The sequence below is a fragment of the Ambystoma mexicanum genome, chromosome 7p (assembly GCF_040938575.1).
Source record: "Ambystoma mexicanum isolate Mex_15411 chromosome 7p, UKY_AmexF1_1, whole genome shotgun sequence".
Taxonomy (NCBI): Eukaryota; Metazoa; Chordata; class Amphibia; order Caudata; family Ambystomatidae; genus Ambystoma; species Ambystoma mexicanum.
Window position 1 is genome coordinate 244,750,062 of NC_090939.1, and position 576,716 is coordinate 245,326,777.

Sequence of the window (576,716 nt, forward strand, 5' to 3'; positions counted from 1 at the left end):
TCTAAGGCAGCGGTGGATGATGTAGTAGCGGGGGTCTGCTCGGCAGCCTCCTCGGCAGGGATGACCGATGCCTTCGTAAACATGTTTATGGAGCTCTGTTTTTTGCCAGTCCCTTTAGTCATTGTGGCTGTGATGTGGCCCCGGAAAGAGGGGGGGGTGCCGGTAGTGTCGCTCGCCTCCGCGGGCAGGATCCCCGAGGTGCGGCCCCCAGGGGCTCCGGCCTCGAAGGTAGAGGCCGGCCGACGGAACTCGAGCTCAAAGAGGACGTCCCCTACGTGTTGTGGGTGGCTGCTGTTCGATTCGTAGGCTGCAGATTGAAGGCCGGCGCGGGATGAGGGCCTATGCCGCGTGCGGATCCGGAAAGCGGGAGACTGCAGCTCCAGTGGTCGTGCGACCCCAATATTCCAGTGGCCCGTTCCCGGTCTCCGCTCGGTGGCCCCTCAGGATCCCGCAAGGCGGCAGGTCGCTTCGGTTTCGAGGGCTGGGATCATCCGCGCCGCGGTTTTGGCGCGCAGACTCCGGGGGACGGCCGCGCCTGTTCCCGATTTCAGGGTTCCCAGCACCGATTTTCTTCGGGATTTGGACCAGTTGGCCCCTGGACCAGCAGCTCACGAATCGTAGTCGTCTGGTACAAGACGAAGATCGTGCATGCCCAAGATCAGGATCGAATGATCTGCCTGCCACGGAGCTCACGCTTCAGGTGGCCATCTTGCTCGGCGCTCAACAGCGCCCCCGGAATATAGCTTTTCAATGCATCTAGAAGCTCACAGTCTCCAGAGTCCTGGTTCTCTCTAAGCTGGACTATTGCAACAGCCTCTATCTAAATCTGCCTGCCTCTACTCTCCGCCCTTATCCAAAACAGGACTGCGAGACTTGTCCTTGGCCTCAAGCCGAGGGATCGTATCTTTCCAGGACTGAAATCTCTGCACTGGCTCCCAGTGGCTTCAAGGATTAAGTTAAAAACCCTCTGCATTATCCACAAGGCCTTCTGGGGCCTGGCACTGCATTACCTTCAACTCTCTCTTCCTAAATACCTTCCTTCTCTGGCTTTTCACTCATCTGCCTCCAACTCCCTCAGGGTTAGCCGCTTCTCCAAGCAACGAGTTGGTGGTCGATCTCTCTCCTCGGTTGGGGCCTGCCTCTGGAAAAGCCTTCCTGTCTCCCTGAAACTCGAGGAGAACCATCTCAGGTTCCAGAAACACCTCAAAACCTTCCTCTTTGCTTCTGCTTTCGCTGCCTCTCTCCCCTGCTGAAATTCCCTGCCGATTCTGCACCGGTTACCTGGCCACCCTTTCCGATCTTGGGGCCAGGTCCCGCCTTTTGCTCACCTGCCCTGCCTCCCTGGCAACCCCCTGCACTTGGGGACTGGTTCTGTAACCCTTCAGTCCCCTTACCAGCACTTATGTCTGCTCTTACCATGCACTTGCCACCATCAGGCCGTTTTAATTATCGTATTTATTCTTCTTTCCCATGTACTGCACTGCACTTTCCCCTTTCCCTTCCCCTGGCACTCTTCCCTTTCCCCCTACCCTCGCACTTGCGCGATCTGAATGACACCTGGCCTAGTAGGATCGTTGTCTGCCACTGTTTTCCCCTCCCTTGCCTCGTTGCGCCTTGAAACACTTGTGTATAGGCGCGTTATAAATGTCATATCATATCATATCATATCCAGGGGAGCTGGAGGCAAGAAATTCACGGAATGCTTCACGTGGAATAAATATGGGATGTTTACTGAGACCCTGGAATGCAGGCAATCCCAGTGTCCTGGCAGGTCGCAGAGTCTTCCTGATTCTCGGACATTGTTTTAGTGATCACATCAAATGCGAGGAACATGGGCGGGCCGAGTTGCCATATCTACCTTCGTCGGATTCTTGTGCCCATTTGAGCTTGCAGTCCATTGACTACCTAAGGCCATGCTAATCCCTATGGCCAGCCATTCCCACCCACTTCCTGCTCAAAAGGCATCCACTCCTGGGATGTTTTTGAGCTCGCTTTACTCAAGCCAATAGCCCCATATCGCCCAAGGTAATCTCAGAGTCAGCCCTCAGCCTGATCAGTCAGGATGCACCAACGGCAAAACATGATTTGAGTAAATGCAGTTCATTACTGCTCGGTCACAGCTTTGCTCAAGTAGGTTACTTTGAAATACAGTTGTTGCTTAAAAAAGAAAAAGGGGAGTTGGGGGCTGTGAGGAGTGCCGGCTCAACACACTTCCTCTAGTACTGGAGTGCAAGGTAACCTATTTAAGGGAACATCAGGACACTAATTTATTTATTTTTACTTATTGTATTGTTCATTTATACAGTGCTTATACACAGGTGGAGTGCTTCAAAGCGCTTCAAGGTGGGAAGGGAACAAGGAAATACAGTAATCACTCATAGGCCTTAAAGTTTCTGAGTGATTGACAGAAAAACTAGCATACTCGGCCTGACAGCATTTCACATAGTGCAAGTGCATGAAATATTACAGTAGCTACCAAGCTAGGGAGAAGGGACACAAAAGAGGGGGGGAAGGGCAGGACGGTATGCAGGCATTATCATGAATACCAAAACAACTAATACTATTATAACAAACCTAAAATAACGAATACCAAAATACTGAATTCGGAAAAAAACAAAAAAGGGGGTTTCGAGGGGGAATTGTGGTTTTGGGGGTGCGAAAAAATGTATTAAGAACAAATAAAATGGGGGGTGGGGGGTTTGGGGCGGAACCCCCCCGAATCCCCCAAAAGCAACGATAAAGAAATGTGTTATTTGGGAATTTGTTATTATGGTATTCGTTATTATGGTATTAGTTGTTTTGGATTTGTTATAATTACATGTGTCCGACAGGACAGACAAACAAACTAGTCCTGCTACATTTAGGCCATGAATGCGTACAGACGGATGTGCGAGGAAGAGGGGGCTGGGGGGAACAAATTAGTCCAGTCCGCACGGCCCTGGGTTAAGTGCAGAGAGGATGACTGGCTCATGGAGCATGATCTGGAAGTGCAGTAATGCTGAACGTAGTGCAGTGGCCCGGAGGCAAGTACAAAAGACTGGCAGGGGAGCCTGGGACCGGTAAGGGTCTGGAGGTGAACCAGTCAACCAGTCAGCAAAACTGAACAGAGTTGCGAAGGAGAAGGAGGGTGGAGAGAAAAAGAACGGAGGTTAGCAGGGGAGAGGGAGAGCGAAAGAGGAAGAGAAGATGAAGGTCTTGAGGAGTTTACAGAACTTAAGGTGCTCCGGCTCAAGATGGAGAGAGGCAGGGAGGCTATTCCAGAAGGAGGCACCTGCAGAGGATAGAGATCTACCCCCAAATCTCTGTTTGTGAAAGTGGCTCACCCGCAGAGAGATGGAGGAGGACGAGTGGTGAAATCTAGAGGGGGAGTATTTAGGAAGAGAGCGTTGTAGATAATGCAGGCTGGGCCCCACAAAGCCTTGTGGATTATGCAGAGGGTCTTGGCCTTGATCCTTGCAGCCATGGGGAGCCAGCTGAGGGATTTCAGCGCCGGAGAGATGTGGTCCGTGGGCTTAAGGCCAAGGATAAGACTTGCGGTTCTGTTCTGGATGAGTTGTAGAGGACAGAGAGTAGAGGTAGGAAGATTGAGAAAGAGACTGTGGCAATAGAGTCCAGCCTAGGGAGAACCAGGGCTTGCAAGGTGGTGAGTCTCTGGGGGAAAGTGAAAATACCTCTGAGGAGGTGCAGTTCGAAATGGGACTTTTTGGAGATGTCTGAGATGTGAGAGGAGAAGGAGAGATAACCCCTAGATTATTTGCCTCATTGGTAGGTGGGGGCAAAGGGACTAGCGAGGTCGGCCAGTGTCAGAGTGGGAAAGCGGGAGCAGGGGTCCCAATGATTACAATCTCTGTTTTACTGGTATTCAGGCAAAGATGTTTAGCAGCAAACCAAGACTGACCTGCAGATAGACAGTCAGGAATGAGCGAGGAGGAGTAGAAGGCTGAGGGTAGCATAACACTGACAGTCAGAGGTAAAGGTAGAGATCCTGCGGGCCAAGGGGGCCATGTAGCTATTGAAAAACCAGAGGGATAGGTTAGATCCCTGGGGGACACCACACGTAGAGAGAGTAATAGAGGAGAGAAAAGACCCAAGTTCCAACTGGGAGGGCCGGTCAGAGAGAAAGGAGGTGAGCCACGGCAGGGCCTGATCTGTGATGCCCAGGATATCACAGAGACGGGTGATCAGGATGTTGTGGTTTACCATATTGAAAGCAGAAGAGAGGTTGAGAAGAATGAGGACAGAGGGAGAGTTAGAGTCAAGATTTGAGAGCAGGTCTTCACAGGTGTCCAGAAAGCAGTTTCCGTGCATCTGGATGCTCTAAAGCCAGACTGATGTTCACAGAGACAACCAACAGATTCAGTGTGGAGGGTAAGTTGAGTGATAGCAAAACAAAAGAAAGCGACTGTGTTTACTTTATCAGCCAGCATCAGTCATCAATACAAGCAAAGCCTGCTGTGTGCATCCCTGTGTACAATAAGTGTCACACTGACATGAACGCTCCGTGCACTGTGAAAGAGTCCCTTTGAATAATAACCCTGGACAAGCGATTAGCGCTTGGTTGCTGTTCCTGGCCATCTCTCAACCTGGCATCAACCGCTGCGAGCATGTGTGCAGCTGACACACAACTGCATCCGAGAGCCTTCACAATGCAGCCAGCCTGCCTGGATACAGTACCAGCGACATGCTAGTGCTCTTGCAGTTTAATATGAAGAAAGTGCATTGGAATCCATACACAGCAGAAGACGTGAGCAATGTGTTAGGTGAGGGTAATGTAATGGGTTGCAGCAATCAGTAACAAAATGGTGATGGTTGGTTGAAAACGGTTAGGACCAGGAAAGATCGTGTTGGGGGGGCGCCAATCTGACAGTTTGCCTAGGGTGGCAACATTCTTTGCACCAGCCCTGCCCAGATGCATCGCTTGTTGCAGAGTACTGGGTGTGTGGTGCCAGGGAGGGTGATGCTCCCGGGGTCCCTGAATTGCAGTGCGCACCATGCAGTTGAGGATAAGATTGGAAGCAAATCCGAGGACAGTGCTGCTTAAGAGGGACGCTGTCACACAGTCAGCCTCGCTGGGCAGGCGCTGCAGAAAGTAACTGGTCAGCGCAACCCAGGGCAGAGAATTGCTTGGATCCAGGGCCCATGCTAAATGTTTTGTGCATTGTTTAATTGGGCAAGAGGTAACAGACTGTCATGGTCATCGGGCCAAAAACGCAAACATTAAAGGGCTACATACACAGGGGGTTCTGTGGCGCCAGGCTCCTGAATAACAGTAAGCAAGAACATTTATTTGGGACTAGAGTGCTTTTGTACTTTTATTATGGACATAGCACCTCATTTTCGGTGCAAAGTGCATTTAACATGGGAACTTCCATTCACTAAAGCAGCCCCACATGTACTCTTGGGTGTGGCTGCTGCTATTGGGTTGCCTTGCACGCGCTGACTCTCTAGGAGTGGCAGGGTGTTGCGGCTATATAAGCTGCGCCGATCCCCGAGGCAGACGCTTCATGTTATTCTGCACTTCCATGCAGCATAACGCTCACCGCTACTTGGAATCAGACTTACCGTTGGAAATCCTGCTTCCTGCCATCATACTTACCACGTGGGGAAACCTGCTCTCACGTCTGCGTGTCTTCGTTGATCTTGACGTTCATCTTCAAATCTTCCGGAACGCTGACCTCTTCATCTTGGCACCACAGCATGACGCGCTCCATCCGCGACAGCAGCACCTGCGAGGAAAAACGAAAGACAAGGTTAGACACTTAAAAGACATTCAGTTTAAGGTTGCACTACCACCGAACCTCGTGCATTTCCTCAAACCATTACTTATCTGCTGTCGGACATTGCGGATTCATCCACCTTCCACCCGGCCACGTCCTGCGCCCCACAACTGCTTTTGGGCCGCATTTCCACCTATTGGGAAAAAAACAGAAGAGAAACACTATTCAGGAATTGACAACAATATTGGGAGCAATAATACAAAGACATTAAAATGAGAAGAGACAAAGAGAAAACAGAAAGGGAAAGAGATAAGAGACATTGAGAGACACTTAATACGAACCAGGAGAAGCATAGTCGCAGGTGGACTGGACCATTACTTACCGGGGATCAGTGAAGGAACTAGGTCCCATAGAAAAGAGCCCCCTGCCAGAAGTAGCAGGACGGAGAGCTTATCATAAATAATTAACATGTGAGCCTTATGGGCCGGTACATGCTCACAGACACCACACCTTGGGGAGAAGAGTTTAAGAGGTACAATAGTCACAGATCAGAACACTCACGTTCTCTCATATCCACGCAGGAGCAGTGTCACCAATTGTCGCTGCTCACAGCTTATCTGCAGAGGGAGAGGCCTGATGGGGTGATCTAATTCCTGGGAGGGCTGCAACTGTGCCCCAACGCCTCCACAGAGACCAGGTGAGCGTAACACAGACCTTCGGAGACCTCTGGATGGGGGCTGTTGATGTTGTTTATGTGGTGAAACGGCCGCCTGGCTAATTTGCTCTGCATGCCGTGCAGCAATTTTAGATTGGGGCAAGAAATAATCCTTGTGAGCATGCGGTAGACAAAGTATAAAAATGTTAAAAAAAAATGCTGGGAATGAGGATGTGTATGTGAGGGGATTAGGATAGAGTGTTGCATTTCTGGCAGCATTGTTTTTTCAGGATGAGGAAAAAGACTTAAAAATTAAAACATGTGGTGACCGACAAACACTCCTCAAGCTCTTTTGTGTATAGGGAGGAGGAAAGTGCATAAGAGAAAGAAGGAGAATGGTACATCTCAGATATTAGGATGCTTCATATGTTCTTAAAGAGACATTGAAAAAGCAGAGAAGCAAAGAAAAAGAGCACCAAGTATGTCACCTTTTCCTCTTATCACCATTTACAGTTTCTTCTTCTACGCTCTCTTCCTCTACTGGCTCTGATTCCTCATAGGAAGGCGAGCACAAGGGGAACTATCTGGAAAGAGAGGCCTTAGTAGGTATCCTGTGTAAAATTTCAGAATAAACGGGATTCCAGGAACTGAGATGGCAGACAGCTTACAAGATAAATACATAAGCCATCCCCCACCCTCAGTGTAACGTGAGAGGGGTTGCCTCAGCTCCAAGAAATTAAAGAAGAGATTTTAAGAGAGTGTAGATATCCAGACAGGATTGCGTTACCAAAGAGTATGGTGAATCCTAGTGAACACAATTTTGCGTTGTTTGGAACCGAGATCCTCAATGGCTCCAGAAGACTCGGTAACAGACCCAATAGACAAGATGTTGGATACAGGCCTTAAGAATTCCTAAATGGGACCAGACCTAGACTCTAATAGCAGGTACGTACACATCCTACATGATGGAAACAATGCTAGATGGATTCAAGAAGCTATCAAAGGCTATCAATGATGATACGGATTGTGCCCATACATTTCAATCCTTCACCCTATCATATGCTGACCTAGCATACAATGGAGGGGAAGATTTCTAATATGGTAATGGTATTAACTATTGCAGACCCAGGTAGATTTATATCATAGTCTAGCCTTCAGAGTCTCATCAAAAAGAAGTAGCCAGGAAGGTGCCTTCCAAAGGCCAGATGCTGTTTGGAGATCTGTTGAAAGACAAACAGTCTCATTATGAGTGTGCTGGTCTGGATAAAATGCCAGAAAAAATGCTGGTATTTCCGTCTACGCCAGTTTTTCTGAACTGGCAAACTTCAAGTTTGCCCGGTGGTGGGGGGGGGGATTACGGATCTCCACTACCTGCCGGGAGTTCGAACCCCTAACCAGTAAACAAATGCCCGAATCCCAGACTAACGGTGCCGGTGATGGAAATCCCATGGATTCCATGGAAATGGGAACTTACCAGCACTCCATCGCCCGTAATATCCCGGTAATATCGGGCGGCGGACACGTTAAGTGCAATGTGTCAGAATCCTGCCGGTAATACCGGCGGGATACCAGCAAACTTGTAATCAGGGCAAAAGTCCATAGAGTACTCAAAGCACAGAAGCATACAGCTCCAAAGACAAAAAAATCCCTCTTCAGTGGCAGGTAATTACAGGCAGAAAAACATGGATAGAGGGTTCTGAGAGATTCAAATAAACCAAGGCACAAGGGACCTCCAGAAATCCGACCTCCTGATGCTAGAAGAAGAAGGGGACAAACTCTGGAATTTCCCAGAGACATGAAAGAGCATCTCGTCAGGTTCTTAGGTTCTTAGGACAAGAAAATGGTGGTGCAGAATATAATTTCTTCCCAGTGATGGATTAAACCCTGAAGAGGCCCACTAGACAGTCGAAGGTTTGGAGCCCCCATTGCAAATGATGTCCTAATATTTTTTTTAATTTTACCAACCAACATTTTTAATAGGTTTTGATGATGTGTTGCTTAAAACAAGGGTTCTCTATTAGATTACTGTAGACCTGCGCAGACTGAGTTGAAAGCATATCTGGCTGGCAGTGTTCCCTTGCCTTGTATGATACAAAAGCTGGAATGGATGTAGTAGCACTAACGGGGCACTCTTGACCACCTAAGGGTGCTTTCACCTTACCATACCTCCCCTGACGAGAAACAGCCTATTTATGAAAGTCATACCTTGGTGCTGTGTACACCATATTTTGTGTATGTCTCACTGCCACCATTCCACCCCCACCTACGCACCGACGCATTGCCCCACAGCTACTGGCTCGCCCTCATTTAAATAAACAACATCATTTTGTAAACGCGCCCTGCTCGTGGAATGCCTCCTCCATCTATTTACATTTGTACAACTTGGAAACATGTCTCATATGAAAAATACAACTAATCATGTTTATGGCACACCGCAAACTGAATAGTCTCTTGGCAATTGTTTTTATTATTACCTACCTAAAGCAAGCCCAGCGACTCCAACACAGAGAGGATGGGGAGGACCGGAAAACAGGTTCCTTTATGATGCAGCCGGCACCGCGCTGGGTCTCTGATGACTACTAGTCCTGCTCCTCCCTGCCCGTGCGCACTAACCAGGGTGTTTCTTAGACTCATTGAGTCTGCTCTTGGGCCCTGGCTGGTACGTACGGGCACGCAAGTAAAAAAAAAAAAATGAAATGCAAGTCGGCAGAAGGGTGTAGCCACATGGACATGGTGGGAGACTGATATGATTTGAAAGGGGAAAAAAGAATGCTAATGCAGCACAGCGCACCAAGGTCTCTGCCTTGCTGCTGCTGGTGACAGCTGGCCTGTTCAGCTGAGAAGTGCTGAAAAAAGAGTGCTGGTGTCCAGCCCCAGCAAACACAGACACAAATTAAGCACTGGTGGGGCCGCTAAAAGGAGTGGGGCTCATAGGCTGGGGGCCTACTTTACCTATTTGTTAATCCTGCACTGTTCCTTCCCCTCTGGTACGTTAAGGGAGTCTTTTGTACCCTACTTCCCAGATCAGAAGCCAAGAGATCGGCAATGAATCAAAGTGTCAGGGACTTGATGATGAAAGGAATCAATAGGAAAGAGGCAGACAGAGAGGTCAAGAAGTTTATTCTGAATTCTTTCTGGTTCACAAGCCATCAGTGAAGTTCAGGCTAGTTCCATCATTTCTGGGGGGGACATTTATGATTATATATTTTAGGTCTTGTGGGCCCGAACCTCAAAATACCCAGTTTCAGTTTTTTTAAGGTATCGAACTAATGAAAAATATTTTTCAAATCCACAAATACTAAGGATATCTAGAGCTTTCTGTCACATATGGCCTCAATAACACACAAACTCCCATAGATGGTTCAAGGGTTATCATTTTCAATTTAGCAAGGGCCCAAAGGACACCCCACTCTACCAAGGGGCAGTGCCAAGCTAACCCAAGCATCCCTCAATCCTGGACGGTTACTAGAGATCGGTAACCCCCTACTACCTAAAGAACTTCTGCTGATGGCCTATAAGCTAACATCTTCTCTATCTAAGCTTCCTCAGGGGACAGTCTTGAGGTTCCTAGCCAATGATTTCCCCACAGGAACAGCTTAAGGGCTGTGCCTTTCAGACACTCAGGAATTGACCTGTTCTGGTCCTTCCATCCACTGATTTTACTCCCACATCCCTCTTCCACATGCCAGTACCCAATACTAATATTACATTTATCCTCACATCCCGCTTCCTTGTCCCAGTACCCAATAGTAGTCTTTCCTTTAACCCCAGATCCCTCTTCCTCATCACAGTCCTCCACTATCCCCACCTCACTATTCCACGTCACAGTGCCCCACTACACCAACCTCACTCTTCTGTGTCACAGTCCGCCGCTATCCCCAGCTAACTCTTCCTCATCACAGTCCCCCACTGCACTCTTCCTCATCACTGTCCCCCGGTAGCCCACATCACTCTTCCTCATTACAGTCCACCACTACCCAATCTTCCTCATCACAGCCCCCCAGTATCCCATCTCACTCTTCCAAGTCACACTCCCTCACTACCCACACCTCACCATTCCTCATCACAGTCCCCCACTACAAACACACACACCTCACTCTTCCTCGTCACAGTACCCCAATAGTGATCACTCATGCAAGCTGGGCCTCATAGTTAAGGTGGTGTAGCTTCCAACACCTGCCAGATTTCAGGGGTTTTGTTGATTTAATCAGCACCTTAATGTTACTTCAGCTAAAGTTTTTTTTCACTGAATTTCAAGGAATTTATTGCACTGAACCTTTTCACCTTAACTGTCCCTTAACTAAAGGATTTGTTATGAATATATAATTATTCAGCACCGTTGACCAGTCCCGTAACTTTCTCAAACAGCCCCAGCTCTCCCTGTAGTCTGTTGCTCACATTGGGTTGTGTCATAGTGAGACGGGGTAGGAAGGACAGAAGAAAATAAGGCGGGTAGCAAGGAAGTAAAACACCAGATTAGGACAAGCTAGAACACTAACACTTTACCAAGACAAGAGGAACCACAAGGATTGACTGACAAGAAGGGTGCTGGTTTACGGTTTCTTTAGTTTCATGAATATTCATATAAGGTCGTCCCAGAGCCTGATGGGAATAAAAACGCTCCAGTACACCAGCAGTTTAAACGTGGTTTTATTGTTTCAAAAAGGGATTAAAACATGCTTAAACTTTAAAATCTAACTATGTCTACTTTTAAAACTATCCCTTTCTAAGCAGCTTAAAAAATATATAAATAGCCCTAAAAATGTGCAAAGACTATAAAGTACACTTCATATAAAAAGGGGTCCTTACTCATAAAAGGCAGCCTGGCCAAGACTGCCTGTGTGAAGTCCCATGTAGGTTTGACTTCTCAAGATTCACTCTGAGCCTGAGCCATGTGTGCCAGGGGGCTAAGGGCAGTGGCAGTAGCAGGGGACCTACAGCAGAGTCTTAATTCAGGGGGCATACACCAGAAGAGGCGAAGGGGTGCCCTGGTGATGTGAGGGTCTACAAAGAGTCCTTCATGCTGGGCTGCATATGCCAGAGGTGGCTTGTCTGGCAGCAGCAGTAGTGGCCCAGGATCGTGTCTGAGACTGGACTAAGAAGCTCAACAGCAGCCTGAGCTTTTTATGCTTGTGAGGGGCCGCCGGTGAAGTCTTTCTCCCAAGCTGCATGTCGAGAGCAGCTCGGGGATTGTGGGTGGGCCTGCAGGTATCGGGTGTTTTCCCTGAGGCACTCCCCAACCTGCAGGTATCCTGCACAGTAGCCCCTTGCATTGGCAGTGATGTCTTGTGTGGAACCCCTCGTCAATGGGATGATGCATCACTGCTGATCCAGACCACAGAGGTTATGTATTGCACATGCCCCTTCTACAACAGGGTTCCACAGTAATGCTGATCCAGGTCGCGGTGGTGAATGTTTTACACGATCATCCGGGCAATGGGGAGCAGCATTGCAGATTCAGGCTCTGTACTGTGGCAGTGAAGGAGGTGGTGCCCAACAGGCAATGGGGCACTGCATTGTCAATCCAAGGCAAGATCAACCAGTTATTTTTGCTCAATTAAGGAGTGGATCAGGTTCCCAGCTCCGCCCTATAAAATGGAGGTTGGGCAAACTGATTTAATGGTGCTCTGCTTGCATCTTTGTTAATGTTCTACATGCTTACTTTTGAAGGGTCTGGAGGGTCCTGGGCTGCACCACTTCAATTTTTCCCTTTAACTCAACATGTCCCTCACATGGACACCCTCCTTTTAGGGGGCAGAGAGGGTTATATATATTCTGCTCCCCATTTCTAGTGGACCTCGGTTGTAAATACCAGGAACCAAACCCAGCTTTCCCTTTTTTCTTTCTGTACAGGTGTGTTATAAATGCCACATCATATCAGTTCCACTGTAAGAGTCTACCTTTGACCCCTCTCAGGGAGGATGGGCTGACTGGTCAAATCCCTGAGGGGGTAATCACGCCAGGGTAACGGCAAAGAAGGTTTTAGAGTGAGAAATGTGGTGTGTTTTCTAAATGAAAAGGAATCCCCATTGAAATCCATAAAAAATCCCTATTGGTGCCTGTTTCATATGGTGTGGAAGAATGTAATACCCAGAGCCCAGACCATCTCCTGTTTTACTGTTCTAACATCTTACAATTGCATGTTACATAGCTCCCTTCACTATCCAGCTAGTCTGGCGAGAGGGGACTATTCCTGGTCTGCGGTAAGGAAGGTCCACTTTTGCCCAGACCAGGGCCAGGAAAGGAAGGGCTACATATGTCCCTGTGCATTCACGTGTGTGCCTGGCTCCAGGAGGGGAGCTGTGTATGCTAGGATCCACGTTGCAGGCTTCTGTGGGGCTCAACTTGCAGGACTACAAACCTTGTCTCCCTTTGTATGCACTATCACCTCTTTGGGCATTGGTAAACTACGTTGATGGACCCATTACACTTCAAATACAAATGTCTCTATCTTTACGGGGCATTAGCAATTTATCGATATATGTGGCAGTACCTGCCAAATGGCAGCGGGGGTGTCCAGATGGTCGGCCACATACCACCCCATGCGCCCATCATCCACTGGCTCCAGGAGTCACCCAGTCCCCTTGGTCATGCAATTAGATGTCAAGGGACTTTGTCACAGGTAATAGGTGCACATCTGAGATGCTCACAGGTGTCCACTCATTTGCTCCAGTGCAAATCTTTGTGAATCAGGCCCGCAGTATGCAAATAAACTTAGTTCAGATCTGCCAACTTTCTCCTTGTGCAGATGGAAAAGATGTCCATTGTACACTGGCAATCGTAACGCACGGAAGCAATGAGACAAGGTACACTTGGAGCTATAGCTAACATAGGAATTAACCAATAATTATACTTCATCAGCTTTGTTTATGTTTGAAAGGTAATCTCAGCTTTTAAACAGCAGTCATGGCATGCTGGGCATTTTTAATGTCACAGAAAAAGATTCACACTTTTACTCAAGCTAACAGTAAATTAATCTGTCACAGCAATAGCACACAGGCAACAATGCAAGGCAGGCCCGAGCTCCAGCATATGGCAAAATCCAGTACTTTTAAAAGCAATGTTTGGGAGAATATCAGAAATGATTGATTTCATACACCAGGGTGCCTGTGAACATCTCAACCCTTGCACTGCTGATGCCAACCCCCTGGTAAGTCCTAGATTGGGTTTACATAATATGCTCTGGTAGAGTGCAGTGGCTGAATGCCACCCAAGTGATAGGTTTCTGAAGGTTTAATTTCAAGGCCTAATGCAGTAATATGTTCATGCTGTGTGAAGAGGGTGCCTTTACTACAGAGTTAGCAGGGCATATATTCAGAAGACCAGAGTTTAGGGTAAGTTCACCCTGCATTCAGGGACTTCCAGTCCTGCTTGTTTACTTTAAATTGTTGCTGCGCACACCCGTGCTTATTTTCCCTGTACTTGCTCCCCCACAGTCCACTTCCTGATACCACTACCATTAGTGAGACGTATCTTGAACTTAGCCCATTTTTTGTTAGTGAGCCATATATTGCACTTAAGGTAGAGGAGCTCCCAGACCTTTTTCGTGTATTTATAGGAACTTAAGATTTTACCCTAAGTTACCCAGGGTAATCCAGACGTGGACCCATTGCTCACTGCGCTTAGAGAGGCACAGCTTGACCTCACTGACTAGGCCGAAACACGCATCTGGGGTTGTGGTTGGTACTCTTGTTCAGATGAGAATTGCCTAGCATTCCGGTGCTGGACTGTCCAAGAGGGTGCGACCAGACATAAATGCAAATGGATATTTCTCCTCTGTGAAAAGTATAGTGAGCTAAAACGTGTTTGTAGACCCTCCCGAGTGGGCACTGTAAGGTTGGCATTTTACTGTCACTGTTGGTGACAACAGTAAAGACAGACACAAGTGATCACTGTTCAAGGGTGTTTATTGAACTATAAATGCAGGGTCGAAAAATGCCTAACCTAAACCTAAATCTAAGATGGGAGCAAGCATCAGCCATCAAATGAAAAATAAGGAAGCCCTAAAGGCGGCATGTTAAAATAAAAGGGCCTATACTAAGGAAAACCTATTGCCATTTCTTACAACTAATTTCAGAAAGAGAGTGGGATAGGGTATTCAAAATAAAGGAAACAGGTCTGCCTTCCCCACGTGTTTAGCATCGGACAAGGTGGGATTTATGAACACAGCACACGCTCGAGCCGTCCCAGCACGAGCTAACAGTTCCGTATCAGCTATCAGGTTCTACAATGGTTAAGTCTCCTTATAATGAAAAGTCTATTTCCTTCAAGGCCTGATACTCTCAACAAACAAACACAAAGTTCTGTTCTACAAACACTTTTGGTGATGGCTTCACCTCTGGGTCCCCCTCTTCTGAGTGCCTACCCCTCAGACATATCCAACAAATTAACAAGACAGTTCCTTTTTCAGTGAACGTCGATTGTTAACACCCACCCTTCCCCCTGGATCTCCCTCGGCTGGTATCAGACCCTCGAAAACAAGGGGGACACTTCCACTTCCCTTTTTTTACAATGCTTCTCGCTTTTCACAAATGTGAATGTCTTTTTAAACAGGTTTTCGGTCTTTGGCCCTGGTTGTCGGCTTCCCTCTGCCGGGTTCGCTGACTTTTCTAACACAATGTTCATGTACTTCTCTTCACCATGTGGGATTCACTCCCTTAGGTTTCAGAATTCTCTGTCGGCCAAAGACTTTCGACAGTACAGAGGATTTTACGAGACCCCTGAATGACTACTTTGACCGTTCTTCGCCTCTTTCCAAGGCATTCTGGTTACCATTTGGTAATCGCCCAGAGTTTCCAGCGTGAGCACCCATGTGGTGCCGGACTCCTCTGTATCTGGGTAGCTCCTCTTTTTTTTTTTTTTTTTTTTTTTTTTTTTAAATAGTATCCTTTTGCTTTCCAAAGTTCAATTCATGCTTCAGCTACTTTTCATTCACCACAGTTCGGTTCCTTATCAACAATCCCCTCGACTCACCGGCTGTGATGAACTGCTTGGTTTCCTGACGTCTTGGAGTCAAGGTTTGTACCACTGAGACCAGCGTCTCCCCCTGGCTTGATAATCAGCGGAGGAGGGTCTCACGTCCCGGGCACATCTGTGGCAATACACGTTGGCTATTGTTCGCATACTTATCATTCCCTCTGCAGAGGTTCTACAGGCCTTGTTCCGAAAGGGCAAGGTCGTCTCTCTCCTTGTCTCCCTCTTGGTCTGTGCCGTCTTTCTCCTCCGATTGAACTGACGTGCAGAGTTAGCTCTTACATTGTGCTGTCTGCCTTGCTCGTCATGTGCTCTTGTGCTCCATCTTTTATCCCTGTGGGAAAGGGAAAGGGACGCCAGGTGTGTGTGATTCAGGTCAATTGCCTGACTTTGCCTGACCCTGGTATTCGAACACGTCAGGTAAATGGCTCTGGTATTAGTCCATTGTCTTTCGTGTTGTGCGAAAGTGTTCGTGGTAAAAAAGGGGGGGAGTATTTTGGAATATCCTACATGGTAGGATGGGGAAAAGATGTTACAAAAAGGGGGATACTGGCCACTAGGGGGTGCACAGATGACCTCAGCCTCTGTGTGAGCTCTGCCCCAGAGGTCCTAAAAGTGGCTTGAGCCCACACTTCTGCCCCCCTCTGAAAATTGACGCGCAATTGTTGCATGAATATGCCCCCCCCTTGAAGAAAGAAATCTGGTGGAAAACGGTAAGGAATTTGCTGACATAGAAGCGATAGAACTGGTGACTGCTGGTGGCAGTCTGCTGCAGCGCGAAGAGTGAAAAGTGAAAGTAACGCAGCATCTGCAGCTTCAGAAGAGGGCCCTGCTGTGGGTGCGTTGGACTCCGGGAGACACTGAGGCCATTGTAAGGGACCCAGGACGGAGGCACTGGCCCCTAATTGGGCATTGACCGCAGTACTCGGAACTCCGACTCCAGCGACCCTACGATTAGGGACACGGAAGGAACTCCAACACATCCCAGGATAGAAATCCCAGCGGTGCGCCGATGCAGAGAAGGTAGACCACGTTGGCCCTGATGGGCTCCAGCCCCGACCCTGCCCCCTGTTTGAGCCGCTCCGGGCACGTAATAGCAGGGGTCTACCCGTAGTGGGAGAAACGTGAGCCAGTGCAGCGCACTGGATGTACACGTACTTGGAGCGCTGGGCCTCCATATCCCACCGAAGGAGCTGGGGACTATCTATACGAGTTCTTGTATGTCACAGCCGTGCATGGTGCGCCCTTGATCCGGCAGGGGAAGACGTGTTAATGGTACCCTTTTTTTTTCTTTGCCTCTGGAGGGACTCCACAAATCAATTCCGCAGACAACAACAAGAAAACACACTTTCCTACCTGGTCTTCGAATGGAAGCGAGGATAAAAGTAGTCCACCTGAAGCCAACTTCCAGCGCCTTCAAACTCAGGCGTTGAAAGGAAACTCCTGGGAAACCATCATGGGGAAGAAAACCCGGTTGTAGTTTAGAGAGCGCTGAAGGTGGATCTGGATCAGCTGCTTACTTGTGGCGCGTTGTGACGCTCTTGTAGGTAATTTGGGAGGAAGGTATTCTCGGGCTGTTTATTAGTGTTACGAACTGGAGATAGAAAGAAAAAGGGTTAGCCAAAGTAGGTATAGTGGCCTTCCTGATAGATCTTACTATCTGTAAATATACCTGGTTTGCGATCACGACAGGCTAGTAGGAGGAGTTATCTTGGAGCCGTGAAGAATGCCCAATCTTATGAAAAGAAAGTAACCACGTAAATAAAGGGAAAAGAATCAGTAATGGAATGTAAAGTAAAGGCTGGAAGAGTGGAGAATATCTGAGGGAGCACCTACCGATGTTGATGTGAGAATGGGATGTGAATGGATGGTATGTGAAGTTCCAGAGAGGTGGCGGCAGGATTCGGAAAGTGAAGTCGGAACGTATCCCGTAGGAACTTTACTCTAGGGAGAATAATAATATCAAAGATTGAAAAAAACAACAAAGTGAGGAAGAGGAGACCCGCAAGAGGACTCGTGTCCAGGTAAGGTGTAGCAGCTTACGGAATGTGATGAGAATCCGAGCCACTTCGGGTTGACCGCGCAGGACTGGAGAGCCGATGAATACGGAGAGTGGGACGGCACTTCCCTAAATGTGAATGCGGACAGAATGGAGCAAAGTTAGTCGAAAAGCTAGTCGGACAAGGTTCGCAATGCTAAAGACGGTAACTCACGTAGCGGTGCCTCTGAAGACAGCAGCAACGCACTGTTGCTCGGGAGCCATGGAACCAAGTACGATTTCCGGGTAGAGAGAAGGAGCTTCGCTTCTGTCTCCCATCCGAGAAACTATACCATTCCTCCTTGTTGCGGGCGCCATGTTGGAGGTACAAATCCTCATCCTAGGTTGAAGCCGCCAACGGTGCCACAATGATCCGCCTCGAAGGCCAGTCATAACAAAACGTGCAAGAGACAATACGATCTGTGCGCTATTACACAGTTTAAAGCACGCAATCCTGGAAGTTGGCCTGTGATTCCTGCACGTAGCGGCCCACACACGGAAAACAAACTGCCCATGTACCCCGCAACTCGGCGAACACATTAGGAACTCGGGTCGCATTACTGCGTATGCCCCATATGGGGGAAGGAACTCAGTTGGTGATCCACTATGACCTCCCATCGCCATCCAAGTCATACCAGCAGTAGTGAGCACTTACAGAACTTACTGGCCTCGTGAGGGGCGCAGGTTAACCTGACACTGCACACCCCCATAATGAACCATAAGTACAAAGAGCACCCTGGTACCCAGAGTGGCGCACTGCTGGCACGCACCAATACAAGGACATCACACGACTCAGAGAAGAACCTGAGGCATTTAATGAACACATAACACCAACGAATAAGGGTCACAGAAAAGGAGGCATTACTGAAATCACTCTGAAGCCCCCAGAACTTCAGGCCTCAGTACATTTGCGACCACGCAGACACGGAATCCCTGCAGCACCCCTCGCATTCTAAAGCAATTAAGGCACGAAAGTGGCTTCTGCAGTGTATGGCATAGAGAGAGCGGATGGTAGCGCATGGCAAACTCATTCCAATATCACAAAGATCTGTGAGGACGCCCATCCCCATGCTGACATTCGAAACATACGGGCTAAAGGGCCTGTGTTACATGGAAACAGGGCCTTTGGGTTCAGCGCTCAAGGAAATTAGACCCCTTATGTGACTGGGAATAAGACCCAACGAAGATAATACAAGTAAGCATCGCTTGTGCACCCCACAGACTCTTCCAAATCACGCATTTCCAGTAGGAGCCAAGCTGGATGATAAGTGGATATCACTAGAAGATCTACCCAGAGGGTTGGGCCCCCAAAGTCGGAGCGTGTGCCCTCCTCTGAGATCAATGATAGTTTTGACCTCTGGTAAAAGGCGCCTGTGAATTGAGCTGACTCCTGGTGAGGCCATAATCGAGAAGTGCCCACCTATCCAACGTGACGAACTGATTTGAACCCTCAGAGACTTGGTCCACCCTTTCCCTTGTCCTCGCAACAAATTCCCCTTCAATCAGACCACCACCGACTATCCCAATCCAGCATCAAAGTAGGTGTTCTGAAGGGTTGGGCTCTCACAATATGAGGCGTGTGCCCTCCTCAGAACCCCGCTCCTGAAGAGGGAAGATACCAGGACCCACCTCCGGAGGAAGGTGTAACCAGAGCTTCAGGACAACAACGAACTGTACGAACTCAAAGTGCATCTGAATGCTCAGGCCGACGTGAAAACGGCAGAAAGGGATTAGACACCTTATCACCCACCAAACTCAACACGAACGGCACATGGACACTCGCCAAAAGTTGGCTGAGTACTGTAACACCCCGCACCATGCTGAAACAGTCTCTTGCTCAAACCCAAAGATGGCGGCGTCAGAAGTGGAAGCAGCCGTGACCAAAGCCGACATAGCAGCAATTCTCAGTGAGATGAAAAGCATGAGGGCGGACATTGGAGGAAAAATTGATAGGATAACGCACAGAGTTGACAAACTCGAAGAAAGGCTTGATGGGGTAGAACGCAATCAAACTTCCCTCAACACTTTGGAATCCCAAATGGACCGAAGGCTTGCAGGCATAGAAGCTTGAGAAGAGGAATTTCACCTGAAGATGGACGATTTGGAAAATCGTGAAAAGCATAACAACCTGCGGATCTTCGGCATACCGAGCCGAGAACGAGAGACCGAACAGGATTTGAAAAAGACTCTTCACGCGATTCTAAAAATCCTATTCGAGGACGAGCCAAAGGTTGACCGTATACACAGGGCGGCGGGAGCACCAGGCGGACCGAAAAAACAGTCCTGGTGAGGTTCCATAATTACGTTGAGAGAGCAAGAATTCTTGATAAGGCCAAGAGCACCCCTCAACCCCTTCTCGATACAGCGAGAGTGACGAATTTTCAAGATTTGTCCTCGCACACCCTTGCCATGCGGAGAATGTGCATGCCCCTAACCAAATAGATGGCTTAAAGAAAAGGGCGTCCGATACCGTTGGGGGTAACCGTTCTCCCTCATGTTTCAATGGGAGCAAAATACTGTTTGTGTCACGCTCACCTGGTCTCCTCGGGGGTGTCGCTCGAAGATGCAGGAATGATGTCTTCCCTGGCGTTACACGGCTGGATGAGGAGACTTGCACATTACTTCTCCTTCCCTGTCACTTCCCCAAATGCTTTTGCCTACAAGGTCGAAATAGGATGTTAGCACCATAAGGAGCGGGGTTGAGTTCCCACCTCCCATAACCTCCAAATGCCCCCTCTCTGCTTCAGCCTCACCTTGGTTTGTTTAGTGGTGGACTCTCGGTCCTGCGGTCTCTTGCAGGGGCGCAATATGACAGTCTCTTCCTGGATCTAGTTCCTTCACTGATCCTGTGGTGGTGTAGTGGAGTCTTGAATTGCTTGACTCAGCAGGTAAGTCTTTATACCAATAGATGCTTGGAATAGCTGCTTAAATGTCTTTATTACCCAAATGTTAACCTTGTATTCACCTTTCTTTCAGGCGCGGTCTTGAGCAGTTTTGTAATGAAGATTTGACTCGTCCTTCAACGGTCAGCAGGTTCTATGCGGGAAGTTGAGCGTTTGTGAGTGGCGCCGAATGTCTCTATAATGGTTTCTTTCCGTCCGCGACTAACCTGCTGTGTTCTTTTCTTTCCTGCAAACAGGTGCAGCGTGGCTCCGGAGTGGCGATCGGGTGAACCGCTGCAGTGAAATCCCAAGGGAAGCGGTCTCTGGGTGTTACGCTCACCTGGTTCCCACGGGGGCGTCAACCGGAACTGGGCCGCTGTTATTTCCACCAGCGTGACGTTTAGCGCCGAGATGACTGACTGGACTGGCCCGCTCAGCCTAGTTTGTCTGGCTCGCAAGAATATTCTTCTGCAAAGGAGAAGAGGAATTAACCACCCGTGGAATTGAGTGTCAACCCACCTTCCCCACTCCCGTTGTCTTCCCACAGATCACTCTTGATGTCCCCTCCTTAGTCTCACCTGATGGTTTGGATGGATGAGCTCTCCATCCTGCGTCGCCCGCAGGGGCGCGTTGATGACCAGTTACTTCACTGGCGTAGAGGAATTGGTGAGTTCCAGTATTGACTCTAAAGTCCAATTGTTCATAAGAGTTCAAATGTCTGCTCTTCACTCTGTCCGATTCCTTGCAGGTTGCCGATTAATCCACTCGAAGATTTCCTAATGGGACTCAGTAAGATTCAGGTAAGTCTATTGTGGTTTTCCCCTTAGGGGCCGGGGTACGGCGATGCAGCAGAGTTGACTGTGCCGACCCGAGATGAGGTGAGACCCCCCGTGGTAAATCAGGTAAGTTTTGTGGGGGGTAACTGGTATTGTCTTTGCTTTCTCTCCTTGCTCACCTTGCTGTCTTTGTCTCCTTAGGTGTCGGAGGGCGGCCGCGAGATGGAGAGAGCGTGATGGAATGCTGAAGTACCGCCAAGCAGGTGAGTTCAGCGCGGCGCCGTAGGAATGCGAAGCGATGCTTCAAAGACTTCTGTCTTTCAGTTCCGTGGCGAAATGGATCAGGATTCAGGTAAGGATTAAAGTTAAAACTCCTGTTCTAACCTTTATCCTTCTTTTCTTCTTGTTTCAGGAGTCCCAGGACTGAAGCGGGCGTGGCTGAAGACTGGAGCTGCTGAAAACACGGTGAGCGTTACGCTGCAGCAAGCAGAATAACGCGAAGCACGTGTGGCTGTCCGGGCGTGGTTTAAATAGCCTTGAAAGAAGATCCAGGTAAGTATTCTTCCACAGCCCCACCCAAGTAACAAAATAGTCCCTTCAGTAAAATAGTCCCTCCTAAGCCTTCATGCAGCATGGTCTGCCTCAGGTGAGTATGCAGCATGGTCTGCTTCAGGTAAGTTATCAATAATGAGCCTGGCGCCTATGGCGCCAGGACTGTCTTTATCTTTATGAGCCTGGCGCCACAGGCACCAGGACTGTACCCAAACAGCCCCTAACTGGGGCTTTTGGGCATGCTCCAAGTGGCATGATGCCTGCTTCCGGGGCTGCTGGGCCTGGTCTGGTCTTCCGGGGGCAGGCATCATGACACTAGGTGTGTATCAGCTGTTCTAGCAGATGCTTTCTTTTCTGCAGGTGCAGAGAACTGAAGAGCAGCTGAAGGAGCGGCCGCTCGATTGGAATTCTTCAGGTAAGGTTGAAAACTCTGTATTAATTCTTGTTTCCTTCTTCTCTTCTTCTGTTCTCAGGTTCCGATGGATGGAAGTTCCAGAACGGGCGTGGCTGCTGGCATTCAGCTACTGGAGCTATGTAGACACTGTGAGCGTTACGCTACAGGTGTGCAGAATAATGCGAAGCGTGTTCTGTTGGCAGGGTGTGGCTTAAATAGCCTTGTAAGTAGTTCCAATAAAATAGTCCCTCCAGCCTCATTCTGCAATCACAGGTAAAGTAGTCCCACAGCCACACCCAAGATAAGCCAGATGATTCAGCTTCCTTTGACTGGGCTGCATGTAGTCCCGTGTAGTGCATTATCAGATGGAAAATTATGAGCCTGGCGCCAACACCGCCAGGACTGAGTCCAGGAAGTCCTTGGACTACCCTTCAGGGTTTTATAAGCCCTGATGGGAGTCAGTGACTGGGAAAGGCCTGCCAGCTCCAAGTGTTTTGGAGCATGCACCATGACAGCACTCCCCCTCTAAAGCCCCCCCAACGGTAGGTTCCCCCACCGGTCCAGGTTTGTTCGGATGATTATGATGGAATATTTTTAACAACCGTGGAGCGTGAATGTGATCACTGGGTTCCCATGATCTTTGTTGCGGTCCATATCCTTTCCAGTCGATCATATAAAATAATTTTGATTTGATGATTTTTGAATCCAGAATGTCCTTAACTTCAAATACAGGTTCTCTGTCGACCATAAATGGTTTGGGTGTTTTTTGTATGTGGGTCCCTGGTTGCACTGGTTTCAGAAGCAAGACGTGAAACACAGGATGAATCCTCATGTGTAGGCGTAGGTCCAATTTTACTGTTACCGGATTAATGATGGCCTTTATTATGTACGGACCCAAATATCTGGGGTTGAAGGTATGGTTTCGCTGATATGTGCTTCGAGGCCAGCCAGACTTCATCTCCTACTTGATACTTTGGAGCTTCACTTCTATGTACATCTGCTGATTTCTTGTACCTTTCCTTAGCTTGCCTCAGATGACCAGTCGCTTGTTTAAAGCCTTGAGTGATGGTAGTATGTGAGCTGCTTACAGCTGGCATTTCCAGAGATTGAGGTGGATCAAGATTGGAGGTTCGTGGGTGCATTCCATATATTGTATAAAAAGGACTTTGCCCAGTGCTGGAGTGTAAGGAATTGTTATAAGCATACTCTGTTATCCACAAAATATCCTTCCAACGGCCTTCTGTTTGGTGTAACATGCATCTTAGGTATTGCTCCAAAGTCTGGTTGGCCCTCTCGGTCTGACCATCGATTTGTGGATGGTGGCTGGTAGAAAGTCTTATATCGATTTGAGCTAACTCGCAAAATTTTCTCCAGAAATGTGAGATGAATTGAGTGCCTCGGTCTGAAATGAGGATGGAAGGAAATCCGTGTATTCGGACTATCTGTTCAAGGAATTCCTTGGCTAGGATTGAAGCTGAGGGTAAACCTTTTAGGGTAATGAAGTGGTCTATTTTGGAAAATAAATCTACTACCACTAAAATGGTGTTGAATCCATTGCAAGGAGGGAGGTCTGTGATGAAATCAAGAGACAATGTATGCCAAGGTGTAGGCGGAATATCCAGGGATTGCAGTAGACCGGGTGATCTCTTTTTTTGGGCTTTGTTTTGTGCACAAATTCCACATGATAATACAAATTGCTTGATGTCCTTACGCCAGGATGGCCACCAAAAGTGTCGTTTGACCTTGGCTTCAGTTTTAGCAATTCCAGGGTGATCTTCCACCAGAGATTCGTGGTAATTTGAGATGACCTTGTTCTGAAGTTCCTTGCTGGGTAGATAGAGACATCCCTGAAAGTAAGGCAAATGGTTTGAGACTGAGTGGTGCAAACTTTTAGTTGGCCAATCTTGCAGAGTGCTGGTATCCAAGAGGTGTGTGATTTCATCGTGAATGTCATCTAAAGTTAGCGACGTAGTAATTCCCAGAATTCTTCTTCCAGGGATGATGGGTACAGGGTCTGGATTTGCGTGTGCATCATCTACTCCTATACGGGACAGGGCATCTGCTTTTCCATTTCGACAACCAGGCCGTTAAGTAATTACAAAATCGAATTCAGTAAAAAATAACGCCCATCGAAGTTGGCGAGATGATTGTGCCTTCGCCAACTTTAGATATTGGAGATTGCGATGATCAGTGATTACCGTGATGGTATGCCTTGCTCCTAGAAGGTAATGCCGGCAAGCTTTGAAAGCCGCCTTGATGGCTAAAAGTTCCTTGTCTGTTATGGCGTAGTTCAATTCTGGTGCCGTGAATTTCCATGACCAAAAGGCCACCGGGTGTAGTTGGCCAGTTTCAGGATCTCTTTGAGAAAGGAGCGCTCCCATTGCCAAGCTGGAAGCATCGGTCTCAACCACATACGGGAGATCTGGACGAGGATGCTTCCAAATTGGAGCTGAGATGAATTTTTGTTTTACATTTTGGAAAGCCTTTTCCGCCTCTTCTGACCATTGCAAACGTTTATTCTTTCGCAGAAAAGAGGTAATGGGGTGCACAAGGTGCGAGAAACCTGGAAAGAAGCGACGACAGAAATTCGCAAATCCCAGCATACTCTGAACTCCTTTGATTGAGGTTGGAGAAGGCCAGTTGAGTATGGCATCAACTTTTCGCAAATCCATACGTACACCACGAGGGGTTACGACAAACCCAAGGAACTCGACCTCTGTAACATGGAAGAAGCATTTTTCTAGTTTAGCATATAGTTTGTTTTGCCGAAGTTTGTCCAGAACAGCACGGACATGTTTTACATGTTCTTGTTCAGAAGAGGAGTATACCAGAATTTTGTCGATGTATACCACGACACAGACATCGATCAACTCTTGCAGGAGGTCATTCATAAAATATTGAAACGTCGCTGGGGCGTTACACAGGCCGAAAGGCATTACCTAGTATTCAAATAGCCCATATTTAGTACGGAAAGCGGTCTTCTATTCGTCTCCTTTCTTGATTCGTCCTAGGTGGTACGCTCCTTAGAGGTCTAACTTGGTATAAATCTGTGCATCTTTAACTTAGTCCAATAGTTCAGGAATCAAAGGTAAGGGGTAACGGTTTTTAACAGTGACTTGGTTCAATGCGCGGTAGTCGATGCAAGTCCTAAGGTCTCCTTCCTTTTTAGGCACGAAGAATAAGGGTGATGCCGCCGGGTACTTGGACGGCCGGAAAAAAACATTTGACAGGTATTGGTCCAGATACTTTCTTAAATGCAGATTTTCAGGCTTGGTGAGTGCATAGATCCGGCCACAAGGAATCTGAGCTCCTGGTATGATGTCGATCTGGCAGTCGTATGGTCTATGGGGGGTGAAGAGTTTTGGCTTGATCCTTCTGGAAGACGTCTTGATAGTCTTGGTATACCTGGGGTAGCGGATTTGTTAAACTCATGATCGTAGTTATTGCCTTGGTCGGAACTGGTTCTGCCTCGGTCTTGCCGGCAACCCCTACTGTCTTCTTGGGTGGTTTCACTGGGCACTCACGGAGGAAGTGACCGGCTGTTCCGCAATACAAGCACAGCTGTTGCTGCCTTCTCTTGTCTCTTTCAGCCTTGGATAGCGGTCCTCGCACCCCTCCAATCTGCATGCGTTCAGATACGTCAGTAGTCTTGGAAACATTTTCCTTTGGACGCACAAATACCCGAGAATCCATTCTAGCTCGATCAGCCTTACGGTTCTGCAACCTATGATCAAGCTGGACCACCAAGTCTATGTATACAGCACAGTCTCTGGGTGGATTGACCACTTGAGCTAAAACGTCTTTTAACTCGCTTCTCAAACCACGATGAAACAACGTTGTTCTTTTGTCCTCCGGCCAACCAGTTTCCACTACCAGCCTATTGAAGGTTGCGATGTACGTTAACAGATCTTGATTCCCTTGACTCAGAGACTTGAGTTTGTTATCTAATGCCTCCCCTTGAGAGAGCCGGGCAAACACCTTTTCCATGTCCAGTTGGAACCTCTGGAAGTCTCGCAAAATGGGGCCGTCCCGATTGACTAGAGGTACCGTCCAGTCTGCAGCACTGCCAGTGAGATATGACAGCACAAAGGCCCCCTTTGACTGGTCATTCGGAAAGGCCCCTGGCCTACATAGGAAGTGCAGACGGCACTGATTCATGAAAACTGCGTACCTTTTTGAATCTCCTGCAAAACGTTCTGGGGGTGCTAAAGGTACGGCTCCTGGAAGGACCACCTGTACTGGATTGCTTGGTGAGGCTGGGACCGTGGAACTCGATCCGGGTAGTGAGGTTTGCCTGTGATTGTAGCAACTGTCTGGCGAGATCATCTGTCCGATCCTTGGTTACAATCAATTCTCTCCTTAAGGCATTGGTTTCTTGCCTGGCTGTATGCACCTCAGCCCTAAGTTCCCCCAAAAGCTAGGCTAGCTGGTCAGTATCTGAGGTTTCCATGACGCCCAGGTGGAGGTGTTATGAAGGCTTTGTGTTCTGTCACGCTCACCTGGTCTCCTCGGGGACGTCGCTCGAAGATACAGGAATGATGCTTGGCCTGGCGTTACACGGCTGGATGAGGAGACTTGCACGTGACTTCTCCTTCCCTGTCACTTCCCCGAATGCTTTTGTCTACAAGGTCGAAATAGGATGTTAGCACCGTGAGGAGCGGGGTTGAGTTCCCACCTCCAATAACCTCCTAATGCCCCCTCTCTGCTTCAGCCTCACCTTGATTTGTTTAGTGATGGACTCTCCGTCCTGCGGTCTCTTGCAGGGACGCAATATGACAGTCTCTCCCTGGATCTAGTTCCTTCACTGATCCTGTGGAGGTGTAGTGGAGTCTTGAATTGCTTGACTCAGCAGGTAAGTCTTTATACTAATAGATGCTTGGAATAGCTGCTTAAATGTCTTTATTACCCAAGTTTTAACCTTTCAAAAGGTTTCTTTCCGTGCGCGACTAACCTGCTGTGTTCTTTTCTTTCCTGCAAACAGGTGCAGCGTGGCTCCAGAGCGGCGATCGGGTGAACCGCTGCAGTGAAATCCCAAGGGAAGCGGTCTCTGGGTGTGTATCAGCTGTTCTAGCAGATGCTTTCTTTTCTGCAGGTGCGGTGAACTGAAGAGCAGCTGAAGGAGCGGCCGCTCGGATGGAATTCTTCAGGTAAGGTTGAAAACTCTGTATTAATTCCTGTTTCTTTCTTATCTTCTTCTGTTCTCAGGTACCGATGGATGGAAGTTCCAGAACGGGCGTGGCTGCTGGCGTTCAGGTACTGGAGCTAAGCAGACACAGTGAGCGTTACGCTGCAGGAGTGCAGAATAACTCGAAGCGTGTTCTGTCGGCAGGGTGTGGCTTAAATAGCCTTGTAAATAGTTCCGAAAAAATAGTCCCTCCAGCCTCATTCTGCAATCACAGGTAAAGTAGTCCCACAGCCACACCCAAGATAAGCCAGATGATTCAGCTTCCTTTGACTGGGCTGAATGTAGTCCCATGTAGTGCATTACCAGATGGAAAATTATGAGCCTAGTGCCAACGGCGCCAGGACTGAGTCCAGGAAGTCCTTGGACTACCCTTCGGGGTTTTATAAACCCTGATGGGTGTCAGTGACTGGGAAAGTCCTGCCAGCTCCAAATGTTTTGGCGCATGCACCATGACAGCTTGATTGAAAACTGAAAAGTACATAAGGACTTGCACAGCGGACTTGTTGGTAATCAGACCAACGAACAGAACTTGGAAGGGGAACATGGAGAGGACCGACAATGGTATATCCAAGGACCGAGACTAAAGAATATCCCGGGACCCAGGAAAAATAGGAGGATGAATGCCTCACCAGGTACGGAACTCTGATGGAGGGGAACGCCGAACAGCACTGATCAGTAGATACACAGGTTCTGAGGGTAACTTGTGTACTGGGAAGGGATGCCCGTAGGAGATGCTATAGACTTAAATGCGGGGAGGTCAACTTTGAAACAATGTAAAGGTCTAACTTGTTTTGCTGACAGGGGGTATGGGGGGGACAAGGGGGCTCATGGTTTGCTGTGGTATTTGAAGATGGGACCATGGGTTCCACGATCCTCACTGGCGGTCCGGGACAGGCTTGGGGAAAATAACCCAGCTAGGTTGGACGCCACAGGGGGGAGGGGGCAGGGGATAGGGGAAAGGGATTGGGCAGAGTCAAGGATGTTCCAAAACATGTTTAAGGAAGCAAAGAATATATTAAGCGAGTGATGTATATGGCCTCCACACAAACAGAATAGACAGAGAAGGGACTATGGCGGTACAATCTTCAGCTATTAAATCCGGGTTACTCAAGACTGGCACGCTCAATGTGAAAGGATTGAATTCACCCAATAAAAGATCCCTAGTATGTAGTGCATTTAAGAGAATGCACCTGGATGTGCTCTTCCTTCAGGAGACCAAGTATATACTGGGGAAGAACGTAAAGTCTTGTACTCCAGGGTGGGTACAGAATACTGGAGACCTTGTCCCCTGCGGAAGGCAGGTGTAGGCATACTCCTGGGGAAAGGGCTTAATTTCAAGATCACTAACATATGGGCAGACGTAGAAGGGAGGGCCATAGTAGTGGTTGGCAGGATACACAATACCACCCTTACCCTCGCTATACTCTACTCCCGCAACGTTGGTCAATCCCGCTTCCTGAAACGCACAGTTCTGAAGATAATGCTGGAGGTTGCAGGGCATATCATCCTAGGGGGGGACTTTAATTTGTGGGCAGATCCTATCCTGGACAGACGGGCTGGCAACCCAGAAGCAGGCGCACCACCAGATGGTGGCCGTGCCGATGTGATCGGAATGATGCAAGTGTATGGTTTTCAAGACGTTTGGCGAAGCTCTTAGCCCAATGAGAAGGGGTTCATATTTGACTCTGCCTCACATTCGACATTTACTAGGATAGACTACCTGTATCTTTCAAAAAACATAAGCGAGGTCGTGAATACCTCTGAAATTGTCACAATTTCATGGTCGGATCACAATCTGGTTGCAGTTGATATCAGGCTAAGCACCCTACGGAGATAGACCAAATACATGCAGGGAGTGGACATTGTGATGCTGGAAATGCATCGGAGGGACAGGCCTCCGTATCCCTGTCCTTTATTGCCTTTTATCATGTGTTCTGATGTGTTTTCCGCACAGGAGTTCATGTGGGACTCCTGGCAGTGCAGCTCTCTTCTGGTTTTGGTGAACAGACCCATGGGATACCCTTATGGCACCCATGGGTGGGGATACAACCCTGTGCCCCTAGTGTATGTTTTTGGGCACCTGTGTGTGGCCCACAGAGCAGGGTATGGGCTGGTGGCAGCTCCATGCTGAATTTGACAGATGCTCTGAGTATCCTCCATTTTGGGATGCCCAGGTCCTGCCATTGGAATCAGTTGATTCCTGATAGGAAACAAGATGGCCCCTGTGGCCTCCTGCTTTCTGTTGCCTTTTACCTTGTTTTCCCAAAGTCCTGGGAAGCCCTGACTCTGTCCCTTCCCCCTGACTGACTGTTGGGTGGAAGTTCCAAATATGGTGTTGTTGTGAAGTCCAGGCCAGACTGGCTGGAGCCTTCCTAGTGACTGCATGTTGTGGGTACACCCTGTGGGTGGGACCTGCGTGAATGAAGTGTGTGACGAATATGCATTCTGTGTTGTGGATGTCTAGTATCTGGTGTTTGACACAATGACTGAGACAGCCCTGCCCGAAACTGATATTAATGCAGTGTGAGTGTTGAATGGCTGGGTACTGTCCCAATACACATAACTTGTTGTGAGTGCCTCGAGAGAAGTGAATGGCCTGAATGCACTATGCACCTGATTGGCTGCCTGCCTGCATGAATGCCCTTCTGACTGATTGGTTGCCTGAATGTGACCCAGCAGAAAGAATGGGAGACCAACTAGTATATCTGGGGGCCTCTCACTGCTAGAATTGATGTTCAGAAGCTGAAGAGTAGCTGGAGTGAAACTGAAGCTTGACCTTGAAGCCCTGCTGGAAGAGAAGAATTGCTGTTGCCCTTCATCATCAATCAGAAAGCTGCTGTGTCTCCAAGGACTGACCCAGAGAGGATCTGGTAAGGCACCCTCTTTCCGAGCTACGAGGGACCATCGTGCACCAGCTGATCTTTGCCAAAGCTCCCTGGTAGACAGACCTACGACAGGCTGCCGACCGGGGACGGGGACTGTCGTGGAATCCCAAAGAGAAGCGCCCGGACTGTTGTCCATCACCATCGATGACCACCATCGCCGACCGGAACCGCCGCGCTCCTGTTTGCCTAAGAACTTCATTTGATCCAAGGACGTTCTCGTCTGCACCGTCAACCACTTTTTCCCGCCTGAGAAAGTTGAGGCCGTTGACGCGCCAAGGAACATCCATTGGTGGGTTTCCCACCACCCGACAACCACAGAGACGCCGACGACTCGACACCCTTGCTGGGCCACAGTTCTTCAAACTCTTTGTGGTCCACAACTATTGTCACCAAGGTGCCCCGCACGCCTCTTCCTTGCAGGATGCCTACGCTCCGTCGTCGCCGAGCACTGCCAGGAACGAAGCTGGCACTTCACCGATGCGGTTCACCCTTCCTCTTGCCGGCCGTTCGACGACCCGTGGCTCCTGCCTTAAAGGGAGTGCACTCAAGAAGGGCCGTTGATTTCCCGACGAGGAACTAGACAACACCAGGTACTTTGGGGTTGCTGAACTATTGGAAAGACTCTCCTGTAAACAATATATGGACTGGACTTGTGGTATATCTTTATTCTACAAGTTGCCCAGGTGGATCTCCACACACAGCTGTGTCTAGTGGTAGGGGCCAGTATTCTGCCTATTGTTCTAACCAACTGTGTTCCTCTTATATCTATTGTTGGTTACTTTTATTCCTGGATCCGTGTGACATTTGACCAGAGTATAGTTGATGCACTTTAATGAGATCTGATAATAATTGTGGTACCACTTTAGAACTGTATATATTTGCCATTGTAGATTTTCTGAAACACAAAGTGAGTTATTGTGATAGTGTACATAACCTTGAATATTAATTATATAAAGACTGTGTTTTAACTAATACAGTGTGTGGACATTCCTTTGTGGGGACTTGGGGACTACACTGTACTTATGAACCAGCCTGCATCACCTCCTGAGAAGCTAGGCCTTGATTGCTCAACCACATACCAATAATAGAGAATCTTGGCTGGGGTCCTCTGTGCCTCTCCTCTACCATACAGAGAGCAGAAGTACAGACACCCCCCCTCCAGTCTTTACAGACATGCCGAAACTCCCTTGAGAGAAAGTGGAAGAGATGGAGTTGCCTATCACGGCAGATGAGGTGGAAAGGGCGATTAAAAGACTCCCATTGGGGAAAACCCCAGGGAATGATGGATACACAGCGGAATTTTATAAGATCTTTATTTCATCCCTCCTCCCCTTCATGGTCGATCTATTCAATGATATCCTGCAAACGGGAATGGCCCCCAAATCATTCTCATAGGCGCTAATCTCAGTGATCCCCCAAAAAGGCAAAGACCCCAAGCACTGTGGATCATATCGTCCCATCTCCCTTCTCAATATCGACGCAAAGATTTATACCCGAGTATTAGCAGCCAGACTCGAGACCCACATGCCCCTATTGGTTCACCCCGACCAGGTCGGATTCATTTTGGGAAGGCAAGGTGCGGACACGATGTGCAAGACGCTCCACCTTATTCACAAGTCGAGGACAATGACAGCCAACCCTGCGCTCTTGTCTGTCGACGCTGAAAAAGCATTCGACAGGGTGGAATGGTGCTCGTGGAAGTGGTACTAGCAAAGTCAGTCTCGGCCCTGTCTTCCGAAAGGGGGTTAAGGCTGTTTATACATCCCCGAAGGCATCCATCATGGTTAATTCAGAATACTCCAGGAGGATCAACCTGAGTAGAGGCACAATGCAGGGCTGCCCTCTATCTGTGATTCTGTTTGCTCTCTCCTTGGAGCCTCTTGCCCAAACGCTTAGAGCAGACCTTCAGGTAGAGGGCTTACAAGTAGCCGGAACAGAATATGCCCTCAATTCCAACGATATCCTACTTCACGTTAAAAACCCCATGACATCAATACCTAGAGCCATACATTTGATAGAAAGATATATATAACTTTCGGGCTTCAAAATCAATAGGTCCAAATCTATACTGTTTCCACTACAGGAACTCAACCCCGATTATGCCTCTACATGCTCATAGCATGGTCTAGTGTTGGAGGACAACACTTTGTGCTATCTAGGGATAAATTTGACAAATAAATTAGAGAATATGTTCGAAGCAAACTTCCCACATCTTCTAGCCTGCTTCCATAAAGATTTGGCAAAACGGCAAAAGCTTACAATCTCCTGGATGGGGAGACTTAATGCGGTTAAAATGATCTGTCTACCAAGATTCTTATATCTGTTCCAAATGCTCCCCCTAAAACTCCCAGAGACATTCTTCAGAGAAGTAAAAAGGGCCATCCTAAAATTCCTATGGCAGGGGAGAAGGGCAAGGATACCATACAAAGTTCTAATCTTACCCAAAGAGAAAGGAGGAGTAGGTCTTCCTGATCTTAAATTGTACTACCGTGCAGTACAAATGAGAGTATTGATTCGCCATTTGAGAGGAAGGAGGGATTTACAATGGGTGAATCTGGACAATCACAATCTAACCCCCGCCACGGTATCAAAGTGGCCATGGGTCCCTAGAAACCAATTGCTACGTAGACTTCAGACCCACCCCATACTGAGTACAATGGGAAATCTGGAGGGTGGGAACTGACATGAAGGGTATCATCACGTCGCCGTCTCCTCTGAGCCACATATGGGCACCGGGTGTACGTGAAGAAATCCCTGACCATGCGAGATTTAAATCGTGGTACGATGCAGGTCTTGAGAGGGTGGGCCAATTATGGAGAGGGAGTGTCTTTATCAAAATTACGGAACTTGAGGAGGCACTGCGGATTCATCCACTACCGGTCTTGCCTTTCCTGCAACTTAAGAGCAATCTCATGAGGAAAGAATGGGGTGAGAAAATTCAGAGGGACCTCACCCCTTTCGAGAAACTACTAGATAGAATGTCTGCGACCAGAGGCATGATTTCGAACATATACAGGGCGCTCTTGGATGTAGAAAAAGGATCAACTGACAACTTGAAACATAGGTGGGAGCGGGATCTCAGCAAAGAATTAGATGCAGAAGTATGGACAAGGATATGCAAGGGAGCTTCACAAGTATCTATTGCAGCACAATATAAACTGCACGCCATCAAACTGCTCCATAGATGGCAGTATGACCCCTATAGACTGTCTAAAATGTTTCAGACAAGGAGCCCGTTATGCTGGAGTCAGTGTGGGGAGAGGGCCGACTATTGGCACATGTGGTGGGGATGTCCCCGGGTTCAGATGTACTGGAATGAGGTCCTTGGTTGGATCAAACAGCTGGATAGGATCCCCCGGGAGTCTACACCCCGGGGGATCCGGGGTGTAGACCCACATGCCCCTATTGGTTCACCCCGACCAGGTCGGATTCATTTTGGGAAGGCAAGGCGCGGACACGATGTACAAGATGCTCCACCTTATTCACAAGTCGAGGACAATGACAGCCAACCCTGCGCTCTTGTCTGTCGACGCCGAAAAAGCATTCGACAGGGTGGAATGGTGCTTCGTGGAAGTGGTACTAGCAAAGGTCAGTCTCGGCCCTGTCTTCCGAAAGGGGATTAAGGCTGTTTATACATCCCCGAAGGCATCCATCATGGGTAATTGAGAATACTCCAGGAGGATCGACCTGAGTAGAGGCACAATGCAGGGCTGCCCTCTATCTGTGATTCTGTTTGCTCTCTCCTTGGAGCCTCTTGCCCAAACGCTTAGAGCAGACCTTCAGGTAGAGGGCTTACAAGTAGCCGGAACAGAATATGCCCTCAATTCCAACGATATCCTACTTCACGTTAAAAACCCCATGACATCAACACCTAGAGCCATACATTTGATAGAAAAATATAGTTCACTTTCGGGCTTCAAAATCGATAGGTCCAAATCTATACTGTTTCCACTACAGGAACTCAACCCCGATTATGCCTCTACATGCTCATCGCATGGTCTAGTGTTGGAGGACAACACTTTGTGCTATCTAGGGATAAATTTGACAAATAAATTAGAGAATATGTACGAAGCAAACTTCCCACATCTTCTAGCCTGCTTCCATAAAGACTTGGCAAAACGGCAAAAGCTTACAATCTCCTGGATGGGGAGACTTAATGCGGTTAAAATGGTCTGTCTACCAAGAGTCTTATATCCGTTCCAAATGCTCCCCCTAAAACTCCCGGAGACATTCTTCAGAGAAGTAAAAAGGGCCATCCTAAAATTCCTATGGCAGGGGAGAAGGGCAAGGATACCATACAAAGTTCTAATCTTACCCAAAGAGAAAGGAGGAGTAGGTCTTCCTGATCTTAAATTGTACTACCGTGCAGTACAACTGAGAGTATTGATTCCCGATTTGAGAGGAAGGAGGGATTTACAATGGGTGAATCTGGACAATCACAATCTAACCCCCGCCACGGTATCAAAGTGGCCATGGGTCCCTAGAAACCAATTGCTACGTAGACTTCAGACCCACCCCATACTGAGTACAATGGGAAATCTGGAGGGTGGGAACTGACATGAAGGGTATCATCACGTCGCCGTCTCCTCTGAGCCACATATGGGCACCGGGTGTACGTGAAGAAATCCCTGACCATGTGAGATTTAAATCGTGGTACGATGCAGGTCTTGAGAGGGTGGGCCAACTATGGAGAGGGGGTGTCTTTATCACAATTACGGAACTTGAGGAGGCACAGGGGATCAACTGACAACTTGAAACATAGGTGGGAGCGGGATCTCAGCAAAGAATTAGATGCAGAAGTATGGACAAGGTGGATAGGATCCCCCGGGAGTCTACACCCCTCTTAATACTGTTTAGCCTCGAAGAATGTGAAGGTGAAGTGAACAAGGTAAATGGAATTGTGGTCCCTCTACTTCTTGCCGCAAGGGCCTGCTTGGTAATCAAGTGGAAAACGAGTCCCAAGCAAGAGAGAGCGGATTAGTGTCACAAGTAATATCTATACAATGGAGAGAATCACTGCGCCATCCATTGGAGAGCAACCCAAAATGAGCTGATGTGGAATGATTGTGTAAATGAATACCTAATCCCTCACAGAATGTTGTATAGTAGAAACAATGGTTGATATAAAGGTAGATGCTGTAAAATATGTTTAATAAATTATGTGTGCCTGGGTACCCTAGGACAGGGAGTTAACTGTCCCGTTACCGCCCGATCTAGACTTTGGACTATGATAATATGGAAGGTGTACCTTATACAACGTTCATAAGCACTGAAAACATGTGTGGATTTCAAAGACGAAGCTCTGTCCTGGGGGGTGAAGGGTGGGTTGGGGGATGGGGGAAGAGATAGAAATGTAAGTTTATGTTCGAGGTTACTGGTCACTGGGGGACGAGAGGGATAATCACAATGTAAAATGTTCCAACATGTTCCAATTGTTATCTGTAACTTTCTTACCATGTTTGATAAAACTCAATAAAACCTGAATTTGAAGGAAAAAAAGGGGGGATACTGCGTCTCGCCCGTCAATGTCCCACTCCCATTCCCACTCCCCAAGGACCCCCCATCCAGGTGATCCTCCCTCACTGGTCCCCCCCCAGGAACTGGATCCAATAGTGGTGGCCGTGTCCTGGCCACCTGGATGCCAGATCCCCGGGGAGTAGCTAGGGAGACACTGTCAGGTTTCACACATACCCTTCCTCCAATGCGATGTAGCCAAATTTGTTTCACAGAGGAATCGGGAAAGAAAATCTACATTTCCTTGGTCTTTTCCTTTTCGGTGTTCCACAGTGAAAGAATAGGGTTGTAGGACTAGAAACTATTGCATGATCATAGGGTTGGCTAATCCAAACTAGGGGTGAGTGCTCTGTAACAAGTGTGAACTTTCGTCCTAATATGTAATACCTAAGATGGATAATGGCCCACTTGATGGCCAGGGCCTCTAGTTCCAACAGAGTAATGTTTTTCATTTGAGAACAACTTGCGGCTGGTGAACAATATGAGATGTTCTAATCCATCACAAACCTGGGATAGGACGGCTCCTAAACCTGTAAGGAAAGCATCTGTCTGTAAGACACACTCTTTAGAGAAGTCAACTACTTTTAGGATTGGTTCTGACACAGTCTTTGCTTCAACGTGTTATAACATATCTCATCCTCGTCATTCCAATGAAAGTTCTGGTGTTCTGCATTTTTATGTTTATCTGTCAGCTGGGATGTTTTGTCCAAAAAGTTAGGGATACATCTTCGATAGTACCCTAACCAGAGAAAAGACCTAAGATTCCTTTGGTTTTGGGAGTTGGTGTATCTAAAACAGATTTTACCTTTTCACGTTGTGGTTGTATACTCCCGTTCCCTACGAAGAAGCCAAGATATTTTAGGGCAGACTGGGCCAATCTGCACTTATCTGGATTAGCAGTAAGGCCAGCATTTCCGAGGACTTTCATGATGGCATAAAGGTGGAAGAGATGGTCCTCCAAAGTCTTGCTATAAATGACGATATCGTCAATATAAGCGCCACAGAAATCAGAATAGGGCTGGAGGATTTTATCCATGAGGTGTTCGAAAGTGGCTGGCGCACTGTGTAGACCGAAAGTTAAGAATTAAAATTGGAATAATCCCAACAGCGTTGAAAACACAGACGTTTCCTTATCTGGTCCATAGACGGGAACTTGCCAGTATCCCTTGGTTAAATCTAGGGAAGATAGAAAGGTGGCTGCTCAGAGTTTATCAATTAGGTCGTCAATGCGTGGCATGGAATAGGCATTGAAGTCTGATATGGCATTAACTTGAAGGAAATCAATACAGAACCTCCAAGAACAGTCAGATTTAGTGACCAGCATGATAGGAGAGGACCATGGACTTGAGGATGGCTCAATAAGGTTAGCTTTTAAAATTTTGTTGACTTCCTCAATCACTATCTGCTTACGGAATTCTGTGAGTCAATATGGCTTTAAGAGTACCACTTTACCCTTACGTGTTCTGATATAGCGGTATGTATTCTTTACTCTTCCTGGTTTTTCCGAGAATACATCAGGAAATGAAATTACTACATCCTTTAGGTCTTATTGGTGTTGAATAGATAACTTGGAAGGAATTAAATCAAAGTTACCGATGTCTCCGGGAACCAGACAGGCTAGTACTTTGGCATGGGTGGCTGGCGGGTTCTCTTTCCACTCTTTCAAGAGATTTAGGTGATGTAATTGGATTTTCCGTTTCCTGTTCGGTTGGGCTACTCTATAAAGTACAGGTTCCCGTTCTTTCCACTATTGCATATGGTCCGTGCCATTTGGAGACCAGTTTGTTCTCTGAGGTTGGTAAGAGGACTAGTACTTTCTGTCCTATGAAGAATGATCTGAAACTCACTTTTTTGTCATAAGTGACCTTTTGTTGGCTTTGAGCATCTTCCATGTGAGTGCAAACTAAGTCCCGGACCAACTTCATATGTTCTTGCATTCGGGTGGCGGTTTACGAGATGGGAACAGGGGCCTCTTCTCGTTCTTCCCAGGTTTCCCAGAGCATGTCGAGGACATCTCTCAGCTCTCTTCCATTGAGCAAGTCAAAGGGAGAGAAACCTGTGGAGGCTTGGTTTTTTTTTCTCACTGCAAATAGTGCCCATGGGATCGTGCAGTCCCAGTCTTTCCCGTGCTTGTCTGCCAGTTATCAGAGAATTAATTTTAAGGTATTATTGAATCTCTCTACAAGGCCATCGGTTTGGGGATGGTACACAGATGTTCGCAAGGTGGTAATGTGGAGTAACTCTTTGACCTCGGCCGAAAGCATACTCATAATATTCTAGCCCTGGTCCATTAGTATTTCCTTAGGAAAACCGACCATGGAAAAATGGAAGGCCTCAGGATATCGGGTTGCATAATCCACGATCACCAGGACATATTTATTTCCTAATCTGGAGGTTTCAAGTGGTCCAATTATGTCCATGCCAATTCTGGAAAAGAGGATTTCTATAATCGGCAAGGGATTCAGAGGGGCAGGTGCTGGGATGTGCGTGCTGGTCTTTTGACACATTACAGGTTTGAACAAAGGTTTTTACATCAGTGTGGATACCTGGCCAGTAAAACATTCCACTAATATGCGCTTGCGTTTTAGAGTTTTCTAAATACCCTCCTCCCCCCGAGAAGGTGGGAATGCGTGATTTCCAGTACAACCTTTTGATGGCTTTTGGGTATTACCAATTGGGTTATTACCGCACCCTCTGAGGAGGTTTCTTTTCGGGAAACCAACCCTTGTTTTAGAAAGGAAAATGGACTCCCTTTCTCTAAGCCTTCTTCTTCGAGAATTGCTTCTAAAAAATGCTTCAGCAAGAATGGGATCGTTTTGTTGAGTGAAACCCAAGTCTGGATAGATGGTGGGTTCCACTTCCTTCCTTTCTTCGATGTCAGTTGATTCATAAGCTTCCCCAAAGCCTAAGTTACCTCTTGCTGTTTTATCTGGTACCCTTTCTTTAAACTGAGGAAATAATCTCTTTCCAAAAACCCCTGGGCAATTTGATCTCCCTGACATACGTCAAAAGGGATTTCACCAAGGTTTTGTAAGAGAACCTTCATATCTCCCCTAAAGTTGGGATCAATAACGCCTGCCAAGGCATTTATCCTGAACTTCACGCTAGGCCTGATTTTGGGACTAATAGAATATAACACCCCAGAGGGGGTATCAAAACCAAGTCTGTGGGAATCATGCCTCTCTTCCCAGTGATATATGATATGATATGGCATTTATAATGCGCCCATACACAAGTTTTTCAAGGCACGACGAGGCAAGGGAAGGGGAACAAAGTGAAGCCAGACAATGATCCTACTAGGCCAGGTGACATTGAGATTGCGCAAGTGCAGGGGAGTGGTGAGGGGAAAAGTGCGAGGGGAAAGGGAGCGGGCAGTGCAGTACATGGGATGACACAGTAGAACAAATAAAACAAAAACAGACAAATTATACAGCTGGTAGCAAGTGCAAGGGTAAGTGCAAACATCAAGTGTCAAGGGCTGGTAGAGGACTGTAGGGATACAGAAACAGACCCCGAGTGCAAGGGTTGCCAGGGGGGCAACCAGTGCAGGAGTGCAACTGGCGGGGAGGGGACTTGGACCCGAGATCAGAGGGTACCCAGGTGACCAGCGCAGTTTCAATTTCAACCAGGAGTTCAGCAGGGGAGAGGAAGAGAGAAAGCAGAAGCAAAGAGGAAGGTCTTGAGGTGCTTCCGGGAACAGGAGATGGTTCTCCTTAAATTGCAGAGAGGCAGGGAGGTTGTTCCAGAGGGATGCCCCACCCAAGGAAAGAGATCTACCACCAACTCATTACTTGGAGAAGCAACTGACCCTGAGGGATTTGGAGGTGGAGGAGCGAAGGGCACAAGAGGGAAGATATTTACGAAGAGGGAGTTGAAGATATTGAGTCCACAGCCCCCAGAAGGCCTTGTGGACAATGCAGAGGGGTTTGAACTTAATCCTCACAGCCACTGGGAGCCAGTGCAGAGATTTCAGTTCTGGAGAGATTCGATCCCTGGGCTTGAGGCCAAGGAAAAGTCTCATAGTCCTGTTTTGGATGAGTTACAGAGGGCGGAGAGTAGAAGCAGGCAGATTTCGAAAGAGGCAGCCTAGAGAGAACCAGAGCTCTGGAGACAGTGAGCTTCTAGGGGAAGGAGAGGAAAGGAAGAATACCTCTAAGGAGGTGCAGTTGGTAGTGTGACTTCTTAGAGACGTCAGAGATGTGAGAAGAGAAGGAGAGTGTGGAGTCGAAGATGACCCGAGGGTTTTAGCCTCACAGGTGGGAGCAGGAAGAGGGCCAAGAGAGGACGGCCAGAGGGAGCAGGTGTGCCGATGAGGAGAATCTCAGTCTTACTGCATTGAGGCAGAGATCATTGGCGGCGCACCACTCCTGAATAGCAGACAGACAGTCAGAAATGAGAGATGGAGAAGAGATGGCAGAGGGGAGCTGAGTGTAATCCGCATAGCACTGAGGGGCAGAGAGCAGAAATGCAGTGGGCAAGAAGTGCCAGGTATTGGTTGAAGAGCCAGGGAGAGAAGTGAGAGGTTAGACCCCTGGGGAACACCACAGGCAGAGAAAGAGATAGAGGAGAGGAAGGGCCCAAGTTGGACCTGGGAGGGTTGATCGGAGAGGAAAGGGGTCAGCCAGGCCAGGGCCTGATGGGTGATATCCAGGTTATCACAGAGATGGTTGAGCAGGATGGCATGGTTGACTGTGTCAAAGGCAGAAGAGAGATCAAGTAATATGCCAACACAGGGGGTATTAGAATCGAGGTTGGAGAGCAGTTTCCGTGCTTCTGGCGGCTCTGAAGCCAGACTGAAGGTCATGGAGGGAACCAACAGATTTAGTGTGAAGATTAAGCCGGGAGATGGCCAGCTTTTCCAAGAGTTTGCGAAGGAAAGGAGTGATGGAGCTCAGCCGATAGTTAGCCGGGCACGAGGGGTCAGCTGAGGGTTTCTTAAGAAGAGGGTGCACAAGAGAGTGCTTCAGGGGGAAAGGGAAGACTCCAGTGGCGAAGGCGTGGTTGCAGAAGTCAGCCAGAGCATGAGCCAGGGTGTCAATGTGGTCCTTGATGATTTTAGAGGAACAAGACAGAACCTGTTTTGACGAGACTTTCATAGATCGGACTTGTCTAGAAGCCTCATGTGGGGAGAACAGGGGAAAGACAGAGAAAGAGGGAGGAGGGGTGGCCAAAGAGGGGCCAGAGGAAAAGCAGAGAGTAGAGGGAGGAGGGGAGAGGAAGAGAGAGAGAGGACAGGATGTACTGAGTTTTAGAGATGGAATGAGAAGCCAGGGCCGCGCAGAGGGCCTGCGAGGGGACAGGGGAGGTAGAGAATGCAGCAGGATTGGCCAGCTTCTTGCAGATTTTAAAGAGTTCGGCTGAGTTGTTGGATGCCGCAGAGACACAGGCTTGGATGTGGCCTCTCTTCTTGATGCGGGCAGAGAGCCGGTATTGCCTTTGGAGCAGGAGCAAGGCCAGTTTGTCAGAGGATGTACCGGAAACACGCCATTTCATCTCAGCCACCCTGCACTTGGGTTTAAGGGTGACAAGGTCTGAGTCATACCAGGAGTTGCACTTGGCTTTGGGCTTGAAGCAGATCCTCATGACAGAGGCAAGAACATCAAGAGTATGAAATACAGCACAGTGGAGCATGGAAAGGGCTGTGTCAGGATGCGCGTCAGCCAAACAGGAGGAGGGGGTGATAAAGTGGCCGTGAAAGCATCAACTGACACACGCTTCATAGGTCAGATAATAGAGAAGGTAAGTGGCAGTGCTGGAGTTTGCTTGGCCTAGAGGTAGAGAGGGTAATATGGGAGGAAAGGAGAAAGTGATCACTCCAGGAGAGAGGAGTGGTGAGAGGGATAGAAAGGGGAAGGTCTGAAGAGATCAGAACATCCAGAGTGTGCCCTGCAGAATGAGTCGGGCCAGAGGGGGTGGATAGAGAGTGAGAGAGAGTCACAGAGGCCGGAAAGAGTCCAGAGGAAGGACAAGAAGCCTCCAGGTGGATGTTAAAGTCTCCAAGAAGGAGGAGTTCAGTGGTTGAGGCCAGGAGGGAGGAAGTGAGGTCTGCCCACTCAGAGAGGAAGGCGATCTAACCAGGTGGTCGATAGATGGTAGGGTAGCCACAGAAAAGGAATGGCCAGGAGAGAGAGAGAGCCTGCACACGAGACATTCGAAAGAGAAGTAGGCCTGCGTGGGAATGACAGAGGCAGGAATCTACTCTGGGAAGATTAGGGCTACACCCCCTTCAGTACGGTTGGATTTGGGCGCGGAGCGGATCTTGTAGCCATCAGAGAGGCGGTGAACCATGTCTCGGTGAGACCGAGGACATCGAGGTCCAGTCCTTCCAGGAGGTGGCAGATGTCAGAGGAGTGTTTGACAGCTGAGCGAGAGTTGAGAGTGGCAATATGCAGAAGGTTGCCGTCCTTGAAAGACATCCGGTGAGGGGTACAAATCAGAGGTACGCCCTGTGGAGGTGTAGAAGAAACCCGAAGGCGAGCAGAAGAGGAAGGATAGGGCAAGGTAGCCAAGAAGGAGACAGCGGGGGGATGCAAGGAAGCCATGGAGGGAAGAGAGGGGACAGCAGGAGAAGACAGGAAATTGATGAGGTGCGGGAAGCGTTTATGAAAAAGGAGAAGGTTGGCCTGAGGGCCTTGGACCAAGACAGTGCCATTCAGGTAAACATTAATGATGACCTTAGAGGAGTGGAAGGGGGCCAGGAGGGCCTCCGACCGGGTGATATGATATCATAGGTTATTATAACACGCTTAAAATCACAAGATTTTTAAGCGCGGACCCAGGGATCAAACCCATGTTGCTCTGTGTAGTCTTGCTTCCAAGGCGAGCATGTTGCAGCTTAGATATCCTCCCAAGACATTAATGGGAGAAGAAGAATTCAAAGGTCTGACGAGGGAACAATAAAAAGGATGGCGTGAGGCTTTGCCTAGAGGAAGCAATGGTATAGGTGTCAGCAATAGGGAGGCCTAGGTTGGAGACCAGGATGTACTTTTTAAACTTCTTCCTACCAGATTTAGTGATGAGAGCAGGATAGTTTATAGAGAAGCAGTTAGAAAAGATAGGAGAAACAGAGAGCATCATAGAGTAGGTAGGGAGAGAAGAGATGAAGAGGGTGGGGCGAGACACTAGGGAAGGACACAGGGAGGGGTGCATGTCGACGAGACAAAGAGGGACAAGACAATAGTAGACAATTGACCAGTACGACAAGAGCTCAGACAATAGTAGAACAGTTTGCTAAGTGAAGGATTTGTTAAGAGGACAAAACCAAAAACAACAAGGACAAAGCAGTAGGCAAATGAGAACCTGGAGGAAGGAAGAGTGCAACGGAACAGCAGTACAATAAAGGACAGGGCAGTCAGTGAGGTGAATACAAAACCACAAAAAACCAAAACAGGAGAATCGGTGACAGCGGACCTAGATGAGGGAGGAATATAATGGAGAAAATACAGGCAGCTTAAGCAAAGCACAGTCAGTAATGGAAAAAGCAACAGCAATGGTGCATACTTACCTGTTGTCTGAGCAGGGGCTCGGGTCCTGGGTCCTCCTGGTCCGAACAGGTCCAAACAGGAATTGCCCTTTTCTTCATCTGTCCTTTACTTCGGACGCCCGGCGAGAGATGCCCTAGATCTAAGAGTTAAGAGCAGAAAGAAAGAGGCAGGGCTAAGAAGGTGGGCGGAGCCTAAGCCAGGTGACCTAGATCCACTTGATCCTAGATCCACTTGCACTTGCTCCCCATCAGTGGGAATGGTAGCTTCCCTACTGCTACAGATATCAAACCCTATGGATTCCTTGGTAGTGATAGAAGGGTTAGAGGCTCTTGGACTAGGTTTTTGAAATTGTAGGGTTCCCCAATTTGTTTCAATTGAGTCACATCCCACTCTGACACCATAAGTAAGGAACTCATGGTGACAATAGTAAAGACAAACACACAAGTGATCACAGTTCAAGGGTGTTTATTGAACTATAAATGCAGGGTGGAAAAACGCCTAATCTAAACCTAAATCTAAGACGGGAGCAAGCGTTGACCATCAAGTGAAAAATAAGGCAGTCCTAGTGGCGTTGTTTCCAATTCCTTACAACTAATTACAGAAAGAGTGTCGGATAGGGTATTTAAAATAAAAGAAAAAGAAACAGTGTTCTCAAATAAGACGTCAGGATGTGATTGCTTCGAGATCTCTCTTCCCCATATTTTTAGTACGGGACAAGGTGGGGCTTTGAAGCACAGAACCCGCTCGAGCCTTCCCAGCCCGAGCTAACAGTTTTGTATCAGCTATCAGGTTCTTCAATAGTCAAGTCTCTTTATAATGAAAAGTCTTTCCTTCGAGGCCTGATACTCTCCGCAAACACACACATAGTTCTGTTCTACAAACACTTTGGGTGATAGCTTCACCCCTGGGTCCCCCTCTTGTGGGCGCTGACCCCTAAGACTTATCCAACAAATTAACAAGACAGTTCCTTTTTCAGTTAACTTTAAGTGGTAACTTTGCACCCATGGATCTCCCTCGGCCGGGCTCGGACCCTAGAAAACAAGAGGACATTTCCCTTCCCCTTGTTTTACAATGCTTCTCGCTTTTACAAATCTTAATGTGTTCTTAAACAGGTTTTCGGCCTTTGCCCCTGGTTGTCAGCTTCCCTTTGCTGCGTTTTCGCTCTTGCCAACTTCTGTAACACAATGTTCATGTACTTCTCTTCACCATGCAGGATTCACTTCCCTTAGCTTTCATAATTCTCTTTCGGTCAAAGACTTTTGACTTTACAGAGGATTTTACGAGACCCCTGTATGACTACTTTGACCGTTCTTCGTCTCTTCCAAAGGCCTTCTGGTTTCGGTGGTCTTTTACTGTTTGGTAATCGCCCAGAGTTCCCTGCGTGAGCACCCACGTGGTGCCAGACTCCTCTGTATCTGGCCCCCCCTCTTACTTTTAATAGTATTCTTTTGTTCAATTAGTTCAATTTGTTTGTTTGAACAAATACAATTTGTTCAATAGTATTCAAAGTTCAATTTAGCCTTCGGCTACATTTCATTCAACACAGTTTGGTTTCTTATCGACACTCCCCTCGACTCACCCGCTGTGATTAACTGCTTATTTCCTGATGTCTTGGAGTCAAGATTTGCACCACTGAGACCAGCGTCTCTCCCTGGCTTGGTAATCAGCGGAGGAGGGTCTCGCGTACCAGGCACATCTGTGGCAATACACGTTGCATATTGTTCGTGGACGACTAATTGTTCCATCTGCGGAGGTTCCACAGGCCTTGTTCGGAAAGGGTAAGGTTGTCTCTCTCCTTGTTTCCCTCTCGGTCTGCGCCATCTTTCTCCTCTTTGAACTGCTGTGCGGAGTTAGCTCTTACGTCGTGCTGTCTGCCTTGCTCGCCCTGAGCTCTTGTGCTCAATCTTTTATCCCTGTGGGGAAGGGAAAGGGTTGTCAGGTGTGTGTGATTCTGGTCAATTGCCTGACTTTCACTGACCCTGGAATTGTGACACGTCAGGCTCTGGTGTTAGTCTGCTGTCTTTTGTGTTGTGCGAAAATGTTTGTGGTAAGAAAGGGGGGCATTGTTTTGGAACATCCTACGTGGTAGGATGGGGAAAAGGTGTTGAAAGAAGGGGGATATCGCGTCTCGCCCGTCGGTGTCCCATTCGCACTCCCCAAGGACCCACCATCCAGGTGATCCTCCCTCACTTGTCCACCCCCAGGAACTGGATCTAATAGTGATGGTCATGTCCTGGCAACCTGGATGGCAGATCCCCGGGGACTAGCTAGGGAGACACCATCAGGTTTCTCACAACACCTACCCATAGAACTGGTTATGTGGCCGTGTACGTTCTCGGTAGAGGGTCTCCCAGAGCTCTTTTTTGTGTCTATTTTGCACTTAGTGCATTCTGTGTTAGTGAGTCATATCTTGCATTTAGCCCATCTGCATCAGGGAGCAGTATCTTGCATTCAGTCCATAAGTGATCTGCGTTAGTGAGCCAAATCTTGGCTTTAAGCCCATCAGTCTTAGGGAGCAATATCTTGCATGGACGGACCACACTGCATAGGGCACACATCACCCCTGGAGGAACCCATGGGGTAGTAATGGTTGCACACCAGAATGTACAACAGGGGAAGGGATATGGGCCACAATTAGCCGGAACAGCGGGGGTAGGAAAGGGTACTGCTACTAACTAACCCTACTGAAAATTCACCCTTCTGCATACACCTTCTCAAACTCAGAACTAAACACAACCTTACCTCTACAGCACAACAAACCGCATGTATATCACAACACCACAACAGCAAAACAAACCATACATACCCTCACCCAACAGCACATGGCAGCTACAAAGCGGAAAACAGCCCTACACTCAACGAACGGTGTCAACCAATCTGAAGCTGCCAACAGCACATCACAGCTCTCTTGCTCTTTTCTCCCGCTCAGTCCTACTAACTTACCCCCTCCTCCCTTGCTTTGCAAATCTGCCAGAGCGCCAAGAAACCACACAGGTGGCAACAGTGCAAAGTATAAGAACCTTTAACATAACATATCAATTGGTGATGGTAGGAGGATTTCACTCTGCTTTTAAACATGTGCACGAATAGAAATGTATGTGCATTTAAGGGAATGTCATGATCACTGTATGGTGATAACCAAGTACTGGGCCAAAACTGCTGAATCTTTTTTTCCACTTAAAAGTCCACTCATCCTCCCACTCCACCCATATATTCTCATGTTTTAAGAAAAAAATATGGTCATGAATTCACATGCGCTATTGTGTTGCTTCTGTGGAATGTTTGTTTACAGATGCAGTCCCCCAAAATAACTTTAGGACATTTTGTCCTAAAGTGCCTTTAATTTTGACAAAAAGCTGAAACACAAGTGCTTTTTAAGCATTCAATCCTACTTGATTTACTTTAAGTTGGAATCTGATCTGAAATCCCAGCCCCACAATCTCCATTTAAAGTATAATCACTTTAGTACATAGTATGTTAATATTTATTTTAACATTCCATTTTTGTAAAATAATGGCAATTCTCTGCTTCCACACAAATCCAACTTATGATTTTCTTTGATTGCTGAACTGGCTCTGAGTCCCTCAAATGATCAAAAGGCATTTGTTCAGCAGTGTTGAGTGTGTGGCACAGTTTGGCATCTCCACCCAGCTCCCTGGGGCACATTTCAAAGATTCTGCTACACTAGGGCAAGAACTTCTTGAGATCACGTTGCTCATGGAGGTAGTTCCTCTTTAACCATCTGTGCAGCTCCTCCCAGCATCCATTATGATGTCTTGGAATGTCATATGAATGACCCATGTGAACTCTCGCTTACCAACTCCCAGATATCGTCTAGCATCAGATCTGGATAAAGCTCTAGCAAGATCTACACCCCAAGATATTACAAAATGGTCCGCTATGTGAATCCTCTTTTAAGAGACATCATTTACAGAATGAGTAATGACAGTGTTGCGAAGAATCAATGCCTACAGTATTTGAAGGCTCTCCGACGTTTCCAGCATGATGGACACGAAACCATTTTCTTTGGGGAAACCAACATTCCCGAGAGTCTTATCACAGGAGAGAAACTCCACCAAAGAGAGATCTTAAAATACCCGACTTGGAGTGTTGTCCATGCTGGGGGTAGTCAAGGGTGGGTTCCATGGAAATACAGACTATTCTTAAGAGATGAGTTGCAAATGCATCCGCAAGAAGACATCTTTCATGAGTTGTGTGCTTCTTTGAGCGAAAACTATGGAAAGTGTGTAATTGTGATGAGAGACAGAAAGCAGCCCCATTCTCTCTGGACAAAGGGTGAGGCAGCCAATGAAAGTAATATAAATGAACCATCGGCAGAGGTGGTGCTTGACTTGGCGAACATTAAATGTACTTCCCAAGCTGCCAGAGAGTATGGCCATGAGCTGCTTTGCCTACCTCCAAGTTATAGCTACCTTTACCCACTGGACACTGCCTGGTCTACACTGAAATGGTTCATCATTAACAACAGGAGAGAGTTTTCACTGATTTCTTCACAAAGTTATGGTTCCTATCAGTATATCCTGCTTTGTGACTTGATTGGAAGAGGAATCGAAAAGATGACTCCATTTAAATGGAAAGTGATGACTAACAAAGTACGGAGATGGGAAAACCACTATTTGCACAAATTCTCCTAACAGTGTAACAGCAGGCGTTTTAGTCACTAAGGAGGGCCGCCTTTAATTAAATGAGATTTCTTTCTCAAGTCAATGCACATTAACAGTGTGCCAACATGGTCTGTAAATTGTGTCCAGCTTAAAAATGTTATTTATTTTATAATGCACCACATGTCTACAAAGGCACTTTGAAGAGCAGAATGGTCGATTTAAAAAGGTAAACATTATCAATGTGATCAAAGTTGATATACTTAAAATCACGTGCAATTCTACCACTCAAGAAGGGCCAAATGCTCTCCTTTTTATTGCTATTGTATAATTATTTCTGGTTTTAATACCGTATAAACAAGGCATCAGATTGATGTACACATAAATAATCAAGTGTGAATTTATAACAAATCAATTACCTTTTCACATGTTAAGCCCTTTCTTGTAAACTACTTAAATTGGGGGTATAAATAGAGAATACATTGTAAAGGACATTGACAAGTATAATTAAATTCCAATATTTCCTGAGACTGTGTTCAGGCTTTGGCCTTAAATTTGGGTGGAGCAGCAGGTTTCTATGCCCTGGTGACTTAGGTCTATTGTGGGTGTGGGCAGGTTGAGCAGTTCTAGGGATGCCAAGGGAACAGGATTGTTAGCCTCTGGCACTTGCTATATATAGTGTTGGTATTTATTTGTGACAGCGTGTACTCAAACAATGATATCAGTTAGGCGTTTGTCTGACTGTTGTGGTAGGTCAGAAGGAGGAGACCTAGTTTTTGTCATTTCAAGACTCTTTATTTAAACACTAAAAGAAAAATGCCTTGCTATCCTTAGTCTATGGATTTCCCTTCCTAACCAAACTAAGGTGCTCGTATTCTGTTGTGAAGTCCAACAAATAAACAGTCTGTCCTCCATCCAACTCTAAGCTACTCAGTCCCTACCCCTAATAGAAAACAACCAAAGACCAGGAGAATGATTCCCTTCTCCTGAATAGGCTGCTTCAGCTTCTAATAGAAAACAAAAAAGACCAGGAGAATGACTCCCTTCTCCTGGATAGGCTTTTACAACTTTAGTATGCAATCTTGAGATATTGCTTGGCTATCTCGTGAAGTAATTGGTTTAGTTCTTGTCGGGGTATTTTCCCCAGTCCTGGTTTCCCCTACTGATTACCTTGGCAGGCCTTTCCTCCTCAGCATTGTTAGCTTTGGAAATCCTGGAACAAGCTCCCTCTTCAGTGTCTCTAAAAGCTCATTCTCTTTCTGGTTCCACTATGGAGACCAAGTCCCTCTTTCTATGGTTCTTATTCTCTGTGTTGCTATAGATCTTCAACTCTGTGTGCATAAGACAGTTGATATAATATTCCCCCTCTCGTGATTCACCGTCTTTCTCCTTGCTATTCTTATCGTAGACCCAAAAGTAATTATCTGTCCCCAGTTCTTATATCACTGAGATGAGTAGGATGGGTGTCACCATGGTTTTTCTCTTTTGACCACTCATTGGGAGGAGCATGCTGGGTCCCATAATACTGACCACTCTTCTTAACTTTAGACCACTCACTGGGATGAGTAGGCTCAGTTCCAGAGTGTCTGTCGCTCTTCTTAACTTCCAGCCAGCCAATGGGACGAGTGGGCTGGGTTCCAGAGTGTTTCTTACCTTTCTTAACCTCAGATCACTAACTGGGATGGGTAGGCTGACTCCCAGAGTATTCCCTACTCCTGAGAGCATGGTGCAGAAGTGACAGTTGAGATGTCCATGCACTTACATCATAAAGAGGACTACTTACTTGTTACAAGTTCTATTTTAATAAAGAGGTGGATTGAGTCATACCTGAAGACTGTGGTCTGTTCTATTGAGTCAACATCTCCTCTCAGCCTGACACACACACACAGCTCCCAAAACAGTCAGGTAGACCTTTAACATAGCCACTGTTTGTGGATCCCTTATCTCTGGCTTTTAACCACTCTCCCTTTCGAAAACGTCCATCATCATCCTTCCCATTTTCCTTGTGTACGGCTGTTACTCCTGTCACAGAGTTCTATATGTGATCAAGATGGACACCAAGACTGTATACCAAAGTTCACAGCCTTTATTTAGGGATTGCTCACAGGATCAGGTAACTTAAGTAAATTGGGTTCTTTCAAAAAATTCAAAAGGGTCAGGATGGTTCTCTCTTCAGTGGGGGTAGTTCCCTTCCTCCTCCTCCAAAACCTCCCTTCCCTTCCTCCCCCTCCAAAACCTCCCTTTCCCTAAAGTCTCTTCTACCAAAGTGTCAGAGGGTCTCTGGGCCTTCAGAAGCAAGCGTCCATGGTATTGTGGGATAGGTGTTGGCTCAAACCCTTCTTTTTCTTGGTTTGAACTAGATGCAGACTTTCTGGGGTGCCGTACTGCATGACTCACTGTAGATTCTTGTCACACCAATGCCCTTAAAAGGTACTATTTTATTATCTTTAAAGTGAACAGGACTCCTTGGCTTGATGGTTTTGGCTACACTGATAGGGACATCTTTAGCTTTTTCACCACCAGGAATAGTTTTCTGTTTTTCAAATGTGGTAATAGGTATGCAGGATTGTGAACAAGCGGTTAGGATACCGCGAAATGCATAAACTTTACCTACTAGGTGCCAGACACTTTGGGAGAACCACAATGTGCGTGGTTATTATTTTTACTTGCTATGTTGATGCACAATATTACTGAGTGTGATGAAAAGTTCAGTCTTCAGGAGTTTCCGGAAAGCCAGGAGATTGCTCTCAATACGAAGCCCTAACGGTAGATTATTCCAGGCCTTAGCCACGAGTACCGGGAAAGAACGTCCATTTCCACGGGCTTTCTTAGTCCTTGGCACCTGCAGACTTAAAATCGTTGTAGAGCGCAGATTTCTTGCCGGTTGATATATTGTGACTTTGTCCTTCAAATAATTAGGAACTGTTCCATAAATGCATTTGTGACCTAAAGTCAGCAATTTAAAGGAAATCCTGGCTGATACAGGGAGCCAATGTAGCTCCCTTCTCGCGTTGGAGGTGGGTTCATGCCTCTTCATACCGTATATTATACGTACAGAAGCGTTTTGGATTTTCTGCAATTGCTGTAAGTCTTCTCTACTAGCCCCCCCCAACAGAGCATTGCAATAGTCAAGTCGTGGCAAGATGACGGCTCTGACCAGTTTGGCTCGGTTGTTTTCAGAGATAAGAGGGGCAACCTGCCTCAGTACTCGTAGGTGGTAGTGGGTGTTTTTTACTATAGCATCCACGTGCGCGCCTGCATCCAAGGAAGCCTCCATATATACACCTAATGTTTTTACTTTGCCAACGACTTCAACGAAGCTGTCATCAACCTGAAAGCCAGTGAAAACCTTAGCTAGTCCCTCTCTTAGTTTATTGGGCCCGTAGATCATTAGTTCCGTCTTTCCTGCATTTAGGCATAGCCAGTTTGTGGTCATCCAATCTTTTATTACGCTGTATAACTTATTTAGTATAAATTGGTCAGCCTGATGGTCACCTGAAAGTTCCATTGACAACTGGAAGTCGTCAGCATAGTTGGTAAAAAAATAACCCAACTTCTCCAATTCTCTGCATAGAGGGGCAATATAAATGTTAAAAAGCAAGGGCGACAGGCAAGCTCCTTGTGGGACACCACAAAGGATAGTCTCTGCTTCAGAGAAGGCCTCGCCCCAATGCACCCTGGAACTTCTACTCTGTAAAAAAGATCTCACCCAGTTGACCGTTTCAATGGCCAAGCCGCCGGTATCCCGCAGTCTATGTAATAGAATCTTATGATCTAAAAGATCAAAAGCAGCGCTGAGATCAAGTAATATTAACAGGCCTAGTCTGCCTTTCTCAATTAATGATAACATCTGCGCCTGGAGATCGACCAAGGCGCTCTCAGTGCCATGGAAGCGGCGGAAACCCGATTGCCTCTCGTGCAGCCTTCCCGTGTTTTCAATATGTAATTGAAGTTGAGAGGTAGCAACCTTGTCTACCAGTTTCAGAAAGAAAAGCTTATTGGTAATTGGACGATAGTTGGCCGCATCTTTCGTATCCAAGCCAGCTTTTTTTAGAAGGGGGGTAACAGCCACTGATTTAATGGCTTGTGGAACTGTACAGTGCCTGAAGGAGGCGTTTACAAATCTGCACAGAAATGGTGAGTGTGTGTGTGTGTGTGTGTGTGTGCGTGTGCGTGTGCGTGTGTGTGTGTGTGTGTGTGTGTGTGTGTGTGTGTGTGGTAGATGCCCCATGTTTAGGGTTAGAGTCTTTAGGGATTTTAGGGCGGATCACCCAATTATGGATTTGTGGTTCAGGCGTTGATCCCATCCGTTTGAGTTTTTTTGTCTTGTTGCATGTGTGGATTCTATATGTTTATTGTTGTGGCCTCTAGGGAATAAAGAATGCATTATATGAAAATATCATAACTCATACACATCAGTAGTGCTAGCACAGGATGTTGGAAATGAGGGTAAAGAAAATGTAAGTTTACTGGTACCTTAGGTATGTTGCATCTATGAGTTAGGACACCACAATAATCTTACTAGCATAGGCCTTGGAAAAAGGTCTCAAGGTTCAATGCATACAGTTATATGTCTTGTGTTAGTTAGTCCGGACTTTAAGCTCAACTGTTAGTTAGGTTAACACAGGATACTTATTTCTTCAAAGTAATTTTTTGGGACTTCATATTTAAGTACCTCTCCAGGTGTTAGAACATGCCCGTTGGTATAGCACTGTTTTTACGAGTGTCTGGTGCATGTTACTTATGTTCATGCAGGGTATGTGTGCCTGGTGATGTACATGATCATGTGTTTGGACCTGATTAGGCGTTACATTAAACAAGTTTGGCTGTACTCAGAACATTCAAAAGGAATCACTGTGGTTATAACCACCGACCATTAATAGATTTTTATAAAAATAAAAAAAATAGTTCTGACTATGTTCTATGGCTCGGAGATATGGGGCTCAACCCAAATAAATAAGGTGTGTGCCTTGGATAGTATGTGTATCAAGAGTATCTTTGAGTGTGCCAAAAGTCTAGACGCAGAATATCTTAGGGCTTTGCTGGTTTTAATATTGGTATATCATCAGCTATTTGAGAGACATCTGTTATTGGGTAACAAAATATTAACAGCTAATACCAATGCATGAATGCATAAGATACATCATGCTTGTTATGATACTGTCACTGGTTTAACCAATACCACCACTGGCAAACTTATCACTGAATCAGAATATTGGTTGGCCTGTTTGAAATATGATCATAAGGCAAATATGGACAGAATACTAAAATCTCTGGTTAAAAGATGAATTGCTATGGTCACGAGTGAGCATAATAAGATCGATCTTGCAACCAAAAAACATATTTCAATACATTGCCTATGTTCCAGCACATAATGACATAGCTAAATATGTGTATGTGTTTCTCAATCCAAACTTCAGAAGGGATTATTTATATTTCAAATGTAATTTTCTTTCAGGTCTTGAAGTGACAGAATCTAGGCAGAAAATGCAATTGTCTAATTGCAATAACTGCTCTGCCAAAACTGAAAATTTGAAACACCTGAACCTAAACTGTCCTGGCACTATTGGATTTAGAAACACATACCTGAGTTCATATTACCTGCCAGTGATTACACAAGATGCTTTGAATAATAATTGATACAGGATTAAGACAGGGAATTAATTCAACTTGATTTGTTGCACTGTAAGTTACTGGCAATGTAAAGTGGTCTTATATAGCATACTTCTGCGAATAATGTTGGTCTTGCTGCACATGGCTCTGTAAGAAAGGAGGGCAGGGTGTGTTGGATTGTGGGAAGGCAGATGTAGAAACCTTTGGTGTTGATGGATGCAGTTCCTAAGTACCCATTACCTGTGTACCAGCATGAAAATCTGTAGGTTGTTTGTGGTTGGTAGCAACCGGGCAGGTTAGCAATATGGACAGCCCCTGGATTGTGGAGTACACAAATTGACATGGTTGTTGAAAGAAGATGGATAGGGTACGAATCTGTTAAGTACACTTGCCCTAGGACAGCCGTAGGAGTACGGGAGGTGTAAGGATGCAAACATTTAGTGGTGAGGCGTTATTTGAGAGATGGGGGCGTGGAGGGGGGAGTGAGGCTGTTGTTGCTTCCTGACTCTTGGATGTAGATTTCACAGAGATAAAGGTGTGGACCAGTCCCACAAAGCAGATTATCAATGAATCAAATTGGTTTCCCAGAGATGGCAATGTCAAGAGTTTCAAAAATTGATCATCATAAATAAGCCCAGGTTTCTGGTGCACAGTTTTTAGTCGGTTGCTAATTATTATTAATTTCTTTCTGTTTGAAAAGCCAAGTCTTGGGCTATTTCCTGAAAGTCGGGTGGTCCACTTCCAGGCAGAGAGGTTTGGGTAGGGTGCTCCACAGTTTTGTGGCCAGAACTGAAAAAGAGGATCCTCCTTGCTGTTTATTGTTGAAGTTGGGGGGTTTTTCTAGTGCAACATGATGGATTGAAGTGATCTGGAGGTAGTTTAGTCTTGAAACTTACTTCTGAAGGAGCAAGAGGCCCCTTTGTGGTATGAACGACAGGTGATGAACAAGGTTTTGAAATGAGAATACGTAATGCTGGTGTGATGTGTTCAAATTGCTTCATTCTGAGAAGTAGTCTTGCGGCTGCATTTTGCAATCTTCGAAGTTTCTGTATTAGGTAATCTGGGAGTTCAAAAATAGAGGCTGTTTGCATAGTCTGGTTTGGATAGTATTAGAAAAATGATGGCCATGACCCAGTGGGTGAATGTTAAGTAAGGTAAGATGTGGCGCAGCATGCGCAGTGGGAGACAAAGCTTTTGACAATGAAAATGGTTCTGACCTGTGGAGGGTGTTGCCCATTGTTTTTGCAAGATTCCTTACTATGGTCGATGGGTTTGAGCTGGAGTTAGAACCTGTAGGATTACAGAGCCTCAGTTTTGTTTTGCTACGGTTGAGTTTTACTCTGTTTGCTGTCATCTATGCGTCCACTTTTGCAAGGCAGTTTGAAAAGTAGAGGCGAGAAGGTGGGTCCTTGAAGTACTGCGCAGATAAGTGGAGGAGGCCGGGAAATGTAGGGTTCCAAGAAGAAGATGTGTCTGTTCGACCTGTGAGGAAGGAGGTGATCTAGTGTAGAGCTGTTTCTTTAATACCAATATCTTTGTGTGTTTTAAGGAGGATCTTGTGACTGATGATGTTAAAAGCTGCTGAGATGTCTAGCAGGATGATCACAATCTGAGTTTTTATCTGCATTGTTATAATTGTATCCCAGCAGGAGCACAGAGATGATTAGATATGCCTAGAAGGTCTAAATCCATGTTGTACTTAATTCAGGAGTTGGTTTGTTTCGATGAAATCCCAGAGTTGTCGCTCGCTATATGAATTTTTGAAAAAGTTTCCAGATAAAAGGAGTGTTGAGATGATGGAGTTGTTGAGGAGGGATAGGAATATGGGCGTTAAATCTAGAGATTTCATGATCAATTTGTAAAGATTTTGAGATTTGGTGGGATATGGATGCTGGTGGGTTGCATGAGTCAATGGTAGCTTGTCGGTCCTCTGCAGGAAGAAGGTGGGAAGACAATAGAGAGAAGGTAATGGGGGATTTTGGTGGAATCTCGTTGATGGCTTGTGTGGGTGGGAGAGTCCTTTATTGTCGAGATGATCCTGGATGTTGAGGATCTTTTGGTTGAAGTGTGCAGCAATCTGATCACAGGGCTCTTGTTTAGGGGTAGGGGGTTGCATTGCAGGCTGTCAGGTTTTTGAATTCTCTGAAGATCTTACACATTTCCCTTTCGCTCCGATGCACCAAATCAATTCCTTTGCATTGGGTACAGCCCTGTAAAGGCACACATGTTGATGGTAACCAAATTTGCTACTATTTAGATTTTATAAATGCTGAATTTATTAAAACTATGTGTTCATGGTCAAAACAAAAATAAAAGGCTGTATTCCCACCAGCAGGTGCTTAACTGTTTTTGAAAAAACTGCTACATTTCACATTGGAAGTGTCTGATGCTTACAGCCCTGTAAAGGCACACATGTTGATGGTAACCAAATTTGCTACTATTTAGATTTTATAAATGCTGAATTTATTAAAACTATGTGTTCATGGTCAAAACAAAAATAAAAGGCTGTATTCCCACCAGCAGGTGCTTAACTGTTTTTGAAAAAACTGCTACATTTCACATTGGAAGTGTCTGATGCTTGCTTGCTTTGCACAGTGCTTGCACTTTTGAATTCCATCGGGGTGGAGATATCTGTGGTGCCCCCAAAGAAGACGTCTCACAGTCTCAAAGGGGATGGAGCATAATCTTTGTCATTTTGTTAATTGTAGTCTAATTCGAAAGGTAGTGGTGGGGGATTTTCAAGAATCACCTCACGTTCATCTTCTGTGGATTCCTGTCTTTGTTGCTAATGTAATGTCTGCTGTGCCTTTCATGGTGGAGGCTCAATCTCTGCCTCCACCACCTCCTCTGCCTCCACAAACCTGATCCATCACCTGATGTAAGGGCATGCATAGTGCATGCAAGATTACAGTTTTTCCCCAATGCAACAGATTCACTTGAGGCAGATGCTCTTGTTCTTTGCAGGGTAAGAGATCTGAGAATACTGTTTGGTAGGCATGCCCACTGCATGGACCAACATATTATCTAGGCTTCTCAGTTACATTCCTCCACTGGCCTGTACCGCATCACATTCGGACATTCGTTTTATTCAAATCCACTAAAAAATAAGCAGATTTGTGCCTAACACTGCTTTGGCCTTCTCTGCCTACAAAACACATGCAGGGTTGTCACTGTTTTTGCCTGCTCTACCTACAAAACATAGAGTGTTCTCACTGCTTTGTTATTCTTCGCCCCCTACAAAACACACTTGTGCCTAACATTGGTTTGCCATCTACTACATCTATAAAAGGTAAGGTTATCACTCTGTTCTCACTGTTTACAGGTTAGATACTGTAAGGGTGCAGAAGTAAGGCTCGGACACAATGGTGGAATGGCTCTGGGTATTGACTTTTATTAAACAAGTAAATGTTGGATAAATGCCTTCCTATCCCTAAAGCTAACAGGGGCCTCCCTATCTCAAAGCCATCTAGTGAAATTTTCAGGAAGTCTGAAAATAAAGAGTCTGTCACTGTTGTGTCCAAAAACCAGTTTCTGACCCTTACACTAATAATCTAAGTAACTGTGCAAGAATGGTCTCTTCGTAAAGTAATAATAGTTCTTTGTGCTTTAAATCAATAGAAAAGTTTCCAGTCTTTCTGGCAATAAACCGTTATGCATAACAAGGTTCAAAAATGCAAGATTTCAAATCTAGGGATTGTGCTCCTTTTCCCTAGACGACTTCTTATCCCAAGTTGTTGGATAACTCACGAGGTACTGCTTCTTGGCTTCACAATTCTTATATCCTGCCAGTTTAGCACGCTCCGATAACAAGCACAGGATTCTTTTTATCAGTCTCAGGGTTCTTCACCCTCTTATTCCCGGATCTATGTGAAGTGACCGCGGCTGCATTTCCCACGACGGAAATGTTCGCATGGGAAATGCACAAACACAAAATGTTCGAACATTTCCCATGCGAACATGCAGGGGTTTCCCCAGCTCACTATACTTTTTAGTATAGTGAGCGGGATGTTGCTGAGGACACCCCTGCAGCCCCCATTTTTTCCCCCTGTTCTGTTGGGAGAGCTCGGGTGTGTCCCCCGCAACCCCTGCTTTCTGTAGTGAGCGGGGTGTTGCGGGGGACACCCCCCTCAGACCTTTGCAGCCTTTAAAAAAAAGAAATGTTAATACCGACCTCACCAAAGCACCTAAACACATACCACAAAAGGTTTGAACTTTGAATAGTAAGAACCTTTCGTGGTGTGTGTTTTAGGTCTTTTGGTGTGGTTGGTCATTTTTTTTCAGACATTTCGTCCTATTCCCTTATTCCCATCCCATTCCAGTCTCTCATATGGGTGCTGGTCCCAGACTCACAAAATAGTTTTTTGTTCACTCTCCTGTCAATCCAGTGGATGGATTCTCATGGATTGCCTCTCTCTCTCTCACAGGGTCCCAGACACAGTTTGCTTTAAAGTTTGGCTTCTCATACGAATGCGGGTCCCAGACTCCCAAAAGTGGCTTGGTTCACTCTCCTGCCAAGCCAGCAGATTCTCCTGGATTGTCTCTTTCTTTCTCACAGGTTCCCACACCCTCTTCACTTTAAACTTTGGCTTCTGCTACACTGTATCCACTTGGTTCACTCTCTTGCCAAGGATACAACTGTCTTTCATTTGCTTTGTGGTCCCAGACCCTATGGTTCATCAGGGTCCCCGACCCTCTTACTCTTGGTTTCTCATTTGTGTCTCTCTGACTTTCGAAGGGTGGGGTCCAGACCCTCTTATTCTCAGTTTCTCATGTGTGTCCCTCTGACTTTCAAAGGGTTGGGTTCCAGACCATTTTATTCTCGACTTCTTATTTGCTTCATTGTCCCATACCCTCTTCCCCCAGCTTCTGAGTTCACCCGGGGCTTCCCCGGAATTCGTGCACCTAAACCTTCTTGTAGATAGCGGCGGGGAGAGGAGCCAGGAATGAGACGCAGACACAGAACTCATGGTTTTGTCCATAAACGTTTATTGAAACAAAAAGGGATTGGAAATGGCTCACTATGCCAATTCTAGGAGGTATTTCCCTGCCTAAAGAAATACTAAGGCTCTGTCCAATGTCAAGATGTGCAAAGCAAAAATCTCCTGTGTCCGAAATACTACTCTGGCCATCACACTCTAATAATAAACTCTAAGGTGAAAAGGGAAATGTCTTTGGCCTTGAAAAGATGTACACATGTTCAAAAAGGAAAAGGCGTTAACTTCAACACAAATGTTCCACATGTCTGAAGTTCACAGTTCCAGAGGATGACTCCCTTTCCCTGGATTTCTCTTCACTGAGCTTTTAAGAATATGAGTTTTCGTTGGGCATTTTTTGGTTAGCAAAACAACTTGTATACAAAACAACTTGGCTGTTGGTCTTAGTTTTGGTAGGATTCCTGGTGTACTCTCCTGCCAGGTTTCTTCTCCTCATTCGTATAATTTCAACACAGTCTTTGGCTATGCCTGATATATCCTTACGACTTCCTCATGTGATTTACTTTACAAACTGTCCAACTGGACTTTTCCTCGTATTCTCCCCCGTGAGGGCTTTCTTGTGTGCTTCATTTGCTATACTTGTAAATTGTAATCTGCCTGATATACTCTCCTGTCAGGACTTTCTCTTATGCTTCAATTAACACTCTTGCAACTTGAATGTGCCTGGTATACTAATTTTTCACTGGGAACACTTGCAAACTTGACAATGGAATGTATTCATTCCATTATGTTTCCTTAGAAAATATTGAGTCTTCCATTCTTTATCATAAACTTCATTTATTCTCATTTGCCTTTGGTAGGGTTTCTGACATGCCTCGGGGTCACAACTTCCTTGGGGTGGACTCACTGGCTTGCTATGGCATGTGTCGGTTATCCTGCGGTAAGCATGCAGCAGATTTTTTACTGTCCCATTCCTTCTTCCCTGGGTTCGCCGCCTCTGCTTTGTGGCTTCTGCGTCCCTCATATCTCCCGCCTGCCTGTGCTGGGTTTCTCTGTGCTTGGCAGCCTGGAGGCTGACTTTCGGTGCCTGCGTATGCCAGGATTACTTAATTTCTCTTCCTTCCATGGCATCCTTGTAGGAGAACGGCTCCTGCCGTCTGCTCTCTTCGCCCTCCGTGAGCTGGTTGGCTCCACTGACTTCCCAACAGCACAGCAGTCGCTCGGTCGGTACTGAGAGGATGAGATTCTCCCATCCAGCGTCTCCCTTCTGTCAGCTGGCTCTGTGGTTTAAATGTCCCAGCATTAAGCATGCATTCAGAAGCACTAGAGTGCAGCTTCTGCTTCTGGCCTCTATCAATCTTCAGTACTCCACTCAGCTTCCTCATCAGAGTACTTTTACATTCAGGGAAACAGAAGTCTTTTCTTGATGACTTGTTTACAGAGTATGGAAAGGTATTCTCAGTAACTCTCAGGGGGGTTTGAAGGGAGTCATGACAACATGCCATTAAGGCAGAGGGAATGGAAACGTCATCCCTAGAAAGAAAAGGGGGACTATGATGTGTCATCCGATGATGATGTGTCACTCCCTTGAGGGTTTCCCCCCATGGGATCCTCCCTCATATAGACGACCCCAGGGTCAGGATCAGATAGTGGCTGCCGTCTGCTGGTCACATGGGGAGAGGTTACTACTGGGAAAGGAGTGATAACACCATCGGATTCATCACACCGGGCAGCTGCGTCCCTTCTCGAGGCTTCCAGTAGCATCTGGGTATCCGGCAGAGTCTGCAGCACCTTTGCATTCTTCCACTGTTCTTCCTCAGAGGACCGCTCTCTCCCTCTTGGGACTGTGCCAGATCAGCAGGCTGTGAGTGCCACCTTTCTGGCTCAGCGGAGTGGCTATCTCTGCTTCCGCTAGGCCAGGCTCTCCTTCAGGGGTTTGCCAGGGTCCCCACTGCCTCTAGGTAAGTGTCCCGGTCTTCTCTTTTCTGGCTTCTCTGGACTGGCTTCAGTCCTCACACACGGTTTCCCTAGGGAGGGCTTCTCTCATACTTCCTGAGTCTTGCTTCCCTTTTATACTGACTCTGGCCAATAGAATTTGGAAGAACACTAGACTGCTCAATGAGGTCCCTATTGGTAATGCTCATGCCTCTGCACTTCTTCATCATCACAGTACTGATCTTATGATTCCCTTTCGAGTCACTGGGAATCTTCTTTGTCACCGTACAAGAAAAGAGATTTTGACTTAGGTAACTTCTATTCTTCCTCTTTCCAGTACTTTCAAGGGGAAGAAGATGACAACAACTCATGAGCTTATTAGGGAAGAGGTTGACAAAGGGGGGTCTAGGTTCAGGTGATTGCCGGGGATACCACGTTCTCTCTGGAGGGCTGTCCCTAATAGCAAAAGGGGCTTCCTTGCCCATGCCATCCTCCCCCAGTTGCACCACCCCCAGGGTGATTACTGTACTGTGGAAGAAGGGACGACACTCTCAGATTCATCACAGTAATGACTGCTTAAGGCTTGTCCTCTGCCTACAAAACACGTGTGTGTCTAACAGAGCTTTTGCCTTCTCAATCTACAAAACACGTGTGATGTTGTCATGGCGTTAGCCTTCTCCTCGGTCTATGCTTTTTACTTTTTTAAGCTTCTTCCCTGCCTAAAAACGGCATGTGGGTTCTCACTGCTCTGGCCTTCACTGACTACAAAAAATATCAGAAGTGTGTCCCTATTAAATGTTGTATTGTACACCTCTCAATTCAGGAGGGTGTCTCTCACTGGTTTACTGTAATTCCCCAACACTACCTATGCCATAATATCAGTTTAATTCTGCTCTTGTCTACACTGTAACAAAACCTAAACTATCCCCTATCTACACAGAATCCCTTTTTGAACTAGCCACAGCTCTGAGGTATGGCTTCTGTATCTACCAACATCAACCACCAAGTGTTTGAAGTTTTTGAATCGCCTGCTTTTATGTAGATCCAACATCAAATTCAATCGAAAGTCAGTTCTCGATTTTCAAAATGCTCAAAACTGGAGACGGCCAGGGGCATGGGCATCCTGGTGGCCTGAAGGAGGAGCTCCCGGAGCTGCCCCGCCATCTTGAGGCCGCCGCCACCCTGCAGAGCTCGAGAAGCAAAGAAACCCCCTCCCCCCAACACTGTTGGCAAAGTTAGTGTGCGGCGACGAGAAGTCTTTAGTCAGCTGCACGCGGTGTACAGGGGACATCCCGGAGGCAGAGAAATTGAGAGGCAGGGCGAGCCCTGGAAGTGCCATTACGCACACGCGGCCAACCTAGGAGGATGGAGGCTGAGGCTGCAAGCGAAGACCCAGGCAAGTCATCAGAAGGCCAGGGCCAGCTGAAGGGAGGCGCCACAGCGTGGGACAGGACATGGAAATGAGCCATGTGCGAAGAATAGAGGAGACCGCATTGGAGACTGCAGGGAGCATAGAGACAGGGTTATGCATAGAGCCTTGAACCTCTGGCTGGGCCACACCACGGACAGGACCAATGCCGGTGAGCCCGCACAGTGAGATAGGAGGCTGGCATCAGACACTGGCCAAGGCGGTGGACACAAGCCACCGGTCTAGTCTGCTCCCCCTCTGCTGGGTATATATAGCAGAGGGGGAGCAGACCAGACCGTTCTCACTTTGGAGCAGGTTAGTGAGCTGCAGCACCGACAGGTGGTATAATGGGGCAGAGAGTTGGTTGCTGCCTAAGACCCTGTACAATGCCACGGAGGGGGTGGTGTGCACCTGCCCTCCTTCGTCCCACAGAAATGGCTGGCCGGTGGGATCTGGACTCCCAGATGCCTAAGCCAGCAGTGGGGAAGGCCACCACATCCAACATTTTAAACATCCTACAGGAGGTGAAGGCCCTGCTGACAGACATTTAAGCATCACTAATAGAGGTGAGGGGCGGAGTTGAGAAGGTAGATGCTGTGGGGAAGCCTCTCCTGTTATCGACTGTTTACATAGAGGGAGGGGACAGCAGGAAAACCTAGATCAGTGTTAGCAAAATGCCACAATTTCAGTGACAAAGTGCATATACTGAACATGGCACAGTGAGAAGGGTTCATTGCAAGGAAGGGGTCTGAAGTGAGAATATACCAGAACCTGTCGTCGCCATGCTAGAACGCAGGTGGTAGTGCAAACTCCTGACCGCTTGGCTAACAGAGAAAGGGTGCAGATATAGGTGGGAATTCCCCTTCTCACTGTTCTTTCAGTGTGGGGGGACCCTGAAGAAATACCCCAGCTGCTAGAGAAAATGCAGTAAGGGGGCACCTCAAACAACATACCGTCCAATAAGGAGAAGCAGGACACGTTTCTCAAGGCGTTTGCTAGAGTGAGTGGGCACGGGCTAAATTACATAAATGGATGGAAAACTTGAATATTGGTTTCTCTTCAATGTATAGGTTTTGATTGGGCGAGGGTGTTCACCTGTTGAGTGGGACTGGGTTTGCGCGGTTGTTGATGCAACTAGAGAATGAGCTTAGAGGCAGGATCCAGGAATTGGAGGAGGAGTACAATAACTGCACAGTAAAGTGGGATGAGATTAGGGAAGAAATACATATTCTGAGATCCGAGTTCCGGGAGCAGAACCTATGCAAAATATACCACACACTGAATCTGGTATGACAACAATACTACGAAAAGGAGGAACAGGCGGGCTCCATCCTGGTGAACAGATTAATGACTGAACAGGAGGGTGGGAGAAATCATTGGAAAACATGAGGAGAGATGCAAAGCCCCAGAGGATATAGCTTGGTGCTTTGCTGACTTATGACACTATAAAAGAAAGGGGGTGAGGAAACTGTAGAGGGGGCACAGGAATAGCTCCATGGTATCAACATGCCGGTGCTGCGTGCCATGAGCAGAAACTATCGAGATACAGCTAGAAGAGGTGCAACAAGCAGCATCTGGGAAAGCCCCGGGGGAAGAGGGGTATACCATAAATATGCATACATTTATTAGCAGTGCATTCTCGCCCTCCTGGTAAAGGTATATAATGACCTACTGATGACGGGTGAACCACCTCCCTCTTTCCCAGAGCTCTGATCGCACTAATACCAAAGGCTGGGAAGGATGCCACCAGCTGTGCGTCCTATAGGCCAATTTCCATGATTGATGTGGATGCCAAGATTTTTATGAGTGTAATTGGCTACCAGGCACATCACATATCTCCCTGCACTGATCCACTCAGACCAAGTGGGGTTTGTCAGGAATAGGCAGGGTTTCTGACAATCTGAGGAAGACACTGAACTTGCTGTCATTACCAGGGTAACAATTGGATGGCTCTATTTTTCTCTTGTTAGATGCCGAAAAGGCTTTCAAAAGAGTCAGCTGGGCCTTCCTGGAAGAGGTATTTCTAAAATGTGAGTTTTTAAATAACTGGATGAAATGGATAAGGGTGACATACTCCACACTGACGGCGAGGATACTGGCAAACGGGGTTCGTTCTGACGAAATACCTCTGGAAAGGGAAACCAGGCTGCTGTGGTCACACCTTATTACTGCGCCAGAAAAAAATTATGCTGGAGACTAAGTCCAATTGCTGTTGTGTGATAAGGAAGTTTAATTGATCTGCCCTATGGATTACACGTGTTTCGGCAAGGTGCCGTTCTCAAATCAGGCCTTATCTAATTATGACCCATCATAAGTGAAAATAATAAATGCACCATCCAATCCTCATGTACCAAACCACATCGTAAAAATCAAGGTAAAACGGAATATCCAGAAAAGAAAGTTAAGTAATTCAATCAAACATTATTGAGAAGAAAACAAAAGCAAATGGCATTTTTTAAACGTATGCATTTCCATTTCAGTTTCCCATTCACAGAGAGAGAGGGTAGGGGATAAGGGATGGATGTTTAGGTTTGGAAAAGTCAAAAGGAAAAAAGGAAAACACATTAGAAATTAATAATTGGTGAGTGGTTGTGATTGAACAAACTCGCGCTAAGTGTGCTGTAATGTGAGAAAAGATTTCTTACCCAACTTTATTTCTCTTGATCATTACTGAAAGTGTAATAACGGAGATCAATCCCAACTGTGAGGTAAGGGCGTGGGAGAGAAAGGAAAGAAGGTGGCGGTTTGTGAACACTTCTATGCACATTGTCAGCTAAAGTTGCAAAAAGGCGCTTTTACTTTTAATGCGGGTTGCATCATGTTAAAAGGCTCGCGCTGCCCTTGGTTCCATTTTAATAGAAGTTAAGACTAATTTGCTTATATTTGCGGTTGTACATTAAAAGCCACAAATGGCGTGTGTGCTGTCAGTTGATTTAAATAGCTTAGACCCGATTTTTACATCACATGTGGCAATAGCTGTAACTGATTCAACAAGTGCTACTCTTTGTATTAATATTAATATTTGCGGTTGTACATTGAAAGCCACAAATGGTGTGTGTGCTGTCAGTTGATTTAAATAGCTTAGACCCGATTTTTACATCACATGTGGCAATAACTGTAGCTGATTCAACAAGTGCTGCTCTTTGTAATAATTTGACTATGTGCTGGAATTAAGCGCATCCTGATGCGATTGGTCCTGAGAGTGGGTGGGCTGTCAAGGACCCCAGGGCTTACCTGCAAATATCATTGCCGCGTCCCGCGTTCAAGCAAAGTGTTCCTGTGGTCCCTGCTTGTTGCCATGTAATGAAGGGATGACTTGGCAACTAAGTCCCTTGTTTGTGTAATTGCCGACTGGCTGTTTGTCTACAGGTTTAGAGTCGGCCATGTTGTAATGTGCTTTGTGATAACCTCTTCAAGGGAGACACGAACTGAGTGCTAATCACAGCGTTCTATTCCTTAGCTGTGTGGGAATCTTATGTTACCATTTATGATTTGATTCATACAGGAGTATTTGAAGCTCGAATGCATTAAAACTCGTAGTCACGTTCCAATTGTTACTAGGTTTGTCTCATGGGATTCTCAGTGGTGTATTGTGGGAACCTTAGTACTGTGTTGGTTACAGTTCTGTTGGGAGGTGCTCTCTTATCCTTATCCGTAGCTGTCTGATTGTGCTGCCGATGTACGTTTTTTTACAGACACAAATGATCGCATAGACAACATATTTTGTTCGGCAGCTTATCTGCTCCTTTAATTTTGTTTGAATTCCATTCATGTCTTTGTAGAAATCTGTACTAGTCGTTGCATATCTGCACATAGTGCAAGTACCACATCACAGTACTACGGTTTCCACAATACACCACTGAGAATCCTATGAGACAAATCTAGTAACATTTGGAACGTGACTATGAGTTTTTATGCAAAACTCTCTACAAGTGATCTTTAGGCGAATTCTAACATTTCAGAACTGTAACCTACACAGTACTGCGGTTCCCACAATACACCACTGAGAATCCCATGAGACAAACCTAGTAATAATTGGAACATGACTATGAGTTTTAATGCAAAACTCTTTACCAGTGATTTTTAGGCAAATTCTAACTCTTCAGAACTGTAACCAACACAGTACTACGGTTCCCACAATACACCACTGAGAATCCCATGAGACAAACCTAGTAACAATTGGAACGTGACTACGAGTTTTAATGCATTTCGAGCTTCAAATACTCCTGTATGAATCAAATAATAAATGGTAACATAAGATTCCCACACAGCTAAGGAATAGAACGCTGTGATTAGCACTCAGTTTGTGTCTCCCATGAAGAGGTTATCACGAAGCACATCACAACATGGCCGACTCTAAACCTGTAGACAAACAGGCAGTCGGCAATGACACAAACAAGGGACTTAGTTGCCAAGTTATCCCCTCATTACATGGCAACAAGCAGGGACCACAGCAACACTTTGCTTGGACGCGGGACGCAGCAATGATATTTGCAGGTAAGCCCTGGGGTCCTTGACAGCCCACCCGCTCTCAGGACCAATCGCATCAGGATGTGCTTAATTCCAGCACATAGTCGAATTATTACAAAGAGCAGCACTTGTTGAATCAGCTACAGTTATTGCCACATGTGATGTAAAAATCGGTCAACTGACAGCACACACGCCATTTGGGGCTTTCAATGTACAACCGCAAATATTAATATTAATACAAAGAGTAGCACTTGTTGAATCAGTTACAGCTATTGCCACATGTGATGTAAAAATCGGGTCTAAGCTATTTAAATCAACTGACAGAACACTCTCCATTTGTGGCTTTTAATGTACAACCGCAAATATTAGCAAATTAGTCTTAACTTCTATTAAAATGGAACCAAGGGCAGCGCGAGCCTTTTAACATGATGCAACCCGCATTGAAAGTAAAAGCGCCTTTTTGCAACTTTAGCTGACAATGTGCATAGAAGTGTTCACAAACCGCCACCTTCTTTCCTTTCTCTCCCACTCCCTTACCTCACAGTTGGGATTGATCCCCGTTATTACACTTCCAGTAATGAACAAGAGAAATACAGTTGGGTAAGAAATCTTTTCTCACATTACAGCACACTTAGCATGAGTTTGTTCAATCACAACCACTTACCCTTTTTCCTTTTGACTTTTCCAAACCTAAACATCCATCCCTTATCCCCTACCCTCTCTCTCTGTGAATGGGAAACTGAAATGGAAATGCATACGTTTAAAAATGCCATTTGCTTTTGTTTTCTTCTCAATAATGTTTGATTGAATTACTTAACTTTCTTTTCTGGATATTCCGTTTTACCTTGATTTTTACGATGTGGTTTGGTACATGGGGATTGGATGGTGCATTTATTATTTTCACTTATGATGGGTCATAATTAGATAAGCCCTGATTTGAGAATGGCACCTTGCCGAAACACGTGTAATCCATAGGGCAGATCAATTAAACTTCCTTATCACACAACAGCAATTGGACTTAGTCTCCAGCATAATTTTTTTCTGGCGCAGTAATAAGGTGTGACCACAGCAGCCTGGTTTCCTAACTAAACAAACGGAGTTGAGGAACTCGAAGTCTCCGTTCTATGGCACACCAATGCGACAGTGCAAATTTTTGCATTTAATCAGGTCGCAGGGGTTCTAAGTGATATCAACCCAAAAGTTCCTTCAAAATCTGACCTCTGGAAAGGGAACCAGACATGGATGCCCTCTCTCCCCACTGCTATATGCTCTAGTGATGGAACCACTGGCAGCTAGAATTAGGCAATCGAGGAAATCCGGGGCATAAAGGTTTGGTGGAGGCAACACAAATTGGTGCTTTTCACGGATGGTATCTTGATGTATGTTGTGGACCAAGCTTAGAGCTTGGAACCCATACTGGGGGAAATACAGGTATATGGGTAGTACTCTGGCTTTAGGGTAAATTACATAAAGTCTCTGGCCATGCCGCTGTGGTGCACATGGTCAGCAGTTGCAAAGCTCCTCACCAAAAGGGGTTTTAATCTGGCAGAGGAATGGCTTAGATACCTGGGAGTCAACATACCGAGGGACATTCAGAATGTCTTCTCTGAGAATTATCTGGGGTTATGGGCAGGGTTGAAGGTAGCTTTGGAAAGGTGGGCCAAAGTAACTTTCTCTTGGATAGCTTGCGTAAATATCCTAAAGATGAATGGGGTGTCCAAAAATTCCTCTACCTCTTTCAGATGTTACCTGCAATGCTCCCAAAGGATTTCTTGGGACGCGTTAAGAAGGAGCTGCTGAGATTCCTCTGTGGGAATGCTAAACCCTGGATTAGCTACGCCACGCTGGTTCTTCACAAAAATGTAGGAGTTGGGTTCCCCGACTTGGAAATATATTTCAGAGTGACGCAGTTAAGAGTCATTGTAGATCATAGACCCTCGAACAGATAAGCAATGTGTATATCTGGAAAATGCGATGGTATACCTCGTTGCTCTTGGGGAATGGCTGTGGGTGCCAAGGGACAAACTGTCAGTCAGAATCCTGAAACATCCAGTACTTCAGATCCTCTGGGAATTGGGGAAGAAGGAAGCATATACTAGATGGCTGTCGACATGGCTGTCGACATGGCCCTCTCCGCTTAGCTAACTATGGGCACCTCCCACCGCATTAAGAATCTTATATACAAACTAAACCACTTTCAGGGATGGTACGGGGCAGGGCTGGAAAGAGCAGAGCAGTTGTGGGTGGAAGACAGGTTTCTGTCTTTGCGAGAACTAGAAGGACTGCTTCAGATAGGCTCACCCTCTGTCTTTTACTATCTTCAGCTTAAAGGGTCTGTGACAGATTGGAAGTGGTGCGTGAACCTCAGGAAGGAATTGACCCCCTTTGAAAAAAGCCTGATATGCCTTAGAGGGGACAAAGGAATTAATTCCAGGTTGTACAAGGACATCCTCAGAGCTGTGCCGCCTAATGTGTTGAAGGTGAGGCACCAATGTCAAGGTGACCTGGGGGTGGAGGTGGATGATAATCTATAGGCCTGCATGTGTAGCGGAGGGAGGGTAAAACATCAATGTATACACAGTAAGTGTATTCAAAATACTACATTGCTGGCAATACCCCCAGGTAGACTACCACTGATGTTCTCATAGACTATCCCACATGCTGAAGGGGATGCGGACAGGACGGCACATACTGGCACATGTGGTGTACTTGTGGACGTGTCGGCCTGTACTGGGAGGAGGTGTTGTCCTACATTAAAGCGATAGACAGCATCGAGAGGTTTAAGAACCCTTTGTTGGTACTGTTCAGATTGGAAAATAGGAGTGATGCAAACTGAGCCTTACCCTGGGCAGGTTGTTGAAGATGGGGAAAGATGGGGCTGGCAGGCAAACGTGTTCTGGTTCTGGGGGCGAGGGGGGGAGTGAAGTGGGTGCATTCTTGTTGTATTCCTTTCAAATGTGATGGAGCTTTCAAATGTGATGGAGAAGCGCACTAGATGGAAATGTTTGAGACATATTATGGGAGGGAATGTTTTGAGCATGCACTGACTTTATGTCATAGTAATGAAGGACACTTGGACATGGTTATATTGCCTTGTGGAAACTAACAAAACACGATTTGGAAAAATAATGCTCAAAACTGTCGACTTGGTCAAAAGTGTCCACAATTCTGCATCTTAGTCTACAGTACAAAGCTGTATTTAGTTTTACTTTGCTACTATACAATTAGGCCATAGCAAACTAACCATTTGAGAAAGAAAGGTTTACCTTTTGAACAATCTAGAATGCTTATTGCCAGACCTGCTCGGACTTGGCTCTTAAACTCCAAACCTGAAGTAGGGCAGAATTTCCAAACGTCTCTCCCCTTACACAGTAAAGACACATCATTACTGGCATGAAATCTACTGGGGCACGCTGGGGGGCTGTGCTGATGGATCCAGAACACACCAGGCTATATTTGGCTTATGTTATGCTTTAGAAAGCATCAACACTCATGCTAATAATCATGCAAAATTGATATTAAATAGGTTTCTTTGCTAATCAAGCAGCAGGGATGAAGTTTAATCAGAGTCGGTTTAGGGTGTCTAATATTAATGACTCTGCCCCAGCCACACTATGCTTTTAGAGGTGAGGCTGCTATGCAACTCCCCCTTCCTCTCCTCTCTCACCAGCCTTTCAAATACGATGTTGGCATGTAACCAACAGTTCTCCAGCTCAATCAATGTATTCGGAGACATGTGGCTTGACATGTGACTTAGACTGCCCCAGCTTTTCAGAGGTGCTCCTTAATGGCTTTAAAGACATGTAATAGGTCCCTTCCAAATATATATTTTCACAGTGCAATACATCTTTAAGCAAACATAAAAAAGTATGTTGACTTGACTTTCAGGGCAATGATCTTTCTCCATCAACTGCTCAAATGTCGGTCTTCTTTACTAAAATAGATTAAAGTACTGAATAGGTGAAACACAGATGACTGCCAGCAGAGTTCAAATTACATTTTCATAGGCAGCAAGGGATTATTGATTATTGGCTGGTCAATTTGGGGAATGCGGAAGCCTAATTACAGAGAAAGCCATCATAAATTTCACCTACAAAGTATGTTATTCGCAATGAAAATGTAAGAGTCAGTAAAACAACTGACACTCTTTGCAAAAAGATTGACACCCTACCCAGCCAATATGAAAGGCACAACACGCCAGGGAGGAACATGAAAGTGCTTCTAACAAACCAGGAATCCAGGAGTATGGCGAAGGAAGGCATATATGGCTAAAGCATTGTATTTATCCCCAGCAGCATGTTTTCCTCTCCAGTCATCTTTAGATTTGACTGTGGCAGGTGGAGCTTTAGTGAGACAAATTCCTAAAAATCATGTTAAAGCAAAAATGCTGCTTAGCTTCCATGAAAGAAGTTCTCTTTATTTTTGGAACAGTGACTGATGCGTCTAAACTAAGGACTCATTTGTGTGTGGTCTAAACGATAGCATCTGCATATCTGTGCATTTGCTTTTTCTACCCTAAATTCAAATCAATCCATGCATCCATCATTTAGCAGACCCATTTTCAAATAATAACTTGAAAATTAATTCTTCTATTCAAATGCAAACATTGGTGTTGAGAGTCATACCTAAGATTCGGAAATCATTAAAAAAAGAATGTGTCCTGATTTTGTCACATTTATGGAAAACAATGTAAATTGGCTACTCTTCATGACAACTACTCACAGGTATTGTCGCAAATAGAAAGATACACCCATCTTAGAGAATGGCCCTATTCGGCATGCACAGGGGCTTTTGGAATCTCTCTTCAGGAATATGTAAGAAGCTGGGCTGCTGCTTCTCTTTGAAGAACACAGGTAAAGAAAGAATGATGGTGCAACTGCATCAGACCTTTGCAAAGCCGATAGGTCTGGATGGTTTTTTAATTTATTTAGCTTTAACTCGGGGAAATGGAAGTATGTACATGCGCCCCGCTGTTTGTTTTTAACGATTCATATTTAGCTGGGTCGTGTGATACTATTATAGGGAATGGAATAGTAATAGGCTGTACCTTTCTTTCTACTTGCAAGGAATGATCGTGTGTCCACGCATGGGGTTGCCATTCCACGAGCTGTGGTCAAGTCGGGTGTTATTACGGTGTGGTTTGGTGCCTTGTCAGGGATGTGGTCAGATCCTGGGCACTGCTGCATCGGACTGTGTTCATGTGATGGGTGCCTGGGGGAGACATAGTGACTTTAAATTTGAGAACCAACTGAAAGTGTGAGTGGCGCATATGGAGAGCAATAAAGGGTATGCTAGAAACATGCACACAGCAAATAGGAACGCATGAAGTGCTCATGTCTCACCTTAGAGCCATGTTCTGCCAGATTGCTACTAGGACGTGTGTGCAATGGTGATAATATAATAGCACTGTGTGTTTTAGCTTTCACAAAATAGAGAGTTTATGTGAGGAGAGCGAATATAGTGTAAATATCAAACACAGCTTCCTTGAGACATTCGCAGCGACTCATAACCGCTGTTAAACCATAGGTTTCTTCCTGTCGGGACACCGCCCTCTGTTTGCCTCCACTACGAAAATATAATAACAGCCCAATTTTGAATGGCATCATGTCATTGTCATTATCATTACCATAGGTAATAAAACACACATTATGGATCTCAGAAGCGAGGATGGCTGGGCCAAGCCCTGTTGGATTCAAATTGCACAAAGATATTGGGGGCATGCACTTAAATTGCTAGCATAGCTTATCTTAACTCATCTTCCCAAATAACACTGTGTCGTGGGCAGATCGTTGTCGTTAGTGAGAGGAACTGTGAAGGTTCAGTCAGCATCACAGGCTTCTCATGTGCACAGAGGATTTGTGAATTGCTAAATGTGTGAGCATTTGCACAATGCTGCAATAGTTGTGCTTGCCATCCAAAGCTATCGTGTAAATCCCTCCCAGTGCCACACTGTGCTGTCACCCAGGCAGTTGGCTACATGTAACTGTGATTGTGTTCAGGGCCTTTGCTGCAGCTGGTGGTCAGCTTGAGCCTTAGATGCCAGATCTTCACTGGCGGTGCAGGGCCTGATAAGTGCATTTTGCTTGAAGGATAGCTTTGGAGCTGATCCAGGGCGACGCTTTGGACCATATGTTAGATGATTCAGCTTCAGGCGGCCAATAGGTTGCATCGATGGAGAAACTGCGATTTCAATTCCCTGGAAGCTTTGATTGGGGGCAGTTTTTCCTGTTAAATGAACCAAACACGAGCTTTTGTGGTCCCGGGCGTGAGCACTGAAATGTAGTGGTGGCTCCGAAGGCTGATGACGACTAGGTCATGCAATCTGTCCCAGGGTAGTAGGATTGTATACAACACAGGTTTATTTTAGGACTTTTGAGGAGAAAGGTAAAGAAATGCTCAGCATGATGAAACATTACCTCACAGCCTTGGAATAGGAGGCATTTGTAGAATGGAGGCATGAAGTAGCAAAAGAGGAGGGGGTTTGAGCTGCAAGTGCCAAGATTTGAGGAAACTTTAGGCACCCTTTGGTCAGAAGTCTAATATTGCTTTAGAACAGTGCCATTTACTTCCAAGCACACATCATATGCACAAGTTACTGGGTAGTGGTGGGGTAATGCTCAGAGTGCGGATATCTCCATATCAATGAACAATGTTACAATATGGATGAAAAGGTTAAATGTTAAAAAGGTAGAGCAGAGACTTTGGTTAGCCATACATCTGAAGTGCTGGTGGAGTAAGCAAGTTACTTTGTGTGGATTGTAACAACAAAGAGGCTAAATAGAGAAACAAAAAGTGTGGCTTGTTGTGAAAATGTAAAATGTGCTTCTATACATTGAATGAGCTCTAGGCCTTAATCGCAATGCAAAGCCTTGTCTGTCATATTTCACTGTGTTGCTCTGCCTCAATTAGACCAAACCGTGTGCGGTTGTGCGCATTCGTTAACCAAGGTATGCCCTAGGTAAGCGGGAGATGCTGCCCACTTCAAATGCTGCTCACCTCTCGTTCTGGGGCAGACAAGAAGGATTTAGAGAACGATAACTCTGTTGTAAATATTAGCAACATTATGCAAACCAGGCATGGCCAGAGTCCTGAGACAAACTTAGTCTGGACTAGATGCTGCTGACGTGCTGAAACTGTATCAATATGCATCTGCTCGATGTTGCAAGATGTTCTCACGCTGATGTGAGAAGGTTGTGAAAGCTGATGTGCGCACCTGTGAAAAGACTAAAATAGGCAGGAGATGATTAAATACATTGTACACCGTTGTCATTGAATGTAAACCATGTTAAACAAAGGTATAAAATCAATGTGCCCATTGGGACACCGTGATCTGGGTGTGTTTTTGCCATCCTGTCCTGTTGAAGTATGCTATGCTGTTTTGCTGACTGCCATTAAAGACATTTACCAACCCATCGTCTATTGGATTGTATCTGGTTAGTGACATTTCCCTGACAAATTGGTGCTGTGGATGTCGGAATCCTGCAGCACCGTGGCAAAACTCAGGGGTCGCCGGACACGACTCGCAGCAATCCCAAAGGGCTCTAGGGTAGATTGGTTTTGTCTTCAGTAAGGGATCACGGGCCAGGGAACCCCAGTGTTTTGGGGAAGTAAACTGAGTGGCGAGCACAGGTAATGGCATAGCTATATGTGATAGTATTCATGTCATGTCACATTGGGTTATTTCTTTTAACAGCCTGGGAATAACGAGCTCCAGTAATGGTCTGGTAAAAAGGAACTGCGAGAGAAGGTACCCTGCCTATTTAATTTGATCTGGTCTGGTCTGGTCTGGATAAGAAAAGAGAAATCAGAAAGGGCTGGCCGCTGAGTTTACAGAAAGATAACTGAGAATGTAACTGTAGCACCCAAGTATTGCAACCATGCACAACAGTTTAGAGAAGAAAAACATTCAAATAATGAATATGAGTAGGGAGAATAGAGGAGATTCTTGTGTGAGTCAGACTGGCATAGGTGCAAAGAAAATATGACCAGATGCAAGACCTATCGCCCTACCTTGCTAGCCTCCACCTCTACCCGAACCAAATAGGTGCAACCTGGTCACTAGACTTTGTTTCATCTCCTTCTATCCTAGCGCGGGAGCTGTTAGGCTTTCTTATCCTCTGTATTTGTATATGTTCAGATCTCTTCCTTACCAAGTCTCTGGTTCTGGACCGCACGATATGCTGGGTAGATTAACAGGAAAATAAACGGTTCCATTGGCATGAAGCACAGTTAGCAGAGGAAAGTACAAATTGCATCTGAACTGATGGTAAAGGGAGAGGATCAGATATCTTGTGGCCTTGCACAAAGCACTGAAGAGTGAAACTACAGTGGTCAACATGAGCTGTGTCAACCCCATTAGCCTCCGAGTTCAGTAGCTCTTGGCGTCGACGGACATAAACACAGAGAAAATCTACAATATGCCATTCCTTGGGTCCCCCAGTGAGAATGAGTGGTAGCATGTCTAGAGAAATGCCTCTTCCTCCTAAAGGAAGTCCAGTCCAATTCATGTTCACACATTCCTCTCCCAAAGCATGTAAGTTGCTGGACAAAGTTACATGAGAAGACTTAGCCAAACAGTTTCCCTCAATAGGCTTTATTGACCTGGATCATATAGTGCACCTGAGAAGCACGTTAGAAGCTGAAGGCACCAGTGTGCACCAGCAACATTGGGATAGCTACTTTAAAACTTACTGGAATAACTGAACATACTAAAAACAGAACATGTTAACCTGCAAGTGCCTAGAAATAAGGGTTCCATGTGTTAAGATCCCCGCAAATATATCGCCATACAAGAATGGTGCCATATGTTTGAGGCGATATTAACCCATTGGACCTGCGGGGGACACCCCTGCAAACCCCATATTATTTCAAAGGGAGCAGGGGACACCCCAGCTGCCATTTACCCCAGAAATTATACCCACTAATAATATCACCTATGGCCGTTCCAGACGACCATATATATGGCGATATTATTGGTGTGGATAATATTACCCGATGCCGAACTAAGAGTACTGTGGTATCCCTCTGAAAGAATCACCCGAAGATATTTCAGACTCATATGACTGAGCTATTCTGAATTTTGAACCTGATCAGCGACAAGAGCAAATACAGATGTCTGCTGCGGCTCTGGCTCTGCATCCCAACGAACAGAGCTCAATCTGAAGCCCTGATTCAACCCTCAGTGAACCACCCTCATACGACTTATCCACACCTATATGACCACTTAGCAGCTGCTCACAATCGCTACTGATCTTAGACACTATCCGCTGGCAATTGTCCAGACCTTTTGGGTTCCGGTCAACTGGCGCTTCTGTAACTTTTGAAGTATTCCCAAATTCCTTGCCATCTAATAATGCTGCAGCGTTTCCTTTAAGACAGTTACCAGGGGCGGGAATACTGTAGTGATGGTACACACGCCCTTGAGTGCTACGGATCTGTTCAACATTGTCCAACGATTCCTTAAGAGCCGAGAACATACTTACAAGTTTCAGGAGTCCATCTGTGCTGAGCTTCACCAGCTATTGAGTGCCACTATCCCATCAGATACTTTCATGCTGCTAAAACAGAAATGCAACAGCCACCACAAGAGTCCGCACCCCAACAGCTGAAATTGTTCACTGCCAGACTTGTGCAGTCAGTCTTAGACGTTTGCCCAGAGAAAACTCATTGGCCAAGATCAATTCATGCAAACAGGCTATGGGCAAAAATCCAATCCAGAAGACTTTATTGAACAATTGAAGCCTACACTGGGATACCAAATGCCACTGCAACTTCTCCACAAGTCATGATAGCGCTGTTTTTTTTGGTACTACAATCAAAAGTGACTGAGGGAATTAAATCTGTGTTTACTGATTGCGAAGAAAAGAATTTGAATGAGGTACTGTTAGCAACACAGCACTTTCAGGAGACAGCTGAAAGACAGAAGGAATGCACTAAAGAGAAACTAATGGCATTACAAATACAACCGTTTTGGGCCATGCTAGCGGTAGATTTAGTTAGAACTCTGGCTTCTGGTTAATGGGGTGGGTAAGAGGGTAAAGACTTCTGCCACAACCCAGATATAGGAGCAGTAATGAAAGACAAGCAGCTAATGGGTATAATGATCAGAACAACTACTTTAAAGAGTTTGGTTATTGGAAATCAGAGTGCACGAACCGGCCAACCCCTCGGGGAGGTCGACCAAGTCAGCCCACTGCACCTCAGTCCCCAGAGTTTCCAACGCCACCACCACCAGCAAGACTGAATTCACAATTGGGAGAACACCCATACCCCATCCTGTCACTCAACCCCTGACTATTACCGTAGCACCCATTTCTGACAGTCATGCCTTTCTGTTAAGTCGCTGTGCCCCGTCAACCTGTGCTAATTGGGATGTTCTATTTACTGTTCCCCGATGGTATACTCCTTGATATCCCCGCTTCTCAGGGGCTGGAGGTTCTGGCTGTCTTACAGGAAAAGATTAATTCGGACTCAGAACTATGGAATGACCCTCCGTTGTTGCAACAGGGACTGTTAGACCGGACTACTCCCAAATTGTGGCATTCACATGCAAACAAGGTTGGGTGCATGCTAAATGTGGAACCTGTGAGAATCACTTTGAATCCAGTCAAACCTCTTCCATGTGTTCCCCAGTACCTGATCTCGAAATAAAATGAAGAAGGGATCCATCCAGTTATAGAATTATTGCTTGAACAAAGTAATTGTACCCACATGCAGCCCCTGCATTACTCCCATTCTTCCAATAGACAAGCCTGCTAAAGACGGCAACCGTTTTTTTGTTCAGGACCTACACTTAGTAAACCCACTTTTCCTGTTGTTCCTAGTACAGCCACCATCCTGCTCTCATCCCAGTCAAGGCCACCCATTTTACAGTTGTCGATTTGTGTTCTGATTTTCTCTCAATAACAGTACATTCGGACAGCCAGTATGTGTTTGCCTTAATGTATAAAACCTTGCAATACACGCTCACAAGGCTTCCTATGGGGTAGGTAGAAAGCATCAGTATTTTCTCACAAACATTGAAAATAAGCCTTGGCTCGCAAGAGTTCAAAAGAGGGTTTGTTCTGGTTCAGTACTTAGACATTCTCTTCTTAGCATCATCCTCCTTGAAAGATTGTAAGCAGGATTCTCTTGACATACTGACAGCTCTTTCTCTCCAAAGGCTTCTAATGAAAAATTGCTATTTTGCCTGCCCAAGTGCACTATTTAGGTCATGCCATTTCTACAGGTCAGACATTTATCCCCAGATCACATTAAGGTAATCCAGCAGATGCCAAAGCCCCGGACCAAGAAACAAATAAGGTGTTTCCTCAGTATGGTCTGAGCTCTTGGGAGAGGATGTTGCTGTGTCTAATTTGTTGACCTTACAGGCCGCATTCACTACATAGTTCGGTTAGCTTCGGTGGGACTGCACATCAGAAGTTACATGAACTTGTCTTGACCAATGAGGGCTATGCCATTTTATTAAATGTTACATGCATAACTTTAGCCAATCAGGATGAAGCATTCTGAGGTGACTACACAATTAGATCATTCATAGGGGGCTGCACTTAGGATGGTCATGGGGTAATGGGGTAATGCACTAACCAATGGGGGTGCTAATGTATAGTGGTTATATTTCTCTATAGGCGGGAGCCAATGGAGAACGTGGGATGTATTAAAACTGTTTTTCTTGCACATCATGCACTCCATTATTGCTTTCTTGGTTTTTCTTTTCATCAGGTTTTGAGCCTACAATAGCCTTTAATACATTTTTTCGATGCTTTGGCATTCAAAGCTTTGTATTCGATGCAATGACTGGATACCATTTTTGTCTGTCTTACATGTTGCCAATATGAGTTCCTTACAGTGCCCTCTTCGGGCCAAGGTTTAGGCAATTTACCCACAGGTCCCTGGACCCACTCTTGGTGCTAATTCATGATCTTCTCTTGTATTGCAGGAGTGTTTTACACATGTGCTCCAACGGAGTACCCATAACAACTCGAGATTCTAACCTCCTTCAAGACAATGAAAACTCCACACACAGCGGACCTGTGGCGCCTTATTCAAACCTCACAACACACCAATAAACCAATTATTTACACCAATATGAAGACACCTGATACTAAAACCTTGTCATCTGCCCACACTGGCCAAAAACTCCTTACCCACGAACACCTTTAGATACACAACGCACTAACAATGCCTAAGAATCAATACCTCTATGTAGAAGCTGGCTACTGATACCTGCAAAAAAACACATTTATATCGACAATGATATAGATACTTCCTCTTCCTCCTTGCCTCTAGGTGAGGGAACTCCACCCTCCTCAATCTCCCCTTCTAGAGCTGAGGGATACCCTGTGCTTTCTTTAAAGGACCATTGCTTTGTATACAGCGCTCTGTCCCTGTTTAAGAGGAGTTTCCCCACATCAATTCTTCACCTTTACTAATCTATATGATGTAATCTTTCTCTGCAGCAGGGGAGGTTCACCTCAATACTTAATCAAAATTCATGCAATAACACAAAACATTGTTTTTCCTCACCTTCGAGGAGCTTCCCCTTCTATTACCTTAAAAATGTACAAGCAATGAAGAAAATATCAACAATACTGTTTTTCATGCAGAGAGTTCTATATAGTCTCTGCCTTCCCCTGAGGCCTCGTCCCCTGCAAACTGCCTGCACAGCCCAGCCCGACATTCAGAGTAACACTGCATTTGTTCACCTCCCTGTTTGTGTGCACAGAAACTCAGGAGGCTGGGCTCCACAGCCCGGGCCATGGGGCTGGAGGAGCCTCAGCGTCTTCGGGAGGCACTGGATATCACGTTGAAAAGAGGATATTCTAACACGCAATTGAATAATGCTCTATCTAAGGCAGTTCCGAGATCTCAAACCTTGGAGCCTCCTGACAAAGTTGATTCAGAACCACTGGTTAATGTCACTACTTTCTCAGAACAGAGCTACAAAATTAAAGAAAATCATCAAAAAGTACTGGGAAATTCTTAAGATGGATCCCATTCTTGCCCAGTTATCTGCCAACAGTCCAACATGTGCATACAGGAAAAGTAAATGTATCAAAGACCATTTTACTAAGAGCAGATTACCAACAGATTTCAACCGAACAAAACATTTTTAAGGGCACATTACCATGTAACAACTGTCAACAATGTAACAATATCATCAAAGGACAAAGCATTAATAATCTGTATACAGGCAGAAAGATACCTGAGCAAACTAGCACCTGTGATTCCAGCAATGTAATCTATAGGTTCAGATGCCCATTTGGTATATATTATGTAGGGCTCACGTCCAGAAAAGTAAAAATTAGATGGACGGAGCATAAGTCCAACATTCGAGTCTGTTCGACAAATTCACCTGTGGCACAACATTTTCAAACATTTAAACATTCTATAGCCCAGATGAAACTTATCATATTGGAACAGGTTACCTGTCCAAAAATAGGGGGTGACATCAGTATTTTACTCAGGCAGAAAGAAGTTGAATGGACTGAGAGACTGGATTCATTGGAACCCAAAGGGATGAATAATGAATTTGATCTGACTTGTTTTGTATAATGAATTGGTTTTTTCTAATGTATTTTTCAATTGAAGTGGAGTACTATTGATATCTTTTCTGATATACACACACTGAGTTTATTGTAAAACCCATTACTTTGGTTAATTCTTATTCTTCTGCTCAAAAGCAGATTGAACACTCATGAACTCATTGGTAAGTGTATTTTAGGTGTTGTCAGGTGACCATACTAGAACAGCGCATTAGTGATTGGAGAAGGGAGACTGCCGTTTCAGCAGTCCTTCAGGTCTTACATTTAAGAATACCTTGAATGACACTTCCAGTAGGGATTGAAAATGGGAAATATTTTAATTCTGCGAATATTCCCAGTAAACTTAGTGTTTAGGTTGTGAAACTAAGTAACTGTGTTACATTAGTCAAACAATATTTGAAAGGGAGGATAACAGGTTGCCGTTTTAGTTTTCTTTGCATCTTTAAACGTCATAATTCACACTTTCAAGTGGGATTAGATTATCCGTGATGCTTTTATAGATATTTGTGGAATCACAATGCTTTTGTTTATATTTTATCACATGATTGTTAACACCATCATGTGTTTACACTTGATACACAGTAGCTAACCTGGATGGAATGGGAGGATCGCGAGCTGTTCACTCTGCCACTGATCAATATATTGGTCATTTAAATTAATTTGACTTAACATGAAAGTGTTTTTTTTGTGTATCTGGCCAGTTATGTATCGGAGTAGCGACTTAAATCCAGTTGCAACTCTTATTCTACCCATTACACACTAGTCGTTTTGTGACATCTTCGCGTGACCATATCTCATGACTGAATTACGAATGCGCAACCAAACATGGAAGTATTTTCAAATTTAACGCGCAATGCGGGATGGGAGGCTGAATCATCATCCGCGTTCCTGTATCTAGCGAACGAGTTAGTGAAGGTAAGCCCTATTTTTCCTTTTTTTCTCACGATGGAAAGTAACTGATATCATTTTCCTATAGTTGCATTATGTGACTAAATCGGACACTACTCTCATAGTACGATGCGGGACGGGAGGCTGAATCTTCAGCCATGTCTAATGTTCCCGCACCGCGCAGTGTTTGAATAAAGTTGGAAGTCAATTATAGCTCTGGGCACTCGATTTATGAATACGGAGTGCTGTAAGCAATGGCCAAATTGTTTGACAGATAATTAGAAACATTAGTTGACATTATATTTTTTCTGAAGTCCTTTTTATATTAGTTTCAGATTCGCTTGCTGGAGACATCAAGTCACCACAAGTATGATCATTAGACTTGAAAGTAGGCATTATTTTGTTCTCATGATAATGAGTACATTTTTGAGGGATTATACATAAAGAACACAATTTTGAAACTTTTATTATCCTTTTACAGATTAGGGAGGACCTAATTGACAGATATACCCAACATCCCCAGTTTTGGAAATGAGTTAATTGTCCAAAAAGATTGGTGACACGATGCATTACCATACAGTTATTCATGAGTTTTCATTCTGATTAGTACTTAGTAGTGACACACTTTCTGTCTGTTGTTTTCTCAACAGTTGGAATTGGCAGTAACTGCTACACCTGAGAAAGGGGTCCTTAAACCCCAAAACACATTGTGTGAAGTATTGATTGCACCCATCTCATCTAGCTAGACAAATGGAGTGGCCTTAAGAATTATCAATACAAAGTTGTTACTGTGTTATATGTATTACGTTTAAATTCTTGAAGAAAATCCCGCTGTATAAACCCAGTTTATAAGAATGTGAACACCATATATCATGGATGATTCAATTCACTTTATTTGATTTGTTATGATTTAAGTTGAATATATTATTTGTTTTATGTATACAATTCGTACTGTATTCATTTTTGAACAGTGAAATTATTATTTTTGGACTTGATGTAAACCAAAGGATTTTCATTTCGTCAATGTCATTGAAGAGGTTAATTCCTCGTAGAGAGTGACCAGGTCTTTTCCTCAGTGTTGTCTGGGGTTATATAATTGACATCTGCTGCAAGATACTCATGCTACTGTTCGCGGTCGTATGTCCTCTTCCATGAAGGTTCAGCAAGCCTGGGACGGAAAGGGCAAGGCCGCTTCTTTCCTTGCTGCCCTCTCGATTCCCACCGCCTTTCTACTTCTCTAGAACTGCCGTGCCTGGTCAGACGTCTTGTCGTGCCTGTCTGCCGTGCTCGTACTGTGCTCTCGGGCTCCACCTTTTATCCTTTTGAAATAATAAAATAAGATTTGTCAACAATGGCATCTACTTGGGACCATGTTGCTGCTGATCCTGTAATGTGCTGATTTGTTTATATTTTACAGTCCTTTCATGTATAAGCGATTCCAACATATATCCTTCCACAAAGGTTATACCGACTATATTTGGCAGACATTTCCCTGCTAATGCTTTCCTGTAATAGGTTGTGCTGACAGGCCAATATTTGGCAGACATTTCCCTGCTAACAAGGGATAAATTAGTTTTCAAAAATTGATTAGCAGAGTTTGCCAATTAAAATGTTCTTGATTAGCAAACAAACCCTTTTGATTAGCAATGATGTACTCATGTTTTTAATGTCACCAGAAGTTATTTGTACCCACGACATACAATCAGCAACAATACAGCAGTTGTGTGTACCGCTGAAGTAACACATTAGTGAGATGAGTCAGGCCTTGCTCATTCATTAAAATTCCACTAGACCTGCAGGTCGAGTATCTTAGTTTACCTACTCGAGCTAAGAGAAATGCACTCTACCAATGGCAACAGATGGCAACATATTTAAATGTGCTGGTGCATGTAACCACAAACTCACTTTATGTTTGGCACAATGTTGCCAGCCAAGCATAGTGAAACTTATTTGACACCTACTGCAGACAAAGTAAATGTTAAATAAAAGTTTCAAACATTCCCTGCAAATGGTGCATACCCTAAAATCTGCCTGACTATGTGAGTGGGCGAAACGACTTTGCGATCCCTGGGTGAGTGTCTATAAAATGTTAAAGGTTAGCTGCATAAATGGACACAAATAAATAAATCTGATAAAAAGGCTTTGAAAAGTGTTTGGCCAGCCCTCTCCCACAGGTGCTAATATATAATGCAATCATTATTATAGAGCAAAGCAATATCTAGAGGCTGTATGGTAGTGCAGTAGATCTGTAGACTGGACTGGATGGAACTATTGATCACTATCTTGCGTAAACATCTAAGTAGCTTTGTGTATTCATTATGTAAGAGGAAACAAAGCAAGAGACTAAGCAAAGTGGATATGATATGATTTGGTATTTATAACTAGCCTTTACACAAGCGTTTCTAGGCGCCAAAAGACAAGGAGGGGAGACGGAGGGATGGCAAACGGCCTTACTGGGCGTTGTGACATTCAGATCGGTCAAGTGCAATGAGAAGTGCAGGGGAGAGGGTGTGGAGAGAAGTGCAGGGAAGGGGTACGAGGGAAAGTGCAGTCAGGGCAGCAGGGCTCCGATTAAGTGTGAGGACAACAGTCCCAGACCAGAAGTGCTGGGTAGGCCAGAAGGCAGTGCAGGTAGACTGGTCAAGGGGGCGTGGTACCCTGTGTGACTCTGAGGGCAACCACACCACTAGTCAGGACGAGCAGACAGGTAAATTAGCAGGGGAGAGGGGGAGAGAAGTAAGAAGAGAAGAGGAAGGTCTTGAGCAGCTTGCAGAACTTCAGGTGATTTGTCTGAAGTCTGAGAGGGGCAGGGAGGCAATTCCAGAGGGAGGCACCTGTAGAAGAAAGATATTTACCCCCCACTCTCTGTTTGGAGAAGCGTCTGACCCGCAGGGAGTTTGTGCTAGCTGAGCAGAGGACTCTAGAAGGAAGGTATTTAGCAAGAAAGTGTTGGATATATAGAGGATCACGGCCCCACAACCACAATATTGTAGCCTTGTGGATGATGCAGAGGGTCTTCAACTTGATGATTGCGGCCAACGGGAGCCAGTGAAGAGATTTCTGAGCTGGAGAGATGCAGTCCCTGGGCTTGAGGCCAAGGATAAGTCTCACAGTCCTGTTCTGGATTAGTTGAAGAGGGCAACGAGGAGAGTTAGGAATATTGAGAAATAGGCTGTTGCAGTAGTCCAGCCTGGAGAGAACCAGAGCTCTGGAGGCAGTGAGCATCTGGGGGAACAAAATGAAATATAGTCAACAATATGAGATTTAGGTACACTAACCTACATTTTACTATAAACCATGCAGACGATGCAGTGTTTTACAGTAGCAATATGTAACAACTTACATTTTCAGGAATGGAATTGCACGACTGTCTTTTAAAAAATAAAGTTAACACATACTGGTCTTTATTAGACAGGATATAGTTAGATTAATAAAAGTATCAGAGAATTACTTCTGGTGTGCAATTATTTGAAGAAAAAGAAAACATATCTAGCACTCCTTCACAGGTCTTTGGCACTTAAAAAGTGGAGAAGAGGATTACTGCTGCACTCTCTCTCAATTAGCTCCTTTGAACTTGCAGTGAACAGAGAAAAGAGAGTGGGAGGAGCCCTGAAGGCATGAGAGGAATGCAGGGCAAGCTGTGCTTTCATTGAACATTGTAACAAATAGCTAGCTTTGCTACACAAGTGCCAAATTAATTAGCAAACCTACAGAATTGTTTTCTGCCTTGGCTAATGCTTTCCTGTAATAGAGTGTTTTCAAAACATGTTCTATAAATCATGGGCTTGGATTTCAGATGGAAGTAGCTCATTCAATCAGATGTGTTATCTTTGCACTATGGCATTGGCAGTCCTTTATTTGTGGTGGGAAGCACCTAAACACAAGTATCAGAATTCAACGTAAAAAACAGGAATGTTGTCTACCTAATTGCACCTGGCACAGTCAACTTGAAGGCCTTGATGTACGCATTTCAAAATAGAAACAAGTAACACGTTTCAATCAAATATAAATATGCTGTCCATTAAAACTAACAAACCGATGACTTGGTTCCTAACTGTTTGCACAGATATCTCACCTGCCAAATAGGTTCATAGCAAGAGGATCACATTCAGGTGGTCCTATTTCCAAAATCAACAGCCATTTGCATGCTGGGATTTGTATGCCTATGGAAGCAGCCAAACTAAAAATCACAGAATACAAAAAGTGTGGGTGGCTATGAGGCCAGGACAGGCTGTTGGTACTGTGACATGGGGCCAGTTGGAAGCTCACTGACTCTGCATTGCACATTATAGATTCCATTCAATGTTTTCCTCCCCAACTAAAATAATGTTCCTCAAACCTCGTTTGAGACGTGGGATGCATGCTCTCGACTGCGACAGTTACTGGATAAATGGCGGTGAGCAGTCACTGGGATACTGGAAATGGCATCAGCAAGCAGCGCAACCAACAAGGCTCAAATGATAAAGGAGTCATGGACGTGGCTGTTTTTTTTTTTCATAAAATACTTTTTATTGTTTTATAAATTACAAACAAAACACAACCAAAATACTTAATTCACCCTTAGTCATTGTGATTAAACACACATGTATACATTTTCCCCGGCATTCGACCTGTCTTTGCGTACATTATACAGCTATCATGAGTTCGTTTCGATCACTTATCTGAGTTCATTGCTTGGCATTCGGTGTCTAATGGCTTCTTTATCAACCTTCAGTTGTCCTGCCACCTTTGCCATATCTTGGTCGCTTTTTCTGGGCATCCCCTCGTAGTATACACTCTTATTTCCATTGGCACACATCCATCTACATCCGTTATCCATTTTTCGTACCTGGGTGGAGTGGGTGAGCCCCACAATTGAGCAATGTTTCTCTTGGCGAGACTTGTGGCTGTTGCAAACATGAGTTTTTCGAATCTTGATAATTCAATCTCCGCATCCATCCCTAGTATTAGGAGTTTGGGGTCCATTGGGATTTCGCGGCCAAGCACTGTTGATAGCCTATCACAGCATCGTTGCCAAAAGTCTTGTATGTGCGGACATTCCCACAAAGTGTGAAAGAAGGTTCCTCTCTGTTGGTGGCATCTTAGACAGTTGGGATCCGCCGCTCTCCCCCATTGGTGTAGGTCGTCCCTAGGGTAGTATATTCTATGTAGAATTTTTAGTTGAACCAGTCTAATTCTGGCTGAGATTGTCGATTCTCGGGGGTACATAAGAGCCACTGTCCAGTCTTCTGGTTGTATTTGGCCCACATCTTTTTCCCACTTCTCTTTGAGTCTTGTGAGCTCCTTTGTGGCAAACGAGTTGATGGCGTTGTACATTGTGGATGTTACTTTGTGATCGATTCGATCCATCACAATGTTCCTCTCTATCGGGGTGCATTCTGGCATATTTGGAATGTCTATTTCACTCGCCGTGAGAGCATGTCTCATCTGCAGGTAGTGGAAGTGTTCTGTGGTGGGGAGATCAAATTCTTCTCTTAGGACTTGAAAGGTCTTAATTTCTCCATCCCGTATCATGTGTTCCAATGTCTCTATCCCCTTCTCCTCCCAGGATATCCACTTGGGAATTGCTTTAAGTTCTGGAAGATTTTTATTATGCCATAGGGGTTGTTTTAATGTGACTTTCCCTTCCCATCCCAGGTGTTTATGTGTGTCTGTCCATATCTGTGTTCTCTGAGCAGTCATTGTGGGTGTGACTTGTCTTGTTGTTTTTAGGTAGAGGCTTTCTAGCGGGGTGATCCCATGGTTTGCCTGGGTGTCTTCTCTATTATGTGGTAGCATTGGGTCGCCATGTAATATGTCATTCACTACTGACATTTGGGCTGCCCAGTAGTACATTTGTAGGTGTGGGAGGCCGATTCCCCCTTCCCATATCGAGCGGTGTAATGTTTGTAGCGCAATTCGGGGATGCCCCCCTCCCCATAGCAGTGTCCTAAGTGATTCCTCTATTTTGCGAAATTCTACTTTAGGTATGTATAATGGTGCGTTCTGCAGGACATATAGGAACCGGGGGAGGGCCAACATCTTGAATAGGGCAGCTCTCCCTAGCAGGGTGAGCGGAAGGTTCATCCAGTGTCTTACGTCATTTACGAGCCTGTCCCTCACTGGGTGCAGATTTTTCTCTATGTATTGTGTTAGGTCTGTGGTGATTTGTATCCCTAGGTATTGGAACTGCTCTCTCTCCGTCTTAAATAGGCAAGTATCTAAGGTTGCTGCATCTAGACCTTTAATCGGAAACAGCAGGGATTTGTCATAATTTACTTTTAACCCACTGAAGTTTCCATAAGTGTTCAGTATATTCATAACGATGGGGCAGGATGCCACTGGATTACTTAGGTAGATGAGGAGGTCATCTGCATATAAGGATACCTTGTCCTCCCAGTTTTGTGCCCAGTGGAACCCCTTCCAATTTGTGGAGTCCCTTAGCATTATTGCGAGCGGTTCTATTGCGAGTGCAAATAACATCGCAGAGAGGGGACATCCCTGTCTAGTACCCTTCCCCAGTGCTATGGTACGTGAGGACCAGCCATTGACTCTAATTTCTGCCTTCGGTGCATTGTATAAGAGTTTAACCCAATTCGTAAAATGCTCTCCAAATCCCATTCTGTCCATAATGAGCCATAGGCCCTCCCAGTGGATCGAGTCGAAGGCCTTCTCAAAATCAATAGTGAGCAGGGCGAGTGGGTCCTGTAGGGTGGAGGATTTTTCAATGGCAGCGTGGAGTCTATGAATGTTCATTCGTGTGGATCTTTGCGGCATGAAGCCGCATTGGTCCGGGTGGACCAAGGAAGTTATTACCTTCTGCAATCTGTTGGCCAGTATTTTCGCCAGAGTTTTAGCTTCAGTATTAATTAGAGAGATTGGTCGATACGAGCTGCAGGTATCTGGGGGTTTGCCTTTTTTGTGTATCACTACTATATTAGCTTTCCTTAGGTCCGGTGGTAGTATGCCTTTTTCTTTCGCCTGTAGGAACATTTTGAGCATGTGTGGTGCCACTTCTTCTGTGCCGATTTTTTTCCATGTTTCCACTGGTAGGCCGTTAGGTCCTGGGGTTTTCCCATTCTGAAGTTGGGAGATGGCAGTCATTAGTTCTTCCTCCGTTATTTCAGCCTCGAGTTCCATCTTTTGGGTTTCGTTCAATGGTGGGATGGTCACTGCGTCCAATATGTTGGGATCTATTTGGTTCGTCGGTGGGGCGTATAGCTTTTCATAGTAGGTTGCAAAGGCCTCTGCGATACCTGCGTCCGTTGAGGCCCATTCAGTGTCCGAGATTCTTATTCTGCGTACCTGTGGGTGGCCCTCCTCTCTCTTTTCTAACCATGCCAGCATTTTGCTAGCTTTGTCTCCTGTTTCGTATATTTTTGCGCGCATAGTTCTGTGTGCTTGTTTCGCGCATGTTAGCGCAACATTGTGTAGCTTTCTTTGTGCCCTTTGGAGGGCTAGGTTGTCTTCTTCCGCACCGGAGCTAATAAAGTTTTCCTCTGCTTGCCTCACCTCTACCTCTGCTTCTGTTACTTCTCGTCGGTGTGCTTTTTTGTGTGCTGTGGTCCAGCTCAAAATTTCACCTCTTAGGGTCGCCTTGTATGCCTCCCATACTATTCCAGGATCATCCACGGAATCTTGGTTTAGTTCAAAATACATTTTAGTTGCTTCTTGGAGTTTCTTTGTGAGTTCCGGGAATCCTAGATAGAATGTATTCAGTCGCCAATTCGGTGGAGGACGAGGTCTTTCTGTCTCGAGCGTCATTGTGAGTGGGGAATGATCCGATATTCCTCGGGGTTGCAGAGTTGCCTCAGTTATTTTATGCATATTCTCTCCAGGGAGGAGAAAGTAGTCTATCCTGGACATCGATCCATGTGCACCCGAATGGAAAGAGAATTGCCTCTCTTCTGGATGAAGGTCCCTCCATGCGTCTTTCAGGCCCAGTGCTGATGCAAAGTTCGCCAGTTTGGTCGGCAGTGACGGATTTCTCCCTCTTTGGTGTGTGCGGTCCTCAACAGTGTTCATCACATCATTAAAGTCTCCGCCCACCACCAGCACATCCGCTGGATTGTCTGTTATTATAGGCGTGATTTCCTCCAGTAGAGGGGCCATTAGTGCTGGGGGTGAGTAGATTGCCATTGTCGCTATGGTTTGGTTCCATAGTATACCTTGCACATACACAAATCTGCCCCCCGGGTCTTGAATTATTTTTGTTACATCTATCGGGGTTCTTTTATGTATCAGGATTAACACTCCTCTCGAGCCCATCGAGAAGCCCGCGTGGACCGCTGTTTTATATTTCGTTCTCTTGAAGAATTGGCAGTTCGTGCCCACCAGGTGTGTTTCAGTCAGCATTACTATATCTGGCTCATGTCGGTTTATATATTGTGTTACTAGTCTTCTCTTTATACTATTTCCTAGACCATTCACATTCCAAGTCATGAAGGCAAGTTTTTTTCCCTTATGTGCGTCCGTAGCCATTATTCACCGAGTTTCTTGGTGTATGCAGATGATTGACTTTTGTGATCTTCATATATTGCCTGTACGTAGTGGCCTTGATAGGCCAGGTGTCATTTGGATACATGTGTGACTCTTGGTTCCCCCTCCCCATACTCCTTCCCCAACTGAAGCATCTGTCGCCCGTTAAACAAAACATTTAACTTAACTAACTAACTATTTTCCTAGTGCTTAGGTCTCTGTAGTCCAAGAGTACCTTCGAGTGCACTTCCTGCTGTGGGGGTTTGTGCTGTGTTGGTCTTCGGGCCGCCAGCTTTAATGCTCGGTGCTGCTTATGGTGGGCCGATTACGTTTTATGTTTGTCATGTGCTTTGTCATTTTATGCCTTCTGCTGCAGTTATTCATCATCTCTTTGGGGCATCGCTTCCTGTTCTTGGTAGTCCGGTCTATCCGGTGGTTCATTCCGGCGTGGTCTGTTCCTTCTCGTTTCTTGTCTTCTATGTGGGTTCCATTCCCCCTTCAGATTTCTTTCAGCCCAGGTCCATGCCTCTTTGGGATCAGTAAAATGTATTGTGGTGCCGTTATGGTATATTTTCAGTTGTGCAGGGAACAGGAGGCCATATTTTACATTTTGTGTCTGAAGTCGCCTTTTGAGGGGGTCAAACGATTGTCTCATCTTTTGCACTTCCCTAGTGAAGTCTGGAAAGAAGCCGATCCTGGAGCCATTGTATGTTATTTCTCTTTTTGTTCTGGCCATCTGCAGCACTGCGTCACGATCTCTGTAGTTAAGGATCTTCGCTACAACAGTTCTCGGCTGTTTACCGGGGATCGGGTCGCCTGTTGGGATTCGATGTGCCCTTTCTATTGAGAATAGCGATGAGAGGGTCTTGGGCGCAAACAGATCGACCAGCCATTTTTCTAGGAACAGTTCCATGCTCTCTCCTTCAGTTTTTTCGGGCAGTCCAAGAATGCGGATGTTATTTCTTCTTGATCTGCCCTCTCCCTCCTCCACCCTGCTCTCCAGTATCTTAATTCGTTCTAGAGCTCTGTTCATTTGTTGTCCCATGCCTCTCAGCTCATCTTCCGCAACCGATATGCGGGTTTCGGTCTCTCCAGTACGGGATGATAGTTTCTGAAGGTCATGCCGCAACAGGGAGACTTCTGTGGTAATGCCATCCATTTTAACTTCCATGGATGCGCGTGAGTTGGCAATGGCGGTCATCACATCCCTTAGAGAGAGGGCTTCTTCCGGGCCATTTGGCTCTGTTGGTAGCGACAGGGTGGGAGTTGTGAATTGCTCCATAGTGCTCTGGTTGCCCACCTTTTTTGTTGTTAGTTTATCCTTACCCATTGTGGTGACTGTTTGTCTGCTTATTGTTGCGCGGAATGTATTCTTCCTTGTCTCATGGATTATTACAGTGCTAATATTCTGTGCAGGAGATTGTTGTCACTGATGGGTGGGGCACTGTATAGCTGCCGAGTGTTTTCAGTTATTGTGCTAGTTATGGATTCCCATCTCCCTTCTTCCCCTGTGTTGCGATCACATGTGTGGCTTGGAACTGTCTTTCCCACTGAATGTGGGTCCTACTCCCTTCCTGTTAGGCCAGCTTCTGAGTCTGTTTGGCTTCCCTTCGTCTCGGTCTTGGATTCCGCCTCTCTCAGGGCGCCCTCTGCCTTCAATTAATTTACTGGTTGCCTTCTATTTCAGGATTTCTACTCCCTTTGCCGTTTTGCCGTTTTGGCAGACCGTTTTGTGGCTAGGTCTCAATTGTAGGGCTTTGCCTCCCCCTCTCCTTACCGGCGTGGCCCACGGACCTCTTGCGCTGTGTCGCCCTCAGGGGTTCTCTCCACTCCTGGTCTCCTGCTCCAGCCGGCCGTGTGTTCCGGGGGGCCGGGCTCCAGATCTCACTCCTCAGGCTCTCCACCTTCCCTCACCTCGCCGCCGTGAATCGCCGTGCCACAACGAGCGCTCGGTAGAAATTGGAGCGCTCGCGAATGTCCGCCGCCGACCAGAGCCGATGGTGCACCTCCAGGGGTCGCCTCGATCCGGTCGCACACCGGTGCCTGTTCCCGCCTAGCACTGGGGGAGCGCGAGGCAGGGAGTCCACCTCCGTCACACACTGTCTCCCTGGAGGGCAGCCCGAGGTGCAGCGGGAAGGGCCGCACCACACTCCTCACGCCACCGCCACGTCTCTTTTCCCGGCGGCGCTTTCCGTCTCTGGAGGCAGCCTTTCCTTCTCAGCGTCCGGCGGCCATCTTAGATTATGTTTTGGCGCCAGGTTCCCTTGTTTTCGTTAGCGATTTCCTCTGCTACTGAGCGCCGATTCACTTCCAGAGTCGCGCAGGTTATGGCAGTAGCTGTGTTCTTCAATTCAATCCGATTGTAGGCTGGTTTCTTTTCAATTTTCTCTAGGATTTTGCAGGATTCTTTTGGCGGCCCGGGAGCTCACAGAGATCACGTCTTCATGCTGAGCCCGTTGGCCACGCCCCGGACGTGGCTGTTTTGGCCTTGTGTGAGAAATGGGGCGGCGAGAAAGTCTTTGAAACAGATTACCTTTGCGGAGCAGGTTGTTGTTTTGCATGAAGTTAAGTAAGTGTGGTCAGTGCTACCATGATATGTGCGCAACATTCCGCCTGAGTGTTTCTTTGGCTGTCTGTGCTGAAGATGAGGCTGAGTTTTTTTGGGTTTTTTGCTAACGTGTTAATCTTTTCACTATCTACACAAGCTTATTCAGGTATTCTAACACATATGAAAAAAACGATGGTAAAAGGTGTAAATAACCCAATCGGTTTTGTGGATAGACTTGCATAAACGTATCCTTGTCGGATATTCCGGCTAGCCATGCAGTATGATTCAACTCCCATTTGTGAAATTTAACAAGCGTGGGCGTGTTAATGTACGTCATTTAAAAATAAGGGAAGCTCTTTTGGTGCATTGAAAGTAAACCAGTTGACCCCAATAATGGTGCCAAGATGAAACTGTAATCGTTTTTTTCCCTCCATAGCCATTCAGCTGATGTCGGAAAACTTCAGTTTAGCCAGGGTCTTGTAGGCTTTCCTGCACCCCATAAAAATAGCTTATGCTTCCATATTGCTGTCTGTTTTTTAAAGTGGAAAATAAATGTATGGGGGGACCTAACGAGTTATGGACCCATATCTGAGGCAAGGCCTAAGAAGTGCCTGGCACAGCCTACGAATTGCAAGTTGCTGAGGAAATACTAAAGAGAGAGTCATATGTAGCAGTGGCCTAACGAACCTGCCCCAGTCAAAAAGTAAGATCTTCCTGGAATCATTCTGGAGTCATCCAGTGACTCCATCCTGGAGTCATCCATGGCTAGTTTAGGGAGATCATCCAAAACCCTGGAATGGGTTCGCCCTGAGAGAGGGGCCTGAGCCTTGTAAAGCGGTGCATTTCCGGTGGCGTGCAGTGAGCTCTTGCTGGTCCTTGAAAATCTGGTGGAGATGGTGTAAATCTTGCACAGGGACGTACCAATATCTGCAGCAGGTCTCCAAAGTGAACAGCCTCTGGCATGTTGGAACAATATAGCTAAGGGAAGTCGGCAAGTCAGATCCTTAACTTCCGGATACGGATTGGCTCTAAGGGCTGGGTCGATCGGGCTGGGGCACGAAGCAGGGCAGGGCGTGTGCCGCGGCTGGACGGGGTGTCTCACCCCCATCCCCCATGGGGTGGTGTCGACTCTGAATGTGAGCCAGGCCCTCCCTGTGGATCGCCCCAGCTGCAGTGGTTGCCTCTCTCCATTCCCCTCCCGGGGTTCGGGGCCGATGCTCTGCCTCGGCCGACGCCTAGCAGCTGACCTAGAACTGGTGCGGACCAGGGGAATCCGACTGTTTAATTAAAACAAAGCATTGCAAAGGCATGTGGTGGGTGTTGACGCAATGTGATTCCTGACCAGTGCTCTGAATATCAAAGAAAAGAAATTCAATGAAGTGCTGGTAAACGGCGGGAGCAACTATGACTCTCTTAAGGTAGCCAAATGCCTCGTCATCTAATTAGTGATGCACATGAATGGATGAACGAGATTCCCACTGTCCCTACCTACTACAGAATCAGCAGGGAAAGAAGACATGTGTGCTTGCCTCTAGTCTGGCACTGTGAAGAGACATGAGAGGTGTAGGTTAAGTGGGAGGCCCTCGGGCTGCCGGTGAAATACCACTACTTTTATCGTCTTTTCACTTACCTGGTGAGTTGGGGGGCAGGCACCGTAGGGCTCTCACTGCTGGCTCCAAGCACCCGGTGCACGCTGTGCGCGACCCGCTCCGGGGCAGTGGCAGGTGGGGAGTTTGACTTGGGAAGTACACCTGTCAAATGATAACGCAGGTGTCCTAAGGCGATCTCAGGGAGGACAGAAACCTCCCGTGGAGCAGAAGGGCAAAAGCTTGCTTGATCTCGATTTTTCAGTATGAATACAGACTGTGAAAGCGGGGCCTCACCATCCTTCTGACTTTTTGGATTTCAAGCAAGAGGTGTCATAAAAGTTATCACAGCTATAACTGGCTTGTGGTGGCCAAGCGTTCATAGCGACATCGCTTTTTGATCCTTCAATGTCAACTCTTCCCATCATTATGAAGCAGAATTCACCAAGTGTTGGATTGGTCACCCACTAATAGGGAACGTTAGGTTGGGTTTAGACCATTGGGAGACAGGTTAGTTTTACCCTACTGATGGTGTGTTGTTGCAATAGTAATCCTGCTCAGTACAAGAGGAACCGCAGGTTCAGACATTTGGTGTATGTGCTTGGCTGAGGAGCCAAAGGGGTGAAGATACCCTCTGTGGGATTATGACTAAACGCCTCTAAGTCAGAATCCCCCCTAAACCATAATTATACCGCAGCGATTTCGAGACTCGGTTGGCCTAGGATAGCTGGCCTCTGGGCCAGTGCATAGAACCGCTCGCCTCGGGACTCGAGTGTAGACAGAAGGGAGCCACGTCTCTCGCTCATAGTGTAACACATCTTCGTGGGGAACCTGGTGCTAAATCATTCGTAGATGACCTGATTCTGGTTCAGGGTTTCGTAGGTAGCAGACCAGCTACCTTGCTGTGATTGATTGAAAGTCATCCTCGAAGCCAAGCTATTGTCGCAAGGTACTGCCGCCGCCAAGGGTCTCCATTTTTCCTCCAGCTGTGCCACAGGAAGCACAGGAAACTCCCACTCACCCTGGGTGCACACCTGCGAGGATGTGCGGGGTGGGCAGGGAGCACTCTTCTCACCTTTCCCCATCAGCCTGGCGGACCAGATGGCCTCAGCCCCGGGCTTTCTAGGTGGTGCCTTAAGCCCCCATACAGTGTGGGGGAAGAGAGGCTGCAAACCACCCCAGGGGGTGCAGGGGGTGGTACCTTAAACCTGTGCCCACGGATGGTGGGGTTGAGGCAGACACGGCCGCCGGGGCACTGGCCCGGGGAGTAGGCCCAGCTGGCCCGTGTTGTGGCCCGCGGACCAGATGGCTCAAGTTGCGGCTAACTCCTGCATTGTCTCCGGACGGGTTCCATAAGCCCTCACATTGTGGGGCTTAATAGTCAGCGTGGAAGTGTCCCCCAGCCTCCAGCCCGAGTGCGTGGAGGTGGAGCCTTAAACCCCGGGCAAGGCGGGGAAGAGAGGCGGCAGCTTAAGCCCCCACCCAGAGCGTGGGGGAGGTACCTTAAGCCCATTCCCCTGGACAGTGGGGTTGGGGCAGGCATGGCCGCCAGGCCATCTGGCCCGGGGAGTAGCACCAGATGGCCCGAGTTGTGTCCGGTGGGCCACCTTGTGGGGGCTTAATACTCGGCGTGGAAGTGTCTTCCAGGCCTCGGCCTGAGTGTGTGGAGGTGATATGATATGATATGGCATTTGTAACGCGCCTATACACAAGTGTTTAAGGTGGTCCTTAAGCCCCAGGCAGGGTGGGAAAGAAAGGCGGCAGCTTAAACCCCCACCCCATAGCACAGGGTGGTACATTAAGCCCATGCCCCTGGACGGTGGGTTTGGGGCAGGCAACTGGCCCGGGAAGTAGGACCAGATGGACCAAGTTGCGGCCGGAAGACCAGATGGCCCTAGTTGCGGCTGGCTCATGGAAGTGCCACCATGCAGCCTCCAGGGCGGCCGTGGAGCAGTTACCGGCATCGGTTCTATGGCGTTCGTTGGTTGCTCCCGGTCCTCGGGCAAGTGCCACTTGCGTGTGGTCAGGTCCAAAATAGGGTGCATATGTCAAGGCGCGCCCTGAGTGGGCCCCTTACCTCCACGGCAGTTATAACCGCTTATAGCGCCCGGCCTTGAGTTCCATGGTGTTTGTGGGTTGATCCCGGTCCTCGGTCCAGTGCCACCCGTGTGTGGTCAAGCCCTCCACGTGGGGGTAAATGCACTCGCAGTGGCCTGCCCTGAGTTCCACAGTATTTGTGGGTTAGTCCCAGAGGGAAAGGCTCTAATGTGGTGGGAGGGGGGCCCGACCAGAGCTCCAGGGAGATGGCCGGGCTGCTGCAGGGAGCAGCTCTAAAGGGGCAGTGCTAAAGCTCCAGTGTGGCTGGGGGGGTGCTGGCCCCTGGCTTTGGGCACCTGTCTCACGTCTGGGTCGACTATCCCCAAGCCCGGTGGCAGTCGTGGGGAGCCCTGTCCCTCCCCAGAGGGAAAATCTCTAATGTGGCAGGAGAAGCTCTAAGGTGGCCCGGGCCAGAGCTCCAGGGTGGCTGGGGACTGCTGCCACCACGGGCCTTGGGTGCCAGCCTCATGTGTTTGGGTCGAGAGTCCCCAAGCCTGGCGGCGGTTCCGGGGAGCCCCGGTGGGGTCCCCATCCCTAGCCGGAGGGAGAAGCTCTAAAGGGGCACTGCTAAAGCTCCAGGCTGGCTGGGAGGGGGCTGGTTACCCCCACCCCCTGGCCTTGGGTGCCTGTCTCACGTGTGGGTTGACTGCCCCTCCCCGGAGGGATTAGCTCCAAGTCGGGTGAGAAACCTCTTACTTGGAGGGGGGGAGCTCTAAGGTGGCCTGGGAAGAGCTTGAGGATGACCATTGGTGCTGGCCCATGCTCTTGCGCACCTGCCGGTCCTCTGTCCTTTGTAAGCCTTCCCATCCAGGCCCATTGGAATTAATTGCCCTATCACATGGCCGCTCACCGAGCCCGGCCATCCGGTAGTTGGCCATAGGAATGACTGCAAGAACCAGATGGTCAGGCTGCTTTGGAAGTCCCGATGGGTGTCAATTTTACAGTTTTTTTCAGCTGGGTCTATAAGGAGTCCGGGGGATGGGGCATCTTGGTGTGGCTCTGGAGGGAATAGATGGAGGCACATTGGTGTCGGTTTGATGGGAGGGATGGGGCACACTGGTGTGGGGGAGGGATGGGGGCACATTGGTTTGGGTCTGGGCAGGGAGGGGGCCCATTAGTGTGGGTCTGCAGGGAGGGCTGGGGCAACCTGGTTTGGGCTAGATGGGGACATCGGTGTGGGTCTGGAGTGAGGGCATGGGGGCACATTGGTTTGGGTTTGATGGGAGGGATTGGCACATTGGTCTGGGGAGGGATGGGGCATATTGGTGTGGGTCTGGAGGGAGGGATGGCCATGTTGGTGTGGGTCTGGAGGGATAGGGACACAGTGGTGTGGGTATGGAGGGAGGGGTAGGGACACAGTGGTGTGGGTTTGGAGGGAGGGATAGGGACACAGTGCTGTGGGTCTGGAGGGAGGGATATGGACACAGTGGTGTGGGTCTGGAGGTAGGGATAGGGACACAATGGTGTGGGTTTGGAGGGAGGGATAGGGACACAGTGGTGTGGGTCTGGAAGGAGGGATAGGGACACAGTGGTGTGGGTCTAGAGGGAGGGTTAGGGACACAGTGGTGTGGGTCTGGAGGGAGGGTTGGGGTTCAGTGGTGTAGGTCTGGAGGGAGGGATGGGGCACCTTGGTGTGGGTCTGGAGGGAGAGTTGGGGGACATTGGTCTGGGGCATATTGGTGTGGGTCTGGAGGGAGAGATGGGGCATATTTGTGTGGGTCTTGAGGGCAGGATGGGGCATCTTGCTGTCTTTAGATAGTGGGATGGTTGGATCTTGGTGGGGTCGGCAATGAATGGTAGCGTATTGGTGTCGGACTGGAACAGGTAAAGGGCATCTATTGGTCTGGAGAGTGGATTGGGGCATTCTGGTGTGGGTGGGATGGAGACATCTGTGTGCATCTGGAGGGGGGGATGGGGCATCTTGGTGTGGCTTTGGAGGGAGGTGTGGGGCATCTTGGTGTGGCTCTGGAGGGAGGGATGGGGCATATTGGTGTGAGTCTGAGAGGGAGGGATGGGGACACAGTGGTGTGGGTCTGGAGGGAAGTTTGGGGACACAGTGGTGTGTGTCTGAGAGGGACGGATGGGGCACATGGGTGTGGGTCGGGAGGGATGGGGACATTGTTGTGGGTGTAAAGGGAGGCATAGGACACGTTGGTGAGGGTTTGAAGGGAGGGATGGGTGCTCATTGGTCGGGGAGGGATAAGGGCATCATTCTGTGTGGAGGGAGGATTGGGCATCATGGTATGGGTCTTGAAGAAGGGATTGGGCATCTTGGTGGAGTCTGGATCAGAGGGGGGAAACGTTGATCTGCAATGGATGGTCAGAGCATGATGGAGCATGTGGGTCTGAGTGAGGGCTGGAGCACTCTGTTGGCAAGGAAGGGGGGCATCTGGGTGTGAATGGAGGGATGCAGTATGTATGTCTAGAGAGAAGGATGTTGGTTTAAGGGAGGGGTGGGAGCATGTGTGTGTTGAAGGGATGGAGTAATCAGGTGTGGCTATAGCGAGAGGGCGAATGGTGTCATCTGAGTGTGAGTCTGGAGGTAGAGGTGAAGCATATGGGTGTGGTTCTGAGAGGTGGAGCTTCCTGGTGTATGTATGGAAGGACGGATGTTGGTGCCTTTGTGTGGGTTCGGAGGGAGGGATGGTGGCATGTGGGTCGGGAGGGTGGTGGCACTTGAATCGTGAACATGTGTTTGGAAGGAGAAATGAGGAATTTGAGTGTGAATTGGGACATATAAGGCTTGGGTATCTGCTTGTGAGTTGGGGCATGAAGGAGCATTAACAGCAGAGCAGCCAGAGGGAGAGCCGTGGGCCCGACCTCGGTTGCATCCCAGATGTGGACACCCACAGCCCGGGGCACCTCTCGCAGAGCGGTTCCGGGTGCATGGGCAACCAGGTGCTGGGGAGTGGGGATTCCCTTCCAATATAGGGAGTCCACGACCCAGCAGATGGAGAGGGATGCTTGGCAGGGTTGGGTTAAACTGCTGGGGGTGTCCCCAACCACGCACCGGAAAGTGAGCCCTGCGTGGCCCCCTTGTAACGCTCACCTGGTATCCACGGGGACGTCACTCAGCCTGTTCTGACCTCTTACGACCTCAAACCCTTCCCTGGAGTCTACTCGACTGGAGACTGGGCCTGAAACACAGGACTGGTAGAGTTTAACTCCCTATTGTCTCTGTGTGCTTGAACCCCTTCTTCCCCGGGGTCCAACCCCTCCCTTTGATCCACAGCTCACGTTGTTTTCTTGGAAAGTGTGCTCTCCGTCCTGCTTTCAGCGCAGGGGCACATTGATTGGTGCGGGCTCGTTGCTGCCTAGTTACTTCACTGGCAAGAGTCCGACAGGTAAGTATAATGAGTCTTTTGAACAGTTCTCTAACTTCGTTCCTTTCCTTCCTTACATGATGGCCGGCGTCTGGGGATGGCGACGTGCTGCTGAGATGAGTAGCGTTGAAGGTGAGTGAGAGCGCGATGCGACCCTTTCGTATTTGTATTGAACTGAGTTCTTTTTCTGTGTCTTTTAGGTGCCGCGACGTTTTCAGCATGGATGCCGGTTATGAAGAAGAAATGTGGTGAGTAAGCGCCTCTAGATGTTTCCACGCTAACCTGGAGTGCCTTTTCCCTCTTGCAGATGGATGAGAAGTTCCGGAGACAGAGTTCCCCCAGAGCGGCTGGGATTCAGGTAAGCGTTTGAAGCTCGTACAGTCTTTAAAAAATAAGCGAAGATTTGCTGAATGCTTACTAATGACTTTTTTCTGTTCTCTTCCCATTTCCTTAGGAAGCGGCGTGCCAGGATGGGAATGACACCTCCGAAGATGCCCGCAGAACAGAAGGAGAGATGAATGATGGGCAGAAGTGCCGCAAGGTAAGGCTGTTCCTAACTGTGTTCTTGTTCTTGCAGGAGCTGAGCGCAGAAGAAAGATGCAGGCCTACTGGAGACCGATCCGAACACAGTGAGTGTCATGCTGCAGGTGCAGAAAACACAAAGCATGTTTCTCAGCCTGGGAGTGGCTTAAATAGTCTGGGTATCCCAGGTGTCTCTGGGCTGAACCACACCCAAAATACTAGACTGCACATGCAGTTCTGGGAACCGAAATATGTGGGGGCATCCATCTTGTTCCCATCAATGCACTACAAGTCCAATCCCTAATGTTATCCTATGGCAGTGAGTGAGTCTGGTGCCACAAGCGCCAAGTCTGACTCCAAGTGGGTCTTTGGAGGGATGGAGAGGCCCTTGAGGGCCATGTAGGTGATCATGGCCTGGCTCCAGCCTGACATCTTGGAGGGATGGGGAAATGAGGGGCAGGAATCATGACACCCATCTCCTCACCGAGCCAGCCGCTGCGCTGGCTGGGGGTGTGCACTCCTCTCTCTGACCCGCCAGCAGGTGGGCATTGGTGTGCGCACCCCCGGTCAGCAGGGAAGCCCTGAGTGGTGGAGGCTGGGAGCCAAGAGAAACCCGACTGCTCTCGAGGGGCACCTCCCCAGGCAGATGGGGGCCTGGCACCCCAGGCATGAGCCCTGAGCCGTGGCGCAGCTGGCTTACTCGAAGGGCGGGCGTCGAGGTTCCAGCTGCACACATTTATGGGCGAACGATGGCCAGGTCCGCTGGCGCAGCAGGTGACCTTCCCTCTTGCCCAGGTACCTGGAGCTCGGCCCCATGCGGGCAGGCTTGGCTTTGAAGACTCTAGCAGTCCCACCCGACCCACTGCCTGTGCTCTAGCCCGCCTCACTGTCCGTCCACCAGCGTTGGGGAAGGATGAGCGGATTGGGCCGGGTGGGCCGGTGGTTGAGCGGCCTGCCTCCATCCCCCTGGGAAGCACCGTGTAGGGTTCCTGGGCTGAGTGTCTGGATTTTCTTTTTTTTTTTAAACCACAATGCTTTCGCCAAGCTATACAGGGCGCTGGGCTGTCTAGTCACAGGCGGCGCTGCCTACCCCCGGCCTCTCCTGCACTGGCAGGGTCAGGCTGACATCTGGAACAAAAAAGATTTGCCTGTGATTCTTGGCAGTGGATGACTCGGCTCGCGTGTCGATGAAGAACACACCTAGATGCGAGAATTAGTGTGAATTGCAGGACACATTGATCAACACTTTGAACTCACCATGCGGTCCCAGATGTTAGGCAGAATTACATGCAGTACCCTTTGGGAACACCACACACAATTAAGACTACAAGTGACAGTACAAATTAACCTTTCGTACAAGCCTGTACTACACAGTAAAGTGGTAGCGATGGCTGAGCAGCCAGACTTATATCAAGAGTAAGTGAGCAGTATCAAATAGTTACACAAAAGACAGCAATTACGATGATTCAAGCAAACACTGACTCAAGGTTTCCAAGTAAAAGAATATACATGTATTTACTCTTTAGTTATATAACATTTCACTATCATAAAGCAGTTTAAAAATCACACACTTAATACTCCACACCACTCCCAATAAGTTCCAGACAAGTTAAGCTCACAAAACGAAGTAGGAGCAAAATGGCAATCCAGAAATTCAAAAGGGAGGGAAAGACAAAGTTAATAGAAATTGAACCACACCAACAGGTAAGTACTCAGGGCAATAGAGCAAGAGGAACTACAGTGACAGAATCAGGGTAAAAGGCTTAAGGCCAAAGTCACTAGGTCAAAAGTATTTTGCTCAAGATCACACGGTTCAGGGTAGTTTGCGGTAAAGTTTGTGCCACGGATTCCGGACGAGGTTGGTTGGCAGAAAAGTTAGTTCAAAGAGAAGAGAAGGACAAGCCCTCGGATTGGAGAAGGATTTCACACACTTTGCCCGAGGCTGAGCGAAACAAGCAACTGGGTTTGCACAGTACCTTAAAACGGAGAGTAAGCTGTAGCTGAGGCGGACGTTCCTGGTAGTTCAAGCAGGCTCATAGTTCCTGAAGCGACTGTCGGACTGACACGAAGTAGGAAGACTGGAGGGTCCTGCACTACCCAGGGAAGAAACCAGCAGGAGAGCAAACAAATGAAAAGTGTGCTCCTTAAAACCCAAGCAGGGTGCGAACTTCCTGGCTACCCGGCCCACTGTAGCTCTGTTCAGCGAATTCGACCAGAGGAGGGGTCCTGGCTTGCAGTTTGGGCAAACTGGTTGGTCCCACCAGCTCAAGGGAAGAAGAATCTGGGAGGATCTTCTCTGTCGTTGGAGATCGAGGATTCGGACCTGCAGCAGGGCTTCACCGGGCGGTTCAGTCGTGGTAGGGGTCCTCTTCCGTCAGTTCCTCATCGGTTCTTTCGTTCCAGTGGTGACTGCCTTTCCAGTCCCAGAGACTTGCTTTTTATGCAGTTTTCCCCCACTCACACAGCCTGGCTGTCAATCACACAGCAGGGTGGCTGTCCTGGCAAGGGCAGCCACCCAGCCAATCAAACAGGAGTGCGACTTGGGTTACCAAGGGAACCCATGGCAGGGGTCCTAAGACCCCTCCCTCACATCCTGCCTACCCAGACTTTCAGGTGCCTTAAGGAGGGCTTCTGTGCAGAAGCCTGCGAAAAGACGGCGAACAAAGGTACGAAACCTGGTTTGGTGCGCAGAGAAAAACATGAGAAAGACTAACAAGAAATGGCAAATAAACCCAGCCGGAGCCGAATTAATATATATTTGGTCACGCGGGTTTATGTTCGAGGCTACTAACATAGCCTAAAACAATACCATGGTTATTTAAGATAACCGCAGTAGAAAAAATAGGGATGTTACCACTGCCACCAGCCAAGTCTTGATGAAAAGGGTGCGAAACAGTGTTCCAAGAGAAACAGACAAAAAGGGATAAGAATTAACAATGGTGTGTGTTAATTAAGAATTAACACACAACGATGGTGCTCATGGAGTAGGTGAGGCTCCAGAGCCCAAGACAGCAGGACGGTGGCCATGGAAGTTGGAATCCGCTAAGGAGCCGCGGGGAGAGTTCTCTTTTCTTTGTGAAGGGCAGGGCACCCTGGAATGAGTTGGAGAGCGTTGCGGTTCCAGCGGCCTGCGGTGAGCTATCGCTGGTCCTTGAAAATCCAGGGGGAGATGGTGTCAATCTCGCGCCGGGCCGTACCCATATCCGCAGCAGGTCTCCAAGGTGAACAGCCTATCGCATGTTGGAACAATGTAGGTAAGGGAAGACAGCAAGTCAGATCCTTAACTTCAGGGTAAGGATTGGCTCTAAGGGCTGGGTCGGTCGGGCTGGGGCGTGAAGCGGGGCTGGGCGTGCGCAGCGGTTGGATGAGGCATCTCACACCCTCTCCCCGGGGGTGGCATCGACGCTGGATGTGAGCCGGGCCCAGCCTGTGGATCTCCCCAGCTGAAGTGGTCACCTTTCTCCGTTCCCCTCTTGGGATTCGGGGGCCGACGTTCTGCCTCGGCCGACGCCTAGTAGATGACTTAGAACTGGTGCAGACCAGGGAAATCTGACTGTTTCATTAAAACAAAGCATTGCAAAGGCCTGCGGTGGGTATTGACGCAATGCGATTTCTGCCCAGTGCTCTGAATGTCAAAGTGAAGAAATTCAATGAAGTGCGGATAAACGGCGGGAGCAAATATGACTCTCTTAAGGTAGCCAAATGCCTCATCATCTAATTATTGGTGGGCATGAATGGATGAACGAGATTCCCACTTTCCCTACCTACTATCTAGCGAAATCACAGCCAAGGGAACTGGCTTGGCAGAACCAGTGGGGAAAGGAGACACAGTTGTGCTTGCCTCTAATCTGGCACTGTAAAGAGACATGAGAGGTGCAGGATAAGTGGGAGGCCCTTGGGCCGCCGGTGAAATATTACCCGGTGAGGTGGGGGCGAGCCCCATAGAGCTCTCTGCTTCTGGCTCAAAGCACCCAGCGCAAGCCGTGCGCGACCTGCTCCGGGGACATTGGCAGGTGGGGCGTTTGACTGGGGCGGAACACCTGTCAAACGATAACACAGGTGTCCTAATGTGAGCTCAGGGAGGACAGAAACCTGCCGTGGAGCAGAAGGGCAAAAGCTTGCTTGATTTCGATTTTTCAGTATGAATACAGACCGTGAAAGCGGGGCCTCACAAACCTTTTGACTTTTGGGGTTTCAAGCAGGAGGGGTCCGAAAAGTTACCACAGGGATAACTGGCTTGTGGCAGCCAAGTGTTCATAGCGACATTGCTTTTTGATCCTTCAATGTCGGCTCTTCCTATCATTGTGAAGCAGAATTCACCAAGCGTTGGATTGGTCACCCACTAATAGGGAACGTGAGGTGGGTTTAGACCGTCGTGAGACAGGTTAGTTTTACCCTACTGATGGTGTGTTGTTGCAATAGTAATCCTGCTCAGTACAAGAGGAACCCCAGGTTCAGACATTTGGTGTATGTGCTTGGCTGAGGAGCCAATGGGGCGAAGCTACCATCTGTGGTATTATGACTGAATGCCTCCAAGTCAGAATCGCCCCCAAACCGTAATCATACCACAGTGCTGTCGAGCCATGGTTGGCCTAGGATAACCGGCCTCTAGGCTGGTGCGTAAAGCCACTCGCCTCGGGACTCAAGTGTGTACAGAAGGGGGCCACGTCTCTCGCCCGAAGTGTACCGCATGTTCGTGGGGGACCTGGTGCTAAATCATTCGTAGATTACCTGATTCTTGTTCAGGGTTTCGTAAGTAGCAAAGCAGCTACCTTGCTGCAATCTATTGAAAGTCATCCTCTGAGCCAAACTTTTGTCACAAGGTGCTGCCGCCGCCAAGGGTCTCACTCCTTCTTCCTGCTGTGCCGCAGGGAGCACAGGAATCTCCCACCCACCCTAGGTGCACACCTGCGGGGGTGTGCGGGCCGGGCGGGGAGCGCTCTTCTCACCTTTCCCGGTCAGCCTGGTGGACCAGATGTCCTCGGCCCCGGGATTTTGAGGTGGTGCTTTAAGCCCCCGGATAAGGAGGGGGAAGAGAGACTGCAAGCCACCCCAGGTTGTGGGGGGGGGTGGTACCTTAAGCCTGTGCCCCTGATGGTGGGGTTGGGGCAGGCACGGCCGCTGGACCAACTGGCCCGGGGAGTACGCCCAGATGGCCGAGTTGTGGCCGGTGGACCAGATGGCCCGAGTTGCGACTGACTCCTGCATTTGTCTCCAGTCTGGGGCCGTAAGCCCCCACGTTGTGGGGGCTTAATAGTTGGCAGGGAAGTGTCTGCCAGGCCCTGGCCTGAGTGCATGGAAGTGGTGCCTCAAGCCCCGGGCAGGGCAGGGAAGAGAGGCAGCAGCTTAATCCCCCACCCCAGAGCGTGGGGTGGTACCTTAAGCCCATGCCCCTGGACGATAGAGTTGGGGCAGGCATGGCCGCTGGGCCATCTGGCCCGGGGAGTAGGAGAAGATGGCCCGACTTGTGGCCGTCGGACCAGATGGCCCGAGTTGTGGCTGGCTCCTCCTTTTGTCTCTGGTCGGGTTCCACAAGCTGGCGTAGAAGTGCCACCATGCGGCCTCCAGGGCAGCCGTGGCGCAGTTACCGGCCTCGGTTCCATGGAGTTCCTCAGTTGCTCCCGGTCCTCGGGCAAATGTCACCTACATGTGGTCAGGTCCAAAACGGGGTGCGTGCGTCAAGGGTACGCCCTGAGTGGGCCCCTTACCTCCACGGGGCTATAACCGCTTATAGCACCCGGCCTTGAGTTCCATGGCGTTTGTGGGTTGATCCCGGTCCTCGGTCCAGTGCTACCCGTGTGTCGTCAAGCCCTCCACATGGGGTTAAATGCGCTCACAGTGGCCTGCCCTGAGTTTCACTGTGTTTGTGGGTTAGTCCCGGAGGAGAAGGCTCTAATGTGGTGGAAGAAGCTCTAAGGGGGGGCCCGGCCAGAGGTCCAGGGAGATGGCCGGGCTGCTGCAGGGAGCAGCTCTAAAGGGGCCCTGCTAAAGCTCCAGGGTGGCTTGGGGGTTGCTGGCCCCTGGCTTTGGGCACCTGTCTCATGTCTGGGTCGAATATCCCCAAGCCCGGTGGCAGTCGTGGGGAGCCCGGTCCCTCCCTGGAGGGAAAAACTCTACTGAGTCGGGAGAAGCTCCAAGGCGGCCCGGGCCAGAGCTCCAGGGTGGGCAGGACTGCTGCCCTTACCAGCCTTGGGCGCCAGCCTCGTGTGTGTCGGTCGAGAGTCCCCAAGCTCGGCGGCAGTCGCCGGGAGCCCCGGTGGGGTCCCCATCCCTACCCAGAGACAGAAGCTCTAAAGGGGCCCTGCTAAAGCAGGTTCCCCCCACACCCCTGGCCTTGGGTGCCTGTCTCACATGTGGGTCGACTGTCCCGCCCCGGAGGGATTAGCTCCAAGGCGGGAAAGAAACCTCTTACGTGGAGTGGGAAAAAGCTCTAAGGTGGCCTGGCCAGAGCTCGAGAATGACCATTGGTGCTGGCCAATGCCCTTGGACACCTTCTGGTCCTCTGTCCTTTGTCAGTCTTCCCGTCCAGGCCCATTGGAATGCATTGCCCTTCCAGATGGCCGCTCTCGAAAGTCCTGATAGGCGTAAATTTAACATTTTTCTCCAGTTGGGTCTATAAGGAGTCCGGACGCTTTTGCCGAGAGGTCCCACTCTGTCACTCTGGGTACACAGATTACATAAAAGTTTAGTCACCTTCCTCTGGATTACTATAGGGAGAGTGAGAGGGACCTGTCTATGCTCCTTTTGGTTCTCGAACCGGGCTCTGTGGCGAAACCACTGCACCTCCCCGGGCCTGCCGGGCGGGGGCATGCCCCACGCGATGCCCCAGCAGAGACAAGACTGGCCTTCTGGGGGCGCTCTTACGAGCACTCCATGGGATCAATTTAGTGCACTTGGTCCTTCAAGGGTTGGGCTGTTGGTTCAAACAATTTGCTTCCACCCACCTTGGGATTGTGTCAAGGGTATGCCCCCATCGGGGAGGGACCCCTCGTGTGGGCGGCTCTCCCCTCTGAGCAGATCGAAGGCCGAGCAGCCCAGCAGCTTCCCAGTGGTCAGACCAGAGTGGACGGGGTCCCCCCGTGACCACACCAGTGGAACCGTGCGGACGAAACCCCCTACCACTTTAAGTTGTGCCTGGGCCTGGCCTCTATCTCCCACCCACCTTGGCGTCGGAGAAGGCCGGGCTGCCGGTGCATCTGTGACCACCTGTCCACCCGACCCGCACGCGTCAGGAACACTCTTTGACGCTCGGATCCTGCAGACGGCCCCAGCAGGTGCGAAGGTTGGCTCTGAGGCGGGCGCGCAGCTCCCCCCGTTGCCACCCTCAAGCAGGTGCGGCTACCTTGTTGATCCTGCCAGTAGCATATGCTTGTCTCAAAGATTAAGCCATGCACGTGTAAGTACATATGACCGGTACAGTGAAACTGCAAATGCCTCATTAAATCAGTTATGGTTCCTTTGATGGCACCATCTGTTACTTGGATAACTGTGGTAATTCTAGAGCCAATTCATGCTGACGAGTGCGAACCTCCCAGGATGCGTGCATTTATCAGACCAAGACCAATCCGGGACCGATCGCACGTCCCTGTGACGGCGACGATGAATTCGGATGTCTGCTCTATCAAGTTTTCGATAGTACTTTCTGTGCCCATCATGGTAACCAAGGGCAATGGGGAATCAGGGTTCGATTCCAGAGAGGGTGTCTGAGAAACGGCTACCACATCCAAGGAAGGTAGCAGGGCGCAAATTACCCACTCCCGACTCCAGAAGGTAATGACAAAAAATAACAATACAGGACTCATTCAAGGCACTGTAATTGGAATAAGTACACTAAATCCTTTAACGAGTACGCATTGGAGGGCAATTCTGGTGCCAGCAGCCGCGGTAATTCCAGCTCCAATAGCGTATATTAAAGTTGCTGCAGTTAAAAAAGCTTGTAGTTGGATTTTGGGATCGAGCTGAGCCGCCCTTCATGCTCTTGACTGAGTTTCTTGGGAGTCAGAAGCATTTACTTTGAAAAAATGTGAGTGTTCAAAGAAGGCCGGTTGCCTGAATATTTCAGCTAGGAATAATGGTTCTATTTTGTTGGTTTTCGGAACTGGGGCCATGATTAAGAGGGATGACCGGGAGCATTTGTATTATGCCGCTACAGGTGAAATTCTTCGACTGGCGTGAGGCGAACCAAAGCGAAAGCATTACCCAAGAATGTTTTCATTAATCAAGAACTTAAGTCTGAGATTCAAAGACGATCTAATACTGTCGTAGTTCCAACCATAAACTATGTCAACTAGCGATCTGGCAGCGTTATTCCCATGGCCCGCCGAGCAGCTTCCGGGAAACCAAAGTCTTTGGGTTCCGGGAGGAGTAGGGTTGCAAAGCTGAAACTTAAAGGAATTGACGGAAGGGCACCACCAGGAGTGGAGACTGCGGCTTAATTTGACTCAACACCAGAAACCTCAACCGGCCCGGACACGGAAAGGATTGATAGATTGATAGCTCTTTCCAGATACTGTGGGTGGTGGTACATGGCCGTTCTTAGTTGGTGGAGCGATTTGTCTGGTTAATTCCTATAACAAACAAGACTCCTCCATGCTAACTAGTTACGCGACCCCCCAGAGGTCGGCGTTCAATTTCTTAGGGTGACAAGTGGCGTTTAGCCACACGAGGTCGAGCAAGAACAGGTATGTGATGCGCTTAGATGTCCGGGGCAGCACGCACGCTACACTGAACGAATCAGCATGTGTCTACTAACCCGCTGAACCCCGTTTGTGATAGGGATTGGGGATTGCAATTATTTCCCATGAATGAGAAATTCCCAGTAAGTGCGTGTCATAAACTTGCGTTGATTAAGACCCTGCCCTTTATACACACCGCCCGTCGCTATTACCGATTGGATGATTTATTGAGATCCTCAGATCGGCCCCGCCGGGATCGGCAAAGCCCTGGCGAAGTGGCGAGAGGACGAACAAGCTTGACTATCTGGAGGAAGTAAGTCGTACGGGTTGGGTTAAGCTGCCGGGGATGTCCCCCCACAGGAAAGAGGGAGCCCCCAGCAGCCCCCATTCCCTCCACACCGAGATAGCCACTGAGCCGCTGCGCCGGTCGAGGGCACACTCCTCCACCCTGACCCGTCAGTGGACAGGCGTTGGTACACCCTCGTCGGCAGGCAAGTTCCAAGTGGGAGCAGCCGGGAGCCATGGGAAGACCGGCCGTTCTCGAGGGACGCCTCCAGAGGCAGACGGGGGCACGGCACACGGAACGAGCCGTGAGCCATGGTGCAGGCAGGCATCGAGGTTCCGGCTGCCCACGTCCGTGGGCGAGCGATGGCCAGGCCCGCCGGCACAGCGGGCGACCTTCCCTCTTGCCTAGGTACCTGGAGCTCGGCCCCATGCAGCCGGGCTGGGGTTAGACTCTAGCAATCCCACTGACCCCCCCTGCTTGTGATGTCTATGGCCTGCCTCTCGGTCCAGCCACGGAAAGGGAAGTGGCGGAGGGGGTCAGGGAAGGAGGAGCGGGATCGGGCCAGGTGGGCCGGTGGCAGAGCGGCCTGCCTCCGTCACCATGGGAAGCCCTGCCGCTGTGCTGCTGCAGGCCGCGGGTAGGCTTCCCGGGCTGAGCACCTGGATTTTTTTATTTTTTAAACCCTGATGGTCTCGGCCACTCCCAAGTGGGGAAGCTAGACGGGGTGCTGGACTGCATCGGCAGAACAGGCAGCGCTGCCTCCCCTTGGTCTCTTGTCCTAGCTTATTTTCATCCCATTTTGCTTCTTCAATTTCTTATGAAGCTTTTTTTTAACGTTATTTTTATTGGCATTTTTTAAGTTTTCAACATGAACAACATGAACATTAACCATCCCCTTCCCTGACGCGCCCCCGCCCCCGGATCACTGCGCTGAATATCTTCTGAGGCGAATGTAGAAGGGTATAACTGGTCACAGTCTATAGTATATCCAATAGTCTTAGTCTCTGAGAACACAATTGTTCATGGTAGTCTTTGTGCAGGAAGTTCAAGACGGCGTCCCACTCGTTCTTGGATTTAGCGTAATCCCACTGTATATTGTATGTTACCCATTCCGGTGAAGTGTAATGCCAGGTTTTTTCTGTCCATTCCTGTTTGCTGGGAATCGTGGTTTATTTCCACTTTTGCGCAATAAGGGAGAGCGCCGCCACGCTTAGGACAATATATGCTTTCCTCTCTAGTTTAGTCAGGAGTGTGTGCAGCACGTCACACAAGCCCAGCATAGCTTGTCCATATTCTCTCCATATTTGGGGACTAAAGATGGCTTTCATTTCTTTGTTGACCACTTCCCAGAACAGTTTTAGGATAGGGCAGGACCACCAGATATGGAGCCACGTGCCTACTTCTTTGCAGCCCCGCCAACACATCTGTGATACTGAGGGGTATATTTTATGTAGCTTCTCCGTTGTTAGGTGCCACTACACCTGTATCCTAGCCCACATTTCCCTGATCTACATCCCTCTCATCAATTTGGGGATTTGCTGCCACACTTCCCATCACTGTTCTTCGGAGATAGGGAGGGGCAGCGTGTCTGCCCATTGTTTCATATAGGGCCACTGGACTTGTGCCGCTGGCATGGTGAATAATTTGTACATTTTACTAATCATTTGTCTATCACCAGAATTTGTTCAGGTGGGACATTCGCCTAATGTTGTCAAATGTTTGTCTCCCCTTGACAAAGGCCGCTTGATCCGGGTCGATTAAGTCAGGGATTACTTTATCCATTCTAGATGTTAGAATTTTTGTAGAGATTTTGGCGTCAAAGTTTATTAGGGCAATATGACGGTAGGAGCTACAGAGAGTTTGTTTCTTGGTTGGCTTAGGGAAGAGGATTATCTTGGCCTCCTCCATGGACTGGGAGATGGGGCCCCTATTGGAGAAGGAGTTGAACAGGGTTGTCATTAACGGGACTAATGTGGTCTGGAATGCTAAATAGAATGTGGCGGGGTACCCGTCCGTGCCTGAGGATTTATTTTGTGGTAGTGATTGGATCGCTGCGCGAAACTCATCTTCGGTAACTGTCCCTTCTAAAGCGTCACGCTGGTTCTGTTCTAATCTTTTTAGCCAGCAAGATTTTAAGAAGGACTTTTGGAGGTCACTGTCCGGTGCCTCCGTAGAGTGGAGGCTTGTATAGAACTCGGTGAATGCCTGCAAGATCTCCTCTGTACGTGTGGTTTCCTGTCCCCCCACCATCTAAATGTAGTGTATTGTACCTGCCGCCTCCTTCTGCTTAACCTGCATGGCTAAGAGCCGCCCTGTCTTGTTTGCCTGGCGGTAATACTTCTGCCTCAAGAATAGGAGCGATTTTACTGCTTGTTTAGCTAGAAGGATATTGATTTGCCTTATGACATGCCTATTGTCCCTCCTGATCGTTACCCCATCAGTCTCCATTCTCTCCATTACCCCTTTTAAGTGCTGTTCTAGGTCCACCTGGAGGACCTTCTTCTGTTTGGCTTGAGATGCCTAGTTTGCTATGAGCACCCCCTGCATGGTTGCCTTAAAGGTGTCCCATACTACATGTTCCTGCACCTCTGGGGTCTTATTTTCCCCAAAGAAGTCACGGATGGACTTGCATATCTCGTTGCAAATTACTGCGTCTCTCAGCAGATGACAGGGGAACCACAACTTCCAGAGCCCCGACCCCCACCCCTTTCCCATTGGATTTCTAGCTGCAAGGGAGCATGGTCAGACAGAGCTATGGGTCCCCTTTCCATGTTCCGTACTTGGCCAAGCAGTGTCACCAAAACCCATACGTAATCAATTCTTGAGAATAATCAGTGCACATGTGAATAGTAAGCATTCCCCTTGAAGCCCCTTTTCGTCCATGCCATGTATCTGCTAATGACATTCTGTTTATGCTAGCCTGTAGTTTACTAGATGGGCCTTTAGATGTGGGTGTCCTGCCCGTGCTTCTGTCCGTGGATGGGCACCACGCCAATTTAAAATCCCCCGTCAGTATTAGCTGGCCCGTTGTGAACTGGTCTAGCTTCTCCAATACCCCCCCGCAAGTATCCGTCCTGCCCAGAGTTGGGGGCTGTCATGCTTGAGCGAAATGCGAGCAAAAACAACATGGCGTCGGTGTGCGGCCATTTTGGACACTCATCTCCCATCACTGTATATAAAATCCTGTGTCTTCGCGGGCCTCATAAAATAAACTAGTATTTCAGTAGCGAAAGCCGAGCAAGGTCACATAGCTACATAAATATGTTTGCTGAGTGGACTCACTGTGGAGAATAGTTATTATATTGTCCATTGAAGGAAAAATATGAGGAAGTCAGAGCGGTCTGCAGGTGCATGATAAGGGGTTCTGGGAATGAATGCAGGGAGAGGGGTGCTGGGTTTTTCCCATTTCTGGCTGGATTTTTCCACTCTCTGCCCCTTCCACGTGTGATCTGCTCTTCGGCCGAGGGTAGTCATAACTGAGAAGGGCAGGGTCATGCCCCATAAAGGAAAGAGGGCATTCTGTGGCAAAGTTAGTTAGAACTTGGACCCCGGCTGATGAAGTGTTGCTGAGAGGGAGGACGCTCTGCCTCAGACCCCACTAGTACGAGTGATACTTCGCCTACCTACTCTGGGACAAAGCAGTGTTGAAGTGGCCAAGATGAAGATGTCTTCCATGTCCTTATTAACAGTGATGCCTTCTTTTTATATGTTTTATATATCCAATGATATCTTGGTTTATGTATGCTAAGCTTACATTTATATATGTATATTGAGTGAATAAAGGGCCTATAACAAGCCATTTTCATAATTTATTGTAACGATTAGTCTAAGTGTGATTTTGTGCCTATCTGAGTCAAATAACTTGTTTTGCTAGGGGTAGGGGAAAAGTAAGAATAAAGGTTCTCCTTATTGGGCCAAGCAAAAGCAAAACATGGCCGTACATCGAGGCGATTGTGAGAGGCCCCTCCATTGTAGCTGGACGAAGAGGAATCTACCTTCCTTGTCGGCTTTTGTGCCTATTATTTGGACGTCAGGTAGGTGTCTAAACACTATGAGGAGCCCTCAAGCCCTGCTCTTGTCGTTGGCCTGAAGAACCTGGGGGTACCCTCTCAACACCATTCTGTGTTTGTCTTGCTTATGGATATGGGTCTCCTGGAGCGTCCCAATGTCAGGCTTGGTATCCTGGAGGGCGTTCTCCAGTTTCTGTCTCTAAGCCGGTGTGTTTAGTCCTCTAACATGGAGTGTTAGTATTTGGGTCCCTTTTCTGCTGCCCATACCTCGTCACGCCCTCAGAGTAACCACGTTGCAGCGATCCCCCTCGATTTCCCTCCCACCCCCCTTCCTTCTCACCCCCTCCGGCTTTTCTCGGCTCAACTTCCACAAGCCGTAACGTCGTTCTAGGTTGCCAGGTCTCGTTCCCATCCCAGAGAATAACTGTGCAGGGAGAGCCATTCCTCTGCTCTCCCCCGTTTCTAAGATCCACCACCACCCTCCCCCCATTTCCCCAAGCCGACCCTTAGACGGACATTCCTCTTGTAACCCCACCGGGTCTTAACTCTTGTCTCATGATCCCCGCTGCTGCCCCTCCGAGCCCCGCAATTGTTTGCGTCTTGTCTTTGACCCTTCTATTCTTTTCCACTCCCATGGCTTATCTTGGTGGCTTTCATGTCCTCCCTATGCATCCTCTTTTCAATTTTCAGGATCGTGAGTCCCTCATCTAACGTGGTGATGCAGTGTTGGCGCCCTTCCAAGGGAATGTCCACCTGTACCTTATCTGGTCTTTGGTCACCGGGCCCATTTGCCTCCTCTTTGTTAGTTTGTATGGCCAGGTCCTGGAAAGGTTCTATGACAGTTCCGTTCATCTTTATCAGGGTTGCTTTCCTCGCCGCTTGGAGGATCGATTCCTTTTGGTCGTATCCCTGTAAAGCCATCACCACTTCTCTTGGCCTGGCCCCGGGTTCTTTGGCTGTGGACCCACGCAGTGAATTCTATCTATGATAATTTCTCCCCCAGCCTCCATGTTCAGCAAATCTTTCAACATGTGCTGCATTGTTTCCCTGAGGTCGGCATCGCTCACACTTTCTGGCAGCCCGTTGACCCTTATGTTGGACCTTCTCGAGCGGTTCTCCAAGTCTTCTGCTTGAAGCTCCACGTTGTGTGTCACTATTGCCAGCTGCTCCGCTAATACATCTATCTTCTGGATGTCTTCAGTGAGTTCTTGAATGGCATTGCCATTTCTAGCAACTCTGTGTCACAATCCATGCCTCTGACCCCCTCAGGTATAGGTTAAAACCCTTCACACTGGCCCCAAGAGCCTTAAGACTCCATCAGAAACATACATGAGTCAGTCCTGGCGCCTTTGGCGCCAGGCTCATTATCAGGAATAAAGCAATACCAGTTTTGGACCTTAATCCAACATGGAGGCCATTTACACAGCTCAGTTATTTAGAACCAAGCCATGTGGTCTAGTGTTTTGGGTGTGGCTGGGCCTGGAACTACTTGGCCTGGAACTACTTTACCTGGGCTACTTAAACCACACCCAAACAGCAGAACACACTTCGCGTTATTCTGCACTCCTGCAGCATAACGCTCACCGTGTGCCGACCCGATCCTGAAGCCATAGATCCGGATTCCATTAATAACCTGGAAGAACAAGAACAGCATTAGCGAGCAGGAACACTTACCTGTGAAGTAGCCAGTCTTGAATCCATCCTGTGCTTCGCTTACCTCGCCCATCTACGGAGTTTGCGGCAACCTGCAAAGGTATAGATACAAGGACAGCAATAATAACAATTCTTACCTGTGCAAGCAGCTAGTCCTGGCTGCACCCTGCACTTCTCTTACCTCGCCCATCTCCGGGTTTCACCGCAACCTGAAAGGGAGAAGGAACAAAGTCAGCATTAACAAAGCACTTACCTGGGCAAGCAGCGCTTTGATCGCTCATCACTCCGGAACATCACCGCAACCTATACAAAGAAGGGAAAAGTGCACAGGTTAGCAATTAACACCAATAAACAGCGCAGCGCTCCACGCATCAATAACTCACCGTGGTCTTCGCCATTGGCGCGGCAACTCCAAGATCGCAACCATCACTGTGAAAACAAAAAGAGACATTGTTAGGGAACAGCATAGTGGAGCAAGACGCAGAGAAGAAAGAGAAAATGGAGGGAAAAAATAGACAGAATAAAGATGAAAAAGACATTATAACTCACCTGGAAGACAGCAAGCAGAGTCAGAGTCACAGACGGTCTGGATCCGACATAAGGGTACACGGACCAGTGAAGCAACTAGATCCACGGAACACCCGCATCAACCACGCGCCCCTGCACAGAGACGCAGGACGGAGAGTTCAACACACAAAAACCTAAGGTGACCAATAACCCCAAGGGAGGGGCTTTGGACCAGAGAGAGGTGGGAGTCCACCCATCACAGAACCAGTATCTTAACCCTCCATTCTCCTGTTATAGGCGTTACCCAACGTCTAGCACATAACCAAGCAGGGAGGGGTCTGGAATAGCGCTTAGACCTCCATCCAGTATCGTGTGGCGCCCCCGTGGATACCAGGCGAGCGTAACACTCTGTCACCCAATTCAACTATGTCACAGTTGATTTCCTGCAGGGATTGTGCAAGTTCTGTGGTATCAGACTTAATTGTGTCTTAAGGGTAGCCATCATTTGGTCACTGAATGCTTCAAAGCACTGTTGCAGCACCTTGCTCGTGACCTCTTGCCCCTGTGGGTTCCTCCGACCCCTGCCTCTCTGTCACCGCTGGATCCTCTTCCTCCGGGGCTTCTCCCTCCTTTCTCCATAGCTTTTGGAGGGTCCCTTCCTGTTTTCTTTTTTAGATCTTGGCCCCTGGGAGGCCCTCTTTGGCCTCCTTGGGATTGGGATTGTTGTGCGACATTGCCGACTGATGCCGAGTGCCTGCCTGCACTGTGGGGGGCTTCTACCTAGACCTCTGAGGTTCCTCTTGACCCGGGGTATTGGCCAGTTGTTCTGTATGAAAGGAATGCTTCTCTCTCCCTCTTGTGCGTCGCAAGGGTCTAGCACCCCTATAGAGCCTGGGATGGGTGCCCCCTGAGGGCCGTGGGGCTAGTACGCTCAAAGTTGACCTTGAAGTGGTGAAGGTTGCAGTGTCACACGGGCCTCTAAGTATGCTCTTGCTCCCCTGGAGGTTCCTTCTTGGTTAATCTTGCATGGCAGGGTTAGTTTTCATGAGGGTGGGCGGTGGAGCGGAGCAGCGCTCTGCTGCGGAGTCCAATGCTGGGGGTTGTGAGTATATGCCGTCCCCCCCAGATTCCTTCCCTGGCCATTGGCCGGGGGGATGCTGCAGGAGACTTAGTGCTGTTGCCCTTCTATTACTGCAGTTTGCCTCTGATGTTGCTGGGTGGCATGGGGTTGGGCCTTTGCCTGGGTCCGGGTATGCAGCGGGTCTTCCGCCATATGGGGTCCCCTTTCAAGTGTAGGTTATGGTGCGTTGGGGCAGATGCTTTCATAAACCTCCATCTCTGTTTGGGAGGGGAGCGGCTGGCGTGCGCCCACTTTGTGGCTGCCGGCTCCCTTAATTATTCCTGCTAACCCTCCGCCAACTGGGGCGCATCACAGCTCATGGGGGCCATGTTGTTTGTGGAGGCTCAGCACCGCGCAGTGCCGGGCTTGCAGTGTAGTGCCGAGGCGGGCACAGTATTTCAGGGGAATACTACCCGCTCCCCCTCTTAACTTTTGTAGCTGGGTGTCCGGCCCGCCCCGCTCTGCTGGATTGCCACGCTGTAGTGCATGCGCCAGCTTCTCCCAGCAACGGCGGGCGAACTGGTCCGGCAGCCTCGTCTCCCCCGGTTGGCCGCCGGGGATCCGCAGTGGTCCGCTCACACTCCCCAGTCTCGCCTATGTTGCCGTGGTTGAACGGGCAACCCGGGTCTTCTACACCACCTGCGGGGGTTCACTCTGATCTCCTCCGGCTCGGCTGCCAGTCCCCATGCAGACATCATTGCTGGCAGTCTCAGGCCAGCTGACTCTGCCCCTCTCTGCTTTCAAACGCTTCGGTTGAAGTTTTCTTGGGGACTGCTCGGTTCTCGGGTTATCCCCTTTGCTTTTGCTGCCATGGGGTCTTGTTTTTAATGCTGCTTATTGCTCCTTTTCCGGGTCGCCTTTGAGGAGCGTGCTCCACACGGTGGAGTGGTCACTGTGGCCATCTTGGAATGTTCTTATGAAGCTTTTTCAAGCCTTCTTCGCCCTTTCTTGAGTAATCTTTCTTCCTCCACCTTCCCAATCTGGTTTTCGTCCAGGACATGGCACAGAGGGGGTGCTGGTCTCCAACATTGACGATGTGGTTTGGCTGCACGACTCAGGCGGCGTCAGTGCTTTATTGTTACTTGACTTATCTGCCGCCTTTGATACCATTGACCATGCCGTTTTGCTCGTCTGGGATGGACTTTCTGGTACCGTTCTTTCCTGGTTTTCTTTGTTTCTCTCTGACCAAACCATCAATTTCCATCCCCCCTTGTCACTCTGTGCCCACTGCCTTGACATGTGGAGTTCCTCAGGTTTCCTCCATCTTACAGGTTTTGTTTAACATGTACATTCAACCTCTTATCAAGCTTATCTGCTCTCATGACTTTCAATGTTATTCTTAACAGATGACACAGATCGTGGTCCGTTTAGATCTCTCTCTCTTGTCGAGACAGCGACCAGATTTAGGGCCTGCCTCGAAGCTGTTAGTGCATGGATGTGTAATAGCTGGCTCAAGTTGAAAGGGGAAAAAATGGAGGTGTTGGTGGTGGGCCCTCTTTCCTCTACTGCCTTTTGGACCCCCTCTTTTTGGCCATCTTTAGGGGTAAATATATTAGCTTTTCTGTCTGCGGAATCTCAGATAAGTCCAGTATGGCAAAGGGGCTATCTTCAACTGAAAATCCCATAGTAAGGTTCTTTGTTTACTCCTTTCTCAGTTACATGCCCCTGTGGTGTCCTCAATTGTTATTTCCTCCATGGGCCACTGCAACACCCTATTTCTGGCACAACCGGTCTACCTATTATGGCACTTTGAGATCCTGCAGAACTCTGCAGCCAGAGTAGCCACTTACACACCTAGTTGTGCTCACATTACTCCAGTTGTGCCCTATCTTCATTGGCTACCCATGGCCAAGCCCATTCAGGTCAAGGCCTAATGTCTAGTTCATCATGCCTTTTATCGAACTGGGGCAGAATATCTACAGGCCAAATTCTGTCTTATACATTCTTGCTCGGCCACTCCGCTTGGCGAATGCCTGATGTTAAATACTGAAAAAACTGCCTTGTACATACAATTCCATTATGCATCCAAATAAAAGTGCTGAGTGCAAAATGTGTCAAAGTCAACTCAGAACCATATTACTTCACCAAGGCAAATCGTAAATATTGGAAATGCCTGACTAAAGTGCAAAGAGTTTAACAGATTCCAAAAGTGCTAGAGTGTTTCCACTCTAATCACATTTTTAATTTTAGGCAGTGTGAGTTGCTTTTCATGTTATTTTAACTCACTATCCTATTAATCCATATTTCGAGTGACATTTTTAACTAGGAAAAGTTCTTTCTGAGATTTTCAGTTGTCTAAAGTTTACCCGTACTTCTTCACACTACAGCACCATTATGCAAAGCAAAGCAAATAATGTATAGATCGACAAACCTCAGGCACTGTGTATCAGCGTGCCCCTGCTAAAGCTATGAAGTTGTGATATCTGTTGATCCCTTATAGGAAATATTGTGATGAAAGATTATGAACATTTGCAATAATAGACTTTACTTATTCTGTTATCAAATTATTGCAGCTTTTCATGTGCAGTTATGAGAACTGTTTTTCCACAAATGTTTCACTATTCGGCTTCTTTTATTTTCCAATCCCCTGAGGTAAAGAAGGTTCACTCCATATGGCTCCACCAATTCGATCTTTGGTTTTAAAAAGGCAATTGCCAAATATACTGTGTAATGTATATTCTAGGCATGTATTTGTACTATTTGTTGCTTTACAGTGTAAGCACTTGTCATAATAAAAACACTTCCATTACACAATTGTCTATTTCTTTAAGTTAATGTGTTATTCGCTTTTAACCCCTTAACTGCCAATGGTTCCCCCCAACACCCCACCAAGTCCTTTTTTCGTGCTTTCGGTATGTCACCATGCAATCACTTGTCACATTTTTGTTACATGTGATATCTCTGCCAAATTCGGCCCCCTTTCTTCCCACATGTAAGCGGTCATAACTCCACCAAGGAATCCTAGTTTGCTGTATAGGGGTGAGAAAGAATAACCAAAAAGGTAGCACATTTTGTGTTTTTTCAGAAAATGCCAATAAAATGGTATACAAAGAAGCCTGTGGTTCTTTCCTTGTAAGGGCTAGGAACAAATGGTTTGCTGTGCTGAATTCACCATTTCTGAGGCTTTCAAGAACAGGTTGAGTGGACGCCAATAAGGTTACAATCAATTTTGTGAGAGGTAGTCAATTTTTACCCTGTTTGCCCAATAGTCCAAGCGTGGACGAATGGAAGAGGGGGGTAGGATGCTGAATGGTAAGACAGAAAGGCATACATTTCTGAAAAGTAGACACAATTCCAAGTTTAGGAAAGGGTGATTTGCGCAGGTCAGGCAACATCTATGTAGGGAAAATGCCCATAGTTTGGTGAAAAATTTGAAAAATGACAGAAAAAAAGGTATGTGCTGGACATGGTTGGACATGTAAGTTAATGGCTTCTGTTAATATTGAGAAAAGCAATGCCCCGCTACATTCCCCTGACTCTTCCAGTTAGGAAATCACAAATGTTTTGTATTGTTTCACAAAACAAGCAATACTACAAGCCAAAAACTGGTACAAGGGATTTTTATGCTGACGGCCTAAACAGACGTACTTAGCATGTGTAAATAAGGAAAATAAATGTGAGGAATGGCAAGCATACCATTTCTGAAAGAGCACAGGCAGACCTTTTGAAAAGTAGGTGACTTGTGCAGGTTACAAAAGCACACATTGCCTAAATCAGCAACTAAATGTAGGTCACATTTAGAAAAGGAAAGGGTTGTGTAACAAAGTGCAGTAGCAAATGTATGAAAACGTTATGAAAACCCAAGAGAAAACAAATATCCTACCTTCCCACAAGTGTCCCAATGAAAACGGTACCTCACATGTGGGGGTGCACCTACCTGGGCGCAAAGGGAAAAGGCTAAACCACTGGTAACACCAAGTGATTAGGCAGAGCAGATTTTGCAGGAATTTGCTCATATGGACAACCTACAGATTTGGGCCTGGGGTGTGGCAACCACCAAGGAAAACGGAACCAAGTACATTTCCCAAAAGTAAGCACCCTTGGGAATCCACAGAGGTCTGACGTGTGCGAATCGCGCCAGAATGTAAGCATTACAGAATTTCCCTCGGTGAAGGGATGGGGACCCTGCCGGGGGCTTCATGGGACAGCCGCTGCACTTGGGGATGGTTGCCCCATATGGGAGAAAACTGCCCAAGGCCAGGGACATTACCCCTGACTATCCTGGAGCTATGGATGCCCTGCGTTACAGCTTCTCCTTCTGGGAAATGTCAGGGAGAATGCCGGGGATCCTTGGGACTGCCGCTGTGCTTGGGGATAGCCGACCCACATGGGAGACAGCCGCCCAAGGCCTGGGACATCACCTCCGACCATCATGGAGCTCTGGCTGGCCTGTGTTACAGCTTTTCCCCACCAGGGAGCCCTGGCAGTGTGCCAATACCTCCACGGAGGTAAAAGCTGTAACGCAGCCCAGCCAAAACTCCAGGACGGCTCGAGGTGACGGCATCTGTCTCCCATGTGAGCCCACTAACCCCAAGTGCAGCGGCAGCCGCAGGGGGCCCGTAGGGGTCCCCTTCATGGTGCGAAATTGTATAATGCAGGCCATCCCAGAGCTCCAGGAGGGTCAGGGGTGCAGTCCCTGGCCTTGGGTGGCTGTCCCTCATGTGGTTTGACCATCGGCAAACCCAGCAGTGTTTCCAGGGAGCCTCAGCAGGGTCCGCGTCCGTTCCAGAGGGGGAAGCTGTAACGCAACCCAGCCAGAGCTCCAGCACGGTTGGGGGTATTGTCCTTGACCTTGGGCATTCGTTTCCCATGTGGGTCTACCGTTTCCAAGCACAGGGGCTGTCCCAGGGAGCCCTGGCATGGTCCCTGTTCTTTGCCGCAGGGAGACGCTGTAATGCAGACCATCCAGAGCTACAGGAAGGTGGCAGTGATGTCCCTGGCCTTGGGTGGCTGTCCCCCATGTGGGTCGACCGTCCCCAAGTCCAGCAGCAGTTCCGGGGAGCCCCAGCAGGGTCTCCATTCCTCCCCAGAGGTGAAGGGTCCCCATTCCTGCCCAGAATCAAAATCTGTAGCACAGCCAAAGGTGCAGCCTGGGCTTGCTGACAGTCAACCCACATGGGAGACAGCCGCTCCCAGGGAAACACCAATTTTTTGCTGGCATGGGGGAAATTTGTGGCCTGACCCTGCATTTGTGTCCCAGCCCACCAAAATACCTCCCCAGACTGCCCAATCCTATAGAATAAGAAAAATTACTTGCATAACGTTTCAGCTCCTCACATAAAGAATCCTATAAACAAAACAAAAACATTCATTATCTATGTTCAGCCTGGCAAAAACAAATCAGAAACTATCATGCTCCGATCACGGCACCCCCTTCAAGCCATCCTTGGTGGTCTAGTGACCCTCACATCCCAGTAAAAACACATTTACACCTTCCTAGGGGCAGATATTTTATTAAGAATATTAGTGACCATAACACCACTTAACAGCATAATTACAGGTTTATGCATTTTGGTTGAACTCCCCCCCCACCAAACTGGTTGAAAATCCCCTCCCCTCAATTTCTTTAAATTTTGTATACCACCAAACGTAGATAGTGAGTTGGAGTCAGGTCATATTGGATTGTGCAAGGGGTGGGGAGGTGGGTGGTGGAGGAGAGTCCTACCCCACAATCTGTCATTTAAAAAAATTAGGTACAAAACATTTGGAAAAAACCAACTAGTTCAGATTAAATTTGAACACATAGATCCATAAGTATGCCAATGGCTAAGATATCTTACACTTTGGTCCAATTAAATGGTTATAATAAATCTTGAATATGATAAATATTTAAGAACCATGAACTGATAACTCGAGTGATATAATAAATGAAAATAAGGCCTACTTTAACAATATAAATACTTTCATGGAATATAAATGACTGAAAATATGAAACCGTCAATGAAAATAATTACATATTGAGAACAACAATGAACTGAGTGACAGCATATAAAAGGAGAACTGTGACCATGTTTCTAGGTGGACACATGGGAATGAAGCTAGGAGGCCCTGGGGGGCCTGTACCTTCAGAAAGATAATAGCCAGTATATAAAGGTATTCCCAAGGCGTCTACCCTATCCACTTTATCCTTTGCCGGGTACCAGTCTGTAATTCAAGACCTGGTAGAGTTTTGAAGAATTAACAACTTAGTAGACCAAAAGGTCTGTGGGTATCGTCTTTGATCCCACTAAAAGTACATTTGAATACATAGCCTGCGGGATGGACTGTGAAAAAGACCTACTTGAGCTTGAGGGTATGCAATGAAGTTGGCAGATGAGGACGTTCAAGGTTGGCAGAGTTATTGTGCAGCTACCTGCAGGAGTCACCATGGTGGAGTCAGGCAGCTACCATGACAGCGCTGCTGGACTTCAAGTTGGCAGCTGACAATTCATAACTAATACAAATCACTAGATCTGAAGAGCCAATCACAAGGACTCTGGCACATTAATTAACACCCTTCCTTTTCTTGGTTTTTCAGTTTCAAAAGGGGCAGGACTATAAAGGGAGGCTTGGGTAGAAGCCTGTATGGGAGTTTGGAAACAAGCATTGCAGTAAAGAGCGGAGTAAAAGAGGGAGAAGAGAGTGGAAGGAGAGTAAGACTTAAAGAGGTGGATGGCAGACAAAGGTGAAGATGCGTCAAAAGAAGGGAAAGGGGAGAGCAGCATGAAGAGGGGAAAACTAGCAAGGTGGAAAAGGAGAGAGAAGGAAAATGCGACACAAGAGAAAGGAGGAAATTACTTGGAGAACAGTTTAAAAGGTACACCCAAAATCGGTGTAGGAAGATGAGGGCCACCGATGAAGGAACATTTTAGGAGAGGTACTGAGGAAAAAAAGAGAGGTGGAGGAAGAAGTGCAGAAGGTGCACCCTGAGAATAAGGTAAATACTGTGGAAGAAGGCCTGTGTCCGTTAAGAAGTATGCTAGCTGGCGCCTGGTTGTACATCTTAACCTAATAACTAGCCCATCAAAAGTAGAGAGGGGTAGTGGAAAGACAAGGAGGAGTGCAGTACCCTGGGTAAACCAACTTGACCTTGGTTTAACTCGCAACACCAAGGTGAGTGGTGGCTCTCCTCGGTTTCTGGCCCTGCCGATGCATCACATCATCAGTTTCTGGCCCCTGGAAGGGCCTTTCTTTGTCTTCAAGCCCAGGAGTGCCAGCGCGCCTTCAAGCCCAGGACAGACAAATGGTCTTTCTGGCCAGGAGAGCAAACAAATCTTCATGCCCAATAGGGCCAATGCGTCGTCAATCCTAGGAGGGTCAACCCATGCTCATATAGAGCACTAGAGGGGGCCTAACTGAACCATTCACACTTGGTAATACAACTCTAGTTCAGTAATATTAGAATACGGAAAGTGGCCATGGGAATAAAGTCCTCTACAAGAAAGGGGCCACCTCACAGCATTAGGAATGTCAGCAGAGGGAATGTTATGGGTGTGGAATGCGAACAGAGAACACTAGAAGAGAATGCAAGGCAAGTAGTACGGTGGTTGGTGTAAGAGTGAGGACAGAGAGTTGTTACCGCATAAAGATGAACTAAACAGAAATTAAGTCACACATACTGGCTGTGTCCTGGTTCACTTCCTTAACTGGTGATGAGTTGCGGCAATAACAAAGAGCCTGTACTTGCCATTGATTGTGGTTGCCCTGAATGAGCAGGTACAGGGTTAGTTGCGTAGATGAATGGTGGCTCATTGGGACTCTCCAGTACTATATTGTGGAGTATCTGGGCTGTGAGGACATAGGAAGCACCCTAGCAGCATAGCCGTGCATGCACATGACAGAACACGTGATCCAAAGACGTATTGTCTGCTGTTGCCAGTTGTTACCTGGCAATTTGAGACATGATAAGGAATTGACATGTCTGTTGCTTAGTTATGCAACAAGCTGAAGACCTTCACTGCGGGCACTGCACTCTGTGCTGTGCCTGTCCCACATGCAGTGTAGCGACCGAAAGCAACACTTGCACACATAAAGAAGGGAGCATGCCGTAGCACAATTGGCTGAGAGAGGGTTTTTTTCATTGCACCTTAAAAGGGAGATTACAGACATTTGTCCCTGTGAACAAGGTGACAAATACCAAGGGCACGAAAATAGGGAAGCAACAGAAACGAATTCAAAGATTATGGCAAATATACCAGGCACTGGGTTTGTCCTAGGTCATTAAATGGAAAGAAAGATTCCAGAAGTAAATGTTGGCAGTATATGCTCCTAATTATTTGAGTAAAAAGAAAGAGGCACTGTTTCATTGCCAAGGTCGGGCTGGGCAAAAATGTCTTAAAACTACCTGAATGCATTGAGATGGGCAACCGACTCAGTTTGATATATGCATAGCCAAGATGGACAAGCATTACGAGGTGAAGGGGAATAACATTTTGGCTTGTTATCAATTTGCCATCAGACAACAGAAATATTGTGAGACCACTGAGGAGTTTGTTACAGCACTGAGAAGGTTGGCTATAAAGTGTTGTTTTGAACATTATCAGAAAGAGTACATTTGGGACAAGTTGATTATCAACAGGAGAGCAAGAGATCCCCTTGTCTAATGGAACTAGCCCACTCGCACTGAAGCAGCTATTTCCCATTAAAGAAACGTCCCTCTGACCTGGAGAGGCAGAAAGGTCGTTTAGTCTAATGGGAACTAGCCCACTCGCACTGAAGCAGCTATTTCCCCATTAGAGAAACGGCCCTCCGACCTGGAGAAGCCGATAGGACCCCTTGTCTAGTGGGAACCAGCCCACTCGCACTGAAGCAGTAAATGGGCCGCCAACCTGGAGAGAAAGAAAGGTCCCCTTGTCTAATGGGAACTAGCCCACTCGCACTGAAGCAGCTATTTCCCATTAAAGAAACGTCCTTCCGACCTGGAGAGGGAGAAAGGTCCTTTAGTCTAATGGGAACTAGCCCACTCGCACTGAAGCAGCTATTTCCCATTCGAGAAACGGCCCTCCTACCTGGAGAAGCTGATAGGACCCCTCGTCTAATGGGAACCAGCCCACTCGCACTGAAGCAGTAAATAGGCCGCCAACCTGGAGAGACAGAAAGGTCCCCTCGTCTAATGGGAACTAGCCCACTCGCACTGAAGCAGATATTTCCCATTAGAGAAACGGCCCTCCGACATGGAGATGCAGAAAGGTCCCCTTGTCTAATGGGAACTAGACCACTCGCACTGAAGCAGCTATTTCCTATTAGAGAAACGTCCCTCTGACCTGGAGAGACAGAAAGGTCCCCTTGTCTAATTGGAACTAGCCCACTCGCACTGAAGCAGCTATTTCCCATTAGAGAAACGGCCCTCTGACCTGGAGAGGCAGAAAGGTCCTTTAGTTTTATGGAAACTAGCCCACTTGCACTGAAGCAGCTATTTCCCAATAGAGAAACGGTCCCCCGACCTGGAGAGGCAGAAAGGTCCCCTAGTCTAATGGGAACAAGCCCACTCGTACTGAAGCAGCTATTTCCCAACCGGCCCTCCGACCTGGAGAGGCAGAAAGGTCCCCTTGTCTAATGGGAACTAGCCCACTCGCACTGAAGCAGCTATTTCCCATTACAGAAACAGCCCTCTGACCTGGAGAGGCAGAAAGGTCCCCTTTTGTCTAATGGGAACTAGCCCACTCGCACTGAAGCAGCTATTTCCCATTAGAGAAACGGCCCTCCGGCCTGGATTGGCAGAAAGGTCCCCTCGTCTAATGGGAACTAGCCTACTCGCACTGAAGCAGCTATTTCCCATTAGAGAAACTGCCCTCCGACCTGGAGAGGCAGAAAGGTCCTTTTGTCTAATGGGAACTAGCCCACTCGCACTGAAGCAGCTATTTCCCATTAGAGAAACTGCCCTCCGACCTGGAGAGGCAGAAAGGTCCTTTTGTCTAATGGGAACTAGCCCACTCGCACTGAAGCAGCTATTTCCCATTAGAGAAACGGCCCCCGCCCTGGATTGGCAGAAAGGTCCCTTGTCTAATGGGAACTAGCCCACTCACACTGAGGAAGCTATTTCCCATTAGAAAACGGCCCTCTGACCTGGAGAGGCAGAAAGGTCCTCCGTCTAATGGGAACTAGCCCACTCACACTGAAGCAGCTATTTCCCATTAGAGAAACCTATTATTATGCAGGACCTGACCACCTGACCAAAAGGGCCATTTCTCTAAGGGGAACTAGCCTTCTCTGTGCGAGTAGGCTAGTTCCCATTATTATACAGGACTTGGCCACTAAGGGAGCAAAAAGGGCCATTTCTCTAATGGGAACTAGCCTTCTCAGTGTGAGTAGGCTAGTTCCCCTTGTTATGCATGACTTGGCCACTAGGGGCAAAAAGGGCCAATTCTCTAATGGGAACTAGCCGATTCAGACTGAAGCAACTATTTCCCATCTGAGAAATGGCCTTAGCAACGAATGGTCCATTTCTCGGATGGGACCTAGTATCAACCCTGGTCCTTCCTCCGTGAATCTCTTCCTAAACACGTATATACGTCCTACGTGAAAATGTCCCGACGACTTACCAGACATACGCGAACAACGTCATGATGCCGTAAAGGCATTTTAGAAAGTTTCAGCAAACTTTTAAACAAACGCACCATGTTATCGGGTCTCATTGGGACTTTAAATATGTGTTTGATAATGAAAGTAATTTAAGGGCCCCCTTTAACCTTCTCTGCCACACACATTACAAAGGGACACATGAACAATCTCCTCCCGAGGGAATGCCAAATCGCCCCCCATGCAGTAGAAAAAAATAACTGAACTGTTATGCTGGAAATTCGTACCCAAATGCGTCTGCATAAAACACATATCCCCACCTGCTGCACATAACCATACATGCCAACCCCCCCGATTTAGGCGGGAGACTCATGATTTTTCAGCGAAAAATCTGGCTATTTTTCACTGTCTCCCACCTGAAATAGCTGTAGCCCCAATGCATTCCTATGGGGAAATGTAGGTCTCCTGATTTCCCTTTGGAAATCTCCCTCCCAGCTGTGTCTGAATGTTGGCATGCATGCATAACAAATCCTCCAACCTCTCCACCCCCTCTCCAGCGTGGAGGATAGTAAAATATTTGCTGTACTGTTCACTGGTACAGTGGAAATCCCATTGGGAAGGAAGGAACCCACTCCATAAAACACATTTCCGACAGGCAAATCGCCCATCTCCATGAGAAAACCCAAAAAAGAACAATACGCCTGTACTTTAAGTAAATCTCACCCGTGATGCACATTACAAATTCCCAAAACACACAGAAATACTCCCTTCCCCGGCTCTGCATTAAAAGTAACAATCAACATGAGAAAACGCTGTGGCTGTGTAAAGGAGGAATCTCTCCCGCCGAGTCCTGCAACGCCTTGCCTTGCTTTCCCTCTCGTCCCGCTTGTGCAAGGCCTCGTTGCTCTGCTTCCCGCTCCTGCACAAAAAAAAAGATGACGAGGAAAACGTTGCAGAGCACGTGATGCAGAGGGCGTGGGGGCGCAGCGTTTCTATGGCCCGTTTCCTCGAATGGGACCTAGACACTACCCTTTACGAACGTCACATCCTGATTCCAGGCAGCATCAGGTGAGTCCATGCGATCCCGCTCTTGTAGTGAATTTTATAGGCATTTCTTTTAGCATCCATTAACTTAGACGTTCTTACCCCTTTGTTATATTGTTAAGAGGAGACCTTTTGCAACCTCTGTAAATGCACATTGAAGCTGTACTTCGTTGTATTGTAGTTATCACATGTTGAAATTAAACGTAGTAAGTAGGTGAATTTCTTAACATCTGGTTTTGAAATTACACAGGGCAGTCTGTTGTTGTTATTGGTATTGTAGACTCAGTAGCTGAACCGAAGCTCATCTATGGTAGGGTTCAGGCCCTGGAATGCTCGCAGATGCAGTAAATGCTGTGCAGCTACTATACAGACCCAGCTCTGGTATAAGTGACTGCATATAATCAGGTCTGTTTCTTTATCTTGTCGAAGTGGGCAGCTGCCTGGGGTGCAATTGCCCCAGGGGGTAAAATTGCCCCTGTCCCTTGAGGGCAAAATTTCCCTGGGTGTGGGGCGGGATTGCCGTGGGGAGAGTAGCAGCAGCACAGTAGCGGCAGCTGCTCAGTCGCATAGTACTTTGTAATGTTACGGAAGTCAGAGGCTCTCTGAATTTTCGCACAACTTTGGGTGGGGGCATAAAAGGGCACCTTTCTTGGTGGCCGCCCACCTTTGTAATCAAGCTGGAGGAACAAACACCGCTGCCTTTTGAGAGTTCCCGGCTTCCCGTCCCGACACTCCAATTGCTTTCTACCCGGACCCGTGCACAAAGAAAAAAGACTGTATTGCCTCCCCAACTCGCTTCTGTGCAGAACTACTCGGAAAGAAGGTAGGTACGACCCGATACTTCTGTTGACATTTTAGAAAATGTTCCTTTCAACTGTGTACATAGTGTTCGGCTGGTGCATAGTTCAGATTGTGTTCTGGACAAGAACGGGTAAATGGGAATATTTTGTTTTACACTTTCCTAGCCCAGATTTGTTTTCCAACGTGTAGACTCCTGCCTCAGTTGGATCGAGTGCGTGTATTGCAATCGCTTTGCTGTGTTCCTGCTTCCCCTTTAGAAGGTGTACTGTGCCTGAAAGGGTAAATGGCAGAACGTAGTTTCACTCTATTGTGTCCCAAAAAAAGTCTAAACGGCAGAAACATTTCTCAGTTAGAGTTGGAAGTTGCTGCTCTTCTGGGCACTTTCAGCCGCAACCTTTCTTTATTGTGTTTTTATTATTTTTTTTTATTTGTTTGAACTTAATCAAATTTTCAAATATAAAACAATTCATGAATATAATCATTAAAAAACAAACAACAGGAATAATTGCAGCAAATGTATCGTTCAAAAGAACAGCATATAGATTTAGACTACAAAGACTTACAAGGTGCAGAGTCTAACAACAAACAGTTCAAAAAGTTAACAGTGGCCATTTGTATTGCTGTGCAAGACGAATTTAAAATTGCTGCCCAACAGTCTCGAGGGTCTAGGTTACCTACGTATTTACAATATTTTAAAAAGTGTGTTTCTCGCTCACCACGAAGAGGCACACATTTAGTGATCAAATGGATAAGGGTTTCGCGGGAATCAGGCGTCGTACAAAAACGACAAACGTTGCCCGTAGGTGGTAAAAGCTTGCGTCTGACTTGAATGTCTCTTGTAATCCAGAGGTTAAACCTCAGGCGGAGAATACCTAGGCGATATTTCGGGGTTGGCGAAAGCATCAAGTAAGGAGCTAAAGTTCAAATTTTTGTATGTGGGAATCTTAAGCCATCCCCGTCTTTATATTGTGAATAAAGATCTCTTGTCAGAAGCCAGTCAATTTGGTATATTTTAAATTTGGCTCTGTCAGGGTTCGTTAGAAGGGTATCAATTGAGACTTCTACATTTATCAAAATATGATAAGCTTTTGTCAACCAAGTGTGTATAAAGAATTTTTTTTGGTTTTGATTGGACAGGTTTGAAACTTGGTACTATTTTTTGCAGTTCGGAGAACTTAATTTGTTTAGAGTTAGGATTCGGGGCAGGAACATATGGAACTAATTACACTTCTTTTCATGGTTCCATTGAAGTTTTATCCCCCATGCAAATTATTCATTGTCCTGGCAGGAGTCTTTTCTCGTACTGAGTTGGCTGCAGTGGTGACGCTAGGATTTCTCCACAGGGTGAACCTGCGCTGTGTACACATGGGCCTATGGTAAAGTTCCCCATAAACCAAGAGGAATATATTTGATGAGACTGTTGGTTTGCTTTTGCTCGATCCTGCGGACAAGATACAAGTTGAGCTTTGATGGTATATATTTATTTCATTGTTTAGAACAGCAAAATGATACTCCTTTCATCGGCAGGGCAAGGATGATGGGCAGAAAGGTTCTGGCCAGAATTCAAAGATCTCTGGAGGTTTACATGCATGTGTAACTGTCCCTATGGGGTGAGCCACTTGCATAGACAGATGTAAATGTTTCCTGCTGCACAACAGTAATCTGCATACAAAATAACTCTGAAGTGTGAATATTTGACCACTACAGTGAGACCAATGCCCACTTTTTGTCACATTGTTTTTTTTCACACTCTTGTTTCTTTAAAATAGGTAGAAGAAGCACTCTCTAATGCATTTTTACAGGGAGATGCCATCGTTATGCGTTTCATTTTGCATTCCTGTAAAGGTTATTTATGCCTACAAGTACCACAATGCAATCTGATATGAGGTTTATTATTTCAGTCCAGAAATTGCACTACTTGAGATCTTGTACTGTGGGTTGAATTACTTTTGAAAGGTTCTACACAGGCCCCTGAAGGCCATGTGTGATGGACGGATGGTATAGTCAATGGGTTCCACTTCTATTTTAAAAGGGGTTCTGCCATTTAATAAGTGACCATAAGAGATTTTGCCCAGCAGGTGTAAGGCTCAAATAAGGACGGCCATGCAGACAGAGTGAAAGAGATTAAAGTGGGACAGAAAACGAGATAGTCAAGGAAAAGGTGAGGAAAGTGAGATTAAGAAAGGGGGATCGAAAGAGAGGAAAATATAGGCCCTATACGGGAAGCAAAATGGGGGCAGAGATTGCACGCGAGAAATGGAGTCAATGGGAAGTTAAAGGGAGAGAGTGAAATGGAAGAAAGCTGGGGGTAGGGGTAGATATGACTCGCAGGAGGAGGAGGAGTTGAAATGTAACCAGACTGGGTAGAGGCCGCTGTATCACACTTGCTGTGAAATGCACACCAGTGTGTGCAAACTGGCTAAGCTCCAGTGCTGCAGGAGCACTCTGTGAAGTGGAGTCCAGCCCTCTGTGCTCACATCAGCTGAATGCCTCCTTTTGATGTTTTGTCAGAAGAGTTGTTTGCGGGCTAGTACTTTCCTTTGGCACAGAGCACCCTCCGGGTACTGAAAAGTGACCGCTGATAGATGTGCCAGTAGTCAGGCTGTAGTGACCTGCAGCTTATGTGGGAAGTTAGTCCGAGGTGAAGTGAGGGATGCTCTTACCCACGGGTCACACCATGTTTTTTTTTATTTACCTTAGTGCCCATTTCTTCACTCTGGCCTCGTAATGAAGCTCGCCAGTGCTCCTGTGGTGTTCTGGTTCCTCACCTCTGTATCGTTCCATTTCAGTTTTTGCTTTCCTAATGGTTAAAACAAAGACCTTTCAGTTGAGAAATATTGTGTTAGATCGATTGAGTTTCTGGTCAGATGCTGCCTGCCTATTTGACCTGTAGGCTGGCATCTGTGCTGTAAATAAGTAGGATGTTTCCACTGTATGGTTATGTGAAAATAAACAGAGGCTGTGATCGAGACCTTCTGCCCTTTCCTTCCGCACAAATAACTATCTGAAAGCACCATCACTTTAAAAGTGACTCTCAAATGACAAACGTCACTCCAAAAACTGCTCAACAATCTGACCCGATTTGACCTGTTTGAGGTCATTGGTGAGATGTAATTGAAAGGAAATCCTGTAAACAATGTGCCATATGGTCGTAATTCAAGCAGCCCTTTCTCTGAACCAAAAGTTATTGCCTCTCACAAACGTTAAAGCGCAGTTCATGGTAATGAGTGGAGTTTCCAGGCTTACCCCATCTGTCAATTCAGTGCCTTGTTTTGTTGTAGTTGGGTAACAGCGTATTTGGTGGAGAGAGGGATTGACGCTTACAATGTGAGATGAACTGGAACCTGTCAGCCAGTGGTAGGAATTGGCATACATTGTATTTGTCCAAATGCTAGAAACGTTTTGTTCAAATAGGTACGGCCATGATGTAGCCTCTCCAAAATTGGGCCACTTTCAACTCAGCACCTTTAAAATGGAGGCTCCTTACCGCTACTTTGCTTCGCAATCAATGCATCATTTAAACTGAAAAGACTTAAAAAAAACTTTCTGGGGGAGTTTGGATGATTCCTAGCAAGAATATTGCAACATGTTATAATTGGGTCATACTTTCTGACTATTTCTTTTACTTTGAATGTACGGCCAATGTCGAAACCAAGAAGACATTCGGGAGCACAGAACCGGCAGAGAAAAAAACAAGTGGCGCAAGGTATCAAAAGTACCAAAGTACTGACTTCATTCTTCAAAAGAAGTAGATAAGTACCTCCCCAAGGCCAGGTAACGGGCATTGCGGAGGAAACGGTACTGCCTGTGGTCATGCCACATGTTTCAAGAGATGAGGCCTCAAGAATCCAAGCACTAGAGGGCAATGTTGACCAACATAAACGAGGCACTAAAACGTGTTGGTTTGACATTTCTCTATTGCTTAAATCAATGCCTGGACATGTGCGTGATCAAATTGTAATGGGAGGGCCACAGGCTTTACCACCTCAAAGGATGACACATATAGGCACTTTTCTTCTTCATAAGGGCTCATGGTATTAGCTAGCAAAGAAACAGTCTCCAGGCCATGGCTTCAATATTCTATTTTGACTGATGGTCTACTGTATTTGCTGTAGGCTTTTGGACCCTATGCCAAAAGCAAAACTTGGTAGTGAATGCATTAATAACTGGAAGCATATTGGTAACTATTTGAAAATGCATGAAGGGTCTCCTGAACATGCCAAATCCAGTGGCAAGTGGGTGGATGCTGAAAGGTGCCTCACAGGACATGTTGCTATTGATTCTCCCATGCAAGATCAAATACAGGCAGCGACCAAGAGTTGGCGGGCTTTGCTTGAAAGAATTGTCAGTTGTTGTCTTTCTGTCCAAAAATAATTTGGCATTTTGTGGCTCTTCAAACTAGTTACTTACTCCAAACAATGGACATTTCTTAGACCTTGTTGCACTACTAGGGCAATTTGTTCCGATCGTGATGGATCATTTGCAGAATTAAGCACAGGTATCAGGAATCTCCTTCAACAAGGAGAAATTGTGCATATTCCCACTAGCGGGACTGATAGGAAAGTGGGAAGAGGACCTCCCGATGGTGGGGCGCCAATGGAAATTACACATGTTCCGCTATTTAGGGGTAAATATCTGGCACACACCCAACCGGATGCATGGGGGGCAACACCCTACTAGCTGTACATGGGATCATGAATTCAATGACGTTTTGGTCCAAATTGCCGCTATTGGTTATGGGTCGGGTGGCTATCACTAAAATGATAGTCCTTCCGAGGTTTTTATACTTTTTCCACAATGCCCACTATTATATATCAGTTTTTTTTAATTTTATTTTTTAAACTACTGGAAAAACTACTGAGAGAACTGTTGTGTGGCCCAGCTAGACATGAGATAACCCTGGATACACTATCACTCCCATACAGGGCAGGAGGAGTTCAACTACCAGACTTGGAGAAGTACTTCCTGGCAGCCCAACTTAACTTTGTGTCCAAGTGGCTTGCGTACGAGGCAACTTCTGAAAATAGATTGCTAAAACAACTTATAGCACCGGTGCGCTTAAAGGAAGCACTATGGGTACCGTTGAAGTGCTTAGGGGAGGCCCCAATGATCATACAGTTGGGTAGAAGAGTTTGGAGCAGGACCCTGAGGCTGCTGGGACACAAACACCTTTATTCCCCCAAGACCCTGATCGCAGCTGGTGGCTGCACAGTGAAGACGGACCTAGCTTTGGTGAGGAATTGGGAGCACCATGGCATATATACATGGGGGGGTGTGGGGGGGGACGCATATGAGGAAGGTGTCTTCAGAGAATTTGAAACGATGGTGGAGAAAGAGGGGCTGCCCAAAGGTCAATTTTTATGGTATCGAAGGATTAGGCAAGTGGCAAAAGAAAGGTGGAAGGGGTGGCCAGAGGAACCTAAGGCAGACACAGTGCTAACACTATTACACAACCTGGGGTATGGGTGCAAGCCAGTGTCCAGACTTTATAATCAGCTCATGGACAGACCCAATCCTAAAAGTGACAAACTGAAGCAGACCTGGGAAGCAGCATAACAGAGAAGGAATGGGAAAGAATCTTAGAATCACCCTGGTAGGTGTCAAAAAATGCCTGATTCCGGTTGCTCCAACTGAATGTCCTCTACAGGACTTACATGACGCCCAGCAGAATAGCCAAATTCAACGGCAGCACAAATCCATCATGCCCTTAGTGTTGTTTGGAGGGTTTGGATATGCTGCAAATGTTCTGGGGGTGCACAAGGACACCGCGCATCTGGGGCAAAATAGAATATGCCTGCAGACAGGTTGGTGTGGTGTGATATGAGTGGTCATCAAAGGAATGTCTCTTAGGGGTGTACCCAAGAATTAGCAAAATCAGGCACGTAATTAAATTTATGGACATGGCATGTGTGCTAGTTAAGAGGGCTATCGCAATGGCCTAGAAATCGAATAAGGGTCCACAATTTGCTAGATGGCACAGAGATCTGGAACACTGGCCAGAGGCGGAAGTATGGAGAGTTGGAGTGGCTATAGATGGGGGAGATGTTAGCCCCGCTTACAAGGCCTGAACAGCTCTGATCTGGGACATGTTTCACCCGTCTGATGACAAACCCCCGTGAATAAACGGAACAGACTCCTGAGAAGGCGAACACTGTTATCGGTAGGGCCTTTACAACCTAGTGGATTGGACTTCCACACCAGAGCCACAGACCATCGCAGACACACTGGGTGCGACACGACTGAATGAGCAAGGAAAGGCGCCCACAGGAACAAGCTGGGAAGTGAAGACTGTTTGTTATTATTGTAAAGTTATTTGCTGATGGTAATCTGTTTTTAAGTACACATGCGACAATGATTGCTAATTGTGCAGCAAACTGTTATATGTAAATTAGAAATGCCAATAAAAACATTTTAAAAATAAATGATGGATCATTTGCATCGAGTGACCTCTCAAGGGAGCCACAGTGACTATTGCGGAAATGTAATTCAGAATTAGCTAATTAGTTTAATGGGCTCTCAAGTAAAGAATGCAATTTTACAAAGGGTGAAGGCTGCAAAATATTTCTGTTATTTTGGATTGTACCCCAGATATCGGCCACACCAAGCAACTGTCTTACACTGTAGGAATTGTGGATATTACAGGCAAAGGCATTTCTGTGAAAGAATATTTTATAGGGTATCGCCCCGCAGACGAGACATCTGGTGAAGGACTTGCAAACCTTCTGTCTTCTGAAATGTCATAATGCGGTCTAGAGATGGACAACTGCCGTGATCAGGGGTATGATAATGGTGCAAACATGATTGGGGTAAACAAAGGAGACCAAGCGTGAGCTCTCAAGCAATACCACCCGTGCATTTTTTAACCCATGTGGCTGCCACAGTTTAAATTTGGTGGTTGGCGATGCTTCCAAATCCTCTGTGAATCTGTTTCTTTTTTTGGTGTACTTCAGAGTCTCTATAATTGGTTTGCAGCTTCAACCAAACGCTGGAGCATTCTCAGTGAGCATGTAAAAAATCTTTCCTTGAAAAAGGTCTGTGAAACGCGATCGGAATGTAGAATTGAAAGCTTGAGAGCTGTGCAGTATCAATTTGTTGAGTTGCACACAGCACTCGTGAGCATTGACGAAAAAGTCAATGACCCAACATTGTCCTTGGAGGCTAAGTCCCTTGCTTTACACTTGGAAAATTTCAGTTCTATGTGTACTTAAGTTGTGAGGTATGCCCTTCTATTTCATGTGAACATTGTAAGCAAATCTATGCAGTCCAAACAAATTGATTTGCGGCCTGCAATGATCTGCTTAAGAACTGCATTGCCTTTGTCTTGGTTTTGAGTCTGCTGAAACGGCAAAAGAGAGAGCCTTACTTTTAAGGCACCCTACTTTTAAGGCAACTGAATGGCATAGGAAAAAAAAGAAAATGTTTGCATATGAGACTCGGGACGAGACCCCTGAGAATGAAGAAGAACTTTTAAAAAAGTAACCATATTTTATACCCTGATTGACACCATAACTACTTCGCTTGAAAGGCGCTTTTCCCAGTTGTCTGCACACAATACAAGCTGGGCTTTCATGTAGAACATAAAGCTCTTGCCTGGAAAAGAACTGATACGACTGTGCAAGCACCTGGAGCCATTGTTAGCAAAGGGTGGTGATAGCGCACCAGAATCTGATATAGATGGTTCCCAGTTGGCCGAGGAACTGAGGCATATCCAGCCATTGCTTCAGAAGAGTTCTATTATGCGCCTTCAAGTTTTGCAGCGCATTCATCACACAAAAACACATTGATTGTTTCCAAATGTGTGGGTTACCATGAGGCTCTTACTAACAACTCCAATTACTGTAGCAAGTGGTGAGAGGAGCTTTAGTAAATTGAAAATGATAAAAACATACTTGCGCTCCACAGTGGCCGAGGAAAGGCCATCAGCCTTTGCAATACTTTCAATTGAGAGTGAACTTATTGAAAAAATTGATTATGCAGCAGCAATAAATGCTTTCGCAGCAGCAAAGTCAAGGAGAGTGCCCTTAACGTAGACTAAAAATTGACTCTTCTTTGTCCGAGGAATTACTGCAAAGTTCTTGAATCATGATGCAATAAAACCGATTTCATTTGTTTAGCAGTTATTTATTGACCTTCAGTCGGAGTTACTTAACAGTGTAGTTTGGGAGTGGCGCACTAGAAATGGACTAGAAACTGCCCTGATAATGCCTGCGCAGTATGATTGCAGACATGTACTGTTATGTCCCCCTTCACCTCTTGCAATGATTGGGACAGTCCCGCTCACATCATGCTCAACTGCGACTGAATGGTGTTCGCTATCTTGCTGAAAGCATTGGCGAAGGACCTCCTGGGTGACCACTTAATCTTTTGCAGTGCCTGCCAGCGCCCTCAGATCCTCTCCTGCCCATGGCCCCTGATCTCCCCCAGCCGGTTCCTTGCTTTTTCTGCGCCAGAGTCTCTGCAAATTGCCCTCCTGTGGTTTCTTCAGACTTGAGGGGGGGGAGCAGCTTGCATGTCATTCTCCCTTGTTTTTGGACATAGTGAGTAGGCAGGTCTGATGGGGGGGAGAGCCCTGCCCCCGCTTCTTCTACCTGATATTGTTTCGCATCCTTTGGACCTCTTCTGGACATTTTGTTTTAGGGCATAGGATTCTCCTCCCTTTGCCGCTTTGTGAGTCTGCCCTTGACTGTGTGGCGGGGTTGGACCTCTCCCCTTAACTGTGCGCATTTGAACCACTGTTTGTCCTCTTCCTCGGGTTTCAAATGACCCTCATCCTGGCCTTAGTGCCAGGGTCACTCTGCCCTGAGCCCAACCAAATGGCCTCTCCCTTATTCTTCCTTCCCCACCATGGATATAGAGGGACTCTTTAGCCCTCTATTCGACCTCAGGATTGGACCGGGGAGGCCGGGGCCCCACCGGTCAACGCCTTCTATGCGTGGTGCACTTCTTGCTCCCTTGCTGCGCTTCTGGATGGGGGTGTGCTGGCTGAGGCCAAATATGCAGTTCCAAAATCCAAAGTTTACCTCAAATGGGCCTCCAGCCACCCCGGCTATAACACCACAGGGCCTTCCTTGGTCTTCTCTGCAAAGTGCTGGGTTCAAAGCTTGGGCGAGGGCCCTCCCGCCTCGCTCCCCCACTCCTCAATGTCATTCTGCTTAAAGCTGGTGATCACTGCCTGCTGATCACTGGCCAGCCTCTGCCTGCTTGCACCCTTTCCTTGGGCCAGGGTGCACGCTGACCTGTGATGGTTCTGCCCTGAGGGGAGGCAAGTGAGATATGCCCCTCGGGGTCGTCGCCATCCTGCCTCTTCAATGTGCGGCCCCTCCCGGGCCTCTTGGCTGCTCTAGGTGCTCTTCTCCGTGCCGCAGCTTTCAGCAGTGGGCTATGGGTTTGGCCCCTTCAGGTCCTCCTGATCTCTCTGAGACGCTGCTTCGCCGTGCCAGGGGCACAGTCCCGCCTCGATCTTTCCGCTGCTGCTCGCCCGCAGGGGAGCCCCTGCTTCACAAATTCAGCCCCTCTGGGCCTGCATATTGCAGGCAGCTCCTTCTTGGCGGGCTCCTCCGCTGTCCGACAGCGGCTGCTTTCTGCCACTCCGCTTTGCAGCCGCACTGGATCCTCGGCCACCTTCGGTCTCCCTGAGTGGTTCATCGCTCAGATTGGCCTGTACTGGTTGCGAGCGCAGTGCCTCCGCGCCCCTGACACCACGGAGACGAAGCCCGCACACCCGCCTCTGCCGTAGTCCCTCAGCGATCCGGGCTGTTGCACTCCACAACTGCAACCTACATGGATAAATCCTCGCCTGGGGAAGGCTCTTTTAATCTATCTTTGTCTTTGGCCCGGGGTGGGGGTGAGAGCTCCAATATCACGCTGCTCTCCCCTCGGTGGCCATCTTAGAATCCCAATCACAATGCACTTTTTTATGGGTATACATCATAGGTGCCTGTACAAAATACTGTTTTTTTATTTTTAGAAAGGATATGTGCTTTTATGTGGCTGCACTGGGATTCTATGACAAAGCAAGCATGATGAGTGTTATGTGTTTAGACTAGCATTTAGGGGAGACAGTCAAGCCATTTCTTACTGTGGCGTGGCTTTTCTCACTGGGTATCAAAGGTAATGCAAACATAAGCATTATTACGCATCTAGACTTTCCTGCATTGTCCAGCTAGTTTGGACATGTTTTCTTGTTGTGACAAGACATTTTTAAAGTCGGAGCCAACAGGAGTTTGAAGCAGAGCCATGACGGGCATGCTTTCTTATAGTATCATTACTTGCTTTATGTTATGTGCAATTAATTTGTGTACCGCACCACTGCCACCCAGGGGCAGTCTCCTGGCGCTCGTGTTGATCTGCAAATAAGTGGGGTGGGGGTAATTAGTGGGGAAAAGGGTGAGAGGTTAGGTTCAGAACCAGGAGGAACTGGTGTCTGAGTGTTTTGCATGTGGTCACTGGTGAGCGGCCTCGCGCATTGTAACTGTATGGGTAAGATTCCATGCCTCGGGTGTGTGGTAGTGTTTTGTGTTGGTGTTGGTGTTAGTGTTGTGTGGTTATGATGGGTTGGTCGTGTGCACTAGTTAGTGTGCATAAGGGATTCAGAGTCACAGGTGGTCGTAGCTGTAAGGCAGTCTTGGTGTGTTGTTGCATTTTAGATGGTATTGGGCTATGTGTGGGTGGTTCACTCTGAATGTCGGCATAGTAATGGCCCTCTGTATGTTTGAGTGTGACTAGTCCAAGATCTTGTGTAGAGGCGTCAGTTATGTAGGAGGAGCAGGAAGGGAAGAAGGTTAGTAAAGTCAGTCAGTTCGTTGTGGTGTCTCCGCGGAGGTCCTTTGGATGCCGCTTGACGGTATTTACCATGCAAAGGGTACAAATGTCAAAGGGAAAGTACCGCCTTCTAACCATTTATAATATATAACGAAACAAAAAAAAAAATCCTTCCACTGAAAGATGGCTGTTTTATGCACAACGATTTTATAGACAAGGCATTGCTGAGTTCATAAAATTTTTATTTTCTTGTTTATATCATAACTAGCATCACATAAAAGGATGTGTACAAATATAACATGTGTTAGTTGAACAATTGTTAAAATCTGAAACATCAAATAAACACCACACCAACCAAAGACATTGGGCCTCATTACACGGAAGGCGGTAAGGGTTTACCGGTACCGGTAAGGGTACCGGTAAACCCTTACCGCCTTACTACGAGGTCCCTTTGTGGGTCCTCCCTTAACGGCTGGTTTTTACAGGCGTTAAGTACAGGACCCGCAAAGGGACCTTGGTGCTAATTACGGTACCGCAATTTGCGGTACCGTAATTAGCACCTTCACCATTAACATGGAGCCCTATGGGGCTGACTGGCAATGGTGAAGGGGCAATGGTGGATGGCGGAATTAGCGCCCCCACACACCTTGGAATATGGCGCTAATTCCGCCATCCACCAAGGCGGACCCGGTAAGGTACCGGCGGCAGCCATGGCGCTAATAGCGCCATGGCTTACCGCCTTCCGTGTAATGAGGCCCATTGTCTCAACATTCATCTCATACTCTTTCATTCCCATTCAAACCAAAATCATTCATACCTGTGCAAGTTAACGCAGTCTCTATTGTGTGTTCCGAAAGCAGAACAAACCAGTCTCTACCAATAAACCTTAAGACTCTAAACCATATTTATAGTCTTATAAAGTGCATCAATATGTGTTCTAAAAGGAGTATATATTAACACATTTCTTTCAATATATACATTTGCTATAATATTTCTATGTAACCCAAGTAGAGTCCAACTCCTAAACGGAGTGGAACCTCTGGTCTGGTCGACTCGAGTTTCTTAATTACAAACTATTTCCAATTAGTGCACCTCATCAGGACATACAAATGCATTCTAAAAATGACTAAAGTCAATGTGTAATAAAGTGCATTTCTTCAATGTTCAACTGTATTCCTTCTTTCACATTCCAGCCCTTGAGTCAGCCTATTAAGTAACAAGAAAGACAAAACACAAAATGTCAGTCAATCTCTAATACAAGTCAATCTCAAGAACTGATCATTGTGGCAGTGCCAAAAAAAAAAAAAAAAAAAAAAAAGAACTGATCATTGTATACTGTACACCACTTAAAAGAACCTTAAAAATCATGAACCATATGCCTTGTCTATATTGATAGCCCTGCCATCTTGGGGGAATCATATAAATTTAATTAATTACAAAATAGAAACATCAAGAAAAGAATTTTTCTTGTGTGATTTGGAAAGGATTGTGTAGCTCACCACTGCCCCACTCAAGCCGGAAACACCAAGCCAAGTGCATGCATAGGGAACCACGACTGCAGAAGAGCAGCTCAGTTTGACACTCACACTTCTTGCCTCTCAATGGGTTTTACCACAAAATCACCTGGATAGGAGTTCTCAAACCATGAGCTTCTGGAGTTACCTTATTGCTATTTTTTCATTTTCTGTACCTCCTTCTATAAGGTTATTCCAACCTCTACCAAGGCTTATCCCAATGGATGTAGCTTTCGCGTTCTAGCTTGTCGAGCTAGTGCACTCTGGTATGTACAGATTCAAAGGCCGTTCACCAGATTTGGACCTCTCAGCGATGGTCTTTGAACAAATCCACCAATTATCTCTCCCTCTGTTATGCCAATGTGCTCCTTTTCAGAGGCTCAATTGTGTCTGAAAAGGATATAATACAAATATCACACTGTGGCTAATATATCTAAATCAGTTCTAATGTAGTCTGTGTTGGTCTCTTTCTTAATATTCCTACTAATATAGGTGCACATTGTTCTGATTACCTCACAGGGATACTTGACGGTATTTAGCCAGGTTCTTGTTTGCAGTTATTTGGCCCATCTCGTCTCCTCTCTAGTTGTTTGTCCGCGGTGGTGGTGGTGGTGGTGGTGGTGGTGGTGGTGGTGTTGGTAACCCTTCTAGGTTGTCATTGTCTGCTGAATAGCCAGGTTTTGAGTAGTTTCCAGAAGGTGATGTGGTCTTCTGTGGTTCTAATTACTTTGGGCATGTTGTTCCAGGTGTTAGCAATTAGATGTGAGAACGCTGTTCTGACGAATTTCCTTTTTTCGTGGTCTTTTGTCTCTATTTGTAGGTCGTTCCTGGATATTAGTTCCCTTCCTTGGAGATACCGGCTAATCTTGTCTTGGAGGAATTCTGCTCCTTGTCTGTGCAGTGCTTTGTGGGCGATGCAGTGTGCTTTGAATTTGATGCACTTTTTTTTTTTTTTACTGGTAACCAGTGTAGTGTTTTCCAGTGCTGGAGTGATGTGGTCTCTTGTTTAGTTTTAGTAGGATCCTGGCTGCTGTATTTTACACCCTTTGGGGTTTCTTGGTAAGTCTTTCTTTTATTCCTAGGTAGAGGCTATTTGTGTAGGTAATTATTGTGAGTATCGGGGATCTGAGTACTTGTAGGAGGAAGAAGTATTTTTTGGCTAAATTGACTTGCGGTTCCTGTGATAGTCCGTAGTCCATGAGTATTCCTACGTTATTTACTACATTTGTAGTCTCTGGTTGCGTTCCCATGCCGATTGGCCAGTCCAATTGTGGGTTCCCTTGGGTGAACCCTGGAGGTGAGAGCATTATTTCCGTTTTTGCGGAGTTCAGTTTGAGGTCGTTAGTTGTCATCCATGTCTGTGAGGCAGTTGTTGAGGGTTGTTATTTTGTTCCTGTGTTCTGTTCTGTTTTCACAATCGGTTGTGTCGTCTGCATAGTTGTAGGCGGTAAGTCCGTAAGATCGAATGATTTTCATCAGTGGGCACATGTAGAGGGGAGAGGCTGGCACTCTGTGGGACTCCACAGGATATATTTTTGGTGTTTGAGGTGAACGGTGGTAGGTAAGTTCTTTCGGTTCGGTTTCTTAGGATCAAGGTATTCCACTTTAGTACGGCTTCCTGCATGCCACATACCATCAATCTTTTTATTAGTGTTGCGTGGCTGATTGTATCAAAAGCTGCTGAAAAGTCCAATAGAAGGAGGGCCGATTGGGTGTCGTCTGCGTTTTATTTTCAGGTCGTCCCATATCGATAGAAGTGCTATTTCTGTTCCTCTCATCGGTCTGAAGCCAACTTGTGATTGGTCGAGTATTCTGTTTGTTTCAATGTGTTTAAGATGAATTTTGTGGCCGTGGGTCTCCAGGATCTTCGCTGGGTAGGGCAGGTTGGCTATCGGTCTGTAGTTGCTTGGGTCTTCTGAGCTTCAGCGGTTTGATGTATGCTGATTTGAAGGAGGACGGTACTATTCCTCTTTTGAGTGATAGATTCCTTACGTTCCGGAAGCGTGTCGCTGGGCTTGTCTGGTTGAGGATTCCTTTTGAAGACGTCTTTGGGGGGGGGGAACAAGGGTCCCTTGGAGATCCTGCAAGGTTGGAGTCCTTGATCAGTGTGGCTAAAGTTTCCTCTGTGATTGGTTCTAGGCAGATGAGTTCTGTTTTCATCTGTGTTTCGTCTGGTGTCTGTGTGATGCTGGAAATCCATTGGAGGGACAATGCCTCGTATCCTTGTCCTTTACTGTTTTTTATCGTGTGTTCTGTCGTGTCTTCCACGCAGGAGTTCATGTTGGACTCCTGGCGGTGCAGCTCTCTTTTGGTTTGGTGCACAGACCCATGGGATACCCTTATGGCACTCATGAGTGGGAGTGCAATCCTGTGCTCCTAGTGTATGGTTTTGGGCACGTGTGTGTGTGTGTGTGTGTGTGTGTGTGTGTGTGGCCCACAAAGCAGGGTATGGGCTGGTGGCAGCTCCATGCTGAATTTGACAGGCACTTTTGAGTATCCTCCATTTTGGGATACCCATGCCCTGCCATTGGAATCAGTTGATTCCTTATAGGAAACAAGATGGCCCCTGTGGCCTCTCGCTTTCTATTACCTGTTACCTTGTTTTCCCAAGTCCTGGGAAGCCCGGACTCTGTCCCTTCCCCCGGACTGGCTGTTGGGTGGGAGTTCCATATATGGTATTGTAGTGAAGTCCAGGCCAGACCGGCTGGAGCCCTCCCAGTGACTGTATGTTGTGGGTACACCCTGTGGGTGGGACCTGGGTGAATGGATTGTGTGACGAATACACATTCTGTGTTGTGGATGTCTCGTATCTGGTGTGTGACACAAAGACTGAGACAGCCCTGCCCGAAACTGGTATGAATGAAGTGTGGAGTGTTGAATGTCTGGTTACTTATCCCAATACACATAACTTGTTGCGTGTGTCTGGAGAGAAGTTAGTGGCCTGAATGCACTATGCACCTGATTGCCTGCCTGCATGAATGCCCTTCCCAGTGATTGGTTGCCTGAGTGTGACCCAACAGAATGAATGGGAGATCAACAGTATAGCTGGGGGCCTCTCACTGCTAGAATTTGTTCAGAAGCTGAAGAGAAATGAGTTGAAACTGAAGCTTGACCTTGAAGCCCTGCTGGAAGAGAAGAATTGCTGTTGCTTTACTTCACCGATCTGAAAGCAGTTGTGTCTCCAAGAACTGATTAAAGAGAGGACCTGGTAATGAGACCTCTCCCCAAGCTACGAGGGACCATCGTGCACCAGCTGATCTTTGCCAAAGCTCCCTGGTAGACAGACCTACAAAAGGCTGCCAACCGGAGACGGGGACTGCCGCGGAATCCCAAGGAAAAGCGCCCGGACTGTTGTCCGTCACTGATCAGAGCCGCCGTGCTCCCATTGCCTAAGAACATTTGATCCAAGACGCTCTCATCTGCACCGTTGACCACTTTTTCCCGTCGGAGAAAGTGGAGGCCGCCAAAGCGCCGAGGAGCATCCACCGGTGGGTTTCCCGCCACCTGAAGACCATAGAGACGGCAAGACCGGCGCACTTGCTGGGCCAGAGTTCTTCACTCTTTGCGGTTCTGAACTATCGACATAGAGGTGCTCCGCACACCTCTCCCTTGCAGGACGTCTATGCTCCATCGTCGACGAGCACCGCTAGGAACGAAGCTGCCACTTCACCACGGTAGTTCACCCTGTTCATTGCCGGACGTTCGACGACCCGTGGCTTCTGCCTTAAAGGGAGTGCATACAAGAAGGGCCGTTGATTTCCCGACGAGGGACTCTACACCACCAGGTACTTTGGGGTTGCTGAACTATTGGAAAGACTCTTGTGAACAATGTATGGACTGGGCTTGCAGTATATCTTTATCTTACAGGTTGCCCAGGTGGGGGGGGGATCTCCACACAGAGCTGTGTCTAGGTAAACGGGGCCAGTATTCTGCCTATTGTTATAACCAACTGCTTTCCTCCTATATCTATTGTTGGTTACCTTTTATTAATTGATTTGTGTGCCTTTTGACCACCGTACAGTTTTTTTTTTAAAAAAAAAAGTCTTTTATTAGCATTTATCAGGCATACAGCGTTTTCACATTACTGTAATCATTTTGTGTTCTGATGGCTGTAATACTGGTTTCTAACAATTAAACCTTAAACAACAAACAGTTACTGTCTTTATTGCTGAAGTAGATTCATAGCTGTGTTTCAGGTGGTGTGGTGGTTCTGGTGTTAAAGTACTTGTTGTAGAGGTGCTTGCTCTGGGTGATCCTTCAGTGTTCTCCTAATGCTATGGTGCAGTTGTGTAGTGTTTTTGTGCAGTTTTCAGGGGGGGCTTGTCATCTTCTGAGAGTGTTAGTCCAGAAACGACCCTATAGTATGTATAGTACATATATTATGTTGGCCAGAAACCAATCGCATTACGTACCATACATCGCCAGCACAGAATCGTCAACGTATTGGGAATACCCAGAGGGCGTCCATTTTGTGAAGTATCTGCCATTTGCTTTTTCCATTTTCTGTAACACCGCTTTGCAAATTGTATTCTACACTTCAAGCTCGTGCATGGTGCGAGGGCACAGCCTGAATGCTGAAAGATTAACACAGACAGGAATGTCAGACAATACAGAAATGCATTGTTTTCCTCCCTCATGACGTCCTTGGAGGTGAGCAGAAACTGCATCTAATCAGCGGCTCAGGTGCCGGTCTGTCTCGCAAACTCTGTAGCAATAGGCAGTGAAAGCATGAATTATATTCTTTCTAGTGGTACTCCTTCGCGGAGAATGGCATTTTCTGCCTAAGAACTGTCTGACCCTTGGTACATGAATAGAAACGCACAGATAACGTGTTAAAGAATGTCTCGCCTACGAACATGATAGCCTTGCTGTACTAAGAGCTCTATGTTCTCCATAACAAAGAACTGTCTCTGCCACTGTTGCGAGAATAAGTATATTTAGACTGAATAAGGACTTGTCATAATTGTCTTTTTCTTAAAATAGTTTATTAATTTTATTCAAACCAAACAATACAAACAAACCCAACACGCAGTGTAATTTATTCCAGTAAATGAGTCCCACCCTCCATTATGAGCCTATTTGTACATCTCGTTCAGTATCTGCTACATGTGGCTGGGTCTCACTATCTTCGGATTCAGTTGGGTCCGATAGAGATCCAAACAGTTCCGCTATTAATAGTTTCCATGCCATCAGGGTACCCACTTCTTCCTCCCCACTCACGCCGCTCGCCTCCTGCCATACTACCGTTTCAGCCTCCGCCCATTTCTGTGACTCCCTCCACCCGTGGCTTGTGGAACTTCTTCCATCCCATGGCGATCCTCCGTTTTTCTAACACATATGCCAAAGTTCTCAGTTTCTCGACATGTTTCCGTGGTCTGGGGAACCCTCCCAGCAAGCAGGCCCAAGCCGTGTCTATGACAAGCGTGACCCCTTTTGTCGCTAATTTTTGTGCCACTTCATCCCAGAAACCTTCGATTACTGGGCATGACCAAAACATGTGTCTCATGTCAGCGTTTTCCATGTCGCACTTAAGGCACGCCTGTCGCCCTGTATTCCGGAACTTGGATATCTTCAGAGAGGTCATGTATGCTCTATGCGTTATGTACAGCTGTATTTGTTTAAGTCTGGCGTTTCTTGACACTTTTTTGTGATATCCCAGGGCGCGTTCCCACATCCCATCTCCCATCGGGGCCCCCACCTTCTCCTCCCAATCAAGTCTCCAATGTGTCAATTCCTTCCCCACCTTGGTCATCACCATCTCGTACAATCTAGAAATCTCATGCCCCCCTTCCGATATGTCATATATTACCCCCACAGTAGCATCTGGTTCCTCTGCTAACACTGTTTCGGGCCACGTTTTCCGAATTTTCTGGACCATCCTATGGTATGTAACATATTAGCCAGTGTCTAATCCCACCTCCTCCCCACGTTCTTCGAAATCTCTAATGGTCCCCTCTTGCCAGATGTCCCCCAACGTTACCAGTCCCGCCGATTCCCAGTAGGTCCTGATAATCACCCTCAGCTGCTTGTCCCTGCTAATGCGACCAGCTGTACTTGCGGGGAGCACGGGAATGGGTCCTCCATCATCCGACACGCTCAACGCCACATTTTCCACCCCAACATCATCATCTTGGGGCGCTCCTTCATATCTGTTTCAGGCAACCATATCATTTCCCTTAAGTAAAATGGGGTACAAACCCGCCCAAACAACCTATGTTCAGGGGTCACTTCGTCATAGAGCCAATTGGCCACATATAGTAATTGACTTGCTATGTAGTAGACCTCAAAATTGGGCAGCCTGATACCTCCCTTTTCGTAGAAGTTCTGCAACTTCCATAGCGCTACTCTATTCCGGGTACCATGCCATAGGAAGTCCCTGCACACACTATTCAGTTTTTAGGGAAGAACTCCTTGGGTATCATATGTGGGATATTGTTAAAATAATGTAAAAGCCTAGGTTGGACCACCATCTTAAGCATTGCCCCCATCCCATCATAGCTAGGGGCAACTTCTCCCAAAACGTCATGCATTTCTGGATTTTCTCAACAGCTACCACAGTGTTGTGCTTATGTTCCTCTTCTATGGTGTGATACACATCTATGCCAAGGTAACGGAAAGAACCAGTCACCCATGGTATCTGTAACACCGCCAACCTTTCTTCAGGGGTCCCCTTATAGATACCTAAGGGGAATATACTGGATTTTTGAGCATTTACCGCTATGCCGGACAACCCCGCGTATTTCTCCATCATTTCAAGGATATATTGAAGATTCTCCTCTGGGTATTTCAAGTATAATAATAAATCATCTGCATATAAGGATATTAGATGCCGCTCCTCCCCAACCTCAATACCTATCGTATTGCTTCCTGAGGTATATTGCTAGGGGCTCCAGGGCTAGGATGTAAAGCATCTGGGACCAGGGGCACCCCTGCCTGGTACCTCTACTAAGCTGCCATCTCTCGGATATCACCGATCCCGTTCGAACTCTGGCCAACGGCTCACTGTATAGCATTTTCGCCCACCTGATATAACCCAGCCCTACTCCGTAACCTCCCAGGGCTGCCAGCAGCCATGGCCACTTAACGGAGTCGAAAGCTTTAACTGCATCTAGGGATACAATCGCCATTTCGCCTTCATTTCTATCTGCCCATTCGATCACATGGTGAAGTCTCCTATGATTAAGGGTTATATTCCTGTTTGGGACATAGCGCGTTTGGTCCGGGTGGATTCATTTACTAATTACTCTTCGCAATCTGTTTGCCAGGACAGCCGTTGGTATCTTGCTGTCCTGGTTCAGCATCGAGAAAGGCCTGTAGGAGCTACAGCTATACCCCGGTTTGTTGGGCTTAGGAAGCGGTATTATGATCGCCTCTCTGAGTGACTCCGGCAACCTTCCTATCTCAAACGCTTCGTTAAGCATATCTAGCAATGGGGGTAGCACTTCTTCTCTATATACCTTGTAAAATTCACTAGGGAACCCGTCTGCTCCTGGGGTCTTACTGGTGGGCAACTGCTTCACAACCTCCCTCAGCTCCTCCAGGGTAATTGGTACATCAAGCTCTTCTCTCTCCTCCTCACTTATCTTAGGTAATCCTATATCTTCTAGTGTTTCGGTTATCTCCTCTTGACTACTCCACTCCTTGTCTCCGTATAGCACCCTATAATAATCTGCAAATTCCCTGTTAACTCCTTCTTGAGTGTTCACTACCTCTCCATCCGCTCTAATTATTGTCCTAATCGGGGGTCTAGGGGTCTCACTCTTGTATAGCCACGCTAAAAGCCTACCCGTTTCATCTCCTCCTGCGTGCTGCCTTTCCACATACTTTTTATAATTGAGGTTACAGAGCCTTTCCCAATGTTCCGCACATTGCTGTTGTAGTTTTAAGTACTAGCTCAGTGTCCACACTGTCACATTCTAATGTCCTTTCTAGTTCATCTTCAACTCTTTGTAGGTCAGCCAGAACCCCACCTTGCAGGCCCTTTGACTTAGCTATGGCTGCCCCCGCATCACCACCTTAAAAGCTTCCCATAGTGTACCCGCCGACTCAACAATACCAGTATTCGTCTCAAAATAGTTAATGATCTCATCCCTTATGTCCTCACGAAAGACCGGATCTTTCAGTGCTTCCGCTCGGATGCGCCACGTCGGGATCTGTGCCCTCAGGGGGGCAGTATTGCCACGCAAGGATCAGGGGCGAGTGATCCGAGAGGACCCTCGCCTTGTATTCTATTTGGGTGCTCTCTGCCACCACATTCGGCGTGGCAAAGACGTAGTCCAGTCTCGTGTGTAGCTGCTGCGGGGCAGAATAATGCGAATATTGCTTATCATTGGGATGTTTTGTTCTCCATACGTCTACCAAGCCGAAATCATCTACTAACACCTGCAATGCTTTGGCCGCTGGGGTGGGCCTATCAATCCTGTTGTCAGATCTATCCACCTTGGGGTTCATTACACAATTGAAATCCCCGCCCCAAATAACCACGCTTCCCACACACATATTGAGGTTAGTGCACAGAGTCCTGAAGTATGCCGCCGTGTTATGGTTAGGGGCATACGTATTCACGATGCATACCTCTTTATTCTCCAACAGCCCTCTCACTATAACCATCCTCCTGTCAGGGACGGGACACTAGGTGCTACCCAGACCAGCCCTCCCCTGGCGTAAGCAGAGTACGACGAACCCACCACAATCCCTTTCCATTTTTTCCCCCCAACTAGCTCCAGTTTCTCCCGCGTCAAATGCGTCTCCTGCAACAGTGCAACATCTATCCTTTGCCTTTTCAAATACAGCATGACTTTATTCCTCTTCATATAACTGTTAAGTCCCCTGACATTCCACATAACTATTCTAAGATCTCCCATAGCGCTCTGATATCTTCCTCCCTCATTCCCAACCGAACCCTCCCGGTCATGCTATGCAGATACCACCCTTCAACTCTTCCGTGTAGGCTCATATTTAAACTTAAACTCCCCAAAACTATATACAACCCAAACTTCCCACCTCCCTTCCCCAACAACGCCTCCCCCAACTGTTGCCTAGCTCCATCCCAGGATCTCAGGCACCCCCACATCTAGCCCCATCCAGCACAAACTTATGCTCAGGGCTCAGTAGGGTAAAGTCGCCCTAATGACCACTTAACTAATAGTATTTCGGGGGTGAGTTGCCTCCATCCTATTGCTCCTATTTCCAAATGTATTATGCATTGTGTTAACTTTATGCTGCTTCCAATTACAATTTACCTACTATATTCCAGTCCATGACGGGCACAGGGCCCGAATGCTATCCAGTGTTCAACTAGTATCGCTTCCCGGTATAATCCGGTACCCCCCAATGTCCGCGGCACCAGTTTTTTAGCCGTCCTGTTCCTGCCGGTCATGGTCCACTTCTTGTTCCGGGCAACCCTGCAGATCCAGCCACGTTACCACCTCTTCGGGAGTGTCAAAAAAGAGCGCTCTGCCCTTATGTATCACCTTCAGTTTTGCCGGGTACAGGAGCATGTACTTGATGCCTGCTGTTCGCAGCCTCCTCTTGACGGCCACATAGCTGTATCTCAGTCTCTGCACCAGCATCGTATAGTCCGGGTATGCTGTAATGTTGGCGGATGCTCTCTGTATTGTCCCACCTTTACGAAAATATTCTAGGATCATCTCCCTATCTCTGTAGTTCAGGATCCTCGCGATGATAGGTCGCGGCGGAGCCCCAGGTCCAGGTTTCCTCATCAAGGCTCGGTGTGCCCGCTCCACCGTGAATCCCTGCGAGAGCTTATCTGTTCCTATTTCTTGTAGGATCATGTTTTCCACGTAGTTTGTAGGGTCTTGACCCTCCTCCCCCACCGGCAGGCTGACCATCCGAATGTTCTTTATCCTTGCTCTTCCCTCCGCTTCTTCCACCCGATTTTCGAGGTTAGCAACCTGCTGTTTGAGCACATGAACTTCCTTTGCGTTAGTTGTGCTGACATCAGTATTGGTCTTTACGGCACTCTCCAGCCCACTTGTTCTCTCCGCCAGCCCCCTGACATCTTGCCGTAACAGGGGAAGTTCAGTCCCGACCGCATCGAGTTTGCCCTCCAGGGCTGTCCGCAAGTCCGCTATCGCCGCGCCCCATTTGGTGCTCAGCTCCGATATAGCCTTCAGGATTTGGTGCTTGTCTCCTTTTTGGGCTTCTTCAGCAGAAGTGGTGGACGCGCTCCGCTCCGATGCCGTGGGGGTCCTCTGCGCTTTCGCAAAGACCTCCATTGTAGGTTGTTTGGTCTTGGCTCTCAAACTTTTCACTGACATGGTGCAACCTTGTCCACGTGTCTGGCTCCGGCCCGGTGCCGCTTAGTTGTTATTCGAGTCGTTGGAGTCTCTGTATATCAGCCTACACCAATTGTTATACACAAAATCGTTATTCAGGTGGATTGTAACTTTTCCACGTCACAATTACCTCTCAGCGTCCGTGCCCGTTATCAGCAGGGTGCCGTCATCAGCATCTCAGGTGCTTCTTCATGGTCTTTGCACCTATCAAAGGCGGATGATACATACAAGATGCATATAACCATCTTCTGCGTCCCAGACCTTACGAGGCCGCTTCACGGTCCACCAGTGTAATCCTTTTCAGGATCAGTCGCCATTTTGTTTCGGGCGTACAGGTCTCGGCGCCACTTATTGTGTCTGTATTTGCTCATCCACTCCTCAATGCGGATTCGGGATGTAATCCCTGCATGCTCGGTGCTTCCAACTTACTGCGGGAACGCTATCAGTCTTCTTGTTTGTTTCATGTGTACATCGTCCTGGTCTAGTGGGAGCGCCAAGGCCGTGCCGCCTATCTCGTGGCCCAGCGCTGTGTGCATCCTCTCGGGCTATTTGTGGGCTTTTCTCCGGTAGTCGGCCACTCACTGTTTCATCCGCCGCCGCACGCCTACAGTCCAGTCACTGCCCGCCTGGCACCCGATCTCAAGTGCCACCGGGGGTCCCTTTGTGTTGGCAAGCCACCATCTTAGTATCGATTGCGCCACTTCCGGATCAGGACACAAGTCTGATGTGTCCACTGTCTCTCGCCGATACGCTCATCCGCTGCCTGAAGTATTCACCCAGATACCGTATCTTTTTTCCGCTGGAATCGGCCGTCAACACATGCGTTTTGCTTCGGATCACGGAGCTCCAAGGAATTGCAGCCTACTCCATGGCTGCTTGGCCACGCCCCCCAACTTGTCATAATTGTCAATCATCGAACCCTAGCCTTTATGGGCGGTTTGTAATGCCTTCAAAAAGATTGCATGTCGTGTATAAATATTGCTGCTTGAGCGTTGCTCGCTCTCTTGCGTCTCACAAGGTCTGGGTACACACGTTGCAAGATGTTAGACCCGAGTCAGCCAACTGAGAATACTTTGAAATAAACCAGACTTGTTTGGAAAAACGAACCTCGTGTCCGTCGTGTCACTAGCATATGGTGATTGTGCCTTGGTTTCCATATGAGGGGTCTTTATGGCCTAACAAACATGGCGCACAAATAGGGACCCGCCCCCTTTTTACTCCATCGTATATGTTCAGTTTGAAGAAGGCAAAAACGAGATGAGGACGAAGCCGCCGAGCTGGGATCGAAAGGTGTTCGGGGCGCCCCTGTAGAAGGGATGAGAGATCTGTACACAGCCGATCACTGATTGACGAGCAGCGCCCAGAGAACATCGAGGCGAGGGTCCGAAACGAGGCAGATTGAGCCAGACACGCATTCACAACGATTCTTGGTTGTGTCTGTATACGGACGAATTGCGTCTTGAGTGACGAATTGATCAGGTGAGTCGTGTCCCTTTTTATTTTTTCAATGTCCTGATATTGATACAGTGTTCCTCTTGCAAGATCAAACAGCCCAGGGTAAGAGAAGGGTAAGGATTAATTATGCCTGGGGAAATTGTCTTCCTGTTTAGTGGGATTTTTCCACTGCGGTAGACCTCTTTAGAAACTGGCCAGGTCGCGCCACCCACGGGGTCGCCGGCGTTTGAAATGTACGTGAAGTATGGTATAGGGGCAATAATGTTTAATGCGATTTGTCATAGGCAAACCAGACATGTAGAAGACTTGCAGTGGCCTAATAATGGCAGTTTTGAATTGGAACGTATACAACACCTAGAATCAGTATTGCTACGTAAGAAGGCCCGACCAGCGGCGTTTGATGTCATAAGAGACTGGAGGAAGGAAGCTAATCTCTGTTTAAGAAGTAGAGAGAAACATGCACGCAGACATAAAACAAATGCAGAAAAAGCATTAGAGCTTGATTAGCATCACAAGAAAGAGGACCTTAGGAGACTGGACAGAGCTTTTCAATTAGGTGTACAGAAAATATATCCACAACAAGAGTTGCATACATCAGATGAGTTAATAAACAAAATCTTGAATGAGCGAAGAAATGAATCTCAAAGCACTACTGACCCAGTTGCACCTCCTCCATATGTATCTCCCATTCCCGTAGTTCCATCAGTCCCATCTCCTCCCCCTGTGTCACAATTTCTTCCACTGCCTCCTGAGCATGAGTTAGTCGCTATTGTGGGCAGTTCTGCAGAGATGGGACATGCGCAAGGAAGCGATAGTGACTCGTAGCACGGTTAGCAATGACAGGAAAGAAGAGCTGAGAACTTGGGCAGAAACGTATATTGAAGATGGCCGTGCAAAGTTCCATATCTGATTATAAAGGCCTCAGTGAGCAGCAGGTATTGTTGGAATGCATGGGGGATTATCTTGTGAAAAAATTGAGTGATTTAACTGACACATTGGCACCACAAGGGTTGCATGATTTGGTTTTTCTTTCTCGTTTGCGGGATAATGCGTCGAAAGTATGAGAACATGTAGGCCGAATTTTTGAGTTTAAGTATGAGCTTGATCAATTGCTTAGAGAATTAAGGAAGAAAGATAAACAGCATACGTCATATGTCCAGCGATTTTGTCCAGCGTTGAAACCCGTTAGTGAAGAGATGTGGATTTGTACGCGAGATGCGCTTAGATGGATTTCGGATGCCGCCATTTCCCCAATTGAAGTGCATGATACATTCAGTCAGTATACACCAGAAATGCAGAGAAAGGTATTACAAGTCATGGTTGAGTATTTGCAAGATGAATGTATGAAGAAAATGGCATGTTGTCCCGCTGATTTAATGACAATTTACAAAAGAGCATTTTCGCCTGAAACTGGGGTGATAGCTTTTTCTCTTGATTTAGCTTTGTTGCTTAGTAAATGAGCAAACGTAGAAATGCCTAGTTTGCAACTACCCATGAGGGAAGTGCCTGCCACGTTTTTCCCAAAAGTAGAAATTGCTGTCTCTGGAGCGGTTGCAGCGCGAACGATAGAAGCCCATTATATCGCACAGTTTGTGCATGTCCCTTTTTCTAGACAAGAGGTAAATGATATCAGGCAGACGATTCCTGATATTAGGAAGAATCCGTTGGGATTCTATAAATAAATTTAATCTGTTTTGAATTCCTCTGTTTTTACATTGATGTATTGTTTCCTGTGATTCTTCCTGTAGATATATGGAAACAGGTTAGGAATATGAATGACGCGGCTATATTAGGGGATACATGGGAGAATTTGACTAGGATGGATGGCGAGAGAAAGGCTGGAGAAAAACCGCCGCCGGTCATGTTGGCTTTACCAGCGCGAATAGTACAGAAATTGAAAACTTTGGTACCCGAAAAGAGAATAGTTTGGGATTAATTAACTGCTTGTTTACAGGGCAAAGATGAAGGAGCAACTGATTACTTTGATAGATTTGAGGATTTATTTGCAGATTTTAGTGGTTAAGATTTGAGTACTGAACCTGGAAAAAGATTATTTGTTAAGTTTGTGCAAGGGTTGTTACCGAAAATTCAAAATTTAATAATGACATCTGAACGTGCATGGCAGGCAAAAACACAAAGTGAAGTATTACACATGGCCGAATATCATGAGAACAGAGTAAATGCGGAGAAGGACAAGGAAATGAGAGACAAGGGGAATTTGAAAAAAAGAGGATTAATGCAGCAATTAGCGAACAATAATAGAGGTGGCAGGAACGCACAATTTAAAATCCAATTTCCCAACATGCAAGGTGGTCCAATAGGGATTAATCAATGTGCCTATTGTAGACAAGCAGGTCATTGGCGAGCACAGTGCCCGCAGATACAGAATCGAAATGGGACTTTCCCGAGAAGACGAAATGGAGGCCGCCCGGGAACACAAGGACAGAATAGAAACCAAAGAGTCCTACAATTTCAGAATAACCAGGGGAATCTGAATCGACATCGGGGAACCAGCACGAATGATGGGAACATTTTTGACAGTCAGGCCAATGCATATTACACTGGTGAGTTTACATCTGATGTGTTTTACTAGGACAGCCCAGGAACCAGTAGCTATTCCCGTAGACCAGAAAGGGCCCTACGTTGAAATGAAGGTTGGGAATAGGGAGCATATTTTTCTAGTGGACACAGGTGCACAAAAATGTGCAATTGACCATCAGCAGGTTCCAAATATACCACTATCAGGGCATGACAATGTCTCAGTAGGGTTCTCAGGTACACCAGTAATTAGTCCAGTGTCACAATCAGTTCCTATAGCACTAGGTCCATTCCCCGAGTTTTGCCCATTTCTTTTGATGAAAAATTACAGCGAAAATGTGTTAGGATTAAATTTGCTGAAGAAATTGAATGCGGTTGTTTATTGTTCTCCTGATGGAGTGTATTTGACAATATCGCCACAAAATACTCCTTTGTCACAATTTGTATCCAAACCATTACCGACCAAATTGAGCAAAGTACCTGCTTGTACATGGGCGGTTAACGATAATGATGTTGGTTGTTTAAAAGTAGAGCCAGTGAAAATTATTTTAAAAGACAGAATTACTTTGCCGTGCATTCCATAATATAAAATTTCGGCTGAAGGGGAGAAAGCATTGAATTGCATTGTGTCGGATTTGATTAAAAGAAATGTAATTGAAGAAATCTCTGATAGCACTTGCAATAGTCCAATTCTTCCGGTTTACAAGAAAGGAGGTAATGATATACCGTACCGTTTCACAATTGATTTGCGCGGAGTGAATAAAGTTGTTGATCCGCAGTTCCCACTAGTCCCGGATGTGACTACAATTTTGACTATGATCCCAGCGTCTGCATCATATTTTAGTGTTGTCGATTTGAAAAATGCATTTTTCAGCATTCCAGTACATCCAGATAGCAGATATTTATTTGCTTTTACCCTAGGAGGTAATTCATTCACATGAATCCCGCAGGGGTACACTGAAAGTCAGAGCATTTACAGTTGAGCATTAAAAGAGCAACAAGACATGCTAGAATTACCAGCAGGTTGTGTTTTGCTACAATTCATAGACGATTTGTTAATAGCAGCACACACGGAAAAAAATGTGTAAAGAAAGTACAGTTGCACTATTGATACATTTAGCAATACATGGACACAAAGCGTCACTAAAAAAATTCCAGTATTGTCAAAAAGAAGTATCCTATTTAGGCTACCTCCTTTCGAAGGAGGGAAGAAGATTGACACCAGATAGGAATGAAAGCATCTCTAGTATGCCTCTTCCAAATGCGCAGAAGGAAGACAGGGCTTTAGTTGGCATGTCTTTGTATTGTAATCAGTGGATCACACATTTTTCGTTGATTGTGAAACCAATAGTGGAATTGACAAGGAAAGAAGTTGCCTTACCTTTTCCATGGAACATGGAATGTCAAGAAGCATTTGACCTGCTCATAGCTGCATTATGTTGAGCTCCAGTTTTGGGCACACCAAATTATGACAAGAGTTTTAAGTTATTTGTGCTTGAGAAGGATGGATGTTCTATGGCTTTTTTGACACAGGAACAAGGAGGGAGAAATAGACCACGCAGCTACTTCTCGTCTACATTGGATCCTGTTGCATGCGTTTTGCTGCGCTGCTTGCGAGCTGTTGCTGCAGCTGCCACGTCAGTAAAACAAAGCGAGGGTATGGTTTTAGGTCACGCTTTAACAGTTATGGTGCCCCATGCAGTGGACGTTCTGTTAAATGGAACGCAGAGGCAACACCTTACATCAGCCAGATTAACTAGATCTGAAATCGTCCTTTTTGCTCCGCACATTTAAATTTCAAGGTGTTGCGCTTTAAATCTGGCCGAGTTAATGCCCCCTCCAAATGAGAAAGGGGGAGAGAAAGAATTCCTCCATGATTGTATAATGGTTACTGAGCAGGAGACAAAATGAAAAGTTGATTTAACTAATATCCCACTGAAAGAGCCAGATGGAGAACTGTTCTGTGATGGTTCTTGTTTTAAATTAAGAGATGGCACATCAACTGCTGCATATGACATCACTACACTGAAAAGCATTGTAGAAAGCAAAAGAATCCCATACAACTTGGCACAAGCCGCAGAGATAATCTCGTTAACCAGAGCCTGTGAACTTTCTGAAAACCTAAATGTAAACTTATATACTGACACTCAGTATGCATTTGGGGCGGTACACAATTTTGGTCGATTATGGGCTGAAAGGGGTTTCCTGACCTCACATTGAACTAAAATCCAACATGGCACTTTGATAGTGAGACTGCTGTCTGCACTTGCGCTTCCCAAACTATTAGCAATAATGAAATGCGAAGCGCATAAAAAGTTAACATGTAACATTGGAAAAGGAAACACATTTGCAGACAAAATTGCGAAACAAACTGCCACTGATCTACACACAAAAATGTTTGTTGAAACCATGAGAGGTACCCTGCATGATAGAAAATGGGATTGACGCAGTTGAGGAAATGCAAGCAGAAGCTACTGCAGAGGAAATAAAAGCATGGTCTGAGGGTCCAGCAGAATTAGACTCTGAAGGTTGTTTGGTGGACAAAAAAAACACAAGATGGATGTTGCCAAATGCCTATATCCTGGCGATGGTCACTATGGCCCACAGTCCTACGCACATATGTACTAGAAAAAATTATTCAGCATTTAGACACGGTATGGCAGAATCCAAATATCAAAACAACTGCTGACAGATTGGTCCAAAACTGTATGACTGGTTTACAATATAACATTGAAAAATGGACAGCGACACCATCAGGAAGTTTTGGCCCTCCCTCTATGCCATCCATTTTGATTTCATAGAAATGGAAAGATGCCAAAACTACAAGTGTGTCCTTGTGGTGGTTTGCGCATTTAGCATATGTGTAGAGGCCTATCCCTTTAAAGATTGTACAGCCATGTCCACAGCTAAAGTCATGCTAAAAGAGTACTTTTCCCGTTTTGGCCTAACCTGTATCATATGGTCAGATAACGGCCCGCATTTTATTGCAGCCGTAATATTACAAATTTGTGCAGGTCTCCAAATTGACAAAAGATTCCATTCGGCCAGACATTTGATGAGTGCCGGCTTGGTAGAACACCAGAACGGTATTTTGAATAAAGAAATTAGCAAAATTTGTGAGGGGAGTAATTTGAAATGGCCAGACGCATTGCTGCTGGCTCTGATGTGTATGCGAACTGCTGTACAGACAAGGACTGGACTCTCCCCCTATGAAATTATCATGGGGAGACCAGAAAATGTTTGGAATGCCCCACAGCCAAAACGCCTTAGGGATATTGAATACTCTTTGCTTAATAATTATTGTAAACCGTTAACTCAAAACTTGCGTTTGATTCATCAGCAGGTGCAGGAGGCTCTTCCTGTCAGAAATACTGGCCCAGGACATTGTCTGCAGCCTGGCGACTGGGTATTAACTAAAAACTTTGAAAGAAAATCTTCACTCGCCCCGTGCTGGAAGGGGCCCCGTGCTGGAAGGGGCCCTATCAGGTGCTCCTGGCTACAGACTGCAGTCCGAGTGGATGGCCGCATATCATGGATCCACGCAATGCACACAAAAAGAATTCCATTTCCTTTGAAGGAGCTGCCTGATCCTGACTTTGAAAGAAATACAGCTGCACTTGATCACAAAGATACGATCGCCAGCACTCTGCCAGAAGTACTTCCTAAGTCCGAGAAAGGGCCGGGGAGATTGCAACAAAGACAGAAAGGTCAAAGGTACTTCAGCCTTGTCCGACTGCTGCCGTATCATCACTCACTGCATCGCAACCTGCCGATCCTGCATCTAAAAATGAGTGCATTGTTCATCGATCACGCAGTACCTGGAGCAATAAGGTACAATCTACGTTCTCAAAATCGAAAATGATCTATGTGTTTGTTTTGCCTCTGTTCCCAACATGGATGAAGTGGGAAACGGAGTCCTAGGGAAATGGAGCCTATGAGCTGTATCAATCTGCATCAAATTGAAAGCTCTGAAACGCGGTTTCCCGGTGCTACCTTTTGAAAAGTGAAGCACCAGTGCGAGCCCGTGCGTACAAGCAGGGGGGCATATGGTAGCGACACAATTGATGCTTGCTCCTGCCTTTTTGGAGCTGTGTGTGAAATCACACCGGCTTGCTGTCATTTATTAAGCAGGCTAGCCTGAACTGGCCTAAACGCTTTGCTGTTACTTGGACGCTCTGCTGATAACGTGTGTTGCTGTGGAGAACTTTTCCTCGACAGACATTGAAAACCTTTCCGGAGATAAGCACTACAGGCAATGTATACACTTACTCCTGCACCCACGCTGATGATGTTATAGAAATAGACTAAATATGCTAATAATTATGATACCTCTTTGCATTCTGATTACACTGGTCTTCATATTCTGGTATCTGGAAACTATACATCCTTTGAAGTCTCTTATACCTACTACCAATGCTTCTACTACCAGCAGCCCAGTACATGTTCTCTCTTACACTCTCCCCTCACAAGAAGTGAAACATAGAAAAGGTTATGATAATAATACGGGAATTGATTATGAATATGATGCATGCTATCTTGAACAGGTCCAACTGTTGGGTCTGCTCTCATTTACCCCAGCACAGTGGGAAAGGAATGGGTTGGTATGTACAACCTTTACCGCTTAATACTGCATGTTATGCATCATTAAGAGCGCTATTTTACGAAAAATGGAACAGTGATACTGGTCAGTTGGATGGAACAAACCTATATGAGTTTGAAAGAGTGGTATTGGAACTAGTAGGTTGTTCCATATTCAGAGGCACGGGTAAAACAAACACGGTAACAACAAAACAAGTAGACTTTTTGGGCCTCACAAGTCGGTAGTTACTTTTAACATGGCTCCAGTAGGGAATAAGGATGTTGTGCCCCCCTCCTATACTATTAATTACAGTCCAGGTTCTGTCCCGTTTTGCTTGCGGAAGAAGGGCTCCTATCCTGTGGGAACATTTACTAGATGCATGAATACTGCAGTATTAAAAAGGGAAGAGGAACCATTATATATAGAAGGTTCTGTTTATTTTATATGTGAAGACCAGGCCTGTCCGTGGTTACCTAGGAATTGGGAAGGGACGTGTTATATGGGTACACTTTTCCCTGGTGTATTTCTCTCCAAAACTTCTGAAATATCAAAGCGATCCAGATCAAGGCCTCGGCGAGATGATACTGCAGGACTGATTGCAAGCGATATAGCAAAATCATTTATACCATTTTGGGGACAAGCAATAAATTGATGGAATATAAGAAAACTGTCCAGAGTGTTGGAGAAAACAATAAATGAAACTATAGATATACTCTATAATATGACAAAGGAAGAGAAAGCAATTAGATTAATGACATTGCAGAACAGAATGGTCCTTGATTATAATTTTAGCTGACTGTGGAGGTGTGTGCAAATTCGCGGGGTCAGCGTGCTGCGTATTTGTAAATGACTCCTCCCCCACGATATTTGAAGCAATCAAGAAATTGCATGTCCTAAGTTCTGATATACATGTCCCCACAGGCAGTTGGAATCTGAATATAAGATTATGGTTTTGGGAACTGCTGCGATCGTGGGGATGGAAACTAATTGCAATTTTGATCACGATACTTGGAATCCTTACGTTCTGCTGTTACATACAATGCCTGCCAATCCTCTGCTCCCAGGTTGCAAATGAATGTGTTCCCGCTATAAAATGGAAACATCCACACATAGTAAATAAAGGTGTACAACACGAAAATGAAACAATCAAAGAATTCATGGAGATTAATATTTCTGATGATTATAGTAGTATGGGTAGTTCAGAATTAGACACATGGTCAGATGATGCAATGTATGGATGATGTTCTTGGCTTATGCCCAAAATGAGGGTTTGTTAGTCCAGAAACGACCCTATAGTATGTACAGTATGTATATTATGTTGACCAGAAACCAATCGCATCATGTAGCATACATCGCCAGCACAGAATCGTCAACGTATTGGGAATACCGAGAGGGCGTCCATTTTGTGAAATATCTGCCATTTGCTTTTTCCATTTTCTGTAACACCGCTTTGCAAATTGTATTCTACACTTCAAGCTCATGCATGGTGCGAGGCCACAGCCTGAATGCTGCAAGATTAACACAGACAGGAATGTCAGACGAAATACATTGTTTTCCTCCCTCACAACGTCCTTGGAGGCAAGCTGAAACTACATCTAATCAGCGGCCCAGGTGCCGGCCTGTCTCGCAAACTCTGTGGCAATAGGCAGTGAAAGCATGAATTATATTCTTTCTAGTGGTACTCCTTCGTGGAGAATGGTATTTTCCGCCTCAGAACTGTCTGACCCTTGGTACATGACTAGAAATGCACATATAACGTGTTACAGAATGTCTCTCCTACGAACAGGATAGCCTTGCTGTACTAAGAGCTCTATGTTCTCCATAACAACAAACTGCCTCTGCCACTGTTGCTAGAATAAGTATATTTAGACTGAATAAGGACTTGTCATAATTGTCAATCGTCGAACCCTAGCCTAAAATATACATTATCGGCGGTTTGTAATGCCTTCAAAAAGATTGCATGTCATGTATAAAATTTGCTGCTTGAGCGTTGCTCGCTCTCTTGCGTCTCACAATGTCTGGGTACACACGTTGTGAGACGTTAGACCCCAGTCAGCCGACTGAGAATACTTTGAAATAAACCAGCCTTGTTTGGAAAAACGAACCTCGTGTCCGTCGTGTCACTAGCATATGGTGATTGTGCCTTGGTTTCCATATGAGGGGTCTTCATGACCTAGCAAATGCATCAAACCTTAAACAACAAACAACAGTTACTGTCTTTATTGCTGAAGTAGATTCATAGCAGCTGTGTTTCAGGTGGTGTGGTGGTTCTGGTGTTAAAGTACTTGTTGTAGAGGTGCTTGCTCTGGGTGGCCCTTCAGCGTTCTCCTTATGCTATGGTGCAGTTGTGTAGTGTTGTTGTGTGGTTTTTCAGGGGGGCTTGTCATCTTCTGAGAGGAACATGTCTCTTATTAGGGCTGTCCATGCTTCAAACGTAGCGCTTAGGTCGCCCTTGGACCCCTTGATCCCTTTGTTCCAAGCATTGGTCTCTGCTGCAGCCCATCTCTCCAGTTCTTTGTTCCATGGCTCACATTGTGGTCCTCCGGGTGTTTTCCATGCCATTGCAATTGCCCTTTTTGCTAATATGCACACCAGGTCCATTAGTTTCACTATGTGTTTGTGCTTGCTTACTCTGAGGTATGTGCCCAATAGGCCCTCTTTTGAAGACCAGTCGTATCTGTTCACTGCCGCTTTTCTGCAGTTTCAGTCAATTTCTGCCCAGAAGCCCTGTATTTTGGGGCAACACCAGAACATGTGCATTATGCTACTCTCTTCGGCCAGATTTGTTGTTTGAAGCTTGCGACTCTGAGAGGGGTCATGTAGGTCCTGTAGAGGACATTCAGTTGGATTAGTCTGAATCTAGCATTCCTAGACACCTCTTTTGGGTATATCAGTGCCCTCTCCCATTCTTTCTCAGTTACAGTGGCCCCTAGGTCTTTGTCCCATTTTTCTTTCAGTGTGGCGCTACGGGGGTTGGGCCTGTCTGTTAGTTGGCCATATAATCTGGACACAGGCCTCCAGCCATTGCTCAAGTTGTACATCTCTTCCAGTATAGGGCTTAGTGTTGGCTCCTCCGGCCATGTATCCCATTTCCCTTTGGCGGTGTGTTTGATCCGTTGGTACCCTAGGAATTATCCCTTTGCCAGTCCCTCATGTGCGTGTAGTGCATTGAAGTCCCTGAAAACTCCTTCGTCAAACATGTCTCCCCAGGTGTACAATCCCACCGTTTCCCATTTTCTCATTATGGGTTTGTCTGCAGACACCTTACATACGTCTGCTAGCATCGGAGTGTTGGTGAGTAGGGATGCCGCAAGTGGAGCACTGATCTGGTTCTGTTCCACACCTGTTTGCCCAAGGTTACAATCATGGGTGTGTGCGCTTGGTCGATTGGTTTGTTCCATAGTATTTCCTTGAGGTGTGTCGGGGCTATCAATTGTTGCAAGAGATTAGTTTCAGCTGTGGCTTCGTCCGATACCCATCTTGTTACATGGCTAAGCTGTGCCACCAGGTAATATTTCTCAAGGTCCGGTAGTTGCATCCCTCCTTCTTTGTGTGGTAGTGTCAGTATGGTTAGGGGCAGTTTGTGTCTAGTCGCTCCCCATAGAACATCACTAAGTAATACGTCTAGTTTTCTGAAGAAGGATGGCCCAATGTAGTGGCATATGTTTTGGAAGTGGTACAGGAACCTCGGTAGTATGATCGTCTTGGTGATCGCTGCCCTACCCATCATGGACAGTGGCAGCTTGGACCAGAACCTTATGGATTTGCGTAAGCCGTTCATTACAGCCACCGTGTTGCATCCGTGGGTGAGCTCTGGTGTGTTTGATGTTGACCCCTAGGTACCTGAACATTTCTACCTTCCATCGTATTCCCACCTCAGGCAAGTCTGCTGTGTTCACTCCCCCTCCCCCCCCAGCCCTGCTAGTGGGAATGCACATGACTTTTGTTTGCTGAACTGTATCCCCGAGAAGCGTGCATAATTGTCTAGAATCTCTAGTACTATCGGGGCGTTCATGTGTGGGTCTCTCGGGTATAGGAGAACGTCATCAGCGTAGAGGGATATTATATTGTATTTGCCCCAACCTTTATCCCTGCATCAAAGAGCTGCTTCCTAAAGTAGATGGCTATTGGTTTGAGCCCCCCGGATGTATAGGATGGGCGACAGCGGGCAGCCTTGTCTGGTGCCTCTCTGTATCACCCACGCCTTCAACACAATTCTCCCGTCTTCACTCTTGCCTTTGGGGCGTTGTATATCACTTTAATACATCTCACAAAACCCTCTCCAAACGCAAACTCCCTCAACACCTCTATTAGCCATTCCCACTATATGAGTCAAACGCCTTGATTGCGTCCAACGATAATATTGCCATCTGTCCCTCGCTCTCTATTGTTTGTGCCATGATGTGTTGGAGTCGGCGTAGGTTGGCCGTTGTATTGCGGCCTGGTACAAATCCATTTTGGTTTTCATGAATCGGGGTCCGCACTGCTCTCGCCAATCGCTTGGCCAGTATGGCGGTCAGTATTTTACTGTCGTAGTTCAGCATCGCGAAATGGGCGGTACGAATCGCAGTCTTCCGCAGGTTTGTTTGGCTTTAGTATCAGGACTATCAATGTTTTTCTCATACGCTCCGGCAGAGTCCCCAACTCGTACGCTTCCATAAATAGTTTGTGCAACAGTGGAGATGGCCTCCGTTACGTCTTCAATGGTGATCGCTTCATCTAGTGCCTCCCTCTGCTCTTTGCTTAGTTTGGGGAGTCCTATGTCTTCTACTGTGTCCCTAATATCCTTTTGCGGCACCTTATTGCCATGGGCATAGAGTTTAGAGTAGAAGGCGGCAAAATTGTTGTTGATTGATTAGTTGTGTCTTGTGTACTGTCCTGCTCTCATCTTTTATTTCATTTGGTAGGTGTTCCGGGTGCTCTCGCTTGCACAACCAGGCCAGTAGCCTGCTTGGCTTTTCTGCCTCTTTGTGTGCCCTAACAGTGCGTGTTGTGTAATAGAATTTGGATAGCCTTCCCCATGCCTCTTGACAACTATTTCTAATCGCTTTCAGTTTTGTCTCGTCTGCACTAGTGATCTGGGTGGTGTTTTCCAACTGCTTTATTTCCTCTTCCTTGGCTTCCAGTACTTTTTAGTACTTTTTTAAATTGTTTCTGGGCACCTCTGGATCCCGCTATTACTTCCCCCCCCCCCCCACCTCCCCTGTGTCACAACTTTCATTGTTTCCCATAGCGTAGCCCATCTGTCCATGCTACCTGTATTGATTTGCACAAATTCCTCTAGTCTGTCCCCAAGGACCTCCCTGAACGCTTGATCTGTGAGTGCTTCTGTGGGCATGCGCCACAACAGGATAGGCGGTCTAGGCCCTTTGACTTTCCATTGCATGATTAAGGGGGAGTGGTCTGATATCGATCTGCCTAGGTATTGTGCAGATTCTATTTGTGTCATTTGGTCTCTGTCAATAAGAAGGTAATCTATCCTGGTGTATAGGCTGGCTGTGGGGGAATGAGTAATGCGAGTAACATCTGTCCGTGGGGTGTAGTTCCCGCCAGACGTCAACCAGATCCAGGTGGTCAACTGTTTAGCGCCTACGAGATTGTGTTTGTTTGGTACTGTGGTGAGTCAGAACTGTCCAGGGCCCCATCTTTTACTCAGTTGAAGTCACCCCCCCCATATGAAGAAGACGTCTTTATGGTGTGTTATTTTGGCACATATGTGTTTGAGGTGGACAGGTATGGCATGGTTGGGGAAATAAGAGTTCACTATGCAAACTTTGGTTTGTTCAATTACACCCCATATTACCAGGTATCTGCCTTCCTTATCAGCTTCGGTTTCTAGCAGTTGGAATGGTATCTCTGGGCTCACCCACGTGAATACTCCCCTTGCATATTTAGAGTAGGGTGCTCCCTGCCCCCCCCCCCCCCCCCAGCATTCTTTCAGTTTGGATGTGCCCTCCATCATGAGGTGTGTTTCTTGAAGTAGGGCTATCGATACTTTCTTCCTCTGTAAGAAGGATTTGATCCGGTTTCTCCGCATGTATGAGCCCATTCCCCTCACATTCCATGTCATTATTCTAAGTTGTGTAGCCATGGTCATATCTGAGCGTCCCGTTAGGTTGCGAGCTCTCCTTCCAGATTGGGCGCCTCCTTAGTTCCATTGTCTGAGTTATGCCCCCGTTCCCACCATTTGTTTGCAGCAGATAGACAGTATAACGAGAGTAACAATAAACATAACTCAAACCGATGCGCCCAGCTGCTGCGTACCGCACACAGCGTTCAGACGCCCTCGCACTGTCTAGTCCCATTCTGGGTTTCGGGTGCGAATAGTCTCGTGCTGGCAACAGGCCCGCACTAATCAGTCCATGGGTTAGGTCTGTGTGCTCAATTGGGGAAGCCGAGTGTGTCCATCAGCCGTCTTGCTGTATCATGTTATTCCGGTGATTATGTCGCTTCCCTGAGCTGTTCCTTATGTTCAAGTGGTCGCTTCCTTGTCGTCCACTAAGTTGTTGTGCTCCATCCACATGGTGGCTGCTGCCGGTGTTTCCAGAAATATTGCAAGCCCCTTGTGTATCACCTTCAGCCTAGACGGGTAGAGCAGCATATATTTCAGATTCAGTTGTCTGAGCCTGGCCTTTTTTGGTACGAAGGAGTTTCTCGCCTTTTGTACAGTAGTAAACACCAGTAGGTGTAAGTTCGGGGTAGATGGTTATTTTGGAGTTATCACGTTCTATCACTCCACACTCACTTGAGTATTTGAGGATAGTCTCCCTGTCCTCGAAGTTGAGGATCTTTGCAGTTATTGGGTAGGGATATGAGCCCGGTGGTGGTCTCTTCTGGAGGGATCGGTGAGCCCTTTCAGCAGCGAAGCCCTGTGTCGGTTGACTCACTCTAATTTCTTTCTGTAGTAGGGTTTCAACGTAGCCTGTCTGGTTTGATCCTTCTGTACCTTCGGGTACCCCTAGTATCCTTATGTTGCTGCGTCGTGCACACCCTTTTGCGTCCTCAGACCTTGCTTCCCCACTTTATTTTCCTGCTTGGCTACTCTGATTTTCAGGTCTGCTGTGCTCTCTGTTGTTTCTTGGAGTGGCGTTTCTGCATTAGTGACTCTCTCCGTCGCTGGTGTCCTGGCGCATTAGCTGCATATCAGGCTTTACTTCTTCTATTTTAGTGTCTATGAAGGTTCTCAGCGCAGCTATGGCTTCCAGTACTTGACTGTCTTTGTTGGCCCCGTCCGTTGCTTTCTGGGTTTCAATTCCGGGGTTCTCGGTTTGCGAAATGGTGTGGGGGCTTAGTAGCAGCAAATGGCAAACGAGTCCATTATGGTTGTCTTCCCTTTTTATTTCTGGAATATGACATTTTGGTGTTGAGCCGTATCTGTAGTGTAGCTCTGGCGGTTGGGATGTTTGTGAGTCTCTACTTGTGTTTCCCACTTAAGTCAGTGGTTATTCAGGTTGAGCCCCAGCCGTGTTTTGTCAGTGCGCTGTTTATTTGTAACTGGTCTTGTGCAGCTCAGGGGCTTCGGGCTGCCCTGCCATTCTTTGGCTTGCTGCTCATTTGTGCAGGATGGGGTGATTGTGCGGCGCTCCTCATTGCGTGTATCGACTTCTCCCCACCTGGGGTGGCAGGTTGTTTCAGGTTAGTCTTTGACCACCGTACAGTTGATGCACTTTAATGAGATCTGATAATTGTGGTACCACGTCGAACTGTGTATATTTGCCATTGCAGATTAACCAAGTACAATGTGAATTATTGTGATAGTGTATATAATCGTGAACCTTAATTATATAAAAACTGTGTTTTAACTAATACAGTGTGTGGACATTCCTTTGTGGGTGCTTGGGGACTACACTGTATTTAAGAACTAGCCCGCATCACCTCATGAGAAGATAGGCCTTGATTGCTCGTCCATTGCTACCAACAATAGAGAATCTTGGCTGGGGTCCTCTGTGTCTCTCTTCTACCCTATAGAGAGCAGGAGTACAGACACCCCTGCTGGTCCTCTACACTGGTGGAGTGGTGGAATCCTAATGGTTTTACGAATCGGCGTATAACCTTGCCACTTAAAAAATATCTACACTTTGTAAAATTGAGGTTTAATTGTGTGCTAGGTAACTGCATTACAAGTATTGGAATCTATTGCGAATGGTAAATTGACATGGATGAGTTTAGAGGCTCTCCAGAGTGCTTGTGAAGCCAAGGAGTAAGACTTGGAGGGTAAGTCTAGGGTTCAGCTGATAGCTGCCCTGGTGGACTACCAGACTGATTGTGAAGCTCTTGATGAAGGGGGGGAATGCAACCAATGAGGACTCCGCCCCTGGGGTTGTTACTGAATCTGTTTCTGGGAATGCCACCATTCCTGCTGCCTCTGTTCCGAACCCTAGCACTGCTGTTCAGGGGAAACCCTGAAGATTGAACTCTTAAAATTGGAGCTACGACGAGAACAGTTAGCCTTTCAATACAAAAAGTTGGAAACAGAAGCTGAGTTAAAGAAAGAGGAGTTGGCACAGCAGATGATACTCAAGGATAGGGACACTGAGCACCAGAGAAGCCAGCTAGAGAAGGCTAGTGTGGAGACTTCAGCTAAACCAGTTGAGAGTGCCGGGTCCCCGCCAAGTTTATGGAAGGTTTGGTTGGTGTGTATGTGGAGGGTTCTGATATCCTCCAATGGATTGAAGCTTTTGAGATGGCTTGTGCAGTTCATGATGTTGATAAGAGAGATTGGGCTACGTGTTTGTTAAGCAGAGTGCCTCCGGCTGAATATGGCTGTATTCTGAAACAGTGTGGAAGAAAGGGGTCAGTATGAGTGCATGAAGTCTGCTTTGATTGCCAAGACGCCTACCCAATACCTTTGAATGGTTCAGGGATTTTAAGAAAATAGAGAATGTGTCTTGGATTGACTGGGTGAGTGCTGCGCACATGAACATTATGGGGTGGATTGATGGATACATGGTGAAATCGTTTGTTGAATTGTCCCACCTTTTTGTTTTTTGAGCATTTTTCTGAAGCCTGTTCACCAGAGCTGCGTCAGTATGTTGCTGACCAGAACATTTTGGATCCCTTTGAGCTGGCCAGGCTGGCTGACAAGTGAGTCTCCCATCGGGTGTCCCCTAAGGACTCCAATGGGAAGGACAAGGACAAAGAAAAGGGGACTTCTCAGAAAGCTGAGGAGTCCCAAAAGCAATCGCGGTCGGGTAAACCAAAACCTTCCTCTTCTAAGAACCTAAAACCTAGAGGGGATAAGTCGATTCTGGGTGGGAGTAAGAGTGGTGGTCCGCCTGCTGCAAAGCAGGGTCCCAGTGGTCCCAGTACCCCGCAAGCCCGGCACTTGTTGGGATTGTGGGGCTCTGGATCACAGAAGGGGTGATCCCAAGTGTAAGGGTAAGGCACTTGGAGTCCAGGCTATCAGCCTGGCCTACCCCTACTCCGTACCTGAGGTGGAGGCCACTGCCTCCCCTCCTCTACAAGGATCACTTTCGGTGCTCCTGTAGAGATATCCCTAGTGCCCCTTGGGGCCTGGGACCAGTACGCAGAAGTACTGGCGACAATCCCACAGAACACACATAGGTTTTTGAGAAGTGACCTCCAGAGGACTATGTGGGTGCTCCTCTGAGAACCACCAAGTTAGCTGGTGGGCCCCCCAAATTATCACCTGTAGCCTTAGTCACACTCCTGATTGGAGACAAGACAGCAAAGCTTCATGTCCTGGTTCAGGACTATGTCCCTGCAAACATTCTGTTAGGAAATGATCTAGTATAGTTGGGGTTGATCTCTGATGGTCTCCCCATGACTGCTGCTGCAGTCACTAGGTCACAGGTGGCATAGGGTCTGGCTGTGAGTCAGGTACCTGAGCCAAAGGCGTGGCCTAAGATAAGAAGATGCAAGAACAAGAAGGCCACCTCTGAGAAGGGGACTCCTTCTCTTCCTGCTGCTGCTGCAGCATCTGCTGGGACTCATGTTCCGGACGGGCTGAGTCCAGTGGTGTTGGTGAACCTAGTCTCAACCCCTGTGGAGAAGAGCCAGAAGACTTTCCTGTGGGAGAGGTACTCCACCCAGAGGACCACCCCGACCTTCAATACTTGTTAGCTGAAGGGGGACCCACCCGGGCGGACTTCTGTAAGGGTCAGAGAGAACGCCACTCTCTCGAGGGTCTGAGAAAACAGTCCTAGTCCCAGGCACAGGATCTATTGGGAGGGTGAGATCCTTGTTAGTGAGCCCACTAACCCTGAACCTGGTGCCCTCAAGAGGTTGGTGGAACCCCAGGTGTACAGGCCCTTCCTGTTGCAGTTGGTGCATGAGGTGCTCTTAGCTGATCATCTTGGTACCAAAAAGACTAAGCAGAGGCTCTCTGCCCATTTCTATGGCCTCGGATGGGAGTAGAAGTGGAGTCCCACTGCAGGACCTGCCCAACTTGTCAGTTGTCTGGCAAGTCTTGAAGTAGTGCCATTGCCCCACTGCAGCCATTGCCAGTGGCTGGCACACCGTTTGAGAGGTTTGTCCCCTTGACCCTCCCACTTCAGGTGGACATCGGTTCATCCTGCTCTTATTATTATTATCTGGTTAACATGGGAGTCTCTGGGGTAGCCCCTCAGGTATTCCACGTCGACCGGCTCAAGCCTTTCCATAGGCGAGCGGAGGTCTCATGTCTCTTGCTAGCTTCAGAGCAAGAAGAGGATGAGCGTGAGCCCCTTCCCGATTTGCTACATAGAAACCCTCAGGATGGCTCAGTGGAGGGAGTACAACTCTCTCCATATCTGACGACAGAGCAGCAGAGGGTCTGCAGGGCTTTGCTCCGGCAGTATGCCTCTGTTCTCACTGACACCAGGCCTTACACCATGGTGTAGGCACCAATTTTACACTGGTGACGATGTGCTTATCAAAAGCAGGTGCTACTGTATGTCAGATACCGTTAATAACCACATCCAGGTTGAGGTCACCAAGATGTTGGATCTGGATGTTATTGAACACTTAACCAGTCCCTGGTCCATTCCCGTGGTCCTTGTTCCCAGGCAGGTACCAAGGATTGGAGGTTCTGTGTGGACTACCGAGAAGTCCATGCCGTCGCCAAAACTGACGCGCGCCCATTTCCCAGGGCTGATGAGCTCGTGGACACCATAGGTGCTGCCAAATTTGTGAGCACCTTTGGCGTTACCTCAAGCTATTGGCAAATAGCTCTGACGGACCATGCCAAAGAAAAGACAGCATTCTCAACACCTGAGGGACTCTACCAGTTCAGGGTCATGCCTTTTGAGTTGAAGAATGCCCCTGCCACTTTCCAACGTTTAGTCAATCATGCTCTCAGTGGGCTGGAGGCCTTTGGTGTGGCCTACTTAAACGACATCGCCGTCTATAGTTCCACTTGGGAGGAGCCTTTGACTCACTTGGATAAAGTGTTGCAGGCCTTGAAAAGGGCTAACCTCACTATCAAGGCCATCAAGTGCCAGATAGCTCAGGGGGAAGTCACTTATCTTGGCCCTGAGGTAGGAGGGGGTCAAATCCAACCTCTCCCCAGTAAAGTGCAGGATGCACATTACTGGGAGACTCCCACTACTCAAACCCAGGTCAGAGACTTTTTAGGCCTCATTGGGTATTATTGCAATTTCATGGCAGACTATGGAACCATAGCTGCACTTCTGACAGCTCTGACTTCACCTTAACAACCAAGGAAGGTTAACTGGACGGAAGACTGTCAGAGGGCCTTTGATGGCTTGAAAGAAAGTCTGTGTAGGGCACCTGTGTTGTGTGCGCCTGATTACAGCAAGCCCTTTATCGTTCAAACTGACGCCTGCGAAACCGGATTTGGAGCTGTCTTGTTACAGTTAGATGACAAAGGAAGGGAACATCCATCATATTCATCAGTAGACAACTCAAGGGTAGAGCACTTAGGTGGGCTACTGTTGAAAAGGAACGTTTTAGTATAGTTTGGAGCCTTAGGCGTTTTAGACCCTACCTTACCGGGTCTACCTTCAAGGTCCAAACAGATCAGAAGCCCCTGAAGTGGTTTATGCAGATGAAGGGTGAAAACCTGAAACTGCTCAGGTGGTCCATTAGCCTGCAAGGGCTAGACTTCATCATAGAGCATAGACCAGGGAAGAGTCCCGATAATACAGATGGCGTTTCCAGAAGGTATGTTGACCGTCTGGATGAGGGTGTCTATCTCGTGGGAGATTAGGCACCCTAATCTCAGTCTGGCTGTGATGCTGGAAATCCATCGGAGGGACAGGGCCTCCGTATGCTTGTCCTTTACTGTTTTTTATCGTGTGTTCTGTCATGTTTCCTGTGCAGGGGTTAATGTGGGACTCTTAGCGGTGCAGCTCTCTTTTGGTTTGGTGTACAGACCCATGGGATACCCTTATGGCACCCACGGGTGGGGGTACAACCCTGTGCCCCTAGTGTATGTTTTTGGGCACCTGTGTGTGGCCCACAGAGCAAGGTATGGGCTGGTGGCAGCTCCATGTTGAATTTAACAGCTGCTCTGAGTATCCTTCATATTGGAATCGGTTGATTCCTGATAGTAAACAAGATGGACCCTGTGCCCCCTTGCTTTCTGTTGCTGTTACCTTGTTTTCCCAAAGTCCTGGGAAGCCCTGACTCTGTCCCTTCGCCCAGACTGGCTGTTGGGTGGAAGTTCCATATATGGTATTGTAGTGAAGTCCACGCCAGACTGGCTGGAGCCTTCCCAGTGGCTGTATGTTGTGGGTAAACCCCGTGGGTGGGACCTGGGTGAATGGAGTGTGTGACGAATACACATTCTGCATTATGGATGTCTAGTATGTGGTGTGTGACACACAGACTGAGACAGCCCTGCCCGAAACTGGTATGACTGGAGTGTTGAATGGCTGGGAACATGTCCCAATACACATAACTTGTGAGTGTCTGGAGGTAAGTGAATGGCCTGACTGCACTATGCACTTGATTGCCTGCCTGCATGAATGCCCTTCTGAGTGATTGGTTGCCTGAGTGACCCCCAGCAGAATGAATGAGAGATCAACAGTGTATCTGGGGGCCTCTCAGTGCTAGAATTTGTTTAGAAGCTGAAGAGAAACTGGAGTTGAAACTGAAGCTTGACCTTGAAGCCCTGCTGGAAGAGAAGAATTGTTATTGCTCTACTTTGCCGATCTGAAAGCGGTTGTGTCTCCAAAAATGGATCCAAGAGAGGACCTGGTAAGGAGACCTCTCCCCGAGCTATGAGGGACCATCGTGCACCAGCTGATCTTTGCCAAAGCTCTCTGGTAGACAGACCTACCAAAGGCTGCTGACTGGAGACGGGGACTGCCGCGGAATCCCAAGGAGAAGCATCCAGAGTTCTTCACTCTTTGCGGTCCTGAACTATCGTCATCGAGGTGCCCCGCACGCCTCTCCCTTACCGCACGTCTATGCTCCATCGTCGACGAGCACCGCTAGGAACGAAGCTGCCACTTCACCACCGTAGTTCACCCTGTTCATCGCTGGACGTTCGACGACCCGTGGCTCCTGCCTTAAAGGGAGTGCGCTCAAGAAGGGCTGTCGATTTCCCGACAAGGAACTCTACAACACCAGGTACTTTGGGGTTGCTGAACTATTGGAAAGACTCTTGTCAACAATGTATGGACTGGGCTTGTAGTATATCTTTATTTTACAGGTTGCCCAGGTGGGGGCGGTCTCCACACAGAACTGTGTCTAGGTAAACGGGGCCAGTATTCAGCCTGTTGTTCTAACCAATTGCTTTCTTCCTATATCTATTGTTGGTTACCTTTTGATTTGTGTGCCATTTGACCACCGTACAGTTGATGCACTTTAATGAGATCTAATAATAATTGTGCTACCACGTAGAACTGTGTATATTTGCCATGGTAGATTAAATGAGTACAAAGCGAGTTATCGTGATAGTGTATATAATCGTGAACATTAATTATATAAAGACTGTGTTTTAAGTAATAGTGTTTGGGCATTAATTTGAGGGTGCTTGGGGACTACACTGTACTTAGGAACCAGCTCGCATCACCTCCTGAGAAGCTAGGCCTTGATTGCTCCTCCATTTCTACCAACAAAGGAGAATCTTGGCGGGGTGTCTCTGTGCTTCTCCTCTACCACATAGAGAGCAGCAGTAAAGGCACCCCCCTCCGGACCTTCACAGTCTGTGGTTCAGTGGTTCTATTTGCCCCGGCTAGGTTGATGGTCTCCTGTATTGTCTATTTTTGCTCTCCGAGGGCTGGTGATTTTGTATCAAAGTGTTTGTGTAGGGGCAATGGAAGTTTTGCAAGAAGAGTTTTATCTCCAATGATTTCTTTCTGTGAATTGTTTGACGATTCTATTCTTGTGGCTCAGTAGAGTTTTTTTAGTTGTTGCTTTAAGGATTGTTGCTTTGTACAGTTTGAGTTGTCTTTGGTATTTTATTTGGTCTTGTCTGGTGTATTCTCTTTGTTTCCATTTTGCAGTAGTTTTTCTTTTTAGTTTTTTCAGTTCTGTTTTGCTGCCAGTTTGTTTGGTTTTGCTTTGAATTTTTTTGCTTGTGCTAATTGGTCAAGCGCCTTGGTGATCCAATTGTTGTGTGTCTTCTGTTGTATCTATGTTTGTATCGGTGGGATCCCTTTCGCGTAGGTTGTCGTGGTGGGTGGCGGCTTCATCCGCTAGTTTTGTTGCAAAGTTGGGGTTGTAAGAAGATGGTCTGTAAATCAGGAGGAATACTATGTTGGATTAGTCGTTGAGGTCTAACTTGATTAGGAGGGTTTCATAGTCTTCCGCGTTGGTTGTGATGATTCGAGATGCTCAGGCTTGTTTTTTTGTGTATAGTTGCGATTCTGCCTCCTCTTTGGTTTTCTCTGTTGGCGTGTATTCATTTATAATTGTCGGGTATTGCTTCATTCGCGATGGCTTTATAGTTGTCTGATAGCCAAGTTTCTGTAAGGAAGAGCACGTCTGTGCCTCCTTCGCTTTCTGTTGCGTTTTGCCATGTATCTAATGTTGAGGAGGCTGCACTGTAGATTGCTTGATTTGCCTTTCATGTTGTTGTTGTTATTGTTTGTTCTAACAAGTGTGGTGTTGGTTGGGTTTCCGTTCCAGGTGGGTTTTTCCCAGTTGAGTCTTGGGTGGGGTGGTTCTTTGTTGGTCAGTCTCTTTGTCGAGTAGACAGATAAGGTTTATGGCGGGATTGTTTCATTCTGGGTGGTAAATAGGGTAGCTACCCTTCTGTTCCAGTCTTGGTGATAAAGGGGGTGTAGAGTGTGATGGATTCCAATTTGTTTCTTGTTCAGTTGTCGTGTTCCTTGGTGTCCTGGTTGGGTCTGTATTTGTGACGCTTGTTGGCTGTCAGTTCGTTGTTGCTGTACTGTTTTGTTTACCATGTTGTATGGGGACAGGTAGGGAACATGTAGTCTGTCTTTGCTCTGTTATTTGTATGTTTCCTTGGGCCTTCCCAGATGTTTGTCGAGTGTTTTGGGGTTGTGGGATCATGCTGGTAAGGGCCTTCCTGAGTGGTTTGGGATTTCTTATTATTTCTGTTGTCTTTTCTGGCTTTTTTCTTTCTTGTGGCAAGGCATGCTGTGTGGGTTGCATGCTCTTTCGATTGGTGTTTTTCCTGATCTTTTGTGTTTAATCTTTGCTTTTTAAGGGTTTGTTGTTGCTTGTATTTGGTAGGTTGTGGGTAGTTGAGCCCTCGGTTGATGGGAATTTGTGGTTCTGTTTATTGCTTCTTTTTTTTTTTGTTGGATCTTGTGTTTTTTCCTTTTTTATTTTTTTAATTTATTTTTATATCCTGGATGTACTTTTGGTTATGGTTTTTGATTATTGGATTGTGCGCTAAGCAAATATGAATACTGTGTGAAGGGGTACATGTGACTACTGGCATATATTGGTGCAGTAATGTTAGGGACAATTCTCATGTCTGTGCTAATTCCCTTGGAGACCTTCTGCTCTTTTGCTGGACTTTTTAATTTTACCCATTTTGTGAGCGAGACCTTTACCCCACTCCCTCATGTGTTTTGACCTGAATTGGATTATGCGTTTTCACTGTTCTGGGAGTCTGACAAACTCCATAGGCATCTACTTTTTGTAAGGTGACACACAGCACCTTCAGTGCAGTGTCACTGAGAAAACCTTTAGATTTCTCATAAGGTTTTAAATGCCTTTTCTTGTGTGAACTACTGTTCCCAAGACTAGTAGAGTGAAATTGACTTTCTTTACCTTTTCTCTTTGTGGGTCCAGCAGACACCATCTTCTGTGGAGTGCTGTGGGGGGCGAGGTAGTTAACTAGTTGCCCCTTATCCTACATTCTCATGTAACTTTTGTTACCCTCCCTACTTTAAATGGCTGGTGGCCATTACCTATCATTCTGCTTTTCTACCGCAGGCTGAACCTTCAGTTGCACCCATGGGTGACCATTTTATCAAAATGGCCCCTGTCTTCTTTTTTCAACATTTTCTGTTTGTGAGGTTGGTCTTCAGTTTTACTCTGTGCGTTGAAGCAGATTAGAGCTCTTTGTTTGTCCTGTCTTGGCGAGTTTCAGCCCTGAAACCCGCCTCTGCCTCCAGTGTGTCTGGAAGGACAGGATGTGAGGGAGGGTCCCGAAACTCCCCTGCCCTTTGTCTCTAGGAATGCCTGAATGCAACTAGCCCTGATTAGCTGGCTGGCTGTCCTTTTAGGACAGCCACCCTGCTGTGTGATTGACAGCCTAGGCTGTTCATGAATGGGAGAAACCTGCTTAAAAGGCAAGGGTTTTGGGACTAGAGGCAGAGTCGACCACTGCGAGAAACACCCGACGAAGAAACCGTGAACAAAGCTGGCTCCATCCTCCTGGACCTTTGAAATGCCCAGTGAAGCCCTGCTGCTGTGCTGAAAATCCTTTTTCAATTCGACAGAGAAGCTCCAGAATGGACGACTTCTCCCCTTGGGTTAGTGGGACCAACTAACCCAGAGACTAACTCCACTGGACCATCTTCCCTGTCTGGCTGTACTTCTTCATTGCTGCAAGAACTGAGTGCCAGGGGTCGAGCAATCCGTAGTCGGTTGAAACATCTGAAATCTGGCTAGAAGCTCCAGGAGTCTCCTAAGGACCCTCCAGAAGCAGGACGACCAGAGCTCGAGTCTCCTCACCAGTGTGCAGGACCCAAGGATTGAAGGAAGCTGAACCAGTATTCGAGATCTGCGGCAGTGCTGTTTACTAGGTGCTGAATCGGCGCAGGGCCGCTGAATTGAAAAGAGCCTGTAGCTGCTGTCGACCTTCCAAGTATCACAGGAGCCCTACAGATGTCCTCCCTCTACTCCCCACGACTGAGGCTCAGGAACACCGGGGTCTGCATTGCTGTAGCAAGACATAAGCCAGCTGGACCACTCTTCAAACCAGAGGTACTGTTTAGACTTGGGGTATTTTCCTCACTGTCTTGTAGCCGTGCTGTTCTCAGTTGGGAATTTCAGTGGCCTACTTTTAGAGTTAATTCCAACTCTGTTTTCACAGGCTTAACAGCTTATGACCCTACAGGGTATTTTCTTACAAACTCTCTAACTGTGTGCAGTAATTTTGATTCTTGGAAGTGCCTCAGCTCCATAGACTGTTTCAAGTTGACTTTGGCTGTCCTGGCTCGCTGCAGACTCCTCTAGTCCATTGACTTTGATATTGTTTGTCCCTCATATGTGCTAACTTATTTTAGACTGTTACTGCTGGGGAAAGGCTTGTCTAGATTTCATTGGAAGATTTAGTTGTCCTCACATATACTGAGAACCTATTTAACCTTTTTCCTTCCTTTAAACCTTTCCTTTCTGCAACCTCAGAATCTGATTGAAGTCACCTCAGGGTTTAGGAATTGTGTAAGAAGCATAACCAAAGATTATCCACTAACTTGCTCTGATTCTGAAAAGTAATTTTAAAGTATATTTACATTTTTACATGAATTGCCTTTCTAAAGAACGCTTAGTTGAAAAATGGATGTTAAATAACTATTCATAACTGAATGGATGTTAAATAACTATTCATAACTGAAACCTTGAGTGTAAGTGTTACTTGACTACTTGTATTTACGAATTTCATTTGTACAGCTCTATAGCTCACATGTATCCCTCTTGAGATGGGCCTGGCTGCTCCATCCCACTACCAACCTGTGTAGTACAGACCTGTACCTAAAGGTGGGTTACCGAATACCAAGCAGATAAGTGCTGAGTAGTCTCACACAGTGGGACTACACCAATTCTTACCTAACAAGTCAGCATGATAATGTATTGATTGTGAGGGTGCTGGGTTCCTGCTTTTGACTGGGATGGCAAAGGATTCTCACCCATGCTATATTTAGGCCTCTTTCTTCAACGTTGGCCCAACATAGTCTCAAGCTTCACCCATGCCACACTGGGGATTGTGAGGGTGCTCTGTGCCTGTTTTTGATTGGGGTGGCAAAGGATTCTCACCTAGGGGGTGTATGCTATGTTTAGGCCTCTGGCTTCCACTTTGGCCCACCATAGTCTCAAGCTTTACCCTAGCTACAGTGAGGATGCATTCAGCATAATTACAACTAAGCAAAGGAGGAATTACAATCTGCATTGGTCTGCATATCTTACAAACTCTGATGTTCTGAAGTAATCAGGAAGTCATCCCTAAATCATCAAGAGCATACATGTTTCATGGCAATTCTTTTGAAGTAATCGGCAGGTCATCCCAGAATCATCCCTATATCACCAGGGACAAACGTGCAATATCGAAGTGATCAGAAAGTCACCCTAAAAGCCTCAGGAACAAAGAGTTTTCTAAAATGGGGAGGATGTTGGCATGTTCATTGTCATCCTAAACTCATCCCCAAATCATCACACACCATTCTGAGATATTTGCTGATGACTTTAATAGCGTTATGATGTCTGATGTGGGAATGGCTTCTAGTGTAGTTCGATGATCATCAGATGGTCTCTAAAGTCATTCTTTTAGACCAGGGTGGTCATGTTCCAGTACCTTTTGAAATGAAGAGATTAAACACTTCACTTTTTAGATGTGTTAAATTAAATTCAACTGTAGCCAAAACATGGACTAGCATTTAAAAAGAACCTCCAATATAAAAACTAAATCTAATCGTAGTTGGTCGATACACGTTCATCGCTCCCTACTTTTGAGAAGGGGAATACACAGTTCTTATGTATTCTATTCTAATAGCAAGACCCCCCAATACAATATTCGCACTCCAAATATATGCAAATGTGATTCTTAGCATGGGGTGTTAAGGGTCTTTACTGGGAAAGAGCAATATTGTCCTTTGTTGTTTTTTTGTTGACATTTGGCACAAGGACTCCAGAGCAACGTTTGGACCCTCCCATGGCTGCAGACCAACTTAAAGTCTTGGCTCGACTCCCGTTTACAAAGTTCCACCCTCTTTTTCCTAGTAATTTATGCCATTTAAGATGCTTTTTACACATCTTGAATACTATGTTTAGCTAGGTCGGTTTTAACTTGTGTGAATGTTTGTCTTGCAGCACAGCACTCTTATTCTGCTTCTATCAATGCAACAACTTAATAAAGATGACTCCATCTTTCTTTATTTTGAACAGCCTTAGTGATGGTTAGCAGCATTAATGTGGAGATTGTAGCAAAAGACACTTTCCTATTCCTTACCCGTAATCGGAGCCCTACACTGTCTCATGTAAGGACTGACGTCTTTCCCAATAGTAGCCTTCCTCAAAATGAACATCGAAGAGCCCACCTCACTAAGCCTTATTTATTCATTTTTAAAATGTTCCTGTACCGTGGCTGAAACATTTCTCCATGCTGTTGTGTATAAAAGCGCCTTTCTTAGTTTCACTTTGGATCATGTGTATAACCCGGTCTTCTCATCAAGCTCCTTCTAACTGACCAAGAATCTCCCCACACTCTCTGCATTGCCATTATAAATTCTACACAAAGCATTCCACATGTGGAGAATGCTACACATCTCCCTTTCTCCACCAAGGTGAACCAAACATTTGCTGCTAGTAGCCTAAACAAAACAGAGGAATATAGCAAACACTAACAGTTATGTGGAATGGAGAAAAGTGAAGAACATTGAGACAATAAAACATTATGAATAGGAGAAACCTTGTGTTTATTTAAACATAATGGACTAAAACACGTATTGATGCCAGTAGATTTACAACAACAAAAAACAGAGAATATTGTGACAGCTGGGAAAATTCCAATGAAAAATTCAAATTGAAATACAAGCCAAACAAAGAACAGTCTTACTATTCAACATAATCTCTTAGGAGTTGTGGGAAAAAATCTCTAACAGGAAGTTCCCTTTTATGTACTTTACAACTTACCTTTCCTTATGCACTATTTGATCATTTTCTTTCTCTGATTTTCCCCTTTATGTACGTTACAACTTTCCTTATGCTCTATTTGACCATTTTCTTTCTCTCTCTGACTATTCTCTTCCCTCTCCTGCAGACTTTCACACCTTATATACTTGCAAACTCTGTTAACATACCATACCCTTCCATCTGTCACTTTCACAGCACCATGTAACTTTGTAATCACTCTCATGGGCTTAGACCACTTTAAAGCTCCTTCTACTTTATTTCCGGACAACTTAATCCGTACCCAATCCCTTTCCTTGATCAGACATTGTTTGGTTGCCTTCCTTATGTCAAAGTTTGTCTTGTTTTCAATCTGTTTAATGCCAATTCTCTCCTTGGCAATATCCATATTGACAATCTTTTGACATGCTCTACCCAACCATCCCGGATAAACTCTAGTGTTGGGTTTCCTTCCCTGTTACATTTCAAATGGGGATATGCCTGTGGTAGCATAAGGGGTACATCTGTACACTTATACAGTATCCTCTGCAGCCTTTTCCCAACCAGTCCCTTCCGAAATAGCCAGTCTTATGCTTTCTTTGATGACTTAATCTTTTAACTATCCCATTGTTTCTGGGTGGTAGACCAAATTTGTTTATGTTCAGTGCCTTTTACCCTTAAAAATTTCTTCATTTCTTTTACAGCAAACTACTCCATTGTCCGTCACGATGGAGGTGGGATATCCTTCCCTCCTAAGGATGTCATCAAGAAATGTAACTATCTTTTGTGCACACACATTTTGCACCCATGATAAATCCACCCAATGTGAAATCATGTCTACAAGCACTATACCATATCTACATGTTCTTGGGAGGTCACTGGTCCCACAACAGAGTCCTGCCCTTTCCCATGGCACAGACGAATAGACATTTCCACATTCTCACATATGGCCAGCAGTAACCCTGTCTAATTAATTGTGTGGTCTTGGTCATTCCCTGGTGACCTTCATGTGCTACTTAAAGAAGTACTTACTCCCACTTGGGAAAATATTCTGTCTACTCTTAAAATCATGCCTTCCTTAACCAGAAGCTCATCAAAAACATTCTTGATGGAATCGGGAATGGTTCCTCTCCTAATTTCAGTACCTTTAATTCCAAACTCCAGTCTTTCTTTGACGTCAATAAGAACTTGGTCAGCTAACATTGCTTCACGCCACTCATTCTGTCACTACTTCCTGACTGACATTAAGAACCTGTTAATCTGTTTCCTCTTTATCACGTTCATCCTCTACCACATTGGTAGATCTAGAGTGGTAAATCTAGAAAGACAGTCTCCCGCTTTATTCTTTATGCCTGGTAAATATTAAATTTCCCAGTTGTAATCCTGCAAACTGGGAACCCGTTTCCTGATCCTCTTGACACTTTATCTAATTCGTTTGTGGTGAGGATCTCCTTCAAAGGCTTATGGTCAGACGTAATGGTACATTTTACACCCCAACGAAAAAGTCGAAATGTTTGTATTGCCCATATGATGGCCAATAATTCTTCTCTATTGAGGAATATTATTTTTCTGCACTTATCAAAACCCTGGAGACAAATGCAATGGTATATTCCTTTTCCTCACCCCTTTTTGTGAAGTCCGCGCCTAACCCATGTTTACTGGCATCAGTTGTCACTGTACTGTTTCTCCTGGAGTCAAAATTGCTTAATTTGGGAGCTTTCATCAGATAATTTAATCTCTTGGAATTCTTTCTCACATGGTTCGCTCCAATAAAATCTCATCTTTTTTGTTTTTTTACTAGATTCCTCATGTGAATGGATTTGCTCACCAGACCTGGCACAAACTTGGAATAGTATTCTGCCATTCCTAGGAAGGATACTATTTTCCCCTTGTCTGAGGGACTGGGGAAATTCACAATATTGTCCACTAAATCAGCATTGGGTTGAATACTTATATCTGATATGGTATGGCCTAAATATTGGATGGTTGTCTTACTGAACCTGCATTTATCCTTACTTGACATCAAACCTGCTGTCATAAAAATGTCTAACACTTCTTTCAATCTCTTATGTTCTTCACTATTGCTCCCGTACACTGACGCATCATTTTGAAAGGACAGGACGCCATCCATATCATGAAATAGCTGATGTATAATGTGTTGGAATATTGCAGCGGCCAATATCAAACTGAAGTGCATGAGTTTGCATTGGAATAACCCTTCTGAGATAGTTTGTCTGGTGATGAGCAGATTTCAGATCTAAAGTGCTCATTACTTTAGCTTTTTTGATGGTACCTAACATCTCCGATATTAGTTAAAGGATGCCTATCTGGTATTACACACTTATTGACAGATCTCAAATCAATACACAACCTACATTTACCATTGGGTTTATGTTCTAGAGCTAAAGGGGAAACCTTCTATCCTTTCAATCGCCCCTTGCCTTTCCATAGGTAACAATTCTTGTTTTACTGCAGTTCTTCCAATAGCCAGTGAAACACTTCTTAGTTACTGTACCACTGGGACGGCACCTGATTTTATGCGTGTATCCCTTGAGACTTCCTAGTTCCTCGCGGAACACAGCATGTTGTGACCGATTTATTTTCTATGGCAAAAACACACTCTTCAGCATTGGGGGCTAGTTTTATCTGAAGTCTTTTTTTGGTGTGACCAACATAAGTGGATTACTCCTCTTCTTTGAGACTTATACCTTGCCTCTAGCTGATCTATCTTTAAATTTCAAAATAGCCCGGAACCAGCCTTCAATGTCACTTCCCCTCTCCCCATATGCTATGGGTCTTATGTCATCTGGATTAAGGAGTACATTCTTTTGCATTTTCCTCTCAAAAATATGTTTGGGTAACAGCATCTGAATCTATTACCATGCCAAATTTGATCCCCTCAATCTCAATAACAGACGTAGGTTTTTCATTATCTGCATCATCGTCTTGAATGGTGACCCTGTCATCTGAGGTAAAATCAATGCGGCACGTGCAATCTTCCATTTCTTAAAGTTCGTCAAAACAAGCTATATTTTCAGTCTTGGTCTTACAACATGAAGTGACATGTACGCGCCTGCATCTTTTGCATACGGCCTTGATCGCTGGACATTTGTCACTGCTCTCAAGAGGTTGGAGCCATCACAGCAAAAGCATCTTGTTGCTTTCTTCCTTTTTCTCTTTGTACTTTACACATTTCTTCTGCCCTGCTCTTTCTTGAAATTCTGTGTCAAATGTCTTCATTTGTACTGCTATCTCCATAACTTGTGCTTCATTCATTTTGTATTCATCTGACTCAGTTTTTTTCCAATTCTTTAACACATTTGTGTGTATGTTCCGCTTCCTTTGCTACTCTTATGACTTCATCAATAGTGTGATTGCTTTTGGCCCATAATGCGTCCCTCACTTTTTCATTGCTCCACTCAACCATTGATTGGTCCCTTAACCTTTCATTTAACATGCCTCTAAATTCACACAAAGCTGCCAGTCCTCTGAATGTGGTAATATATTGCTCTACAGATTCATCCTTTGATTGCTTCCTTTTACCGAAGTGATATCGCTCTAGAATAATGCTTGTACATTTTACGTAATGCTTATCCAGCATTTTTACGCATTACTCCTATTCAGATAAACCTGTAGATTTCTTCAGACAGTGGTGGCAGGTTTTCAATTTGTTCTTGAACATAATTGCCAAGACAGTGCATCAGTAAACGTTTCTTCCTCTCTACCGAGAAATTCAGTCCATGTACGGCCAATGCGTAATGGTCGAATGTTTTCTTCCATGTTTCCCAAGGTATGTTTGGTTCCCCATGGACATCCAAAAAGTAACTGGGAGGTAGTACTCCTTGTGCAGCCATTGCTGTAATATGGGGTAGTAACTGGGTCTCGCACTATTTGTTCCTTTCAGTCTGTATGTCTGCTCTCAGTGGAATAACTGTTTTCTTCCCTGACTTTGTCCAGGATTTCAGGTAACTGCACCTTACAATTTCCTTTGTGCACAATGTTGTGTGATTGACATTTATTTAGAGTTGTTTCTTATAATGTATGGCAATTGTCAGTGCAACACAAAGTTAAATAAATATATATAATTTTTTTAAAAAATTTTTAAGTTTGGAAGTAGTGTGGTTGCGGTTCACACTTAACTGCCTTGATGGTGGATTGTGTTTGACGTTGTGAATTTCTTTGAAGTAGCTTGAGAGAATAAATTGGCAAATTGTAACTTGAGCAGCAACAAAATATTATTGTTGGCGCTGATATCGCTTTCTTTAATCTCACTGCACAGGTTTCCTTCCTGGATTCGCTCTATTTGTTTAAAGGGTTGCCGAGCAACCAAAATGGCAGCGCACAGGGGAACGTTGCTAGGTCCCAAGTCTCAGTACACGCTCTCCCTTCTTTGCTGGATTCCGTGCTGATAGGTTTACACGGTTGCCAGGCAACCAAGATGGTGGCATACAGGAGTATATCACTTGCTCCTTTACTTTAATATCGGCGCATGCTCTCCCTTTGTCGCTGGATTCAGTGTGTCTGCTTGTGGTGGAGCGCTCGCGCTAGGCCATGGCTCGCGCTGGACCTGTGGCCCTGAGCCTCCCTGCCTGCCCCCTTTGGGTAGCTGTACCCCTGGAACTGGGGAAGCGGGTGGTGGCCGAGCTCCTTTATTCGTTTCACTTTGGATCATATGTATAACCGCACCCATCCCATCATCAAGCTCCTTCTAACTGACCAGGAATCTCCCCACACTCTCTACATTCCCATTCTAAATTCTACACAAAACATGTGGAGAATGCTACAATGGCCTGTTACTATACCAAGTTGGCCCTTAATTTGGGGTCGGAGGAGCGGTGCACACTAGGACTCAGTGTAACGAAAATTACAGTAAGTAGTAGTTAGGCCATTACCCCCTCTGTTATCGTTGTCAGTACTTTGTGGACACTTTATGCTCACCGAAAAGGCTCTGCCCCCTAGTTTGCTATACACCCCATGATGTAACCAATTAGTGATAGTGCACTGCTGAAACAAAATTTGAGGATTCTGCTGTCTGCCCCTGCCCCCAATCCTCAAGTTTGTAAGGCAATATGAAGGTGGTGGGGACGACCAGGTTACTTCTTGGCAAATATTCCAAATCGCGGCCCCCACCTAATTATGTACAGGAGGCAGCCCACCCTTGGCTAGATCCCTCCTGTATGGGGAAGGGGAGTAATGAATCTGAGACCCTGTAGGCTGTAGTGATGGCTATCTTGCTCCACCTGCGGATTGTAGCATTGCACGGCTTTCATTCCTTTTCGGTTGTACTGAAAGTCACTATTGGGAAACCACCTTTCCAAAACGGCTCAGAACAATGGATGTAAATGTATAGAGCCATGGACACATCCATAAAATGTAGCTGCGCTTCATCTCACAGTAGGATTGTGAAGTTCACCTTCTGCACATGTGAAATGGGGACTTGACCTGGCTGAAAAGGTCACAGCAACAGATTATGTTCAACCAACTACAGATGATGAGGCTCTTAACAAAAGTGCCTAGCTTTTCCTTGTTAAGGTGGTCCCAATCGATAATCAGTGTCGGGATGCACGTTCAGATTACTGCCCCTCCCAAACTATTTAGATTGTGGAAAAACATGGAGAATGCGTAAAGGGTGGTGTAGGGGCAGCCATATGGGCAGAAGAAACTGATGGGAGACGCATGTATTTTCAGAAGGCTATGGGGGAAAAACTAGCCATTTGCTTTGCGAGAGTGTCACGTAAAATACATTGCATACGTGTAGTAGTTATAACATAAACTAATGCTGTATTTAAGAGTAGGCCTGAATCCTCGCAGTACGTTTCATTGATACAGAACAAGGCCTCCTCGGTTATTTGATTATTGCATTTTAATTCCCAGGTGCGGCAAGGAACACACATGTACACCCACACACACAAATGTATCAAGACAGACCTTTGAGCAATTGGGTAGGAAGGAATGTGAACAGCCAAATGGGAGAAGGGCTGTGGCCCAGTACGAAAGCCACACTTGTGGGATCCCGGGCAGAGGTCTTGGGTTGCTAAAACATGAACTTTGATTTAGGACACTAGCGCCCCCCAGAATGATGGTTGTTCCATTTCAACTGCCAGATGCACAGGAGTAATACTTCAAGATGTGGATGGATTAGTGGGACACTAGGCTTCCCCATAGGGGGAGCGGTCACTGATATAGAAGGGAGCTGTGAACAAATTGGTACCCGGGAGAGCAAAGGGTGATGCCAATACAGTGAGGAGGCATGACTGTGGCGCCTGCATGTCTAAGAGTGGCTTTGTTTGCAAGGACCATGCTGATCTGGAAGTTATCTCCCGAGTTCATGTTGATGACCTTGTGCACATCACATGGTTCGAAGTAAATACAGGGTGGGGCCTTTTGTAGGTTAACCAATTACTTTACAGAACTTCAAGGTGGAAGAGATAGTTACCCAGTGTGGTAAAGATGAAGACGACACAACCAGTTGGAAAGGGGGCTATATGTAACCATTACCATTTTAAATAGGTGGCAACCAATGATGGTGGGGGATGACTACTGTATATAGAGTGCGTCATGAATGAAGAGTTGTACGTTTATAGGATGAACTCCATTTTGGGGAAGATGGGAGAGCTCTGTGGAAGTGGATTTTTAACCTTTAACTGCCATGGGTATTCCCACCCCCCCCAGTGCCAAGGCCTTTTTTGGTGATTTCGGTATGTCGCCATTCAATGCCTCATAAGTTTTTTGTTACATGAGATATCTCTGCCAAATTTGGCCCCATTTTTCCCACATTTAAGCGGTTGTAACGCCACCAAGGAATCCTAGGTTGCTGTAGGGGGTGAGAGAAAATAAGCAGAAAAGGCGAAAATGTGTTTTTTTTAAAAAACGGCAATAAAATGATGTTCAAAGAAGCCTGTGGTTTTTTCCTTGTAAGAGCTAGGAACAAATGGTTTGGTGTGCTGAATTCCCCAATTTCCTGGCTTTCAAGAACAGATTGAGTGGAAACGAAAAAAAAAATATTTTTATGTGGTTATCAACCGTTTTTGTTAGGAAAGCCGAATTGGAGGGCCGAAAGGCATACATTTCTGAAAAGTAGACAAAATTACAAGTTTAGAAAGGGGTGATTTGCGTCGGTCGGGCAACAACTAGGTAGGGGAAAATTCCATAGATTGGGGGAAAAGCGGGAAAATGGTATGTGGTGGACATGGTTGGTTTGGTACGGCAATGGCTTCTATCAATTTTGAGAAAAGCAACGCTCCGCTACATTCACCCAACTCTTGCAGTTAGGAAAACACACATTTTTTTTAGTGTTTTACAGAACGAGCAATACCACAAGCCAAACACTGATCCACGGTACACAGGAGTTTTATGCTTACGGCCTGAACAGAGGTACCTAGCAGGTGTATATCAGGAAAACCAATGTGGTGAGGAACGGCAAGCATACATTTTTTGAAAGAGCACAGGCAGTCCTTTTCAAGGGTAGGTGACTTGTACAGGTTACAAAAGTGTATGGTGCCTAAAGCAGCGACTAAATGTAGGGCACATTTGGGAAATGAAAGGATTGTGTGACAAAGGGCACCAGCAAATGGGTCAAAACGTTAATGAAACCACACAAACACAACAAATGTTATACCTTCCCGTAGTTCCCACACATTTACCGATGAAAACGGTACCTCACGTGTGTGGGTGCACCTACCTGGGCGCCAAAGGGAAAGCCTAAAACACAGGTAACCCCAAGTCTGTTCTGCCAGCTGAATTTCACACTTTTTCCAGACAGGCACACCATACAGATATGGGCCTTGGTTGTCGAAGCCACCAAGGAAAATGGGGAACCCCATGCATTTCCGAAAAGACGACACCCGTGGGAATCCGCAGAGGTCTGACTTGCGCAAATCGGCCCAGAATTTATAACCCAGAACCCCGGGCAAAGACCCACAACGGAGAAGGGTGCCCAAGGCCAGGGATATTACCGCCGACTTTGCTGGAGCCCTTGTTGCCCTGCGTTACAGCTTCTCCCCACCAGGGAATCCCGGCAGTGTGCCAATACCTCCCCGAAGGGAAAAGCTGTAATGCAGCCCAGCCGCAACTCCATGACGGTTGGAGGTGATGTCCCTGGCCTTGGACATCCATGTACCATGTGGGTGTACCGTCCACATGGTACATGGAACACGTACACATGGAACACATGGTACACGTCCAAGCACAGCAGCAGCTCCAGGATCCCCATTCCTCCCCGGAGGCAACATCTGTTGCGTAGCATAGCCAGAGGTGGAGCCTGGGCTTGCAGACGGACAACCCACATGGGAGGGATCCGATCCCAGGGAAACGCCAATGTTCTGCTGGCATGTGGGGCAATTTGTGGCCGGCCCCTGCAATTGTGTCCCAGCCCACCAACATATCTGCCCAGATGGCCCACTCCTACCCATACCACCAACAATCCAGCCCCAGTCTCACCCACCCCACTGACAGTGGGCCCTAACCATAGAATAATAAAAACCAGTACTTGCATAACGTTGCAGCTGCTCGTGTAGAAAAAGCTGTACACAAAACAAAAAACATGTTACCTACGGTCACACCATAAAAAACAAATAAATACTTTGCAAGTATGCCCCCCCCCTTGCAAGCCATCCCTGGTGGTCTACTGAACCTCACCCCCAGTGAATACCCATTTGCCCCTTCCTCCGGGCAGATATCTGCCCCCAGGGAGGCCGGCATGAGGTGCCCTGGCCACCCGTTTGGGGTGAGGAGGGAGAGGGCCCCCAAAAATTGTGGGACAGGCCCCCAGTGGGTGGGGCAGTAAGGTTTGGGCACCTCGGGCCAGATTGGCACACCAATGTGCCCCTCTGCACCAAGGCAAGTTTAGCAAACAAAGAAAATAATTCAAAATGGCAGGCAGGGCTGAGGGGCACCCTACACCACTGGGGAATTTTCTAATGTGAAGATGGGGGCACCTCTCCACCCCCACCCCAATTGGAGGGGCGGCGCATCCCATGTAGCCCTCCCTGGGGGCATATAAGGGGGGCTGTCCTGCACTCCTCCCTGGGCTCAGGTGTCCCTTCCAAGGAGCAGATATCTGGTCCCAGTGAAGGCTTCATGACAAAGCACCCACTCCATTGCGGGGGTGTCAACGCCCCATCCCATTAGAAAATTCCCTGTCCCTTTGTGGTGCCCCACAGCACCCCCAAAATGCATTCCACCATTTTTACGTTTTTCCTTTGGTAACCCAACTCCCCTTGGCGCAGAGGGGCACATTGGCATGCCAATCTGGCAGCGAGGTGCCCAAACCTTACTGCCCCACCCACTGGGGGCCTGTTCCACAACTTTTGGGGGCCCTCTCCCCCCTCACTCGTATGTAATAGCTACGAGTGGGACAGATTTTGGTAGGCAATATAAAGTGGAGCGCCAGATGAAAGCTTCCCATTTGTTCATCTCCTCCCTTGCCCAACAATTCGAGGTCGTAGCACAGTTGTGGTATAACCTTAGCAGAATAAAAGCATATCAGAGGAAACCTTGAAAACGTGCTGCGTCATGATATACAAACGCCACGCATTTTCCCTTGCCAGGCAGAGCTTTCCTGCCACCCATGCCGGCCCAATACCAATCTCCCTAACCCCACAGCGTCTGCTGCTGCAAGGGGTAAAGCACCAGAAGGAACTGATACAAAACCACAGAAGGAGTTGGTAGACGTATTAAGGAAGGTGAGGGGTGAACTAGCATGATTTAAAATGTAGAAAGGAGAGATGGACAGCGAACACCTGAAACTTCAGACCATAAAGCCATTAAGGATGTGCACATAGAGAAGGAAAGGGAGGAGGAGACAAAAGGAGAGCATGGATTATGATAGTGTGGTCTGATGATGAATATGACAATACGCGATGGGGAGTAATGGAATAGGACACTGTAGATGAGTTGGAAGAAGAGGAGCAGTCAGCTGTGATTTCTCAGTGCGTGGAAAGCTTGTGGAGAACTAGGTTATGTGATAGGTCCAGATGTATAGCAGTGGCTAAGAGGTCGGTGGAAGGAAAAAGGAAAGTGGAGAAGAAGGTGGGAGCGCAGTTTCCCTTATTACACAAGGGACCAGGGAGAGTGCAGTATATACCATGGCCGCATATGGATTAAAAACAATCTTATCAAGTCACTCCCATCTCTCCCTGCTGGAGCGGGTAAGTGGATATATGCTTTTGAGAAGCAAACGGCTGGTACAACTCTGGCTGTAGGTGATTTGAAAAGCCTGTTTTGATTTTTCTTTCCAGTAACTGCAAAGCAGATGAATGTGCCCCTGTGTAATCTTCCCAGTGCCACTACCAGGCCCAATTCCACCCTAATCTGAGCCCATTTGCCCCCTCGACCCTCTGCTGCCTCTCAGCATCCATTCCCGAGCGGTCTGTGTCCCACATCCCATCCCGCCCACACCATTCCTGATTGGTGCTCGCTTTCCCTAGCTTTTCACCACAGCTCCGGCTCGCTTCTTTCCGTTAACTGCAAAGCAGGTGAGTGTGCCCCTGTGTAATCTGGCGAGGGCCACTACCGGGCCCAATTCCAATCTCATCTGGGCCCATTTGCCCTCTCCACCCTCCGCTGCCTCTCGCATCCACTTCACAAGCAGCCTGTGTCCTGCCTCCCATCCCGCCCACAACTTTCCTGATTATTAGACTCATCTGGTCATAACTGACCCTCCCAAGGCAGCCCTCTGCCCGGCAGCCCTTGTGGCTAAGGGCCCCAATGCAAAGGGTGGCTCCAGAAAGTGTTGGCAGGCGATGCCGGGAGAAGCTAGAAGCCAAAAGCCTGCTGCCAACCAGCACCAACCATCAAAGTAAGTGTGGCACGGGTGGGGATTGAAGCAATCCCTTTACTCCAGAAAGCCCTGCCACTCATAATTAAGAAAAGCTTCCTCTAATCTGTAACAGCTTACATAGACAGCTGTGTTAGTCTTGTACACACATTGCATTGCCAGGGTTAAGCCTTTCTCACACTATACAGGATTCTCAAATCTAGCCGTGTTTTAGTCTTGTACACAAATTGCATTGCTAGGCAGTTGTGTTTAGTCTTGCACACAAATTAACACAAGTTAAAAATGAACAGGATCTTGCAACTTGGCACCTCCATATCTTTCAGAAAGAATAAACAAGGGAATCGCTAATCGCCCTATGAGATCAGCTAACGCCCACACTCTAGAGATCCCTAGATTCAAACGATCCACAGCTGGTGGTTCCAGTTTCCCTGTCAAAGCAGCGCAATCCTGGAATGCTCTTCCCCCAGATCTCAGAATGGAACAACCTTACCCCAAATTTAGATGCAATGTATTTAAATGGCTACAAACTAATGACCCCCATCCTGCCCCGTCCCGTACCTAGACTGCTCCCCTCCCTGACACTTGTCATGCTCCATCACACTCGCTGTATTTGCTACTCACTTCTCTAATCAGACTGCAATATGTATTATACTCTGTGTAACCCCAGTTCCTACCGCTCTACTGTAACCTGGATGTGGCTGTAAATAATATTTCTTGTCTGTATGCATATGTACCTTACATGTACTGTAACTAAGCTTTAAGTTTACTTGTCCTGTTGCGCCCAGTTACCCAAGGGTTTGGCACGCATTACCAAATAAACAAATTGCATTGCCAGGTAGCAGTGTTTAGTCTTGTGCACAAATGATCTTGTTAGGAGTAGCCCCTCTACCACCACATAGTAATCGCAAACTCTGGCTGCGTCCTATTTTGCACAGAGAATGAGTCCTGTTCTACCTTGCACGCAACCCAGCTTGGGGAAACTCAGTCCTCAATCTGTAACAAAGTCATCGAGGTGCCATGTCACTCACCGGCCACAACCTTGCAGCTCACTGGCACACCACTAGCCCCACTGAAACCCTTTGACAGTTGCTCCCTATCCCCTCTACCACACAGTCCACTCTCCTTCCACAGCACACATCCAACTGTTATCTCTCCCCCCCTTCTCACCCCGGCCCTTCACTTACCCTCCCACATCAAACTGTAACTGTCATGATGCCTGCCCCCGGAAGACCAGATCAGGCCCAGCAGCCCCGAAAGCAGGCATCATGCCACTTGGAGCATGCCCAAAAGCCCCAGTTAGGGGCTGTTTGGGTGCAGTCCTGGGGCCTATGGCGCCAGGCTCATAAAGATAAAGTCAGTCCTGGCGCCATAGACGCCAGGCTCATTATTGATAACTTACCTGAAGCAGACCATGCTGCATACTCACCTGAGGCAGACCATGCTGCATGAAGACTCAAGCCAAATGAGGCTTGGGAGGGACTATTTTACTGAAGGGACTATTTTTTTTACTTGGGTGGGGCTGTGGAAGAATACTAACCTGGAACTTCTTCCAAGGCTATTTAAACCATGCCCGGACAGCCACACGTGCTTTGCGTTATTCTGCTTGCTGCAGCGTAACGCTCACCGTGTTTTCAGCAGCTCCAGTCTTCAGCCACGCCCACTTCAGTCCTGGGACTCCTGAAACAAGAAGAAAAGAAGGATAAAGGTTAGAACAGGAGTTTTAACTTTAATCCTTACCTGAATCCTGATCCATTTCGCCACGGAGCTGAAAGACAGAAGTCTTTGAAGCATCGCTTCGCATTCCTACGGCGCCACGCTGTACTCACCTGCTTGGCGGTACTCCATCACGCTCTCTCCATCTCGCGGCCGCCCTCCGACACCTAAGGAGACAAAGACAGCAAGGTGAGCAAGGGGACTCTCTAAGGCTATACAAGCTACCCCCAAGGACTTACCTGATTTACCACGGGGGGTACTCGCCTCATCTCGGGTCGGCGCAGTCAACTCTGCTTCATCGCCGTACCCCGGCCCCTAAGGGGAAAACCACAGTAGACTTACCTGAATCTTACCAATTGCCATTTGGAAATCTTCGAGTGCATTAATCGGCAACCTGCAAGGAATCGGACAGAGTGAAGATCAGACATTTGAACTCTTAAGAACAATTGGACTTTAGAGTCAATACTGGAACTCACCAATTCCTCTATGCCAGTGAAGTAACTGGTCATCAACGCTCCCCTGCGGTCGACGAAGGATGGAGAGCTCATCCTTCCAAACCATCAGGTCAGACTAAGGAGGGGACATCAAGAGTGATCTGTGGGAAGACAACGGGAGTGGGGAAGGTGGGTTGACACTCAATTCCACGGGTGGTTAATTCCTCTTCTCCTTTGCAGAAGAATATTCCTGCGAGCCAGACAAACTAGGCTGAGTGGGCCAGTCCAGTCAGTCATCTCGGCGCTACATGTCACGCTGGTGGAAACGACAGCGGCCCAGTTCTGGTCGACGCCCCTGTGGGAACCAGGTGAGCGTAACAGAACGCGAAGCCTACCCACAAATACCCACCTGGGCGTCATGGAGACCTCGGAAACTGATCAGTTGGCCCAATTATTAGGGGAATTAAGGGCCGAAGTGCATTCCGCCCGCCAAGAAACCAATGCCCTCAGGAGGGAACTGATAGTGTCAAAAGAACGAACTGATGAGTTGGCCAGACAACTATTACAGAGCCAGGCTGGACAAACACCTCTACCAGGACTTGGGGCAAGTCCAGCTCCTGTACCATCGAGTAACCCGGTGCAGATAAATTTACTGGGAGCCGTTCCTTTGGCTCCGCCTGAACGCTTTGCCGGAGACCCAAAAGGGTTTGCAACATTCATGAATCAATGCCGCTTGCACTTTTTATGTAGACCTGGAGCTTTCCCAAACGATCAGGCCAAGGTAGCCTTTGTACTGTCATATCTCAGCAGCAGTGCGGCGGATTGGTCCATTCCACTAGTTAACCAGGATGACCCGATTCTTCGAGATTTCCAGGGTTTTCGAACAAGCATGGAAAGACTATTCGCCCGACACTCCCGAGGACAGGCTTTGGACAACAAACTTTTATCCCTACGGCAAGGTAACCAGGATCTTTTATCTTACATTGCAACTTTCAATAGATTAGTAGTGGAAACCGAATGGCCTGAAGCCAAGCGAATCACATTATTCCATCAAGGACTTCGGGGAGAACTCAAAGATGTTTTGGCCCAAATCGTGAACCCGCCTCAAGACTGTGCTGAATATATAGATCTAGTGGTCCAGCTCGATCACAGACTTCAAACCAGGAAGGCTGACCGAACCAAGTTTGAGAACAGGGTGTTGGTTAAAACCCACGTAAGCTCCAAGGGAGTAGATGTCTCAGAACCTATGCAAATTGGGGGGGTTAAAGGACCCTTAACCCAGAAGGAAAGAGAAAGAAGACGGCAACTGCAATTAAGTTTATATTGCGGAACTACTGGTCATTTTCTTCGGAACTGCCCTGTAAAACCACCCAAGAAAGTTATAGGAGCAGCAGACGAAAACCATGTGAAATCTGACTCGGGAAACGACCACGCCCGGCAAGCGTAGAGGTCCGCTTGCCGAGCTTAAAGAAGGACACTCCGACCTTGCATTTCACCATACCCATGGTCCTTGTAGATCCAGAGCAGCCATCACGCATGCACGCGGTAAAGGCGTACGTAGACAGTGGAGCCATAGGAAATTACTTGGACTGGGAATTGGCTACCAGGATGAATCTATCTCACCCGCAAGACCACGGCCGATGTTGTCACCACTGTAGATGGAACGGAAATTGCCTCTGGGCCCGTAACTCATTCCACTGCAGAGATGACATTGCTGAGTCAAGATGGGCATCGAGAGGCTATGGTGTTTGACTTAATCAAGGCCCCACAGTTTCAGCTGATACTGGGGATACCTTGGTTGGAAAAACATAATCCCTGTATTGATTGGCGAGAGAAGAGACTAACCTTCCCAGAATGTGCTCACACCTGCTACCCAAGGAAAACTCAAAACTCAGTCCTGGCCCCAGTAATTCCAGTAGCCATACAATTACCTGTTGAATATCAAGACTTTCAGGATGTCTTCCAAAAGGAACAGGTAAACACCTTATCACCTCACAGATTGTATGATTGTCAAATAGATCTTGTACCTGGAGCACAACCACCTTGCAGCAGAATCTATGCCCTTACGGAACCCAAAAATCTCCATTTGCGCCAGTACCTTGCTAATGGCTTCATTCGCCTGTCCAAGTCCCCTGCATCTTCAGCTTTGTTCTTCATAGCGAAAAAGGAAGGCGACCTTAGAACATGTATAGACTACCGTGCACTGAATCAGATAACCATCAAGAATCGATACCCACTGCCTTTGATCGCAGAACTACTAGACCAGGTGAAGGACGCTTGTATATACACTAAACTAGACCTTCGGGGGGGCATATCATCTGGTACGTGTCAAAGAGGGTGACGAATGGAAGACTGCTTTTCGCACCAAGTACGGACTATTTGAGTACCAGGTGATGCCCTTCGGACTATGCAATGCACCAGCAGCCTTCCAGTTATTCATGAACAATGTCCTCCGAGAGCTTATCGACGTTTGTGTGGTCATTTACATCGACGACATCTTAGTATACTCTTTATCAGAATCTGAGCATGTAAAACATGTCCGAGCAGTCCTAGAGAAGTTACGCCAGCAGAAATTTATATGCTAAACTGGAAAAGTGCATCTTCCACACTACGGAAGTGGAATTCCTTGGATTTATTCTGACCCCGAGAGGAATCCGGATGGATACACGAAAAGTGGATGCCATTCTTAATTGGCCTTCGCCAAGTTCAATTAAAGGAGTTCAAAGCATGCTTGGCTTTGCCAATTTCTACCGCAGGTTTATCCCGGACTTCTAGCACATTGTACATCCCATTACAACGCTATTGCGAAAAAACAAACGCTTTGTGTGGACAGAGGAAGCCGAGAACGCCTTCCAAGAGTTAAAAGCTAAATTCACATCTGCTCCCATATTAAGACACCCGCGCCCCGAGCTTCCCTACATAGTGGAAACAGATGCATCCAGTTCAGCCATGGGAGCAGTCCTTTCCCAAGAGGATCCCGAAACTAACCAGCTTCACCCAGTGGCGTTTTGGTCAAGAAAATTTTCAGCCCCCGAATTAAACTATGCCATAACAGACAAGGAGCTGCTGGCCATCAAGTCCGCCTTGAAGGCTTGGCGGCACTATCTACTGGGTGCCAGACATACCCTCACGGTCATCACCGATCACCGCAACTTACAATACCTAAAGACAGCCAAAGCCCAATCTTCGCGCCAACTCCGTTGGGCATTGTTCTTCGCCGAGTTTGATTTTGTAATAACCTATTGACCAGGTTGTAAGAATGGTAAAGCAGACGCCTTGTCCCGGATTGGAATGGGAGAAGCAGAAATAACTTTAGAACCCGTACCCATAATTCCGGAACAGAGAATCCTTGGTCGGACATTCAAAACAAGATCCACCAACTCTTTGATTCCGTTGCTCTACAGGACTGGGCAAAGAAAGGTCCAGAGTACTCTGTCATCGATGATTTACCTTATAACCAAGGCCAGCTATTTTTACCTCAAAAAGAACTACAGGAACTTGTCATTTCCCATTACCATGACACCTTAATAGAAGGGCATCCGGGTATTGCAAAAACCGAAGCTAAAATTAGGAAGCAATTTTGGTGGCCCACCTGGCGAAAGGATGTCAAGTCATTTGTCATGTCTTGTGGCATTTGCGCACAAAATAAAGGGGAAAAGAAAAAACCTGCTGGATTATTGCAACCATTACACATACCACCTACCCCTTGGCATACCTTGTCATTAGACTTTATCACGGATTTACCCCGTACCAAGGTTACAATACCATTCTAGTTATTGTAGATCTTTTTTCTAAAATGGCCCACTTCATTCCTTTAAAAGGGATACCTTCAGCTTCAATCCTGGCCAAGGAATTCCTTGAAAATGTTGTCCGCCTGCATGGCTTTCCTTCAGTGTTAATTTCAGATCGGGGCAGTCAATTCATTTCACATTTTTGGAGGAAATGCTGTCAACTGGCACAAATTGATGTTAGGCTTTCGACCAGTCACCACCCTCAGACCGATGGTCAAACGGAGAGGACCAACCAGACTCTTGAACAGTACCTCCGTTGTATGCTACATCAGTCTGAGGGGAATTGGAAAGACATTCTGTGGATCGCAGAGTATGCGTACAATAATTCCGTACACTCAGGAACTGGACAAAGTCCTTTTTTTACCATTTATGGGCACCATCCTCGAACCTCGGATTTGGACTCACCCCAGCATTTAGAGATGCCCGCAGTGGACCATCTCCACGCTGTTATTACACAATCCTTTTAAAGAAGCAACCATCCATTTGCAAAAGGCTAAGGAAAAATACAAAAAGGATGCGGATCAGCACAGAAGTGAAGCTCCTCAATACCAAATTGAGGACCAAGTATGGTTAGCCACTAAGCACTTACCACTCAAGGGGACTCAGACCTTTAACCCCAGGTATTTGGGACCTTTTTCTGTCAAGGCAATTATTAACCCAGTGGCCGTCAAGTTGGACCTACCTGCTCATATGCGAATCCATCCCGTCTTCCACGTGTCTCTTTTGAAGCCAGTGCAACCAGGAACTAGGCTAACCACTCCACCTGAACTTATCCTCATAGACGGGGAGCCAGAGTTCGAAGTCAAGAATATTTTGGACTCAAAAAGAGTGAGATCAAAACTCTTTTACCTAATTGACGGGAAAGGTTATGGTCCGCAGGAAAGGTCTTGGGAACCTAGTGACCACATGCATGCACCTCGTTTAGTGAAGAGGTTCCATCGGGAATTTCCAGACAAACCACGGCCAAGGGGGAGAACGACTTTAGGAGGGGCCTTGAGGAGGAGTGCTGTCATGCCTGCCCCCGGAAGACAAGACCAGGCCCAGCAGCCCCGGAAGCAGGCATCGTGCCACTTGGAGCATGCCCAAAAGCCCCAGTTAGGGGCTGTTTGGGTGCAGTCCTGGCGCCATGGGCACCAGGCTCATTATTGATAACTTACCTGAAGCAGACCATGCTGCATACTCACCTGAGGCAGACCATGCTGCATGAAGACTCAAGCCAAATGAGGCTTAGGAGGGACTATTTTACTGAAGGGACTATTTTGTTACTTGGGTGGGGCTGTGGAAAAATACTTACCTGGAACTTCTTGCAAGGCTATTTAAACCACGCCCGGACAGCCACACGTGCTTCGCGTTATTCTGCTTGCTGCAGCGTAACGCTCACCGTGTTTTCAGCAGCTCCAGTCTTCAGCCACGCCCGCTTCAGTCCTGGGACTCCTGAAACAAGAAAAGAAGGATAAAGGTTAGAACAGGAGTTTTAACTTTAATCCTTACCTGAATCCTGATCCATTTCGCCACGGAGCTGAAAGACAGAAGTCTTTGAAGCATCGCTTCGCATTCCTACGGCGCCGCGCTGAACTCACCTGCTTGGCGGTACTTCAGCATTCCATCACGCTCTCTCCATCTCGAGGCCGCCCTCCGACACCTAAGGAGACAAAGACAGCAAGGTGAGCAAGGGGACTCTCTAAGGCTATACAAGCTACCCCCAAGGACTTACCTGCTTTACCACGGGGGTACTCACCTCATCTCGGGTCGGCGCAGTCAACTCTGCTTCATCGCCGTACCCCAGCCCCTAAGGGGAAAACCACAATAGGCTTACCTGAATCTTACCAATTGCCATTTGGAAATCTTCGAGTGGATTAATCGGCAACCTGCAAGGAATCGGACAGAGTGAAGATCAGGCATTTGAACTCTTATGAACAATTGGACTTTAGAGTCAATACTGGAACTCACCAATTCCTCTATGACAGTGAAGTAACTGGTCATCAACGCGCCCCTGCGGTCGACGCAGGATGGAGAGCTCATCCTTCCAAACCACCAGGTGAGACTAAGGAGGGGACATCAAGAGTGATCTGTGGGAAGACAATGGGAGTGGGGAAGGTGGGTTGACACTCAATTCCACGGGTGGTTAATTCCTCTTCTCCTTTGCAGAAGAATATTCCTGCGAGCCAGACAAACTAGGCTGAGTGGGCCAGTCCAGTCAGTCATCTCGGCGCTACACGTCACGCTGGTGGAAACAACAGCGGCCCAGTTCTGGTCGACACCCCCGTGGGAACCAGGTGAGCGTAACAGTAACTCTCTCCCCTACCATAGATCCCGATCTGCACAATTAAGAGCAGAAAGATGGAGAGACGGATCAGTCAGCTCACACCCACGGAACACACAATCCCTGACACAGTTCACTCAAATTCCCCGCAACCATCTACAGGCCCCGCCCAATTGCCACTTCCCCTCACTCAGTGCAGCAAGAGAAGCTTTAGCCAACACCCCCCACACCAGAGAACCACCCACTCTCTCCCACACGCCCTTTAACGCAAACAAGGCAAGGAAAGGGAGAGACTGCATTCACCTAATGCCCCCACAGCAGTCCCCATTCTCTGACACAGTACTCAACCACTCACACCCCAATACAGGAGCAAAACCTCACCGCCCACCGCCAACCCAGTCCTAGCTCTCTTCCCCTCCCTCCCACTTAACCCAACTGCTCCAGCATCCCCACACTACACCCCCCATCATCCCCTTCCTCCACCCTGCCTCTCTCCAGTGCAGACCCCACTCTTCCCCCCCATTCAACACCCACCCTCCACGCACAATGGCGTCCCTTCAAATATCCTGCATCCTCATCAATGCCAGGTCTGTTTAAAAAACAAACTCCACATCTATGACCTCATCACAGACGAAAACCCAGACATCCTCTTCATTACTGAGACCTGGTTCTCGGATGACTATGAACCTCTCGCTCATGAGACCTTCCCACCTGGTTACACTCCCACTGTTGGAATAGATCTTGTATGGGAGGTGGGCTTGCAATATTACACAAAGTCCCATTCAAGATACTAACCACTAACACTTCCACCAGCACCACTGACTATGAATCCCTCCTGGTAAAACTCCAACTTGCACCATCCACCTCACATAGCTTCCTACTCCTCTATTGACCCCCAGGCTATAACAAAAACTTTGCAGACATTTGGTGAAGTGCTGGCTGCCAACCTCATCCAACACCCTATGCTCACCATCCTTGGAGATTTCAACATATAGTTAGGCTCTCTATAAAACCCCATGACCAGGTCACTCGCATGTACTCTAGACTCTCTCAATCTGAAACCTCAAACTTCACTCCCACCCACACAAGAGGTCACACCCTCAATGCAAAATTCAGCACCACAAACAGCCACCCAACCCCCGCGCCCACTCTCATGGTCTGATCACTCAGCACTCTGCTTCACCATACCTCTAAACACGATGGTCAGCGGCCAACACCTAATTTGTCCTCGGCAAACTGCCCCCTCTATTCTCCCATTATGGAACAAAGTGGTAATCGCCCCAGATCTTGAACTTTCACACCTCAACTCTCTCAACCCTCTCTTCCTAGTGGAAGGACCACCGGAAATTGATGCCTTCAGCCTCTGGCTTAACAATGCCCTCAAGCCCCTCACCCCGTCAAAATGCTGTTCAAAGATGTGGACCATCGCCAAAGTGGTTCTCCGCCAATCTCAAATACCTGAAATCATTCTATGGGAACCGGAACCTAAATGCCAGCCACCCATGTAAGGAACTACATAAAATCATAGCAGAATTCAAATTGCCCTTCTGCTCCCCAAGCACTATGCGACACCCTCTCGCTCCACTACTACAACGCCGCCAAGCTAAAAACCCTACGACCACTCCCCTCCTGCCAGCAGCACACCATACAAACCCCACCCCAATCACATCCCTCCTTCTCGCCCATCACACACCAAGAATTCCTGTCACTGGTAGCAGCCAGCCGCCCGTCGGGCTCTCCAGAAGACACATGTCCACCTGTATTGCTCAAGAAAATATTAACTACCACCTGCGCAGGTAACGTTGCCCACGTAATCCTTAACCATTAACTCACCTCAGGATCCTTCCCGAAAGCCCTCAAAACATCCTACACCAAACCCATCCTCAAAAAACCGACACTTGACCCACTTCTTCACTAAAACTACCGACCCATCTCCAGTACGCTTTTCATCGCCAAACTGATTGACAGCGTGGCCTACAAACAGCTAGGACAAGTTGCTGAATCCAATAACCTTCTACACCCAGCACAATCAGGTTTCCGTCCACTAAGAGGAACAGAAGCCTCCCTAGTCTCCATCTGGGATGACCTAAAAAGAACAGCTGATGCAGACGGTTGCGCGGTTCTCATCCTTTTAGACCTCTCCACAGCTTTTGATACCATTGATCACATGATTCTCTGACTACAAACACTAGGAATCACAAGCACAGCCCTCTCATGGATCTCCTCCTTCATCTCTAACCGGTCCCAAGTCGTGCACCTTGACCTAGTCGCATCAATTTAACGCCTAATTTGCAAAGGGGTTCCCCAAGGAGCATCCACATCACCGCTAATTTTCAATTTCTACATACAACCCAGCCTTGAATCATCCGTTCGAACAACCTTACCTGCAACAACTACGCAGATGATATCTAGATCATCCTCAAAATCCTGAAGTACCCAGCCACCCGGACCTGTCCTCATGCCGCTCCGATATTGATCACTGGATGACGACCAACCATCTCATCCTCAACCCTGGGAAAAACAAAATCCTACTTTGTGGGAAATAATCTCTCATACCCCAACCAATCCTATGGCCTGACTCACTAGGACAAGCACCAGCACCCTCTAACGTGGTCAAAAATCTTGGATGCCAACTAAACTCAGATCTATCCCTCACCCAACACACCACCAGTGTATCCAAAACCTGTTTCTTTCACCTACGTATCCTCAGGAGGATTTTCCCCTACCTCACCTATCCCCACTGTTTCTCAGCCATCAACTCCATCATCCTCTCCCGCCTTTACTATGCAAACTGCCTCTACCTAGGAGCCTCTGCATCCCAACTATGGAAACTACAAAGAATCCAAAATGCAGCAGCACACCTTCTCATTAAACTGCCCGCCAGGGAGCACATTAGCCTTACCCTGAGAGTCCTCCACTGGCTCCCTGTTGCTCAACGCACCACTTTCAAAGCCATGTGCATCACCCATCACGCAATCCACAACACGAGCCCGGAATTCCTGCGAGACAAAATTGTCCCTTACCGACCTTCCAGGAACCTCAGATCTCACAACGCATTTCGCCTAGTGATTCCACCGCACAACTCTACAAGACTTGGCGGCTCCTTCTCTGTACAAGCGCCAATCATCTGGAATTCCATCCCCCTACACATTCGCAACAACGAAAACCACCTGAAATTCAGGAAGGCTCTTAAAACCTGGCTCTTCCCAATACTCTGCTAAGCCCCTCAACCCCGCGAATCCACTATTAATAAAAATCCACCGCCCTTGATCATATTTCAGGGACGGCAGCTCTCGCAGGGGTTTTCACCTGACACACCACCACTTAACGCTCAACAACACTGCTTGCCTACTAGAACTCCAGGTACGCCAGCAGCTTTTGTTGTGGCATTCCTCATCCACCATCACCCCACCCACAACAACATTCCAACACATGAAGCACCCGAGATAAGCCAGCAGCCTTCGCTGTGGCTACACTTGCATCCTACTCTCCCCGAACCTGCCCCCCAGACGACACGAGACACATATGACAAATAAGATAAGTGGCCCCCCACAAATCCATCTCCGAAGTCAGGCTCATGAAACCATTGATGACTGTGACATCACGGATACCTACTATACAATAGGCTGAAATGGACGGTCTATCAAGCATAGCACCCCGCACCGACACCAACCCAAGGATAGTCCCCTTCATTAATTTATCAACCAGTAGCAACCAATCAATAGGAACCAACAAATGGGGGGGCAGAGGGGTATGGTTTACAATGTGGAGCGGTTACTCGGCTCAGGCAACACATGCCACTCTACACTGCCCTACCCTGGAACGGGGACTACTAGCCTGTCCCACATCAGATCATGTCAAGAATTATTAACTTAGCCCCCACTCTCTAAGATCACAAGATTGTGTGCACCACCTTGCTTTGCATCTAGATGTGGCAACAAAAACAAGTAGGTGCTACCCATGGTCATAATTGCTAATACTAGTGTATTCCTCACGAGGACGGAGTTGGGGAGTACTGGTAGGTGCTGCGCTTAAACGGATTTGTGAATGCTGGTATGTTCCGCACTTTGATGTAACGGCGAATATCGTTATGTTCCACACGTGGACAGAATCATGAACAGCTGCCAGTATCGCACCCACTCCGCAGGACTCCCAACTCGAGATGTATCCTCCATCTCTTGCTATTATGAGTTGAGTCGTGTGCTCAGGTTGCTCCGTGGTGGGCGGTCCTCTCTCCCACTGTGCAGGACCCTCTAATCTAGCGGTCCTAGGACGGGTACTCAAATCGCACTGTTGGGTGTAGGCTCTAGCTCTGTTTGGTCTTGTACTTATATTTACACTGTTAAGTCTAGATTTCCAGCCTGGCTTAGTCCTGTACACAAATAGCACTGTCAGGGTTAGGGTCTTGTCTTGCATAGTCGTATACTCTGATTCGCGCTGTCAACTAGTTGTGGGCTTCAGCTCTGTTTCAGTCCTGTACTCTGGTCGTGTTGACAGGTTTCAGCCCTTCCTCCTACTGGGCTGGACTCTCAGTTGTGGCTGTCTCTAGTTATTAACCCAAATTGCATTGTCAGGCATAGACCTCTCCCACTGTTCAGGATGCTCGGATTTGGCCTTGCCTACTCTCTTAGCCAGGCTGCACGTTTTGGATAATGGCTTCCCTCCAATTGTACAGGATTCTCAGCTCCTGCGGTGGACTCTCAAGGCCTGGTACTCAATTTGAATTGTTGGTAGTGGGCATTAACCCACCAGTGGGATTCTCAACTCCAGCTGCCCTTTGCCTGTATCCAAATATGCACTTTTGGAGTAGGCCTCTCCCACAATAGACAGGAATCTAATATCGGGCTGAGCTTAGCCTCTTTACGAACACTGTACTGTTAGGTGTAGACCTCTTCTCCCACTATACAGTACTCTCAAATTCCAGGTGTAGCCCACGTCATGGCTCAATATATGTGGCTACTTACCACTTTATGAAAGCCAGTCGACCCTGGTACAGACCTGGAGCAACATCACAGCCTAAGGTAAGTCTATCTCACACCACTAGCGTGGACATGGGCCGCAGGCACTGCCAAGCATCCATGCACGATAGAACACGCCTGCGGCTAAGCACATCCGGTCTAGCGCACTCATAGCCGTCCAGACTGAAATATCAGACTTACCTCAACACCTCTGCCACTAGCATACAGCGACCACCTCCCGAACGGAACTCGGTATAGCTGGCCTCACATAGACTCTCTCAACAATGGCAAGCTATCTCTAACCCTCGCCAGCACCCACCCATGTGTCTGTCCTCTCTTGGGCTGCTTAGTCACGCCTTGCCAGCCACCCAAGTCCTAGAACGGCAACATGCACACACGCATCTCCTAAACTAAAACCCCTAGAACCTTACAACCACAGACTATGGTCACCAAGGGCGTTCAACTGAGGAAAAAGCGCATTGAGGCCACACAAGTGGGGAAAGAGCGCTATATAAATATACAGTACAATACGATAATGGGAGATCAGGTTGACGACATATGGGTTAAAACTGGGTAACCAGGTGTGCAGTTTGGTGACGATAGCCATGACTGTGCACAGTTAAATTGCATCAGGCCCAAAGTGAGGGCTGTGCTACGGCATGCATGTTTCCGGATACGCCTGATCTCCAATTGATTATGCAGAGGACTGTGCGAGATGAGGATCCTGCTCAGTACATATTACACATACAGGACATGTGGAAGGCAGAAATAGGAGACTCTTGGGATCAAGCAATTCCATTCTTTTTTTTTATTGTAAAAAGGGGACTTCCAAAGAAAGTACAGAAAGCTTTTGACAAAGTGGGGATTGAGGCTAAGGGCTGGGTGAACATTTCATCCATCATACACCACTGTAAACGGTTGAAAGAAAATGAGAAGGAAGCAATGCAGTGTGCACAAGTGGAGGAAGCAAAACTGGTTCAGAAGAAGTTAGCTAAGGTTGAGTTGGAGGAGCCTCTAGCGGCAGTGCCAACAGAGGGATTGGCAGAGTTCAGGGTGGTTCGGGCCGACGTGCAAGTGCCTCCTGTGTGGGGAGATGTAAATGATTGGGCTGGTGGGTATCGAGGGAGGCTTCTAGAGGCATTTTAGTGAGGTCTAGGGAGGGTTCTTTGGGCCGGGGGAGAGCCACGGAGGATGAGGTTTTGGAGGAATGGGGCCTCGGGGAGGAGGAGCAGGTCGGTGTTGGACTTGGGCGAATGGGTCATTTTTCAAGAGTGTAGAAGTACCCCCAGCAGTTTCTTATGGTGAGCCATTGCCTGCCCCATTTCCCCACCATTTCGGCAGTTGTCCAATCTGGGCTCTAGCAACATGCCACTGTACGCAGTGCAGAAAGGGCAACAGCAGGGCCCTCAAATACTTAACAGTAACGCTGTGCCGAATGGCACAGTGACCCACTACCAGGTGGGCCGCAGTGGTTAGAGGAAATCCATTTGTCATTCCATCTACAAACACACATCCATATTAGCACAGCCCACAGAGAGCCTTAGCAAGTCCGATCGGTCACTGCCGACCAAGAAGGACCTTTGGTGGGCGTAGAGATGGGCAATAAAGTATTAATTTTCTCAGTGGACACACGTGTGACTAAATAATGCATTAGTGAGGGAGGATTGCCTTTATCAGGCAAGGTCATGGATACACAAGGCTTCTATGGGGCAATTCAATGAGTTCTTTTTACAAAGAATTTGCCAATTAGGGTAGGGGGCTGGGAGGTGTGGGGTCCCTTGTTGTGCTCCACTGTGCCGCCGAGCTCCCTCCCCCAATCCCCTCAGATTACCTTTTTGGGAAGGGATATTCTGAGTAAACTCAATATGACCATCTCATTCACTGAAAGGGGCTTGGTGTGTTCGATGCCCGGTATGTGTGCTGTCAGGGGAATGTTGACGTTGCACGCATTGGGCATTGAATCTGCAGTGAGGGGAATACCAGTGGCCCCTAATTTGTTCATATACTGTATCACTATATTATTCAGTGCAGTGCCACAGATGGCTAATTAATTGTTGAGTACCTTCTGAATTTGTGTTCAGGCCTGGCCAACCCCAAGAAGTAGTTGCAGGTAGAATTGTCATGCTTGACATAAAAGGGGTTCTCATGTCGAAGGACAGGATAGCAGTTGATTCTGATATTGGAGAGTGGTGCACAGTTTTGTGCATTGATCCTACCATACCAATGAAAGATGTTTTGGATGATGACCTTTTTTTGAGAATTAAGAAAACGAAGGGGAAATAATATTGGAAGTGTGTCCCTTGTGAGATCATACGTAGCCTGTTCAGTCTTACTGGTAGGGAATGCTCACTCCTTTGCTTTAGAAGATTTGTCTCAGGTACTTGACAAGTTGTGGACAAGTAATCTGCATGACGTAGCGCTCTTATTGATTGTTGCGCCAATCTGTATCACACTGAAACCTGATGCTGTATTGCTAAGAGCTAAACAGTATCACTCATCAAAGGCAGCAAAGGAAGAGATCTGATGCCATAATGGCCCTCTTGCATCAGGGTGTTGTAGTACCATCCAATTAACTGTGTAACACAGCCATTTACCCAGTGGGAAAAAACGATAGAAGAGGGCTAGTTGGAGGATGATTCAGGATTTGCACCCCCTCATTGATGTACTACTGGTTCTAAACCCCACAGCAGTGTTGTGTAATAGACATGAGGCAATGTTTATTTTTCTACGTATGCTTGCATCGAGATTCACAATACCACACAGAGTTTACGTTAATCTGTAGCTAATTCCAAAAAGCTAAGCTTCCTCAAGGGTACTATGAGTCCCAGAGTATCTTCCTCAGTATTACATGAGGATTTAGGAAATGTTCATGTCCCCAGTAATGTTGGTTAATATGTGGGTGATGTGTTGGTATGCAGTACTACTGAACACCAGTGCAGGGAGGGCTCTATTCCCTTGTTGCAATTGTTGGGCGACAAAGGATACCAAATGGACAGAGTAAAGTTGCAATACTGTCAGCAAGAAGTGTTGTATTTGGATCAATTGATTTCAGTGAATGGTAAAAGAGTGACTATAGCATGCGCAGCAGCAGTGTGCGCTCCCCCCCCCCCCAGCCAGTTACGGTTAAGGACATAACAAACCTGTCTTGGTCTGTGCAATTACTTTAGAGCTTGGATTTCTGACTACACATCATATACTAGACCATTGCTCCAAGCCCTCAAGGAAGCACAACAGATGAAAAATACTATTATTTGGACTGATGAAATGGTTACCAGTTTTCAGGAACTGAAAAATGTTCTCGCCACTGCTCCTGTAGTGGCAACTCCTGATTCTACTAAATAGTTCTATCTTTTCTCACATTCTAATGGCCAGATGAGGACCGTAGTATTGATGCAACACAGCACTATGAGTCACAAACCCCTAGCATACTACAGTGCCATGCTGGACTTGGGCATGCAAGAACAGTTTCTGTGTGAACAAGCATTGGCTGCTGCTGCTTTTGCCATTGATATGTCTGCTACTATTGTTATGGGGTGGTCATTGACGCTGCACGTTGAACAGACTATCTTTTCAATACTAGAGAAGTCCAAATCCACATTACTCGCACAAAGGCTTTCAGTGTGAGAAGTGATTCTTTCAAGCCCATCATATTGTTTGTTGTAAAACAGTGAATCCAGCTACTTTCTTGACTGAACCCATTACTGATGACAAGGTGCATGACTGTTACATAAGACGGTCCTGAGGATGACATTCCCAAAGCATGTGACTACGCTTTAGATGACTGAGAGGTATTTCTCGTTGATGGGTCCTCACTACTGACCAGGAGACGAGCCAGCTGCATACCAGTGCAGCAGCGGTATGATTTGTTGACGGGCAGTACAATGTTTTTGTGCAGCAGAGGTTACGGGTCACTATTCGGCACAGGCAGTGGAATTTATTGCTCTCATTGAAGCACTTGAAGAAGCGCAAGTGTGCAAAGTTACAATCTATTCTGACCTTGCCTATGTTTCAACAACTGTTCATTCAGGGTTATCAAGATGGATGAGGGGAGGATTTCATAGAGCAGATGGGTCTCCAATGTAGCATGCAGCCTTGTTGGATCAGTTGATTCGTGCCCTTTCACAGCCCACACTTGCCACAGTCATCAAGAGTGTTGCCCACACAAGTGGAGCAGACTTAGTCTCCCTCGGGAAGGAAGCAGCAGACACAGCAGCAAAATGGGCTGCATATTTGCCAGTACCAGATATCCCAGAGGATTCAGCGTTTGCAAAAATGTAGTTGCAGGTTCCATATGCTGCACCTGCCATTGAAATAATTGAGATACAAGGTGAGGTGCCGCAAAGTGAGAAGTTGTTATGGCGAAGAAGGGGGTGTGAGCAGTCCCCAACTGGCTTTGATGTGGAGACAGACCAGTAATCGAAAGGTGATAATGCCCCAATATTTGGCCTTAGTGGCATTCGATCAACTCATTACCCCGCTCACGTGTCCAACAGCATATTGCAGCAGACATGGCATATTCAGGAATTGTTGTCTATTTTTACGTCCAGTTATGGAGTTTGCCAGACATAAAGCACAGGGCAGACATTGAAAACTTTGAGGAACACTGCCTCGCCCAATTGGCCCTTTCGACACCTATATATAGATTTTGCAGATCTTGGTGAGAGATGTATTACATTACCTCATAGTTGTACATGTCCTTTCTCCCATTGACTTGAGGCTGGTCTATGTGCACATCCTGATGCCAAGTCGGCCAACAGGTTTCGGGCAAGGGGTGTCCCCCCCCCGATGGCAGAATTCTTAAAAGCGATAATAGCAACCACTTCTTTAATGAGCGGTTTAAGAAAATGGCAGCTCTTTTTGGCAATTAAACACAAGATGTGTTCTGTTTATCACCCTCAGGCCAACTGCTTTGTAGAGAGGATGAACGGTTTACTGAAAACTAAGTTGTCTAAACTCGGCTACTTTCAAAAGAAACTGGGTGCATTGTCTCCCACTGGCCCAGTTCAATTGAGGACCAAGTCCTGTAAGGATCATCACCTCTCCCTGCATGAAACTGGAAGACTTATACACACGCCATTATCTCCTGTGCGTAGTGCTTCTGATGCTCGCAGGGCTGCATCAATTTTGGGGGGCGAGTTTCATTCGTATTTGACCCAGTTAACCATATTTTAATGCCTTTCTCAACAAATTGCTCCATGCCGGGCAGAAAGAGGTAAAAACAGTGCTGCACCAGAATGTGCCAGCTCGCCACCATTACAACTGTTTCCTGTTGATATGTATATGTTAAAAACTTTGTACGCAGGTGAAGCGAGCCTCGATACTAGTCCGCTTGTGGTCAAAGTAAAGCAATTGGGGTACTGGGTGAATATGTCTGTTAGGAAGGCACCACAATCCTTTCCACCAACCAAAAGTATTTTAATCGGAGTGTTTTTAATGAAGTGACTTTTCTTTAGGTAAGAACAATATTTGCAGAATGTTTTGTTGATATTTAGAGTTTGAACATTTTTAAATGTTGTATACTATGTATGGTGAGTTTTTTAATTTTTTGATGGAACAAACGTTACTTGGTTCAAGAACTTTTGTGGGAGTTTTTTCCTTGTGTAGATTTTTTCTTGGCTTATTTTTATGCTCGTCTATGACAACCCTTTATATGGTTGTCATACAAAGGGTGGGGTGGGGGTGTAACATAAAGGGATGCGATAGACAATCATTTATTTGATGCTACAAAACCAATTGATGATTATGACTATAGTAGTGAATGTTAAACATCTGAGAATACAAGATACAATAATATGGAATTTAAAGCTGAAACAGAAGGGGTTTACATGAAGAACATGAATACATTGAGTATAAAGATGTAGTATACAATGTCTGATGTGCACCATTCCGAATTTAGTAACATGTTGTACAGTCATATGAACTCAGTAGGGAAACAGATGTATAGCAGGAGTTATGTCTGGTCCCTCAACCCCTCCCCCCGCCTCCACTCCTCTGTGCATATGGGGGAACCCAACATTTTAGTACTGCAGGAGATAATTGCCTTTGGAGGCCCAGTGTTTGATGCATTTGGCACTGTCTGGTTTGCATTCTGTCCAGGCGCACAAGGTACAACCTGTATTGATGGACAAAGATGAAGAGAAGTGTGCCAAAGATGACGGTTCCCCCCAGTGTAAACCATGGCCCATGTTAAAACTGGATGGAGTGTTTGTGTCGAACTGATTGGAGAAGGCGGTGGTGAGCTTTGCTGCAGGGGGTTAGCGGTTGGCAGAGTTTGTACAAGTTATATGGAACATTATAAGAACCTGTTTCACAATATGGACTGCATATATACCTAAACCAACATGAATTGAAGCATGTGAAGCTCCAGTAAGAGTTCAATAAGCAGATGAATCCGTTTTTCTTTTGAGGGCATGGGACTGTTCCTGTAGGCACTAACATGAAGTGCAATAAGACGATATTCATTCTAGATCTTGCAAAAGGAACACGGGCACGATTGGATTGTGCTGGGTAAGTGGTAAACAAGGGTATCTGCATCATCCTGGCAAGGCACGTGTGCACTAACAATGCACTCTATCGTAGTGGTGGCTGAAGCTCACCTGACAGTGGCATCCAAGCATGGGGTGTCGCAGTCTATCCCAGCCTCTATCCAGCCCCCTCGGATGAGGAAGAAGCAGTCAGTGAAGTAGAGAAAGGGAAGATCAAATTGTCTGTTGGAAGATTCGTCCAAGCTGCTCAAAGCATTGCAGACAATATCAGCTGTACACGAAGTTGGAGGTATTCTTCGCTTCTCTCAATAACAGGGATCCAGGCTGCAACAAATGCAAGTGGCTGCAGATTATTCAGTGGCAGATGATCCAGTTGTCGAATGACCCTGAACAAGGCCTAAATGCCATCAACACCGACCTGAGGACATTCCAATTGATTTTCAAAACCGGTACGTTCTGATCTCCTGGGGGGCCGATGGAAGGTGGCGTGTGCAATAAGATGGGGTTATCTTGTAGAACGTACATACCCCAAAATGGCAGAGAGTGGGTTCCCTGACGCACATCCTAGGGGCCCAGTACAAGCTAAAGACTAGCATGGAAAGTGAAGCAGGTGTGCAGGCCGAAGATTGGTTTAAAGCATTGATTGAGAACAAAATAGGGGACAGACCTAGTGATCCATCCGGTATGATGTATGTCTCCTACTACAGGTCTGGCACAAAACGAAAAAGGTGAACAACCTTTTGTCTTTTAGACAATTAAAACAACTTTAAGTCCTGAAGAAAGGGGTTAGACTACTGCATAATCAGCTAAAACCGCTAGACCACAACGGTTGACTGCCTGAACCCCTAGGACATTCAGATTAGTGAATGCCATGGATAAAAAGTCACCTTTGTATTTCACCCAGAGGATTCTTGCTTTTTATTAGACATAAAGAAGAGGGAGAAATATACTCTGCCCCCCCCATTGTCGGTTTTCAGCAAATTAGTAATATATGGAAAGTAGCGAGTCGAACTAGGGAGTAGCTTCTTATCCCGGCTCTTTCCTAGACAGCAGCACAACAGCGCCAGCTAGAATCAGAAAACCACTCAGGAAACGGATAGACTTTCTGATAGGGAGATCTAACGAGCTATAGGCCGCTGATTAAATGTAAGGTATAAATGGAACATTGAAAAACGTCCACTTTAATATGATGCGAAGGTGTGTGGTGAGGAAGGAGAGCTGAATGAACTGCTATAATCCATTGTGAAGAAGTTACTCCTGTCTCGTTCCCAAGCTTGAGACATTACCTGACAATTTGTTCATGGGCCTGGCGTTTCGCCCCCGTGTTTGGATGTACCAATGGGGGTAGCAGGTGCACCAGATAGTTCAGCCTCGAATAAATTACTACTGTTCCGATGTGGTAGGAGACCACTGTTCCGAACTCATTTTCGTATATTTATTAGGTTTTCCTTCTATCCTAACCTGTGTATGCTGCGCTGTGTTTATGCATTAGGAGGCCGTTTGGCACGGTAGCTATTTGCATGTGGCGATATTCTCACTGCTACCAATAGAAACAAATTAATGTTATAGTTGCATGCTGCGTGCTTCTGGAGAAGGTTATCTAGTCGTGAGGGGGGCCCTTCCTTACGGACCTTGACGCATGCGCATCTGAATATCATGGAGCTTAGGATTGCGTGCAAAACAGTTTTGATGTCAGGATTCAGTATTTCGGAATAAAGGCCTTTCAAAGTTGTGTCTAAAAATGGTGTTAAGCTGGTTCAATCGCCTCCACGTTAATGTTCTTTGTGTCTCGTGCGTTGCGTGCCGCCATAAATTATTCCCTGTCCATGTATTCTGCAACCTTCCCCTACCCATGCCTATCTGTATGCTATTGTGTAAATCTATCTGTATGCTGCAACCTTTCCCTAAACTTGAGTGCACTCTCTTTGCACCCTACTTGTGTGGCGCAACCTAGTCTACTCTTTGTGGTGGTTGCATTATTACTAATGTTTAAACTTGATGTTTACAGGTCACTCTGTGGTCAATATAGTTAACGGTGTCGCATATGGTAATGTCCTCCCCAACAGCAATACATATGCGAATATTGGGGGTGAAGGGTGCCAAACTACCTCACAATTGGAACGGAGTCAACTGATTTGAATGAGGTATTCCAAGTAACGAAGAGTGAACATCACAAATTCCTCTAATACAGAGGACGATGGAGTATGTGCCAACCATAGCAGTAAAGAAGGAAAAAAACTCACTGGCGGTAGTTGATAAACTGTTCCGAGATTTAAAACAAATAAATACTGACACAAATAATACTGCCACAAACAACAAAAGTCGAGACGAGTTAGCAGAAAACTCGAATGTAGAGCATCAAAAAAGTATTTCAGGGTTAACGGAAACATCTTGCACTATTAAGTCGACAGCTGGTAAGTGGCTTGGAGGAGCACAAAAACGAAGAAGAATGTACTCCCACGTTAAATAGTTCCCAACAGAGAAATAACTTGCACCAAAAAAAATGTTTGCGAATTTGGACTGGGTGCCTCGCGAGACCAAAAACATGGATGCTTTTGAGGAACGTAAGGCAGAGAAACGCCAAGTTAAACGGACCACCAATGAGTAGTCTAACAATGAGTCATCATCTGATTCCTTATTCATTGAACGAGAATTCCCTAAAACAAGGCGAACTCTCACTAAGGGAAATATGAGAAAATCCGAGCGTGGTGCAGATGTTAAGGAAGTTGTCAAAGGAGTATTGCAAGAACTACAGCCTAACATCATGTCGGCTTTCACCATAGCTGTCGCTCCATTTTAAAAAATGTATGAGGAAATCAATGAGAACATAAAAGCTTTGACCACCTTAACAGCATTAGTGAATTCGAAACTAGTAAACATTGAAAATGAGAGCAATTCTTTTAAACTAAAAACGTGGGAGGAAAATCAGAGAATTGAGCTTTCTCTCAGTGCCCTTGTGGACCAAAGACGGAACAATAGCCATGACAAAAAACTCCTTGTCGAGATTGCTAGGGAAGCCCTCAGTCTGCTGAAACATAAGTGTTCACCCGCTGGAAGCTGTGACAGCAAACAGAGTTAGGGTGACATAGTCAACCTAATGGCCTCTTGAAACAAAAAATGTGGAGTGACAAAAGCGTGAACACAGACATTCTCAACCTTGCGGAGATCAGAGATAAAAACGAACATGGATCATTCCTCTGACACAGTAGTCATTGACTTGGAGGAAAGTCAAGAAATCCAAGTACCTGATGTTGAAGTGAGTTTGTGTCAGTCAAAGCATGCCACTACAATAACGCAAGTTGAGAATACTCGTGGGTTGAATTCTCTAAAACCATCCACCTCAGCAGATGGCGAGGAGGTAATTGGTAAGCCTGAAAGCTCTAAGAGCAACTGCAACAATGATCTTAATGAAAGTGATGGAAATTACTCCATATTCCACAACACGAAGGTAAAGGGAAAGACAAAAACAAGTCGACCCTTACAGATAAAAAAGACAAAAACTCAAACCAAAAGAAAGAGTCGGCTCACCAATAATTCACCCAAGTTTCTAAGAAACATTAAAACTGTGAATGCCACCTTAAATGCTGAGCGACTAGTTGGTCTATCTGAAAGTCCAAAAGAAGCTGTGCTGCCATCTACATTAACCTTGATGCCGAATGCAGCTGAGGAGGTAAAGGGTGATGTGGATGATGTGACAGTTGTTAAATTTGTCCACGTACGACAATGAGGAAGAATATGATGAGGAGCAATCGAAGACTAATGAGTTGGACCAAAGTGTTCGATCGGAACATCAGGGAACTGTTCAGCTTGGTTAATGATGGAGTGAGTGAACAAAGGCTGTGTGCCAATTAATCCCTCAGAATGAAGCACGGCCGGTGACAAATTTGAAAATTATGAATCCAAATGTTCTCACAATGGATGAGAAAAGGCAAAGACTTGTGGAGAAGCAATTGAAAACACAAGCAAATAATGAGCACAGTGGTGGCATGCGGTTCAATATAACTAACAAAGCTGAAAAACCCATAGGTAGGGAAATAACTGCACCTCCCAAAATGATGGGCGATGAGCCTCTAAGGAGAACTGATTGAAATGCATAGAGTAAAGAAAAAGAGGACTCAATGTAGAATGGGAGCGTGTATTCGAAGAGAAACAAGCTTGAAGCTATGCAGACAATGCACTCAAAATATCTGTTAATTTTGGAACAGATTTTATCCATCAAATTACCCTAAACAGAAACAATGTGTTATGTCTGCTACATCATGTCCTATCGTTGAGAACCATTGAGTGGAATGACATCAAGACAGTTGGATGTATGGACGAACCACAGAATGATAGTGAGACTGCATATTGACTCAAGATTAATTTGTGACCTGCTATTGGGTGCATTGCCGGTGTTGCCACTCGGGATTAACCTCTTTGAAACCGATGCCGAGGATAATAATTGTAGTGGAGATAAAAACAATAGTCCAAAACAACTATGCAACTACCCCGAAAACATAAGGCTAAAGAAAGACCTTTTAGAACACACACTATTGCATGCGGATGACTGTTTGAGTGATAATAACAAAGCAATCACTTAATTTAACCAGGGAGATAATACGCTACGGGAAGCTCAAGAGGGAGACCGGATTAAGATTATCGTTGAACACAATAACAAAACGCTTGGTGCAGCTACAAGCCTCAAGGATGCCACATATCAAACACCAAAACTGGATAATTGGAACTGGTTGGCCAAAGCATTAGGGGGATGCAATTATAGCTAATGCCATGAAATAGGAGGAAGAACTACCCACAACATTGGTACGTGGAACGCTAGGGGTTTCACGCACTTGTTCAAGTACACATCAAAATGGTTTGATTGCCTGGAAATACTCTGTTTACAAGAAACCTGGATTGATGTTTGCCCAATCAATGATGAGTTTAAAATGACTATAAACTCAGCAATAAAAAAAAAAATAGAAGCGCCGGCCATCGGCTGGTTTACTAACGCTTATAAGAAAGAGCTTGGGTTACTGAGTTATTAGCACCAAGAACACTACTCCCTATATTTAAACAGTGATTGAATTAAGAGAAAAGTCTAAGGAGGAAAATTGCCGGATGCATGCTGTCAATTTATATTGGCAACATAAAGCTGCAGGCACCACAATGTTCATTGATGAAGTGATTGAACTGATTGATGAAATCAATCAATGCAGACGAACCATAGCCGAATATAATTCTGTGTGGAGATTTAAACATAAATTGCATAAATATAAGGCAAGATTGCAAATATGCGACTAGTAGTCCTCAGCGATTGCCCTCACAATGGTGTGAAGAGATGGAGTTAAGGAACCCTTTCCATGCTTAATGGGAGTACAACGGGAGACATACCCAATCAGCACCCCAGCCTACTTGGAGGCGGAATACACAAGAGTCCATCATGGACTATTTCTTTGTATCCGGAAAAGTGGGCCAACGTCAAATCCCTGCAATTCATTTGTAAGATGCAGAATGACCATGACCTGGTAAAATTGACTTTCCAAACCTAAAAAGGGAAATGAGCACAATTGGAATCATGAGGTTCTGGTGGAGTCGAGTAGGATCCTTCTCTACTTAAAAGATCAGGATGTAAGCACAATCACAGAATCGTTTCGCAGGGAATTCAGTGGTACAAACTCACAATAAAGTTGAATATGGCCACCTCCTGAAACCATATGTATAAAGAAATCAGGGTCTTCGAGAATTGTGCATTTAAACCAAAGCATTCGTATGACATCCAGATTTCAAGAAACGTCAATTACGTAAAGAACTCGGACAATGCACAAAGTCAAAGACTCACAAGTGGCCATAAAAAAATAATGTAGACAAAAATACAAAAACTGCTGGATCTCACACAGAGCTGTTGTAGAACAACAAGACGCAGAGGCCATGATGTCTGGCAAATAAAAATTCTCGTGAATGCTGGAAAATCATCAATGAGGAAAGTAGCTCACAACATGCGACACAAGAAAACATGGTTACTGAAACCCAATGGGTCATGCACTATCGAGAACTTTACCAAAAAAGGACAAATAAAAGAGCCTATACTTCCAACATAAGAGCAGTGGGACCTCTCTTTTGACAAAGAGGATATTCTGAACAACATCCAGCGAATCATCTCATCGAGGGCCCCTTGACCCCTTGACCAGACAGCATTAATAATTGCATCTTGAAAAGATATCTGGAGAAATGGACTGAATTTTTTGCCATCCTGTTTGCAAAAATGCTCTAGAGTGGGCTACCCCGACGGTTTGGAAGAGTCTGATAGTGGTGCCTATTTTTAAAAAGGGCAACAGAGCAGATCCTAAGGACTATGGGCCCATCACCCTCCTAGATGTCGTGAGAAAAATATATGCCACTCAACTTCAACAACAATTGTCCACATGGATTACATCTAGCAACCACTTTGACCCGAGACAAACGGGCTTCGGTAAAGGTGTGGATTGTGGGCTGAAAATTTGATGAAAATGGAAGCCATAAGAACAGGGATGAAAGTCTATCTTGCGTGGGATAAGTCTACAAATGCTTTTGACAGTATTGACCCAGAATGTTTTTGGACCAAGTTGAAAACATGGAAGTGTCCACCCAGTTTGCTAATGGCACTAAAACACTTGCACACGAACACGGAAGTGAAAATCAGGCTTGATAGAGCTGGTAATTTATCCATCCCAATAAAAACATTCTGTTGGGTGAAAACAAACTGTCCACTAGCCTCATTACTTTTCAACCTGTTCTTGTCAGATATTGGTGACACTCTCGAAAGCATCCACACTTTTCCACCTAAAATCCATGGAAGTCATCTGAGTTGGATCCTTTATGCAGATTACCTTGTTCTTCTTGATGTGACGCCAATAGGGTTACAACGAAAATTGTGTGCGGAAATTCTGACACTCCAAGACCTGAGAGAGAACAAAGCGTGTCGTAACAAGTTCCATTGGCACCTGGGGAAAGAGACAATCAAAAGTATAATGCACACTAGATATCTAGGAATGTGGATAAGCTCTAGCTTGAACAATGCACCTTGGGTTGAAAAAATAAAAGCCAAATGCCAGCAACTTGCTGTGCAAGCATCAGTGCTAAATAAAGTTTGGTCAATTTTCATTGAGACCGGTACTAAACTTTTACAAACAAAAATCGGTCCCAGCTCTGATCCATGGGGCTGAGTGTGCATTAGGTTGATCTTTCTCATTTTGGGCTATGCTGGAAAACATCATTTGGACAAAGGTGTTATGGCTACCGAAGGGAGTTCCAACTTCATGCATTCATTACGAATTGAGCTTGTTGTCAATAAATGTGAGAATGACATGGAATATGCTCACATTGCATTGTAAAATGGACATGGAGACTGCCATTCCCCAATTTTAAAATCCTACAAGACCCAAGTAGTGGAAATGAAGAAAACATTCTTACAGTATGGAAACAGCGTTGTGAAAGAATCTTGAAAGATCTCAGCATCGAAAATAATACTCTGCAAATGAATCCGAACCTAACCAAGAGGAAACTTTGGCTGCAGGATTGGATCGACCTGGGAGATCAAAGAATCAAACACAGGATAATTCAATATGTACCTTGTGAAGCTAAAACATTGAAAAAGATTCCAAAATACTTGGAGAAGTTCCCTGATGGACATCGTAGAATGAGCTAATGAAATTCCGAATCAATCAATTAAAGACCAAAGAGGTATTGAGACGATTGTCAAGTCATGCTGAAATGGGAATGAGCTGCAGGTTCTGCAACAAGTTGGACGAAATGTTAAAGCATTTAACACTTTTCTGCCCGGCTCCAAGAACTGAAAGAACAAAACATTTGGGTTGTTTTATAACAGAAAAGCAGTCATTGAGTGCTGAAAACTGGTGGCAAGTATGCTTTGATGAACCTGATAGAAACTTGACAATTACTGACATTTTTTATGGACGAAATTGCAAAAAGACTAGCAGAGACTGATAGCAGCATGAAATCATAAATGAGATAAAAATCGTGTTCTTTTGCTTGGATAAAAATGAAAACAAGAAATTGTAATCTGAACTGTGTTGGGGAAAGATTGATAACATGAAATATATTTTAAAAGTTTGTAACAAACCAAAGGTAAAAAAAAAGTGATTCCAATGTTGCTGGTAAAACATCTGGGTAGCAGGCTTTCTTGCCTCTAGAATGCAAAAACTACCCCTTTAGAACACCCAAATCACTGTAGCCGTACCCTCCCTAAATATTCAGACTGCCAAGTGGAGGCTCTCTTGCATTGCCCATCATAACTGGGTAGACCAGAGAGGGAGGGACTAGGGGCAGTACCCAGTACCCAGGGGCAGTCCTGAGTCAAGTGAAGGAGGGATAATTAAGGATGCTTGGACTAATATTGGATGCCGTCTACTTAATCTTCTCTGTATCCTTGGTACTAGGGAGGGGGAAGACATGGAGCTTTTCACTGAGCCATCAGAAAGTGATGGAATCTACTTTAGGCTACCGCTATTTATCCTTCCTGAACGCTATGCTGCTGTTGGTGACCACACTCCACCCACTGAAATATCAGCTGTGTAATTCCCACTAGGGTTTTGGCATGAGTCCCTGCCCCCACCCCTTGCTTTACAAAACTGTTTGCAACCGCATTGTTGGTCCTACACAAAAAAAACTTGATGCTGAGCAGCAGAGGAGGGCTCTGTATGTGGCTGATGGTTTGCAACATTTTATAGGACAGCAATGCTTCCTGATGGGACAACCTTGCCTGAACTGCTCATCCTCCATTGCCCCACCACAACCAAATGATATGGCATGACCTGTGTTGTCATGATCTCTGGATTCGGAGGGGCGAATTGGGGTTGAGCCACCACTTGAGGTGCTCAGAGAGCAGGGGATTGGGAGTGTTGTAGAGACGCGCAGCTGACCAATGAGCCAGGCCATGACTCGCTAGGGGTTTCAGGTAAGAGCAGGCCCAGGGGATGACAGAAGTGGTGGATACCATATCCTCTTGTACTTTCTACCAATATCTGGATGAAGGACCATTTAAATGGCGTCCGGTTCCCCATTTGGAGACCGAACAACATGGAGCTCTGGAAAAGGAGATGGAGAAGCATTTCAACTCCTCTTCCAAGGTCTTTACCATAATTGGATAGGAGTTGCCAAGGAGTAACCATAGGCAGCTGAGGCAAGAACTGTAACATTCGATAACCATCTGTACTGTAGTCCCATTTCAATTGGATCAGGTGGGCCAGCTGGAGGCCAGATGGCCTCCAAGACCTGCAAGGCCCACCCTAAGACTCAAAAAATGTTTTGTGGAGAGCCACCCTCCCCTCCCCCCCTCCCCCTCCACCCAGGTCCTAGTTTGGTTTGGACCTGTGATAGTTTATGCCCCTCCAGTGCTACAAATCCCTATCTACCACTGGTAATGACTGAGCGAGAAAGACTGACATGCTGGTGTCTTGATATTGGGCAAATCTTCCTCGGGACCAGCCCTTGGGAGCAAAGATTACCCAATTCAGCCCAAAATACAGGTTCTATTGTGCCGAGCAGTGAACTCATGCTAGTGACAAATGACACCTTCAAAAAGTTTTAGTATTTATTCTATTCAAGTTAGAGAAGATTACAAAGCACAAAACTTAGAGAAATGCAAAATATAGAGAAACATAGAACTTAGAGAAACATAGAGAAACACAGTCTTACGCCCCTTCAATCAGCACTGGGAGACCCTGGCCCTCGTAAGATAGCTGTAACAAGCCCCGCTCAGAGGACAACGCTGCAGGGTGCCGACAGAGCCACAAATTCCGGACACTTGATCTTGCTCGAACCAAGTCCACAGATCGATCTCCCACCTGAGTCATGTGGGCATGCATTTTTATAATCTTGTGCTGTCAGTCCATGACGCATAGTTCCAGAACTTTCCCTGTGCAAAATATATGCTTGCTCATGGAAAAACCCAACTCTGTGAATTTCCACTGTGCTCCTTTTCTGTGCCCCTCCCTACTTGGAGCCCATCTGCGCGAAAGCTCAGGAATGTCTTATCAGTGCCTTCTCAGAGAAAGAGGATTTGTTTACGAAGCCATGCAGGGCTACCATTAGAAAGGCAGAATATTCTAAGAGAAGCCGAGATGAATTAACCCCATGTGAGCAAGCTCTAAAAGGCATGCACTCATAGCTTAGTGTTCATAGCGCTCAAGACTGGCTATCTAAGCGCTATATAGGTGCCATAATGTTCCAAACACTCCAATAATGTCTATTAGCTACAGAGCTGGGGCCTTTGCCCTGCCTGTTTATCTACAATGCATAATGTGACCTACCACCCCTACTAGGCCTGCATATTCATTGTAGCTCACTACTGCATAATGGAAGTGCTACAACAGACTACTGTCAGCATTTTTGGCACATACTTTGAATAAACTATTGGCTTTCAGCGGCTAATGCTGTCATCTAAAGCCCTGATTGGCAAATTTGCAATTTTGTGTATCACTACACTCCACCCCTATTCAAAGTGTGTGCGACAATGCTGACTAATACCCATCAACATAGTATGTAGTGCAGTGATAAAGACCTTGGGGCTTTGCAAGAGGTTTAAGCAAACTATCTTCTAGCGGTTAGTCAGCGTGGCATGCAAGGTTAGTAAAAACACTACCTAAACAAAAATGTACACAAAGTGAACAGTGATAAATACCCTTGCCAAAACCTGGCCTACACAAAAATACCTACACAAAGTGAACATGGTATTTACTCTAGCCAAAACCTGGCCTACACAAAAATACCTAAATAATTATTGTATAACTGATTGACATTCTAACTGCATGCTGCTTTTTAACTGACAAGGCAATCCGGTGTAGTCTAATCTACAATGCACTATTGCATTTATGTATGGTTACCAATTCTAAACCTGGCAGCCTTTCACTCTAAGGGCCTACCCTCCCCCTGATCCCAGGGCATTCAAACGTGACTATGGGCTGTGTGATTAGACACTTCCCCCATGTATGTGGAACCAAACCAAAAACCATCTAATTTCATGAGGAAGGTGAACCCATGGGCACCAGGTTATCAAAATAAAAACAATTCTACTAACTTGCATTAAAGCATGGCATGTGCTATTCATGCAATCAAAAGCAAGCGGTTTGATCCATGTGTTTGCTGGTAACTGTAGCTCTGTGTGCCAGTGGGTTGAGGATGGTCGCCCCCACTCAGTAAAAAGCCAACACCTGCTGATTAAACAATGTTTGCCATAAAATGCATCGTGCGTATTTAGCAGTCTTGTTGACCTGCCCTATGGCAGAAAGTGTCTTCATAACTAAAGTTTTGCCATCTGAGGTGGTGGCCAATACTTGTAGCAGTGTTGGGCGTATCAATGGGCCCCACTAGGCCAGAAGTTTTATAGAAGAGCTGGCATCAGAACCCATAGTGGCTAGCTTATTGTGCACAGTTTCTATGTCAAAATCGTTTAAAGCTCCTGTTACCCCCCGCTGCTCCCGCAATTAATGAATCTAGCTCCCTAGCTACGCGGAATCTAGTGATGGGCAATAGAAATGGACTCCATTTGTAGCAGCTTGGTAGTACTAAGGAAACATTGCCTCATGATAAATCTATGTCTAAGTGTATCACTGTAATAATAGAGGTGTGCATTACCAGCCTACAATTTAAATGTTGCCTTACTACTGGAAAATCTAATATGTTCACAGTTTCTACCTTGTGTGACTTGGAGAATACCCTTCTCCAAGTGGGATGCCTACCATATACAATATCAGTTTTAGCTACAAACACCATACTACCATCCGGCAGTGGCTTGTTTCATCACACCATTGTGTGAAATGCATTTAGTCAAATTATAGTCCATAAAATCTTGGCGAGAACACTCGCTGCAGTTCTTGGTCAGAAAAAACATAAAACAAACAAATTGTTGGATCCATTCACTGAAACATTTGGGCTGAGGATTTCATAGGCACCAGTCATATGAGTCAGTGACAAAAGATGCCCGACAATGTGCCAGGCCAGTACGCTAGCAATTCCATGTGGATACTCATTTGTAGCGCTTTTCCAAAGAATTATTCTACATGTCTACAATCAAAAGGTGACTCCTTGCATTAGTGTGCTGGAGACAACTGTCCCCACAAAAATATGAAACTGGTTGGTTTAAAAAAACCGTGTCACACACTGTGTTATAAAATCAAATATCAAGTCCGTCATGGTTTCATTTACCCGCCTTAAGGCTAGCTGTAAAAGTATCCAGTGTTTCAAAGGTTACCATCTCAAATTAGAGCTCACACACTTGGCAGCATTACTTCCAATTAAGAACCTTAACCAACGCACAGCTGACTTTGGTGTGCGCACTCATTTTATCTCAAAATAAAGTACGCTCCTGCTTGCATAATCCGGCTGCCCACACAATCCATAAATCATTTTCCTGCCTACGTGCAACGTAGTAGTTTTTCTTTTTCTTCAAAGCAAAGCATCTCTGGTTAAAGCAATTCAGTTGGAAGAGCAAAACATTTCGTTTTTTCCGATTCATCTAAAAAATGCATTTAAAAACCATTTTTCAATGTGTTAGCATTCAAGTGTTGTGTCACACAGCTGTTTGTGGTGCATGATGTCACAGTCCACAATCCATTGTCCACAGTCCTTTAAACAAGAAAGGCAAAACATATCAACCAAGTTATTTCCAGCAACTAAATCATTTGAATGTGCAGCATCAAATGTTTGATAACTAGCCAAGTCTGCACCGTGCCAGTTCAGCAAAAGTTATTACTCTGTTGGACACCTTTTCACAGGTTGCAGAACAAATGTCCTCATACGTCATGCATGTTAGCAGCATTGAGTGCGGTGCAGGACAGGTCCAAAGTTCACATATCATCTCGCAGTGACTCGCTTTCTCTGAGAATGCGTCTGCTTGACTGATCAGTGTCACCCGCAAATTGCACACATCTACCCCAATCATGGCACGCAACTGTCTTGGTTTTTTGCCTAGGCAAAATACAAACAGAAATGTTAGGATTTCATCAAAAGTACAATGTCATTATTCTTCATGTTAGGATGTCATCAAAATTACAATATCAGTTATCCCCCCCTCCCTTAACACCACCCCCACCATCAGAAGTCTCATCAGGTAACTACACACTTTATCATTGCTACCACAATTATTGGTCACCCTTCTGCATGTTACTGGGGGCTTATTTACACTCAACCATACGGGGTGTAATTGCCTAATCACAAACTCATTTGTGCAATGCGATCATAGTTGGTCAATGATACCTCAGACTGATCTGTGATTTTACAAAAGCCATATAATAAGTACCCAGGTCGCACTTCTCAATGGATCAATGCTTTTCTTTGTCACCAGAGCGATCACGAATGCCAGGTGCCAACTTGCTTCCAGTGTTTCATGATCTTGATTTAGGTTGCCCTGCTGGCATCACTCCATTTTTCAAAGGTAAAGTCTTCCAGTCCAATACCGCCTGCAGTTAGTTGCACAAGCAGCTTTGTTTATTTTTCTCCATACAGCTAGTGTCTTTCAAGCCTCTGGTTTTCCACGTGACATTTTCCCAAAGGGTGTCTGCTGATTTCTTGGCCCACCCCTTTGAGAGCGATAGTCTGAATCAGTTCCTTTTATTTGCTTCAACAAATCATTCATTCTTGCACTAAGCCGTGAGGCTTCTGGATCATGGCTAATGTGCAGTGTTCATGTTATACTCCAAAGCCCCGCTCTGCATGTTGTCTCTTGCAAAACGGATACCTTTGTCAGTTTTGCTTCCATCTGGAACGCCATAATGTCTTTGTCAGTTACTCCAGCCCTGGCAATGTAGCTTGCATTTTTGCCAGCTGTGTATTTTCACTTCTCAAAGCGCCTAGAGGTTGCTTCTCCAGTGCACAACGCTTTACTTCAGTTCACATCACATGGAGCACTGGGATGCAGCTTGCACGGCAATGTCGCTGTACTTCACATCACATGGCGCATGGGGATGCAGCTTGCACGGCAATGTCTCTTGAAATGGGCAGCTGTCTTTTCTTAGCCCATTCACAGATGCACAGGTTCCCCAAATGTTCAGATGCGATGTGCCCGTCTGCCATCCTGCATGCAGCGTTTGTTTTCCTTCCAGTGTTGATACTGGGCAAATACTTTACTTCTGATCAGCTCTGTTATTGCATGCTAGTGTCAGCATGCGTACATCAGCATGTAAGGTAGATTGCACTCTTTTTCAATTTCTCACTCACAGCAATTATTGCCTTCAGTTCTGTTTCAGCATTCTGTCTTTGCACCCCCCTCCTCAGTTTTTGCTCACACTGTCTCACAGGGGATGGAATGCAGGAATGTCATTGTTTATCTTTCCTGTGCACATGACAGCGCCATGAGCACGCAGCAAACTTATCTCTTTGCCTATAACTCTTAAACTGGCGGCTTCAATGGGAGGCACTCGTTTCAGACAGTTCACCGAGATTAACTATTTCCTGCACTGCTTTCCTCCAACAGTTTTTTTTTTTTTTTTTACTTCGCGCACCTCGCCCAAGATAGTGCAAGTTATCTTCAAGGCACAAGCTCTGCACAGCAAGATTCTTATTTTCAAAAGAGGCACTTTTTCTTGTCATCAAATTCTACTCCATGTAATTTAGCAAAATGTCTAAGCGTCTTTTAGCCTGTTTTGAACTGATCAATGTCCCATTTAAAGGCATACATTTTTTTTTCTTTTCCTCGTAACCTTGTAGTTTGGCTTCACAAACTCACTCCAATGCAATGTGCGATCTTTCAAAAGAACCCGCAACCCACTAAATCTTTGTGCTGTTTTATCACACACAGATTTTTCATTCTGTTGTACCATTGCCAGAATATAACCACTTATTTCAGTGCATTTAAAACATGCCATGTGTAGTGCAGCTCCCTGCACGTTTTTTTTTTCTCTGCAAGAGCAACCCACACTCTATATTGCTTGTGGGCTGTTAATGTGTCAACAACATTTTTCACCATGTACCTCAGTCAACAGGTCACTATTTCCAAAACATACATCACTTATAGCGCAACAGTACAAATCCATGGCATAGCGTGGGAACAGTCAAAATACTCCAGGGGCAATTTAGGGGCAATTTAGAAAAATATAAATTGTCTTTTCCCCCCAACCCATTGCAAACTGATTCTGCAATTCCAAATCAATACACAAAAATTGAAAATCCAAATACCATTCACTCACTTTCTTTTTTAAGTGAATCTCTCACCCATTGTAAGCATGGCACAGCTAAAATGCAAGTGTGTTTCCTTAAACAGAATTCACCGCCAGCACATGGAATTTACAGTTGCCAAAAGAAAAACAAACCCTTTAGGCTCTCAACACAGAAGTTACGCTTTCTCCTAAATACGGCTCATTCCCCACATTATCTTCAGGAATGTTAACACTTCAAAAGCATACATTTAAAAAAAAAAAAGCGAACCTTCACCTCCTTACATTACAGCCCCCCACTCGCTAGCACACTGGGGCTGAATCAATGGTTAGATTACTATTCACAATTTGCATATCAAATCCTCGCAACTATTTTCCTGCCCTCATGACAGAATAGAGTTGAGAACTCCGTCTCACTTTGCATTTCAAATTACAACTTTAAACTGGGGAAACCGCATGATAAAATTCTTTCCTAATTGAACATAAATCTTTCTTGACCATTCATCGGAGCGCTTTAAACATTGCCATTTCCCGCTTGTTTATCGCCTTGTGCTCCCTGGCTCCATTCCCAAGAAATAAGTCAGCCACGACTGATTTACTGAAGGGATTCTTAACCACACAAGCTATCGGCCACGGCAAGCCGACACAACGTTGCTGTCTTTTGTGTCTCAGAGCTGCAGTGAGACCACCAAGGAAATGCGACAGCCTGCTCATCACTCTGCACTGTGTTCACTTCACAGCAAGGCACTGCTCTGCACAAATCCCCAAGCTGCCACCAAATGTCTTGATATTGGGCAAATCTTCCTCGGGACCAGCCCTTGGGAGCAAAAATTACCCAATTCAGCCCAAAATACAGGTTCTATTGTGCCGAGCAGTGAACTCATGCTAGTGACAAATGACACCTTCAAAAAGATTTAGTATTTATTCTATTCAAGTTAGAGAAGATTACAAAGCACAAAACTTAGAGAAATGCAAAATATAGAGAAACATAGAACTTAGAGAAACATAGAGAAACACAGTCTTACGCCCCTTCAATCAGCACTGGGAGACCCTGGCCCTCATAAGCTAGCTGTAACAAGCCCCACTCAGAGGACAGCGCTGCAGGGTGCCGACAGAGCCACAAATTCCGGACACTTGATCTTGCTCGAACCAAGTCCACATATCGATCTCCCACCTGAGTCATGTGGGCATGCATTTTTATAATCTCGTGCTGTCAGTCCATGACGCACAGTTCCAGAACTTTCCCTGTGCAAAATATAGGCTTGCTCATGGAAAAACCCAACTCTGTGAATTTCCACTGTGCTCCTTTTCTGTGCCCCTCCCTACTTGGAGCCCATCTGCGCGAAAGCTCAGGAATGTCTTATCAGTGCCTTCTCAGAGAAAGAGGATTTGTTTACGAAGCCATGCAGGGCTACCGTTAGAAAGGCAGAATATTCTAAGAGAAGCCGAGATGAATTAACCCCATGTGAGCAAGCTCTAGAAGGCATGCACTCATAGCCAGTCTTAAGCGCTATGAACACTAAGCTATCTAAGCGCTTTATAGGTGCCATAATGTTCCAAACACTCCAATAATGTCTATTAGCTACAGAGCTGGGGCCTTCGCCCTGCCTGTTTATCTACAATGCATAATGTGACCTACCACCCCTACTAGGCCTGCATATTCCTTGTAGCTCACTACTGCATAATTGAAGTGCTACAACAGACTACTGTCAGCATTTTTGGCACATACTTTGAATAAACTATTGGCTTTCAGTGGCTAATGCTGTCATCTAAAGCCCTGATTTACAAATTTGCAATTTTGTGCATCACTACAGCTGGATCTACTTCTTTGCAACAAATCTGGCCAACCCTGGCTTCAGTGTCTCAACATTTGTTCACCAAAAGTATACATATTGGCTTAGTGCATCTGCGGTATCTGCAGGTTGGGGGCAGGTCCATAATGTGGACTGCCTTTGAAGCCAATTGCTTTCCCTGTGAATATATCTGGCCTGTTTGAGGTGCCTCGTGCTAGTGCCTCCTGCTCTTCAACTGCTACAGCAGCAGCAATTCTTTTTAAATGTGCCCCCCTGCATGGTTCTGACATTGGGCTGCACATGAGGTGGAGTAATGGGTGCAAGGACAGGCTCTCCACTTGGTAGACAGCCAGAGCATCCTCCCAGGGATGCTGTCTCCTTTGAACTGTGGAACGCTGATTTATCCGGCAACCCGTTGGTTGCTACTATCCCCTGTCCACCTCTTGTCAGTGTTGGTTATATTTGTAATATACAAATGAGCAAGAATCCACCTGGCACTGTAATATTGGCACACAACAGTTGATGGTGTTTTTGGGATGGGGATGATAGCCCAACTCTGTCTGCATCCTAGCCTTACCCGGCAATACCTACACTTGTAAACATATTCAAATGTATTATAGTGTGTTAGCAGATATATCTATAGATGCATTTCTGAGCTGCAGGCGTGGTCTGACAGTGGTGACAGAATCTTAGGATGGAGCTTTTTATAAGCTAGATACGGAAGGAGTACTTGGGCAAAGTCAGGCAGGCTATTGTAAATTTTTGGAAAGGGTAGTTTTTGTCTCATGATGTAGGACCCATGGTGGCCCACCACTATGGGCGGAGGCTGCCACCCACATACCTTAGTGGCCGGGAGCACAGGTCCCTGTGCACTTTATTTACAAGTGGGGGGGGGGGTGCAGGTATCAAAATTAAGTTTGGTTAAACAAGAGCTAAAAGCATCTCCTAGATATAAAGCATTAACCAGTGACCAGGAACTACTGCTGGGGAACAAGGAGCCAGTACATGGCGTTGCGCAAATTTAACTTCTACATAAGATGCAAAAGTATTTTGATCATTATTTATGACCTCTTATGCTTTAAATATCATATAGATGTGTCCTAATGTTTATTTATAGATTGTCCCAAAAAGAGTTAAATTCACTTTGTTCGGCATCAGTTGGCTTGGGAAGCCAAAAGTAGCTCCTGGTTGGTGTCAAGCTAAATAGCTGCCAGCTCCCCTCAATTCCGAACCCTGGATTGTGAGCATGGTGCGACAGGTGTTTGTTTTTTGGAAAGCCCTTTAGGCTCTCGCCCATAATAATGGGAGGTAGCAGGCAGAGTAAAACCGGCTAGTCTGGCCTATGTTCAATGTAAACAAGGTTAGCCAGGGAGTAACACTTATCATGTTAGCTTTACCCTTGATACACAGTTACTGTGCATCAAGGATACAGCCAACATAAGTGTTGTTGCCTGGCTAACCTAGTTTACATTAGTAAACCTGCATTTCATTTTGTTTATCGGTTAAATACACCTTTTAACACTTTATAGATGATACAATAAAATCTTACATGTGAGCACATTTCATAATTAGCATTGTAAAATACATCAGATATAAAAATGTTATCTACAGACTCTAAAAATAAATAACAATCCTATCAACAACATGATCACACAATCTGTAAAACTAATTGCCTCTTTGGGCATTGCATATTTTCTAGAAACAAACATATTTTATTCCAGATATGGAAAGCAGTAAAATGTAGTATTGTGGAGTTGCCAGCATATATTGTTGCCCAGGACAAGTCTGAAGCATAATTAACCCTATTATGGTATCCCTTTCTAAAAGCCTCCTCTAATTTGTCACTGTGAGAAGGTGTCTAGAGGTTTCAACTTTCTCTTTACAGAATCTGCAAATCCTAAGCTCATATGGGATCTCGAACCAAGCTCCGGTTCTTGAAAGGTTTAGTAGCAGGTCCAATCTTAGTCGCATCACAAATCTTAACATTGATACCAAAGTGATTTGTTGGATATCTATAAGGAGTATCTGCTAGGAAACATTGCTTAACGTAGCTTTCATACTTACTCATGGTGCCCAAGTTTGAAATATTCTTATCCCAGTCCCAAATACTAGCAAACTTTTTGATTTTAGTTTCCATCACCAATAGTGAGTATCATTGTCCCAATTAAAACCAATATCATTGAAGAAAGTCTTCACATCTTTTTTCCATTCTTTCAACATAACTCCAGTACCAAGATAACTCCCAGAGTCTGAATAGAGTGAATCCTGTCTTCAATTTACTGAGAATTTATATATAATGGTTACCCACCCTTATTTTCATTAGGGTGTTGAGAGAAGTTAGGCCAAGTTCACAGTTGATTTCTATAGGGGCACTTCTCCGCAAACTCGGGGCTCTGCACCACAGTTTACCCTCTAATTTCTTGAGCCATTTGATTTCCTTTACCGTAAATACCTCTAGACCGTAAGCTAGACATGGGTTTAGGCTTGTTTTATATCATTTCACCAGAGCTTCAATTGAAAATCTACTTTTATGTCTTTATAAAATTTGAGATAACCCTAAAGTTTCAATTTTTTGACCAACAATCTCTATGATCTCTTCTTCCATCTTCCGCACAAATGTTCTGTTCTTGCTAGTTTGGGAGCCAGCCTTCATAATTTTGGTTTTGTTGTAATTAATGCATAAGTAATTTCTTGTAGCATATTTGTGCAGTTTATCCATGCTATGCTGTAACCCTCTAGGGGTGTGTTCTAATAATGTGTCATGAGATAATGTGTTAGGAGTGTAGCCTAGCCATATTATGTGCGTGTCACCAATTTCGTGAGGAAAGTTGCTAATATCACCCAGGAACTTCAGTAGGTCAGAAACATATATGTTGTAGAGTGTGGGTGCTAATGGGCATCCTTGTTTGAGGCCCAGGTAGATCAATATTTTTTTAACTCCATCTGCCCTCTTGATTTAATTGAATCTGTGTAACATTGTTAGTATATAGTTCTCGTATAAAATAGGGCTCAGATTACCCTCTCAACTTCTTCCATAAGAATTCCCTGTCTACTGCATCGAACGCTCCCTTAAAATCAATAAAGCGGATATACAATGGTTTCTCTCTCAAAGCGAGTGCATCAAGTACTGCAATGTCCAAACATTCACCAAAGTCCCCATCCCACGTCTGAATCCGGTTTGAAGTTTTGATAGTATATTGTTCTGCTTAGTCGATATGTTTAGTTCCGCTAACAGAATTTGTGCAAACATTTTCGAGCAGGCATCAGACATTGCCAACCTGCTGTAATTGGTAGGATTTTCTCGTACTCCTTTTTTAAAAATGGGAATAGGGATAAAAGCCTTGCAACTAGTTGGTATAATCCTTGTATTAACTATTGTAGTAAACTGAGTGAGAATGTTTTTGCCCAAAATTGTGGTCTATGCTTGTATATCAAATTTGGTATACCATCAGGGCCTGCCGCACTAGAGGGTTTCAACTTAATTATTCACTCAATGTTATCTGGTCTGCATTCCACACAAAGCGCCTCTGCTTCCAATCCAGCAAATATTTTGTTATGTATATCCTTGTCAGCCCTATAATGGTTGCTTCTGACATGTTTGATCCAATTGATCTCAGCCAATTGATCTCGGATATAGGGTTAATCTCTTTTTCAGTCAGTGTTTATATAAATTCCAGAATGTACGGCCATCAAGAGTTTTTGAGCATACTAATGAGCAAGGCAACTTAATTGTTTTTCTTCACACCAAGAATTTCCTTATTTTTTCTTTTCTCTGGCAATAACCACACCATAATTTTGCGTTTTCACTGTATTTTTGTCTCAATGTCTGTTTTCCACCTCATGGATATATTGAGCTTTTTGTCCAAGAATGGAGAACTTTCTAATGGTTGCATCCCCATCAATATATTCTCAAAAAAGCCAACATATCTTTCCATATTATTGCCAGACCAGTACATTCTGTTGCCACTCAAATTTAATATGTAACCTGCAGCCAATGCATTTTTCTTTTTTTTCTTTTTACTGCTTTCGCTTGAATACTAAACTTTGAACCGCATGATCACTGAGTTGAGTGGGCACAAGGCGAAGGCGATCGTAGTCCTAGCATTGAGTTAGGAAAAAATACAGTCGATCCGTGAGCATAAATTCCTAGCAGACCATCTATATGAGCTTACTTTCTCTTCAACATGATCTATCAACAATTCGCATAGACCATTAGTAAAGACAAGGTTTCCCGTTTCTCATTAGGTGTTGGATTGTCAATCTCTAGGATGATCGTGGTTCCGCCTAATGTGGAATAAATCTGACTTTCCTGTGGCTTCTACATCTTTTAAAGTTCAAATTGCCCATTATGATATATAACGCATTTGGATTTGCTATCGTCCAATCATCCAATTATACTATCGAGTTCTTCGATTATTTGAGGTGAATGTGTCATTAGGTGGGAGGGATTATATACATTTATAATTATTCTAGAGATTACCTTCAAAATTTGTCTCCACCGTAGCTGCCAGTATACAGGGATGGGTTATTTTTTTGTTGGTTCTTGGCTCCCGATATCAAACCCCCAAAGGTCTTCCTGATCCCGCATATTTAGCCTTTTTTTTTATTTTTTAATGTTGCTTCATCCAATTCAAAATCTTGACGGGCAGGTTTCCTGTAAGGCGAATATATCAGCACGTAAGTGAGTCTCCATACCCATCTTACTCGACGCAAATGAATTCCATGATATAACAGATAACTCCTCTTTACGCTCCCTCTTAAGTCAATCGAGACTCCCAACCGTCATCCAGATATTCAGTATTCTTAATATCAATAGTGTTCACACCTGCTTCTTTAAGTTCTTCAACTAATCACTGAATCAATTTATCAATACTTATTGGACCCACTCCAACCTTCGCCCCCCCCGGGACCCTCCCTTTATTCCTCATTACCCTTTGTCACAGTATTTTCCATATGTGTAAACTCGTATCCCATCTCTCTATAGGAATTGGTGTATAACCTAATGTATTCACAGATAATGGGGCATAACGTGTACTATTGCACAATTCTGGCCGCTATTGACTCTGGGAATTTCCACGAGTGTAATCTCCTGAGAAGTGATCGCTTTTAGTTCCATCTCTTGATGGATAAGTTCCAGCACATTTGACCTATTGAGGAAAGGACTGCAGGATGTGGCATAGGTATCCAAAATTTGAATTTTATTGAATTTTTTAAATATTCTATGAGGTGGCGCTAAGTAGATCATTTAGTCCAAAAGCACTGCTAACCGTCCTTTCCTGAGTCTCAAAGTAATATTAATCAGTTAAATCCGTAGTGTCCGTCATGTTCTACCTGTCCATTAGGCTAATCTCTTCAACAAATTTATATTCCTCTCATTTTTGCCGGGTCAGTGAATTGGAACTTAGTCTTCTGTTTTCCTTTAGGGTCTTCACTAACTAACCAGTTTTACAATCCTCTCTCTTATTTAACCTTCGGTTTCTGAACATTTAGTATTATTGACTTTGATTTAAAAAAAAAAAAAGAATTAATAGTGCCTAACCTGGATAATTTATTGCCAGGAGTCTCATTGATGAAGTGGAATTTATGTTTCAGTTCTTCACACTCAACGCTAGATCTTGTGGTATCAGCCAAGGATAATGATGACCTCTTCTTTTTTTTTTTTCTTTTTCTTCTGTTTATTTACTATAGAAGACCTCTGTTGGTTAGAGGTAGTACTAAGGGCATTTAATTTACATGGTGATGATGGTCTGTTCTCAATAGCATCCTTAGGGGAGCAATATGTATCATGGACGGCGAGTATGGAATCAAAGGTGGTAACTTTTCACACTATATCTGTCTCCTGAAAACACATTATATCTCCAATTTCCATATTCGGTGCAATAGGTATAGGAGATATTGTTGGTACGGGAATGTCCTCCAATGGTTTACATAATGTTGAGGATCACGTCCACCAATATTGCGAAATTATACGTTCTTTATAAATGGAGCTACAAATAGTGAAGAGTGCTTTTGATATTTTTAGAAGCTCAGGTTTGCAAATGGAATCTTCCCCCAGAAGAATCTGATTAGGATATAGACACATTCTTCCTTATTGGCGATGATGCATAAACCCTCTCCACAATCTCATGCAGATCAGGGGTTTTCTCCAGATTGGTGGATATTACCTCAACATCAAATGGAGAAATCCGGGCTGCCTTCATTGTTAATTCCGCCCCCATACCCTTAGCATTTTGTAAATTTAGCACCATATTCAGTTATCAATGGGCTCCAATTCAGCAATGTCATCCCCGTTACCCTCTGCTTGTAAAACTGGCCCGTCCTCCATGCCACTACTATTTTCTCTGATGTTTGCTTACTGGTTTCAAATAGGTTGTAATTTTATCTTGTTCCATATGTGGTTCGCCCCTTTATCCCAAACCGCTTCAACCACTGCCAAGGGCACCCCTTCAGTATTCAATTTATTGATCTTTTTGTTGATTCTCTTCCTCTTCGATATAGCTCTTAGCACTGCCATTTGTTTCTTGCATGCCAATTTAGCCGCACTCCTAAATTATTATTTTTTTTAAAATAGCTGGCATGTTAGCTCACACTATAATCTAAATGGTTGAGTGACAACTAGTCATGCTAGAAATGTTGATCTTAATATGACAATGGCTGTGACAACAACCCAAGCTTGTCACAACTTATACTCAGCACCCCAAAGCGAAGTTCAAGTGCTTCTTACCCAGTTAAAGGAAATGCTGTGCTTTGTATTGTGATTTAGATGCAACTTCACACAGACTGCCACAAACGAACCTAGCAGCCCCAACAGCACTCACTGTGTACTCCTTGGTGCGCTTGACCGCCAGTTATATAGGGGCTTCTGGGTGTTGGGGCGTGGCCAACAAGAATGAAGGTAAAGTATGTAAATGTCTGCATTAAAGTCTCTGTGGAGTAGAGAAAGAAGATATAATATTCCATGACTTTTTAGAGTTAGGAGGTCCAAGGAGAGATGATGGTCTCTCTGATATGATATATTATTTGTATCGTGCTCATACACAAGTGTTTCAGAGAATGACAAGGCAAGGGAGGGGAACAGGGCAGAACACAACAACGATCTTACTAGGCCCAGTGACATTGAGGACACGCAAGTGCATGGGGAAGGGGAAAAGTGCATGGAAGGGGGAGAGTGCGGAGCAGAGGAGACGGAGATGAATAACAATAAATACAAATGGATAAGATGCAATAAACAGTGGTAATGCAGCCAGCATGTGAAAAGTGCTGTGTTTACGGCAGCAGACTGGGTAAGTCTGATAAGTGCAGAAAAAGAAGAAAATAAGAAAATGGGGGTGTGGGGGACTGTATGGGTACAGATGGAGTCCCCAGTGCAAGGGGTGGCCAGGAGGCAATGCAGGAGGGTGGCAGGGTGAGCAGGTACCTGGGCCCAGGGGACAGAGTGGCCAGTTGCACAGTGCCAAGAGGGAGCATATCAGCAGGGGAGAGGGGGAACGAATGACGAGGCAAAGAGGAAGGTCTTGAGGTGCTTCCGGAACCAAAGATGGATCTCCTAAAGGTTTAGAGTGGCAGGGAGGCTATTCCAGAGGGAGGCCCCAGCTGAAGACCGAGATCTACCCCCAGCTTGTTTCTTTTAAAAACGACTGACCATGAGGGAGTTAGAAGTAAAGGAGCAAAGAGCTCAGGAGGGGAGGTATTTGCGGAGGGATAGCCAAAGGTATTTAGGACCCAGGCCCCAGAAAGCCTTGTGGACAATGCAGAGGGTTTTGAACTTAATCCATGCATCCACTGGGAGCCACTGGAGAGATTTCAGAGCTGGAGAGATACGATCCTAGGGCTTGAGGCCAAGGACAAGTCTCACAGTCCTGTTCTGGATTGCTTGCAGAGGGTGGAGAGTAGAGGCAGGTAGATTTAGAAAGAGGCCGTTCTAATAGTCCAACCTAGAGGGAACTAGAGCTTGGGAGACGGTGAGCTTCTGGGGAAAGGAGAGGAAAGGCAGAGTACCTCTGAGGAGGTGCAGTAGGAAGTTTGACTTTTTGAGACCTTGTAGATGTGGGTGGAGAAGGAACGTGTGGAGTCAAAGATGACCCTGAGCTTATTAGCCTCGCAGGTGGGGGTAGAAGGAGGGCCAAGGGAGGCCGCCCAGAGAGTGAGGGGAAAGGATGGTTAAGGTGTGCCAGTGAGGAGGATCTCTGTCTTGCTGGCGTTCAGACAAAGATCATTGGTCTGAATGATCAAAGATCATTGGTGGCACACCAATCTCGAATGGCAGTTGAGCAATCGGAGATGAGAGAGCGAGAGGAGGTGGCTGAGGGCAGCCTGAAAATGAGTTGAGTGTTCAGCGTAGCACTGGAAATTTGAGCAGAAAATGGAAATGCAGTGGGCGAGAGTTGCCAGGTATTGGTTGAAAAGCCAGGGCGAGAGGTTCTGCCCTTGGGAACACCACATGTAGAGGGGAAGATGGATGATGGGAAGGACCCAAGTTGGACCTGGGAGGGTCGATCAGAGAGGAAAGATGTCAGCCAGGCCAGAGCCTGATCAGTGATACCCAGGTTGTCTCGGAGACGGTTGAGCAGGATGGTATGATTGACTGGATCGAAGGCAGAAGAGAGATCAAGTAGGATGAGGACAGAGGGAATGTTAGTCAAGGTTGGAGAGCAGGTCTTCACGGATGTTCAGGAGGGCAGTTTCTGTGCTTCTGGCAGCTCTGAAACCAGACTGATGGTCATGGAGACAGCCAACAGAATCGGAATGAAGGTTAAATTGAGAGATGGCCAGCTTTTCCAGGTGTTTGCCCAGAAAGGGAATAATGGAAATTGGGCGATAGTTACAGGACAGGAAGGGTCAGCTGTGGATTTCTTAAGAAGAGGATGCACAAGGGAGTGCTTCAGAGGGGAGGGGAAGGATCCTGAGGCAAAGGAGTGGTTGCAAAAATTGGCAAGCCGAAGCGAGGGTGTCAATGTGGTCCTTGATGGTTTTAGAGGAACAGGGATGAACCTGTTTTGACAAGGCTTTCATAGATCTGACTTGTCTATCGACCTCATCGGGAAGAAAGGACGAGGAGGAGGGTGGGTGGTGGTTAAGGGGGGGGGGGTCAGCAAGCACAGACTCAGAGGGAATAGGAGGGGGAGTGGAGGAGAGGGTGGACAGGATGAAGTGAGAGGCAAGGGCATTGCAGAGAGCCTGAGAGTCAAGAGGAGGTATAGAGACTGCAGCAGGGTTGGTAAGCTCTTTGCATATTTTAAAGAGTTTGGCCGAGTTGGTAGATGCCCAGAGACGTAGGCTTGAATGTGGACTCTTCTTTGTGTGGACAGAGAGTCGGTATTGCCTTTGGAGAAGACAGGCTAGTTTGTCAGAGGATGAGCATGAAGGCCTCTATTTCCTCTCAGCCGCCCTACACTTACTTTTAAGTGTAGCTAGGTGGGAGTCATACCAGGAATTGCACTTGGCTTTGGGCTTCAAGCGGATCCTCATGACGGGGGCAAGAGCACTGAAAGCAAGCGTCCCCAAACAGCACGATCCTCCCCGCAATGAGAGACAATGAAGGACTCTCCCAAAATGGGAATAAGGCCAAGACAGAGTGCGGGTGAGCGTAAATGGGAGTTTATCAATCAGAATTGGGCATGCAAAGAACTCTGCAAACTCCGAGAGCGCTCTGTCTGACAATAGCAAAGACAGGCGTATATATTTACAAAAAACGTCATCAAAACCTACATACTATAGGGGGCACAAGTTCATTGGGATTGGGTGGCGACGACTAACTATGGGTGCTGCTGCGGCGTGGTTGGTCTTGGCTGGAGGACGTCACTGGTCACCCTCGTGGGTTGGGCTGGGCCTGGCAGGTCTGCTTGAGTTCATCCGGGCGGTGTTGGTGTGCCGAGGCGGCCTGTGGCAGAGATGAATGCCTTTTCTGACTTACTTGCCCTCTGCCATGCACACCGCAGTCATTCAGTCATTAACAGTGCTATTCTTTTTAGTAAATCTTTCAATAGGTTATTTTTATAGGTTAATGCAACACAGGAGGAATGCACCTTGTGAGGGGTCTGGAGGTAATATATCGAGGCCTGGTTACTCGTGATCTGTTGACCGGGACCATAGGTCGAGGGGCTAAGCTTCGGGGACTGGGGCGGGTAGTACAGGTCTTTCTGTCTTGTTAGAAGTGGTTATGGATGTTTCGCTGTGTGTTGTCAAAGTGTTCGGTGTCCTGTTTGCACAGGGCCATAAGTCTGAGACAGTCCGGTGGGTTGTGGGGTTTACGAGGGGGCGCTTGAGTTTACTCAAAGGTTTACTGCTGTGCTGTAAATAATGCAGGTGTCTGGCCGCGGCCTTGGGTGCTGCAGTGGGGCTACAAGTCTTTAAAGCGGCTCCAGTCGGGTCGGGGGAGGCGTGATAACGCAGAGCGGGGCTCTGTTCTCATGTCTGGGCAGCCTTCAGAGGGAGGGAGGGGGATACATCGAGACCTTGTACGCTTTCACAAAGGTATCTCCCTCGTGTGTTGCCGAATATAGGTAAAGACATCGCAAACATTTGAATACTTTCTATAATACTTATTTAAAATCACTTCAACACATGCATTTAACCTTTGCTGGATGCGTCTTGATTATACCCAGTCCGAGCACCATATTTGTACATTATATTCTAGCAGCTACAGTGTTTTAGATACATGCATATACACTCGCAGTAAATGAGGTAGTGGTAAGATCAGTGGAGTACATAGAAAACGATCCGCCACTGTACGTGACGGTGGTGGCATATGAGGGGCTCAGACATTCACACATGATAAGTGCACTCTCGCGCATTCTTTACATGAGTTCATAGTATAGTTGCATCCGCTTTCTCGCGTACTCTAGCAGCATTAGCTTTAGTTATGGCGCGAAACCATGTGAGGTAGGTTGCCCAGCGATACACGCAACAAACAGATCCCTGGAGCGTTCCTTTATCATTAGCATCCACCTGCAATGGTGTGAGCTCGCCATAGCTTATATCATGGGAGCATGCTCTCTCATTTTAATACATTCTACAGGCGTTTGTATTTAGTGGAAGAAAGCATACTTCGCAAGAGGTCTTGACATTAATATATACATATATATAAAGACTGTCTGCCATCAGATGACCATTTTACCGTTCTTCTCATTGTTCAGGCCTGCTGGCCGGGTCAAGCTGATAGTGATGGTACACTGCGGGAGGTGAACTGTTACAATGTTAGCGTATTGCGCTAGCTCATGTCCGTCTTGTTCGTGGGAACGTGCTCGCAGGGGATCTGCCAGGGTGCTGCCGCAACAGGGATGTTCTCCAAGGGTGGGGGCCGCGCTACAGTGCGCTGAGCTCACACCATCTTTACCGGGCAAAGAATGGTTTCTGGGCCTAGCTAAATTTGTGTTGTGATCAATACATGTGGGCATTCGATACGTGTGGGCAATGTCTCCAGTGGGTGAGCCCTCCACCACCTGGGCCCGGGTGGCATGAGGGAACGCCCAATGGGCCATAGCCCTCACCTGGGGAAGAAACGCAGGCGAGAGGGTCTCCTGGACCAGTCCTCCCCTACAGCACCAAGAGTATCAGGGATGGAAGAGTACAGAAGGGACAGTGCTGTGTCCGGGTGTGAGTCAGCCAGAGGAGGAGAAGGGGGACGGGGGGGAGAAGGTGGCACTGAAAGCCTCAACTGACGCACACTTCATAGGTCAGATGTCTGAGAAGGTAGGTGGCAGTGTTGGGGTGGGCTTGGCTAGAGGGGAAGAGAGTGAGAGATTAGAGGAGCAAAGGCAATGCTCACTCCAGGCGAGAGGAGTGGTCAGAGGGATGGAGAGAGGGAGGCCTTAGGAGATGGACATCAAGTGTGTGTCCTGCAGAGTGCGTTGGGCCAGAGGGGAGTAATAGAGAGGAGAGGAAATCGCAGAGGTCGCAAAAGAGCAGAGATGAGGGACAGGAAGAATCAAGGTGGATGTTGAGGTCGCCAAGGAGGAGAAGTTGGAGTGGTTGAGGCCAGGAGGGAGGAGGAGAGGACAGCGCACTAAGAGAGAAAAGAGGTGATTTGAACAGGAGGCTGGTAGAGCATAGGAGGTGTAAGAGAGTGATTGGGGGACATTGAAAGCCTGCAGACAAGGCATTCGAAAGAAGAGTAAATCTGAGTGGGAATGATAGTGGCAGGAATCCACTCAGGAAAGGTCAGGGCTACACCCCCTCCAGGCCGAGTGGCTCTGGGTGCAGAGAGGATCTTGTAGCCATCGGGGAGGAGAGTGTCAAAGCTTGTGACAGCTCGCCATGAACCATGTCTCCTTAGGAACAAGGACATCAAGGTCCAGTTCTTCAAGGAGGTGGCAGATGTCAGAGGAGTGTTTGACAGCAGAGCGAGAGTTGACAGTGGCAAGATGAAGAAGGTTGACGGCCTTAAATTACCTTCCGGGGAGGGGTACAAATCAGAGGTACGCCCAGTGGAGTTGTGGAGGTAGCCTGAAGAGGGGCAGAGGAGGGAAGAGTGGGCAAGGTAGCTGAGGAATGAGGAGGGGACAGTCGGGAATGAATGAAAGGAAGTTGATGAGGCGAGGGAACGCCTATCGAAGAGGAGGCGATTGGCCTAAGGACCTTGTACCATGACAGTGCCATTTAGGTAGACATTTAGGATGACTCTGGAGGAGTCGTGAGAAGCCATGAGGGCTTCCAGCGAGTGCCACCATTTATGGGAGAGAATGAGACAGGACAGAGCACAGAGATCATATGGGGGGTCCATAGATCTGGTGAAGGAACGACAAAGAGGATGTCGGTGAGGGTCAGTCTGGAAGAGGTGCCGGTATAGGTATCAGCGATGGGGAGACAAGGGTTGAAGGCCAAGATATCCTTTTTACATTTTTCTTTCCAGACTTAGTGAGAAGGGAAGGATAGTTGATAGAGAAGCAGTTGGAATAGATGGGAGAAACCGAAAGCGCAATGAGTGTGAAGAGAGGAGGCAGAGGGAGGAGTAAGCAAGAACAGCGGTATAGAACAGTCACTGGGTTAGCAGATTACAATCAATGGCCAAAGTTAAGTGCAAAATGCACCCAAGTTTGACTTTCAAGTTAAATGCAAAATACAAGTTAAATGAGGGCCAGGTAGTTATGGAATTGATAGTGGGCATCTGATAAAGTTGAGTACAGAACCGCTTCAAAAAAGAGATTCATAACAGGGAGAGCTGAGAGTACCTGCCGAGAAAGGAAGTGCAACGAAATCAGGAAGGAAGGAAATACCCCATGCAGAATGAGGTAAGGGAGTCATGGTAGTCCAGTAGTCGGGGATAGCAGCCTCAGGGAGGGTTGGGCAGTGGCAGTAACTCTCTTCCAGCGGCCTGTAAGCTGTCGGGGGCCTTAAAAGTTTGCCTTTGGACAACAGGCTGGCTCCCGCCTCCTGTCCCATTGATGGGTAGATCAGAGGTAGCCAATGGACAAGTGGCTAGGGCAGGCAACTCAAGCTGCAATAAAATCAGGCAGCCATCTTAGAAGGGGTTGCAACCCCCTAGGAATGGTAGATGAAAAGCACACAAGTCGTGCAAAGCAGGATCACATAAAGCTACATGCTGGGCGGAAGACGCGTGCTTAAAACACAGCTGTGTTGAAATTGGTCCTCGCATGGAGCGGAAGGTTTGCAGGCAGTCATAAACGAAATGAACAGCTGTTTTCAATTCGAAATTAGTCCTCTCTGATGATGTTCACTTGCCGTTTTTTCTCCCGACGTGCCGTGCGAATTCCAATCAAAATAAAGCAGTCTCCCATAACCGACAGCACTCACTGTGCACTCCTTGGTGCTCCCCTTAATGTTGCATGCACACTTAGCGTGGCATGACATTTTTTATGTGCCATCAAATGTAAAGCAAACGTATTACGTGGCTAACTTGCCCTATTGTGGCGTGCTTTTACTTATTGGGGCATGGCATTTGTTACTTTTAAACCTCCATGGAAAAGCAAACCTAATGGTCATTACATAGCTAGACTGTCGCTAACATTGGTGGCTCCCGTCTAGCTATATACATTCTTTGTGTCATGTCATTTTATGTACTTTGCATCAAGGGTAAGTGTAAAAGTAAAGCGAAGTGCGATTCCTTTGTACACTGGTTTATCCTCGTATAGTCTGTCTTAATATACTTTATTTCTGTGGCATTTTTTTACTGATTGGAATGTCTTCAAAAGGAAATTGAAAACACTTTTGTTTGCTTAGGGCGTTCTTCATCTGCATTTCTGCTCCTTCCCGCTCTGAGGTTTTTAGAGATCATTTATGTTGAGTGTTTGTACTGTCTTGTGGTGCGTCCTTAAGCCTTCGGGTCCATGGTCCATGGCCTGCGCATCATACATTTATTAAAGTTAAAAAAAGTAAAGTAATACTGTTGCATATTGGTTTAGTATGCATGGAATGTATGGGCAAAACCAGAATGACAATATTTTATATACTGACATATGTTGTGGGCAAAGGAATAGAAAATGCGTTACAAATGGCCCTTTGCGCTGTTGGTGACTTGCATCTGTTGGGTTTCATGAACTACCTTACAAAATAGATGGGTGGTTGCCCAATTTTTCATTGAAGTATTGTGAAATGCACAATTGTAACCCTTATTTCAAAAAAAAAATTCGGGGTAAACCCCGCCCTCCTGCTCCCCCTGTTCCTTTAACCCCACTCCTTCCCGAGACACTCCTTGTTTGGTTTGGGCTCCCTTGCTGCGCACGGTCACTCCTACATAATAGACGCACATTGTATGCTCCTCCAGTCCTAAAATTCACCAGTTGCCACTGGTAATGACCGTAGCGAGGAAGGCTGTGTTAATGATGCCAGATCATGAAGATCCACGGGCATTTTGGCTTTTCTAACCAATCTATTTGGATTCTCGGGTTTGTTTCAATTTCCTATTTATAAGCATTGGACTAAATGTCACATCATGCATAGTGCTTTGCTGCAGTTGACAAAATATTTCTCCACCCACTTGGATAGAGGCTAGGTACTGCTCCCAGATGGGCAAATCGAGCTTTATGCTTTGACATATATTCAACTGTTAGTAGTTGTGGTCTAGCAGTGTATGTATGTATGTTAAGTTTTCAGAGTGGAGTGGCTCAAGATACTTACTTCACGTTTTGTATGGAAGCAATACCCTCGGTGGTCACTGGAGGGCAGTAAACCCCAAGTAGAATGCTTAAAATATTTTGGATTTAATTAATTGAAATTACATTAAGGGTAAAACTTCGTCCGGACATGTAGAGCACTTAGATTTCCATCCCTCGTTGGTTGAGGGTTGTGGTTGCAAGGCTTTTTATAAGCAGGAAAATGAAAAGCAGACGCCCAGGGCAGCAATTACACTAGTTTGATATAGTGGCTCGCCAGTTAGGTTCACGAGAGAGCATGGAAAGGTGTCTCTCGAGGTATATAGATGCCCGGCTAGGCAAGCGGCTCTCCATGGGGCAGAGTTGTGGGCAGGGACCACTGTCGTGAGTCTCTCTGCTGTGGACCATACGTTTGTGAAAAATGTGATGGGTTTACCGCCTTAATGCGCCAAACCTCCCAGTCCGCTTAGAAACAAACGTATAGATCAACATTTTCTGGCAAGCCCGTATATTATTGTGCAAGAGTCCGATCTAATGTAAACCTGGACAAATACAAGGAGGCCCTGACGGACGTCATGGTCCAGGAAGCAGGCAGCTTCCCTGCTTTGCTCATCTAAAGAAAGAGCTCCATGATATCGGGCTGAGCGATTTCTGCTTTAACCACAGTAGCTTGAATAATGACTCCCAAACTCACAAAAAATGCTTATGCTTCAAAAACGGAAGCCGAAGTTTTGACAAAGCTTGCTCAATCTGCCAGTTCACCAGGTATGGGTGTTGAAGCAGTCCTTTGGCTTGCCAAGCAGATGAGCTAATTGAATACAATGCTACGTTTGGGATAGTGCCAGTGGCAAGCTTAAGTATAAAATGGAGTATTGTCCCTCCAACATGGCAATTTTTCCCTAATGAAACTGACAGCATTGCTCATTTCGAACTAATTTGCCCCCACTACCTGGATTTCAGAAAAACATTCCTCAGACCATTTTTTCAGAGGTGGTTCATGCAGATCTACAACCGAGCCTAGGAGGCTTTGTAGTGCTGGAGGAGAGCCTGCAACCAGTGGCGCCCCCAGCCATTTTTCATAGGGGTGGCCTGATGAGGCCACATGAAATCTTGGGTGGCACACCAAAACAAACACATAACTGAATTTCAGGAAATCTCTTATGGTGATGTAGTATATAGTCCAGTTGAAAACTATGTGTATATGAGAGAATGAATTGCACATTGATATAGTTCCACGTATTATTTAACAGTTAACTAATTAATGTATCTGATGAGCATAGACTTATACCAGTACCACATTCAAGCATGCGCACAATCCCAAAATACAGCCCACGAGACACCAAAATCTAAATATCCTTATGCTACAAGCAAAACACTCCACACACACAAAGACAAAAAAATAAACTAAATTATAACAACGCTTGCTACCACTAATAGGGAATCCACATAGTTTCTCCTCTTGTATTCATCCACAGCCCATCCAAAGTGCAAAGAAATATGATATGCCATATGTGCAACTAGTCAACGTGAATTCACTAAACATAACGCAAAAACATATAGATGTTACATGTTGCTACCACACCTGGAATAGACCAGCCAAATCTGAGTGGCTACTCAAGTAGATGTACTTAGTCTACAAATTAAGTGTGGCGCCACTAAAGACCCAGCTAGCAGAGAATGTTCCACTTGGAGTAAAGATCGTGGAAGAGAACAGCTGAATTATCCTGTTTTGTGGAAAGGGACAGTTGTAGAAAAGGAACAAAGAATGGCGAATCTGGGAATAACCCCTCCAGCCAAGTTGTTGGACAGACCGGGAGAACCCATTACAGAGTGGGAAGACTTGTTCAAGTTTTATTTACTAGCAATGGGTGGCAACACATTTTCGGATGGACCCAAACATACCACATTAATGAACTGTTCGGGCAAAGAGGCAGTAAGTAAGCCTTATTAAGAATACCTTGGATCCACTTCCAGCAGCGCAAGCTATAAAAGCAGTGGTGACCAAGAAGAACAAAGCTCCAAGTGCTCGAGGAAGTCCATTAGTGGGAACAAGCTTCAAATGTGCTTGTTTCCTGTATGAATTCATAGGTCACATGGTGTCGGACCCAGGTTGTTCAGCAATAAAAGGGGTGTGCTGGAAATATAGCAGGAGAGGACAGTTTGCTAAAGTGTCGCAATCATATTATTCAGGGAGGAAGCAACCCGGACAGAAAGCTCGAATAAACATGGATGAGGCAAGAGAATATTCTATGGTGGTGGTCAGGGGAGTATCCAGCAATTGCAAGAGTGGGGGTGTGAGCCACTAAAAAAGTCCTGCTACTTTCCCCCCAAATGCAGTGCGCGCAATTCTGTACGGTCTCATTTTTACCCCCAATCCACCCACACCTGCCCCAATCTACTTTTTTGGTAATATTAGTGGCAGATGGCATTTTAACACAACAAAAACAAGAAAATTGCAGAATCATTACAGATGCAGGGAACTCATCTATTCGAGCTCTGTCCAGGCTCTCTGGGGCAAAATACATGCAAACCTCCAAATGTGCATAAGGATCGCACCAATAGAAATGACTTGACAGAAATGGAAATTTCAAGGAATATCATCAGTCTTTGATACTTGGAGGCACCATGGAAGTGCCTTTAGAATAAGGTGCCATAAGCAAGCACTTGCAACCACACCAACAGATATCCACATCATGACAGCTCTGCTGAAATGGAAATAACTGTACTCATGTTTGTATTAAGTAAAATGCATATCGTCGTTACAGAAACACTATTTTCAATTCAACAACAAAATAAAACCTCTACCTTTGGCGATGGTGAACCAAAGACGTAAACCACTGGCCAGACCCTGCACAATTGTTCCTAAAAGCCTTTTGCGCACAACAACCTACATGCAGTCTAGTCGAGGATGGAAACTCGGAAATAAACACAGCCTGGCTGGAAGCATGAGCCAATGCAGAAATGCGCACATCCAGGCTCAGGATGTGTTTATTTCCGGGTGCGTATGCTGCCATTTTACTAAGGCCTGCGGTCTGCTTGTCTGCGTTTCTGCAAGATGAGTGCCCGTTCAAGTGTTCTCACCTTTCGGCTTTGTTTAGTGTCACAGTGGCCTCTCATGTTCTGAGGATCTAGGTATGCACAGTGTGCTTATTCAGATACTTATTGGGAAGCATTGCAGGATAGTGGCTGTCATGGGTAGGCATTGCATGCACAGCCATGTCTGCAGTGAAAGCAAGGCTTTTTTCCTGCAGCCATCTGTGGGTGGAAGGGCAAATTCCCAATTTTGAGATATACTGTACAGATGTTCCAATTTTTAAATGGAATTGAATTGCATTGCTTTATCACTCTTATACATCTTAACCTGTGTTTGGGTCAGTTATTGCTTATAAATAAATCAACAAACATACATGCATTTTTCCTAGTACGTGCAGTGCAGACGCAGCGTGGTAATAAACATGTTCTTATAGTGCTCTCAGCATCACTCTTTGGTTCCAGTTCTGAACTGTTTTCACTTGGGTTCCCTACCCAAACCAGTTAAAGAATTAAATATCCATTATCCTTCATGATGGACAGGTACTGCATATCTATATTGTTTGGGGGATAGGAAAAACTCTATAGTAAAATGTACTTTTTAGTTTTCATGTAATGCTTGATACAGGGTTTAAGTTATTTTGAATGCTCCCAATTGTGCCAATTTAGGGGATTTAGGACAAGCGATATAAGGTGATTTGCCAAGAATCACAGAAATTGCTTCAGTGGAGCTGGCATTAGAACTCTGGCCTCCCTGTTCATACATCAATTTAGCAGCCCTTTGTTGAGTAAAGGTACAGATAGGAGACATCAATGCTATCATTTACATAGGCCGGGTGGATAGCTCAGGGGCAACTTGACAACATACATAGCAACACAGGTTTGAATCCTGGTCTTGCACTTAGAATACCTCTCTGGTGTAAAGCGCGTTGTAAAAGAATAATTATAAAGATACCATGGTAACACATGCTCCCCACAGTCACCCAGGGATCTTTTTATTTTCCCAAGGGTATCATGAATTCAGCTATGGTATACATTTTGTAGATAGGTAGGTGAACAGGGGCCTTTACTACATGTTGAGTTGTAGTATTCGTGCTGAAGAATCTTTATGGTCCCGTTTGGCAGGGTAGATTGCAGTTTTCAGTGCTTGTGACTAATGGTGCCTCCCCTGTTCAATGGGCTAAAGGTTTGCACAGCTGAAGCAATGACGACCTGCTCAATGCGTGTGCGTGAGTGTTTGGGGGCAGAGGTGCATGGGGGTCTTCACTTTTAATCTTTCCTGCTATAGTCATTTCATAATCTTTCCTGCTATGTTTTAAAAAGATAGTTTAAAACCTGAGAGGGAAATGAGAGCCCACGTGGCCGTGGTGCTTGCGTCTGGATGGGATGACAAAATGGCCTTTCGCCCAGAGCAACAACAAAAACGTTCACTGCCACAGCTCCAGTGCTTATTCTCGTGTGAACTCAGTACTAACAATAATGTGTAGCGTGGAGTGAAGGGTTTCATGTTCATACATCTCTATGTAGTGGGCTGAGAGAAAGAGAGTGTTCTGGAAGGACATCATAAATTCAAATCTCAGCAAGTTTTTTGCTTGTTTGTTCAGAATATAGAGGGACCCAACTCAAAAGGAAAATGTAACTAATTTAAGCCGTTACTTGGATGGAGTGGGGACAGTCACTTTCCCTGCTCGTGCTTTCTCTCCCCCCCCGCCCTCTGTAGTCGCTGAATCCCCAGTCCACTTGCTCTTGCTTCCTCCCTCTCATCATCTTTTGTGTCCTCTCTCCCACATGATGCCTTTCTACTTCTCCACCTCAGGCCCTCACTCGGGGTTCACTGACTGAGCATGTGAGATCAGTCAGTAATGGGGGGGGGGGGCACCATCATAAGTGCCACTCTAACCCTGTGGCAAAAAGCAAAAAAAAGACATTTCTTTTCGCACCGAACTGTGCATGTTATTTGTCCATGCACAGTTCAGTGCGGAAAAAAAAGTATTATTTTGTTTGCTTTTTTGCAGGGTGGCCAATGGGGGGCCAGCATTTTTATAAGGGTGGCCATGGCCCCCCTTGGCCACCCCCTGGGGGCGCCCCTGCCTGCAACCCATACTGTGAGAAATTATTTGCTCCCAGCATGGAGATGTCTGAGTCCACTGGGAAGATGTGATGTACATCTGATATCTTAATGTGTCATAAGCCATTGAGAAACATCCCATGTATTTTAGTGACATGATGATTTTAGTTTGCATTAACGTCCTATATGGCGAAGATTTTAAATCTGTTATAGTGGCTTTCTTGTGACAGTATTTTCTTCAGGCCATCTTGGAGCTGGTGATATAGGGATGACATTGTACATATGTTTGCGTTTTTTGCACAGCACCCTGGGATGAAGTTGGACATTAAGTGCGATGTTTAAACTTCTTTTCTACTCTTGTAAATATTTATTTTAATTGCCAGAATGTTTTTTATGTGTACTGCATGGCTTTTATGGCACGTTTCTGCCGAAATACGGCATAACAAAACATTGAAAAGCATAAAATAGTTTTTTAAGAAAACGTAGTTACATTGTTTTTTCTGACTGAGCTAATCGGCACAAATGATTGAAGTTGGTTTGACATTCGGCAGAAAAATATCAACAGAATCAATATCGCTATTGACGAGAATTCTTCAGGGTGCAGATTCCTCAGTTTCTTTTAATAAACCTTTTTGGTTTGGTTGGTGTGTGTGGTGTGCAAAATTCAGAAAATGGACCCCTCTTCAAAGGACCACTTTCACACTTAACACACTCAATCCTACCCAAGGCCCATCCCTCCCACCCAATTTTTGGTCTACCCTACTGGCCAAACTTTCACCTGCTTTTAGCATTTTTGAAAGCACCCATTTAATATGAATACAATTTTATTTTTTTATTTAATTTACTTAAAATGTTTTACAGAATTGAAAACCTATAGTCAAACTGTGCACTCGCTACACAGAACAAAACATTTCAAACTTCATTAAAAACTCATTATTCTATAATAAATCATAATCGTAAAACTGACATGTACGTGCAAATTGTTAACCAGTGATTTGAGTCCAGTTCCACCAGCTCTTCCTTTAATTTATTGCTATTCAGCGACGAGTATTTCAAAAAGCCTCATTTCTGCATGCTTAAAGTACTTAAGTCATAATCTTCGTCCTGTCCCATTGATGTAGGTGCTTCTGGTTTCGCTGTGATTAATAGCAGGAATTTGGCCAGTGCCAGTATGATGTGGGTTTTGTCTCCTTCAATTAAAATTGTCCACCATACATTTGCTGACCGTAGTCCATGCTTTGCAATAATGGGTCCCATTTCTTGCATTCTTTCCTCGCTCAAGATGGGGCAGCTAATTACCAGATTTTTTAATGAATCTGCCTCATTTTGTTGTTGACAGTTTGCATGTATGGGAGCTTTGATTATCCTTTCCTCTTTCTAACCATATGGATGGAGATCTAATGTTTAACCGAAATCGCATAAATTGTATTCTCAGGACCAGTTTGGGAAGATTTGTATATACTTTGGTATTTCATTCAGTTGTGTACACCGAACCAGAAGTCATCTCGATGTTTGTAGTTGTATATCTCTTCCCGCATCTTTATCCAATCATTAATGTATTATTTTTTTCGAATGGATTGTGTCCTCAACATATTCCACATCTTTTACATGTAATGTCCACAGCTGTGTACTTAGAAACTTTTTCGGCAGAAGGCGTCCTGCGTCTATAGCGTCGGGTTGATGTCCCTCGAAGGCCTCAGTTGAGGACGACGTCACCGGATGTTATAAATGGGATGCACGGCGCCCGTATCCGCAGTTCAGTTTGTTTCCGCAAACGTGTTTGCTTCGGAGACTCAGCAGCCCTCGTGGATTCCTTGGAAATGTCGTCTTCTACAACCCCTCCGACTCCGCGGTCTGGCTTCAAGATTTGCCGGGATTGCAAGTCAAAATGTCAATTACCGACCCGCATCACATTGGTTTGTGGTGCTTGGGTGAGAGTCACGACACGAACAACTGCTCAAAATGCCAGTCGCTGACTGTTAAGGCCTTGTGGGAGCGTAAGGGAAAGCTTCCGGTAAGTCGGGGTTCTAAACCCAGTAAGTCCCGTACATCCAAGTACGATTCGAGGGGCGACTCTCTGCGTCGGAAGGAGTCCCGGGGTCCTTGGTCCCAGAGTGGTTCCCACCATTCGTCATCCACCGCTGTCACCGGTCGCCTGCCCCGTCCTCGGCGGATGGTGCCACAAGGAAAGTGGCTTGCCCAACTAAGTCCTCGACTCCGGAGGAATGGACTGCCTTTAGGGAGCAGATGTTGCCGATTTTCCAATCGCAAGGCATAGTTCCGTCTGCGCCTTCTAACAAAGCCAGCAAGGAACGGTCTCGAACCGTGGCTCGTACGCCTTCAGGTCCTTGGCTCGATCCTCATTGGGAACCTTCGAAGTCCTGTTCAGTCAAGGCTCAGGATGGTCGCAAGAGATGTGCTTACAGGTCTCGGTCCTCGTCCCCAGTAAGACCGCAGAAACCTGCTAAGGCTTCGAAGTCGGCATCGACTCCATCGGGGCCGTGTCCGTCAAATGTAGATGTTGAAGCGTTGCCTTTATATCAGTCCTCAACGCCAAAGCCCTCAACTCCGAAGCCATGGACACTCTTGCCGCCTTTGGGGCCTTTTGGGTGAAATTTACTGTCGGAGATCCCTGGTATTTTGGAACCTCCCAGGAAGGCTACTTCCAAATCCTGTAAGGCATGTTTTGGACTCCAGATCCTTGGCTGTTCCGAGGCAGAACTTTTACCTCCCTCTGGATGACCTCTATGAGGAGGAGGAGAGATCAGACTTCGATGTTGAGCCTGATGTGGCTCCTGTCTTTTCTGGAGACAGTCAATTGGAAGAGTTGAGGCAATCTCTTCATGATGCCAGTGGAATTTGGCAGGCCTGAGTCTGGGGCTCGTGCTGAGTCATCCTACAGGAGGCTCATGGCTAGGGTCACAGAGTATCTGGGCTGGTCCATTCCTCCGGAAGCTTTTGTACAGGATGATCTAACAGACATTTTGGATCAAGGTCCGTCCTCTGACCCGCTGTTAGCTTTTCATCTAACTTTGCAGAAAAGGGTGGCGGCTGCTTGGCAGTCACTGGAATCTCTTCCGGCAGTTAACAAATTGTTAAGCAAAAAATACCGCCCTTCCGGTAGTGACCCCAGCTAACTTTTCATCTCACCCCACTCCCGAAAGTTTGGTGGTTCAGGTGGCTACGGCTGCCTCGAGGCAGGCGGCGTACCCTTCCATCCCTCTGGATAGAAACAACAAACGCTTCGATGGTTGGGCACGCAAGGTGTTTTCTGCGGGGAGGATGGCGCTTAAATCGGCCAACTCCACTTGTGCATTGGCAAGATTTTCACACTCTGTGGAACTGTTTCTCTTAAGGCTGACCATATTCCGGAGGGAGAAGAAAGGGATGGGTTCCTTGTTCTTGTGCAAGATTGCAAGGATGCCATGTGTGAACCCCTTCAGTCGGGTTTGGACATGCTCGACAGTGCGAGCCGGTCGTTGGCTGCGAGCACCGTTATACGCAGATTTGCGTGGTTGTGGAAGTCAGGCTTTGCTGCGGATGTGCAAGACCGTCATTAGAACATGCCCTTTGGTGCGCATTTGTTTGGGATCAAGGCTGACGAGAGGCTTGAGATTTGCAGACCTCAAAAGCTGCGGCAAAATATTTCAGCGCAGCTGCGCGTCAAACTTTACCTTTTCCTCCTAGAGGACAGCAGTGGAGGGGAGGCTCTTTTCGTTACTACTCCTCCTTTGGTAGGACGAGAGGGGCCGCACTCAAAGGGGTCAGCGAAAAAGTACCTGTGGTGGTCGGGGGAAATAAAGGTGCCAAAGCTGCTCAGGCAGCTGCCTCTTGGCTTTCAGGCACTCCCGCAGCCGCTCCGAAACAGTCATGAGGCCAGGTCCCATGGTTCGCCAGTTGGGGGCAGACTGTCTCGGCATCTCGAAGAGTGACGAGCCATTACTTCGGATGCGTGGGTTCTGGATACAATAGTCCACAGCTACTGCCTTCCCTTTCTAAAGTGACCTCGCGACAATCCACCGGGGAATCTCTCTTTGAAGCTTCCAGATCCGCTCCTTGTGCAGGAAATATTGACCCTGCTAGAGAAAGGCGCTATAGAACTGGTGTCTGTAGCGGAGAGGAACAAGGGATGGTATTCCCCATATTTTATGATCGCAAAGAAAGACGGGGTATTGAGACCCACCCTGGACTTGCGTTGGTTGAACAAACTTCTTAGGAAGGACAAGTTCAAGATGGTTACTCTTTCTCAAATCCTCCAGGCCCTTCAACTTAAGGATTGGTTGGTGTCCGTGGACCTACAGGATGCTTACTTTCATGTGCCGATTCATCTCAGGCACAGAAAGTACCTGAGGTTTGCGGCTGGTGACTCGCACTTTCAGGTTTGGGTCCTGCCATTCAGATTGACCCCCGCCCGAGGGTCTTCCCCAAGCTAATGGTGGTGGTGGCAGCGTATCTCAGGCGAAGGGGGGGGGGATTCAGGTCTACTCCTACCTGGACGACTGGCTGATCCATGCGCGTTCTCCCAAGCAAGCATTGGATCATCTCAATCTCACCTCTGCCGCTTCCTCCACAAGCTGGGCTTCTCCCTCAATTTCAAGAAGTCGCATCTGACACCATTCCAACAGCTCCAGTACATCGGGGCTGTGTTAGACACGTCCTTGGAAGTGCTCGCCTCCCAAGGTAAGGGCTCGTCACATTGTGCAGATGGTGGACAAGTTTCAAAGTACCCAGATTCTCCTGGCTTTCAAATTCTTAAGGTTGCTCAGCCTCATGGCATCATGCATTTTTATGGTGCCAGAGGCCAGGCTGAGGATGAGATCCCTGCAATGGGTCCTCAAGATGCAGTGGTCGCAGTTCTTGGGCAAGATGTCGGATCCCATTCAGATTCCAATCTCGATCTTGCAGGATCTTCTGTGGTGGGCCAATGAAGGGAGCCATTTTTGGCAACCATGGCCGAAGGTGACTGTAGTGACGGATGCTTCCTTCACAGGATGGGGCGCTCATGCCAACGACTTGACCGCCAGCGGTTGTTGGTCTCTGTCGGAGTCCAAACTCCACATCAACCTGTTAGAGCTGAGGGCCATCAGGCTGGCCCTGAAGGCTTTTCTGCCATCTGTGCGGGGGAAGAGTGTCCTGATCATGACGGACAGCACAGTGGCATGCATTAGCTCATCAAAAAAGGGGGGTAGGGTCACTCCCGTTGTGCAGAGAGGTGATGCAGCTCTGGTTCTGGCCAAAAAAGCAAGGAATTTCGCTCTCTGTGGTTCATCTGGCCAGAGACGAAAATGCGGTGGCGGACACTCCGAGCAGGCAGAGCACGATCTCTCACGAGTGGGAGTTGGCTCAGGAAGTCCCCCTGGAGATCTTCGCCCTTTGGGGAACCCCACAAGTGGATCTCTTCGCCACCAGTGCCAACCAGAAGTGCAAGAGATTCTGCTCAAGGGAGCCTTGGGAGACGCATTCGTGGTGGACTGGTCATTCCTGCTGCTGTACGCATTTCCTCCAGTCCCTGTCATTCCTCAAGTGTTAAGGAGGTTTGGATCCCACATGATCCTCATTGCTGCAGATTGGGCCAGGAGAGTGTTACCCGGACCCTCTAGATATGTCCATCTGCCCTCCACGCCGTCTTCCCTACCGAGAGGATCTGCTCTTGCGAGAGGGCGGTCAGGTTCTCCATCCAGAGGTCGGGACTCTCAAACTTCACGCTTGGTATCTGAAAGGTTGAGCTATAAGGATTGGGACCTCCCGGATGATGTGATGGAGGTGTTGCTTTCGGCCAGAAGGCCAGCAACAAAATCCCTGTACCGTTGCCATTGGTGTATGTTTTGTGACTGCTGCAGAGGACAAAATGTTGATCCTTTTCAGTGTTCCATTCCTATGGTTTTATCTTTATTTTCTTTGGCCCACAGGGGCCTTCAAGTGGGTACCATGAAAGGTTGCCTGGCGGCGCTGTCTATATTTAAGCGCTCGTATGAAGAATGTTCTTACTTTAAGATTACGTTGATTTCTTAATTTCCTAAGGGACTGACTAATGTGTTCCCTCTGTCCCCTTTCCAGGTACCGGTTTGGGATTTGAATCTGGTTTTGAAATTTCTAATGGGTGCTCCGTTTGAACCTTTGCACTCTTGTCCTTTGAGATTGTTGTCTTTCAAGACCGTGTTCTTCATTGCCGTTACTTCCGCTCGCAGAGTGAGTGAGTTGCATGCACTTTCTCTCTAAGCCGCCCTTTACTGTGTTCCACAAGGACAGAGTTGTACTTGGGGTACGTCCTTCCTTTCTACCTAAGGTGGTATCTGAATTTCATTTGAGCCAGAAAGTGGTTCTTCCTTCTTTCTATCTTCCTCGTCATCCTGGTAAGGAAGAGGAGAGGCTCCATATATTGGACCCTAGGAGTGCTCTCTGCTTTTATATTTCTAGGATGTCCAGGGTCAGAGTGGTGACCAACTCTTTGTGGGGTATGCTGGTTACCGATTGGGCCAGGCTGTTACAAAACAGACCTTGTCCAGGTGTATTATCCTCACTATTACTGAATGTTACTGTTTGGCGGGCAAGGACCCTCCGGAAGGGTTGCAAGCTCATTCCATTAGGGGTGTGGCTACTCCTATAAGGAACATTTGTGATGCAGCCACATGGGCTTCTATCCATACCTTTGTAAATCATTACTCCCTGGATATGCTCCATGTTCAAGATATGGCCTTTGGTAAGACAGTTCTTTACTCTGCCATCTGATTGGGTACTCTAAATTCTTCGATTTTCTGGTACTGCTTTGGGAGTTTGTCAAAGATGTGGAATACGTTGAGGACACAATCCATTGGAAGGACAAGTTACTTACCAAATTGGTAATGTTCTTTCGATTGGCTGTTCCTCCAAGGTATTCCACATCACCCCCCCAGCCTGCCCCTCTGGAGAATTTATTATGCGATAGCCTTGCGGAAATGTAAGCTGCAATGTGCAGTCCAGCAGGCATTGGATATGTGTAGGTCACATGTTTTGGGGAAAAAATATAAATTGAGGCTATGAGCGCCGTGCGTCATATTTATAACATCCAGTGATGTTGCGAGGCCTTCGAGGGACATCGACCCGCGCTATCGACGCAGGATGCCCTCTGCACAGCTGTGGACATTACATGTCAAAGATGTTGAATACGTTGGAGGAACATCCAGTCGAAAGAACATTACCAGTTTGGTAAGTTATTTGTTGTTCTTAATCTTCCCCGGCTCCCGGACCAATGTTTCGTCCAATTCGTTGAAGTCTGCGAGTGTTATCTGACAAATGGTTTGCCATTCCCAGAGGAGTTTTTCTCTTGGATACATCATTGCCTTTTTTAGCATTTGCAGAGCCCCCTTCGGGCATTCTTCTAGGAATTTGTGGTATAGTGATTATGATTTCCATCTCACAATTGCTTTTAGTGATGTTAGTGCCAGTTCTATTCTCAATATGGGAATTAGTGTACTTTTTGTCAAACCCAGCACAGTGCGCCAAAAGATTCCTTCCAATTTTGGCCAGATGTTCTCTGCCAGCATGAGAGATGTTTCTACGCCATAGGTCAAAACTGGCGCCACTTTCAGTTGATAGAAATAGATTAAAGGTATCTATGAGAACCCACAAACATTTTTTAGTATATGTTTTCCTAATGCTGCCAGGTTTTTAGCTTTGCTCCGAAGCAAAGTGATCCGCAAGAGTTTCAACTATACTTGTGTTGATGTTAACTCCCAAGTACATACAAGTTTTAACTACTTTTATCTTTTGGCCTTACAAGAACCATGCAGGCTCCCTCCTTGTTCTTCCCCTCTACTGTTCCCCCAAAGACCATGATCTGGGATTTCTCCGGGTTGGTTATTAGATGGTTTGAATTCAGGTAAATGTGAAGGGCGTCGAGCTGCCTCTGTAGCCCTATTGGGGTCTGATCCAGAATGAGGGTATTGTCGGCGTAGAGTAGCCGTCCGATATCTGTCAGCCAGCTTTGGAGGGAAAAAGCGGGTTTGTAGGAAGACGTTATCTATGTCCGATATGAACAGGCTATAAAGTTCTGGAGCCAACGGGCATCCTTGTTTGACCGTGATATTTATCGGGATTGCTTTGGTCAGATGCCCTGTGTTGTCCAACTTGACTTTGACTGAAGTATCCTTCTGAAGGCCTTTGATATTGTTCGGGATAATCTGCAGACATCTCCAATCCTCAAGTTTTGTCCATAGCAAAGATCTTTTAATCTAGTCAAATGCTTTCGACAAGTCTATGAATGCTAAATGGACTTTTTGGCCTTTGCTCTAAAAGATTTAGTATAAAGATGTTAGCCGAAGTGCTATGGTCTTTTACGAACATCGCTTGCCATTTGTCTTGGTGGTGCGTTTTCTTACTCATTGTGACAAAGATTTTAGCAAGCTGGGCCCACATTTTTTTCTTGCAATGTTGAGTAAGGCTATTGGGCAGTATTTGCCCGGGTCTGTGCTAAGCCTTTTTTTAAAAAAAATCGGGACAACTACCACCGTCTTCCATGTCAGAAGAATATGGGCTGTTGCCAGTATACCTCTAAATAGGCGGTGCAGAAAAATGGCCCATAGCTCCGGGATTTGTTTCAGCTGCACATTAGTGAGCCCTTCTGGGCCTGGAGCCCTAGAATTTTTCAGTCACTTTATGAGATCTTCAATTGTCGATATTTCCAGGTCTAGTAAATGGGCTTCTGTACTGAGGTTGACCGGCTGTGGATAATCAGAATTTTGCTCTTCTTGGGCATTTGCGTAGTATGTAACTCCGGTCCAAGCCGAAACTGGGTTAGACAACAACCCTTCTTGTGGGTCATCCATTTGATTTATTGTTGCCCATATTGCTGTGGTGTTATTGGCTTTTATGTCGTCTAGCATGCATTGTGTGTCCTGATTCATCATTGTTTTTTTGTGTAGTTTCAAACAATTTCGGTACTTTTGTTTTAATTTATGTATGACCTCGGCTTGATTTGCTTTGTTTTAAGCACATTATTTCTTTCCGTAGGATCTTCTATCCCACAATCTGGTGTCATATACGTGCTTACGTGACTTCAATGGCAACCGTTCGCCCACTCACTGTACATTCTCGGAAAAGCGGGGTATAGTGTTTATGCTTTGTTACAGGAAAGGTTGGGGCTTTTTAGAACCGACTTATATGTCCATGCGCTAAGGTGTTTGTTGTAATCCAAATGCGTCACAGTTGAGTGTGGTGCAAAGAAGGGAACTCGCAGCCCAAACCCTTGAGTGAAGCAGTAAAAAAGAAATGCTCCACACTTCAAAAAACTGCGCCACAAATAATATCAAGGCGAAATAAAGTATAAGAATATTTATTGCGTTGCCCTCTGTGATAACACGTGTTTCGACACACAAGTGTCTTTCTCAAATCAGGGCTAGTATTGACTATCCTCCATATCAAAGTTCATTCACTTCAGGATTGGTGCATGAAGTGTGGAGCATTTCTTTTTTTACTAGTTTATGCTTTGCTTATCGCTACCCTCTGTGGCCAATTCAATTGTATCTGTTAAATTTTAAATCGGCGTAGGCAGAGCATTTCATTTGATGTGTCTATTTTGGCCAGGATTTTTCCTCAAGTTTTATTCAAATTATCGCTGGGGCTTCCTTGTTGATGTTATGGTCGCTCTTTTTGGTTTCATGTACCTCCATGCTGCCAATAATCCCACTCATATTTGAAGAAACACAGATGTAGTCCAGGATCTGTTCACTCATAGTTCCCTTCCAAGTAGGTTTCCCTGAGATATTGCCTTTCATTATCCCATTTAGGATTACGCAGTCTCTAGATTGCAAGGACTGCCTCCAAGCAATTCCCCTTTTTACTTTATTTGGTGCTGTTGCTGTTTCTTCTAAGATTGGATTATTCCCACTATTGAGACACGAGCAGTTCAGGTCGCCAACGATGATTATTAGCGGATCGCTCCAATTCGCTCTTTCTTTGTCAATAAGGAGCGCAACATCCTCTGGCATGTTCTTCGTTCTCACATCCGCCGGGTTCCAGTAAATATTCACTATTATTAGGGTTCTGTACTTCTCGGCTTGTTCATTTGGGCGTCCTATTGCAACAAGCTGCATGAATGCAGTGGGAAGGTGGTTATAGATTAATGTCCATTCTAGATCGGTTTTTACCGCTACAATTAGTCCACTCATCGGGCGTCCCAGCTGGTTTTAAATTGCAGGATTTAGTATCACCCAGTAACCCTCCAGTAGGGATGTTTCTAGCAGCCATACTTACTGGAAACACAGTAAATCCGCTTCTAAAATTGTGTCACCGCTCTCTTGAAATAAATGGGACGAGCCTGTGGTGTTCCAGCTTAGAATGAACCATTCTGTTTTCGTTTTCGACCTAAGAAGCTATTGATTCTGCATTTTTTCCGCCAGTAACCCGGCTAGCCATCTCCAGTCCGCTTCATCTCCTTCAGGTGCTGGTTTCTTACTGCCTGACGTTCTTGCCGATTCTTCTCTTGATCTTCTTTCTTTTGACCCTTTTCCAGTGGATTTGGCTTTTTGTTTGTCTTCTCCTCCTTCAATTTTTCCTTCCATTAACTTACTAGTCCCTTCCACTTTACTTTCTCTCAGGTCGAACCCCATAGGTCTGCTGTTTTACTAAGTTAGAAGATAGATGTGATAGCACTTTGTCTCTCCTCTGGGAACTCAACCAATTTGAGATCTTTAGATGACACTAGGCTTAGTGCCTCGACATGATGGAACAGCCTGATCACGCTTTCTCTATTCATTATCAATCCGTCATCGTGATATAACATTCTCTCTAAATGAAGTGTTAAATTATTCTTCCTATCGAGCTCATTGTTTTCTAAACGTCCTCGATCCAACCCATCCGTGGGTTTTCTTTTTAGGTAGGAGAATTAAGGACACTTTTGTCCTTGGTGCTTCTTTTTTTAAACTTTCTTCATTTTCAGAGCTAATCCTGCTCTGTGCACTGTCTGCAGTCGGGTTTTGTCTGGCGTTTTCCGCTCATCAGTTGTTTTCACTTTTAGCTTTATTGCTGCCTGATCCTTGTTTCGCACCAGTTCCTGCGCAGTCATTTGTTTCGTAAATCGTACTCCCCGCAATGATGAATCTTTTCACTTTTTTTTACCAGCTCCATTTTAGTGGAGACACTTTGTTCCTGGTCATTTCCACTGTCCTCGTCTTTCGCTGAGGTCTCCGCTTCTGAGTCTTCGTACCTGCTGTAGCCATTTGGTGCTGGACTGTCCTCCAACTGACTGCTCTCTTCTTCTGAAATACTATAGGTCAAGAGGTTCATCAAGTCACATTCATCCGAGACGACTATGCTGATCTCTTCCTGCGCCATTCTGGTGTCGATTATGGCTTTCTCCGTGCTCAATATTTTGTCTGCTTATTAATTTTGCTGGCGCCCCTGTGGCCAGGCTTGGAACCAACATGTTTTTGATAAACGACCGACTACTATTTGATATTAATTTGGGTGGATTGGTCTGGTTTTTTGGTTTTTCGTGAGCACTGTATTTTCACCTTTTTCCTTTGACTGGCTTCATTTATTTTCATGGTCCCTGCCTTGCCCACACTGGGGGTACCGCTGGGAGTTCTAAGCTCTTGTGGATTCTTTGTACAAATTTTGCAAATTTTCCGCATGTGAGTATTTGTGTCCAAACTTCTCCCTGCTTCGGCATCTCTTTGATTGATGGGTGTCATGCCTAAAGCGTTTTCACTACACCCTCGGTCAATATCACTGCCCTGTGGCCTCACTCTGACCGGAACGGCCTTCTCGTTTAAGAGTCTATCTGTCAGTGAAACTTCTTCCTGACCAAGGTTGCTCTTTATCGAGGGCTGTAGAATGTCCACTTTCCTGTGGCTTGCATGGTCCTTTGTCTTGGGTTTCTATTTGCTTCTTGGCGTTGTCATCATTTCTACCGCACTGTGGAGAACTTGAGGGGCAGAACAGCGGTTGGTTGCACAGCCTCATGGAGCCAGGCTTACATTCTTTGCTGAAAAAGGATCTGCACTTTTATCTCCTTCAGGTCGGTGGGGCTTGTGGCCCGTTGATGATCTCGACATTCTTCTTTCTGTTTCTCTTTCTGTTTCTCCTTTATGATAGGGTCCAATATGGTGTGCAATAATTGGGTCACCCCGGCCGAGCTGTTATCTACATTTTTCTGGATAGCCGTGATGAAACCCTCCACAAATGTGAGTTTGGAATTGGCCATCGCCAGCATTGTGAAGTGATCCTTGAGGGTTTCATGTAATCTCGCATATAATTTCATAAACGGCAACATACTCGCTGTTAAAGTTGATACAAGATGAAATTCATATTCTTCCAAGGCTGCAGCAGAGTTTGCTCGTTCTGGCAAGGTCCTGTGAACTTCTTTTGACTCCATGGTCATGCAAGCAGCTTCTTTCGTCAGCGGCCCCTTCCCCTAAACCGTATCAGAATCCTCGTCCCCCCCCCCTCCGGGGTTTGCGTACCTAGCGTACCTAGCGAATTTACATTAACTGAAGTTTTCATGTCCTTGTCTTTGTACTTTTGCCTTTTGATGTTGCCAAAAGTGTTGTAGGCCTCGTTTGCCATAATTTTCTGCGGTTTCTAATAGAAGTTCATCTGGAATTTCAGTCTCCAGCCTGTTACTGCGATGGTGCACCTGCTCGGTGATACTTTTCACCGCTTTTGGCCGGTTGGAGTTGAAGTAGAATCACCTCCCACTTATTTCTCCACCAAAGGCCAAAGTGGACGGTTTCCAGCTCTTATTCTCTGTGTGTGCATCTCAGTTTATTATTTGCTGAGATGCCCGTATTGAAGTTGTTCGTACCATGATTCTGCCACCAACCAAGCTTTCCCCATTCTGTCTGTTAATCTGACTGTTCATTTTCATCTGGATGTAATTTAAGTCTGTTTGCCTTCCGCTCCCAGGCTCACGTGGACTGGCTGCTTGTCTGCTGGGGGCTTACAAGCGATGGGCATTGCCTTGTCTTGATTATCCCCCTTCTTTCTATTTCAGCTGACGGTACTGGTTGCCGGCACACCCTCCGTCCAGTGTTGCCTATTTTGTTTCAATTTTATGGGTGTGGGGCGAATGCGGCTTCTTGGGGCCCTATTTCTCCTGCTGACTCTGGGTGCGTTGTTAGAATACCTGTGTCCTCACTTTCCAGGTTGATCATTGATTTTATATGATCCTGGTTTCCGGAGCCACACCGGCTCTTGTTGCTTGGGCTCCAGTTCGTGGTGATTTCTTTTGCAAACTTGAGTTGTAGAATTGTTGCTTTATTTAACCCGAGCCCTTCGGCTACCTCTTTATCCATTAACAGAGGGCATTTACTCGAAACCCCCCTTTTCTTTTCCCTTTCCTGCTTTGGGGAGTCGGGATACACGACCCCACACAAGCTTTCCCGGCACACACATCTCATTGGGCGGTGTGCTCTGGGCATGAGCTCCCTACTTGTCGCCCCCATTTCGCTGACCTGCAGTTCCACGGACACCGCTGTGCAACGCCCAATTTCTACAATAACGTTTAGAGTGATGTTTGGACCAGTTTTTCCGTTCTCCGTTCACAAATTTTATGTGCCTCTGTGCTCGAAGGTGGGAGTGCCGGCGTTCCTGGGGTCGCTATTTCCTGCTGGCTTGAGCCACCGGATATCTCATGTCTCCCCAGTGCCACCTCCTTGTCCTGGTTCATCGGTACTGTGGATTGGTGGTTTGCCCGTGTCTCGTCCGAGTTATGTGGTAAGGGTGGCTGCGGGGGAAGAGTGGGTTCCAGCAGGTCTTTGTGATATTTGTTCTACCACCCACCTCTTGATGTCTTTTTCCCGCTTACTGTGGTGAAGACAGCGGTCCGTCTCGGCGCCACCCTCCACCAGACACTCTGCACACACTCCGCCCTGCTCCAGGTGCAGATTTTATGGCAGGAGCAAGCGTGATTGGGGGCAGAGTTTCGGGTGCGGCTGCAGAGCGGGATGCCTGTAATTATAGTCCTTGTTCCTGTTTGTAGTCCTTCAGGCAATTCACAGAATATCAGCGCGTGTTTACAGCTTTCAAATTCAAAAGGCGCTGACCTTGGAAAACAGTAGCAATATATTCTGCAGCACAACAGAGACACTGCACACATGAATACTAATGGATCGCTAGTACTCTAAATGTCAGGGCAATGTTAAATTCTAAGTTGTAAAGACTATTTCTCCTGGACCCCCTTTGTACCATCTAATGTATGCCAGTGCCCCATACCAATTTAGGCACCCCTACCTTCCTGAAACTTGCCTTAAGGTCCTTAAATATGCAAGTGTTTATATATTCCACCACCACAACTCGTCATGAACTGCTCACGACACATCTTATTCCTTGAAGAAAAACCTTTTAAAAACAAAAAACATTACATTTAATTTGCCTCCAAATGTGGTTACCCTTTGTAATGTGGGGTACTACTTTTTATAAATTGTTGTTTGGGTACATGTGTCGCTAGTGTTGACATATGTTGAGTCATGAGTTATGGTTGTTGATTTGAGGCTGTCGGATATGGTTCCCATTACTGGTGAATCTGTACGGTTTTGTTTTGGTCTACAACTGTAGCGCCGCTTTTCACCAAAGGTTTATTTTTTCCTAATGAATTTCGAGGTTAAGGACCTACACATGGGGTCTGTAAACTTTGGGTCTCTGGTTGTTTTGGACTAGTGCTCTTTAGTTGGCGTATCTAGTAGTGGGGGCTTATAAGGTGTAGTCCAAAACATCTGGAGAGCCACAAGGGGTGCACCACAATATGCACAATTGTACTACTCTACCCACATTGATGCCAACATTTTGGAGTAGTCTCGAGGTTCACTTGTACAGTGCCCACACTACCAATAGTGTAGATGAGTGGATGTGCCCCAATGTAGTTGACCAATCCATAGTTGAATGTGTTTTGACATTAGTTTGACATGCAAGCACTTCATCTTATTTGCAGCACTCAGTGAATATGTGTACTACATGACCCTTTATTCAGGGTAGGGAAAAAGTGGGATTGCACTGGAGTGTCTTGTGATCATGGGCAAAAATGTTCTGCTCTCTTACCATCAGTGACTTGACATATTGAAACATTTAATATACTGGAAGCCTGTGCAAGTGTGAACTGCAACCAGCAGTCTGCCCTCCTTGCTGCTGCCCCAGAATCTAGTTTTTTTTTTTCCTGGGATGTGTTGGAAACTACTCCCATACAGGAGAATTTAAAAGCGGAGCCGCGCACAGTGTGTGCAGGCAGTCTGCAGTAGAAGGGAGTTGATGTGTTAACCACAAGCAGGTAGTGGTGTAACTTTGATTAACGGTAAAACAGGGACTGAGTGGTGCAGGCGTCTTAAACATCAGCCCCATTTGTTCCTGTATTGACGTATTGACTGCTTTGGAGGGTACTGGGTTTGGGGGGGAGGGGTAAGAGGGGAGAAAATAATCGGAGGTAGTTTGGTTTAGGTGGAAGAGTGGAAGAATTCTAAAGGGATTAAACCTGGAAACTCCTTAAATTGAGGGATGAAATAGTCAAAATGTACGATCTCAGGAGCAAATGAGTACCTCATGATTGTCTGCTAGCCTCATTCACCTCCGACCCCTCTCCCATAAACCGTCCATCAGAAGCGGGTGAGGTATTCCCTGTCGGGAGTACTTGGCGTGACCTCAAACTAGCAGACAACAGACGCTGAGCATTGGAAACCCACCTACAATTATAGCACTCACCTCAACGTGCCATGACTCGATTTTCTATCACTGAGCCTCTTGCTCTGATCCAAGACCAAAATGAAGATTCAAATGAACCCTCTAGTTCATATTCTCATGTAGCAACCAAAGGGTGCATTACCACGCAGGCAAGCTTAACCACGAAAAAATTGCAGAAACATGCCATAAAACAAGATTGACAATGTGTATCCTTCTGCCGCACAAGTACTGCAGAACTGTCAAGTGTGCTGTCCAGTATTTTTTTTTATAAATTATCTAAGTATTCCGAGAGATAAACAAAACCAATTTCATTCAAGTAACTCAAATGGGAATGAAAAGGTCACGAATGACAATCCTAGTTACTTAGACCTCGATGTCATGCCGTCTATTATGACTGCTCATTATTCCATTTCATCCGGGAGACTAATGATCTAGCAAATAACATGAAACTGAAAGCACCTTCGATTTCAGCTCTCAACATGGTTTTGAGCTGTATCGTCTCCCTACATGATAAAACGGAACTGATGGTGCATATTATACAACTACGCGAAATTGGAAGACTCTATAAATGATGCTTCCGTTGACACCACTTTAAAAAATAATCCCACTCTAAAATCTAAAAAAAGGTTGGAAACCGTTTGCGGCCAAACAAAGCTCTAGAAAGGTCCTGCACAACTTTCATTTGACTGAAGGAACTGTGTGCCAAGCCATGGGAAGCGAATCCACACACATTTGGAAAACCTTGAGTGTAAAATTCGCTTTGACACAACTCTGGCCTTGAAGCTAAAGCTATTTGAAGCTAGGGAAAAGGGATGAAAATACCCAAACGTCTGGTGAGAGGACAGAACATATGGAAGAGGATTTACATCAACTTCACATTCATCCATCATACCACTAGCAAGATCCTAAAGTCTGAAATAAAGAAACGCAAATGTTGAAATCGGTATCCTTAATGGAATTGCGATCCGTACTAGAAGTTGGCTGTCAATTCTCTACTTGTGCATTGCCAACACTTGTCCATTCGAAAGCCTAAAAGAATAGGTCTATTGGTTCTGAAAGCGAGGAACATTTTAAACCGGATATTCCACATAAATGAATATTAGAACTCATACAAAATGATAGCCGGTCAGATAGCGGTAAGGTAAGCGCTCACCCCTGATATCTGTGCACAGCCAGCTGTGGCAGGTTTGAATCCCGGCAGGGTGAACTCCGCCTTTCATCCTTCCGAGTTCGATAAATTGAGTACCACTCTGTGGGATAATGTCTTCTGGTGTTTCAGCGCTCTGAGACCTTTGGGTGTGTAGCGCAATTAAGACATACATTATTATAGTGAAGTTGTCTTAAATTGCACGAATCTACTGCAACATTTACATAAAGCCCTGTGCCTCCATCACGATGAAAGACCTGTTTAGTTTATTTTATAGACAACATAAGAAGAGATGCAGTTCAGCTAAACATTTCCTCCAGACAACATAAGATGCAGTTCAGCTAAACATTTCCTCCAAAATAGTGGTGAAGGTACTGCTGGCTGAAGTAGAGTCCATCGATCAGCCATGCAATATCTCGCCATGCTATGTGATGACTCGGACATCGAAAGGAGCCCTCTATATCGATCATAAATCAATAGATTAAAGATTGGCAACTAGACTCTTTGAAAATGATGTGCCAGAAGGGTTCTTCAACCTCCTGTACTGTGCAATTAGTGAACACTTTGAGAATTGAAAGCCCAAAAAAAACAAGACTAGTTATGGCTTGCCCAAAATCTGTGAGATTAATTGGGAGGCAGAAGCATAGGCCTTTAACTGATTGCTGCCTGCTAAACTTGTACCTCTTGCCTGGAATACGAGGGGTTTTAACTTCTTTTTAGCCAATGTTGATATCAAAAAAGTTGTAATGAGCAGGAGGTTTGGTTGCAGATTAAAATTGTTAATGATGGCTGCGTGACAATTCAACAAACCCGATGTGGGATGAGACCATCTGGAAGCTTAATGATTTCTATATAAATTACTAATGTCAAAAAATGTGAGGTGGTCTCTATCGATTATTGGCAGTAAAAATTATGCTGAAAGCAAATGCTGTGTTTGATACCATTCCACTGTCAATTGTTTATTGGAACGCCTTGAACTCCAAATTAGATTAATTTTTGGTTACTATGGCTGAATTATTTGAGGAATTTGAGTGACATAGATGGAAGAAACTTTATACTGCCAGATGATTTAAATTAGTATTGTACGGCTGCTATGAATTAAAAAAAAATGAACCAGTGTTAAGAAAGCAGCTTTCCACTCTACTGAGATACACGTGGAACGAAATGGATAGAATTTATTTTTGAACCTGGAGTTTACGAATAGCAATCAGAAGTGTTCATGGTGACCTCCAGGGTAAAAATACCTGGAAAAATAGAAATTTGACTTCATGTGTTGACTACTTAGTCGTATTTCCCTTAATGTTTAAGCTCGTAGATACAAACTTCAATTACTACAATCTTAATGGCTGTTTTAAATTTAAAAACGGCTGTTGAAACTGTAAGTGACCTTAGTGTATTGGATATGAAATAGAATAGAGTATTAATCCTCACAATACCAGTCCAGTAACAAAATAAAGTGTCAGGTGCAAGAAAAAACAGCTTTTATTCACTTATTTTATAAACCGTATTGGCCAGGAGTCAAGCTAGAAACCATAAACTCCACAAGCCCACACCGGGCTGAGGATTTTAAGGTGCAAATCCACAAGATTTTCCTAGTTGAAAAACCTAATACACGTCACATTTTCTAACCTATTGGCTAAACTAATCAAAACCCGATCCCTATTCACACACTACCATTGGCTAATCCATATCTACAACCCCTACCCAGGTCGAACCCTTCAAACATGGTCCTCATTACAATAACATCACTGTTGCATGATCTAGGTCGTTGGCACGTTACATACTGACAAATACTTTCCTGCCGTTGGATGGCATCTCTTGCGGTGGCCTCAAATGTTGCAACCATCCTAGACAGTCCAATTATTATTTGATTTTTACTCTGGCTGTGAATGGAGACATCCAACCCCTGTTTCCAAGAACAAAGACTCCCATCACATCTCCAATGTAATGTAATAACCTTATAGAGCGCAAACTATGGCCAAAAGCACCTAGGCACTGAGAAACAGCAGGGTGGAAGGAAAGGGTACACTCCAAGACTTCAACTAACAAAAGATGTTTCAAGGCTTTCCAGAACGCTAGATGATCCTCAATGCTGCACAGATGATTGGGTAGGGAGTTTCACATACCAGGTGCCAGGGTTGAGAAAGGTCTCCTACCCTGGTTCTTCGCAAACAAACTGTCAAGAGTTTCTGAGACTCTGAACGCAGACATTTAGAGGGAGTGTAGGGAATCAATTTTGTTCTGCAGATATTCAGCACCCTGTTGGTGAACAGCCCAATGAGTAATACAGATTCTTAAAATCCATATGGCTGTGCACCAAGAGCTAGTGAAGTTGATGGAGAAGTTCAAGGGAATCGGACATTCGACCCGCTCCCAGGGCCAAGCTGGCAGCAGCATTCTGTAGAAGCTGCAATCTGAGGACCAAAAAAGCAGGTTGGCCCAGATGGATTCAGTTGCAATAATCAATAGCCCCAAATATTGACGCTGCAACTACCTTAGCTTGAGATTCAGGGGGGATAAATGGCAACATCTTCCTGAGGAACTTGAAAAAGAGTTGCATTCTTATGCATTTTACAGCTCCCGGGAACTGGAGGCCTAGACCTTTTAATGCCTAAACTTTTAATGACATTAGCAGGGACCAGGTGGGGGGGGGGCAGTGAAACTGACCATAAATAGGCCTTCCAAGATGCTTGTGATTCAGCAGCATCTGGCTCCATAATCTCCGTCTTTGTGCCATTTAATTTAAGCCAATTGTTGGCCATCCGCTCCCCCAACTGCTATATAGCAGTTCCTCAATTGAGATGGGGTGGGAGGGCGTCACTTTCTGGGGAATCGAGCCGAAAAAGCTGCGTCATCGGCATAGGTATAAAACCTTGCTCCAAATTCCTTAATTAAATCTGCCAGATGGCACAGATACAAATGAAAAAGCAACGGGGACAGGGAAGAACCCTGGGAGACCGCACACAAGGCCCTAGTCGAAGATTGAAAAGGAAATGGTGACAGTCTACTTGCACTCCAAAAGAGAAGTTGTAAACCAGGCCAAAGGAACTACAGCGATTCCTGCCCTCTCCAGGCCCTTCAGTAAAATACTGTGGCCAATAGTATCAAAGGCCGCAGAGAGGTTGAGCAAAATCAGCACTCCGACCTCCATGCAGTTCTGAAGACACCCCATATCATCCAGGACTGAAATCATGACCGACTCCATACCATGCATGGGATGGAAACCAGAGCCAGGTTGAAAAGGGTGTAACAAGTTACTGAGATTGAGGAGTCATGATAGCCTCCATAACCCTTATAACAGAGGGTAGGAGTGAAATTGGCCGATAGTTGGATGCCAGCGCCGGATCAAGCTGAAGCTTATTAAGTAGAAGCAAAACCAGAGTGTGCTTCAAAACCCTAGGAACCGAACCCAGAGAGAAAGAAGACTGCAGTGCTACTGAAAAAAAGTGGAATAACCTCTGACTGCAGTGACTGAAGCACCCATAAAGGAATTGGATCAGCCAGAGAGGATGATTTCAGTTTCAGGAGGGTCGCCAGGGCCCCATTTGTCCCAGACTGCTTCCCCAACCTTGAATATTCTAGTTAGCAACAGTTGTCTCGATACTCGCTTCAGATGCAGGTGCATAATCTTTTAATTGGGTCACAGGGATGAATAGGTCTTTATGGGGCTCTCTCTGCTGGGGATATTTTTCTATTTTACTGTATTTAGTACAGGGTGTAGTGGCACTAATTGCTGATGGGGGCACTGTGTATACAACTTAGTTTCTTTGGCAATATTTCATCTTGGGGCACCATGCAAGTGGCAATTAAGGTTTCTGTTTGTTTATATTGTTTGGACCAGAAATAATTGCTACATATCTGCTTTTATGTCATGGGAACAGTCTCTTTGCCACTCCGTAGAGCACCAAATTGTACTCCCTTCCACTGTCTCATACTTTGAGACAAGAATGGGCTTTTCATAAAACTGGACAAATCTAAGCACTATGGCGCAGAGGCTCTAAAATAACACTTTGTGCAGTTTATAATGAGGGCCTTTGTTGCAAAATGGCAGAACCTCTGCTCATTGCTACATTATGGTTCATCTTAGTAATCTTAGTGTATTCAGCACCCTATATTTTTCCGATCTTCTTGGTGTACGCTGCAGCCTAACTCTCTCGATGTGGCACAACTACCTATAGTGTTGCAGAATAATTCTATTTTACTTGTGCTTATATTTTAAAAGCAACATGATAAAACACTTGTCCCTATACTACTTGTGTTAGTATGTTGCTTGTATTCTGTTTTATTGAAAACAGTCTGGGTGTATAAAAGACCTAAAACAATTCATTTAAGTGGGCTCCCTTATCTTATATTTATGTTCACATTTCTAGGTGTGGGGTGGTGCAGGATGTGATTTCTGCCCTATTTGCACCATCACATTTTCCCCCTTTGGTTAGTTTACTAACTAATAATTTTGCAGCCATCATTCGATCATAGGCATCTTTCGGGATCCGTGCCCTACACACTCCCTTTAAGCTTCAGCCATGTGCTGCATATTAGTCTGGGGGACATGTCCTGAAACAACCTTGTGCATCACAATCTCCCCAGTGTTTGGTATAATTTAAGGGTGTGGGGGAAGGGGTAAAAAGAGTGCCTGGGGGTGCCAATGGGTCTATGTATTGCCACCATACGTATTGTTCTCCCTGCTCCACTGGTCTGTTTGTGTCTGAGCATGTACCGAGAGGACAGTGGCGTTATGAGATCCTAATGTAAGTGACATTTGTGCTTGTGCTGTCTTCTTCCCAACACCCTAATACCACTTGTAGACTACAGGGTCTGGCCAGTTAGACGATGAGGATGAAAACCAGTACTTTAAACATTTTGCTCAGCCAGGAAAACCTTACATGCCAGTCTTCATCAACGACTGGACCACTTTCCTTCTCCATGGTAGTGTGCAACATATGCAGGTCAACAATAGCATGTTAAGCTGCTCTTCTGTGCATCGTTTGCTGGTATGAATGTACAGCAGCATATGCCAATTTATGCCCATATGGTTCCTTCCATAGAGGTATTACGGTCAAGGACGTACCTCGTTTGGAGAGTGGTTAATCTGAAAGCCCTAAACTCTTTTACTGAATTCAGTCCTTTCTTTGTAGAATTAGCAGCTCCCACCTGGTGATTTGCCAGGTGGGTTTGTTGCTGCTTGAATTCCAGGTGCTAAAAGCAATGTGAGGAAGACGGCAACCTTGCTGAAAAGCCTGTACTTTGTAATCACTGCCGAACTGTCCAGAGAATTGTGAAAACTAATTTTCTCTTACTCCTTTGCAATGTCAAAGAGCTACTACTTTTTTGCGATAGTTCACATCAGTTAGGGCGGGGAGCTTGGCAATTGAGACAAAGTGGCTTTGTGGCACCACCAATTCTGGTGAATGAAGAGTTAACGTGCAAGAGCCACTCCAATTCGATTGGAGCTGTATGTAGGCCTGGGTGCCACAGTACCGATAAATGTCCATGTGGGCTGCTGCCCCTAAAGGCCGACATGTCAATTATTCTTTTACATCCAGTATTTGTTCACACTTTGATAGTATGGTTATAACTGAAACATAAAGAAGGGTGTGAACTATTCTCTTTTTTCACATTCATCCAAGTTAACAATTTTGCATTGCCTCCAGTCAGCGAGACCTTATTCAAGTGTGTGAACACTTCTTTTGCTAATCCAACCATTGCCTCTGCTCTGCTTCCCATTTTCCCTTCTTCCCATTTCCCTCTGTGGAAGACATCCCCTATTATGTGCAGCTGTGGTCTGTGTGCACCAATGCAGTACTTTCCTTTGTGCACCTGCGCATGTAAATGTAACTTTCCCCTGCCCCGTGTTAGACCCCTCAGTATATAATGCATGCCAATATTCTTAGATCCTAATCGATCTGCCACTTTCTTCGTTTGTGTGCAATTTTCTTCGCATTTTGCATGTGACCAATGTCTGTGGAAAAACCCGCTCTTCTTGCATAGGGCAAGATGAACTAGATGGTGTGCTATTTTGGGTTTTACTTCCTGTGGTATAAAGGGTCTGGGGAGTGCCTGTGGCATTGGGGGTGAAAGCACATTTAACTGGTCTCATTAGATAAGTGTTCCCACTATCTGCATATGGCCATACCACATAGTTTCAGTCTCGGTAGAGAATCCATCACTTGTACCTCCCTGAAATCTTTCAGGGTCCAAGACCCCTCTCCTCATCCTGGTCATTCTGTTTTGAAATCCATCATTAACCTATTGTTGTGCCACCAACCATTATATTCCATCCAAAGGGAGGGAAGAGAAAAGACAAATGCTATACAAGGCACCATTTCCATGAATCCTTTGCATCTCCTGTGCTTTGTAATAACATGTTAAGTGGACACATAGCTTGAAACAGTTCCGATATACCTCACGACACATCCCTTTTGCAGCCCTTCTTGTCTTTCGGAAAGTGGGTACTGCTCTGGTCTCCCTTGATGTCGGAAAGATGGGCTCATCGCTTATGACCATGGAGTTTCACTGCAGTCGTTGTGTTGTATTCAATGACTAATGGTCCCACAAGTACCCCGGGTAAAGCTGTTGTGGTGTTGGCAAGACTGCCTCTGGCGGTGTTTCCTCTTATCCGGTAGCTGCAGGTGGCCTTTGTCAAAGGTGTTATCAGGTTTGAGATAAACCAAAGAGAATCGGTCATGGTCCTAATATATTGATGAAATTCATCACCTGAAACAGTTGCAGCATTTTCAGCATTTAAACATGCACATGCAGATGTTGGTGGAGCATGCATTCGTCTGCCAATTAAAACTTCATGCAGCGCGAGATGTGTCAGAGCTTGGATGATTCTGCAGTGCTAAAAGCACAATTTTGGTTCAGGGTAACGCATAGTTTCCCAAGGTGCTCTTTAAGAAGGCTGTTGAGGCATTCCCCAAACCCGTTGGCTTTTGGTTGATAAACTGAACATAATTTGTTTTATGGTCAATAGAGAGGTTATCACTTAGAATAAATCATTGAAAAAATGCTGGCCATTATCTGATCGCAGTACTTCACGTGTGAGTCCCGTGAGAGTCCCAGTCTCTGCGTTGGAGAAGCTATGTCCAATAATGTGAGAAGTTGGAGCCTGAACCTTTAACCAAGCGGATTTGGCTTAAAGACCCATCTGCAGTGCGTAGGTCCTGAGAGCGGGCACGAAAGTGAAAGCGATGCTGGCAGTGGGTGAGCTCAGCGGAGGAAGACCAAATGCCCACATGACTATGGACACAAGAAGGAACTGCCGACGAGCGCTACACTACAGCAGACCTCCAGAATCTGCCATGTGTACACAGTCATCGAAGCTGACGCCGACAACAGTAACTGTGTGAAATGGACAAAAGTTGCACATTGACTGATATTAAACGATTCAAGTCGTCACCCCCCAGAAATGGAAGTGACTGGGGGTGCGGGCACGGACAAAACCATAATGTAAATACTGGTAATGCAGAAAATATTAGACATTGCAGACATCACGGACGCCGAGCTACTCCATGAAAGCTTAGACTCGATACAAGGCAATCTCGAAAAAGAAACACCTGGGGCAACCGGGAAGTCGCTCTGCGAGCAGAGCAGTATACAGCAAACCGACCTGCAAATGGATGGAACCACACATAATGCTTGTGTACTGAACAAAACCCTTGATACAAACAATTATGATACAAATGCCAGTAGAGACACAAAACAACGTGGACGCACACATGAAACAGCACTGATGCATAGAGAAGTCCAGGGCATGGCTCGTGACCAAAAATATGATCTTCAAAAGGCGCAAAATCAACTATTGCCCCCAAACTAATAAGGGCAATAAAGAACAAGAGGAAGAGATAGTTCCTCCACATGCCCAGAAACTGACTGGCCAAAGCGCCAGACGAAAACAGAGCGCAGACAGTGGAATAACCAGTGAGACAGCCCAGAACGGTACAGAGAAGGCACAACAACAATATAGAAGTAGGGGACACGTTTGAACCGGCAATTGCTTTGCCTCCGGAACCTCATCTAACGCACATGTACAGATGTGGCACCACGAGAAGGTTATCAGCACTTCAACACCAGTGCCATTGTCACCCTCACAAGGCCGAAACAAAGAAGCAACAAAAATGCAGCGAGCAATCCTTTGCTGAGGAAATGAGTATCATCTATGTACAAAGTTCATTGAAATCATACAAGGTGGAGTTGGAGCAAAAACACCAGCAAAAATGATATACGATAACCATGGAGGTAGTGAATACATGGAGAAGAGAAGCGTTTTGGGAAGAAAACGGGGGCACAGCAATGAAAAACACAGGCAGTACGCTGTGGAAAACAAGGAAGCGCAACTAGACCATGCCTCCCCGGCATCAATAGTAGGACTGCAAGAAGACGTCCCAAAAGATACACAAGACATAGAGGAAGGCCAAACTTGGAGAGAAAAAAACAAAGCAAACAGTATGAAAAAGGTGGAAAGAAAAACAAGGAGTGAATTAAGGCCCAGAACCAGGGAACAGCGGGAACAAAATCAATTACAGCATGAAGAGATTTTGGCTATCTCCTGAAAAGAATCATTCCCAGACAGAAAATACACATGGTCAGAGGAGACCAAATAAGATACACAGAAGACAACAAACCAAAAAAGCAACAGCACGCATCTCTCACTAGCAGCGGGTGTACAAATGCACAACAACGTAATGGCCACAATGACAATCTCGATGACCCCTTTTACAAAGCTCTACAAAACAGTGAACTAGAGTGTAAAAGATAACGCAACATTATTCACGATGATACACTCTAAATTAATTTACCTGGAGACATTCCCTGCAAAAGTACAAGGGAGACTAAATTATGAAGCTGAAAACACCGGGACATGGCAGAGAAGACTGTGATCTAGCAAGTGGAGAACACAGAGGCATAGCAACAATGATAACCACATTAGTATACACATCAAAATGGATAAGAAACCAGGTAAACAGGCTGGAGAGAGATTCAACTACAAATGTCTGTGAACAAGAATCAACAAAAAAGAAGACGAACAACAGATGGGATTACAGATAAACAACAACACTTTGATTCATGGCAGGATGCAGCAGAACCATGTGACCTTCAAGACCAAAGCCAACAAAGTCTGATCAATGGCACTTCAGAGGCACAAGAAGTACGAACACAAGGAAAGAAAACCCCAAAATACGCCACCTATCCGGTATTTCGGAGAACCACTTCTGCAGTAATAGACTAAACAGGTGCCAGACCAAAGAGGAAACAAAAGACTGAACAATAACCAGTCTCAAGAGAAAACCCAGAGGAAAGAAAACTAAAAAATATGACCCATTTAATCAAGTCAGAAGCTACAGGATCGCAAGCCTTCCTAAGAAATGTATCCAAACCCACATGAGAAACAAAAAAGCAAGGCGGAAGCACAGAACTGATCAAGAGAAAATAGAGGGTAAATGGCCCACAAATGGTAATATTAGAGCAATCTGAAACATTAGAGGTTTTATCAGACGAGGAACTAGAAATAAAGAACTGGACCTGATTGACGACATCTTGTACTATATTGAAGCAGGCAAAGAGTCAATTGGAGGACTGGTGACACAGCCAGAAGACGACCTAAAACCATCAACACGTCAACGAGAGAAAGGGTAGGTAGTTAACAGAAAGAGAAAGAAATATGGAGCAAAAGGTAATAACATACTCATTGGGCACTAAATGAATAGCCCCATTTTTAACGCTATCTCAAAGAAGGAAAATCAAGGACCAGGAAGATGCAAGAACCACAGATAAATGCAAAAAGGAAGGAGAAAAAACAAACAAAACAATGTACTTAACTGGAATCCAAAGAAACCAGGAACAGTGGGGAATGTGAGAACTGATGACCAGATTAAGTTCACAGCAGACAAATCGGGAGGAAAAGGCCCTCTCCAAGCACAGTTGGAGAACATATTTAGAGATCCAAATGCGGTAAACCTAAACTGTGGTAATGTAATTCATTTACTACATTCTTTGCCAGAAATGCGACACAACCTTAGATGACATTGCCATAGCAGAGTATCAATTCGAGGAAAGAGTAGACCGAGTAGTCCTTCAAATAAAATATACAAGAGCTGCTGGTCTGCTTATAAAGTAATCAAGTGAGCTGCTCGGGCGGGGCTTTGATCTAAGGGTATGTGAAGAAATTCAATACGATGCATTGGACTACAGAGAGAAACTCAAGGCAACAAAGAGAAAAGCCAGAAAAAGAGAAACATCAAGAGACAAAGCAATACAAAGAAGAAAAACAGGCGTCAATAAAAGTAACAATTGAAAACATAACACCAAATGGACGAGGAGTAGCGATAAGGAACTTGAAGGAAACGACTGGCCGAAGCATTAGCAAAAAACACAACAGAATAGGGAAAAAAGAAAGGTGCCCTGACATGCAGTAATATCTTGGAACACCAGAGGATTTAAGTACTTATTCACCGGAAAACTTAAAAGGAGCAGAGATAATCTGTCTGTAGGAGACCTGGCTACAAACATGCCCAATCAGTGAAGGATTTGACACTAGGATAAATCCGGCAGGAAAAGGACCCAGTGATAAACCCGTTGCATGTCTACTGATGATTAAAGATGACACCAGACTGAAAATAGCCAGTACCGGAAATCCAAATCCTTACACACAATGGTGTCTCTACTGAAATCCATTGACCAAGGATAAGACCATCCAACGTCCTAATGATGAATCTCTATTGGAATTCAAAATGGCTAACTTCCTAGACAGCATAGGGGAAATAGATAATGCACATAACACCTTGCTAAGACCTCGGATAAAAATCTGCGGCAACTTGAACATAAAATGCTTAACCCAATACAGAACTCCCAAACCAAATCATGACCGAAAAACAGAACGAACATCTTCAAATGACGTATGGTGGTCAAGTCTTATGCAGTCACAAATCCTCTGCTTAATGGGCAGACCCTAGGTGGCATACCAGGGAAAAAGACAAGGACCAACGGAATATATGCTTCAACGCTTGCATCAAGGAATCGTCTTCAAAAAGTAAAGAGCCTGGAAGTACTAGATTAACAAAGCAGTGATCATAGACCACTGAAACTAATGTGGGAAGTCAGTAACGGGGGAAATAAAACCACAAAAGCACCAATCGACTGAAAATAAGAACATGTGACGTAGAAGGAATTATGAGAAAATAACTTGAGCTAGTGGAAAATGGAACAAGTGACAGTGCATAGGAGCCGCTACTGGCAGAATTACAGAGAAGTCAAAACTGGTATGAAACGCCATCTACTGCACCCGAAACACACATGTAGCAAAACAGTAGTAGAAAACAAAGACGCTACGAAGAGACCTAAAGCTAGATGAGAGACCATACAGACTCAACCGAGGTCGAAATAAAAAAGGGAGTAAAATTAAGGAAACAACAATATAAAAATTGGTGGATTGGATTCAAGAAAAAACAGGAGCAAGGTGATCATGCTGAAATCCATGAAAAATAAGATATCAAGACATCTGGACCACATCAACAGCATATTATTGAATCAACAAAGCTGTATGAGCAATGCAGTTTCAGAGGCAAGTTGGATAGAATGTTTTTCAAAGTTATTTAGAACAATCAATACAGAAGTCCCAACAAGAGAGCCAGGAAAAGTAAAAACCTGTAACTTGGAAATCCCTGCTAACGAGATAAGAGCAATGATAAAGAAAATGATCCTAAAGCAAAATCCAGATGCTTGGGCAGGATTCCTGGAAATACTGCATAAAAACATCATCAAATCTAAAAAATTACCCTCCTCATGAACGACTGGAATAATTGTCCCAATATTCAAAAAAGGCCCAAGAGATCCAGCCAATTACAGGCCAATAGCTCTACTAGACGTGGCGCCCAAAATCTTGGCTTCAAATCTGTGAATAAGACTATCAAAATGAGAGGAGGATGCAAACATAATTGACTCAAGACACAGGCTTTACCAAAAGTACTGGGACTGAATTGGAATTTATTCATATTATCCCAATTAAAACCGCAAGCAATAAGAGCGAAAAGTAAGCTATTCTTTGCATTCATCGACTGAAACAAGTGTGCAATGGGGTCAATGGGCAAAAGCTATGGGACAAATTTTGAATATGAAATGCCCAGAGGACATACTAGAAGTGATTGAAGCATTTCATAAGAATACAACCATGAAAGTACGGTTAAAGAGGGAACACTATCTGGATGAATAAAAACCAAAAAAGGTGTTAAACAAGGGTGCCCATTAACTGCAGCGCTTTTAAAATTATGCTTGGCAGACCTACCAGAAGCCACAAGTGACACCAAACTCTAACCACCGACCTTCAACAACTGTAAAATAGCAATGGTCTACACCAACGATTTGGTTGTGATAGACCCAACTCAGATTGGTCTACAACATAGTCTGAACAATGCACAACAATTCATGGAAGATAACAACCTAAAAATAAACGGTGAAAAATCAAGAATTCTGACGATTGGAAACAGAAACTGGACATCGCAGAAGCTTCAAATGGGAAATGGGTGGAAAAGAGCAAAAACAGTGGATACAATAAGATACTTGGGAACCCTGTATGACATATGCGTAGTGGAAAAGTTCTGGGAAGAGGACTTGGAGCACAAGGTGACAGCATTAGCAGCACAAGGTGGAATCGTACATGCACGCTATGGAAAATTCACTTTGACACTGCTGCAAATTTTCTATCAACAAAAAGTTGTACCTAGTGTAACATATGGAGGAGAAGACATTCTGAACCTACACTGAAAAATATGGTCAAAATTGGAAAGCAAGTTTTGGAAAAGTGTTCTGAAATTTCCAAAATGTCTTCCAATGGTAGCTATAAGAGTGGAGCTTGGTCTACAATCTCTCCAATCAATTATAGTATGGACATCATTAACTCTCATTAGGAAAATTATGCAAGACAAACCAGCAGATACCTATACATTTCTAAAAACTGAGGGAATAGGAAAAGGCTCAGTACTGCTATCAAGTTGGTAACAGAATTGTGAGAAGCAGCTGGATCAAATAGACTCGTCATTAATTTTTAATCCCGATGGAGTGAAAGGAAAACTGAAACGCCTCAATTTGGATCAACACACAGGAACAAAAACTGAAATATAAAAAGTATGCAAAATACAGCAAAAGGAAGAGAAACGAAATTCCAAAATACTTAGTTTCCAAGTAGATATCATAGAGACCAGTTACTGCAAATTAGACTTATGTATAAAACAAACGACTACCTATGGACAACAGGAAAGAGGGTCATTAACAAAGGAGAATGTAGATTCTGTAAATATCAAGAACAATCGGAAACAGTGAGACATCTGATGCGGCATGTGAAGCCCTGACAGAAATAAGAACTCTATTCCTGGAGAAATACGTAACAAAAAGAGCCGAATGACGGTGGCTACAATTCCTTACAGGAGAAAAGAAAGGACTGACTTGTGTCGGAATTATTTTCCTAGACAAAGTCATGAAGATCATAGATGAAAACACGCAGGGAGAGTACATGAGTTACTGAAGAAAAAGCACATTTAGTGCACCAGTGTAAATTCAAAGGGAACTCTTAACTATCATAAGAAATTGAGGAAATGAATGTTACAAGTTTGTAAGAAAACTACGTACGGATAGTTTTGCTGCTGATTTTGCATCACAATGGGTAAAAGGACCCGCTTCAAGCCAAGGGGACCATTTCCTATATCGATACATATTCTATTTTGTATTTTATTGGTTATTTGTAAGGCGCGCCTATACAACATGGTGCCACAAGATAAAGTGTGGGGGGAAACGAGGAATAACGGTCCTACTAGGCCTTGACATTCGGATCGTGCAAGTGCAGAACAAGGGACAGACTGGGAGGGAGGGCGAGGGAAGTGCCAGACTGCGCAAAAACAACATATGGACAAGGGGCAAGAGGCGGGTGTAAGTGCTAAGGGGAGGACATAGGGCAAGTGCCAGGGATTGCAGGGGTGAGGTCAAGTGTTTGGGGGGCCTGGGGACCTGTAGTACTCGGAGGGATGGCAAGGTAGATGTGGAGACTGCAGAAGCATTGGAGAGTTCCTTGCAGGTTTTGAACAGTTCACCAGAGTTGTTAGTGTCCCCAGAGCTGTGGACTTGGATATGAGCCCTCTTCTTGGAGGCCAGTTTGTCAGAGGAGGCGTCTGATGCCAGCCACTTCCTCTCCGCTGCTCTCATTTTAGAGAGGCTAGTTTGGAGTCATACCAGGTATTGCGCTTGGAGGCAGGCTTCATTAGGATACTCCTAAGCAGAGCAAGGATACCCAGGGTGTTGGTGATGGAGAGGTGGAGATTAGCAAGATCAGTCAGTGTGGCAGTAGTGTGCAGGGGGAATGAAAGTGGTGGCAAAAGCAGCATCTGACTATGGCTTCATTGGTAGAATGATAGAGGAGGAGACAGGCAGTGCAGGTAGAGGCTTAGCATGGGGACCTATGAAATCCAGATGAGCAGACAGGAGGGAATGCAGGCCTTGCAAATGCTTAAATCCCACTAGACCTGCAGGGCGAGTTCTTTAATTTACATACTTGACATAGAGAAATGCACTCGCCCCAAGGTGACGGGTGACAAAAAAAATATCGATCGGTGCTTTTTGTAAAATGGTGCATGTCACCATAGGCATACTTCATATTTGGTGCATTGCTACTAAGTATGCACAGTGACATTTGCATTTGCCATTTACTGCAAACAAAGTGGGTTTGCAGTAAATGGAAAATCCCCATGAGAGTATCATGCAAATGTTACTTGCTTCATAAAAACTACTCGCCAATGCTAGTGGGCTAGTAGATTTTGCAAGTCCTGGAATGGTCAGAGGGGTGTAGTGAGTGTTGGATATAAGAATGTCAGAGAGCATCCATGTCCAGCAGAGTGCATCAGACTGGAGTCGATATGCAAATTGTGAAAGGGCCCAGATGGGTGAGGCAATGCTGCTTTCACCGTTTTGTGTCTTGCAGTATATTGTTACATTGCACAATTGGTTAGGAACACTGATTCGCCCTCCTTTGAATTGAGAACAAACCACTCTTGTCTTAAATCTGAAGCTCCATACTCCTTTGATGTATTTGTAGGATCATGCAGCTGCTCTAGGGAAACTGTCGGTAGCTCCAATGGCATAACTGGTTTTCCTGTAATACTCTTGGCTCCATACAAGGTTAGTGGGTGACAAAACGCACCCTCACCTATTCTACATCTCTTCATGTTGGGGGGCGCATCCCTGAAACTCTGTTATTTGTATTAGAGGCAGGGCGTTATAGGGTCTCTCTACTTGATTTGTGGGTACCACTACCATTTCCACTATCTCGGGCATGTATAATTCTTCTTTTGCTGCAAAATCTGCTACACTATTACTGTGTGATGTTATGCCTGTTCCATTAGTGTGGGCGGCACCTTTTGCCATTGCTACTGCTGCAGGGCTTCGATTAATCTGGATAATAATTGAGCATGCCGTACTGGTGTACTGTCAGACTTTTTAAAAAAAACCCTCCTTTTCCATCGGACAGTCCCAAATGTACTGTTGAGGTGACACACGCAGAATTTGAATAAATTGTGTGTCTGGATGGAGCCATTAACTCTGCTGCTTGTGCAGAATGAGCCACTATTTCAAATTCCCCATATTGAACAAAAAAGAAACTAGGTGACACCACCTTGTAGTTTTTGACGCTTCTCAGTTGGCTCAGTGGGACTGAGTATCCAAAAAATGATTTATCATTTCACTTACACATTGCTTTTCCTGATTCTCGGTTAAATTAAAGTTTCATTTTTCAAAATAATTCAAACTAAAGAAATATGTAAAAATTGTAGGTAATGTTTTCATTCACATTCCTATTTTGTGGATACACAATATTGTTTCTAAAGGCAGAAAAAAAATGTACAGTGGTTTAACACTTGCATTTTAGCCTATGCATTTCGGTGTGTTTACACCATCTTCAGGGCTATGCAAACTCATTCCACTGTCTGTGCTGCTCTGTATCTTAAAAATATGTAACCCGTATCCTGATACATACATAAGATGCAGTAACCCTTGTAGTTCTCTTCTCATTACGCAAACCGAGGGATATGGCTCCAGGCTAAAGTTTGACAGATTTATATTTTGAACATCTGGAAACATATCAATTCTAAAGAAAATATGAACTATACATGTGGTGCCCACCTCTACTCTCTCCAAAATTGTTTTGCACTAAACTCCCCATCTTCCCATTTTATCACTGCTGCTCCTGTGTTCCTTAAACCAGTATTCTGATTTCTCTAATGACCTGTCCAATTAACTATCGCTTCCCCCTCCCCCCCCCTCAAGTGCATCTGCCTCAAAATGTGGTAAATCGTCATAGACATCGGTGTATAGTTGGTACGGGATCTCCCTTCTCCACAGGTTCTGCAAGAAATGTAGCTGGGTTGACAATGCAGCATCTTGCAATTTTAATGAAGGAATTTGACAAATACCTCGTAGCCTGCGCACACAGTTGCGAGTGTGGATTTTGGTTTGCAAAGGCAGCTGCTGCCAATGCTTGTTTGCATGGGAAATGTCCTTCCATTACTGGGTCTAAATAACCACTGTAAAACGCCAGAATTTAGTGCCCCATTGTTTTCTGAGTGAGGACAGCCATCATCACATAACGATTAGAATGAGAAGAAAATGTTTTGTAAACTGGCATTGCAAGCACTGGGGCAGTGCTAATGACATGTTTAAGTTCAGTGAATGCTTTTGTCATCTCTACTGATCAGATGATAATCTTTTTCCTGCTTTTGTGCCCCTTTTAATCCTTGCAATTGCACAGCCCTAGAAACTGTTGCGTTTAATTTATTGTAGTTGATTGTATTGCTTCTGTTGTCTTGCCTACTTACTACCTCTTCTCCGCTAATAGTATCAGGAGCATCACTGAATCTTTTGTGCGTGCGTTTTTCTGTGATGCTGCACACCAAGATGCCATCAACCTATTGTGTCACTTCACTTTCTTCCCTAGGTCTATTTGTAGCACTCTGTTAAACATAATGGGTGGAGTCACAGTACTCCTGAGGTAAATGGGTATGCTAGAGTCGTTGGTAGTTGTAAGAAAATGTGGTCAAATATTGTGCGTCTGGGTACACTGGTATGGTAAAAGAAAGCATTTTTTAGATCGAATACTGTAAAATACATTGCACTTGTGGGTATGTTGCATACATTGTTGCAGGATTAGGAACTATTGGTAAATCTGCTTCCACTATATTATTTAGAGGGGTGCAAATCTTGTAAATCTCAAAGCCCCTCTTTTTGCCTTTTTCACATAGTAAACGGGCATGTTGCATGACGTTACTGATGGTACTTTAATGCCTTGCTGCAATGGTATCGTATAGTCCCTCATCTGCTTCTCTGGACACAGGTTACTGGATCACTTAGGGAATTAAAGCTTCTTGTTTTATTTTTTCTGCCCCTACACCTTTTAAAAGACACACATCATGGGGGTTACTGGTCCATACTTTAGGCTCTCTTCCCTATGATCCACTATTAACTGGTGTGGTATACACACTTCAAACATTGCCTTGCTGTCAAACGTAGTGTTGTATCGATACACAAGACAAAGCACCATTCAATACCCTGCTCGTCTAATCATGTAGTTTTACTGCTGCTTCCTTAATTATCGCTGCTTCTGGATGCACTCTGATTGTCCCATGTGCAATTAGGAAGTGTTGGTCTGAATAAAATAAATTGGTTGATGAGCGCAATACCTTGTGCTCTTTTCTAGGCACCCATCCCAGTATTGCCTGTACTCCATAAATAAATAATTCTGGGTCTAATTGCGTACCTCGCAAAACGTTTTGGCCACAAAATGCTTATAACACTGCCTTTGTTTGTGCATAGAGTGTACCTGGAGTGGAACACACTATTCAATTTTAATTTTCAGTAAATGAGATGATCCTGTTAATTTGCTCATGATGTCCCTGCCCAATATGTTCACTGGCATGTTTCGTGAATATAACAAAAGTGCGTTTTGGCTCTACTGTTATGGGTCATTTTGTAAAACGAAGTGTGTCAATTATGTAGAAAGATCAAAGTAAACAATCACACTGCGCCACAACAGACAACTATAAAGTACAGTTGTACAGTATTTAATTGTTATTATTCTGGTCAGCCTGACCCGTGTTTCGAGCTTGGCTCTTTCTCTGAGGCCAATTCTTGTGTATATGCTGTACCGGACACAATTAAATTAATAACACAACTATATATTGAGTCTCTTCTTTCTCTAACTCATTTTCTGCTTATTGCAATTCCGCATTATTTGTCAAACTGCCTTTCGACAACAAAGTTTGCCGAAAGTCAGTTTTCGACAAATAATGCCTTCTTCCAGAGATCATCTGCTTGCTCTCCCAGTAGGGAGACAGACAAACTCTTCATGTTGCCCACAGCTACTCCTACAGTCTGTTTTTCTATGCCTTATAGCCACAAACCCATTCATGCCATGCGTGATCGTAAACAATTCATTAAATTGTCCTAATCAATTTGTGGCCATGGAACAGTCTGTGATACTCCTGGACCCTTCTGTAATAAAGGAAATTGTGTACCTCTTTTCTTTTGTACCAATATATTTCCCTTTCTCTTCCCTTTTGCTACAAATACCTGCCCTGGTATTCTTCCAAGCCAGGGCCTATTAATAGCCTACCTCTGTTCCGCCCTCTGGGGTTCCTCAAGTTCGACCTCATCCATCGCATTGTCTCCACCCAAATGTACATGCTCCCAACTTTCTCCAATATCCCTAAATCCTAGTCAACAATCACTGCGCAACTGTGCGTTTGACCACTCGCCCCATTCCTCTACCGTCTGTTCATCATTTATGCAAGGATACTGAATTGTCTAATGTAAACAATCTGTCCTGCCCTCCAATTGTCTGTAGTTCACACTACCCCACTTCCTTCTCCTTGTCCTGCTCTTGCCAATTTTGCCTGTTTCCTTTTAATTGCACTTCTAAATCTCGCTGTGGGTTTCTTGTTGCATCTTTAGGTGGGGCTTGCTCTTTTTATTTTCCTCCCTGGGGGTACACATTTGGGATTTCTGTAGCCTGTTACATTCTGCAAGGGAGAGTGTCCACATACCATCTGTGGGTGCAGGGACCCATACAGAGGAGGGGCAGTGGGCTGGGTGTGTACGTCACCTCCTTTTCATTTCCATTTTCGCAGCCCTCTTCCTAAAGTATTTAGTTTCCAAATGGATTGTGTCCTCCAATGTATTCCACATCTTTGACATGTAATGTCCACACCTGTGTACTTTGGATGTTATAAATGGGACGCACGGTGCCCGTAGCCTCAGTTCTGTTTTTTCTGCAAACGTGTTTGTTTCGGCGACTCGGCATGCCTCATGTATTCCTCGTGAATGTCTTGTTCTTTGACCCCTCTGACTCTGCGGTCTGGCTTCAAGACTTGCCGGGACTGCAAGTCGAAAATGTCGATTACCGACCTGCATCGCATTTGTTTGTGGTGCTTGGGTGAGAGTCACGACACCAACGACTGTTCCAAATGCCAGTCGCTAACTGCTAAGGGCTTGTGGGAGCGTAGGGGAAAGCTTCAGGTAGGTAGGGATTCTAAACCCAGCAATTCCTGTACGTCTAGGTCCAAGGGTATGTCCACCGATGATTTGAGGGGCGACTCTCCACGTCGGAAGGAATCCCGGGTCACTTGATCCCCAAGTGGTTCTTGCCATTCGCCGTCCTTGTCTCAGCATTCTAGGAAGCACCGTCACCGGTCACCTTCCCCGTCCTCAGAGGATGAAGCCGCGAGGAAAGTGGCTTGTCCGACAAAGTCCTCAACTCCGGAGGAATGGGCTGACTTCAGGGAGCAGATGTTGGTGATTTTTCAATCACAGGGCACAGTGCCGTCCGCGCCTTCTGACAAAGCTGGCAAGGAACGGTCTCGATCCGTGGCTTGTGTGCCTTCGGGCTCGGGTCCTTGGCACGCTCCTCATCGGTAACCTTCGAGGTCCCATTCAGACAAGGCTCAGGATGGTCGCAAGAGACGTGCTTCCAGGTCTCGGTCCTCGTTGCCCGTGAGACTGCAAAAACCTGCTAATCGCTCGAGGTCGACTGTCTGATACAGACGTCAAAGCTTGTCGGCATCGGCGCCTTTGGGGCCTTTTGGCTGAAATTTGCTGTCAGAGGTTTCTGGTACTGTGGAACTTCCAAGGGAGGCTACTTCCAAGTCTGTAAGGCTTGTTATGGACTCCACACCCTCAGCTGTTCCGAGACAGGATGTTTACCTCCCTCTGGATGACATCTATGAGAAGGAGGAGAGGTCAGATTTATATATTGACACTGTTGAGCCTGATGTGGTGCCTGTCTTTTCAGGGGATAGCCAGTTGGAAGACTTAAGACAATTTCTTCATGATTCTGGTGGCTTGGACACTTCTCCTGAGGTGCAATTTGGCAGGCTTCAGCCTGGGGCTCGTGCTGAGTCGTCAAAAAGGAGACTTATGACTAGAGTAACTGAATACCTTGGTTGGTCCAGTCCTCCTGAAGCTTTTATTCAGGATGACCTAACAGATATTTTGGATCGGGGTCTGTCCTCTGACCCGGTGTTGCCGTTTCATTTGCTCTTGCAGAGAATAGTGACGGCTGCTTAGCAAACCCCGGAATCTCTTCCGGCAGTTAACAAATCGTTAACTAAAAAATACTACTCTTCCGGTAGCGACCCCAGCTACCTTTCATCTCACCCACTCCCGAGAGTTTGGTGGTTCAGGCGGCTACGGCCACCTTGAGGCAGGCGGCGTTCCCTACCATCCCTCCTGATAGGGACAACAAATACTTTGAAGGTTGGGCATGCAAGGTGTTTTCTGCGGGGAGTATGGCGCTAAAATCAGCCAACTTCACTTGTGCCTTGGCAAGATTTTCACACACTCTGTGGAACTGTTGCTCTTGCGGCTGAGCACATTCCCGAAGGGGAAGAAAGGGATGGGTTCCTTGCTCTCGTGCAAGATGGCAAGGATGCCATGTGTGAGCCTCTTCAGTCGGGTTTGGACACGACCGACGGCGTTAGCCGGTCCAGTGCTGCAAGCACCGTTATACGCAGATTTACGTGGTTGTGGAAGTTGGGTTTTGCCCCGGATGTGCAAGCCTGTCGTTTGAACATGCCCTTTGATGGCACGCGTTTGTTTGGCAGCAAGGCTGACCTCAATAGCTGCAGCAAAATATTTAAGCGCAGCAGTGCATCAACCTCTGCCTTTTCGCCCTAAGGGACAGCAGTGGAGGGGATGTTCTTTTCGCTACTACTCCTTTGGTAGAACAAGAGGAGCTGCCAGTCTTGGGGGGTCAGCGTAAAAGTACCTGTGATGGTTGGGGGAAATGGAGGTGCCAAAGCCACTCAGGCAGCTGCCTCTTTGCCTTGAGGCGCTGCCACAGCTGCTCCAAGAGTCATCCGGTCATGTCCCATGGTTCGCCGGTTGGGGGCAGACTGTCTCAGCATCTCAAAGAATGGCGAGCTATTACTTTGGATGCGTGGGTTCTGGATACAATCGCCCATGGCTACTGCCTTCCCTTCCTAGAGCAGCCTCACGACAATCCACCGAGGAATCTTTGAAGCTTCCAGATCAGCTCCTTGTGCAGGAAATCTTGACCCTGCTAGAGAAAGGCGCTATAGAACTGGTGCCTGTATCCGAGAGGAACAAAGGATGCTATTCCCCTTATTTTTTGATCCCAAAGCAAGACTGGGGATTAAGACCCATCCTGGACTTGCGTTGGTTGAACAAACTTCTCAGGAAGGACAAGTTGAAGATGGTCACTCTTTCTCAAGTCCTTCAGGCCCTTCAACTTCAGGATCGGTTGGTGTGTCTGGACCTACAGGATGCTTACTTTCATGTGTCGATTCATCTCAAATACAGAAAGTGCTTGAGGTATGCGGGTGGTGACTCGCACTTTCAGTTTCGGGTCCTGCAATTCGGATTGACCTCTGCCCTGAGGGTCTTCACCAAACTAATGGTGGTGGTGGCAGCGTATCGCAGACGAGGGGGGGATTCACGTCTACCCCTACCTGGATGACTGGCTGATCAGTGTGCGTTCTCCCAAGCAAGTATTGGATCACCTCGGTCTAACCTGCCCTCCCTCCACAGGCTGGGCTTATCACTCAATTTCAGGAAGTTGCATCTGACACCGTTCCAACAGCTCCAGTACATCATGCCTGTGTTGGACACGTCCTTGGGGGAAGTGCTTGTCTCCCAAGGTGAGGGCTCATCACATTGTGCAGATGGTGGACAAGTTTGAACATGCCCAGTCTCTCCCAGCTTTCAAATTCTTAAGGTTGCTCTGCCTCATGGCATCCTGCATTTTTCCAGTGCCAGAGGGCAGGCTGAGCTTGAGATCCCTGCAATGGGTTCTCAATATGCAGTGGTCGCAGTTCTCAGGCAAGATGTTGGATCCCGTGCAGATTCCACTCTCGTTCTCCCAGGATCTTTTGTGGTGGGCCAACGAGGGGAACCTGATGAAGGGTGAGCGGTTTTGGCAACTATGGCCGGAGATGACTGTAGTGACAGACGCTTCCCTCGCAGGATGGGGGAGCTTATGCCGACGACTTGACCGCCAGCAGTCGTTGGTTTCTGTCGGAGTCCAAACTCCACATAACCCTGTTAGAGCTGAGGGCCATCAGGCTGGCCCTGAAGGCTTTTCTGCAGTCTGTGCGGGGAAGAGTGTCCTGATCATGACAGACAACACAGTGGCCATGCATTTCCTCAACAAAAAAGGGGAGGAGGTAGGGTCACTCCCGTTGTGCAGAGAAATGATGCAGCTCTGGTTTTGGGCAATCCAGCAGAGAATTTCGCTCTCAGCAGTTCATCGGGCCAGAGAGGCAATGTGGCGGCAGACACTCTGAGCAGGCAGAGTACGATCTCTCATGAGTGGGAGTTGGCTCAGGAAGTCGTCGCCCTTTGGGGAAACCCCACAAGTGGATCTCTTCGCCACCAGTGTCAACCGAAAGTGCAATATTCTGCTCAACGGAATTTCCTCCAAGAGGAGCCTTAGGAGACACATTCGTAGTGGATTAGTCATTGAGCCTCAGAACAGGTTTGTCCCTGGCCTAGCTTCAAAGGACATTTGCTTTTTAGGAACAGGTTCTGCCTTCCCCTAAGGGGTCCAGCCCCTTGGAAACTATGAATGGACCAAGAGGAAAAAAGAATGTAACATGTTCATCAGACTCTGTGGGAGTGCTTCAAGCTGATACAATACATTCTGGGACTTTTGAAGCAGCACCTCCCCTCAACTTCAACTGAGGAGCTTCAAAGGCAAATACATGGCCCCCACAGGAATAGTGCCTGACATTTGCTTGGGGTTGTAAGAATGCCCTTATTTGCAAGACAATGCTGGCCATTTGGGGGCAAAAGACTGTTCTGAATTAATAAACTTTGGACATTTATTTCTGTAACCGGACAACACAGTAATGCAAAGGTTTAACAGTTTAAATATGATTTTGAGGGCATTAAAACAAGACATTGTAGCTTTCCCTAGGATGTAGGGGACGCAAAGAGCAGCAAAGGGTAAATCATGGGAAAGGTATGCATGGTGGAACGTTAAAAATGAATGCAAACATGCTCTATGATAATATGTACACGTATAAAGTTATAGAATTGTAGGGGAAATATTTCCCACCAAAAATGGCAAAAAATCCTTAGAAGGATGAAACAATGTCATACAGACCTGGGAGTTGAAATGTCATGCTCTGTGTGGAATATGCCATTTGCCTATTTGATTTGTAAAAGTGCCACAACTGTAAAAAAGTGTTATGTCCTGACTGATTTTTGGCAAAAATGACTGTGGGATAGCTCTGTGTCTCATAAAAACACACCCCATAAAACTGAGTCCCGTCCTTCAGTCCAATCTGCTTCTAATTAGGAGGCGACATACATAGGCTGACCTATCCGGTTGTTAGAGGCATGTCCAGCCAAAGCCGGCCCCATTGTATAATCCTGTTTTATAAAAGGGGGAATCCCACAGAGACAAGACACTTCTGAATATACCAGCGCTTGCATATCCTGATATTCCATATTCATACTGCCAGATTCCAGATCTCACTGCCAGGCCAGAGCATAGCTCACCCTATCCAGGCAGGACCACTGATCCAAAAAGAATCCCCACTGAAAATCCCAATAACTCAGGGAGAAAGGGGGAGAAGCTGTGGTACCCTTTTTGAGCATGTCCTGTGACCAGACCAGCTTCTTGCCCCACTGCCAGCATGCCAGCTGTACCCTTGCTAGCCTTTAACCTGACAGGCCAAGCTTTTTCCTTCTAGGAGAGCCCTGCCGCGGTGACCAGAAATTGCCTTGGTGTCCAGAAACCCTGGTTGGCTGTCCCAAATCCCCAACTCAAGTGCTGATGTATCGCCCCACCCCATAGCAACACAGCATACCCCATCTTGATATCTTGTCTTTGTTCCTCTCTCTAAGTAATCCCATCAATACCCTGATAACTTGTTTAAAACTGTCAATTCTCTGTGCATCCTGTCCTTGATTTCCTAGTGATAGCACCATTCTTCCACACATTTCCGTCATTTGTAAATCCTTAGTAATATTTTGATTAAATTAATTCTCCCTAAAAAGAGGCACACTGTGTACAGGGTTACAACTGTAGCGTAACTTTTCTTTTCACGGGTGGCGTTTTTCTTTTCTAGCCACTAATTCTAGTTTAAGTGAAACTTGTCCTTTCCAATCCGATTTTTCTCTAACTTTTATTTTTAAAACCTAATTTACTTTCCCCTTGAGAATCTCATCCTGTTATTAAGTTAGTCACTCTTTCACTTGCATATTATCCCTGTGCATCTGTCATCAGCATGAAAACCGCATTCCAATTCTGTCTATTTCACCCGTTTTTCAAACTGTTTTGACATTTAAACCAGTGAAAGTAAGAAAATGTAATTCCATGCGTGTGATTTGGCTGCACTGTATTGTCACTTTAAAGTGGATTGTCTGAACTGTATGCCCGTTAATATCTTGCCTTGTAGTTTGCTAGTGTTCTTGCATGTCTGAAACTGTTATAATTCATATTTACCTCATTTATTTGACCACACATGTAAATTATTGACCAATTCCAAGTGTTATTTATGCAATTGCAAAGGGCAATTTTGAGTCCGATTTTGCCTCTCATTTCGTGGGGGAAGGGCGAATTGTAATTCTGTTTGCAGCCTAGTATACCTGACTGCTTGCTGCTCCTTTCTATCCACTCAGAATCCGATTAATAGGGGTTTGAGTGAGCATTGCAGGGGGAAATCTTAACTTGGGTGCTATCTACCCAAACAGTAAAATCGCTCCCATTCATTTGTGCTTTCGATATGTTATAGTAGGTCAAATTAAGTGTATTCTATCATTGTTGAGTGCAATTATCACCCCATTGGTGATTGCTGCCCAATATTACATTTGTATGATTTTCTTTGAATTTGAAATAAATATTGTATTACCACCCATCGACCTGGTTCATGGTCCATTGTGACCCGGGGTATTGGTAAAATGGAGTGTGAAATGGGTTGGGTGCCAGCTCAATCCGAATTCTAGGAAATAAAGCAAAAGTATTTTAATTGTGCGCTACCTCATAGGCTAAGGGCAAGAGTCCTGGTCTGGTGTGTGATGTCCAATTAGAATCCTTAACAGATTGGGGGCTTGTGTAGGGATTTTAGACAAGTGTTGCCGTCCGTGATAGCTTAACAAAGCAGGCTAACCTTCAACGTAGTGATACTTTTTGTGGCTAGAAAGCTGTGTTGCACTGTAGACAGCACATCCCCAAAACATAAACCTTAAGTACCAGGCCTGTGTGTGTAACTCTAAAGCAAAATCAACCCCAAACTAGACAAAAAGCAGCAGAATACAGTTTACCTTTATAGAAATAAATTAATAAAGAAATAACACTTTCCAAAATGAGCACAGTAGAGATAAACATGGCTAGACAGCACCTTCTGCACAAGTTATTGGTCGGGGGAATGGGCAGAGCAAGATGAGGAAGTATGGCTAGAAGAGATGATGCAACAGGTCACTGCCGTGGACATGGATACGTGGCTGGACGGTGGCCTATTACATCAAGCTTTGAGCGAGTTGTACATGACTCCGGAAATTAAAGAGGAGCAGATTTAAAATTGTCAGAATCACAGCCTACATGTATCTCCATATGGGAGTGATGCAGGCAAAACATGAAGAAAACAGAACCCTTGCGCAAAACCAGTCTGGGCTCTTAAACCAAATCCACTAATTTAAATTCAGTTTGGAAGAAAAATTGAAAACGAGCCAAGATTCTGAGGTAGAATCTGGAAATTACATTAAACAGCTAAAAGAGGACTTGGCTGCACAACAGAATAATTCAGACCAAGAGGCCCAATTAGATACATTGAATGGGGAGTGTCAGGAAAAGGTTGACCATCTGGACTGAAGCTGAATCGACAAATAAAATATAACAGAGTCTGCGCCGAGCAGATAGTTACTTTACAAAATCAGATCAATGAGTTGGAAGAGGAGAATAACAAATTAGTAAGAACTCCACCTCCAGACAAACTTTGATCAAGAACACCAGAAACTAAATAATATCAAGCAACAAAGGGATGACCTGGCTGAACAGAGGGGCGCCCTGCATCAGGAAAAAGATGCCCTATGTCAGAAAGTGTGTAACCTAAAAACGGAACTACAGAAAATAGTTAGGCCTCCAGAAACTAAATTAACTAAAAGTAGAATACATAAAGTTATTGGAGCACACCAGACTAGTAGGTGCTATGGGAGAGAACAGCCAAACTAAAATTACGCAAACTCAGGAGATGAATCTCCTGCAACAAACATTGTCTGTGTTCCCAAACCATACAGGCAGCACAAAAAGACAATAAGGCCCTCTGTGAGGAGAACAATGGACTCTATAATCAGGTGGCAGCTCAAGAGCAGGTCAGAGGCCAGTAAAGCCCTGATAGCCAAGCAAAAGGCTCAGACCTTTGCCTACTATCTGTCATGATGCCTACCCCCGGAGCACCAGGCCAGGCCCAGCACCCCCGGGAGCAGGCATCACGCCCCCGGGTAAAAGCCCAGCGGCCCTTTATTAGGGGCTCTTTGGACTCTGTCCTGGACCCGTTGGCGCCAGGCTCATGTTGGACATCAGTCCTGGCGCCGTAGGCGCCAGGCTCATAAAGGGGCGTGTTTGGTGCACTTACCTGAAGCAGACCATGCTGCACGCTCACCTGATGCAGACCATGCTGCATGAAGAACCAAGCCAAATGAGGCTTAGGAGGGACTATTTTTCTGAAGGAACTATTTTGTTACTTGGGTGGGGCTGTGGAAGAATACTCACCTGGAACTTCTTCCAAGGCTATTTAAGCCACACCCGGACAGCCTCACGTGCTTTGCGTTGTTCTGCATCCCAGCAGCTGAACGCTCACCGTGTCTGCTCCTGCACCTGGACTCCAGCCACGCCCGCCTCGAACACCTGTAAGGGAATAAGAGAAGAGAAAGGTGAAAACCAAGAACTATTTCAACCTTCTTACCTGCATCCGGAATCTTCACGCCAGCATTCCAGAAGGAAGACTTCCATTTAAAAGCACTGCGTTGCTCGCTGCAGTGCCGCGCTTCACTCACCTGTTCCCGAGACGCCGCCCGGCTCCATCGCGACTCTCAGTGCCGGTCGCCACATCTCTGCACCGCACCTAAGGAGAGAAGAAGAGACAAAAGGTGATCAAGGGAACACAAGAGGAAAGCCGGATTTTCAGCCATATTACTTACCGGCTATTCTTGGTGAGCCATTCCACATCTCGGGTCGGCGCCACATCTCTGGCAGGTACTGCACCCCGGCCCCTATGGGGAAAAGACAAAAGACATTACTGGGGAATTATAAAGACATTTAGAGGGGTCGCTCTCATCACTGACTCACCTGATTTTACCCCGGAAATTTAACCCTTCAACGCATCGCCTTTGTTCTGCACCTGAAATAAAGGACAGAAAAAGACAACATAAAAGGAGGCTCACACTTGAACTTTTGCATCTTCATACTTGCGGCGTATCGCTCAGTAAAGTCAAGTGGATTTGCCAGCGCCATTCTGAAAACCAGTGAAGTAACTGGACGAACGCGCGCCCCTGCACCAGAAGCAGGATGGAGAGTTCATCCTTCCAAACCATAAGGTGAGCTTAAACTGGGGGTTTTGGAGGAAGTCAGAGGAGAAAAAAGGGGGAAAGGGGGGAGCAAGCACATTATTCAGCAGACAGTTAATCCCCTTTCTCATCTGCAGAAGGATATTCCTACGGGCCAGACAAGCAAGATTTGGGGGTCCTGTTCAATCGGTGGTCCGAATTCTGCGCATCACACTTTAAGAGGCCACAGCAACCCAGACCAGACCAGCGCCTCCGTGGGAGCCAGGTGAGCGTTACACTATCAAGAGGTAGGGGCTGAGAAGTAGAAACTAGGGAGCTCAGAAAAAGAGTATGCTAGATTAAATCCAAACTGGAGGGACACCAAACAAGTACAGAGGGACAGGTCAACCCCTGATCACTGTGATGCCCATGTACTAAGCACCTCAAACTCAAGGCACTGCTGACTTCATGTCTACCGGGTCACATGAGCCAGAAACCATGAGGCAGTCAGAATTAAATAGGCCTAGCATGATGGAGCTGACTGGCCAGCGCCCCTTAGAAATTGATGGGCGGGCGTCCCTGTATAAATTCAAAAATATCATGGCTGATGCCTCTGACCTGCAAGCCTCCTATGAGGAGAATGTCAGGGAATGAGACCTACAGAAGCACTATCTCCAAGGGGACCATTTGGTTCAAATTGCAGAGAAACAGCATACAATGAGGCACCAAAAGAGCATTCTGAAGACCTCCACCCAATCGGGGCAGTCGGGGGATCCTCCACCAACATTGGAAGCAGGGAGGAGTCAAAAGACTACTCTCCTGTGTGCCACAGGGGAGATGAAACTAGGCCCCACCATTCTGCGAGCCCCTTGCAAGCTCACAGAATCAGAGAGCGCCTAGAAGATCAGGATGGGACCTCAAGCAGTAGCGGCTCTGAGTCTAAGGGCTAGTAGACTCAGGTGAAGCGGCACAAGAAGGCAAATAAACTAAAGAGTTCAGAAAGACCCCATTAGGCAGATCAAGGCCAATAGGAATTTCATAACACTGTACCACAAAAACGCAAAATATTCTGTCTCAGAGCATCTGGAACTCTATGAACAAATGATGGACAAGTTTCACATCAAAGATAGCCAGAACTGCATAGATTATGCCAAATGGACGTTCTCTACAGATATTCCAGCTTCTCTGCTGCACTGGAAGATCAAAACCATCCAAAATGGTCCAGCCTATAAGGCGGCCATCTTGAAACACTTTTCCGCCCACAGAAACACCTGGAGGCTTGCAAAACGGCCTACAATTTACAATGCGGAGAAGATCAGGCCCCAAGGGAATTTGTGCAGGAGCTAAAACGCGCCTTTGCCAAACTATCAGGCGGATGCGCACTGATTCCCGAGAATTTATAACCACTTGTTTTCATGCACTCCCAAAATACATAATGACCCAGCTGGTGAGGGATTTTCATGATAAAAGAACCCTGGACTGGGTAATGGAGCAGGCTACCGGGATCTATGAGGTCAAAAACTTGCAGAAAATAAAAACATTAAAAAAACCAAACCAACACCCCCGCTGCTGTTAAGATGGCCTACGTGAAGGTTGCCCTCTTTTTAGACCTAGAAATGTGGGGACCTAACAATCAACAATCCCAAAATCAGCCAAATCGGAGGCATACAAGGGTATCTGATCAAACAGCAACAGGTGGTAGTCAGGGAGGTAACCCCACCAATGGGACCCCTAACTCTCCTGATTACATAAGTCCCAGATACAAGGGCAACCAACCTATCGGGGTATATATGGACTTGCCCAGCTCAAGGGGGGGATCCAACCAGGTGAGTACTGCCCCAAAAAACTTCCCTCACGAGGGCAGTAATCCCCCAAATCAAGGGTTAAGTTTCTTTCCCTGGTACCTACCAAACCCAACCTGCAGGACAACCCACCTTTCTTTCCCTGGTTTCAGGAGTCCAGATAACCCAATCCGGGAGAGGGGAAGCCAGGGTGTAGGGTTACCAAAATCCCCAATACCCAGGGTATTCTGGGAGAAGGGATAGTTACCCTTCCCGAGAATCACCTAGGTATGAACAAAGACCCACGTACCAGCTGGAATGGGTTTCCCAACTGGAGCGCCAGGTCCCGAACCTCATGCAAGATCGAAGCCGCATGTTGAGGGCTCAGCAGAAGCCTCATGTGAACAAACCAAGGGTCTGGCACCCCAGAACAATGACTGGGAGAGAACCTCGACAACTCACCAGTTCCAGAGGAGGATGCACGGGAGGAAGGGGTGGGGGGTGTAAAGCCCTAGAGGAAGCTTCCTTCCTCACCCGTGAAAAGCCCCTGGACACGCTGGAACCGTAAAATCTCCTGTCCCCATAAATCTGCAACCCAGAGAACAGAGGGTGGGTAGGAGAAATAAAGACATCAAAAAGGCACATTTTCTGGTGGAAGTTGGTGTGCTCCAATTTTGAAGGGGAAGAATTCTGGGAAAAGAATCTTCTCCAGGGACGGGGTGGAATTCCTCCCAAAGAAAAATGGGTCCCAAGAGATCTGAATGGAGACTGCGTGCGTGGGTGTAGGGACTGATTCAGTCACCCATCCCTGAACCCCTGAATTGTCATCCTGGAAAAAGATAGTAATGGAGGAATCCTCCCCACAAATTGGTTCTAGTGACTGCCACCAGGTAAGAGGGGGCAGCACAGAGCTAAGGGCAATGCGGGATTTCAAAATCCCACCTATTTCAGGATGCCAAATTTTTGTTAGATTGCCAGACTCCGGCACAGAAAAATGTCCAAAACCCCACTGTGTTGGAGTCCAAAATAAAGAAATTGACCACCCAGCTTGCCCAAAATGCCCATTGCCTTTGCCCACTTGAGGAGAAGGAGGGGAGATTCTATGCCCCTGTTCGAGTGCAAGGGCAATGTGCACTTTCAGCACTGTTGGATACTGGATCCCAAGCCATTCTTCTGTCAAAAAGGGCCTTTGAGCAGCTTAATTCAGGAAGGGGGGGGGAGACACCAGATCCCTCCCGCCCCTCTTCCTGGACAACTCCAGAACTTTGACGGGAATGAAATTGCTGTCGAGGGGACTGCGGATCTGGAAATAAAAATTGGGCGACATAAGGTGAAACGACCGGTTATAGTCTTGACTCCAGAAGGAGCCTCCTGTCTCTTAGGAAATGACATGCTTCGCAGGTTGTCTCCCTTAATAGACTGTGTGAACAAGGTCCTCTGGACTCAGACTAACTGGCCAATAAAATGAAAACAGAGTATCAACCATGTTAGTTTAAATGGCACATTCCACATGGTTGAACACAAGTCTGATCATATTGAGTTTCATTTCTAGAATAATCAAGTACCTGACGTGACAAATTTCTCTAGGACAACAAACTGGTGATGGGAACTCTTCTCCATTCCTGAAAATAAACCTTCATTTCAGTTTCAAGTGGCATTCCACACTGGAAGGAAATACTTTGAAATTTTATACCAATTCACAATCTGAAAATCCAAACTCTATAGTCAAAAGTGTCAAAAGCAGCTCAAAGTTTAGCTGACATTCAGAATATTAGGGAACAGCCGTTCCTCCCTATTCAGATAAATGAGTGAAAGGAGTCTGTTCTTGTCAGTGTGTGCCTGAACAACGGAAAGAGCTTCATCAGTGAAGCCATGTTCAGAAAGCTCCCAAAAGATCCAACCATTCCCACATTTAAATTGATCGATAAGTGGGAAATGGGCTTGGATACTCCCAATTCCAAACATCTCCTGCCTAGCAGGTGTATGCTCAAAATTTCTATAGGTGATAAAAGCATAGATCATAATTGTTGGGTGGTGCGAGATGTCCCTGCTGCATTCTATTTAGGCAGTGACATTCTCAGTCGGTTTGCAATTAATTTGCACCTTATAAATTACAAGGCCTGGTCCCGACTAGGGAGCAATGCCACAGGCTTTTTTTTCGGAGAAACCTTTTCTGTCAGCCCAATTGCTGCAGTATGTGGTTGAAGTTAAAGTTGGAGAGGTGGTCACCATCCCAGGATGGACCCGACAACTCCCACTTGAATTAAAAATGGAGAGCAGAAACTGCAAAATACTGACGCTTATGTCAATCTCAATGCCCATCTCCAGCAGCAGGGGTTGGGGTTAAACCCAAAACCATTAGTCAATGTAGAACACAACACCATTCCAATATTAATGGATAAGAGCGACCCTAGGAGTATCACTCTGGGCGCAGGCACCATTATTGGAATGGCCGTTGATGACTGACATTATTTCATGGATCTAGGAAATGAACTGATAGGCATAAATCCCCAATGACTGCTATGCCAATGCCAGTGACCGTAACATACCATCAGACAGGCTCTTCACCCGGCAAGGGTGGAATTTCCTGGTGTACTCTTCATGCCCTTACGGTGAGGAAGAGGTGACCTGTGATATCGGGCAGGATAAGGTGATCTTCCAGGTCCATAATGACAGCCTCTCCTACCTAAAACCATCTGTCCAGGTCAATACCCTAACCAGAGATCTCCCCACACAATTGGAGGAGGCCGCTGAGATATCAATACCTGAAGTCTTTCCAGGCTTCAGGCAAAGGGTTGAAGAGCTTTTCAACCACACTGATGCCTGTGAGACTGAGGAGCAAAAGTTGAAACAGGTTTTCTTAGATTTCCAAGATATCTTTCCTGTGGACTCGTACCACTGTGGTCGCACCGAGATTTATACTACCACAATTCCCACGGACACTGGAATGACTCCTGTTTGTGAGGCAAAATCGCTTGCCTCTCACATCTGTGGAGTCCCTGACAGGAATAATCAAAAATCTAGAGTCCCGTGGGATAATTCATCCAGTCCACAGCACCTTTAATAATCTGGTGCTGGGGATTTTAAAACCAAATGGCCAATGGAGACTTTGCGCAGACCTTAGGGAGCTGAATGAACGGATCCACATGTCTCGATTGCCTCTTTCCTACATTGACCAAGGGCTGGCCCAGAACCAGGGGTCCAGCTATACACTGCTATTGACCTGACAAATGGACCGTGCCCGTCAGTAGGACCAATGCAAGGTGGACTTTACCTTCGGGGGCAGCAGTACACGTGGACCCAGACTCCCTTCGGATACATAAACTCTGGCAGCAAATTCAACATCTTCTTACATAAGGCCATACCCGACTTGAGTGAAAGGGGTAACCTGGCCTATGCGGATGATGTCTTGATTAAAAGCTCAACTGTGGAGGACCACATAGCAGAAATCTGTTATATTCCGACCCAGTTGAGGGTTGCCAGAGCAAAACCTCCAGAAGGCATAGTGGTACAGGACCCGTGTCAACTTCTGGGACACGAAATAACTCCCGAGGGTCTTTGTCCCCAGGAGAAGAAAGTGGAAGCACTACTAAAACTAAAAGACCCCACAACTCTGCATGAGCTAAGAAATCTCCTTGGACTGACTAATTACAGTAGGAAGTTCATTGAGTATTATTAAGAGGTCACAAGACCACTGATCCCATCTGTTTAAGGGCGGGGTAAAGTGGGAGTGGGGTCCAGAACAAGCCAAGGCAGTAAAGCAACTTAAGAAGTCTCTCACAAGTGACATGTCTAGCTTACCCTGTCAAAAACAAGTTCTTCTTGGATGCAGGTTTCTCGAATACATGCTTGACAGTGGTATTATATCAAAAGCATGACCAAGTCAATAAAGTCCTCTCTTATGCAAACAAGACTTTATCCTCTGTGGAGGAAAAATGCAATGATTGTGAGAAGGCACTCCTGGCGACGGTGTGGGCATTGAAAAATGTCCACCCGTTCATCCAGGGGGAACACATAATAGTGGAGACTCTAGCCTTTGCGATACCTCCAAAGCGACAGAATCCTGGCAGGATATATGAGTAATTTCAGAATTACTTCCTGGATTCTGTCCATGCAAGGCTTTCCTGTGGAGGTCAGATATGGCTGAAACAAGAAGAGTCCCCTCGCGCAAGGTCTGGCTGACTTGCACCATTGTGCCAGAGAAAACTGTCTCGGGCGCAAGTCTCAAAACTCAGGACAACATAGAGGCGTACCTGAATTCCCCGCACAAAGTCTATGTGGACGGTTGCTCCTATCATGTTGACAGCAACTGGGAAAAGGAACTGGTGGCCGGCATTGGGAATGCCTGGGTGGATGATGCCCCGTAGCCCTCCGCTGGGTACAAAATCAGTCACTGCAGTAGTCGGGTGGCAGAGTTGATGGCAGTTCATTAGGCCATCCTGCCTGCCGTCCAACACCAACTCCACGAACTGGTCATAATCACTGATTCAGGTTATGTTCAGAACGGGTTTGTGGAGCACCTGTTAAATTGGAAAACCAGAGGCATGCTGTCTGCTAATAACAATGCACTTAAACATGGCAAGCAAATACAAAATATTGATGTTCTGGTCACTTCTAATGGGATGTCCATCTATTGGAAACAGACTAAGGGTTATTCCAGGATAGAGGGGCCAAACAAAATTGGAAATGACCTAGCTGATCAGCTGGCCAAAGCGGGAGCCATCCAGGGGGATCTCCTTGAGATTGAGTCCTGTTGAGGGAAATCCAGATCACTGTTGTCACTAGACAAATGCTCATAATGAACTCTCAACTGCTCAGTGGACTAAGGAGACCCCAGATGCTGATTTAATCACGGCACAAAAAGTGGATCTGATTATTGGAAAACTTTATCAACACATTGAGGACCCTGAGAGTTTTCCTCTGACAGAAATCGATTACATTGGGAAATAGGGCCTCAGGGTGTTGAAGTATCCCAAAATGTTCTGAATCCAAGATGGCTTCTTGGTAAGGAGCTCCACCTCTGGATGTGACAAGTGGATGGTGCCTACCTCATTCCGAAGCCTGATGCTAAGTCACGCCCATGATGCGGCCACAGCCAGTCATTGGGGGTTTCGTACTACCCTAGAAATCTTGCAGGGGGTTGCATACTGGCCACACATGGTGCAGGACCTCAACCATTATTTGAAGGAGTGTCTTGTGTGTGCAGAATTTCAGCAAAGTTCACTCACACCGAGCTCCCCTCCAGAAGAGGGGCATGACACTGCCTTGGTTAGATTTACAAGTAGATTTCATCAGGCCTGTGATTCGATCCTCTAGGGGCAACAAGTACATGTTAACATTAACATGCTTCTTCACCAAATGGGTGGAATGCCTCCTGGCCCCAAATTACAAGGCAGAAACAGCACCTGCCCTGATCAACCAAATCTTCTCACGTTTTGGCCTACCCCAAAGGATTGAGTCAGACCGAGGAGGTCACTTCACCAGCGAAATGATGACCAAGATGTGGGAGATACTTGGGGTAAAAAGGAAACTTCATTTTGCATACTGCCAGTCCTCTAGTGGGGGAGTTGAGAGGTACAATAAAACAATTGTGAGCCTTCTAAAAAAAGTTTGTGGCAGATTCTGGCCCAAGTTGGGATATCAGATTACCGCTTGTCCTGATGGCCATCCGATCTATACCTTCTTCTGAGACCAAGATGTCTCCATTTCAGCTATTGACTGGATGAAGGATGGTGCTACTGTAACATCTGCTCTATAGAACACAAGAGCAGACACTGATAACCACCTCCACAACACATGAATATGTTGAGAATCTAACAAAATACCTTCACCATGCTTTTGTTTACGCTCAGCGGAATCTGGAAGAAACAGCAGAGGATATAAAGACTCACTATGACTTAAACAACCAAAAAGGAATACCAAGTAGGAGACGGGGTCTGCTTGTACAATTTTCAAAGGAACCAGACCAAGGAGCGGAAATTTCTCCCTTGCTGGAGCGGTCCTTTTGACATTGTAGATAAAATGTCACCTGTTGCTTACAGAATCCCCAAAGGAGAGTTGGCAGTAGAGAAATGGGTCCACATTAATCAGCTGAAGAGTTCTCATCCCAGGCACACTTTGCAGCTGCTTGAGGAGCCAAGGGAAAGTCAAATAGAGGAGACATCTGGAGAATGAGAACAAGAGAAACAAAAACCAGAAGGGAACAGGTCGGTCCATAGGTGTATCTAGCTAACCGTAAGTACTTTTCTTCATTATCATTGCAAAAATATATCAGATATCTATGGTGTAAATATCACTATGTGTCTTGTAAGGAATTATCTGCTGTTATCGTTGGAGTACTTTAATGATTGTATTGTATGTGTGTCCCACTGCTGTCAACCTTCCGGGAATACACTGAGAAAATGTTGTAACCTATCTTTATTTACTAGATAAGTACTGATTCCGCTCCTTCATAGACCAAGGATGACATCCCCGGGGACCTGGGAAGGAAAGACCGAAGGACAATCTGGGGGTGTTGCGCCACGCTCCAAGGATAGACAGCGGGAGGATCGTGGTGTACTGCTCCCTGATGGAAAAACACCCAATGAATCCCACTTTGCCCTACTCTCTCTCAACAAGAAGTATCAGGAGAGTTGGGGGGGGGGGGGGAATTTGTGGGGTACATTTACCAACCCAGCAGAATTCTCATCCATCACCAAGCTTAAATTCAGCAGTGCCCGCAGAATGGCTGTGCTCGCTCCATTGAGCACCATTGCCTCGCATCAAAACTGCGTTTTGCAGCTGCAAAAATGATGGCTGCACTGTCTTTGCCAAGCACTATTGGGCAAGAGGTAACATGGAACACCCCGAGAATGGCTGCCAATGTTTTCCTTATCTGCACCAAAGAAAAGAATTGAAAAGCAGGGCTGCTTTGCTGCTAGCTCATAATTTCCCATTGAAAAAGGAAATATTTTACATTTAAAGTGACTGCGTCTGATGCTCTTGTTCATCTGTTCAAACAGTACACAGTTGGCTGCCAATGTTTTCCTTATGTGCACCAAAGAAAAGAATTGAAAAGCAGGGCTGCTTTGCTGCTAGCTCAAAATTTCCCATTGAAAAAGGAAATATTTTACATTTAAAGTGACTGCATCTGATGCTCTTTTTCATCTGTTCAAACAGTACACAGTTGGCTCCAGTGAGGCCAAGCTATGTGCTCCAGAAAAAGAAAGCACCTCTCACTGAATGACGGGCTGTATCAGGCAAGATATGTGAAATAACAAATAAACTTCACTTCCAGCCGTACACAAAACGCTTTACTTTGCAACAAAATATCACAACTAAATTCTTTATAAAAATCCCTCTCTCTCTCCTAGCTCTTGTCAGTTTCAAAGGATCTTTATTTGGACAGATGCCTGTGCATTAGAAACGTGACTGGGGCTTTGGAAAGATTCAGAAAATGAATGTGAGGAGGCCACATTTGAAAGTGACATCCCAGCAGAATTAACCCACGTGTAAAATGTGCTTTCGACAAGCAAAGAAAATGCTGTTTAAATGTGAAATGTTGCGCTAAGGCCCTGTCTTTGCACAGAATGTGATTGGAGTTTGGTTGGTAAATATGTATGGGATATTTAATTCCAACAGATTTGCTTTCTTGTTCAGAAAAAAAAATACTTGCATTTACTCGGCTGAAGCCAAAGAACAGGTTTGTCCGTGCCCTGGCCTCAATGGACATTTGCTCTCTGGGAACAGGATTTGCTTTCCCCCAAGCAGGCCAGCCCCTTGGAAACTATGAACAGACTCTGTGACAGTGCTTCAAGCTTATACAGTAGATCCTGGGACACCTAGGTGTGACTTTTGAAGCATCACCTCCCGTCGACTTCAACTGAGGAGCTTCAAAAGCAAATTCATGGCCCCACAGAAATAGTGCCTGACATTTGCTGGGGGGTTGGAAAAATGCCCTTATTTGGAAGACAATGCTGGCCATTTGGGGGCAAAAGACTGTTCTGAATTAATAAACTTTGGACGTTTATTTCTGCAACCGGACAACGCAGTAATGCAAAGGTTTAACAGTTTAAATATGATTTTGGGGTGTTAAAACGAGAGATTGTAGCTTTCTGTAGTATGTAGGGGATGCAAACAGCAGAAAAAGGTAAATCATGGGAAAAGTATCCTTGGTGGAATGTTAGAAATGAATGCAAACATGCTCTATGATAATATATACACATGTATAAAGTTATAGAATTTTAGGTGAAATATTTCCTACCAAAAGTGGTGAAAGATTATTAGGACGATGAAACAATGTCATACAGACCTGGGAGTTGGAATCTTATGCTCTGTGTGGAATATGTCATTTGCCTATGTGATTTGCAAAAGTGCCATAACTGTAAATATGTGCGATTTATGTCCTGACTGATTTTTGGCAAAAATGACTGTGGGATGGCTCTGTACCTCATAAAAACACATCCCATAAAACTGAGGCCCCTCCTTCAGCCCAATCTGCTTCTAGAGTGGAGGCGACATAAATAGGCAGACCTATCCCGTTGTTAGAGGCATGCCCAGCCGAAGCGGGCCCCTTTGTATAATCCTGTGATGTCACCCGCCTTATAAAGGGGGGAAGCTCACAGAGACAAGACACACTTCTGAATTTTCCAGCTCCTGCGTATCCTGATATTCCATATTCATCCTGCCAGGCCAGAGCATAAAAGAAACCCCACTCAAAATCCCAATAACTCTGGGAGAAATGGGGAGAAGCTGTGGTACCCTTTTTGAGAGTATCCTGTGGCCAGACCGGCTTCTTGCCCCACTACCTCCATGCCAGCTGTACCCTCCGTATCCAGTGACCAGACAGGACAACAGCTGTTACCTTCTAGGAGCGCCCCGCTGCGGTGACAAGATATTGCCTTGGTGTCCAGAAACACGGTTGGCTGTCCCAAATCCCAAATTGAAGTGCTGATGTGAGGATCACCCCATCCCATAGCAACACATAGCATACCCCATCTTGATGCCTTGTCTTTGTTCCACTCTCGAAGTAATCCCCACAATACCCTGATGACGTATTTAAAACTGTCAGAATTCTCTGTGCATCCTGTCCTTGGTTTCCTAGTGTTAGCGCCATTCTTCCATGCATTTCCATCGTTTGTAAGTCCTTAGTAATATTTTGATTAAATTCTCCCTAAAAAGAGGGACACTGTGTGAAGGGTTACAACTGCAGTATAACTTTTCTATTCACGGGTGGCATTTCTCTTTTCTAGCCACTAAATCTTGTTTAAGTGAAACTTGTCCTTTCCTTTCTAAACCCATTTTCTCTGTTAACTGCTTTTATTTTTAAAACCGAATTTACTTTCCCCTTGAGAATGTCATCCTGTCAGTAAGTAGTCACTCTTTCACTTGCATGTTATCCCTGTGATGTGCACTGTCATCCAGCATAAAAACTGCTTTCCAATTCTGTTTCACCCGTTTTTCAAACCGTTTTGACATTTAAACCTGTGAAAGTAAGAAAATGCAAATTCTATGTGTGTGATTTGGCTGCACTGTATTGTCACTTCAAAGTAGATTGAACTGTATGTCAGTTAATATCTTGCCTTGTAGTTTGCTAGTGTTCTAACATCTCTGGTACTGTTATAATTCATATTTACCTCATTTATTCAACCGCACATGTACATTTTTTACCATTTCCGAGTGTTATTTTTGCAATTGAAAAGGGTTTGAGTCCGATTTTGCCTCATTTCGTGGGGGAAAGGTTGGATTGTAATTCTGTTTGCTGCCTAGTATACCTGACTGCTTGCTGTTCCTTTCTATCCACTCAGAATCCAATTAGTAGGGGTTTGAGGGAGCATTGCAGCAGGAAATCTTAACTCAGGTGCTATCTACCCGAACAGTAAAATTGCTACCATTCATTTGTTCTTTGGATATGTTATAGTTGGTCAAATTAAGTGTATTGTATCATTGTACAGTGTAATTATCACCCCATTGATGATTGCTGCCCAATATTAAATGTGTGATTTTCTTTGAATTTAAAATAAATACTGTATTGCCACCCACTGGCCTGGTTCATGGTCAATTGTGACCCCATGGTATTTGTAAAAGGGGGTGTGAGACGGGTTGGGTGCCAGATCAATCCGAATTCTAGGAAGTAAAGCAAAAGTATTTTAATTGTGCGCTACCTCCTAGGCTAAGGGCAAGAGTCCTGGTCTGGTGTGTAAAGCCCAATTAGAATCCTTAACACACCATTGGTTCTATGCACGTACTACAGTGGTGGGAGCTGGCTAATCACAGCCTCCAGAATATAATGCAGTTGTTACTGTGCATGCTTTTGGAGTTGGTGAGTAGCACACAATGGTTGCAGAGATATTGTGCACTTGGTGTGGAACAGCAGAAGTGACCTGCTATGCGTACATTACTGTATGGCGTCCATCATTGCCCCTGTTGCACAATAGGGAGCCACATGTCACCATCTGCATCTGCATTTGCTATGGGTAGGCCCTCATAAGACCCTTCTTTCACAAAGCATTTTACCACATTGAGCCATGAAAGGATGTCACCAGCATTAGAAAGTTGCAAAATGTACACAGCCACTCAAATATCGGTATGCACAGGCAGCACAATGTAATTGAGCAACGCATGTACAGATGTGGCCAGGGTGAAAGTTGGCAGGCCCATTTGCAGATGGGGCTTGCATTACACATGAAATGAGAAGTAAAACATAGGTTGCAGTAGGGTTTTGAGTGTGTGGTGAGGCCCAGCGGTCAGTGATGGTAGACCAATGGCAGAAGGAGAGAACAATGGAGAACACATGAAACTTTCAACCTACACTGTAGTACGGTGTGTTGCTTGTGCTAACCCTATAGACCCTTCCATGAATGGATGGGCACCTTGCATTGGCAACAGAGTGATGTGGGGTGAAGTAGGTTTTAGAATGCTGTCTTCGATGTGCGGTTTGTGATCATTGCATAAAATGTTACTTTTATGGTTGTGGGTATTGGTTGCAACTATTACACTGTGTAGTATATGCATGGACCTGATGGAGTGCTGACTCCTCCATTGTGTCCTGTGCGAGCGTGCTGAAGTAGTGGATGCTTACAAGTGTCTACGGGTGACCTGCGTGTACTTAGCCACTTTTTCACCTTCATAAGTCTGTTATGTTGAGCTGGGTGTTGGCAAGGGCAACACTGTTGGGTGTATGCCAAAAAGCCTGTCGCCCGTAGGCTAGACACTGAAGAGGCTGTGCTTGCTCAATAGCACGCCACCATAACGCTGACATGCACTTTTAAGTATGCATGTCTCCACTGGTGGCGATGTTACAAAAATGGTTGTGCAGGACCTTGTTAATGTGCTTGAACAGCACAAGTGACCCGATATGCGTCTGGTACCACATGGTTTGTGATTATTGCATAAAATTTTGCTTTTATGGTTGTGGCGATTGGATGCAATTTTTACACTGTGTAGTGTATGCCTGGACCTGATGAAGTGCTGACACGTCCAGTGTGTTTTGTTGGGGGGAAAAGTGCTGAAGTAGTGGATGCTTAGAACTGGCTAGGGGTGACCTTCATGTACCTGGACAATTGTTAACCTCCATAAGTGTTATGAGCTGGGTTGTGCCCAAGGGAACACTGTTGGGAGTATGGCAAAAAGCGTGTAGCCTGTAGCCCGTAGCCCGTAGGCCAGTGACTGGAAGAGGCTAGGCCTGCTGAATAGCAGGCCACCATAATGCTGACATGCACTTTTAAGTATGCATGTGTCCGCTGGTGGCGATGTTGAAAACATTTTTGTGCAGGACCTTGTAGATGTGGTTGAACAGCGTGAGTGCCCTGATATGCGTCCAGTACCATATGGTACCCATTATGGCACCACCTTGCACATGAGGGAGACGCATGGAGTTACTTGTGGTTGATATCAGTTGCTTTTTGCACCACCCGTCATATGTTACGTTTCTGGATTGTGGTATGTGGGAAATATTCTCTTTCATGAGGCCATTATGTTGTTCTGGGTGTAGGTAAGGGCTACAGTATTTGGTACAAGGCCAAGGGCTGTAGGTCGTTGGTTATGCACCCAAGAGCCTATCTCTTGAGAACAGCCAGCATACCATATTGCAGACATGTGCAGTTGCCTCGGTTTGTCTCCAAGGATGGTGACTTTTGAATAATGGGTGCGGAGAGCATTTTTACTCTTGATGGAACAACCACAGTGAGGTGCTATGCATTCGCAAGCACATGCTGTAGGTAATTGCCCGTGTTGCACATTAGGCTGTAATTTGGCCACAGCTACAGGTTGGGAGGTGTTTCATAAACAGAAGCATGTGTGTCTTGATGTGCAGTGCTGGGATGTTCAGCACCGAATATGACAGCATTAAAGAGCAACGAAATGGCATTTTTTTGCCCTCCATTGGCAATGCTGCTTTGTTTGCATCTCTGCATGCAGCATTGTGTACAATGTTGTAGAACTGTAAGAGAAGCGTTCAGTACGTAGAAGTGTGAGGAGGAGAACGGAACAAACTCATCGAAAGACATAAACAAAATAATGTGTAAGGAAGCAGGTGCATAACAAAAGGAGGACAAAAAAAGTCAAAAACAACCATTTATTTTCTGAGACAGTACTACAAACCCAACTCCTTATCCTGCTTTACATTAACCACCAGACCCACCCCACAGCCACTACGCCACCCCTACCAGGAAAAGTCAGCGCTTTCCGCTGTACCGCCCCCCCTCTCTACCACGAAAAGTCAGCGCTTTCCGCTGTATGTTACGCTTCCACATGCCAAATCCATCCATTTTCTGGAAGGGAGCTATGGAAAGGAAACTGTGGAGCAAAAGACATTGTTTAAAAGGTTGATGGGTTAGGTGTGTACTGAAAAAGTGTACCAGAGAGTTTCTTTGCACAAAGAAATGCAGAAGACTAAGGTGGAAGTGAGCAATACAAAGAGCAGGCAGCTTGGGTGTATGCATGAAATGAATGTATTTCTTTGGAGTTAGTAACATGCAAAGTGTGCTACATGTGCCCAATATTTTTTGACACGTGTGCAGTAAGGGGGTTAGTGCGGAAACCAAACAACAACTTTGCAGTGTACACCGTAACTGGCAGGCATCCCACTGTTGTGCATGCATTGTGTGCATCATATGATATGATGTGCAGTTTTATGCTACGGTAGTCGTAATGCACCTACACGCACGTGTAGCAAACCACAACGATGCAAAGGAAGTGAAACGGAGGGGAGACAGAGACAATGAACCTACTAGGCCAGGTGTGATTTAGATCGTCCAAGTGCATGGGTGGAGGGAGGGGAAGGTACAGTATATGGGAAGAAGACCAAATGACAAGTAAAAATATAGGCCAATTGTGCTAAGTGTACGGATAAGCGCACACACAAGATGGTGGATACACTGTTAGGCATACAGGAAATAGTTTTCAAGTGCGGGGTTTGCTAGAAAGCTACTATAGGGGTTTGCCTGGCAGGGGGAGGTGACATTGGGTCTGACATCAGAGTCGTCAGGTAAGTAGCGCAGATTAAGTGTACATCCTGCAGTTAGCTGGGGAGATGAGCAGAAACAGCAGATGCAAAGAGAAAGACGTTGAGGTGCTTCCAGCCCCGGCGACGGTTCCCCAAAAGCGTAAAAGAGGCAGGGAGCATGTTGCAGAGGGAGGGCCAGGTGAAAAAGCACGTCTACCAACAGCTGTTTTTTTTTGTAGAAGCGTGTGACCCTGAGGACGTTGGAGACGGATGAGGGAAGAGCTTGCGCACGCACCTATATAGGGAGTTAGATTTGAAAGAATTGTGTTCCCAGGGACCAGAAGGCCTTCTGCATAATGTATAGTCTTCTCATTTTACTGCTTGAAGGCACTGGGAGCTAATGGTAATTTTTCTTTTTTTTTTTTAATGCAGGACAGATACCGTCCCAAGTCAAGCACTCCTCTTCTGGATGCGTTGCAGAGGGCGGAGAGTGCAAGGGGGTACATTTAAAAAGAGCCTGCTGTAATAGTGCAGCCTACCCAAAAATACAGCTCTGCAGACAATGATCTTTTGGAGAGTTGTTTCACTGGGTACGATACAGTTAATCCTTGTATTTATGCCATTTTTGTACACTTTATGTAGGAGGTGGGTTAGTGGGGAAAACATTTGTACCATTGTGGGAGGCAAGACCAGGAAATCCTGTGTCGATATTACACTGATATGGGTCAATGAGAATGTTGCAAGCACATATCACCAACGTGCCACTTCATGGTAGGTGGTGGGGAAAAAAACAGTATACTTCTAAAGACCGTAATGGCCGCTCAGTGGCAGATACCGTGTGCAGAGGTACATACAACACAGTAGTACGCATAGTGCAGAAACATTTTTGGTACCTTAGATTGGTGATAGTGGCTGCGCAAGTCGATGATTGTGGATGAACACATTTTGAAATATATTACTGACATTTCTACTAGATGTGCTGGCAAGTGACTACAGTAGCAGGCTGATTTTCTAATGGTACCTATGAAGTGTTGTGCAGCGCAGCCAGTGTTAGATGGTAACGTCTTGGATGGCATTGGTGGAATCGTGTGTGCCCATTTACCTGTATCCAATCAGGTGGTGCTGGACAAAAGGCAGTGGAAAAGGAAGGAGGACTGGTACTGGTTTCCTGGGGTGCAGCCCTCACGGTACTTTGGGAACTGCACATGCGAGAATGTGCGCTTTTTACATTGGACAATTCCGAAACTCCCATGTTCATTGGACAATCTGGTACTGAGTGTGGTTCCCTTGAAGGGGCGTTCACACTGCTGTACATTATCATCTGCATAGTGAGGCTGGTTGACCTGGTGAAACCTATTGTGTTGCCTATAGGTGATGCCTTTCTACGAAATCTGCACGAGTATGCCCTGGAAAGAAACTTTGATGGGAATCTCGGATTGGAAGGAGTGGTCGCATTGTGGAACAGTGTCTATGAGCGCAGTTTTGCAGACATGGATGCACTTTGCAAAGACCTGGCAAGTTTTGGTAGAGGCAACGTGATCATCATTCGCTATGGCTGCATGCACATGGGTTACATGCCTTGTTTAGGCTTGTTCCATCGACTAAAGAGGTTGCTAAATCTAGTGAAGAGGATGTTTCCCACTGCGAAGGTATTGCTCTCATCGATGACACCACAAGAGTGTGGGACACTGATCATGGATGATGACCCGAGCCAGATGCAGGAAGGTGTCTCATCAACAGAAGCATGTATACCTTTTTGTCTGCTTCTGGGATGTTCTTCTGCAACAATGACCTCATTAGTTGTGGAAATGCAGAATTTTTCCAACCAGGTGGCATTTCTTTGTCGCCTTAACAAAGCTCTTAGAGCCACCCCTTAAAACAAACTTCCCCTACCTTGGTTGCACGTATGCCCCCACGCTTGCACATAGCACGAAAGCCACATCAGGACAATTTCAGGATGGCGCCGATGGAAATGGGTCTATGGAGTCACAGGGATTGTGCAATAACATATCTGGGCGGGCTGTGTACGCAGAGGACTATTGTACAGAACTGATACTGTTAAATGCAGACCTCTTCAATGTCATTGGTGGAAGCGTGTGGAACTTTTTAACAGTACGCAATGACGGTGTGCTGCAAAGAAGAAACTGCAAATCCCAGAAGAAATGTTTGTGCTTCATTTGGAGAAGGCAGTCGCCGTACTTGTGTAAACGCACATGCCTATCCTCCTTTTTTCTGGAAGTTACCAATGACATTGCAACAATGGGGACTATCCCTGCTGCGGGTGTGGGTGCCACCAAGGCCCATTAATAATTTTCACCACTAGTGTGCGTACCTAGGCACAGTGACCCCTGGGAGCACCGGAGACCCAAAGTGATAGCCACAGCAGGCAGAAACACAACACGGTTGTGTTGGAAAACGCTGCGGTTTTTCTTTCCGAGTTTCTCAGGCTCCTCCGAGCCTGAGAAACTCGGAAAGAAAAACCGCAGCGTTTTCCAACACAATAACGTTGTATTTATGTTTGCGGTCGCTGAAAAAGCGACCGCAAACATAAATACGTTTTTAAAGCTGCGGTTTTATTTCTAAGTTTTCCTGGCTCCTCCAGCCATAGCTAGTGCTTATTTTTTTAAAAAATAAATAGCACTTACCGAGATTCAGCTGCAGCTTTCCTGCTCTGGTCTCCGGTCCCGTCCTCCGCGTACAGCACCAATGAAGGGAAAGCCACTCAGCGGTAGTTTTGTTTACTACAGCTGGCTGGCTTTTCCTTCATTAGTGCCGCAAAAGCATTCTCAAAATGGATGCGCCCATGTGCTTGCTTTTGCGAATTTTGAGCTTGGATAGCTCAAAATTTTACATAGGAAGTTTTAAAAAAGAGAATGCTGGTATTTTTTTTTATGTTGCCTATCTATTTTTTAAATACATTTTTTTACTAGACCAGGCCTTTAATTTTCATATCTCTGGAGATTGAGAGGAGCACACTGTGGGAAAGAGAACCTGAGGGCTCTCAGCTAGACGCTCAGTTTTAGATCGCTATATGTCAAAGGGATCAGTGACAACACCTCAACGGTAGAGTGCACGCACCAGGCACGCATTAGTCCACGCTATCTTTAAAAAAATGGCTCCTAATGTTATAGATAAGAAAGACAGTCTGGGTAAAGGTGAAAAAGGTATACCTCATCCCCGATTCCGTTACCTCTATATGGAGAAGGATAAAGCGGTGAGGGGCACCTTCACCTCAGTTTCAACAAAACCACAGGTTATGCATGTGTAAAAGGCCTTGTTAAGGGTAGCCAGACGGCACTTGCGTATCTCACTCAGGTAAGAATATTGCGTTACAGGACTGTTTATTTGCAGCGTCAGTCTCTGATTGCCATAAAGAAGTCCCTGTAGAGTATCTAAACAGGAGGGACGGCGAACATACGTTGTATGACTTAACGAATAACCGATTGTACAAAGTGTCTACCAACTTTCACGGGGAAGACTTACCTACGTGTCTAGGCGTTAACGACCACGTAGTGTGGCAGTAACCGATTAGATGCAGGAACGCTGTAATGTGTGTCTAGCTACAGCGAGCCGATCAAGTTAGTGTATATTTGTAGTCATGGTAACCAGGCACGCATGCCTTTTAAAAGTGAAAAAGGAAAGGAAACGGCTGCCGCTGTGCTAGTCGAGTGTGTCGGCCATCTTAGAGTGCAAAGACCGCTCTAAATCTAAATGGATTGGATTTGGAAAAACACACCATCATTTATATATAGTGTATTAAACATTGTCAATTGAAGTTCTAAAAAGGAAGAATGACTTAGTAATGACTCTGGGATATTAATCAATAGTAATGTGTTAAATCAAAATACTTGTCCTGTACCGCTAATTAGGATGGATGGATAATGTACAAATGGTTTGTCATGAAACGCGCAATGTTTTTAAACTCGCAATAGCGTCCGTATAAAGTAGATACTAGTCCAGTATCTTAAAGTCCCAGATAATATAAATCATTGGTTCGGTGGTTGAGAGAAGGAAGACCCAGATAATCTGGCTCATCCTACATAGAGCGATGTAAAAGATTAGTGCGAATCTCGTGTCAGTTCACTTGTCTGTGATGTGCATTTATTTAAATTTAGAATTTTGAAATATTTTCAATTTTCAAAAAAACTCAGGGACCTATAATCAGTGTTTAGTATCTTCGAATACATATTTGAAAAGTGGCAACAGACTTGAATTTGTCAAGCAGTTAATATTATGAGTCAAGAAAACCTTTTTCTGTGTGACGCTTGTGCCTATACAGAGAGTCGTCACTAACAGAAATTCACAATATTACTACAAATAGCAGAAATGGTGTATAATCTCAGAGTGTATCTTTTGTAGAAAGTGGTTATCCTCATAATCTAAAGTGTTCATTTTTTATCTTAGATAGGGTAAAACATCTGGATTAGACTGTACATTCATAGCGTCCATATATAACTCACATATTCACATTTTGTCATAGCTTTCATATCATAGGTAATATGACATGACAGAACGAGTAGAGAATGCAAAAAAAAGGGGGGTAACATAGTAGGAGAGGATGCATAGAAAAGGGGATTGCAAGTAGTCTATTAAGTGATCTCTTATTCTCGTAGATTCTGGAGAACCACAGGAGATTGGTACCTATAGAATAACAGTTTTTTAATCTATTTCAATGTCTAAATTTATGCCATTCTACAGACTCATTCAGGCCTCTTTTGTCACTCTGCAGTCTGTAGATCATTTATTGCTCATTCCTTAATAGTCTATTTTCTAATGTTAGTGGCTTACCATCTTTGAGTGTCAAAAGTACTGTCCAGGGGATTCCAAGATGGCCGCCGGCACGGAGTAGTTGTGCCGACGGCGCTCTCTGGCCCCGTTTGAGTGGAAGGTGCCCATCCCACGGCCGTCGCAGAGCAGCCAGCGGTCACCTGTGGCTACTGAGGGAGGGCCACTGGTGAGTGCCGCCCCGGGGAAGTTGTGGCGCGATAACAGCGCCAGAACCGGCAAGGCAAGGAGGAGTCGCGGAACCTGTGGCGGTGGGCCTGCCCGTGTGAGCTGCGAAGCGCGCGGAGAGGTGGGAGTCCCGGGCAGCGCTGGAGAGAGTGGCCTTTGTCCTGTCCTGTGTAGCGGGAGCGTTTGGAGGAGGAGTGTTACCGACGCCCAGCACCGGTGCCCCCCCCGGAGGAAGCGACCTGGGCGCTGAAGCGGCCCGGGAGGACGGAGGCTGCGGCGAGCTCGGCGGTCGGGGCCTTGCTGCTGGGGGCTGCAACAAGGAGCGGAAGCGGGCACCCTGAGGTGTATGCACGGGTGTGGAGCGCGGAGAATTGCACCTTCAGGGCTCCTGCAGTGCTGGAACAGGCCGGCGGTGGAGGGCTGGACCGCGCTGACACTAAAGGAGTACTCAGCCGGTGGCGCGCCCTGCCAGTGTTGGGGGAGACTTGGGGGCCTGCCTCCTACTGCAGCCCGGAGGTGAGGAGAGGGGCCTGGGGGAGCTCGGTTCTCCCGGGGGATGGGAGAGACCACTTGTGGACCATTTGGAGTTGACTGAGCCGCACTTGGCCTGGAGGCCCTTCATTCGTGCATCAGGCTGCACTGTGCCAGGTCTGGGGGGTGAGTGAGGAGGCAGGCGGTCAAAGCCCCTATAACAACATTACAGATCCCCCAGGGACTGGGGGGCGGGAGATACTTGTGGGAGCCACTGCAAGGGCCTGCTCCTGGGCCCAGACCCTGCTGTAGGAGGAGGTCGGTGGAGGGCCTCTGGGCAGGTGCCGGCTGGAGAGGAGGTGGTGGCCGGCATGCCCACGAAATTCAGGGGTAGAGGGGAGAAGCACTCACAGGCCTCTGGGGAATACACGGGCACCCTCCAGGGCATGTGGTCGGTTGCGACCTCGCCGGAGGAATCCGAGGCCCTGGGGGACCCAACGAGGGAGGACCCTGTGCCAAAGCGAACTCAGGACTTGGTGAATATGCCCAGACACAGGTTCATTGGGGAGTTACATTCCTTGCAAGCCAATCTGGCTAAGGCTTTCCAGGAACAGTTTAAATTAATGCGCTCAGACCGGTCTGCAGCTGTGGGGGAGTTGAAGCAAGAGCTGCAGCAACTGGGGAGAGGACTGATATTCTGGAGAAAGGCCTCCAAGAGGTAGATTAAGACAATTCAGCAAACAGTGAAGCTATTGAGAGGCTGGATGTTGCTACCAGGAACATTGAGCTCCAAGTAGAAGACCTAGAAAACCGGTCCCGTAGAGTCAACATACGGTTGAAACTGCTGCCTGAATCGGGTTCTGATAAAGCTCTGAAGGCGACACTCCAGGGCATTTTTGTGGAAATTCTGGGCGAGAGCAACCCGGAGATGGTGGAGCTGGATCGTGCCCATAGAGCTGGTCGCTTGGCTAAAGCCCAGATGGCGAGGCCTAGGGATGTCCTGGCAGCTTTTACTCGATATGCCCAGAAGGAGGCGGTGCTCAGAGAGGCGAGAGTACGGGAACCGATCATGTTCGAGGGCCGGCAGATCGCTCTCTTCCAGGACCAGGCCAGCAGTACACTTTTAAAGAGGCGACAAATGGGACCGGTGGTGAGGGTCCTCAACAAAAAAGCGATTCGATACAGGTGGACCTTCCCTTTTGGCCTGCTCTTTGAATGGGAGGGATCCCAGAGGTGAATTACGTCACTCCAAGAAGGTGCTGCTCTTCTACATCTCGACCTGGAGGACTCCTCCCTACACCCCCACCCCAGCCCCGTCCCGCCCCCAGTGCTGACCTCCCGGGCACGAGTAGTCGTGCGGGACCCAGGCCCTGGGACTGGACGATGGTACGAGAAGAGAGAAAAAGGGTACCCAGAGGAAATGGTCGGCGGGACGATGGAACGCCTAGTGCTGCTCGAAGTGGCTCCCCGGAGCAATCCTGATCGGATACAGGCTGGTAGAGGTGGTGGGCCTCACTAGGGAGTCTATGCGCTTAGGGGTCATGGGGAGCGCAACCATATTAGAAGCAAAAGGGCGACGATGCACGAGGTTAGTGTGTGGTGTGGGCGGGAAGGTGGCAGCTTTCAGTGGGGAGGGGGGGACTTTGGGGCAGTTCGTGGGGAGCGGCAACGAGATAAACTTGGAAGGCCACTGGGGTGTGGCACTCCCACTCGTTAGGCTTTCTTCTCCTCGGGGGGGGGCTCCCTTAAGTGGCTAACACATAATGTGAGGGGGATGAATACCCCTCTCAAAAGGAAAAAGCTGGAGCATTTCGCACAAAAGGAGAAGCCGGATGTTATGGGTTTGCAGGAGACACACTTACTTCTCAAGGACCAGGGCAGGTTGAAATTGCGAGGCTTTGACCAGATTTTGCATGCCTTGGCCCCATGTAAGGCTAGGGGGGGGGTAGCTCTGGTGATCAGGGATACGGCGGACTTCAAGCCCTGCGAGGTTCTCAGAGATAAGGAAGGGAGGTATATTGTTGCAAAAGGGATGTGCCAGGGGGTCCCTCTGACGATAGCCGTACTATATGCTCCCAACTCGGGCCAAGATCCCTTTTTGCAATGGTTCCTGAATTTGTTAGAAGAGCATTCGTGGGGCCATATTGTCCTCTTGGGGGACCTTAACGTAGCATGTGATAAGATAAAGGATAGGACAGTGGGCAAGGGGGAGGGTGGAGGAGCGGTAATGTCCGCAGACTTGAAGGACAGAATTAGAAGATTGGGCCTACGGGACTCATGGAGGGAGCTGAGGGGAGATTAAGAGGGGCACACATTATTGTCGGGCGTCCATGGTTCCCAATCAGGAATCGATTACATTTGGGTCTTGGTTGCCTTGGTCGAGACATTCGGGAGGTAGCCACGGGGCCGATAGGGATAGCGGATCACAAAGTAGTCTCTTTGGAGCTGGATGTGGGTCGGAGGAAGAGGGGGATCTGGGGTTGGAAACTCCCAGGGGCCATATTGAGGGATCCGGTTATAAAAGGCATTGAAGAGAAGATCAAGTTCTTTTTCGACACCAACAAGAAAGGGGAAACGGGGAAGGACATGAGGTGGGATGCCTTCAAGGCCACACTCGGGGTGGGAGGGGGGAAATTGATAGCGCTGGCCGCCCACCGCGAGAAGCAACTCTGTGCCCTGGAATCGCAACTGGAGGTGGCTCGTCAGGGGGAAGGGGGTACCCCCTCGAGGGGGGCAATGCGGGCATATAGGAAGGTGGTGGGGCAGCTGGAATTCCTACGTAACAAGAGGGCGGAGGGAGCCTTACTGTCCGTGTGACAACAATATTATGCTAAGGCCAATAGAACTGTCCCCCTTCTCGTGCGGTTGCTCAGAGGTAAAAGGACGAGGAATGCAATTGCGGCCCTGAGGTTGGCCACGGGGCAACGAGTCACGGACCATGGAGGGGGTGCAGGAGGCCTTTGCTGAGTACTATGAATTGCTCTATACCTCCCAACATCCTTCGGCTGAGCGACAGGTGGACTTCCTCCAAAGATTCCAGCTGCCAAAAGTTAGCAGGGAGGTGAGTGAGACCATAAATCGGGAAATCACAGAGGAGGAAGTGCGGGGGGTGATAAGAGCTCTCCCGCCGGCAAAGCCCCGGGTCCGGAAGGCTTTACAGCTGCTTTTTATAAGCTGTTTAGTGCACTGCTAAGCCCGCATCTCACCTCGCTCTTTAACTCTTTCCGCCTCACTGGCAGAATTACCCCGTCCATGGAGGAGGCCAAAGTTACCTTGATCCTGAAACCAGATAAAAACCCGGAGGAGAGGGCCTCTTATCGCCCTATAGCGTTGATAAATCTTGACGCCAAGATTTATGCCAAGATATTGGCCAACAGGCTCGACTCTATCCTCCCGGATCTGATGCATCCCGATCAGGCCGGGTTTATTAGGGGACAACAAACTGCGGAAAACATCCGTCGAGTGGCCCATATAATTGAGAGAGTGCAGAAGACAGACACTCCCGCGGTCCTGGTGGCCTTAGACGCGGAAAAGGCTTTTGACCGCGTGGAGTGGGCTTTTCCCTTCCAGGTAATGGAGAAGATGGGCTTTGGGGGGGGGGGGGCTTTTTGTCGATGGTCAAGGCTAACCATCAGGCGCCCTCCATCAGAGTGATGGTGAACGGGATCGCCTCCAGACGGATACCCTTGCAGAGGGGGACTAAACAGGGCTGCCCACTTTCCCCTATCCTATTTGCAATCTATCTGGAACCCCTGCTCCAGGCTTTTTGGGAGGCGGAGGAGATTCGGGGTGTCCCTTTCAGAGGCGAACAACATAAGGTAGCAGCTTTTGTCGATGACATGTTGCTCGTGCTCACAGCCCCAAGGGAATCTTTACAGGCTAGTATGTCCCTTTTGGAGACATTTGGGGCAGCCTCGGGGCTCAAAATTAACACTACTAAATCGGAGGTCCTGAGTTTAACATTAGGGGCAGCAGAGAGGGAGAACCTGAGAGCGAATACTAGCTTCCGGTGGAGCCCTGGTGGGATTCGGTATCTGGGAGTAAGAATTACGGCGTCATTGGCGGGTTGGTTCTCGGCGAATTTTCCACCGCTCCTTAAAGCTATTAAGAGGGACTTTCAAAGGTGGAGGGATCTAAGAGTGTCCTGGATAGGGCGGATAGCTGCGGTTAAAATGGTCACGCTCCCCCGGCTCTTGTATCTTTTTCAAGCTGTCCCGCAGCCAGTCCCGGCGAGTTACTTTAAGGAGTTTGGGGTTGGTGACTAAGGGTTTCATTTGGGAGGGGAAGAGGCCTAGGGTGGGGGTCAGTCTTCTGATGGCCCCGAAGAGTGCGGGCGGTCTTGCTTTGCCGAATTTCCGGAAATATTATGAGGCATCAAAGCTACGTATTATCAGGGAATGGCTGAAGGGGGGAGGAAGGGGCGCAGGACAAATTATGGGTGTGGATGGATGGAGCAGTAGCGCATCGCAACTTAGCGGAGGCATTGTGGCTCCCGAAACCACTTAGACCTCGACACCTGTACGAGAGTTCCATCACTAAACTCATGTCAGATATTTGGGACATGTTGGCCGGCTCCGGGGGGATCACCACATTTCCATCTCCCTTCACCCCATCTTTGTTAATGGGGATTTCTCACCGGGCTTGGAGAGGGGAGCATTCACGAAGTGGCAGGAGGGTGGCTGTCGGAAATTATGTGATATGTTTGTTGGAGGGGAACTATTATAATTTAATGACTGTAAGAGGCTCTTTGCAGTCCAGGAAGGAGAGAGATTATGATATGCTCAGATACGCCATTGGGTGCTACATCCTGGGGTCAAGCAGGCGGCCACGAGGGACCCAACACTCTTCGAAACATTTCTGCTCACTAATGAGGGGCGAGGGGCCTTTTCTCTAATAGCTATAAGATTCTGGATGGCTCCAGGGCAGGGGTCCAATAGGCCTACATGAGGGAATGGGAGCGGATTATGGGAGGTGCGATTAGTAGGTCGGACTGGGAAAGGCTGTGGAGGAGGATCTCCAAATTGGTCAAGGCCCCCTGCCTGCAAGAAGCATGGTACAAGATTTTGTTTGGGTGGCATTAAACCCCGGCCCGGCTTCATAGATTTTACCCAATGGTGTCAGGGCTTTGCTGGAGGGGCTGTGGGATGGTGGGCTCGGCGGAGCACGTCTGGTGGAAATGCCAAAAGATTGTTTCGTTTTGGGTGGGAAGTGCGGGAAGCCCAGGAACAGGCCTTCGGGCAGGATGATACAAGGTGTTCGGCGCAAATCCTGTTGGGCTGGCGAGAGGGGGTGGAGGCAGGGGAACCCAGAGGGCGGGAAAAAGCCAAAGTCATAACGACTCTTGCCGCATTTCTGTTAATAGCCCAGAGGTGGAAGGGCCCAGAGGTCCCCACGATTCAAGATTGGTTCAGAAAGATGTGGGAGATAGTGGCTCTGGAATGGGCGACTTACGCCAAGGACAATAAGATTCAGCGTTTTGCAACGGACTGGGAGGAATTATTGAACGTCCTTAAAGGCGATTACACAGTGATGTGGTGCCCACAACGATTGATACTGTTGGACTTGCATTGACTGTAAAATTTCTGCTTGTGCGGAGGGTGGTTGAAGGGGTTAGCTCGTTGCCGGGGGGAATGGGGTGCGCGAGGGGGTGTTGGGGGGAGGGGAAGGTTTCTTTGTAGTCTTGTGAAAATCAATAAAAAGAGTTTTCAAAAAAAAAAAGTATGCTGTCCTGGTAAAGTCTTCATATCCATGTTTGCCCTGGGTGAAGTGTCGAACCAGTGGAGCACTTTCAGTTTTGTTCTTTAGATAACTACGGTGCTCCATGATCCGTGTTTTTACTTTCCGAATAGTTTTACCTATATATGCAAGTCCACATTTGCATCTTATTAGGTAGACTACATGGTCCGTATTACAATTTGTGAGGTTTCTTTATGTCCATGGTTTGGCTAGGCCTATGTCTACCTCTTTGCTTTTTTTGGTTAGTTTACATACCCCACATGCACCACAGTGGTAATGGCCATTTGCTGGGGGGAAGCCCCATAGCGTGGTTAGATTTGTTGTCCCAGTTGTTGTAGGTTTTAATTTACTACTGCTTATTCTGTTGCCTATTGTCGTGCTTCTTTTATAGGCAAACCTAGGGAGAGGCAGTGGTGTAGTTGAAGTAGCAAACACTTTCCAGTGTTTCTTAATTATGTTTTTGATTTTCAGACTCTGATCTGTGAAGGTATTAACACATACAATTCTCTCATCCTTTGGTTTCTTAGGTTTCTCTTCCAGTAGTGCCTCTCTATTATTATTAAATGCACGTTTGGCAGCTTGTTTCACCAGTTTTTTTGGGTAACTTCTTTGTCTCAATTTTTTGCTTAGAGTATCTGCTTCAATTTCATAGATGTTTTTATTAGAGCTGTTCCTTTTTAAGCGGTGGAATTGTCCAAAGGGTAAATTATCCCTCAGATGTTTCACATGGTGGCTGGTGTATTCTAGTAAGGAATTCTTCTCTGCCGGCTTGTGATATGGACTCACTTTTAGGAGTCCATTTGTATGATAAATAGTGAGGTCGAGAAAGTTGATAGTTTCATTATTGATGGTCATGGTGAATTGTAAGTGTGGATTAAGATTGTTAAGCCATTTGAAAAAATCATTGGTACTTTCACTCGAACCTTCCCATATCACCAGAATGTCATCAATGTAATGGTTCCATTTCTTGATGTTAAGTTGAAAGGGATTTTGGGCACTGTACATATGAGCCTTTTCAAAAGTTTCTACATATAAATTAGCCACACTAGGTGCCATGGTGGCGCCCATCATAGTACCCTCAACTTGCTGGTAATAGTTGCCATTAAACTTTAGGGCTACGTCTACACACCAGACGAGAAAAGATGTAGGAACTGGATCGTGATCAAGTCTTGTAAGTAGAATCTCCTCCACGGTCTCTAGAGTGGTCTTTTGTGGTATGTTAGTATATAGGGATACTATATCAAGGACTAGTAGTAAGGAGGTATCGGGATTCAAAATAAGATCTTCATAGATATTGATCACGTCTCTAGTGTCTTTAAGGTATGAAGTCATCTTCTGGACATAGCCTTTGAGATAATGGTCAGCGAAGGTAGAGATGGGTCCAAAACTGAATTGATACCTGCCACAATAAGTCTGCCGGGTGATTTGAGTGTTTTATGCACTTTTGGTAATGTGTAGAAAGTAGGTGTGGTTGGCTTTTTATTCATTAGGAACTCAGCCTCTTGTTTAGATATCCATTCTCTATCTTTAGCTTTGGTGACTTTCTCCGCGATCAATAGTTGGAGTTCTTTAGTTGGATCTTCTCTGAGCCGTTTATAATATTTCTCATTTCCAAGTTGGTTTTCACATTCTGTGATATAGTCCGTCCAGTTTAGCATGACAATGCCTCCACCTTTACCTGCCCTTTTGATGATGATAGTATTAGTAGCCAAGGAATGGAGAAAGTCACCAAAGCTAAAGATCGAGAATGGATTTCTAAACAAGAGGCTGAGTTCCTAATGAATAAAAAGCCAACCAATAAAAAGACATTACTAAGTCATTCTTCCTTTTTAGAACTTCAATTGACAATGTTTTAATACATTTCATATAAATGATAGTGTGCTTTTCCAAATCCAATCCATTTAGATTTAGAGCGGACTTTGCACTCTAAGATGTCTGACACGCTAGACTAGCACAGCGGCAGCCGTTTCCTTTCCTTTTACACTTTTAAGGCATGGGTGCCTGGTTACCATGACTACAAATATACACTAACTTGCTTGGCTTGCTGTAGCTAGACACACATTACAGCGTTCCTGCATCGAATCGGTTACTGCCACACTACATGGTCGTTAACGCCTAGACACGTAGGTAAGTCTTTCTTTTGAAAGTTGGTAGACTCTTTGTACGATCTGTTATTCGTTAAGTTATATAACATATGTTTGCCGTCCCTCCTGTTTAGATACTCTACAGGGACTTCTATTCTGGCAATCAGAGACTGACGCTACAACTAAACAGTCCTGTAACGCAATATTCTTACATGTGAGATACGCAAGTGCCTTCTGGCTACTCCTAACAAGGCCTTTTACACATGCACAACCTGTGATTTTGTTGAAACTGAGGTGAAGGTGCCCCTCACTGCTTTCTCCTCCATATAGAGGTAACGGAATCGGGGATGAGGTATACCTTTTTCACCTTTACCCCCTGACTATCTTGCTTATCTATACATTAGGAGCCATTGTTTTAAAGATAGCGTGGAATAATGCATGCCTGGTACGTGCACTCTACCGTTGAGGTGTTGTCACTGATCCCTTTGACATATAGCGATCTAAAACTGAGCGTATAGCTTTCAGAGCCCTGAGGTTCTCTTTTCCACAGTGTGCTCCTCTCAATCTCGAGATATTTGAAAATTAAGTCCGACTACTAGCTCTTAAACAAGAGCCCTGATTATTATTTTATTATTTTGTTATTCTTTACAGGGTTGAATGTTACATTCCTATCTACACCTTACCAGCCCCAAGATTGTTTAACCAAAAGATGTTTTGGGGATTAAACTCCACCGATAAACAACAAGGATCTAGGACATCGATGTGCAGATTAATTAATGCATGACATAAAGGTGAGCCCGCTGCCACTCCTTGTCATACTTCTGTCTATCAAATTTAGGTTTATTGTGATTATAGCGTTGTTGAGCGCTATGTGTTTTCTTGCTCTCTGAAAAGCAATTAGAAGAGTTTTTCATGTATTTATTACAGGTCATGAGCTACATGACAGCCGGCCACAACCCCAATTCTTAAGGTTGCGAGCCCCCTATGAGCGCCAATAAAGGTAAAATAATCTTCTTTTCTTGGCCCTTTTCCTTACATAATAGTGATTATGACAAATTAAATAGCTACTTTTAGAGCTGACCATTTGTCTCCCCCTTCTTTTAACCCATAGGTTGCATGTATTCGGTCCTTTTTGTCTTCACATTAGATACAACTATTTGGGATTACTGTTAACCCTAGCAAATCTCCTGATTAATGTTCTCTGATTCTATAAGAACGGAAACATGTTGAGACACCCTCCTGGATATGGACAGGGAGCAAAGTTGTTTAATATCAGACAATAGGAAGAAACTGATGCAGTGTCTGACCTTTGTGAACTGTATCTAAAAATGTTTTGTGAACATACCATCGATTGTTAACCACGGTTTCCTATGTTTTATGTGATGTTTTAAATGTATTCTTTTGTGACTTGTTTTGTTGATTTAATGATTTAATGCTTATTTTAATCAGTATAAATATAGATTAAACTTGTGAATTGTTTGACTTTAATAGGTTCTGGATTTTTATCTGACCTATCTGTGTAGTGCGTCTGTGTGTTTTACAGCTGTCTTATATATTGGTACCTATGGAAACGGGACTGTACAGGCAGAGGGATTGTGAAAGTCTGTTTGTGGCCGTGGTGTGTACGCAGAGGGCTGTTGTAAACAACTCATAATGTCACATGCAGAGCTCTTCATTGTTATTGGTGGAAGCATGTCCAACTGCTTAACAGTACACAATGTCACTTTGCTGCAAAGAAGACACTGCAAAGGGAAGAACTAATCTTTCAGCTTCATTCGGACAAGGCTGTTGCCATCCTTGGGTACACGCACGTGTGTATACTCCCTTTTTCTGCAAGCTACCTATGACTTTGGGACAATGGAGAATTTTGCTGTTGCTGTTGCTGGTGTGGGTGACGGGAACGGACGTTTATAATTTTCTCCACTACTATGCTTATTTAGCCAGTGTCAAATGGTTGGTGGTAGTTGCAGACGCACTGTAGGACACCACTTATAGCTATTCTACCTTTGTGAAAAGTGAAATACACCCACTTTCTTCTACAAATGGTTTCAAGAGACACTCTTTTACCCCAGCCTATCCATGCCTGTCACGTGCATTTGTGACATACTGCTGAAGAATATTCAGAGGCACCCTTCAGTCTTTGTGTACCATGTGCGATCTAACTGTATAGAAAAGTGAGAGAAATCTTGTGAAAGTCGCTAATGCAGTTTGTACAGACCCCCACCAGTGTATGTGTATTTTGTGAGTCTGAGTGACTGTGTAGGAATGTCAGTGCTCTTATTTGAGCCTTTATTCACCTTTCATAAACCCCCACTACGGTATCTGTTCCTTGTGAAATCGCATGGCCTGTGTAGGAAACTGAGTGATATATATTTTTTTTATTGACTTATTACGGTTTGTAAAATGGACTAGCACCCCAAGGTCATTGAGACTCTGTTGCATTACATTGTCTTAGTTACATGAACTTGTCTTAGTTACATAGGGATACTTGGCTCTTGGTTTCAGTGATATAATTTCATAAAGACCTTTATACACAATCCAATCATTTAACCAATCGGAACACACAAGAACGCAATGTACAAAAGAAAACCAGATTTAAAGTATAAACTATCCTAGTAAAGAAACTCCTTCTCACGGCCACCAAGGAAAGAAGTATCTCCTTCTTTCTCCCCATCAAAGAAACATTGGATTATGAAACCCATTCCATTCAACCAGTACAAAAAGCATTGATAAATTGTGTGGTGAAATTGTAAAACAAACTGCTAAATCATAAGTAGGCTAAATGAACATAAGACTACTTTGCACCTCCTGAAGATCCACACTTTGTGGTGAAACATGTGCAGAGAACTTTTTCTTGAATAACTAAGGATTGTGTTTTGGAATTATTTTGATCTAGATGTGTTATAATGTATATTTACAGATTGTCCCAAAATTAACATATTTCTGCTTGTTTGCTAGTAGTTGGTATGGGAGTCAAATGTAGCTCCTGCTAACTGTTGAGTATTAAGCTAGCCTGGCACTAGTGACTAGTGATGTCATCAATGAGATTTGTGATGGCATCTTTGATGTCATGGGTTTTAATCTTTGCAGTGCACACTGGTGGCACGAGTTATGGTTGCTTAGATTACCATAACTTGCGAATTTCGGGGGATTTTCGGTTTTACCTGTAACCATAATGTCCCTGTAACAACATTTGTCCATTGAATTGCATACGTTTTTGCTAGTGCAACTTAAAGGAATAGTGCGCTCAAAAATATTATTGTCCCAAGGGTTTGGCCATGTGTTTTTAATCATAAGTTGATCGATCATACAAACATTTCCTATGTACCTTACTGTAGTTTTCCTTTTTTACACATGCGAAAACAAGCAGCAGGGCGTGGCCATCTTGTGATAATCTTATCCGTTGCTGCATGGCCCAAGGTGGACTGCCCTGACGGCACTAAATCATATCCCCGCCCCTGAGGCTGACCTCACCAAACCTAGTAATATTCTTTGCCTATCTCCATGTTGTTACTGGGCAGCATAGCCAAACACGCCCAGTCATCACCTACGTGTTAACGTAGGTTGACACAGAACCCGGAATATCACCACACATCATCTCACAACACAGCGCGTTCCAATGTTGAATATAAAACTGTACTTTTAAAGGAAAGCGCAAAACTGTACAATTTGTAAAGTACTTTTATTTCACAATAAACGCTCCGAGAAAATCTGGCGATTGCCATATTCAAGCAAACGGGTAATTTTTTTTTTTGTTCTCGATCCCCAAATGTTTATCGTGAGTCACATGGTGTTCCTTTTGGGTATAAGAAGTGCATTGGACGCACCGTGAATTGCAAGGCTTGGGCATCAGCTTGTTGCTAGACCACCGTAAATGATGTCAGGTTGCTCCTTATTGCGGGTAGCGTGTAAGGGCATACCGGCCAGTGGCGATCGTCCCAAAGAGCGTCATTGTGATCCAGCCATTCAAGTGTCTCTGCAGCTGCCGGTTAAAAAACCTGTCAGTTGGTTCTGGAATCAATGACAATCGCAGAAAGGCAGGATGTAGCTGTTTAAAAAACATAACACAAGTGTGGTATCCCTACAAAATATCCCCACCAAAAATATCGCCGTACATATGGCCGTTTGTCTTGCCATAGGCGATATTTTTGGGGGGGATAATTTGTGGGAGCAGGGTATGCGGGGGACACCCCCGCAGGGTTCATGTGTGAATTTTGCTGCAAAAATATGGTGATATTTTTGCATCGCGATATTTTTGTGGCGGAATTAACCAAATGTGTCTCAGTAGCCGATCTTTATTACAATTGATCATTTTACCCATTAATTCGGCCCTGTGTTAAAACTAATGAGGAACACAGACGTGAAACAATGGGAATAGAGAAAACAACGTGGAAAGTAGTCTACAATTTGCTTCAGAGGTTAGTGCTATGGAGTAGGTTCAGCTTGAAATGGGATGCGGAAGCTGATGCTACAATTTGAACAACACATAGACGGCATTTTAATTAAATATTAGCGTTGAACCTGGTGGAACCCAGTGGTGGACTACATGCATCTCGATGCTGGACTGCCCATGTGCCCGGGACAAAGACAAGTACACACACAGGTTGTATTTGTGTCTCATTGCAATATGCCACAAAGAACAACCAGTACAATATAAGCCAGCAATAACAGTCGGCTAATAAGTTGACTCGTTGGTCTATAAAATCATTGAAAGTAAAACTTACATAATATTCGGCATTTCCATTCTCTGTGTAACGCAGAGACTCCGTTCAGATCAATGATTTTTCATGAAATGAAATTACATGTCCCTTTGTCCAGTTAAGGAATGGTTAACCTTATCCTATTTGACGGTATTACACCCGTCCGTCTGTCCATTAATTCCTTTCGGAATCATCCCTTTCTCTCAAGGTCGAAAAACAATGGAACCTTATACTGTGTGCGATGCGTGGGCTTGCTCAGCTCGCAAGCAAAAATTCAAAGCCGCTGAAGCTGCTGACCTTTACTCAGAATGGGAGCTAATAGCCCTTCACGCCAATATTTTTGAAAAACATATGAATTGTTTGCTCCCATCCACCAATGGGGTGCTACATTTGTAGTGTTTTACTTGTTTCCTATGGAGAAAATCGCACTCTCCAACCGATTCACACAGCCAGCCCACACGACCTGTCAGCTCAGCCCGTCTCCTCTTCACACGGCAACTCACCTAATCATTTTTCGCAAGAAGCAAGTATTGAGCCCTGACTAATTTTGATTGTACGAGAATGTCCGAGCATGCCCTGCTGCAACCCCCTCCTGCCAGGCCACGGTCCCCTGAACCCATGACCGCAGTTATATATTAGAGGCCTGTAAATTGCACACGTGTGTTTGTACTATCCCACTTTGGGTCACTAGCGAGGTGAAGGGTGCGAGGGTCTTGCCCCTGAAGCAACCAGCCGGGGTCGGGATTGATAGCTGACAGGTCTGGCCCATCAAAGCTAGAAAGGGGGTGGAGTGACAGATGTTAGTTTAGGACAGAATATACTGTGACTGGGGTCTTGTTTTATTGGCAGGCACTCTGTGGTTGTCAGCAAGGAAGGGTCACACTTCTGGTACATGGAAAAGAATATCTTTGGAGGGGCACAAGGTTGGACAAGCAGTAATGTTCCAGCAGCAGGGGTGAGAGGTGCAGGAGAACATTTGTTGAGACGGATGAACAACTATAAGTCATGGTTTGGCCCCGACACACACACGACAGTGATCTCAGAGGCAGAATTAAATGAATACATTCTTTGTTCGCAACATCTTGTCTCGGCGCATCCATGAGAAAGGGACTTGGGAGGCGCAGGAGGGAAAAGGAGGGTGCTGTCAGTGCTCGCTGTTCGCAGCGCCGCTGAAGGGGGAGGGGAAACTTCGCAATGCCAGAATACGGATTAGTCCGAAGTTGGATTCGAGGGTACCCAAATTGGAGTCCATGTTTGTCTAGCAATAGCCCCAGCTCTGCTTATGTCAGGACCTTCTTCCCCATGGCTGCAGAAGCGCAAAGGAGGTGTCCCCCATGAGTGCAAAAGCATGGTGTCACTTTCGCGGATAATGTATGGGTGCTGGGGGCTCAACCGACCCACGCCTTCCTTACATTAGCAACGACCCCCAACACATGCCCCCATGAATATATTGGTCAGAGTGCAGCTATTTCTCAACAACAACTTCGATACTCTGTTTTGCCCAAAGTCAGAAGTTCTTGCGTGCCGAGTATCTTATCTAGCCTAGGTCACATCCCTTTTGTGGGACGAGTTGTTATTCAGCTATTTGGGCAACTGTTTTGTAAGGCAATTGCAGAACCCCAAACTTGCTTTCATGCTGTTATCCATCTGGCCCTCCCATGATCAGTGAAGGTCCCACAGTAGCTCAACGAAACTGGGAAGTGTGAAAGCACCGCGTCACATTGTATGGCATTCCTAAAAATGGTACTTGTTGAAAAAAAATCGACAGTATGGATTTCAAAAGACAAATTGGATACTTTATTTGGACACTTTATATAAGCATTGTTGATAAAAAAAAAAAACAGATGGTAATCATTTGAACCGGGAAGTGAACTGTTCCACAAGCTCTGCTTTAGCTGGACAGGGGACGTTTGCAATGTTTTGTGGCAACGTATGTGTCCTCGGAAGAAAATTGTACGTGATTCTGCGAGTATGTATGTCCAAGACAGTCATAATAAGATCTTTCACAAAATCTAATTCCATTTCCTCGTATATTGGCTTGACCACTCATTTGTTGCTTCTTTTTGTAAAGGTCATTGTGTAGCAAAGCATCCCTAAGTTTCCCAACGTCCTCGATTGTTCACGGTCTACATTCTTGTTATGTGCTAATACCACTAGTAATGTTCTAGATTGCATCCTGTCTATGCCGAAATGCAATCTCTTGGGCCTGTACTTTAGGCACATATTGTGGAACACCTCCAAATCTCCTGTGTGACAGAATTCTGTGAGTCCCTTCAGATCCCTTGATAGTTTTATCAATCTCAAACTTTCCTCAAGAGCTGTGTATGGTGGTGAAGATGTAATCAACCACTTCTTCTTCTGTTCCTGCTCCGGCGACAAAGGGCCATGTGCCCATTGGTGGAAATGTTGATGTTCTATCCAAGAGTGGGTGTTAGAACAATGGGGCATTAGTGACCGCCACTTTTCTAGTAGAATTTCCAGACCCATCGCAGGTTTTGGAGCTCCACCAAAGATGGTTGCTGAAAGATTGGGACCACTGTAAAATATTTTCAGAACCTTTTTTTTTCCTGCTGCTGAGATTTGTTTATTGATTTGGCAACGTGCCATACATCAAATTGATGGCGAATATTGGGAAACTCCTCTCATTGTCTTGGCTATTGAAACGTGTCTGTCCGTGGCTATGAGATCTATTCGCATTCCCCTCGATTGGAGATCTTCCATGGATTTTATAAAACCAAGTTTCTCATTGGCCACTGAGGATTTACATTCTGACACCTGCACGACCAGCAAACTCACAATTATTTAGGTTTCCATGTCCTGAGAGTGATATGTGCAGTACTTTGCTGAAAATCCGGGCCTGTCACACTGTCCGTCACCAGCTAGCCTGAACCGTTTTTCGGAAAATGTAATTTGAATAGAGATTTGTTCTATTTTCCAATCTTCACTAATAGCAGGGAATAGATATTGACGTTGATATTTGTAGTACTGTGTTTTAGAAAGGAGCTAGAGTCCCACAAATTGACAGAAACTGGACAATTTACTGAAACTAGAGCCACTGAAAAGTAAAGCAGCTGCACACAGTAGATTTCCAGCTGGCACTTTCCCCAGCATCAGTTGAGCGGACCATGAAAATCTTGCATGGAGCTTTTCCCAGGTGGCTTGTATTTTGAGGTTACTGCCTTGTGATACACGAGTCATATTCTCCAATGGCTTCCCGCATACTTCCCATCTCACTGGATGCACACATTTCAGCTTCATTATAATCTCCATCAAGCAGCTGTCGAATACAATGTATTTGGGCTCCTTTATTACACTATCATCCTGCATGAATGTTGTTTCTGACCTAACTGTGGTTGACCTATCAGCCCAAATGGACAAACTGTAGTTGAGATCTTTGTCTAGCTCCTCGGTCAACTGTGTAGATGCTTCTGTCTCTGCTATTTCAGCTTCTGTTACTTGAACATGAATCCGAGAAAACATCAATGATTTTTTTTGGGTGGCCTTTTTGGTGGGTGTTAATTGTGTCAAGTGGTCTGCGTCTAATTCGACTGCATCGTCATTAAATTCAGTTTCATCTTCATCTGGGCGAGCCATTACATTTTAGCAATGGTCCAACAACACTTTGCTGGCTTCGCCGGTCACATTCAATTCATTTTTTGGCCATTGGGCAAAAGCATCTCGAGTCTGCTTATTGATTTGAACACGCTGCGCCTCAAATAATAGTTGCTCCATGGTCAAATCAGTTTGGCAAGCAGCATCTCCGATTTTTGTATATTTCGTACACCATCCGGCAACTAGAAGACAGGTTGAAAAAAATGTTCAATGTAAATACAACATACAGTATATGTCACTTTAGATTTTTTTAAAAAGCATGTTATGAAGGCACAAGCACAAAACACTGCTTGAAAATGAAATTGTTTGTAAATTACCATAGCTTTCTTGGTTTCTGTGAAACCTTATTCTTTATCTTTTCTGTAACGACTGCACCAGCAAGCTGGTCCACCGACTCGCATCCACCTGCCTCCTCTTCTATATCCCGATCTTGCATACATCCCTAGAAAAGAGTATCCATTAAAAATGTCATTCGTATTTGAAATCAAATTATTCCATAGCACACATGGCTTACACAGATACCCTCGCACACAGTCACTTAGTCAAAATATACATTTCGAATTTCACCTGATTGATGGCTAGTTTACTTGATGAAAGATGACTGTGTGAAACCCACTGTTTGAAATGTTGCACTGAAGCAATTTGCAAAAGATGCTAGTTCATAATAATGTCCATGTCTAATGGTATTGGATTTAGGACCAACTTTCTTTCATTTGAGGGAAATGTCAGTACACATACCCCTGGCTCTGTATCAGCTGAAGGATGATGTAATTGTAGTCGAAGTACCAGCATCACCCTGTAAAACAGTACTTGTTTTAGTGGTTTGGAAAGAAAGTGAAATTGAACACACACAATGTGATGCAGACAATGGTACATATCAATAAAAACCCATAAATAAACATTATGGAAACAAACTACATGATATGTAAATTTGATCATATCTCCAAATCAATGCATAAAACATTTCTGGAACTGAATGGCTAAATAAAACTACCTGATGCGCGCTCAAGTTGTTGACTCCAGGAAAGACATGGATGCAGAATCTTGCTCCTTCATATTCCGTGCATTGTCATGGAGTGGTAAAGGGAAAATTAAATTTGATTTACAAATGCTAAATGAAAAAATGGACATGTAAAGCAACAGATTAAAAAAGATTATGCTTATTTTCAAGGGCGCTATAGCATAGTTATCTATGCCCAAAAATAGTGTTCTATGATGCTCCAAAAACCAAGGAAAAATGTTTACCAAAATGGGGTTTAGTTGTAAAGCAATACAATCTTGTAAGTATGAAAAGTATTATAAGGGATATTTACACCTAAAAGACCAATCCGTCCATGTAGTTACCTGTTCAGTACCCCAAGGCCTACAACTAAATCCCAAACCTTGACTTACCAGAGGCAGCATGTGCATGAATAGAGTCGGGATTGCATTTGGAAGCAATTTACGAGATGTTCTGAGTCGATGCTTCTTTGTGTACTGCGATTGGTCGTACATACTCGTGGCAAAGTGCAGGCTGCAAATGCGGAATCGATCACCCCTCGGGTCCCCCAACACTTGGTGGGCTCTACTTTCAAGCTCTTCCAGCGGAAATCAGCAATATCTGACCCATTCTCTTATTATATCTATATTTCTCGGGAATACATGCATTGTAGTGCCTTTTAGCTTTGTTATGGGTCTTAAAGCGGCAACCGTAAACCATACATGCAGGCATTGTTGGAAATTATGTAAAAAAAAAAAATCACATTATTAGAAAATTAATAATAATATCATACATTTTTCTGTGCAATCTATGATTTGGTCACCGAAGCAAAACCTGTGTAGCGTAGCCGGCAGTGTTGTAGGATAACTTTCATACACAATTCATTGATTTGACATACATTAATACATTAATACAATTGACACTGATGACAATTGCTATATATTGATAACATAACACATTAAGCTCTAGTCAATGCCAATGAAATGAATGAACATTACACTACTGGGTATGTTTGTTCCAAATGGATAGAAATTTAAAGATCAAAGAGATATGATTAGGTGACCTGCCCTTACCTTGACCAAAAAACAGATTCATCAAGCAGGGTAGTTAGTAGCAGGAAAACAGGGAGATGTTCACAGGTAGCACGATGAAGAACTGACTCGCAGTGGTCTCAGACGTTCAGAGGTAGCACGTTCACAAGTTGACTTGCAGTGCTCAAGCATGTACTCATGATAAATATCAAGTGGTTTATAAAGAATTAGAAAAGTGTATGTGAATGAATGACGTGGACTTATGTGGATTGCAGGGTCGTGGCCTGCTTCAAGGGGGGCCTGCCTGGAGACACGGGGTCTGGCTAGGCCATGTGTAGAATGACCCGTGCGTGTAAGATAACTTTGAAGTGTACATGGTGTTTAGCACCTTGGCTGTTCCAACCCATGCCAGCCCGCTTTGGCAGTGCACATCCACTGGTGCCAAATGCCTTTGATAACGGAGGGGGGATGAACCGGCCTGAGGCGTGCAGGAAAGGGCCGGAACACTGCTGAATGGAGACACACTTGATTCACTGAAAAACTGAAACAACCATTGATCAAAGTTCTGTTGTGTTTTATTTTGTTGCTGATTGTGATGGCACAAATGTACTACACATTAAAAACTTCTGGTTGCAGCACAGTGTGGAAAAACCCCCTGTACTGACCGCTGTCACTGGGGAAAGTTTCTCTAATGGCACCAGTGACACAGGCGGGTATTACTCGTTGGACGTGGTGTCCAAGCCTCCCATGAAGCCACCATGTAAACGAACGATGGGCGACCAGCCTGTACCACCTGTGAAAGAGAATAGAAAATAGAAAATGTTTTTAAATGAACAAAATAAGCGTATTAAACCTTGGTTGACAATGACAAATCTAGTATCCAATCGCATTGTTGCCAGTACAAATGTTACTTGGACACTGTACAATATTGAACGACTATGCATTCCATTACATTTGAGACACAAAGAAATATTGCTTCATGGCTGTACATGAAATACACATAAGGAGAATACTATGATTTCCCCAAATTGCGAGTGAAGTATAGAATTGCAAGACTACATGTGTTTGGCATTTATAGATCAAAGTTACGACCATATAGGAGACAACCATGAAATGGTAGTGGCCGAACTGACATCACAACTAGAGTACACTTACTCGTTAGTTAAATTGGAAGGGCAAACTGTTGCTCGAAGTTCGTGCATAAGCACCATCATATTCCTCAACACGGACCATGTGAGGCAGGCTGCCCTGAAGTCATTCAACTCGGTAATGCATTGTGGTCGTGTCTTGCATTCTGATACGTAGGACAAGCATCCAGAGTTTTCTCGGCAGCAGCAGTTCTCCTCAGTTGGCATTAGCACGCACCGTTTGCAGGTACACCAGGTGGAAACGCTGTTCATGCGACTATGCACAGGTTCGTGATCTGTTGGATCGTCCACCCAACTGTCGTCCGATGCCCCATCGTTTGCGCAGCTTTATCTTTCCAGTAATTCCGACTCTGAATACTCTGGCTCGTACTGGTAGGGCTGTATTGTTGCCATTATGGGGCAAAATAAAAATGTATATTAATGGTACTAGTATTTGTTTGCGCGGGCTACGAGCAACGAAGGTGGCTGACCAGAGCACAGAAACGAGTCAGATAATGCTAAAAAAAAATGACTATGAAATTATTGGAAAAGCAAATCTGATGTCTGATGAGAAGCAGTCTGTTTATACTTATTGAGGAAAGAGGCGTCCTGCCATTTCCATGGAGACGCATCATAAGCTGAAGCACAGAGAATGTTGACACGACACGAGACGTGCATTGGCATTATGAAATGGGCGGTACGCGTCTAGTGATGCCAGCCTCGGGGGCGGGGGATATGATTTAGTGCCACCAGGGCAGTCCACCTTGGGCGATGCACCAACGGATAAGAGTATCACAAGATGGCCACGCCCTGCTGCTTGTTTTCGCATGTGTAAAAAAAAAAAAATAAGGAAGACTATGGTTAGGTGCATAGGGAATGTTTGTACAATCGATCAACTTATGCTTAAAAACACATGGGTGAACCCTCAGGACAAAAATATTAAGCGCACTATTCCTTTAACCATAACTTTCCTTTAACGTTTTGTGTGTGTGTGTGTATATGCATATATAATATAATGAATTCCCACTGCTGTGGGTCTCTGTCTTCTATTAGTGGGTGCAGAGCTCGGTAGCGGGAAACTGCTTAACATTATCAAAAAAAGTGCTTCTCTGTTAATGGTTGTTGTAATGAAAAACCAGTACACTGAGTCGCAAATCAACGCTCAAGCACACGGTCCGTTAAGTGCATAACAATTACATTTTATCCTTACATAAAATTGAATTCAGTTCATAAAAAACCCAACATGCACCTAAACAGCAGTGCTCATGTAGTCTTCACCTGGGAACTTTACGCCATGTGTTCCATCCGATTGGCAGGGACTTCCTTGGGCAGAAATGATCTTGTAACTAACTTAGGACTTATATTTCCGCAGTCAGCTGACTGTCATGTGACGTCTCAATCTTAACTCACAAAATGCTCGCAAATATGGCGGTCATCTTAACTGGTTGTATTTATGAGGTATACAGTCACTTAACCTCATATAATCAGTTCATATTTTTAATGCACTGGCACACAAGTTCTGTTTCTCCGAGGTTCACAAGGCAGAGCCTCCTCTCACAGCTGCCTGCCTCACCCTGCGCAGCGGGATTGTGTGGGCCTTTGCAGAACTCTGCTCCCTCTCGCCTTCTCGTTTGTGCGCATGGATACCTATCTCGACAGGCCAATGCTGCTGCCCAAGACATGTGGTGATAAGCCCTGGGCCTTCCAAGGATGCTGCGCCAAATGTTTTCATGCACACAACCAGTCCATTAACAAAAAATAAGTTTTTCACTTTATTTAAAAATACTCAATGAGCCCACATTGGGCTGAGGAATATAAGGTGCATAACCACAAGATTTGCATAGTTATAAAAATAAAAAACATGTCACATTTTCTGACCTAATTGGCTACACTAATCAAAAATGCCTATACATCTACCATTATCTAGAACACCTCCCAAGTCGCACCCCTAAGCATTCACTACAAAAACTTCACTACCGCATGATCTGGTTGGTTGGCACACTACATACTGACAGTGATAAATACATTTCTGCCATTTGGATGGCACCTCGTAAGGTGCCTTTAAATGTTGTAATCATCCTAGACAGTCCAATTATTATTTGATATACTGTGGCTGTGAATGGAGATCAAATCCCTGTTTCCTATAACAAAAAGATACTTCCATCTCCATGCCAGGACCCCATTTGTCCCAGACAGCTTCCCCAACCTTGAATATTCTAGTTAGCAACTGTTGTCTTGATACTTGTTGCCAACGCAGGTGGATAAACTTTTAATTGGGCCACGGGATGCATAACCGTCTTTATGGGGTTTTGCCGGGGATAGTTTTCCATTTTCTGTATTTAGTACAGGGTGTAGTGGTTGGTGATAGGGGGCACTGTGTATGCAACTTAGTTTAGTGTCTGGCAATATTTTCTCTTGGGCCACTATGCACCTGGGGATCAAGGCTTCTTTGTAGGCTTCTGTGTTTATTTAATGTATCGTTTGGGCCAGACATAATTGCTACACATCTGCTCTTGTGTCATAGGAACAATATCTCTTGGCTGCTCTGTCGAGCACTAGCTTGTTCTCCCCTTCCACTGTAACCTTGGCTGCCTCATACTTTCAGGTGACAATGGGCTTTCATTTTCGAGCCGGAGCTCTAAAATAACACGTTGTGCATTTTCTAATGGGGCCTCTGTGGGGACTTTGCTGCAAAATGGCACAACTCTCTGCTCAATGCTACATTATGGCTCGTCAGGAATACTGTTTCTTCGTGTTTGTATCTCACTAATCTGAGTGTATTCAGCACCCTATATTTCGGTGTACACTGCAATTTAACTCCCTCAATGTGGCACAACTACAGAGTGTTGCAGGCTCATTCTATTCTACTTGTTCATATTTTAACAGCAACATGATGAAACACTTCTTATTCTATTTGTGTTAGTATGTTGCTTGTATTCGGGCTTATTGGAAAGAAATCTGGGCTGGTAAAAGGCCTAAAACCATTTATTTTAGTGGGCTCCTTTTATCTTATATTTACGTTCACGTTTTGTGGTGGGGGGCAGTGCATGACATGTTTGCCCCATCTGCACCATCATGTTAGCTAGGAAGATCTGTGATGCCAAGAGTTTCAACTACAATGTGAGGCAACCTTCCCAGGATTTGACACTACAGATGAAAACTGATTCTATCACTTCAGTTGATTTCATGTGTTTAATAGCAAATGATAATTTCACCAAGTGATTGTACAGGGCCTAAATCCAACTCATCACCATTTTTACCCGGTAGTATTCAATGAAAAGTGACCTAAGGCAATAAGTTCAGATATGCAGAGGGGAGTGGGAGAGGGGGGATGGAGTGTGGCCGGGGAGTACGGCGGTTGAGGCAATCCTTTAAAAATTGCCATAAAGCCGATCGGCACATCATTCTGCAGAATGAGGGAGAACGCATGTTGCGTACGGTGGTTTCAAAAAAACGCATTAACTTTTACCCAGAATTATTTGCAGTGTAACCCTTTTCCTGAATGTTTATGGAAACTCATTTTCAGAACCTATATAACCAATCGGTCCATAATTACTGTTCAAGGGCTAGAAGTTGATTGGAAGTTGAATTTTTGATATACAGGCTAGAAATCCGGTCCAGAGCCCTAGGCCCAAATTACTTTTTTCAAAATATTCTCAAAAGTGACATTTCCCTTTGGGCAAGTGTTCTGTTCATACTGTTTAGAAACATTGTCGCCATAAAAATCACGCTGAATAGATTGAAACTGGCAACCATTTTACAGATATTTATTAGACGGCAATCTGTCCAACCGGGACAACTACCGCCCAGTAGCTATTTTGGACACAAAGCAACGTTTCTGCTTCTTGTGGGCTACCTCAGTTGTCAAATCGCAAACATTTCAAACTGGGTTCCGAAAAGTAATGGGAACAAATGTAAATGGCTTCTTCAAGGGTTTCCTCCAAGAAAAAGCTTGGCACAGACATGTATTACATATATATGTATCTATGTAGCTACAGAATGTTTCTCCCCAGCTTTCGACACCGTAAATGGAGCCTTGCTGTGGACGAGCTGAAGGAGTGGAATCTGCCTTAATCTTTGTTGGCCATTTTCTTTCCAATTGTATCTTTATTGCACGTTTTATATGCAAATACAAAAAAGAGGGGGGAGCCCTCCATGTGGGTGTCTTATGCCTCAAAATGGAAACTGCAACATGAAGCCCCAACCCATTGTTCCAGTGAGACACCCTGTAAATCCTCTTTTCAGTGAGGGGGGACTAACAATAGCACGCAATAGATGTGGGGGGGGATTAACCACTCTCTGCTCACTCATCTCGTCACGCCCCCCACATTTAGAGCCCCTACCAGGAGTGGACCACATCAGCAAATATACAAATAGCAACGCAAGGCACAACGTGTACTATTAACCGAATCACGATCACATGTAACCTACACCAAGTTGAAATCTCAATACTTCGTTGGAGGCACCTAATACAATAATACAAATTAAATGTCATACACTGTGGCACCTGGAGATGCCATTAGTCAAGGAAGCACCCCAGGCTCTGGGGCACCTCATCCGCTGTCCCGACTGGCTGTTCATTTCACAGGTGCAGTTGCCAACAGTTTCTCAGCACTCTCGACATCCCAAAAAATGTATTCCTTCTCGTTCCACGAAACCCTCAGTTTTGCTGGTCGAAGCAGTTTTGCCTTAACCCCTCGTTCCAGGAAGGATTTCTTTATGATGTTTAACCTCTTCCTTTTCTTTTCAGTCGCTGGCACCGAGTCAGGAAAGGGAAGGATCTTATTTTCTGCAATGTCAGACTTTTTGGCTATCGTGGCCTTCAAGAGGGTGGCAGACTGATCTGCAGTTGCGCAGCTCGTGCCACATTTTTTCAGCATTCCAATCTTGACTCTATTGCCTGGTTCTCTTTTAAGCACTGCTGCCACATCTCGCTCAGTCTGCTGAACCAAGGGTAGCATTTGGGCACTTTGTTAATCTATTTTGTTAGTTTTCTGCTCTAAGGTGGCTGTTCACGTCTCCATCTGGGTCGCTTTCACATTAATTTTATCAAATTTATTTTCCAACAGCGACATTGATTTCTCTAACCTACCCAACGTGGCCATCGCAGGGTCCTGAGGTGCCATCTTCTGTGTTGTCTGCCACGCGGAGAGAAAAAAAATCTGCCTCGTCTGTCTTGAATTTCTTATTCAACATCCCCGAAGCCATTTTACCTTCCTCTCTCCAAGAGCAGCTACGTTGACGTAATGTAAAAGAAAGGGTGTACTGCGGCTATCCACCATCAAACCACTGTCTGGATAATATAATTCCTCCTTGCATAGTGCCACCTAGCAAGCCACTTAGGAAGCCACTCTGTTGAAAGGGCCGCACCTTGCATGACCATAGCTTACTTGCAAGAGCTGTCCTTTCTTCCCCCACCAGGCTCACTCTCCTCCCTCAAGGGCCAGGGTCAGCTTTACACAGATAGGTCTGCAGGATAGACACCTCCTTGCAAGCTGCACTATACTTTTCCCCTTCAACCTTCCAGGATCCAGTGCCTCCTTTCACATTACAGCACACCACATTTGTATTTCGAGTCCACCTCTGCATAATACATGGCCCTCTATCCTAGTTCTGCAGCAGCTGCCATATCCAATCTTTCCGCGTGCCCTTACATGCTAAACTTTCAACACCCACGTGGCGCTGGAGGCCGCCTTCACCAGCCTGACTTCTCGACTCCCACTGACAGTCTGGCCCAGATTTGTCCCACCAATGCCTGGGTGTCAACAGTAGCCCCTTGTGTGCTAGACTGGCCCTTGAGCATAAACTGGTGATCTTGTCACGGCGCAGCCTTCTCGCAAGGTCTGGAGCTACACAGGAAGGCGGTCATCTCTGTTGGGCTCTCGAGCAACCCCCCTCTGTTGGCCATTTTAATTCATCTATGTGAGGACACAGCTTTCACAGGTAAGGTTAAACAGACTGGGTGGCTTGACGAAAGGATTTGGAACACAAAGGACTATGGCAGGGTTGTGTCTTGGCCCCCCTGCCTGTTCCAACTTTACCTATCCGATTTTGGGGGACTCCTTTAGCCTATTCAGCTTTTGCATAAAAAATCCAAAACCCGACCGCTTTTTGGTTAACATAAGCAGATATTTTAATGGACCAAACACAATTGGGTCGTCAGTGACTCATTGACTCCATAATTAAATATGCTTCAGCTAACAACCTGGTAATCCACGCAAAAAAATCTTCCATCTGATTTTCCAGGAATATCAAGAAATCTTATGGCTATGCATAGAAAATGGGTAAGTCCGTATTGATACTGGTAGTCCATGTAAATTATTTGGGGTTGAATTTTGATGCTAAATGTAAACCCGCATTTCCTGTGGGTTTCCGTATCTGCATGGGCTCTGTGTCACATTTTGTTTGGCGGGCATGTTTGTTTTCCCTTCTTGTTGTCTGTTACACTTTGCAGCGTGTTTCAGGCATGCAGAGTTTGTCTGATAGACATGGTAGGTTCCACCAGCAGGGGGAGCGGGCCTATCTGTGAGGTGATTTTACCTCTGGACTGGCGCAAGCCGCCCTGCAGGCGGACACAAGTCAAAGATCCCCGAGGGGATCCTCGGGAGAGAGAGCGCTGGGAGATATAAGCAGAGAAGGCCACAGAGGCCACAGCTCCCCAGATGGCACTATGCAAGGAGGAATTATATTATCCAGACTATCCAGACAGTGGTTTGATGGTGGATAGCCGCAGTACACCCAGCTCCCCAGAGGCCACAGCTTGGATCACCTCCTTCTTACAAGACAGAGCCATGCAAGTATTTTCTGACCTAGCCGCCGCATCCCCAACTACTATACTTTTTGGTGTACCCCAAGGCTCCTGTCTCTCCCCCACCCTATACAACATCTTCACACGACCCCTCTTCCTCGACGCTATGGGCATCTCATTCACCAACTACGCCGACGACACCCAGATCCTCCTCACTCTCACAGGTAACTATGACACCGACTCCCTGACCCTCAACAACCTCTACAACACCATCCAAGCCTGGGTGGTTGACAACGGACTATGCCTCAACTCTGACAAGACGGAACTCCTCCTGGTAGGTTCCCCCGACACGCTAAAAAACCTAGATGTCCAATTTAGCCACTTCACCATTGACTCCATTAAAATCCCGGTCTCCGATTCTGTCAAAACTCTGGGAGATACCTGGACTCCAGCCTATCCATGGATAGACAAGTCAACGCAATAGCATCCGCAGCTGCATATCATGCTAAACTTATCAACGCAATCAGGCCCTTTCTATCCAAAGAGAACTGCACCAACATAGCCAGAGCCATCACCGGCTCCAGGCTAGACTACTGCAATGTACTCTTTCTAGGAAACTCCAACAAAAACTTAGTGAGACTACAAGTAATACAGAACAATGCTCTCCGGGCAGCCCAAGGCATTGCTAAAAGAGAACACATCTCTGAAGCCAGAAAACTAGCCCACTGGCTCCCAATAAAGGAAAGGATCGTATTCAAAGCCCTGACACTGACCCACAAGTGCATTCACTTCACTGCTCCTGCTTACCTTTCTCAAAGGATCCACCCTGTCTCCACCACCAGGCCAACCAGATCCCCGTACACCAACATGCTCTCTGTGCCACTAGTAAAAAGAGTAAAAGCGGGTGGATCCAGCTTCCCCTACCTCGCGCCCACCCTCTGGAATGCCCTACCTCCCACCATCCGTGGCGAGGACTCCCTCACCACCTGCCGCAAAACACTGAAAACTACCCTCTTCACATAAGGACCGACACATCAGCACAAATACTTATCATTTATGTTTGTAATTTACGCCCAAATGCAATATTTGTAACAACAGTATGATTTCCTGTACTACTCATGTGTCAACAATCGCTATCATATGTACCATGTAACTAAGTTATTGCAAGTAACAGCGCCTCAATGCCCCTGGGCTGCTTGCGCGCTATATAAATTTAAATAAATAAATAAGAAGGAAGCTCCAGACCTAAACAGAGGGTATCCAGGCCCTCTGTGGTGTTGGGGACATCCCCAGAGGCCATCCGCCTTTCCAGGCCAGCATTTCTCTCTCCCCCACCCGAGGTCAAGAGTGTGCCGGGTATGTGCGCAGAGGAAGCACTTGACGGGTGCTGTACCCTGCCCGCCACCGCTCGTGAGCGAGAGAGCGGATCGTTTTTCTCATGCAGCATCATCGCCGTCAGGTAGGAGAGGGAAAGAGTGAGAAAGGGGCGCTGTGTCCTGTATGTGCCGGCAAATATGAGGGCCGTGGTTGACCGGCCGGAAGGTAATATTCTCCACATCTGTCACTGTGACTCGGAGAGGCCGTAAGCTACAAGCAGCTCTGCGGATGCGTGGGGATGAGGTAACTCGCCTTATAAAGGTGTGGGTTGGGCCGACTAAGGGGAGCACATTGTGAACGGCATCAGTGGGGTCCAGAGGGGATTTGTCACCCTAGTTTTGGAAGCGCTCCTCTAATCTTCGGAGGCCCATTTTGGCCCGTTTGGTATGTTAGTATTGTTGCACTTCTCTCGGTTAAATCTGCACTGGGAGCAGTGATCTATGCATTTCTGAGCTTTGCACTAATCCAACACTGTGTGGAAACAGAAGATACCTGCTAGGAAATATCCGAGGGGTGTCGCCTAGCTCAGTGGAGAGTTGGCTTACGGCCGGGTCTGCTGACTGGGTGATTGTTGAATCGATGTACTAAGTGTTGTACATCCCAGTGTTTGTCTGCAGCTACCTATAATGAGGGAATGCTGGTCTGACCTATTTGATTATTTACCAAATGTGAATGTCCTTGCTCCCAGGTGACCCCACTGGATCTACTTAAGTATTACTGTAGCAAAACTGTGATTATTTAATACCGAAAGTAATGGAAGAAGGACTTTTAAGTATCGATTTATTTCATGTACTAGCAGAGTGTGCCCCCGCTAGGGGGGCAGTGGTGTAAGATTACTCTTGTGTACCGAAGATTGGTTTGACATTCAATTAAGTAAACTAAAGCTGTTTCACGCTTGTTATATGAAACCAGACTGTCTGTTTATTTAACCAGGTGCACCAGTACATTTGTCAGTCATCTGGCCTGACCGCCCATAGGCCCTTATGAGGGTCCATCCATCATCCCTCTGGGTTTTCATTTTTTGCACATGTGTGCAGTAAAATGTTAGATTCCTAGGCTCAGGTACAGGTTGCTGTTCACTCATTCCTACAGACAACAAATAGAAACACCTTACACATTTTTGAGGCACTGCTGAGATCCCAGACGGGCATTCGCCCAATATAGGAAGATCTCTAGTTATCGCTCCTGTTTACCAGACCAGGCGCTTTGTTCACAATTCTGGTGGTAATTTACACATAGTCAAAATGGCGCATGAATATTTGTCACACTGGGTACAAGCTGAAGGGCTTAGTCCGGAGGACTGTTTCATAGTAGGTGAGGTCCCTTTACAGATTACAACAGATGAAGTATTAGCCATAACTGGTCCCAAAAAACCCATCACTGGTAAAGTGAAGAGTGTGGTCGGCAAGTTGTCAAATGTTATATACTATGTTATGGTGGAGTTTCTCTTCAAGGTAAAACCTTGCCCATGGATATCCAAGGCGGGAAACCTGTGATTACCTGCCCTATATCGAACTTAGACGCTTGGCCTGGAATACCTCTTCGCCCAGAAGCTAGGACCACCACCAAGGATGCCATTGCTGCTGCGGTGGCTGAAGCAATTAAAGTAACTATGGAGCAACAATCACTGTAGCCCTTCATTAATGATCATGGAGCCTACACTCGCTTGCTCCCCTTTTCGGGTGAAAAACATGTGCCCAAAGGAGAAGAGGGTTATGAAGTATGGGCTAATCTCACTCCGCTTATGCTACATGACTGGAAAGTGTCAGATCAAGAAAAGAGGAGACGAGTGATGGGCATTGCTAGGACCTGCACTACAGACGGTACATTCCCTGCGCACCCTGAGTCCTGATCCGACTTCCCTGCAAGTGATGGGCGCACTGGAAGGAATGTTTGGCCCCACGGAACCAGGAGAAGATGAAATGAGGTTTCATGCCACCTCTCTGAAGCTGGGAGAGAAATTATCTGAGTTTTGCGCCTGGCACACCATAGAGGAGGAGTAAACTTCCCAATTGCACCGGTGTCGGTTGAAGCAGATGCTTAGAGGAGCGAAAGACGCCGCCATACCCATTCTACAACTCAGACTGCATGAAAAACTGGACACACCTCACTCCTATGAAGATCTGCTCAGGTCAATAAGAGCTCTGGAAGAAGAAACCGGTGATGTCAATGCCCAGAGTCACCCTGTCCAAAGCAGGATCCCAGCTCCCAACCATGCCACTTCTCAGCGGAAACAGATTGAGGAGCTGCAACAACTGGTAAGAAAACTACAGAGAAAGTCTGAATGCAAATAAATCGACAGCGAGGCAGTCGTTTTTCATTCACCATGTGAAAGAGAACACCAGGTATTTAGACGAGCTCAAGCACCTCGTGAATATTTTACCCAATCCACACCTTTACCACCATGGAGATTTTGCCATCGATGTGGGGATGACAGCAACTCCACTCGTCTGTGTTACCAAGACTATGCCCGAGTAGCTGCTCAATTTAATGCACTGAAACCAATTCCAGCCCGAGCATTGGTGGTAAATGCACAGGAGGTTATAGCGAAGAAGCAGCTATAACCTCGAACACAGGAATGAAATCCACTGCCAATAAGTCCTATATATCCATAACGCCACGGAATTCCGGCTTACTAGCTACCAAGTACCAAATTAAGGCTCAGGGGGTCCCACAGCAGACCATCTTAGTCTAGTCAATGAGCTCTGGAGCTCCAAGATGTCACCAGCGTCCTGCAACAGACTACAAACTCAAGCCAGTCTTCCCCGAGGCATTTCTGCAGGCATAATTGGGCCCACCATGACAATCCCAGTTGACCTTGAAGGGCGAAGTACTATTGCACTGCTGAACAGTGGCTCCCAGGTCACCATTGACTGAGCCCTACTATCGCCAACATATGTCACATCTGCCCTTGGAACCACTGGAGGGGCTAAATCTGATGGCAGTCAGAGCTGCTGCCTGCCGATATCTGGGGTACATCTTGTGTGAAGATCCACCTAAATCAAGAGGTGGCTGGAGTAAGCACAACTTTGACCACCCTGGCATTAGTGTGCACCACCAAGAACCAGAATCCGGAGGTACCCCTGGTCATGGGCACCAAATCCGCCCTGTTTGGTACACTAGCCAGGATGTTTCTGGAGATGGCAGGTCCGCAGTTTGCACATTCTCTGAAGAAGCACCCGGCCTGCCAACAGGCCTACCTTTTAAGAAAAGCATGGAGAAGGTGGAGCAGCCCGATGTGATCGTGGGAGATGTGACCACCTTGAACCACAGTCGACTTGAAATACTGCCTGGTCAAACAATAGTGGTGCCTGGCCATGTGTAAATCTAAGGACCAAGCAGGAGACTAGTGATGAAGGCTCCTGAAGGTGAAGAACTGCCAGGAGGTCTGATGGTCCAACACAGACTGATCAGTGATACCGGCCCAGGAGTGACCCACATTAGAGTCCCTATCATGAATGTCACAAACAAAACTGTGCATCTACCCGGAGGCCTTACAATCATCCAGTTTCCCATTGCTGACTCTGGCAGAGACGGCTGGCACCTGAAGCACATACCCTATTATCAGATTCCCATGTTACCTAAGGAGAAGACAGCTTTTATCTGCCCATTAGGATTTTACCAGTTTACTTGAATGCCACAGGGGATATCGGGAGCACCAGCTACGTTTCAACGCTTGATGGAATGAACAGTGGGGGACATTAACTTACTTCAGGTGCTTGTTTACCTAGACAATGTGATCGTGTTTGGGAGGACCCTGGAAGAGCATAATCAGAGGTTACTGAAGGTTTTTTGGATCGACTCCAGCAGCAGGGACTGAAAGTATCCCTAGAAAAATGCCAGTTTTGCCGCTCCAGTGGAAAGTATATTGGCCATGTGGTGTCACCCAAAGGAGTGAGGGTGGATCCTGCCAAGATAAAAGCCCTCGAGACTTGGCCCTGCCCACAGAACCTGCAAGAGATGAGAAGTTTCCTGGGGTTCTGCAATTATTACCAAAGTTTCGTGCCAGGATTCGCCAACATAGCCCGACCTCTCACTGAATTGACCAAGGGTTACCCAGCCCCACAGTAGACGGAGGCTAACAGTAGGAATCAGTCCACGATCCGGTACCATCCCAAAGAGAACTTTGGTCTGCAATGGAGTGAGAAGTGTGAACAAGCCTTTACCCAGCAAAAAGACTCTTACCGAAGCGCTTGTACTGGCGTATGCTGATCCACACCTGCCTTATATCCTACATGTGAATGCCAGCTCTGATGGGCTGGGCGCCGTACTCTATGAAGAACAGGGAAACATCAGACCTGTGGTGTTCACCAGCCGGCACCTAAACCCCTCCGAAATGAACTACTCCACACACAAGCTGGAGTTCTTAGTCCTGAAGTGGGCCGTGTCTGAAAAATTGAATGACTATCTATACTGAGCTACGTTCACAGTGAGAACAGACAACAATCCACTAACATACATCCTCAAGTCCGCCAAATTGGATGCTACTGGCCATCGATGGTTGTCAGCTTTGTCCATGTACAACTTCCAGTTGGAATATCGCCCTGGAGTCAACAACATAGATGCTGATGCACTGTCCTGAAGACCCCTCTCCCCCATCTCCCCCCCACACACTGATGCCAGCTCTGAGTCCATCCCTATCGAGATGGCCTCTGTGGCCGCAATAAAAGCCATCTTCAGGACAGAAACTTGTCAGACCGCTGAACCAGTACATTTTATCGACTGCCTAGGAGGGACCGAAAAAGGGGTCCCCGTGAGCTATTGTGACGCAACCACTCTAATGGCTCCTGAACTGCTGCACATCAACCAGATGGACCTGAGACAAAAGCAGTTGCAAGACTTGGAACTACGAGAAGTGCTACAAGGCAAAGAGATTGGTGCCAAAGGGCCACCGGAAAGCAGAAACATGCCCAATCGCCAGATCTATTGCAAAGAATGGAAATCACTAGTGATGAAGGGAGGAGTAATGTATAAGGAGAGTCAAATCCAAGGGTGCCTTATGGCTGGTGTTGCCACGCTCATTACGTCCACTGGTCCTGCGCGCTCTGCATAACCAACATGGACACTTAGGAAGTGAACGGACACTGAGTTAGTACAAAATCGATTTTACTGGCCTCGCTTAGGCCCAGAAGTAAAAGTATTGCCCGATGCATCACCCGAAAAAACTCTGTCATCCAGCTGCAGCACTTCAACATCTACAGAGCTCTGGACCCATGGACTTAGTGTGCAAGGACTTTGTGAGCCTTGAAACTGACAACGGCAGGATTCAGAACCTCTTGGTAGTGACAGATCACTTCACCCGATATGCCCAAGCATATCCCACCAGAGATCAGAAGGTGGCTACCATAGCGAAAGTATTCTGGGACAAATTCTTTCTGCATTATGGCTGGCCTGCTTGCCTTCATTCCGATCAAGTGCAAGACTTTGAATTCAAACTCATCAAAGAATGTATGCAGTTTCTTGGGGTGAAGAAAACCAGAACATCCCCTTACCACCCCCAAAGGGATGCAAAAGCTGAAGGTTTCAATCGCACATTGTTTGGCACTGAGTGCCAAAGAGAAACTGAAGTGGAGCTAACATGTGTTCATTGTAGTTCATGCCTACAACTGTACGAGGAATGATATCACTGGATTCACCCTGTATCAGCTGCTGTTGGGCAGGAATGCCAGGCTACCCATAGACGTGTTTTGGGGTCTCCTCTGATGGAACAGGTGTAGATAACTACCGTAAGTATGTAAGGGCCCTTCAAGACCAATTGTCCAAAGTCTTCCAACTAGCGCAAGTTGCTGCTGAACTGAATGCACGGCGAAACAAGAAGAGGTATGATAAGGTCCAGTTCCACAACCTACAGCCCGGTGATCGAGTGCTCATTAGGTGTTTAGGGAGGAGAGGGAGAAACAAGCTGGGGGAGACTGCTGGAATTGCAGCCATATCTTATTGAGCGACAGTTGGGTTGCAGGATTGCCTGTGTTCAGACTGTGAAGGGAAGGCCCCCTGAGGGATGTGAGGACCCCCCCACTGGAATCTCCTCCTCACCATAGGGGATGGTGTGGAAATGGATCCGACTGTTGCTGAAATATCCCCCCCCCCGTAAAAGGATCACCAGAAGCATGAACAGGAGTCCATCCACTGAGAAATCCTACAACCTGCAGGCCCAAGTACTGTACCGTTTGTAGCATCCATCTCAAGAGAGAAGAGAAATGCAGAGGATCGAGAGCCGAACCCAGGAGGAAAGCATGCCAATGCCAGACTTCGTGACTCTGGACAGACCACCTGCATCAATAGACCCTCAAGAAACGGCGTCTGAAGATCATTCAGAGGCCATTAGTGAGCTCTCGTGATCTCAACGAGAGGTCAAGCCAGTCAGAATATTGAGCTACGATGCTCCAGGATTTCCTGTTCAATCTACCACAGTTACTGATTCATATACTCAACAATGGTGAAATGTGCCGTTGTTAACGGATGGAAATTGTTAGTTGTGTTGCCTGTACTCTCTGCATAAAGTAAACTGTGGAGAGTTAGATATGCTCATGGCCTCGGAGCTGTCACGCAAGCCTTTGCTGTTCTAAATAGGGACGTTGCGTGACCGCAGAGGCGGTTGGGATACTGAGCGAAAGGCTGTGTTTCCTCAGAGCGGGCTCGCATAAATAAAACGTATTCTCATCACATACCGTATCAGCAAGTTCTTACAGTGGTGACGAGGTGAACGGCGAGCCCGCCACGGAGAGGAGCTGGACAGCAGGCGAGGATCACGATCGAGCAGATTACTCATCAGACCAGGACAGAACGGGAGGCCGCCTGAACGCGGTAGGGGCCTTCAATCATCACAGCTTGAATTGATTGCGAAGGCACTGTGAAGTGCGCAGCGAGGCGCTGCAGGGGGATGGTTCCCGGGGCCCCGTACTGAACTTCTGGCAGTTGCCGCTCTGCTGCAGTCAGGAGATCGTGCCTTGGACCCGCCCACCCCTAAGCTCCATTAGCTGGCAGCCATCGGGGTGAGGAGGGCACAGTCAATGGGGGTGGTCCACTAATTATAAGGTCGCTGGGACCTAGACTGCAGGCCACAACAAAATGGAACTCTGAACCTCATTGGCCACTGATTTACAGCAAGTAATTTTGGGAAAACAAGCCCAATCGCCACTTGGTACTGAATAAGGAAAGATAACAGTACCACAAAAAGGTCCCTGTAAAGATTCAGAAAAAGGAGAGAGACTAGAGAAGCATAGGAACATACAGGCTTGCGGCAGAAGTGTATTGGACAAGAATAAAGCAATAGTCCAAGTCTGTCATAATTGTATAAACAGTCACATTACACCGGTGGTGCTAGTATTGACCTGAGAGCACAAGCATAACTCTTAACATGTATGACTGCAGCAAGTATGTCCGCACCTCCACCCTTCTTGTCTGAACCAAGCACACCGCCCATAAGGTGGGGCAGATGGAAGAGGTTGTTTGATACCTATTTGGTTGCAATAGGTGGGGAAAAGTTTGCCCCCGCAAGAAAGAAAGTGATATTGCTCTGCAATCTGGGTACGGAAAGTCATAGTGTTTACGATGGATTACCAGAGCCATCACTAGAAGGTCAAGGGGATTTGGACCAATACACGGTGGCGGAGGAAAAGTTAGAGATCCACTTTGAGGCAATGAAGAACATCACATTTGAGAGACGTAGATTTTTCCAAAGATCACAGGATCCACAAGAGCCAGTAGAGAATTTCATTGCAGCTTTGAAATTTCTCAGCCATACGTGTGAGTTTGGCCCACTGAGGAACTCACTCATATGCGATCAGCTAGTTTGTTGTACAAATAACATGAAAATACAGGAAAGGCTGTTATCGAAGGATGTATCACTGGAGACGGCAGTGGAAACAGCTAGAAGCATGGAGCCGACCCACAAGTATATGTCAACTATGAAAAGTGACAAGCAAGAAGGAGAGGTAGCGGCAGTGAGAGGATTCAGAAAAACAATTGTTAATAAGGAGATTAAATGTTATAAGTGTGGTAGCAACCGCCATATATCCTCCAGTGTATTTTGCCCTGCAAGGAACATTTCCTGCTTGAAATGCAAGAAAAGAGGACACTTTGAGAGGGTCTGTCGTGAATCTGGTCAAGTACAAAGAATTGAGTCTGGAAGGAGAGTACCAGAACAGAGGAGAATGTGGTGGTTCTACAAAGTGGTCAAGTCAAGCATGTGCTAGAAGTGTCAGAAGTTTCGAATAACGGAAGTACACCAACGGATGTGTTTTTGGTCAACGGTAGGGTTGTTACAATGAAGGTGGACAGCTGTTCACTGTGGACTCTCTAATGTCAAGAGGAACATTTGAAGGTTGTTTGCAAGGTGATTTGAGCAAATTAAAGGAACACAGAATTGAACCATATGCTTATGGTAATGTGAGAATTGAGGTTTTGGGAAAATTTCAAGCAGCCATAAAATACAAAGGCAGAGGTTGCGAATCGTAAGTGTATGTCACACAAGAGGGCCTGTCTCTTTTAGGATGGGGTGAACAGCGTGAACTAGGGATTAGAATACAGGCAAATGCTGCAGAACCAGTCGCAGTTGCGGAGATCTGTGACGAATGGGACAAGGAATTTCCGATGATGTTCCAAGAGGAATTGGGGATGCTGAAAGGATTTGAACATGAAATTCGTTTAAAAACTGGAGCTATTCCAAAGGTGCATAAGGTGAGGCCAGTACCTCACGACGTCAGGGGAAAACAAAGTAGAAATTGAAACATTATTGCAGAAAGGGATCATAGAGAAGAGTGAGAGCTCAGAATGGTTGTCACCAGTGGTGGTTGCTGCAAAATCAAATGGGGACATAAGGCTTTGCGTGGATTTAAGAGGCATCAACAGAAACATCTTGATAGACAGGCATCCCTTGCCGATAATTGGTGATAAATTGTTGACTCTCAAAGATGCCAAGATATTTTCAGTGATTCCCCTGAAGGAAGACTGTGAACACCTGACGGCGTTTATAACAACGTTCGGATCGTTCAAATATTATAGAATGCAGTTCGGACTTGCCACGCAGCGGTATTTCAAAGGGTGATGGACACTATTATGGATGGAGTAAAAAAATGTAGTGGTGTTTCAAGATGATATGTTAGGATATGCTAACTCTAAAAGTGAACATGATGAAATTTTGACACAGGTGCTGAGCAGGTTGTCTGAAGCTGGTTTGACAGTGAAAAGAAGCAAATGTAAGATTGCGGTTGACAGAGTGGAGTATCTGGGGCATGAAATTGACGAGCAGGGGGTCAGACCTAAGAGAGGTTTGGTGGAGGCAGTTAGGTGTGCGCCGATGCCAACAGATAAGGACCAAGTAAGATCCTTTTTAGGATTAGCCGAATACTATCAAAAATTTGTAAAGGACTTTGCTATGGTGTCCACTCCCCTGAGGATGCTACTCAAAAAGGGGTCGAAGTTTGTTCGGACTGCGGAGTGTAGTGAGGCTTTTAGTAGTATTAAAGAAGCTGTGAGCAAGGCGCCTTCGATTGGGAGGTTTGACCCCAAGGACAGGAGCGTGTTGGTGGTGGATGCAAGTATGTTGGGGTTGGGGGTAACTTTGGTACAATACGACGAGGACAACACAGAGAGTAATAGCGTTTGCATCAAGGGCACTGAGGGGTGCGGAATGGAAGTACTCAGTGTATTGCTCGCCAAGAGTGCACGGACAGTCATTAATCACCAGCCCAGTTGCAGAGTCAATACTTTGAACGCAGGTAGATGACGCAATGACTTGCAACCACTAGCACGCTTAGAGAGTAAGTAGCACTTATGCTGCTATTTATTAATAATTAGACATACATAAACAGTATGTGATAACACAGGTATACATCACAGATAAATCACAGAAAAGATAGTAAGTTAGCAGGAATACATCACCATGGGTAACTGAATCCCTCATCTCGCCAGAAGCGGCTGGAAGACCCATTGTAACAGCCAGGCCGAGAGCACAGCAGCCCACAGGTATGTCGGAACAAGGCCTCCCCCCTCCGACTGAGGTCTTTGTGCTTATCCCGTCTGACCGTTGAGGGGTTCCGCATATATGCACTCCTCAAAAGGGGTGTCAATTTCTCGAACCTTCTGGCAATGTGCTTGCGCATTGATGAGTGACCATTGGTTGCCAGCTGGATCAACCGACAGTAACCTCAAGGAGCAGAGCGCACCCTCTCCTAAAAAACGCCTTGGAAAACAGTTCTATAACTCATCTCGAAACCTTGGCACGGGCATAGCAAACCACAACAAATCTTATCAGGTACCAGCCGGCACCTGCGGATCTTGGCTTTCCCAGCGCTGTGTCCTTGGCTGAGAAGGCCTGCATTCCAGGCCCAGCAGCGAATAACGTTGAAAACATGTTTCGCAAAGCAAGTGCAGCTTTCCACTATGGCATGGATAAATATCCATTATGGCTCTGAGTGCCCCCAGAATGCACTGCGCACCAGCGCCATGTTTTTAGCTCGAGCATCACAATCCACCCTTGGATATTTACTTTCCATAGCCCAGTGGCAGAGGAGCCGGTCTTTGAAACCGACAAAATATTAAAACTAAGTTGGGAATTCATTGAATACAACAACAACAAGCTATTATGATAGCTAATATAATACAAATGCAAGAAAAAGCGTAACGTAGTGTACCCCCAATATCAGGAATCCATGAAAATAACCAATCCCACCAATTCCCAGTATGATCTTGGGACACTTGAGAAATGAGATCCCTCAAACCTCGAATATGACTTTCAATGGATCATGAATGGACACTTAGATTGAAACAACACATACCTTCCACTGTGTTACAACCTAAATTATGCTTCAGCAATAGATAATCAACAGCAGCCCTGCTTTTTAAAGTTGCTTTTCTAATAGCTTTGCTATCAAGGAGTAATTCTTCTAACGCTTGAAGTATGATTGAGTCCTTTTACTACTAGACATGCTAATTTGATTAAAGATTTGTAACCCCCAGCAGCTAAACCCCAAACTCCCACTAATGAAAGAGTCAGTGCTAGAACTTCAGCTTCTGATAGCAAATGCACATGTGAATCACAATCGGGGGATAGACCCCCAGACTCGAAAGTTGACCTTTTGCTTCGAGATATTGCTGGGTGTAAAGGGAACATCATTAGTCCTAATCGAGTTAAGGCACATGGACCTCCGGAAATTTTAGCTGGAATGTAAGTGTATGTGATGTTGCCACATGAAAAGAGCCATCCTGTTGGAAGTTGCACATGTTTCAGATGACTGGCAGCTATCACTGTATGATTGCAAGACATAGTATTATTCACACTGGTACATGTGCTTGGAACTCGTGAACACAACTGTCTCTCGAACACAGTTTGATTTTACTGTTTGCTTAAATTGAGCTTTTGGCATTTGCCAATTTCTTTTGCATTGCAGGTCATAAGGTAACGCACATCGCCTTGAGTTACATTGTAGGTTATAATACGTAAGTTTCTCCATTTGCGATCCGTTTCCCGGCAAAACCTGCAGTACTCATAGACTGAAAAGGATTGCCTGATATCGGAATCTTGAACCAAAGAATCATTGTGCATGATGCCGAAAATGTGCTTCACAACCGTAACTGGCGTCGGCACCGCTACTAAGCAAGTAGTCAGTAAAGCTTCAGCATTGGGCACGTCAGTGAGGCAAAAGTGTGTAATGTTGAGCACCTGTTGTGCCAGGTATGTCCACATATTCTCCGTTTGGGTGATCATTGGGAAATATTTTCCCCGTCCTGAATACGCCTCTTGCATAGCTGGCATCAATGTTGTTTTCACTTGCACCTGACGTGTTTGCCGCATTCCATGAGTCCATGTCTTCGGTCTGACTGGCTTTTCGGCATCGGCATAGGGCTGCTTTTGGACATCATTGCTCATCATCATAGGTTTCCCATGGATCGCTGGCACAGATGTGACATTTTTCATTGGTAGCAGCATGCTGTTTGACTCTCCCAAACGGAGTCCGTTTAGTCCCACAATCACACCAGCCAGACACAGGATCTACAAGGCAAACCCAGAAAAGAGATATCGGTGTTGAAAATCACTCTCTTAGGTAACATTTGTCTGCAGGCACATATGCCATTTCTTTCTACCGGGCTCCATCACTAAGACTACTTGGTCTTTGCCTGATGCAATAACATCTGCGGGCACTGGTGGGCCACTTGGCCTTTCAACCCACACCTTTGCACCCGGTACCATACAGTCTGAAGAGTCAACACCACGATCCTCACGGGTAGTTAACACTGTGGGAGGCTCCCCCTTCTTAATCATGGACAACTTAACAGGAATGAAAATTAGTTGGGCCACCCGATCGCCTTTATGGATCGGTAGCAATTGGTCCCCACTATTCATCAAGATGACTTTGATCTCGCCTTGGTAATCGGCATACATGACCCCTCCCAACACTTGAACTCCCTTCATTGCTAGGCCAGATCTAGGGGCAATCCATCCCATATGTTCTGGAGGAATTTGTACTCCAATCCCTGTTTCAATTACAACAATCCCTCTTGGCTCTAATCTGATTTCCTCATGGGAATGCAAGTCTACCCCTGCTGACTCTGGAGTCGCCCGATAGGGAGGTAAAGAACCCGGGGTAATTTCCCAGTACAATAGGGTTTCTCTGACTGAGTTGGGTTGAATCTGTAAAGCAGGAGTCATCAGCCGCATCAAAGGAGTTTCATGATCATTCACAGGCCTATTGTTTAGCACTTGCACTGCATCAAACACACGATCATGCCAGCCTGCTAAACTGCCATCTCCAGACTTGCGTAGCTGTTCTTTCAACAAACCATTCATCCGTTCAATTAATCCTGAAGCTGCAGGGTAATAAGGCACATGGTAGAGCCATTCAATACTTTTTTCCTGACAATATTCTTGAATCAATTTGCCTTTGAAGTGTGACCCATTGTCACTCTGGATTTGCAAAGGCACTCCGTATTGCAATATGATTTGATCTAACAACTTAATGGTGTTCAGTTGTGTGGCACGCTTGCGCGGCAAAACCATCATGTATCCCGAGTATGTATCCACAATGGTGCATGCATACTGACAACCTTCACTGATTGGCAGGGGACCAATATGATCAATCTGCCAAATGTGACCTGGTAACTTTCCTCTTCGCAATGTACCCCGGACAATCTGAGGGATAGGCCTGTGCTGTTGGTGTTGGTACACTGGACATTGCAAAATGATCGTTTTCACTACCTCTAAAGGAATACTGATTCCTCGAGCTTGTGCCCACCTTATAGTAGCCTTTTCTCCAAGGTGCCCACATTTCTGGCGAGCCCACTTGGCCAAACCCTCCAAATTGTCTTCCTGAGCCTCTGCATCCACAGATGAAATCTTGGTGTGTTCATCTGCAACAGAATTAAACCAACGTTCTAATGAGTCTAGCACAATGCGCGTCCACATGATAACACAGTGACTTCACTTTGCGATAACATTTCTGCAATATCTTGCCACATTTCTTTTCGCCACAACTCTTTTGAATGAATCTTTCACCCATTCTTTAGCCAGGTTGGCAGCCACACCGCCAACCCATTCGCCACCGACCATGAGTCCGTGTACAAATGACATCGACCAGGGGTCTCTTGTTTCAATGCTTGGTAAACTGCGCAGAGCTCTGCAAACTGGCTGCTCTTCCCTTTCCCTGACGTTGTCAAAATCTTTTTGTCTTGGGATTGTACTACACCGCTTTCCAGTATCGCTTGGTTCCCACATATTGGGCCGAGCCATCTGTAAACCAGGCATGCTCTGTCTGCTCCACGGTCAAATCGCCATAAGGTACTCCCCATTTCACGGGAGACTCGCGTTTTTCAGACACTTCCGGTGGTATGTAATCTGAGGGTGGTATGTTGGCTACTTGCTCATGTAATGTCGGTCTTGAATGTACCCATTCCCATTTAATTATGCTGGCTTCTTGAGCATGTCCTATTCTATGTGTTTTAGGAGAGCTCAGCACCCATTGCATAATCGGTATCTCTGGCCTCATCAATACATCATGGCCCATCGTCATTTGCTCGGTGTCAACAAGGGCCCAGTAACATGCCAGCAGCTGCTTCTCGAACGGAGTGTGAATTACCAGCATCGGGCAATTTACGACTCCAGAACCCCAATGGCACACGTTTCCTGTCTTGTTTCTGCCACACACCCAGTTAGCATAATTGTCTTGTACAGACACAATCAATTCCACTTCTCCTTCCTTTAATGGCCATAGATCAAGCACCTGCTGCACGGTGTCTTTCGCCAAATCAAATGCTTTCTGCTGCTCTTCCCCCCCACTGAAACTCATATTTCTTTTATGTCACTTTGTAGAGGGGGGCCAGCATCTGCCCTAAATGGGGAATGAGCTGTCTCCAAAACCCAAACAGCCCTATGAACTGCTGAGCTTGCTTTTTGTCCACTGGAGTGGTGAACTCAAGTATTTTCTGTCGGGCTTTTGGCACCATTTCTCGATGCCCATTATGCCACTGAATCCCTAGGAATATCACTGTCACAGCTGGGCCTTGAATTTTGTTCGGGTTAATCTCCCACCCTTCCTTCTTCAATCCTTCCATAATAACTTCTAACTGGTTTTGCACACTGCGCTCATCCTTGCCCTGAATCAAAATATCATCAATGTAGTGAGAGATTTGTATGTCAGGTTTACACGGTATCTTGTCTAAGTGCTCTGCCACCAGCCGGTGACAGATAGTCAGGCTATGTATGTACCCAATAGGTAACCTTGTAAAGGTATACTGACGTCCGCTCCAAGAAAATGCAAACTGCTCTTGGCACTCTTCAGCAACTGACACAGAGAAAAATGCATTGGCTAAATATACCACTGCATACCAAGTCCCTTCAAACTTTTGGACATTCTCAATCAAGGTAATGGCATCTGGGACCGCGGGCACTAAGGGAGGAGTGTGTTTATTCAACTAACGGTAATCCACCATCATCCTCCAAGACCCATCCCCTTTTTTGACAGGCCAGAGAGGATTGTTTCACGTGGTAGTAATGGGGCGTAACACACACGCCTCCACATACCCTTTGATGGTGTCTGAAATTTCCTTGTGCCCCCCCAGGAATGCGGTATTGCTTCATTGCTACCCGCTTAGTTGCCACAGGCACTTGTACTGGGGGCATCTTCAATTTGCCTACGGTAATGGGTGTGCAGGTCAATGCACTCACCCCAAACTGGTACGTTTTACCTCCAAGTCCCAAAGTCAACCCTTCTAGAATGTCAAAGCCACATATGTACTCGGGTATCGGGACAATCAACACTTGGTATTTCTGCCTAGTCAAATTGTCTATTTTCATCTCCACTTCAGTTTGTACTGCGGGGGTCTCCTTTACCTGTAATAGTAAATTGTCTGCCTTTGAATTGTGCTGGATTTCCATGAATCAGAGAGACCTTCGCCCCGGTGTCCATCAATGCTCGCACCCCTTGCGTATTTCCTGGCCCCCAAAATATCTTAACATTAACATGGGGCCGCCTATCAACTTTTATGCGAGCCGACGCTGCCGGAGCTTGGCCGTAACCCTAGCCAAATTTTGAATGAGTGCAACCTGACTCTGCCTCTAGCATTGCACTCACCACCTTCCTCAAATCAGCGTATGTTGGCTGGTACAGGGAAGGTGTCCTCATAGATCCCTCTTCCTGTTCTTCCTCAGGAGGGGCAGAAGGTGAGGTGTCCCTCTGGGGCTTAGTCACCACCTGTTTCATTCCTGTTTGTAGCGCTCTTTGGCAGCAAGCCCTCTCTTTTTGTATAATTCGTATATGACCATGGTTTCAATGCAATCAATTTCTTCCTGTGGCACACCATCTTTTAACAGGGCCAAAAACATATCCTTTCTGGACACTCGGGAGTCTCGACTATCCTGCCTCCTGCCTTCAGTTCTTCTCTCACTACGCCCCTCTCTCTACCGTGGCTTATCACTCTTGTCCCACTCCCCTAAATTTGCAAGTTCCCAAATGGCATCCACTACCTCATCAGTGGGTTTGCCCGTCACACCTACGAGCAAAGTCATAATGACACTCTTGTATGTGGGGGGGCAGTTCTGATCACCATATTCCTGGTTGAAACTGAAAACGGTACGACCCCCATGTGTCCTGGTGCCTCTTCATGAATTGCCTCTTTCATAGCATGCTCTCTGACCTTTTTGAATTGCTTCTTTCAAAGTATATCACTTCCTTTCCTCACTGGGCCAGTCTGTGGTATTAGGATACTTGCGATTACATGCCTGGGCTGCTAGTTGCAACAAAGAAACCTGTGAAGCTTGCCCATTCTCATCAGGGGGCGGCCCTGCCCTCAAGACCTCCTGTACACTGGTGTCATTTGACAGAGGCAAAAAGCACGGTGAGTCTGTGGCATCTGCCAACAGCCCTGCGGCGCCCCCATCTTGCAATCTCACCATCCATGTCAATAAAGGTTCGCCTGACTTTTGCCTCAAACGAGTAATGATTTCCCCAACCTCCTGCTGGGTGTAATCTTCCAGCGTGGTTAAATCCACAACCCCGTCTGCAGGATCCTGCGGGTGGGGTCCGGCACGCCGTCTTCTAACAGGCTTAGCTGCCACTGCCTTTTGACTAAGTTCTGCTTTAGAATCTGACTCGCTTGCCGAGCTGCTCTCTGGGCTGGTTGAGTCAAAAATTTCTCCATCCCACTTATCAGGGTCCCATTCCACACCTGCAGTGGCGATTACAGCTGCCACTTTCCTTTGGTTCACCCCTCCCTGTCTTTTCCTGTACTTATACCGGGCTACTCTGACTGCTGCCCTCTCTGCCACAGCCTGATATTTATCAACTTTATCTTTGAAAAGTTTCATTTGGATCAGCTGCATTAACGCAATCTGCTTTTCTGCAGCCAACTCTTTTTCTAATCGCAAAATATCATTTTTCATTTCCACATTCTTTTGATGTATCTGTCGGTAGGCATGCAGGAGAACCCAACCCCGCCTACCCAGCGCGGTGCATTCCTTTCCCCTCTCTACTGAAACCTGTTGTAAACAAGACATTACATCTGACGGATCCGCGTCTCCCTATCCATGATCCCATGTTTCACTAAGCCCCGCGCCACATGCCCACACCTGGGCCAATTTATCATATAGGCTCTTAACCCACCCTGGAATTATAACATCAGAACATTCACCACCAGCGGGAACGCTCTTTTTCCTGAACAAACTATTCATCATCACAGTAATGTACAAAACCTCTTTATATATAGATATTTTTTTTTCTTTCCACACTGCAGTCACTCGCGCAAACACACACACACACACAAAACTGATTAACACAGTCCAACACTCACTGCCAAATAACTTTCGCTTGCAATGTAAGCAAAGCCTATCTGCGTTCAAACAGATTCTTTAATATTTGGAGCAATTCATCACAAATATCCCATCCTCATCGCCAAAAATGTATTGCTCGCCAAGAGTGCACGGACAGTCATTAATCACCAGGGCAGTTGCAGAGCCAATACTTTGAACGCAGGTAGACGACGCAATGACTTACAACCACAGGCACGCTTAGAGAGTAAGTAGCACTTATACGGCTATTTATTCATAATTAGACATACATAAGCAGTAAGTGATAACACAGGAATACATCACAGAAAAAGATAGTAAATTAGCAGGAATACATCACCATGGGCGTAACTGAATCCCTCATCTCGCCAGAAGCGGCTGGAAGACCCCAGTAACAGCCAGGCTGAGAGCACAACAGCCCACAGGTATGTCGGAACAAGGCGCCCCCCCTCCGACTGAGGCCTTTGTGCTTATCCCGTCTGACCGTTGAGGGGTTCCGCATATATGCACTCCTCAAAAGGGGTGGCAATTTCTTGAACCTTCTGGCAATGTGCTTGCGCATTGATGAGTGACCATTGGTTGCCAGCTGGGTCAACCGACAGTAACCTCAAGGAGCAGAGCGCTTCCCTCTCCTAAAAAAAACGCCATGGAAAACAGTTCTATAACTCATCTCAAAACCTTGGCGCGGGCATAGCAAACCACAACAAATCTTATCAGGTACCAGCCGGCACCTGCGGATCTTGGCTTTCCCAGCGCTGTGTCCTTGGCTGAGAAGGCCTGCATTCCAGGCCCAGCAGCGAATAACGTTGAAAACATGTTTTGCAGAGCAAGTGCAGCTTTCCACTGAGGCATGGATAAATATCCATTATGGCTCTGAGTGCCCCCAGAATGCACTGCGCACAAGCGCCATGTTTTTAGCTCGAACATCACACTCGGTTATTGAAAGAGAAACGTTAGCAATGTTTTGGGCCATTCTCCACTTTAAATACTTTTTGTGGGGGAGGAGGTTCATTGTTGGGTCTGACCATAAACCCATGGTCCAATTATTTGAAAGTGGAAGATGGGCCTTGGGATCGCCTAGGATAAGTTGGTGGGGTTTCGGGCTCCAAAATTACAATTTTGATGTGAGCTACCTACCTGGAAAAAGGAATGTGGTGGCGGATTGCCTTTCCAGGCTTCCAGTTGGAGAAGAAGCAGAAGTCAAGAATTTGGATGTGGATGAGTCGGTTGTAGCAGAAGTGGAAGGTGCTCTTAGTCAGGAAAGGTGGTTACAGGAAGAGGAATTAGATGATGAACTTAAATTGATCAAAGAATGGACGGTAAAGGGATGGCCAGAAAGGAAGGGGTTAGATAAGAGGTTCGGTGTGTGGTGGGAGATTAAGGAAGATTTGAATATTTGTGAAGACAGGCTAAGGAGAGGACGGTGTGTGGTTCCTCCAGAGACACTCGGACCGAGTTTAGTAGAACTTGCGCATCAGGCGCACCCAGGGGAAGGGGCCATGAAAAGGAAACTTCGGCAGAGTTATTGGTGGCCAGGGATTGACAAAATGGCAGAGAGACGGGTGAAGGATTGGATGGCATGTCAGACAAGTGATAAGGGCAAAATCATAAGGGAAACTCCATTGGTTCCTAATGTCATACCAGACCAACCGTGGTCCAAGTAAGCAGTAGACATCATGGGTCCTATTGCGGGATTAGGAGAGGGTCTGAGATTTTTGTTTGTGGTAGTGGACTTTCATTCAAAATGGATTGAATGGGATGCTGTCAAGGAAGTCACGGCTAAGGATTTGATTGCATTTCTGGAGAAGGTCTTTCTTAAAGGAGTGCCCACGGAATTAGTGTCTGATAATGGGGTACAATTTGTATCGGAAGCAATGAGGAGGCTTCTGAGCAGTTATGGAATTAAACGCACTTTAACTGTGTTGTACCATCCTAGAGCTAATGGCCTTGTAGAAAGGGTCAACAGATACTTGAAAGGGGGTTTGCAAATGGCTATGAGGTTGAAACAGCCATGGAGAGAAGTATTGAACTTGTTAACTTGGAACTATGTAACTACGCCGCATTCGGTGACAGGGGTCTCTCCGTTTGTGTCCATTAAAGGCAGAGAACCTGGGACAAGACTTTGTCCAGGGGGCTATGGATGGCCAGAGTTGTTCAAGTAGATAGGGATCAGATTATGAGACTCATCAATATAAGTCAGGAGAAAAATAAAGAGGAGTTTGATGCCAGAGAAAGAGTGAAAGATCGGGAGTGGAAGGTTGGGGATATGGTCCATGTCAAAAATCCCAGGTTGGTGAATAAGTGTGTAGAAAGTGGGTTTTTGGGACCAAAGAAGAAATGTGCGGTAAGAAAGAGTGTGGTTCTCTTGGAAGGAGGAGAAGTGTGGTCAAAAGGTAGAATTGCAAGGGCTCTTGAGCTGAATGCTGAGAGGGGCAGGGAGGCCTGTTAGCAGATAATGGAGGTGTGAAAACTGTTGCAGGAGAGGACATGAATGTAGTCAATTCTCAAAGGACAAGGTCAAAGCCTGTTTGGATGAGAGACTGTGTATTAGGGTTCTATCTTTATTTGGTGGGTGAGGAATTATTTTAATACCTTTCATAATACTTATTTCTTAGAAGGCAAATTTTATTTCTAATTGTTCCTTTTGGTTAGTGTGTTCTCATCATAATTGTTTCTACTAGTTGGGTGTAAAGCTTATTCCTTAAGGTGTCTGTTTGTAATTTTTTTTGTTGAATTGTTATTGTTTTTAAAGGTTTTAATTGTTTGCTCCTTGAAGGGGGAGATATGTGGAGAGTTAGATATGCTCATGGCCTCGGAGCTGTCACGCGAGCCTTTGTTGTTCTAAATAGGGACGTCATGTGACAGCAGAGGCCGTTGACTTATTCTCATCATGTACCGTATCAGCAAGTTCTTACATAAACCCTTAGGGAAAAGGGTTTTTGAAGGAGAAGGGGGTGAGTGTAAACCCGCATTTCCTGTGGGTTTGTGTGTGTGCATGGGCTCTCAAGTTTTGTTTGGCGGGCATGTTTGTTTATTTTCCCTTCTTGCCGTTTCCCTTTGCTACGTGTTTCAGGCGCGCTGAGTTTGTCTGACAGACCTGGTCAGTTCCAACCGCAGGGGGAGCGGGCCTGTCTGTGAGGTTATTTCTCCACAGGACCGGCGCAGGCCATCCCTGCAGGCGGACACAAGTGGAAGGTCCCTGAGGAGCATAACAGCCCCGAGGGGGGATCCTCTGGAGAGAGAGCGCCGGGAGATACAAGCAGAGAAGGAAGCTCTGGACGTTCACGGAGGGCATCCATGCCCTCTGTGGTGTTAGGGACATCCCCGAAGCCATCTGCCTTTCCAGGCTGACGGTTCTCTCTCCCCCCCCCCACCTGAGGTCGAGTGTGTGTGCCGGGTATGTGCGCAGAAGGAGCACTTGACAGGTGCTGTACCATGCCCGCCACCGCTTGTGAGGGAGAGAGCTGGGTAATTTTCTCGCGCTGTGTCATAGCTGTCAGATAGGAGAGGGAAAGAATGAGAAAGGGACATTGTGTCCTGCGTGTGTGGCGGCACACCCCGAACACGTGGGCCGTGGTTGACCGGCCAGAAGGTAATATTCTCCACATCTGTCACTAACTCTGAGAGGCCGTACACTACAAGCAGCTCCCCGGATGCGTGGGGATGAGGTAACTTATCTTATAAAGGTGTGGGTTTGGCTGACTCAGGTGACACGTTGAGAACAGCATCAGTGGGGCCGAGAGCGGGTTTGTCACCCTAGTTTTGGAAGTGTTCTCTAATCTTCGGAGACCCATTTTGGCACGTTTGGTATGTTAGTATTGTTGCACTTCTCTCGGTTAAATCTGCACTGGGGGCAGTGATCTATGCATTTCTGAGTTTTGCACTAATCCAACACTGTGTGGAAATGGAAGATTCCCGCTAGGACATATCCGAGAGGGCTCGCATAACTCTGTAGAGTTGGCTTACGGCCTGATGGCCGGACTGGTTGAGTGTTGGATTGGTGTTCTGAGTGTTGTACGTCCCAGTGGTAACCTGCATCTACCAGTAGTGAGGGAACGCTGGTCTGACCTATTTAAATTACCAAATGTGAATGTCCCTAAGTACTACTTAAGTATGAATGTAGCAAATGAGTGATTATTTAATACTGAAGGTAATGGAAGAAGGACTTTTGATTATTGATTTCTTTCATATGCTTGAAGCGATTTGGAAAAAGGCACTGAAACATCCAGACTGCTTACCTATAGTAGCCTTGAGATATGAATTGGCATCAGTCTCAATAACTGGATGGTATAAATGGTGAAGTATATATGTGATTAGACTCTTTTGAGAGACTATTCTGTCAGGCGACACTTTTGATAATTTGAAAAATGTTATTTAGAATTTCTTTACGTTGTTGGTCTTTCGCGTCCTGTCTGAGTTAGGTGGTAAGAAGTCTACAGAACCACCTTGGAGATAGTAGAGTATTCGTACACACTAAGAAATCAAGGAATGCGCCAAATTTTTAAGACAAACTTGAGTTTTAATGATTTGCCCTTATAGTGATGTCACATGTTTCGGCAATTGAAAGCCTTTCTCAAATCAGGGCTGTTTGTGCTTAGCAGCATTATGTTATTTGTAATCCTTGTTGGTTTGAGTTACTTTTTTATAGGGTCCAATACCTCAGCTTCGAGCTCCTGGAGCAGCAGTGCCAACGCAAGGGACGCCGGAAGGCTCGAAGCTGAGGGATTAGACCCTATAAAAAAGAAACTCAAACCAACAAGGATTACAAATAACATAATGCTGCTAAGCACAAATAGCCCTGATTTGAGAAAGGCTTTCAATAGCCGAAACACGTGTCATCACTAAGGGCAAAGCATTAAAACTCAAGTTTGTCTTAAAAATTTGGCGCATTCCTTGATTTCTGAGTGTGTACGAATACTCTACTAAATGGTGAAGTACTTTCTTTCTATAAGAAATATATTGAACCCTCAAACAACTCCAATATTTTTAGATTTAAACAATTTGGGCCCATTGCGGGCTTTAGGTCTTTGGGAAGAGTCTATTTTAAGCAGCAGCAATCGGACATCTGATATGCTTAAAATGAATCCAGTAGAAGTTATTTCAAAGCGACTGAATTGCTACAATTGAGGAAATGTGTAAATGTAGACTGTAACGCGCTCTCTAAAGGAGATAAAGCACTGGGATGACACACAAGGTATTTGCAAAAAAATCCTGCCTCGTACTGAGAGCTCGGTTTTTATGCAATAGTTTTAATTGGTTACCGACGGGTGAAATCCAGTCCTTTTGCACAAATGTTGACTCCGGAGTCTTGCTTTTTTCTTTTTAAAATAATGAGGAAAATATTCAAAATGTGGAACATTTGTTCATTCACTGTCTGGTTTTACGAAATGAAATGCTGTTCTTTAATAGATTCACGCACAATGATTATTGGATAAGAATTTTGGGAAAGGTTGAGTGGTCTTGAAACGTTATTTAACAATAGCGGTTCGCTCCCATTTTAAAATCGAATTAATAAATGTGCAGAAATTTTTAGCCCTTTTAGGAAGGCTATCCTGGCGAACACAAGCCCTAGAGGTTTTCAGGCTAAGGGCAGTTTAACGGTTATCAATGTCAGTTTAGTGCCCATGTTGAATGGTATCCAGGGAAACAAGAGGTTTGTTCATCTTTAGACCGAGCATACAAATTCCAAATGCGTTCCCCCCAAATAAAGGCCCCATATCCTTCTGAAAAAATTATGTAATCATTTACTGACTAGAATTTATATAGTTTAAATATTCTATAATAATTATATTCTATGCGTTTTAAGCCATTTTTGCAATATCTTCCTGTTTACAATGGTACACTGCTCATAATTGAGGCCCCTATTGTGTATTGTATTTATTTATTTTAAGAAAGTGCTTCAAAACGTTCCAAGACAGGAGGGGAACATGACAATCATTCATAAGGAAATATCAGAATGATATACAGTAATAAAAGCATAAGCATACTAGGTCTGAAGACATTTCTGATAATTCAAGTGCTTTACCAGGTAGTTGGAGGGGGTGAAATTGGGGAGGTTAGGGGGCATTACCAGGTAGTTGGGTGGAGGGTTTCAGGGGGGTGGGAGGAGCAAGGGGGATTTTGAGGAGCTGGGTGGGGGTTGGGGGTGGAGCAGGGCAGCTAGGGGGGAGCAGGGCGGGGAGGGGAGAAGAGGGGGTACAATCATAACAATAATGCAAGTGCGATACCAGCAGTTAGGATAGGAGGGGATATTGTGCCTTTATAATGTGCCACTAACACAAGTGTTTCAGGTGCACAGGGCGGGGGGGGGGGGAGACAGACAAACTTACTGGGTAAGGTGCATTCAGATCATGTAAGTGCCAGACGGGAAGTATGAGTGATGGGAGAAGGTACAGGAGGGCTGGGTTAAGTGCAGAGGGTTCTCTTAGGGAAGTGCATAGTGCTGCAAGTGGTGCGGGGTCCCAGAGGCAAGTGCAGGGACTGGTGTGGGTGCCTGGGACCTGTAATGTTCTGAGGGGAGCCAGGCGACCAGTCAGCTAGCTGAGCAGAAGGTGGTAGCAGGTAGAGAGCACAGATTAGCAGGGGAGAGGTAGAGAGAAGGCAGAGAGGTAGAGAGGAGAAGCGGAGTTTCTGGAATTTTAGATCTGGCTTAGACGTAGAGAGGCAGGGATACTGTTCAGAGGGCGGCCCCTGCAGAGGATAAGGATCTACCCCAAAGTCTGTTTGGAAAAAACATCTCTTCACCTTTCTTAGTTCTACTCATTTCCCTTTTTAGTTTGGACTATTGGGTGTTGTTTGCAACACCTATAAGGCCCAAACTAAAGAATAATATATAGACACGCCGACCCCACATTCGGAGCTTCACTTGCCGTTTGGGCAGTTGCTGTAGTGTCCAATGACCTTTTCTTCCTTCCGGTTCCTTGCATCTTAGGGAGTTTGCCTAGCTTGACATCTTTCTTGGGTACCACTAAGGAAGACATGTTGACGTGTGCTAGGGAGCATACCCCTCCCCATTTAGGTGGCAGCTTGTCATACGCCTTTGCTCTGCAGGCCCAATAATGGTCCATCAATACTGTTGTCCCTGCTTCCATTCCTGGTATTACTTCTATTCTTTTTCACCCAATGTTTTCTCCTACCTCTTCACCATTGTGTTGATAGCATAATGTTGGTGTTGTAAGGGGAATTATTGGCATGGTTCCAGTTTCGTTGTCTACCCATATTACTAACTTTGCGCTTCTGTCCCATTTCTTGAGGCACTTGTTTTCTTCTTGTATTTTGTTCACTGCTGCTTTCACTAGGATTAGTGCTTTACTTCTTCCCACCACTCAGTCCTCCCAGCTGTCGCCTGTTTATACTTGTCCATATATTAGTATTTGTGGTCTTTCCCAGCATCCTGGCTCTCCTCCTATTTCTCTTGCTCTCCATTTGCATGGCATGTACTTCGGTGTGATCGTCTTTGTTTCCCCTTTTTCTGACCCCTCTGTTTTGTACTGCAGCCCCTCAATTAGTTGCCAGTAATTGTTCATCATGGGTAACATCTTAATATAGTTGTCATACAGGAAGGTCGACTTGGACATCCACCTTAATGTGGCTGTACTCCCTTGGAATCTTTCTCGTGTTTGGAACATTGATAGGCACATCAGGCATTGTGCTGTTGCTGCTGGTATTTCTGTTGCTATGAAGTTTCTGGAGGCGCTACTTGCATAGGAGATCAATGAACAGACGTAGGAACTTTTTGTATCCTTCCCAATTTTGGACATGTGCTTATACCGCATGTTGTTTGTTACGTGTGCTGTGTCCGTGAGATGTGTCAACTCCCTTGATGTCTATGCCAACACTGCGCTTACCTCTCCTTACCGTATCAGCAGTGTCTTCTATTCCACCTGACATGGGGCCTCATTACGACCCAGGCGGTAAGTTACCGCCTGGGCCGTGACTTTACCACCATGGCGTAAACTACGTTTACGCCATGGTGGTTGGCGGACTTGCCGCCCCATTCCGAGTTTGGCGGGGCGGTAAATCCCCAATCCCCATTTACCCTTCCCCATTCCCATTTTTGCCCCATAGGGCATAATGGGAGTGGGGAAGGCGTTAATTACGCCACCGTAAATTACGGTGGCGTAATTAACTCCATGGTCCCTTAGCGCCATGGATTTTAACACCTGCTAAAAGCAGGTGTTAAATCCGCCATGGCGCTAAGGGACCTCGTACTCAGGCGGTAAGGGTCGGCGCTGTTTACGGCGCCGTAAACCCCTTACCGCCTGAGTTGTAATGAGGCCCACGGTAGTCCTTGCTGCTGGGGTTGGGGAAATGTTAGTGTGGGATACAGCACTGACATGCAAAGCAAAATAGAGCTGTAGAAGGCAGTGCCTAAGAGCCCAGTAATTAACAAGCACTACACAACAAGCATAACGATTTTTATTACTTTCACCATAATTACTTATGCCGCTATTGAACAGCTGATGAGATGATAAAGTTGCCCGCCTGAAAATCAAGTGAAAAGCCGTTATTGTATTAGTATTTGTAAGTAAGATTCTTAAGCTCTGCGTACTAAATAATCATTTAGTGCCCATGCAAAGATCTCTTCTCATATTTTCAGTATAGAGGAATTTCGTAGGGTTGGCAGGAGAGGATATGTACTCTGTTGGAGCTATGGGTATGTTTGTGCTAAATACTCTATAAACATCAGGAATTAAATTTCAGGGGATTGTGGCCTAAAGTGTTGGGGTTGTCTTATAGCATGTACAAATTCGTAGGAGAATGCTTTGGGGGGTCAGTAGGAGGCAACATCGATGAATTTCCCTAACTCTTGCAATTTCTTCTAACAATTCACATCAACAGTCGCAGAACCCTGCATGTGCGAGGAAGGACACATGTTGAGGCAGTGTTACTGCTGTAGTCAGTAGTACGAACTGTCCGTGAGGAATGAGCAAGTGAAATCACATTACTGAAGTGGATTTGTCTGAATTGCTTGGGAACATCTGACCATAGGGTGGCCAGTAGTCTCTATTAATTAATCGTCTGTTAATGCAGTGTTGGCCCTGTTGATTTCTGTAGTTGCGCTTTGGGGTGAGGCCGATGGTTTGTAGGGCTTGATGTCCTGCAGGTGGTTCCAGACCGTCTTGCCTTGCAGTTTCACTGGCTCACTCGCTCAGTGACCGCATCAAAGAGGTGGAGGCCGGTGAAGCAGGGCGCGTTCCAGCGCCGGCTGAAATTTTTGAAGACATCCCCAATTTGAACAGGTGGTTCTTTTTGTACTTCCTGGTTGCCTGTATCATCTTCTAGGTAGTCTCCCGGCCACCCCTGTGTTTGCTGTATTTGGCGAGAGATCAGAGGCACTGGAAACAAGTGAAGTTACATATTCAAATATCTCTTGTCCCAATACTTCTGCTGCATTCTCGCAATCCCTCAGTGCCCTTGTAGGTGTTGCCAATGGGAGGTGCATTTGCCATCCTGTTACCACCTCATGGGGGGTTAAATGGTGGTTGGACCCTGGCTTGTTGCACAATTCGAACAATGCTAAGGGCAGGCAATGGAGCCAATTCTTCTTAGTGCTGTGAGTTTTTGCAATGCACACCTTCGGGTTTTCACACACCAAGTTTGTTTACGGGTGGTATGCACAGGCAAATTTGTGTTTTATTCCTAGCAGGGCAGTGATGTGCTGGAATAGTTCATTATCGAAGTGAGGGTCATTGTCAGACCGCAGGACCTCACAAACGCCCCATCTTGGGAATACTTCCCAGACCAGAAATTTTGCAGCTCGGAGGGCATCGGCATGGGAACATGGCCCAGTCTCTATCCATCTTGCGAAAGGACATAACACCACAATCATGTAGCGGTAGTCTTGGCATACTTGGATCATGTGAACATGAAGGTGCAGAAACGGGTCTTGAGGTCTAAGTATTGTTCCCCACACCACTGTGTGTGCCCCGCAGTGAACTGCTGGCATGTCAAACAGTTGCTAATAAAGTATGCTACATGGGTGTTTAAGACGGGACAGAACCATGATTCTGCAATGCGTGCTGCAATTACCTCTTTCCCTGTGTGCATGGGATGATGCAATTTTTTTAATGCCGTTTTCAGTAACAGAAGTGGCATGACTACTTTTCCTGTGTTTTGCCACCATAGGGCATCAGTAGGAGACACTGAGCATCCTCTTTACCCAAAGTTCCTTCTCATCTCTTGGTGCAGCTGCCTGCAGCTCCATCATCTGGGTTTCTGGCAGGTAATTCTATCCGCCCTTCAATAGCATCTGTCTCACCCCTCCCCTTTCCTTTGGCTTCTCCTTCAAATCTCAAGTTTTTCCAAAATATGATGCACATTTAGCCTGATAGTCTGCAGCTTCATTACCCCTTGGAATTGGGTCCTCACCATTGGTGTGTGCTTGGCACTTCACCAATGCTAGTCCCTCTGGGTATGTATCACTTCTATAAGTTCTTCTAACAGCAGAGCGTGCTGTATAGGAGGCCCATCTGCTCACCTGGACCCCCTTCTGAGTCACCTTGCCAATCCTGAATGTACTGTAGAGGTGACATGAGCACTATCTGAGTAGATTGTCATTCTCTTCCCTACACATTTTTGTAGTGCCAATATTAATGCCACTAGTTCTGCTGCTTGTGCTGAGTAATGAGGAGGTAAACGAGCACTCGCAATTACCTCACATGTCCAATCGTCCTTCAATCTCATTATAGCCGCTCCATTTCTCCTAATCCCATCACTTTGGTCAATAGTTGAAGACCCGTTAGTGTACAGTACCCACCCCCCTCAAGTGCGTCATCCTGGACAGTGCTGGATTGACATTTTTTACATCTCACTATCTTCAGTTCTGGTCTTGATAGTATAAACTTGTACCCTGATGCTCTTTGTGTTGTCAGTGTGCTCTTTGGCTTATGCATTATCGCAAAGAGGGCATGTTCCATGTACAGGGTGGTAGTGCACCCCATTATTATTGATGAAGCCCTTTCTACTATGAAAGCGACAGCAGCCAAGTGTTCGCATGGAAAGTATCCTTTCACTACTGGGTCAAGTTTTCCACTGTAATAAGCAACTGGCCTATGGCCCATGCTTGTCTTTTGGGTCAATACTGCTTTTATAAGCACACTGTCGGCCTGTGAAAACGGGAGGTATTCCTTTTTGTAGTCTGGGGTCCCTAACACTGGGGCGGTGCTTATTGCTTCTTGCAGCTCGTTGAATGCTTCGGTCATTTCTCTCATCGAACCCAGTGGCTTTCCCCCTTTTTGTGCTTTCTTGAGGGCAGTTAGAAGTGGACATGTGTAGGTGCTGTAGTCAAAAACCCATTCTCTGCAGTAATTACATAATCCAAGGAACTGCTGTAGCTCCCTCACTGTTTTGGGTTGTGGTGTGTTCTGTATTACCTGTGCTCTTTTTGGGGTAATGTGCCTACCGTTTTTGGATATTAGATGCCCAATATAGCACTGCTTTCTGGCAGTACTGGAGTTTGGCCTGGTCTACCTTGTATCCCTTCTCTACTAGTACTGTGAGCATGTGTACTGAGTCTTTCCTGCACTTTTCCTCTGTTTCACTGCAGATGAGTATGTCATCTACATACTCTAGGACTGTGCTTTCTGTTCGGACATTCCCTGGCTTCATCTATATTACTCTGTTAAAGATAGATGGTGACTCGCAGTACCCTTGGGGCAAACTAGTGTGTTTCCATTTCTGGTTGCGTTACATACAGCTGGTCAAATCTTGGGAGGCTGGGCCTAATGATACTGGGAAAAAGGCATTTTTTTAGATGAATAACAGTGAAACAGGTTGCCTCTGCAGTGTTTGCTGCCACAGGATACTCTGCTTCTACAATGTGGTTAAGAGGGCATAAATCTTGTATAAAACGCCATGACCCCCCCATTCACCTTCCGTACAGAGATTCTGAGGTCACCAGAATGCCTCTTTCAATGAGGGCATTGATGTTTTTCATAAATGCCCTCATCTGCCTCTCATCAGGGGATATTGTTTTAGCTATCGTAATATTGCACCTGGCTTCAATTTTATCTTTACTCCTTGTATGCTTTTTAGGCACCCCATATCATAGGTACATGTGGTCCACAAGCTGTCGGTACCTTGGCCAGATCCTCTTCTCAGAATGGTGGTTGCATCTCTAGGGCCCTGGCCATTTTCTGTGCAACCTCTGTATGTGATGTGTAGCCAGAAGTGCACATTCATTTCCAACATCATTTCTGCCACACCTCTGTCCTCTGAAAACATCTCATCTGTCAAGTGTCAGTCTGCATCCTTCCGCTACTCCAATTATGGCCCTCCATGCATTTCCCATGTCATCTATCGCATGTACTGCAACCCAATCCTCCCTTGCCACAACCCCCTCGATGTCTATAGACACTACTGTTCCTTCCTGCTCACCTGATGGTGTCTCTGGTCTGAATAGATACTCGCCTGGTCTCCTCCATACCTTTCCTGCAATTCCTGGCAACCATGCAAGGGCCATGTCTGTCCCATACTGGAACAGCTTGGGGTCAGTTGCCCCCCCCCTCTGTACCATTTTCCCGCAATATGCCTGAACAATTTGCCTTACTGTGAGCATCTGTATTCCTGTTGTAGAGCATACTATACCCTTGTCTGTGAATAAGATGGTCCTGTTTAGTCTGCTCATTATGTCCCGTCCCAATATGTTTACAGGTGCTTGTTTAGAGTAGATAAAGGGTAAAGTTAAGTTGTGATCTCCTACAGATAAGGAGATGTTATCAGTAAAGGGATCCACTTCCCGAGCCCCTGAGAATCCTTGAGTGTCCATGGCATTGCCTGACAAGGCAAATGTCCCTTCCCACATACATGACCTAGTAGCCCCAGTCCCAACAAGAAAGGAAAAAGTTTTGTCACCTATCGCCACCCTTAAGCGAGGTTCCTCTGCAGGATTGAGTATTTGTATTTATTTTATTTATAGAGCGCACCAGGCCCGAGGGCATCCGGGCGCATATTTTAGTTACAACTTGATAAGGCATACAGATCACTGAAATTACAGATAAATTACAGTAAAATTACAGTTAGAGTGTTATCGACAGGATGGGACACAACAAGTTTGTCTGTGGGCTGTCCTATTGTGGGTACAATGACAATCCATTCCCTGTGTTAGGGTTGTTCCCCACTATGGTAACTCCTCCCATCCGTCGTACTGGCATCGTGTCCATGGGTTCTGGGGAATGGTCCTGTATTTTTGTTAGTTGTTGTGCTGCCGTTAATTATTGGGTACGTGTTTTGGGGTGGCCCTGTCGTGAGTGGTGTCTGTTGGGGCTGTGTTTGTGAGGGCAGTGATATTTGTTGCTATGTGTTCTGCGCCTGTCCTTGTTGGGGCATGTCTGGAGTGTAATAGTTGTTCTGCCCTCCTTGGTACCCCTGCTGTGCCCACCTGTTTCTGCATGCATGGGAAATATGTCCTAGCTGCCCGCAGGTTCAACCCTCGGGTGGCTCTCTCGCTTGCCATGGGAATCCTCCTCCCCCGCCCCTTCACCTTGTCCTTGTGACATCTGTTGTTGGTATCCTTGAAACCCCCCCTGTGACTTGCTGCAATAGTAGTCCAAACCCCTGCCCCATCTAGAATCCTCCTTTCCCTCGGAAGTTTTGTTGGTACCCGCCCCTTTCCATATACCTTCCTCCCATGGGTGGCACGTAATGTTGCATTGGGCTGTGTTGCTGCTGTGATTGGTACCAAAACTGGCTGGGAAGTCTCTCTGTGTGTTGGGGCTCGTTATCAATGCTCCTTCTAGTGCGTATTTTGACAATTTCTTTTGAACTAACTTTGCTTCATCTGCCTTCCTCTCTTCTGCCTTCTGTTTTACCTTTTCTTGCCATAATCTGCAATGATGTACTATGGTGAGTTGTATTTCCAGCCAGGCCTTTGCACCCATCTCTACCAGTTTTTTCAGGTTTCTCTACACTGGCTCCGGTAATCCTTGTATTAAGATATAAGATTGCTATTGTTTTAGCCCACGAATCTCGAGTTCCGGGGCGCCAAAGCTCTTGAATCTCTTGAATGTAATTGACAGGATCATCGTGACGTCATTGCCCCTGTGTCTGACGTGTCAGGGTATTGTGTCCGCAGTGCCTGCCATACGGCGGCTCTGCAGTTAGCAAATGGTGACCCTTCGTGTGCTGTTTTGGGTGGTGACCCTCTGGAGCCCTGCCCTCTTCCAGATGTTGTCAGCTGCGTCACGCAGTATGGAGACCAACAAGCCCTTAATGTCGTCCACTGCCAGCATATGTCCCGCAGTTAATTTCTCCATTTCGTAAATCCATTTTCCCGCTCCTCCACTTAGTGAGGGTAGTCTACATTTAATGTTCTCCTTGTCTCTGTGCTTCCAGGGCACATACTGTGGTTTGGTTCCTCCCCTTTCCAATAATGGCATCTGTGAATATGCAGCCCTTTCCTCCAGTGTTTCTGTACTGTCGTATCTGGATGGGCCCTCTCATTCTCACCCTTTATACATATGTCTATTGGCTCTTTTGTGTGTGTCTGTTGTGGTGTCGTGTCTTGTGCCCCTGAGGGTCACCCCCTGCCGCAGGAATGTCCCCTGGATTGTGTGATCATTGTCCCGTCCCTCCTACGCCCTGGGAGGTCCCTTAGTCTGTTGTTGTATTGTGTTTGTCGGACTATCCCTTCTGCTAGGTCTTGGGTTGGTTTGTTGCTGTTGTGCCCTCCACCCCTCTGTTCCTGTGACCTGCACTCCCACGAAATTCCTTTACCTATCTTTGTCAGGTAGTTTGCTGGTATCCCTCTCCACTATGTCCATTCTTTCCCTTTCCAACATTGCCAAGTGCTCTCTCTGTCCCTCCTCCTGCAGTTCATTCCTTTGCTAATTCTCTCTTCCGTTCCACGTCCTCCCATTCTAGTCTTACTTCGTTGTCCCCTTGGGGTTGCTCCTCCTCCTCCTACCTGTGCTGCCCTTCCACGACACCCTTGTCCCTAGTCCAAGCTTTCTACTGCCTCGGTTGCACCCTCTGCTGCTCCTGTTGTGCCCCCCTTTAATTTCAGTAGTATCTGTGCAGCTATCATTCTTCTGGTCCTATTCCTGCAAACTCTGTTTTTGCGTGCCAATGCCAGTCCTCATCGAATTCAGAGCTGCTGAACACTATGCCTCGCTGTTGCTCGCTTTTGGTGTATGGGGTTGTTTATATGTAGGGTTTGAGTATCCCTCTGCTGCTTTTAGTTCCCATAATGGGTATATGCCCTGCTTCTGCATCGTCGGATATTACACTAGGTGGTGCAGGGTGGCTGGGGGGGGTGGATCTAATACCACCTCCTGCTGGCTCATCATGCATGGCCTGTACTCCTGGAGCATACGCCAAATTTCAAATATTTCCATACGGTTAGTTAGTTTCTTTTGTTTGTAGGTGCTCTGTAAATGGGTCAATGGGGATTGCAGCACGTCTTTGGAGGAACTGCCGTTAGGCGGCCATGACCTATCTATCTTCCCTTCCTTGCTTTTGGACCCCTGTATGCTATTTCACTATTTTAACTTTATATGGGGGCAGGGTCTTACAAAGGTGTTGTATGGGTGTTACCACCACGTTGTACATGTTCCCATTCCACCGTATGAATACATCTCAATTTCGATCTTACCTGACCTCTAGTCGAGGGTTTTGATACTCCACGGTCAGGGAGAAAGGTTGCAATCATTTATAACGTTTGCTTAGTACGAGCCTCCGTGGCTCTTCGCCTTACACGGTGCAGTCTGTGTGCAGCCACGCCTTCATCGACGCCGCTGTTGTCCGGCACACCACCTCAACCGTCCGCATGCGTCTTCCACGCACCGCCACAGGGTCACCTCCCTACCAATCCCGCAATGCCAGCTCCTCCCCACCGTAAAACACTGTCCTATGCACCGACCTATGGGTGACATCACCAAGCTAAAGTTCGAAACAGAGGAAAAGACAATTTGTGTGCACACAAGTGACCCATTGCTGCAACCCCACACAGAGCACCCACAATCCCCAAGAACCCCACAGCTGTCTTGCCTCCTCTCCAGGGTGGAGTAAACTCCGTATTTCTCGTGTTTAACTGCACCTGTTGCGTCGCCTAACGTGTGAAACCCCTCTCTCCAGGAGACTTATCCAGCTAAAACACCTTCCGCAATCTAGGATAGCTCCAGTGAACCCTTACAGGGATCCATCATCTATGTTCTGAACTAAAACGTCCAACTCATAGGAATACCATATATATTCCAAGCCTTAGTCTACAGTCGCTGCTTATCACTGGAGCCTATTGCCTCGCGACCCAAATGCATCGTTCACATAGAAAAGGGACTTCCACCTCCGCTCAAGTCCCTATCACCTTGCACGTGCTACCACAACTTCACTACCAATATCGATCACAATTTACACCTCCCCCTCCCGCATACATTTAACCCTCCCATATAACACATTGCTTTTTATGTGGACCACTACTTACGGACTTGTGTACTCCTCGCCAACTGCGGGCGGGATATATTCTCAAGACTGGTCCTGACCGCTAATCTCTGGTTGCGCTGTCCGGTTGTCTTGCAATTCTCACGAGGGTCCTGCAGCCTTCCGGTTCAGATGGCTAAGGAGGCAGCTTCTGGCCAGGCTGACATCACAAACTATCTCGGTGGGGCCTCCAACTTGTTAGGGTGGACCCCCAGGCAGGCAGTGCAGTGCTAGGAATCCACGGATGCCCAACTCATGGAAGGCCTAATTCCTTCCCTTAGCCCAAACGAACTTGGGGTCCACACAAATAGCAAGGTACTACAGAGGTGTATTACAGCCAACAAACCACCAGGATCATGTGCGCGGAGGGAAGTCCATGCAAGTCTCAGCGAACTCTGGCTCGCGGGCCAGTTTTGATGACATGTGCCATAAACATTTGAGTCACTCCCTAGGCTCCACTGCGAATAAGCTGAGGAGTGGTAATTCCTCAATACAATCCCTTATAGGTATTCGGCCATTGGACTAGGCGGTGTCATGCTTGGACTATCCCCGAATTGTTACAATGAGCAGACCCTGTGATTGATCAGTGACCCCCACTATCCACGCCTAGGGCCATGGGTTTTGATTGGTTGAGCCGCGGGCACCCAAGCCTGGGACAAACTGTTCCCAGCCAGCAAGGCACCTGTGAACGGTGCATGTGCAATTTTGTGTCTGCAAGGTGCAACTTTGTATCAGCGTCATAACTGTGTGTGTACCATTACAGCTGTGAGCGCGCTCCGTTCCCAGCGCAGAACTGTAGCTTGGTTGTAACAATTTTGTTGTAACCGTCGTCTGGTGCGTGAGACGGTGTGCTCTTCCCAGCCACCAAATCTTGGCACTTCATCAGCTCGGCTAGTTCACGTGCTTGGAGACCACATTTGTGAGCACAGGAGCTCTGAATTCTGTATTTTGTTGAGTGGTCTTCTCCTGCAGCCCATGTTACTTGGGTTCAGTGTGCGGAATGTCATTTGCAACATTGCAACTTTGGCAGCGGCTTCGTTCCTGCTACAGTGGATCTGCTGACACAGCATTCTGTGAGGCTTGAGTTTTCTCTAAAACCATCAGGGCCTACTATATTTCCTAAGCCATTGTCTGGCTTCTACTATATTTGTCTTCCATAGTGTCAATATGCTAGTGTGTCATGGCTGTCTGGTCCCTCAAGTGCTCCTGCCATACCATGGGGTTATTTGCATGTAAGCATCTGCAAGCATTTACACAAGCCCTTCCTGCTTCTTTCGTTGCTGTTGGAAGCCTAATGGCAAAATAATAAATGTGCAGACAGTATGTATATGTCACTGTCCTCTAACTCATAGAGCTGTATATATGTGTGCTCTTCATGTGCATGAATGTGCATGAATGTCCCGAATATGGGGATGGCACGTGTGCTTTCTGTCTAACGGAGCTATGTCGTCATGTCTCTGATCACTTGTGGCATGGCTTCTTGGCGCGTTAGTCGATCCTGTCCATGGATCGACCATTCTGGATTTCTCTGCTGCCTTTGATCTGGTTGACCAGCAGATCCTCACACAACACCTCTCCTCAGCTGCAGCATTCTCGCAGAATGCCACCAAGTGGATCCAGTTATTTCTGACTGACAGGTCGACTAGGGTCTTTGCCCCCTCCGTGGCTGTGGACCCCATCCCAATCCAATGTGGAGTTCCCCAAGGCTCCTGCATTTCTCCCACACTTTACAACATCTTCACTAAGCTCCTCTTTGACCGTCTTGACAATCTGGGTGTCAGCTACACTAATTGCGTGAATGACACTCGGGTCCTCATCACTCTCACAGGCAGCTACGAAGATGATGTTGCAAAGCTTAATGAAATCTACCTAGAAATCCAAGCCTGGATGGCCACACACAGTCTTTGTCTCAATGACGATAAGACAGAACTGCTTATCGTAGGCTCCCAGGCTCGCCTCAACAAATTGGACCACAGGTACCAACCCTTTACCATTGATGGCAACATCATAAAAGTCTCCAAAGAGGTCAAAACACTAGGTGTGTACCTCAACTCCACCTTGTCACTAAAAAAACAAATAAACGCACCATTTCAACCACCACGTACACCAATAAATTGATCAATGCCTGCAGGCCCTTTCTCTCCCCCTCAAGTTGCCTCACCCTATCCAGAGCACTGATTTTGTCTAAATTGGACTACTGCAACACACTCTACTTAGGCACCACCACTAAAAACCTGAACAGGCTTCAGATCCTTCAAAACAATGCATTAAGATGCACCCTTAACCTCTCGCGCAAGGCTCGCATATCCACGGCTTGCAAAGAAGCCCACTGGCTCCCTATCCGAGAAAATTCAGTTAAGAACACTTGTCATCACCCATAAGTGCCTGTCTCTCACTGCCCCACGCTACCTCTCAGAAAAATTTGCCAGACACTGCTCCAATAGACCCACCAGAACCCCTTACCTGCACCAACTAAAGGTTCCTAACAACAACCTAAAAACAGCAGGAGGTTCCAGCTTCCCAGTTCTCGCAGCACAATGCTGGAACGCTCTCCCTCCTGCAATCGGATCGGAAGCCTTGTTCTGGCCATTCAGAGCCATGGTGAAATCATGGCTATCAGTTTAAACACCTAGTCTCTCACATACAGGTACGGCCAGCCGCTTCTCTCCACCATGTAGAAATGTTTACCCTATCTAAATCCTATTCAGGACCACCCTGTAACTCGGTCCTCACTTTACACTGTAATTTATCTTGCACCAGGCATTCCGCACACTCTGTTCTGTGTGTAACTGTTCAGAGCCTGGACCAATGTATGCACCCTGCTTTTACTGCTGTATTAATGTGTTCATGTAACGATATGTAACTCTGTCGTGCACATGATTATGCGCCCAGCTACCTGAGGGTTCAGATGCGCTTTATAAATAAACAAACTAAACTAGCTGTCTCCAGCTCTCTTGTGTATCTTCATCCACCCTGGGTAGAGTTCGTACTGCTGCAGGGTTGCATGGCCTGCTGAGAGGGTATCTTTCGTGGTAACTGTTCATCGTAGGAGCAGTGGGAATTGATGTTAGTTCATATGATCGGAGGCCATATTGCTTTTGGTGCTTCTTCCAGTTGGAGGGTCCTCCGGGACAGAAGATAGATTCTGACCTTCTCTCTTCAGTCTCATTTTGGGGCCTGATCTACTGCCAACTGTCCCCGGTGCCTCATGACATAAACAGACAGGTTACTATGGAGGGGATATATTGCTGCCCTGGATTAAGTCTCTGGTGGGTGTTTGCGAATGGTCAAAGCAAAGGTGTTAGATGGTTATCGATATGAAAGGAGTTTGGGATGTGGGGGGTCAGGAAGGAGAGGCCAGGTGGGCTCTGGCATGGTGAGTGTCAAAGGGACACAGCAGTTTTAATGGAGATGGATGGGCCTTTGCGCTAGGGGTGGTTCCTGTCTCAAAGCGCATTCTTTGAGAAATGATACTAAATTATTGCAACATTCAGAGGACAGGGAACGGAGGAACGTCTGTGGGAACAAGTCTTGTGTGGTGATGGCCTGCTATGTCATGCTTTGGTCCCTCTGCGAGAGAGGCCTGCAATGTGGGTGCTTTTGGAGCTAGTAAAAGATGGCGACTAGGCCCACTATAATGCAGTACAGTGTAATAGCAAATAGTGTTAGTATGAAGGATTGGAGAGGTTAGTTATCTAATTTGCTATAGTACAAGGCTCTGCGCACGTGTCGGATTGGGTGCGGTTTCGCTTCTTTTGGTTTGCCTACATCATGTCCAGGGGGTGAGTTAGGACTATTTCCTTCCCAACATTCCCCCCTTTTCGTTACTCCTAAAGTAGCAAATACCATCCCCCAGTATTTCTACGTTCCTATGCCCTTCTTTCTAGGCAGGGCTACCTTTTGTGTCCATGCTCGACATACACTTGTCATGATTCCTGCCCCTCATATCCCCAGCCCTCCAAGATGTCAGGCTGGAGCCAGGCCACGATCACCTACATGGCCCTCAAGGGCCTCTCCATCCCTCCAAAGACCCACTTGGAGTCAGACTTACCTTGCGGCGCGTCTGCCCATCATTCATCGCTTCTTCTGTTCTGCGGGCATCTTCGGCGTTGTCATTCCCATCTCGGCACGCCGCTTCCTAAGGAAAAGGGAAAAGAACAGAAAAAAGGCATTAGTAAGCATTCAGCAAACCTCCGCTTATTTTTAAAGACTGTACAAGCTTCAAACGCTTACCTGAATCCCAGCCGCTCTGGGGGTACTCTGTCTCGAACTTCTAGTCCATCTGCAAGACACTCCAGGTTAGCGTGGAAACATCTAGAGGCGCTGCATACCGCACTTACTCAACGCATTTCTTCTTCATAACCGGTATCCACGCTGAAAACGTTGCGGTGCCTAAAAGACACAGAAAAATAACTCAGTTCACTATGCATACGAAAGGGTCGCACCGCGCTCTCTCACCTTCAGCGCTACTCATCTCAGCAGCACGTCGCCATCCCCGGACGCCGGCCATCATCTAAGGGAGGAAAGGAACGAAATTAGAGAACTGTTCAAAAGACTCATTATACTTACCTGTCGGACCCTTCCACGTGAAGTAACTAGGCAGCAACGAGCCTGCATCAATCACCACGCCCCTGCGCTGAAAGCAGGACGGAGAGCACACTTTCCAAGAAAACAAGGTGAGCTGTGGATCAAAGGGAACGGTTGGACCCCGGGGAAGAAAGGGTTCAAGCACACAGAGACAATAGGGAGTTAAACTCTATCAATCCTGTGTTTCAGGCCCAGTCTCCAGTCAAGTAGACTCCAGGGAAGGGTTTGAGGTTGTAAGAGGTCAGAACAGGCTGAGTGACGTCCCCGTGGATAGCAGGTGAGCGTTACTACACTTCTCAAACTTTCCCCACTTCGTGCATATTGTTCTGGAGTGCAGGTCATATGGAGATATATATATATATATATATATATATATATATCTACCCCCATCCAAATCTACCCATACTTACGTATAGTTTCCAAGGTCTTCAGGTTTTTTTAATTGTAGTGTGGTAATAACAGTCTACCTTGTCCCCAGTGTGGTATATTGCTACCATGCAATATTTGGGCTCATTGCTTTCACCTGTTTGTATTTGGGCTTCTTGAGTATCATGAGGCACCTTTTTACTATTTCTATTTCCAATGGTCATCCTTACACTACCAGGTGCCACCTTTGCGCAGCATCTATGGCCTAGCTGGCGCACACAGAAAATCAGCAAGATGACACGATGATATGGATCTGCATCTTCATTATTGTAGCAAGCCAGGAGTGCACATGCTGAACCAGTCTGTATCTTGCACACCTGCTTCCTTTTTCATTTTAATGCCCAGCTCATGCACTGCCACGATCACATGTGATGGTGTCCTATTGTCGGCATCTTCAGAATGTACAAATGTGCAACATGAACTCCCAATCTTTTTACAAGCACCGCCCTCCATAGCTGTGACGAGGTTTAACATGTAGCGGTTCTGCATCGTCATGAGTCGGAGTGCTCTTGATTCCATCTTGATGACATTGAATCCCTCCTCTGTCATTTGCCAATTGGATCAGCTCCCACCTTGTGACAGAGGAACGTTTTTTCCGGAACAGGCGATGAAGCCGTTCTTCTTCAGACAGTATTAGAAAAATAGGGGGTGGTGCTGTTGGCAGGTTCCTTGTGACCCTTGGTGCTGTTTGTCCATCGGCGGTCACCATTCCCCCCCCCCCCTTTAGGTGCTCCTTTGGTACGATCAGCAGGGCAGAATATGCAGCATTGCAACAGCCCAATAGCCCTTCTAGGAAGGTGGGAGGTGCAGATACGCTCTTTTTCCACACACCCAGTAATAGTCCATGAGTGCTGCAGTCCAGTCCCTTTTCGGAAGTCAGGAATTATTATGGTTCTGTTGCAGTGTGTTGGTGTCCATTGGCACCTTTCCTTCTCCATAGATACAGTTCATAATGTTCTTCCTGCTGTACCTGGATAGGCTTTTCAAGGGCAGTGACCCACGTCAACTTTGCGATATTCTTTGTCCATATTTGCACACATGTTTTTCTACAACGTTCAGCTTATCATCTGAAAGGCCGCTGAGCCCTTCTGCTTTGCACATGAAGGTCAATGCTTGCCATTTAATTTCTGTGAAGCTTGTGCCATCGATCGCCAGGAACAGTTATCTTTGAATCCCTTATTTGTCTTTTGATCATGGTTTACATTTTCTGTTATCTGGAGGAAGAAGCTTCATCTCAACTGTGTGCGCCTGAAAGGTACCCTTTATCCTACATAGTGTAAGGTGGATGAGCTACTGTGATTCTTCTATGGGCACTTATTGTGGCACTAGAACCTTGGGTGCCCCAGATGCATGCAGTATTAGAGAGCACACGTAGCAACTCCCATTGGTGGTTGGCTTTCCCGTGACACTCATATCTGAGTACCAGCTGTTAGACTGTCCGGGATGGTGAAAGTCCTCTACTTTATCTAGTCCTAAGCCATGATGGGCATCAAATTTACACTGCCTGATTTCCCTTCGCTCTTCTTGTGTAAGTTTTGTGAGATACTGCTTGAATTCTTCCTCCAATACTGCTGCTGTTTTGTGTGCATCGGAGTTTCTTCTTACTGGTGACTGTTGTGTTCGCATGTGTCCACCACTTGTTACCCCATGAAACTGTAACTGGTAGTCCTTGCTAGGCTGTGTGCGCGGCTGAAAAAGTTCTAGGGGCAAACAATAAACCCAGTTCTCTTTAGGGAATGGCACAAGGAGGCCGTTCATTTTCTTTTTTTTTTTCTACTACACCATTTCTTGCGGGTGGTAAATGTGACACATTTTGTTTTATACTGAGTAGGGACGTCACTTCCTTGAATAGATCATTAACAAAGTGAGTGCCATTATCTGATCTTATTTCGTCACATATTCCCGATCGGGAGAATACTTCTCTGACGAGAAACTCGGCTGCGCACTTGGCATCTGGGTGGGTGCAGGGCCCTGCTTCCTCCCATTGAATGAAAGGACACACCATGACAATAAGGTATCTGGCAGCATTGCATCTTTCTCCCATGTCTGCGTAATATATGCAGCTCATGGAAGGGGCCTCTGGGGTGCGGCAATGTTCCCCTCAGTGTTCCTAGTGTCATCCCAGAGTTGAATACTTGGCATGTCGTGCACTCGATGACCATTTTATTGAGATAGTGTTGAAGGTTTGGGATAAACCAATCTTCCTGGAGATCAGCTGCTATGTGGTTTTTTTAAAAAAACTTTATCTTGCACAGACAGGCATTACAGAACTTAGAAACACACTGAGCAAAATCATATATATATATATATCAGTATATCTCCATAATATTACACAGGTACCATTCATGTTTGTCTGCTCTTTTTGCCTGCCAGGTATTGTCTGAACTCGCCCCAGATCACTTTCAGGCGGCTAGTCAGTGACAAGAGAGCAGTGTATGTTCTTTATCATTTGCCCAGATCATGTCTCTTAGCCAGTCCCCCAGAACTGGTGGCTTTTGTTTTTCCATCGCATTAATAGAACATGTTTGGCCAGTAATAAACTTAAGTTGAGAAATTTGCATTGGGTAGGGTTCATTTTAGTAACAATGCCCAGTATACATGACCCCGGGTCCCACTCCGTTGGATGGTCAGACATTGCATTCAGTTCATTAGACATCCGCCAAGTATGCCATAATCTTGAGACACGACCATAGCATATGAAAAATACCCGCTTCCTCACGTCCGCATCTGGGACATTTCCCCGTTGCTGTATCATATATCTTTTTTACACGTGCGGGAGTGAAGTAGACCCTGCTAAGTATTTTGTAATGAATTAACCGATATCTGGAATGAAAAGATACGTACCATGTCAAACCGCACAGGCGCGACCATTGTGCATCTGTGAGGGTGATTCCCAGGTCCTACTCCCACTCGCTTTTTGCATTAGGGATTTGAGGTGCTCAGCTTATACAGTGCAGCGGCAGGTTTCTTTGTGGTATTAGGAGAAAGCACATATCCCAGGTTTGTGTATTGGGGGTTCGTCAGGAAAACCCTCCCAAGTTTTGGCCATTGCTGAGTGCAGTCTAAGGTATTGCAGCCGTTGGAGTGGCCTGACCCCCACCATGGTTTTTATTCCCTCCCAGCTGATAAATTGTCTGCCTACAAATACGTCCCCCATCAGTTGAACTCTGCTTTCCCTCAATAGGGTGGACATTGCGGGGAGGTATGCTGCATCCCAGAGAGGCATCAGGGGTGGTAGAGTACTGTGCCTTGCAGGTCACCTCCTAGTTTATCCCACGCTCTACATGTCACAAGTGTTGGGTTCATGGTGTTGTCATGTATTCCCTTTCTTTCAACTAGTTTAACAGTACTGCTGGGTTCTCCTCCTCTGGTGCCTCGCCCCCGATTTCAACCCCCCTGCCCAAGAAATGGTGTAATATTGTTGCGCCCTGAGGAAGTAGTGTTCAAAATCTGGAGCACCCAGTCCTCGCTTCTCATATGGTTCTGTGAGATGCTTCCAGTTCAGTATCGGGTGCCCATTCCAAATGGAGGTTGAACATGCGACCTGCATTTCGGTAAGGAAAGATCTTCCCGGCCATACTGGTATGGTGCTAAATAAATAAAACTGCTTTGGGAGTATGATCATTTTGACTAATGCGAGGCGTCCCATTAGTGAGATTGGAAGAGACCCCCAACTGGTGAGTTTACTGCAGAGAGTGTCCTCAAGTTTCCCATAGTTAAGTGTTCGGGTCAGTTGGGTTGTCCGTGCTACGTCAACTACCAGATATTTCAGTGTTGGGCGCCCAGGTGAGACCAAGTAAGCCCACAGGGCATGCGGTCACATCAGTTAACGGGGAATATTTTGTATTTTGCTGCGTTCAACTTCAGGCCAGACTAATCCCCAGATTCTCTCACTGCTTTCAATACTTTTGCTATGTATTTCCCCAGTTCTGATATATAGCATGATATCATCAGCATAAAGAGTAACTAGTTATATTTTGCCTGCTAGTGGTATCCCAGCTTTGCCAAACTGTGCTCTCAGCAAGGCGGCCAACGGTTCGATCACTAAAGGGAACAATATCAGGGATAAGGGGCAGCTCTGCCTTGTGCCCCCGGCCAGCTCGAGTATTTGTGATAATACCCACCCGGGAGGACTTTTATGGCCTTTCTGATTTTGCTCAGCGTTATAGTGGTGTCTAGGGTATCACTGGCCTCTTTGGACAACAGAGTGGTAGGTATCTTAGAGGGGTAGGTGTCTATTTCCTCATTCGTCGCTGTGCTTTGGGGTGAATACAATTTAGTGTAAAAATCGAAGAAGACCTTGCTAATTACCTCCTGAACCGTCACCACCGCCCCATTCGTCCCGGTGATGCAGGGAATATTTGTTGTTCCCCTCTCGCCCCTGAATAACCGCGCCAGTAGCCTGCCTGGTCTCTCCTGCTCACCATATCTCTGTGCTGCAGCTGTTTTGTCAAAATAGCATGTTTCTCGGTCCGCTGCAGCTCAGTAGTCGTCTAATTGTATTTTTGATTTCTGAAGCTACGCGTGCTGACGGGGAGGCTGCAAATCGTCCCTGGAGTTCAGCTAATTCCCTCCCCCCCCCCCCTCTTCAATTCACTGTGTGTGTTTTTAAGGACCCATTTCTGTGGTCATGGCAGTGCCTCTTATGTAGGCCTTAAATGCTTGTAATGGTACTGCCTGAGTGCTGACCGACCAGTCGTTATGCTCAAAGTATTCATGAATGTGTTTTGCTAGGTTGGTTTTGTATACTAGGTCTGTCAATGCTGCCGTGTTAAATCGCCATCAGGTTCTTTGTGGGGCTGCCTCCGGGAGGGACAACTTTAGCAGTATTGGGGAATGGTCCGATAGGGTTCTTGGTAACAATGAAGTTCCTAAAGTCTAGCTTAACACCCCTTGAGAAACCAGCCAGAGGTCGATCCTGGAGTGCATGTCGTGCACCGTGGACTAGGTGTAGACTTGCTGTGAGCCATGTAGCGCTCCCCAGGCGTCTGTTAAACCTAAATCCGCCATGTGTATGCCTATTTTGCAGGCTGCACTAGAAAGTGGTCTCGGAGTGTGTGATGTCCTGTCCAGGTTCAGGTCTAATGTGGTATTGAAGTCCTCCCCCGCAGATGATTTGAGCTATTGGGTATTTAGCACATTTCCGGAACACCTTAGTATAGAAGTCTTGGTCGTCTACATTGGGGCCATATATATTTACTAGTAGTATTTCTGCAGGACCTAGTGTACCACTACGTATCTGCCATTCGAGTCTGTTTCCATACCCAGGTGTGTGAATGGTAAGGTTTTATGCACCAGTGTCAAGACACCCTGAGCTCTGGATAAGTAGGATGTGTAAAAGCGGTGGCCCCCCCCACCCTGGTGCAAATTGTGGGATACATTAACCCACTCAGCAGAATCCCCATCCATAACCAAGCGGCACTTCAGCAGTTAACAGCAAAATGGCTGCGCTGGCTCCTTTGAGCAGCACTGCCTTGCATCAAAACTGCGTTTTGCAGCTACAAAATGATGGCTGCCTTGTCTTGCCAAGCACTTATTGGGCAAGTTGGAACAGGGAGCATACCGAAAAAGGCAGCCAGTGTGTTTCTTGTGTGCACTAAAGAAGCAAAGTGAAAAGCAGCACTACTATGCTGCTTGCTAAGAAGTTCCTATTGAAAAGGGAATATTTTACATTGCAAAGGATGCTGCCCTGACTCGCTTCATCTGCTTAACATCAGACTGCTTTTATCAGTGAGACCCTGCCATGCCCATCCATATTCAGATTGTGCTCCAGCAGACGAGAGCATTATCTCTGAATGACAGGCTGTGTCAGACAAAATCTGGGAAATCAACAGATGCTTTACTTTCAGCCACATGGGGAAATGCTTGACTTCTGTGCTACAAAATGTCAAAATAAACCCTTCAAAACAAACCCTAGCTCTCTGTGCATAGGTCAATTTCAGTGGACCTTTGCCTTGAACATACTGCGTGTGAGAGAATCTGACTAGGGCTGCAAATCAATATTGGGAATTCAGATGGAAGAGAAATGCAAATAAGAAAGTACCTGTTTTAAAAGTGTCATGTTGAAGAAGGTGCTGTCCTTGCCTAGCAATGTAAAGGGGATTTTGCTGGGAAACGGATATGGGATGTTTTATTTCAACAGGCTTGCTTCTGATTGAGAATAAAATAAAATAAAGAAATAAATATATTGGCTGTCCTGGGAAATCAGCCCAAACGGGTTTTCTGCCATGGTTCAAGGGACAGTTGGGTGCTAGCAGCTGGAGTGTCCTACCCCCAAGAGGAGCCACAGTAGATTTCTGGGACACCTCTGCGTTAATTATGCCCTTTGAAACTTTGAATGAACCAGGGGGCAGCATATCACACACTCGTCAGACTTCTGTCTGTGCTCCAAGTTGACACAATAGATTTTGGGACTCCTACATGTGAAAACTCAAACATCTCCCCCCAACTTCTACTGCGCAGCTTCAAAGCCAACTCCAGAACAGCCTTGTAAGATATGCCCCTATTTGGTAGACAGTGCTGGCCAGCTGTCTCAAGACTATTTTATTAATAAACTTTTAAGACGTTTATCTCTGCAACAGGACTTCGCAGGAATTTAAAGGTTTAACAGTTTAAATGTAATTTTTCTGGCTTTAAAACAAGATGTGGTAGCCAGCACTGACATATTGTGGAAAGAAATGGCAGAGAATTGGATATTCTGAGGAAAGTGTATATGATTCCACTTTGAAATTCAATATTCACAGGCCTTATGATAACATATACACATAGTTATAGAATTTTAGGTAAAATAGTTTCATTGAAATTGACAAAAAATTATTAGATGGGCGAAACAAAGTCCTACAAACTTTAAAATTGGACTGCCATGCTCTGTGTGAAATATGTAACCTGCCTATGTAATTTGCAAAAAGTCAACAACTGTACAAATGTGTGATTTATGTTGAGATTGATTTTTGGCAAAAATAAATGTTGAATGGCTTTGCTTCTCATAAAATAAAACCCCATGAACTGAGTCCCCTCTTGTAGGAGGCGACCAGCATAGGCTGACCTATCCAGTTCTTGGGGGGTAGGTCTAGATTAGTTCTGCCCAACAATAAACCTGGTGATGTCTGTCATGATGCCTACCCCCGGGCATCAGGACCAAGGCCCTCAGCTCCGGGAGCAGGCATCCAGACATTTGTTTAAACCTCAGGAGCCCCGGCTAGGGGCTGTCTGGGTTCAGTCCTGGCGCCATAGGCGCCAGGCTCATAGAATTTACTTACCTGATGCAGACCATGCTGCAAAAGAGTCCAAGCCTACAGGAGGCCTGGATGGGACTATTGTTACAGGGACTATTTTTTACTCGCGGGTGGCTCTAGGGAACTTCTTATCTGGAACTACTTTGGAGACTATTTAAACCACACCCGAACAGCAGCACATGCTTCGTTATTCTGCATCCAGCAGCGTGACGCTCACCGTGCCTGCAGCCAGCATCCAGTCTTCTGCCACGCCCGCCTGCCTGCAGCCAGCATCCAGTCTTCTGCTACCCCCGCCTCGAATGCGGAGCTCCTAGAATGAAGAAGAAAAGGACAAGGTTAGAAAAACAAACTTATTTCAAATTCCTCACCTAATTCCGGAACCATTTCATCTCCGGACCTGGAAAGTACATCAGTCCAGCACGCGTCGCTTCGCCAGCTCCAGCACGGCGCCATACTCACCAGTTCTCACAGCATCTTTCGATCCGGCACCGTTTCCATCATTTCTTCACCGTAATCCGGCACCTAGGTGACCCAAGAAAAAACAAGGTGAGCCAAGGGAATCAACAAATACAACCTTTTACCACAATAGACTTACCACCGGCGGTATTATTCCATAACTCTCCACATTTTCATATGCCGCATCTGTAAAGAGGGAGAAAAACAAGACGTTAACGCATGCAATAGTTACCGGACAGCGTTGGGTAACCCAGACTCTTACCTGAACGCCAGCAGCAGCTATGAGACCTTCTTCTCACGAACTCAGTTGCAATTTAAGGAAGGAAGGGGACGAGTGAACATCGGGCACATTGAACTCTTTGAACTTGATACTTACCAATCCCGCCAGGGACTTCAGAGTCAATACTTACCGGAACTCTCCCAACGCCTTCAAACCAGTGAAGTAACTGGTATCTACGCGCCCCTGCAAGACACGCAGGATGGAGAACTCATCTTTTACGAACATAAGGTGAGGTTACTAAGGGGATATCGGAAGTGATTAGTGGCGGAGAGCGGGAACAGTTGGGAGGCCATCACTAAAACCCACAGATGGTTAATCCCTGTCTCCACTTGCAGGAAAATAATTCTTCGGGTCCAGCAGACAAGACTAGGCGGGCCAGTCCAGACAGTCATCTCTGCACTACGCATCACGTTGAAGGAGACCGCAGCTGTCCGGGTCCGATCGACACCCCTGTGGGGTCCAGGTGAGCGTAACAGAATGCAAAGCCTCTCTACAAATACCCACCCGGGTGTTATGGAAACCGACCAACTGGCCAAATTATTGGGGGAATTTAGGGCGGAAGTACATGCTACTCGCCAAGAGACTAATGCCCTCAGGAGAGAACTGATTGTCTCAAAGGAGCGCATGGATTATCTGGCTAGGCAACTACTGCAAAACCAAGCTGGGCAAACGCGCCTACCTGGATATGGGGGAAACCTAACTCATGTTTCATCAAGCAATCCAGTGCAAGTGGTTTTACCAGGAAATATTCCGTTAGCTCCACCCGAACGCTTTGCTGGGGACCCCAAAAGGTTTGCCGTGTTTATGAACCAATGCCGCTTGCACTTTTTATGCAGACCAGGAGCATTTCCAAATGACCAAGCCAAAGTAGCCTTTGTATTGTCATATCTTAGTGGCAGCGCAGCGGATTGGTCCATTCCATTAGTCAACCAGGATGATCCTCTTCTCTGGGATTTTCAGGGTTTTCAAAGGAGCATGAAAAAACTATTCGCCAGACACTCACAGGGTCAAGCCCTGGACAAACAACTTTTATCCTTACGACAAGGTAACCAGGATCTGCTAACCTATATTGCAACCTTCAATAGGTTGGTGCTGGAAACTGGGCGGCAGGAGGAAAAACGAATTACATAGTTTCATCGTGGACTTCGGGGAGAACTCAAAGATGTCTTGGCTCAAGTTGTGAACCCACCTCAGGATTGCACAGAATTTATAGACTTAGTGGTCCAGCTAGACCACCGACTTCAGAACCAAAAGACTGATCGAACTAAGTTCGAGAACCGGGTATTGGTTAAACTCAACGTTGCCCCCCAAAGGAACAGATGCATCTGAACCTATGCAGATCGGGGGGGTTAAAGGACCCTTAATTCAAAAGGAAAGAGAAAGAAGACGACAGATGCAGTTGTGTCTGTACTGTGGAACCTCAGGACTTTTTCTACAGGATTGCCCTACAAAACCACCCAAGAAGGTTTTAGGAGTTGCTGATAAAAGCCACATAGAGCCTGATTCGGGAAACGACCACGCCCGACAAGCGTAGAGGTCCACTTGCCGAGCTTAAAGAAGGGTACTCAGACCTCGCATCTGATCATCCCAATGGTCCTACTTGATCCCAGGCAGCCATCATGTATGCACGCAGTAAGGGCATACATCGATAGCGGGGCCGTAGGAAACTATATGGACCACGAATTGGTGTCAAGGATGAATCGACCTCTTTGCAAAAAGACCACTTCGGATGTCATCACCACAGTTGATGGAACTGACATTGCCTCGGGGCCTGTAACTCATTCCACTACAGAGATGACACTGTTGAGTCAAGATGGGCATCGAGAGACTATTGTGTTTGATCTAATCAAAGCCCCACAGTTCCAGATAATACTGGGGATGCCATGGTTGGAAACACATAATCCTTGTATAGATTGGCGAGAGAAGAGAATAACCTTCCCGGATTGTGCACACACCTGTTACCCGGAGAAAACTTTGAACAAAGGCCTGGCTACAGTCGTTAACCCAATCGTGCAGTTACCTCAGGAATACCAAGAATTTCAGTATGTTTTTCAAAAAGAACAGGCCAATACATTACCTCCTCAAAGATCATACGATTGTCAAATCGACGACCTACCCAGTGCACAACCCCCATGCAGTAGAATCTACGCCCTCACGGAACCTGAAAATCATCACCTGCGGCAATACTTGGACCAATACCTTGCTAATGGTTTTATTCGTCCTTCCAAGTCTCCTGCATCCTCAGCATTATTCTTTGTGCCAAAAAAGGAAGGTGACCTTAGAACGTGCATAGATTACCGCGCATTAAATCAGATTACCGTAAAAAAAACGATACCCATTGCCTCTGATCCCCGAATTACTAGACCAAGTAAAGGATGCTTGTATCTACACTAAGTTAGACCTCCGAGGGGCATATCATCTGGTACGTGTCAAGAAAGGCGACGAATGGAAGACTGCCTTTCGCACCAAGTACGGATTATTCAAATATCAGGTGATGCCCTTCGGGTTGTGCAGTGCACCAGCAGCCTTCCAGTATTTTATGAACGATGTCCTTCGTGAACTCATTGACGTCTGTGTCGTTGTATACATAGATGATATTCTAGTGTACTCCTCCTCAGAATCAGACCATCTTAAGCACGTGTGTGCAGTCCTTGAGAAACTACGCCAGCACACGTTATATGCAAAATTGGAAAAATTTGTTTTTCATGCTACGGAAGTTGAATTTCTTGGATTTATCCTGACTCCAAAAGGAGTCCAAATGGACTCTCGAAAAGTGGACGCAATTCTCAAGTGGCCATCACCCAGTTCAGTCAAAGGGGTACAAAGCATGCTCGGATTTGCTAATTTCTACCGCAGATTCATTCCGGACTTCTCCCATGTTGTACACCCCATCACAGCACTTTTGCGAAAAAACAAACGCTTCTTGTGGACCGAAGAGGCTGAAAAGGCCTTCCAAGAGCTGAAAGCGAAATTCACATCAGCACCTGTCTTAAAGCATCCACGCCCTGAGCTTCCATACATAGTAGAAACTGATGCATCCAGTTTAGCCATGGGAGCTGTCCTGTCCCAGAAGGATCCTGAAACCGGTCAACTTCACCCAGTAGCGTTTTGGTCCAGAAAGTTCTCAGCACCTGAGTTAAACTATGCGGTTACCGATAAAGAGCTATTAGCCATCAAATCCGCCTTTGAGGCTTGGCGGCACTATCTTCTTGGTGCCAGGCATACTATTACCGTAATCACCGATCACCGGAACCTTCAGTATTTAAAAACAGCCAAAGCCCAATCATTGCAACAACTTCGATGGGCATTGTTCTTTGCCGAACTCGATTTCGTGATCACTTATCGACCAGGCTGCAAAAATGGCAAGGCAGATACCTTATCCCGAATAGGGATGGGAGAAGCATATGCAAACCCGGAACCGGTGCCAATAATTCCCGAGCAAAGAATTCTTAGCATAACTACTCTACAGACACTAGAAGATATTCATTCAAAAATCCAACAACTCTTAGATCCAGGAACCCTGCAGGACTGGGTAAAGAAAGGCCCGGACTACTCAGTCGTCAATGACCTACCTTACTATCAAGGACGACTATTTCTACCACACAAGGAAATACAAGAACTAGTCCTCTCCAATTACCATGACACCCTGATGGAAGGGCACCCAGGTATCGCAAAAACTGAAGTGAAAATTAAGACAGTTCTGGTGGCCCACTTGGCGAAAAGATGTAAAGTAATTTGTGATGTCTTGTGGCATTTGCACCCAAAACAAAAGCCAGAAGAAAAAACCAGCTGGCCTTTTACAACCTTTGGATATTCCACCTACACCATGGCACACCTTGTCTTTAGACTTTATTACAGATCTACCTCCATGTAATGGATTTAACACCATCCTAGTTATTGTGGATCTTTTTTCCAAGATGGCCCACTTTATTCCTTTAAAGGGGTTACCTTCTGCTTCGGTTCTGGCCAAGGAGTTCCTCAAACATTGTTCGATTACACGGATTCCCTCCTGTATTGGTTTCTGACCGAGGTAGTCAATTTATCTCGCATACAATAACTCTTTACATTCAGGAACCGGACAAAGCCCTTTTTATACCATATATGGACATCACCCTCGAACCTCAGAACTCAATTCGCCTCAGCACTTAGAAATGCCCGCAGTTAGTCATTTGCACTCTACTATTACACAAGCCTTTAAGGAAGCCACAGAACATTTGAAACAAGCAAAAGAGAAATACAAGAAAAATGCTGATCAACATAGAAGTGAAACTCCACAATACCAGATTGGGGATCAAGTTTGGCTGGCTACAAAACATATACCTCTGAAGGGAACTCGGACTTTTAATCCTAGATATTTGGGACCTTACACCATTAAGGCCATTATCAACCCGGTGGCCGTCAAACTGGAATTACCCTCTAATATGCAAATTCATCCTGTCTTTCATGTTTCACTTCTAAAACCAGTTCAACCAGGGACAAGATTAACCAAACCACCTGACCCCATCTTGATAGATGGAGAACCTGAATTCGAGGAAAAAAATATCCTGGACTCCAAGATGATTAAATCAAAACTTTTTTATTTGATCGATTGGAAGGGCTATGGACCACAAGAAAGATCATGGGAGCCTAGCGACCACGTTCATGCACCTCGGTTGGTGAAAAGATTCCATCGGAACTTCCCAGACAAACCGGGGCCAGGGGGAAGAACAACTTTAGGAGGGGCCTTGTGGAGGGCAGGGGGGTTCTGCCATGATGCCTACCCCCGGGCATCAGGACCAAGGCCCTCAGCTCCGGGAGCAGGCATCCAGACATTTGTTTAAACCTCAGCAGCCCCGGCTAGGGGCTGTCTGGGTTCAGTCCTGGCGCCTTAGGCGCCAGGCTCATCATAGAAATCGGTCCTAGCGCCATAGGCGCCAGGCTCATAGACTTTACTTACCTGATGCAGACCATGCTGCAAAAGAGTCCAAGCCTACATGAGGCCTGGATGGGACTATTTTGTTACAGGGACTATTTTTTACTCGGGCGTGGCTCTAGGGAACTTCTTACCTGGAACTACTTTGGAGGCTATTTAAACCACACCGAACACCAGCACATGCTTCGCATTATTCTGCATCCAGCAGCGTCACGCTCACCTTGCCTGCAGCCAGCATCCAGTCTTCTGCCACGCCCACCTGCCTGCAGCCAGCATCCAGTCTTCTGCCACGCCCGCCTCGAATCCGGAGCTCCTAGAATAAAGAAGAAAAGGACAAGGTTAGAAAAACGAACTTATTTCAAATTCCTCACCAAATTCCTCACCTAATTCCGGAACCATTTCATCTCCGGACCTGGAAAGTACATCAGTCCTGCATGCGTCGCTTCGCCAGCTCCAGCACGGCGTCATATTCACCAGTTCTCACAGCATCTTTCGATCCGGCACTGTTTCCATCATTTCTTCACCATAATCCGGCACCAAGGGGACACAAGAAAAAACAAGGTGAGCCAAGCGAATCAACAAATACAACCTCTTACCACCATAGACTTACCACCGGCGGTATTATTCCATAACTCTCCACATTTTCATATGCCGCATCTGTAAAGAGGGAGAAAAACAACACGGTAACGCACGCAATAGTTACCGGACAGCGTTGGGTAACAGACTCTTACCTGAACGCCAGCAGCAGCTACGAGACCTTCTTCTCACGAACACAGTTGCAACTTAAGGAAGGAAGGGGACAAGAGTGAACATCAGGCACATTGAACTCTTTGAACTTGATACTTTCCAATCCCACCAGGGACTTCAGAGTCAATACTTACCAGAACTCTCCCAACGCCTTCAAACCAGTGAAGTAACTGGTATCTACGCGCCCCTGCAAGACACGCAGGATGGAGAGCTCATCTTTTAGGAACATAAGGTGAGGTTACTAAGGGGATATCAGAGGTGATTAGTGGGGGAGAGCGAGAACAGTTGGGAGGCCATCATTAAAAACCCACAGGTGGTTAATCCCTGTCTCCACTTGCAGGAAAATACTTCTTCGGGTCCAGCAGACAAGACTAGGCGGGCCAGTCCAGACAGTCATCTCTGCACTACGCATCACGTTGAAGGAGACCGCAGCTGTCCGGGTCCGATCGACACCCCTGTGGGGTCCAGGTGAGCATAACAATGTCACCCACTTTTATATAAAGGGTGGGAGCTCACAGGGACAGGACACTCTCCTGAATTTCCAGTACCTGTGTATTCAGACATTCCAGATCCACCTTTGCAAGATTCCAGATGCTACTGACAGGCCAAAGCATAGCTGACCCTATCCCAGCAAGGCCAAAGCATATCTGACCCTATCCCAGCAAGGCCATTGATCTAGAAACCCCACTAAAAATCCCAATAACAAAGGAGAAAAGCTATGGTACCTTTGGGAGCGTCCTGGGACTAGACTGGCTTTTTGCCCACTACCTGCATGCCCGCTGTACCATTGCCATCCAATGACCAGACTTGCCCAGCTGTTTGCTGTGAGGGGTGCCCACCATGTTGTGACCAGAGTTTTGAGTCTAGAACCTTGTTGACTGTCCCAAATCCCCAACTCCAGTGCGGATTGTATTTCCCCATCCCATAGCAACACATAGCCTATCTCATCTTGACCCTTTTTATTTGTCCTACTCTCAATCCGTACCATGATAACTTGTTTAAAACTATACTAATTCTCTGTACATCTTGTCCTTGATTTCTAATTCCAGCATAGAGTTGAATCAAGGGTGAAAAGGTTAAGTTGCAAATTAACCTTGGAACGTACAGTGTCTTTCTTTAACAATCTAGTCTTGATAATCTAGTTTAAGTAAAACTTGCACTTTTTCTTTCCATAACCGATTTTCTCATTTTAACTGCTTTTATTTTTCCAAAACTGAATTTTTCACCCTGAAAATTTCACCTAATTATTCAGCTAGAGTCACTCTTTAACTTCTATATTGTCCCTGTTATGTGAATCTATCCCCCAGCCTAAAAACCACATTCCGATTCTGTGTATTTCATCCGTAAACTGCAAATGTGTAAAATGCAACTTTTCAACGTGTTAATTTGGCTGCACGGTTTTCAATTCAAGTTGTTTTTTGAATATGCCTTTTTGTGATAACTTACCTTATAGTTGCCAGTGATGTGACATCCCTGATACTGTGATAAAACATATGTACATCATTATTTAACCACACATATAATTATTTGTCAAATTCTGAGTGTCATATTAGGCCATTGCAAAGGGTTTTAAAATCTTATCTTATTTTGTGAGGGAAGGTCAGAGATTTTGATTGTTTGCTGCCTCATATCCCTGACTCCCTGCTGCTGCTTCTTTCTATCTACTCAGAATCCGATTAATTGGGGTTGAGGAAACATTGCAGTGGGAAATCTTAACTCTTGTGCTATCTATCCTAATTGAAAGTGTTCCTATTCATTTGTGCTTCGAATCTGCTTTTGTAGGAGGTTAACCACATGTATTTCAGTAGTTTTCATTTTAATTCTCACCCCGTTGGCAATTGCTGCCCACTTTAAAAATGGTGAGCTTTCCCTTGAAATTAAAATAAATATTGTATTCCCACCAACCGGCCTGGTTCATGGTCCATTGTGACCTGGGGTATTTGTAAAAGGGGGTGTGAGGCAGATTGGGTATCTGCTCAATTCGAATTTGTTGAAAATAAAGTATTCTAATTAAGCACTAGATCCTAGGCTAAGGGCAAGAGTCCTGATCCAGTGTGTGACGCCCGATTGGAATCCTTCACAGATTGGGGGCTTGTGCCGTGGATTGCGTTTGTCTATTCACCCCTGACAGCTTAACGCAGCAGGCTAACCTTCAAGGTAGTGATACTTTGTGTGGTTGGAAAACTGTGTTACCTAAGATTTCAGGCCAGTGTATAAAACTAAAGATAAATCAACCCCAAAACTAGACAAAAAGCAACAGAAATACAGGTTACCCTTATAGAAATCAATTAATAAAGAAAGAACACTTTCCAAAAATGGACACAGTAGAGCTCAATATGGCTAGGAAGCACCTTTTGCACAAATTATTTGTCAGGGATGAATGGCAGAACAAGATTAAAAAGTCTGGCTAGAAGAAATGATGTACCGGGTCAACGCCATGGACATGGACATGTGGCAGGACGGTGGCCTATTACATCAAGCTTTGAGCGAGTTGTACATGACTCCGAAAATTAAAAAGGAGCAGAGTAAAATTGTCAGAATCACGGCATACATGTATCTCCATATGGGAGTGATGTGGGAAAAGCATGAAGAAAATACAACTCTTGCGCAAAATCTATCTGAACTTGTAACTAAAATCCAGACTGAACTAAAATTAGTGGAACAAACATTGCAAAAGAGCCAAGATTCTGAGGCAGAATCTGCAAACTATATCAAACAGTTAAGAGGACTTGGCTCTAAAACAGCAAAATAATGCAGATCGAGAAGGCCCAATTAGATGCATTGAAAGAGGAGTGTAGGGAAAAGGTTGACACTCTGGAAGAGAGTCAACAAAAGCAGAGTCAACAATTAACATATAAAAGGGCCTGCTCAGGACAAATAACCATGCTGCAAGATCAGATAAAAAAATTGGAAGAGGAAAATAATTAATTATGAGACCTCCACGCTCAATCAGAATTTGATGAGCAGCGCCAGAAATTAGGCGCCATAACACAACAAATGGACGACCTAGCTAAACAAAGGGGTGCTCTGTATCAGGAGAAAGAGGCCCTATACCAGGAAATGTGCAGTTTAAAAACTAACCTGGAGAGAAGGGAGTCAGACCGCCAGGAACTGACTGGCGTAAAAGAAGAATGTGAAAGATTAATGGTACATCGGGTTAGAGCGAGCCATAGAGACTCTAAATATGCAGAAAAGGGGGGTTCACCTCCTGCAACAGAAATTGTCTGTGTTCCCAAACTATACAGCAGCACAAAAAGATAATTAGGCCCTGTGTGAGGAGAAAGATGGGCTCAACCAGCAGGTGGCAGCTCAAGAGCGGGTCATAGAGGCCAGTAAAGCCCTGATAGCGAAGCAAAAGGCTCAGATCTTTGCCTATTATCAAGAGGTAGGGGCTGAGAAGGAGAAACTAGCGAGGTTGGAGAAAGAGGGTGCTAGATTTAATCCAAACTGGAGGGACCCCAAACAGGTAGAGAAGGGCAGGGCAGCCCCTGATCATAGTATGATGACCTCTGTACTAAGGGACTCGTACCCATTTAATACTTTGAACACTGCTGACTTCATATCTACTGGTTCACATGAGCCAGAAACCATGAGGCCGGCAGAATTAAATAGGTCTAGTATGATGGATCTGACAGGTCAGCGCCCCCCAAGAATTGCTGGACGGGGATCCCTGTATAGATACAAAAATATTAAGGCTGATGTCTCTGATAAGGAAGTCTCCAATGAGGAGAAAGTCAGGGAATTAGATCTGCAGAAATACTACCTTCAAGGGACCAGTTGGTTCAATTTGCAGAAAGAACAGAATGAAATGAGGCCCAATAAGAGCATTCTGAAGACCTCCACCCAATCAGGGCAGTGGTGGGATCCTCCACCAACCCTAGAAGCAGGGAGGAGTGTTATGACTGCTGGTCAGCTATAGGGTTCACTCGTCAAGAACACACTGGATGCTCTCTATAGGTTCTCTTCACGGTTACTCTCATGTCTTCAAGGTTACAATCGGATGTCATCAGATTATTAGGAGATAAAGAGGCATCAAGGATAAAAGCCCACTGGCTCCCACCACCCAGGCTCACATCTTCTAACTGCCTGGGTTGGAACATATTCAACTATAAGCATTCCACCCTCACATTCCACACTCGCAGCCTACATTCTGAAGATACAGGAAGGGACACCAACCCTAAGAAGTAGTCAGAAGATTAGTCTCCTGTGCGCCACAGGGGAGAATAAACTAGGCCCCACCATTCTGCACGCCCTTCGCAATCTCACAGAATCAGGGAGCACCTAGAAGATCATGTGGGGTCCTCAAGCAGTAGTGCCTCTGAGTCTGAGGGCGAATGGACTCAGGTGACGCGGCCAAAGAAGACAAACTAAAGAGTTTTGGCAAAAGACCACATTAGGCAGATCAAGGCCATTAGGAATTTCATAACCCCGTACCACAAAAACACTAAGTATTCTGTTTGGGAGCATTTGGAACTCTATGAACAAATGACGGAAACTTTTCACCTTAAAGACAGCCAGAACTGCATAGAGTGTGCTAAATGGACGTTCCCTCCAGAGTACTCCAGCTTCTTTGCTGGACTGGTAGACCAGAAACATTCAAGATGGTCCACCTACAGGGCAGCCATCTTGAAGCACTTTTCCATAGAAACCCCCAAGAGGCTCGCAAAGCGGCCTATAATTGGCAATGCAGAGAAGATCGGGCCCCACGAGAATTTGTGCAGGAGCTAAAACGCACCTTTGCTCAAACTACTAGGAGGGTGCGCACAGATAGCAAAGAGTTTCCCACTACCTACTTTAATGCGCTCCCAAAATATATCATGACCCAGCCGGTGAGGGATTTCCATGATAAAAGATTTCTGGACTGGGTGATGGAGCAGGCTACCCGCATTTATGAAGTCCAAAAACCTGCAGAAAATAAAAACCAGATAAAAAAAAAAAAGCCAACACCCCTGCTGCCGCCAAGGTGGCGGAGGTGAAGGTTGCCCCCATTTTGGACCTAGAAATAAGGGGAGCCTAAAAATGTACCTACCCAAAACCAGCAAAATCAAAGGCCAAGAAGGCCTTCTGGGCAATTGGCAACAGGTGGCAGTCAGGGAGGTAATCCCACCAATGGGACCCCCAACTCTCCTGATTATGTGAGTCTTAAATACAAGGTCAACCGGCTTATCTTGGGGTATGTATGGACTCCCCCAGCCCAAAGGGGGGGAATCCAACCAGGTAAGTACTGCCCCAAGAAACTTCCCTCCTAACTTACCTCAGGAGGGCAGTAGCCCCCCCACCCCCTCTAATCCTGGCTTAAGTATCTTTCCCCGGTATCCACAAAACCCCAACCAGCAGGACAACCCTCCTTTCTTTCCCTGGTTTCAGGAGCCCAAACAACCTATTCCGGGAGAGGGGGAGACCAAGCGTGTAGGATTACCAAAATCCCCAGTACACAGGGTACTTCGGGAGAAGGGATAGTTTCCCTTCCTGTGAACTCCATAGATACGAACAAAGACCTCCGTACCAGCCAGAACGGGTGACCCAACTGGAGCGCCAGTTCCAGAACCTCGCACAGGATCTGGGTCGCATGTTGAGGGCTCAGCAGAACCCTCAGATGAACATAGCGGCTCAGAACCCCACAAAACCAGGGGCTGGCACCCCAAAACAATGATGGGGAGAGAACCCCAATAATTCACTGGTTCCAGAGGAGGAAGCATGGGAGGAAGGGGGGTGTAAAGCCCTAGAGGAAGCTTCCTTCCTCACCTGTGAAAAGCCCCTGGACACCTTGGAACCAGAACTAAAATCTCTTGCCCCCGAAAATCTGCAACCCAGGGAACACAGAGTGGGTAGGAGAAATAAAGACCTCCAAAAAGGACCATTTTGTGGAGGAAGTTAGTGTCCTCCAATTTGAAGGGGAAGAATCCTTAGAGGATTCTGGGAAGAGAATCTTCTCCTTCAGGGACGGGGGGGGGGGAATTCCTCCCAAAGAAAAATGGGTCCCAAGAGATCCAAATGAAGACTGGATGGGTGTGGCGACTGATGCAGAGCCACCCATCCCTGAACCCCAGAATTGCCATTCTGGGAAAGAAATTGTAAAGGAGGCATCCTCCCCACAAACTGGTCCTAGCGACTGCCTCCAGGTAAAAAGGGGCAGCACAGAACTAGGGGAAAAAGGGGATTCCAAAATCCCATCTATTTCAGGATGTCAAATTTGTATTATAGATTCCCAGACTCTGGCACAGAAAATTGTCCTAAACGCCACTGTCGGAGTCCAAAATCATGAAATTGACCACCGAACTCGCCCAAAATGCCCATTACCTTTGCCCACTTGAGAAGAAGGGGAGATTTTATGCCTCCGTTCAAGGGCAATGTACAATTTCAGCACTGGCGGACACTGGATCCCAAGCCACTCTTCTGTCAAAAAGGGCTTTTTTAGCAGCTAAATTCAGGAAGGGGTGAGAGATACCAGATCCCTTTCACTCCTCTTCCTGGACAACTCCAGAACTTCGACGGGAATGAAATTCCTGTCGAAGGGACTGCGGATTTGAAAATAAAAATTTGGCGACATAAGGTGAAACACCTGAACATAGTTGTGACTCCAGAGGGAACACCCTGTCTACTAACGAATAAAATCCTCTGCAGGTTGTCTCCCCTAATAGACTGTGTGAACAAGGTACTCTGGACTCGGACTAGCAGGCCAATCAAATGAAAACAGTGTCAACCATGTTAGTTTAAATGGCACATGCCACATGGTTGAACAAAAATCTTATTATATTGAGTTTCATTTCCAGAATAATCAAATACCTGATGTTATAGTAATTGCTCTAGGACATCAAACTGGTGGTGGGAACTCCTCTCCATTCCTGAAAATCAACCTTCCTTCCAGTTTTAAGTGGCATTCCACATTGGAAGAAAGTACTTTGACATTTTTTACTGATTCCCAATCTGGAAATCCCAATTCTTTAGTCAAAAGTGATGAGAAACCAGCTCAAGGTTTAGCAGACATTCAGAAAATTAGAGAACAGTTGTTCCTCCCTATTCAGTTAAATGAGGGGAAGGAGTCTGTTCTAGCCCGAGTGTGCGTGAACAACGGAAAGAGCTTCATCAGCGAAGCAATGTTCAGAAAGCTTCCAAAAGATCCAGCCATTCCCACATTTAAATTGATCGATAAGTGGGAAATGGGCCTGGAAACTCCCAATTCCAACCATCTCCTGCCTAGCAAGTATATGCTCAAGATTTCTATAGGTAACAAAAGCATAGAACATAATGGTTAGGTCGTGCGAGATGTCCCTGCTGAATTCTATTTAGGCAGTGACAATCGGTTTGCAATTAATTTGGACCTGATAAATTACAAAGCCTGGTCCTGACTAGGGGGCAATCCCATGGACTTTGATGATTCAGAAAGAGCATTTCGGTCAGCCCAACTGCTGCTGTATGCAGTTGAAGTTCAAATTGGACAGGAGGTCACCATCCCAGGACAGACCTGACAATTCCCACTTGAATTAAACATTAAAAGAGGACAAACTGCAAAATCCTGACGCATATGTACACCTCAATGCCCATTTCCAACAGCAGGGATTGGGGCTAAACCCAACACCATTAGTCAATATAGAATACAACACCATTCCAATATTGATGGATAACAGCAACCCTAGGAGTATCACTATGGGTGCAGGCACCATTTTTGGAATGGCTTTTGATGACCGACATTTTTCCATGGAACTAGGAAACGAACTGACAGGACCAATGCCCAATAACTGCTTTGACAATGACGGTGGCAATGACATACCACCAGACAGGATCTTTACCCGGAAAGGGGGGAATTTCCTGGTGTACTCTTCCTGCTCTTACAGGGAGGAAGAGGTGACCTGTGACATCAGGCAGAATGGGGTGGTATTCCAGGTCCACAATGACTGCCTCTCCTACCTGATACCTTCTGTCCAGGTCAATACTCTAACCAGAAATCTCTCCACCCAGCTGGAGGAAGCTGTTGAGATACCAAAACCCAAAGTCTTTCAAGACTTCAGGCAAATGGTTGAAGAGCGGGTCAACCTAGCTGATGCCTGTGAGACTCTGGAGCAAAAGTTGAAACAGGAGTTCTTAGATTTTCAAGATATCTTTGCTGTGGACTCAGATGACTGTGGTCGCACCGAGATCCATACTACAACAATTCCCACAGACCCTGGAATGACTCCAGTGTATGTGAGGCAATATCCTTCTCCTTACTGCCTATGCGTTCCTCTACCAGTGAGGGTGGTTGCGGCCCCTTCTCCCTCTTGTTTGTGGTAGGTGACTCTGCAAGCATCCGCCACAAATCAAATACATCCCGTGTGTTTTGTAACTGTTGTCCTTTGTATTTAGCTGTCAAATATGTGTCAAAATATGTGGACAGGTGTTCCAAGGTTCCCTTATCAAAAGACCCATCTTCCGGCCATACATGTGACAATCCCGCCCCTTTTGTTTCCGTCACCCACTGGCTGTGGTATTTTTTGATTTTGCTTGCTATGCAAAAGGAGGTTTTTGCAGATGTGGGACAGTGGGGTCTCTATACCCATCATTCGTCCCTTTGGGTTGGTCCGTGATGTTTTCTCAATAGTCATTATAGGCCCTTCTCCCTTTACCTCCTACGTTGAGGCCCCTGTTTCTAGTAGTCCCTGTGGGACTATCACATATGCCTGTATCATGACTGTGGATTGGTAAAATATAAATATATTTCTGAGGCTTGTGGAATCTGCTTAGATCACATGCTGTGCATAGGCCGACATCTAGTGGAAGCTGCGGAGTATTACAGTTTGTTTTTCGAAACTCGAAAATGGGCGTCGACACAGGGCGTGCCAGTAATACTATCCCTAGTGTGACGTCCACTGTACCCAAGATCCCTCACGCGTCTAGGATCCTCAGATTGTTTTTTTCCGCCATACTGGTCGGAAGCATTTTGCGGAGTCCCCTGGCCTTAGCCATAATTTTGCTAGAATTTAAAATAATAATCTATTGACATCCTTCCCCACCCCAACGTCGAACTTCGCAGACAGAACGGTCCGATTCGGTGTCCTCTGGGCGCTCTTGATCAAGATCGCCGCATGACTCCAGGCAATCATCCACTCTTGCCAAGAGTGCCTCGCTCCCTAGGCTAACAGAAGTTCGATCGTCGGAAGACGAAGACGACTTCCACCCCCAGGCCGCGCTCCAGGAGTCGGAGCCCGCAATTAAAGCCAGCAAGGCCCCAGGCTCGAAGGACAGGGACACTTCTCCCGATCCTCGACGCCAGGCGTCGAAAAACTCCAGAGCCGCTAAGGGACAGGGAAAACATTTTTCTACGCACGGGGAGGGGGGAAAACAGCAGAAGAAACTACCTGTACATTCTTCCACACCTGTGAAACACTCCATCCACCCTAAACAGACAGACAAGCCCAGGTCTGCTGATAGGTCCACAACCAGCAAAGCTACTCAAGATAAATCCCATAGACTTGCTGAGCGAGTCATTCCCAGTTCCAAAAAATGGTCCAGTGAAGACATAGATAGGGTCATGTCAAGAATGTCTTCTTTGGCTGATTTTTATGATAAAAATCCAGAACATTTCCTCTCGTATGATCCACAAGGGGCCACACCCTCAGGCTTTACTGATCCTATCCCCCGAGTAAGAAGGCCTGGTTTGAAACTCTGATGAGGTCCGAACCCTTCGAGGTACAACCTTACGCAAGACCATACTCACGGTATCAAGGAGAGGCTTCCTTTTGTGAAGACCAAGAATTTGGGTTGATAGAAGAGCAAACCGGGACGGGCTACTATGGGGATGATGAGGACCAGGAGGAAGAAGAGGATGACCCAGAAACATACAGAGTAGATTCCCCGGTAGAGAACGAAGCCCCGGTTACCGACTCCCCGGTCGATAACCAACCCCTCCTAAATGAGGTTCTCGCTCGCGCAGCAGAACATTTCCACATTGACAAACACGGTGTACAGGAGGAAAGAGACTTCGCAGAAGTGTTAGTGGGAGAAAGGAGGCCTGTTGCCCAGACCATCCCTATCCTTAAATCCATTCCGCGGAGAATAGATCCGTCCCTGGTGAACCCAAACCTCACCAGAGCAGTCAATCCCAGGGTTGAAAAACTTTTCAGGGCAGCACAGTCTGACCCTCTCTATATAAGAGGACATCTGAAACCAGACTCCCTAGTTGTCACCAACACTCGTAAGAGGGCTGGCACACCCTTGTCTTCGTCCGAAGCTCCTCCCGACAAGAAGAGCAAAAAACTATACGGTTTCGGCAGGAAGGTAGCCTCAACGTCCGCCTATCAAGCAAGGATTGCTAACTCCACCATCCTGTTGGCCAGCTACAACTGCCATCAGTGGGAAGAAGTCGCGGCTCTCATAGCCTCTGCTCCTGAACCATTAAAGGGCCAATTAGCTCAGATTTCCGCAGAGGGTAGAGCCGTGTCTGGTTGCATTTTGAAAGCAACCTTCGACGCCGCAGACAACACAGGCAGATTGATAGCAGAAGGTACTGTTATCAAGAGACATGCGTGGTTACGGCAGTCTGGTTTTAAGGCAAAAACTCAGGCATCATTGTTAGACAAACCGGTGGAAGCCGATCTGTTGTTTGGTAAGGCGGTCGAAGACGCACTGAAAAATGCCAAGGACGAATACGAGACACTCAAATCCCTTGGCCAGTTAACCAATAAACCCCCTAACCAGAGAGGGAATAGTAATTTTTGTCGCCCACGCGGCCAAAATTCCCAGAGGATCTAACTATTCCCAGGGGCAGGGTACACAGTGGAACAACAACCAACAATCTACCCAGGGTTACGGCAGAGGTAATAAGAGAGGTTGTGGTAAAGGCAGAGGCAGCCCCAGCAAGGGAGGCGGCACGCCTCCACCAAAGCAGTGACGCTCAGTTCAGGGTCCCTTCTCACGCAACCCCAGTAGGGGGACGTATTTCAAACTTCACCCAGGCTTGGGAAGGGATCACATCAGACAGATGGGTGCTGTCAACAGTATCCACGGGATATTGTATAGAGCTACTGCAGCGTCCCCGGAACCATCCTCCACGACAAAGAGTACACTCCTTAGAACATCAGAAGATTCTCCTCAAGGAGATCGCCATTCTTCTACAAAAGGACGCGATAGAACTCGTCCCGGGACACCAGGTAAACAAGGATATTTATTCAACTTACTTCCTTGTGCCAAAGAAAGACTTGACAATGCGCCCAGTATTGGACTTACGGCCTGCCAACAAGTATGTCAAGCCCCAAAAATTTCGGATGACCACGCTACAAGAGGTAATCCCCCTCCTAAAAAAGGGGGATTACATGGCAACCTTGGATATGAAAGATGCTTATTTTCATATTTCCATGTTCCCAGCGCACAGAAAGTACTTGCGCTTCAAGGTGGACAGTCGCCAATTCAAGGTACTGCCCTTCGGGATAGCTTCAACACCAAGGGTATTCACCAAGGTACTGGCGGTGGCGGCTGCACACCTACGCAGGGAGGCAATCCCAGTGTACCCTTATCTGGACGACTGGCTCATAACGGGGGAAACCCCAGGAATTTGCAGGACAAACATTCAAAGGACTATCGACCTCCTCCACGAGTTGGGCTTCTCAATCAACGAGAAGAAGTCAAGCCTGGTGCCAAGCACCTCAAAACAATTCCTAGGAGCAATCCTGGATACCCAGGAGGGGTTGACCTTTCCTTCAGAAGAAAGAATTCGGAATATTCTACTGCAAATTCCGCATTATCAGTCCGGTCAACAAATAACGGTACGCAAAGCAATGCGTTTACTGGGCATGATGGCATCATGCATTTACCTGGTCCCCCACGCGCACCTGCGCATGCGTCCCATGCAGGAATGGTTGGCGAAACAGTGGTCTCAGGCAAGTGGTCAGTGGGACGATCTAGTGGTCGCTTCGCCAACACTGGTACAAAGCCTTCACTGGTGGACAAGAGAATATCTCGCACAGGGGAAACCCTTTTACGATCCCGAAGTACAGGCAGTAGTCACTACAGATGCATGTCTGACGGGGTGGGGAGCTCACCATCTCCACCACACAGCTCAGGGTCTCTGGTCTCACTCAGTGGCCAAGAACCACATCAACCTGCTAGAGCTTCTGGCAGTATTCAGAGCGCTTCAGGCGCTCGAGCCCCACCTACTAAACCTGTCAGTGCAAATCCGGACGGACAGCACTACAGCCATGTTCTACCTGAACAAGCAAGGAGGGACTCGCTCGCCAAATCTGTCCAAGCTTGCCCATAAAATCTGGATATGGGAGACGGAACATCTTCCTGTCATCACAACATGTTCCAGGGGAGCTCAATTCCCTAGCGGATGCTCTGAGCAGAGACTCCCTCCCAGAGGAACACGAATGGGTTCTTCACAGAGAGGTCGTAGAAGATCTCTTCTCTGAGTGGGGTTTCCCCACTATAGACTTATTCGCCACAAGCGAAAACAGACAATGCCCAGGATTTGCATCCAGGTTCCCCCAACCAGACTCCCAGGGGAACGCCCTGTGGATGAACTGGTCAGGGATGTTTGCGTACGCTTTTCCACCAACTCCTCATCAGGAAAGTGGTGAACAAGATGAACAGGGAGTCGGAGACGCTCGTCCTAGTTGCTCCCATGTGGGCAGGGCAACCGTGGTTCCCACACCTACGCAGGATGGCAGTGTGCGAGCCCATCAAACTTCCAGCCTGGTACAACCTACTTTCCCAGCACCAAGGTCAAACAGTGCACCAGCAACCCAACTCCATGAACCTGGCAGCATGGCTCCTGAGGTCATAGAGTTTCGACGCCTCAATTTACCACAGAGGTGTATGGACATCCTAAAGGAATCTAGGAAACCAAACACAAGGCACTGTTACTTTGACAAGTGGAAGAGGTTCGTTATCTGGTGCCAGAGTAGACAAATCAACCCAGTTGATTGCACTCCTTCCACTATTGTTACATACATGCTCCACCTGCTAGATGCAGGATTGGTTTTTAACTCGCTGAAAGTACACCTGGCAGCCCTCTCGGCTTACACCACTTCCCATTGCAAGGTTTCGTGGTGGAAAGTACCAGTAGTTAAAGCCTTCATGGAAGGAGTAAAGAGACTTCACCCTCCTATTTCAAACCCACCACCAGGGTGGGACCTTAATGTGGTGCTAGCCAAGCTCATGGGCCCCCCTTTCGAACCCATGCATAAAAGCAGTCTCAAACACCTGACTTATAAAACGGCCTTCTTAGTAGCTATTACTTCTATAAGAAGGCTCAGTGAAATTCAGGCTCTGTCAGTGCAGGATCCCTTCTTTTACTATCCATAAAGACAAACTGGTTTTACGCACACAGCCTAGGTTCTCACCTAAATTTATATCAAAATTCCATGTAAACCAGTCCATCGAAGCTTCCGGCTTTCTTCCAGAACCCGCAAAGCTCGGCTGAGGTGAAACTACACACCCTAGATGTGTGTAGGGCGGTCCTCTACTATGTAAATAAAACCAGACCGCTAAGGAAGACAGATCAACTGTTTGTCTCCGTAGCTACAGGCAGAGAGGGGGATCGCGTCTCTAAAGGTGCCATCTCGAAGTGGATTATTAACTGTATCCAGCTGTGTTACTCACTCTCTGAAAAGACTCTGCATTTTATGCCAAGGGCCCACTCTCCTAGAGGCATTGGGGCCACTCTGGCTTTCATTGCAAATGTACCCCTTGACACCATTTGCAAAGCAGCTACTTGGAGCTCTATTCACACTTTTACTCCGCATTACTGCATTGACACCCATTCCAAGGCAGATACACAAGTGGGACAAGCGGTTCTAAGACACTTATTTGCTCATGACCCTTCTCACATCCCACCTCCTTCTTCTGGTACTGCTCGCTAATCTATGCACAGCATGTGATCTAAGCAGATTCCACAAGCCTCAGAAGGGATACATTACTCACCATAATCGTATTTCTGATGCTTGTATCTGCTTAGATTCACATGCGACCCACCCTTCCTCCCCTCCTAGAGAAGGCGCATATTTGCTTGTAGTCTTACCTTTCTGTCTATCTGCTTGGATTATCTGTACTCACGCTACTCCTCATGCTACCTCATGTCAGAAAAAATACAATCTGAGGATCCTAGACGCGTGAGGGATCTTGGGTACAGTGGACGTCACACTAGGGATAGTATTACTGGCACGCCCTGTGTCGACGCCCATTTTCGAGTTTCGAAAAACAAACTGTAATACTCCGCAGCTTCCACTAGATGTCGGCCTATGCACAGCATGTGAATCTAAGCAGATACAAGCATCAGAAATACGATTACGGTGAGTAATGTATCCCATATAAAACCATAAAACAAATTTCCTTAACAAGATAAGGACACATTGAACATATAACTAATTCCCCATTACTTCATTTCCCTTGGAGCAATATCCACTTTTTCACTCACTACTTCGTCATCTGCATCACAATTGCCTGGGCTCTCCTCCACATCAAAAAAACACTGAAAATAATAAGCTAAAACAACAAATAAAAATAATTACTATTTTTCTCCAAGCCCTATATTTATATAGGGCTCCTACTTTTTGTCTCTGTATTTATTCTCTGCAATGGTCGAGACAGTGCACCGTGGCGCCACCCTCCAACCCCTTTTGGGGTTGGGATCCTGTATCTCTTCTCTACAGCTTCTTCACTTGTTTAAAAAAAACAAAATGGCCATGTACAGAGGTTTGCTTCCCCCAGCTACCCAATTCATTCACATTCAACCGTTGCATGTTCCTCCACTCCCATTGCTCCATGTTCCTAAACCCCCACTATTTGTCTTTCCTTGCAATGTATACTTATGTGCCCATGATCTTCCAAGAGCCTTTGTTTGCGGTTAATCCACAACGCCTGGGCCTCTCCCTGGGGCCGCACCCAGCTCCAACGAGCAGCAGGGTATTTGCAAAGCCGGGACCCACAAGAACCGCTTCTTAGGTGGGCGCTGCCTTGCCGGAGAGGCCCTGGATCTCGCCGCAGGTACAGAGGCTAAGGGTAATCGCGCTAAGGGGTCACCAAATGAAGGCACCCACTCATACACGTGTCCCAATAGTAATGAAAAAATAAAATGACAAACGCCCCATCAGGGAATGAGACCAAGAGATGAGTTGCAAATAATAAAGAATGCCAGCCAAGACTTGTGCTGCCCGAGAGCGCTCTGCTAACACTTACGGGCAGCACATTATAAGGTACAAACACGTCAGTTATGACATTGCAATATAGGGTCAGAAATCACAATACTGATTGGAGGGGACACAAGGCATTGCTTGCTCTGTCTGGGATGCCAGGCCCTAATTGGTTGCTGCTTCCCAGTCGATCTTGGTGCACGTGGGTCAGCTGGGCTCATCGCTGCAGTGAAGGTCAGTTTGCGGAGTGCAACATTCCTGGCTATCTAAGCTACATAACAGGACCGAAAACCAACTAGCAGATACCTGATCATCACATGAAAGGGAGTTCTGGGGAGAGAGGGAATAGTATATAGAAATGCCAACCCCACATTCGGGGATTCACTTGTATCACAGTTCTTTGACCGCAGGTTTCATTTTGGAGCTTGATCTACTGCCTACTGTCCCCGGTGCTTCATGATATAAACAGACATGTGTTACTATGGAGGGGATATATTGCTGCCCAGGAATAAGTCTCTGGTGGGTGATCTGTAATGGTCAAAGCAAAGGGGTAGATGGTTATGGATATGAAAGTAGTTTTGGGGGGGGGTCAGGATGGAGCGGCCAGGTGGGGGTCAAAGGGACATGGGCAGTTTTAGTGGAGATGGATGGGCCTTTGTGCTGGGGCCGGTTCCTGTCTCACGCTCTGTGCCGAGCGCATTCTTTGAGAATGCGATGTGGGTGCTATTGGGCCTAGTAAAAGATGGCGACTACGCCCAATATTATGCAGTACAGTGCAATAGCAAATGGAGTGTTAGTATGAAGAGGATAGGCGCGGTTAGTTATCTAATTTGTTATAGTATAAGGCTCTGCACACGTGTCAGATTGGGGGGAGGGGGTTGCTTCTTTAGGTTTGCCTACATTTCTTGTGTCCAGGGGAGGGGGGGCTATTTCCTTCCAAACACTATTTTACACGGTTTGGCTAAATGGCAGATATAGCTGACTAGCACAGATGGTTTAAAAGCAAGGTGAAGTGACTTTGCACAATTAGGCTAAATGAGAGATGTGGCTGACTAAAACAAATGGGTGTTTATTATAATGGGTAATAAGAGTGGTGGGGTTTTAATGGAGTACAGTAATGGCTGTACTACCCGCCCACACCACACATACCTGTCACTGCTGGTTGACTGTGGCAGGTGAACCTGTACAAACACGGAGTGGAGCTGCTTAGTAGGGAGTTGCCCTTTTCCCAACAGCTGTATGGGCGACACTGCCCTGGGAACCTTTAAGAAGGCAATTTCTTTGAAGGAAGCTGCCAATCAAAGGCAGTGGCAGTGGGGGTGGGACGAGGGGAGGGGGGATTGGGAAGGAAGCCAGCACCAGGCACGCAGGAACATTATTTAATACAGTGTGTGGGGGGAACGTTTTTCTTTAAATGCCGGGGCAAGCAATAACATTTAAGAAAAATGAAATCGCTGCAGGAAGTGCAAGGGAAATTAATAAATAAATGGTCTGGGTTGGGGGTGGGGCCATTCACCTACTCCACTAATCCAAGCAGATTGGAGAACATATTCTCTCTCATTGGCCATGTTAAAGGAATTGTGGGGGTATCCCTAAAATGGAAAGGGGATACCAGGTCTCATCTGACAATGTCTCATTCCCCCCCCCCCCCCTTGGGGTCGCCTCTCCCAATGTGATCCTCCCTTGCTTTGCTAACCCCAGGATGGGGATCAGATGGCGACTGCTGTCCCCTGGTCACACGAGAGGCTACCTCCAGGAAAGGAGTGGTGAGATCAGATTAATCAACTGTTTCAGCAAATAAATGGATGCTCTCCTCCGGTCTTGACCTAGAATCCTGTTCTAATTTCTGCTATTGATGGAAGGTTTTGGTAGAAGTTCATCTCTCCTGCAGTTTTTCAAGCCAATATCTTGAAGCATTGGTAGACCAGAAAGAAAACCCTTTTGTTAAGGGGAGGTATGTGCTCTGATGCAATCCGCACTTCCAGGATCATGGCCACTAATTCTTCCAATGTATGCTGTTACTTTTGGAGAATGTCCATCTGTCTTGGATTGATCATTCTACATACATTGTGCAGGAAATTCTCTGGTGGTGCCCCACCTTCTCAGCTGAAGAAATTATTCCGTCATATTCTGATATGATCATATGAACTTGCGGGTGCCACCAGCTGAGTGGGAGGTAGTAGGATGATATTAGAACCTATCCCAACCAGGCACCACTCCGTCCAGGCGCAATGCATAATGTTCCCATTGTGTATAAAAGAATTTCAGTGAGTTTAGACTGATGCATGAGAGAACTGGCAGTAAGAAGCCATGTTGGAACAATTCCAAAGGCTGAATTTGTTATTCCACAAAGTCTGGTAAGCCAGGTAGACCTGTCAGTCATTGCACTTTTCAGTTCCAAGTTGGTTCTATAGCATCTCCTTGCAAAGGGTCTCCCATGAGTGAAAATGAGCCCTGTGTTGCTCACATCTCTTTGCTTTCTGAGCAGTCTCCCAGCGTTTTACACTGCTAATCTACTGGTTCACATCATATTAAGTATACTACATTCACAATGTATTTGTCTTGTGTGAACTGGTGCAGAGGAACCGAGGATTAATGAGGAGTGGCACATTTAGCAATGAGCCATCCACCGAGTCCTACCCATTGATGGTTTCACTCATTAAGTATGTCTGCCTGGTAGAGTGGTCACCTGTCGTGTGGTAGATGCTCTGCTCTCAATCCCTCCATGGTTGTTGCAGAGATGAAAGTGAAGGAAAATGCTGCTCCTTTGTGGCATACTCCTGGCTGTAGTGCCTACACTAAATGTGCTGAGGACAGCCAATCTCTTTTTTGTTTTGTTTGGTGTCCCACAGCCAGTCATGCAGCCCAGGAGCGAGGATGAGCAAATACACTTTAGGAATGCCTTTTAGTTGGTGCAGTCCTTGGTCCATGCCTTGATGCTAGGCATTGCTGTCTGAAGGTGGATCAGCACACATGTGCATCTCCTACCACACCACTAAAATGATTTTTCTAAATGTTGCTGCCTCCATGGATGTAGCAGAGGGTGGGACCTGCTCCGGTACTGTGGCTATCCTTATTGCAGCTGGCTTTACCCTATCGTGCTGCATTACCTTGAGGTTGCATTGATTCTGCATCCAATTGGATTGCAGTTAAGTTCACATGTCAGCCTTACTTTGAATTGGGGCAATATTGAAGTTTTTGTTGGTGATGCAATCGGTACAGCCCACACTGTATTTTTTATTTATGGCTCTCTAAGCAGCTAAGGACAGTAACTAGAGACCCACGATGTGCATTCTGACAATGTGCGTATCACTATTGCATACTTCTGTGCAATTTCCTTTGCTTAGGAACGTTAACTTTGCACACATGCCATGTACTGGCATACTGTTTACAACCCCTAAAGCAGGACTCTCTACTTGGGTGCGCATGCTCCCTGTAGGTTTTTTGCAGCCACCAAAATGGAAAACTATTTACTTTAGTGTCAGCTGTGAAAGATTCTGACTGGATTTTGTTCAATAGTGTTTTAGATATGTCAGCGATGCTGCGTAGTACGCAACGGGTGGGAGCATGCGCAAGCCTCGTTCCGGCTCGCCCATGTGCGTGATAATAAACGAGGTCGTAGGAGGGTAGTTGCCACTGGGATCCCATACCAGCAAGACGTATCTGTTTGTCATTGCTCGGCATGTACGTGTATGCGTGTGGGGCGGCCTGGGGCACATCTGCCTGGTAACACTGGCGACAAGGCGGTACCGTGTGAGTGTCATGTTATTCAGCGAAGATCGAAGTCGGAGAAAGTGTTCATCACGCTATGCAGCTACGGACCCGACGCAAGGTGCCGGCGGCCATCTTATTTTCGTCGATCACAGCATTTGCGGCCCGAAAGGGTGCTCGTGCGCCGTCTGTGATTTGAGAAAAACAAAAGGAATTTTTGGACACTTCACGGCTTTCGGAAGTCTGATGGCTGTGACTACTGCTATTTAAAGGTGCAGGAGGCACCCCAGGTGTGCTATCTGGCACACAAGCTCCCCAGCCTGGCCTATCAGCACGATGTGCTACTGGACTCCAGTGACTTCACTCAGAAGAAGGCAGGTCAGTGGGGTCTCATTGTGTTGGAAGAATCTTACTATCTGCAGAGCTGACAGCACAACTGAGTCTGCACACAGGTAGCTGTGATGGGCGAGCAGGAAGAAGGGGATGGTGCACCTATGCCACTACCACGCAGGCAACAAGGTACTCTGGCTCCCATGCCAGAATTTGATGCATCAGGCCCCCCTCCCCTCTAAACTTGGACCTAGATGGCTGTTGTGGGTGACAAAACGTGATGTTTTTCAGGGCCACTGGAGAGAAAGATGACAATGCAAAAGTGGCCACACTGATGTACTCAGCAGGCACAGAAGTTCATGGGATTTTTGACTACCTGAATCTTGAGGTGAACACTTATGATGCTGTCAAATTGGCCCTTAAAACTATTTCCTCCCTATGGCGAATGTGGACTTTGAGAGATTTGTTGTGTGCGGAGAAGCAACAAGGTGAAGAGTCCCTGGACCAGTTCTGTGCACGACTGAGACATCTGGCGAGCACCTGCAGGTGGGTGAATGAAGAAGAGATGGTGCGTAACCAGCTAATTCAAGGATGCAGCTCAGGGAAGCCGCGGAGACAAGTCCTTCAAGAGCCAAGCCTGACTCTCACGCAGATCCTTGACGCAGGGCATGCGTATGAAGTGGCTAAGAACAGGGGCGCAAGGATGGATGCAGCGGTGCACCCAGGAAAGACTAAGGACGCTTTAGCCGTTGGTCGGCCCGCACCGGGGAAGTCACGCTGGGGCCAGAAATGTGCCGTAGGCCCTCCAACAACGGTGTGCCCACAGTCCTGCCAATACTGTGGGTATGATCTGCCTCCCACGGGGGAATGTCCAGCAAAAACAAGGGTGTGTGGCAGGCAAGAGTGTGTAGAGCTGCGGTTCCGGTGACCACGTCAAGGGGGCCAGCAAGAGTACGTGGGGGAAACCCCAGACTATTTAGGAACGTGTCGGCTTTTGAACAGAGAGTGCAAGAACTGGACACTGCCAAGGAAGATGAGGAGGAGGTCTTTTTCATTTCAAACATTGCCACAGGTGTAAAAAAAAAAAAGAAGGCAACCAACATGCATGGTGAACATTGGAAATGTGCCGATACATGTCTTGATTGACACGGGGGCATTGGTCTGTGTCCTGGCAGCAGAACACTGAGGCTCTTTCAGGCCCTCCCAAATTGGAACCGTCCAGGGCTAGAATATACACCTTTGGGGCAGATAAACCCCTGCCAATCCATGGAGTTTTCGTTGCACCTGTCTCACATGGTCAGAATACAATAAAGGAAAGGTTCTTTGTAACCGACGTAAGCCTGCATTCCCTGCTAAGCTGTGATGCCTCCGAGGCTTTAGACATCGTCCACTTCACCATGTCGGTATACCAAACTGATATTGACTGCCTTCTGAGCCGGTTCGAGAGCGTATTCCTGGGAGTGGGAAAGCTAAAAGGGGACCCAATTAGACTGCACATTGATGGATCCGTGAGGCCGACAGCTCTCAAGCACAGAAGGATACCATTCCACCTAAGGGCAGGGGTGTAGAGAAGGAACTCCAGTCATTGATAGATATGGACATCATTGAAAGGGTAGAGGGCCCGACGCCGTGGGTGTCACCAATCGTAGTGGCACCTAAGCCCAAACAGCCTGGAGCAGTCCACATCTGTGAAGGCATGCGGCTGCCTAACGCCGCCATCAAGAGGGAAAGACATCTCACGCCAGATGACATCGTGGGCGAACTGCAAGGGGCCAAAGTGTTTTCCAAGCTCGATTTACGATCAGGATACCACCAGCTGGAACTTCACCCCAAGTCACGGTACATAACATTCACTACCCACGAAGGGCTTTACAAATTCAAAAGACTACGTTTTGGAGTCTCGTCAGCGGCGGAAGTCTTCCAAAACGTCATCCATGGAGCCCTGGCGGGACTAAAAAGTGTCAACATGTCCGATGATATACTGGTCTTCGCGCAGTCGGAATCTGAACATTTAAAAAGACTGGAACGTGCCCTGGAAAGACGCAAAAGTCTAGGCCTGACGCTACACAGGAAGAAGTGGGAGTTCTTCATGGACCGCATTGTTCTTCAGGTTCGTCTTTCACGCCGGAGGCATCTCTCCCGACCTGGAGAAAGTGCGAAACATTCGCAAAGCGGCCCCCCAGAATCACTGTTGCGTGGGCATGGACAACCAAAGAACAAAAGGCATTCACAGACATCAAAAATGCACTGTTGGGCCAGGAGACGATGGTGTATTTTAACCCAGACAGGGAGTCGGAAATCATTGTGGATACCAGCCCCGTGGGGCTGGATGCAGTTCTGATGCAAGCGGACACACATGGACACATGCGCCCCATAGCGTATGCAAGCAAAGCACTCACGGAGACCCAGAGAAGATACTCCCAGATCGAGCGGTAAGCTCTAGACATATTGTGGGGTTGCAAGCATTTCCGCTTGTATATTTTGGGAAAGCCCATGGTAGTGATCACCGACCACAAGCCACTCATACCAATCATGGCTGGGGCATCCTCGAAACCACCTCCACCCATCGAACAGTGGATGCTGTCCTTGATAGAGTACGGAGTGAGACTGCAATATAGGCTGGGCACCCAGAACCCAGCAGACTACCTGTGCAGGCACCCGGGAGCCGGTCGCGACCAAGACAAAATCGAGGTCGTGGACTGCATAGATATGGTCCGCACCATTGTGGAGGCTGCTCTGCCGGTAGCACTGTTAAGGCAGGAAATAGCTGAGGCATCCCAGAGTGACAGCATATTCCAGGTCATCAGAGCAGCAATGGTCAATGTGGAGTGGAAGGATGTGCTCACCAACAATGCCTTGCGGAAAGCTGGTGCACAGAAGGACCTACAGGCGATGTGGAAGGCACGCAATGAACTCTCGGTAACCGAAGATGGACTCCTGTTGCGAGGTCGACAGATTGTCATCCCGCGAATCCTGGTGACCAAGGCTCTGGAGCTAGCACACAATGGGCACCAAGGGGCCGCCAAATCAAAAGCACGCCTGAGACTGAAAGTGTGGTTCCCCGACTTGGAACAGCAGGTGGATGGTTTTGTGCGAGCCTGTGTTCCATGCCAAGCAGCCAGTCCAGTGGAAAGGGGCCCACCTATAAGATCCATGGAGAGAAGCGAGCAACCATGGGGGACAGTACACGCCGATTTTGGATCCATGGAAAGAGGAATGTACTTTCTGGCCGTTATAGACCAGTGGTCAAGGTACCCGGAGGTTGAACTAGTAGTCAACGGCGAGCGACTACACCATCTTAGCGCTTGAGAACATTTTTCCCACCAATGGGTTTCCGATTGAACTGTGCTCCGATAAGGGCCCGTTGTTCCAGGGACAGCAATTTTCCAGGTATCTGGAAGAAAGGGTTATCAGACACCGGAGGGTCACTCCGCTTTGGCCAAGAGCCAATGGGGAAGCCGAGCGATTTATGAGAACTCTCAAAGTCTTCAGAATATTGTTAGATGGGGAGGGGAACTGCGCCAAAACCTCTTTGAGTTCCTCAGAGTATCGAACAACCCCACATCAGTCCACAGGGGTTGCACCGGAAGAAGCACTGTTCAGGCGCTGCCCTAGAGGGCTCCTGCCCGAGATGGAAGGGCGAACACCAGGGGTAATTGACGATGACCGTGTCCGTCAAGAGCGACGGATCAAGAATGAAAAGGAGAGCGAACAGAGGAATCTCCAGGAAAAGACAATAGGAGTAGGGGAATATGTGCTGGTGAGAAGCAGACGTCCAGAGGGCAAACAATCCCTCCCGTATGAACCGCAACCACTAGGAGTGACCCATGTAAAAGGATCTATGGTCAGTGCGGCCAACGAGCGAGGGATCATCACGAGGAACGTGTCCTACTTCAAAAAAACAGATCAGCCGGAATGGAATCCGAGGCATCAAGAGGAGGTGCCCCCAGATGCTACCTATCAGACTATGGCACTAGAGGCCGAAGGGGCCCCCGCCCCACCAGAAGCGCCTGGACTGCCACCCGAAGGCGGCAAAAGGTATCCGAGCAGAGAGGGGTGCCAACGCCCGTCTAGGTTCCAAGATTATCTCATGCACCCGGTGTCCTAGCAGACCGCGAACTGTTTGGAACGAGAACTGTTTGCATTAATCCATGTTGGGTTCCTGTTATGGTTAATGTTTAATTGTGTTTCATGTTTGGAGAAAAAGAGGGATGTTGCGTATTACGCAACGGGTGTGAGCATGCGCGAGCCTCGTTCCGGCTCGCGAATGCGCATGATAATAAACGAGGTCGTAGGACAGCAGTTGGCGCTGGGACCCCATACCAGCAAGACGTGTCTGTGTGTCATTGCTCGGCATGTGTGTGTATGCGTGTGGGGCGGACTGGGGCACATCCGCCCGGTAACAAGCATGTCTTTTAATGCCATGCACGATCCAAGAGTTTCATGACCCAGTTTGCAAATCCTGAGGTTTTTTTTCAACCTTTCCTAGAATTATAGGACACAATTTACATCAGCAGTCTAAACAATTATATGTTCATGATCCTACCATTCACTAAGCAGTCTGCGTTGTCAATCTATGGGAAAGGTAAGTTCACAGGCTAAGCGGGTCATAATGGAGAGGCAATTTGGGGGAAACGAGTCCAAGGAGAAGATGTTAAAACAAGAAATATACGCAAAGCAAAATTCAAAAATGTAAAGCACCTGAACTTGGATATGGATGGCAGGGAGTTTGGAATTCTTAGAACTTCATCGGATGGTAGAAACAACGTGCAGCAGGAACAGTAATGTATGTTCCGTTCACACAAGGATATGCATCTCATCTTGACGGCAGTATATCTGAAAACCTCAATAGATAAGTTTCCAAGGTAAGTTATCAGCATTTGGGGGTAGGAGATTAAAAAGTAGCAGTCTCCCCAATTATAGCCCAGCTCCTAACCTGCCCTGAGGAGTTGGTGCTCAGGATATGTGCACCCTTATTACATCTTTTCCTTGTGGAAAATTGAAGTTTTGCCTGGACTCACTAACCACTCAAATTGGCTTCTTTCTCTGAATCGTCTGGGAAAACTCCAAATCCCGAGTTTATTCATGAGGAAAAGAGCTCCATGATTCCTACAAGTAAGTCTGGGCGAACTCCTTTGGGTTACCTGAGTTGCCCACATTTCCACTGATTCAGCTCGACTGAGTTTTCACTAACACCGTTGGTTGGTTCAGGCTGTATAGTTCCTGCGAGTTTGGCCTTGCAGGTGATGAAAGGTACATATGGGTGTAGTTTGATCAGTCTTGCAGTTGGTATCTACGATTTGATTGAGAGGGCACGGGGTAGTAGAAGATCGGGGAGAAAGGTGAAGTTTATAAATGAAAATACCAGTATTTTGATCAGTGGCTGCTACTCAGTATACAACATTTCTTTTGTGAGGTAAGTTGGTCAACACCTTGAGGGACATGTCGGTGAATACTGGAGGGAGAACATCCTGGAATTGACTGGAGACCATTATATTAATTTGCTGGAGACTTGGCTGTAACGAATTTTGCATTACACACGCCATATTGTGATCATTTGGGTGAGAATTTGGGTGTGCCACCTCTAGCATATCGCTGAATCTGGGATTTAATGCCCCTTAGGGTGCTTGGTCACTGATGCTTACCAAAGTCTGAGCTTTTCTCTTACAATTTCACTTAATGTTTCAGTTAAGTCTGATACACACCCATACATTTTAAACTTTAATTTCTTATATGACTGAAAATGGGAACAACTGTGATTCAGTGCAGGTGAACAGCTGCTTCAACAAGTGCTCTTTACTCAGTGAACCAAAAAAGACTGCTCATCGTTTTTGGAGAGTTTCATAGTGTCGATTCTAAAAGTGAAGAAGCGGATCATAGACTATACGTTTACTTAAGTATAAACGCCAAAATCCTAAATTGAAATTGTATCATAATTAGTTTAATGAGTTCTAACTTTGCTTTCAATACAATGATTAGAGAAGGTAATTTTTTTTATCTTTTTTAAGTTTGACAAATTCATTGTTGGTGTTTTTTGTAAAGCCATTCTTGGGGAATCTGCAGCTTTTGTTTTGGTGTTTGAGTGCACACCTTGTATCAAGAAACAGCAGAGCGCTATACATCGGTGGGGGGAAATTGAAATCTTGTGATCACTTCGACAGGCTTTGGGGTCGTCTCTGTGATGTGCAGTTCTCTTAGCACTAAAGTATTTTGTGCTTTTATGCTGCTGCTTTTAACCTTTTTGATACATAGATATATATTTGAATGTAGAGTCGGACCCTAAGAATGGATGTTGGGTCTATCGTATATAAGCACAGTAGTACAAAGTTTGTCAGGACCTCGGTCACTATGCTGCTAATCTGCTCACTGCTGTTTAGTTAACCCCAAGATTTTATGTTCCTCTGAAGTAGTTTATGTAATTTCTTAGGGTTTTAGAAACAGAAGAACATTTGTAGGGAAATAGAAGAAAATCAACAAATGGCACTTGAAAATAGTTACAAGTGGTGAGTTGGAAAGCATGTTTTCTCAAGGCAAGTGATACTACATATTACCGACAAACCCGTTGATCAATGGCACAGATTTTCTGTTAATGTTTACTTGGTCTATGAGAAAAATAAACACATATTAATGTACGTTAGATGGATAAATGATCAGGATCCTTGCAAATTATGCAATATGTTAAAATGGTATATTAGGGATTGGGAACTCTGAGCTTAAACACCAAACGTTGGTAGTGCAGTAACGTATGTGGACATGTTTTGCATACCCTATAAATGTGACTAAGTTATGTCATGTAAATATTTATCAGGCTTGGAAGCACCAATGAAAAATTGCAAAAGTGGCTTTGCGTACCTGTGCCTCTATCAAATGCTAGCTTAAACTGGTGCATGGTGACCAAAGGCGATATGGTGCATATATACTCCAGTTCACAGATTGCTTGGGAGGTGGAAAATGGGGTGAAAGTCTCTGATTAAAAAATATATTGCTGGGAAATTTTATTAGTGGTCTATTCATTGTCTCATTTATTTCAGCTTGATTTGGATGGCATTTGCTTTGGAAGATGGAAGCTAAGAATAAAACCACTTTTGCTCCCGCACTCCTGATCTGCTTCAACCAGAAGGTTCCAAATGACTTGAAGAATCAGACCAGCACTAAAAGCCCTGTGCAATCATTCATTGGTGATGGTCTCTATGTATTTGGACTGATCGGAATCTTCATTATCCTGAAGACCCTTATGACTCTGAACACTATGCTAGAGAACAAGCCCGATGACCATGCCTTCATGATCTATAAGGAAGCAGCTCAGCAGGACACAACCTTGGTTCGGCAAATGGCTAAAGCTCTGGAGAATGTTGAGTGTGGCACCTCCCTACCAGTCAGTTCACCATCATCCTGCGAGACCTTTTCGATGTTTGCTGATTCGCCGCTGGTACTGTCTGGAAACTTATCAAAGCCTATGTTTACTTTCATGGAACCAAACCAAGGCACAAGCACGCCGATCTCCAACATAAATATGAGAACTTTTTTCTCCAGCCCAGACAGCAGCATCAAATCGCTTGTGTAATCAATTTGTTCCATCGTATGTCATTTTGGATGTACACCTTTCATTTCATATCTGCACTTTATTGCAATCACCTAACCACAGTAGCTCTTAAAGCAAAGTTTTGCACAATTTTTAAAATTTCAGTATTCCACAATGTTAATAAATGTGATGCAGTGTCACGGTTTGCAGGTTCTTTGAGCCATGCACTTCATGCACAAATCTTCTTGTAAGAAGCACGTTTCAGAAATGTTCACAGCTTTTTGGTACACGCGCAAAAATACAAGTTACTGGATGAATGTTTTATTAAATAATCCTGTTCATGCAGATGTACCTTGCATTATTGAGGGGATATTGCCGTTGTTTTGGTGTAACGACTTGGGACCAGATGGGGTGACTACTAATACACAACACCCTTCAATAAGGACATTTTGTCGTCCCGTAAGATTGGCAGACATCATGGGCCATGTGACCCTGTAGGAAGAGTAGCACTCCTACTTGGAGCCTGTTCTTGCCATTTCCCAAGGAGCAATCCAGAATTCGGTAGGAGCCTTGCAGCTTTTGCTATTAGTCACAGGGATTAGCCGTGCATTCCCCTTCTGCACTGCACTGACAGCCCAATCCTCCTCTTGCTGATTCCTCCCCTTCCGTTGTTGCTAGACGCCCACCCGTCCCTGATTGCTGATTGGTGGACATCACTGGCCATGTGACCCTCCAGGAAGAGTAGAAAACAGAACCCCCCCCAAGGCAGCCTTGCCTGGGCAACCGGCTAAGGCAAAGTGCTTTACTTTGGGCACTTACCATCCTTATTTGCCTGTTCACCCTGCTCTGCCACCCCTGCTATACCACTCGCTATACCACTCTTGCTGTCTGCAGCAACACCCAGGTTAAGAGACCTTGTCATTTGATATAGGGTTGAATCTTTGAATCTTGCTACGATTAACCCCCATTGCCTTCCCTCCCACAGTGCTCCTAGATTGGGTTTGTTTGCACTTTTGAATCTCGCCACTGTTGTGTGCCACACTTTGCAATTTCTTTCCACAGTGCTTCCTAGGTTGTTTGCAATTTGAGTCTCGCTGGTATTGTGTTCCATTTTTCTCCTCGGACTGCGGCTCCTGGGCCGAATTTGCATTTTTGAATCTTGCTACTGTTAACCACGTGGCATTTCAGTGTTTCCTAATTTGGGTTTGGTTGCAACTTTGAAACTCCCCACTGCTTGTACTTTGTCACACTTGCATTATCGGGATAGGCTCCCCAGATGTATTGCTCTCCTGAATTCTCCATTACCCCTGTTGTGGGTCTCACAATCGAATTCTGTTGCTGTTCTGCGCTGGCATACTTGCTTCTCCTTCCTTAGGGTCCAGTGTGTGGGTTTCTCACCATGCCTACCAGCTCCAAAGTTGGAGGTACCTACTGGCGCACCAGAAATGCCTCCACTCCCCCGATCAGGCCCCAGCCTTACATGCCACCGCAACCAACCCAGTCTAACACTGACAAGGACATGACCTATTTGATCACCCGCCTATCCCCCTCACCCACGTTGCCCTCGCAGCACTCTCTCCTCCACCAGACCCCTCCCTCTCTGGACCTCTCTACCACCGCCCCATCTTCAACATTGTAATTGCACCTCTCTGAATCAACGTTTTGCATTTCTAAACACTTTAGTGCAATACTTGCCGCCACCCCGTGTTCAGCTGCCCCTCCGATCCTTACCCACACTCCCCCTAAACTGCTAATTAACAGACACTGTGACTCCCATGCATTTTCTATCGAACATATAGAGCTTCCAGACTGAAAACATCCACGTCCACCCTCGCCCTCCTCCCCCAAGAAACCTCTAACCAAGTGAAATTGCTCCTCAACCTGCTAAATACCTCGCCAGGTACATATACCAGCCACCACTCCCCTCTCACCAGTAGAAGACATTCCCAAGACTCCCTTAGCACCACTAGAAGACTGTCACCCGAAAATGACTGGAAAACCTATTTGGTGCCCTGCATACCCTCTGAACCTCATATTCACCACACAATCACATCCACATCTCACATGGGGGGAGGGCTCCACTCCTCATGCACCCCATACACACATTCCCATCCCTGGTAACCACTACAGCCACCTTTACTCAGAGGACTCGCACCTTGCGAGCACTCGCTCACACCAACCATGCACAAGGCCACCAACCCCTCTCCCTCAACCGGAAACCACAGGCCTCGCCTGAGAGTCATTTCACCTTAAACGAATCTCTGACCCGGTACCCAACCTCTCCCTCTGATTCTACCGCACTACATACGAGTCATTCTCCAGATCTCCCCTAACAGGCCCCCCTTCTCTACAGCCATCACCACATCAGCCTTCACCCCCCAACATCTATATCATTCAACCCCCCATCCACCCGGAAGCTCCCTTACAGAATCTGCAATTTTGCCCCCAACAATCGACCATTCAGCAGGCTAAAGTGCATCCTAAACAGTGCCAGATCCATTGCTAAAAATCGTCACGACATCTACGACTTCATCTGAAGGCTTGGATATCCTCTTCATCACCAAAGCCTTGTTGCAAGATTCACGGCCCATTACACAAGAGGCCGTGCCTCCAGGCTGCATTCTTATTGTGTCTAACAAAGCAGAACCAGCAGGGCAAGTGTCATTGCCATCCTGTAACATTCCTACCTGTCCCTTTCACATGCAGAGGAACAACCTGCAACTCGCTGTGAATCCCTCCTGGTAAAATTTCAGCTCACCGCCTCGCCCACTCATTGCTTCCCACTCGTATATAGATCCTGGGTACAATAGATGCTTTGCAGAATCCCTTATCGACTCTTTAGCAGTCATCTTGGTCTCCCATCCCCTTTTCACAATATTGGGTAACTTTAAAATCTGGTTTGACATCACACACAACCCCATGACACAACCCCTACTGGACAACCTGGAAACCCTACATCTAACACAACTAGTTTTGGGCCCTACCCACACTGCAGATCAGACCCTTGATACAGTCTTCAGTTCACAAAACATCACTACACTGCCACTTTACGCATCTAGATGGACCACTCTGCCATCCTCTTCAATCTTTTGACTGTAGACCCTACCTACCCTCCGGCAGCCACAGGGGCACCTACCCACTCATGCCTTTAGAAGAAAGTCAAAGTAACTCCTCACCTGGTCGACTCCTTACTTGCCTCCCTGACCTCTACACCCCTCCATTCGGACCAGATCTCCATCCGCCACTTTTATCTCCGGCTCTCGGAAGCAGTAGCCCACTCACCCTAGGCAGATCCTTCTCTGGCAGACAAGGCCTCTCCCCAGATGGTTCACCTCAGCCCTCAAAACTCTCAAATCCAAGAACCACATCCTAGAACTCAGATGGTGTGCAGATTAACAGATTAGCCTACATCTGCCAGCTCAAAGTTTACCAAGCAGAAATCACCAAGGCCAAAATAATCCTATAATAGAATCAGCGATGCTCTGAACACCTCAGGGGGGAACTTCACAAGCTTATCTCCAAATTCAATGCGCCAGCATACACCATCTCTTCCCAAACCTTGGCTTCCTCTCAGACCACTTCCACAACATAGCCCTAGAAAGAAACCTCTCCATCCTCACTAAAATATCAATGTGTGCCCCTCCCTACACTGCCACCTCTACCAGAACTGCCTTCGACCCCCCCCCTGCTCTTCTTTCGCTCCATTCACCCACCCTGAATCTCTAAAGCTACTATCTAACCGCTGCCCCTCAGGATCCTCTGAAGACCCATGCCCCCTTACTCTATTAAGAGATCCTAAGTGCCACCTGTGCCAGCGACATAGCAAGATATATTCTTAACCCAACTGGCATTTCTGGCACCTTTGTAGCAGGATTCAAGACCTTACATCAAGCCCCTGCTGAAAATGCCCTTACTTAACTCCCTTGTCCCAACCAATTATAGGCTCATCGCAAACAACTGATCCGATTCTTTGCTAAACCAATGGACTGCACAGCCTACACTTAACTATGCAATTTCACAGAATCCAACCAAATCCTCGGTCCTGCCCAATCGGGCTTCAGACCCTTACGAGGAACTGAATGGTGGCTAGTTTCTCTGGGATGGTTTTAAAAGACACTATGGCATGGAAGGTTGTGCCACCCTAGTTCTACTAGATCTCTCGGCAGCTTTCAAAAACATTGACCACCCCACCCTCAGGAACCTCTCTGCATCAGGGACGCAGCTCTGAAGTGGATGTCCTCTCTCCCCTATGCTCTTTAACCTCTAACTGAACAGCCACCTCCCCAAAACTAATCTGGTTCTACAGCCTTTCCTGCTGTAACCACGCAGAAAACGCCCAAATTGTCTTCAAAATCATATGGGGCCTCTCCTCCACCTCCCCAATCTTGCATGTCTCTTACAAATCGAACACTGGATGACTGCCAACCATCTCTTCTCAACCCAGGAAAAACTGACATCCTACTCTGTGGGGAGAATGCCCTCTTCCTCCAACCCACCCCATGGCTGCTACAAACCCCACGGCCCCCAAAACAGTAAAAAAAACCTTGGATGCATTATGGACGTGGACCAACACTATCACATCAATTCCATGACAAAAAGTTACTACCTATACATCTTTTCCTACCTGACCTACACACAGTTTCTGTGATCATTGCTATCGTTCTTTCACGCTTAGACTATTCTAAAGCCCTAGACCTGGGGTCCTGCATCACAACTAAAAACTCCTAACTATTGATTTTGACATTGATTTTACGTTTGAATAACATTTCCCTGCAGCCCGTCAAGGCTGGGGAAGAAGAGGAAAGAAGTCCTCGAGACGCGTCAGCCATTAAGAACGAACTTGCATATGTTGTTTGCTTCACCTTAAACAATGATTTTGTGATTATACAATAATTTTGTGTTTGCACACCTAAGAATATACTTTTCTACATAAAATCACTGTGATAAGTGTCTTTTTTTCATGAAATTGGTCTTTTGTTACAATCTTTTACAAACTTATATTTGAAAATATTTAGCTGATTAATGTTGGCCTATATTAGTGTGCAGGGGACGGTAGGATTCGTATTTTGAATAGTCTTCTTTTCTCTAGTATTTTGTGGTGGTTTTGTGCCAGAACCTTAGTTCCTCCCCTGCACCTTAAACCCTTTCTGGGGGTAACTAATAAGATCTTGAGATAACTACGTTTGAATATTAGCAGTGTACCAATATTTCCCTGCTCTACTCACTTCTGGCAACCCAGAATCGCCCCCTAACCCCAACACCCCACCCCACCATGGCTAATCTCGAGTAGTTGTGCACTTTTTGATTGCGTTAGTTCTTGTGCATTAGATGTGCAGCTCTTGTGATGCAAACCATCCAGAACCACCATGCGGTAATAGCAATTGAGTGGCAATTTCATGTTTTCTTCTGATGTGTATAGGAGACTTAAAAACTTGGGTGAAATGAGTTTTACTCACCTTGGTGATCGCGTTTTTGCATCGTGGACAAAAGTTTAAAAAATCGTGTGAAATTTTACAATCCCTGTCCAAATACAAAAAGACTAAATGTAGCCCTGGTTCACTCATACCATGCTTTTTGACTATCCAGTGTCTTCAAATGGCAAAGTCAGACCACCCCTCGCACCCCTCTACAAGTTTATCAGGTGACCATGCACCGCAGGCCTGAAAATGTTACCTCGCCACTAGCCATTGCTAATGCGAACAAGAAATGGTGTGCTGTGTTTATGTGTACAATTTAGGGGGTCAGTGACGTTTTGACTGGCTAGTAGCGTGTACATGTTTACCCCTTTCAAGGACCATCATCAACAATGAGGAAATTCTCATTTTAGGTGAGACCAATTAATGTTAACATACGGCAGCAATGCATTATCCCAATTAGTGGGATCTTCATTGGCTTTTAGACCTGTAATGCATTTGATGAGAAGCATGGCTGGATATTGTGGCATTCCAAAGAATTCATCGCCGTTTAGAAGCAGCATGGCACTCCCAATAGCCTTGGATGCCTAGTTATTGAACTAAATTAGTATTTTCCTTTTTAATTTTGTATTCCACCCAGAAAGCCCTAATCTGAAGACAATCCGATTTATCTGGCGGGGAGGTGAAAGGATAATTGTAACTGTGCCAAACTATCTAGGTGTCTTACCATTCCAAGCATCTTGGATATTGTGATTTGTATTTTTGTGATGGTACAATAAGAACACATCCCCATATGTTCGTTTGTGCACACCTCATTGTATGCCGAGCACAAAGCATTGCGCCTGAAGTGCTGGAAGCATGGCAAAGATGGGGATTATGGCATCTCTTGTTACAAAGCAGCAAGGTTACTACCTGGTTGATTGCAGGGGAAGGAGGGAGAGATTATCCATCAAAGACTACATCTGCTGATGGGTACAGTCAAACCTTGGTTTAAGAGCAGTATTGCTAAATTATTCAACTGACCTGGGATTCTTCAAAGCGTTGCAGAGGATGTGACTAATGCTTTTTCCAGTTTCCTTTTAATTAGGTCCTTTCCTACTGACCATGCTTTCTTGAGGCAGCGGTTGGAAGATTCCCAGCACCAATTTAATCATTGAACAACAATGCGTTTCCCCATTTCACCTTTAAGAACCTATAAGAATTCAATTGAACAATGTCTCCAAAACCTTCCCTCCTAGTTTAGTCAAACCTTTCTGTTTTATCTGATCAGCCATATTTAGATTAACTCTAGGTATGTCCTTCAGGCATTCTAGAAATGTAGCTCCATGTTCATCATCTCCGACATTGCTTAGTGAATTTTATCTGTAATTTTGTATTTGTTGATGCTGACACTAGAGCTTGACACAAAAGAAGCAGACCTATTTTCAATGACCGTGCCACAGTCATTCAATGGGAGTTTTCAACCATTAGCAGCACATTTCATTGTTGCAATACCTTGTTCTCTAGGAGACGAAAATCTCTTTGCGAGTGATCAAACTATTTCAATCTACCACCAAAGTACAAGATCCAGCATTTGTCAGTTTATCGTCTTCCTAATCAACAAAAGGGTATTGTTCCAAATACGCGTGTAACCAGATCTGGAGAAACATTCTTTATACTTGGATCAAAACATCTGCTGTAGAGCTCTTGATGTATGTAGACTTAAAGCACCAGCAGTTTTCTGGATCGGCTGCTTTCGCTAAAGGGCACTGCCTGATCTGTTTGCCTCCCAGAACCTGGTGTAGAAGAAGCATTTTACTTGTAATTGGCTTTTGAGGTTAGATTTGTCATATGTTAGGAATGGCATGCTCTCCCAACTGGACTGGTGCTTGTTTCCTCTAGCAAGACAGCAAGATGTTACCTATTGGTGGGAAACTCTGCTAAAAAGTTGACTAGATGGTGGTATGTGGCTGCTGAAGGTCTTAATATGCATGTTGGTGTGTAGAATACCTCTGGTAGAATGTTAATCTGTATAACATTCATCTCGCCCCAGATATTTCGGTCACGTTATTCCACCTTATGTACTACTAGCAAATGCATTAAAAAGTCTTGCTTGGTGACTTGTCCTCAGATAGTTCAGTCATTTACCCATTCAAGTTCAACTGTTCACAGAATGACGATTACATATTGCTGCCATTTTGGATTGATGCCAGTAGACATTATGCCCCGAGACACTAGAAAGCTGCTTTCCTAATCCAGTGATGTCAGTTCACTGAAATGCCAAGAGTGGGGAAAGCCAGATCATGCACCTTTTTCCTCAAATTACCAACCCCCACTACCCCTCTTCCTGGTGGGTTTCCTTACCAGAGGCAACACCAAATGAGTGGTCACATGCCCTTTCCATCAATTATTTTAAAGAAATTAACAAAATACTGTTTACTGAAAGATGCACGGTTATTTACCAAGCATACATGAACACTGGTGATATCAGTGTTCATGCTGAATTCCTCTCGTGTCTAAATGCTATAAGAGGTGGTATTAATAGCCAAATGGCTCTGAATTGATCAGCCTCGGCAGGATTCAAACGTGTGTCCTACAGTCATACATGGATGTTAAAGCAAGTGCTTAGCTTGCTGAGAGGAGAAATCTAGATCTAGTGTCTCCCTGGGGTGTAGCCATGATTTGCTGATCCGTCTCGTATGCCCAACAACCACCTGCCATGCATTTGTACAGTCTCATGTGCCCTGATTCAGCCTGATGTGGTCTACTTTCAGATACCCAGTAGAGCCTCATTGGTACCATATAAGCCTCACATGTCCAACTGCAGCCTCGTAGACATCTCATTTGCTCAAGCTCCAGTGGCACCCATGAGTACCAATCATCTATCTTGCAGCTGATCACCATCATACTCCCTGACCCAATCACCTTAGTTAAGTTTTCCTCAATGGTATATCAGCCACCAAAGAATGCAGACTTCCTCTTAACTGACCACTCCCTTGATCTACTGCCCATGTCTTAGTTTTTTAATTCATGTTTCATCCTTTGATTTGCTGCCAGAATATTAGACCCTCCCACCCTCACCCCTAGACTGAGAGAGCCAGTAGATGTTACTTACACCACAGCCATCTCCTACAAAGATCCCTTAGCCCATCTACAAATCCTCTTATTACTGACTGGTTAAACACATCCCCCAGTCCAACTTGCAGTCATTACCGGCTCAGCCTTCAGCACATGCGTGCAAGCATGTGACTGCTCTGTGCCTAAGGGGCATTAAAGGCCATGCCGATATTGGTTTCAGTTAGTCTATACTCCCACTAATGAGGCTATTCACAGCTTTAAACTATTGTTTCCGACTCCAGTATCATTTCTAGTGACCCATCGCACCCCAGGTCCAGCCACGTGTTGGCAAGCAGTGCACTTTGCATGTTAAAAAGGACCAAGTACTCAATATTCACATCATGAGATGATATGGCATTTATAACGCGCCCATACACAAGTGTTTCAAGTCATAATTGCAACAGCTCAATCCTGCTGCCTTTTCCAACTGAAATGAGATGAAACTGCTGCAGCATAATTGTTAATCCAGTGACCTGCTCAGACACCCAATGGCAACCAACAACAAGTTCAACCCTTTTGATGAATAAATTGTGAGGTTTGAAATCAAGCTCTCTTGGTAACTCTATGGCGTTCCTCATAGAGGCTATAAGCAAATGGTTCCTAAAGGAAAGACATCCGAATTCAAGCACCACATTAAAGAAAACCTGACCACCTTGCCCAATGGTTACCAGCTAGGGTGCATCCATTTTCTTTAAGCATAGAATGTAAAATATCGCATCCAAAATCGCAGCTTTCCATTCCACAACAGTAACATCTGCACAACTCTGCAGCTACGGTTTCCACATGGCTTGGTCTGCCTGCTTGGTAATCGTCTGAACGTCCATGCCGTCACAAGCCTCAAGTTTAATTCCTGCCACAGATATCTGCAATTCGGAAGTGTCCAAGTTTGGACTACTGGTGATGGTTCCAGTTACCTCATCAATGCTGCTCTCCAACATGTTACGTCAACAGTTTGTGAAGGTGTCTCGGAGGCTTCTTAGCACAGACAATCCTAAAATTATACTGACAAAAGAAATGTCAGAAGGCTCGAACACTGAACAAACGTGTTTTAGACGTTTTTTGATGTTAAAGTGCTTGCTGATGGCCCCCAGACCCTGTTGATTGTCTACACAGCTTCCACATGTGAAGAGAAGGTATGGACAGCTGTTTTAGTGTGATGGATTCAGGGACATTGTTTGTATTCCTTTGGGCTCACCAGAACTGTCGAGCCAGAATGTATTGCCTGAATTTCATCTGAAGTTAAAGGTCCTTATTCCTGCACCACTTTGGCTGTCGACGGCAAGGAGAGATGATTTTGAGACCTCATGTTTTCAAAGTAGACTCGTGTGACGGGAGTAACCTGGTTTCTTTTGCCACTGAAAGGAGAAGTAGATTGGCAGTGTTGTGTTCGAGTCAGCCGCAGTACAACATTGGATGTATTCCTTTCAGCTGTAGAGAAACGGACAGGAAAACTGGTCGAGAATCCCTAGCCTGCGAAATTGACCCTGAACACAGATTTCAGTGGTTTTTTTTAATAGTGTTTGCTTTACATAACGGATATCTTACATTGGGTAGCAGGATACATTTAATTGGTTTGGTTTTAACATTAGCACCCTGGAATGGGGTGCTAGCCAATCAGGATGCTTGGCATGCAGGCTGTATTTTGTATGGTACCAGCCTGTGCTCAGAGCAGCCTGCGTGCCAGCGCCCTCTCCCTCCCACCCCTCTTTACCACCCATGTAGTTTTTCCCATGTGGGTGCTAAGAGTATGTAATAAAACATTTCTTAAAAAAGAACCTCCCCTCATTGTGCGGCCAAACGCTGCACCATGCTTTCCCCAAGATTGTTTAATTGTTGTCAGTCATCAACATTAAAAATGGACTCTTGACAGCGAGAAGTTTTTTTTTTAAAAAAAAACAATAAATGAAACCATTTGCACAAATGTAGAAAACTACACGGGTGCTAATGGTGAGATTACCTGAGGAGGGTTGGGCTGCCCCATCTGTAATGGCGCTGCCACCTACGTTGAGGGACACACTCTTCGCTTGGGCCCTTAACTTGGGTGATGGGCCATTTCTGACATGTTCGGCCCTACACCTTGGGTAATATTGTCTCTGTATAATGCCCTGGTGGAATATCCACAGAGACGTGGGTACCTGGTCAGCAGCTCAACCTCTGGTGGTTGTACAATTCTATTTCCCTTGCATGTTTCACTGTCCCTGACTGACTGTGGTTAATCGGTGCACCATTATTAATCACACTGCCCGGTAACCGCTGTCCCATCTGACATTGTTCTCTGGTCCTCTTGCAAAACCAAGGCTCTACTTCATGTGAAATGTCACTTCTTGTACGTCAATGGGGTGTGCTGATCTGATCCGGGAGTCATGTCGCAGTTGACCAGCATTCTGGTCTCTTGTGATTTGTGGCAACCAATCTTGACTTCTCCCGGTCCAGAAGTGTCCTATCTGTGGTCATGACTGTGGTTCTACCCTGTTCATGATGGTGCACGTTGGTGCTCATAGGAAAACAAAAAATGTCTACTTTTGCAGGGTGTTCTCTGTGGGCGAAGAACAGAGTTGAGCTTCACCTGGTTGATACAAGTGTCTTCAACCGTACTGTAGGGGATCCATTAAGTATCTTTTACAATGGCCTCAGATGATAAAAGCATATTTTTGTGAACTGCTTTGAGAATTGTGGGTAAATATGGAATCTATGACCAATGGAAGATCTAGTACTTTTGAAGTTGAAGTTTGGATCTGTTCTGGCCAAGTTCTGTTATTACCAGAGTAGCACAAAGAAGGATCAGCGGTTTCTGTCTGTTTATTCTAGCACTCGAATAATGACATAGGGTTACTCAGCAGCAATCTCTGGAAATGTGAATGACTGCATCCAAGGACATTATTGTGATAAAATAGGTAAATTGTGATGAAACATTCTCGTTTGTCTTTCTGGTTGCAGGGCTAATGTGCCCATGAAAATTAAATGGGATGCCACCCCCATCCAACCAGAAATTTACTGGAAAAGCCATAATGCTCAAGTTGTCTAGTGAAAAATGTAGTCCAAAGTCTAGCTCTATGTGTGCATCCTTCCTTTTAATTGATTGTGGCCTTGGCCTGCCAGAAGTTAAGCTTGTGCTGATTAACTACTATTATTTATTTCTCCACCCAGCTCCTCCCCCAAGATGTGTATGGAAAGTGGGCAGTTTTACTTTGAGTCCAAAAAGAAAGCCAGTAGGTACTCTGCTCCCTTTTAAGCCCAACTTTCAGTGGATCACATGCAAGGCTGAAGGTAGATTCCTCCCCTGCCAGCTAGAGTCTGCATAACCTGCCAAGGCACATGCCCTTGCCATGTTGGCCACTTTAATTCAAGCAGGTACATCAAAGAGAGAACCTTTCAGGGATGCGTTGTTGGCTAACATGCTTGGTGATCTCCTTGAATGGTTGTAGACCAAAGCAGACATTGAAGTCTTTATTTTGTACAGTGGCAACTTCACCACCATTTCTTTCATGGACACAGAATTGCTGTCAAGGCATATGGCCATGAGGTGAAGGTCATGCACAAAGCAGGGAACGTGCATTGTCTTCACAATGTGCAAGGCAGCAAGGACATTTGATCCATTGTACCAAATGTAGTGCTGGTGCAGATTGTGCACCAACATTTCCCACTTGCAATATGTATAGGGCATGGACCCTAGGTAGAGACAATGAATTCCCACTAAGAAAATAGTGACTTTCCCGAAAAGTAGCATCTGAGTTCATGGAATAAAGGAACATAGGCCTTGCATTTCGTGCAATGCCCTTTATGTACCTCCGTCATGCCTGGTGCTAGTGACACAGTCTGTCGATGTGATTCCACAGAGCACCATAAATTCCCAGTGGACAAAGTGTCCAAGTCAGCCTTGCACTAGAGACTGCTTTTCATCAGTGGGGGAATCGCTGTAAGGAAGGTATCTATAAGGTGGACTTTTTGAAGATGAGGGAGATCTACAAAGATTGGCGGTGTATGCATGTCTTCCTCGAGTTTGAAGCAATCGGTTGTGACAATCTGGCCTTGATCATCCAGTTATTGAAGTATGAAAAAAACATTAATGCTCTAATTCAGTTGGACCACCACTTCTAGGACATTTTGAATTTGTTCAGTGGAAAGTGCTCTCTGGACAATGCAGAACCGCACTTCTTTTCGGAAGTATGGTGTATTGTGTACATTTGTGATGGCATGGTGAGGAACGAGCATGCAATGTTGGTTTGAGGGCTTGAATGTTTGTCAGTTGGGAATGAGAGCTGGCAGGGTGTGGATGGTCTGGTGAGTTTTCCTGATCTGGAACGAAGTAGAACTGGGACATCACTATACATCTTTCTTACATTTAAGAGAAGAGCCCAGTGTGCATCCTCGTAAGCCATTCGCTTCTGTAACTACATTGGTTGTTGGCATAGACTGGAGATCAGGTGTGCTTACGTATCCACAGTGCCTAGATACGCCTGTAGCTCTGCTCAGCAACACAATCAGATGCCGGACACTGAAGGACCATTACTGTCTTGCTCAAAGGGGTGGCCATCTTTATTACACATGCTTCTCACATGTTGGTTGTCTCCAATGGGGGATGCCCCACGTCACAACACCCTCTCCATCACAAAGTACGTTTAACACATGTAAACAAATATTCATATATCATTTAGCCCTGTAACTTGCAAGGGACTCCCCTGTTCTGCTTGACCGGATATCTTTGTGCATCCTTGTTCTGAGATGCTGGGACAAATTGGATTTGTTGCCTTCTCTCGAACCTGCTATCTGGTGATGTATTTGCATCAGATTAGTGATCTTCACACACTTACTGTGCTAGGCGAGTCCCGTTTAACAGCTCTTGTTCATCTCTGTCCCTGGTGCTAGCACTCTCCGACTGCTTCAGATCCATCTATGTTTGGTCCAGGAATACATTCTGGAACCAGCTGAAGTTCCTGGTAACATTGTTAGCAAGACTTCATGATCGCAGAAGAGAGAAACTGGCAGAGTCCATGGAATGCTTGTGTTTGGGTTTCTGATGTGGATTCATGTTTGACCGCCTATGATGACATGAGGGTTGTCTGCAGCACTTTCTTTGGTATTGTCTCTGGCTGACCAAACTTGTGTCGCTGTTTGTTTGGTGCTTGCTTGCGGATACAATAAGAAAAACACCTCAACTGGTGTCACACTTGTAGAGGTATGGAGTGTTGTTCTGTACACCATCAGGGATGGTGAGATCTTTTTGAAATTGTTACCCTTTCCCCAAGAGTGATCCTGAATGACTCGTTCATTGTTCTCATTAACCTCAACATCTGTTGGCACATGGCTAGCATGGGGTGATGTGTTTGTGCACTATTCTGTAGCAGGTTCCAAAATGGCCTTGCTTTGAAATTGTTGGACCTGATGGGTGAAGGTATCCCTTGTACTGCAAACGCCTCCAACATGGGTAGCTTAACTTCTGTAGTGGATCAAGAAGAACCTGACGTTGGGGTATTGTAAACTACCTTGAAGTGGGTTTTCTTTAGCACTGTTCTGAAGTAAAGTCTGAGCGCTTTCCAGGGCAAGTGGGCAACTGCTGAGCTAGGGTTGGTGCTTTGTACTATGTGCAGCAGGTCAGTGCTTTAGCTGCCACCTTGTTTAGGCCAGGACACCAGACCTTCTCTTCCAGCCTTGCATGGGTTTTCCTTTCCTCCTGATGCCCTGTGTTAGCTAGACTGATTACTTTGGGTATCAGGGTAAGTGGAGTGATGAGTCTAGAGTTTGACCACAGTAAACCGTCCACTGATCGACCGCTCATCCCTGACCCCTACCCTCCCCCCCCCCCAATTCCCCTCCAAGGCCTTGTAGGAAGGTTTGAGCTGCTGCAGTGCGATGCCCATTAAAAGAGGTGGTTTCTCCCAATTGCCTGTCAATACCTGATCTAGCAGCATCTGAACTCCTTTTTGTTGTGTGGAGCCATGGCGATGTCTGCTAACGACATTGTCTTGATAAAAGCAGCATGTGTCAGCTGGTATACTAGTTCCTATGCCTCTTTGTTCACTGCATGTGTTTGAGGGATCAGCCACAGGCAGGCGAGACAGGCAGTTGCCAGGGTTGTCTGCTCCGACTCTGTATTGCAGGGGGATACAATAATCTTGTAATTGCATCAGGTAGTGCACCTGGCAAATTTGTGGTCTCTGTGCTAAGCCCTGCATGACCAGCAATACTCTTGTTGTCCATGGCCATGATAATGGTGTGCCCAACAATGTATAGGTGAAAATGTCAACCATCCCATAGGACTACAAGAGCCACACAAGATTTGCAAATATATCTGCTTGAGGGTCCTGCTGGCTTGAGAATCCTGCTACATTAATATGTGGGTGGCACAAGACATGGAATCAGTGACTCTTAATTATCTGCTCAACCTCCAGTTTCTTTAATTTAGCTTCAACATTTTGCTACACATGAAGCTGGATAGGTCCGTCTGTGCTACTGTTTGCACTGTGTGATCTATATATAAACGTACTTGCTGATCTTTAAGACACTATGCCTTTGAGCAGTCAGTTATACTGTTACAAGAGGGCATGTGTAATGATGACTCGGTGGGTTATGGATCTGCACTGCTGCATGTTGTTGAGGCAGATGTGATTGCTCTCGAGTGTAGAGTTCACGGCATGGTGGGTTGCCCTTGATCAGTGAGGTGTTGGGTGTCTAGGATCGCAGCAGCATGCTACGTTTGCTGTATTATGTCAGGTGTGTTGTCAACTCCGGCTTGTATGGTTGGCAGTGTGCATAGTTCGCTTTCCATATGTGTGATGTGTTGCACGGGCATCTAAGCATAGGTGTGTGAAGTGTTACCTGGAAATAGAGCCATGATGTTTACCCTTTCTTGTATGCGTAAGTATGAGCTAGTTTTATTGTAAACTGTGTGACCTTGTCAGAAGCAGTCGCTGTGTTCCTCTTATTTTGTGATCTCTGATGTTGGCTCTGTTTTATGTATGGGGATTGTGTGCTTGTTGGTTCTTCCTGCCTGCGTGTTTATTGGTAGTCCAAGTGATTCCCTTAATTTTATGGTTTTGATGTGTGGTTGAGCTGCTGTCGGTGAAGTCTTATATAGTAGGCTGTGTGTTTCCGCAGTGGATCTGTGCCTGAACAGTCCTCTTTCTCTGTTCATGACGGGAGGCAGCCTTCAAAGAGGCATTGTCTATCTGAGCGCGTGGTGTGTTCCCATGTGGCAGTGTGGGCAGCCCAGCAGAGTTTAGCCCAGTGGACATTGTTACTGGCTCATCTTCGGAGCGAGTGGTCACAATCTCACCCCCAAACGGACCTATTTTGCCTCAGTCATTTTCCCGTGTCGTCCTGTGCTGGGCGTGTTCTCTTTCAGCCCCCCCAACCCTCCACAATGATGCACGGCCATTGCAGTTGTAACCGCTTGATGGAGGAGGGTGAGGGACCAGTCTCCTGCCCAGATAGCACCAATAACAGTGCAACATCAGACAAAATGTCCAAGGAGTTCTCCCTAGGCCCCCTGTCTTGTGGCAAAACTCAGTGCTGCTTTTAAATAAAGGGGGGTGTAGGGGAGTGGCAGACCCCATAAAGGTGATCAAACATTGCAACACCATGGAAATCCCCCCAGATATTACATGCTCAGAGTCGAGTGGACCCAGAGGACTTGTTGGACTGTGCTGGTTCTAATTTCGTTTCACATATGTCAATTCTGGCATCGGTAATATCTCTGGAACTGTCTAAGCCAGTTTGCTTGTCATTGGGGTACCACACAGTGGTTCCCCAGGCTACTTGCCCGGGGACTCTCCAAGAGATCATGTAGGAGGTGGTTCTGCACAAATCTACTGGGAAGGTGGTGTTTAAATCACCTCCTCATGGCGATGACTCTGGGGCTTTTACATAATCAAGTGGAAGCCTGTCTGTTTTTTAATCAACCAGGTCCAGATTCTTACCAATGCTCTTCTCCAATGAAGAGTGCTGGCACTGTGCACAACCAAGATAACCAGTTCTCGCCTTCAAAACAACCCTATGTCCAGCCTGCGTGTCAGGAGGAGCCCATAAATGATACATTTTCCTTTCCAGTTCCTTCTAGGATTTTGGGATACAATGGACAGAGGCAATGATCAGAGCATATGTGGACTGCTGGAACAGCGCTCAATTCTAAAAGACCTATCGGCTCAAATTAATTTTATTGACTGTTTTATCATGGCTTCTAGAATTTATATGTGAATGCTGGGAAACGTCACAGAAAATCATACTGTATTGCGGATTATCTGTCTAGAGCCTCTCAAACAGCATCCTTGGACACAGCAGTGATTGGTAGGGTCCCTGTTGAGTTGGTAAGTTTGGCTACAGCTTGTGGATCACTGCAAATGGATGTAGAACCCATGTTGCAGCCCGCAGATGTGAAACATCCAATTGTTGAGGTAGCTATCTTGCCTCCCATGGGTCTCACCTCTGAGGGGACGGAGACCACGGCTGAGGTTGAATTGGCAAGGGAATCCCTGCCCACCCAGAATGATGTCACCAAAAAGAAAAAAAAGGAAGCCAAAAATGCGAGAAAACCACACAGTTAGGCAAAAATAACACAGGTTCCCTTCAATTTTTACGGTCTGTCAAAGTGCAGATCAAAGTTTTCCCGGAAGATTGGGCTCCAGAGGATTTGTGTGATGAAAACCGAGAAGTGACCAGTTTGTCACGTAAACCAAAGGCACCCGCTACACGAAAGAAGGGAAACTGACATAGCCGCCTCCTCTAGCTAGTATTCTAAAAGGTCCAAATTATTGGAAATTGACAATAAGCCAAATGGTTTAATCACAGCTTACTTAAAACCCTAAAGAAATAATTATGACTGAAAATGTAGTTAACCTCTCTATGCTTTCCACTTATTCTATTGATTCTGTAGAGTGTGACTCTAATTTGACATGAACTGCTGGATGGTCCTCTGAGCTTGGGGTGAGGGGGCTAGTCAGCCCTTGACAGCTGGAAGTGTTCAGGCCGCAGTAGGGTTAAATTCAACTTGCCCTTACCTGCTGTTTTTATGCCCCAAGTCGACTTGGATGTATCCCCCCCCACCTTTAGCACAATGGAAGAACAGAGGCTTGGAGCCAAAACGCCTACTCTGGTACCTAAAGACCCAATCACATTGGCATCCTTTAAGCTTCCAGTAATAGGGGAGGCTGACGAGGGGACTTCACTCCCCAGCCAAGTGGGGTCCAGTATAAATTTGGACCCCACTGAATCGCCAATATATTTTGTCTTTGTTCAAAGAAATCCCAGCTTTATATTCACCGACATCGAGAGATATTGCAAGAATATTGTTTGTGGATTTCAGAAGGGTGGATATTGTAAAAGTGGGTTTCCATTCCCACTTGGTTAAGAAACTGGTTAAGGCTGAATCAGAGAGGCTGGGTAACATGGGATACTTGCTAACTGAAGATTGTGAAGATATGCTACCTATCAGTCAAAGGGAAACCTCCAGTCTGGGTTTTGATTTAATTCCATGTGAACCCGTGTTAGTTCATTTTAAAGTGCACTCAATCCATAGGTCCTGCAGCATGGCTGCAGGACCTATTACCGAGAATAAGCGCACAGTATCATGATTGGGCTCACTTGATTAATTCCCTTCAAGAGCATAAATGGGGGCTAAAGGGTTCCAATTGAAATGTGGCCACTCGATTTGCTCTCATGGAACACGCAAGGGGTTCACCACCTTTGTTGTAATAGTGAGTTTTGGGATGAGGCAGACCTTATTTGTCTGCAAGAAATGTTAAGTTAGATACCCCAGTTCTGGATGGTTTTGTCATCTTACATGAGCACGCCCAAAAAAGGAAAACCCTTTGGTGGCTTACTGAGTGCCTGGCGAGTTTTGCTGTGTTCTAGGGTTGAGAATCTCCTAATGGGGCATGGGGACATTCTGGGTATGAAGATTACATGGTGTGATGCTGCTGATTTTGTCTGGAAGTCGTTGATTGCGCTAAATGTCTACTATCCGATCTCAACATGTCTGGTTGACTTTTTATCTGCAATTTTTAAGTGCATTGTATCTTACTGTGTTTCCAAAGAAACTGCACTTGTTATCATGGGTGATATTAACTCAGAATGTCTAGCTGCTGCCTGGTATATTCAAGTACACGACCGGCAATACTTGCAGAACACCAGAGTCGGGGGGAGATTGGTGGGCTCTTTTGTAAACAAATGTGATTTAACACCTCTAAATGGTAGAATAGAGGACGACATTCCACCTATATACACCTAGTTTAGCGGAAGCCATTGATCAACATTGGATTATCCATTCACCTGGTGGCTAGTTTTCATGGTTTGAAGGTTAAACGCTGCCAGGAGAGCGACCACTTGCAGCTCCCATCATCATCGGTAGGGTACAATAATGTGGGGCCACGACACAGCCTCAACCCCTCATTGAGATTAGACCACGTGATCAAGCGGCCCTGTGGCATCCCAAAATAGCTGATCGCTTTAACATTAAAGTAGAACACCATTTATTGGAGAGACTCTTCATTGACATGTTTGGCCACCACTTACAGATTATATTGCAGGGTTTAATACCCTCGTCTATGTTGTCTCAAAGGATATCACATCCTGACTTTTTGCATACATATAATATAGCTGTGATTTAAGAAAAATCAAATTAAAACAGGACATCAGGAAAGCTAAAAAAAGTGGGGTCCTCTGGCTCATATGCTTATAAGGAAACTTAGACAGACATATAGAAATTCGCTAAGGGGCCACAGGTACTTACTTTTCCCAAGAAGAGGCAGAGTGTATGCTATCCGCGTTTAACTCAATTGAATCGTCAGATTTTTGGCGGTTAATTTGAGGTCTAGTTGTTCAGATATCATTACAAACGCAGCCAATTTTGGGGTCTGTGTGGGAGGCTCATTTTAACACCTTATATGACTGTGCGACCGGTATGAATGACCCCACTGTGGCTTCGGATGTAGCACTGGTGCTGTTCTCCTCATGAGAGGATATAGAAGACATAGTTTGGACAATTAAGAGGGCAAAAAAGTCTAATGCTCCTGGCAGGGACGCCTTATGAATCTTACTTTAAAAATGGCTCCACTGTTAAGGGCGGAGATGTTACTGCTCTTGTATTGTAATGCATTGGTGAGTCATCAATTCCCGCCTACCTGGAAGGAGGCAATAGTTTTAGTGATCTTTAAAAAGGGAGATAGAGTGGATTCTGCTAATTACCACCCTCTCTCTCTACTGGACTCCTCATATAAGAAGATCTTGAGATTTCTACTGCGCACCCTGAAGCATTGGGCGGAGGGTTCAGGGAAATTTGAAATTAATCTGACTTCAGAAAGGGGGTCAGTACATCCCTTAAGTGTTTCCTTATTCGTCTACTAGCCCAACAAGGGCTTTTGCCAAAGCGTAGCTTGTATGTGGCCTTTTTAGACATTACCAAAGCATTTGATTGTGTAGATTGCTTACGCTTATGGAAGATGTTCAGGGATTGGGGCTGCACCGAATACCTGGTCAGTATTTTGGAACAGCTACACACAGATATTCGTTTGGAAGGTCAGATTGGCTCAAAGGGGGAGTTATACGGAATGGGTCCGTGCGGCACGTGGCCTTCGACAGGGTTGTGTGTTAGCGCTGTTCCTATTTAATTTGTACATTCTAGGAATAGGAGCGGCCTTGTCCACTACTGTTGAAAATCCACCGAAATTGGGGTCCATTAAATTACTGTACCTTCTCTACACAGATGATGTCTTGCTGGATTACACCACAGTGGGATTGCAAACCTCTTTGACGGCGCTGGGCCAATACTTTAAAGACCTTGGTCTGCACATTAACGTTCCTAAATCCAAGGTCCTCATTCTGAATCGGCGCAGCCCAATGTCGGGTGGAAGAAACTTTGGCTGGTTTATTGATGGTCAAAAGACGGAGATATCTGAATTCAAATACCTGGGTGTAGTCTTTAAATCCAAGAGATCATTGGTCTTGGCAAATCAGGCCCTTGAACTAAAAGAGGTTTCAGCCGCTACCCAACTCTGAGTTTGAGGTTCTATGTCATTTCATCGCAGGTTATTTCAAACGCCTGGCATTTAAACGTGTACATTATAACGAAAATCTTCATCGAATATTTTTTTGGGGGTGTTACCACTCCCAATGCCCCTTCCCCACCTATCTTTACCTATTCCCTAGCCCCCAAAACCCTTATCTGCCCTTTCACACACCTAACACCTCGAAATAAATTTGATTAACATTTTCGTTATAATGTGCATGTTTAAATGCCAGGCGTTAAAAGTACCGGTGATGAAAGGAAGTCATACCGTTTTCGAAAATAATATGGCCGATTCTCTCTTGCCCTAGTGATAAAGATGTATAACCAAATTTTGGTTCCGAGATTGATCTATGCAGCAGAGGTGTTACATTGGCCGCAATTCGCATTCCGTTTCCCCCTTTTGGTACTCTGTTTAAACAACTTAATGCATCTGCCACTGGACGAGACTCCATTACCTTGACTCAGTGGATCAATGGGTCCATGAGCATACTTGTGGCTAATGACCTATCTTTGTCTGATCTGGAATACACTCCTTTTAAGGTCAAAAATAAAATGTATGAAAACAATTGGATCTTGAACAGATCTCGTTGCAAAACCTATAAAATTTGTGACCATTTTGTACTTGACATTACACCATTCAATAGAGTACAGAAATGTCTGATTAAACACCCTGCAAAGAAATCTAGGAATTTTTGTGTACGCCCAAAATAAAATCTTTTTTTTTGTTGCCAAGGATGTCTCGGGGATGCGTAGTAAATTAACTAAGATCGATCTTGTCGACACTGTATGATGGCGAATGAAACTTTGAAACACGTAATTATACAATGCACAGCACTTTCTGACCTCCATAAAGAGATGCTTGAACCCCATTTTAGAAACGGGCCTTTTTTAACTTATGAACACTTGTGGTGGGCTCTCTTTGTCGAACCGAATGAGCAACTTGTGATTGCAATGATGAATTATGTAAGAAACCTTTTTAAAGTCTTCTTTTACTTTTAGCTTGGATTAATGTTTTTTTTTGGTTTTTATAAAAAATAATTTGTAATGTTGTATATTGGCGCATGTGTGTAAAGTTTTATTGGACAAAGCTATATCACACAATAAAATAAAAATAAATTGTGGGCTGTACTCCTCCTTTGGAGGTCTCCTTTTTCTGATCAAGCATCTGCACTTTTCGAAGTTGTAGGGAATGATTTGGTAATGTATTGTTTGAATACTACTTCAAGGTAATTGCAGCAAATATTTCAAACTCTCCAGGCAAACGATGTGGTGAAAACAGCTTTAGCAATTGAGGAGCCAAAGCTACTATATCACAATGTAATACTTTGCCCTTCCATTTTTGGAGGTGCTAGCTGGGACAATGGTTAGCTTCCTAGCCTGAATCTCTGTAAAACTGTTATTGGGCATCTACCAGACCCCCATCTGTTCAGAACATGTTACGTCCCTGATGTTACATATAGAGCGATTCCAGTGGCAAGATGCACTACGTTTATACAATTATGATATTGCTGCTGGTGAATGCTGTCTTGCAGGTCAACAGTAGCAAGTGTGGTGGAGGACTGTTCCAGCCCCTTTGCAGAAAATACTACTGATTTCTGGTAATTAAATGCCTGTACAAAGCGTGAAACAGACAACCAGAATGCGCTCTTCCACGTGAGGCATTCTAGCCACACGCTCGCCTTTGTAGGGTGGGAATAAAGTGGGCGAACATAGGGGAGTTTTTGCTTTCAGTGCGGATGCTAGATCCCTTAATAGTTGCACTTCCGCTTCCCCTCGGATCGCTTTACATCTGAAAGTTCAGATGGCATGAGCCTCAGTAATTGTTGCATATCTGCAGCATTAGTGGCTACCGTAAAAGACATGTAGGGGGCCTTAAAGTTACTGTGCTTCCCTTCATATTTCTTTAGTGTTGCTAACTCTTTGGGCCCCTTGCTTGTGCAGGACCTACTTACAATGTTAATGCTAGAACCCTTAAATGGTCAAAGGTTGTCCATGATAGACTTAGACTACTATGCAACGCTTATGTAAGACCTTGACCTGGTACAGCAATTGGGATCTTTAGTAGGTTACAGCAGCTTTTGCTGGCCCGTACTAATACAGGCAGGTCTAAGATCTCCCAATGCTAAGGGTTGGTTGTCTGTTTGATAATAAATGTTGCACGGTCCGTCTCCAGTGCTGGCACTAGCTCATGCGGGTTACCAGACCCAAATGCAATGCCTCATGTCGGACAGGAGCATTAAAAGTATTTTGAAGGGGAAAAAAGCATGGGCTTATGACCATCATATTGCAACACTAAATCAATGTTGGCTATTGCAGTTTACTCCCCTTTATCTGGGTCTGCATTCTGAAGAGCATTTTGGTGTTAATTTACATGGCCCTGTAGAATATTTGGCTACTCCTTAAACCCTGCATGAAGTTATTTCACATTTGATCGGATTTATTTTGATATAGTAGCTTGCTAAATCTGTTCAGTACAATGCTGCAAAATGATTAATTACCATTTTTAAAAAGTCACGGTGCCAATCATGCTAATTACAGGCAAATGACACAGGTTGACACTAGGTCTTGCAAAAAGTGCTACTCACAAATTCAATATTGGAACAAGTTAAAGAAAAGTAATCGCACCCACGGGTGGATTCCAGCAAGGAACAGGCCTTAGTGATCAAGGCTGCACGTTTTGTTTTATATTAAAAGTTGTATAATAATTATTACAATAAGCCCTCTTTTCTCGGGGTTATAACACTGAAGGCTTTTTGATTCAACAGATCACTGGACCCAAAACAATGCATTCTAATACTACTGGGCATATAGGGTTTGGACTTAAACAGGGATAACCAGGGATTGACAAAGGAGTTCCCAAAAAGCTATGGTGCCTGCGGGATACATTAGCAAATATACTTACTGTATCCTCGAAATATGCAGTTAGATTGCTTTTTGAGGGAGGGAACTGATGTACCGCAAATGGGGGCAGAGGGACTAGCCTCCCTCTTTTTTCAGACCGCCTAGTTTTTCTTTTGCACACAGAAAAAGGCCTACTCAACCTAGTAGGCAAAGGTGTGGCGGTCATAAAGGACTGGTCCTCCTTAGCCCTGAAACATAGGATCTCTTTTGGGGCAATGCATGAAAGGGGATCCCCATGATGGGCGTTTGTGTCAGGGGTCACTGGTTTCACCCCATAAAGAAAGGTGTATTGGCACGAAGACACAATGTTGGTGCTGTTACTGAGTTTCCAAAGAATGGTCTGCTCTGTTTTCTGGGTTGAACCAAGGATGTTGCTGGGATTCCTCATGGTAGTGCTATCTTGGCCCCGCAAAAGCCGAATTTGGGGGAGCGAGGGGGGGGGACGAGTGGGTGCTGTTGTTCTCTTGTGCACGCCTTTGAGCAGCTTCTTGTGCTTTGTATGGGAAGAACTGGGGGTCAGTTCTCACCAGTTGATGGCTAGCATAAGACAGTTTCTGTTTGGGCCTAGGATGTGGGGGGTAAACCACAACTCTGGTGTGTAGCCATGCCCTTCGCTCAGCCTGCTTCGCAGGCACCAGTGGCTAGGCCATATATTGCAGATGGCCTCCTGGGGAAAATCCAGAGCAGCTGCAGAAAGTGGGTGTTCGACTTGGATATTGGGAACACTAAGAACAAACTGTAGTGGAGATGGCTTCTGCGAACCCTAAACTAAAAAATACTTTGGTATTATACCAACAAGGAAGTTTGAGTAAAGGGACTCTAGATGTAAACGCCATTTCATCCACATATTGTTCAAAGTTCAGGTTTACTATCCTCCCACTACAGTCCCTAGTTGGAAGGCTCTGAGGCCCCATGTATGTTTGCCCCTGTAAACCTAGTGTTTTCGTCTGCTTTACAGAAATGTGAGGGAGAAACGGCTTAAACAATTGTTAATTATGGCAGGAGGGGAGGCATCTGCAAGTAGCCATAATCTGCCTGTCCGGTAATGGTTTTTGCAATTGCAAATTACATTGCAAGGGTTTAGCGGTGTGGTGAGCACAATTGATGCAAACCTACATTTCCACTCCTTCCTGGCAAAGGACTGCAAGGCTCTTTTAAGAGTATGTTTTGAGCTGACGATCCAGGTTGCCCATCACTTGGGCTCCCCCTGTCCAACTACCTTGTACGTGTTCCATTTTATTGCATTAAAGAAAGAAATATGATGGAAACATTTTGAAATTGCATAATCTTAGAGAAGGGTTATTTTGTGTATCATCTCCTAGGCAACGTGAGGATGCATTTGATATTCGCATTCTACTGCGCATTCCGCTCTGTAAGACAACCATAGAGCAGTAGTAATTGAGAACTGAACCCTTTTGTTTGCTTAAATTAAGACTATCGGACCCAGTGCACGCGCACGCTGTGAATATTTTAAAGCAGCCGTGTTGCGTAATTTTGTAGACTTGGAATACCTAATTAATATATTGTAATTTGTGTTAAGCATTATGCTCCACTAGAATTACTTGTGTCACACTGGCATTGTTCTAACGTGAGAAATCTCTCGTTTGTGACCTCCATACTCCAGCTGCAGAGGAAACTCTGCCAAAGGAACTACAATTCCCAGAGACCACATCTAGGCTCTTATTGAAACGTCAGGCTCTTCAGAGCCTAGCCGGTCTACGACGACATCGGCACCAGAGGCCTAGGCGGTCCTCTTTTCGTCATCCAGCAAGGCAGGGGTTCGCTCTATTCACTATTACAGAGTTAAGAAGGGGTGTTACTGACTAGGGGAGGATGTTGTGGAATCCACTCAATTTGGCCGCGGCGCAACAATTTGTTCAAAGGAACTTGGCAAAAAAAGAAAAAGAGCATGTGAGCAGGACATGCAGCATGCTTCACCCCCGATTTCAAACCAAGTTTGTTCATATCGATAAAATACAAGGCAAACCTTGTGGATAAAGTGGCAACGACACAGCTGCAAACATACGTTGAGGTAAATGACATCTTGCACACTAGACCGTCAGGTTTTAGGGCGGCCCACAGCACAGAGACAGCTATGCTGGACTTGCAAACACACATGAGAAGCATCATGGACAAAGGCAAAACCGGCCTACTCCTGCTGTTAGACCTCAGCGCGGCCTTCGACCTCCTGCACCATCAACAGCTCCAGTGGGCTCTGGAGGAGGTGGCAAACTGTTCTAAAGAATCCACTGGATGGGTGGCATCATTTCTGGCAGATAGAAAGTCCAAAATTAATGAGGAGAATTTTTTTCTGAAGAAGCCCCCATTTATTGTGGGTACCGCATGGGTGTTAGTCTTTCTCCACTTCTTTTAAATATCTGCCTGATGTGTGTCTGCATAGTGCTCGATAAGATCGGAGCATTTTTTCACGAACTATACAGATGACACCCAGCTAGCGGTGGAATTAAGTGGCAGTTACATCAATGACTGCACCAGGGTGGCAGCGCTATACGAGGTCATCGAAGCTTGGATGGAAAAAAAATTGGATGTGTCTTAATGGAAGCAAACCAGAGATGATGATCTTCGGATCTCATCAAGCCAGAGCTAAACTAAACCCGGAATAAGAATCATTTAAAATCAAAGATTCAGTAGTTTCCGTGGCGGAGAAGGTAAAAACACTGGGTCTGTTTCTGGAAGCTTCTATGAGGGCTGAAGCGCAGGTTATGTATCTAAATAACAACTGTTCGTACTATCTATTGCTCCTCAAGGCCATCCAACCATTCCTGAGCGAAGAAATTGTGTGGCTGTTGCAAGGACTAGGGCTACCATCTTATCCCGGCTGGACTAGGGCAATGCCCTACTGCTAGGAGCAAACAAAGGATGCATAACAAAATGACAAACCATTCACAATAGCGCAGTTGGAATAGTAATGAGAAAAATCAAGAAGGGAACATATCACGGCAGACAGTGTCCCTGCACTGGCTCTCTGTGGAGGACAGGATTCATTTTAAAACTATGACCCTAGTCCATAGATGTCTCTATGGGAAAGCCACTGCTTACCTTTAAATATTGGATTAGTCCTTATGTAGCCAGGCGATCTTTGAGATCAGAAAACTTGGGACTGATTACATTCCCGCCATATAAGCTTTCAAATGGCCTGGGTAAGGCGTTCCCTGTATTAGCAGCACAAAAATGTAATAACTTACCATTAAGACTCAGACTGGAACCCAATTGCATGGTTTTTAGAACAAACTTGAAGACTTTATTCAAGTAAAAGTAATGACCCTGCCTCCTGCTACGTAATAGACCATGTTCATGTGCCTTTGTTTTTTATTGTTTTTATGGTTGCGTCCTATGTTTTATGTTTGCGCCGCCGATGCCTGCAGGCTTTTGGCACATTGTAAACCAATAATTAAATAAAATTAGATAAAGAATGGTTTTAATGAGCCATATTGACATGTATATTCAATAAGAATTCCCTAAATTGTATACTACAAAATACAAATGATTGCTAGACAACAGATGGAATCTTTGATAGCGCTAGCATGAAGGGGTAGTTATCAGCTACCAAGAGGGAAAGATGTGCAGGAACACCATCTCTACATAGCCAGAGTGGTCATCCCCAGATACTTGGCTGTAGCGCTAGAAGCCTACGTTTTTCCAGGGCTAAACCAGCCTTCATTCTGAATGGATGCTCGTTGGCATATCCGGTCAGTTTGTTTAAAACATCTGCTCACCCAGAAATGGCACCAGACTTCCTTCATTTACTGAGTCGGTGGTGTCGAGACTGTGCTGGGATGTTGTAGCATTCTTGCCTTTGGAGACTAACGGAAGCATTTTTTTCATTTGTATTTTTTAAATTCTTCTAGCATATGTTGGTCATCTTCAGAGATGGATATGATAAGGTACGAGTACTTGGCCACACTGTGTGAGGCATTTCCATCCAATGTCCTAGGCTGAATGAGGCAAAGACTTTTCTTCCTGTTAAGTCAAACGTTTGCCACCATGCTCTGTCACATGAAGCACGTTCCAGGGGGTAGGCTGCTTTAGCCTCATTTAAAGATGACTGATTACTGGTACGAGGTGCAGCGTTTCCCTGGCCAACACTTTGACCACGAGCAGTAGAACCAGATTCAGCTGGAAAGGTCTTCGAGGTGAGCCTATGTTCCAGGGCAGACCTCCTGCAAGGCATTGCATCAGAGACTCAAAGATCGATCCTGGAAGAACAGGGTGTTTGCCAAACGTACAGTGTGGCCAGATGTCAAATGATCAGTGCAGTTCACGGCACTGGGCACAGGGCGTTTGGGTGGAAAATGCAGAGCACAACTACCTGTAGGCTAAGCCTCCTGTTTTGGGATTCCTACGACTATAGGTCAAATCACACAATTTCGTTGAGCACCTTTGCAACCAGCTCCCAGGCAGCCTTCTGGCATGACCTACAGACAGTGGTGTTGTGATCCACCAAAAAAAAGGGCTCAAAAGTCGACATCGGCCACACAGATTTTACAGAAGGCTTCAGGATTCAAGTCCTGTAAAGACATTCAGCACATTTGCTAAAAACAATTGTTAAGTTGCAGTAGCATAGTCTGTGTCTAGAAAAAAAGCAGAGGCATTTCCGGCACAAGCATCAACATTGACGGGGGGGGGGGGGGGTGATCATGGAGTTGTGTTGGAGTTGTGTTGGTGTCCTTGTCTTGTTGAATATTTCCAGATCCAGGGTGCACTAGGTGGTATTTCAAAAGACCAGGACTCTGTTGGTAGACTGTATCCATTAGAAAGAGATGCAACAGCTTGTTCGAAATTAACAAGAAGGACCATCACATGCAAGTGTATGATAACATGAGCAGCTAATGAAAAGATTGTTGATTCTCAGGATGTTACACAATGAAAAAACCCCATATAAGCCTGAAGTGTGCCCGGTTGTTCTTATCGTGTACTGCATTTTGCACAACACATTAGACGAGTTTTCCAAATGAACCACTTTTCTAAGCTCTCTGTGCCGATCAATCACCTTAATCCTCTATCCTGGTTCCTATTACCCACCTGCCCATCACTCATCTAAGGGGGGGGGGCGGCAAAAGATCAGCCCCAAAACCCCAAACGTTCTTTCATCCATCCAAAGCAAGTCAATTTTGCAGTTTTGGCTAGAGATATTAAAATCGAGGTGAACTGCAGAAGAAAGAAATATACATATTTGGAAAACATATTTATTACATAAATATTACATTAAAAATTATTCATAAACTTTTACAACCGTAATACAGTATGGTGCAGCACATTCTTGAGTCACAATCAGTCTTCATGCCTGTAAAACAAGCGTCCCAACTTAACATGGATCATCTATGAAAGGAGTGTTCTACAAAGAAAACAAGGACTTGTTAAACACTGCACTCATATATTAGTTACTTTGTTTGTATTTTTTAATTGTTTTTATTGGCATTTCACAAGTTTACATAACAATCTCCCTCCCCCCCCCCTCCCCGGCCTCCCCCCGATCAGCAGTTCATTTAGTAATAAAAAGCACTAATAACGCTCCACATAATTATCATACATTAGCGAAGCATTAGGCAATGTGTAAAACCGGAATGTATTGTGAGCACAATTGAATTTGATAATCCTTCAAGCATTCCAACAGTGTACCCAATATGTCCTAAACATTTGTTCCTCCCACCGTAAATTATAGGAAACCCATTCCATGGCTAAGACATGCCAGAGTTTATGTAGCCACTCGTGATAGGTTTGGGTCTCTTCTTTCTTCCAATTCTGCGCAATCACAAGATGGGCAGCCAAAGTCATAACCATAAATGCCTTTTTATGTGCCCTAGCTCGTGGAGCCACGTCTTTTGTCCAAAGGGCCAGAAGACATTCCCCTGCCCCAAAGATGTATTTGTCTACCACCTCCTGTAGTGTCTTACCGACCGAGCCCCAGATTGATTTCAAAGACCACCATATATGGATTCATTCCCCCTGCCCCTTGCGCCAACAGCAAGTTTGCCAATTTAAAAAAAAAAATGCTGTCCCCTTAAACATCACTCCGAGTCCCTCCAGTGTGTAGTACCATTGAGAGAGAATTGTATACCACATCTCCATTAGTTGGATAGATCATGTTCGTTTTGGGTGTTATGCCAGAGTGTCTCCCATTCCACTTCAGCTATTTGACGATCCAAAGTACCTTCCCATTTGCCAATGTATGGCCACTTTTCCCGGGAGCCCCCTTCATAAAGCAAAGCATAAAATGATGAGATAAGATGACTGTCCCCCATGTAACGTGATATTTCTCAAATGCAGTGCGCTGTCTACCGGCTAGCATTTTATCTAGGGGGTGCTTAACCCAATGCCGAAACTGGTAATAGCGGAGCCGATCCTTTTCTGTAAATTCAAAAGATTGTATACATTGCTTGGATGTTTTATTTTCTTGGCCAAGCATTATATCTTCAATGTTTACACAGCCCGCCTCTCTCCATTTCCCAAAACCTCTCGCCTCCATCCGGAGTGAACTGGGGGTTCCCAAATACTGGTGTAAAGGGATACAAGATAGTTGAAATGTGCTTCTGCTTCACTGCTGCATCCCATACCTCGCCCACGAGGGCCGTTATTTGCGATGCCTTCCTACTCTGAGGATGAGGATGCCCTAGGCAGCCATAAAACCTAAGCTAATGGACCACCCCTTCCACCACTGCTCCATCGATAGCAATCCAATGATTATTATCTCCTGATAGCCATATTTTCAGTACCCTAAACTGGGCCGCCCAATAGTAATTTCTAAAATCGGGGGAAGCCATACCTCCCTTATTCCTTGGGGCCATTAAGGTCTGCAAGGCCACCTGTGGTCTTTTATTATGGCATATAAAAGTGGATATAGTAACTTGAAAAATCATCTAGGGATAGAAACCGGCAGAGCCTGAAAGTAGTAGAGCAAGCACGGTAGGGTCACTATTTTTATCGAAGCCATAGGCCCCAGCCATTATATAGGATTCCACCTTTGCAGGTTCTCTCAGAGCTTTGAGCAGCTGAGGATGATTCGCCTCATACAAGGTTGCCACAGATTTTGTGATGTAAACCCCTAAATATTGAATTTTATCTTCTGCCCACAGAAATTTGGTGGATCCCAGCATTTCCTCTATAGTATTTGATAGTGTGAGATTAAGTATTTCAGATTGATGGGGATTCATTTTTAATTCTGAAACTTCCCCAAACAATGCAAGTTCTGAGGCAATCACCTTCAAGGATTCTGCATGATCCGATATAGCCAACAGCATGTCATTGGCGAAGGCCATTATTTTGTGTTCCGACCCTCCAAAATAGACCCCTTTCACACCCAGTGCTTCCTGTATACGCTGCAGGAAAGGTTCCAGGTAAATCGTGTAAAGCAAAAGGAACAGCGGGCATCCCTGTTTGGTTCGCCTCTCTAATCGAACCTGAAAATTGTCTATTGATGGACAGGCCACAGGGTTGGGGTTTGGTAATTTGCTTGTATCCTATGAAAATAGTGCTCGCCAAACCCCATTTACTTCATGGTTTGAAAAAGAAAGGTCCAGTCTACCCAATCAAGCGCCTTTTCGGAGTCTAATGCGAAGAATACCGCAAGAATCCTGCGCCGTTCAACTTTCTCAATTAAGTGACATACCCTCCTTAAGTTATCAAAGGTCTGACAATGTTTTATGAACCCCGATTGATTGGGTCCTATTAACATATGAAGTCGCCTAGTTCTTTTTTGAAGGAGTTATACAGGGTCGTTAAGTGGGGTTGGGGGAGAGAATTTGCTAATATTTCTTATAGAACACAGCTGTAAAGCCATCAGATCCCAAGCCCTTTTTCGGTGGAAGTTTTTGTATGGCTGTGATAACTTCCTCCTCAAGCTCTTCCCTATCTGATCTCAGTAGCTTCGGAAGAGATACTTCTGCTAGATATGTATTCAGCGGGCCATCCTGCAGCCTATCTGAAGAATATACCATGCCATAGAACTTTTCAAAGCACCTTGATTCCCTCTGTGTCATATTTTCCCCTTCCCTGACTTTTAGAATCATTTGGGTGGCTGTCCTCTGTCTTAATTGTCTTGCTAATAACATACCGGCTCTATTCCCTTCTACATAATCATTTTGTTTAGTTCCAAGTAGGGTTCTTTCCGCCTTTTTTGCCCTTAATGATTCTAGCTGTCCTCTAACTGCTTTATACGTTTGCATTGTATCCCTCGTAGGATCATTACCCAATTTTGGCAATATATTCTTAAATTGAGTCTCTAAGTCTTCCTCTAGTTGCTGATTCATTTTTTCACCTCTGGGCTTTGCGTGCTATCAGTTCCCCCCTGATTACCGCTTTGCAAGCTTCCCACCAAATCCCTGGGGAGGTATTCACCATCGCATTTTCCCCAAAATAGTCCTGAATTCTCTCCTCTATCTCCCCCAAGAGAACTCTATCCACAAGGATCCATTCTGGCAAAACCCACTTCCAAAGCCCCCTATTACTGGATGTCATGTTCCATATCGCCCCTAAGGGTGCATCATCCGATAGCACGCATGTGGTCAGGTTTATGGATATGGCGTGCATACTGGCCAAAAGATCTATTGCAATGGCCTGGAAATCGGCCAGGGGTCCGCAGTATGTCTCCTGTCACAGATAATTTGAACGTTGGGCAGATTCAGAAACTAGAGTGGATGGATGGATGAATGGATGGAGCAAGTGGGCCTGGCACAGACGGAAGCGACAGGTGCGCAGCGTGGAAACTGTTGGTCTGGGATATGTTTCACCCGTCAGACGACAAACCCCCATGAACACGATTTGGCCCCCTGTCCGCAAACACCACTCTTAGATGGATCATAGCAACCGTATAGTTAGAGGGACCTGGGGAATCCTGCTAGATTGTTATTACTTACCTCTGCTGGGTCTCCCGCTGCGCTGCACACGCAAAAAGAAGACGTGCAATATAATGTCTGACAAGTGAAGAAGTTGTTTGTTTATAATTTGTTTGTGGTTGACATGTTACTACACAAATAAGGACACATTCATTGAGATGTAAGCTTTTGAGTAATGGACAAATTGTACTTTATAAATCCCAATAAAAACATGTTAAAATAAAATTATCGGATAGAGCAATCGATACCACTGAAACTTCCAAAATTCTTCCTGCCAATCTAGCAGATACTCCAATATAATTTATTCGTGACTGGGTTTTATGAACGTGCAAATCGTGAATCCCACTGCCTTTCTCCTGTTAGCTCGCCACATATCAACTAACCCCAATCTGTGTGAATTTGTCTATAAGGTGTTTGATGGTGTGCCCCTTGGCAAAAATCCCACTCTGCTAGTGTCAATTTCCACATCCGATATTCTGTTCAAATCCCCTGTCATTATAACATGACCCTCAGCTATATTTTCGAGTGTCGCCAGTGCTGCCTTCAGAAAGCCTTCCTGTCATGAATTAGGTGCGTACAATGTCGCTACCGTAAATACTTCCCTCTGAATGCGGAGTTTCACAAATGGGTATTTCCCCTGTTTATCACACACTGAGTTCAAGATACCAGAACAGTGTTATTTCTGAACGCTATCCAGACCCATGCTTTTTTCTCATTCATATCAGCCTGAAAAATCTGTGGATAGCCTTGTAATCTAATACGCGATTTATCTTTTCTACATATGTGGGTTTCTTGAAGCACGAGAAAATCCGGTTTCTCGCGCCTCAGGAATGATCCCAGCTTGCAACCCATGGGGAGTACCTAGTCCAACCAATCCCATTCCCTTCCAAAGAACCTTTACCTCTAATCCCCATTGGGGTCTCCCAGAATCGACACGGACCATGTCTGCGTTAAGATAGAGTGCACATATTACGCAAATTAGGACCATTGAGTCTCGTCTTTTCTTGCCCGCCTCCCCCTGCTGTACCTTCATGTTTATCCTGCTGATCCACCTCCCAATCACTCCCCCTCCCCAAACTTTAACCCAGGCCGGTACATGGGTCTTAGTGACAACCAAAGGAAAACCCGTCCATGAACCAGTAAACTACCTGGGAACAAAAAACTGAGGAGAGATATACGAAGCCTCTCCATGAGTTCCCAATCTGATCCCCCTGCTTCAACCCCCAATCACATCCCGACCCTCCATCTCCAACTCTGTTCTCCCACACCCCCATTCACGTTTTAAAGTCACACCAACATTTTCTGGAGTACCTGGTTTATCTGGTCCCCCCGCCTTCACCCCTCAGAATGTGGCATGTCCTTCGACTTGTCCCAGCCTTTCGGAGCACAGGCTTTCCTATGGTCTCGCTTTGCCATGGACCACTCCCATTGTCATGTCTGCTGGGTGGTCTTGCCTCCTGCATCCAATGTCCCAGTCCGGTCTCTACTTTCTAGTGCTACAACATCCAGACCTTCACATGTTGTTACTCGGAACTGTCTACCGTTCCAGGAAAATAGCAAGCCAAAAGGAAAGGTCCACCTGTTATGAACCTTCTCTTGGTTGAGAATGCTAGTGACCGGATTAATCTGCCTCCTTTTGAATAGGGTGGAATATGCCAGTTCTTTATAAAGCTGTACTTCCGAGCCAATGATGGTAAAGGACGTACCCGTCTGTGCTGCCCTCAAAACTCCTTCATTCTGCCCATATGATGTAAATGCGGCCATCAGGGGCTTGGGTCGTGCCCCCGGCTCTTTCCTAGGAGTGCCCACCCTATGAAATCTGTCTAGAAGAAAATCATCCAAAGGAATCTCCAGAAGCAAATCTGCACAGAGAGTTTGTATCGAGTGTTTACGATCTTTGTCTGCAATCTCCTCTGGGACATGCTTGATGCAAATGTTTGATCGCCTTGACCTGTTTGAGATCTTCGCACTGAATTTCCAGATTGTGCGTCATCCGAGCAAGTTGTTCTAAGGTTTTGTCATTTTTCCACGAGTTTTCTACAAGTTCTTGTAAGGCACGTTCAGCAATTTCCACACGATCACCTAGTTTTGAAATGTCCCCTTTTATTTCTTGAACTGCAATTTTTATGTCGGATCTTATTGCACTAATCTGTTCTTGAAAAGACTCCTGCAGCGTTTCCTTTAAGCCCTGTTGGTGATGAGCTAAATATTGCATTAGTTCCTCTTTAGTGATTGACATTGTGTCCCTGTGTTCTGTAGCCACTATGTGTGGTGACTGCATTATTGGAGATTGAGTCTCGCTGGGCATGCCTTTCTCCTCTGCTTGCCAACACTTAGTGATTGTCCCCTCTGCTAGAGTGTTCACCTTAGGGGGTGCCGGAGTGCCTTTAGTACGTCCTCTCCCTTTAGCAATCGACGTATGCTTCCTTAGGAGCACTTAACAAGCCACACTCCGTTGATTAACTAGATCGCCGGGGTCTGCTTTCACACCCGGCGTCAATTCCCACCAACTACGTCCACCAAGTTCCGATCCCAACAGAGGCAAATACCAGTAGCCTTCAGTCCTTTATCTTTTACTCCAAGAGGGACCGCATGCGCCACTGTAATATCAAATCAACCCGGTGTCGCAGTATCCCGTGTCCCTTTATCACCAAGGACCATGTCTCCAAAAATAAAACTGCCCCTGCCCTCCAAAAGTTCACGAGATATTGAGGTTTTTGCCCTTTTAACTGAAGCTTTAAAGGCTGCTAGGTATTGCGTGGCTATCTGTTAAGTTGTTGAATCCCTGGGGCCTCCTCACCCCTTTCGCAGCCTGCACATTGTAGTGTTTAATTCACCTGAACCCCAGCTCCTCCTCCTCCTCCTCCTCTTCACCCTTCGCCACATGGTTGCTGGATTTGGGGCTTGGCTGATGCTGCTTTTTACACTTTCCCTGCTCTCTGTTCAGTTTTGGAGCTATATTGTCCATAAGCAAGCGGGATTAGGCTCCACCCATTTCTGCTTTGAGGATGTCACCAATGCCAAGGAGTCTGTTGTAATACTCCCGGAGAGCCGCCGTCCCTGTCCACCTTTCTAGCACCAAGGGGCGATGCACACTGCACTGTATTACCTCCTCTGGTGTGCGTTGTGCTCCTCCACTGGTACATGCCCGTCATCTGCCACATCCACGCACTCAAGGGGGAGGGTACTTCCTCCTATGTCACCCCTAGTACTCCTTCTCCTTAACGTCGTCCTGTGGATACCGCATCCCACGCTGACTGTCTTCCTCTTTGCCGGTGATCCAGATGGGGTGCCACGCCCTTCACCTCCTACGATCCGGCGTCTCGCATCTGCTGCTTTTTGGCTCTCCCGCAGTCTATTGCACTGATCGGATCGTCTCCTTTCTATTGGGGTTGACCCACCAGTTACATACATTCCCACAGGTTGGGGAGGGAGCAAAGAAGCATATCAATCCCCTTTCGGTTGGGGCAGGAGACAAGCTATGATTAGCACCTCCTCCTTCTGCAGGTGGCCATCTTGGATCCAAAAGTTACTTTTTAAAGCATACTTTGCCATATAACAGAAATATAAGACCAGCCACCCTAGCTTTTCTCTCAAAGAACTATTCCATTAATTTGTATTGCTGCCTTTCAGTAAACTCTGGCAAAGAGTGATAACTTGATCGGTGTACAGCTGGTCAAGCAGACAAAAATGCCTGCTCAGTTGCAATGTTGTTGTTGATGGGTGGAGGTGTACATGTTCACTTCCCACTCTTTGTCCCTCTACACTGCCTCATGGAGTATTTCATAGTATGAAAGGGACCATCATCCTGCCCCATTCACCTCAGAGTATGTCCTATAGTCCAGCTCGAGCCCTCCAAAACACAGTCCGAATTAAGACGGCTAAACTGAGTACTTTACATTTGGGCAGTGTTTTTCGCTTTAACACCAATGCTGTAATCCCAAAGCGATTGTGGTGCTGCTGGATTTGCATTGGACACGACCCAAGACAGATGTGCCTTGCCAATGCTGGTAGAGTTGCGCAGAAATCTTCACTCACAGGATTTTCCTGTCAAAAAGACCACTTCTACTCTCTGCCGAGTATTCTGGAACAGGCGGAGTTGTACTGCCCTGCAATAACAAGGGTTTCCACTTGGCAAATCTTGGTGGCGGGTAGTACCCATGGTCACTGCCAGGTGGTACACATCGTCTGGTATTGGGCTTTTACATTGTTATTAATAATAAACGGGTACTTTACAACTTATTCTGAGCAATCTAATAAATTGCGGAGTGAGACTACATTCAGTCTCACAAAATCATCCAAGTTTATTTCCCTATTCCCCTACTGGGCTTCGCTCATATTCATAGACATGCAAGAACTTGGTATGAGAGCACTGGCGCACTTATGCAAGGTTTAATGCAAGGTCTATAGTAGGCGGTCCCATTATCTGTGTAGTGTTTGATTCGATTTTCATCTTGATGTCATAGTCATCTTTGCTTGGAGAAACCTTTGCAGTGTTTGAAATTAAGATTCATTTCTACTTGCCCCATTTATAGGAACCCAATCTCCACATCCTGCAATATTGTGGTAACTGAAGAATGACCCGTGACTGCTACTTTTCTTTGTAAACCGCCCCCCTGTACAATGAGTAGAACACCCTTGGACTCGTTGAAGTGCACATTTTATTTTTGCAGGGCTCACCACTGGGTTTTCACAATTGTTGATAAATGCCACTCTGCATAAAATGCAGATCTGTAGACCATTTTTTGAAAAATATAGATTTACCGACCTGCCACAGGACTGCCCTTGCAGGTCTCTTTCTAAACGTGTGGGCGCTATTATATTACGTTTGGATTGTTCTGGTGGATGTATACTAAAATATGAGAAGGTTTGGCTTTATTTTCTCCTTGTCATAATTTTCCTTGAATAAGTGATTGCAATTTTCTCAATTGCAGGTTTGAGCGTTAAGCGCATGTGTCCTCAAGTGTTTACGCTGCTTATCCAGTTTTACGCTAGGCTTTATAACTTTGATTCCAATTAAGTAGCATCGTCAATATTTCCAGACATCTAGCATGCAAATGACAATAGTGGACATTGCTTAATCTCTATACATGGATGCGCTCCCATGCTACTGCTAACACCCATCTGCCTCCCTCACGCCCCAAGTCTCAAGTTTCCTTGCCTAGTTTAGTCCATAAGAGTACTTCACTTAGTATTAATGTTGTTCACTTAAACATCCGTTAACGGCTATACATGGAGAGTGTTTTTCTGACTTTTGGGAGGGTGCAAAACTTGCCCTTGTCACTAGCCATTTGGTAGTGATTTTTAACTCTTGACGAGTAAGAAAAGGTGTTCTGTGTGTACAGCATAGAAGTGGAGAGTATGTTTTTATGGCTGGCTAGTAGCTTGCAATTTCAATTTTGTTGCACCCTGCATTTTGGTATTCATACCCCATGTGTCCTCATCTTACTTGATCTCTCTTCTGCCTTTGACACAGTCAACTATGCCATCCTGCTCAACTGTCTCTCTGAGTATCACCAATCAGGCCCTGGCTTGGCTGACCTCTTTCCTCTCCAATCCCAGGTCCAACTTGGGTCCTTCCGCTCCTCTATCTCAATCTCCCCAGGGGTCTAACCTCTCTCCCTGGCTGTTCAACCAATACCTGGCACTTCTTTCCCCAATGCATTGCTGCTCTCTGCCCCAACTTTCAGTGCTATGCAGACAACACTCAGCTCATTTTCAAGCTCCCTTCCGCCATCGCCTCTCTTTCTCTCATCTCTGACTGTCTGCTATCCAGGAGTGGTGTGCCGCCAATGATCTCTGCCTTAATGCCAGTAAGGCTGAGATTCTCATCGCCACACCTGCTCCCTCTTTTCCTATTGCTCTCTGGCTGGTCTCCCTTGGCCTTCTTCCTGTGAGGCTAAAAACCTCTGGTTCATCTTCGACTCTACACTCTCCTACTCTCCTCACATCTCTGATGTCCCTAAGAAGTCACAATACCAGCTGCACCTCCTCAGAGGTAGTCTTCCTTTCCTCTCCTTCCCCCAGAAGCTCACTGTCTCCAGAGCTCTGGTTCTCTCTAGGCTGGACTACTGCAACAGCCTCTTTCTAAATCTGCCTGTTTCTATTCTCTGCAACTGATACAGAAAAGGATTGTGAGGCTTGTCCTTGGCCTCAAGCCCAGGGATTGTATCTCTCCAGGACTGAAATCTCTGCACTGGCTCCCAGTGGCTGCAAGGAATACGTTCAAAACCCTCTACATTGTCCACAAGGCCTTTTGGGGTCTGGGGCCGCAATACCTTCTACTCTCTCTTCCTAAATACCTTCCCTCTCGAGCTCATCTGCCTCCAACTCCCTCAGGGTCAGTCGCTTCTCCAAGCAAAGAGTTGGTGGTAGATCTCTTTCTTCAGCTGGGGACTCTCTCTGGAACCCCTGAAACTTGAGGAGAATCATCTCTGGTTCCGGAAGCACCTCAAGACCTTCCTCTTTGCTTCTGCTTTCTCTCCCACTCTCCCCTGCTGAACTTCTTACTGTAACTGCACTGGTCACCTGGCTACCCTCTGTTCTCGGGCCAGGTCCGCTTCCCCCGCCAGCTGCACAGCCTCTCGGACAACCCCTGAACTAGGGGGCTGTTTCTGTATCCCTACAGCCCCCACCAGCTCTTGACACTTGATGTCTGCACTTACCCCTGCACTTGCCACAAGCTGGCCGCACTTTTTATTTGTTTTATTGATTCCATTTACTTATCACTGTTGATCCTTTGTACTGCACCTCCCACTCACCCCGTAGGAACTTGCGCAATGTCACCTGGCCTAGTAAGAACGTTGTCTGTCTTCCATGTGTTTTCCCCTCCTGAAAAACACTTGTAGAGGCACGTTCTAAATGCCTTACCATATCAATTTAGCGCTCCCTGATACCCATAGCCAATTCTGTTAATTGTGTGCCCCACCTCCTCTCCCATGGGGAAGCTTTCTAGCTGTCCCTGGACCTCACTGCTCCTCACTTCTTCACCTCTTACATCGACACCCCACGTGTGCATCCTGGACCCCCGGACTCGCTTCCCCAGCCATTCACGAGCTGTATGTACACATATAAACAACCCAGTGAGTGCGGGAGTTTGTGCTGACGCATTTCCACTATATTGAAAAGTGTGTCATCGTGTACTTGTAGGAGGAAGGCGATTCTTGGAAGTGCATTTAAACAGCCCATGTGAGTGGTGATGATTGCTGGGAGCGCTATTTAAGAGGTCCATGCGCTGGACATACACGTGAAAGAACTCTGCTCATTCCTACAAGTGACTGGTGCAGGGATGAGGGTCTTTGGTGAGGGGGGGTTACTCTTAGTGCCCTGTGGGGCAGTCATCACTCACTCTAGCTGAATCACTAACTGGGGGTTGGGAGGTGGTTTCAGGCCATTCCTGCACCACCGAGACCCCTGCTTACTGCCGGAAAAGAGCCCCTATGGAGCATACTAGTGACTTTACCCATTGGCAAATGGTAAGGGTGGGCGAGTACTCTTTGATGCCATTGCGCCCCCGTTTTCGTGCGTTTCTGGCATTATAATTGGCTGACTGGGGAGCATGCCATGTGGTCCTAGGATGCATGTGTTTGCGTCTGCAGTAATCCTGGGGGATATCGGGGTGCTCCCTAAACAGGATTGGTTTAGCTTCAGTTATTCTGTTTGAAATACCTTCCTGTATTTTGTGATCCATGAAGGGATTACCACCAACTAAAGAAAGTTGGTATATTTGTATCTCGCCATGCCCCTCGCGATCACTTGCAGACCAATACTATAGTGCCTTCTGGCCCTTTACACCGAGATCCTAGTTTCATTTGAATCCTTTAACACACACAACACATGAGTAGCATCCCATCACGTGGATGCCTCCCACATCACCTCCCACCCCCCTTCTCGCCCTCATTTCCTCCTCTGTTTTAAGTGCAGGCAGGACACTAAGGGCCTAAGTCACAAAACGTTTTCCAGTGGGAGTTTGCCGCTATAAAACGCTGCTGTGAATTGGGCCGCGAGTCTCCTCTGGCAGCTAACAGGTTTGGTTGGGCCACGTGAGGTAATCGCCCCATTTACCCCTTTTTGCATCCTCCTGCGTGCATTCTGCACAGCTGGCTTTGAGACTCCTGTCGGAACTACCTGCCCCGCGCACCTCCTCGCCCCCCCCCTTTTTTTTTTTGTTGCATAGGGTGTGAATTAATTACGATTATCTGGTATAATCCCTTAGGCAGGCGCTCTTGAGCACACCCCAAGGCCATCACTCATCCAAACAGGATTTAAACGTGTGCCATGACAAGATTTAACATGTATTGACCGCCAGGCATACTGCCCAGCCAATGGCAGCCTGACGACATAAGTCTTAACGTGCGTCCTGGCGATCACCATCACGTGCCCCCTGCTTGTATTACCCTGCCTTCACCCTGTCCACTCCCACGCATTTGCCTGTCTCCCGTTCACCTCAGACTATGCTGTGGTCTGGTGTGATACCTGGGCAAGGGGGCCGGGGCGGGTTGGGGGGGGGGGGGCTCCTCATTCGCCTACACTCTGGAAAGGTTTCGGCACTTCAGGAGCACTACGATGGTGATTGGTGCAGTATAAAGGGCCAGTAATATAACCTTATTGCAGGAGAGAAGGGGGAAAAAAAACACATCCCATGGTTGTGAGAAGAACATACCTGTAAATGGAGTGGTGGGGATGGGGGCCAGCAGGGATCTAAACAGGAATGGGACAACGGGCATTTGGAGGAGGAACATGAGACAGGGTGAAAGTGTCCATTAAAAAAAGGGGGAAAAAGTACCGGGTCTATTGATGGCTTGCCCCTTACAGCTCGTTGCAGCCACTGCTTGTCTGTACTGGTCACCAGGTTGAACTGGTTATCCCCCCTCAAACCAGTCAATCTGTCCAGCTGAGTGACCACTTAGTGAGGAGCAGGTACCCCCAACACGTGGGAGTAATGGGGAAATGTATGGTGGGGGTACACTGGTTATGTGGGGGAGGGGGTCGGGCATAACTGGGGTAGGAGGTATAGCGGGTGAGTAATACAAGGATGAAACGGGGAAGGGGTGGTGTAGGTGACTGGGTTTGGGTGGATGAGGAATCGGGGTGGGGGGGGGGGCCTCCCTGAAAGGAAAAGAACAGGAATGGTAATTGGGGGGGGGGGGAGGAATGATGGGAAGTGTAGGGATTGGTTTAAGTGAAGAGGAACGAGCAGCTGCATATGTCGACCACCTGCTCATAGGCAGTAATAGGGGGCCAGCACTTGTGGTCAGCCACTTGGTTGCCTATAAAGAGACACCCCCGCCCCTGCAGAGTGTTTAACACACTTGAACAAACAAGCGAAGTGCAAGGAGCCCACCAGACTATCTGCAAACGCATAGCAGGGAGTTCCAGCTGCAAATAAGGCGCACGTGGCTCCATTTCGAATCAAACAAACCAGTATGATCAGCTTCCTTTCTGAAGGCGTACTAAACCGGCATTGGCTTTGCAAATTCAGCAGTGAGACTGCCATGCGGTGGTGTTGCGAAGAAAAAAAAAAATCTATCGCACACTGTACATTAATACTCTACACGCCCTGTTGAGCAGATCAATAGTGGGGCGTGGGCGCAAAACTGCTTTGGCCGCTTGAAGCGGATTTCAAAACACCACAAATAAACATTGCATTGAAATATAAAAAATATGCTTGTGGTTGTACCTTGCGAGAAAAGGGTCAGTCTTCCTTCTTCTCGGCTGCTTTCTTACGTTTCTCCTCTTGTTCTTTTTTCAGTTTGGCTTCAAGCCTTCTGCTTTGGTAGATTTTTGCACCAGCAAAGGCTAAGCAAAGAAGTAAGGTCTTGGCAGCCAAAATGTACAGCAACAATGGGAAATTATCCAAAACCTGAAAAGGAAGTTTAGATTTAATTAAAGTAAGTCTTGCCTCTATTTTTTGGTCTGAATTAAACGGTATGCAGTGATTTTAACGAAAATTGTTATATATATATATATATATATAGGGTTTAAAGGTGTGGGGGAGGCTCAGGTTGTTGAAAACATGGGGAAAGGGACCTTTTGTGGGGCAGCCCCCCAATTGAACAATTGACATTTTTTTCTTCGTTAAAATTTAAATTCGTAATTATTTAATTCGTTCAAATTACATGTAACCTGAATAAACAGGTTTGATTTGGGCTTCATGATAATGAAAGCCTGCTTTACACCTCTTTTGCCAACCTGACCCGGGCACACAGCACATACGACTGTTAAGGTTACTGAAAAATTACAATGGTGAAAACAAAAAAGTTGGTTGTAACCAGCATCGTCCGTTTGCAAGATATTTTTTACTAAGGACGCACGAATAAAACAATATAGCCATTTTCTTCATCATTTGGTCACAACCAAAAAGTCGGGAGAAGGGGTTGTAAAAGCTACCAAAAACGCAAAGAAAAGATGAGGTATGTACAGTCAAAGAGGTTGTCATGCCCGTCTGACGTCTTCCCGGTATATGTGTCTGCCGCTCGTGAAGGAGTGGAAGATAAGGTTGTAGTAACTGTGCGGGGCATGAACCGGGAGTATAAGGAGGCACATTAAGATGGGTGACAGGGTTTCCGGGGGGCGGGCTCAGGAAGAGATAAAATGACTAGGTTTTACCTGTTGCTCATGGCTGTTGAATAATTTAAACTATTACTGTGGCTGGCTGCCTGTATTGCAATCCAACATTACATGTACGATACCGTGGCAGAATATAGAGAAAATGCCTACAGCCTTGGTATACTTCAGCCTGTGTGCCCATACAGCTACAGTTAATGTGCAACTACATGGCAAGGAAGTGGATTGCAAGCAACACTACTGGGTGTTGCCACGTGTTGGATTTTTTTTTTTTTTTACTCTGAAACTAAATATACCCAGCATATAATATGCGTCCGTGAGAAAGAAAAAAACTTGAAGAATGCATGCAAGATGCAAACACTGAAAAGAGCAGGGTAACTCTAGCCTCTGGACCAGAGTATTATAATAACATCAAAAAACAGAAAAGATATGTCCAGAGCAAAGTATGTTTAGAAAAAATGTAGCAAAATTTATTTAAAGTGATACAAAAATTGAAAACTAGTAAATAAATCACAAAAAATTATTATACACTGATCATTTTAACATAGCAAAATAGCAGCAACAATATGCCGAGAATCGGCTAAAACTTCATCACTCATACTCAACATACATGGTGCATTCATACACACACAACTCATCATACCGTGGCATACACCCAAAGTACTAAAGGACACAAAAAACATGCTAAGAACCAATGGGGAAGAGGAATTCATAACTAGTCCCCATAATGACACACATTATTGCAATGTTTACAAACAATAGAAATAATTCACAAACAATCTATTGTCAGGGTGGATAGGAAGAACAGATGCAAAGATCACATCCCTGTAGAATTGATCTCTCGACCGGTTTCAACGTGTAGTGGTGGTTAACTGAACGTCTTCCTCAGGAGGTGGGTGTTACCATTCCGATGAAAACCTAGCTGCTGCTACAACCTATGCAGTGTAGTGTGGCCAGTCACGCCAGACAATTCAGGACTAAAACATAACCTGGAGGGCGCCCCATGCAGTTTAACGAGATCCAGAGCTGCATGTATTCGAAAAGTGAAGAAGCAGCACAACTTAGCCTGAGCCTTCAACGCCGTCTGCAAATCACTGCAAAACGGTTGCTTTATAATGAAACTGACCAGGAGTCAATTGACCAAGGAGTAGCCAGCCACTCCTTGCAGGTCCCTACACGCATGCGTAGCGTTTCGAATTTACAATTAGTTTGGAACAAAGAGATTACCATCTGTTCTCCCTCTTTGCTGGTCAATTTCATTATACAGCAACCGTTTTGCAGTGATTTGCAGACGGCGTTGAAGGCTCATGAGTTGTGTATGAATGCACCATGTATGTTGAGTATGAGTGATGAAGTTTTAGCCGATTTTCGGCATATTGTTGCTGCTGTTTTGCTATGTTAAAATCAGTGTATAATAATTTTTTGTGATTTATTCACTAGTTTTCAATTTTTGTATCACTTTAAATAAATTTTGATACATTTTTTCTAAACATACTTTGCTCTGGACATATTTTTTCTGTTTTTTGATGTAAGTTTGCAAGAGCCACCCCAGACAACAGCTTGACCAGAGGAAAAATTGAGATCTTGAGAGGGGTCTGTTGTGTACTGTGTTTTTAGGATTCAAATGAGAGCAGCAATGACAGAGGCATCCCTCAGAGTGGGGACCCGCCTGATATTTGAAGACCTACTTTGTGTGTGTCCTACAGCAAGTTCACCATCACACTGAGGGCTGGTTGGCCATATACGGTTCACAGAAAGGTTTTGAGGACTGCTGGGCTTCCAACAGACCTGGTAAGGGTCTGCAATTGTTTATCAATGTTTGTACATACTTTAACAAAAGAGCAGTTTGGGTAGCACTATACCATCCAGTCTGCAGTAGCCAACAAGGAGAATTAAACATTGCCTTGTTGCTCACAGAGGGAGTAGATTGTTGGTTTTAATTGGCACATCCTTTCCAAGAAGAAAGGACATTGACAGAGAAAATGTTGTGTATTCTTTGGGAGGGTAGGGGGAGGCTATAAAAAAAAAGAAATTATTTAATTGTACTAACACTAAACTATTTTTTAAATTGTTGGGAACACTCCATTCTAATGACCACTTCCTGTATATATTTTAGTCCTAGGTCGTAACCCTGGTCTTACTCAAAGCACATTTTTTCTAGGTTTTCATATATTTTCTAATAGGTTATTATTGCAACATGTATCGTCTTGTACTCTCCTATGGTACCCTTTCGAACGACCTCTATGAGGAAGGGGGTAAAACACCGGGGGGGAGGGGGAGGGCACAGTTCCTGGCTGCTTTGCATTAACTCAAAAGCTTTTGGGGACCATTTAAGATTTACTACAGATCTGTACATTGGAAAATGTCAGTGATGTGATTCAAGCAGGCTAAGCCTTTATTACACAGTACATAATGCACAGTGGTCTTGTTGCTCATTTCATTTTCACAACTCACCCCAACTTTAAAGCGTTTGCAACCAGCAACCATATATACCCATTTGGTCAGCATTGGAATTTGCAAGCGAGAATACAAATCTGAGTCTCCTGCTTCTTGTTCCCTGAGGGATGCAGTCAGAAATTTAGACGTGGGGTGGGTGGGTGTGGGAATAATGGAGAGCGGGTAAGGTGGCTCAGGATTTAGGTTATCTCTGCCTTGGAGGGGAGGGTGTTGGAGTGCACATGCCAGATATTCTTAAAGAATTGTATATATGATTAAAAACAGTACAGGTTAAGATCTGAAGGGCACAATGAGTTTTGAAATCTCTGCCACCAAAATTATTTTTAAAACAAATAAACATGGCAATTTCTTGTTCATAATAATTTATTTCTAAAACACTTGGTTTTGTGGCATTTATTTTTCCAGACATTTTCATCTGTATGTTTTTATATTTATGTTTGCACCCAACTATCTCTGTTTTTCCATCTTAATGTTTTTCTTATATCAAAACGGAGCTGTAGTAATGTTCTTCCTTAACTTGGTCACTGTTCAGAGACACTTCCTGGTTAAACACCTTCCTCGTGGTCCGTAAACTCTGCTGTGTGGTGCGGGTATGCACCAGGTAATCGTGCACACGCGGCTGCCTCCTGAACCTCCCCACCCCTTACCACACGTACAATTACAGTGCTTTCCTTGCTGCAGCCTTCAGAGGCTTGTCCTTCTTTGCTTGATATGTCCTGAGAACTGCCATGGTCATACTGGCAGCAAAACAAAATGGCCACGTTTTCTTGTGTGCCTGTTTTTGCAGAGAAATTCTGACAGGAATGCAGCTTATTACGGTTTGTATTGAACACAAAACTGGAAAAACTGGAAGCCCTTATTTCAGGAAGACCCCACACAGTCTAAATACGTTTTGTGTGGCGGGCCTGCTACTGCCGGCACCTGTGGCTTTTTGTCAAGGTCTGGAAGTAAGCCAGTTGTTGCGTGCCTGGCCTTAACAGATATGTTTGCTTCATCTTAAGTTTCGCCAAACATAGGCATGTCTGCATCTCCCTGCAGCCATGTGCAGTTTAAATTCAACTTTGTAGCACTCAGAGGAACACATATTATCATGCATCACTCATGCAGTACAAGCCTTCAACATGCAAGAGGATGGTAAATGAGAGAACTTCACAGAAACAGTTATATATGGTTTACACCAAGGTGCCAATGGAATAAGTGCCTATACGGGAACGCAATGAAAATTGGCTGCTGCTTTCTGCACCCCTCAGCTTGCACACAGTTCCACTCCAGTCTTAACCCTTGGTAAAGGGGAAGTTATGGTTAGGCTCGCGTTTTACTGACCATGCAAATTCAGTGAATAAAACGTTTATTGAAGTGTCATCATGGTAAACAGAAATGTGCTAGTTATGGGCAAGCTACACAATCCTAACTCACGGCCCCACTATACACCGCTCGTACCGACACGCAGACGCGTTGCTATACTGTGGCCTTAAACAGAGGCATGCACTTCTGTGCCTTCAGAGGAAGCAGTGGCTTGTCCAATGGGCACAGATTTCATAAGGATGTGCTAAGGTAGAGAGAGGGTCCATGTTAGTTTTGGTAGACTGTCAATTCCAGATTGCCTCGAGGACATGGAGGCGATTATTCCTTTTTTTAAAACATTTTTTTATTAAAAGCGAATAGCAGATCTGGCCCACCACGGCATATGTATCAATTTATGGGAAAAGCACTGGTCTGGCTGAAAGAGCAGCAATGTCATGTTTGGAAAGAAGACCCACCCAGCCAAAAGCAGAACAATGGATCGATGTTGTATGGAATTCATTTCTTGGGAATTAAGTGTATCAGTGAATGCAGAAATAGGCGGACTGAAGAAGGGGTCCATGTGATATTTAGTATTAAGAGTGGTTCCTAAATGAGTATGCTTAAACCACGCCGGAGGCGGGGGGAGGGGCGGCAGACAGGGTTGCTCTGTGCCTACAGGCGCTACACCTCTCTGGTTCATCCCGGCAGAAACCAATGTCTGGGGTTGTTGTCTGCAGTCCTGTTCAGAGGAAAATGCCTGGCATTTCGGTGCTGGACTGATCGAGGTGGGACTGGACCGATACCGATACACAAATTAATCTCCTTGGTTAGGAGTTACCAAATGATAGTAGACCCTCAAGCGGCCACCATCCAACGTAAGTGGTTAGTTAGGGAACTCACATTACCTCCACGTCCACTCTTCCTCCTCCCAGTACTTACTTCATGAGGCCCCTGCCTCCAACACAGGACCTTCTTCTATTTCCTTGAATTCCTATAACTCCTCCCCCACATCCACGTCACTCAGTTTTAATTTTTCCTGCCTCCGGCAGGTTGGACTCTTTCTTCCCGGTGCGGGGCACAGGGGAGCACCTATTGTGCGGGGGCTCTGTTCTGTCGCAGGCATGTCACATTCCACCCGCTCCTCACACACCGCTCAGGATGCACCGGATGTTAGCTGCATTCTCTGGCGGAAGGTAAGGAGAGGGGAGGATTGTGCTTGATATTTTTCCCCTCTCCTGCTGGTATGGCCATCTTAACTCCTTCAACATGCCGTTTCCTCGTGCTCTGTGTACACATCTTTATTGAAAATAATGGCAAGCACTTGGCAGTATGGGCTAGCCTTCCCTTTTTGTTGTGAGGCCTCTCTGCTGCTTGTTGTGGGGTGACAGTGGCAGAGAGTCTTTGAAAGTGCGGGGGATCTGTTCTATCACAGGCATGTCACATACCACCCGCTCCTCAAACACACGCAGCCCAGGATGCACCGGATGTTGGCTGCATTCTTTGCGTGCAGCCTGTGAAAACGGCACAGATTTGGACACGTCTGCAAGCGGCCGGAACGGTACCGGCCTGGCATAGTCTACACTTCGGGTTCGAGTCTCTACGGTGCTGACTCGGCCCTTCATCCTTCCTAGACCGACGCATTAGAACGATTTAGAGTTTGGGGCTACCAGCTACTGGATATAGGGTTCAAGCCACCTCTCAGTCATGTGGCAAGATAGTGGTGTGTTTGGGTCTGTGCTAGCTATGGACTGTTAAGCGGCTTCACTTCAACACTACAGCTAAGTCAATGCCTAGTCTGGGATGCTGAGGGAAACCCTTATTGATATATTTTTAGGTCCAGTTCATGTACTCTGGATGACGACCCTTATATAACACCCCTTTCTTAGAATCCCCCTGACCCTACTGAGCCAAGAAGTAGGTTTGTTTTGCAAATTAAAAGGTTTATTTGAAAAATTAAACTATATATATATCACACTTTTATAATAAATTAATATCTGATAGTACACTGAGACATATGATGTGGATCCACAATGGGTAATGTTACAGTGGTACACTTGATTACTTAGGAGTAGGGGTGTCACGGTACTAGTTTTATGACGGTACGATAACCTTCTTGCCAAATGATGTGTCATGATCACTGCTTCCAAGGAGTCAGGAACAGCCCAACATCCTTGGAAGCAGGCCCCTAACCGTTATCTTAGGCACCAGCCGGTCCCCACTGGGACCTTTTAGGCCTTGTCCTGGCGCCGGTGGCACCAGGCTCATCAAAGTCATCGGTCCCGGCACTGGAAGCGCCGGGCTCATATTATGTATGAAGATGCTTGGGTGGACTTACCTGCAGCAGACCATGCTGCTTACTTACCAGCCACTTAGAAGTCCTCTGTGAACAGGAACTACTTTCTTACCTGGGTGGGGCAAGCTCCACTCCCTGGATACAGCACTGGAACACTTCTGGAACTGGAACTCTTTTCTTACCTAGGCGGGGCCGTGGAGGAAGACGCCTCATCACTCCAAGGCTAAACCGCACCCGATAGATGAAACGTGCTTCGTGTTATTCTGCATCTGCAGCAGAACGCTCACCGAGTCTGTTCCGGCCTTTCTTCTTTCGATCCTGAACCTGCAAGAATTATACTTACCATTCCTGTATCCAGTCGACAACAGCACCTGCAAGGACAAGAAACAGGTTAGCAAGGCAACCTTTACACGCAGTGCTTACTCACCTGATCCATCGGCTGCGGCCATTTCTTCACGCTGCACCTCCGCCTGTGAAGACAAAAGCATTGTTATTACTCACCGGCACTCCGCGAATTCCGGATTTCTTCATGCTGCATCGCCGCCTGTGAAAACAAAAGAAGAGACATTAGACAGGTATTTACTTACGCCCATCGCGCTCGTCACAATAGAACGCCTGCAAATACTCCGGCGTCTCTTCAGCACAAACTAAGCAGCAAGGGAAAAAGACAGTTTGAGCGCTTGCATTTACTTACTCATTTCCAGGCGCTTCACTCCATATTCCATCTCCAGAGTCCTGCAAGACAAAAAGGGAAAAGCATTATACAGAGTCCTGTTCAATATTAACGTGCCATGCACCTAAAGACTATAAAGACTAAAAAGGTGCCCGGAAACTCACCGCTCGTGCAGTTAACGATGGTAACGATCCTCTGAGTTCAAGAGGCCTATGTTTCACCAGTGAAGGAACTGGCAACGGCACCCTGCACCAGACGCAGATGGAGAGTCCAGCATTCACCTATCTAAGGTGAGCATGTGACCTGGGGGGGCTCTACGGAGAAGCTAGGGGGAGAGGGAGAGGAACATTCAACAGCCCAGACCCTTAACCCTCATATTCTTTCACCTACAGAAACCTCACCCTTTGGGTTCGACACACAGTGAGAAGAGGTTCGACCCCAGAAACCAATCGAGTCCTGCACATCACTTTTCGAGTCACAGACACCTTCCTGCCAAGACCAGCGCCTCCGTGGGTATCAGGTGAGCGTTACATGATGGTATATCATGGTTATCGCGGTATAGCAGGTGGAGTTAACTAATCTTAACAAATATTTTATAAAAGGTCATACATTGTCAGATTTATCATCACAAACAAAACCAGACACCCAGGGCCAGAATTGGGCTTTTCAACATACTTTCCACTGAAATGCCAACCCTTGCTTCCACCAAACACACGTGTGGAGAGGAGGAGGAGGAGATCGAGGAGGAAAAGGAGGAGAAGGAGAAGGAGAAGAAGGAAAAGGAGGGGCGGGGAGCCCTGTGCGACTGGCATAGCAAACTGAATAGCTTTTCTTAAGTGGTCATTTAGGCTTTTAGCTCCCCCCACTGGCTACTGGTGAACATGAACATGTTGCCATCTTGATAACCTGCATGCCACAGATCAATGGAGACTGATGGTAGTATACGCGTGTGCGCATACACACGCACACGCACTCTCTTTACGTTACAGCCTTTAGTTTACTTGCGGGCCAAAAGGTATTCAGTAATCACGGACATGTTACCCTTTGGTATGTCAGCAGGGAATACCCACAGAGATGAGTGAATTTCGCAGTGTGACTTATTATATGTAAATTCAATGATAGAACCAAGGAAATCCTCCATTGTCATATGTTTAGAAAAAATCTATTATAAATATATAAACCCCAAAGCCGCCAACCCAAAGTAAACCCTTTTCCTTCTTGGCACTGTATTTATTCTTCTTATTGCTAACATACTGATTTTGTGTCCGGCCCGTGTTGTTTATGGCATGGCATTAAAAACTGCTCCAAGTGAAACTACTTGGCAGACGGCACATCCAACAGTGTAAGACCAAGACTGCACAGCACTTGCTTACTGCAGCCTTTCCAAATCAGATTGAAAAGCACACTTAACGGTATAAACGGTATACCGGTATAAACAATGTGATGGTTATTATTGTTCAATTAAGTGGTTCACGGTATCTTTAACGATATACCGTTACACCGTTACATCCCTACTTAGGAGTAGTATAGAGGATGAGGTAGCTGAAAATACTTTATGGTTTCAAGGAAATGCAAGGTGGAATAAAATGCAGTACAGCAAATAAACTTGATATGATTTCAACCAACAACAATGTAATCACTTTTTCTCTGGCAATTCACCCCCCCCCCACACCTATGCAATGTAAGAAATGGAAGGAGATGGAAAGAGGAGCACACAGTTCTCAGGAATGCAATCGAATACAATACGAAATTCAGTCCCCCCCCCCAGCAAGCTTAGAGGAAACAGGTAGAAGTTTGAAACACAGGCCCAAAATGCTTTTAAATGTGATGGCAACGGATGGGAAAATGTGCTAACTGATTTTAATTCCCTCTAGAGATTCAGGGTGAGTGAGAGATGCTTGTTGGTATTAGTTCAGGCTCACTTTAGCAATGCTCTGAGTTATTACCAGGTTGCAAACGGATTTTAACAAAGGAAAGAATGGAGAAGTGGAGAAATTGAGCCAAATCGTAAATAGTAGTATGTAGGAAGCCTAGAATCACAGCTTTAAAAGGAAAGTTAAACCACGTTCCTCGGACAAACGGTTCCAGAGATAGACGATTTAATAAAGGTAGATTTTCGGATTTAACGTAAAACTCAAAATGACAGGTGACAGCTTGCAGCTGCAGAATTGACAGGTGACAGTTGTGCAGCTTTACAATGACAGATGACAACGCGCAGTTTTAGAATGACAGATGACAGGATTACTAGGAGGCAGTTCTACTTGGGTTAAAATAGTTTGGATTAGATTATTTTAACTACGAGAGGTTCTGCACAGTTCTGCTAGGTACTCGCAATATAAATTTGAAATAGGCCTCGTCACGGATCTGGTCAACACGTCCAGCGGCGGTTCTCTCTGCTCGGCGGGTCAATCAGGCACCGGTTCTGCTCACAGTGATCCGGATCTCTGGTTCTGCTCACAGCGTTCTGGGTCTGGTCTGCGGTTCCGGCAAAAGTTCTTGACACAGAATTCAAACAGCTCGTCCGACTGTGGAATAGTTTGCAGATGTTTTTAAGGATGCTGAGGCCTGCTGAGAAGAGTTCTCAGTTTGTGGGTTTAGGCCCTTGCTTTAAGGTCTGAAGTAAAGTTCTGGTCTTTGGAGATTGATGGATGTGAAGTCTGGAGCCTCCTGGCATAGCGTCCCGCAGAAAATGGAATTGAATGTTTCTACCTGTCCCAGTAGTCTCTTTTTGTGTGTTTTGGAAGTGGGTGTGTGCGTGTCATAACTGAGCCTGCCCCTCTCTACTTGTCATTGGCCCAATTCTCCCCTCTCCCATGATTGGGGGAAGGAAATGGATTGTCATCATGATGAGGTCTGTTTATGGGTCAGAGGATCCTCCCCTGGTCAATTTGCCCACAAATCTATATTTGATTCAAATACATATTTCCCAGATACACAATTTGTTGAAATTACATGTACACATTATATATTCCTTATGGTCCATGCTTGTCCGCCTCTGATCTTCCTGGGGGCTTGCATTAAAAAAATGACAACATTTTGCGCTTTTTGACTGGTTTACCAATATCGGACATTTACCAAAAATTACACACATGTGCGCAAGGAGTATGGACATTAATTGATGAAGTGTCAGATTTTTAACATGCAGACATTTGGAGTGAGACCCTATTTTCCGCTAGCAACCCCCCAGAATACACCACAGGGTCCTAACGCCTCTTAAAACGTGCACAGAAAAATCACAAGAATAATGATATTACTTATATAATTCTGACAAGTCCGCACTATGAGTTATCTATCTTTTTTAAATTATGCTCTGGCCCAGATGGGTGTGGTTTAGGTTCCAAAGCACATGGGGGAAGCTTCTGTCTGCCCCCGCCTCCAGCTCGGGTGGCTCCCAGAGGCACATCTCCTCCCACTTCTCCCAAGAGGAAGCCACTTTACGGTCCCCCCAATATAACATTTGCCTGAGTCCATTGTTCAATTTCCTGCAGTCCCCAGGTAATTCAATCAGAGAGGTGTCAACTCCTTTTGGTGGGGAAGCAGGATGCAGCTAGGCCTGGGAAGAGTGGCTGAGCAGGTTTCTCCTGTCGGGGGTAGTTGTCAGGCAGAATTCAGCTAAATGTCACTTTAGTTTCCAGTTTAAATCAAACTTACAATTTTTACCTATACATTAAATAATTACTTCCTTCAAGTCATTTCAGAATATAGTTTTACATTGTATCCACCTCTTAGCAAGTCTTTCCTTGGTCTGGTTTGGGTTCCTCTGTTCAGTTTTACACAAAAGTCTGGTGGTTTTAAAATGCCGGCTTTCTGATAGTGGCGAGTACCGGTATTGCAACCATTTTTGGGATTAATTAAATTAATTCCCCACAGTTCTGGGTTGCTTTTGGCAATCAGCATTGCCATTCCCAATGGTTTCAGGCTACTGTGTGTGTAGCCCAATGGTGGTTTTAGGCAGTGCCCTTCTGTGCTCACAACATAGGCAAAAATGGGTGGCAGCCTATTCTTCATGTTTTCCCTGTGCACTCTCTGGGGAGTTCTGGCCATCATGATGTTTTCCATGCCAGTACTGCACAGTTTTATGGTAGGGCTTGGATGCATGGGTAAAAACATCCCACAGGACGCAGACTCCTTGTCCTGTCCTCTTCCTCTGAACTACACAAGGGAAGGTCAAAGGAGATGATTTTCTTTTCCCTTGTCCGGCATGGAATTATAGAAAATGCACGATGGAAGTAATGACCATTCAGAGGGTTCCCAGTGTCTCTTCTTTTAGGGCATAGGTCCTCCGGTGCCGACGTGTTGCTTTCACGCCTCCTCTCAGACTTGTGGGAAGTGATATGGCACATGGTGGCACATGTCTATGCTTAGAGGGGTTCTCGGAGCCCCTGGTGCCGGTGGAGGGGGATGTGACTTCAGTGGGTTTTTCCAGTGTAGGTGGGGGGGGTTGCCTTTAATGTCTGCTATCCAGGATGGATTGCTTTGCCCCGCTTTGTGACAGTACTCTGCCCTTTTGACGCCAGCCTGGTGGCTCCTCTGTCGGCTGGGTGGGCCATGGTCTGCTGGACTTCTGGGCTGTCCTGTGTCTTCCTTTTGATAAGTCAGATATTTTTGTGGGCTGACAAGTATCCAGTTATATTGTGGCACAGGCATGCTTCAACGTCCTGTGATTTTCCTCTGGTGCAAGTGCAATGACTGGCGGTTTTCCCTGGCTCCTCGTCTCTATCTTCTCGGAGGTGTATGGGACCGGTGGGGTTCGGCTTCCTGGGTAATGGGCTCCTTCCGGAGGGGGGGAATCAGTTTGTTCCTGGTCCCTATGCCTTCTAGGATGTGTCACCTGCTTATGGGTCTCAAGACCCTGCACTGCTTGTCCGAACGTCTGGGGAGAGCGTACTCTGGATGTTGTGCAGGAGGTTGGGGGGGGGCTTGCTGGCTGGTCTGGGTTCTCAGAAGACAGTATGTTTAGGCTCGCCTGTTGCTGAAGTTACGGGGCACGTGGCGTCTTGCATGTTTTCCGGTTCCTTGAGCCCGTTTTCGGTTACATCCCCTGGTGTCTTATACTCTCTCCCACTGGCTCCCGACGTCTCTGCTTTCGTAGTTTTGTTTTCAGTGTCCCCAGTGCTGCAAGTCTCCCTGCTATGGTGGCAGGGGGGGTTTCAGGTCTACAGGCTGAGGTGTGCATGGTCCTTCCTCCTGTGGCCTCTCTTATTACCGATGCCAGCAGAAAGGGTCTACATTGGGGGTCCTCTCAGCTCAAGGGTTGTGAGATCTGGGGAGAGCCGGCGATCAACCAATTGGCAAGAGTTGTGCCATTGTCCAAGCTCTGGTGTACTACGAGGAGTTGCTGGACGGTCGATGGTTTTGTTTTCCGATCGGACAATAAGACGGCCTTGGCATATGTCAACTGCAAAAGGGGTTCCGGCTGCTCCTTGAATGCTCTGGCAGTGCTGATAGGAACCTGGGAGGAATCACATCTGGTGTCTCTGGCGGCCTCACGTATCAGAAGGGTGGACAATGTTCAAGCGGATCTTCTCAGACGCCGGTTTTCACTCCTCTGCAGAACTGGTCCTGTTGGCCCAGGTCTTTGCAGTGACCTGTGTCAGATTGGGGTCCCCGGTTCTAGACCTGTTTGCATCCCCGGCCTCAGCAGAAGTTCCCCTTTTCTGCTCTCGGTTTCAGGCCAGGGGGATTGGGGGATTGGGGTATGGATGCCCTCTCTGTATCGTGGTCTTGGGGTTTTCCTTTATGCCTTTCCGCCTATTCCCCTTCTGCCCCAGGTGGTTTGGCGCATCAGAGTGTCCAGGGTGACTGTGTTGTTAGCTCAGTTCTAGTCCCGCCGGAGGTGGCTCCCCTCTCTGTTGGAGCTTCCGTCCTAGGTACCTTCTCTGGTTCCCAGGTGGCCGTGTCCCCTTCAAGGGGATCTGCGGTTGGAATTCCAACAGATGCAGTGGGCAGTATGGCTAGTGCTCAGTCTAGGTTGATATCTCGGGGATTCTCAGATCCTGTAGTTGAGTACAAAATGGATGCTCTTAGACCCTCCACTCTGAAGGTGTTCAGCAGGCATTGGAGCCATTTCCGAGAATGGTATGGCCGGTCTGGGATCCCTCCCCTGTGTTCTGGCCTCTCTGCTATCCTTCGATTCCTCCAGAAGGGCTTTTGACAGGGGCCTGGCAGTTTTTTTCCAGGCTTCGCTCTCAGTGGGCCTCCATGAAATTCCTTTTGGGGGGCTCTGATGGTCACTTGGATGGGGAGGTGTTGGTGGGGAAGTTGCTCCAGGGTTTTTCTTCTTCCCGTCCTTGTGCTGATATAGGGCTTCCCCCTTGGGATCTCCCTCTTGTATTACGGTTCCTTCAAGGGCCTCCTTTTGAGCCCTTTTTCCGAGATTGATATAAAACATCTTACACTGAAATCTGCTTTTCGTATTGCCCTCGCTTCTGCCCGTAGGCTTGGGGAGATTGGGGCTCTCTTATGTCACCCTCCTTTCCTGAGGGTGCTTCCAGACTCGGTGGTGCTGAGGTGTGGTCCGAAGTTCCTCCCTTAAGTTGTATCTCGGTTTTCACACCTCTCAGGATCTGGTTCTCCCTGACTTCTTTCATGATCCGAGAATGCATGAGGAGGTGGCTTGGCTTAACATTATGTCCGGCGGGACGTGTTGGAGTATTTGGCTAGGTTTGCTTTTTTCCACCAATCTGATAGTCTTCCGATTGCTTCTGGTCTGGCTGGGGCTGGGCATAACGCATCTGTGGTTTCCATTTTCCGGTCGTTCCGAGTTGTGATCTCCAGGGCCTATGTGGCTTCTGGCCTGCCTGTGCACGATCAGGGGCGGTCCGCCAGGGGTTTGGCGGCTTCCTGGGCCGATGCAAGGAGGGTTTTTCTCTGCAAGAGATTTGTATGGCTGCCACCTTGGCTGGTCTAGACATTTTCACCAATCACTATGGGCTGAGTTTCTCCCACTCGGGGGTGTTGGTTCCTTCGTGGTTGGAGTTTTGTCTGTGGGGATGTGAATTAAGAGTTATTGTGGGTGTGTTTGCTGCACTGTTTTTAGCTCTGTGTCTAATTGGGACCTTTTCCCCGTTGCTGCTTTGGTATACCTCATGAAGTAAGTACTGGGACTAGGAAGAGTGGACGTGGAGGTAATGCTCGGATTACTTACTGTAATCTTCATTACTCCTAGTCCTACTCTTCCTCGTCACAGTACTGACAACCACCCTCACCCTCCCTGCGGGGAAGGTCCCATGCTCCGACTTGGTAATATGAAACTGAGTGACGTGGATGTGGAGGAGGAGTTATAGGAATTTAAAGAAATAGAAGAAGGTCCTGTGGCAGAGGCCTCGAAGTACTGTGAGGAGGAAGAGTAGGACTCGGAGTAATGAAGATTACCAGTAAGTAATCAGAGCATTTCTTGGCATACAGTACTGCCATCGACATTTGTAATCACAGGCGACTCGTAATGTACCTTTTCCCACAATATGACTGGCTGTACCTCCCTCGCAGCACATCTAGGTTTACTATCTACACTGCTCTTTCAAAAACAACTTGCGAAACATTGGAGGCCATCTTGGAATTACCATTTCAGCCACTGTTTTGAAGTGCTTGGAAAAGCATTTACTATATCCATTCATTAGTTCCCCCGACTATGTGTGTTTATAATTATTTTATATTGTGTTGAATTCTTATTTAAAAAGCAGATCACCTTTTTGTATGTACCTGCATTGTATACAAATGCTAGAACATGCACAGGTACAGTTAATAAACATCTGACTGTGTTCTGTAAAAATTCACAAAGTGTTGCTTTACATTTGTGAAGGAAAGAAGGATTTTGACTCCAATGGAGACAGACTTTGTTTTCCAATTGCTCCATGCTCAGCCTTTGGAAGTTGCCACCCTAAGGAGGGCCTCTGGACATCTGCAGTTCAATGGTGGTCAAGATCCCCCACTTTAAGGTTTAGCAAAAAAGAAAACAAGTTGCGGGAACTACCTACCAAGATGAGCTTTTCCATCATGGGTGGAAAACGGTTCCCTCTCTCCCCTCCCTCTCTCTCTCTCTCTCCTCTCTCTCCTCTCTCTCTCTCTTCCCCCCCAACCCCCACATTATTCACTTTCAAATCAGCGAGGCAGCCAGTGACACATACGTTTGCTACATGTGGGAGTGGTAATAAGGGTCTAGCCCTGAAGTATTGTTGCTATCAAACCAGCTAGTAAGCCACATGGTAAGGTTTAAAAAGAAAGGGAGACTCGGAGCGGAAAACCAGACGTGCAATGCTTTTTTTTTAGACCAGCCGATCTGCATAGAGGTGGTGGAGGACTGAAATCATAGGTAGAGCTGAGGTGGGGAGCAGGCTTGACTATAGGAACAGAACACAATCCGAGCCAGCAAACACACATCCATCCTACTTCCCACAAGCCCCACAACTAGGGTCCTTCCTCCCTGCCCTCACAGGTCTCATAACTGGTCCCCTGCCTCCACCCCCCACAACAGCAAAAGCTCTGTACTGGGCATCACCAGCACAGTGAGATAACTAAAGTATATACTCCTGAGCCAATAACGATAAGAGGTGAACTGGGATTTGCGCCCAGTCTACACTTTGATCTTGACGACATGTCTTCTCAGCCCTAGTTGATGCATAATTAAGGTCATGGTGGACCTAAACGAGCATGACCATTAAAGAAAACACATTACGTTTTAAAACAACCAGGCAAACCTAGAAAGACTTCCTGCTAAGCAAAAACAGTAGGAGTGTAGCTTTGTTTCCCCCTCCCATCCTGGATGGAAGACTATTTACTATTGTTTGAATGGAGGCTGGAGTGTGGGAGGGTATAGTGCTGATTGACACAGCCAGGGTTTTCCAGCCACGAGGGGTCTTTTGAAGAACCCTTAACTATACAATATCATACCATAACTGCCTGGGTTTGAAAAACCCAAACCTAGAGGTTTCTGTGGTCTGCAGTGCGCGCCTAACGCAACCCTAAGTATTCACAACTCTGCCCTAATCCAGAGTGTGTGTGTGTATACTGCACATACACGCAAACACGCACTCCCTCCCCCATCTTTAACATAAGACTACAAATACCAGAGTGCAAAGTAATTTCAGCCTAAAACATGTAATTTGGGTTTTGAGGATGCACCTTAAAGACAAAAAAAAGATAGTCACCAGTGACACATGCATGCTGCTTTTTAATATACGAAGCTCTGCAGAAAACCAAATGCTTTTTGGTGGGTGTCAAGTACACATCATGAAAATATGTTTAAAACTTTTTGGGAGACCTTTTGACTTGAAAGAACACACGATTTAGGTAAAAAAAAACTTTGGGCCTCATTTCAAGTTGGATGGTAATAACGCTGAATTACTCCCAAACAGTATTCCTGTTACCGCCACTTGCTCCCGTGGGTCTACCACAGGATTATAAGTGGTGGTAGGCAATGTAAATCCCCATTTTATGAGTCATAGGGATTTTTGGCGGTATTACCTCCGGCGGAATTACCTCGTTGTAATCCTCCACTTTGGGCCTCATCACGAGTTGGGTGGTATCCCGACTGTAATAGCGTTACTGTCCGGTGGTATTACTGCCGGACCACGGGTTGGGGGCTAACGGTAAATTCCCATTTCCCACTGGATCCAATGGGGCATTTTTTGGTGCTAATACAGCAGGCGGTAATACTGCTGAAAATTCAAGTTTTTCTGGCGTATTTACCCTCCGCCCCCCCCCCATCTCTGGGGGTAAACACGCCGGACTCGATATTGGGCAGAGCAGTAAATGCGGCGGTAACACCGTTACCGCCGTATTTATGGGCTACCGCCCAACTCGTGAGGAGGCTCTTTACCTGTAACAAAAAAAACTGCAGAATTAACACCAGGTAATACCGCCAAATTTACCTTCATTTTTCCCCCCCACAACGGCAAACTCGTAATTAGGCCCTTTGTTGGGTATTCATATGCAAATGCATCCATCCGTTTGGAGTACCCAAGCATTCGCTGGAGACGAGGGAGCTTTCCAATGAAATGCTCCGCTCATGAAGAGGCTGGGGTCCTGCTGAATATACAGCGGGGTCAGAAAGTTGGCGGTTGGCAGGCACCCAGTTTACTCTCCTTCCCAAGAAAAAGCTTTCTGCCAGTAGATGTTCTTTGGAAGGCAGAAGGGGCTGGGGGGCCGGGCTCCCATTTCAGTTAGCTGGGCTTAGCCTAAATGTTTTGCCCCATCGAGTGCAGCAGACCAAACACATACGGCCCTACAGACTACATTGATAGATCGTTCTCTGCTGTGAGGGGCAGTCTGGGATAAAAAAGGCACAAAGAATAAAGCTCAAACTATACCAGTGCGATGGCTCAGTGAGTAAGACAGTGGGCCTTTATCACGAGCTGGGCGGTATGCTGGCGGTATTACTGTTGGGCTACCGCCCGCGCTAATAGCGTTACTGCCAACCGGTCTGGCGCTGTTAGCTCCGGATCAAGGGTGGGGCGGTAATTGTAATTCCCCCATTGGACCCAATGGAGAATTTACAGCGCAAGCTAATAGCGCAGCACTAATTGCGCCTGAAAATTGGAAATTTTCTGGCCCATTTACCCCCAGCTCTGAGCTGGAGGTAAACACGCCAGACCCATGTTTGGGCAAACCCTTAAATGCGGCGGTAATAGCGTTCCCTCAGCATTTAAGGACTACCGCCCAACTCGTGATGAGGCCCGGTGTCTTTAACCACGCAGGTCGGAGCATCATTTTTTCTCCAGCCTGTACATCTACAGTGCGTGTGTTCCCACAGTTCAGCATCCTCTTCTCCAGACAGAAGAGGAGAGAAAAATCGATTAAAAACGAGAAAAGGCTCATGCAAATTCTCAAAAAAGACTCTGAAACATGGACATAAAAGAGGAGGTCCTCTACCTGCTCCTCTTCAAGCAGCTTGAAATATTCGACCTCATCTTCCTCGTTGTGATGCTGGAAATACATCAGAGGGACAAGGCCTCTGAATCCTTGTCCTTTATTGCCTTATCATGGGTGTTCTGACTTGATTTCCACGCAGGAGTTCATGTGGGGCTCCTGGCGGTGCGGCTCTTCCTGTATTTGGTTTGGTGAACAGACACTTGGGATACCCCTATGGCACCCATGGGTGGGAGTACAAACCTGTACTCCTTGTGTATGTTTTTGGGCACCTGTGTGTGGCCCACAGAGCAGGGTACGGGCAGGTGGCAACTCCATGCTGAATTGACCAGTGCCCTGAGCGTCCTCCATTTTGGGATGCTCAGGCCCTGTCAATGGAATCAGTGGATTCCTGATAGGAAACAAGATGGTCCCTGTGGCCTCTTGCTTTCCATCGCCTGTTACCTTCTTTTCCAGAAGTCCTGGGAAGCCCGACTCAGTCCCCTCCCCCTGACTGGCTGTTGGGTGGAAGTTCCATATATGGTGTTGTGGGGAAGTCCAGGCCAGACTGGCTGGAGCCTTCCCAATGACTGTATGTTGTGGGTACGCCTGTGGGGTGGGACCTGGGTGAATGGAGTGTGTGACGAATACGCATTCTGTGTTATGTGTGTCTAGTATCTGGTGGTTGGCACAATGACTGAGACAGCCCTACCCAAAACTGGTATGAATGCAGTGTGTAGTGCTGAATGGCAGAGTGTTTGTCCGAATCCACATTCTTTGTTATGAGTGTCTGGATGGAGAAGAATGGCCTGAATGCACGGTGCACCTGAATGGCTGACTGACTGCTTCAATGGCCTTATGAATGATTGTTTGCCAAGTGTGACCCAGCAGAGTGAATGGGAGATCAACTAGTATATCTGGGGGCCTCTCACTGCTAGAAATTGTTCAGAAGCTGAAGTTGATAGTTGATGCTTACTCTCGAAGCCGAGCCGGAAGAAGAAGGTGAACCGCTGTTCCCTTCCTTGCAATCTGAAAGCTGCTGTGCCTTCAAGAACTGATCCAAGAGAGGACCTGGCTAGGAGTCCTCTTCCCGTGCTACGCGGGACCATCGTGCACCAGCTGAACTTTGCCAAAGCTCCCTGATAGACAGACCTACGAAAGGCTGCCGACCGGAGAAGGGGATTGCCGAGGAGAACAAAGAGAAGGCCCGGACAGCCGTCCACTGTTGCCGACCAGTGTCACCGTGCTCCTTTTGCCTAAGAAACATTTGATTCTAGGACTCCCTTGCTCATCACCGTCGACCGATTTCGTCCTGCCGGATAAAGTCAAGGTCATCGACGACCGAGGAGAAACCGCTGGTGGGTTTCCCGCCACCCGAAGACCTCAGACACTGACAAAGCTACTGAAGCCAGCCATGGTCCCATCACGTTCGCCGACGACTCAACGCCCTTGCTGGGCCTAAGTTCTTCACTGACTCTTTGCAACAACAAACCATCATTGTCAAGGTGCACCGCACGCCTCCCCTGTTGCAAGGTGTTGTCGACCGATTCTCAACGAGCACCGCAAGGACCGAAGCTGCTGCCTCAACGACAACGTTCGCAAAACAGAAAGGTGATGGCTGGAAGGTTTTGAATTAATCATAACCACAGGCAAAGCTCTGGGCAACCCTCCAGACCATCGTTTTTCAGCCTGCCAAGCCATTACAGAAGGGGAAAAACCATATGCAAATCAGGCTTGGTCCTACCCCAAAAGGGGCAGTCCAGCCCGAACTGCTAGGTCACATCCCTTCTGCACGAGACCACAAGCATCCCCAGACATGTTTCAGCCTTTTTGGGCGTCATCAGTGAGGAGTAGCTTGGGTCTCTAGGCCCGGCAGACTCGGGACCCACGTCTGGGCATACCCGTCTCGTAACCAGGACTAATGTCTGGCAGAGGGACTCCCAGGACCCCCCTTGTTAATTTGCATATCAACGACAACGTTCACCTTTTCTTCATCTCAGAAGTTCGACGACCCGTGGCTCCTGCTTGAAAGGGAGCGCATTCAAGAAGGGCCATCGATTCCCCGACGAAGAACTCTACAACGCAAAGTACATTTGGGTTGCAGAACTATAGAAGAAGATGAGACTTTAATAGACAATGTATGGACTGGGCTTGTACGATCTCTTTATTTACAGGTTGCCCAGGTGGGGCGATCCTCATACGGAACTGTGCCTACTGGTAGGGGCTCAGAATTCTGCCAATTGTCTAACCAACTTGTCTTCCTCCTAATCTATGGTTGATAACTTTTTACTTTGATTCGTATGTTATTTGAACTGAGCACAGTTGATGCATTTTAATGGACTCAGAGTTATAGTGGTACAACCTAGAACTGCATATATTTACCATTTTAGAATTGTCGGAGCACAAAGTGTATTATCGTGATTGTGCATATAACCTTGAACCTTATTTATATAAAGACTGTGTTTTAACTAACATAGTTGTAGACATTCGTTTGTGGGTGCTTGGGGACAACACTGTACATAAGAACCAGCCTGCATCACCACCTGAGAAGCTAGACCTTGAATGCTCGAACATAGCAACCGTTATTGAGAATCTTGGCTGGGGTCCTCTGTGCCTCTCCTATACCATATAGAGAGCGGGAGTACAGACTAAGCCCTCCGGGCCCTCACACGGGTGGGATGCTTATGGTTTTAAGAATCAGTGTGTAACCTTGCCACTTACAAAATATCTACACTTTGTTAAACTGAGGTTTAGTTGTGTTCAAGATAACTACATTACAAGCAATGGAATCTATTATGAATGGTAAATTGACTTGAATGAGCTTAGAGGCTCTCCAGGGTGCTTGTGAAGCCAGGGAGTTAGACTTTTTTCGATAAGTCTAGGGCCGAGCTGATAGCTTCCCTGGTGGACTACCAAATTGACTGCGAAGCTCTTGATGAAGGGGAGGATGTAACTAATGAGGGCCCTGCCCCTGGGGTTGTTGTCAAATCTGATTCTGGGAGCGCCACCACTCCTGCGGCCCCTGTTCCGAACCACAGCACTGCTCTTCAGGGGGAAGCCCTGAAGGTTGAACTTTTAAAATTGGTGCTAGAACAGGAACAGTTAGCTTTTCAATACAAAAAGTTGGAAATAGAAGCTGAATTGAAGAAAGAGGAGTTGGTACAACAAGTAGCACTCAAAGATAGGGACACTGAGCACCAGACAATTCCGCTGGAAAAAGCTAGAGTGGAGACTTCCACGAAACCAGTTGAGTGCCAGGTCCTCAGCCACCAAGTTTATGAAAGATTTGGTTGGCATGTATGCAGAGGGTTCTGATATTCTCCAATGGATTGAAGCGTTTCAAATGGCTTGTGGAATCCATGATGTTGATAAAAGAGAATGGGCTAAGTGTTTGTTAAGCAGAGTGCCCCAGACTGGATATGAATGTATTCTGAAACGGAGTGTGGAAGACCAGGGTCAGTATGAGTGCACAAAGTCTGCTTTGATTGCCAAGTTTGGCAAGACACGTACCCAATACCTTGGTTCAGGGAATTTAAGAAACAAGAGAATGTGTCTTGAGTTGACTGGGTGAGTGCTGCGCACATGAACATGATGGGGTGGATTGATGGTTACAAAGTGAAAATGTTTGAATTGTCAAACCTTTTTGTTTTTTGAGCATTTTTTAGAAGCCTGTTCACCGGAGCTGCGTCAGTATGTTGCTGACCAGAACATTTTAGATACCTTTAAGCTGGCCAGGCTGGCTGACCACTTGGTGTTCCCTAAGGACTCCAGTGGGAAGGACAAGGATAAAGAAAAGGGGACCTCTCAGAAGGCTGAGGAGTCCCAAAAGCAATCCCAGTCACGTAAACCAAAACCTCTCTCTCCTAAGACCCAAAAATCTAGTGGGGATAAATCCAATGTGGGTGGGAATAAGAGTAGCGGTCCACCTGCTGCAAAGCAGGCTCAGAGTGGTTCCAGTACCATACCTCACTCTCCTGGCACATGTTGGGAATGTTGGGCTCTGGATCACAAGTAGGGGTACCCCAAGTGTAAAGGTAAGTCACTTGTAGTCCAGCTGTTAGCCTGAGCTACCCTTACACCATGCCTGAGGAGGAGGCCACTGGCCTCCCCTCTTCTATAGGGATCAGATTCAGTGCTCCTATAGAGATTTCCCTAGTGTCCCTTGGGGCCTGGGACCAGTACGAGGAGGTAAGGGGTACCAAACCACTACCAGCTTTCTTCCCACAACCTTCCTCTCAGGATAAAGAGATTTGCCATCTAATAGATCTTAACCTGTTAAGTGCCGAGGATGAGCACGCTCGGCATGCGTGCATAGACGTGCATAATAGCCCAGCAGTTAAGTTAAAAGGGTGTTTCTGAGATATACAACACAGACCTTTGCGACAGTCTATCACATTTGGTGGGATGTCCAGAGGCAAGAATACATTGGTGACATTAGTAGATGAATAAGAGGGGCTTTTGACTACGAGGATATGTCAGTGGGAACCATATGTCTTGGAAATGAGACAAAGCAGAGAAGCACAAGTTTGATACCTGGTCCAGCGCTTACAGGATCTACACCAGCATTAAGCACAGTATTAAAAAAAAATAACATTTAATTACTGAGGTGTATGGGGTTTCATGGGTGCCCCTACATGAGGGGTCTAGGGGAGGTCCACTAGGATGGTAGCATCATGGGCATAGGCTAAGGGTGTTTCTATCCCAAACGTTTATTGGGCGGCCACGTGGGCTGTCCCAATTACATTTATTCGACACTACTACTTCAACATCCATGCACGTTTGATAATGGAAGGTGGTTCCTGTCGCAGAAACTGGATCCGCATTTAAGTACTGGCACGAGGAAGAGCAGAACCCGGAATAATTAGGATTACTGGTAAGGGATCCCCAGATTTACATTCGAAGGCTCACAGATGGCATGTCATCGTTTTGAAAAATGTTGCAATTAGAGCAATAGTAATTTAACAGCAGTCTCACATTCTACTAGTTGCGCACGAACGTGCAAAAGATGACTACCAATTGAACTGAACAATAAGGTTCTTTTTATACTAACATTGCAGTCGGAATTCAATTTCAGACATTGCATACGTTATTTATTGGGACATTAGAAGTATGTTTTGAGGGTGATATTTATTAATAAAACGTACAGTTAAGAGTATAAGGAACACATACGATTAGGGGGAATTGTGACTCTTAGAAAGCGAAAAGGCAGGCACGTAATCCTACAGAACTTGCATTGATCCTCCAATAAAATTCGAGGGAGTTGTACTCCCTCTGCAAAAAAGTGTCAATGTTTCGGGATATTGTCCATATAAGGACTACTAGGTCTTACATTATCGTTGCCATTACTGTTACTTAAGGCGTAGCACAAGTCTACCCCCGGGCTTTCTAAAAAGTGAATTTACTATTCTTACCTTCCAGTTGATGTCCGGCATGGCACTCGCACTCCGATGATTCCTTCCTTTAGAACTTTCTAAATCAAAGTCGCACGATTCTCTTGCCGAGTGCTGGATAGTTTTTAGTTGGGAGGTGTAAAAATAGCAGCCAATCAGAAACTCGCCTGTCAAACCCTGTTTGTGATCGTCTCGACACTACCTTCCAAGCATGGTCAGCAGCAGGAGTGCTGTGGCCAAACGCGGAGGCGGCTGACATGTTGGAATGGAGTCCTCTCCAATTAGGTTCAATAGTGCTCGCTGAGACAATGTAACATAGCCAATATTTTCTCGCATTGAGAGGTAATTTTATTATACCTAATACCAATGAAGTAGTCATATATTATAACTAGACATTTGTCATAAATATGAAATGTTATACCTGTCAATTTGAACATATACCGTTGTAACATGTTCCCCGAAATAGGCTTTAACTGTTTGGTTCCTGATCACTGTTAAGCAAGAAAACGCAAACACATGCAGTTTAATGTTCTTTTAAGCTGCTGTGAAAAAGAATGTTATGCGTTTTTGCAAATAAGTAAAACTATAAGGTGGTGGAAAAAGAAACCTGTAAATTACATAAATGTGAACTCACTTAACGGAGCATTCTGACTTCAACTCTTCTAGTTTCTAACAAAGTGAACAAGGCAACTTCTCGTTAAAGATGGCTATGACATTTACTCTTTAGAGAGGCACAGTTACCTGCGCTGCAGTTCCCAATCTTAAATTATTTATCTATTTTATGTGTTCACCAGCAGTTAGGAATCCACAAAAAGAGTACTGTAATACTTGTTTTCAAAGCTGTAACTTCTAGAACATTCCAAAGCTTCTGGGGAGCGCTAAAAAACAGTCTTTCTGATTGACCAGAGCACATATTGTTCGGATTACTTGCCGGTAATCTTCATTACTCCTAACCCTACTCTTCCTCGTCCAATTACTTACTTTGAGTACGTTCAGATCTACCCTGGCCCCTCCCAGGAAGTGTAACCTCCCACTTACCTATCACATGGGAGTGAATCGAAAGCCCAGACATGGGCACCATCCGCCCAAGGGCGAGAGGGAAGGGAAGTCCATACTGGAACAAGGAAGAGTAGGACTAGTGAAGACAAGTTCCTGTACGCTCACGTCATAAAAAATACAACCCACTTGGGAAAAAAAGCCAAGAGATTTCTTGCAAGGATAGCAAGGTTTAATCGTACAAAAAGTAAGGGTGCACGCAGCAAACTCTGTGCTCGAGAACGTTCTGGCCTCCAGTGATACAAACATAAGCTTATAGCGTCATCGCTATATGATAAAAGTCTGTGTGGCTGGTTTGTGAGACTCTACACAAGGGCCTGCTGCATAGGGGATGCCAGGCTGCGATTGGTTCCCATCTGTCTTCTCTCACATGTGGTCAGTGGGCTTGTCTCTCCTGGGACCGAAGGTCAGGCGCTTCACATGTTGCTTTTACAGAGTTACTATTGCAAGATAATGCTATTACATCATTATGGCACCTGGGAAACTTGGGGACTGGCACAGGGGGAGGAACACGATCATGCTGACCCACACATTCTTTGCTCAGCTCATAACGCACTCTCCGCACCCAAGTCTTCCACCCTCGTTTTGAACTATAATTTATTCCTCCCTGTACCTCGTATACCAAAGGGTGTATTTACTGAATAAGGTAAAATGGTTGTGTTCGTTCAGATGTTTTATGACCATTGGTTTTATGGGTGTTATGGTATGGTAATGTTTATTTATAAAGTTCCTATACACATGTAAGTGTTTCAAGGCGCTCAAGGAGGAAGGGAACAGGGGAGAAAAAACAACAGTCGTTCAGAACCCTTTAGTTTCTGAACGATAGCCAGGCAGGGTAACTGCATAAAATACAGTTAGCAGTGAAGATGACAACAAATAGGTCTGACGACGATTCTGCAGTTTTCCCAAGAGCATAGAGGTGCACCGTGCAGAGAGGGGAGACAGGGATGGAAGGATAAACGATCTTCAGGCATGGTACGATCAGATCGTGCAAATGCACAGACGGTACAGGCGAGGAGCGGGGGAAGAGGACAAGTGCAGGTGGGGTAGAATTCAGATACGCCTCGTTGGTCAGAAACTGAGTAAGTGCTGAGAGATGCCATTCTCAATGGGTAATTCAACAAGTGCAGCAGCAATGAGGCAAGTGCAGGCTCTGAGGTAAGTGCTGGCGGACTGGCGAGGATGCCGGGTACCTGTGAGACTCTGAGGTGCTCCCTGCGGCCAGTCAGCATGCTGTGTGGAAGAGAAGGGAGAGAAGGGTAGAGAGGAGAGAGAGCAAAGGAAGGAAAAACTACGGATGGCAGAGAAAGTCACCAATCCACAGCACTAGTATATCTCAAGGATGAAAGGGAGGTACAACAAGGCAGCAGGTATCTGGGAGGTGTGGTTGTACTGCCAATACAGAACCACTGATAAAGTCCAGGAAAAACTCGAGTAGGTCCCAGTCTCTCTGCGCCAAGAAGATGTACAGTTTGAGGAATGATTTGCAAAGAATTTATTTTGCGCATAGAAGGAAAAGCATGACACGTGTTTCGAGCCTGAGACAGCTCTTCATCCGAGGCTTCTTGCGGAAAGACTGAATGACCATGGGAATGTGTCACTGGAATTCCAGCAGACACATTCCCATGGCCATTCACTCTTTCCGCACTTGCGAGGTCATTTGAGCATTAATTTCTGGCATTGTCCACTCACATTGTTAAGTCCTTCAATTGAACCCAAGCCTCGGATGAAGAGCTGTCTCAGGCTCGAAACACGTGTCAGGCTTTTCCTTCTATGCTCAAAATAAATTCTTTGGAAATCATTCCTCAAACTGTACATCTTCTTGGCGCAGAGAGACTGGGCCTACTCGTGTTTTTCTGAGAGAGCAAAGGAAGCAGAGAAGAGGAATGTCTTAAGGAGGCTCTGGAACTTAAGGAGATCAGGCTCAAGACGGAGGGCGGCAAGGAGGCAGTTTCAGATGGAAGCCCCTGCTGAGGATAGAGATCTCCCTCCAAATCTCTGCGTAGAGCACCGGCTCACTCACAGAAGGTTGGAGGCGGATGAGCGGAGGGCTTGGGAAGGACAGTATTTAGGAAGGCAAAGAGAAGATAGGTGGGTTGCAGGCTCCAGAAAGGCCTTGTGGACAATGCATGGTCTTGAATTTCATCATTGGAGCCAGTGGAGGGATTTCAGCATCAGAGAAATGCGGTCCCTGGGCTTGAGGCCAAGGATAAGTCTTGCGGTTCTATTCTGAATGAGTTGCAGGGGGCGTAGAGCCGAGGCAGGGAGGTTGATAAAGAGGGTGTTGCAGTAGTCAAGCCTTGAGAGAACCAGGGCTCTGGAGACAGTGAGCCTCTGGGGGAAGGTGAGAAAAGGAAGAGTAACTCTGAGGCGGTGCAGCGGTTAGTTGGACTTTTTAGAAATGTCAGAGATGTGGGGGTGAGAAGGAGAGAGTTAAGTCGAAGATGACACCAAGGTGTTTAGCCTTGCATGTTGGTGCGGGCGCAGGGCCAAGGGAGGCCGGCCAGTGTGAGAGTGGGAAGGAGGGAGCAGGATTCCCAATGCAAACTATCTCGGTCTTACTGGCGTTGAGGCAGAGGTTTTTTGCAGCACACCTAAGTGGTCTGAGGTCACCCACTATCGCGGAATACAGGAGTTCTTGCACTGGTTCAGTGGTGGGTGCCATTACTCCTGGTGGGCTGGGTGGGGGTTGGAGGTCTGCTGTTGGCCTGGCTGTAATGAATGTGCACTGTGAGGAGCCTGGTGCTGTCTAATGGCCTTGCTAGGTGCATACCTGTCTGCGATAAAATGTAATTGCAATATTTATGGAACAAAGAGAAGTTTCTATGTGAATTAGCACCACAGGTTCATATGCCCTCAGTGTTTGGGCCTGTTCGGGTTTCTCTGCCGGACCTACATTTTACCGCGTAGGCATGCAGGACTGAATGTGTCTATCATAACTATAAAATGCTGTCTCTTCATATGCGCGCACTAAGTCTATGCATCTCTATTTCCTGCAATATTGTGTACGTGCCGGGTTTCTTAGCACAGCCCCCCGCTGGTGCATTGCACGTCTATCTATGAGGCTCGCCTCACTCTAAAGCGGTTAGGGGGTTGGGAAAGGCTAATTTCCTTCACAACATTCCCCCCTTTCGTTACTTCTACAGTAACAAATTCCACTGCATGCTTGCACTCATTTTCCCTCCTCACTGCATCTTCATATGGGGGCGTTCCCTTTATTGGCATTCATGCCCATAATACATTTCGCAGGCTTTCTCCCACTTGCATATACTCTTCAGGAGTACATGTCACATAGATGCATCCCCCATCCCCTGCTAAATCTACCCATACTTCCTTATAATTTTCAGGGTCTGGGGAGGCAAAATGGTTGTGTGTTAGTCTGTCTTCAACATCTCCATAGGTTATGGGGACCATGCAGGGAATGGGGTTGTCAGTTTGTATTTCTATCTCCTCTGTGCTATGAGGTACTTTTGAAATGCCAATTGACACCATCATCATTGCGCTTTTAGGCACTGCTTTGGCACAACATCGGAGACCCAGTTGGCAGATGCAAAAAAAACAGGATTAACACTTTGACAAGTTCCAGCATCTTCACCAGTGCTCCCAGGCAAAATGGGGCCCAGCAGAATGCCATTGTAAACCAGTCCTCCTCTTGAATGCCGGCCCCTTTTTTTAAATTTTGACCCCCAGGCCGTGCACTGCAGCTATGATGTGTGACGGGGTCCTATTTTCTGCTTCTTCAGAAGGCACGAAGGTGCTGTATTAACTCCCAATCTTTTTGCACACGCCTCCTTCCATCGCCGTTAGCATATCCACAACGTAGAGGTTCTGCATTGTGATCAGTCTCAGGGCACAAAGCTCAAACTTTATGATGTTGAACCCCTGCTCAGTGTCATTTGCCAATTGGGCCAATTCCCAGTGCATGATTCAGAACCATTTGGCACTGGCTCGTGCTTGTACGCCGGGTAGCAATAGTGATGCAAAGAAAATCTCAGCTGAGCTAGACAACTTGTATTCTTCGGGTATCTCTCCAAGCAGTGGCAATGAGTCTTTGGATAGATAGTTCAAGGTTCTCTTTTTTCTTCTCACTGTGTCATATTGGCTCTTCTCAGGGAGGATGTGAAATTCTGGTGGTGGCATTGTGTTTTGTTCTTCAGCTGCTGGGGACACTGTTGGTGCTTTGTCGGGGATTGGCCCCCCTTTGAGGTGTTCTTCCTGGACTACTAGTAGCGCTGAGTGTAGCATGGCACCGGACAATAGCCCTTGCATGATGGTGGGAGGTGCAAGGACACTTGTTGGCCACACACCCAGTAGTAGTCCATCAATGCTGATGTGCACCTCTTCAGATCTGGACTCAACAATTTTCTGTTGCATCGCTCGTTGGAGCCGACAAAGACCGTTCCTTTAATGTGGAAACACAGCTCATAGCTCTCTTCTCACTTTGACTGGCTTTTCTATTGCTGCAATCCATGTGAGCTTTGTGATGTGCTCTGTCCATATTTGTGCACAGGTTCTTTCCACAATTCTTTCTTCGTATCCCAGATACACGCTGTGTGCCCGGAAGGTGCCTTTTAGCCTACATAGCGCAAGATGAATCAGGCATTGTGCCTTTATAATGGGGACTTCTTGTGGTATTAAAACCTTGGTCGCCCCTGATGCATGAAGTATCAATGAGCATGCATAGCAACTGCTATTGGTCGTTCGTCTTCCCACTGCACTCATGTCAGAATACCAACTATTTGAGTGCCCGGGATGACGATATCTAGGCTAGGGTATGCATCATATTTGGGCCTACGCGCTTGTCTTTTCATTCTATCATGGCGCGATAAATATACCTCCTCAGTGATATACTACTGGTAGCATTGGTACTACTGCTACTGTTTGCGCTACAAAGGAAGTCATGGGAATTATTTCAAACATTTTACTCCTGCAGGCATTCATTCGGGTACTGGTGTTACCTGTTGTTACCTGTTTGGGATGTATTGTACATATATACAGTTGTATTTAGCAGTTTGTTTATATTGAGAGGTATACTTTCATTCAGGAGGGGTGTAAGGAGATGTGTGCTTTTATTTAGGTTCCCCCTCTCCCTCTTTTAGATGGCTTGCACAGATAAAAGACAAACCCCAATAAATTCCAACATAAGTATGGTGAACAGGATAGCGGTAAAGTGCAAGACCTAGTCAAATGAATATAAACTAGTAGAACTAATAACATTTCTATTGCTATGCAATGAATAGTTTGATGTTGACCACTCCGTTTCTTCTTTCTGTAATGGGAACAAAAACAGGTGGGGAAGAAGGAGGGTGGAAAAAGGGGAGTGGAGGGGCATTGGAGGGAGGAGGGAGAAAGAGAAAGAGAGAGAGAGAGAGTTTTAATTTACAGAGCTTATGCTTTTAGCAGCAATGCATGTTTGGTATCTTGTACATGCACTTATATTGGCAGCATTAAGCTAAGTAAGGTGAGGTAGATAGGTTGTCGAGTTTTAGGATACTGGTGAGGAATTTGGCGGTGCCTTGCGAATGTTTGAGACGTGTATCCAATATCGAAGCCCTTTCACCTTTACTGTGAGAGGGGTCGAAAACACCACTTCATAAGGCCCATGGAAACTAGGGTTCTTCCACTTGCGCACAAAGTTCCTTACATACACTAGCTCCCCTGGCAACAATTGTTGGGTGGGAGTGGGGTCTGAAGCAGGTTGGTCTGTAGTGTTTTGAGGACCGTCTGGGCAAGGTGTTTTGATCTGTCACGCAACGCACTTGATCGCACGTGGTAAATTCGTCAAGTATTCTTGGAACTCCTCGCCCAGAACTGTTGCAGCTCTATGGGCATCTGATGCTCTCCTCACAGGGGAGATGGGTCTGTGCATGTGCCTGCCCATTACTATCTTGTGTGGTGAGAGGTGGTGGTCTTTACTTGGCTGAGTGTGCAAATTGAACAAGGCCAGGGGCAAACAATGCACTCAGTTCTTTTTAAAGTGTTGCAAAGTTTGGAAAGTTTGCTTTGGAGAAGGCTGTTGATTAGTTCCACAACACCATTTGCTTGGGGCAGATACATTGAGCACATGCAGTGCTTCATGCCTAGTAGTGCTGTGGTTTCTTTGAAGAGCTCATTGAAAAAGTGGGTGCCATTATAGGATCTCAGAACTTTGCACCCCCCGATCGGAGGAAGACCTCACCTATGAGGCATTTTGCAGCACATTTGGCATCTGGGTGGGCACAAAGGCGAGCCTCAATCCACCGGGAGAAGGGGCACACTACTACAATGAGATATTGAGCTCCACAACATCTCTCACCCATGTCTGCATAGTCAATATGGAGCTTGCGGAACGGCCCGATGGGTCGGGGTATACTCCCTCGTAACGTGTGGAGTGTCACTCCAGTGCTCAATACTTGGCATGTTATGTACTGTACGATAATTGTTGTGAGGTGTTCCTGGAGGTTCGTTATGAACCAGTCCTCCTGGATGTCTGCTGCAATGTGTGGCTTCAAACTGTGAGAGGGGTAGGGCAATTGCTCAAATGCTGTGTGCAGTAGTTCAGTGGGCATTACTGTCTTGCCTGTGCATTGATGTCTCATAAGAGATCAGCCTTGTTTGAGCCAAATGCCCATCTCTTCCTCTGGTGCTCTACATTGGAGCTCAATTATTTGTGCTGTGACCAGTGTTGTGCACGGGCCCTTCTCTGGTCGTGTCGAGATGGTAGTGACAACCTTTTCAGCAGGTGTGGGCACTGGGAGGTACGCTAACGCTTTAGCCGCCTCATCTGCAGCTGCGTTTCCCAAAGAAATGACGCCAGCGTTATTGGTATGGGTGCCACATTTGACGACCGCTACTACAGATGTCTCTGTCAGTGCGGAAATCAGGGCATTTAGTAGCACTGTATGTTGCACGGGTGATCCGTCTGCCCATTGGAAGCCCCTGCTTTTCCAGTGAGAGAGACCAGTGTGCACTGTTGTGGTGACGTATGGTGAGTCTGAATAAATGGTCATGACATTCCTTTGATGCTCAAAGTGCTTCTATGAGTGCTATGAGCTCTGCTGCTTGTGGTAAGTAGTGCATAGGTAGTCTTTTCATTACTAGTGTTTCATACTCCCCTGCTTCTAAGCTCACTCCGGTATGTCTTTGTCCTGTGTCCTGGTCAATTGTCACTGACCCATTAACAAAGAGCACCTCATCCTCTCCTAGTGGAGTGTCTTTGGCTTTGGGGATGTCATCCTCTTCGCCCTCATAGGTGGCACAGTTGTGCTGCTCTAAGTCTTTGTCTGTGCATGCTTCTGTTAGGAACGTGGCAGCATTCACTATTTTGCATTTTACAACATGAACATTTGAGCTTGAGATTATAATCTCATAAACCAATGCTCTCTGGGTGGTGAGGGTGGACTTTGATCTTTCTAAGATCGCGCAAACTGAGTGCTCCACTTACAATGTTACTGAGTACCCCATCACAATTGTGGAGCTTTTCTCAACGGCGAAGGCAGCTGCAGAGAGAGCTTGTTCGCGTGCAAACTGTCCTTGCATCACTGAATCTAGTGTACTGCGCTGTAGTAGTCCAGTGGCATATGGCTCATCATGCTATTCTATGTCAGTACGGCAGTCATACGAGTGTCATTTGAGTGTGGAAATATGTAAACCTCCTGCATGTAGTTTGGTGTGGCGAGAACTGGGGCTGTAGAAATTACTTCTTTTAGGTCATTGAAACGTTGTATCATGTCTGCTGTCCATTCTAGCTTATGACTGCCTTTTTGTGATTCCTTGAGGCCCTGTAAGAGTGGCCTTGTGTATGCATTATAGTCCAGAATCCAAGCCCTGCAGTAGTTGCATAACCCCTGGAATTTCTGCATGTCCTTTACTGTAACTGGCTTGGGCATGGCGAGCACAGTCGCTGCCCTGTCTGGTATAATTCATTTGCCATCTGCTGAAATAAGCTGTCCCAAGTAGAGTACCTCAAGGTGGCAGTATTGGAGCTTGGCCTTGTCAACCTTATATCCCTTATGGGCTAACAGTTGCAGCAGGGCAATGGAGTCTTTACCGCTGTCTTGCTCACTTTCACTGCACACTAGTCGTCTATGTACTGGGTGACCGTGCTGGGTACATGGATGTTACCCAAGTCTTCGTGCAGTATCCTGTTAAATATGCTAGGGCTCTCGCAATACGCCCGGGGCAAACGAGTGTGCTCATAGCGGTTTCCGCCATGTGCAAATGCAGTGAGGTACTGTGAGTCTGGGTGCAATGGTATTGAAATCGACCACCGTAAAGTGCGTTGCTTCCTTGGAGATGCTGCACAGAACGGAGGCAGGGTTCGGAACGAGAGGAAATTCATTCTGTTCTACGTCATTGAGAGGGCAGAGATCCTGGATCATTCTCCAATTACCCTCTGTTGCCTTTTTTATAGGATTTATGGCCATGTTGCATGGTCGGGTAGAGGGCACTATGATCCCTTAGTGCAGTAAGGCCGTATTGTGTCCTTTATCCCTTCTTCTGCCTCTCTTGATAGTGGGTATTGTTTCACTCGGGGTTGTACTGCTTCATTCTTTAGTGTGATTCTCACTGGAGTCATTTCTTTTAGTAGCCCTACATCGTGTGGGCTAGTTGTCCATAATTGTGTCGGCACATGTTGTAAGTCGCTCAGTATGAAGGGGGACAGTGCAACAATGGCCATTAGGGGGCTCTGCACTCTCCTATACTGCACCATGATATTGCAGGGGATGCTAATCTCAATTATTTCCCCCTCATCGTCATTATCCTCTAAAGGTTCTGCATCTGTTAATTCCTTGAGGGCTACAGTGGGATCAATGCATAATACAGTGCACCAGCGGCACCTCTGGGTGTTTCTGCCTAGGACCACAGGTCTTTTGGCAGATACCAACAAACCCTGCAGAGCTAGGGACAGTATGGTTCCTGCTACTAACTTGAGAGACACTGTTGGGTGGAAAATGAAATCGGTTGGCACTCTCCAGCAGGCTTTGGTAATTTGTGGCACTGCTTTGCCATAGATGAACATGTCTGGGTCAACGGGACTGCCTCGCACCACTACGTGCCATGGCGTGTATTGCAAGCATCGCCCTCATTGAGCACATGCCTTGTGTGGCACAGACAATGCTGTTGTCTGTGAATGAGATTGTCATGTTCAACTTGTTCAACTTGTTCAACTTGCTAAGCAGATCCCTGCCAATCAAGTTGGCAGCAGAGCTCTCAGAATACAGTAGGGGAGCATGTACTACCCTTCCTCCCACCTATACATTCAAATCGTTTGTACATAGAACCTTTAAAACAGCCCCAGAAAATCCTTGCATGTCGAGAGTTTTGCCAGATAGAGGAAGTCACCTTCAGTAATGCACAATTTCTCTGCTCCTGAATCTACCATAAAGATGAATTGTTTGTTTCCTATCTCTGTCTCTGCCCCCACCAAGGGTTCCTCTTCTGTGTTTAGGGTCATTGACAGGACTGGACATCCAAGTGTTCTCTGTGGGCTGTCCTAGTCAGGATAGGTGTCTGTTCCTGGGAACGAGAAAGGGTTTCCCCCTACCACTGTAGTGCCTTGAATTGGGGCCACTGCACCACTCCACCAAAGGCGTTTGCGTTCCCCACCTGCTGCATGTTGGTGTGGGGCTGGTAATGTTGCATTTCCTGTTGGGGGTGTTGCAGCGGGGGACGGCCTGGGATCTGTGGGGGTAACAGAGTGTAAGCTTGGTGTATTTCATATGGTATTGAGGTCATTCTAGGGGTCGGTGCTTGAGGGGCCCCATGGGGTGCTAGGCAATAATTCTGCTGGCCATAGCTATATCCTACTCCTGCCCCCACTTCCCACAGTTCCAACACTGCCCCATTCCTAATCCTCTGGGTTCCATTCCCCCAAACCCCCACCCCTTGATCCTCTGACCCACCTCGTCCTCTCTGCTGTCCTCTTTGCCACTGTGGCCCAGAGAATTGTGTGTTTCCGCTCCACTCTCCTTGTTCTCCTTCAGCCCACACTGTGGCTATTCTGGCATTTGTAAAGCTAGGGGTGTTTCCTCCCTCCTCTATCTGTGTTGACATCAGTCCCGATGCCACCACAGCCACTTTAGCTAATTTATTCTGTACCAATTCCGCTTCCTCGGCCTGTCGTAGCTGAAGCATTTCTTTCTCGCTCTCTTTTATTCTCCTACAATGATGCACTATAATGCTTTGAATTTCAGGCCACCCCTTTACCTCGACACCCACAATTTTGTTGACCGCCTTTTGCACTTCTTTGGGTAGGCCTTGTTTTACTATAGAATAGAAAATGGGCATTGACTGGTCCCAGGCATTACCCGTTTCTGTCCTCCACATCTCTTGGACCTTAAGAATGAATTGTGCAGCGCCCTCATCATCGCACTTTGTACATTGCGTGATGGACAGCAATTCTCATGTATCTGAGAATGCTCCCTACAGCGCATCCCATACTTTTGTTCTGATCTTGTAAACCATGCTCCATCGTGAGCATTGTTACTCAGTGTTAATCCCGGGTACCCCGCCTTCACCCACACATTGGCAGCCTGATCCCCAACCACCTAGAAGCTTTTCATGAATTCTAATGCTAGGGGTACTCCAGCTGTGTGCTTTTCAAAAGCATATATCCACTTCCCTGTGCCCACTGTGAGTGCTGGAAGTGCCTTTATTAGGTTATTCTTGTCCATCTGCGCCCATGGTACATATTGCAGCCTCCCGGCCCTCATGTGTATTTGGGACATTTGCATTTTCAGTTTGTTCTTTCCACCCTTTGTTGCACTTCACTTTTTCCTTGCTACTGCCATCCGGCCAAACCTCTCCCTCAACCTGCTGTTCCATAAGCTTTCAACCCTCAGCGTGTATTGAGACGCTTGCTCTGCCTCTCCATCCTCACTATCCTCAATATCATTGAACTTGCTCCACTCATCTTCCTCTCCCCCACGGGACTGTCTGCGTTGCCGTAACGCTCCGTATACGGTTTTTTAATTTTTTATCAATGTGTTTTTATTGAAACTTCAAACAGCATGAAATTCATTGTATAATACACCACAGGAATAAAGCATTAATCATCTCTGTGAAGCAACGCTTCAAAATTTAATTTTAACTAAGTTACGATTCATCTGTTATTCATAAATTCATCATCACACTTGATCAAGTCTGATAAAACGGTTAGTATAATGTCAAGCTACAAGGGGGGAGGCCGTCGAGAACTGGAGAGGGAGGAAAGAAAAAAAAAATAATAATGAAAACATACAAACCAGTCGCAATTGACATCATTAACATCTGCACAGGCATAATCTACATTGTTCCAAGGCTTTGAGGTGCGGTTCGCTTCAGTCCAAATCTTGTCACGGCTTGAGGAAGAGTTTAACCAGTCTTGGCTGAAAAAACATGTGTTCTTTCTCAGCTACATATTCCAGAAATGGCCCCCAGATACGGGCAAACTTGGCAGTCTTCCCCTCAATCGTAGCAGATGGCTTCTCCATTCCCAGCAGTTCCCAAATCTTCAACCACAAATAGGCTACATGAGGGCCATCTATCTCTTTCCAGGAGCAGGCTCGCGTGAGGCGAGCGGCCATAAGTAATTGGATAATCAATTCCGCTCTAGGGCCTGACAGTGGATAAGACCCATCTTCTGGTGCATCGCCCAGCAGCATTATTTGTGGGTCCATGGGTAATAGGACCCCACATATGTCCTTGATCCTCGATCTGATTTCCAACCAAAAGGATTGTATGATAGGGCAATGCCACCACAGATGGCTCAGGTCCCCTCTCTCTCCACATTCATGCCAACACGTGTCTGGATAGTCTGGGTTTATTGCATATAGTTTTTGCATTGAAAAGTAACAGCGAAACAGAGCTTGAGAGCGCCTTCCCTTACTGCAGTACATCTTGAGGATTTATGGGCCCTACCCCAAATCCTCTGCCAGGATTCTTGAGAAATAGTGATCCCCAGCTCACTCTCCCAAGCTAGCATGTAGGGGAGTTTCTCATCTTCCGCAACATTCTCCAGGAGACGGTACCAAGTCGCTATTATGTGGGAGTGTTGGCCTTCTGAAGCTGTTGGCTCCCGACCCGTAGGGGATCTTGCAGCTCCCCCCCTCGTGCTCCGATTAGTTATCCAATGACAGAGCTGTACATACCTGAATCTTTCAGTTTCTGGGAGGTTAAATTTCTCTTTGCATTGGGCAAAGGTCAGGGGCACATTGTCAGTGTACAGCTCTTGTAGTCGCATAGGCCTCTCAGTTGACCAAAGGTGGTATGAGTTGAGTTGGAGCCCTGGGGTAAAGGCTGGGTTCTGTGTGACAGGGTAAAGTGGGTGTAGGCCTGATGTAAAACCTCTCTGTGTGCAAACCCTGTCCCAACATCGGAGTGTAGCTGCTGTAGTAGGGAGGAGGAATCCCCGATAGCTGCGCGCATCTCGTGGGAGAAAGGGCAGATGACACAGGGGAGCCCAAATCATTAGCTGTTCAATGTCTTGCCATTTAGGGGGCTCTATTTGGTTGGTCCAACTCAAGATGGCTGCCAATTGGGCTGCTCTAAAGTACCTTTGAATAGAGAGAAGCCCCAGGCCACCCAGCAATTTTCCGCGTGTTAGAAGTTTACGCTGGATTCTTGGTGTTTTCTGCTGCCATATAAAACAGCCTATTTCCTTTTGCAGTTCCAGAAGATCTCGCTCTGGGATCAGTATAGGGAGGGCCTGGAATGTGTACAGAAGCCTAGGGAGCAGCATCATTTTAACTGCACTAATGCGTCCAAGCCAGGATATTTCTTGTGAGTGCCATCTCTGCAAGGATTCTTTGGCGTCTTTTAGGAGATTAGGGATATTGGCCTCAATCAGTCCCGTGTGAGTTGGGGTCAAGTGTATCCCCAGATACGTGATGCTTGTGCTCTTCCAGTTAAGAGGGTAAGTATTCTGCAAGGTAGCCAAGGTGTCCGGGGATTCTGACGGGTTCAAACCCATTGATTTAGCTGTATTTATTGTGAACCCTGAAACCGAGGCGAATTGGGCAAGCAAGTCTAAAAGGGCAGGAAGGGAGGTCTTGGCTTCTCTCAAAAAACAAAGCACATTGTCCGCGTATAACGCAACTTTGTGACTTTGCCCCCCAAATTCAAACCCCTGAATCTTCGGGTGGAGGTGAATCTGCTGGGCTACGGGTTCCATTGCTAATGCAAATACCAATGGGGATAGCGGGCAACCTTGTCTGGTCCCCTTGCCCAAGGCTATCTGGGCTGACCATTACGAGTTGGCTCTTATTCGGTTAGAAGGGATCTGAAAGTTAGACAGGATTAGTCTCGTAAATTTCAGGCTGAAGCCAAAGCCCTTTAACACCAATTTCATATATTCCCAGGACATGCTATCAAACGCCCTATGGGTGTCTAGAGATAATGATGAGAGGGGGCTAGGGGCTGTGGGGGCCAGGGCTATCATATCTATTGCTCTGTGGATGTTATCATGTGCAGATAGTCCCTGAATAAACCCAGTCTGGTCTTGATCTGTTATTATTGGTAGTACCTCCCCCAACCGCCGGGTTATGATTTTGCTGTAGAGTTTTGCATCGGTATTGAGCAGGGCTATAGGGCGGTAGGATGTGCATTCTGAGAGGTCTTTCCCAGGTTTTAGGATTAGGGTTGTAGCAGATTCCGCCATTGTCTGTGTAACAGTGCCTGTTTCCCATAGAAAGTTAAAAAGCGTAGTGAGGTGGGGCGTGAGTTCTGCACTGAAGGTCTTATAAAACTTATTTGAAAACCCATCCGGGCCCGGGGCTTTACCAAGGGGAAGCGATTTGATAGCCATTTCCACTTCTTGTGTGGTTATCGGAACTTCCAGGGAATCTCCCAGAGCCTGTGGAACTTGTAGGAGGTTTGCTTTTGTTATGAAGTCTTTGGAGGCTTGTTAATCTCCTATATGCGGGGATGCCTGTTCCCTAAATAACAACAATTTGGAGTTTGTCATCTTCCGAGAAGACCTAGCAGCCTCTGTCATCTCGCAGGGTGTCTACCTGTTTTGGTTTGTCTGTCTTTTCAATTTGGCTGCCTATAGAAGAATTGCTTTGTGAGCATCATATGGTAAACTGTCTTCCCTGTGTGGTGTGCCTCCACTGCCTTTATGACTATCCGCAGATCTCTCAATGAGCGTCGCGAGCCCTTCTCTTTGTGTATCACTTCAAGCCTGTGGGCTTCTCCCTCTAATCGGGCTTGCAATAGCCTCCTGGTCCTCCCCCTTTGTGCCGCCTGTTCAATCAAGTGTCTCCCAAATCACTGCCTTGCTTGCTTCCCATATCATATCCCCGCTCATGTTGCCAGTATCATTCTCCTTAAAATATAGTTCTATAGTATAGTCTCCCTTATGAGTTTGAGTTAATGGATCTTCCAATAAGAAGTTGTTTAATCGCCAAGGGGGCTTTTGGAAGGAGTTGCCTGAAGTGGGGACCTTGTTAGGCTCACTGGGGCATGATCCGAGAGAGCTTCTGGAAGTATTTCTGCATCTATCACTGAAGGGGCTAGTGAGTCTGAGATGAAAAACATATTTAGCCTGGAGAACCCCCTGTGGACTGCAGAGAAAAAGGTGTAGTCCCGCTCCTCCTGGTGGCAATAGCACCACACCTCAATGAGTGAGTGAACTCGCAATAGTGTGGTGAGTGCTTTAAAATTACTCTCGTCATTGGCCGTTGGGGGCAAAGTTTTATCCATTCAGGGGTTAATTACTGAGTTGAAATCACCATCCAAAATTATTTCCCCCTCTGCATGATCAAACAAGGCTTTCGATAATCTTTGAAAAAATACTTCTTGCCTGGCATTTCGTGCATATATGGAGACCAACGTGATTGTGCGCCCTTCTAACATTGCCACTACTAATAGAAACCTCCCCCTCTTCATCTCGGACCACTTCTAGTGTCCTGAGAGGAATGCCCTTGCGAGCCAGAATGGCGACCCCCCCCCCCCCCTTTTCTTTAGGCCGCTGGAAGTGAAAAACTTCGTGGGGTAGAGCCTGTTAAGGCGAAATTCATCAGCGTGCTGAAGGTGGGTTTCTTGGAAGAACAAGAATGCTGCATCTAGGGTCGCTAATCTATGGAACAATGCATTACGTTTAAAGAGGGAGTTTAGGCCTTGGACATTGATGATGATACACTTAACGTCCGGGGTCACCATATTGGAATTGCTTGGGCTTTTGCATTCTGTTTAGTGTCAGTGTTTCATACCCCTGGGAGAACTCTCTGATTCGCCACCCAACTCTTAGCCCTCCTGGATGTACCTTATGGGTCCCATACCTCATATAATGATCAGCAGGGAAGGTCGGGGGAAGGGGTCCTGAGGGACAGCCCCAGAAACCCTGCTTTGTGATGTCATTTACAAGTATTGTGTGGTGTGTGGAGCGATAGATCAAGCCCATTGACATTTCGTTAAAGAAACAAAGAACATAAAAAAAACATGCAAAATGGGATGAATAGACCAACATAGTAGAGGCTCGTATCGGCCTCCATTGTCCAACTAACTTTACCAAACCATCAACCATAACAGATGCCATCCACTCAGGTGCCCAAATCCACTATTCTGCGAGAACTTCTGTCACCATTAGTCAACCAAGCGTCTAGCATTCAAGTACCGTGATTCTCTGGGTTGCACTCAGTCTGCAGGTGAGTCCCAGGTGAGGCCTTGCCATGGGGCCCTAGTTCCACAAGGCCTAGGTAAGCGGTGGAAAGGGCTTTGGGGAGAAAGGAGCGGGTGCATGTCCCCGGGTCCGCCCGAACAGCAGTCGCCAGTCCGCTCCCCCACACTCCCAGGGATCCTAGAACCAAGGATATACCATTAGTCAAGCCTGGATAAGTGAGGGGCGTAAACTTCCATCTTGTTGGTTGTCGTCAAGTACGGACGATACCCAAGTTCAACTGCCATTATGGTTGTCCCCTCCCGACGTCAGGGGGGCCTCAGGTACGCTTTTCTTATCTGCCTCTTCTGTGATTTCCACCTCCTGGTGTGGGGGTGCCCCTAGCCGACGCCAGCCCTGAGGTTTTCTCCGCTTGTCCCTCGACGTGGGGCTGAAGGTCGGGTCCGCTGAGTCCTGGGCACGAGGCCTAGAGGGATTTTCGTTGTTTGACTCTGACATTAGCCCTTTTGCCTCTTCCTCTGAAGAGATTATGTAGTGCTGATTATGAAGGTCAAAGATTATCTTGCATGGGAACCCCCAGCGGTATCGGATCTTTTTAGCCTGCAGCCAGGCCGTCACCCTCTGAAGCCGTCTTCTGCTTGCTAAAGTGTATGGGGAGAGATCTTGAAAGAGCTGTAGCGTAGCCCCAGGGAATTGTACTGAGTCCGACTTCCTGGCTGCTAGCATGACCTCCTCCTTCTGATGGAAAAAATGCACACGGGTAAGGACGTCCGGCAGTAGATTTCTTTTGAGCTGGGTCGATGAGTATACCCGGTGGGTTCTGTCTAGCATCAGTTCTTCAGAGGGTGGGAGGTCCAGGAGGAATCTGAACAGTGTTTCCACGTATCCAGACAGCTCCTGGTCCGAGATTTGCTGAGGAACACCACGAAGACGCATGTTATTCCTCCTTGACCTGTTTTCCAGGTTCGCCTATTTTCCCCAGATGTCTTCCAGGTGTTCTTCAATGATTCACACCCTTTCTGGGAGGACCTCGCTGTCATGCATCTGCTCACAGGTTATGTTTTCCAACTCGTTGACTCTGACCTCAAGGCCTCCGAGGTGCGACATTAGATCCGCAAGTGATTGGCCCGGTGGAGTCTTTTGAGGTTTTAATTTCCACTTTAATTTCATGGGTAATGTCTTGCTTGAGGGCTTTTAACATCTCCTCCAGGTCACCTCTGGAGAGAGCCATGCTTGAATGTTGTGTCGCAGATGGGGCAGGGTGGATCTCAGCTGTAACAGTGTGTGAGCAGGATGGGGATATCGGCTGTGGAGTGAGGTAGGCCTGTATACCCTGCACATTCCGCTTTCCTGCACTTTTAGGCATTGCCAGCAGCTCTGAAGTAGGTTGCGTTAGAGCACCCATGGCGCAGGGGCTTGCAACTTGTTAGAAGATGCAAAACGCAAAGCCCCTCACGGGGTGCAGCAAATATTAATCTTGTTTCCTGATCTGGCACATGTGGGACAGTGGAGGGTTCTTCTCCTCGAGGTTCCTGCTCATGCTGTGGAGAGGTTACAGTTACTGAGGCCCCTACTCCCCGTACCATTCGCCTAGGGGACCCAGTATGGGCGATCACTCCTTTCCCAGCTTGATAGTCTCCCCAATGGTCCCCCAGGGGCGTGCTGGCACCAACCTGCTAAATGCCACTCCTGCGCCTCAGGAACATAGTCTTTCCAAGGCTATTATGGGCTGAAACCGCCTGGATCCGTGCCCTCCGTCTCCGAAGGCCTCCAGTTTTTCCGGAGTCAGGTGGGTGTTCGGAGGGCAGCCGGGAAGCAGCTTAGGCAGAGGCGTGCGGCATGTGCAGATCAGCAAGGGAAAGAGGGCCACCGGGCAGAGCATATTATCCAAAGCGCACCGGTCATCCAGTACACTGCCCTCGGCGCAGGTAGTCCGGCTCCACACAGGGTCCCACCTCCTCTGGGCTGCAGCAGAGAACAGCGAGGCTCGTCCAGTCCAGCAGGGAGCCCCGCTTCAGACGCGTAGGTCCAGGGGCCGCAGTCCACCTCTTCCGGAGGCTCCCGTCCGGCCTGCCAACCCCTCTATCCCCCCCTCTGGCTCAACAGCAGGGCGCTCCATGCAACGCGCCGCCAGCAAGTCGAGCCAGGGGGTATCCGGTTCGGGCTCCCGCCACACCGCTCAGCATGCTTAGGTATCGTCACTCATCAGTCGGGTCAGGGCTCGGGCTTGCCCTGAATGGCGGGCGCTGCCATCTTCCTTCCGAAGCCGTGCCCTGTGGTCTTTAGGAGAAACCCTCCGTACTAGGGGCAATCAGCATAGCATTCCTCAAGCAGCCGATGCAACCCCTCTCTGGCAGCCCATGAGGTGGATATCAGGTGAGGAATCTCGATTTAGTGCTTCGGCATTTGTTGATTTGGGCACCTTCTTGCGGAGCTCACGGCGAACACGACCACATGGCGTGCTGCCTCCCGTGTATGGTTTTTATGGGCACGTTGTCTATTCTGAATAGAAAATCTCCTGACTTCCATTCATCCATCCCCTGTTGCACTGCCATTTCTGACTTTGTTATGTCACATGCCCCCTGCAGTCTGGCTAGTTCTAATTGTGTTGATTCCAGTGTTATTGCTAGGTCTCTTAGGCTAACATCTTCATGTGCTGCGACAGCTGGAGGGGAGACATATTGGGGAGGTGGTGCTGTCGCTGGAGTCGATACATTTTAAACTGTTGACACATATGTTGGGTTTCTGTGTCCCGCTGTGGGACAGGCTGCCAAAGGATATATTCCCTTCATTCCGGTCGAGTCCTTCGCATATTCAGTTAACCCTGCACCTTTACTATTGTTGTGCACCCTTCCTTCCCCCTTGCGCTCCTCTTTATCCTTGGTTCAATAAATCCCTTCTGTTCTGTAATTGTTTCCTTCTGTACTTCGCTGTCAAAAGGATTGATATGTGTTCTAGCATACTTCTGTCAAAGGAGCCCTGCTCTGGCCAGGAGCAGGGCATCCCCCCCTCCTAGTCTTGGTCACCCACTGTTTGTGCTACTTCTTAATCCTGTCGGAGTACAACAGCAGAGTCTTCCACATGTACTCTCTGGGTGTCCCATCCACCCTGGTCATGTTTCTCATGTTTCTGCTAGTAGTGATACACCTGTGCTGAGGCGCCACCCATCTATGCAGGTATTGTCAAAAAACACAAAAAATCAAACATACTCTTTTTTAGTTTCCCTGCCCCCCTGTTCACCTTTCGGTCTCCTTGATCACACAAACCACAATCTCATTGCATGCACACAAACCATAAAACATCCCTCCTGAGCCACCTCCCTACACAATCTAAAATAACAATCACTGCTATGCCCGAACTCTCTAATTATACAGAGCTCCTATGTATTTGTTTTTTTCTTCTTCGTTAAACAATGGTTGTGCCACCACCTTGCCCCCTTACTCGGGGATGCTCCCTGTCTTCCTGTTTTCTTTTCCTTATTATTCTCCTTAAAAAATTAATAAAAACAAAACAAGCCACAGGCATGTCACACACCCAATTTCAATCTCTGTGTGTTCACACTGTTAACACTTCCCCATACATCTGCCCCCAATTTGTTATCCCTTGCAAGGCTATACTTATTTTCGCGCGTTCACCCAAACTCCTCCGTTCGTGGGTGTTCCAACACCGGCCTGCACCTCCACTTGGGGCTGCACCCCACTCCACAGAGCAGGCAGGATTCTGCAAAGATTACTCCTTTACAGCCCATAGGAAGTATGCGTTTTTGGGGCTGGTTGCTGTAGGTGGGCGCGGTCCTTCCAGAGAAGTTGTGTGGATACCTCTGCAGGTACGGGGCACTGGGATCATGTCAGGGTCACCAATTGAAGGCATGCCCCTGTACGCCCACACTAGAAAAAATACAACCCACTATGGAAAAAAGGGCACAAGATTTCCTTCAAGAATAACACATTTTAATTGTACAAACAGTAAGGGTGCAAGCAAAGAACTCTGCTGCTCGAGAATGTTCTGGCCTCCAGTGATACAAACATAAGCTTATAAGACATCACTGTGTCATCGCTATGGTACAAATCTGCATGGCTGGTTGGTGAGACCCTACACATGGGCCTGCTCCATAGGGGATGCCAGGCTGCGATTGGTTCCCAACTGTCTTCTCTCACGTGGGGTCAGCTGGGCTAGTCTTTCCCGGAGCGGAAGGTCAGGCGCTTCACATGTTGCTTTGTCAGAGTTACTATTGCAAGATAATACTACAACATCATTATGGCATGCACCTAGGAAACTTGGGAACTGGCACAGGGGGAGGAACATGATCATGCTGACCCACACATTCTTTGCTAGGTCCATATCGCACTCTCTGCACCCAAGGCTTCCGCTCACGTTTTGAACAATAATGTATTCCTCCCTGTTCCTCGTACTCCAAAGGGTGTATTTATTGAATAAGGTGAAATGGTCATGCTCGTTTGGATCTTTTATGACCATTGGTTTTATGGGTGGTGGTCTGAGGTCACCCACTATCATGGAATGCAGTGGGTCTTGGACTGGGTCAGCGGTGGGTGCCATTACTCTTGGGAGGATAGCTCAGGGGCAATGTGCTCATCTTGGAAGCAAGATGACGTGGAGCAACACAGGTTCAAACCTCGGGTCCGCGCTCAGAAACCTCTGGGTATTAAGCACGTTATAGATAACCAATTACAATCTACAATTACTCTTGGTGGGCTGGGTGGGGGTTGGAGGTCTGCTGTTGGCCTGGCTGTGATGAATGTGCGCCATGAGGAGCCTGGTGCTGTCTCATGGTCTTTCAGGGCACATTCCTTTCTGGGATAACAAGTTATTGCAACAGTTAAGGAACAAAGAGAAGTTTCTATGGGAATTGGCAGCGCAGGTTCATCTGCCCTCAGCTTTTGGGCCTGTTTGGGTTTCTCCGCTGGGCCCACGTTTTCCCGCGTAGCCATGCAGGACTGAATGTGTCTACCATAACTATAAAATGGCGTCTCTTTATATGCGCGCACTAAGTCTATGCATCTATATTTCATGCAATATTGTGTTGGTGCCGGGTTTCTTAGCACAGCCCTCGTCCCCCCTAGTACATCACACATCCATCTATGGCAGTTGCCTCACTCTAAAGCGCCTAGACGGATGGGAAAGGCTAATTTCCTTCCCAACACTCACAAGTAATCTGAGCACTACCTCCACATCTCTCTTCCTCATCCCAGTACTTACTTTTGAGTTGTACCAAAGCATGAACAGGAAGGATGCCCATACCCACCACAAAAGACAGACACCAAAGGTAATGCCAAACCAACCCAACACCAATTAATTCACGGTACAGAAGAAAGGAGGCAGGCAGAGCAAGGCTCCTGCCACTACCTCAGCCAGACACAGACCCTGGGAGCCCCACGCCAAAGGAAGTAGTTGGGGGTCCCTCCACTTTGAGTTGGTAATGCATAATGATGTGTTAGGAGTAGCCCAGGTGGAAGCCCAGCAAACGTCCTGCAAAGGCACCCCTGCCAACTCGCCCAGGAGGGGGCCACCCCTCTTGTGGACTGACCCTGGACCAGCCCCGCAGGGCAGAGTCCCGCAGGCTCATAAGCCTGTAGAATCAAACTGATGGAATCGAGATGAGACTTTAGGAACAAAAGAACCGTCACACCGCAGGACCAGAGCCTCCTTCCGGAGAACTAGAAATGGGGGTCTACCCCAGAGGGCCATGATTTCCCCCAAACACTGAGTCGAAGTAACCGCAATCAAAAAGGTAGTCTTCAGTGTCAACCCCTTTAGTTCCACACCCTCCAGGGGCTCAAAGGGAGGCCTCTGCATCATAGACAGGGCCAAAGGAAGGTCCCAAGGAGGATCCCCAACCGGGCCCAAAGGACGAGAATCTGCCACCCCTTTCAACAGCCTCGAGACCAGAGTCCCCCCCAACCTTTCTGTCGGAGGGGACCAGGAAACCCAAAACGCCCGAATGGCAGCCCACTAAGAACGGACAGTAGAGACCGCCAACCCCTTCTCAGCCCCTGTATGGCGGAATTTCAAAATGTTTGGTAGACCAGACCAGTGCCTGGACACCCCTTGGTGAACACCAAGCCAGAAAATTAGCCCAACGACAGTCATAAGACTTAAGTGTAGAGGACCGATGCGCCCTGTGGACCGGCCCAACCACTGCAGCCGAAAAAGCCTAACAGCTGCAGACCCCTCCTCTGTCGGTCATTATGCGATGATCAATGCTATGGGTCAAAATAGTCAAGTTAGTGTTGCTTTATGTACATTTGTGTGCAGCCAAATAGACTAACATGCATTTTGTCTCTGTTTTCTTGCCCTCCTTTTCCCTCTCTCTTCTCCATGTGCTCGGACATCCCATCAATATGAATATTTGGCATTTGCTTTACTTCAAGAAAGACCCTGTTTCAAGGGTTTTCAGATGCAGCAATATTAATGATGCAGCTGTGTGATATGCAAATAGTGTTTATGGGTTGAATCACGTATTGCACCCAGAGAATTAATAATCAGAACAGTGTGCAGTCATAATGTCGACTGCAAAAAAGTCGAAAAAAAAATGTAGAAAAAAAATAGAATGTGGTTTTTTTTTATTTGTATATTTTTTTGGGTTTGGGTAGTAAAAATAAACAGGGGTTGGAGGAGGAACCCCCCATTAAAACATTTTTTTTTTTAAAAACACATTCAAATTTTTTTTTTTCGACATTTTTGTATTCAACTTTTTTGAATTCAACATTATCACTATGAACCAATCAGAACATGTCCTGAGGAGGACCCGATAGCAGGTCAAAACACGTGTTGGCATTACCTATGACTGTCTTTGGTATGAGACACTCATATGATAATAGGGTATCTTCCATGATTGCTTTGGTATAATCCATCAGATCATTTTGCATCTTTGTTTTTGGCAACAAGTTACTTGTATGAAAATGGGGCCTTTTCTAGGATCACTTTGGTATTATACATCAATATCAAAATTTGAGGAAGCTACTGTCTAGGATGTGAAAAATCAACTGTATAGGAACATTGTGGTGTTCTTGGTATATTGTGCCAATACAAGAGCGGGGTAGTATTACCTTTGAGTCAGTGTCGAGCAAAGTGCCTAATGGTGACTATCGTATTATGTTTAAAATGTCCACTCAGTACAATAAATGTTGGCACTCTTCTTCACCAAACCCTTTCCGTTTCCACAAAATGTGTTCACAAATGTATGTGAGTGGTTTTTCAGCGTGGGTTCGGGAATCCTTTTATCAAGTTGTTCCTAAACCTGGTTGCATGTTTATCCGCATTAAAGACCTGGTGAACCTTACAATCCAGAGCATCTCCAAACAACTTCCGACCCTCAAAAAGGGGAGCTTCAATGCTGTGGGCTTTTGGGACCCCTCCGCCTTCCAATCCCGAAGACACAAATGCTGCCTGCCAGAGATGGTGGTGGCGCCCATGACCATAGCCAGCCCCTGCATCATAAAAAGGTCAGAAATGAATTTGGTCTGCCTCTGCATGGCCGACAGGAGCTTGAAACCGTCAGTGCCATTATCCAGAGATTGCCACAATGTCTTAAAGCCAGCCAACACCATGTCCACAGCATAGGACCCATAGGTGTTGGACTGCAAAGCCAGATGAAATCTCACTTAGAACTTCTTGAGGGCAGAATTCACCCTCCTGTCCGACAGGTCTTACTTCTTCAGTTGACATGGGGTAACGGCCCACCAGGCTAGCCAGAATGTCATCCACATCCACAACAGCTGGCAGCCGGAATTCCTCATCGCTGAGGGGATACAAATTTGCCATAAACCTGGGCATGGAGATATGCTCCAACTGAGCCCACTCCTGCAGGATCTCATCCTGAATGTCCTAAATCAAAGGGAGGCCCAGCTTAGGAGAATGCTTATACTAGTGAATCAATGGTTCAGAAGCCCGCTCCACCAATGACGATTCCTGAAACCCCATAGGCGCATAGATCTCCTGCAGCACCAGCTAGACCTGTTCCTGGTCCAAGTACTGCCCGGTGGCCTCCTCAACTTCAGAATAAAGGGAGGACCCAGCCGCTTCTGAGGAAGAGGAAGAAGAGCTGGATGAAGAAGACACAGGGACAAACTTCGACCTTCCAAGACCCACCACAGGGCTGGCCAGAAATTCTTTAAACTGCGCTGTGAAGTCCTTCTTGGAAACCCCAGGATCAGGCTTTGCCACCTTCCCCCTCTTAACCACCCTGGAGGAAAGGCCAATTCCACATGTTTCCACTTATCTGGGTGCTTCTCCATAGTAAAATCAGGCAGAGCCACCAGAACCCATCCCAACGACGTCCAACTGCCATTAAATAAGAAAAGCCTGGAAAACCCCGGGCGGCGACCCTGTTGCCCCACAAATAATGCAGCGGTGCCAGGACTACCCAAGCCGAAGCAACAGAAAGACCCAGGCACACCCCTCCCAACCACAGGGAAAGGCCACTTTGCCAACATGGCGAACAGGCAGCTCCGAACCTCTACACCAGAGCACTGCCCACTCCAAGAAACTGGCCCAAGCCAGCCTGTGCAGCAGAAGACCCAGCTCAATGGGAGAGTGGTGGGAACCCAAATGCGGACCGGGAGAGACGTGGCCCCAGCAAGTACCTACTCCCTGGGAAGCTGCCAAAAGACGCGTAGGAGGAATCCCCAGCTCCACCTCCCCAAACAGGAGCTGCCAGCACCAAGAGGTGCAGTGGCGAAATGCCGGAAAAGTGGGGGAAGATGGAAGCCCTGCCACCGCCTCACCAATCCACACTTACTGGGAGTCACAGGGCATGGCACGGAATCCCCGGTCCCAAGACCAGATGCGGACCATGTCCGGAGACCAACGGGCACCGGAACCCATCCACCGGAACCCACAGCCCTGCAGGGGGACTGGCGGGCATCCTTGCACCCAGTCAGCCTCCAAGCCCCGCAGTGGAGCCACTGAGCGAGGACCACCAGCAGTCACCCCTCACATGCCCTGAACAGAGAGGATCCAGCAGTTCCGGCAGGAACAAAATAACTGCCATGTGATGGGGGAGTGGAAGGTTAGACCTCCTGGGAGAGGCTAGGGGGGATCAGCTTGACAAAAAGAGTTCAGAGTCTTTGTGGAAAATACAAGCACCCCCCCGCACCTATCTCCTGTGCCATTCCCCAAGGCTCCGGCGTCTCCCCAACACTCTACAATATCTTCAGAAAACCTCTTTTCGACCTAGACTCAATCAGCATCTTCTACACCAACTACGTCGATGATACCCAGATTATCTTTCTCCTCCCTGGCACCTTCAAGACTCTGAAAAGCGAAACAATGTATACCAGACCATCTAAGCCTTGATGGCCACGCACTTGCTCTGTCTTAATGACAAACTGAAATTTTACTTGTGGGCCTGCCCACGGTGCCCACCAACCTCGACTATCAAATGCCTCCTTCACCACTGATGGAATCGCCATCCCTGTCTCCCAGACAGTGAAGAGACTGGGAGTCTACTTAGATGCCCCCCTCTTTGTTACACGCCAAGTCAATGCAATCTCCTCTTCTGCTGCCCACACCATCAAACTCCTCAATGCCTGCAGACCCTTCCTATCTGCTGGCAGTTCCCTCACCTGTGCCCGAGCTATCAACAGCTCCAGACTAGATTACTGTAACGTTCTTTTCGCTGGCACCACTAAGTGTAATTTCCATAAGCTGCAAGTGATCCAGAACAATGCTGTCTGATCGGCTCTGAACATTCCCAAACGAGAACATGTCACTGCTGCTAGAACAGAGGCTCACTGGTTCTGTATAAAAGAACAGATCACATTCAAAACACTGTCAATCACCCACAGGTGCCTCTCCAACAATGCCCCCCCTTACCTTGCACAGAAATTCACCAAATCACAGTCAACAAGGTCGACCAGTACCACCTATGCTAACCAGCTCATCCTGCCTAAATTCAGACTGGTCAGAGTGGGTGACTCTTGCTTCCTAGTCATTGCAGCAAAACCATGGAACACACTACCCCTCACTTTGAGAGCCGAACAACTATACTGGACCTTCTGAAAATTACTGAAAACCTGGCTCTTCACATAGAGCACCTACCATATGTCCTACATATGACTTTCCGGAGCACCTGCCCATGTGTCCAACATATGACTTTCCGACATCCAACCTGTTCTGCAACAGCGCCTTGATGCCCTTGGGTTTAGCGCGTGATATAAATGTAAAAACAAATAAATACAGGTTGACCATTCTGCCCATTCCAGCATGTAGATAGAGGGTGTCCTGCTAGTTTCTATGATGCCATCTAGTGAACAGCCACATTTTCAGAGATTTTCTGAAGACTAGGTGATCGTCATCTGTGTGGAGTCGCCTCGCCATTGAGTTCCACAAGTTGGTTGATAGGAAAGAGGAGGAGGATCTTGAAGGTACTCTATTTACCAACTTCTGAAGGATGAAGGGCAAAGACGACTCAGGCACAATTCAAATGTGTGTCTTAAGACTGCATATAGACGCCAGAGGTGCACGCAGCTCTTGGCTTATGTCATCTAAGGGCTCAGATGTTCACACCCTTGCTTTCAGCACACTTTGCATTCTTGACCAGTAATTGAAGTTTTAGTTTCAGACCACAAAACCATGTTTATAAGTACCAGAATGTTTAAGAACCCGAATGCAATGGGATAACTGGTTTACCATCTCAGACCCAACATGCACTAATTTGAGAGATATTTAATCTCCCTGCTGGGTTATAAATGTGATGGGCACCTACGCTTAGTCGCCGTCGTTTGACGAAGGCATGAAGCTTGTTGTTTTGCACGATGGGCATACAAGCAAGAGACACCATTTCTTTATTTTTAAATATAATGTTTACAGTTTTGTTAAACATCAGAACCAGTACATAACACATCAGAAAAACATCTTCTACACACAAACATTTTGTGTTAGGTTTGCAAACTCTTCCCTCTGTTGGGACTTCCTGACATGTATTAACACAGAATTACATGTAATTTGCTAATCCCCCTTATTTCATCTTCCCAATCCATCCTGGTTGGTTAGTCACTTGGTGTTGCACCTTCTTATCCTAACAGTTTATATTTCCTACCACCCTAGCCCCCAGATCTGGGCTGACTTTGAAGGAACACACTTGCCACGTCCTACCAGCTGTGATGGAATATCATTCCTAGCGATACTGGGCTAGGCCTACCCAGGGGAGTTGCTAGGTCTAGAAAAGACCCGGGGCTACGCTGATGTCGGAACTGTCAGGACTGGGGGCTAGCTAGTCTTTTGGCTGTAGCTCCTGAGATTCTATCCGGGGCTACAACCAAAAGATCAGGGGCTGTAGCCCCCTTAGCCCCCCCCTAGCAACGCCCCTGGGCCTACCTCTAGGGTGGCTGCATCCTAGGGTCCTGGAGACTCCCTTCCCGATGCCACATATTCCCCTTACTTGTCTCCATGTTTTGACATAAATTTGAACCATTCCATCTCTGTCCTTGGAGGCTTCTTGTAGCCAGGCCATGAGTTTCTCCATCAAATACAGTTCTTTGGCTTCTCCTAGACATTCTGTTTTTGAGGGGAGCTGGGCCCTTTTCCAGCTTTGGGCCAAGCACGCCCTGGCTGCCAAGAGTAAGTGATGTGGCATGTGCAGTAGCTTACATAATCCATCCCTCACATTAAACAGGCCACATAGTATTCGCGTTGGGTCTTTAACCCTTTCCAATCCTTCCACTTCTTTAAGCCATGATAACACTTTAGCCCACTACACCTGAGTATAGAGTATGTTTACAAGACTACCGCATGTGGGAATACGTTCCTCTTTGCCCACATCGTATCCAACACTCCTCTCTAGTATACTGGTAAATTCTGGGAAACCTCCCTGGGTGTAACTGCCATCTGTGCAGCAGTTTAATGGCATGTAATTTAAATTGTGCCGACTGTGATACCTTGTATGACCTAAAACAAATTTTCCCCATGGTTTTTCTGATTTGAGAATGCCCAACTCTCCTTCCCATTTGCTTTTTAAGACATCTGGGGTTTGCATCTCTCTAATAGATTTGACAGTGCCGGAATTAAGCCCCCGTTAGTGATGTGTGTTAAGTACTGCTATTAATTTTGTCAACAGCCTTGAGACTAACACCCTCCATACTGAGATGTTCCCTATGTTCAGCCCCTGTTCAGCATGACCACCTCAATGAACTTTCCCTCATCCCATAACGGACCCATGCGCTCTAGTCCTGCTTTGAACCATGTTTGAAAGTCTCCTGTGTTTGGTAATTCCTCTATTAATGGCAGTGTCCATAAACAACACATTGGAGACAGTCAGGCAGTGAGCCTATCTGCCATTCCCCTTTTTCTCCACGCCTCCCAGGGAACTTTAGAATTGGATGCTCCATGACTCTCTCTGGTATGGAGCGGGATGGAACCTATGACCATTCCCCTAGAGTAACTGAACTCAGCAAGTAATTTTCCATACCAATCCATTGAGGGATCAAGATTAAGTCTCAGACACAGTGGCCCTCATTACGACCCAGGCGGTAAGGGGTTTACGCCGGCGTAAACTTCGCCGACCCTTACCGCCTGAGTACGAGTTCCCTTAGCGCCATGGCGGATTTAACACCTGCTTTTAGCAGGTGTTAAAATCCATGGCGCTAAGGGACCTCGTTGTTAATTACGCCACCGTAATTTACGGTGGCGTAATTAACGCCTTCCCCACTCCCATTATGCCCTATGGGGCAAAAATGGGAATGGGGAAGGGTAAATGGGGATTGGGGACTTACCGCCCCACCAAGGTCGGAATGGGGCGGTAAGTCCGCCAACCACCATGGCGGAGTTGGCAGCTTAGCGCCATGGACCATGGTGCTAATAGCACCATGGTTCTCCGCCAAGGTCGTAATGAGGGCCAGTGTAATTTTTGGCGATTTCCACAGACCTTTATCAGAGGACAATTAGGGATTGGGGGAAATCCTACCTATCCCTACCTCTATGAGGGGTTCCCTGCCTCAACATAATGAATCCTGTGTCAGGATTTCAAAATCAAGAGTTCTCTGTCCAAAATCCTAAAATGGCCCTCTCACACTAAAACTTAATATAACTGGACAGAGAAGCGTCTTTGTGCTGCACACCAACAGCTTCTTCCCAAAGTTGAGAACTTAAAGACTTTAAGGTAAAGAAAAGACAACAAAGTTCTAGGCAGAGAAGGGTTCTTCCCTTCCCCCTGAATCTTTCCAGTTATTGTATACAATCCCCTAAGAGGATGGTTCTTCCCTCGTTTTATTTTATCAATTAGCACAAATATTCACAATGTCACTTATTTTATTTTTTTTGTTCATTTTGAAAGCGCTCACAAAGCCCGCAGGCATCAAGGCGCTGTTACAGGAATTTCTTTTTTTGTTTGTTGCGTAATTGTTTTTTTTGGTCTTATTTGCATATTTATAACACGCTTAAATACCCAGAGGTTTCTAAGTGCGGACCCGGGGATTGAACCTGTGTTTCTTCGTGTCATCTTGTTTCCAATGCGAGCACGTTGCCTGAGCTATCCTCCCAGGACTTATATATTTCACAGTTCGTTCTTTGGACCTCTGATATCTGGTTACAGAAAAAAGGGGTATGGTTCTTCCCTTATGATCCACCAAAACAAAGTGGGGATCTCTTCTCCAGTTCTCTCAGCTACCCACAACTTCAAAGAGGAGGGTGGGAGGGGGTGTCTCTGCCCCGGTTTTCCAATTCCTGGTTTACTCGTCTGCCAGAGTTTTTGCTTTGCTACTTGGTTGCGAGTCCCAGACTCGCTGTGTGCATGGTTTACTCTCCTGTCAGGGCTTTTACTTTTCTGCTTGGGTGTGGTTCCCAGGCTCGCTGTGTGCCTGGTTTACTCTCCTACCAGGGCTTTTAAAATCTGTTTAATATTTTCCTGTAAAGGCCAGGTTTCCTTTCTTTACTTGCATTTTCTTGTTTTTGTATTGAGGTGATTATCTTATATTTTGGGTCACTGACCCTTCTCCAGTTAAGCTTAATGCCCCATTTCTACTCTTAGGGCTTCTGTTAACTGCTAAGGGTACACAGCATTTAGCCTGAAGCGCCCCAGTGTCAGATTCTCCTTCTCTGGATTTACTGGTTGTCTTTGGCCACTTTGGCATCCCTGACGTCTCTTTGATTCTTCTGCGGTCCATCTTCTGACTGGGAGCATGTCTCGTTGCTCTCTCCGTGTTCCCCTCGTCTTGACCTTCGCTCTGCGGTTCTGGCTGCTCCTCCTGGCAGCGTGTTGAACACTTCTTGGCTCAACCCCTCTGGACGCCGTCTTCGCCCATTCCCATGCCTAGGACTGCTTCACTTCCTCCCATGTCCCAACCAGCATTAGGAGGCTTCTTGCTCAGGTGTTCTGCTTTTGAACTTCCCGGCACCTGTCAGTAACTTCCATCGACTAAACCGTGGCGTTGGTTTGCTACTCTTGGTGATCGTCATTACTCCACTCCTCCTCCTTGTCTCAGTGTTGAAAAGGGGGGGAGGAATAGATGACTCTCATTACTGATTGTCTCTGCATTATCTGAGAGAAGAACAGGTATACGATTGGTTGTCAACAATTATTGGAGGTTCTTTATCCACATTACAATATACCCTATAGGCCCTATAAAAATGGTGAACATGTGAATAACTGCTATTCAAAGATATGGGTAAAGTCTTATTCTGGTCCCCTGTTTTCACTTTGCTTCCCCAAGAGTTGCTCTCCCCCATGTGATCCCCTCACAGATGGCCACCCCCAGGGTCAGCTTCTGCCTTTGCCTGGTCACAGAAGGGCGGATTTCCCTTGAAGACCAAGCTACGAGTTCACTATTTCATCACAGTGGTCATACAGCACCCAGAGCTGTACCACCAGAAAGTATTGTGATGAATCTGATGATTCCTCCCAGAAACCTGGTCTGGAACCCTCATGTGGCCAGGGAAAGGCAGACGCTCCCTTATCCTGACCCTGGGGGGGGTGTATTGTGGGAGGTTCACATAGCGGGGAAACAGACCAGGGAGGCTGGGAAACTCCCCCCCCCCCCCCGTTTAACTGTCCCTGTAATCCCACTTTTTTATGGCTGTTTGCCAAACTGAAGAAGTTAAAAGAAACAACTTTGCTGAAGGGGACTATAAATCATCCCATAATCTCATGAGTACTGGGATGAGGAAGAGGGCTAAAGAGGCATGATGTATCAGTAGTCAAGCAATTAAGCCTAACAGCCCACACCTGAAGGAACCAAGGAGGCATAAAAGGCCCCCTTAGGTGCGGGCAATTGCAAGGAGCTGAAACTGTGACTGTAGTGCGAGCTGTAGCAGTAATAGCAGAAAGAAGGCACAAGGCTGGCAAGCCAAGCAGAAGTGGGAGAACAAGAGGGCCGACAGAATGTGGATACAGCAGATTTCACCTGCTTGATCTGAAAGGGTCCTGTTCCCCCAAGCTCTGAAGTACAGAGGCTGTGCAGGAGAGCTGTCTTAACCCATGTGAGCCTGATTGGTGTGGTTGTGGTGCAGCCAACATGCTGGAGACCAAGGTGAAGAGCAGTTATTAAGCCGTTGGTCTTAGGAGAGGCGAGGAGCAGTTATCAATCCGTGTGTTTTAGGAGCTCCAGAAACGTGTGGCCGGACTAGAAACCCCTTCAGAGAGGAAGGGTGTGGGACCCTAAGGACCCAGAAGCAGTAAAAGCTGTCTCAGAAGTTGTGGAAGCGGTGCGACCCTCAGAGCAAGTGTTAAGGAAGCTTGTGAGTGAAGCCTGGCATTCTAATACCTTGTGCGAGCATTGCTTGCAACAGTATCCAGTTCCATATTCACTTGCATAGGGTTTACAGCAAGCTGAAGTTGTTGCAGTTGTAATGCTTGAACAATGGCAAAATAGCACTCACGTATATTAGAAAAGTCCTTTTACTTGCATGAAGAGCCAACACTGCTTAACCCCTTTGTTAAACTTTTAAAAGACTAAGGGCCTCATTTTGAGGTTGGCGATAAACTGCTGGTGTGACTGACTGGTTGCCGCCAGCCCTGTAACACCGAATCTGGTGCCTGACTTCCCGGTGCCACCAGGACATTACAAGTCCTGGTGGCGGGGGAAATCAGGCGCCGGATTTCGTAAGTCCCCATTCCCATAGAGTACCATATGACTCTATGGGAGTGGGGAGACGGAAGCACTGGCACCATTCCTAAAGGTGCCAGTGCTTCCGTGATGACTCTGCCTACCAGGGCTGATGCGCCCAAAAGGGTCAGACCTGTTAGGCACAGAGACCCCAGCAGTCAGACTCGTAGTCTGGTGGTCTGGAAACAAGGGTGCCGGTAAGCTTGGCCCCTGTAGGCAGAGTCGTCACGGTGCTGGTGCTATCGGACTCTTTGGGAATGGGGACTTACGAAATTCCGCACCTGACGTCCCGTGCTGCCAGGACGTGTAATGTCCCAGTGGCACCGGGAAGTCGAGCGCCGGATTCAGTGTTACAGGGTTGGCGGCAACCTGCGGGTCGCACCAGCGGGTTACCGCCAACCTCATGATGAGGCCCTTTATCTTGTGAAAACTACATTAATAAGTGGTTGGGTGCACTTAATTGTGATTCCTAAAGGAAGACAGAACTCTATTCTTTCCTTTAATGCGGCATACATTTCATATATAAGAAGATAAAGTGAATTTACTATTGAAAAAGAAAGCAAGAATTGCCCAAGCCAAGAGTCTCCCCATATTAAGAGTGACACCAACCTTTTTAATAGTTAAGAGCAATTTAAATGTTAATATGAATCTAATAACAGTTCAACTGGCCCAAGATACATGTGTGCAAGTATGACCTGAAGATAAGAGTGGTACCAAGGCTTCTGGGTAATCACTTGGACTGATAGATGGCAGAAAGGTGAAGATAACGTTGGGTAAGTGATACTGGCTGCTTATGAATACTATTTTGAAGTGGACACAACCTGTATTGCCAGAGACTGTGGAAGACAGAGAGAAGTAAAGTCTTAAAGCCATACCCAGGTTGTTATTGTGGCAGACAGACAAGAGATGCAAAGAGGCTGCCCCTTTTGAACAGAGATACTTTTTCCTACTTGAAGGTGTTGAAGTACTTTAAAGTGAGTCTTGTCGAAGCCTGTCTGAAAGTACAAATCGCTGAAGTTGTGGTAGTAGTCCAAACTACTGATGTTGTGGTGGTATATCAGATTGTGGTAGCCTAAACAACGTGGAGTACTGTGAGACAAAGGTGACTGTGCTCATGGTGAATCAAGTAGAAGTGAAGTTGTTGAATTGGAATCAGCAGCTCTGAGAAGTCATTCTGACAAATATACCATTGTGAATTCTAAAACTGTAGCTAAGCAAATACTAACTGGTAACCAAGAGCTGTGTCTCACTGACAGTTGTAGATATTGCATTTCTTTTTAACTGTGGAATATCTTCTTGAAGAAGTGACAAAGATGTGTGGCTGGAATATCAATTGGTGCTATTTCGTGGAAGTGGAAAGTGGATATTTTACCAAGGAGAAAAGATTTGCTATCATTGGAACTTTGGTTAACAAACCTTTACTTTGACTTTGAAACATCAAGAATTGATTTCAGACTCTTATCTACAATCATACCTCAACTCTTTCTTTGGTTGAACATTAGCAGAATTGACAGTGAATCCTGGGGAAGGGGATTTACCCAGGACATTAGAAGGTTATTGAGAAACTGTGAATGTTGTTCAGATTATGTTGTACTGCCATATATTTTCTTTGTGTATTTGTTGCTTAGTGTGAGGGCCAGATTTCCTGTGTGAGTGTTTTCCCTTAGCTTTGGTTAGGCAGGCAAATCCTCAGCAGAGTAGGGATAGTGAGGTGTTTTACTGCATTTCTCTTGAGAATAAAATGTAATGTTTTGATAAATCATCGAACAGTTGTCTACCTCGCATTACTGACCCCTCACAGTATCCCTCCAGCACCGGGAAGCCTACTCCCCCTGATTCCAGTGCACTTATCAGTCTCCTATATGGGATCCTTGGTCGCTTATCATGCCATAAAAAGCGAAGCAACGATAACCACATTTCCGTCAGGAATTGTCTGGGGATGGCTACCAGAAGCATGGTGAACAAACACAATATACGGGGTAATATTTTCATCTTCACTGTATTCATCCTTCCCATCCACCCTAAGCTGGTACCTCACCACCTTTCTAGATCTGCCCATATTGTTTCCCACTGGCGTGGGAAGTTGCTCTGGAACAAAGAATCCATGTCTCTCGAAATCCACAACCCCAGGTATTTCAGTTTATAAGTACAAATCTTAAAAGGGAAGTCATTGACCAGTTGCTCCGTCAAATTGGGTGAACACCCTATCAGGAGGAGCTGAGATGTGTCTGCGTTAACTTTGAACCCCATTAACCTTTCATATTCTTGCAGAGTATCCTGCAGGGCCTGTATCGACTCCTTGGGCCATGTGAGGAAAAACATTGTCATCTGCAAACAGGCCCAATTTATACTCCTTGTCGCAGATTTGCACCTCGTGTAAGCCCTCTTTGTCTTATGATTGCCGCCAGGGGTTCGATGACCAGAGCAAACAGCAGTGGGGACAAAGAGCCACCCTGGCACATTTCCTTGTATAGGGAAATGTTCTCAGATAATGTTCTGTTAACCCTTAGTGCTGCATTGGGCACTGAATATATTTCCCCCACCCATCTCAGGTAATGTCGGCCAAACCTTTTCATCATCCCTCTCAAGAAGGGCCAGCTAGCCTGGTCAAACGCCTTCTCAGAATCTAGCGATAAGATAACTGGGTCAGTCGGCTCCTCCCCTGCCATGTATATCAGGTTCAGTGCTTTCCTAATGTTATCCACCCCCTGTCTGCCCACAACAAACCAAACTTGGTCTGTGTGAAGTCTGGAAGTATACCCACCAGTCTAGTAACTAGGACCCTCATTAGTGCATCAACATTCAGGAGTGAAATGGGCGCACAATTGTGGGTCTTTACCTTTCCTATGAATGAGTGTGATCAGTGCCTGTAAGAAAGTTGGAGGTACATTCTCTTCCTCCAAGATTTCTTTAAATAGGCTTGCTAATTTAGGGCCAGGAGTTTCAGAAACTTCTTATAAAAGCCCACTGTAAACCCATCCAGGCCCAGTTCCTTTCCGAACTTCATCCCTGAGACTGCACATATAACCTCCTTACGGGTAATCTTGCCCTCTAATTTCAATAATTGTGCTTCACTGAGTTGTGGTGTCTGAATCTCATTTAGGTAACTAGCAATGCCGGGCTCTGGGATGCTCTCCCCTGCGCTGTATAACTTTGAATAATAGTCTGTAAAAGTGCCAGCAATCTCCTTGGACCCTATGCAGATTCACACAGTCTGTGTCTTGACACTCCTGATTCTCCTTTCTGTCCTCTGTCTCTGTATCATCCTAGATAGCCTGGAGTCAGCCTTCTCCCCTTTCTCATAATATCTTAGTTTTTCGGAATTCGTTTTTATAGGTTTCTGCTGACTGCAGCTCTCTTAGCTGTGTTTGGAGCCCCTTAATGTGGTCTGTCAAATCTTCTTCCACCACCTGCTGTGAACCCAATTTACTTTCAAGTTCCCTTAATTGCTCCTGCAGTTTATATTGTACCAATCCCCTCTCTCTTCAGCTAAGGCAGTGATACTGGGCCTGCTGCTCAGTGTCCCACACCATCCCTGGCTGTGTACCCTTATCCTCATGTTCTTCAAAGAAAAGTTTGAAATGTTCGATTTAAGCCTCCAACTCTGTCCTAAATACCGGGTCTCTAAAGAGAGTTTCATTACATTGCCACCTCCAAGTTCCTGGTTCATCCTGAGGTAAATCCAGCTTTGTCACCACCATATCATGTTCTGACCACACTATTGGCACTATTATTCCCATACTAATCACATGGCTTTGATGCTCCTAAACAAAAATGTAATCCAGTCTCGAGTAGCTCATGTGAGCCTGGGAGAAAAATGTACATGCCTGAAGCTGTGGATTAGCCTATCTCCAACAGCCCACCTGACCCCACCTGTGTGGTAGGGCCTCCATCCCGCTCCTGGCTTGTCCTTGTCCTCCCCGCTCCAAGTGGGCCTTAGAGAGAGCCTGTCTGCATCTGGATGCAGGACCATGTTGAAGTCCCCTCCAACAATAAGAATGCCCTCCCCACACGCATGGATCTCTTAGCCCGCTTCATAAAAAAGCAGGGTAGTGTCACCTGCAACCTTTTTATAGTTCCCTTTAACATCAATAGCCTGCCTTCCAATTCTCTCTTTATATTGGGGTTCACCATCTTAGAGCATCTGGAAATCAATATTCCTGTTCCTGCCTTCTTCGTGTCTTCTGAGGCCCAGTAAGACTCCTGCAAACCTGAGCTCCCTTTCCTTCCTTTCATTGCTTGGACACTCAGTCTCTGGAATTTCCTGAAACTTGGGATTTTCATTCTGTCCTTCCCATCGGTATCACTTTTGTTTTGGGTGGACACCGGTCCTGTCACAATTCTCTTCTGTCCTTCATCCCCACCCAACACCTCCTTTGTGGCCTGGAGTATCTCTTCCATTTGGGAAAGTTGGAAGGGCTTCCCCTCAAGTTAAAAAAAACCAACGCAAATGGGTAGGCCCATCTATATGTGATTCCCTTCTGCCAAAGCTATTCCGTCAGTGGATGGCATTCCTTCCATTTTGCCAGGGTCAGTGATGACAAATTCTGATAAATCTAAGTGTTCAACTTCTTATAGTTGAACAGTTTCACCTCCTTTGCCTTCTTCAGTATCTGGTCCTTGTCACAATAGCTGCAGCGTCCTATAACCACCGTTCTGGACCACCATGATGAGCAGGGCTCAAGTCGAGGGTACATGTGGGGGGACGGAGTCCACCCACTTTATTCTGTGGGGGGACTCTGTCCCCCCAGCTAAAATGAGACACATTGAATGTCCTCTTTGAATTTCTGTTATGCTCACCTGGCTCCCACAGGGGCGTCGATCTGAACTGGACAGCTGCGGTCTCCACCAATGTGATGCGTAGTGCCAAGATGACAGACTGGACTGGCCCACTTAGCTTCGTTTGCTTGGCCCGTAGGAGTATTCTTCTGCAAATGGAGAAAGGGAATTAACCACCCGTGGAATTGAGCGTTAACCCCCACCCCCGCTGTTCTCCCCACTGATCACCTTTAATGTCCCCTCTTATAGTCTCACCTGATGGTTTGGAAAGATGAGCTCTCCATCCTGCATTGAGCGCAGGGGCGCGTAGATAACCAGTTGCTTCACTGGTTAGAAGGAATAGGTGAGTTCCAGAACAATATTGACTCGGAGATTTCCGGCAAGACACCGTAGGTATATAGTTCGTAAGAGTTCAAATGTCTGACTTTCACTCTTGTCCGATTCCTTGCAGGTTGCAGCTTGACCCTAGCGAAGAGTTCCTCGTGGCAACCGGTTCAATAAAATAATGTCAGTATGTAACCTGTTGCTTTCTCCCTTATTCAGGTGCTGAGAGAAATTATAAGTCTCGGGGAATTTTGCCTCCGGCGGTAAAATTAGGTACGTCTGTTGTGGTGAGGAGGATTCCCCTTGTTTGTCCCTTTGTTTCACCTTGCTGTCCTTTTGTTTCCCCTTAGGGGCCGGGGTACGGCGAAGATGCGGTGGAGGCTGCGCCGACCCGTGAAGAGGAATAGTACACCTGGTGGTAAAATCAGGTAAGTCTATGGGGGGGGGGGGTAACTAGTGTTGCCTCTGTTTATTCCCTTGGCTCACCTTGCTGTTCTTGTGTTGCCCTTAGGTGCCGGAGTGCGGCGGGAACATGCAGAAGGATGCAGTGGATAGTGAAGATGCTGCGAAGGCCGGTGAGTTCAGCGTGGCGCTGCAGCAGGCGAGGCGACGCGCAAAAAATAACTTTTCTTCCAGCTGGAAGGCACGGTGGATCGGGAATTCAGGTAAGGATCAAAGGTATTGCTCTTGTTCTAACCTTTTCTCCTTCTTTCTCCCTTTTTCTAGGAGCTCCAGACTCGAGGCGGGCGTGGCAGAAGACTGGATGCAAACTTGCAGGCACGGTGAGCGTTACGCTGCTGGATGCAGAATAACGCGAAGCGTGTGCTGCTCTTCGGGCGTGGTTTAAATAGCCACCAAAGTAGTCCCAGTTAAGTATTCCTCCCCGACCCCACCCGAGTAAAAAAAATAGTCCTTAGGTAAAGTAGTCCCTTCCAAGCCTGTTTAGGCTTGGAGCTCTGCAGCATGGTCTGCATCAGGTACGTTTGCAGCATGGTCTGCATCAGGTAAGTTTTAATCTATCAGCCTGGCGCCTATGGCGCCACAACTGACTCTCCATATGAGCCTGGCGCCATAGACGCCAGGACTGCACCCAAATGGCCCCTAGCAGGGGTTGTTGGGCTTGCTTGGAATAACTTGATGCCTGCTGGACTTGATCTGGATCCCCGGGGGTAGGCATCATGACAATTTCTGAATTAAAACTGACCTCAGGGATCAAACCGCAGTTGGCAGATTTGTAGGCCGGACACACCACCACTAAACTATATAACTTGATGAAAAATTACAAACAACTAAAGGTGAAATGTCCTATTTCGGTACTGCAAGTCCCAGGGAAATATTTGTATTGGTTTTTGGAGTTTAAAACATGCACAATTTTTAACGTTTTCAAAAACACTATTAGAAGAAAATATCCTCTCTTGGTTTTGTGTGTGTGTTGATTTCATGAAAGTCAAATGCCATTTGTCCTGTTCTATTTGGGTGGTTATGCAAATCCAATTTAATAAAATGTGCATATTTCACCTTGATATGCTATTTTCTGGCGATGTCACATGCCATTGTGTTTGTTGATGAGTCCCCCCACTTTAATTTTTAGGACTTAACCACTGATGATGAGCCCTCCATTTGGAAGTTGAGGGGGGGCTCATCCTGGAAAAGAGCATTGATCAATTCACATACTTCCCTCTCCATATGCTCCTGGGTCTCTTCATCTGCCTCTGGGATCCCAAAGAACCGCAAGTTCCACCTCTGTTTCCTATTTTCTGCATCATCAGTTTTATTCTCCAAAGTTCTCGTGAGAGTGCCTAAAGCCGCCAGTTTGTGTTCATACTTTATCTCCAGGAGATCAGTAGACAGTTGATTGATCTCCAAGGCTTCGAGCAGTTCCTAAGCCCTATCCAACCGGTTTTTAAATCCTGCTATGGACGCCTGTACCTCTGATAGCATAGCTTTGATCTTGTTTCATGACCGTGTTTGTTGCACCCCTCACAGGGGTCGATTAGGGCCCCTGCTGCGGTGGCACCTCTGCCTCCATGATTTTTTCTCCTGGCCTGCACACAAAACATTGTAACTTTGCTCTTCAGTTGTCCCGGGCATGGTGGTGTTGCATGTATCTGGGCTCCCTACCTGTCCTTCCTGTGTCCCTCCTAAGGGGCAGCCCTGCTTTGACTTTCAGCCGGCTCATCCCTTTCTATGGGCCCAAAATGCTTCTGGCCGGCACTCCCCTGCAGCGGCTGACCTAGGCCTGTACCTGCACTCTCGTCTTCTCAGAGCGCCTCCACTCACATGCCTCCTTCATCTCTAGTCCCTTGGTGCTCCCTCTGCCTGCCGTCTGCCCCATGTGCATGGTCCAGGGCCTCCGCCCACTCACTGTGCCTCGCTGCTTGCCCACCTTCCCACGAGCGCTTTCTTAGGCCACTGCCACCTCCCTTTCTTCGCTGCCTCCCAGCCGACACAGTGCCTTTGACCCACTGTGTCTGACTCGTCTTGGGCCTCCCGGTGCTTGCCACACTTCTCCCCAAGCTCCATGGGGTCGTAGCCTGACCTCACCTTCAGCTCGGGTTCCCAGGAGGTTCCTATCGCCTTCCTGAGCTTCGCTGCTCAGGGACTCCCACCGCGCATCAGCCATTGGTTCCAGCCATTTCCTGATTAGGCCTCTGATGCCGTCCTACCTCCTCCTGAACCTCCCATACCTATATCTCAAAGCCACTTTAATCAGAGTTCGTAGGGGGACCGCTCAGTCTGTTGGGGGCGCACTCCACTGTGTTTTGAGGAGGAAAGGCCTCTCCTGCTTGGGAGGGAGAGTGCCAGTTTTCCAACACCATACATTTAATGAGAAGATACCACTCCTAGTTTAACCACCTAATAATATACATTCAGCAAGAGGCAGCGTGCTTTAACTAAAATAGACATCACTCTCTGCTCAACTTCAAATAATATGTAGTTGGAGATTGTGTTTAGCAGAAGAGACCTAATTCCCAGCTCAGCTTCAAATAGCATGCAGTCAAAGATAGTCAGATAAACAGACTAAGATATGATAATGATTTGTTATTCATATAGTGCTTACGCCTCAGCGCTGTACATCGAACATATTTACATGCATCATTGTCATGGAAGGATAACTCGGGGGCAACACACTCGCAATGGAAACAAGAGTACGTGGAGCAACACAAGTCTGATCCCAGGTCCGTGCTCAGAATCCTCTGGTATTAAGCACGTTAGAAATAACCAAATAAATATATATATGTGTATATCTATATATACATATATATTTGTGCAGAGATGCCTTTGGGTTTGATACGCTATATAAGCAACAAAATAAATAATCCAACCGAAGTTGGTACCATGGAAGGATGAAAGGCTGAGTTGCCCTTCCCGGGATTCGAACCTGTGACCTGCAGATCACACTTAGATTGCAGCAGCGACTGTTAACCCACTGAGACATCTAATGGCACCCATAGATATCACCCATAGGTGCAGAGTACAGGGGATAAAGGGGGGCAGTTCTTTAGTAACGGGGGTAGGAACCTGGCTTTGCCCCTGTAGAGAGGTTTACGGTTTTCTGTTTCTTGCCGTACATCCGAAAATAATCTGTGTGCAGTGTCAGCGTGGCTGGAGATAAACACTATTGGCTTTAAAGTCATTTACATTAACTGCACTGTTAGTAATGCAGTGATTTTGAGCACAATCATGGATCTATAGCTAATGCTGACTTCGTTCAAGGTACTGTGCAACACCCTAAAGTAGAAAGCTATCAAGGTAGCTCAGCAGGTGCAGTGATTATTGCTTATTGCTAAGAAGTTATATTTTTAAAGCTGACTGTAAATCTTACTTATTTAGTAAAGAATTGGAAAGTACTGTAAAATACATCATTCCGCCAGGGTTCATTTGGGCTGATTGCTTGCTCATACTCTGAACGGGAGTGGGGGAATTCCTGACCCCATAATGAAAATCAAAAGTTGGCACCCATGAACACACTGATCAATTTCCCAATAACTGCTGTCAGCACAATCAAAGCGTGGTTTTTCTATTAAGCAGTTTGACAGAAAACGGTATTTATGGCAACATAGATCTCCCCAGATCACAGAAAAACATGTACAACCCTGAAGGGTTTTAATATTTTCAATTGTGATTGAAAGTTATGATTCTATTAAAGACACAGAGGTGAAGGTTTATGCTCATCTCTACACTTCATTTCTTGAGCAGCAATGTAAAAAGATCACAACTATAACAAACAATAAAAGAACTACAATTCGCTCGAATATGATGTGATTTTGTAGTTTGTTCTTAATTGGTTCCTACTTTCACGTGACTTCCTGCAACCAATCGCAGTCCTTGAACCCATACAACTTCCCTCGACTTTCCTCCATCTTCCTCTTTCTTTAGCTGATCCATTAACTGTTAACTTGCGTCCCAACCGGTTAACGCTTCAAAATGAACTGACATCGTCTCCAAACCTTCATGACCCGGGAGCTCTGGGATCTGCACCTGCCAAATACAAATCCAACTATTGAAAACAACCATTGACTGGGCGGGCAATCTCATAAAATCAACAACATTCATGTAATTAATATTTTCATTTAAATTATCCATTCACTCCGTGACATTCCCCCTATGCGATTTGTAGGGTGGGATAATCCTTCACCTAGGTGTCTTTGATAGAATCAGGACTTTCTATTACGATAGTATTGAAAATCTGTATTCTATGTCAAGACCCGGAGGCTCGGATTATGCTAGTTTAAAGCTTACTCACCACCAACGTAGACACTTGGTCAATCGGTCAAAAGTAAACGTTTTTGAAAGTTGACTCATTTAACCAGTCAGCTGCTTTAAAAATGTCTCCCAATTGTGCCCCCATCCCGAATGCCCTGGATGCCATGGCAATTCTAATCAAATGTGCCCCATACTGTTCCACATCAATGCCTGCCTGCCGCATGCATCACTTTACCCATCTTGCTAAGGTAGCTGGAGGAACTGCTGAAAATGGCCTCATCACAGCTATTAATAACTGAGATTCCCTGTGGGTCTGAGCTGTCCTGACATGCATTCATATCCCTTTAGACATCTAACTGGGCAAAGTCAAGGCCTATCTGGAAAAGCTGCACATTCTACTGTCTTAATCCCAGTCTTTGTATTAATTGTTATATAAAAGGTGACGCCTGTTGGCAAAAAGGTTTTCCTATCCACCTCTAGTGCCCTGACATCAGAAACCCTTTTACATGAGAAAAGGCAGAGTAGCGTAGTCATCTTTGCCCACAAAGCCTTCCTGGACACATTTTCCTTGTCAGGCCATGTTTCAAATAACTTCAACATCTCGCTAACAGCCCAAAGACGCAAGTATTTTGGAGTTGGGGGCTTCATGATTTGTATCTGTTTAATCAATCTACAAACTAGCAGACGTTCCGCTATAGGGTTACCTTCCACTCTTTCATGGCCAGCTGAAATTGCTGAACGATGTGTTGATTGTCCGGTATGCCCTCCTCTATGCCGCCAATAGATCTAGAAAATTCACCACATGAATTTCACATGTTCGAACAGAATGAATGTACCTCTCCAGGCACCAGCTATGCCACTTAGACCAGGCGCCCTTATAGGTTTTTTTCGTTACGGGAGCCCAGGATTCCCCGATGAACTTCTGAGCCTCTCCTGAAAATCCTGGCTTAGTCCAGGCTCTCCTGAAATCGCCCATACTACTAGGTTCAAACTACATATCTGAACCAAGGGATGAAGCTCTTCTGCATATCCCCTTACGATAGTTTCTATCTGGGGAAATAAGATTGATATGTTGTATGACATTTCTAACAGGTCCGGAAACCAGGCATCTTGCTTTTTGTCTCCTTACTTGTGCGAGTGTTCGTGGGATCATTGTGAACAGAGGGAATACATACTCTGTGGCTAGGCCTCAGACCTGGAGAAAGGCATCTGTTGCGGTTGCCTCCAGGTCCAGTCTCCAGCTGTAGAATCATGCTAATTTCCTGTTCAGTCTCCATGCGAACAGGTCTGTCTGACAGGGGCCTTGATGTATCATGATTTCCTGAAATACTGTCTCGTCCAGCTGCTAACCGCTGGAATCTCTCAGATATCTCGAATTCCAGTCTGCCACTTGGTAGGTGTTCCGCTGTTACTGACCCTCCCTTGAAGGCATTAATGCCAAAAATCCTTCACTAGCTCTGCTAGCATCGTGGACTTTGTCCCACCCAGGTGATTGATATACCTGACTGCAGAGACGTTGTCCATCTTGAGAAGTATCGAACATTTGGTCCTCTCCTGGGTCCAGCATTGAACCGCAAATGACCCAGCTAACAGTTCGAGGCAAATGATGTGGGGGGCCAGTTATTCTTCCGACCATCTCACTCCTGATGTCAGATCGCCACACCCGGCTCCACAGCTCATCTGCTGGCATCCGACTCTATAATAAGGTCCAGGGACGATCCAGATATCGCCCTGCCATTCCAGGCCTCCATGTGTTGATACCACCACACAAGTTCCGTCCTCGCCTCTTGTGAAATTGGGACTATCTGCTTGAATGACAACCCCCGTTTGAGGTGCTGTATTTTTAGCTGTTGTAAAGCTCAATAATGTAGTGGGCCCAGAAAGATAACTTGAATTGATGATTATGATAGACTTCCTACTAGTCTGGCTAGTCCCCTGAGCAGTATAATTTCATTCGCAGAATGTATTTGATTTCTTTCTTGATTGAATTCACCTTCTCGAGAGGTAATCTGAGGGTTCCCTAATCAGTGTCCACTAAGAAACCTAGGAACTCCATTGATTGAGCCAGGATTACTGCTGACTTATCCTAGTTGATCAGAAAACCCAACTGTTGCAGAAAGTTGGTTGTGGTCTTCACCTGCTCTAGAAGCAGTTCCCTGTCCTGGCCCATTAGACAGATGTCGTCCAGGTATATAATCAGTCAGATGCCTTGTTCCCTCAGATGACCAACCACTTGTTTCATCAGCTTGGTAAAGCACCAAGTAGCCAATGTCAGCCCGAACGGAAGACTTGTAAACTCCCATCTGTCTTTTCCAGAGGAATTGCAGCAGGTGATGCTGATTCTGTGTTATGGCAATCGTCAGATATGCACACCTGCGGTCCACTCAGGCTCATCAGTCACCCTTCTGGAGTATGTCTCTCAATAGATTGATTCCCTCCATCTTGAAATGCCTGTAGACCAGAAAAGCATTCAACACCCGGAGGTTGATGACTGATCTGACTTTGCATCTGCCCCTTACTAAAAACATATTACTTATGAAGCATTCCGGCACCTCTGTTGCTGGTGTAATGGCATTTTCTTGCCACATGTTCCTTCTCTTCATGTCCAATAAATCCTTGTCTTCTCTGGTAAGATTCAGCGACCTCGACGGATACGCCTGTGCCAGTTCTTGAAAGAATTCTAACCAGAAACCATGTACCATTTCCACTTGTGCATACTGTGAAGGGTCAGAAATGTGAGGCGATCAACTTTTAGGTGATTTCTCAAACATTGCTATTTTATTAAAGTATAGGTTTCATCAAATACTTCACCTACTCTGACGAGGATTTCCCTGCCTAACAAAACTAAAGGAAAACACTCTAACATAGGATATCTGGCCCTCAAACTTAAACATCAAATACATAAAGAAATATATGGCCATTCACAGTAACATCAACATAATATTCAATCTTTCTTGGTAACCTTGGTGAACTCCCCTTCCCCAGGTTTCAAGATAAGTTCAGTTCCAATGTTCAACAAAAAGAAACATGGAAATCTGGGTTTATAATAAAGTCTAAATTCAGTTCTTGGTTCCTACAATGAGTCAAAAGATATTTTTGTTAACCAAAGTTCAAACAGAAAAATGTATCTTCTTGCTGGAATCAAGACTAAAGAAGCATCAATCTTCTTTCAAGCCAAGATGTTATGCCATAACTTCTAATTGTCCAAGAAGAGATGACACAGTTCCTTGTTAGGGTCATATAAACACAACTGCTGGTAATATTAATGAAACATAGCTTTTGGTCAACACTTAAGTCTTTTTTAGGGAATTAGAAATCAGTTTGTATCTTTGTTAGGATGACTTCACAGCACTTCTACTTCATCTATGCAACTTTCAGGCTTCAAGTAACCTCTGGAAGAGTTCACCATGAGTGTCTACTCCTCTACCTCATAGTATTCCACCTCAATCGTGCTACTGAAGTATCAAATCAACTGACAACTGTGAGAAACCTAGGGGTATTCTCACATGTAGACCCTGAGATTCCTCTATTCAGGCGGCCTGCGATTGGCCGTCGCTCTCCGATTCCAACCCTGGGGGTGGACGAGCGAGGGAGGATCACATGGGTAGGGGAACCCAGGATTGCTCTCATAGGCGTACCCTAGACGAGAAATGGTACCCCCAATTTCCAGTTATCCATCACCCTACTCTCCCTCAGCCTTTATTGGATATTGTCATTACTGCCCCATTTCCCCCTCCCAATTTCCAACAGGTACTGAGATAAAGAGAACACGTCCAAGAACAGGGGAAAGGGAATCAAGCACATTACCCCGTTTTATGCAACTACATGTCTTTTCCCCTTTTCCTGACAGCAATATACCCAATTTACCCACAATCCCTAGGGAACACTACAACTCCCATAATTCCCTTTCCCTACTGAGTTATCCATGTACTGAGACGAGGAAGAGTCGATCAGGAATGATGAAGATTACCCATAGGGATAACATTGAAGAGGGAAGGACAGAAGCAGCCCTACCTACTCTATGGCCTTGTCCCACTAATAAGGCCAGGCAAGGTCAGGCACTCAGTCCTAATCACACATAACTGAAGCTCATGGACCGTTTTCCAAACTATATAAGGTGGAGCACAGAAAGACATGGCGAGCGAGACAGGGGCCAAGATGGAAGGCAAGCTGGATGGTGAGACTGAGGGGCAGCTGAGAGAGAGCTGCCCAGAACCAGGCCAGGGAAAACAGGATGCCGAGACGCTGACAGCCTGCAAGTTGAGGCAGGATAAAGCTTGGCGAGGGAGCCGTGTCTCCAAGAAGCCAGGAGAGTTCGGAGAAGGGAGCCAAAGGGCCAGGTAATCCCTTTCCTCCATGCACCTGCAAACTGCTTGTCTACTGCCCGGGGCCACAAGACTGCCCGTGAGTGTCTGAGGGGCAGGTGAGCAAGACCCTGACCTTGACAAGCTGAAAACCAAAGGACGTGCAAAAGCAATCACAGCCAGTGAGTTCAAAGAAAGGGAGAGCCTGGTTTGTGATGCACGCAATTGTGGAAAGCTACAGTGTTACGTGCAAGGGTACGTGTTGAAGGATAACAAAATTGAACTGAAAGCTTGCATGTATTTAGCCGGCGGGGAAGCTGATAAGAAACACAGTAACGGAGCGTTGCCGTGTGAGAAGGCACGTTGTTAAACGCTTCTTGAAAGATAACAGTGAATAATGAAAGCGAAATGTGTTGAAAGCCATTGAAGTAAAGGGCATGAGGGAAAGAGAGCGAGCAGAGATCCCAAAAGGATAAAGTGAAAATGAACTGATATTTGTGTGAAACAAGGAACTGAGTGGCTGTAGGCACGTCCTAATTAACAATATGCTTTTGTGAAATAATGAACAGAGTGGCCGAGGACCTGTTCTGCGAAGCCAAGTGCAAGAGGCACGTACATTGAGAAGGCAACCCTATTGCCAGAGTGGTCACGCACTGGGGTGAGAATACTGTGCGCTTGCGAAGGTCTCCGACAGGTGAACATTGTGAAAGAGAAGTACAAAGGTTGGGGACGGGAGTTCTCCCCAAGCTCTGTGAAGCGGAGCTGTTGTGTTGGAAAGTGTTTCAGCCCTGTTTATAACTGTTGGGGAACGGAGTTTTCCCTGAACTCTGTGAAGCGGAGCTGTTAGCTGTTTAGCTGGAAAGTGTTTCTGACATGTTTAAGTGTTTGAAGACAGGCAAGGGCAGCCTGTGAAAGCAATTAAGAAGGAACTTTGTGAATATTTGTTTGTTTGAGAATTGTGGAGCCTGGTGACGGAAGCCCGGAAGAATCCATTGAAGAGAACTGTGATGCATGTTGAACTGACATTGAAATAGGTGGCGGAAGCCTGATAGACTTATGGGAAATCTTTGAACTGTGCATACTATCCACCTTGAAGGAACTTTGTAAGAACCACAGTGAGCTGAACTTGGGGAAGGGAGTGGTGAGCCACTTTCATTGCCATTCTGACATTCTTTTGACACACTCTTTAGTTTCATCCAATTTCCCACACGTATTTATTTATTCACATTTGTTGAGCGCACAACAGTCCTAAGGCATTGTGGCGCTTGTTACAGAGGACTTAAACTTAGTTACACATTACATGACAATTATGTGACACGGGAAGAGAACAGCACATATTCAGTTGCAGAGGGAGGGTGAGGGAGAACAGACTAGAGGGGAGAAGAGTGCAAGAGGTTAGTTGAATAGGGTGGTTTTCAATGCTTTCCTGAATGCAGAGAGGGAGGGTTCAGCTCGAAACGAGTTGGGGAGTGCATTCCAGAGTTTAGGTGCAATATGGGGAAAGCTGATGCATTCAACCTTTTTATGGTTGGAGTGCAGAGTTTGTTGGCATGACTGCTTCTTTTCGGGCGAGAGGCTATGTCTCTTGTGATGGTGTCGAAGAGGTAGGGTGGGGCAGTTAGTGTGAGGCACTTGTGTGTAACTGTGAGTGTCTTGAACGTGATCCGATCTTTAACGGGGAGCCAATGTGTGTGACGCCTTGCTTGCATGATGTGGTCCCTTTTAGGTATGTTGAGAGCAGCTCTTAGAGCATTGTTCTGGATGACCTGCAGACAGTTTAAATTTTTGGTGGAAGTTCCTGCAAGAAGGACGTTACAGTAGTCTAATTTAGTTCTGATCGTGGCTCTCGCGATGGCAAGGCGGTTTTGTTTGGATAGGTAGGGTTTAACTTCGTTGATGAACTTGGTAGTGTGAGCGGATGCAGAAGCTATGGCACTGACCTGGCATGTCATGGACAGGGTATCGTTGAGGTAGACACCTAGTGTCTTGACAGGTGGCAAGACAGGGATGATTGAGTTGTCAATGGTGAAGTTGCAGTATTGTTGGTCTAGTTTTGCTAAAGTCTCTTTAGGTACTATTATGATGATCTCGGTTTTGTCACCGTTGAGACATAGCCTGTTTGTGGCCATCCAAGCTTGGATGGTGCTGTAAATTAGGTGGAGTGCAGCCGCGTACTGGTCATAAGAACCAGAGAGGGGCAGGAGAACCTGTGTATCATCGGCATAGTTCGTGTACGCTATGCCGAGCGTGTCAAGTTTGTCGAAGAGCGGTTTGGTGAATAAGTTGTAGGGAGTGGGGGCTGTACAGGAGCCCTGTGGGACTCTGTAGTGTATGGTTGTAGGGGCAGCGTTTGCCTGGTTAGAGAACACTTTCATGGCTCTTCCGTTAAAGAATGAAGTTATCCATGTTGAGGCCTCATTGGAGAATTGGGCTGAGTTGATGAGGTGAGAGTCTTATGGTCTACAAGGTCGAAGGCAGCCGACAGATCAAGGAGTAGGAGGAGCGCCGGCTTGCCCTTGTCCATGATTGAGGTGATTTGGTTTTTGAGGTCAAGGAGGACAGTTTCAGTGCCGTGCCCTTTGCGAAACCCAAATCGTCTTCTGCCGAGGATGTTGTTGGACTCCAAAAACATCTGGATTTGATTGTGAGCTGCTTTATCCAAGATTTTTAAGAGGAAAGGGACAGTGGTGATAGGATGGTAGTTGTTATGTGATAGTGGGTCTAGTGATGTTTTTTTAGTAGGGGGCGAACCCATGCTTCTTTAAGGCTGGCTGGAACGGACATGGAGGTGAACGAGGCATTGATGAATGCTTTGAGGAATGGTGCTAGTTCCTTAGCATAGACTTTGACTAGGTTGGGGAGGAAAATGTCGCCTTAACACATGGAAGGTTTGAGTTTTTTAAGGAGAGTGAGGACATCTTGTTCGGTGACTTCTTGAAAGGAGAAGAGCTGTGTGAGGGGCTCATTGTGCCTTTGAGCAAGAGGGGTGTTCGGGCTGATCTTGGCCAGGTCTTTAGAATGTGCTGTGATTTTGTTTTGAAGCAGTTCTGTTTTTTTAGCTTGGATGCTGGAGCACCAAGCTGTGTCTTTGACAATCTCGTCAGGGCTGGATGCAGGAGAGATGAGTTTTTTAAATATGGTGAATAGTTCTTTCGGTTGAGAACTGGCTTTGAGAATTCGTGCATTGAAAGAGGCGGATTTCGCCTCAGTGATGGCCTTTTTATATTGTAAGGATATTTGTTTGAACTGTGTTCTTTGGCAGCGTTGTTGAGGTTGGATTGCCATGATGCTAGAGCCTGATGCTTAGTGGATCTTAGTACGGCTAGGTCATCCGTGAACCACATGTTGGAGTGTAGGGATTTTTTTTCTTTCTTATTTTCAAGTGGTGCAATAGCGTCAATGGCAGTGATCATGGTGAGGGCGTAGATGTTGGCAAGGGTGGCTGGGACATTGGAAAAGGGCGGTTTGAGTTTGGGCGAGTCGAGGAAGGGAAGGAGGTTTTCCTCAGTCAGTTTTTTGGAACTTCTTACTCGAGCTAGTGGGTCACTCGTGAGGGTTCTCTTAGGTTGAGTTGCTGGGATGGAGAAGTGTATGCAGTTGTGGTCGGTCTAAGGTTAGGGCAGCAACAAGTGTAATGGAGGTAAGGCAATTATGGTCTGCTACCCAATCGAGGGTACTGCCCTTGCAATGTGTGGGGGTGGTAACATTCTGTTGGAATCCCATGTTTGTGAGTTCTATGTTTAGTGCAACTGCAGCTTTGTCCTTGGGATCATTGAAAGCAAGGTTTAGATCCCCTAGTAGCAGGTTTTTTTTTTTTTGTCTCCAAGTAGGTGCAGGAGCTGGGCTTGGAACGCTGGGGTAGGGGTAGGTGGCCGGTAGATGATATGGATGTTGATGGTGTAGCTAGGCGATAGTGACAATTTGGCAGAGATCAGGTCGGCCTGACTTTCCCAGTGGGTGATACATTGCCTAGTGGATAGCAAATCTTTGGTGATGAGGGCCACTCCTCTTCCTCTTGTATGTTGTCTATCTTTTCTAAGTATGGAGTAGCCAGGGGGAGGACTGGGGAGATTACTGGACCTGAGGCGTTGTGCAGCCAGGTTTCCGTTATGACTAGTGGGTCTAGGTCATGAACAGTGAGGAGGTTGTTGATTTCAAAAGCGTGTGCATGGATAGAGTGTGCATTAATGAGGGCACAATTGAGTGTGGGGAGTGTAAAGGAGATGTTGGGCTTACTTAGGTTTGGGGCCTGGGCGATGGTTTTCTTTAAGGTTTGGCTGATGATGGGTGGCTTGACAGAGTTGGATAGATTGGTGTGCATGTGGGTGTGTGTGTGTTGTTAGACTTGGGCAGGACAGAGGCACAACATAGTTAATAACATACTTATTGTAAAACGTGAGGGCAAGTATAGGTTTCTGACACAGACTTCTCCTGTTTGACTGACTGACTTGGAGAATTGTATTTTATTTTGATGGCCAATACTACTCCCAATATAGCATGCAGGCCATTTAGGAAGTCTCCAACCCCAGTCAAACTTGATAAAGGTGTTGAAAGGTGTACCTTTCATGTCTGTGTCCTTACTTGGGATACCAAGCCTGCCTCACACAACTAATATATCACCACAACATCAGTACTTTGTAACTTTAAACAGTTTTGTTTCAGATATGACACGATTCACTTTAGCGCACTTAAACCCCTTCAAGTAAGCATGGCACTCTTCCTCTGAGTATTCCCTTTTCAGGGGGGAGTCTCTTTGCCACTCTTGTCTGTCTGCAACAATGACAATTTACAATTGCTCTTGGAATACACTTCCTTCTTTTTCCTGTTGGCTTTGGCAATATATGGTGTGTCAGCTACCAAAAAATGATCACAAGCAGCAAGCTTCCCTTTCCCCAACTTTGCCTTTACCTCTTTGTATTCTGTCAGCCAGGAGAATGTACCCAGAAGCTTTGTTGCCAGTCTCTCTTGGCTTCAGGTAATGCTTGCACGCTTTTGGCTTGGGCAATCCTGGTGTTCTTTTATGGTTAGGACAATACTTGCACCTTTACTTTGGGAAAGGCTGGTTTCACTCCTAATTGGAGAATCACTTTTGGCTTTGGCATTGCTTACTATTTACAACTTTTAATGATAATGTTCAGGCACTTAGCTTTTATTGTCACATTGGCCTAACTGCTTTAGTATAGATTCAGAGGTCACCCTTCCTCTCAGAATCTTTATTCAGCACACGCAACCAATTCGTTGTTTTGTGTTGTTTTTCAACAAGATTAAGTGCTGAATAAGGATGTTTCACAGCATATCTTTCTTACGCAATTGAAACAAATTATCTTAGCTTATTCACGAGTGCTACATTTCAAATGCTCTATTGTTTAGCAATGAACAGCAAGTTTCACATTGCTTTTCTCATACGAGATTGATTTCATTTGGATACTGTTGCAGGCAGTGTTCACGCACGGAATTAGAACACTCGGTTAGACTCACCGGCTCCTTGATTCCTTCCTTCGCGTATGGCAGGACTTCTGTTTGAACCCACAGCCTTCCTTGTTGAAGGTGTCTCTGGTCTGACCACGTAACTGAGGAACCCTTCTTGCTCCTGAGAGCCACAGCTTCACAGCACCTTCTGTCCACAGTCTCCAGCACGCTCTCTGCTGTGCAGTCTCTGCAATTAGGTCCACGTGTGGAAAATCAGTTTTCTTGCACGCCTTCCGATGCACAACCTCTCCACTTCAGAGATTGGGGGAACAGGACCAGGACAGGCAGTTGAAATATGCTGGTTCAAAGTCCTGCCGTCCCTTTTGGTTCTCCCACTTCTGCCTGGATTGCCAACAATGTGCTCTCTTCTTTCAGCTTCTGCTGTAAGCACTCCAGCCACAGTTCCATCTCCAACTAATGGCCTGCACCTGAGGGGGCCTTTTAAGCCTCTCCGCTTCCCTCTGGCATGTGCTATCATGTTTCATTGCCTGACTACTGCTGCAACATTACTCTTCAGCCCCCTTCTTCATCCCAGTTCTTCTGGGATTATGAGATTTGTAGCCCCTGACAACAAAATTAGTTTTTCTTTTTATGCATGACAAAAAGCCATTATAAGTGTGGGATTGTGGGGAAAGCTAAACGGGGGTGTTTCCCAGTCTTCCTGACCTGTTTTCCTCTCTGAACACCACTCCCAGGGTTGGGATCAGGAAGTGCCTGCCCTTTCCCTGGCCAGATGAGAAGGGTCCCAGGCCAGGTTTGTGGGGGAATCATTGCTGATTCATCACAATACGCTATGCTAATCTTCCCCCCACAGGTGGAATGATTGTGCCTAGATGAAGCTCTTGCGTTGCTGGTAACGCTTGTTAAGATAGGCGGCCACAAACCGAGTGTCGCCTCCTAAACTTCTGCCCACCAGGTCAGAGTTTAGAAATCCATCTTGACAAATTAGTGTACAATGGTGGGATTAGATTGAAGATACCCAGTGTTGAACACTGGTAAAGTACCGAAACTTACACGAGAGACACAGTGTTCTTAGCTTAAGTTAACTGTAAGTCACATGTCTTTTCTTATAGTATGGACGCAATTACAGATATTGCTTTAAATGCCTCGAAGTCTGAGACTCTAAGGAAGATTTGTACCGAAAGGGGCTTCTCAGCCACTGGTACTAAATCAAAATGATTCAAAGGATCACAGATTGGCAGGAAATGCAAATTCTGGCTTTGCCTACTTATGATAGTACTGATGGTACTGGGACTATCCCAAGTACCAGTAATGTGTTTACTAGTGTTACCATAGAGAGAGGCCAGGATGATGATGTTGACGAATATGTGTCCTCTGTTTCACTGACCAGCTATGGAGCTGCAGCCATGCTGGAATTCAAGAAGCAAGAACTGCTGATTAAGCAGAAAGAGCTTGAATTTTGGATGGCTAAATTGGATTTGGAGAGGTCAGAGAGGCAGAAGGACAAGGACTACCAGATGGAAGTTGCTAAATTGCAGGGCACCAATGGTTCTAATACAGGGTCTGGTAATGGGTCTGGCCCCTCCTCTCATCCAAGATTTCGTAAAGATCTGCTTAGTGTGTATGATGACGAGAATGAAATCGAGGACTGGTTGACTGCCTTTGAGTATGCATGTGAGGTGCAAGTGGTAGTGGAAGCAGATAGGATTGCATGGATCCTCAGTCGACTACTCCATTGTAGCTGCAGTGCTAGTATGGATATGTCAAAGGCTGACAGAAGAGACTTTGCAAAATTGAAGCAGACTCTGGTTTTAAAGTTTGGGAAGACTCCTGCCCAATACTTGAAACATTTCAGAAAATAAAGAAGGAAGAAGATAATACTTGGGTTTCTTGAGTTGCTGATTCTTTTAAAAATGTGCTTGGTTGCGTAGAAGGATACAAGGTCACTACCTTTGAGGGTATGATGTATTTAGTCATGCTTGAACATATTTTTCCCTCTTGTTCCTCTGAGTTTAAGCAGCACTTGGCTGACTCAAAGGAGATAGATCCTAAAATGTTAGCCATTGCAGCAGATGTATGGGTGTCGCATAGAGTGTCCCATAAGGGCAAGCCTGCTTCTGGTAAGCAGGAGGAGGGGAAAAGGAACAAGGATAAGAAGGGTGGGGGAATCTGAAAAATGTTCTTCCCAAAAGGGCCAGAAAAGGTTTTAAAAGAGTAAGTCGCCTGAGAACAGTCAGAGAAGTAGGAGTAACCCTCCCAAGTATAGCTCGGGTTACAGTAAGCCTCCCTATGTGCACAGACCCAGGGGATCTTGTCTGGCTTGTGGAGCAAGTGGCCATGTGAAGGGGGACCCCAGATGTACTGTGGTCAAAACCTTGGGGGTCCACTCTGTGAGTCTGGCCTTCCCCTCCTATGAGGAATTATCACAGGGGCATCCTTCTCCACAGATTCCTTACCCAGTGGGATAGAATCAGGGGTCGTCTTAGTTTCCCTGGGTTCCTGGGAGCCAAGAGTTTCAGAAGCTTATGCTAGGATACCTGACACCAAGCACTACTTTAAAGACAGTGTGCTGATCAATGGAGTAGACACTCTAGCCCTCAGGGATAGTGGAGCCAGCAGAACTGTGGTGGATGTCACTCTGGTCAACCAGGAGGAGCTTACCAGAGTTCCTGTGATACCCACCAAGTTAGCTGATGGCACCCCTCTCAAGTTCCCAGTAATGCCTGCTAATCTGACTATTAATGGTACAGTAGTAAGGATTCCTGAGAGTGTACAGAGGCAATTGCGTCCCTGGAAAAGTTCTGAAGGGAAATGACCTCAGAGACTAAGATCCTGTGGGGGATACAGCAGAAAGACCATGCACAAGGTCACAAACGAGCTGCCCCAGCCAAGACCAAGGCTGAGCCAAAGCCAAAGGGGAAACCCAAGACTAAGGGAGTCAGAAAATCAAAAGAGGGCAAGAGAATATTCCCCCATCACCTACCACTGTGGTGGAGGTAGTTGGCCAAAAACCTTACCCTGACGAGTAAGAGATGCTGCCTGAAATATTCAACCCACATGACCACCCTGAACTCCAAGGTTTATTGGTTTAAGGTGGACCTGATAGGGTTCCATGTGTTAATATCGCCATACACAATATCACCATATTTTGGCTCGATATTAAGGCATGGAACCTGCGGGGGAACACCCGCAACTCCTGCATTATTTTCAAAGGAGCGGGGGACACCCCTGCAACTCCCGCTCTCAAAAACCCCCAAAATTATCCCCCAAAAAATATCACCTATGGCTGTACCAGACGACCATATATACGGTGATATTTTTGGTGGGGATAATATGTAGTGATACCCCTCATAGGGAAGAGTTTAGTAAGGGCTAACGTGAGTGCCCATCTTTGGAAGGCCTTAGGAGACAGGCCTGTTCCCAGCTTGAGGGTCGACCTCTTGGGAAGCATAGGATTTATTGGGAAGGTGGGCTTCTGTACAGTGAGCCCAGAGTCTACTGAAGAAGACCATAGGAGGCTGGTGGTTTCCCTTCAAGTAAGACCCTTCCTCCTGCAAATGGTGCATGAAGTCGCCCGTGCTGGTCACCTTGGGATCAAGAGAACCAAGCAAATGTTATCTATGCACTTCTACTGACCCATGGTGGGGGTGCAAGTAGAAAGTCAATGCAGGAGTGCTGCCACTTGCCAGATTTCTGTAAAAAGTGGCTCAACAATCCATGCTCCATTGGTGCCACTCCCTGTTGTGGGAGTGCCACTTGAGAGGGTAGTGATGGACATTGTTGGTCCCCTTGACCCTCAGACATCCTCTGGCAATAAGTTTATTTTGGTGCTGGTCGACCATGCCACACATTTCCTAATGCAATTCAGTTGAAGTATAACAACAACCTGTGAAGAGAGGGTTAAATTGGCATGCAAATGGCATTAGGTAATTCTTCAGAGTTCGTTCCCTAACTTTCGAGTCCAACCCTAAGAAGAGGGGAGCTGTGTAGATGAACAAAAAGCAGGTCTTCTTTGCAGGGCTGTAGCAAGTCAGGAAGGGGCAAATGAAGATTAAGTTCCCACTATTCGAGTCGGCCCTGCCCTTGTCAGCAAAGCAGTGTTGAAAAGGGGAGAATTTGTATTTGTATTTATTTTATTTATAGAGCACACCAGGCCCGAGGGCATCCGGGCGCGTGTTTTAGTTACAGCAAGGTAAGACAGACGGAGCATTACAATTTACAGTATAAAATGCAGTTTAAGTTACAGTTACAGATATAAACATGTATACAAAATGTATTTATGGGGTGAGCCGAGAGTCATGACCTATGTACAAGCAATGAGGCAGATGGCTCGCGCATGGGGGGTGGTTGGCTAGTAGATGATGGGTCTTGGCCGATTAGCCAGGTTTTAGCCATGTTTTTGAATCTGTGGAAGGAAGGTTCAGATCTTAGTAAGTTAGGGAGTGAATTCCAGAGTTTCGCCGCCATTACTGGGAAGCTGGCTGCGCCAGATCTTTGAAGGTTGTAGCGTGGTATAGAGAGGCAGTTAGTCTGAGCAGTTCTGCAGGGTCTGTTGGTGTTGTGGAGGATGAATATGTTGGCTAGGTAGGAGGGTGCTTGGTTGGATAGGCATTTGTGAGTGAGGGCAAGAGTTTTAGTGTAATTCGTTGAGGGACCGACAGCCAGCGTAAATTACGTCTGGTGTCTGAAATGTGTTGGTTCCTAGGGATGTTGAGTGCTGCTCTAATAGCATTATTTTGGATGATGTGTAACTTGTTTAGGTTACATTTGTTGGTTCCCAAATAGAGGGCATTACAAAAGTCCATTTTTGACAGCACAAGAGTCCTGGCAAGTGTGACAGTTGGCTGGTGACAGGAAGGGGCGGCTAGCTGTAATGAGCTTACAGGTGCAAGCCGCTGCAGAGGATACTGCATTTGTTTGTCTGGCTAGCGATAGAGTAGAGTCGATGTAAATCCCTAATGTTTTAGTGTCCTTAGAGGCATTAATGGTGTTACCATCGATGATGATTTGAACTCGGGGGCAGTTTGGATAATTTGTGAGGAGAGCTGAGAATGAGGAGCTCTGTCTTCTCATGATTCAGACAGAGTCCGTGTTGCGACATCCAGGCTTGGATGACTTGGTAGATGGCATTCACAGAGAGTGAGTCAGAGGCTTAGTCTCCTGAGATTGGAATGAGTATCTGGGTGTCATCAGCATAGTTAGTGTATGTAACACCCAGATAGTCCAAAATATCAAATAGGAGTTTTGTGAACACGTTGTACAACGTGGGAGACGCACAAGAAAAATGAGCAGCTAGTTTAAGGTACCGACACAATATTTGATGATTGACAAGATCAAAAGCTGCAGAGAGATCAAGAAGAAGTAGTAAGGCTAGTTTACCCGTGTCTTTTAAATCTTCAATCTGCGTTTTGAAGTCGATAAGGGCAGTTTCGGTTCCGTGTTGGGGCCGAAACCCAGATTGCCTTAGACCCAAGAGTTTATTAGATTCGAGGTAGTCTTGAATCTGTAAGCATGCAGCTCGGTCAAGGATTTTTCGTAGGAACGGCACCATGGTGATGGGCCTGTAGTTCGTCGGTATGTTGGTGTCCAAAGTGTTTTTTTTTTTTTTTTTTTTTTAGGAGCGGGATAACCCAGGCATCCTTTAAATTGTCTGGTACAATCCCCGTGCTGAAGGAAAAATGGAGGCGTGAGGTGATGAAAGGAGCTAGCTCGTGGGCCGCTTCCTTGATGATAGGAGCTGGGCAGAGGTCCCCTTGGCAGTTGGAGGGTTTGAGGCTATTAATATTTTCCACTTCAGTGATGGTTAGGGGTGAGAAGCTAAACGGAGTCAACGACTCTGGGATAGAATTGTTAATAGTTGGGCGAGAGTTGGGTTGCAAGTTACATTGTAGATTAGTCTGTTTATCGGTAATTTTGATTTGGAGAGTGGCTATCTTACCAAGGAGAGCGTTTTGGATACTAGTGCACCAGGTGCTATCTTTGATGGTGGTGTCAGGTGCAGTGACAGGGGTTTCCAATTCTTTCAGGATTCTGAAGAGTTCTTTAGTATTGGATTTGTCTTGCTCGATGCATTTCTTGTAAGTGTCTTTTTTTGCTTGGAGTATAGCTTCCTTATAATTTAACGTAGCTAGGACGATACTAGATTTATTAACTTCTGTAGGGTTGCTTTTCCAATGTGATTCAGCGATTCGTTTTTTTCTTTGCAAAGGAGTCTGAGTTGTGGTGTAAACCACGAGTTGAGATGAGCTTGTGGTTTAGGTTTTCTTAGTTTCGATGGGGCAATGAAGTCAAGGGCTTTTAGCATAGTGTGTTTAAATGTGTCAACCAGGACAGTAGGGTCCGTGCTTAATAGCGCTTGTTCATTCAGGACTGGTAGGATGAGAGGGAGGAGTTTGTCACAAGTTATGTCACGCTTATTTCGTGTAGGAATAGCAGGTGCTACATCTAGAGAGGAGCTGATGGTTTTGGCGGGGATGTTAAAAGTGATTAAGTGGTGGTCAGTCCAAGCACATGGTTGGTTAGATACCACATTGATTCTGCAATTGAGGTCAGCTATCCAATCAAGGATTCTACCCTTGGAATGTGTGGATGTGTTGATAGGCTGAGGCAAGGCTAAGTTTGTAAGCAGGTGGTCAATCGTCAGGGCTGCAGTGTCAATGGGGTCGGCAAGGCCCAGGTTAAAGTCACCTAGTACAATAATTTGGGAGTTAGTTTTAGTATTGTCTGCCAGAATGTTTGAAAGGTCTTCAGCGAAAGTGGATGATGGCCCTGGGGGTCTGTAGAGTAGGTGAAGTGAAATTGTGGTGTTAGGGGTGAGGGCGAGTTTGGCTGTTAGGGCTTCCATAGATGAGAGTTGATGAACAGTAGAGAGGAGGAAGTTAAGGGAGTTTTTGTGGATGATAGCAATGCCACCACATAATAGCTAGGGAGTGCAGGCTAACCCAGCTAAGTTTGAATACCTTTAAGGGATACTCGTGCATAAAAACAATCGGCTGTCGAGGTCGCTAGTAGGTTTGAGTCCTGCAGTTTCACAGCGTTCCGGCTCTTGGCGGCCGCGGTGGAGAACTGAGGTGGAGAAAGATTGTGGAGAATGATCGTCTGTGACGGGGCAGTTGTCTTTTCTCACCTTCTGCGAGAGGTATGAAGAAAATGTCGGTGCAGCTGGCTTCAGGGCACAGGAGAGCAGAACAGCAGGGAACTATACTTACGTCACCACCAGGCAGTGATGTGGGAATTGTGGATGCGGGTAGGGTTTCCCACTGTCCTTTTTTTGGGGACCCAGAGGAACTAGGCTTGCGAAATTTGGCAGGAGAATGTATGGGACCACAAGCAAGCGATGTCCCAAGTCTCGGGTTTGGACTCGAAACAGCGGCAGTGCTGTGGGTTACCCTGAGGTAGAGCTGGACAGTTTGCTGGATGGGCCAGGAACACTTCTGAAGGGACACATTCGGTGGGTAAGCAGGGGGCGCAGAGAGTAGTCGTTCCCACTACTCCAAAGGGGCAAAGCGCCTTGGCAAGTCTTCTTGATCGAAGAAGAATGGAGGGGTCCAATGGGACAGCAGAGGGCAAAGAGTGCCAAAACCTTCCAAAGCGTCTCAGACAGTTTCACAAGTCAGTTTCTTTGTGGAAGAGACTTGGCTCCTTCTGTATTTCGGTGAGAACACATGTGATTGACCTGGTATGGCTGCAGAGCCCCTTCTCTTATCCAAGATTAACTTTGTGACAAAATGGAGGACTTCCAATAGAAGATCTGCTCTCTTTCAGGCATCCCAGACGTGGACAAATCGCGGCCCATAGTGGTTTCAGTCAGTCAGTCAGGCACTCTAGACATCCTGGCACCAGAGTATGGATTGGGACTAGACAGTCCCAGTCCTCTTCCTGGGCACACATACATGACAGGCAGAAGCACACGAAAGATCATTTTTCGTGGAAAGCTGCATCCCCAAATAAGGAAAACCCGGGTTACTCGACCTGGGTGAAGGCAATGGACAAAATGGCCATGGGACAGAACAAAAGACTTTGTGGCTCTGCCATTTTCGGAGCTGGCCACATTCTTGAGCCAAATGCAGTCAGCGCAGTTTAACTCAGTAAAAAGAAGTAAAACATTATAAAAAGTAACTGCTGCACAGGCACACTCGTACAATCACCAAAAAATCCATTGAGGGTGTCTAGGGACATCAAACAAAAAGGGACCTCAGCGCACGGTACTGGAAGGTACATTGTGCACTATTAAAATGTTAGCAAGAAATGGCAACATAGTCAAAGACTAAGGGAAACAATGTTTCCCAGTACTGACAGTCTGAAGGACATGTCAGTTTCCCCATTACAAGTGAGAAAAAGCCAAAAGCCCATGGGAGTTCAGCGGAAGGCTGGGCTCCACTGGAAAAAGTCATGTTAGGATAGCCACACAAAAGCAAAAAGTTTGGGGTGTCCATAAATGGAGGGAAAATTGCACATAAATGGAACATTTCCTAACAACGCTCTTCCCTGTGTTGCTATTCTGTTGTTTGTCACTGGACCTCAACCCTCTGCCTCTACTTCTTCCTCTGAAAGGAAAGAAAGGGTTGAGACGATGGTCATACTGCCCTGTTAGTGGAGGACCTATATGAAGAGTATCGGCTGGCCGAGCGGCCCCTGCCTCTGCCGGCCCTGTCAAAAAATGTTCTGCCAAATACTTTCTTCAATTAGGTTTGTGCCTTGTCCAGCATGGCATAAGTATTAACACATTTGGCCATGTATTTGATAAATGCCTCTCCAAATAGTTTCCCCATAGTCGCTGCTGCGTCCAATGGGGACAATTCGCCCAGTTTGTGGTCAATCTTTACCAATATCGACCGTCTTATTTCAGTCACCATGGCACTATTGACATTTCCAAGTAAACAAATCGCTCTTTGCATCCAGCCTGACAAAATATCAGGGTCCATTGCTTCCTTCTTCTGTTTGGCCTCTTCAGTGAGTAGCCATATTTTAATTATTGGCCCAACGTCGAAGAGCTTGTCTTGGCACACTCTCCACGATCTATCTATACCTCTCTTAACGTCCTTGCCATACCTCCCCATGAAGGTGAGCATACGTTCATCTATTTCTGGGGTATCTGCTACCCCATCTGGCACCATGGGTCTGGGATACTCTGCTCTCGTTTTATTTCTAGCTTCTCTGGTCAGAGGGGCCCACAGCCTCTTCCTCAAATAGGTGTAATGTTACTTGGTAGCTCCCACACAAGGGCCTGCAGTGTATAAACGAGTCCGGGTCAAACTCTTCCCCCGGTTCCTAGTCATCTGTTGGTCGCTTTCCCTTACTCTTGTGTTTTCCGGCACTGCTGGACGATAAGTCATCTGACTCACCTGAGCTTACCTCAGATGTTTCTTCACCGCTCTGCCAGCACTCGTCTGTAGATTCATCTAAGCTTTCGTGTCCGTACTTGCCCAATTACCTCGCCCTTCTCTTGCCACTATGTTTCTTGTGTGGCGTACACAAGGGGTATGGGTGCTGTGAGCCTCTCTCCTTCTCAAATCCTGCATGCCCTGAGAGAAGGCTAGGAGTTCATCCGTAAAGGCCATGCCTTTGTCAAATGGGCCCATGCGGGCACTCAATGCCCTTTGAACCGCATGACTCATTCTACTACCACTAGTATGTGGCATATCTGAGTCTTCAATGGAGTCTTCAATGGAGATCTGTCTCCTGCTCATGTTGATTCTTGCTCTATGGGCTCAAATATGCAGTATATAGCAGTTCACTTGGGATGCCCCCGTTCACAATACTTTTTCACAGGTAGGTGGATCTTTGCATCTAATAGCAACAGTTTGGCTTAGGACTTTGCCCGTATGACACGAAGCAGCTCCTGGGCTTCTGAGCCTCTGGAGCTATATGCAGTTTTCCTTGGGACTGAGCCGGTCCAGTTGTACTTTGGCCCAGCACACATTGTAAAATCTTGTCACAGCTGGTATTAGCCAACTCCTTTATGTGCAGTAGACCTCTTGGCCAGTAGACGGCACATCTGCAACATTTTGCGCCACAAGCTCTATTAAATATATATATTTCACTGGTCAAAGCTCTGCACGCTCCTAATCCAATGCTGCATCTTCACGGAAGTATGCAGCAGCGCCGGAACCCCCAAGATTCCAGTCACGCCCTGCTCCGACTTCCGTGCCATGTTGCCAACTGGGCGACTTTCTCGCTATATTTAGCGAGAAAGTACAGCCCGCTAGCGACTTTCTGCAAAAAAAGCGGCTAGCGAGAAATCTAGCTACTTTTTTCTATTGGTTTGGAGACTTGAGTCATTTATGCAAGTTTCCAAACCAGTAGAAAAAAGTGTGGTCATTAACTAGTTTTCTAACGGGAGAAATGCAAAAACACAGCGTGAACCTAAAAGGGAGGTGTTAACTGTTAATGATAACAATGTATGCAGCTGATCTTTAAGGAGTTTCAGCAACAAGTGTTCTTCCGACCATCAGCTGATTGAATGAAACAACTTTTATTTTTCTTAACATTGCTGGCCCACCCCCAGAAACACTCCAGGGGAGCTGTATCACGTTAGGACAGACCCAATCCTCCCTGATGGCTACAAGATCCTCTCAGCACCCAGATCCTCCCGGTCCAGTGGGGGGGGTAGCCCTGATATTTCCTGAGTGGATTCCTGCCTCTATCATTCCCACTCTGACCTACTTCTCTTTTGAATGCCTTGTCTGTAGGCTTTCTCTCTCGCCTACCCATTCTCTTACTGTGGTTATCATATACCGGCCTCCTAGTCAAATCACCTAATTTCTTTCTGAGTGGGCAGACCTCTCCTCCTCCTTCCTGGCCTCTACCACTTAACTCCTCCTCCTCAGTGACCTAAATATACATTTAGACTCTCCTTGCTCCTCCTCTGTACTCTTCCATGACCTCTGCGACTCCCTCTCCCTGTCCATCCTCCCTTCTGGCCCGACTCACTCTGCAGGGCACACACTCAATGTCTTGATCTCCTCTGACCTCCCCCTCTCCATCCCTCTGACCCCTCCTCTCTCCTGGAGCGATCACTCCCTCCCCTCATCTCATCTCTCCCTCACTTCCCCCCCAAGCCAAGCCTACCCCAACACTGCCACCTGCCTTCTCGGACATCCGGCCCATGAAGCATGTGTCAGTTGAGGCTTTTGCCGCCACTTTTTCTACCCTTCAATCCCCTACACCTTTGGCTGTCTCTCATCCTGATACAGCCCTGGCCCTGTTCTACTCTTCAATTTCTGATACGCTTGATGCTCTTGCCCCTGTCATGAGGATCCGTTTGAAGTCCAAGGCCAAGTGCCATTCCTGGTATGACTCTGACCTAGCTACACTTAAACGTAAGTGTAGGGCAACTGAGAGGAAATGGAGGACTTCCTGTTCATCCTCTGACAAACTGGCCCGTCGCCTGCTACAAAGGCAATACCGACTCTCCTGTCCTCACCAAGAAGAGAGTCCACATTCAAGCTTGTGTCTCTGCGGCATCTAACAACTAGGCCGAACTCTTTAAAATCTGCAAGGAGCTGGCCAACCCTGCTGCAGTCTCGACCCCTCCTGTTGCCTCCCAGGCTCTTTGCAATGCCCTTCCCTCTCACTTCATTAAAAAAAAAAAACAGGACATCCTGTCCACCCTCTCCACCCACACTCCTCCTCTTCCCTCTCCAACTGTGCTTGCTGACCCTCCTTTAGCTACCCTCCCACCATCCTTCTCGTCCTTTCCTCTTTTCACCCCTGACGAGGTTGCTAGACAAGTCCAATCTATGAAAGCCTCTTCAAAACAGGTTCATCCCTGTTCCTCTAAAACCATCAAGAACCACATTGACACCCTTGCTCCGGCCCTTGCTGATTTTTGCAACCACTCCTTTACCTCTGCATCCTTCCCCTCCCCTCTGAAGCACTCCTTTGTGCATCCTCTTCTCAAGAAACCCACAGCTGATCCTTCTTGTCCAGCTAACTATCGCCCAATTTCCATTACTCCCTTTCTTGTCAAACTCCTGGGAAAGTTGGCCATCTCTCAACTTAACCTTCATTCCAATTCTGTTGGCTGTCTCCGAGACTACCAGTCTGGCTTCAGAGCTGCCAGAAGCACGGAAACTGCTCTCCTAAACATCCGTGAAGATCTGCTCACCAACCTTGACTCTAACACTCCCTCTGTCCTCATCCTCCTCGATCTCTCTTCTGCCTTCGACACGGTCGACCATACCATCCTGCTCAACCGTCTCCATGAAAACCTGGGTATCACTGATCAGGCTCTGGCCTGGCTGACCTCTTTCCTCTCAGATCGACCCTCCCAGGTCCAACTTGGGTCTTTCCTTTCATCTATCTTCCTCTCTACCTGTGGTGTTCTCCAGGGGTCTAACCTCACGCCCTGGCTTTTCAACCAATACCTGGCAACTCTCGCCCACTGCATTGTCATTTTCTACTCAAATTTCCAGTGCTACGCTGACGACACTCAACTCATTTTCAGGCTGCCCTCTGTCACCTCCTCTCCCTCTCTCATCTCTGATTGACTAACTGCCATTCAGGATTGGTGTGACGCCAATGATCTTTGTCTGAATGCCAGCAAGACGGAGATCCTCCTCAACGGCACACCTTCACCATCCTTTCCCCTCACTCTCTGGCCGGCCTCCCTTGGCTCTCCTCCTACCCCCACCTGCGAGGCTAAGAACCTCGGGGTCATCTTTGACTCCACCCTTTCCTTCTATGCCCACATCTCTGAGGTCTCTAAAAAGTCAAATTTCCGACTGCACCTCCTCAGAGGTACTCTGCCTTTCCTCTCCTTCCCCCAGAAGCGCATGGTATCTCTAGCTCTGGTTCTCTCTAGCTTGGACTATTGTAACAGCCTCTTTCTAAATCTACCTGCCTCTACTCTCCGCCCTCTGCAACTAATCCAGAACAGGACTGCGAGACTTGTCCTTGGCCTCGAGCCCTGGGATCATATCTCTCCAGCTCTGAAATCTCTCCACTGGCTCCCAGTGGATGCAAGGATTAAATTCAAAACCCTCTGCATTGTCCACAAGGCTTTCTGGGGCCTGGGTCCAAAATACCTTCAGCTATCCCTCCGCAAATAACTCCTCTCTGACCGCTGTTACCATATACTGATTCAGAAAGCCTGCTCAGTTGGGATAGCAAAGGGTTTTGGCATCCGGGTTCGCCGGACCTATTTGTTGTCAACATGGCGCCGCCCACTGCGTCCAAGGCTACCCTCGAGAAACGGTGCCTACGAAGTAACACAATGCTAAATGAATCTGGGGCTGAAGGTCTCTTCCCGGCCCAATCCCCTTTCCGCCTGCTGCCCAATCGGGACTGACCCCGATAGTGGGAGACTATTCAAAGAACAAGGTGGTGCAAAAACTTTCAGCATCAATTCAATTAAACCAACAATAGCTAACAGAACGCCCGCTAACCGCTGTGCCAATAGGCACCCAAGTAGGAAACGAGCACGAAGGAGATCAAGCGCCGGGTGGTGGAGGGGACCTGCAGGTCCCGGAGGCCATGTTTTCTGATGGCGAAGGACCAAACCAAATGGCCAGCAAGCCCACGGAGCGAGGGAGCCTGCAAATTGAATTTCAAACCCCCACCTGTTCTACCGTATTGACGAGGGGACCTGCACTTGAGGCTGTTGGAGGACGGCATCGGTGGGGGCCTGAATGGCTGGGTGTTGAAAATGTGCCCCTCGCTACAGAGGAGGCCCTGTTATACCATAAACCACAATAAAACCTCCCGATTGTGGGAAATGGGGAAGGAAATGGAGCTGAGGACAGGCATGCTCCGACTTCCCCCAGATCTAAGGTTCAAACCACAGCCTTGCTCCATAGAACTAACAACTTATCTAGGGAAAAGCAGGCCTCATATCTTCCTACTGAGCTACCTACTAGAACTAGTAAGGATAGTAAGAATGTAGCAGCCAAATCCCTTGACTCTGCCCTCTGTGCTCTAGGCTACAAGAGTGAGCTCCTGTAACCTTTTACTAGGAGGTCTGGGGGTATGTGACACAACTCCAAGAGCTTTCAGGTCATTTCCCAACAGAACCCTTCCTGGCACTTCACATTGTATACTGACGGGTATCTTCACAGCCATATCATTACACTGGATGAGAACTGGTAACACATCTGCACAGGCCCTCCAGCTAACTTGGTGAGGCATTTGGGTGCCTTAGCAACATCATCTGCCTTGAAAAATTAATCATCCACCACAGTTATGCTGGCCCCAGTGTCCCTGATGGCAGGAGTCTCCTGACCATTCACGTGGACACTGTCCTTATAATACTCTTTAGTATTATCTGGGATAGAATTATACACATCTAAATTCTGTTGTTCCCACAACCCCAGAGAGACTAAAGAAACACTGGCTCAGACTCCAGTGGGTTCATCAGCCAGTAGTAGAAAGTTTCCACTTGCCATAGTGACTTCCTCCTCTGGAGCGAAGGCTAAGGAGACAAGCTGGACCCCTGAAGGTTTACCCTTACATCTGGGATCTCCTTTTACATGGTCAGTAGCCTTACAAACATAACAGGCCCCAAAGGTCCTTTGGAATGGAGGCTTGTTCTGACCTCCTTCTGGTTTAGCACCAGAAGGTATACTACTCTGCTGTGGTTTCCCAGGTGGCTTACCCTTATGGTTTGGGGCCCTCTTTGGAATTAGAATTATTAGAATTCTCTTTGGAGTCTTTCTTAGGCTATCTTCCCTCATCCTTCTTCTGAGTTACCCCAGAGTCCTTGTGAGTAGCCCTGTTGGCAACCCACAAGTCAGCAGCCTTAGCTAGTTTCCTAGGATCTAATTCCCGTGAATCAGCCAATTGCTGTCTGAGCTCAGGAGAGCAGGCATCATAAATTGACTCCATCATTACAAGATTTCTCATTCCTTCATAAGTGTTCACTTTGTAACCCTTAATCCATCCCTCTAGGTTTTTCAACCCTTCACATACCCAGGTAGCCCAAGGGGTACCATCATGCTTTTTGAGGCTCCTAAACCTCTTAAGATACTGGGAAGGGGTCTTCCCAAATCTAGCTATCAAAGCTAGTTTCACACATTCATACTCTTTCCTATCCTCCTCCCCCAACTCCATTACCGCATCAGTTGCAACAGGGGGAAGCCTAGAGAACAACCAGGTGAGTAACTCATTACCTGTGGTGTTCTGGAGCCCATGATTATACTCAAACATAGACAACCAATCCAACACATCCAACTTAGGCTCATACATACCAATCAATTCCTTAGGCATCCAGGGTCTTTTAGGACTGGAACTTCTAGAGGAGCCAGAGAGAGAAGCATTCTCAACAGACAATTTCTTCATTTCTAGCTCATACTTGAGCTCCATTTCCCTTAGCCTTAGTTCTTTGTCAGTTTGAGCATTAAGTTTCTTGTACTCTAATTCAAGTTTCATTTTCTCTAGTTCAAAGTATTGAGGGTTAAATGTGGGACCTGGCAAAGGTCCAGTTGGTACAACTGGTAGAGCAGTCAGAGGCCTAGAGGGAACATCTACAACAGTTTCATCTTCCTCTTCTGGTTCTGACCCAAGATCATCAATACTTTGTTCAATATCAATATCATTGCTGTTCTCTACATTTGCTGGAGTGATAGGTTCCTCTGAACCATCCTCCAGACTTTGGTTTTCTAACAACCTTTATATTAGCTCCATTTTCTTTCCTTTAGTCATGAGATTCTTATGCTTACAGAGAAGTCTTAGACAATCAGCAGTTTTTGTAGCAAGGGATTCTTGACTATAACTTTCCATAGTAGACAGGTTAGAAAATTACTTTTCCTTTCTTGTGCTTAAGCTTTGTGGTTAGTTGCACTAAGGTATCTCAAAAGTACACTAAAGTGTATACTCAATACAAATCCCACCGCTATACACCAGTGTTAGGCAGAAACCTGTGCAGTTCCCTCTGGGACCACTGCAAAAGATTTAGGACTACAGGTGTTGGCAGTAAACCCACTTGGTAGCAGTCTGTACCACACAGATTCACTGTGGTAGCTGTGGCTGAGCAGTCAGACTTCCTTCAAGAAGAGTTAGGCAGTATATAGAGGATACAGGATAGGTACAGAGGCACAGTAGTACAAGCAAACACTGACCAGAGCTAGGTGTAAAAGTATATACTTATTTATTTTAAAGGCACACTCATAAATTACACTAGCACAGAAAAAGGTAAGTAAGTCAAAACACAGTCACTATTACTTATATGTACATCCCTAGTCATTTGTTGGACAAGTCTAAATTAACACCACTTATTTCGACACAGAGGTGAGCGCTTAACGTTAGATGGCATCCAACAAGTTATTGAAAAAGGGAGGGAAAAGGCAGAAGTAATGAAAGCAGCAAGGTAAAACACTTTTCACATAAGGTTAGAAAGGCAGTCAATTGTGGAACAAGGAGAATTGGTTTGAGGCCCGCTTTAGTGAGAGCCAGGCGAAAATATGCCCAAGATCACACAATGGCACAAGTTTCTGCAGGTGAGTAGAAAAGGTTTTACTGAGTTTAGAAAAAGTTTAGTTAGGGTGTCCCAGGCTTACCCAGGTTCGAGAGTCGAGGGCTAAATCTACCCCGTACAATCGGTGGCAAGGGAAGCCGGGCGGAAGACAGTACCTTTAAAAGTGGAAAGGATCCCCCAGCGGTGGCAGTTGTTCCTGGTAGTGGGTGCAAGTCGCGGCGTCGTCCAGAGGAAGAGGAGATCTCAACGTGGAGGAAAGCTGAAGGTCGTTGCACTACCAGGGATGAGACCAGCCGTGGAGTTTTCCGGTTACAAAGGATTTTACCCCTCTTTCGCGGTTGAGGTAAAAAGTGGTATCCGGGGTGCTTGGCACAGGCAAGGCGGCCACGAGATGCTTCGGGGCGGCGAAAAGAAGGCAGCAACTGGTTGTCCCCACCAGTTAAGGGAAGAAGACTCTCCGGCGGGAGATCTCCTCTGTCGTCGGGAAAAGTGGTGAGACGGTTCCGCAGGGCTCCACCGGTGGTGTCGTCTTGGCAGGTCGGCTCGGCTTCTCCCTCTTCGGCTTCTTAGGTCCTGTGGCGACTTCCAAAGAACCAGTCCCAAAAACCCTGCTTTTATGCAGCAAACCCCCATTCATACAGCCTAGCTGTCACTCAAAACATGCTAAGTGGTGAGCGGGGTGGCTCACCACTTGGGCCAATCACACCAGAGTGCGACTTGAGTTGGCAAGGCAACTCAGTCCAGGGTGCCTAAACCCCCTCCCACACCCCCTGTGGTACCCAGACAGAATGGCACCACTTTGGAGGGCTTCTGTGCAGAAGCCCGCCAAAAGTGGAACAAAGGCTCGACTCGGGTTCAGGGTTACTGAAGTGAACCTAGACGTCATTTTGGCGGCGAATTCTGGCAAAAAATCCCAACCGGTGAATTTATATTAAATAAATAAACCGGCGGTATCTTTAACATTGCACCAAAAAGTGGTGCATTAAAAACAATGGGAAATCCCATTGGGAAATATTCCGGTGGAATATTTCCGTGGTATCCACTGCCACCAGCCAGAACTCGGCGAGGGGGGACGGGACAGTACCCCCTCGACAACAGACCCAGGGGCAATCTAATTGCCCCTACCAGTACTTCCACAGTAAGATGGTTTGTACTGGTTAAGTTCCTAAATTAAGACTAGTAAAGTCAATGGTGACTTTACAGAACCAAGGAGACAGTAGTCAGTCCCAGGGTGTGGAGTCTATGTTTGGGGGTCTCTATGACACCCCTGTGTTACTGCACTGAGGGTGCTGTGTAACACACATTCAAAAACCAATGATAGCCTATGGGGAAAAAATACCCCATAGCCCATAAGCACATAGCAAGTCACAGAAACACTCTCAAGTCATGTCCAAGAGTGAGGGTAAAAGAGTCTCACTCTTGGCAGGAGAAAAAAATAAACCCCAAAAATCCAGCAAAGCTGCTGGGGGACTCACTAGGTTAGGAAATTCAGCCTAAACAGAGAATTCTCCCTAACACATATCCCTATCCCACCACCTGCCCCGGATCCCCCCCTACCCTTCTCCTTCAAACCCATTCAAGAAAAAGACCATCAACATTATGAGCATCAAACCCTCTAACTGCAAAGGTGATGCATGCCCAGCCTCCATTATCAAAGACTGCATGGAAGCGCTAGCTCCCTTCCTAACAGCCTTTGTGAATGCCTCCTTTACCACAGGGAAAGTCCCCGCCTCCCTCAAGGAAGCTTGGGTCCGCCCTCTTTTGAAAAAGCCAACTCTCGATCCCACCTCCCCCAACAACTACAGACCCATCACCACTGTCCCATTCCTCCTCAAAATATTGGACAAAGCAGCCTACCTGCAGGTCCAGCACTTCATTGAAGAGAACAAACTCCTTGGACTCCGCCAATCTGGCTTCCGCCCCAGACACGGGACCGAAACCGCCCTACTTGACCTGAAAAACGAGATGGATGATGCTAGAGACATGGGTAAACCAGCACTTCTCCTACTCCTTGACCTATCCGTGGCCTTCGACCTTGTGGATCATGGCGTCCTATGCCACCACCTTTCCTCCACTGTCAAATTCTCCCCAGAGGCCACAGCCTGGATCACCTCCTTCCTACAAGACAGAACCATGCAAGTATTCTCTGACCTGCAAACGCATCACCAACAATTATACTTTGTGGTTTACCCCAAGGCTCCTGTCTCTCCCCCACCCTATACAACATCTTCACACGACCCCTCTTCCTCATCCTCGACGCTATGGGCATCTCATACACCAACTACGCCGACGACACTCAGATCCTCCTCACTCTCACAGGTAACTATGACACTGACTCCATGACCCTCAACAACCTTTCACCACCATCCAAGCCTGGATGGCAGACAACGGACTATGCCTCAACTCTGACAAGATGGAACTCCTCCTGGTAGGTTCCCCCGACACGCTAAAAAATCTAGATGCCCAATTCAGCCACTTCACCATTGACTCCATTAAAATTCCAGTCTCCGATTCTGTCAAAACTCTGGGAGTTTACCTGGATTCCAGCCTATCCACTATCCATGGATAGACAAGTAAACGCAATAGCATCCGCAGCTGCATATCATGCCAAACTTATCAACGTAGTCAGACCCTTTCTCTCCAAAGAGAACTGCACCAACATAGCCAGAGCCATCACCGGCTCCAGGCTAGACTACTGCAACGTACTCTTTCTAGGAACCTCCAACAAAAACGTAGAGAGACTACAAGTAATACAGAACAATGCTCTCCAGGCAGCCCAAGGCATTGCTAAAAGAGAACACATCTCTGAAGCCAGAAAACTAGCCCACTGGCTGCCTATAAAGGAAAGGATCGTATTCAAATCCTTAACACTGACCCACAAGTGTATTCACCTCACTGCTCCAGCATACCTCTCTCAAAGGATCCACCCTGTCTCCACTACCAGGCCAACCAGATCACTGTACACCAGCATGCTCTCTGTGCCACTCGGGGCAGTTGCTAGGTCTGGAAAAGACCCGGGGCTACGCTGATGTCGGAACTGTTGGGACTGGGGGCTAGCTAATCTTTTGGCTGTAGCTCCTGAGATTCTATCCGGGGCTACAACCAAAAGATCAGGGGCTATAGCCCCCTTAGCCCCCCCCTGGCAACGCCCCTGGTGCCACTAGTAAAAAGCGGGCGGATCCAGCTTCCCCTATCTCGCGCCCACTCACTGGAATGCCCTACCTCCCACTATCCGTGGTGAGGCCTCCCTCACCACCTTCCGCAAAACTCTGAAAACTACCCTCTTCACATAAGGCCCGAGACATCAGCACGAATACTTATCATATATGTTGTAATATACGACCAAATGCAATATCTATAACCGTATGATGTCTTGTAGTATTCATAATATGTCAACAATCGCTATCATGCCTGTACCATGTAACTAATTTATTGCAAGTAACAGCAACTCAATGCCCCTGGGCTGCTTGCGTGCTATATAAATATCAATAAATAAATAAATAAGAAGTACCTGAATAGATTCCGTGATATCTGATCAAGAAGAGCAGTCCCTAATACATGATCTAAGGAGCTCCGACGATGAAGCTTTGGAAGCAAGCTGCACCGAAAAAGATAAGCTTTTAGACCTCACACCAGTGCCGGCAGAGAAAGTAAACCAGAATCAGAAAACTAAAAACTCTTTGCAGGTGGCCATTCTTAAGGACCTAAATCCAAGCCCAGGAACAGACTCTACAAAAGCTCAGAGTAACTCTCATCGAATAGATGATGAGGCCTCTGATCTCGTAGTAAAGGAAATAAAAGTAAAAGGAACGGCAAAAATAAAACCTACACCAAACAAAATATACACAAAAAAACAAAGAAAAGTGGGACTTAAAACTCAAGGGAGCGTAAAGTGTTTCCCAACCCCCCTGATTTCATCTTCCTTAAAAGAATACTTCTTAAAACAACACAAAAGGAAATTGGACCATGATTCGGAGCTTTCCGATGCAGAGATTTTGGAGGCCGTACAAAATAAAGCGAGAAAAACAGATCAACTTAACCCCAGGCTGGACCCAAATACCAGATTATCAGTGCAAAAGGGAACGACCACTGAAGAAATTTCAAAAATATCAGTCCTGGACCTTCGTGCAGAGATGCCTGTATATCCTTCGGCTTCTTCTAGTCCCCATAGAAGCAGTGAGCTACCATCTAATAATGAAGTTGAAAAAACATCAGTGGTACCCCCGGCGCAGGGGGTACCAGGTCCTCTACTTCCAATTACTCCAATAGGTGAGCGGTTTGTTTCAAAATCTGTAGCTGGACCCACAGAAGATAGACACGCATGGACCAAAGTCCATATTCAAGAATCTTCGCGCCCCTACAAAGTGCGACAAGTAGAAGATGATCTTCGCCCACAAGATTCATTGCTGTTTTCGGATGGAAGAAGTCAAGACAGAACTTCTGTCCACAGTGGCGACAAGTGTTTATATACTCCGGTCAAAAGTAGAAGACTTAGTGAAATATCAGCGCCTGTCCAGAAGGAGTCACCGAACAAAAAAGCAAACATGCTACAAATAATGTCAACAATTACAATTGCCTTAAATCCTTTTGCAAAACTTTACGAATCCATCAACGAAGCACTCAAGATAACATCTCAATGTCATCTTCAATGATGTCAAAATTGACCTTCATTGAGGGATTTATAACAGCCCTTGAGATCCCTGGAGGCAGAAATTGCCAAACTGGAAGACCAGCTGATGGAAAGACACCACGTCGATCAAGTTTCCCCTCTATCAATTTCAACTGTGGCCCAAACCAGTGAAGGGCCTTTGCAAAAGGATTTGGCTTAAATGTGTGCAAAAATTCCATCAATTTCAACTGCGATCCAAACCAGTGAAGGGCCTCTGCAAAAGGATTTGGCTCCAATCTTCGCAAAAATTCCATCACTTCAGATGCCTGGTACATCTGAATTTAGGACTTTAAAAGAGCTCATAGGGCTGGAGTCGTACCAAAGTAAACCAACTAAAACACCCAACCAACAAATTAAACCGGGTCGGCAAAGTCAGCTATCCAAATAAAAGAAACGTCTTCCCAACCACTGTTGGTCCTAGGCGCAGGAATAAATGGAAAGAAAAAAGAAGAGGATAAAAAAAAAAGGTGACTGAACGTCCCCAAACTACTTTACCTGTTAAACTTGATCATCAGAACACGCCTAAATCGCCCAAAACGATTGAGGAATTTGAGGAAAACAGTGACGTAATGAATCTATCTCAGCACTACGATAATTTTGAAGAATCCCAAATTACAATAACACCACCTCATCCAATTGACAAACCATTACCAGTAGTCTCCAAAACAAAGCACCCCACAGACCGTTATTGAAGAACAGAAGGAAGGAAATGAGGCATCTAAACAGAGGCTCCGGCGAGAGGAAGGTGTTGGGGGTGCTACGAATGACAAAAGAAACCACAAAGTTAGTCCCCGTGTGCGAAGACGCAGTCGGACGTCCAGTACAGAAAATAAAAGTGACTACCGTCCAGACAACAAGAGGACTCTGAGGTACGCAGATGACTTGCGGCTGCCGAAAGGACCCAAGAAACTTGAAGAAAAACTTTCAGGAACTACAATCTTCAAACTCGAACAAATTTCATCTAAAGAAGGCTACATGGTCCTGAATAGAAAAACGGTTCTCAAAACCCTAGCAAAAATCGGCAAACTACAACATCTGACGACCAACGATTTTGAGTTGGTAGAGCCATATCATTGGGAGCATAGAGCAAAAGCATTCATTCACATAAGAAAAAAAGCCCTAGTGGAAATCCCGACAGAAGTGTCTAAAGGTCTACACAAATTAGGATTCAATTTGCTTCTAGTATCAAAATCCACACAAAAGCAGCCAGATCAAGAAACTTGGAGGAGGGCTTCCCTGGCAAGGTCCCGCTACATCTCAAGAACAGAAGTTCTTTACAGCCAAAATCGATGGCAAGATTCCCCGAGGAGAAGAATCACCTGGCATCAGTCGCCGAAAAATGGTCCAGAGGACTCCTACAGGAGAAAAGAAGGTGGTAAATCAGAGTCCTCATTACATTTCGAAACCTTTGCCAGGAGCACCCGTCAGCGAAATCATCAAAAAACTTCTCTGAGTTCAACAAACAGAAATTTCCCCACAGACAAAAGGGAGCAGTATAATCAAAATCAAATGTCTCAGAAGAAGGCTAAAGTTTCAGAGGGACCATGGAGATGGCTGGCGGACACGTTTGGACGAAGTCAAAAGAAATAGCAGCTAACACGTAGCCCCCTAGAGCTTCGTACATCAAGAGTGGAATTGGCCTCTAAATCGGCAAAAAAAGAACTGGTAATGGCATCTTGGAATACAAGAGGCTATAAGCATCTGACCCGCCTGAGTGATGTTAATCTGGGGACCTTCGACATCCTGTGTCTACAGGAAACTTATATACCGACATTCGACTGATTCAAAATTGAACTCTCTCCTGCATGCAGGTCACTAATGGGTAGATCGTCCTCTGGCCTCCTAACTGCCATTTGCATAGGATCAGGGATTATACCAAAAACCAAAAATCTTCTGCCACCCTTGATTACATCTTCGTAACTGAAGGTCTGATCCCTTTGATCTTGCCCTTCAAGGTCCTGAAAACACTAGAAAGTGATCACAAGTTGCTCCAACTATCCTGGTGTGCAGTTTCCGGAAAGGCTTTTATATGCAGCAACACTGGAGACAAACAAGCAACAAACTCGACTCCGCCTCACTGCAGAAAACATTAAATCTATAAAGGACAGGTTAAGCATGGATCCTGAGTTCAGAACATCTATTGCAGTTGTCAAAAGACCAGACTATATTCCCCTATTGTTACCACATAGGGTGTGCTTTTCAGGATCAAAGGGCAAACAACTTCCACACAACCATACTTATGATCAGATGGTGGTAATCAAGAGACGTCAAACGAGAAACCGGAAAAATTTTGCAATCAGGCATCAAACAGCTGAGGCATGGTCTGCATACCGAAAGGAAGCAATCCACTACAAATCTTTGATTAAACATCACGCGGCGTGTCTTTATCAAAACGACGCCGAATCCATGCAGAAGTCCTTGGTCTCAAAAAATACAAGAGACTTTTGGAACTTATTAAAATTGACCAGTGGGCAAAGAGCTCCCCCCATCTCAAATGCGGTCTCGGAACAAAACTGGGTGTCGTACTTCAGCGCCCTTTTTCAGCCGCCCGCAACTTCAGTGGACAGGAAAATTCAGCCGCTCATTGAATACTGGATTCCTCTGACAGATGTGGAAGATATCTTAAGAACAATAGCAAAACTGAAATCTTCACGAGCGCCAGGCCCTGATGGACTGACCAACATAGACATCAAAAAACATCCAGAAGAATGGGCTCCAATGATGAGAGAAATCTTTAACCACTGCCACAAAGCAAAACAGATCCCCGCATCTTGGACAGAAGCGGTATTGGTTCCAATGTTTAAGAAAGGGTCCAGAGAAAGCCCGTCCAACTACAGACCAATTGCCTTGTTGGACATCCTGGGAAAAATATTTGCGACCTTGCTCCTCTCACATTTCCAAAAGTGGGCAAAAGGTTTGCCTGCTACAGACATCTTTCAGACTGGTTTCCAAAAGGGTACAGGGACGGCGATCAACATCCTAATCCTTAATATCATAAAAGCAAGGCTGAAATCAGGTGCCCCGAAGTCCATTTGGCTTTGGTCGACCTCTCGAAGGCCTTTGACATGGTGGATTGCGAGAAACTTTGGGCGAAATTAAGAACCTGGAAATGCCCGACTGCAATATTGGATCCTATCATGGCCTTACACACTAAAACTACGATACGCGTCCGTCTGAACCAGCAAGGCCACCTGTCAAACATAATCCATATGGAACGTGGGGTTAAGCAAGGTTGCCCCCTGGCCCTGGCACTATTTATTGCTTTCATCAGTGACTTCCAGTATACTGAAAAATAAATGTGTTCATTCCCGCCAAATGTGGGTCTGTCAAAGGTGTCTAGATTATGGTATGCGGATGATCTGATCCTGATGGATCAGACAAAAGTAGGTTTGCAACGTCAACTAGCAAATCTCTCTGCTTACATGAAAAATAACAACTTGGAAATTAACACGCAGAAAACTAAAATCTTTCTCTTCACAAAATCGACAGTCGAGCGCAAAATCTCGCCAACTTGGTTCCTGGAAAATACCAAACTGGAAGTGGTGAAAGAATATAAATATCTTGGGGTGTGGATTGATAATTCCCTGAAAGAAAACACCATCACGAAGGCCCTGTGGGATAAAACAAGAAATCTGACATTGCAATTGAAAGCTGTGGGTAAAAAATGTGGAAAGTTTTCATGGACGCCAGCGCTTCAATTCTACAAGTCCAAAATAGTCCCAACTCTGGTATATGGAATGAGTGCGAATCTCACCCTTCCGCAAGATCTGTGGCTAAAGCTGGAAGGCTTTGTATGGAAGGCGGTGCTGGGTCTGCTGAAGTCAGCACCTATGGCTGCGATTCGACGGGACCTAGGTCTTCTGTCTCTTGCATTAACAGTCGAGCAAGGAGCGCTGCAACTCTTCAGAAAAATTATTTTGCTGGACTCCCTCCCTATCTTCCAGGCTGTAGCAGAAGAAATTCAAAGAGGGAAGTGTAAACCTCTAAATGACTGGGTAAAGAAATTAAAAAACAGACTGGGAGAAATAGCCTGTACGGAAGAACTCCTAATCTTAAACCCAGGCAGAGTGAAGAAAAAAATAGAGCAGCAAGATTGGATTTTGACTAATGAAAAAATCCTGTCTTACAAACTTCTCAAAGATCTCCCACCGGGACACAATAAACCAATAACACCATTGAGATATTGTGAAAAATTTCCTGAGAAAGAATTGAGAAGAATTCATGAGAGCTCGGTTAAATACCTTACATACAAGAGAAATCTTGGCTCTCAGATCACAATCTACCATAGCTTCATGTCGGCTATGTGAAAACCCGGATCAGCTTGAAACTGTGAGATACCTCTTGACGTCCTGTCCCGAAATGTCTAAAGAAAGAGAGGCGTACTTGGCACCGCTATTATCTCACCCATCAGCATTAAGTGAAGAAATGGGTTGGTGTCGGCTAATTGCTGGTGACTCAGCCAGATGGTTGAGGGCTGCAGCTAAACTTTTGGATATTGCATTGAAACGAGCCAACCCAGTCAACCTCTAACGTTTACCGTAAAACCGATATTGATCAGTCTGATGAAAAGATTGCGCAAATGACTTGGGAAAGATAAAATCAGCCGATAGCGGTGTCCTAAGTACTCTCGTCTGAACTTGTTATTAAAATGACAAAAGACTTTTGTAAAAATCTTTTATTGATTAAATGCAAAATAAAAAAAATAAAAAAAATACAAAAATAACTCCCCTCTTCAGCTCTTCGCTCCTCTTCCTCCAACGTACTCAGGGTCAGTCGTTTTTCTAAGAAACAAGCTGGGGGTAGATCCCTGTCTTCGGCTGGGGCCTCCCTCTGGAACAGCCTCCCTGCCACTCTAAAACTTGAGGAGAACCATCTCCGGTTCCGGAAGCACCTCAAGACCTGCCTCTTTTCTTCTGACTTCGCTCCCCTTCTCCCCTGCTGATCTGTTCTCTCTTGCCACTGTGCACCTGGCCACCCTCTGTCTTTTGGGCCCAGGTACCTGCTCATCCAGCCACCCTCCCGCACTGCCTCCGGGCCACCCCTTGCACTGGGGTCTGTATCTGTACCCATACAGCCCCCCTTTTTTCATCCTGCACTGATCAGACCTACCCTGTCTGCTGCCTTAAACCTAGCACTTGCAAATTGCTGGCTGCATTACCACTGTTTGTTGCCTTTATTATTGATTTATTGTTGTTTATCTGTTTCTCCTCTACTTCGCACTTTCCACCTCTCCCCCCTTCCATGCACTTTTCCCCTCCCCCATGCACTTGCACGTTCTCAATGTCAATGAGCCTAGTAAGAGGTGTGGTTAATGGGATGGATTGAAACGAAATGGTTAAAAGGGGAGGAGCCACTGTAAAAGCAATAAATCGTAGTGGGCAAGAATTATGCAAATTAGGCAATGATGTCATTTAGCTACTTCTGGCAACTTTTAGGGCAGCCAATAGCTACTTTCCTTACTGAGGAGCTGGCAACACTGCTTCCATGAAGCTACTGCATCCTGTCACTGAACGCCAGAGTCCTATCAAAACTGTCTAGTTCCACCATAATCTCTATGCGGATATGCTTCGCCACGCTGCGCGCCCTCGCCTCAAGCCACTGTAGTCAAAAAAGCACACATTGCATCCACTATTAAAATCAGTATAACAATCACGCTTTTCAGTTTAAAGAATAATACGTTTGCACTTATCTGCTGCTCAAGCAGCAAAGAAAGAGGAAGATGGAGGAAAATCAAGGGAAGTTGTATGGGTTCAAGGGCTGTGATTGGATGCAGGAAGTCACGTGAAAGCAGGAACCAATTAGGAACAAACTACAAAATCACATAATTTTCGAGGAAATTGTAGTTATTTTTATGTTTGTTGTTATGGTTGTGATGTTTTCAGATCTGCCAACATTCTGGAGCCCCTAAGAGGGAGATTTCACCACAGAAATCGGGAGAATGTATTTTCCCCATAGGATTGCACTGGGATATCTATCATACATGCCAACATTCCAGGGCACCTGGGGAGATTTCATCAGAGAAATCAGGAGTTGTAAATTTTCCCATAGGAATGTATTGGGGCTAGAATTATTTAAGGTGGGAGAACATGAAAAATAGCATTATTTTTCACAAAGAAATCCGTGAGTCTTGGCATGTATGGGATATACCTATTTTAGGGACGAGACAGTAAAAAAATGCAGTATAAAATAGCACTCTTTTTATTTAAATCGGGAGTCTCCCGCTTAGATCTGGCGGGTTGGCATTTATGTGTTTTTACATTGCTGCTTGAGAAGTAAAGTGTAGAGATGAGCATAATCCAAGCCTCCGGGTCTTGACATATCATCCCCTTTCTGATGTCATGTAATGTTCTGCATTCACTGCAAGATGGCCGCAGCGTTTCCTACGTGTTTGCGCTGTCAGAGGGACCCATTCGACGCAGCTCATTGGACGCTCAATGACTTAATGTAGTCTTTTGTCTGTCTCCATGGAAGCACACACGGCTTTATGGTTTCCATAGGGACGAATCGTAGCAATGCCGCAAACAGTTCTCCGGACAACGGAACGAGAAGAGGAAATAAACAAATTGGGTCGGAGAAGTGCGAGTTCGACGCTGGAATTCCAATAACTGGATATAAATCGGCAAACTTTCCACAGACCGGCGTAGTCCCATAGCCGTGCCTGGTTATGAGTTCCTGTCACCGTGATGTTCTTGTTCTGCTTCCGCAACCATGATGAGGCAAACTCCCTGGCGGAGGGGCCCGAGCGACGCTGTAAGCTGGCACCTGGACCAGGCGGCGCAGGCCACCATTTACATTGTGCGGGAGAACGGCCCCACTGGCTTCCTGTTACGAGATGACGAGGAGACCAAGCCCTTCAAGGTTCTGCTGGGAGACCCTCACACTTGCAGCTGCCCCTCATTCCTGCGCGAGAAGGAACCCTGCAAGCACATCTGCTGGCTTCTGCTTCGAAGGTTCAAGCTCCCCAGAGACCACGAGTACACCTGCCAGGCAGGACTGGTGGAGCGGGAGATCAACAGCATCCTTCGGGGACTTCACAGCACGGCGCCAGCAGCCAGGAAACCGCAGACCTCTGCAGCAGCAGAGCAAGCCAAAGGCCGGCAGAAGGAGCTGGACTCGGAGGACGTGTGTCCCATCTGTCAGGACGAGTTGCTGAGAAGGAGGCTGCCTGTCACATACTGCAGGACATGCGGGAACCCTGTGCACCTCAACTGCATGAAGATATGGGCCGAGCACCAGCCCAAATCAGAGACTGGCTGCACTCTAAAGTGCCCGCTGTGCAGAGAAGACTTTGCATCACTGCAGATTCTTAAGGAAGAACTCAGGAACTCCGGCCAGCTGGTGACAGCGTCTGAGAAGGAGAAGCCAGAACGGCACCTGGGAATTCCATGCAACAGCTGCAGGACTCTGCCCATAGAGGGGGCATGCTACAAGTGCACTGAATGCACTCACTTCCATCTGTGCCAGGGATGCTTCACTGTTGGCCATCACCCGCCACATCAGTTTGTATCCAGACAAAAGAGGAATCAGCGATGGAGGCCACTTGTGCACGTTATAGGGCCATCCCCTGAACATGGAGCATGTCTGGGAGAAGAACGCAATTCCCAAGAAGGTACATGGAATGTCAAAGCTGGGTCGTGTCATGTGCCAAAGCAAGTTCTCAAATCTTTCCCCTTGACCCTGGTCCGGCAAAGTAGCAAGTTGTTGGGCCCAGGTCAGCAGTGTAGGATGTGCCTGAAGGCCTTCAGCATTGGTCAGTATGCAAGACTCTTGCCATGCCGCCACACTTTTCATAGAGACTGCATAGACAAGTGGTTGCTGCACGAAGATGCCTGTCCTGTGGATAAGCATGTTTTATACAATCCACTAACATGGAAGGAGACGTCAGCCAATGAAAACGCCAATGTTTCTGATCCTCAATTAAGCAGCAACAGGCTGGCAAACCTAAAGGAAACGGCACTCTTCATACCTGGGACTGGATTGTTCAGTAAGCAAACAAACCATGGATATGCCAGTGAATTGTCGCAAATCAAAGGGAAACCAATTCATCATGAAAATGCTCAAGTAGCCTTCAAGCACACTTTGGCCTCGAATGCATTGGACTGTCAGTGCTTCACCAAGCAAACCAGCTCTAAACTCCACAGAATTTCTGAAACCACAGGCCCACGTCCTTCAAATTTGTTCCAAGGCTTAGCCATAGAAACCACCAAGAAGCCATGCTCTTGCAAATCACTTGATCGTATTGCAGCCAGAAAAGGGATCTTTCCTAAACGGATCCGAGGCTCATCATCAGCCCATCAAAATGTATTTCCTTTGGGCAGATATGTGGGTATTGTCGGTCCTGAAGGTGATCATGGTGGCCTAGATAGGGCTGCAGGATCCCAAGGTAGACACGACAGTAAAAGTGCAGGAACACTAGGTGTTCATGGAGAGTTAAATCTTAGACCTCTTTTGGGCACACCTGACGTTACGATGAAAGGAGATCCTGAATTGGTACATAAATATCAAGCCCGTCAGAGACTCCTTTCTAGGAGACCCAAACAAATCCCAGTGAGTCTTCAAACATCAGATATGGCTTTCCTGATGGAGGGTATTCCGCTGAACCATGCCTAATGCTCTCAACAGAAAAAAAAGGTTCATCATGAGTAACATATAATTCAATCGGTTGTTACCGGCCATCTTGTGCTTTAGTTCTTTGTGACGTCCTGCTTTTAGCTCTTCTTTTTGTTTATTGCAGACATGCACAAAACAATTTAATTTTCACAGTATGCACATTAGTTTTGGGATCATACATGTTTGTAAATGGTAGTGTTATGTATACTTTTAGCTACACACTTAAAAACATTTTGAAAGACACAAGTTACAATAATGACAAATAGTAAAGTTTAGCAGAATATATGCAACGGCATATATTCAATATATAGTTATATTATCTCTGTAAATGAATGTACTCTAAATAGGACACAAGGAGTAAGTAAATGTTATTAATCATATATATATATTTAGCAATAAATAAAGTGCTCCCCTTTTCTACCAGACAAGTGCAATTGAGACTAGGGCATCTTCCTATGTTTCAGCAATTTGCACAGGATTTTATAGTGTAGTCTGATGAACAAAGCGCTTAATGTTGTATCGTGCTGTCTTGCTTCTGTGTCTGGACCCCAGAATGAGTGACAGATGTATGATGCTTTAGCGTCTTCATGTTATGGTTCAGTCTCTGTATGCTATGTTACATTTGGGACAGTTGCTCTAAAATAACCTGGATGATGGATTTCTGTACTTCTATTTGTCTTCCTACCTGCTACACCTGAGTGTCATGCAAAAAAGGGACTTGCCTGCAGAAAATGCCTCTTTTCCTCCTTGGCCTCCCAGACTTATATGTATGACAGTGGGCCCACAGTCAACAATTTAGCAACTTCACCCTCCCTCTTCCCAATAATTGTAAATACACAAGTTGTTCCTGGTGTAAATATGTCATTTTAGCAGATATTAAAGGTCAATATCAGTCGGTAATTCATAGACTCACTTCTCTTTCTCTTCTTAAATATTGGAATTACCACTGATCACTTCCAGGAAGGGGGCGTAGGTCCCTTTTACTTTATTAATGGTCATTGAAAAGGATACATATATTTGTATCAGATGGAATGAGAGGTATGCGCGGTATAAGAACAGTGTCTAGGTTCCACCGATTAGACAAGCCTCTATGATAAGTCTTTGTAGATGCGTGCTGTTGTATTCCAGAGGAATTGGGGATTCGCAATAACAATATTCCACGTTAGCAGAGAATCTCGGGACCCATCAAAGACTCCCCACTGCAAAACGGGAGACTCAGCCATGCGGTAAAGTTACTGTCTTTATTTTCCAAAATAGACAGGAATCATACAGGAAAAACAATTCTCCACTAATCTCAGCTTCTGAACTTGTGTCGCATGTTTTTATGCACAAGTGACGTCACAAAAATCAGGTCCACCCCAAAAACCTATGGGGTGTCCTCATTGTCATTTTCAGGCTAACTGCATATAGGAATTCTATAGGTTAGTAATTCTACTGGCTTCTCATATCAGGTGGCTCTGCCTGAGACTACCCCCCCAAAGTGACAAATTGCAATGTTGCAGGGTCGCAGGAAGATCATTGGCCCGTGCAACATTTTACACCACCCCACAAATGGAGCTTCTTTCTGGATTGGCTAGAAATGGTCCTCCCAGACCTGGGACCCTTTCTGGTCAGAGCTCCGTGTACCTTTTCAAGGTGATGGGAAGGGATATAGAGCACTGTGTGTTCCATTTTGTTGCTACTGGTCTGATCACCTAGCCTGGGACGGTGCCTTCAGGTAGCAGTTTTTGGTGGGCAACACTTGTATCATTCCACTCTTTCTCGATGGGAACAGCTTCTCTTCCCACTATGAGTAAATGGATATTGTCCTGTTCTGCTGGGTCACGTGTGAAGGGACCACACAACATAGCCCTTCTGTCTGCAATTATGAGGATTTTATTCTGAATTCTTGCAGGTGGCTTGCTGCCTCAGGAACCAGGAATTTGCCACTCACCCCTGTCCTTGGCTGTGAACACCAGCTCTGCGCCTTGTGCTGCAGGGAACATGTCTCCCCTTCCATGTTTCTGCGACCTGTCTTTCCAACCTCATTCACTTTTGTCACCATAGAGCTTCCCTATATGTGGCTTCTTATTGTTAGTTGCAATAAAGTATATGCAAGCTTGGCCCACGTATTTTCTGCGTCTTACTGTTCTGCTTTGGCGAAAGAAAAAAGAAAGGTTCTTAGCATTATGTAAATGTATCCGTCCTCTACCTACAGGAGTTACAGGCATATTTTTCATGTCTACAAGTAATAAACTAGTGCATGTCTGTGTAACTTTATGCATGAATGCATATTTGCTTCATGGCTTTCTCGTGATGTCTCTAATGATGTCATCAATGTCTGGCTTTGCTGTCAGTCGATTTGGTCCCTTGATAGTCTCCTCAAAACCATCAACTAGATACGGTTTGAATGACTGTCTGAGAGAATATCTCTTGTCATATCTGTGATACATTGGAGCAGTCAGTGACTGTCCGAAAAGCGATTTGCACCTTTCATTCTTCATTCTGCAGGTTGACAATCGCATAGGGGACATAAGGGCCATTCCCGGGACCCTCTCTTCAGTAATTGTCAACCTTGTTCCATTGCAGAGTCCCCACAATGGCATAAGATTGCGTAATAGCATAAGTAGAGCACCTACTTTCAGTTTTAGCTTGTGAGGAGGCATTCATCCTACAGCATTTTGCTCTTTAGAGACTGCAGCATTGAGCTGGTAATTAACTGTTATTTGACACTGGAACCACTGTGCCCTGTGTGAAGAGAAGTGGTGGTGGAAAGAGTTAACTTGAAATTATTCTGAATGGTTGCGATAGTGGAAGGTGAAGATGACCACATAGAACCTTACTAATTCTGTTTGTTAAAATGATCGCTGTTGTTGAAGTGGGGCACTCATTGGTGCACTTAGCCAATTGTACTGCTGTGGGCAACCTAACACTGATGAATTGGATCAGCTGAGCACGGAACTATACCAAAGCATTTTATTTATAATATGTAGCTTAACAATTAGAAATAAGCTCTTTCATGCCAAAGGAAGCAAGTGGCACATTGCTTATTAATTAGGGGCAGTGTGGGGTACTGTTAGTCCCAGTAGCTTATGTATATTCCACCTAAAATCTTGTGAATGGGCCACTGCTTGTCAACTATTTCTTTGTCCTGTCTTTGGCAGTGCTGCTTTTCTTTCATAGCTGTCACATGCCCTGTTCTGTGGAAAGAGGGTGCAGACCAGGAGCAAAAGTACAAATAGTATCAAAACTACCTCTCCTCTTCAGCCTAATTTCTCTTCTTGATCTGGTCCTTTAGATTCTCCCTCATTCCTAATTTCAGTCCCATTGTACACCACTAGTTGTATCCGTCAGCTTCCCTATCCTAGTCTGCGCACAATAACCAAATTTAGGAATTGTCTTCTTTTTTATAGCCATCCATTGCAGCTATACATGTGATGTATAACAGCATCATGATTCCCTTTTGCCTGATGTCTGGTGTAGAACACACTATTCCTATCTCAGTGAAAGAGATGGACATGTTAAGCTTGCTGAGTAGGTCCCTACCCAGCAGATTGACGGGGGAGCCCTCGTAGTACAGCACGGGGGCACGTACAGTTTCCCCCCCACTGTCCAACTCTTCAGTGTATGGAACCTCGACCACCGGCCCAGAGAACCCCTGCGTTTCCAATGTTCGATTCGAAAGCAGGAACCTGCCTTCACTGTGGCATGATTTTTCCGCTCCCGAATCCACCATGAAAATGAATTGTTTGTTTCCTATCGCCGCCCCAACGAGTGGTTCCTCTGTTGCGTCACTGGTGATCGATGGAACTGGACACGCAAGTGCTCTCTGTGGGCTGTCCTATGTTGAGTACCACAGGAGTTCATCTATGTCAAAAACATTTCCCGTCACTACTGTTGCCCCCCTGCACGGTGTCGTTGGTTCCCCATTGGCTGTAGTGGCATAAGTAGTGGCATAAGTCTGATTGTGCATAGGAGTGGCACTGGGGGTATGAGGCTGTATCTTGATGGGGCATTGGACGTTCGTTCATGTATCTTAGGTTGGGTTGACTATCTCGCCTAGTCCTGCCCATTGGCAGCCTGTAAGGGCTCCCCGGGTGGGGGTGTCCGGCCTGACGTTCGTTTGGATATGTATTGTTTGGTCTGCTTCGACATTCTCTCATAAAATGGCCCCCACCTCCCATAATTCCAACACTGTCCTTGCATTCCCCCTCGTGACCCTCCATACCCCGCACTCCCACCTCTTGATCCCCTGAATCCTCCTCTATTGCCTCGCCTTCCTCTCGATGGCCACTGCAGTCCCTCATATTGATTTTCCCCTACCCATTTGTCCTGACTGTTACCTGTCCAATTTGCCACCATCTGCATTGGCATCCCCATCTGTCCGTCTTCTTCCTCCCGTTCCCTTCCTGCCGCGCTGGTAGCTGCTACTGCACTGACCTTCAGCAGTTTGCTCTGCACTAATTTAGCTTAGTCTGCCAGCCGCCTCTGAGCTATCTCCTTTTCCTTCTATTTGATCCTCTTGCAGTGGTGTACTATGATGCTTTGAATTTCAGGCCACCCCTTGGCTTCTATCCCAGATATTTTGTCAAGGGCATTCTGCACTTCCTTTGGGAGCCCCCTTTTTATAATTAATTAAAACAGGGACGTTGATTGATCCCACACCGTACCCATTTCCGCTCTCCACATGTCTTGCACCCGGAGAATGAAGGACATTGCCTCTCCCTCATCATTCATTGAGCATTGCATCATTGACTGTAAATCAGGAGCGTCTGGGAATGTTTCCCTCAACGCATCCCACATGCGCGCTCGTACTGTGTTAAACGAGGCCCCATCATGGCGTTCACAATCTAATGTTATTCCTGGGAACCCCGCCTTCACCCAAACCCTGTTAGCCTGGTCTCCCACTGCAGACACCAGCAGGCTTTTAACATCTCCCACTGCCAAGGGCACTCCTGCCGTGTGTTTTCCGGATGCATATATCCACTTGCTGGAGCCTCTGGATAGTGGGGGTAGCTGTTTAAGCAAGTTGGCCTTGTCCATTTGAGCCCAAGGTATATAATTTGGCCTTCCCGCTCCCCAGTGTATCAGAGGTAGCTGTACATTATTCCCCTCCTTTTTAGTACTCACCTTCTTCCCTTTCTTTCTGATCACTGCCATGCGCCCTGCCCTGTTTCTCAGCCTCCCCGTCCATTTTTCCACGGGAGACAACCCTTCTCCAAATGAGGCTCCATTCCTAGCTTCCTCCCCTCCTCCTCTTGCTCCTCTAAGTCGCTCCAACACTCTTCCTCTCTCTGACGTTGCCCCTCTTTCCTCTACCTCCCGCTCACTATCGGCTGTGTTTATTTCTATTATTCGCGTAGGGGTGTCATTTATTCTGAATAAAATCTCTCCCTTTTTCCATCCATCTTCTCCTGTTCCCGTGTTCAGTGGGGGCATGTGGTCATGTTCCACCCGGTGGGTGGATGCTCCTCCCCCTTCTCCCATGGCCCTTATGCGGGACAACTCTGTTCGGGCTATTATAAATTGTGAGTCTAGATCCTGTGCAAGCTTTCCGATATCGATTGTAGGTGTACCTAGGGGTCTCGTTATGCTCTGACTCTCATACGGGGGTGGAGCCGTTAGCAGATGGCTTATGTATGGGCGGGGCTGTGATCTGTGCTTCATATACAGGGTCACTATACCCCTCTGCGGGCACTGGTTTTGACAATGGGGGATACACACGTGTGATCTCTATTACTTTTTCGTCTTCAGTGGGTAGCCCTGTGCTGCCAGCTGTTGTCAGGGGAGATGCATCGTGCTCGTTACTCTTATCTTGGGGCACCTCCTCAAATAAGCGCCACAGATCCAATATCTCTCTTCTATTCTGCAGCTGCTTTCCCTTGTATTTAATAAACAAACAAGTGGCAACCATGTCTAGCACTTCCTTGTCAAAGAACGCTCCTATAGGCCATACTTGTGGTAACCCTTCCCCCTTAACTCCACAATCCACTGCTCATGATACTTCTTAATCTTCTCCACATATCCTGGTAATGTTTTACAAATATGGGCAAAGGGCGTCCCTGCACCCATTGTATTTTTACTCTTGGTACACATTACCTGACGCTTCTATTTTGTACCTGTTCACTTCTCATATGACCAGTTTAACACAAGCTACACTTCTTTTCAACCTAGACTAAATGCTCATTCGCTTTTCAATATCTTTAAAAAACCACATTATTATGCATGCACTTTTTTCCGTACAATACCAAATTTGCGTTTCACTGTTATGCGCAAGAAATACTCTTTTCATATGCAAGACATGAGACAAAACATTTAACAATTCACACGGACACCAAGAAACATAAACACCCCAGATTACCTCCCACCATCCCGAATACCTCTTCTACTTTTTGCCCAGTTCCCCGTTCTTCTCTGAGTTTTAACCTTTCCCTCCACTTTACTTCCAGTTCACCCACGGGAGAGAGAGAATAGATGAGATAAAGGTTGGAAAAAACGTTTCTAAACTAAATACTACTCTGGGTTTCCCATTGGACCCCTACGCTATCTTCTTTTTTTTTCAATTATCATACCCATATATCCTGTACTAGTCGAGATAGCACTATGCGGCGCCGCTTTCCAACTCCCCCCACAGAGATAGGATCCCTGTCAACCTCTTGTCACCTTGTACTTTGTCACCATAGTCCGAATGGTCATTTGCGATAGAAGGAGAACAGTTGGAAATATAGAGGAACCCCGGACTCCCAAAACCCCTTCAATCTCCCTTAGCTTCAACCCTTCACCCTTTTGTATCAAAAAGTATGCCGTTTTATCCCAAGACCTCTTAATCTGACTCCCACCCGTGCCTTTAATATCACTCGCACTTGATACTCACGTGTCCGTCTTTATCTGAGACCCTCTGGACCCGATCAGGCAGGGCGCCGCTCCTTGCTCAAAGACCACGCCCAGCTCTGGCGAGTGGTATGTATGGGTTTTGTTAAGAAGGATCCCGTACGCGCTCGCCCTACTGCGTGCGCACTTCTAGGTGTACCGGTTCCCGTTGGCGGGTAGCTCTTGAGGGAGCGCGCTCGGGGTCAAAGCAGTGGGCCGTCTCGTACGAGAAGGACGGGAAAGAACGCTATTGTGTCAGGGTCACCAATGGGAGGCCCCCAACCCTTCTGGCAAATCACCCAACAGAGTCAATTAAAATACATCCCAGGAGGGAATGAGACCAAGACCAAGTGAGAGTCCGGTTAAAGGCTTTTTATCTAAAGTTTGGGCAAACAGAATCTACTCGGCTCACGCCGAGAGCGCTCTGCAGGAAACAAGTTACAATACATTTTTATACAGTTTTCGTTATTCAAGGAGGGAGGGTCTATGGGGCACAGAATCAATCGGGATTGGTCACTAAGAGATGGCACCTATAGGTGCTGTAGGGTTGGTGACGGTGGATTGGTCCGCAGGCACGTGACGAGATGACATGGTGCTGAGGGTCAAACGTTCAGCTGGGCTCATCGGGTTGGCATCCTCCGCTGGTTTTCTGACATCCTATCTCTGGTTACATTGTGCCCTTGTGGCCACATATTCCCATCCATTCAGAATTTTGACCTGTTCGTCCGGCGGCAAGGCCAGTATATTGCACTTGTGAAAACATGGCTCTGAAGCGACCTTATTCATTACTGGACATGAGTTATATGGCCTTATCAAAGGTATGAACGGTATCACTCTCTGTTCAAATATATTCAACTACCAGGTCGGGGGTAGGGGTTTAAGAGGTCAATGTATTGTCATGGCTGTTCATTCAATATTGATAAGGGGAAGGTTGTAATATATATAGCTGAGATGACCGGGTTGCAACAGGCATATTTCATAATAAACATGTGTCTCCTTGGAGGGGGGGGTCAGGGGCTGATTGTCCAGACAACATAACTCTTTGCTGACGCCAAGGTGATCAGGGGTGAGCTGAGGCCCTCTTCGCAGTTTAGTCCCACACTGCATGTTGGTTAAAAGCTTCTCTAAATACATTTTAACTTGCAACTTTTTAACACATGGCTGGCTGGCTTTGCATTTAAATCAAATAGGCTTGGGACATACTTTTATCTTTATATAACTAGGCAATTCTAGATAATTCTACAACAGGCAGGGAGAGAGAGAGAGAGAAAAGCTGTTGATAAATAATCACATAATAAAACATTTCTTTGATTCGAGATTCACTTACTTGTGGTTGTGCGAGTTGTGGCTAAAAGTCTATGATGATGCCAACCAGGGGCAACTAACTTCTATATTATACTTTTCTAACACCATACATGTAATTACATTCAGCTTCATTGGAAATGAAGTAGCATTGTGTGATTACGTACAGCTCTACATTTCATTAACCATTATTATATTGCAGTTAATATTGTGAACGTTTTGGCATTATAAATCGGCATATATTTTGCCTTCAGTTCAGCAGGTTAGTATAGGAACTTCCAGTTACACACCTATATGTATTTACATTGTTTACTAATAGGCCTTTTTAGCTCGTCAACAGGTTTGTAGATTTTTTACATGAGATGAAAAAGACACGCTTGCTTTTATCTATGCCAAAAGAAAATAGGTTCATTGGTTTAAGAGTCTTCTTTCAGGTGTTGATTTTGCATTAGGGTACACAGTTATTGTATTTTTATGGCCGGGGTCTGTGGGGCGCGGGGCAGGTTTATAGAGTCAGCGAAGTAGTCGGAAGACAAATGATACAGTGTGAATGTTGTTGCGTTTTTCGCAGTCAGCCTTCTCATGGGAACCAAGCAGTTATGTGGACGGCAGAGGGGTGGAGGTGGGGGGAGGATTTTGCATACTGTGTGTGCTCGGAGGAGAGGCTGCGAGCCAGAGTGAGCCACGAATAGTCCATTACCGTTACAAAATGGAGTCTGTAGTTTGCAAAATGGGGTCTTGGCTGCCCCCAGTATTGATGGGCAGAGTGCTTACATGGATCTTGTGGCACCCAGAAATAGTTCCCCACAAAATGGTTTGGTGGTTCCTTAAGGTGGTCCCGCACCGGTGCCTCTGGGCCGGGGCCCTGGACCCAAAGCAGCCATGACTGGGCCTACCCAGGAAGCATAGGAATAAGGGGGTGGGGGTGCTTCAATGTCCCCTCCTTCCACTCATTACTACAAAACTAAATGGCCCTAGATATCATCTTGACCTCTGAATGAGGTGTTTGCACTCTTGCTGCATCCGAATGCTGTATTTCTAGCCTGAATTAGGGTGATCACATCAACAAGATAACCCCTCTGCTAAATGGTTATAGTTAACAGGCTCAATTTGCCCATGAATAACTTCTGTATTGCATGGGATATTGTTAGTATTTGTAGTCCTGCTAGTATGTTTATTTAACTGTGTGGGGAAGAAAACTGAGAATGCCATGAAGGTACCAGAGCGATTGCCTCTGATGAAGACCTCTGAAGCATTGCTGAGTTGAGAACTGTGAATATTTGAGTTGTTTGCCCAGAAGGTTTGAGGGTTCTGTTAATTTATAGCGTGCACCGCTGCCATTTGCATGGTCTCCAGGCACTTATGTGGCTCTGTAAGAAAAGTGAGTAGGGATGGTTAGTGAGGCAGAGAGGAATATGATAGTTTTTACTCTTCTGTTGTTATGTGCAGAGCTAGGAGGAACTGGCATTTATGTGAGCTTTCGAAGTGTGCTTTGTTATGGCAGTAAAGGTGTCTGATTTGTTTGTTGTCTGCAGGTATTGGGTTTGTAGTATGATTAGAGGTGGGTGTGTGGTTTGCAAGTTTTTGGTGGGTTGTTTCACTAGCTCTCTGAGCATGTGTACAGTGTAGTAGGTGAGAGGTGTGAGGCTGTGGAAAAAGGAAGGGGGGCTGTTGGTTGGTTTTGGGTGATCTCTGGGTGTCGAGTAGTTTGGTGCTTCTTCCTTCTGTATTGTCCCATAATTTCTTTGGTCCTGGTGCATGGATTGTGGAGGCACGTGCCTAAACTAAATCTACACGAGTAAACCTGTACAATTCTAGTGTGGCTAAATTCAAAAGCAATGTTAACCAAATAATTCCATTTTAATGTGGCTAAATTCAAAGCAGTGACCAAGTTAATATAGTTCTAGTGTGGCTAGATTCAAAGACAGCATTAACTAAATCCATACCATTCCAGTATAGCTAGATTCATAAGAGGCGTTGACTAAATCAGTATAATTCTAGCGTGGCTAAGTTACAAAACAGAGAGAAACAAGTTAGTACAGTTCTGGTTTGGCTAAATTCAAATAGTGGGAACATAGTACAATTCTAGTGCGGCTAAATTCTAAAGGGGCATTAGAGCAGTACAATTCTAATGTGGCTAAACACAAATGGGGGTACATCTAGTGGGGTTTAATTCAAAGCAGCGGATAGCAAAACCAGTACAGTTCTAGTGTGGCTAAATTCAAAAGCAGTGGGCTGCTGTTCTTGTGTGGCTATATTCAAAAGCTGTGGGCACCAAATGAGTACAGCTGTACTGTGGCTAAATTCAAAAGCAGTGTTCACTAAACCTTTACAATCCTAGTATGGCTAAATTCAAAAGAAGTACTGTTATAGTGTGGCTAAATTAAACAAATAATTTGGTGCAGTTCTAGTGTGGCTGAAATCAAAAGCAGCGTTAACTAAATAATTACAATTCTAGTGTGGCTAAATTCAAAAGAAGGGGGTTACAATTCTAGTGTGGCTAGATTCAAAAGCAGTATATGCCATCAGTATGGTTCTAGTGTGCCTAAATTCAAAAGCAGTGTTAACTAATTC

The 576,716-nt window shown here is 46.2% G+C and overlaps 3 protein-coding genes and 1 long non-coding RNA gene across 4 annotated transcripts; 3 read left to right on the forward strand and 1 right to left on the reverse strand.

Annotated features, from left to right (window-relative positions):
• Window positions 1-46,900: 46,900 nt before the first annotated feature.
• On the forward strand, window positions 46,901-47,804 carry C7PH21orf140 (chromosome 7p C21orf140 homolog). The gene has a single exon (XM_069637342.1). It carries the CDS (start codon window positions 46,946-46,948, stop codon window positions 47,708-47,710), a length of 765 nt encoding a protein of 254 aa, XP_069493443.1. The 5' UTR covers window positions 46,901-46,945; the 3' UTR covers window positions 47,711-47,804.
• A 78,942-nt stretch (window positions 47,805-126,746) lies between these two features.
• LOC138525878 (uncharacterized) lies at window positions 126,747-418,642 on the forward strand. The gene is made up of 2 exons (XR_011283456.1): window positions 126,747-126,818; window positions 417,807-418,642. It is a non-coding gene; the product is annotated as an uncharacterized lncRNA (long non-coding RNA).
• A 28,255-nt stretch (window positions 418,643-446,897) lies between these two features.
• Window positions 446,898-484,241, reverse strand: SMIM11 (small integral membrane protein 11). Its single transcript, XM_069637343.1, has 3 exons — window positions 484,088-484,241; window positions 460,238-460,420; window positions 446,898-447,062 (listed from the first exon to the last, which is right to left on the reverse strand). Exons 1-2 carry the CDS (start codon window positions 484,106-484,108, stop codon window positions 460,253-460,255), a joined length of 189 nt encoding a protein of 62 aa, XP_069493444.1. The 5' UTR covers window positions 484,109-484,241; the 3' UTR covers window positions 446,898-447,062; window positions 460,238-460,252.
• Window positions 484,242-563,843: 79,602 nt separating this feature from the next.
• Window positions 563,844-566,891, forward strand: ZSWIM2 (zinc finger SWIM-type containing 2). The gene has a single exon (XM_069636168.1). It carries the CDS (start codon window positions 564,090-564,092, stop codon window positions 565,989-565,991), a length of 1,902 nt encoding a protein of 633 aa, XP_069492269.1. The 5' UTR covers window positions 563,844-564,089; the 3' UTR covers window positions 565,992-566,891.
• Window positions 566,892-576,716: the final 9,825 nt, after the last annotated feature.

Bases quoted from the DNA above. Each gene is read 5' to 3' on its own strand.
- C7PH21orf140 (XM_069637342.1), top strand. From the start codon at position 46,946: ATGGTCCGCTATGTGAATCCTCTTTTAAGAGACATCATTTACAGAATG.
- SMIM11 (XM_069637343.1), bottom strand. From the start codon at position 484,108: ATGCCGGACATCAACTGGAAG. The intron at 460,421-484,087 runs GTAAGAATAGTA...CTTCCTTTTCAG, and splicing joins TGCCGGACATCAACTGGAAG to GTTTTGGATAATTTCCCATT.
- ZSWIM2 (XM_069636168.1), top strand. From the start codon at position 564,090: ATGATGAGGCAAACTCCCTGGCGGAGGGGCCCGAGCGACGCTGTAAGC.